At 43.1% G+C, this 576,716-nt stretch overlaps 1 protein-coding gene, 2 long non-coding RNA genes, 1 other non-coding gene and 1 pseudogene across 7 annotated transcripts; 4 read left to right on the top strand and 1 right to left on the bottom strand.

Moving 5' to 3' along the window:
- Positions 1-132,989: 132,989 nt before the first annotated feature.
- Positions 132,990-284,308, bottom strand: LOC126959083 (thyroid hormone receptor-associated protein 3-like; annotated as a pseudogene).
- Positions 226,296-226,399, top strand: LOC126960472 (small nucleolar RNA U13). Its single transcript, XR_007728015.1, has one exon. It is a non-coding gene; the product is annotated as a small nucleolar RNA U13 (small nucleolar RNA).
- Positions 244,605-569,551, top strand: SLCO3A1 (solute carrier organic anion transporter family member 3A1). Of its 4 annotated transcripts, XM_050798035.1 has the most exons (11): positions 244,605-245,195; positions 308,630-309,095; positions 494,885-494,983; positions 504,614-504,877; positions 521,058-521,222; positions 526,693-526,891; positions 528,990-529,128; positions 542,708-542,883; positions 548,080-548,144; positions 559,979-560,221; positions 568,897-569,551. In XM_050798035.1, the coding sequence occupies exons 1-11, from the start codon at positions 245,016-245,018 to the stop codon at positions 568,977-568,979; spliced, it is 2,079 nt and encodes a 692-aa protein (XP_050653992.1). In that variant the 5' UTR covers positions 244,605-245,015; the 3' UTR covers positions 568,980-569,551. The 4 variants fall into 4 exon arrangements, with proteins under 4 accessions (XP_050653992.1, XP_050653994.1, XP_050653991.1 ...); XM_050798037.1 differs by lacking the exon at positions 548,080-548,144 and having other exon boundaries at positions 568,897-568,985; XM_050798034.1 differs by lacking the exon at positions 568,897-569,551 and having other exon boundaries at positions 559,979-563,119.
- LOC126959095 (uncharacterized) lies at positions 334,190-386,711 on the top strand. The gene is made up of 2 exons (XR_007727471.1): positions 334,190-369,197; positions 369,479-386,711. It is a non-coding gene; the product is annotated as an uncharacterized LOC126959095 (long non-coding RNA).
- LOC126959099 (uncharacterized) lies at positions 389,197-437,947 on the top strand. The gene is made up of 2 exons (XR_007727477.1): positions 389,197-412,721; positions 412,786-437,947. It is a non-coding gene; the product is annotated as an uncharacterized LOC126959099 (long non-coding RNA).
- Positions 569,552-576,716: the final 7,165 nt, after the last annotated feature.

Below are 576,716 nucleotides of genomic sequence, written 5' to 3'. Positions count from 1 at the left end.
GAGGAATCCAATGTCCTTACCTCCATTTAATAAAATCGAAAATTGTGCCTAGATCCTTCTAGCCCCTGACTATCCCTCCTATCTCATCTTGCTCCACTCAGCCTTCTTCATTGTACCACAGCCGCAAGCTCCTTTCTCTCTGTTGAATCCACTGAGCTTGCTCCAACCTTGGGGCTTCTGTACTTTCTGTTCCTTCTGCCTGAATGCTCTTCCCTGGATCTTAGTGTAACTGGATTCTTCTTATCAGTCTCAGTTTTCAGTTCAAACATCACCTGCTTTACTGGTTGCCAGGACTAGCCTCTGAGTTTATTTCAGTTTAGTGGTCATACATATAATATTAGGTAAGTTGGGGTCACATTTTTTCTTGTGAGCCATGTTCAGGTGCGGATATGCAGGCATGGAATGATGTTGGATTTAAACAGAGTTGGAACCTTATCAGGTGAATATGGTGGAAGTGGAAGAGGTGCAGTGGCAGTTTTTCACTTTGCTCACATTCCAGATGTTTCTGATATCATTTTTGCCAGCTGTATTAGTCAGTATTTGTTGGTTATGCTGCAGTAACAAACCACCCAGAAGATCAGTGTCTTATTACAACCTAGGCTTATTTCTCACTCCTACCACATCTACCCCCAGTTTTCTGTAGTTCTACTTGAAGTCTTCATTTTGGGACCAGGCTGATGAAGTTGCTCTGTCTAGGACACACTTCTCATGGAAAAGGGGAAAAGGGCAAGGGCAACATCATCCAATGGCTTCTCGTGGACATGGCATCCATTATTCATTGGCCAGAGCAGGCCACAGGGTCAGGTTGGGAGTCATCAGAGTGGCAATGTACTGCTCCCACAGGGAGGGGCTGCAGAAGGGTGACTCTGTAGGGATGGGTCTGGAGTTAGGTAGGTAATAATTTGAACAAATAATAAATTCTAGCACACCAACTTACCATGTTCTGCTTCAGACCCCTTTTAAAGCAACTCTGTGTCAGTAATCATGACTCCCCACTGAGTCTCCATGAGTGCTTTTCACTAAGACAATATGCTAATATTGAAAGACCCGGTCTCCAAGGTGTGTTTATCAGGGTTTTTTTGTTTGTGTGTTTGACTATTCTTTGGCTCATTTGCAGTCAAAGAGAGAGAATCTTGGTATGCAAATTCCAATGCTGTCTCCAATCCATTCTTTTCAATTATTTATTCCTCCAAATGCATTTATTGAGTGTCCCCTGTCATCATGGAGGTTACATTCTATGGGAGGGGAAGATATTAAACAATCAAAAAATAAATAAAATACGGTACATCAGAGTGTGATAATACAGAAAGGAAGAGAAGAGTCCTGAATGAAACATGTCAGTTAGTCCCAAAGCTATCCATAAAAGAGTGTTCCAGGAAAGAACAGCAATCATAACGTTCCTGGCTTGTGAGCATGCTTGGCATGTTCGAGAATTAGCAAAAATGTCACTGTGATTGGAATGTGGTGGGCAAGAGAATAGGAGAAGGAGGTGAGGTATCAGAGGTACCACGATAAGATCTTGTATAAAGTTGTGGGCCATGCCAAAAACTTTCACTTGTGCTCTGAGTGAGATGGGAAGCACTGCTTGGTTTCAAACAGATAAATAACATGGTGTAGCTTACAATGTGGCTGCTGTGCTAAGGGAAGGCAATGGAAGAACAAAGAAGCATCAGGAAGACAGATTAGGAGACACATTTTCAATGAGGTAGAATTGAGGCAACAGAGACCTGTATGGAGGTGTTAGAGATTTGGGTAGCTATAAGTGGCCAGATTGTAGGTAGATTTTGAGCATAAAGCCAAGATTTGCTGGTTAATTCGATGTCTGGGGTGAGAAAAATGGTGTCAATGATGAATTCAAGTTTTTAGCCTGAACAACTGCAAGGATGGAGTCACCATATATAGCAATGAAAGAAGCTGATTTGGGAAGGATAGTCAGGACTGTCAAGAATTTTATTTCATACAAGTTATGTTGAAATGCTTCAATGTCTATCAGACATCCAAATCAATATACGGTACAGGCAGCTGGATATATAAGTACTACATAGATTTGAGGGAGAAAATCTGGGCTGAAGATACAAATTTGGTAGTCATCACAGTATAAATGGCATTTAAAATCAAGAGAATGAAAGTTCTCACTAAGAAATAGATATAGACAGAGGAAAGAAATTCAAGAAGTGAGACCTGGAGATTTCCAACATTTAGAGATAGGGGAGAAACAGCAAGGTAACTAGGGAGGATTGGCCAATGAAGTGGGAAAACAGACAGTGGCACTTGGAAAACTAAGTGATAAGGATGTGCTTAGAACAGGAAAGAACAATTCACTGCCCCACATGATCATGAATGGTGTAAGATGCATGTTGAAAATTGCTTGTTGGATTTGGAGAGAGGAGGTAATTGGTATCCTTGAGAAGAACTATTTCAATGGTGAGGAGAGGATGAAAACCCAAATGACAATGGATTCAGGAGAGGATAAGATAAAAGGAGACAGTGGCTTTATTCCATGGTGTTTTTCCTTTAAAAAGAGCATAAGAATGTGTTCAACAGCTGAAGAGGAATGTAGAGCAAGTGAGAACTATTTTTTTTTTTTTTTTGAGACGGAGTCTCACTCTGTTGCCCAGGCTGAAGTGCAGCGGCATGATCTCGGCTCACTGCAAGCTCTGCCTCCGGGGTTCACGCCATTCTCCTGCCTCAGCCTCCCGAGTAGGTGGGACTACAGGCACCAGCCACCATGCCCAGCTAATTTTTTGTATTTTTAGTAGAGACGGGGTTTCACCGTGCTAGCCAGGATGGTCTCTATCTCCTGACCTTATGATCCGCCTGCCTCGGCCTCACAAAGTGCTGGGATTACAGGACATTTTTTTGAATATGAGAAAAGATGACATGTGTATGCTAATGAAAAAGAGTGAGGAAAGTTGATAATGCAAGGTAGAGAAGAAACAATATGTAGATCACCAAGGGTGTATTTGGTCAGAGAAAGGAGAACAGGAAGTTGATCTATAGAAACAGGAAATGAGGTGTCTTTGCATGGGGGCAGATAGATGTGGTGATGGGAATGTATAGGACGTGTCTTCTCGTATTAGTTCGTTCTCATACTGCTATAAAAACTGCTTGTATTAGTTCGTTCTCACACAGCCCTGATACTGGATTGGGTAATTTATAAGGAAAAGAAGTTAAATCAGCTCACAGTTCTGTGGGCTGTGCAGTCTTCTGGGGAACCCTCAGGAAACTTTCAGTCGTGGCAGAAGGTAAAGGGGAAACAGGCAAAGTCTTCACTTGGCTAGCAGGAGAGAGAGAGGGAAGGGGGAAGTGCTACACACTTCCAAAACAACCAGATCTCATGAGAACTCACTCACTAGCAAGAGACCAAAGAAGGGAAAATCCACCCCTATGATCCAATCACCTCCCACCACCTCCCTCCCCCAAAATTGGGGATTACAATTCAACAGTGAGATTTGGGTGGGGATGCAGAGCCAAACCATATCACTTCTGATGGCTTCAACTATGTGTAGTAAAATAGGAAGCAAGGTGATTGTTTGAGAGTGAAAATGGGAGGAAAGATACTGAGGGGTTGAGAAGAAAGAAATAGAAATAGCCAACCAGGAGAGGAGATAAGTAGACTGATTAGTGAACTATTGTGTAATTTGTGACCACACTAAAAGTGCTTCAGGTTAGCGGTCAAGTATTCAAATTTGAGCAGTCATATAACATATGCTGTGTTCAGCTGCAAACATGGAATAGGCATAATATTGAATTTAAACAAGGTTGAAGTTTTGTCAGGTGCTATGGGCCAAATTTTGTCCTCCCCCAAATTCATATGTTTAAATCCTGAGCCCCAATGTGACTGTACTTAGAGATAGGGGTTTTAGGAGATAATTAAGGTTTAATGAGGTAATAAGGAGGGGTTCTAATCTTATAAGATTGGTGGTTTTATAAAAAAAAAAGAGAAGAAGAGAAAGAGATGTCTCTTCCTTTTCTTGTGCATGCAAGATGAAAGGCCATGTAAAGACATAGGGATAAAGAGACCATCTGCAAGCCAGGAAGAGATCTCTCATTAGAAACCCATTTGCCCAACACCTGATGTTGGAATTCCCAACCTGCAGAATTATGAGAAACACATTTCTGTTGTTTAAGCCACCCGTTTTTGGTATTTTGTTAAGGCAGTCTGGGCTGATGAAGAAAGGCATTGGGTGAGTAAAGGAAAAGAGGGTCAAGGAAGTTGAGGGTATGCAAGAGAATAGTTATGACCACGAACCATGATTGGGTGAGAAGGGAGTGATGATATGATGTGGAGTGGAGGGTTGTCTAACTGTTGAGTATGGTAAAAATCAGTGAATTATGGATCTAACTTGATTTGAGAGTCCAACACTCAAAGGGATAAAGTGGCAAGATAGGATGTGATGGTCAGAAAGTGGGATGCTTTCTATTAAGATCATAGAAATGGTATAGTCATTGATAGTGGCAAAGTCTAGGGTATGACAAAAGAAGTGGAAAGATGCATTATTCAAGAAGTAAAAATTCCAGGGCGTTAGAAAGATTGTCTTGATGGGTGTTGAAATAAAGATTAGAGTAACTACTGGATTTACAGCAAGTGTTTAAGTGAGTGGCCATGGCCCATTGAAAATATCTTCGAAGAATAAAGACAAGTACCTGAGTAGAGTGACTTAATTGACTATGAAAAGGTTAGGTAGTGAGTAGTTGAGTCTGAACACATGAGCTTCAAAGCTGAGGGTAATTAGAGAGAAGGGAGTAACAATGAAATGTCAATGAAGACAAAGGAGAATATATATTCATATACATGTAGGTATTCTTGGTCCACAGAAAACCAAATTTCAGTTGGAGCAAAATATGAAGGGCACACTGAGAAGGGAGGCTAAAGATAAAGAAGACATTGCTAATGGCTGCCCTGAGTTTCAGAAGTACAGAGGAAGGGGGTCAGGTGCTAGGGGCAGGAAATGGGGTCAGATTAGGGCATGTGAAGAGATTGGTGGCATTTGAGTCCAGATAATAGGAAACTACCTGAGAGTCTGGATGTATGAAGGCTGATGTATAATGGGAAAGGACATTATGGAATTCATTGTGATCCACTGGTTCTGTTTGGCTCTCCTCCAAAGCCGGTTTTCTGCCCTTCTCTGGGTCTTGAGAAACTAGCCTCTTTTCAGGATGTACCACCTAGGCTGCTTTGTTCTTTAGCTTCCAGTTGGTTTTGACCAATGGGAGGCTCTAGCAGGTGATCAGAAGGCAGGAGGAAATGGTGATTTCCTCCTGCTTCCTCCCTGCCTCTTGGCAATTCTGGCAATAGCTGAATTCCTGAATTCCTCAAATAGCAATGTGGGCAGCCCCCCTTCACCTGTTCCAGCTCATGCCAGTCAAGGGCGGGAGATTCCTTCTCCCTACGCTGGTCCCTCGGTAATTACTATCCCTTGTTGGTTCTTGTATCCCTGCTAATACCCAGCCCCTTCATTAACTTTCTCCACCTGAATGGCTCTTTTGATTCATACCTGGACTCTGGTGGTCTTACCTTCTGCTAATAGGGCTACCACATGTGTGGGTGTGCCATGGACAGTTCCGCTTTACATAATTTCTACCAATGTAATTATTAACTGTACCCCCTTTCACTCTCAAAAGTCTTTTAGTTTTGATGAATTATAACATCCCCTGGTTCCATTTGTTTCTGTCTTAAATGCCTGAATTCAAATCTCTGGATTACCTTCCCTCTAGCCAGGGTCTTTTTGGTCTCTTCACAGTCTTTCCTGTGAAGAGAGAGCCTGGGTGTCTGGAGAGGGGTTGATGCATTAGCTTGTGAAAGGGAGGGGGGAGTTTAAGAGCTCAACCTGGTCTTTATCTTTATTCTACCAACACAGTAAGCTAAAAGCAAATGAGAAAACAAAAGTCTTCATGTTTATGTTTCGTGTTTTTCCATGCTTAATAATGTATAATAAAGAGACACTTCCCTAGGGTCACTGGCTCATTAGCCTCTTATCTTATTTTAGATACAAGTGAAATCACCCCTAATAGCAGCACAGGCAAAATGAGACATGTCAAGTGGTTTTGTGACCTTGGGCAAGTTAAACTAAGCTCTCATGGCCTTGCTTTCCTCTTTTGTAAATGGGAGTACTAATTGTACTTGCCTAATAGGAGGATTAGGATTAAATGAGTTAATATATAAAGACGTGAAATACTGCCTGACACACGTATTAAGCATTATGCAATGTGCTGCGCCACACACACACACACACACACGCGCACACACACACACAAATACAGACACAGACACACATAGAGTGATGAGGAAAGGCACCACGCAGAGGCATGGGGGAATAGCTTTTTGTGTAGCAAAGAGGAGAAAGTGACTCTGCTCTGAACACAGAACTGTGGCTCTGATGTAATATTATGCTATAGATCACTGTAGTTTGTTGAAACAAAGGGCTGTTTCCCATTTAGAGAGAGTGAGCATTTCCTAGGAGAAAGGAGAAAAGGAAAGCTTGCTTGCTTTAATTTGAGTCTCTGCAGAGCAATCTACTTTTGATCTTCCGGAGACCAGCCACTGGGAAACACAGAACAGCTTCCAGCAGCCTGTACACATTTTTGGTTTTTGTCCATGCCAACAAAATAAATCACATCTGAGTTCACTTTTGTGATCTAACATAAATTCTGGGGTGGTAGAAAGTGCAGAGAAGGGTACATCACTCTGTGTCCAACTAGAAGATAGATATCATTAAGTAATTTAAGCAGAGGAATTGTAATATGACTAATCATTGGAGAATAGTGATAAAGATAGAAAGGAAACTGCTCAGTGCAGTGGCTCATGCCTGTAATCACAGCACTTTGGGAAGTCAAGGCTGGAGAATCGTTTGAGACCAGCCTGGGCAACATAGTGAGACCTCGTCTCTACTAAAGTGGTGGCACATGCCTGTAGTTCCAGCTACTGGGGAGGCTGAGGAGGGAGGATCGCTTGAGCCCAGGAGTTTGAGCTTGCAGTGAGCTTACGATTGTGCTACTGCACTCCAGCTTGGGTAACAATGAGATCCTGCCTCAAAAAAAAGAGGGTAGAGGAGAGGATAGAGAGAGAAAGAAAAAAGAAGGAAGGAAGGAAGGAAGACAGAAAGAGAGAGAGAGAAAGAAAGACAGAGAGAAAGAAAGAGAAAGAAAGAGAGAAAGAAGAAAAAGAAAGAAAGAAAGAAAGAAAGAAAGAAAGAAAGAAAGAAAGAAAGAAAGAAAGAAAGAAAGAAAGAAAGAAAGAAAGAAAGAAAGAAAGAAAGAAAGAAAGAGAAAGAAAAAGAAAGAGAGAGAGAGAACGAACTGACTTTAGAGGTAACCTGGAGTTGAAAGAGAATACCCCAAGGACAAATTTGGAAGAAGTTCCCTTCTTATTGAAGAAGGTGTGGCTGAAGCCAGTGCATAGTGAGGAAACTCAGTGGCTCACTGGAGCCAGAGCTGGTCTACAGTTGCTGGGCATGCAGGAATAGCCCATGCCTAAGCCTGGTGGGCAGGCAGTCAGAGGGAGTGGGAGCCCTGCATGAGGTGCAGGTCCTAGAGTGCCTGGTGTCCCAAACAAGAGGGAAGGAAAAATACTCCAGAGCACAGGTGGGCTGCAGTTGACAGTGGGCATGCAGGGGAATTAAAGGACTCTCTGGTGGTGCATGCAAGGCTGGAACACACAGTGCCCGAGTTGATAGCTTTGTGAGAAAAAATTCCCTGGGGCTAGTGGGCAGGCGTACATGCAGAGGGAATCAATCAATCAGGGCACCACTGCAGACAGGAGCTGGAGAGGCCTCTGTCTCCAGGAACATAGTGCAATTCCAGGTGGGGCGACAGGATCACTTGCAGGTCAGCCCTGCAGAGACAGTTTTTATTCTTCTATAATATTACCTATCAGATGAGGTCTCCCGATTTCTGACAGCTGTTCCTTCTATAGCTTTGTGATCCTGGTCACTGAAAATTCTCCTTGTCCATTGTCTGGTGCGATATTCCAGATGTAATAACACTAGTTTAAAAAATACCAAAAAAAATTAGTTCCTATTCCTGGCACACTTTGGGAGAGTGTCATGAGCTTTTGCTAGCTTTTGTTGCAACTATACAAAGGTTATTTTAAAATTAATGAATTGTGTTCCAAATAATAACCATGGCTATGCAGTATATAATTGGGCTTGCTGATAGTTACCATTGTGGATATGTTCTTTCAATCTACCAGAATGTATACTTTGCATGTTTATAATCACAATATTAAGGACTTGGCAATGTATTCCAAGGTAGCATTTCTATGAATGACATCCATTTTCTGTCTCATTACCAGGAAGGGTCATTAGGTAATCTTCTGATGGCACTGGGTAAATCTATTTTTTGAAATTATTCTCCTGAGATAAACAGATAAAGTCGTCATTTTGTTCGCTGTGGTGTCTCTAACTCTCAAAATGACTGATGGGCCATAATGATATTCCACGGGGATGGAGAGAACCAGCAGTGGGGTTGGCTTGTGGTTGGCTTGTGGTTTCCTTAGCAACTCTCTCTTAGGGACACCATGGCAGCCACATTTATTCAAAGTTAGGATTCTTGAAAAAAAAAAAAGACAGTATTTCAATTGAGACTGTATATACCTAAATTAACTTGGCTCAAGAGAGATGCATTTTGCATTGCTATCATTTTTTAGTTGGTGTGCTGATTTCTCACTAGAAAAGCACATTCTGCCCTCAAAAAAGTATTAGCAGGGAGGGGCGACTGCTAGGGTAGAAAAGATTAGCAGAGCTTCATAACTCGAATTCCAAAGAGAAAGTGGTTTTCTCTTAGCTCTGTTTTCCAATATAGCCCTGAGGGGAACTAATTTAGAATCTAAGCAAGCCCCTTTGAATACATGGTCTCCTTAGTACCCTACTATTCGGTCAAAGTAGCAATCACTTAGTCTTTCTCATTGTTTCTACAGAAAAGCTGGTCTCTGTGTGAGATTTATTATCATTTCCTGAACAAGGGTTTCTCAAGCTTGGCACCACTGATATTTTGGACTGGGTAATTCTTTCTAATATACTGCCTTGTATATTATAGGATGCTTAGCAGCATCCTTGGCTTCTACCTGCTAGATGTCAATCACGTCCCTTCCTCTACTGGGATGACCGTAAGTCTCCAGGGACTAGGAGACAAAATAGCCCCAGTTGAGATCGGTTGTCTCAAAGAAAAGTGTCATGTGATCCCATGAGTAACTTGCTGCCACTTTTCCTTTATCAGACCTCATTTGCAGCTTCCTAAAGCAAATAACCCATGCTTCAAACACTTCAGAATCCATGCTGAGAATGCCTGTTAAAGAGAGCTATATTATATTTACAAATAATATTATAAGTACTCTTATACATAAGGACATAACACTGATGTTCTGGTTAGCAGTAAGAAGAAATGATTTGATCCATCTTTTGGCCTCAATCACTTCTCATCTCTGCCATCACCATTCTCATCTCACCTCTGTCATACCCATATTTCTTTGTTTGTTTTTTGTCACCCAGGCTGGAGTGCAGTAGTACAATCTTGGCTCACCGCAACCTCTGCTTCCCCGGTTCAAGCAATTCTCAGCCTCCTGAGTAGCTGGGATTACAGGCATGCACCACCACACCAGGCTAATTTTTAGTAGACATGGGATTTCTCCATGTTGGCCAGGCTGATCTCGAACACTTGGCCTCAGGCGATCCACCCACCTCAGCCTCCCAAAGAGCTGGGATTACAGGCGTAAGCCACTGTGCCCAACCCCCACATTTTTCATAAGAGAACATACATCAGATAGAAGGCACCAATTACCTTCCAGTACCAAGACATGAAAACTAAAAAAAAAAAAAAAAAAAAGAAATAAAATAAGAGGAGAAGCCATGGGAGAATCGATGATGAATTTCACAGGACATAGTTTTGTAGAATATTTATTGATTCTACTTGTCCTATAATTCACCACAAAATTAGATACATCTTGGGGGAGATTTATGTAACATTTTTAAGCCTAGAAGATAGTTTTTTTTCCCCCAAAATCAATGATAGCAAAAATTCTAAATTAACAAAAGAAAATGTGCAGCTCCTTGTACTTCTGTCTGACCAAACTACATTTCTAGGAAGAAGGTGTTAGTCTGTAAATAATATATATGGAGAGTTTTTTCTGACTTCAAAAAATGATAGTGTTTTCTAGAACCTTTATAATAAAGTTAAAATAGACTAATACTGGAATTGAACCAATGCTTGAAAAATAGGATGTGAACTAACACCAGTGTCAGCCATGAGATACCCAGTTGTTTGCTGGTTGTGTTGGAACTGGTTTTAATATTGGGATGGAGCTTATATCACAAGGGAGATGGCAAGACCATGGATCTGTATATCACACTGACTTGAGTTTTGAACCCAACACCAGTACTCATTGGCTGTGTGATTTCAGGCACCTTATCTAACCCTTCTAAGCTTCAGCATCCTCATCTGTAAATAAGAGTAAGATACAATCGTCGCAAGATCACTATGGAGATTACAGCTTGGAGACATTATAATGCACATAATATCCTGAGCAGACTGTCTGGCCTGAGGATGAGTCTCTTCACTGTGGGATAGGGAGTCCAGCCTGGCAAGACTTCTGACACCCTCAGCCTTAGGCTAACACAACTAACCCAGTGTTCCAGGTCCTTATGCGTGTGGCTGATCAGAACTTACATGTTTACCTGAAAACCGAAAAATTACTGTCGACCTCAGAGGTTTCCAAATGACAGCGTCAGCCTGTCTGACTCATATATGCCAATGAGGATTCCTGGTTTATATCCTAGAGGCTCTGATTCGGTGGATCTACAGCAGGACTTGGGAATCTGGATTTAGAAAGCTCCCTGGAGGTGGTAATGGGTTTATTTCACAATCTAGTGGGTTCCATCGGTGCATTCACTTTGTGAAAACTCACCAACTGATGCATTTTTCTGTATGCATGTGATATTATATGTCAATAAAAGTTTAATTGAAAACAAAATATCTCCCCAAGTGATTCCAAGACACACCGCCAGATTTGAGAGCCACTGGTTTTCTATGTTTCCCAAACCACATTTAAAAGTCAAAAAATGTCCAGGCACAGTGGGTCTTGCCTATGATGTCAGCACTTTGAGAGGCTGACGCAGGCAAATCCCCATCTCTCCAAATAATACAAATATTAGCCAGATGTGGTGATGCACCTGTAGTCCCAGCTACTTGGGGGGCTGAGGTGGGAGGACAGCTTGAGCCCGGGAGGCAAAGGTTACAGTGAACTGAGGTGGTGCCACTGCACTCCAGCCTGGGCAATAGAGCCAGACCTTGTCTCAATTTTTTAGAAAAGTCAAAAATTATAAATATGATGATTTTCATCATCATTGAAAGAATTGTTGGACCAGCACCCTTGGCCAGCTGGAGTAGTCACTTCCCAAAGTTGCAGAAGAATAGATCTTGAAAACATATAGAAGGTATCTAGCCCGAGACTTTCATTTTATAGTTGAAGAACACTAAGACCTGGGAAAGGAAGATGATTCCCTTATGTGACCCGGCAAGGAACTGACAAAGCAGAGAGGTGTCCTGATGGCCCTTCCTGTCCTGCCTGTATAAAATGTGAGTCACTTGTAAAAATGTACCCACATTTCAAACACAGGACTAGATGCACAAGAATGTAGGCCTTGGTGACCTGGAGTCTCCTTGCCGATGGAGGGCTTGGCCACCGCTGAATGCCTGAAGGTAAATGAATGATTTAGCCTTTCAGTGTCTTACATTCTGACCCACACCTTTTACTTCTATTAAACTTCAAGGCATAAAAATGTCTCAGGAATAAAGCACTTTCAAGCTTCTGCTCAAGCACTATCCTTCATGGCAATTGTGTTTCTGAAATCAGAATAGTACTCCTCAATTGCTGGGCCTTCCGCTGAACTTTGAAGACAGAGAAAATGAAAAATGGATTGCTAATTGCTCTTGTCTTCATTGCTGCTCAACTAGAAATTAAAAGCCTTAACACTGTGGAGCCAAAGATTATAGATTGTGTACAAAGTGGCACACTTGGAGTTTTCTTCTTTTCAAGAGCAGTTAATTTTCTCCTAGGAATTCTCACGGCTCACTGTTCTCTCTAGCATTGAGTAACTGAAAGCAATTGCACATTTTAAGCTTTGTAAGTGGTATTTATTTGTAATTTTGCTTAAGAGATGAATCAGTTAAGACTTATACAAAACATCAGTATGTCTAAACACAGGGTGTCCAGGGCAATTGCTGTGAATTGGACTAGCGGTTTAGTGCCAAATTTGCTAGTTTATTTACTTATTTCAGTTCTGGATAAATAGGGTAAGCTAAGTTCATAACGCTGCTGAGACATTTTTCCCCAGGATGATGGATAAGAAAGCCGATAGAGATACACTGTGGATGTCTTAATCAGACATTAAACAGTTGAAATATGTTACCCATCTGACTTCCTAACCAAAACTACTGGGATTTTTTCCCCCAACCAATTGAAACGATGGGACAACTAATTCTGTCACTTGGGAAGGACATATTAAGAAAAAGGCTCACAATGGAGATAGATGGATGAACAGCAGTAAAGCTGAGGCTGCCTCACTTGAGTCTGAAGTCAGTGGCGTAGAAGTTAAATAACTTCAGTTCGATCCTCATAGTCACCCTTCGAGGCTAGAATAATATGCCCACTTTTCAGGTGAGAAAATTAAGGCACAAAAAAGCTGCCCCATGACTCTCTGAGCTAACGGTATGATGAGAGGAGGAGGCCAGGGAAATCTCCAAAGAGCAGTGAGTCTTCACTGTCACCACGACTTGTTAAAGCATCTGTCACCCTTCATAGAAAATCAGTTGTTTGAAGGCAGCTGTTGTCCATGATTCCTGTTTAAACATTTGGGGCCCAGCCGGGTGCCTGAAGCACAGCAGGTGTGGGTCCACAGTTGGGGATGGCACTCGAGCTGCCTGCCTTTCCTCACCCCTGCCCTCATCTTGGGCCTGTATCTGGCAGGAAGAGTTGATGGCTCTGCTGGTCCATGTATCCAGTACATTATACACCGAGGCCCTGGGGGGTGCTGCTCTCCTCCATGTTACACTCATTCAGCTATTCCAGTTGGCCAGAGCAGGCCCCATGGCCTTAACACTCCTCACCAGTCCTCTCCCTCCTCCTGGGCACACAGGCTCATGCACACTTCCATGTGCTGTACATCGAGGCCTATAGTGAGAGGATCATCAAATCCAAATCCCAAATACTTGATTTGGGCTTAGAAAGAGAGAAGGGCCCTTTCACATTGCCCTTGCCCACCTGGTCTTCCCTAGGCTGCCAGAGAACTCATCAGTGGTGTTTGGGCCACAATCCCAGCTAACAATCATAACCAAAGGGTACTTCGGTTCTCCATTTACTACTGTCCCTCGTGTGTTTCAACCTCTCAGAAGCAGAGTTTTGTCCATGAGGCAATCTAGTAACATCACAGCTCTACTGCAAACCATTGCCACTGGCTTCTGCACGATGATTTGTTAAAGAAAACAGAAGTGGCATCTCTGGCATTCATGTGTACGGCTTTAAAAAGCTCCAGTGGCTGCACTGCCACAGCTGAAGGCTCCAGGTGGGCCAGGCCTTTCGCAGGAGCTGATTCTGCTGTTTGCTGGGTTAGAGAAAACAGAGTGGGGTGTCACAGGTCCCGGGCCTGGCAGCGGGGCTCTGCAGGGAAGAACCAGTGAAGAGATGGGTTGCAGAGATTGGCTATCTTCCCAATCTCTCATTTCTACAGTGCCACAATGATTTTAATTAAATACCCACCCTGACTCAGCAGCAGCTGACAAGGCTATTCGCAGAGCCAGGAGCCTGATAAATAGAGTGTTACTGGAGGTAGTCAAACTTCAAGGCCGCTGCTGGAGCCCGCCAGCCCTACTCTTCTTGCCTGCCAGCACGCAGTGCCAGTGACAGCCCCGTCTTCCTTCCCTTCAGTGGGACTCCCCAGGGGCTGCTTGGAGGCAGGCAAGCTGTGCCTTCTCAAAACCTTGTGGAAGAGACATTTTCTGGACTCCACTGGTCTTGGCTGCAAGACCAAGGTTCCTTTACTGAACCCTTAATGGGAAAGCTGCTTAATTACCCTGTAAAGGTTGCATCTGGTTTTTGCATCGCTGCGGCTGGAAGATGACTTCTGAGAGCTCTCTGCAGCCCCTGAAGGAAGACAGAAGAGAACAGCTCTCAAAGAGAGGAATCCTGGGTTCACACACCGCAGTGGAGAGCCGTGGAAAGCCTCAGGCTTTGTGCCAGACCCACATGGGTTCTGATAGGGACTTTTCTGACTCTTACCAGGGTTCCTGGGCTAATTACTCAACTTCTCCAGTCTTCTAATATGCAAATAGGATTAATAATAATATCTATTTTATAGGGTGTTAGGAGTATTCATTGAGACAAAAATGGCACAATCTAAGCCTTCAGTAAGTGGTGACTATCATTTCAATGTATATTATCCGGGTAGATGATGGATAAAACTAGAGCCTATGGCAGAGCTGCCAAGACAAAGCAGATATTTATAAGCACTTACAATATTTCAGATATCGAGCTACATGGTTTGACATCATTCTAGGCAACAGGGGAAAATAGTTGTTCTGTTCCCTCTCTCCAAGGAGAGGATTCAAGGTCTCAGTGAGGTTGCCTCAGGCTCTTCTGCTTCAACATGTAATGCAACTGTCTCATAGTGTTTGCCAGCCAGCCAAACAAGTGTTTGCCAGATTCAATTATTATTCAACAAATATTTACCCCTATCCTTCTTTCCCTTTAGATGAGGAAATTATCTCCTTACCCCTTAATATTGAGCTTGGTCCTGTAGTTTTTTTGCCAATAGCATGTGAGCAGAAGTGACAATGTCTGAGTCCTGAGTTTAGGCCTGAAGGGGCATGGTGAGTTTCTGATCACCATTCTGGAAGTTTCCTACATCTGCCGGAGTCACTGACCCTCTAACCTGGGCCCCTAAATGGGACACATGGAGAAGATTCCCAGCCTGAAACAGAACTGCCATAACCAGCCTGCAATCCTGTGAGCAAAAATAAATGCCTAGTGCTACATGCCAAAATATTTTTGTAGGTATTTGTTATACAGCAAGAACTGACTAATTCAGTCTCCTGGGGAACTGAGCGGAAAACAAGACAAAAGTATTGTCTATTCTGGGATCTCTAATATATCTGGGGATTCTGCTATTCCTCTGAACCCAAAATTCAACCAAGAAGAAAAATAACCACCATCTTTTTAGGAATTACTGACTCCCTTCTCTTTTTGCCCATGTTAGGCTTAACAAAAGAGAACATGGTTTGGCAACTATTTTTCTCCACCTTTCCCATCTTACACCTGAACTTCTACATTTTATGGTCTCTGACTCAACTAGGACAATTTCCCAATGAGACAAAGGTGACCATGACTAGCAGCACAGAGAGAAGGGATCAGTACTTCAAACTATTACATAGCTGTGGAAAGGTTCAATGAATCGGAAAGGATAGAATAAGTGCTAAATAAATCCATGATTTCTTTTATTTATTTATGAATGCAACAAATACTTATTGAGAACTTTATCTTACTGATAAAATACAGGATGCCAAATTAAGTTTGAATTTCAGATGAACAGCAAATATTTTAGTATAAATTTGTCCCAAAATATTACATGGGATATATCTTTACTAAAAATTATTTATTGTTTGTCTGAAATTCAGATATAACTGGGTGTCCTGTATTTTTATTTGTGAAGTGTAACATCTCTACTAACTGCAATCCAGGTACTGTGTTAGATACCGAGGATAGAGTAGTTAGGAATGGTGGGAAGGTCTCATTCCTCAAAACGCTGGTAATATCTTAGATGAGATATGCAATGCATACAAGATTTATATATAGGCAAGTATATAAAACATGAACATGGACATGTATACAAATTACATTAAATCCTTTAATATGGGAAGCTGGGTGCTATGGGCTGTATAGAAGGAGAAGGTATTAGCACGTGGACTGCCCCTACTTCAACCCACACCTGTGTCTTCACAGATTGCTCCACATTCCGAGTGACGAAGGAGAAAAAAAATTCAAACTTGTCTTTTTGGATGGCTCTACATGATGTTTTGGCAATTGCCAAAATTAACTGATGCAATGTTAGAGCTTATTCAGGGATGGCCTTGAAAGAAAACATATGTATTAGTCTGTTTTCGTACTCCTATAAAGACTTGCTCAACACTGGGTAATTTGTAAAGGAAAGAGGTTTAATTGACTCACAGTTCAGCATGGCTGGGAGGCCTCAGGGAACTTAAAATCATGGCTGAGGGTGAAGAGGAAGCAAGTACCTTCTTCACAAGGTGGCAGGAAGGATAATAACCAGCAAGGGAAATGCCAGATGCTTATAAAACCATTGGATCTCATAAAAACTCACTATCACGAGAACAGCATGGGGGAAACCACCCCCATGATATAATTACCTCCACCTGGTGTCTCCCTTGACACATGGGGGATTATGAGGATTACGGGGATTACAACTCAAGATGAGATTTGGGTGGAAACACAAAGCCTAACCATATCAACATAGAAGGCAAATTGGCTCAGCAAATAAATATAGCCACCTATCTCCTTAGTCATTTTATTTAGCAGAGAGACTGTGATTAATGGACAATAGCTAATAGTTTGGTCAGATTGTCAGAGACTCAGAAGAGGCAGTGCTGGAGCATTGCTGACAAGGACTTTTGGAGAAGTGTGTGCAGCTTTTGAAATGACCCTAGGATATAAAAGTATCTGTATTTTATATGAGGTCCCAACAAAGCACTTCCACCACAGAGTGATTTCTTAATAATCAGGAGGGAAAACTGACCCAGTCTGGGAATACCTGTCAGTTTCCTTCCCCGGGCCTCCTAGGGCCAGCCCAATGGGCAGGTGAACGGTGGCAGGAATGAAAACCATACCAATGCCCAACAACCTGGATTTAGGTTTGCCAAATCTTTTTGTTTGTTTGTTTGTGAGACAAGATCTCGCTCTGTCACCCAGGCTGGAGTGCAGTGGCATGATCTCGGGTCACTGCAGCCTTGACCTCCCAGGCTCAGGTGATCCTCCCATCTCAGCTTCCCCTCCAAAGTAGCTGAAGTACAGGAATGTGCCACCATGCCTGGCTAATTTTTCTATTTTTTGTAGAGACGGGGTTTCACCATGTTGCCCAGGCTGATCTCAAACTCCTGGACTCAGGTGATCTGCCTGCCTTGGCCTCCGAAAATGTGGGGATTACAGGCATGAGCCTCTATGCCCAGTCTCTCTGTTTGCCAAATCTTATCTGTGTACTGTATTGCTGAGTAGCCAACTTTCTGACAGCAGCAACTAACTACAAGTCATTAGCATAGTATCTTGGAAAGCCACCTAGATACTTAGTGGCTGGTTGATTTCCTCTACCCTCTTCCATTGTGGAGAGATATCAGTGAAAGAGATATATTCTGAATTTGAACCTGCTCTCCTTGCCAGTCACACTTCTGCTAGTTACCTGTATATGTCATATTATATATTATAGAATGTGTGTGTGTGTGTGTGTGTGTGTGTGTGTGTGTGTGTGTGTGTTGAAAAACTAGACCCTTAGCCCAAGTGATGAACAATACTTTTCTTGGAAGGGAGGCAGACTTGCAGAATAAAGAATATGCTCAGAACAAGTTTCCAGTATATCATTTAGCAAATCTCACAGTCATATTACAACGATCCATGACAAGGGCTAGAACTGGGATGCATATCACATAATTAGATCTAATGACTCCCTAGCAAAATTATTTTTGTCTAAATTTATAGACTCTGTTAGTCTAAAAGTTTTAGTACTCAGTTACAGAGGCTTCCACCCATGAATACAGTGATTTCACGGAATTGGATACTAAGAATGCCATCTGGCCATTTTGAACTCCTCATGCTATTCAATCAACCAGCAAAAAAGGGTACTACATGGTTGGCTGCGGCATTTAATCCTGCCAAGGAGACATGGTGTTGTATTAAGCGGTGAGTGTGAAGAATTATGAATGAAGCACAGGTGTTCCTCTGGACACTTCTTAGCTCAACCATGCTGAACATGAGATGCTAATGGGCAGGACCACCAAGGGCTCATCTCTTCAGGAAGGAAGGGTTGAATCATCTCACTAGGCAAGCATCCCAGATCACCTTGTGTGCTGCTGAAGGCCTAGGGAACAGAGACAGTATAGGGGACTGGATTTGTATGATTCGTTATAGCCTTTAGACCAGTTGCAGTACAAGGGTTATGGCCTCCCCGATATTTATTTTTATAGAGGTTGCATTGTTTCAAAAGTTTCAAAATATTGAGACAGAATCAAGAGAAAACCAAGGCAGAAATAGATGTTACCCATAAAACCTGGACCCAGAACTAGGTGCATTTGCTGAGGTTTGGTTGGGGTTCACGTGAAGTGTGGTATAAATGAGTTTTCAGCATACAAGAGTGTGCCACAGTATCTTGATGAGAACTTTATTTTGAAAGATGATTATAAGAAGAGGTGAAGATGAGGATGTGGGGTTGCCAAGCAGGTGTACTATATGGACCTCGGCCAATTTTGGCTTCCCAGAATCCAATGCCTTTCTCATTTAGAGTCATCCCAGAAGTGAGGGACACATTCCTACTCACAATGGAGAAGCTGAAATGGGGGAGATATTTCTCTTCCCAGATCGCTAGAGGTAGAAGGAGTGCACACATGAACTGTGCTCAGCCAATCATCCACTATCACCCAAGATTCTCAATCTTAAGAGGGCATGACCAAGAAAGAATAGTTAGTGACCATTTGCAGTAGGTGCAATGGTACAGCTGAATGCACACTGATGTGGTCATGGGCGCTGAGGCCCAGCAGAACACTGCAGAGCCAGTGTTCTGTGGTTTGGGTTCCAGAATGTGTGGTCAGGTCATGTTCTCTTTCAGCAGTTCAGACTCTCTTGGCCCCTGGCTGTGTTATGACTCAGTGTTCTAGATTTCCCTGTCATTCTGCACACTAGTAAGGATCCTTGCAGTGAATCCTACATCTAGTTTAGTAGGCCACACTTAAGTCCGTTGTTCACGATCAATGTTCCTACAAGTGGTTTGCACAATGAGAAGGTTGGGCACGGCCCTGGAGTGGGTAGGGAAGTGTGGAGAAGACACATTATCATTGGAGAGAAGATGATCAAGGACAGACCCAGAACGTTGGATATGTCATGTGCAAAAAGCCAATGTCATACGTGTTGATGGCAGAATACGGCAGAAGAGGAATATGGTAAACCAGATGTAAAATTATTCAGAAAAGGAGGGGAAGCAATCCACTGGCCACACTGAAATGAATGCAGAGGGACTGTAGAGTAGTTTAGCCAAATCTATCATGTATTAGAGAAGCAGAGATGTTTTACACAAAGTAGACAAGTTAGGATGTAAAGCAGGCACCTGAGAGCAAAGAAAAATCAGACCTGGCCGGGTGCAGTGGCTCATGCCTGTAATCCCAACGCTTTGGGAGGCCAAGGAGGGTGGATCACAAGGTCAAGAGTTCAAGACCAGCCTGGCAAATATGGTGAAACCCCATCTCTACTAAAAATAAAAAAAAAAAAAAAAGCCAGGCATGGTGGCACACACCTATAGTCCCAGCTACTTGGGAGGCTGAGGCAGGAGAATTGTTTGAATCCGATAGGCAGAGGTTGCAGTGAGCTGAGATCACACCACTGCACTCCAGCCTGGGCAACAGAGTAAGACTCTGTCAAAAAAAGAAAGAGAGAGAGAGAGAGAGTGCAAGAAAGAAAATTCAGACCCAAGTCCTACCCCTGAGTCTGGGGTGTGGGGGACATGCAGGGTAGGGTGTCCTCTAGGCAGAGCTAGGTTTTAGTTAAGGTGAAGAGGCAGAGCAGTGTTTAGAAGGAAGTGAAAGTGTAGGAGAGTTTGTCTACCATGCGACAGATGTTCCATGGAGCATGATGAAGCCTTGCAGGGGAAAGCACAGGGCTGTCCCATCTAGGAGGCAGCACATCCTAGAATGCAGATTGTTGATTTCAGAGAGAACAGGTGACCATCCCGGGCAGATGTGAGGTACACTGTGTTTACGTAGCACAAAGTTGTCCAAAGGTTAATCCAATCTTCACATGTACCTACATAAGATGCACTACATGGGTTCCTAAGTAGACTCCTAAGATAGTGACAGGCTTTGAGCTGCAAAGACCCGGCTTTTAGTCCTGCGTCTGTCACTTAGTAGCTGTGTGATCTTAAGCCTTTCATTTTTGTTTACCCATCTATATAATGGGACTAACAAGGCCCATAATGCTGGGTGGTTGTGAGTGTCAGAAAGATTATACATAAAAGTACTTGAGGAAAAAGTTTCATTTGACAATAATTTTAAATGTACAAGTTGCAAGAATAAAAATGGTACAAATAATACACATATACCTTTTTCCCAGATTCACCTATTGTTATTATAATAGTATATATATACTGTTATTTTATATATATACTGCTATTATAACTGTATATATTATATCTAGTTATATATATATACTGCTATTATACTGTTATACATATGGCAGGTTATAATATATATAACAGTGTATATATATGTTATATACACTGTTATTAAAATCTACTGTTATAACATTTTATCATATTTGCTTCCTTTATCATTTAGTCTCTCCATATTTATATATCTTTAAAAATATTTAAAATATATATGTGTATATAAAATATCTGTGTATATCTGTATAAAATATTTTTGAACCACTTGAGGGTAAGTTACATATATCATGGTCCTTAATACCTAAACACCTCAATCTGTATTTCCTAAGAACAAGGTACTCTCCTACACAACTGCAGTGTAGTCATCAACTTCAGAAACTTAACAGGATATGATAGTTTAGTCTACCATTCATATTCCAATTTTGTCACTTGACCCACTTCTGACCTCCTGGCATCTCCCCTCCTGTACAGATTCCACCTAGGGCCGGGCTGTACACTTAGTTGCAAGTCCCTCATCTCCTTTCTTCTTTTAATCACAACATTTCTACAGCCTTTCTTTGTCTTATAAACGTGCCTTTGAAAAGTTACACCACAGCAACACAAGTGTAAGGGTAAAAACTAAAAATATAGGTAATCACTAAGGAAAAAAAATCAACGATAAGCTCAGACCTCGGGTCAGGGAGGTCAACATGGTCCCACTTTCCTGCTGTCCTGGGGAGCACACGAAATGTCAAAATCACCTGTCTTTTGTCTTATTTTCTACTCTGTGGTTCTTTTCCCCCAAAGACAACTTTACCCTGCTCCTTTCCACAATGATGTCTGTCTGTGTGTGTGTGTGAATCTGTGAATGTGCTTCTGCAACCACAAAGTCCTATACAAGTTCAAAGTACTTTTAGCTACACAATACAGCTAGAAAATGGGACTGTGTGAAATATACATTTCCTGCTGTCGTGTTGCTCATTTCTCTGACTGTCTCTCTTCTTACTTATTCCTCTTTATTCTATCAGATCAGAGACTCTTTTTGCTTTGTCCCCAGAGCACTGTAATTGTGCCTTATTGAATCACACAGCTATGATGTGTTTATACGTCTGAATCTCTCACCAGATTGAGATGCTGTCGATGCTGGGATTATGTCTTATATCTCGTTTTATCCTTGGTTCCAAGTAAGTCCTTGCTACATAGTAGGCAATTAATAAGGAGATATGGGAGGAATTAATTTGAATCTATTTAAACACGTTTCTGGGGGATGCAATGTTATATCGGAAATGACTCAATGTTGGTCTGCAGGTAAACTATTGAGTCTCAGCATCTGTGTAACTTGGGAGAATATTGGCTCATTGACGACATCACACTTGTTCAATTATCTACAAATTATTAAATCCACTTAGGACCATGGCCGACACAATGGTATCTAAGTGAAAACAGAGTAATTAATGGAACAAAATCACATGTAGGAAGAAAATTCAATCTTGTTTAAATTAAAACAGATGAAAAACACTGGTGGAAATTGGAGTACCAGATGGTATCAATACATTACACTAATTTTCTATTCACGTATTCAATTATAGTTTAAATAAAAACTAATATGGCTAATTTATCTCATGGAGTTTGTATACACCATCTGATTTTACATTCCCACAATGTCCAACTTACCCACCGATCTCACACTGAATGATGTTTAGCCAAGCAGGGCATGATCTGCAGGGCATTCTGGGGCAGGATAGAGGGGTGCTGGCTCCTGTGGGCACCAGGAGCAAGGTATCACAGGGCTGGAAGTCAGTAATGAGTTCTGCTTCTCCAAGAATGTGGCTGCAGATACAGTGCAGGATGCCCAGCTAAATTTGAATTTCAGATGAACAAAGAATAATTTTCTCGTACAAATATGTCCCAAATATTGCATGAGACACATACTTAAAAACTATCTACACAGTTTACCAAGTACTTTCCCATGCATTTCCTTACTCTTTGCAACGGTTCCACAAACCAGGGCCTCAGATCCAGTGGGAAAGAAGTGGAGGCCCAGAAAGAATGATTTCCAGGTGAAGCTCTGCCATTCCCAGCAGTATTTGAGGACAGGTCAGCATTCAGCAGCAGCCCCAGCCAGGACCTCCCAGGGGACCCAAGAAGGGGTAGGGTGGGGAAGTGGAACCAGGCCCTCTGACCCTATCCTAACGCTGGAAACTGACAAGAGCAAGCTCTCCTTCCAGGCCAGGCCTAGGGAAAGATTAACATCCAGGATGGGGAGAAACCCCCGTTCCCCCCAGCCCTGAGACACTATGCAAAATAAAACTCTGCACCTGCTTTGTGGTGTTACAATCTACTTTAAAATGGAAGGAGGGAAGGCATATGTGAAAAATGTCAAATTCTTAAGAGATAGCTAGCTTCAAAATCCAACTGGAAACAGAATAATTTTAAAAGACGAAACTTGGTACAAGTTTAAGTGACCTAAATCAGATACCATCCTGCTGTGGTGCCCATAGTGGTGACGGAATCAGAAGCAGAAAATACAGGATTACTCAAAATGGGGCAAGATGCTATTGAGAGCCAGGAAAGAGCACAGATCACAAAGACAAGGGACTAACCATCTCCCCTTATGAAATGCAACATTTTTTTCCTTTTTAAGTAAACTTTCTTTTTCTTTTTATTTACTTATTTTTTTGAGAGGGAGTCTCGCTATGTCGCCCAGCTGGAGTGCAATGGCACCATCTTGACTCACTGCAACCTCTGCCTCCCAGGTTAAAGCAATTCTCCTGCCTCAGCCTCCCAAGTAGCTGGGAGTACAGGCATGCGCCACCACGCCCAGCTAATTTTTGTATTTTTAGTAGAGACGGGGTTTCACTATATTGGCCAGGCTGGTGTTGAACTGCTGACCTCAGGTGATCCACCCACCTCAGCCTCCCAAAGTGCTGGGATTACATGTATAAGCCAACACGCCTGGCCTACTTTAAGTTCAGGGGTACATGTGCAGGTTTGTTATATAGGTAAACCCATGCATGTCGTGGGGGTGGTTGTGTAGATTGTCACCCAGGTAGTAAGTCTAGTACCCATTAGTTTGTTTTTTTCTTTATCGTCTCCCTCCTCCTACCCTCCACCCTCCAATAGGCCCCAGTATATGGTTGCCCCCTTTGTATGTCTATGTGTTCTCATCATTTAGCTCCCAATTTTAAGTTGAAAACACATGGTACTGGGTTTTCTGTTCCTACATTAGTTTGTTAAGATAATGACCTCCAGCTCTATCCATGTTGCCACAAAGGACAAGGATGTGATCTTGTTCTTTTTTATGGCCGCACAGTATTCCCTCATGTGTATGTACCACATTTTCTTTATCCAGTCCACCACTGATGGGCATTTAGGTTGACTCCATCTCTTTGCTATTGTGAATAATGCTGCAATGAACATACATGTGCATGTGTCTTTATGATAGAACAATTTCTATTCCTCTGGGTATATACCCAGTGATGGGATTGCTGGGTCCAATGGTAGTTCTATTTTTAGGTCTTTGAGGAATCACCACACTGTTTTGCACAATGGTTGAACTAATTTACCATTAGGTTGAACCGCACCTGTTATGTTTTGACTTCTTAATAATGGTCATTCTGACTGATGTGAGATGGTATCTCACTGTGGTTTTGATTAAAATGCAACATTTTCTAAAAAGAGGCCACAGGATTAAGAAGGAAGAACATGGGCTTCCAAGTTAAGCAAACCTGGATTCACAATTTGTCTCTACCACTTAATATCTGTGTATTTCAATGAGGAACATATGGTGGCTGAACATCCTCTTTGGTAAAACTAGGCTATAGAATCTTCCTTGGGAGTGTGCTCATGTCTCAGTTTACCTGAAATGCATCTCCCAAACAAGATGGACCAATACATGGACAGAAGGATAGACAGATTGATCAATATGTGATCACACAAGATGTCAATGGTATAATAAATCTAAGTGGTTGGTATATAGAGTTGGCTGTACAATTCATTTGACTTTTCTTTATATTCCAAAATAATCAAAATACCAGTCTGAGTTGATGTGAGAATTAAATATGATGGTATACAGGTGCTTGAAACTTGGTATCTCAAACTTCTGTATTTTTTCAGCGGCACACAGAAGGGTCTCACGTCACTCATGGAAGGGGTCCGATAACATTTTGTAGGAGTGATGGGACCCAGATCCTTCCCTAGTCCCTGTTTCCCACCTAATTCCAGCTCGTATGTTTGTCCTGCATCACAGAAAAAAGTAGAGATGCTTACTGGATGGCAAGATAGAGGTTAGCATAAGAGTAGAGAAGCTTATCTCACTTTGGGCAAATTTTCCCTTTGTAAGTGTTATTAAACTGGAAAAAAATGAGGTGCCTTAGTATTAACCCAAGAAGAAGCACAAACTGCTAACAGTGATAACTCTAAAAGCAAGGCTGTGTTGATAAATCCCACTGGACAAAGGTTGTACTTAACTAGCTGAGGTCTCTGCTCATTCTTCATTCTACCCCATCTATCCTCCTTAAGGAAATTATGACAAAGAAGTGTTTCCTGTATCTAGTTTGCACTGTGGAGAAAACAAAATATGAATATGAAATGTAATGATTAGTTTCAGTAAAATGTCTATTTTTCCTATTATCAAAATTTTCACTGATTCTTGCAAAATAATATAATCAGTAACATGTTTAATTCCTTAAAGTCTGCAATGCATAGCTTATTTTTAATAAAATGCAGAGCTCCTTGGGGAAACAGCTGATTCTAGGGCAAAAGTAATACAAAATGAAGATCTAGTTAAAAGGACACAGCAGCTACTTTGGAGGGGCTTCCACTAATCAAACGTGGAACAATTTGAGCAACAAAATAAATAAGTAGAGTAACCAGTAGAATAAAATAAGAACCCATGAGTCCTCACTGAGATAAATGTGTAAATAAAGTTGCAGAAATAAAACACTTTCTTATGGAAGTATTCCAACTAAATGCAGAGGAAATGATGGAATTAGAATATTCCCATTTGGCAACCACTATAGTAATAATTATTTTAGATAAGAATCATCAAGGATGCTAAAACTAGTGGACAAAAGTATGATGAGAAAGGGCACATGTACCTTGTCTCTAAGTGTCTCCTCACAAGATACCTGATAATTACAAGGTAAACAACAACAACTTCCCCCAGTGGAGAACCCTGAAAGATGTTACCTTAATCTATTGATCAAAGTTAGTAGTACCAATTATCTTAGTGCAGGATGCTTAACAGAATAGCATAGACTGAATGGCTTATAAACAACAGAAATGTATATCTTACAGTTCTGGAGGCTGGGAAGTCCAAGATTAAGGCACCAGCAGATTTGGTGTCTGGTGAGTGCCCACTTCCTGCTTCATAGATGGCACCTTCTTGTTGTGTCCTCACATGGTGGAAGGGTGAGGAAGCTTCCTGGAGTCTCTTTTATGAGGGTACTAATCCCATTCATGAGGGCTCCATCTTCATGACCTAATCAGTTCCTAGAGGACCTACCCCCTAATACCATCACCTTGGAGTTAGGATTTCAACATGTGAATTTGAGGATGGGTACAAATATTCAGTCTATAGCACCAATAATGAGAGAGAGAAATCATCATCATGTGCCTCCTGATATCATGCACTAGGAAGGACACAGACCACTTCCATGATAGTTCCAACAAAACAGCATATGGTGAATCTAAACACAAGGAAGTGTTAGACAAAGCCAAACTGAGGGAAATTCCACAAAATACTTGTATATTTTTCAAAATTGTCAATCATGAAAGATAAAGACTAGAGACCATTTTGGAATAAAGAAACGTAAAGAGATACCATGTATAAATGTAGCGTGTGATTCTGAACTGGATCCTCAAGCAGAAAACCTTGTATTTTGCTATATAGGACATTAGTGGGACAATAGCAGAAGTTTTAATATTTGTAGGTTAGCTAATATGGACTCTATCAAAGTTAAGTTTCTGATTTTGATAATCATTTTAGAGAATATTGTTGTTTTTAGGAAATACACACTGAAGTTCCTAGAGGTATAGAATATAATTATACTTTTTCTCTAACTGCCCAGAAAAAAAAAATTGAATAGATACTAAGACACACACACACAGACACACACATATACACACGGTGAGAATCAAGCAAAGGTGTTAAGATGTTAACACTTGAGGAACCAAGATAAGGGTTATATAGAAAGTCTAAGTACTATTTTTGCAACTTTTCTCGAAGTCTGAAATTATGTCAAAATTTAAAAATAGAAAAAATCTTTTTCACAAAATGTATATATTTGTAAGTTCTTAAATTAGTCAACCTTTAAAAGCACATTATACATTTGGTTGGTGCAAAAGTAATTGCAGTTTTTGCCATTACTTTTAATATGTTTTAAATTTCCCCAAATTTCTAATTGTTTGTCTCCAAATTGGCAAAAAAAAAAAAAAAAAAAAAAAAAATCTGAATTTCTCATGACGTCTGAGTTTTTGAGAATTTTACTTTTCTTGCCTTAAAAAAAAATTCTAGAGCATTGATTTTCTCTGATAGATGACCAAAATTCAAACTCAAATTAAAACTCCCACAGAGCTCAAGGTGAGCCCCCTTGTAACATTATGCAACTTACCTGGTGCTGTTGTGAAAGGATTTCACTGCACCTGAGCACTGAAGTTCTAAGCTCCCTCAGTACATCTGTATGCCCCTCTAAAGATTGTGATCTTGTGTTGTGCTTGTTTCACAGACCTTCACTTCATTCCCTACCCGACTCCCACTACTTGAGGACTTGGAACTTGAGTTTTCATATTGTTTCCACCAAGTCTAGCACAGTGTTTAAAATTTGGAATGCTAAAAATGACATTTGTTATGATCCCACATTTTTTAGGTGTCTCTTCACAAAAATATCCCCTTAAATGTCTACATGTCGTGTTTACTCACAGAGCTATTCCTTGAGGAAAGGGCACTTTGATTTACTGAATGCCCACCATGCCAGACTCTGCAAATCTGCCATCTAGCTCAGTCCTTAATATTACCATACGACTGTAGGTATTGATATGCTCACTTGGCAAATGAGAAAATTGAAGTACAAAACGTTTTAAAATTGCTGAAGCTTATACAGCAAATAAGTTGCAGAGCTAGAATTTTAACTCAGACTAGCCTAATGGCAAAGCCCATGTATTTCCCTTTGATTATCATCAGTAACTCTCAATTTCAATCAATTATTCTATTTCACAGTTTAGACAAACAATCCCATTGAACAGGCACCTACTTGTACAGCTGGTCCTTACAGATGCTTCCTTCGGTTCTCCTGCAGATTTGGGGGAGGGGAGATGGAAAATAAAAACATGGTTGTGGAGGAGAAAATTGAAATTGAAGCTCATAACTAGTTGGAATTAAGGAATAAAGTGGTTGCTTATTGACATGCTTTCTATGATATCTCCATTGGAAAATAATTTATAGGGATATGTTCTCTCATATTTTATCATTGGAAGGAAGTGAGAGAAAAATTCCAAGAAGGACTGAGAGGCACCTGGGCCTGGATTCATGTTAGGTATCATTCATCAGAACAGCTGGTTTGTCCAAAAATAATGATAGCCCAGGCTGCTGTTTTCCCTCAGCACCTGATACCCCTTCTTTACGTTTAGCAGAAAATAGAAGCTATGATGTTGGGAACTGCACACCTCAGAGCTGCTAGCATGAATGGCAAGGCTTCAGCTCACTCAGTTCCAAGCCCTAATGCTCCTTGCTTCCTTCTGACATGGCCACATACCAGGAAAGGCAAATGCTCCAGGGTCTCCAGGAAGAGTTGGGCCATTCATCCACCAAGAATGAGAGAAGCCACACATACAAAGGGAAGCATGGGAAAATAATAACAAAAGGGAACAGCTAAAAACTAATAGATGTTGACCTGAGAAGTGAGGAAGAAATTGATGCAAGACCTTGGAGGATATTGAAGACAAGGAAAATGCTCCTTGACACCCTGTCATCACATATTCCATGACATAGCCTAGGAAGGTCATTGGCAAACATCTTTGGAGAGCAATCTAGAATTCTCCAAATGACCCACTCACCTTGGGAGAGATTCTCTGTAGCTAAATAGGAGTTACCTGGTTTGAAGTCTAGGGAGATGAAAGGCTCCTTCATTGGCCAAATAATAGCTAGTGATCACAGGCATCACCATATGGAGGAAACGAACCACCAAACTAAGCCCTGTCAAAATTCATGAGTCTCAAAATTGTAAACTATACAGCTGACCCTTACAACATGGGTTGTAAATGCTCAGGTCTACACTTACATGGATTTTCTTCTGCCTCTGTCACCCCTAAGACAGCAAGACCAACTCTTCTACTTCCTCCCACTCCTCAGCCTACTCATTGTGAAGATGATGAGGATGAAGACTTTTAAAATGATCACTTCCACTTAATGAATAGTAAATATATTTTCTCTTCCTTATGATTTTCTTACTAACATTTTCTTTTCTCTAGCTTATTTTATTGTAAGAACGTAGTATATAACACATATAACATACAGAATATGTGTTCATTGACATGTTATCGGTAAGGCTTCTGGTCAACAGTGTGATATTAGTGGTTAAATTTTGAGGGAATCAAAAGTATTCATGGATTTATAACTGAGATGGAGGTTGGTGCTCCTCACCCTCTTATTGTTCAAGGGTCAAGTGTAACAAAATATTTCATTTCTTTGTACTCAAAGCTTCAATTGTTGCTGTCTTAAGCATTCAAATTCGATGATAGTTTGTTACGGATGACAGGAACACTGGGCCTCAGTATCCCCATCTGTAAAATGAAAGGATTGGCCTTCATGCACTCCAAGAGTCCTTACAATCCTAAAGAATCCCTTGATATGTACTTTTTGTTTCTTTTACCTGAGTAATGCATAAATTTTTGCTAAAGTGACTCTGTGTTATTCCTGCTAGCATATAAATTGCAGCGAGAACTAAATTTTTGAGCTACTGCGTTGGCCCTGAGTGTTTACTATAGAATTGAAATGTTTCACCAGATGGGAGCCTCAGCATAAACCATGTAAGTGGGGTCCACTCTTCCAGCATGCAGGGCACCCTTGCTTATGGTGTTAGACTCTCATTCAGAACTCTGCTAGCTACAACAGTAAAACAAGGAGGCCAAAAGCATCCCCCACTCTCACTAAGAAACTGGTAGGAGGCAAAGAAGAGCCATTCCAAAAATGTTGAAATGAGAAAATGTACAAACTAGAAAAAAATTCCATAAATAGAAGTATATTTCTCCTACATTCAATTTTCCTTAATAATCTCTTTAAGGAGTGTCATTTACAAATTTATCTCAGTCATCTTTGAACCTATTTACATTTTCACCATGTTGAGAGAATGAGCTCCATATCATCTTTACATTTATTTGTCCTAAATTTACCTCCTTTAAGCTAGTTTTAGTAGTCTACCACCTCTTTCTCTCTGTATGACTAGGTTGAGCAAATCCAAAAATCTGAGTTGTGAAACAAAATATACTGAAAATTAGCCATGTCAAATCCTCTGTAAACTGAATTATAATATAAAAATGCATAAAAATTGAATAGGTAGAGTTTTCCCATCCAACAGATACCCATGAAAGTCTCTCAGGAAAATATCACACAAAAGATGAAAGAAGCAAACTTGTTTGTAGCCTAAAGGGTCACCTGGTTATGACTTTAGGTTGTACAGTGGAAAGGACTTACAGACAAGAAAATCTGGGAGGGAGTCATGTTTCATCCCTTGCTCTCTATAACTCTTTGAGAAGTTCTCTGACCACTCCACCACCCTAAGACAACATGATTGCATATGTAAAAGGAGGGCACCCTCTTGGTTAAGACTGTGGCCCAGGGAGCCAGCTTGCTTGCACTACATTCTATTCCCTCATGGACAGCTGTGTGACTATGGAAAAGGCGCTTCACTTATCTGTGCTTCAGTTGCTTTATCTGTAAAATGTGGAAGTAATACTACCTACCGCATGGTGTTTTCATAAGGTTTAAATACATAAAGCTCTTGGAACATGTCTTGGACTTGATGAGTACCATAAAAGTATTAGCTGTTACGATGACACTCAGATACTAAATAGATATTCATTTTTTTTCCTTCTTCTGCAAGTTTAGCAATACAAATGAAGCTCTATTCCATTCTGGTTCCAAAGAGGATATGCTTGTACCATGCAAATAAAAACTGCTAAGCGTACATAGAGGCTAGTTTGATTGTTGATAAAGTAAATAGCAATAAATGACTTAAAAGTAGAAAAGACTTTAAACAAAAGGAAGAGCTTCCAGACTGCTAAGCTCACTAAGACAAGAGAATCTGATGCATTATTTCCTGGGAGTCTTTAAGAAGAGAGTGCATAATTAGGTGTCCTGGTTGCTATTTAGGAAGTTACCTAACAAGCATATGGTAGCATGTATTTGGAGAAAGAATGGCATCGAATGGCAGCTGGACAAGATGTTTTCTAGGCTGTCCTTCCAACTCATGAATTCTTATAAGGTCCTAAAAATGTAAAGCACATGGCATATTTCATTTCTTCGTATGTAAAGCTTCATTTCCTTTAGGGTGTCCTTGGTTGGTTTCACTGACTATGACCCATTGTTGGAGGGCTAACAGCCACTCACCTGGCAATGCAGGGCCAGTGGCTTGCAAAACACTAGAAGGATCTGAGCACTCTTGCCCAGGGCTGTGGCCAGGGGCTTAGGACCCAAGCCTAGTTACTGAGACCTGTGGACCCTACAGCAAGCAGATGTCAGCCAGTTTTACTCACAGCCCTCAGCGAATGCCATCATGACGAGCCCATATCTCCAAGGCCCACCTTGGAATTCACCTGCTGAAGTTTCTTCAGCTTCCTTTGTCTGTGCTTCAGGGTGTTCTCTGGCTGCCAAGTGTGCTCAGCCTATGCTAGGGGCTGGGGTGAACTTCACCTAACCAGGGAAAGATGTGATGAAAAAATACCCCAACTTCCTTGCCACTGTGTTAATGAACTGAATGTTTGTGCCCCTCTCAAATTTATATGCTGGCTCTCAAATCCCCAGTGTGGCTTTATTTGGAGATGGACACTCTAAGGAAGTAATTAAGGTCAAACGAAGTCATGGGGTGGAAACCTGATCCAAAAGATTAGTTTTCTTATAAAGAAAGCAAAGCTGGGTGCAGTGGCTCATGCCTATAATCCCAGCACTTTGGGAGGTTGGAAGATTGCTTGGGAGGTTGGAGGATGACTTGAGGCCAGGAGTTTGAGACCAGCCTGGCCAACAAAGTGAGACCCCCATCTCTACAAAAAATTTAAAAATTAGCCAGGCATGGTGGGTCATGCCTGTAGTCTAAGCTACTTGGAAGGCTGATGGGGAGAATCCCTCAAGCCAGGAGTTGGAGTCTACAGTAAGTTATGATCCTATGATCACACCAGTGCACTCCAGTTTGGGCAACAGAGTGAGACTCTGTCTCTTAAAAAAGAAGAAGAGAGCTACAGAGTTCTTGCTCTTTCTCTCTCCATGGGCATGCACCAGGGAAAGGCCAGGTGAGAACACAGTGAGAAGGCAGCTGTCAGCAAGCCAAGACAAGAACCCTCACCAGAAACTGAATTTGCCAGCACCTTGATCATGGAGTTGGCTCTACAACTGTGAAAGTACATTCCTGTTCTTAGGAGGAAAGTCTACAGTTTAGGCTTAAGGAGGCCTTGAACATTATGGAGTATCATTGAAGGCATTATGTGAAGGGCCAAGTGTGTTTGTGGAAAGGAGAAGGGGAAGACCTTCGATAGGGCTCCTGGGCTGAATGCCCACAGGTGTGCCTCAGATTTTCTTTACCAGACATGACATACCACCTTCTTTCACTCTCCGACCTCCTTTGGGTGAGAAAGAATTCTATAGAACCACATTTCTCCCACGTAGAAACAGCCCAAATCCCGGGTACAGAGTAATTCACTGTATACCAGGGAAGTAAGGGCTCCTGAAGGTCTTTCCAACTCAGGGGTTCTAGGATTTTATCGTAAGACTACCCTTCATTTACATATGACATCATAACTCCCTGAAGGGAAGCCTCATGGGCTTACTGAGGGTTGGTTTCTGAAGGTGACACTTCCAACATGAAATGGTGGTTGGAGTCCCAAGTAGAAGGACTTGTCAGTCGGCATCTATGGGAGGTGGACTCGCCTGCCTCAAGCTTGGCAGTCGGTCCCAATGCCCTGTTGTCATGGCTCTAGATTTACTGCTTTGTGCATGCAAACATAACTTTGTAATAAAGTCAGTGGGTTTACATTATTTAACAGCATGTGTGATGCACTAACTGTTTGTGAGGGAAATGTGAAATCCTGTAACAAGTACCTTCCTCAAGAAAATGGGTGATTTTGATCATCACACGAGGAGCCTGGGCTAATTTCCCTGTCAAGGATATTTTTCCAGAGCATTAATCTAGTATAAATCACTTAAGTCAATCTCCAGAACCACTTTGGTCCTCATAATTTTTATTTGCATAATTCATCAATTAAAAATATTGGAGGAGAAATAAATTTGTTACTGCAGAACACATTCTTTTGACTCTCATAAAATTATATCCTATAAATTTTAGGCTTAACTGGGCTCAGAATGAATTTGCTAGTTCCCTAGATATGCTACAAAGAGGAATCCTCATTTTTCAGGCAGCCCTTTTCTGTAGATACTCTAGACTAACAAAGCTAGATTTGCATTCTCATTTCATGTATAACCTTGAAAAGTTGTTTCAACTCTCCAAACATTAATTCTCTCATCTAAATATTGGACACACACACTCTGAGACTTAATTAATATAATAATATTTACTATTACTAGGGGTTGTTGTAAAAATTAATAAGAAAATGTACTTTGGGAGGCCGCAGCGGGCGGGACATGAGGACAGGTGATCGAGACCATCCTGGCTAACACGGCGAAACTCTGTCTCTGTTAAAAATACAAAAAAAAACTAGCCGGGCGTGGTGGCGGGCGCCTGGAGTCCCAGCTACTCCGGAGGCTGAGGCAGGAGAATGGCGTGAACCCGGGAGGCGGAGCTTGCGTGAGCTGAGATCGCGCCACTGCACTCCAGCCTGGGCTACAGAGCGAGACTCTGTCTCAAAAAAGAATAAAATGTATGTAAAGTGTCTAATAAAAATCATCACATAATTGGCACTTTTAGTACGTATCTGTCATTCTTTGTCCATGAAGCATCCATATTCCATTCCTGTCTTTAAGCAATTCCCTACCTTTTTCATCTTGGTGGGAAATAGAAACTGACAATTCCAGATAACAACTTTCCCAGGATCCTTTGAAGTGAGGCCGCCACACCCACAAGGTTAGCCAATCAGATACACATACCCTAGGTTTGACCAATCAGATGCATCTGCTTGGACTTGAGCCGGAGGACTGTACTGCACATAAGCAGGACGCTGGAAAATCCTTCCACAGGGCTAAACTGGTAGCAGAAGCACATGGCTTGTTGAGGCACCAGAGACAGCAATGTCAGCTGTAGTATCTGGTGACCAGTGCTCAGTGTAAGTAGTGATGTTCTCACTGGAATAGTTCTAAGCCATTATTTGGGCTGTGGTCCTGGCAACATGACTTTCTGCCCACTTTTCAAACCCAGTTCTCCAATCTTCCTGGTAAAGCTATACGTAAGTCTATCCCTGTTACTTTTAACTGCTGACACAGATATGTGTGGTCTACTTGATTCAGGTGCCTTTCTGTAAACATACCTAAAAGCATGGCTTTAGCCCTAGAGTTTGATAAAGAAAACCAAAATGTAGGTTGAGAATGATGAACCCTTCACCATGAAAATGTTTTTCAAGCAGAAAATTACAAAGGATAAATGACAAACATGATCATTGGTAGTCGAATATCAATCTTTATACTAAGGAATCAATGAATTTCTGGTCATGGTAGCTGAAATGATCTTTAATCTTGACTTGATCTTGGTTCTCTCCACCATTCATCACCTTTTACTTCCCTTTCTGCTTATCTGCTTCAGCATCCATCACCAGCCCACACTCCAATTGATCTGTTTTGTGTGGGGCTGCGCTGAGGCTTAGTTGTTCTTTGTAGCAGGTAGAGCTGATTCATTAATTGCAGGGCATTCTCAAGGGCCGTCGACAGTTGCTCTAAATTCAGTAACTTACACCTGGTCAATTACATTCCTTTTGCTGTAACTTTGTGTATACCTATTCACCTTTGCCCAAACCCATAAAATGTTGAAATTCTGAAATTTATCGTCTATGAAGTGCAAAAGCACCCTGATAAAGATTGCTGCAAAACATCAGCTTAAGCCTGGCAGTCTCGGCCAGGTAGCATATCTCAGGTGGCCCATAAAAGTAAGTGAGTCTTATTATCAATGAGAGTTTGAGGAAACCAATCAGAAGCCCCTGCACAGTCCAGCTGAACTCAGATTTTATTTACCTTTTATGTTTTCAGCTTTAATGTCTTGGCTCCGTGACCTAAACTTTATTTTTATTTGCACGATGTGACACAGTGCATTTATGAACACACATGCACATCCATGCACACACACATATACACACACACATACACATGCTGTCTTATAGATTTTATCAAATCTCTTCCACTTAAAAAAAAACAGTGAATTATAAACTATTTCAGACATACAAAGAGGTACAAAGAGTTATATGGTAAACATCTACATGCCTTACTTTCCTTTTTGCCTTTTCCATGTGATTGTGGATTTAGCCAAACTTTCCCTGGCATTTAAAGCAGGCATTTCACTTAGGACCTTCAGATTAGCTTACTCTATTATTTCCAGCAGGGATTTTATACTATAGCTTGAAAAATCCACTGAAACCTTTGTTGCCTTTCCTAGATAGGGAGACATATTTGAGAAATTCAGAATTCTGATTTAAAACTTAAAGTGAACTTGGAGGTCAATGAATAAACTGGGCTATCTCCACACTTAGTATATATTCATCTATCCAGTAGGTCTATTAATGCCTCTACTCTGGTTTGAATAACAATTGATGCTTTAAAATGGGACTCCAAAACATACTAGCATAAAACAACCATTTTATTATGATCAGGGCACCGGTCATAATAAAATGGGGGCAGTTTACCTCTGTTCTGTGAGATCTGGAACCTTAGCTGAAAAGATGTAGTGGCAGTTGGTGACTCAAATGCTGGGCACCGGAGTTACTCTAAGATGAACTCACTCACATGTTCAGTGATTGATGCCACCTGGGACTACTGACCAGAGCTCTTATGTGTGGCTTCTCCATGTGGCTTGGGCTCCCTCCCAGCATGGCTGTTCCTGGGAAGTCAAGTTTCCTACAGGATGGTTTAGTGTTCTAGAACTAATGATTTAGTAAACAAGGTAGAAGCTGTACCCCCTCTCCTATCCTAACCTAGCCTTAGAACTCATCTCTGCCACATTGGGTTAGTTACAAGTGACTCACAAGGTACAAGAAGGAGTGGCAAAGGATTCACAGCATTTTTATTTTCTATTTTGAGACAGGGTCTCACTCTGTCACCCAGGCTGGAGTGCAGTGGCGTGACCACAGCTCATTGCAACCTTGACCTCCCAGGCTCAAGTGATCCTCCCACCTCAGCCTCCCGAGTAGCTGGGACAACAGGTGTATGCCACCACGCATGGTTATTTATTTTATTTTATTTTATTTTATTTTATTTTATTTTACTTTACTTTATTTTATGTATCCCCCTATGTTGCCCAGACTGGTCTTGAAGTCCTGAGCTCAAGAAATCCTCCTGCCTCAGCCTCCCAAAGTGCTGAGATTACAGGTGGGAGCCACCACGCCCAGCCACAGCATTTTTTTTTTCAACAACAACAATCTTAAATGGTCTCTCTGCAACTTGACCTTTAAACAACTCCCAGCATACCCACACAAGCCACCAAAGGACAGAGAAAGCAGCCCGTCTAGCCACTTACCCTTTAGAATGGCATACTTTAGTTTCCCTTGCCCAATATTGTCCTTTGGATTTTCCCCATTGCTAACTTGCATCTTATTTGCCTGCACACGTTGGCGAGCCCATTTAGATTGTTGACCCCAAGTCTAAACTCTCTCCCTGGCTCTCACCTGATTCTGCTCATGAAAACAGCCTCCCTGATGAGGTCTGCGTTCTTCCAATTCCAGTGCATCTCTAGCCCTTGAGGTTAAAGGCATGAGGAGTGGGTATAGTGCTTTGGAAATGAAAAGAAGAAAACAGGTTCAGGCCTTGCAAACACTTCTGAAAGCCTTATTCACATAGATTTAAGGTACGCTTCTTCTCATTAAAAGCAATGCGAAGTCTCTAGATTATATCTGGCCAAATGTTTCCATTTTAATAACAAATATTAAGTATTTGTTATTAAATAACTTATATTTAATAACAAATGAAAGAGAGAGAATTCATGAAAGAGAGAGAATTCATGGGTTACATGAGGCAACCAACTACATCAGATTTCTAAATTGAAAAATTATTTATTCTTTCAAATGATTATTTTCTGAGTTCAAACAAAGTCTATAGAGCACCCAATCATTTCTAAATAACAGGCTTGGGGATTTTACTGGAGTCAGGACATTGTGTTTCCCATTTATCATTTATGGTGTGTTTGTTTTTCAGAGGAATAAATCAGCCTAGAATCAAATGTTTATATTTATTCTTCAGATACGTCCTGGCTGAACTATCACCAATGTCTGCACTGTAGCGTGGAATTAAACATTTTCTGTTTATCTTGTCTCTTTACACATAAAATTTTTATTCTTTTCAGGGGCCTAACATTAACAAGGGTACTGGTCTTGGGATAAGAAATGAGAATCTACTCAGATCCTCTCCAGAAAATCTGCTTTATAATTCCCTAACGCTACAATTACATGCAACCTGGATTCTTGAAATAAAACACAATTGAATTCAAATGACATCTACATGAGACCCAATAACTCGATTACATTGTTTTAATGTTCTTAATGTGGTCAAAGGCAGCCCGTGGCTTTATCATAAATTAGGCAAGCTTTTGAGGGAAATGCTGAAAAATTGCAAGTCCTCATGTATGGACTGACAACTGAACAATTTGCTTGCTGTGCTTCAGAAAGAGGGGCCAGCTCTGTGAGGTGCTGTCGAAATGACTGAAAACCACTCACTGCGGATTTCTACTTCCCTGTATGAAAATCAGCCTTCTCAGGGATTATCGCCACTGATAAGAGGGGAAAATTGCCTTCGCAGTTGATGATTGTGGTTAACTGGTAAGGGAGGCTTCATGTACTGGATCTTGGAAAATTCATAGGGATACAAAGATGCCAAGTGACAGGAGGAGGCTAGGGCAACCTGTGACAAAAGAGAACACAGCCACTTCTTCTACAGCAAGTCCGTGTAGAGCACCTATTATGCTTGAAACGCCCTTTCAAAAAAGCACATTTCAGTCAAAAGAATAATGCTCTGACTTCTAAAAGCACCAAATGTTAATTTTCAAGGAACCATGGCTCTTTTCCTTTGATAAGATCAGAAAATAATTGTATGTATCTGTAAAATTGAAGAATGTTTGACCAAAGAAAAAATCTGTAATTATTTTTGATTTTTAATATTTCCTCATTTTTGCTTATGTGACTAAATATTGATATAAAAGTTACAATCAGAATGGCTATAATAATTTGTAATTCTTGGCTTAACAATATAGTTAGGATATTTTGTCTGCTTTTTTAATATTGTCATTATTAATGAACGTGAAACAGCTTGTCTATTTGAGGTAACTGATAGAAAAATTTGTAAAACTTATGGTTATTTCTAATTGTGGATACTAAAATCTAAAATATGGTCACTGTTTGTAATTGTTTACCATCATGGATAATAGTTAATGAAGTTCTCTTCTACAAAATTCTCAAGATAAAATTCTGGGACGAGAATTACTGAGGCATAAGGCATGAACCTTATCTGTTGGATCTTCAAACAACTTCTCGCAGATTTTGTGCACAGCACAAGTCCAAGGGATGCAATTCACAAAGCTCCTTTCCAAAATCGTATGTTGTGAACAGAACCCTCGGCTTGACCCACCACGACCGTGCATGGCCACCCAGCAACACACCTTGAAATATCAGCCTACTGTTAAGTTGCTTTTTCAAAGATTAACCCAAAGAATTTCAAGGAAAAAAGAGAAAATCCCACTCTCCTGCTTAAGTTGTTGTTTAAGGAGTTAATTAGGGATACAAGGACAGAATTTTTAATAGTAATAAATTAATATAGGGCATTTCACTATAAAAACCATGGGTGGTTAACAGTATAATACTTAAGATGCAATTTCTTCAGGAAAATTAGGCACTTGTGAATTCAGTTAGAATTTTCAAATAATAAAAAATAAACATTTCAAGGAAAATTAAAAGAAATAAATAAAGATAAAAGAAGAAACAAATTTAGACAAAGATTAAAAAAACAGTCAAAATGATAAATATCGGCTAGGCACAGTGACTCACACCTGTAATCCCAACACTTTGGGAGGCCAAGGCAGGCAGATCACCTAAGGTCAGGAGTTCAAGATCAGCGTGGCCAACATGGCAAAAATCCATCTCTACTAAAAACACAAAAATTAGCTGTGTGTGGTGGCGGGCGCCTGTAATCCCAGCTGCTTGGGAGGCTGAGGCAGGAGAAACCCTTGAACGCAGGAGGCAGAGGTTGCAGTGAGCCAAGATCACCACTGCACTCCAACCAGGGACAGAGTGAGACTGTATCTCCAAAAATAAATAAACAAATAAATATAAAAAGATAAATATCATGACAGTATCCCTAAAAGCGCTAATAAAGTAGACTGACTGTTGATATATCTAACAAGCAAGTACAGAAAAATAACAAATGAGCCATATAAAACTGAGAAAGGATAAAAAACCAATATATTACTTTTAATGCCATTACCTTTTTTTTGTTTGTTTTTTTGAGACAGAGTCTCGCTCTGTCGCCCAGGCTGGAGTGCAGTGGCTGGATCTCAGTTCACTGCAAGCTCCGCCTCCTGGGTGCACGCCATTCTCCTGCTTGAGCCTCCCGAGTAGCTGGGACTACAGGCGCCCGCCACCTCGCCCGGCTAGTTTTTTTGTATTTTTTTAGTAGAGACGGGGTTTCACCGTGTTAGCCAGGATGATCTCGATCTCCTGACCTCATGATCTGCCCGTCTCGGCCTCCCAAAGTGCTGGGATTACAGGCTTGAGCCACCGCGCCCGGCCTGCCATTACTTTTAATGGCAAAATACCACAATTTTTTGCACCAACCTAATAAAAGTGATTATGAATACTATGTTAATAAATGAAATTAAATTTGAAAACTGTAATGAGTAATATGTCCAATTACAGACCCATAAATTCAAATATTCATGAAGGAAGTAAAGAGTCTAAGCAGACATATGACCAAAAATAAATAAATACAATGACAAAGATATTGGAGTTTACCAGTTTAGAAAAAAACAGAATCTCATTCTTAAATCGTTTCAGACATCCAGTGAATAAATAAACCACTTGTTACATAAATAAACTGATGGCAAAAATAAGATCCGATGATAAAACTCTTCTTGTAAGGCAAATTTTACTGATTCCTAAAGTTGGAGCAGATGCTATAAAAATTTAAACCTGTAATAACTGCAAACTGCTCATTTTATAATATTAATTGGCAAAAGCAGAAATCAAGGTTGTGTATACACTGTGATTTCAATCATGTAAGGAAACCAACACTGCATGTTACAAACAATGAAACTGAGAAGAAAAAAATGTCAGAATATTCAGAGTGGTTCACTCTGGATTTAAGAGAGTGATTTCATTTCTCCTTTTTCTTTGAAGGTTTCCCTATTGCCTCTTTGAATTGGAGGGGCAAGACGGGCTCTCAGAAGGTGAATTGTGTCCCCCACAAAAATTCATATGTTGAAGTTCTAATTCCCAGTACCTCAGAGTGTGACTATATTTGGAGATAGAGTTTTTAAAGAAGCAATTAAGGTAAAATGAGGTCACTAGTGTGAGCCCTAATCCAATGGCAGGTGTCCTTTTAAGAAAAGAAAATGTGGGAAGGAGATGTGAAGAAACAAGAAGACAGCCATGTACTAGCCAAGGAGAAAAGCCTGGAATAGATCCTCCTGAGAGGTGAAGGCAGCTGGCCTTCTGGGTCGGCTGGGGACTTGAAGAACTTTTCTGTCTTACAAGAGGTTTGTAAAATGCACCAATTAGTGCTTTGTAAAAACGCACCAATCAGCACTGTGTGGCTAGCTAGAGGTTTGTAAAATGCACCAATCAGTGCTCTGTAAAAATGCACCAATCAGCACCCTGTAAAATGGACCAATCAGCACTCTGTAAAATGGACCAATCGGCAGGAAATGGGCAGGGACAAATCAGGGAGTAAAAGCTGGCCACCCCAGCCAGCAGCCTCAGCCAGCAGCCTCAACCAGCTGGGATGCCCTACCACGGTGGATAAGCTTTGTTTTTTCACTCTTTATGATAAATCTTGCTGTTGCTCACTCTTTGGGTTCGTGCCACCTTTAAGAGCTGTAACACGGCAAAGGTCTGTAGCTTCATTCTTCAAGTCAGTGAGACCATGAACCCACTGGCAGGAACAAACTCTGGACACGCTTCCTTCACAGCTCACAGAAGGAACCAAACTGGCTGACACACTTTGATCTTGAACTTTAAGCCTCCAGAACCATGAAAAAAAAAAAATATATATATATATATATATACACACACACACACACACACATATATATATATGTATATTTTGGTGGTGTTGTTTAAGCCACCCAGTCTGTGGTACTTTGTTAAGGCAGTCTTCACAAATGAACACAAGGTCCTCCCCTTCCTTCCTTCCTTCCTTCCTTCCTTCCTTCCTTCCTTCCTTCCTTCCTTCCTTCCTTCCTTCCTTCCTTCCTCCCTCCCTCCCTCCCTCCCTCCCTCCCTCCCTCCCTTCCTCCCTTCCTTCTTTTTCTCCCTCTCCCCTCCTTCCCTTTCTCCCTTTCTCCCTTCCCTTCTCTCCTCTCCCGTCTCTCCCTCCCTCCCTTCCTCCCTTAGTAATCTCATTGGAGAACTTGAAAACAATTTAAAAAGCATGTATTACTTCTACATACAAATTTTCATTACACTACTTGCCAATACCCGTGGGGGCAGTTATTTGAATTACTGGGAGCTATATTAGTAATGTTATACTCGATATTTGGAACCAACAACTCCAACTAAGGGAAAGCCACTGGACTAGGTAGCTATAAGTCAATTCTGTTTTAGTGGCTTTGAGCTTTTTTTCATCAAGTAATAAAAATGAAAAGAATGGATGGGCGTGTTTGTGCCAAGAATAGTGTCAGTGGGGATAGGAAAGGAAAGGTCATTACCTCTGCATATAAGTTCCATCTGATCAAAGCTGCATTACTCAGTGATGTCGGGTTTTTATAGCTGTTCTTTTATAGCTATAAAAATATCTCTACTCTTGATATTCCTGAAGGGAAAATAATGCAGTTATTGCCAGGCTGAAACCCTGAAGCACAAAGCATCTTTATCCCCATTGAATCAATTGCCTTTATAATTCAAGTCTTGGTAACACAAGTATTTTATAAAATACTATAACAGAAAGAAAATTTGGTTATGCATCCAAAGAGAGAACCCTACAAGGATCGAGTAGGCGATTCATACCCTGCAGCATTTCCAGTCCCATCAGGGGACCAGGCAGGTGACTTTCGTACTAGATGTACTGATGTAAACTTCACTTCCACAAAGAAATATGCTTTCTGCCATCATCCCTTCAAGTCTACCTTTTTCTTTTCCCATTTTTCATAAGGGCATATTTGCAGATAACTATTTCTCTACTACAAAGAAAAATGCCACTGTGAACAGCTGGCAAGTGGCACTGACCCTAATCTTCATTGAGTAGAGGGTGGCTGAGACTTCACGAACCTGGCAAGCATGTGCTCCCTCCAAAGGGGTATAGCTGCCCGGCCAAAGCTGACTCTGCAGAATATTCATCAGTAGCTAATAAATGAAAGAACATTTTTGATGGCTATGTGAATTCTCCAAGTTTTATAAATGTTGGCTCAAAAATTGTTAAAGTACCTTATTTACCAAATCAATTACTCTTGTGAGTGGAATGCAACCACTGCTAGTGGAATAAACAAAGTTCTGCTCTGGAAGTCAGAAAAATGAAATCCTGGCTCTGTGTGTTACTGTTGTGTGGTCTGAGGCATTACTGGACTGCTTGGCTTTCAGTTTCAGCACTTGCAAAATTTATGTTTTTTTGTTTTTTTTTTTGTTTGTTTTTTATTTTTTTATTTTTTTTTTTGATAAAGCTTCCAGCAGAGGGTCTGATATTTACCAGGTCTTTAATAAATGTTAGGTGATTATAAATACACTTACAAAAATCTATTATCATGAGATGATGTATCAATTAGATGAGGCAGATAAAGCAATGGACAAAATTCAGTACCCATTCTGAAAAAAGAACTTATGTTAAATACAGAGACACTTTCATAATAGGGTTACTACTTATACCCAAAGTAATTTAAACCTCATGAAAGATGCTTTCTTGAAATTTCATTTAATGTTTTCCACTGTAACCTATATCTTATTCTTAGTTAACCTTCCTAAGATCTAAGGCAGAAAAAGCTTGAGAAGATTTCCACTCCCCAGGTGGGCAATCAAAGGCTACATGATTTCCCTAAGATCCCACAGTGAGTCACAGAACGCAGGCAGCATTAGATCTCAGTTTTAGTCCACAAGATGAGTGAGCAGAAATATTTCCAACACAACGTTTTAAAATGTCTTCCTTGGGTGCCTGATTACTTCAATTATTCCAGGATGATCTGGTGATATCTGGTGACTTAGTATGGATTCCAAAATGCCATCTTAAACTCAATAGGTGGATGTCCTTTATCTTTGGATTCAAGGAAGGAATGAAATACCCAAGAAGCAAAGGGGACTTGAAATGCAGAAGAGTTCAAGAAGGTAGCGGAGTAGTATTTGCCAGTTTCCAGTGTGTAAATTCTCCTACCATGGCCGATTTCAAGCTACCACTGTGGTGTCAACCAGGCTGCCAATTTTTTGAAACTTTGGTAATCAGCTCTTTCATGCCACTTGAAGTAGGCTCCAGCACAACACCAGCTCTGCCTGTCTTCATTTCTGTGAATTACCACCTGAAAACGTGGCTTTGATGATCACATACTTGGAATAATACTCTTGTTTTTGTTGTTGCTTTTTCAACTTATTTTTAATTGCCCCAAATTATTTTTTCCCAGTACCACTCATATGTAAAATGCAAGTAATTTGCTTTTTGGCTGTGATATGGGTATAAATCCTGCCATATGAAAGAAGAGAACATCTTATGGCTATACCCTTTCAAGCATCTCTCCTCCAGCTCTTCTGGCGTAATGCCTGATGGAAGGGAACAGCTCATAAGCAGGGACTGGGAAATATGGTAATATTTTGACTTATAAATGTTTGTGAACATTTCTGTCTGTCAGGATTGAACCAATAAAATGTCCTAAGATTCTTCTAGTCAAGAAGTTGTTGTATTACCTTAGGATACAAAAGAACCTCCAAACACTATGATGACTAAAATAAGAGGACAGAGGGAAACCCCGGTGACCCTGACAATAAGAACAAAATCAATATATCATATTTTTGTGGCCTTTTATATTACAAAGCACTTTTACACACATTCTCAGAGTTCTGGATATTGCATTTTAAGAGGACATTGATAAATGGGAGAACATCCAGAGGAGACCACTAACAATAAGAAATACTTACACTGCAGGATTGTGTACAGTGGGGCATGGACTCTACCAGTGGTTTTACCTGTTCAATCTTATTTAATTCTTTCAACTCTCCCGTGATCTTATAGAGGAGGAAAACAATAATCGGAGATTATGATTAGTAATTTGTCTTATGTCATGCATTTGATGAATGATGAAGCTGATATTTAAAACCAAGGAGTCTGATTCCAGAAGTTGTTCTCTTAACTACTAGATAGTATTCAAACCATATTTTGCCTGACATAGAGATTAACCAGTGAAATGCTAAATGTTTCAAGTTCTCGAAAGCTCCTCATCTAGATTGAGGAATTACATCTATGAGTGTCCCCAGAGGAAGGCACTAAGACCAGAGTGTAGAAAATGTGCTAAAATGCTGATATGGAGACAAAATAGGCTCATCTTTCTCTAGCAGAAGCCTAAAATGGAAGGAACCATCTTGGGAAATCATGATTTTCTCATCATTAAATGACTCCCAAAGACTGGATTATAGGTTTGGGGTACTTCTAGGAAGAATATGGACTAAGAAGTGTAGTTTGGATTAGATAACCTTCCTATGCTGTCCAATGCAGTAGCCACTATCCACGTGTGGCTATTTAAGTTTAATTAACACTGAGCAAAAATTAAAATTCAGCTCCTCGGTCATCCTAGTCATGCTTCATGTGCTGAATAGCCATCTATGACTAGTGACTATTGAGTTGGTGGACATGTTGGGTGTGCAGATGTATAGAACATTTCCAATATTGCAGAAAGTCCTATTGCACAGTGTGGTTCTAAACTATAAAATCTGCCTTTTAGAATTCTCTGTGATTTTGAGAAAAGCAGGATAAGTAATAATTCTAATTTTATAAATGAGAAAATTGAGGTTGGAAACTTTTTTCCTAGCTTAAGTGTTAACACTTCATGACCCTCTGATGCCTACACACACCTTGCTCCCCACCACCAAACACCTGTTTCCACTGCTGCAGCCGCTGGGCTGTGGGTGTTCAGGCAGATTCTCTTAATTATTTCCAGTGCTTCTTTTTTGTGGCCAAAGGAGAACCTGGTAATGTGCTGTTTGGTGTGTAGATAATTATCAGTTATCCGTGACTCCCCTTTCATTTGCCCACAGAGCATTTCCTGAGATCTTTGAAAGCAACTGGGCCACAATGCTTTGTGGGCAAAGAGAGGAATTATAGCAGCTAGGAGGAAAATAAATTGTGATGTCAGCTTGATTACAGTGTTGGTTACTGCTCAGTCAAAACTTTGTGATAAAGAGCCTTTCCACAGGAAATTCATTTACAGATACCATCTACCATCTAGCACGGCACCTCCTGCTGACCACCTCAGCAGCAAAGGGAGTGCTGCAGGAGTACCTGTGGTCAGCTTGGTGTTGGCATTAGGGCAGATCCCTATGGAAGGTACAAGCCTTGCAGGACTTCCTCAATCCAACAGAATTGAAATTTATTCATCTCAACATTCAGGCAACTGATTTAAGAGGAAAAGCATTCAAGACCTGAGGTGCCTACTCAATAAATCCACACTAATCTATTATTGACTGGCTGACTTTCTAGTGGGTTCTGACCTTTATTTATGTGTCTTAACAATAAATCAGAAATAGTCACTGTGGGGTGGTGCATGCTTTAATTTTGGATAACGTTCAAGAAGAAACACTTGTGGAGCCCTCTCTATGCCAAATAGTAAGCTAGGTATTTCTACAATACCTTATCCCACTTAATTTGCATATCATCAACACAAGAAAGGTATTTTCCTCATCCTGATTTTATAAATGAGGAGACTGTAGTGTAATGAGCAGTAGAGCTGGAAGTTAACCTCAAGTCTTCAGATTAGAACTCTAGGGCTTTTTCTACTAACACATAGCTACCGCTTAGAAGAAAGGTGGCATAAGATTTTGATTTGAATATCCTATTCCTGGACTCCCAGGATATCTCACTGTATCTCATCAATGCCTCACTAACTTATTGCCTCCCTATGCCCCCAGATAATGTCATCAGTAACAATATTACTCAAATGCTACCAATATATAAGTTGGTCATTCTTTCTTTTTGTTTGCATATGACACTTCCCCTACCTAAAAATGTGTCCTCCCTTCCCTCGTAACTCTGTATTAATCCCTGAATTTCAAGATCATTTTAGTAATCCTATCACTTCAAGACAGCCACTTGGGGCTGGGCCAGGTGGCTCACGGTTGTAATCCCAGCACTTCAAGAGACCGAGGCGGGCGGATTGCTTAAGGTCAGGAATTTGAGACCAGCCTGGCTAAGATGGTGAAACCCCATCTCTACAAAAATACAAAAATTAGCTGGGTGTGGTGGCGCACACCTGTAATCCTAGCTTCTTGGGAGGCTGAGGCAGGAGAATGGCTTGAACCCGGGAAGTGGAGGTTGCAGTGAGCCGAGATTGTGCCACTGCACTGCAGCCTGGGGGACAGAGTGAGACTTCATCTCAAAAACAAAAAAAAAAAAAGAAAAGAAAGGAAAGCCACCTGGAGAATGCTGACAATCATGAGTTATGCAGGACCCCCGAATGGACCAACTTTTCCTTTAAAACTCATTTATAATGCTTCTATATCATTAATTAGTTTTCATGGCCCAGGTGTTTTAATGTGTGCATCTTACATACTTTAATTGTGTATCTCTTTTGAGGAAGAAAGCTATCCTTCATTGCTGGTGCTTCTTTCCTATAGTATGCTCACATTTTTTATCAAGAGAACATCCAGTATTTGAATTTAGAATCAGAGCTCAAGTTGTCTAAATGGATTGGTTCCTTTTTTGATTTGAACTCTAAGGCTTTTTTATTCTGCTGGGGTTTTTTTTGTTTTCTGTTTGTTTGTTTGTTTGTTTGTTTTTAAGCCACCTATCTAGTTTAGTCCTCTCGCACAGTAATGAATTAGAATTCATACTGCTTATTATATTAGATATTTCTTTCTTTAATACCCGTAATGATTCTTGGCCACTAAGACACACATCAAGTCAACAACTTGATGTATACATTATATCAACGATGCTTTATTCCTGTCATCTGAATTATTATCAGAGACAAAGTAATTGGGGAAGCCCTGAAAGGCAATAATCACTACAAACCATTATAATAGTTTATTGAATTTGATGAATAATATTACTTTGACCTCATATCACATTTATCTTTCAAGTAGTTGATGTACCTCATAGTAATTACTAAATACCTAGAATTTACTGTCACTCAGAGTATGGAGACCATGGAGGCATCAAGGAATGACTTGAATCTGGACATAATTAGTTCTGGACATAATTAATAGTAACACCTGAGATATCCGGAAGAGTAAGGAATAATCCACTTTGAATGAGAGAAACTTAAGAAATTGAAGACTATCCTTCTAAGTCATGAGGGCTTTTTAAATTTTAATTCATTCTAAAATAACCTTTCTATTTTCTGCCTAAGAAAATAGGGTGGCTTGTAAGAAAATTTAAAATTTATCCTTGTCTCCTGAGTGAGGGTGATTGTTAGGAACATTAAGGAAGACCCACATAGGGAAGATATGTATAGTTCCAAAGGGCCTGGGCTTTGAAGTCAAGCAGACCTGGATTTAAATCCTCTTTTTATTATTTGGGATGCTTTGGGGTGCAAGTGATGTAAAATCCTCAACTCAAGTGCCTTACGCAGCAAAGAAACTATGATTTCATAGCAAGAGGTTGGGAGTAGGGTGGTTTCAGAGTCAGTCCATTTTTCACATCAGGAAGTCATCACAAGAAAGACCCAGATTCTTTCTTGTTTCTTTGCCACTCTTAGTGCTTTGAATTTGTCCTCAGGCTATGGTTGGACAGTAGAGCAATGGCATGTATCATTGCCAGCTACAGCAACATCCAGTAAAAGAAGGGACCGTCCCTTCTTCGGGTCTCTTTTGGGGAGGGACACAACCTTTCCCAGAAACTTCAGAGCAGCCATCTGTTCATATCCCCTCATTTAGAATTGGGTCACACCCATACCCCTGAGCCAATCACCGACAGGGGGCTGGAGGCATCAGGATTGCTTTAGGGCAATTAGGATTCATCTGCTGGAACTGAGGCACATGGCCCCACAGAGGAGGGCGGGCAGGAAGGGGCTGTAGCAAGAGGAAGGAAGGGACGGGTAGCAAGGAAACGTAGCTCACTAGCTGCAAGACCTTGGGCGCATTCATTGACATCTTTAAATCTTAATTTCTAAATCAGAAACATGGAAATAATACCTACACTATACCTCATAGAAGTGTGAGAATTAGATCAAGTGACCTTTTCGCAGTGCCTGACACACAGGAAGGTTGGTAGATCGTTTTGTTTTAGGAAACTCCAGACTCTGCTTCCCGGTTAATGCTGCTTCTGTCTGGTCTTTTGTGAAGAAACATACCATTCCCAGTCGTGTGCGTGTGTGTGTGTGTAGAATATATCCATGGTTCACATGGGAGAGAATTTCTTTTACTTAGCAAACACCTTCGGAATCTGGAGGAACCTGCACTTATTTGAAGGCAATCAAAAAATTTTTTCTCTAGATGTCTGTGTAATTATGTATTTAATACTACATTTCAAATCAGAATTGGTTGATTGAGATAAATGGAGATAAGTAGAAGGAACATTCAACAAAGATTTCATGTTCAAGTCATTATGCAAAGTACTGGGACAAAGGTGAGGCATAGCAAAAGCGAAAGAAATGTGGAGGAATGGTGAGTTTGTATAAAGCAATAGAATAGTGAGCAATAAGATAGAAAATGCTGTGTGACAACACAATTGGCAAGCTTTGAGTGTTAAGCCAGAAATTTGGGACTTTATATTCTTAGCATGGGGCAGGGGACAGAGCAGAACCGTGAAATATTTTCATTAGAGATGAAACATGAAGAAAACATTCTTACAGAACCTAACCTGGCAGTGGTATAAAAGAACAATTGGAAAGTGTATAAAGTATTTCCATCAAGCCAGTTAGGAGAATTTAGGTCAGGTTAGTTAGTCTCAAAAGACAAACCACCTTCAAACTCTCATGACATAAACAAACAAGCAAATGTTTATTTCTCACTCATCTGACCTGTTTGTTTCCAGGAAGCAGGGAACTCTGTTCTTTATGTTCACACAGGGATCCAGCCTGGTGGATAGTGCCAACACCGTAAATGGTGACGATTACCATGACAAAGGGAAAGAAAGCTCTAGGGGGTATCACACCAGCAATTAAATGCCTTGGCATGAAGCAACATACAGTGGTGTGGTGGGGCCAGCTTCTGCCAGCTCACAAAAGCCAATTGTGTGCATCTCTTCCCAACTCCACATCCAAGTCTGTCATGTTGATAGTTCTAAATCAGCCAGGCTGGGAACATTTACACTAAAGAAACTGGCAAGCACTACAAATCATGGTTCACTCTTCCTCCCACTCCTCCCCACCAAAAAAAAGATACCTAGTAGTTAAACTTTTACCAACACGCCTCCAGATTCACTTCACTTTCACTCAGGACTCATTGCCAGAACTAGGCATGTAGCTCAACCCTGATACAAAAGGATCAAGAAGTTCAATCCTGCTATTGCCTCAAAGGGAGAGAGCCACAAATATTTAGTGAACATTAATGACAACCACAGGTTAATGCCAGAGCTTAGGTGTTTATTCATTTATACATTCATTCAACAATCACATCTAGAGCACTTTAGACTTTAATCTGGGAGCAATAAAAAAGAGAAGCAGAAGAGTTTTAAGCACGGATGGGATGCCAGTTATCAACTTATTGCCTCTCAACTCCTAATCTACCCTCCATTGACTGGCTTGAGAGACTGGAGATGGATCCTGTAAACATTTTCTTCTGCTAGTAGAGGCCACAGGACGGACACTGAAGAAGGAAAGGGCTTATTCCTGGTTCCAGTGAGATTTCTCTGTTTTTTGATCCTATAGTACTCCTCTGGTATGAGAGATGCTAGTATCAGTGGCGCTCATGTCCAGGAAGTTTCAGAGGCACCATGAAGGGTAACTTCTTAGCAAGTGTCATGGAAGCCTCAGTCAGTTTCCCAGCATGTACAGCAGCAGCCCCCCTCCAGGTGGCTTCCTGGTGGCTCTTCAGTGAGTCCTACTGATGCTGCAGTTTCCCGATGAGTTCAACAGCATGCCCCACGGGCAGCTTCCTCGCAAGTTTTTCTAGCACATGAATATAGATGGTTTCCTGCCTGCCAGGAAAATATTTCAAGTCATTTCTGGTACCTGGCAGTACCAGAACAGGAGACTTCCAGCTTGCCAGCCTCACCCCATAGCTCTCTGCCTGCTAACCTCCACCTCCCAACTGTGGAACAGCTCTGGTTAAGGCCACTTTTTGACCACGAGGGATGTGGCACATGAGAATAAATCACCACCATGGAGATGAATGGAGAGCAGATAAATGATGTCTTCATAGGTTCACTGGAAGGTGAAGGAAATGTCTAGAGAAATTGAAAGTGAGGTGACGTCATTGATAATGGAGTAACAACCAGGATTCAACAGGATTAGGATTAGGGTGAGCCCACCAAGACCAAGTCATGCTACTGCATGGTTAGATCCTGTTTTTATTTAAAATGTTGATATTTTGCTCATTTTGATGTATTTTACATTAATTTTCATTTTTTAAAACATATTACATTAAAATAGTATTTATCTCAATTATCGATTTTTTGTTGTTGTTGTTGGCACCTACTTAAATTTTGCATGCTTCCCTCACCCTTGTCCTGGCTCTGGCAGCAGTGTCAGAGGGTCTGAGAGAGTTTGGGAAACAAGGGGGGTGGGAGGCAGGCAGAGTGGGCTGCCAGATCCCAGGCCAGAAAATGCAGAACACGGTGAAGACAGCAAGAAGCTTAACTAATAGGTCTGAGGCTAAGTAGTGATGGCAGTCAGAATGCTTTTAAATATGGATGTTAAGGACATAGCAAGAGAAAATGGATAGAACAGAGTGCATATGGCAACTTTTTATATTGGTGATAGAACTAGTAAGCGGGTAATTAAAGATGATCCTCTTCATGAGGAAGACATGGTAATACATGCAGCAGGAAAACAAAAGACTTAAAAGGAATTACAAGGACTAATAGGACCTGGCAATTACTTTGGTGAAGATGTGTGGTGGTAGAAGGCAAATGACAGGGAGGGTCCAGAAATGACTGCATTGATGAACCTGGAGGACATTATACTAATTGAAATAAGCCAGACTTATAAAGACAAACATTGCATGATCTCACTTACATGTGGAATCTAAAAAAGTCAAACTCATAGAAGCAGAGAGTAGAATGGTGGTTACTAGATGCTGGGGGGAGGGGGAAATGGGGAGGTGGTTAAAGGGTACAAAATTTTAGTTGTGTGAGGTCAATTCTGGAGATCTACTATGTATAGCATAGTACCTATAGCTGGCAATACTATACTACATACTTAAGATTGATAAGAGGTTAGATCTTATGCTAAATGTTCTTACTAAAAAGCAACAAGAACAACAACAATAATAATAAAGGGAGTGGGAGAAAACTTTGGGAAGTGATGGATGTATTTATAGCCATGTTGGTAGTATAGTAATGGTTTCACAAGTGTATAGATTCCCCAAACTCATTGAGATGTATATATTAAATATGTGCAGCTTTTTGTATGTCAATCATATTTCAATACAGGGGTTTAAATACATAAATAAATAGATTTTTTTATACTTTAAGTTCTAGGGTACATGTGCACAATGTGCAGGTTTGTTACATATGTATACATGTGCCATGTTGGTGTGCTGCACCCATTAACTCGTCATTTACATTAGGTATATCTCCTAATGCTATCCCTCTCCACCTCCCCACAATAGGACCTGGTGTGTGATGATCCCCTTCCTGTGTCCAAGTGATCTCATTGTTCAATTTCCACCTATGAGTGAGAACATGCAGTATTTGGTTTTCTGTTCTTGTGATAGTTTGCTGAGAATGATGGTTTCCAGCTGCATCCATGTCCCTACAAACGACTTTAACTCATCCTTTTTTATGGCTGCATAGTATTCCATGGTGTATATGTGCCACATTTTCTTAATCCAGTCTGTCACTGATTGACATTTGAGTTGATTCCAAGTCTTTGCTATTGTGAATAGTGCCACAATAAACCTATGTGTGCATGTGTCTTTATAGCAGCATGACTTATAATCCTTTGGGTATATCTCCAGTAGTGAGATGGCTGGATCAAATGGTATCTCTAGTTCTAGATCCTTGAGGAAATGCCGCATTGTCTTCCACAATGGTTGAACTAGTTTACAGTCCCACCAACAGTGTAAAAGTGTTCCTATTTCTCCACATCCTCTCCAGCACCTGTTGTTTCCTGATTTTTTAATGATGACCATTCTAACTGGTGTGAGATGGTATCTCATTGTGGTTTTGATTTGCATTTCTCTGATGGCGAGTGATGATGAGTATTTTTTCATGTGTTGGTTGGCTGTATGAATGTCTTCTTTTGAGAAGTGTCTGTTCATATCCTTTGCCCACTTTTTGATGGGGTTGTTTGTTTGTTTCTTGTAAATTTGATTGAGTTCTTTATAGGTTCTGGATATTAGTCCTTTGTCAGATGAGTAGATTGCAAAAATTTTCTCCCATTCTGTAGGTTGCCTGTTCACTCTGATGGTAGTTTCTTTTGCTGTGCAGAAGCTCTTTAGTTTAATTAGATCCCATTTGGCAATTTTGGCTTTTGTTGCCATTGCTTTTGGTGTTTTAGACATGAAGCCCTTGCCCATGCCTATGTCCTGAATGATATTACCTAGGTTTTCTTCTAGGGTTTTTATGGTTTTAGGTCTAACATTTAAGTCTCTAATCCATCTTGAATTAATTTTCGTATAAGGAGTAAGGAAAGGATCCAGTTTCAGCTTTCTACTTATGGCTAGCCAATTTTCCCAGCACCATTTATTAAATAGGGAATCCTTTCCCCATTTCTTGTTTTTGTCACGTTTGTCAAAGATCAGATGACTGTAGATGTGTGATATTATTTCTGAGGGCTCTGCTCTGTTCCATTGGTCTATACCTCTGTTTCAGTACCAATACCATGCTGTTTTGGTTACTGTAGCCTTGTAGTATAGTTTGAAGTCAGATAGCATGATGCCTCCAACTTTGTTCTTTTGGCTTAGAATTGTCTTGGCAATATGGGGTCTTTTTTGGTTCCATATGAACTTTAAAGCAGTTTTTTCCAATTCTGTGAAGAAAGTCATTGGTAGCTTAATGGGGATGGCATTGAATCTATAAATTACCTTGGGCAGTATGGCCATTTTCATAATATTGATTCTTCCTATCCATGAGCATGGTATGTTCTTCCATTTGTTTGTGTCCTCTTTTATTTCACTGAGCAGTGGTTTGTAGTTCTCCTTGAGGAGATCCTTTACATCCCTTGTAAGTTGGATTCCTAGGTATTTTATTCCCTTTGAAGCTGTTGTGAATGGGAGTTCATTCACGATTTGGCTCTCTGTTTGTCTGTTACTGGTGTATAAGACTGCTTGTGATTTTTGATCATTGATTTTGTATCCTGAGACTTTGCTGAAGTAGCTTATCAGCTTAAGGAGATTTTGGGCTGAGAAGATGGGGTTTTCTAAATACACAATCATGTCATCTACAAACAGGGACAATTTGACTTCTTCTTTTCCTAACTGAATACCCTTGATTTCTTTCTCTTGCCTAATTGCCCTAGCCAGAACTTCCAACACTATGTTGAATAGGAGTGGTGAGAGAGGGCATCCCTGTCTTGTGCCAGTTTTCAAAGGGAATGCTTTCAGTTTTTGCCCATTCAGTATGATATTGGCTGTGGGTTTGTCATAAATAGCTCTTATTATTTTGAGATACATTCTATCAATACCGAATTTATTGAGAGTTTTTAGCATGAAGGGCTGTTGAATTTTGTCAAAGGCCTTTTCTGCATCTATTGAGATAATCATGTGGCTTTTGTCTTTGGTTCTGTTATGCTGGATTACATTTATTGATTTGCGTATGTTGAACCAGCCTTGCATCCCAGAAGTGAAGCCCACTTGATCATGGTGGATAAGCTTTTTGATATGCTGCTGGATTTGGTTTGCAGTAGTTTACTGAGGATTTTTGCATCGATGTTCATCAGGGATAATGGTCTAAAATTCTCTTTTTTTGTTGTATCTCTGTCAGGCTTTGGTATCAGGATGATGTTGGCCTCGTAAAAAGAGTTAGGGAGGATTCCCTCTTTTTCTATTGATTGGAATAGTTTCAGAAGGAATGGTACCAACTCCTCCTTGTACCTCTGGTAGAATTCAGCTGTGAATCTGTCTGGTCCTGGACTTTTTTTGGGTGGTAGGCTATTACTTATTGCCTCAATTTCAGAGCCTGCTATTGGTCTATTCAGGGATTCAACTTCTTCCTGGTTTAGTCTTGGAAGAGTGTAACTGTCCAGGAAATTATCCATTTCTTCTAGGTTTTCTAGTTTATTTGCGTAGATGTGTTTATAGTATTCTCTGATGGTAGTTTGTATTTCTGTGGGGTCGGTGGTGATATCCCCTTTATCATTTTTTATTGCGTCTCTTTGATTCTTTTCTCTTTTCTTCTTTATTAGTCTTGCTAGCGGTCTATCAATTTTGTTGATCTTTTCAAAAAACCAACTCCTGGATTCATTGATTTTTTGGAGGGTTTATTGTGTCTCTATCTCCTTCAGTTCTGCTCTGATCTTAGTTATTTCTTGCCTTCCGCTAGCTTTTGAATGTGTTTGCTCTTGCTTCTCTAGTTCTTTTAATTGTGATGGTAGAGTGTCAATTTTAGATCTTTCCTGCTTTCTCTTGTGGGCATTTAGTGCTATAAATTTCCCTCTACACACTGCTTTAAATGTGTCCCAGAGATTCTGGTATGTTGTATCTTTGTTCTCAATGGTTTCAAAGAACATCTTTATTTCTGCCTTCATTTTATTATGTACCCAGTAGTCATTCAGGAGCAGGTTGTTCAGTTTCCATGTAGTTGAGCAGTTTTGATTGAGTGTCTTAGTCCTGAGTTCTAGTTTGATTGCACTGTGGTCTGAGAGACAGTTTGTTATAATTTCTGCTCTTTTACATTTGCTGAGGAGTGCTTTACTTCCAACTATGTGGTCAATTTTGGAATAAGTGTGATGTGGTGCTGAGAAGAATGTATATTCTGTTGATTTGGGGTGGAGAGTTCTGTAGATGTCTATTAGGTCTGCTTGGTGCAGATACGAGTTCAATTCCTGGATATCCTTATTAACTTTCTGTCTCGTTGATCTGTCTAATGTTGACAGTGGGGTGTTGAAGTCTCCTACTCTTATTGTATGGGAGTCTAAGTCTCTTTGTAAGTCTCTAAGGACTTGCTTTATGAATCTGGGTGCTCCTATATTGGGCGCATATATATTTAGGATATATATTCATCTTCCTGATGAATTGATCCCTTTACCATTATGTAATGGCCTTCTTTGTCTCTTTTGATCTTTGATGGTTTAAAGTCTGTTTTATCAGAGACTAGGATTGCAACCTCTGCTTTTTTTTTGTTTTCCATTTGCTTGGTAGATCTTCCTCCATCCCTTTATTTTAAGCCTATGTGTGTCTCTACATGTGAGATGGGTCTCCTGAATACAGCAAACTGATGGGTCTTGACTCTTTATCCAATTTGTCAGTCTGTGTCTTTTAATTGGACCATTTAGTCCATTTACATTTAAGGTTAATATTGTTGTGTGTGAACTTGATCCTGTCATTATGATATTAGCTGGTTATTTTGCTCACTAGTTGATGCAGTTTCTTCCTAGCATCAATGGACTTTACATTTTGACATGTTTTTGCAATGGCTGGTACCTGTTGTTCCTTTCCATATTTAGGGCTTCCTTCAGGATCTCTTGTAGGGCAGGCCTGGTGGTGATAAAATCCCTAAACATTTACTTGTCTGTAAAGGATTTTATTTCTCCTTCACTTATGAAACATAGTTTTGCTGGATATGAAATTCTGGGTTCAAAATTCTTTTCTTTAAGAATGCTGAATATTGGCCCCCACTCTCTTCTGGCTTGGAGAGTTTCTGCCAAGAGATCTGCTGTTAGTCTGATGGGCTTCCCTTTGTGTGTAACCCGATCTTTCTCTCTGGCTGCCCTTAACATTTTTTCCTTCATTTCAACTTTGTTAAATCTGACAATTATATGTCTTGGAGTTGCTCTTCTCGAGGAGTATCTTTGTGGCATTCTCTGTATTTCCTGAATTTGAATGTTGGCCTGCCTTACTAGGTTAGGGAAGTTCTCCTGGATGATATCCTGCAGAGTGTTTTCCAACTTGGTTCCATTTTCCCCATCACTTTCAGGCACTCCAATCAGATGTAGATTTGGTCTTTTCACATAATCCCATATTTCTTGGAGGCTTTGTTCATTTTTTTTACTCTTTTTTCTTTACACTTCTCTTCTCGCTTCATTTCATTCCTTTGATCTTCAATCGCTGATACTCTTTTTTCCAGTTGATCGAGTTGGTTACTGAAGCTTGTGCATTTGTCACATAGTTCTCATGTTACGGTTTTCATCTCTATCAGTTCTTTTAAGGTCTTCTCTGCATTGATTATTCTCGTTATCCATTCATCCATTCTTTTTTCAAGGTTTTTAGTTTCTTTGTGCTGGTTATGTAGTTCCTCTTTTAGCTCTGAGAAGTTTGATCGACTGAAGCCTTCTTCACTCAACTTGTCAAAGTCATTCTCCGTCCAGCTTTGTTCCATTGCTGGCGATGAGCTGCATTCCTTTGGAGGGGGAAATGCGCTCTGATTTTTTGAATTGCCAGCTTTTCTGCATGGCTTTTTCCCCATCTTTGTGGTTTTATCTGCCTTTGGTCTTTGATGATGGTGACGTACTGGTGGGGTTTTGGTGTGGGTGTCCTTTCTGTTTGTTAGTTTTCCTTCAAACAGTCATGCCCCTCAGCTGTAGGTTTATTGGAATTTGCTTGAGGTCCACCCCAGACCCTGTTTGCCTGGGTATCAGCAGCGGAGGCCGCAGAAGATAGAATATTGCTAAACAGCAAGTGTTGCTGTCTGATTCTTGCTCTGGAAGCTTCGTCTCAGGGGTGTACCCTGCCGTGTGAGGTGTGAGGTGTTGGTCTGCACCTCAGTTGAAAATGCAGAAATCACCCATCTTCTGTGTCACTCACGCTGGGAGCTGGAGGCTGGAGCTGTTCCTATATGGCCATCTTGGGCGTGCCTCCATAGATTTTTAAATAACAAATTTAAAAATGACTTCCATTATGGACTAGGACATTAGGAGACTGCTGGTGCATTTAGTAGAAATAAGGGTGTTAGTAAGAGAGGATCCGCCACACTGAGTTTGGAGGAAGCAGCCATAGCAAGATGGCTTTTCAGTCTGGGTTTAGTTCCTGTCAGGGTTGAGGCTGGAGATGTGGGTGGTATCCAAGTGGTATTAGTGATGGCAGAAGTCTCTGAGGGCCTGTCTGTGAGATGGCAGAGGTCTTTGCAGACCAGCGCAGAGCAGGTAAGGGGATGCTCAGTGGGAAACAATCGCTTTTGAAGACCCACACTCGGTTCTCTATCCTCCCAAGAGTCAATCCAGGCTTCATAAACACTAACCTGGCCTCAAAAGACACCCTGATTCCTCCTTGGACCTGGACCCAGTATAAAAACTCCCCTTTCCTTCAGAGTTTGATCAGAAGAATTTAGTTTCCCAAAAGCAACTTTTACGGGAGAAAACTAACAACAATCACAAAAATTCCAAAAGCCTAACAATAAGATGTTTTCAGACTATACTCTGCTCATTGAAACTGAAATGTAATTAGACTATATACAAATCAGGCACCTGCAGTCCTGCCCCACCAAGCTCAGATTCATCTTCCTTGACATATGCACACCTATGTCTCTAGCCTGCTTGTTTCATCTTAAGGCTTGGTAAAGCTGTTTATACCAGTTGGAGAAGTGATGGCTCCTCTCCAGTTGTTCTAAAATAGCATCTTAAGGTCTCAGTGGTGGCACACACAGAGATATACCATGAGAAGAAAATTAATGATCCCTCACCAACGCCTGAAAAACCTTGGTTGAAATATTTCAGAAATCTGCAAAAGAAAATATTTTTCCCTAGCTATTTTTGTGTGTTTTCCACAATGAGAGTGTATTACATTTTCCATGGATAAAAAATGAATTGCACTTAAAAGTAATTAGAAAACCACAGAGCTTAGAGATTTATCTAATACAAAACAGAATAGTCAAGTTATTGTGTGTAGAAAATAGCATTTTTGCTTCTGCAGAGGAGTTGGGCATTTTCTATAGGTAGTCCAGGGTACGTTTGAGAGAAGTCTATGAGTTCTTGTATTATTGGGTACATACACCATTAGAGAGACTTGAGGAAGGCTTTTACTGATTAAATATTTACCAGTAAAGGCTTGACAGCAACCTAACCACCTCTTAAGCATTCAAATAAGTGGTGAAAGTGTCCCAGAGGAGAGAAACACAGGGAAATTATATAAGACAGAATTTCTAGCAACTCCTTTAATACATGCTTTATGACCTCTGCAAAGCTAAGAGAATATCTGGTTTGTAATATATTTCACACCTTTATCTTTCAAAGGCTGTACTTAGAAAATCCTCCACATTGATTGGTATTGCATAACTAATTTCATAGTTTTGGAAAACCAAAGAGTTGCCTCAAAATGAAGAAAAAAGCCAGGAATTCCAAGATGACCTGACAAGGAACCTCTTGGCATGCCTTGATCCTTTTTCCACCCAACCAACATGCATGCATTGAGATACATATACTTGGGTAAGCAACATACTTAGTGCCATGGAGGCTGTGAAAATGACTAAGTCACCCTGAAAGTGACTTGCATTTTAGTAGGAAAGATAAGATAGGAACACAAAGAACTAGAGCAACACCAGGGAGCCTGTGACAGGTGCCCCAGATCTTCAAAGATGGTGCTGTGAGTAGGGAATAATCATGTTTTACTGGGAAAGCCAGAAAAAGTTTCAATTCAGAATTAGTTGAAGCATCTGAATTTGGGGAAAGTATTTCCTTCAGTACGCTTGTATGGCAGGCAGGGAGGGACATCTAGGCAGGAGAAAGAAGATAAACAAGAATCAAATTCAGGTTTTGGAAGGACCTGGAGCTTATATAATTATCATAGCCTTCTTTGAGAAAAGTAACATCAAAGTATTTTTTAAATTGATAGGGCCCTTCCACATCCATGAGTGGCCCTAAAGCTTAAGTTTCCTGAGCCTCATGGGTCCTCCATTCTAGAGACCAGGCTGCAGAATCAAGCAGACTGAGTCCAAGTTGGCTTCGTCACTTGCAATGAGCATTCATTTCTTCAAATAATATCTACTTCATATAATACCTACTTGTAAAGTTAGATATAGCAACCTGATTCTTCTGCTAAGGAACTATTTCTCCCTTACTCTCAGACAAATTGCCTGAGCCCAACTCTCACTTCATGGGTGGGTTATATGGTTTGGCTCATGAAATAACTGTAATCTATTGGGCATATGACCTGAACCAGGTCAAACTGAATCAATCTTCCAAGATACTGCTGTAGCCAACAATACTGCCTTGTCCACTGGGGTGCTAAAGGAGTAGAATGTAAGCCTAGAGCAACTGATGGAATTTGAAGCCAACAGAGAGAACTGCAGAGGCTAAAGACAGAGAAAGTAGTTTAACAGCACATCTGAGCTGTGCTTGCACCAGTTCAAGAGAGTTTCTGTTGTTTCCAGTCACTAGGGCCCTAATACACTACAATGATGGCAATCCTGTGATGTTGAATTACCCAGCAAATATCTAACCATTTGTTGATCACCTGCTATGTGCAAGGCAGGGCCTTCTGTGCCAGTCTCTGCTAGGAACACAGAGATAAGGTTCTGCTTTCATAGAATGTTTGGGTGCTGCTTGACCATATGGAATGGCTGGCTTTAAGTCTGTCCATCCATACTTTCCCCTATTCCATCATAGCACTCTTTGAGAAAAGCAATAGCAAAGTGTTTTTAAAATTGGTAAGTCCCTTCCACATACATTAGTGGCCCTAAAGCTACTCACATATATGTCAGCTATCCCCTTCACATACGTGACAGTTATGCCTGAAAGACAAACTGATCCACCATTTTGCTGAAAAAAACTGACTTTATTGATAACATTGGTCAAACAGAGATGTGATTGATGCTTTCATATGTAAATTTAGGATTGTGTAGATTATTTTTTTGTGTCTTATCAACAATTTCCAGCCATAACTCTACCTCTAATTTTCATCAAGTGCTGGAATTTAAGTGAGCAAGTGACACGATTTTTGGCATAGCTTTAAGTACACCATAATTTATTTATCTAAAGTCAATTATTGGCAAACTTTTATGCTATAGTTATGATTTGTAACATATTCCTTGTGGCAAACTAGCAACTGATCAATCTCGCCAATGTTCTTGAGCACCAGCACTGAGAACCATCAATGTGTAGATGATACCAAATTCCAGATCACACTGTGTATCTGATTCCTGCCCCAGAGAGGGAGCTGAACACAGAACCTTTTGTTCAGCACAGTACCCTTATCACCTAGCAGAGTGTTTGTCACAGAAAGCTCAATGAACGTTTATTGAATTTAACTGAACCCCACCTCTTATAACAGTTGCAACTGCACGCTCTGCTTTATCAAAGCAAATAGTATAGCAGTTCTAAGCTAAATCCTCCCTGTTATTTCTTCTGCTCGGAAAACTCATGTAGAGCAAATCATATCCCTACCACTGACAAAAAATACTTACAGCTCACAGCAAAGATGGTAAATTTTTGACCTAGTAGTTTTGAAACTTAACTGTACACTAGAATCACCCAACGAGCTTTTAAAAATCCTAATGCTCAAGTTGCACCCTGGACCAATTGACTGAGAATTCCTGCATGAGACCCTGGTGTCAGCATATTGTTAAAGCCTCTCAGGTGATTCAGATGATTCCAATACGTAGCCAAGGTTGAGAATCAGTATAGTAGAGCAACAATTATATGGTTTTGGCACTATTTCTGTAATTATCTCATCTTATTATTTGTCATCTATGTTGTCTTAGTGCAGACCAGCCCTGAAATATAATGGTTTTATAATACTAGTAACAAAATATTAGCTATCTGATACCATCTTCATTGTGGAATGGTTAAAATCTCAGCTGCCTCTCAAGATCCAAGAGGGAGGAATAATAGGCAACTTCTGGGGTTTGTTCCCTTCCCAACTTCCTTCTTTGAGAACTCTCTGGGCTGTACCCACTCATGGAAATGGACTACTGAAGCCATGATTATACTCTATGACCCTGCTCCCCACACTCCTAAAACCAACATACCCTGTCCTCTTACCATCGCTTAGAGGATCTTAAACCTGAGGATGCATTGGAGTCATCTGGAGGGCTTCTGATAACACATTCCTTGGTCCCACCTCCAGAGTCTCTGTTTCAATAAGACTAAAATAGGGCTGAGAATTCGCATTTCTGGCACTCTGCAGGTGTCGCTGATGCTGCTGTTCTGGAAACTACCCTTGAAGAAATATTGCCATTGCCTATAGACCTAACCCAGACTGGGTCGATGATATCTCACTCCCGACTCAGATGAAAACTCTGCAGATTGGCATAGCCATTTCCCAGGGCTACCATAACAAAGGACTACAAACTGAGTGGCTTAAAACAACAGAAATTTATCCTATCACACTTGCAAAAGCCAGAAATTCAAAATCAATATGTCAGCAAGGTCTTACTCTCTCTGAAAGCTGAAGAAGTTCGTTTCTTGCCTCTTTTAGCTTCTGGCTTTTGCTGGCAATCTTTAGCGTTCCTTGACTTGTAAGACATCACTCCCTCTCCACTTGTGTCACCACATGACCTGGGAGTCAGAGTCTCTTCTCTTCTTATAATGGATGAAGGGTCTACCCTATTTCAGCATGACCTCATCTTAAATAATTACATCTGCAACAAACTTATTTCCAAAAAAGTTCGTATCTGAGACATTTGGGGTTAGGGTTTCAACATATATTTTTGGGTTGACACAATTCGACCCATAACAACAGGTATATCAAAAATTTCTGGGGCTCCTAAATTCCATCATATGCCCACAAGAGTGGAGGATCCTGTCTGCAGAAAGAGAAGGCTGTGCACAAGTGCAGAGAGGAAGCAGAGAGCTGGAGCTTGTCATGCTGGGGGAAGACAATGGACAGAGCAACTTTCTTGATTCCTTATGTGCTCCTGCCCCTAATCACAAGCCCTGCTGCAGTTCTCACCCTCAGTTTCCATGAGTTATAGTGTTCCTTTGATTCAAAAAGTCTCCCTTTTTGAATTAATCCATTCTTATGGATTAATTAAGCTTCTATTACTTGCAACCAAAAGAGTAGGTCTAAGATAGGGTATGTCTCCCCTGTACTCTAGCAGGCCATGACTGACTTCTTCCACTCCAGGCATTTGCTATTTCTCCAGTTATTGCAGATACTTAACCTGCTATTTCTGTTCTTGTTGCATTTTCCTGAAATGGAGAAATAGCCTTCCTTTGGCCATTATAGATTCTGGGGAGTCTACAGAGTGCTTGACATCTCAGCTTTTGAAATATGTTTAATGACATTTTTTCTTGCTTTCAACTGGCTTTTTGAAATTCCAGCCTCTTTCTGTGGTGTAGCCTCCCCGGAGCTGGGTGGCTGGGACATGGGAGAACACACCAGGCTGCTTTCTAAGTGTTCTCTCTGTTATGACTACCATACAGTGCTTGGAGACTATGTGGACTCAACTTTCTCTCCACTCAAGTACCTTCAGTATTCAAGATCCTTCCTGGAGGGTGAAGGAGTGGCATCATCTCTGACTTTGGGGGACTCTTATTGCTGGCTGTTGGAAAGGACTTGTGCTAGGTATTTTATACTTGCCTCTCAGGTCTACTGTCTACACTTCTTCGTGTTGCACTGGGCTTTAGGAGTTCGACCCACACGGACTGCATGCATGGGCTCCCTTCCCCTCTGGCTCCTGAGTAGGCTTGACCAAGAGGGCGCACTGACAGGATATTGGATGAAGGGAGGGAGGAGAGAGAGACTAGGGTGTTCACTTCCCCTGCTCACTTCCTAGGGTTGCCATTGGCTGGCTGCTTCCCTCAGGTGAAGGTGACAGCTCTGAGAGGTGGCCCTTTCTGCAGAGTCCTCTCCGTCACAGAAACTAGTCTCTCCCTTACTTCTCCAAGTCTAGGGATGGTAACAAGACCCAAACATCACCCTAGATATCATATCACCCTTTAAAATCTCCCTATCCCCTGCCCATGTCTGTAAACCCTCTTAAGCTTAAACCATTTGAATGTGTTTCTCGTTCTGATGGGACCCCAACCCATACAAAGCCTTGACCTTAATGTGACCAGTCACTGCCCCATTAAAGGCTCTGGAAGCCCAGGGAGCCTACTGATTCTTGCTTTATCCATTCACAGGGAATGTCATGCTTGACTAAATTTTTTTTGCTCAGAGACTCCGGGACTCTTGTCATCAGCTTTCTGTTACTTTCTCCTTTTGCATAGTCCAGTGATTTTCAACCTTGAACAACCATAGTTTCTTCTTGTTAATATGAGCCTCTCCTGTCTTTTTTATTATGGTATAATTATTCCAAATCAGAAGCAGTCCCTTGTCTTTTGATTCATACCTTCCCACAATGCCTACTACAGGGTCATGCACACTGTAGATTTAACAAAACATATAAACTTAGTGATTGTGTACTCTAGATGAAGTTCAAATTAAGATTAAAATTCTTTTTTGGCACACTATTAATAAATGTTTCTCTTATACACTAGTATATACTAAGATGTTTTAGATAAAAGGAGATAGCTACAATTGTTGTTGATGAAATCAGTTTTCAAAATGCCATTCACTATATTTGTACAAAGATTTCATGAAAATAAAAATTTTATCTCTGAGTGTCCACATGAAAATCAGCTGATGTGGGTACAGACAGATGATATTCATGTGAATAAAACTAAACATAGGTGTTTTCTCTCAAATTTTCTTCTTAGAATTTCAAAAAATTGCTCAAGTTTGTGAATACAAAGTGAAAGAAACAACCATTACATCAGTGTAAGAATGTTTATGACCAAGTCTCCATTTCATAAACCCTCTGTTAAAATTCAATTTCTATAGCTTACACCTTCGTCATCTCTTAACTGGATTGCTGCAGCAGTGTCTTACCTGGTCAACTCATTTTCTCTTTTCATATATATATTTTTTCCCATTCTTCACATAGCAGCCAGAATGGCCTTTTAAAAATGCATGCCATAACCTCTATTTCTGGCAGTGATTGAGTGACTTGTGCTGGATTAGCTCTCTACCATAAACAACTAGAATACTGAACAAAATAATAAAAATAACTCTTTTCAGATGTTAAATAATAGCACAGGACTCTGATCTTCAAGGGAAAAAAAATGTGAAGCAATCTCCTTCATCACCTTGAATTTTTGCCTAGAGGTATTTTCCATACTGACTTTGAGAAGAGAAGCCCCAAATAGAATACAGTAATCTCATTGACTCAGCAGACAGAGCTCAGAATTTGGGGCTACTGAGGCAGCAAGAATTTGCAGGTCAGGGTATCAAAGAGAAAGGAGCTGTGCAGAGAAAAAGGTCCAAAAACTATCTAGCCATGCCCCTGAGTCTTTAGTCAAATAATAAACTGTGCATATACAGAGTGAGACTCCATGAGACAAGGCAAGAAACTAAGAAGAAAATACAACTAATGGAAAACAGTGACCCAAGCCACTACTGGAGCTTTCACAGGAATGGTAGACATGTGAGTTCCAAAGAGCTAGAGTGAATAAATGTATTGAAAACCTCCAGCACTCAGTAGAAGTCTCAGCAAAACCAGGCGTTAGGAGGAGGGCTAATGTGTCCTAAGCTAAAGGCTATGCTAGTGCTCGACTCACCTTAACAAAGTTTAAAAACAAGCCTTGAAAAAGCTACTCTCTAAATAAATTACTGCCTATGAGACAAGACACAGACTATTACTAAGAAAACAAAATGCAGATACTCAACAATGTAGCATTCATAATGTCTGTCATAAAACAAAAAATTACTAGACTTGTGAAGAAGCAGGAATGTGTGATTCATTATCAAGAGAAAAATCAGTTAATAGAAACAGACCCAAATGACAGATAATGGAACTAGCAAACAAGGACTTTAAAACAGGTATTTTAAACATGTTCAGGAATTTGAAAGAAAACATGGATGTAATAAGGGAAGGAATAAATAGAGAATCTCAGTAGAGAAAAGGAAACTATAAAACAGGACAAAAAGAAGATTTTGACCAGAAAAAGACAATACCTGCAATGAAAACAGTGAGATTACAGAAGAAAAGACCAGTGAGTGCATTTGCAGATATAACAGAAACTGTCTGAACAGAAGCACATAGGGGAAAAAAGGCTTAAACACTGAGCAGAGACTCAGTAACCTTTCGGACAGTATCAGGTCCTTAACATACATGTACTCAGGAGGAGAAAAGATAGATATTGAGGAGAAATATAAGAAGATATAATGGCTGAAAGTTTTTCACATTTCATTTAAAAAATAATAAATCCACAGATGCAAGAAGCTCAATAATCTCCAAGCAGGATAACTATAATGAAAGTTATACCAAGGTACCTCATGATCAAATGGCTGAAGACTAGTGATAGAGAATATTAAATGCAACCAGAAAAAAACCTGATACATTACTTAGTGGAGAACAAGGGTAGGAAAACTATAGATTTTCATTAGAAATTATGCAAAACAGAAAATAATGGAACACTCTCTTTAAAGTGCTGAGGAAAACAGTCAATGTCAAATTCTATATTCAGCAAAAAATATCCTTTAAAAATAAAGGTAAGATACAGACATTTGCAAACCAAAAAGAGAGAGAGAGAGTATTTATCACCAGCAGAATGGCACTAAAATAAATGTTAGAGGAAGTTTTACAGGCTGATAGGTGATGTTACTGGAAGGAAACTTGGATCTAAAAGTAATAAGGAGCACAAAAATGATAACTATGTATTTAAATAGAAAATACTTTTCATTCCTTAATTTATTTAAAATTTAATTTTACTTCTTAACTGCTTAAAATGTTTAAAACAAAATAAACAGTAGGTTTTATAACATAAATGAAAGTAAAATGCATGACAATAATGACAAAAGATAGGGAAGAATGAAACCATACTGTTTCTTATGTTGTGTATGAGTAAAATATTGTTATTTGAAGGTAGTTGTGATCACTGTTCTATAGCCTGCTGCCCATTCTGAGTATACGTTAGAGAATTACCTAAGTAATAGAAAATAAGTGAAATGTGACACGTGCCATGACAGAAATGGAAGGGAAATCCTAGGATGGTTCAAAGAGAAAGCCCTTATCTTGTTTTAGGGAATCAGGAAGGGGCTAACAGGAAAAGGATGGCATTGGGTGGTATTCCAGGCCCCCAAAAGAGTATTAATTTACTTATTTAACAAATATCTATTGCATTTGTACCTTGATCCAGTCACTGGGCTGTTCTCTTATAAATAAAAAAGTGGTCCTTCTTTTTGATGAAAGTGTTCACAGCTTGGTAAGATACTCTTATGTGAAAAGCAAAAACAGTGCAGTAGTCAGATTGTAGCAGCAGCTGCAGCAGCTCTCCTCTTCCTTGGCTCTTCTTACCATCTCCTTTTCACTTCCAAAAACAAGGCTCCAGGGTGGTTGCCTCTGATGGCATCACAAGGTGATTAATGACATAAAGGGGTGCAAGTCTTTGATGCCAGAGGAGATGGAGACGCACAAGAAGGAGGTGCTCTTCTCTTTGAGTGAGGACAGGAAGATCATCATCCTGGAGGGGGGCAAGATCCTGGTGGGTGATGTGGGCCAGACTGTCAGTGACCCCATGCCACCTTTTCAAGATGGAACCAGACAAGGACTGTCACTATGCTTTCTATGATGCAGCTCAGGAGACCAAGGAGAGCACGAAGAGGGACCTGGTGTTTATCTTCTGGGCCCTTGAGTCTGCTGAACAACTCCTGTACCCACCAGAGTTTCCTCCTCCCTTGATCTCTGACAGTTCTGACCTTCTCAAACCACTTTAGGTCTTGATTCCTCTTGGGTTGACGCAGATCAGTTTCCCCCAGTCATCCCAGTTTGAGGAAAGGGCTGTGCTTTTTTAATAACACCCTCACTCCCCACCTGTTTCCCCCTTCCCATGCTTCCAACTTCTGAGCACAATAGTGACTCTGTGCTTGTCTGTTTGGTTCTGCATACAAATAGAATGTTGTGAGATGACTCCTCCCCATGCTGGCTAATTCTTCTCCCTGTTCCCCTAGTCACAGCCACTCACGTAAGCAGAACCAGACAGGGACTTTCAATTAAAAAAAAAAGAGAGAGACAATTTTTTAAAAAGTGCATGTTCAAGGAAAATTTGTGTAAACTACACAAAGGAAAGTTGAAGAAACTATTGGAAAAGGTAGCTGGGACAATGCCGTGATTGCTTTTGAATGTTAGCCTACATAATCTTCCAGCACAATATTATATAGTAGAACCTCGTTTACGTGAAATAATAAAATGACATTATTAGTCAATCTTATTGAACACTTCCTATGTGTTGAGGAATGCATTAGGCTGTTTCAATGTATTATCTCAAGCCTCACAACAGTCTTTCTTATAAAATAAATAAAACCATTATTAGATGCAGAAATGAGGCTTAAAGGGTAAAGTTGGTAGATGTTAAGATATTTGCATTCATGGATTCCAGCTTGGTTGTGGAGTATTACACTTTAAATATATTAATGGGTTCAATTTGTTATTATTTCACTTAGTATTTTTCACCTATGTTCATGAGAGATATTGACAATAATTTTCCTCTCTTATAATGTCCTTGTTAGGCTTGATATCAAAGTTATGCAGGTTTCATAAACTATGTTATGAATCCCTTCCTCTTTTTCTACTCTCTGGAAGAGTTTGTATAACATTAGGGATCTTTATTCCTTAAATACTTGGAAGAATTTATCTATGCATTTCCCTTTTTTTCCTTAGATTTTGACCTCTGAAGTCCTGACTGTGTTGGCTACTTTGTGATGTTTTCACACAGTGGTTTTTTATATTTTAACCAGCTTTTATAATTATTAGCAGAAAGATGGTTGGTCTGATACAACTGAGTCATCACAAGGTCATATTTTCAGGGCTACATGTAAATGACACATAGATTATTAACACTGAATAGTTGGAAACATACGCACATTGGTATTAAATCATGAAAAGCCTCAGTTTCCAGAGAATACTAAGCAACTCCTAATAGTTTTTGAGTAAAGACACAGTATGATCAGGGACAGAATTAGGAAAGTAGACGTGGCAATGATGTATGCAGTGAAAGGCAGAAAATACAAGTAAGTGTCCTCCAAAAATGCAGAGAAAAGCAAAGTAGTGTCTGCCTAGGAGAGTGTCAGTTAAAATATAAAAGACTTCCTTTAAACCAGTGGTTCTCAAAGTGGGTCCCTGGAACAGCAGCAGAAGCATCACCTGGGAATTTGCTAGAAATGCAGATTCCCGGCCCTGCCCCAGACCCACTAAATCAGAATGTCTGGGGCGAGGCCCAACAATCTGTGCTCTAACAAATCTTCCAGCTGATTCCCATGCTCACCCAGGTTTGCAGCTCACTACTTTAAACCAAAGTTTAGCCTGCTTCACAGCTAGCAATGACTGTAAGGCCCCAGTTCTGGCCAATGAGACATACGGAGAAGTCTGCTTGGGGGTACTTATAGGTGAACGTTTGCTTTCCTGATCAAAAGGACAGATGATGCTGGGGCTGCCCATTTTCCTTCTTCCTCCCATGAATGCTGATTGGCATAGTGAGTAAGAGGCAAAAAGCATAAGAACTGAGAAACCCAACAGGTTAAAGATGGCAGGGCAGAGATCTATAAGAGTCAGGGTTCTTGATAACATTACTGTGCCCCACACCAGTCTGGACAGTTACAGTCACATAATTAAATGAATGTATTGTTCAAACCACTGGCAACTCAGTATTCTGCTACTTGTAGTTAAAGGAATTCCTAGTTGACGTCTGTGTCAGTTTATACTTGGCAGCTAATAGGAGATCATAAGTGATGATTCCACATAATAAAGACAGAAAAGAAATGTGTGGCCTGTTGATGGCCCAAATTTAACCCATTTCAGAAGAGATTTCTGCTAAGATTTTTAACCCCTTTGAGATCACAGCTTGAAGGAACAGTTTATCTCTTAATAGCTTGAGCAGAAAAAGCAGTTTTGAATGAAGACGTTTTTTCACTGGATGAAGTCACTTCTGCATGCTAACCCAAAAGGCAAGGGGCCACAGTGCCACTTCCTTGGTATTACCATTTGCCTTATCTTCATCCAGAAAGGGTGAGCTCCACTGGGGGGAAAAAGTCCCACCATGAAATTCACACCAGAGATGAGTCTTGTTACTCTCTCATTCCTATTGTGAGGATACATCACTGAATACTACCTCTTGCTTCCCCAGGACTTTGTGGAACAAGAGAATGGTGACTTGGGGTGCCTGGCAGCTCCCTTGCAATGCAGCCTTACCTCAGTTACCAAACACTCCCTCTCCAAGTGGGCTCCAGGTGAAAGCAGGGACCTCTCCAAGTCTGACATGTGTGGGCAGCATTTATTACTTGTGCATGACAGTGCCCTGTTCTAAAGGAACTGACCTCCAGTACACAAGAAGACTGTAATGGGAAAGAGCAGCTGAGCGGCTTATAAGGAAGTTGCCTGGAGTGTCACCCAAATCCACCTTCTGGCTTCTAATTTCTGCCCTGAGCTGCAGGTACCACTTTGGCTCCCATTCAGGATATTCTGTGAATGGGTACAAATCCCAATCACCTCCGCAGGGAGCTTTCTGGCACTAACCATCCTGTAGAAAATAATAAACCCTCCTCCAAACTCCAGCATACACATTCCCCACTCTTTGCTTTATTTTTCAGCATAGTACTTATCACCATCTGGCATGCCACTTGCTTTACTTTGAAGTCAAGTTTTTATTGTTGTTCTTCCTCCACTAAAGTGTAAGATTTACAACAGCAGTAATTGTTGCCTGTTCTTCATTGCTACATCCCCAATATTTGAGAAAGTACCTAGCATGTAGTAGATGCTCAATAAATGCTCAAGAATGGATGACTCTAAACTAATTGGCTGAAAGGTCTTAACAACGGCATACCCTCTTCCTGGTCTTTGCCATTGTTTCTCTAAGATATTGTTTGTTCTGGAATATTTTTCCCCAAAGCTCTAAATTCTGCTTAATTTACTCCATATTGACAGAGACAAGTTGTATACTACTACTGATGATAGTAACTATTATTCCTTTAGACAAATGCTAGGTGCTTTAGATGCATTATCTTATTTAATTCTCAGAACAACGCTAGTAGTTTTAGCCCCATTTTACCAATGAGGACAAGGAAGCTCAGAGATCTCAGCTGACTCATCCAAGCTCCCACAGTTCATCAGTGGCAGAGCTGGGGCTTTAACTTGAGACGGTCTGACTCCAAAACCTGTGCTTTATTCACCTTCTCTTTAGATAATAACTTTACTGACACATCTATGTTTTCCTGATTTCTCCCCCTCTCTTGCTAAGAAAACATGCATTTTTATGCAAGCCCAGTAATCAAATGACTGATCAGAGAGATGCTTTAATCAGACCTCTCTCCTGCCTGAATCAATATTCATCAATTTTGGCAAAAGTATAGTTTTGCTTAAATACTTACACTTTTTGGATACTTACATATATGCTGGCAAGGGTTTTTTTTAAAAAAAAAAAAACAGTATCCAGGCAGACAGTTTCAGAGTCCTATTTCCTAAAGAAGTGTCTAAGAATATTCATGAGTGAAAGTCTTAAAATTAATAAAAACCATAGTGACAAACACCTGAAGAGTGCATATTGTATATTGGGGCTTAACACCTACAACAGCCCTATGAACAGACAGAGGGGTAAACTCATGTTCTGACCTGTTGCCTTTGCGGAAATGGCCAAAGTGAAAAATTACTTAACACCCCTTATCCCCTGACGAATGCTGTTTACTTTGTAGTTTAGGCTCTGCAGCACCCAGATGACACAGAGGTCCTCTGTTGCCCCATGGGGTTTCATGCTTTTAAGCCTTCAATCACACAGTCCTCTCCTCATGAAGCGCCTTTCCCCCCTTCTTGGCATTGAAACTCCCATATATCCTTCAGGACTCTTCTTGGATATTGTGTCACTTCCCCTGTGTAGCCTCCTAAACCCTCCAAGTCTTAGATATTGGTTTCTCCACTGTGCACCCAATGTCCTGTACTTACCTGTGTCTTGCACAATGTATGGTCATTTTTCTTTTTCATGAAGGAACAAGCCTCATGAGGGAAGAGTCTATGCCTCATTCATCTTTTCAGTGGAAGCATGTGGTATAACGCTTGGAGAATGAATGTTGAAGTACTGAGCTGAAATCACAGGGGCTAAGATTAAGTAACTCATAGCATGACTAGTCATAGAGTCAAGGAGACCTAACTAATAATATATCAAATATGGTGTTAAGCATCCATAAGCAGATCCCCCCACACACCCTAGATTCTCTCAAACATCACCTTTGCAGCCTATGATTCTGTAATTTTGAGCATGCACCTGGCTATAACAGTGTGTTAAGTAAGCACTATCAGGGCAAAGGGGAAATACAAGACATCGTCCTTGAACTACTCGAATCAAAGGAAAAATGACCAAAAACGAAGGTACCAGTGGACTGCAGTCTGTCTGTTTCCTGATCTAAATCTCTAGCAGGTGATAGTGCAATGCCACATATATGGAAAGAAATTCCTTTGACCTTTCATGAGGCAACACTCCAAACTCAATGCTTTAATTATTTTAGTCTAGACTAAAGAATTCCTCCCCTAGAACTCAGACACACCACAATGGATCACTTCAGCCAGGAGACAAGTTGACTGGCATTTTAATGGATTTCTCTGTAACAGATTGCCAAAGAGTCCCTAGACACAGCATGCTCAACCAACCGAGGGATGCAAAAGGCTTGGCTTGGGTTCCAAAAACTTTGTAATCTTTAGTTCAGGAACTATCTCTGTGAAGATGATGATAGAAATACCATTTAAGTGTTCAGAGCTCAGCAGGCTCCATGCAGGGAGAAGATCATGTGTTTATTAATAGAGGAACATTTAGGATAGGAATATTGGAAGACAGCCATCTATTTGAGAAAATTATTGAAATAAAATGAACCTTTTATGTGGGAAATGGGTTCACCTCCCCTTTCCAAATTTCCATCTCTATAGTCTGCTGTGTACCTCCTATCCTGGTCATCTCTTTCCCTGGTTAGCACAGGGAAAGGGGCTCTTTAGCCTGGACTTGGCCCTAAATGTGACTGGGAAATGCTGAATTAAACAAAGCTGAGCAGGTTTCTTTGAGGCAGGACTTCTCAGAGTCTTCAGTTTCCATGATATATATAAAATATGCAGTGTTTCCTAAGAGTATTTGACCATGGAATCATTGTTTTCCTTCTCAATGGAGTATTTCATGGGGCTGGTAGGCTGCAAGTGTATACTTTGGGATAATCAGAAATTAGATCTCATGGTTCAAAAATGAAACTTCAGTCTTCGTTGAGCTGTGGAGCAAGAGACAATATGCGTTCATTTAATATGGAAAATAGTAGTTGGCATTCAAACTACTTACTGCTCTCCCAGAAGAAAAGTCCTTTTCAGGAGAGCTAGCTCCTTTAACTCTTTCCTTTCCCGCCACCTGTGAGATACAAAGGCAGCAAAGAATATAAAGCATAAATACACTTCATTTGTTTGCTAGGGTTGCCACAACAAAGTACCACACCTGGGTCACCTAGGCAACAGATATGTATTATCTTGCAGGTCTAGAGACTAGAAGTTCAAAATCAAGATATTGGCAGCTTGACTCTTTCCAAGGGTTATAAGGAAAGAATTCATTCCAGGTCTCTCTCCCTGGCTTGTAGATAGCTGTCTTGTGTTTCTTTACAACAAATTTCCTCTATCCATGTCTGTCTCCATGACCAAATTTCTCCTTTTATAAGGACACAGTATATCGGATTAGGGACTACCTTAACGGCCTCATCTTAACTAATTACATCTGTAATGACCCTATTTCCAAATGAGGTCACTTTCTCAGGTCCTAGGGATTAAGACTTCCAATATACAGAACACAACTCAACCCATAACAGATGTCAATCTCCCCACCCTGATTTCTGAGAGAGGAACAGAGACAAAAAGAGGGAGAGAGAAAAAGACAGAGAGAGAGAGAGAAAGAGAGAGAGATACAAAGAGACAGAGACAAAGGAGTAAGGATTCACTATTGGAAAAAGCAGAAAACTATACTGAAGACTCCCTAGGGGGTTTAGCTAATCTTCTGTGGATCTTTCTCTCTGTCTCTCTAACAATCAAGGCAACAGCAATCATTCACATTCACTGGTAAAACCCTGCACTAAGTCTCTGGTGAAGATTGTTGTCTGAAAAATATGGCGGCATCCCTCTGGGGCCCTGCAGTGAATTGGTGGGCACTCAACCTATCCAACTACCTATTTTTGTTTTAGTTTATTTTTTAATTTACAAACATTGTAGATATCAGGCACAACATGATGTTTTGAAATATATGCACATTGTGGAGTAGCTAACTTGAGCTAATTAACATATGTATTGCCTCACATACTTATTTTTTTATGATGAGAACACTTAAACTCTGCTCTTCTGGGCGTTTTTCAAGAATATAATGCAATGAGAGTAATTATAGTTGACATGTTGTATAATCGGTCTCTTGAACTTATTACTCCTGTCTAACTGAAATTTTGTACTCCCCCGTATTTCCCCCCAACCCTGATAGCCCACTACATGTTTAAAAACAATCAACAGTGATATTGTACCAAATTAAGCCAAATACAAAGGAAAGTCCAAAGCTCTCTTCATTGGCACATTCAGAGTGTTTTTACTTACAAGGAAGATCAATAGTGGCTGATCAAAGAAAATAGAACAAGGAATCCATGAAGAAAAGGAAACCTATATTGTTTTGTTTTTGTCGTGTTTTGTTTTGTTTTTCCAAGTAGCACCAAGAAGAGGTCACTCAGAAAGAATTTCCCTATACCAGGTCTTGTAGAGGCATCTTCCGGTTAATGCTGATTGCTAATCTGCCACTGAACGTGTATTGTCAGTACTTAAGTGCAGCTGTAAATCATGATGGAAGGGTCTAGACTCTGACACATTGACTGCAATGTTCACTTGAGTATATGGGGTTGTGAGGGGGTGATTCTTGAAGATTTATAGTAATATCCAACATGATTAGTTGAGAAAAAAAATAGGCTGTTAGGAGATGAAGTCTATTCTGTTATATGGTGTGACCTGCTCATAGCAAGCTGCCTGTAGACATCACTGCAGCCTGGACTTGGCGTTAATGATCAGTGCTCACTAGGGCATGAGCAGGCACTTGCTGAATACTAGCCAGGGAAATGTCTCAACCTTGGTTAGGTCTGGGTTGTACTGGTTTCGTTTACCACATAGTTGCAAGTTGCCGTCACATCCCACTCAGCATTACATGAAATTCCGTGTTGCCAACTATTCAAAATAGACCTTTAAATCAGAACTTCTGTGCTACTTAAGAAGTATTATCAGTCTCTACCCTAGTAACTGCAAAATTTCTCTGTTCATGATAGTAGTTTCATAAAAAATATTTATCGATGTTCCTCAATCTTCTTCACAAGACTTTGCAAAACTGTAAGAACTTGAGAGATTCTACCTGCCATTAACATTTGCTCTGCCAAACATCTGTAATAAGATTCCTTCTTCTCTGCCTCCCTGCAATTAGATGACTTCTATAAACTCTCCTGCCTTTTAATAGGTAAATGAAACCTTCTAATGTAAAGGCTATCCCCATTCTTAAGTGACTTCTTCCTTAACAATTCTTATATACCTGGCTGGAAGCAAAACTTCCTCAATTTGATATTTTCTTCAAGTATGGAGCAAGAACCCCCTCGTTCTTACATATGTAGAGTTTGGACATCACATTAGAGAAAACTAGAGGATGTCTTTTTTATACGTGCAACACAGATTTAGGAAAGATAATTCTTTTGTATCTCCAATCTTCTTTCCTCACATTTTAAATCCCATTTAATTAGTTTTTCACCTTCAAAATAAAAACAATTATCTATGAAAATTCTATACTAAATCAGGAATGAAAGAGGGGAACAACACAACTGACCTTATAGAAGTAAACAAAAAGATTATAATGGAATACTGTAAACATTATGCCAACAAATTTAATAACAGAAGAGTTCCTAGAAAGACACAAACTACTGAAACTGACTCAAGAAGAAATAGAAAATTTGAATAGACCTGTAAGAAGTGAAGAGTTGAATTAGTAACAACAACCAAAAAACGCCACAAAGAAAATCCCAAGCACAAATGGCTTTACCAGTGAATTCTGTCAAACTAAAAATAATTAATACCAATTCTTCATCAACTCTTTCAGAAGTAGAAGAGGAGGAGAAAAATCCCAAGTCATGTGATGAGGCCACTCTTACCGTGCTGCTAAAACCAGGCAATAATATCATCAGAAAAGAAAGCTACAGACCACTATCTCTTATAAATATAGATGTAGAAAACCTCAGCAAAACAGTAGTAAGCAGAATCTAATAGCATATTAAAAGGATTATATACCACAACCAAGTGAAATTTATTTCCAAAATGAAAAGTTGGCTTAATGTCTGAAAATTTATTAGTAAAATACATCAGATCAATAAAGGACAAAACCTACATCATTATCTGAGTAGATATAATAAAAGTATTTGACAAAATTAAATACTCCTTAATTATAATAACACTCAATAAACTGGGAATATAAGAGAACTTTCTCAACCTGATAATAAGAATCTACAAAAATCCCACAATATCATACTCAATGTTGAAAGGTGGGATAGTGCCCCCCTGTGCAAGATCACAAACGAGACAAGAATATTTGCCCTCAGCAAATATTCAACATTATAGTTAACATTCAATATTCAATATTCAAAAGTATATTCAACATTATACTAAAGTTCTAACAAGGGCAATTAAGCAAGAAGATGAAATGAAAGTCCCTCAGATTGGGAAAGAAGCAAAACGTTTTTAATTGCAGATTATATAATCTAATATATAAAAAATTCTAAGAAATGTATTTTAAAAACCATTAGAACTAATAAATGAAATCAGCACATGTGCTCTCTATAAGCAAAGTATCCAAAAATCCATTTTATGTCTAAACTCTTGCAATAAACAAAAAGAAAATGAAATTAAGAAAATTCCATCTATAATGGCATCAATAGAATAAAATATTTAGATATAAATTTAACAAAAGAAATGAAAAACTTAACACTGACATTACAAATACTGCTTTAAAAATTAAAGAAAACTTAAATAAATGGAAAAACATTCCGTGTTTATGGATCAGAAGATTTAGGATGTCAGCAAGTGTCAAATTGCTGTAAAGATTCAATAAAATTTCTATCAAAATCATGCCTGCATTTTTGTTTTGAGACAGGGTCTCACTCTGCTGCCCAGGCTGAAGTATAGCAGCATGATCATGATTTATTGCAGCCTCAAATTTCTGGGCTCAAGTAATCCTACCAGCTCAATCTCTTGAGTAGCTGGGACTACAGGCATGCCACCACACCTGACTCAATTTCAAACTTTTTTTGTAGACAGGGTCTTGCTATGTTGCTCAGACTGGTCGTGAACTCCTGGCTTCAAGTGGTATTTCTGCCTCTACCTCCTAAAGCGCTAGGATTACAGGCGTCATCCTGTGTCCAGCCCTGCCATGCCCAGCCCTGCCTGCATTTTTTAATAAATTGACAAGATAATAGCAAATTTTATAGGAAAATTCAAGAAACCCAGACTATCCAAAATGATCTTTAAAAAGAATAATAAAATGGAAGGACTCACATTTCCCAATTTTGAAACCTATTACAGAGCCACAGTAATCAAAGCAGTGATATTAGCATAAGAATATACATATAGATCAATGCAATAGAATTGTGAGTCCAGAAATAAACTCTTAGATTTATTGTCAATGTATTTTTGACAATGATGCCAAAAAAATTAATGGAGGAAAAATAGTCTTTTCAGAAAATGATGCTAACACAGCTGGATATCCATGCAAAAGAATGAAGTTAGACTCCTACCCCCACCTTGTACACACAAATTAACTCAAAGGAGATCATAAGTCAAAATGTGAAAGCTAAAAATTGTAAAACTCTTAGAAGGAAACATAGGCATAAATACTTGTGACCTTAAGTTGGCATGTTTTTAAGATATTGCACCAATAGTACAAATGATAAAGAAAAGAATAGATAAAGCAAACTTCATCAAAATTGAAAGGCTTTATTTCCTTGAAACGATGACATTAAGAAAGTGAAAAGACAATTCATAGAATGGGAGAAAATACTTGTAGATTATACAAGATAAGATACAAATATCTGATAAGAATCATATGCTGAACACACACACACAAGCTTTTACAACTCAATAATAAAAACATAACTAACCCATTTTTTAAATGGGCAAAAGATCTGAATAAACATTTCACTAAAGAAGATGTACAAGTGGCCAGAGAACACATGAAAAAAACTGGAGGTCTTATAGACACCGTTGGTAGAAATGTAACATGGAACGTTCACTTTGGAAAGTAGTGTGGCTGTTTCTTAAAAATATAGACACATATCGGGCCACCAAAATATAGACACATATCAGGCCGGCCACGGTGGCTCATGCCTGTAATCCCAGCACTTTGGGAGGCTGAGGTGGGTGGATCACAGGGTCAGCAGTTCAAGACCAACCTGACCAACATGGTGAAACCTCGTCTATACTAAAAATACAAAAAAAATTAGCTAGGTGTGGTGGTCGGTGCCTGTAATCCCAGCAACTTGGGAGGCTGAGGCAGGAGAATCACTTAAAACCAGAAGGCAGAGGTTGCAGAGAGCTGAGATTGCACCACTGCACTCTAGCCTGGGCAATAAGGAAAAAAAAAAGTATGTGTATATATATTTTATATATATATATATATATAAAATATATACACACACAGACACACACACACACATATCTACCTATTACTGTCTAGCTATCCCTAGTTATCTATCCAAGAGAAATGAAAACACACATCCACACAAAAATATTACATGAGTGTTCATAGCAGCATTATTGATAATAGTTCAAAAATGAAATCAACACAAATGTCCATCCACTGATGAATGGGAAAATAAAAGATGGTATATCTGTGTGATGGAATATTAGTTGGCAATAAAAAGGAATGCAATGCTGATACATGCCACAACACAGATGAATCTTGAAAACATTATGCTATATGAAAGAAGCCAGTCACAAAAGGCCACACACTATTCAATTCCATTTAATGAAATGTTCAGAATAGGCATCTTCAGGAATAGAAAGCAAAAGAGTGGTTTCCTAGGGGTAGGAGTGAAGAAGGTGGGGAATGAGGAGTGACTGCTCATGTATAAGAGGTTTCTTTTGAGGTGATGAAACTGTTGTAAAATTAGATTATAGTGATAACTGCATAATTTTATAAATATACTTTAAAACCATGCAATTCTATGCTTTAAATGGTATGGAATTTTATGGTATGTAAATTATATGTCAACAAAGCTGTTAAAATTTTTTTTGAAAGATTCTATAAAGATTTAACTCCTGCTAATTAAAGTAGTTCATTTCTCTTTACCTTTCTTCTTTTTTCTTCCCTCCCCAACCTTCTGTTGGTCTGCTGCACCAATTCAATTCCTTCCCTTCCATTTTATCAAATACAATATTTTTTATTAATCAGTAATATATGAGTACAGTGTAAAAATTATAATAAACAGTGTAAAATCAGAAATAAATGCTTCCCACTGCTCTATAAACTGCTGTCCCACTCTCTAAATGTAACTGCTGTCAACGGTTTCTCATGGATCGCTTTAGAAATTGTTTACACATTCATAGCCCATGTCCATATGGTGCCTATATTTTTACACAAATTGGACCACATGCTATTCTGCATTTCATTTGTCTCCTTTAGTGCTGTATTTTGGAGATCTTTTCATGTTTGCATATATAGACCAATCACATCTATTTAGTAGCAGCATGGCATTCATTGACTCTTTGTGCCATACTTATATCACTGATTCTCTATTAAGAGATATTTAGGTTGTCTTCAAATGTGGATAGGTTTTGTTTTATATGTTTCACTATTACAAACCATACTACAATGAATACCTTTGTGTATTTCTGTGTAATTACAAGGAAGCATTCATGGGTTAAAAACCATGTGTTTTTGAATGTTGATAAATGTGACTAGATTGCCCTGAAAAATAGTGTCTCCTGTGTAATCCCATTGTTGGGGGATGAGAGAGCCAGTATGTATTCCAAAAGCTACCTTGGCTTAGAACAAGTTCCACCCTCTCTGACTACAGCCTTGACCACACCCAACACATTGCCCAGGCTGAAGTCTTGTACGGACGCTGTCATGATGTGTTTTGGACTCAGCAACTCACCCTCTCCATAGGAAGAGTCTTGTTCTGCTCTGTTCTCTGCAGTTTTCCTTCCTGGCAGCCAGGTCTCCATGACTTGTGCCAGAGACACAATCGATATGCAAGTGGCCCTGTCCAAGCAAAGGCCATGTCAGCTCATGTTCTGATTTTGTGATTCTCTGACGGATGGTCCCAGCTCTTCCTTTGCATATTCCTGCTTAACCTTGAGGAAAGTCACTTAACTTCTGACAACTCCTGTATCAACTTAAGCAGCTGGTGGGGATGATAGTGGAAGAAGGTAATGTGAGCCACGTGTGAGGTTTTGAGCATTTGTGTATGGAGGGGTTCAGAGGAGCATAGAGATGGGAATAATACTAAATGGCTATTTTTGAGTTTATAGGAAACCAATAAAAAGATGGCTAGAATAATATTGTAGAGCAGCAACCCCCAACTTTTTGGCACCTAGGACCAGTTCATGGAAGACAATTTTTTTTTCATGGACCAGGGGTGGGGTTGTGGGAGGGGTGTACAGTTTCAGAATGAAACTGTCCCATCTCAGATCATCAGGGAGCATGCAACCTGGATCCCTCACGTGCACAGTTCACAATAGGGTTCATGCTCATGTGAGAATCTAATACTGCTGCTGATCTAATGGGAGGCGGAGCTCAGGAGGTAATGTTCACTGGCCTGCTGCTAACCTCCTGCCGTGCAGCCTGGTTTTTAGCAGGCCAAGGACGGGTACTGGTCTGCGGCCCAGGGGTTGGGGACCCCGTCTTTGATTCTCTTGCAGATGCTCTGATATAACTAAAGGGGGTGTGATTTCAGCTGTGATGCAAGTTGTTCCTTTTTTTCTGCATACCTTTCAAAAATGTTTTTGATTAACACTGTATATATTTAAGGAGTACAACATGACTTTTAAGTGAAACTTATTTTATTTTATAATGCAAGTACATGATGGTTAAGAACACACTAACTTAGACTAATACAGTTTGGTGCCATCGCTTTGATTCTTGCAAAATTGCCAGCAGTTTTAACCACCATTTCTTTCTTGCCCATCAGCAGAAATTTTATGGCAAAAATTCAAACAATATCTTCATGTTATTACAAAAACAATTTTGACCTCACAGAACCCTTAAAAGTCTCCTAGGGACCTCTAGGATCTGTGGACCACACTTGGAGAATCTCTGCTGTAAACAAATATAGAAACAAAATGCCGCAATGAAAAGGCATTTCAAAACGACTAAAATTCTTTGTGTTTCTTAAGCACCATGAAATAAACATATGATTCACAACAACATTTCTAAAAGTCTACAACATGATTTTTTGATATATATTAAAAATTCGTATACACATAATATATTACTATAGTCAAGCAAATTAACATATCTGTCTCCTCATATTTTTTTGTGGATGATGAGAGCACCTGAAATCTACTCTCTTAAAAATGCTGGAAATTTTATATATATACATAATTTATAAATATATAATTTATATATGTATATATAAATATATATATGTGTTTATATATGTATATATTTATAAATACATATATATTTATATATGTATTTTTATATATGTACACACACACACACATGCCCGTGTGCATGGTTTTATGTATATGTAGTAATATATGTGGTAATATATATATATATTCCATATATAAGAAAATATTATTCAGCCATGAAAAGAAGGGAATCCTACCATTTATAACATTGATGAACCTGTTAAGTGTTATAGTGAAATAAGCCAGACACAGAAAGACAAATACGGCACAACTTCACTAATATGTGGAATCTAAAAAAGTGGAATTCCAGGCTGGGCACGGTAACTCACACCTGTAATCCCAGCACTTTTGGAGGCTGAGGAGGGTGGATCACAAGGTCAGGAGACTGAGACCAGCCTGGCTAACATGGTGAAACCCCATCTCTACTAAAAATACAAAAAATTAGTTGGACATGGGGGCGGGTGCCTGTAGTCCCAGCTACATGGGAGGCTGAGGCAGGAGAATAGTGTGATCTCAGGAGGTGGAGCTTGCAGTGAGCCGAGATTGTGCCACTGCACTCCAGCCTGGGTGACAGAGTGAGTCCCGCCCCCCCCAAAAAAAGTGGAATTCCTAGAAGCAAACAGCATAAAGGTAGTTACCAGTGGCTTGGGAGATAGACAGGTGGGGGAGTTGGGGAGGTGATGGCCAAAGGGTTCAAAATTGCAGTTATGTAGGATGAATAAGTTTAGAGATTTAAGGTACAGCATTAGGACTATAGTTGATAATTTCATATTGTAGACTGAAAATTTTCTGAGAGGGTTGTTACTCTTAGGAAAAGCCTTCTGTGGAATAGAAAAATCCAAGCGGGACTAAGGCTGACCACACTGACACTGCCAGAATCAGGCCGTTGTCTTATCCTCAGGCGTTAGAAGTGGCCCTGATTCTATCATCATTCATGTTACCTTCTTCCAGGGTCAGACTTCTAGCCCTGGCTAGATGGAGTTTTGATACATTGTTAACACTATCAGTTGCCCAGAAGTGACATCAGATGAAGAGAAAATACTCCCTGTCTTTAAACTTTGAATCAAATTAAGCTCCCACCTCCATTCTTAACATGCAGGTTTGAAGATCAGTTCTGACACTAACAAGCTGGGATGGGGTTGGGGTGGAGGGTCTGTGGGTGAGGGACAGCACTTAATTTTGCTAGACATGTGTTTCCTCAGCTGCAAAACAAAAGTTTTGGACTAGGGTGACGACCTCTATAATAGACTGCAATTATCCCCCGTTTTACAGAGGAGAAAACAGAGGCTTAGAGAAATGAAATAAATGGCCTGACACTGCATTTCTAGCGACAGGTCGAACTAGATATCAGTCTCAGGAGAGTCTGACTTTCCTCTGGGCTCCACACCACTGGGATGTGTGGTACCCTGGTGTGGCCATTCCTCAGCCTAGCCTTTACAAATTCCCTTCTTTCCAGAGCTGGACCATGTCCAACCCTGCTCTGTGGGCAGAACCCAGTCCTTAAAAGTCCCAGCCCAGTGCTCGAGGACTCAACATAAATTCTCTTGGGTGGCTGGTCCCCCCGACCTAGAATCCAGTGAGGGTCTCAGCACAGTACCCTTCCTCATGTCCCCGGCCTCTGCCATAGGTGCATCTCAGTGATGTACTGAGCAGCTCCACTACATCTCCCAATCCTCACAGCTCCTCCGAACCTCCCAGCTCTCCCAGCAGAAATCTGGGTATTGAAATAGTCCCTGTCAGAACTCCTCCACCCCTGTCAGACACCCGACGCCAGCTCCTGTTTCAGGTGCTGCCTTCATACTCACCCTGGCTGCTGTACTGGAGTTCTCAGTGCCTGGAAGGTGGGTCCAACCTGCTTCCCCTCTGGAGTGGGACTGGGTCCGAGCTCGGTTTTCTGTAGTCGGCTGATTTCTGGCACATTTAAATGGTCCCCGTACAAGCGTGTTCTTTTTTTTTGAGACAGAGTCTTGCTGTGTCACCAGGCTGGAGTGCAATTGCATGATCTCGGCGCACTGCAACCTCTGCTTCCCGGGTTCAAGCGATTCTCCTGCCTCAGCCTCTTGAGTAGCTGGGATTACAGGCACGTGCCACCACGCCTGGCTAATGTTTGTATTTTTAGTAGAGACGGGGTTTCACCATGTTGGTCAAACTGGTCTCGAACTCCTGACCTGGGGATCTGCCCTCCTCAGCCTCTCAAAATGCTGGGATTACAGGTATAAGCCACCACTCACGGCCACAAGCGTGTTCTAAGACATGCTGTAATACTGATTCCCACCCCCAACTCCTTCAAAAATAGGAGACAAGAGCCATCATAGGTCTTCCCAGGCCAAAGAACATGCTGCAAGACATCACTCCTCCAAGAACACAGGGATTTGGGGAAGAAAGGACTGGTGAGTATTTCTAAAAGTTCATTTCTGAGGAATTCTGTAAGTAACATTATAAGGAGTTAAATAAAATACTAGCTGGAGTTCTAATGGGTATTTCCATTGACAGACCAAACAGCTGGGAAAAAAAAAAAAAAAGATGGGATATGCGTAAAGACTGCCTGGCCTCAGGCAAGCCACACAACCACTTTGGACCACAATTCTCCGTCTCTAAATGCTCGTCTTGACCCCTGCTCTTCCATACCCATAAGCTTATTGTGAAATCAAAGTGGTTTATAAATCCTAAAACAGTGGTTAAAGATGAAGTATTTCTGATTCCCTGACATGAACTTGCTATAAAATGAATTCAAAGTCTAGGTAGGACTTACCCTACAAGAATTAGATATCATTCTTTTTGAATTAGCATAATTTTGGTTTGGATTTAGATGGGTCTTAATTGACTCTTATATGAATATGTTTCCTATCACATGTTTGAAATTCTCTTTCTTTAGATTAAATAGCATTTTGCTTTTAAAAAATAAAACTGAAAAGCATTTTAAGAATAATCACTTTGGTCTTGGTCCTGGTCTATCCATATTTCTGCCTTAAACATTAAAATAGAAAGTATTTGGGGAATAATTAAATTGTATCTGATGGGATATCTCCCCCCAATAAGAGAGGAAATGGAACAGGGAGATTTGAAGCAGGCCTAAGAATATAATACTGTGCTGCTGAGCTACAAAAATCCTGCCTGATTTGTAAATTTGTGTTTCCATGGCAACGCAAGTGTGTAGTTAAATAATCCTCACTCGTCTAGTACTGAATTCCAGCAACTCTTCCTAAACCTTCATCCTATTCTAATCCCACAGCTGTTGCCATGGAAATGATCAGATAAGATTCAGTCCTAGAGGTAGATGGGCCAACGGTGGGAGCTAAGTCCTGGCCTACATAGAGCCACTGAAATATTAGGTTTTGTTTTGCTTCCTCCCAATCTGCAAATCACAGAAAGCGGTCGCTTCAAATGAGAGGTTAATTTAACATGATGTCCTGACAATCAGTCTTGGGGTTTGGGCATGTGGAGTAAATGAGGAAAAGTTAATGCCCAAAAACTGCTGGGGAATGGAAAAAATCAGAAATGCTTTCCTCTAACTCATCTTTGGAAACTTTCTCCAAGAATCCATTACACCAGGGTGTTATCTCAGGAGTCGGGTATCCCAGATGCAATATTCCTAGGCTGGTCCCTGCCCTACCAGGAGGGTAGGTCACACGGGGCCACTCCCCAGGTTTTGACAGCCGAAGAGGTACCTGTTCGTTCGTTCTGCATTGTTCATGAGGAGTTCTGTTTTTCATGGTTGATGGGAGTTTATAGTGTGCCTCCAGGGTTGACTCTGGCTGTGTCAGCAATGGCTTTAGGAGTGACAGAATATTTCGATGCCTCTATCAACATCTTTGTATTGTGTGCATTCTTGCAATCAGATTGTTTGGGAAGACCTAAAATTTAAATCATTGTTTCTAAGCAATATCCGTAGGATATTTTGTTTAAATATTATAGAAAGAAGCAATACTTTTTCTCTTTGAACAGTGTGATCTCATTTATTGTGAAATCTTTGCAGGATACTTCCCTGAAGGGGAGGGGTTAGGCCAGAGTCCAAAGCAATTTTGCCTTTCTGTGAAGCAGATTCCTCGCAATGTGTGAGCCCTAATATGTCATATGAGAACAAGACACACCTCACAGTAAAATACGAAATCCCAGTAAAATATGGAGGGGACCTTAAAGGGTCTCTGGAAATCCAATGAGCAGTTTTCAGATGAAGACACTGAGGCTGGGGTTTCCAATATCTCACAGTTTAGGAGCCATGGGTTTTTCTCTGAACTCCCCTTCATGCTGCCACTGCTTTAGCGAAAGATCCAATAGGTACAGCTATCTTTATTTTTATTCTCCTTTTTCCTGGACAGCTCCAGCAGAGTTCCTATAGTGTAATTCTTATTATTTCCTCTTAGAAGCTTCAATCATACATGCTAGACACGGTTTCATAAATTTTCACATGCCTATAATTTGTTCAATAAACACTTGCTTAGTTAATTTATATATTACATGATTTGAGATATCATTGGGGTGTGATATAGCTTGAATTCATGTCCCCACCCCAATCCAATGTTGAAATGTAATCCCCATGTTGGAGGTGGGTCCTGGTGGGAGCTGATTGAATCGTGGGGGCAGATCCCTCATGAATCGGTTTAGCACCGACCCCTTGGTGCTGTCCTCACAATAGTGAGTGAACTCTCGCGAGAGTTGGTTGTTCAAAGGTGGATAGCACCGTCTCTCTCTCGTTCGGCCACATGAGATGCTTGGTCCCCCTTCAACTTCTGCCATGATTGGAAGCTTCCTGAGGCCTCCCCAGAACCGGATGCCTGTATTCTACTTCTTGTACAGCCTGCAGAATCGTGAACCAATTAAACCTCTCTTCTTTGTACATTACCTAGTCTCAAGTATTTCTTTATAGCAATGTGAGAATGCTTTAACACACAGTGTTTGGAGTAAGAAGCTGCTATCAACCTATTCATATTGACCTTGTTCCATGTGGCTCTCACTATAGTGACGGAGCGATAGAGTGGCAGCTTCTAGGACCTGCTTAGACGTTGTACTCTCTGAGCAAGTTGCATGTTTTAGGTGGTAAAGGTTATGATTTTCAATGACATGGAGTAGAATTTGCTCTTCTCTTGATTTTCATCATTGTAAGTCACGCTGAAGAGAGACAAGAGCTGAATCATTTCTTAAATGAAGAAAAATGAAAAATTAGAACTAGGAGCTTATCTTCTCCCACTGACTTCTGTGACTCTCAGCAGTACTGTGAGGAGGAGGTTGTGCTCTCTCTCTCACAGCAAAAACGCAACTATGTAGCTTAGCGGTCATGCCTCAATAGAATAGAGCCAATGCAGATAACATTCTGATATGCTGTGTGCTATTCTGGTCCCTGCCCTACCCCTTATGTTAATTCAAACTTTGTAGACACTCTGTTCTGTTCTCCTGAAGCTGAAGTCTATCTGACTGAAGAATACTCTTCATGTGAAAAAAAAAATGTGTACTTGTTACTATGGTGATGAATACTGTCATTTCCACGACGAGGAAAAGTTCTGAAATGGGGGAAATAGTCCTAGACATGACCGTGTTAAGTGCTCATCTTCAAATCCTTCCTTTCCAGATCCAATCAGGCTCCAAATTCCATTAATGCACTTCTGAATATATCAAAAAAATCACTCTTTCCCAAGCCACCATCACCTTTCTCTTAAAACGACTGTAGTAGCCTGTTAATTAATCTTACAGATCTCTTCTTAGCCCCATTCAAAGCAGGAAACAAAGCAATGCTTTAGAAAACTAAAACCTGATCTTGTCACTGTCTTGTTTATAAACCTTTCAATGCATTTCAACTTTTTAACCTCTGCCCCTTGGAATAAAATCCAAAATCCTCAGCACGACACAGTATGAGTGGTCCATTTCCCGTCTCCCCAGGGCAGCCTGGAGCCACCTCTCCTGCATTCCCCATGCCCCAGTCACCCACCGGGGTCCCCAGTATGCATACAAACAAGGAGTGCTCCTCCTGCCCCTTGCTCTGGCTGACTCTGTTCACCCTTCAACCTAAGCTGAAAAGTTATCTCCCAAAATAAGCTTTTGCTGAGCTCTCAGATTGCAGAGTCTCACTCTTGCAAGCTCTCCCGCACAATGAGTATGCATCTAAAGGAATTCACCACAACTGTAACCACAGAGCACTGTGTGTAATACTTCATCTGTAGTAGTCTCTTGTAGAATGTAAGTCCTGTGAGGACAAAGACTATGTCTTGTGCACAGATAAGATGCCTAAGAAGTAGCTATCAAAATAATGAATGAAAGCCTGTGGCTAAATGGAGAGCAAGAACAGTCACTGGCAATGAGAAGGTCCAGGCAGTTAGAGGCAGGTTATTGGAAAGGTCTCTAATGTCCCAGAATGGACAGGGAACAAGGGACACCTTTGGTTCAAATATTGAGCAGATAGGCCATGCGCGGTGGCTCACGCTTGTAATCCTAGCACTTTGGGAGTCTGAGGCGAGCAGATTGCCTGAGCTCAGGAGTTTAAGACCAGCCTGAGCAACATGGCAAAACTCCATCTCTACTAAAAATACCAAAAAAATAGCCAGGTGTGGTGGTGTGCACCTATAATCTCAGCTACTTGGGAGGCTGAGGCACAAGATCACTTGAACCCAGGAGGCAGAAGTTGCAGTGAGCTGAGATAGCACCATTGCACCCCAACCTGGGGGACAGAGCGAGACTCTGTCTCAAATAAAAAGATATATTTAGAGAGACAGCAGCTATACGTGCCATACCCTGAACCAGAGGAATGAATCGGGGATGCAAGACAAGTCACAGTTCCTTCTGTCACAGAGCTCACAGTCTTTTGAGGGTGACATTTGCGTAAATGTAAGTCACATCATACATACTTCTAAGTTAAATGAGTTTAATTATATTGATATGGTTTGGCTCTGTGTTTCCACCCAAATCTCACGTGGTAGTGTAATCCCCATAATCCCCACGTGTCAAAGGCAGGGCCAGGTCGAGGTAATTAAATCATAGTGGTGGTTTCCCCCATGCTGTTCTCGTGATTGTGAGTGAGTTCCCATGAGATCTGATGGTTTTATAAGGGACTGTTCTTCCTTCACTTGGCAATTCTTTTTCTTGCCGGCCTGTGAAGAAGGCACCTTGCTTCCCCTTTGTCTTCCACCATGATTGTAAGTTTCCTGAGGACTCCCCAGCCATGCTGAACTGGAGTCAATTTAACCTCTTTCTTTTCTAAATTACCCAGTCTCGGGTATTTCTTTATAGCAGCGTGAGAACAGACTAATTCCTGTCCTACCCCCAAAAAGACATTCTGCATGTCATGTTTTATACTGCAGGATACAGAATGATTTGGCAGATCTAAATATTCTTTCCCCTCATAAGGCTGGGTTGCTACAAACATCTTTTTCTAGGGAAGCTGATTCTAGTATTTGAAGATGAGTATTTTTTCTTATATCACGGACTCTGAAGTCAAGCCAACTATTTCATCTGGTGCTCAACTGAAGCAAAGATGATTTGTTCCAGGGCTAGAGGGAAAGGAGCTGGAAGCAGCCTTAGGAGAGTGGGGAGCTGAGCTGCCATGCAATCTCAAAAAGGCCTCAGCCGATCCCACGGGAAGTTCGAGAGTTGAGAGGACCCTCCAGAGTTGTCTTGAATTGAGGCAATGGGGCTGGCCATTGAACCCCTACACTGACCAATTATTAATTGTAGGCTGCCTCAGGAATGGGTGTACGCTTGGCTGAGGCAGCTCCCGTACTCTGAGGGCAATTCCTGGGGAGAGATTCAGCTGTGCACAGTCAGAAAGAAGCACTCCAAGCAGTTAGGGGAATGAGTGCCTTTGTCCTGAAGGCAGGACCTGGGTGGCATGCCACAACATCTACTACGTAGAGATAGGCACAGTGTTTTCTAATTTTCCCTCTTTTTTCTCTGCCCTTGTCCATCCCCAGATTTTCTTCTTACTTGAAATGATTTCCTAGACATAAGCCTATTGGTTGATGGCAATGGTTCAGCTGAACTTCTACAATGCTCTAGCTCATAGAACATTGAAACCATAGAACACTGGTCTGCAGAGGGGAAGCAAAAGATTTTAGGCACTGCTTGCTTCACATAATTCAATCTACTCCCATCTCCAACTGGTGCTGATGGGTGGGTAAAGGCAACCTGAAATGTCCTGTCCCTCCAAGAAAGAATTAAATATATTCTCTAAGGAGGAGAATATATGGATTATTTTGGCTTTAGGTATAGATAATGGTAAATAAAGATGAGTATAAGGCAGTTTTGTGGCCCTGAGCAGTGCCATGGGGCAAAGTGCTTGCTCTCTTTGGACCCTTCCATTTTGGAAGGAGCTGTTTGTCCTCAGCTGAAGTTTGAGAATGACTGGCACGGAGACTCCCAGAGCTTCAAGTGGTCACTGAGTTCTTGCCTCAAACCAGGCACAGCTGTAGGCGGGTTTGGCTAGGGAACCACATATCTGAGACATACACCTGCTACCTTGTCTTTTTCAAGAACCCACAGGCTTGGTCGGGAGCAGTGGCTCACGCCTGTAATCCCAGCACTTTGGGAGGCTGAGGAAGGTGGATCAAGAGGTCAGGAGATCGAGACCATCCTGGCTAACATGGTGAAATTCCATCTCTACTAAAAATACAAAAAATTAGCCGGGCGTGGTGGCGGGTGCCTGTAGTCCCCGCTACTCGGGAGGCTGAGGCAGGAGAATGCCATGAACCCGGGAGGCGGAGCTTGCAGTGAGCTGAGATGGTGCCACTGCACTCCAGCCTGGACAGAGCGAGACTCTGTCTCAAAAAAAAAAAAAAAAAAAAAAAAGAAAAGAAAAAAGAACCCACATGCTCCCTAAGTCAGGTTCAAACTACTCATCTCTGTGGCATTGCTTCTAGCAGTGACGGGCTGTCCATCTTGGCCCACTAATTAAACATGTTAGTCCAAGGGCAGTGATTTGTGAACACTTTGTTACATAAACCATCAGTGTGGCCACAGCCCTTTCAACACATATTATATTTTTTCAGGTCTCCGGACTCTTCCACATTCCCTCCCCCTCTCTCTGTTCTTTCTCTCCTAGTTTTGGGGCTGTGGAGTTGTCACAAAGAGAGTGCCTCATTGCATACGAGGGATGAGGTCTACTAGGTTTGTCTTTGCCATCCACCTCTGCACCATTCTAGCATAACCCCTACCAAGGCCAAAGCAATTAGATGTTCAAACTCTTCCTTTTTAAGCTTTATTACAGAAGTGTTCAAAGCTCTTACATCTTCCCTAAAAAACTGTTAAAAACCTTTATCATATTTCTGGAACTCCTTTCCCGTGGGAACCAGCCTGCCACTGAAATCTCATTCTTTCAAGTCCTGACAGTGCCATATTGGAGTCTGGATGGAATCCAGAATCACAGACACACTTAAAAATTGGGTAAACTTTCTGGAAATAAAGTTAGTTAAGGGGTTTTTGTTCTTTTTGATCTCACTAGATGACATCTCTTGTCACTCAGAAGAAGGACAACCTGCGAGCTTCTTTGTGCTTACACATCTTCATTAAAAATTGAAACTTGAGAGCCCAGCTGAAATTTATTTCTTTTGTTCTCACTTCTCACCTGCAGTCAGGTGAGATATGAATCACCTGATATGAATCAATTGATATGAATCAATAGTTGATTCATTTGTTCAGACATGTATTAAGCACCTGCTCTATGTCAGGCTCTGTCTTTGGGGCTGGAAACATGGAGAGGAGAGAGACTCTCTCTGGCTGTTCCATCAAAGAGAGAAAACAGTGGGAGGAGTGGCCCCTGGAGCTGTGCAACTGGAAGGACCACCAGACCTTAAGGACCTCACTGACTATACCTGCACTGCCCAGTATGTAGCCCAGCCCTGGCCCCCTGCAGTTATGAGCACTTGAAATGTGACTGATGCAACTGAGGAACTTCATCTGTCATTTTCTTCAATTTCACTTAATTTTAGCTTAAAAGTGAATACTCAATTCCATTATTGGAAAATGTTTACATATGCTTGGAAGAATAGGAATGTGAGTCTCTTTTATAAAGTCTAAATATTTTGAAATCTAAGTACAGGTCAAGCATTTCCAAGGTAAGTTTAGCATCCTAATTAAGATGTGCTGTAAGCATAAAATACATACTGGATTTTTAAGACTTAATGTAAAAAGGAAAATTTTAAAAGTCTCATTAATAATTTACATATGTATTACATGTTGAAATAATAATACTTTGGATATGTTGGGTCCAATAAATATATTACTAAAATTAATCACTTGGGACTTTATTTGAACTTTTTAAAAATGTGGCTACTAGAAAATTTAATATTACATATGTGGTATATGTTATATTATTAATTCTCTAGGAGAAGAAATAGATAAGGAAAATGGAAATTAATTTTATCAGGATAAATGTTAGAGAAGTAAGGGACAAATAGGTGGAGCATATTATATGGGGGATGTATAGAAGCTCACAGGCCTAACAAAGTAGAGAAGAGAGAAAAGAAATGTTCCAATCATACACGCGCAAAGACAGAGAAGCAGACATGAGTCTCCCATATCTGGAACGCAAATGAATTGCAATTAAAAAAAAAAAAGACTGGTGATAAAAGCAGAGTCAGAAATGGAAGGACTTTGTACGCCAAATTAAGGGTCCTGAGGTTAATCCTAGAGACAGCGAGGCACCATTGAGATGCTTTGAGGAAGGCATGGCATGGTCAGAGCTTCATGTAAAATGCTCTCCCTGGTGGTGGCGTGGAGAATGGGTTAGAGCAGGTGAACTGGAGACTTTCTGCACGTGCACAGGCAGCAGGACAGAAATCCGGGGATCCATTGCTACCCGCTGAAGGAAGGGATGTTCCATGAAGGAGGAGAGGAAGGGAGGCAGCAATCCAGATTGCTGCTCATGCTATAGGTAAGTGAAGTCAGCCATAAATAGGAATCTTGAATAAAAGAAGAAATATTAATGTTCTTGTAACTTCTGTTCTGAAAAAGATCTAGTTCCTCTTAGTACAAACCAAACCTGTGAAAACAATCATGTATATTTAGGAAGTCAAGACTTAGACAACCAGAGAACCATGAAAATATGAGTTTCTGACAAACCAAATCAATTAATGTATCCCCTATGGTATGGGGGAAAAAAAATGCAATTATGAGAAGAGGGAAAAAAAAAAACTGCCCATATTGTGAAAACCAATTTTCCAGGTTTATGTCCAGCCTCGACATCCCTCTGATCCTGTGTATTTGACTGGTCTGTGTGGTCAAGCCTCGCTTTCATGTTCTTGAACTTGGGACCCTTTGGGCAAATGGCTTTGAATACAAATATTCCAGAACTTCCTTGGGACTCTCTCATTATGTTCTGACTTCATTATTGGTTCTAACCTCATTTCATTACTAACTTACATTTACTTTCCTAGTAGGAGGTCAGAGTTTTAAAAAAAAAAATAAGGAAATGTAAATCAGTATATTTCTGTTTTTCCATTAAGCACCTACCACTTCGGAATTGTGTGTCATTCTATGCCTCCTAAGGATGGTTGAATGCATCAGAATTCAAAATATTTAAAATGCCTCAGGCTTCTTAGAAGAATACTGTTCTGGGAGTAAAAAATAGAAATATACATTAATAAGTATCACAGAAAATGCTCCAAGTTTAATCATCACAAATGGTACCCATTACATGGCAGCGGCATGCACTGGTCTGGGAACAGGAGTCAGGAGGCTGGGTCTCCAGTCCTACTGTGCATTTGGCCGTTGTGCCAAATGGGCCATTCATTGATCGCCCTGAGCTTGCACTCCCTCGTGTGTGAAATTAAAATAATAATATCTGCCCTCTGTACTCCCACAGGGCTGTTGGGAGAAGCGAATAAAATATCCTCCCTAAAACCAATGGAAAAGTAGACACTTTCAGCTGTGCATCACTAGACATGGCCAATTTTTGAGGGTCATGATGGTGATTATGGTGGTGGGTGTCATTGTTGTTTAATCTCTCCAACGCCAGCACAGACCTCAGCATATGGTCTATTATAGGCACTCAATAAATATTGTTGAATGGAGCCATCATTTCCCAGGGGGTTCTTTTCACGACTTTTTTTTTTAGAAATACTTCTTTCCACCATAAGCTTTTTCTTTCATGAATTCTTAAAGCCATCTTCCTTTGTCTCCATAACATCTTAGCCTCTGATTTTTCAGGGCTGGCTTTCTATGCTAATTTTTCTCCCTGCCCCTCTTTGAAAGCTCCCTTGTGGATCTAAGGTTGCCTCCGATTTGATCTCATCTATCCCTTTCTCTGTTTGCTTAAACTTTGCTTCTCATTCCTCCCAGTTTGAGTTCTAGGAAATCTGTGGCCTCCTTCTTTTTTCACACGCCCACAAATGACTTTGAAAATTTTAGTCCTCACTTAAACACTCCTTGCTGATTTCTCCTGCTTTTTTTTTCCTATAAATCTTTGCCTCGTTGTCAGTGAAATTCTCTATTTTCTTTTTTTATACAGTTCAACCTCCGCACCACTATAATCTTTCTCATCATATGGTTTCTCTTTTGGTTAAACCCACTATTTTGACACAGTTTATAGACCCTTTCCTTCCTCACCTTCAGTGCTTCGGCTTTGATTTAATGCTGGGTTTCACATTGATTGTTTTCTTGGGGGCTAGAACCATTATTGATGCCATGATATTTTATGGTCACAGAATATTTAGTCTCTAAGAACCTCTACAAGCATAATGAATTTTGGAAAGGGCAAGAGAGATAAGACAGGCCACTATTTTAAATACACAATTGGTGTTTCTATAGGAAACTTGAATGGCATCACAATCTCTTCTCTGAAGTGTTAATTAGCACTTTGTCTCACTAGACAGATTGCATTTTAGGACTACAGGAGTTTGTATTCTTTCATATCTTTATTCTACTTATTCACTGCTTTGCTCAGCATTATTCCATTGTTCTAGGCCAGCGATGTGAGTGAGCACAGTAAACCAAGGACAAAAAGAGATCATCATGGGAACAGTTAGTTAAATAGTAACTATATTTCTTCAGGCTTCACCAGATAAGCCAGGCACTCTTCTAAACACTTTATGTGTTTTAACTTATGTCGTCCTCACAGTGACCCAGTGATGTGGGCACAATTATTATCCCAATATTGTATCCTAATATGAGAAGTTGAGACATTGAATTTACATAACTTGTCCAAGTTACACTGCTAGTGAAACTGCTAGTTCATTGATGAATTTGTACTCACCTTCAAATTGCAGGTCATTCAATACCTCTTAGGAAGATCTTTAATTACCCCAAACAGCATGAGATACACCTTTCTCTATATTTCTATACATATGCTACTTTGTGCTTCTTTATGATAGCAGTTACCATATTGCATTATCATTCTTTCTTTATTGCATTGCTCTCTGTAGACTGTGATTATCTCCAGGGCAGCAACTCTATCATATAGAAGGTATATTATAGACCTTTATATGTAGAGTAAGTGGATTACCATGTAACAGATGTCCAGTAAATGTACAGATGATGAATGAAAATATGAATGAACAAATAAATAGGACCAACTCACAATCTAACGTTCAACTATTTTAAATCACCTAATCACAGATGTATCAGTGTTTGAGTTTTAAAAACAGAATCAAAATGAGTAATACAGAATGAGAGAATGAGAGATTTACTATTATGAGAATTAGACCTTAAAAAACTGTGAAAGCTTATTAAGCAGTCTATGTAAAGCTATTTCTTCTATATCTGAGGTTAGAGCTGAAGTCAACAGTGGAATAAATCAGAAAGAAAAGATGGACATGAAACAGAGGAAGCGAGGACAAACTGGAACCCATGAGAACGAATCTGGACACACTTTTGTTTCCAACCTCAGTGATGCAGGTCATACTGCTGCCTTTTACCAGGGAGTTGTATGTATACCTTGACCAAGATTCAGAGAAGTTGACGAAGGAAATCCTACACAAACTGAAGGAGATGTAGGCTTGGCAGCAGCACTGTGCCAAGATCATGAGCGACAACAGTGCCTAATGATATGACTCTTAACTTCCAAAACTGGGACATATTTCTCTCTTAGTCACCCTAACCAGGGCTCACTGAACACGTAAGGGAATTCCAGAAAATGTAGTTCTAGTTTAGCCAGGTCAACACTGCACAAAGCCACCACAAGAAATATAGTGTCAGTGGCCCACCTGAAGTGAGACCTGAGACTCATTTTGAAATTTAAGGTTTCATCTGTTAGCGCCCATCCAAATAAGGAAGAAGAAAATGGAAAAAAGGATCCATAGAATGAGGTCACCAAGATGGCTGTAGTAGATTGTATTATTGGCTCCAATTCCTCAACCCTCTCTGCTTTCACACCTTTAATGGCCTCATTGTGGGCAGGTTGTATTTTCATGAGCCTTAGCTTCGGGCTTGGCCATGACATTTATATTGGCCAATAACACAGCCAATGGTTTCGAGCCTAGTCCTTAAGAGGATGCACATGTTTCTCCCACCTTCTGGCTCTTTTGCCATCTCTAGGAGGACATGCTTAGGACAGGCTGCTGGTCCTAGGAGCAGTATCAGAAGCACATGGAGCAGAGCCACACCAGCCCCGTTGCAGATCCATGAGCAATGACAATTCATGGTTGTTTTAAGCTCTGTGCTTTGGAGTTGTTTGTTACACAACAATAGTTAATACAACTCAAAGCAGACAGAGGAAGGGACTAGTTGGAGGCCTTGCTCTGAACAGCCGAAGTTTAGCATCTGCAGAAGTATCAATAACAACAGTTCTGTGTCTAGGCCTTTGCAATTGTTTTGGTGCGATGAGCCATGTAGAGTAGGAAGTGCAGTTCCTGGGGGAATGAAAGTGTCTCTGTCGAGGGTCATCTCTAGCCAGCGATGGAACCAAAAGGAGACACATTAATCACTAGCCAGAGCCTGGTTTTCAAGTGTGATTTGCCAGACAGACAGCTGAGACGCTGGTGACTTCATAGCTGCTGCATAAGCAGCTTCTCCTGATGGCTCCCTGTCACCTCCAGGATAAATGTGAAATGCCTCAAAGAACGTGTAAGATTCTTTTGTGGCCTGGCCTCCTCTTACCTTCAGAGACCTCTCTGTAGCCCCTATTATTAATCCTCTTTCACACCATGGAGTTCTCCTTGCCTGGAATGTTCTCACTGTTCTACCTAAAAAGCTACTACTTGTTCTTCAGAAGCTACCACAAATGTGCCATTTTCTCTGCAGATTTCCCACTCTTTAACTACTTCAAGCCCCCTAACCCACCCCTGGACAGAGTTATGGCTCCTCCAAGTACTGTCTTGGCTGCCTCCTCTATTAAATTATGACCTCTTGTAGGCAGGAACTCTACCTCCTTCACTGCTACATCTTGTAACATTTAACCCAGGAGCCTGGCCCTCCCCTGGAAAGGTAAGCAGTAGATCATAGCTATTGAGATTCAGTTGCTAAGATACTTTTCTAGAGGACAAAAGATTTTCTCTACTGAGGCAGATGTTGTTATCAGAAAAGGTGACCTACTAGGGTTTTGTTGATAATCACCGGATGCCAAGGCAGAGATATTGAGTTCTCACTTCTTTTTAGAAAGGAGGTCAGCTGGGAATAAGAGAAGACTCTGAAACTTAAAATATATCTAAAAATCTCAAACATATAAGATGACTAAATTCCTATCTAATGAAAAAAATAGCTTAACAGAACCCTATGTTAAATGGACCACTTAAATAGATGCTGACACGAAATGTGCTTATCAAGGCTTTCACTTGGTTTCAGATCCTTCTCTTTCAAGTATCTATTTTATTCTTTTTCCAGAATTCTGACTCATTTCCCAAACACCACTCCTTAAGCTTTCAACCCTTAAAAAAGCTGAAGCAATATTATGTTTTTTTCCTTCCTAAATTGACATTAGAGTAGTCAAAGCAATGTTTTGGCAAGAAAGCGTTAGGGCCGTCTCTTCTTTCAGTTTCGGATTTGGCAGAAGGAAGTGCTGTCTCTCCTTGAGCTTCAGGCTCTTGCCCTTATCTAGGCTTAATCATCTCCCACTTCAAGGGGCAGCCTTACATCATGTGCAGAAGTGTCAATGCTCTGAGCTCTCTGCAAGGCACATTTCCATTTGGTGCTCTAATAGGAACTACCAATAGTGGGCGCCAGAGGGAGACTGTGCAGCAGCAAGAGAGATGAGTAACTTGCTCCTTCGTTTCCCTCGTGTTCTTTCAGGCTTGTTACAGTCTCCTTCACCTTGCTATCTTCCCCTCCACAGCAGCAGTTTCCTCCTGTGGCAACAGCTGAAACTAGTTTTTTCACCATTTGCAAAAGGCAGCTGATTGCTCTCCTCCATCCCCATAGAGCCTAGCTGCAACCAAGCAACAAGGCTCCTGAAGGACCTGAGTTTCAATTCACAGGATTCCTCCTCGGAGTTTCTAAGTTTAAAAAACTTAAGATCTTCCCTTTGTTCCTCCAACCCTGGAAGAGGTTGCCACTTCTGCATTTCTGACACCTTGAAACCTTTGTCTTTTTTTTACCCTCACTTAACTAGATAACAATTTTATATCCAGATAATAATTCTTGTTTTTTTTTTTTTTTTTTTAAATTCTTTAAGTTCTGGGGTACATGTGCACAATGTGCATGTTTGCTACATAGGTGTACACGTGTCATGGTGTTTCGCTTCACCCATCAACCTGTCACCTACATTAGGTATTTCACCCAATGCTATTCCTCCCCAGCCCCCCACCCCCTGACAATACCCGGTGTGTGATATTCCCCTCCCTGTGTCCATGTGTTCTCATTGTTCAACTCCCACTTCTAAGTAAGAACATGCAGTGTTTGGTTTTCTGTTCCTGTGTTAGTTTGCTGAGAATGATGGTTTCCAGCTTTATCCATGTCCCTGCAAAGGACGTGAACTCATCCTTTTTTATGGCTGCATAGTATTCCATGGTGTATATTCCAAATCATGAGTGAACTCCCATTCACAATTGCTACAAAGAGAATAAAATACTTAGGAATACAACTTACAAGGGATGTGAAGGACGTCTTCAAGGAGAACTACAAACCACTGCTCAGCAAAATAAAAGAGGACACAAACAAATGGAAGAACATTCCATGCTCATGGATAGGAAGAATCAATATCATGAAAATGGCCATACTGCCCGAAGTAATTTATAGATTAAATGTTATCCCCATCAAGCTGCCATTGACTTTTTCACAGAATTAGAAATAATTCTTGATGTTAAATTCTCTCTGCTCAAATAACTGGTGTGCTTTCTGTCTCCTTGTTGTGCCCTGACTGGCACAGGTTGAAGTCTGAAAACATTTCAGCTACCTGTTATCTCCCCCATATGGCTTCATATGGTACCAATGTCCTTGTTAAGATCGTCTGATTGGCAGGACCCCTGGGCTTTCCTGGCTGCATCACTCCTCTTGTAGTGTTTTCATGCTCCTCACCCAGTGCCTTAGCTCAAACTGCTATAAAAATATATCACAGCCTGGATGATTTAAACAACAGAAATGTATTTCTCACACTTCTGGAGGCTGGTACTATAAAATTTGGTTTATTGAGAGGTGAGACCTCTCTTCCTCAAGACTTCCTTACTGTATCCTCACATGGTAGAGAGAAAAAGAGCCAGCAAACTCTCTTTTATCTCTTCTTATAAGAACACTGATTCCATCATGGAGTTTCCACCCTTATGACCTCATCTAAACCTAATTATCTCCCAAAGGCCCCATTTCCAAACACCATCATACTGAGAGTTGGGGCTTCAACATATGACTTTGGAGGTGGTGCATAATTCAGCCCATGGCACTCAGTCACCACTCCAGCCCCCATTCTGCCTCTGGAAGTTCCATGCTCAAGTCCCCAACACCTGCCCTTATATCATAGTTCACACCCTAGGCTTCTGCTGTGGTCTTCCTCAAGATTTTCTAAACTGCTAAGTCTGTTAAGTATCTGGTTATTGACAACTGGTTCTCATAGGGGGAAAAGTTCTGTTTTGAAGCTTTTCCCAATTTCTGTGGTGTGTTAATACTCCTACTGTGGTCAATTTCACTGAACACAGAATTGGGTAGAGATGTGCAGTAGCAATATATTTATATATTGTAAGATATATTAGTTACATATGTTATATATTAGTTTTGCCTTATAGTTAAAATAGATATATGGAATCTCAAGAGCACAGATGATGGAAAAATGTAGTAAAATAATTTAAAATGGTGAGTTTTGAGTATTTTTCTCTGTTTTTACTAATTTATTTAATTGCATGTTTATTTACTTTGAGTTTTAATGGTTTTGTTTAACAACCAGATCATAGAATTTGTAAAAAAATAACAACCGGCTATTACCAGCTAATAAAAGCAAGTTCACTTAGACCACTGGTTGGAGCTGCACCCTCAAAGTGTCCCCATTCCCTTGTGTATCTATGGAACCCTTGTTCTACACAGAGCAAACACAATGTGAAAACCACATCCCTGGGGTCCAGTGAATCCAGGCTATTATTCTACTTCATCCTATCACCACCGCCACACATCTCAGAAGTAAGTCAGTGATCTCAGGGAGCAGCCATAAGGTATCCAATTGCAGATGCTCCAGAACTCCAGGAATACCAGCCTCTTGCTATTAGAAAGGGATACAGGCATCCCCTCCTGCTTTGCCCAGAAATACCTGCGTTTCCCTTTTGTGAAAATTCATCAGCTGACTTGAGTAAGAAAATAGAGAAGAAGACAAATTAAAGAGAGGTAGGAGCAGGGGACTATTTGAAGTGGTGGAATTCTCTACTCTTGGCAGAGCAGAAGTCCAGGCTGGGAACTGGGGAACTGTGGTACAAGGGCAGGTTCTGGGGACTTGAGCATGGAACTTCCATAGGCAGAATGAGGGCTGGAGTGGGGGCTGGGTGCTATGGGCTGAACTGTGCACATCTGCCCCAAATTCATACGTTGAAGCCCTAACCCCTCAGTGCAATGGAATTTGGAAATTGGGCCTGTGGGAGGTAAGTAGGTTTAGATGACATCCTAAGGATAGAAACTCCATGATGGTAGGTCAACCTTGAAGAAGACCTATCAATTTTTTATACTCCAGAGCTGTAAATTTCCCATAAGTCTTGTGAAGATCAACTTATCTTTTCAGCAAAGCTTGGTCTCCCAAACTCCCTTGAGGTCTTGACCCTCTCAGGGACTCAAAACCAGGAATCAGAGTTCAGGGTCAAGTGCATTTCTCTCTTCAGGACCCACTAATATCTGTATCGCCCTCACTTACCATTCCTCATTCCAATCCTTTCCACTTAATAGTTCAGAGGCAGCTGCATTTCCCTTAAGGCTGGGAATTTTGGAAATGAAAGCAAAGCAAACTTTCTTCCTGCCTTCCCTGAACCAGTGGATGGTCACTCCTTACCTGTTGAAGAGCAAAGGAGGGAAACTCAAAGAACAAAGCCAGTTAATATTAGTGATGATTTCTGCAAATCTCAAATATTATAAATATTAACTCTTCTGATTGTAATGTGAAATCTTATTGAAATTATTGGTGCACTTATAATGAAAGCCTTTGCATTGGGCTCCCCACTGCATCAAATGTCTTACCATCTTATCTGTAATATTTACATATACTGTTCTATCTCAGGGATCTCTAAGATCAAAATCAAAGCGGCTTCATTAAAATCATCAAAGGTGTTTGAACCACAGCAACTCCATCTTAAATGGGGGCTGGGTAAAATGAGGCTGAGACCTGCTGGGCTGCATTCTTAGGAGGTTAGGCATTCTTAGGATGGGATAGGAGGTCAGCACAAGATACAGGTCACAAACACCCCGCTGATAAAACAGGATGCAGTAAAGAAGCCAGTCAAAACCCACAAAAACCAAGATAATGATGAAAGTGACCTCTGTTGGTCCTCACTCCTCATTATATGCTAATTACAGTGCATCAGCATGCTAAAACACACTCCCACCAAGGCCATTACAGCTTACAAATGCCATAGCAATGTCTGGAAGTGACCCTATATGGTCTAAAAAAGGGAGGAATCTTCAGTTCCGGGAACTCCCCACCCCTTTCCCTGAAAACTTATGAATAATCCACTTCTTGTTTAGCATATAATCAAGAAATAATCATAAGTGTACTCAGTCAAGCAGTCCTTGCCACTGCTCTGCCTATAGAGTAGTCATTCTTTTGCCTCTTCTCTAATAAACTTGCTTTCACTATATTCTGTGGACTTGACCTGAATTCTTTCTTGCACAAGATCCAAGAACCTTCTCCTGGGGTCTGGATTGGGACCCCTTTTCAGTAACAAAATTACAAAATGGAAAAATGTTGGCCAGACTTAATACTTGAATAATAAGATGTCAAGTTATAACCTTGAATTAATTCCAGAAACAAATTAGTTCCTGATAGTCAACTAAAATGTTAAATTTGTCTTGCTAATTTGCAAGTCTGTTAACAGTTAACATTTTTAAATATTTGCCACATGCTAAGCACTGGACTAAGTGCCAATTACCCAGAGAAGCAGTCACCATTTTACACCCATTTTACAGATGAGTATATGAAGGCACCTAATTTAACTTGCTTAAGGTCACAGTTGGTAATGGCAGAGATGGAAATTGAACCCATCCAGTCTGGGTTTACAGCCTCTTCACTTAACCATTGTGCAACACTGACTACATTAGTCTACGCAACTTAACCCTGACTACCAAAAATTTTCTAGGATCTGAAAGCTGCAATAAAAAAAAGCTTGAGACTCTCCCTGCCTCTACTCTCTTTTTGCCTCTCCATATCTGTTTTTACTGCTGATTTCCCACAGCATATTTGATTTTGAAGGTTCAGTCTTCAATTCAGAAAACAATGAAAGTGTTGCCATCTACTTAATGCCTCCCTCAAATCTCTTTTGACTCACAATCTCACACATGAAAGAATCTATGCAGGATGCGTGAGTTTTCCCAAAATAATACCAAGGGTTAATGTCCATGGCGTGCCTACCATGTCCTCAGATGTGTCATATTTTCAACATATGGTAGTCAGTATCATTAGTCACATTACCAACTTTCACTCTCACAACTACACTGAAATATAGGTGTCATTATCGTCACATTTATCCATGAGGAAATTGAGGCTCAGTTAAGGTTAATTGCCCTGTAAATGTCTCACAACTAGTAAGTGACGCAGCTGAGATTTGAACTCTTGATGATGCCAGGCTCTGACATAGCTAGCTCCTCACTGTAGTGCTCTGCCTCTTGGAGTAATGATGGAGAGAGTCCCCAGGCACACATTGCGCGAATTATACTTAACTACTGCAGAGCCTTATTATGCATTTTCATCTTCTTAGTGCTTTCTAATTAAAAAGGAGGGGAGTGGTGATCTTTTTGCTCTTTAACTTCTGTTTCCTCTGAGTGGAAAGCAGAGGGCCCCCTGTGAGAGACTTTGCAGAATAGACCTCATTGTATTCCAATCAACTGTTTAAGTGCAGAGTTTTCCTCTGTCCCTTTTTACTGGAGAAAGTTAATTAACATCATAGCCACTAATCACTTACCCATGCTTAGTCTTGATTATGAAGAATATGGGAATGCATTTAGTCGCCTGAAAGTCTAAAAGTGCACTCCTATTGTCAAAGGTTTTAATTAATAGGAGTAATAACAATATTAATAATATACTACTACTTAACATCAACTGGGTGCTTACTAAGGGCCAGGTACTCTGCAAAGTGTTTTTTTGGTTTGTTTTTGTTTTTGTTTTGTTTTTTTGCTTAATCCTCACAAGAACTTTAATTTGAAGCAGACACTATTATTTTTCTCTTTATCTGGACCATAAAAAGTCCAAAGTGAAGGTTACTGTGAAAATGAGAGAACTGAGAGAAAAACCCAGGGTACACAACATGAGGGCTGGCACTGAGCCTCAATGTTGCCATAGCTTCCGTGTCTGAGGCAGTAGGGATAATAAATCAGTTCCTTTTCTATTGTACCAAAATACTCCTTTACTCATGCAGAACTCAAAGTCATGAACTCTAAGAAACTGAAAAAAGACATAGCCATAAACTGAAGTTACTGACCATTTGACTATAACTAAGGAGACCTTTTCCAGACCCTTGAGTTTGGGTAAATGGCCGCTAAGACCAAAGCAAGTCACATTAATCTTCCCAGCAGGTGCCCCTCTGACTGAGACTTAGGCAAAGCAAGGGTTGGTGGCCTTGAGTGGCCAAGTGCAAAGCTGACTGAGTGGTACAAATGATCAGCTCTTCTAGACAAGGCTGGTCCTACACGGTACAGATCCTCCAGGACTGATGCTCGGGTGGGGTGGGAGGAGGAAATTAGACAGGCATTTGGAATCAGGAGGCTCTGCTGAACACTGACATTTATGGGCACACTCGGGCGCCTGGCTGTCTCCTCTACCTTTCCCCACACCCCTTCTTTTTGTCCTTGTATTCTTGATTTCACAAACTGTTTTCTTTCCCCAGAATATTTGTGCATGATCATAAAATACCCTTCCCCAACTCCTGAGACCCTTTTAGCCTCAGCTTTAAAGCTCATTTTTTTCATGGAAACCTTTCCTGACCCCCAGATGAGGTTAGAATCTAGTGTTCCTGTGCCAAGAAATTCTCTTTTATTTCACAGTGTATAGCGCAACTGTGAATATTTATCTGTGGACTTCTTGATTAAATGTCTGCTGTCAGTGCTTGATTGTAAATCCTGCATCTTATTCTGTCTCTAGCCTAGTGTGGTACTGGGCACCTGATGGGCCCTCATAAATAATGATGGTATTTGTGTCCCAGGGCTGTGCTAGCAAAATACCCAAAATGGGGTGGCTTAACACAGCTGAAACTTATTGTCTCATGTTCTGGGGGTTAGAAGTCTGAGATCAAGGTGTTGGCAGGGCCATGCTCCCTCTGATAGGTCTAGAAGAGAATCCTCTCTTGCCTCTTCTACCACTGGCCTTTGCTGGCAATCCTGGTGTTTCTTGGCTTGTGCATCACTCTAGCCACATGGCTAGCTTCTCCCTATGTGTCTTCACACCATCTTCCCTCTGTTCATGTCTGTCTCCGTGTCTAAATTTCCCCCTTACATAAGATGTTTTAGTCACATTTCATTACTATAAAAAGTACCTGAGGCTGGGTAATTTATAAAGAAAAGAGGTTTATTTGGCTCATGGTTCTGCAGCAGCCTGTTCTTCTGGTGAGAGTCTCGGGAAGCTTTTGGTCATGGCAGAGGTGATGGGGAAGCAGGCATGTCACATGGCAAGAGAAGGAGCAAGAAGGAGAGGAGGAGGTGCCAGTCTCCTTTAAACAACCAACTCTCATGTGAAATAACTGAGAACTCAGTCATTACAGAGAGGATAGCCCGAAGTCATTCATGAGGAATCTGCCCCCATGACCCAAACACCACTCACTAAGCCTATCTACAACATCAAAGGTTACATTTCAACACGAGATTTGGAAGAAACAAATATCTAAACCATATCATAAGGACAACAGTCATATCAGATTAAGGTTCACCCTAATGGCTTCATTTTAACTTGATTGCCTCTGTAAATAATTTATTTCCAAATAAGGTCATATTCACAGGTACTGGATGTTAGAACTTCACATATATTTTGGGGAGGGGACATAAAACAACCCGTAACAAATGATTAAACTAATAAACTTGTTTGGACATACCTCTTAACCTTTCTCTGCTATAGTTTTTCTCATTTGCAACATGAGAATAATACCTGTTTCAATCCCACATAGATTCATAGATTTCTGAGATGAAAGAAGTCAGTGGCAATAGAATATAACATTCCTCTGCCCACCAGTAAATTTGATTTGACTGACCAACATGTTTTTGAATATTTTAAGTATAGCTAGACCAAATTATAGGCAATATCGGAATAAGTTCCAAACAGCTGGAGAGCAGAAGTTATATAATACACAGAGTTGAGAATGTTTAAACCCAAATCAGGCATGTGGCATGACAAGTGCAGTTACTGTTGGGGTAATGAAAGTGACTCTACAAGAGGTACTGGAGTTAATAGCAGAGGCTGTTGGTTCAGAAAGACCTGGGTTAGAATCCTGGATCTGTGGCTCACTTTAGCTATGGAAATTTAGTCCCCCTGAGTCTTAGTTTTCCCACCTGTAAAATGGGTTAATAAGCCTTTAATAATCCCTGCCTAAGGTGATAGGAGAGATTGAATGATGTGTTTTTATACATGCTTAGCAGTGTCTAGTACATAATAACCATTCACTAAATGGTAGAATGTCAGAACCACATATGATATATATTTAGACTGTTCATAATTATGTGGCAAACTGGAAAGAATAAAGGGATGGTCTATGGTGGCGCCTACCTGTAACAGATCTCTCAGGACCTCAGCAGCCCCTCGGTGCAACCAGGGGAGAATCATGGGAAACCTTCCTTTCTTCTGCGTTTCTTCTGCTATCAGCAGACACCCAAGAAAGGCTTAAAAACTAGTAACACAAAATTGTGTCAGTGGTGAATGTCTTTGATATGGTTTGGCTCTGTGTCTCCATCCAAATCTCATGTTAAATTGTGATCTCCAGTGTTAGAGGTGGAGCCTAGTGGGAGGTGATTGGATCACAGGGGTGGTTTCAAATGATTTAGCACCATCCCCCTAGTGCTGTCTCACGATAGAGTTCTCACAAGATCTGGTTGTTTGAAAGTGTGTAACACTTCACCCTTTGCTCTCTCTCTCTCTCTCTCTCTCCTACTGGCCATGTAAATATGTGCCTGCTTCCCCTTTGCCTTCTGTCACGATTGTAAATTTCCTGAGGCCTCCCCAGAAGCAGAAGCCTGTACAGCCTGCAGAACTGTGAGCACAATTAAACCTCTTTTCCTTATAAATTACCCCGTCTCAGAGAGTTCTTTATAGCAGTGCAATAACAGAGTAATACAGTCCTGAATCTCTTGGAACAGATGTGAATGGATTATCACATCTGATGAACTGGGGCTTCTTTTTACAAGAAATAAGGGACAAAAAGATGAAAGCAACTCTGCTGAGTGTTCCTAGCTGAATCTCAGATTGTTCTTTGCCATCAGGGAGAGTGAACTGAACCATTGCTTGAGATCAGGAATGTTAAGACATATACTTCAGTGACAAGGGCATTGTGAGCACAGAGCTCCAGCTGCCCAGGGAGTAGAACTACAGCCAGTATGGCTGAGTGTGTCAGTGCCAAAGTGCTGGCAGTTTGTTAGGCTTCTCAAGGTGTAGGGCTTTCATTGTGAAAACTAAGTTGGTGTAGCTTTTTGAAGTCCAACAGACCTTGATTCAAATATTGCCAGTCTACATCCTAACAATGGGTAAATTACTTAATATCTGAGTCTCAGTTACTTCAACTGAGAAGTGAGGCTGATTCCTATGTCCTAAGGCAGTTGAGAGAATTTGATGAGACGAGATATGCAAAGTGCCTAGCACAGTGCCTAGATTGAGATAAATAGCTGATAATAGAATCAGTGCCACTTGCAGGTTAGAGGTAGAATTGAGTACAAGGAGAGACGCACACTCCAGAAACCAGAGCCCAATTAAAATAGCCAGGGTTCAAATCCTGGCTCAATTACTTACTTACTATAGGGCCATTTATCCCACTTGGTAGAAATATTGACAGTGATATAAATATTTCTTTATATTTATCCCATTTGGTATAAATATTTACACTGATTATGAAGTGCTGCCCGAGACCTCACTAGGAGCATTATATTATATATGGTATGTGAATCACATTACCTTCCTAAAATTTCAGAACTTCTCAGTTCTGAAATCCATGTGGCCTCAAGGGTCTTAGATAAGGAACTGTGGACCTACATGTAGAACTCACTCCATGGGGCTGGGTGGACTGTTGGAGTGATCTATGTAGAATAGAGCCCTGCAGCACATAGAAGGGCTCAGAGAGTGCAGGCAAGGGCAACAGGAGAATCTGAATTCTTTTTTTCATGCTTGCTGCATGACCTGGGGTGAACTACATAGCCTTTCTCTTTCCCCTTTGGAAATGAGTATGATGATCATGATACTTACCTCACTTGTTATGAAACGAAATCAGCTGATATATGTAAAGCACTTGGCAAAGTATCTGGTACATATCAGCAAGTGCAAATTCTTCTAATTATTGCATTTTATGTGTACATGAAAATTTCTCTTTTATAACAGGCATGGCATCACAGCAAAACTCAGGAAACAAGGCAGACCAACTTGTATCGGTATTCCAAGAATTTTACAGAGAATAGAAAGGTTACACAGTATATTAATCCAAACTGACCTTTTGTGCCTTCCTTAATCCGATTAAAGCACTTTTCATTAAAATAATTTTCTTTTTACGTAATGTTACTGATGGATTTTTTTTCTCCTGAAAGTTCTGGTAAGACAAAAGCAAGAGGAAAACTGTTATCTCCTGCTTGTAGTTACACAAGTTATTTCAGATGAACACATGAGGAAGGGGTGATTGAAGGAACACCCAATGAGGATGCTGTGCCACATATTGTTGAAATCAACAACCATTTATTTCTGTTTCCACCCCCTCTGTCCCTCGTGGGGTGGCTATGGAGCTATGTCACTCCAAGAGAACCTGCAGGGAACCTGGTTGGTGAACAATTCCAGCTGCCCCCTGTATTTGCATCTGCCACATTTGCCCTAAGACTACACTTTCCCACACCATTGACTACTGGTGAAATAAGCACAGTAGGGTAGGGGGTCCTAGTGCCAGCCCATTCCTGCCCAATGTGGAAATCCTCTAATGGGCAATTTTTGCATGAGGACTCCCCATCAGCCTGGTCAGGACGTTCTAGAACTGTGCTGCAGCCTGAGGCTTGCCCCAACCAATCCTTCCTTCCCTCTCTCCTTGTACAAGTGTCTGATCTGCATTGTGGCTGAAGGCTTTCCCTGCTTGGTTGTGCTTTCTCCCATTTCATCATTTAGAGACAATTCTCCTAGTAAATATCTTGCACATCTAATCCCATCTTGGTGCTTGCTCCTTGAGGGACCCTAATGGACACACCCTGCGTTTATCTCCTAGTTTTCCTTGCCTTCAGGGTTCTGGGTGTTATGTAAGTTTTGCCTCTGAGATGTTCTTGCAAGATATTTGGAAAGGGAAAGAAAGGGAAGCATCAGTCTCTCCATGGCAGTGGAAGCTGATGACTAGGCTCCAACAGATACGAGTTTTTGGAACAGCAGATTCCCCATTCCACTGTCCAATTACCAGCCTCAGGGACTTGGGCTGCTGTGACACTGGCAGTATTTTTCTGATGCTTCCTGAACTTTGGACTGTAGCAGCAGGGACCTCAGATCAGAGCCGCTGTGGCAGGGTTTTGAAGCCCAGGAGCCACTCCTTAGCTCCTGCTTTCCCAGCTTTTTAAATAATGTTATAAGCACTCATTGTCCTGAGTGGAATTTCCTTCTGCTTAATTCACTGGGGTGATTTGTGTTTCTTGCACTGAATGATGACTGATACAGAATTCAGTTCAGGCCTTAAAAGTAAGCCTCACATCCCCCAAGTTCTTATCATCAGGACTGGGCTGTACAATCTACACGACTACCGGGGAGACCTTATTCCCTAGTCCCCACTCTAGATGTGGCTCCAGAGATTAATGGACAATCAGGAAGTTTTCAGGGGCAGGGTCAGGGGACATGGAGAAGAATGGGTGGAATTTCTCTAAAAGAACAGAGCCAAAGTCTAACCAAGGAACTCACTTCCCTGCCAAGGTAGTGAGTCTTCACAAGGTCTGCCCTGTAATATTTCCTTGGTTCTGGACCAGTGACTGCCATGTGCTCCCCAATCTTCTCCTCTCTTTTTGAATTTTTGCAGTTGCCCTGTTCCTGCTTTACTATTGTATATTGAGTGTGTGTTGAAGGGAGAAGGAAGTGTGCAGATAAATTGTCTTTTTGTATATATAGATTACTGAACCATGAAGAGACAAAGTTAGGCCTGAGAATCTTCACTTTGAGCTTAGTTCAGAAATGAGGCAGTGCTTTAGATGGTCTCCCTTGAAGAAGAGTGGTTGTGCTCTTTGTGTGGGAAGAAGAATACACATGAATGATTGGTGGCCAGGGGGTGAACTGTGTTGGAGACCGATTATTAGGCATAAAAAAATCCATTCTCCTCTTCTTATGCATTTTAATCAGTGTCTGATCAGGAAAACACAAACCATGTCAGGTGTTTCAAAGAGAGGGAATTAACACAGGGAAGTGGCTTCAAATATATGGAAGCATTGACAAGACAAACAAGGGGAAATGTAGTAATCAAGAAATTAGCAATATCAGAAAATGGCCCTTCCCCTTGGGGTTAAAGGGACAAAGTAGGAGGTGATGTTACTGTAGCCCAGGAAGCCAGAACCACATGGGCATGTCTCAGGAGAGCCAGGATCATGGAGGGTAGGACTATCGGGCAGGAGGCAGAACCATGGAGGAAATGCAGCTAAAGCAGAGAGGTAGAAAACTACACTGCCTTTCCTTCTGCTCCTGCCCTACAGTCCCCCACCAATGTCTCCTATTGGCCAACCCTACCCCAAACTAAGGAGCAAAGAAGCCTTGAGTATGAGGTTTCCTGTGATATACACCAGGACACAAGCCAGGCACTCTGGCCATAAGGCTAGGCTGCATTTCCCAGCATCCCTTGCAGTTAGCTGCATCGTGTGATTAGTTTATCTTCTTTGGGATGTGAGCGGAGGTGATGCCTAACCCTTCAGAGCCTGGGCCTTACGTCAGAGAGTGTGCCCCATCCACATGGTCTTTCTCCTACCCACTGGCTCCCATAGGAGAGATTCAGCATTCCCCAGGCAGAAAATAACAATGCCCTAGGAAAATCGGGGCTTCACATGCAAGCAGCTGTGTTCCCTGAGTGATTATGTGGAGCAGAGCTGACCCACTGATGTGGATAGCTCATCTGGAAACAGGTATGAAAAAGAAATAGACTATGTTCTTTAAGCCACTGTATTGTTGAGTTTCTTGGCTACCACAGCTTAGGTCTTTATCCCAACAGATGTTTTCAGTTTTTCATCCATTTATTCAAGGATTAATTCCAGCTACTAGACCTAGGCACCTAGGCACTTAGGTACTATGGATAAAAATATAAATTAGATGAGTTCTTATTCTCAGGGAGATCACTACCTACTAGAGGAGACTGACAAACATACAATGTTATAGCATAGAGTGCTAAATATTATGAAAGTATAACACACTGCAACTGAAGAGGTGACACAATTTAGGAATTATTCTTAAAAGTCAGAGTTGACAGACAGGAACTGGGAGGTTTACAACAATCACTACCAGTGAACAAAATTCTACTATGTGCCAGACCCTATATCAGGTTCTTAAATCCATTGTCTCACTTAACACTTACCTTTTGAGACAGGTGTTAAAACTCCCCATTTTACAGATGAAGAAACTGAGAATCAGAGAGTTTAAGTAAATTATCTAGGGTTGCAGAATTAATTGCTGAGATTTAAGCCCAAGTTGGCTCTAAAACTGATGATCTTTCCCCATGGTAAGCCATCTCTCTATCCAGTGAGCTTTGATTTTGTGCTACACTTAATAGGGCGCCCACTGGGTAGATGCCTGCTTGTCTGACCTGCCCTAAACATCTATTTAACTCATTGCTCAGGTCCACAAGGAGAAGACAGAAGAAAGCGGGAAGACAAGAGGCTGCTCTTGTTACTTGATTTATTTGCTTTATTTCTAACCAGAATAAGGTGTTCACCACCAGCATGACTGTCCTCCTTGTTTTATACCAGATTTGTCCTAAATGATTTTAGACAATTTCCCAAAAAAAAAAAAAAAAAAAAAAAAAAAAAAAAAAAAAAAAAAAGCTAGACTTAAAGGACAAAGATTTGCCACCATGAAGGATATTCAAATTAAACGCTCTGGGCTCTGGTCACGTTTAACATTTCTATCTCTGAAAGTTTTGGGGCAAAAGAAAGAGCATGGCAACTGCTTTCCACTGGGTCTGAGGACCCCATTTTTAACCATCTGAAAAAGAGACATGTGAACTGGCATTGACTCTGGGACATCTTTCAGTGATCAAAAATATCAATGACAATGCCAACGCTAATATCTCCAAATACTGGATTAATAATTGAACAAAATTGTAGCACCCCTTGTGACTCTCCCCTTCTAAATTTAAAATGATAAAATGAGACTGACTGATCTCAAGAGGAATTTTATTTATGTATCTCCTTGACATTCTAAGAGAGAATGCGAACTGTAGTTAACTGTTGGAAAGGAGCAACATAAGCCTTTTCAAGGTCCAAAGGCCCTTGCTCAGCTTTGAATGATGCTCAGTTGCCAGTCTCTGCCACTTTTGCAAATGATCATTTATTAAATAAGAAGGGACATTTTGAAGACAGCTGAGTCTTTAAAACATGAAAAAGTAACACAGTCTCAGAGCAAGAGAGTTATAAATTCTGTCATGTGAACCCAGCCATGGTGTGCCCTGAATGCTTATAGAAAAGTCATTGTGTAACAGTAAATAATGGGTGGATCATAAGGTGTTTTCTTCCAGAGCATTCACAATGCTTCACTTGCTCTTCAGTTCACAAAGCATTACAAAGTATGTGAGTGGTATAATAAGACCAGTTTGGCAGGGGCGGGGACTAAGACCTGAAGTGATTATGTCCAAGATGACAGAGACAAACACACTTGTGGGTACAGAGCCTATATCTCCTGGGTCAAATACCCATTCTAAATATCAGCTCACCTATCCTTCTTGTTTGGAAAAAACTCAAACTACTTTTCCCTCTTCTCCCACCACAACAGTTACCAACGCAGAAGACATCCATGACCAAATGTTGGGTGTAGGGGAATGTTTCTCCCCACCACCAAGTGAGCAATCAGTTTTGCAGTGGATACCAACTGGGCATCCTCCAGTTCAATTCCAACACTATCTATGTGAAGCCAGTGCCAGATCCCACAGGTTGAGGGTCCCCAAAACTTCCCCTGCTTCGAATAGCAGGCACAAGTCCAGGCCTCTGGAACTTCTGACCAACCAGCTTCAAGTTGGGGTTCCCAAAACCTCCTCTTTGGGTTCCATTAGTTTACTAGAGCAGCTCACAAAACTCAAGGAAACACTTACATTTACTGGTTTATTGTAAAGGGTATTACAAAGGATACAGATGGAGAGATGGATAGAACAAGGTATGGGAGAAGGGGCATGGGGCTTCCACACTCTCCCTGGGTATGCCAGCCTCTAAAAACTTCCTTGTGTTCAGCTATCCAGAAGCTCTCTGAATCCAGTCTTCTTGGGTTGTTATGGAGGCTTTATTACACAGGTGTGATTGATTAAACCACTGACCACTGGCAATCAACTTGACCTTCAGCGCCCCCCACCCCAGCCCCCACAGGTTGAGGTGTGGGGATAAAAGTCTCAATCTTCTAATCATGCCTCTGTCTCCTCAGCATTTCTGGCAACCAGCGCTATCCTGAAGCTATCTGTGAACATTAGTATACAAAAAACACTTTGGAGATTCCGAGGATTTTAGCAGTTGTATGCCAGGAAACTGGGAAGAAGATTATATATATATATTTTTTTATATATATATATTATATATATATATTCATATCATACTTCTCTATCAGGCATTTTTGCTAAAATCCAATAGTGCTCAGGGTAACAAATTTAATCAAGATCTTATGCAAACTTGACTGGATATTGAGCTTGCCAATATACATATAAAATAAACTAGCTCACAAAAAGATAAAAAATTCAATAAAAAATTCAATCTCCCACCCTCTTTTAGGGCAATCCACAAAAATCAAATAAAATCAAATCTGTATTTTCCCCACTGTCTGAGCTTAGATTATTAGTAAGAATGAATAGATGAATACATCTTGATTAGTTTCATTCTTCTTCATATCCTAAGCATAAGCTAAAAACTGAAGATATTTTAGTCAATGTAAAATCATTTAATTTTTTTCTCAGATCTTGAAAGAGGCTTCCAAGCCTAGTTGAGGGTTTAAGGAAAAAAGATAACTTTGTCCAGCTTCTTTGACAAATGAGGCTACATTGAAGATATGGCTCACCAGAGACCTGGAGGAGTCCATTTTGTCACCTCCCTGTGTCACTGGCTCATTGCACAAGTGGTCTTTCAAGGCAATTCCAAACACCATTTTGCAATATCTCACTCTTAGGATTGTCCTAGTTAGCATGTCTGGGGATATCTATTACCTTGGACAATACACATTTCCCCAAATATATGCACTCCCAAAATTAAATAAAAGGGGCATAACAAACAGTAGATTAAGAAATATTAAGTCAAATAAAGGATATAGGGGAAAACAACAAACCTATGTGTTTTTACTACTCTCACACTCCAACCAATCAATTCCCCAGCAGATGTGAGTAGGGCTTTCCCCACACACCAACCACGCAATTCTGCAGTGGACGCCAGCTGCGTTTCCTCTAATTCAAGTCAATTCTCACACCATCTGCCTGAAGATATCATCGGACCCCACAGGTTGAAGGCTCAGTCCCAGAAGACTGTCTCCCCACTTCAGATACCAATCAAAAGCATAGGTTGTGACCTGTGCTTTTGGCCCACTGGTATAAATCAAGGCTCCCATGACCCTCATTTGAGTTTGATTAATTTGCTAGAGAAGCTCACAGATTTCAGGGAAATACTTTATGTTTACCCATTTATTTTAAAGGATATCAAAAAAGATACAGATGAACAGCCAGATGGAAGAGATGCATGAAGCAATGTATGTGGGAAGATGCATGGAGCTTCTGTTCCTTCCTCAGCATATCACCCTCTAGAAACTTCCACACGTGAACATACAGAAGCTCTCTGAACCCAGTCTTTTGTGATTTTATGGAAGTTTCATTACATAAACATAATTGATTATATCATTGGCCATTGGTGATCAACTCAGCCTTCATTTCTTCTCTCCTCCCTGGGGGTTGGGGATTGGGGCTGAAAGTCATGCCTAATCATGCCTTGGTCTTTCTGATGAGCAGTCCCATCCTAAACTACCTACTCTGGCCACCAGTCATCTCATTAGCATGCAAAAGACACACTTATTACTTCAGAGATTTCCAGAGTTTTAGGAGCTGTATGTCAGAAAATGAGTCAAAGACCTATATATTTTACAACGTCACAATTACCCTATTATATATCATTAAGCCAAGAATCTCAAAATGTTCTGGTTTTCCATGAGTGCATACTTTATGTACATATCTCCATTTCATACACTACCAGAAGAGGCAAGGAAGAGGGCAGGGGGCCTGGAGTTGGGAGGGCAGCAGGTCTCTTCTCCTTTAATCAGCCATCCCTCCCTACCTCCCTACCAGTGGGTTATCCTCCAAGTGCCCCTCTCTCCAAAGGAAGAGCTCCTCCATTCCATCACAGCATCTCCACCACCCCCCTTTTCTCCTCTTGTACACCATCACTACCTCCTCCTCTCTTTCCCTTTCTGCCACTCCATTCCTGCAGCTCCCCCAACTGGGCCCATGTGCCCTCCAACTCCATCCACATGATGCTTTGGTAAATATTCTGCACTTCCTGGGTTGCCTTCAAGATCCTCCCCTAGATGGTTTCTGCCTGCTCCAGTATCCATCTCATCAACAATGGAAAAACTGAGGCCAAAGCAGCCACAGGACTCTGGAGGCCTGAGCACAGCTATGTCCAAGAGGAAATAACCTCACCTATAACTTGTGGACTCCCCTGCTAGGGATGACCAGGAGGCCAGTGTCTATGCTGGTCAGGGTCCTGTCAAACTCAGCTACTTCCCATTCTTTAGAAGTGGAGAGAGCGAACAGGTATGGATTTCCAGTGCATCTTTTTGAGCTTCCATTATTTCTTCGAACTGTTTTTTGATCTTCAGGAAGCCAGGGGGTATTGCCATGTAGGCTGGAGATGGAGAGACCCTGCAGCCCCCAAGGCCTTGCACCACCCTGTTAGCTCTCATGGCCTTTCCCTTTTGTTTGTTTGTTTGTTTTTGTTGTTGTTATTTATGGTGGCTTTGTTTTTCTTTCTGAGATAGGGTCTCACTTTGTCACCCAGGCTGGAGTGCAGTGGTGCTATCTCAGCTCACTGCAACCCCCACCTCCCAGGCCCAAGGGATCCCCCTACCTCAGCCTCCCAAGTAGCTGGGACCACAGGCATGTGCCATATGCCTGGCTAATTTTTTGTATTTTTGGTAGAGACAGGGTTTTGCCATGTTGCCCAGGCTGGTCTCAAACTCCCTGAGCTCAGGCGATCCACCCACCTCGGCCTCCCAAAGTGCTGGGATTACAGGCGTGACCCAAAGCACATGGCTGGCCTCTCCCTTTTCAACTGTGCACCTCTAGTCCAGAGCCTTGCATTTACTTCTCCAAATTACTCCTCTGCATGGAGAAGAAAAGGAGCTCTTTGAGTTCTACCAAAAGTAGACAATCAAGTTCAGGGACCCAGCATTAGACTTTTCTGAGACCTGTTTTTATTAGTTTGCTATTGCTCTTAACACTCTTTCATGCACAATGATGTAAAGTCCCTCAGGGGTGAGTATTAATTAGCACCTGCCTATTTTGGCATCTTCCTCAGTGACTGGAGACAACTCAGAGACAAAGAGCCAATATGTCCAATGGCTGGACCTTTGTCAGCTCTCTAAGGACCCAAACGTTGAAAGAGATGGACCACAGAAAGGGCCTCTGAATCTGCAGTCCAGAACAGAGAAGTGGTAGGTAAGTGTTAACAGGGTTAGGAGTGAAATAAATCCAAGTCAGAAATAAGAATGAAGAGCCAGAACAGTGAGTGAGAACTGGGCTCAGTGAGGATTGGCAGTGGAGACATTAAAGCGATGTTCTTCTTTGGCCATAAACTCTTCTGAACACTTTATATATATTAAGTCACTTATTCCTCACCAAAAAAAACCCAGCAAGTTTGGTGCCATAATTATTATTCAGTTGAAGAAAGGGAGGTGCAGAGAAATTAAGTAATTTGCCCAACATCACACAGCTAGTAAATGGCATTGTGGTGTCCCAGTCTGCTTCATATTTTTTCAAATTTTTATGAAAATATACAAACTAATTCGAATAATAAGTCAGTGATAACCTATTGCTCACTACTTAGCTCCAATAATTTTGCCAGATTTTTATCCATATATATATATGTGTGTGTGTGTGTGTATCTTTTTCCTGAAACATTTAAAGTTTTATAATACTTTACCCCTAAATACTGCAGTACCTATATCCTTAAAATAGGGTGTTCTAAATAACAATATGATTTATTACACGTAAGGCATTGGAAAGTCTCTAACATAATCCAATAGACAGTTTATATGCATATATCCTCCATTACTTAAAAAAAGGCGTAAAGCTTTTAAAAGAACAGAAAAAAAAATTCACACATTACATTTTAGCTTCTTTCTTCTTTGTTAGTTTCTTCCTTCCTTCCTTCCTTCCTTCCTTCCTTCCTTCCTTCCTTCCTTCCTTCCTTCCTTTCTTTCTTTTTTTTTCTTTCTTTCTTTCTTTCTTTCTTTCTTTCTTTCTTTCTTTCTTTCTTTCTTTCTTCCTTCCTTTCTTTCTTTCTTTCATTCTTTCTTTCTTTCTTTTCTTTCTTTTCTTTCTTTCTTTCTTTTTTCCTTTCCTTCTTTTCTTTCTTCTTTTGAAATAGGGTCTCATTTTGTTGCTCAGGCTGGAGTGCAGTGGCACAATCACGGTTCACTACATGTTCGACCTCCTGGGATCAGGTGATCCTCCCACCTCAACCTCTACAGTAGCTGGGACTACAGGCACGCAACAACACGTCCAGCTATTTTTTTTTTTAATTTTATTTTGTGTAAAGATGAGGTCTCACTTTGTTGCCCAGGCTGGTCTCAAACTCCTGGGCTTAAGCAATCCTCCCACCTTGGCCTCCTAAAGTACTGGGATTACAGGTGTGAGCCATCACACCTGGCCTTGTTTTTTTAGAGAACAGCCCTTCCACTGCATTTTTTCATGACATCAATTTTTTGAAGAGGCCAGGCCAGTTGACTTCTGAATTGTCTGCGACTTCTCTGAAAAGACTCACACTGATTCTCAAGTGCATCACATCCACATCTATCCAGAGCTGAGAATGGAACCACTTCTGTCTTCTGCCAAAACCTCCACCCTTCCCCAACATGGCCTTCCCACAGCCCATTGTAGATTATTATGTTTAATGTATACAGACTCTTTGTCTATTTTAACAGCAGCCAGCAGTTTCCTTAATTTGTCTTTGTATACCTGAGTTCTGGCATAAGGCCTGGCACAGGGTGGGCCCTCAGTGGATGATTTGATAAAACAAATGAGCCTAATCTCTCTTTTTAAAATGCTTCAAAGAATTGCACTATAATATATATTCAGAAAATGCATAGATCTTAAGTGAACAGATCTAAGAACTGTTACAAACATGTGCTCTGTAATGGCCTGTACCAGAATAGAAAGCATTTACCAAACTTCCAGAATGCTGCCCCATATCCCTGCCCACCACCCACCCACAAGGTAGCCACTGCCCTGACTTCTGTCATCATAGTTTAATTTTATCTGTTTTTCAATGAATAAATAATGTCATAGACTCTTTAGTGTCTCACTTCTTTCATGCAAAATTTTATCTGCAAGAGCCATCTGTGTTGTCCCAGTATTGTTCATAATGCAGAAGTTCATTACTTTTTGCCGCTATGTTAATATTCCACTGTAAAAATTAACCATAATTTATTTCTTGATTTCTGCTTTTTGGGTTATTTTTCCATTTTGAGACTATTAGGAGTAATGCTTCTAGCAACCTTTTGAGTGCATATCTGTGGTATAATTTCTGGGACTTAGGGACATTGTATATTCTCATTTAGTAAATTTGATCAAACAGGTTTCCAAGGTGGATACTCTAATTTACACCAGCAGAAAGTTTAGGACAGTTCACCTATTCCACATCCTCTCCAACGCTGGGCATTGTTAGCCTTTTTAATTTTACTCATTCTGATGGGTATGTAAATGACATATCATTCTGGTTTGAATTTGTAATTTTCCATTATCACCTTTGCTTATACTTATCGGCCATCTGTAAATTCTCCTTTGTGAAATACTTGTCCAAGTATTTTGCCTTTGTTGAACATTAGGTTGATAGTGTTTTCCTTACTGATTTAAAGGACTTCTATATATGCTAGACACAAATGTTTTCTTCCTGTGTGGTTTGCCTTCACACTCTCTTAATGGTATCTTAATGACATTTTAAAGTCCTATTTTAAAAATTTTGCCTAACCTAGGGCCATAAGGATATTTTCTCTTTTTGTTCTGGAAGTTTTATTGCTTTACTTTAACATATTTACATTTGTGACCCATCTGGAATTCATTTTTGCCCCCTGTAGATATCCAGTTATTACAACACCATTTGTTGAAAAGACATTCTGGACTATAGTAGCAATTTTGTCATAAATCAGCAGACCACATATATATGGACCTACTCCTGGACTGCCTATTTTGTTCTTTTGGTATGTTTGGCAATTATTACAATAATATCACTCTGACCTGACTACTGCAGCTTTATAATAAATCTTAACATTTAGTAGCAAAAGTTCTTCAATTTTGCTCTTCTTCAAGCTCTTCTACAGTATTCTTGGTCCTTTACATATTCACATACATTTTTAAATTGGCTTATCAATTTCCACAGAAATACCTGCTAGGATTTTAATTAAGATTTCATTGAATTTATGGTGAAACTAGAGATTATTTAATGTATTTACAGTATTTAATCTTCTAACTCATGAACATTGTGTATTTCCTCCATATACTTGGGTCTTTTAGAATCTATATCTGTGATGTTTTACGACTTTATAAGTAAAAGCCTTTATAGGCCTTTCATTAAATTTATTCCCAGTGATTATTTTGTATTCTATTTTCAATGGTGGTTTTTAAAAAATATCATACTCTAATTGTTTCTACCTAGTATACAGAAATACAATTTATTTTGACAAGCTGAGATTGTATGCCACAATCTTGCTGAATTAAATTACTAATTTTAATGGCTTATTTGTTTACTTTTTGGTAAAAATTAAAAATAAACACATTTTTGCATATATTATGTTATCTGCAAATAACAGCTTTATTTCGTCCTTCCCAATTTTTGTGCCATTTATTTGCTTGCCTTATTGCACTATATAACACCTTTAGAAAAATGTTGAGTAAAAATAGTGACAGCAGAAATTCATGTCTTACTCCTAATTTGAAGGGGAGAGTTTTTAATATTTCATCATTAAGTATAAAATTAGTCATAGAGTTTTTATCAATAACCTTTATTAGATAAAGGAAATTCCCTGTTATTTCTATTTTGCTTAGCATTTCTATCACCAATCAATGCAAATTATATTACATATCTTAATGCATTCATTGAGATAATCACGATTTCCCCCATATTCTCATTTATTCAGTAAATTGTGTCATTCGAGATTCTAATTTTTTTTCTTTTTTCTTTTGGCATTTGGAATTATTTTCAATTGTCAAACCAGCCTTGCATTCTTGGAATAATTCCAACTTGGTTATAATGTATTATCCTTTTAATATGTTACTAGATTCTGGTTGCTCACATTTGGTTAAGGACTTTTGTACCTAAGTTCATGAGGAAGATAAAAAATAATTTTGTTGTAATGTCTTTGTCAGTTTTATTATTAAAGCTGTTTAACCTCATGCCAGGTTAGGAACATGTTGGAAAATGTACATGATTCTTCTTTTTTATGCATGATGCAATTTAGGCTCACTTCTCTACAGTCCTTTTTTCTCTGAGGTCTTGGCTTTACAAATCCTGTCTTAACAGCCCTAAATTCCAATTTTATTTTTACCTCAGCTGTAAGCCTTTGGTCTCTGTTCTGTGACATACATCTTCAAGCACCCTGAGGAGAAATGCGGCGGCCACCATAAAGCTCACGTCTATCTGTTCCTCTCCTTTTAGGATCTTGGCCGCTCAAATCTTGGCTGCCTTGCTTGCTCTGTGATACTTTCAACAGCTTTTTAAAATCTCATTTTTTATAGTTGCTCCTGGCAGGCACAAGTTATTTATCATAACCAGACTAGGAAGTCTAATCTTCATCTTTAAAGTTGACATCAGATTGGACCATCTCTCATTGTTCCTTCCTTGGTAATAGAATATTGGGATAGCAGTATCCACAAGAACGACTTCATGGTATAAGACAAAGATATGAAGTAGTGATTGCATGAATAGCATCATAACCAGGCCTGGGCTTGTATTTCAGCTCTGCTACACCTAGCCATGTGAGTTTTGAAAACTTTTCTACACTTCAATACACACATTTTAATATGGAATTACAATAGTATCTACCTCATAGGCTTATTGGGAAGACTAGCTCTAGTGAAACAATATATTTGAAGTAGGTACTCTGTGCCTAAAACAGAGTAATAAAGTGCTGGCTACCACTAAATTAATTTTTTATTATTTGAACTGATTTCTGATGTGTCTCTTAAACACTTTTTATTAATATTTTACACAAATATAGAAAAGTCTAAAGAGTTTGTGCTTTTTCTTGTGTCTGGCAGATAGTACGCACTCAACTATTCAATATTTGTTAAACAGGCTTAGTATTGAAGGGATTTAACTCCACACATGGCTAGCGATGGTTTATTCAATTCCATTGATTCCAAAATCATGGTGATTTCCATCAGCAGTATTAAATCACGAACTTATCAGCTACTCTCCTTTAAACCGGGCACAATCTCAGTCACTGTAATCATTTTGAGACACCATCGACTGTTCTCACCTCCGTCTCAAACAACGTCGGGAAGAAGAAACCTAATGCTTTTTTTTCTTTTCTTTTCTTTTCTTTTCTTTTCTTTTCTTTTCTTTTAAAAGGATCTCGCTCTGTCACCCAGGCTGGAGTGCAGTGGCGCCATCTCGGCTCACTGCAACCTTCGCCTCCTGGGTTTCTGGGTTCAAGCGATTCTCCTGCCTCAACCTCCCAAGTAGCTGGGATTACAGGTGCCTACAACCACACCTGCCTTTTTTTTTTTTTTTTTTTAGTAGAAGATGGGGTTTTGCCATGTTGGCAGGCTGGTCTCAAACTCCTGACCTCAGGTGATCCACCTGCCTCGGCCTCCCAAAGTGCTAGGATTACAGGCATGAGCCACCACACCTGGTCAAAACCTAACACTTTTAGGGAAAATTATGAAGTCCCTCTATCTCTAAGGAACACAGTTCTTCTAAAAAGAGATAATTTTACTGTGATTTTATACTGTATAGTCTTTAAGAATAAATGTGTTTGGACAAGAAGTTTTGTATGCATCCTGGCAATGGAACCCATAGCTGAAAAGAACACTCAAATGGGAGAATTAGCCTCCCTTGCCCACCCAGCTGAGCCTATCCTCACCCTTAGTGCCTGTGAAATATTATTGCCCACCTGGCTGGAGCACAGATGTGTCTTGGAACCTGGAGGATAAGACGAGAGGAATCTCTGAGGGTAGAAGATGAGATTTTTTTGTGGAAGGGGTGGGCTTTCCCTAGGCAGGTGATGTTTTGTCACACTTTGAGAGATTGGAAGTGGGATGCGCTGCTGTGCTGAAGACAGAAGGAATACCAGATACCCTGCAGATGGAGAATCCCTGGGCACAGGGCAGCTCAGGAACTTTACAGGTCTTGGAACATATGATTTAGGAGTCCTTATTAGAAAAAAGAATACAATACTAAAGATACAAAAATCAGCCTCAAAGATGATCATTTATCTAGGATGCAGAAACTACAAAAAATCACAAATTTTTAAAAGTTGACCAACACCACAAATATACAGTAAATAACACTTTGAAGACTTCATTATTTGGCATATTTCTCTTTTTGTTCACAGTTTTTAAATTTTGTTTGTTTGTCCAGTTTCTGGCTAAATATCCTGGGATTTTGTAACATTTCCTATAAAGAAATTAGGAAGGTAGTTCAGTTTCTTCATTAGCATGATAGCGTAAACTTTATTTTTTATTATTGAGAGTTTAGGAAATTTCATTTTGCTTCAAAAAGTATTGTTGGTAATGTCACATGATTTTTTTGAGACTGTTGCAGACACCAGAAAGCTAGTATCTACTTTCTTTCTTTCTTTCTTTTTTTTTTTTTTTTTTTTTTTTTTTGGTATGAGCTGTTAGATTTGGAAGAATTTTCCAGGCTAGTATTTGACTTTGTACATTTCATCTCTTGTTCTCCCACTATGGTGCTAGGCTTCACAAGAGACCATTCCTGTGACATCAGGCCATGCTCATTTGTGGGATGATGCTAGGAGACCCAGCATGTGGGGCAGCTATTAGCATGGCTAATCCTCCAATCCGCTCCTATGGGCAGCTTCTAGTGACTATATATGGCAGCAACGGCAATAACACAAAAAATTTACATCGAGACAAACTAAATGTATTCTCAATGCAACTTTCCTCTCACTATTTCACAGATGTCCATGGCCCCTCTATTCCCCCACCCCACCTCTCATGACAATCAGAGGGGATGCTGACAGAGAATAAAATGGAATGGCAATAGAGATGGTCCTTCAACACCTGGAATGAAAATATCCTGTTCCTACAAATTGAACAAAAAGCTACAAACACTTGAACACATTTCTAGTTCTCCTCCCAGGGTCACGTAAGGGAGAGGCCCTGAAGCTAAGGCTTTGTTTGCTTCTTGGCAAACACACCTCTACCAGGATATCACCATTTCTGCCTACATCCAGAGTCCAGGTGTATCTTTCCTTGTGTGTGGCGAAGAAGTTCTAAATTCCCTGGGACTTCTTATTTTGCCTTTCTTAGCTTGTCTTTGCCTTCTGGAAACTCCTTCCTCATTCCACAAAGAACCTTACCTGGACCTATGGGTTAGCCTTGTGGAGATGGAGGGGTTAGGGTAGGAAGAGGATGGAGTGTTGTTCCTCCCCATGAGTTCCCAGCCTCCAGTGATAAAGGAGCTTTTCAACCTATCAGGAGAACCAGAGCATGATATTGTCACTAGAACTGACTTTAGTGGAGTCGCCCTAGATCCTTCAGGAGGGTCCCAGAGAGGGCATTAGTGGGGCTAACCTCTACAAAGCTGGGATCTCAGCATGTGGTGGATTTGAAAGATAACAAATGTATCTTCAATTGATGTCCCTTTCCATTGCACCCCCATACAGTAACCCTGAATCTGCCATGTGGCTCTCATGGTGTAGCCAAGAGAAGGAACTCAGAGTCTGATGCCAGTTGGCAAGGCAAGCAAACTGAAGTTATAGTCTCTGTCTGTACAAATTCTGTAACTTTTTTTTGTTTGGGTCATTGTTATGGATAAAACACAAGTTGAATACTGCTGCCTCAAAATGGCCCCTGGCCAGTGACCCTTTGGCCAGTCTAATCTTGAATACAATTGCTTTCATTGCTAAACAGCGCAGAGGGTTGAGAAGATCAGCTGCTGACTGTATTGCACACTCCCCAGAATTTGGAGATTGGCTGCAGTTCCTGTGAAACTGATTGAGGTCAAGTGAACATGGAAACCGAGGAATTAAGATAACCCAGGCACAAAGGTCTCGAAGAACAATGCACCCCTGTTCTTGATGTTTTTCTGAGGAATTTCCCAGTGCTGCACTGGACTGGGACCAGGTCCTTTCCTTGGTTACAAAGGCCCATTATCACAGGCAAAAGGCAGCATCCATGTGCCTTCCTGGAATTCTATGAAACTAAATACCATGCTGGTGTGGTGTGTGTGTGTGTGTGCTTGCCCACATAGGTCAAACATTTGAAAAATGTCTTATGGCCTTATTCAAGGTCACAGTTACTTAGATGTGCCTGCCTGATTCCAAAATGCATAGCTATTCTGTGCCACAGCTGGCTGTCCCATTATAAGAGATTGCTTAGACTGACAGAAAATAATGGTCTTCCAGAACCACTGAGTCATGCAGACTATGTGATGAGTTGAAACAAAATACACTATCATAAGAATGGCTAACTGTTATTAAAGCCTATTGACACAGTGAATGATAGAATATTCACACTAGAAGAGCTCTTACCATGAATCACAGATTCAGCTTCTAGCTACTGAGGATCTACTAGGTGCCATGCATTTTTCCACACACTGAGGATACAGAAATGAATGAGATAGATTATTTCCCCTCAGAAGTTTACATCCTAGGTGGGAAGACAGACAATTAGCAAGCAAATGAGCAAGACAATTCTGATAATTATAAGTGCCACAATGGAAATAATGTAGATGTATGGTAAAGGGTCACTGTAAGGGGTGGGAGGGCTTCTTCAGATAGGGCAGTCAGGGGAGGGCTCTGTGCTGACTATCGCTCCTACAGATCCACGGTCCACCTTCCCCGGCTAGCTCTGTGTCCCAGGAGGTGGATCTTCATTCAGTTCTTATGATGCATAAAATCCAATGATATCCAGTGTCAGAGAAAGACAGAGATGCATTATGAAAGCCCTGGTGGACACCAACAGTAGAATCCCTGTGGAGACCCTTAGGGTTTGGAGTGAGACCCCGTGCCTGATACTATATTCCGTTGGGGAACCAGCCACTCAACTGGAAGCAGGGTGTGAAGATGCTCATATCTCATATAAGTGCCCCCAAAAAAGTATCTGTAGTGGAGGAGGATACAATCAAGTGGACAAGATGATACCATAAATGTCAGCCAGTCTCTTTTCCCGTCTATGCTAGTGTTTGCTCAGAGGGCCCATGAACAAAGTGGCTCTCATGGCAGAGATGGAGAAAGCACATGGGCTCAAAAATATGGACTTCTCCTTACCGAGCCTCATCTGACTAGTGCCCCAGCTGAGAGCCTAAATTCTCAGTAGCATTGAGTCCCTGACATGGTATCTGTTCTTCAGGGCACCTGCCAGTCAAATGACAGTAGATCAATTACACTGGGGTTCCTTACATCATGGGGAGATCAACAATTTTTCACAGCAACAGATACATATTCCAGATACAGATTTACCTTCCCTTCCTGAAGCAATTCTTCCAGCATTGCCATTCACAGATTCACAGAATTTATTTACCCTCATCTTGGTATCCCTCACATAGCTTCTGCCAGCAAAGGAAGTGGGGCAATAAGAACTTATACCCAAGAGACTCTGTTTGATCCTTTTCATGGATTAATCCACATCTCCACCTCATGATACAGGAACTATTGTGCACCTTTTGTAGCTGTGGAAACTGAGACTTGGAGAGGTTAAAAAAATCTTGTCCCAAATGATCAGCCAGCTTGTAACTAACTAGGACTAAAATCTAGATTTTTCTGGCCAAAAAGTATGTGTTAAAGAAACACTGCATTTATCGGAGAAATGGCTGATTCCAGGGTTGGGAAAGGGAAAACAAGATGAGCCAGAAACATCTTAAAATCCCAGAAAGTAAGGAAGGTAGTACCCGCTTCCCCTCCAATAAAAGGAGGAGGGAAGGAAGGAAAGAAAAAAAGAAGGAAGGGAGGGAGGGAGGGAAGGAAGGAAGGAAGGAAGGAAGGAAGGAAGGAAGGAAGGAGAAAATGAAGGAGAGAAGAAGAGGAAGAAAGAGGGAGGGAGAGAAGGCGATAAGTGGGACTTGTCCCAGTGACACAGGAGCCAACCCTTTGTTCAGCCCTGGAACAAAGCTGGAAGAATTTGAGCGACAAAATAAAAAACATCATATTCGATTGTAACTCAAATAATAAAACAAATATCCATGACCTGTACTGATATAAACAATTGATCAAATAAACAAACATGTGGAGGAGAATAGATAGATAAATCTTTCTTACAGAATTCCAAATAATGTTTGTAGATTCTCCCTTTCCCAAGAGGTTGATATTATGCATTCCCTTGTATGGAACAAAGAAAAGGACACTTCACATCTGTGGTTTCTTCCCCCAAAGCCCTTAACCCCGGTCTAATCAGGAAAAAACATCCAACAAACCCAAATGGAGGGACCTTGTGCAAAATCTCTGACCAGCCCTCTTCATAACTGTCAAGGCCATGGGAACCAAGGAAAGACTAAGAAACTGTCACAGAATTCAGGAGACTTCGGAGACAAAACAAATGCAATCTTGGACTGGATCCTGGAACAAGAAAATCCTGACATGTGTAGAAAAACTAGCAAAATAATATCGGTAGTTTAGTTAATAGTACTGAAACAATGTGAATTTCTTTGTTTTAAAAAACATACCATGGTTATGTGTGATGTTAACACTTGAAAAAGCTGGGTGAAAGGTGCATGGGAATTCTCTGTACTGACTGTGCAACTTTTCTGTAAATCTAAAAGTATTACAAAGTAAAAAGTTTAAAAGTTTAAAAAAACACAGAAAACAAAACACTGTATTAGATCACCTTTGAGTCATGGTATTTGACAGAACTTGCCTGGGTATTTTCCATTTGGGAACATTCACTTGTAGGCCATGGAAAATTTGCCTCTCTGCCCAATTAATAGAGAAAATAAGGAAAGAAAAAAAGGAGGCATGTAAGGAGTTGATTAATCCTCCAGTTTTAAAGATTACTCCAAAGAGACTGTACTTTTAACAAACAATTTAATAAACTCAGTGACTCTACCATCAACTATCTGTTCATGTTGAATTTTTCTCTATGCATCCATAAAAACTACAGGTCTTACATCTTATGATGAAATCTCCCATTTCACCAAAAAATAGAGCACCCAGCTTGATGAATAGTCACTGGTATAAATCATTTGAGACAATCAGAAGCTTCATTATGCATTTTCCTGAAAAATTGGCCTCTTTGGTGAATATTTTTAATGTATTTCTCAAATCTGTCTTCACTGCAACACATCAGGCTGGAGAATCAATATAGACAGTAACTGGAGGCAACAAAAAAGGAGATGAAGTAGTAGCTACTGAGAAGTAAAACTGAGGCAGCTGGTCACAAGTCGCACGAGGACTCAGTCTCTTCATTGTAGTTGGCATTTAATAATTGCACATTTATTGAACACCTGCTTCTGAAATGCATAGAAATAACCACCTCCATGTGTCAGGACTAAATGGTCATTATTTTATTAACAACCTTACATAATAGTCATTATTATCCCCACTGTTAGCAGTAAAGTGATTGAGGCTCAGAAGCATTAAGTCACATTGTCAGCTGGGCATCAAATTAGATTTCCTTGGCTTCAGACCTCCAGCTTACTCACAGGGAGCAGAGCTTTGCTTACATGGGCAACACAGCACAGAGCCTACACCCCCAGCAAAGCAAATGAGAGCTCGGAGGCAATGACTTAAACAAATCATTTTTTAAAAAACATGGGAGAATCTGTTTAGCAACATTTGGCTGTTAGTTAACTCAAATTGTCCCTGTTTTTTTTTTTTTTTTTTTTTTTTTTTTCCTGCAAAGGTATGCTCTGAACTCCACGTAAACTTGGAAGGAAGAGAGGGTTCTCAACAGAGGAGCCACCTGTTCAAGGTATAAGCCAGGAAAACATCTTTTTAGATTTTTTTCCCCTCAAGTCATAAGAAACGTTTTTACTTTTCAAAGGCAGTAACAAAAATGGATCTATGTAATAAGAGAAAACAGTCTCTTGAGCAAAAGCACAAACAGCAGTTTCAGTGCAAAGCTACAGCAGCTTTCCCTCAAGGAACAAAGGTGCAGGGCTGGGCTGAGTAAGCAGCAGCCTACACAGCAGACAGGATCAGAGTCACAATCCAATGGAGCACACTCCAGAAACAAAAGCAGAACTCCAACAGGCAGAGGGGGAAGACACTGGATGATATGGTTTAGCTGTGTCCCCAAATCTCATCCTGAATTGTAGCTCCCATAATTCCCACGTGTTGTGGGAGGGACCTGATGGGAGACAATTGAATCATAGGGGCGGTTTCCCCCATACTATTCTCGTGGTAGTGAGTAAGTCTCATGAGATCTGATGATTTTATAAGGTGGTTTCCCCTTTCATTGGGCTCTCATTCTCTCTTGCCTGCCACCATGTAAGACGTGCTTTTCATCTTCTGCTACAATTGTGAAGCCTCCCCAGCCACATGGAACCAAGTCCATTAAACCTCTTTTCCTTTATAAATTGCCCAGTCTTGGGTATGTCTTTATCAACAGTGAGTGAAAACAGACTAATACAGTGAATGACCAAACTTCAGCTCTATTATAGAAATATGTATATGTATGTATATAGTTTGTATATTTTATACCTATATGTAACTAAATTTATAAATACTAAATATAAAAATATATATAAATTATATCTAAAATATACAAATTCAAAATATAAAATAAGGTATATTGTGCTAAATAACAATTTTAATTTAAAAATGAATCAACAGGCTCATATTTTATTTGTTTAACTGGGAGTTCAGAGATCGTTAATAAGATGAGGGGGCATCCCCAAACTAGATAAGAAAATCCCTCAGAGCAATGGTGAATAATTGGGGTGGAGGGGTTCTGACTCCTTTGAGAATCTGATGAAAGCCATGAAACACTTTCCATGAAAATGAACATATACCCATTGTTGCGAGTTTTCTTTCGGGTGGTCCATGAACCCCTGGTGTTGATCCCTATGGAGAGTCCAAGGGCGGCCTAAGCCTTCTCTCATGATCATTTCCCAAGCAGCAAAAGAGATGGACAAACCATCAAGACTTCTAAAAACCAGTTTATAAATGTTTTGTTGAAGGAGTTCTGAGTTTATCTATTTGTATACATGGGGTTTGATTTCTATGCCTTCCAATTTCCAGATAATGTTCCAGATACACATGTCCCCAAATAATTGAAGTCAGACAGATAAGAAAAGAACAGAACAGGGATCAAGTACTCTTACCCTTTGGTGCATTAGCAAGAGACTCCCAAAGCTTAGAAACTGATGGATATCAAAGACTGAAGAATCTGATCCACAGAGGCATGGCCAGGAGAGCCAGAATGTTGCTCTGTCCCTCTCTGGTGCACATCTGTGGCAGAATTGAAACAGGTGAATGATGGTGTTGGAGCTGTGAGGTCATGGAAGCCATGTGCCAAGCCCAGAGGCTGATCCCAAATAACAGAATGGAGCTGTGTCATGTGCACATTTCACTCTCATTCATTCAATGGCATAGCCTAGGGAAATAAACGAAAATGCCCACGTAAGAGCAAGATAAAAGGTAAATAATTGAACCAGTGTAGACCATTAGGCCATGCCACTCAACAAGCACAGGCCAAATGGCAGTGGACACAACGCTTCTGGCAAAACATAAAGGACAAGCAAGAACATGTGAAGGATGTTAAGGAAGCCACTGACAAGGAAGCAAGCCTGTCGTTCAGTGAGACCAGCAAGTGAGTGTTCAAGGAAGCAAAGTGGAATTGAAGACCTGGTCCACAAAGAAACATTAACCAGCGGTGAACTAGACAAATGTATGAAATCACATGCAAAAGATGGAAATGCCTAGATATTTTCTTTGGTAATTGGTGGGAGAGGTATATTGGGCGAGTACTCTCCCTCATAGAAACGGGTGGCACAATATTCATTCTTGGCAGAAAACTAAAAACATTTTTAACAAAGAAATATGACTGCAGCGTCAGAGTCACTAGCCACTATATTCCTGGATCAGTCTGGTACATACATAGTCAGATTATATATTTGTTGAACACTCCTAGGTTGTTGTCACTGAGAGATATTAAAGTACTGACTAAAGTGGATCTTATGGTACACTTGACCTTGAGCAAGAGAAATCAAAGAGGGAAGGCATCATCCACATCAAATACTACCTGAGCTCCACAGGTGTCTCGTGCGTGTATGAATTGCACATGGGAGAGATTGTTCCAGACCACACACTGCCTGTCACCATAACTGATTGAACTATTGCAGTGAAAGACTGTGGTCCTAACCCATAAGGAAAAAGTTTATGCCTCAGATAACACTTCGTCTCTCAACACGTCCTTGAAATTACTTACCAAAAAGTCTTCCAAGGGACTTTGCACTTGTTATCAACAATAAAACCTCAAAGGAAGTCAAATTATCCCAGAAGAGTCAAAGGACATGAGACAGTCATTTCATTGACTTCAAAAACAAGTGAATATTATTGTATTAAATATCAAATGCAAATCACAGGCAGGAGATGATAATTGGGGAAAAATAATTCCTCCTCTTATTGTGACCTACCTTAGAACTGCATTTGTAGATATAATGGTCTATAAAATCCTGTTATTACACCTGCAAAATTGCTAGAAAAAGCTTTCACTCTTATTCATACAGTACTTTACAGTTCCCAATATACCTTAGCACGCACTGTCTGTTGCCATAGAGTGAACTCAGATGCAGAATATAACAGTGAGGAAACCGAGGTTCAGAAGGTTAAGTGAACTGTCCAGGTTCAGGCTTGAAATGGGGAGAGCTATTTGACCATAATGGTAAGAAATCAAATTTAGCCACTAATAAGACCCTGTTCTGAGCTATAAAAGAGAAGGAACAACTGTTTGGCTTCTATTCTCTTGGGGTAACAGCTTGCAAGTTTCCGAAAGAACAACTTGCTAGTAGGGCATTGGCTCCTCGAATTCCATTATTAATCCAGGATGAATGGATGAATGGATGCCCGGTTTTCTAGGCTTCTCTGGAAATGATACTGGCTCTCTGCTCTTTCCTACATCCCCATCCCCTATTCAGAACTGCTGTTTTGTTGTTTTTCATTGTCTTTCCTTTATTTATTCATTATAAAGCCCCTCCAATTCTAACATCTCAAGCTATTTGAAATACAGGCTGGGCACGGTGGCTCACGCCTATAATCCCAGCACTTTGGGAAGCTGAGGCAAGCAGATCACAAAGTCAGGAGATTGAGACCAGCCTGGCTAACATGGTGAAACCCCATCTGTACTAAAAATACAAAAAATTAGCCGGGCGTGGTGGCAGGCGCCTGTAGTCCCAGCTACTCAGGAGGCTGAGGTGGGAGAATGGCTTGAACATGGGAGGCAGAGCTTTCAGTGAGCTGAGATCATGCCACTGCCCTCCAGCCTGGGGGACAGAGCAAGACTCCGTCTCAAGAAAGAAAAGAAAAAAAAGAAAGAAAGAGAGAAAGAGAGAGAGAAAGAGAGAGAGAGAAAGAAAGAAAGAAAGAAAGAAGAAAGAAAGAAAAAAGAAAGAAAGAAAGAAAGAAAGAAAGAAAGAAAGAAAGAAAGAAAGAAAGAAAGAAAGAAAGAAAGAAAGAAAGAAGAAAAGAAAGAAAGAAAGAAAGAAGAAAAGAAATACAAATGCAGGAGATGCAGGAGGCATTTGTCACATCCGTGAACATGCTGTGTGACTATATCTACCTCTGGAAGACACTGCAAATGCATGTTAGTCTGCAGCGCCTTTGCTCCTGGAATTTTCTCATTATAGAAAACCAAAAATGGCAGAAGATGGCTTATTTTGCCTGCAGTTTAGGCAACATTTTATGTACCCTAGTATAACAATAATAATGTCTCTGGAACTCAATATTATGTTCAAACCCCCAGCTCCCTCATGTAGTTGGTGGGTTCTGAAAACTAGAATAGAGGAATAACTTCAAGTTTAAAGAAGAAAATAAGCACAGATCTCATAAAACAATTCTAACTTCATGAAAGTTAAAACTCTAGTCCAGATGTTTCATGCCCAATAGGCCCTCCTCTGCCTTCCAAATTGAAACTAAATCCACTCTAATCTTCAGTACTCAGACAGAAGACAACTTTCTACCTATGAATCCCACGATCAGAGTAAAATGTTTTAAAAAATTTCTCATCCACATGATGGAATATTATGCACACATGCAAGTGGTGTTTTCAAATCATTCATAATGTCATGGAAAGGAAATAAATAAGATATTAAACCATGTATGTTCCCTAATCTCATTGACATGAAATATGTAATATGTAATATAGTTTATAGTTTAAATGGCTGGAAAGAAATACACAAAATATTCATAACAATGATCTCTGCTCTACAATGATGATTGACTTTTGTGTTCTTTATCTTTTCCTTTTTTATGTCTGTCACTTCATTTATTTTATTTAATTAATTTACTTATTTACAGGAGGAGTTGAAAGACATTTTAAGAAGACTTTTCCTCTTTTTTTCCCTAAACATGAATCATTCGAGTAAAACCAACTTAACTACAGAAATGTAATAAAGTAAGGAGAGTGGGTGCAGCCCACATGTGTTTAAAGGGCTGTGTGCTCAGGACTGCCTGCCTAGAAGGCAAGCACAAAGACCCTTTAAAGAAGATATTTTTCTCCCCAAACATCTACAAATGTTTCAACTTAGAGCTTAAAATTTTTTTTTGAAAAAAAAAAAAAGGTGCAAAGGTGGCCGGGTTCGGCAGCTCATGCCTATAATCCCAGCACTTTGGGACCTGCCAACTTGGGCAGATCACCTGAGGTCAGGAGTTCGAAACCAGCCTGGCCAACATGGCAAAATCCTGTCTCTACTAAAAATACAAAAATCATCCAGGCATGCTGGTGGGTGCCTGTAATCCCAGCTACTTGGGAGGCTGAGGCTGGAGAATCGCTTGAACCCAGGAGGCGGAGGTTGCAGTGAGCTGAGATCATGTCATTGTACTCCTGCCTGGGCAACAAGAGCAGAACTCTGTCAAAAAAAAAAAAAAAAAAAAAATCAAAGTCCACACAAACCACTCACTCCTAATCACCTTCCTTAACTGATTATGTTTGTCACAAATTTTACCAAAAGATTAATGAAAATATTGAAAAAAATTATTTTCTCACATTACATTTGTAAAGATAATAGAATTTAGGCGTTTCTCAGAAAATAGACCAGAAACTGTCATCAAGTTTCCAGACTAGAAAGTCTGGGACAACAGAGCTGCAGGTGGGGAATGGGAAGCCCAGGAGAAATCAGAAAATATTGGACTGGAGTGTGCTCGGGAGCTGCTCCATAGGAGACATGGCTGTGCGAGAAAGGGGAACATGATGTAATCAGAAAAACCTTAACTCCCCGCTGACATACAGCACTGGCTGTCACAACGATTCCAGCAGTTTGGTTCCAAACTGAGGTAAACGCTTCAATGCTTATTCACATGCTTTCATTCACATTGTTTTTTCAGACTCAAGTTGCCCAAATTTAATACTTCTGCTAATGTGACTACACATGCCTAAAAAGTGGGGTGAGGTGGGGGGGTGCTTTTAAAATCAGGATGGGAAAAGAGATTAAAAATCATCAAATTAATCATTTTAGCTCAAAATGAAATGAAGCACAAAATTATTGGTTTCCAATAGGAAATAACCCAAAATCTAAGCATCACTTTCCCTTCCTGCCCTAGCCTCTACCCTACACATAGAGGAAATGAGAAACTCAACTTAAGCCCAGTGTGTTTTGTTCTGTTGAAGAGCAGAGCTTCACCCCAGGCCCTGTGGCCAGCCTCTCCTGTCCAGTGGGATGCAGCGCATGAGATACTTTGGGCTGTAGTAGGATTCCGCAAGGCTGGTGGGGTTGAGGGTAAGATCTTCAGAATCTTCTTGAGGCTCCTCTGTTAGCTCCTCACCCACCATCTTCCTAGTGCTTCTCTCCCCTAGGCAAGAACTCCTGTCAAAACAGCCCCCACTGAGTTGTGGGCTATAAATTATCCTAGGTTCTCTGTCCCACTCTCATTATCTTCAATCTCCCCTTCCTCCCCACTGAACTTGTCATGGGCCCATCTGGGGCTGGTGCTGGACTTCTGAAACATGAACCTCCCCAGCCTTGGCCCTGGCTCACCCGCTTCTCTCTGCCTTCAACTTCACGGTCATTGTGTGAGTAACACTTCTTGCTTTTGGGTGTATACTCTGGGTTCCACTGCTAGTCCTGGTTTCTCTTTTGAAAGTCATTGTTGCTACTGTGATTCCAGAGTAGTTGACTCTTCCCAAGCCACTCCCCCTGGCAGGAAATGGGAAGGTTCCTCGAGCTCTTCTGCTCCTCTTTCTCTTGGACCCACAAAGTTTTGGTCCTCAGTCTCAATTTGTCAAAGCCCACGTGCTCTTCTTTCCCTCCTCTGTTTCTTCAGTGCACACTTCTGCTTTGCAGGAGTGAGATGCCTGGGAGGAAGGGGATGATGACCTGGGCCAGTCTGTGTTCTGGCAGCTTTTCTGGTTTTGATCCCTTGAGTTTTCTCTGTTTTCTCAGCTGATCCTTCCCTTGAGTGGCTTGAGTCTCGGGAATCCACTGATTCTCTTGATTTACGTCTTTTAAGATCTTTCTCCTTATGTTTTTTACCATGTTCAATATCAAGGTAAGGATCAATGAGATCTTCTTTATATTTTTCTTTGGCCTTATAGCCAAGTTGCTGGGGAATTCCCATTTAATCATGAGCCAGACCATGTTTTTGAATGTGTTAAGGGAAATGTCTAACCCCCTGTGTATCTCTGGGCTTTTCTTGTTTTTAGCTGCATGCTGCTCAGTTTAGGTATTTACTAAAGCATTCATATAATGTCATCCTGAGGAGTGAAAGTGATGCTCCACATCATGGTGAACAAGGGTCACTATCTGCTGGGCAAACAATTCTGAGGGGCTATACTGAGACTGAGCTGACTGTATGTGCTGGAAAATGGGACAAAATTTCTGTTCCTTTTTTTTGTTGCTGTGAACTAAATCCTGACAAAGCTTGTGTTCCTGAGCCAGTAACCCACTCGGTCATGCAAGATCCTCATCAAAAGATTCCATCCGGACATTGACCTGTGTCTGTTGAATAATCATAAAGACTTTCCTGCAGACAAGTCTTCTTTGGCTCCCATGTGTTCTTTCTTGTTCTTCTTGTTCTTGTTCTTCTTGTTCTTCTTCTTCTTCTTCTTCTTCTTCTTCTTCTTCTTCTTCTTCTTCTTCTTCTTCTTCTTCTTCTTCTTCTTCTTCTTCTTCTTCTTCTTCTTCCTCTTCCTCTTCCATTCTCTTAGGTCTCTGCAATAATCACATATTGCTTGTTTTAGAAAAATATTTTTTCTTCAAGCAACCTTTCCTGTATTATAGCAATAATATGTCAATTTGCATTCCTACAACTATCTACTTCAGTGTTCAGCTTACTCTATGCTCAGAATTTACTCTATACATTTTCCTCTAGCCCTCTTCCTTTCCCATTCTATACTCTTCCTAGTCAAGCTCTTCCACTCCCATTGCTTCAGTTACAATCTATATATTTATAACTCCCAAACATATATTGCATATCCCAGACTTCTCCTATGAATGCTAAACCTACGTATCCAGTTGCCTATTTAGTATATATCCACCATGATCACTCACTGGCAATTCAAACTCAGTATATTTAAATCAGAACTCAAAGACCCTTCTCCATACCCAGTCCTCTTTCTGTTTCCTACGTCAGTGAGTGACACTCCTATCTATGCCATTGCATAAGCTAGAAAACTGGTTTAACACCTCCCTATCCAACATACCACATATATCCAATACATTATCAAGTCCTATTGCTTCTCCTTACAAAATATCTCTCAGATCTTTCCACAGTGCTCCATAATCATAGACACTCCACTGGGTGAAGTCTTCGTCTCTCACCTGGATCACTTGTTTTTGGCTTGAATTGTTTTTGGTTTGTTGGTTTGTTTGTTTTTGTATCCACAGATGACTGCCTTCCTCCTATCATCTTCTCTCCAGCCAAATTTATCATTTTGAAAACATTAATTTGACCATAAATTTTTCAAACCTTAAATCTTTCAATAGTTTCTCTTTTGATTTTTAAAATAAAATGTAAAAATCACCAAAATTACAGGACCCCCAGCAATATAACCTCTTTCTTTCTCATCATCCTTATCCTCCCCTTCCCCTTGAGTTTTGCAGCCTTATGCTGTAGGGGAGGAAACCCCACAGATCCAGAATTTGAAAACAAGGCTTTGCTTTTCATAAGAAACGTAGGAGGAAAGAAGACTTCTCACCAGCCATGGGTCGAGGACCACTTCAAGCCCAATACTTAACACATCAACATGACAGGCTTTATTTTAGATCTGAGCACAACAAATGCTGTTTCCAAGAATTGCCCTGTATCTAGCAAAGGGAGAGAAGGCCTCAGGATGCTCAGGTAGAGAAGAAGGGGCACTGTGCTGCTCACCAGAGAAGAAAAGGTAAGCCTTTGTAATAAGCTATCAAACTTCAAAAGGCCAGTTGTGTAGAGGCACTGACAACATTTGTTTGAAGGAATTATTTATCCTATAAAGTGTTTAGAATCTATAAGAGTGTAATATTTGTCCAGGAAAGTAAAATAGTGAAACTGTACAAGGGAGACACAGTATTTGCCCAGGGCAACAAAACATTAAGGATCTCTTGGCTGATATTTTGATATGCTGAGCCAGGAACATCTGTTGATCACAGGGAGGCTGACTTCCTCATCTACAACCACAATAACTTTCATTAAGTACCACAAGGGAGAAAGCGTCTTTATGGTTAGGTCCATTTTATGCACTGTCTGTGTTCTATTTGGAACACTTTTCTCTTTCTTCTCTTGTTCCTTCTCCATGCTAACTCCTACCCTTCATGGAGATCTCAGCGAAACATAACAGCTTCTTGGATAGCTTCCCTGATTAACTGACCATCAGCTGTTAACTGATTAACCACTTCCTTGATTAGCTGCTTTAGAACTCTCTGTCTTTGACCCACTTACCAGCAATGTGATTCAATAATTAAATGACTAATATATGTTAGAATATGCCTATCAGGTTCTTCATTGTAGGTCCCTTTCTCAGTACAGGAACTTACACACTAAAAAAAAATTTGCTGAAAGATATGTTAATTCATTTGTATTATTTAATATTTGTTCATCTATCCTATTAAACTGTAACTCCCTTGACCAGGACTTTGTCATATTTCTCTTTGTCAAAAAGGAGATTGATGATTTAATGTGGTGCTTTGTCCACAGTATACATTCAGTCAGTGTTTTATACGTACCAAAATAAAAAGGAAAGCAAAGCACTTCTTTACTGATGTCCCTGTGTGGTAGAGCAGCAACTTAAATCTTGGCTTCACATACCTTTACATTATTCAAATTTATTTATGACTTCAAAGAGCTATTGTTTATATGGTTATATCTATGAATATTTTTTCATCTGAGTTAAAACTGTGAAAAACTAAAATGTATCTACCTAGCAATTTATTTAGGTAATAACAAACCCATTGCATGTTAGCAAAATCACCATGCATTTGTATGAAAATACATGCATTCGTATGCAAATACAATGAAAATACAAATGCATGGTATTTTTGTTGACATGTAATGGGTTTGTTGTTACTTAATAAATGGAGATATATTTATTACCTTAATGTATTTGGAAATGCACTTTGGAAATACATTTCCAAAATTAAAACCTTTTTAGTTAGAAAAATGGCATTGTTTTGTGTTTTTCAAAAATATCTTTAATGTCTAGTTTAAAGATGATAACTGGATTCTAAAACCTGATTCTGCTTTCAACCTGCTGCAAGATGTTGGTTTGTTTGAAGTATATAAAGAAAACTGTCATTACACAATTATGCAGCTGGAAAATAAAGAGATTTTAATAACCTTTTTAAATAATTGTGAATTAAATTGTGGATTATATTCTCCTTTACTACTACACCAAAATTCAACAAGTGGTAATTTCTTAAAGATGAATTGAAATATCAAATCGAAACATTATCAGTGAACTTTTTTCATAATGGTTACATTAAAATCTGTCAGTTCACTTTGCACTTTGAACAGATATTTAACTCATGCATGCTTTTGTAATGTCATGCAGTGATGACTTAGAAAATATTAATTTACTGAGTTATACAAATCTTCTAAGTGTCATATTTCATTATACAATATAAAAATTACATTTATTAATACCACTACCAATCTCATTAGAAAAGCAATTATTGGGAAGCTGCCAAGCTTGCAGTGGCAAATACAAATTTTCCAAAAGTCTAACTTTCGCTTGAAATGTTAAATTTTATCATTGGCAACAAAAATTCTCAGTTGTTAGTGATAGACCCAATTTATATATTTTTAAGAAAATGTCTTGACAATATCCAAATCTGCATAACTACAGTTTGTCTATTAGTCATTGTTCCAGATAAAAATGGTGTTTCCTTAAAAAACGAAAATGCTGACATTTCAGCTCGCAACTCAGACAACTACACAAGTGCTTTTCCCCGGGAAACCCATGACGCTTCAGTATGCAGCAGAAGTGCTTTAGACACTTGACTTTTATCTTGGAGTACTCATGAAATACCAGAGCTTGAGGGGCATTTGCTGGAAATCAATATTCTATCCTCAGCCTCTTTTAACTCTGAGGGAAAACTTATGCTTTCCAGTACCTCTGTCTTCCAAACATCCCATTCAACATACACAAATTATACCTCCAAGCCTGCCAGTTTTATTGTCAACACTAATATCCTTAAGGGCCTAGGTGAGAGAATACAGATGCCAGCCAGGGAAAAACAAAACAAAATCCATTCAAAGTCCAGGTCCTTTCACTGGTGGGTGGGGCGATTGCTTCCATATTAATCAAAAGCACGTAGAATTAGGAGAAAGAAAGATAAAAGACAACTTCCGGGGCTGTGACTAGCATCAGGGAGGATGATGCTATCATAGCGGAAGGAGAAATCACAAAGCAACAACTCAGGAAGGAGGCTTGATGACTGCATTGAAACTGGGGATAGTTTTTGACATGTGCAACCGTGTGAAGAGACCACCAAACAGGCTTTGTGTGAGTAACATGGCTGTTTATTTCACCTGGGTGCAGGCAGGCTGAGTCCAAAAAGAGAGTCAGCGAAGGGAGATAAGTGTGGGGCCGTTTTATAGGATTTGGGTAGGTAAAGGAAATTTACAGTCAAAGGGGGGTTTTTCTCTGGCAGGCAGGAGTGGGAGTCACAAGGTGCTCAGTGGGGGAGCTTTCTGAGCCAGGATGAGCCAGGCACAAGATAATGTCATCGCTTAAGGCAAGGATGCGATGGCTTGGCTTGGGCTCAGAGGCCTGACAATTTTCTTCCCTTTAACTAAACGCAAAGGTTTCCGAAACTCACCTACCTCGTTGATGTGGTGGTTTAGCCAAGGAGTGTAAAACCATTGTCATTAGGGAGTAAGGAAGTAGTTCAGGAAGTTCACAATGGAGCCACCACCAGGAGACAAGAGACCCCACTTCTAGAAGATTGGAGTATCTCCTAGTCACTCTCCCTCCACTGGTTCCCCTCTCCAATGGGCAACAACTTTAAAAAATACTTGTATACATTTTGAGATCAGGATTTGGAAATATCACAGGCCATTTTGGAATTTTTTAATTCACTATGGATTTTCTATTTATTAAATAATTAAGAACATCTTTAAGAGGATAAGCCATGAGAAGGAGGAATATCTTTGTCATGAAAATCTCTTGAAAGATGCTGTTGAAATGAGGATTCTTCAAAGAGAACACGTCTATTACTTTATTTTCAATGAATAAGAGTAGGATGCAACTGCAGCTTTGCATCCTTAAGGAAGCTACTTAACCTTTCTGAGCCTCTGTTTCCTCACTTGTAAAATAAAGATAATAATAGTATTTACCTCCAAAGATTATTGTGAGGATTAAATAAAATATTACACATGCGGTATTTGGCGCTCTGTTTAGCACAAGTAATACATCACAAATAGTGACAGAAGTGACAGTGGTGGTGGCAGTGGCAGCAGCAGAGGTTGTAGTAGTCATGGTGGAGACTGATAGTAGTATAAGCAATGGTGGTTGTGGTGGTGGCCATGGCAGCAGGAGTGGTGACAATAATGTCAGTGGTTGTGGTGGTGGTGGCAGCAGAGATAGTAGGGTGGTAGCAGGTGGTAGTGGAGATTTTAGTCCTGGGGGTGGGGTGATATGGCAATGGTGGTTGTGGTGGCAATAATGTCAGCAGTGATGGTGGTGATAAGTGCTGTGGTGGTGGTGGACTTGGTGGTAGTGGAATTGGAAATGGTGATGGTGATAGTGGTGGAATTGTTGGAGATGGATGTGGTGAAGATGAAGGTGGAGGTCGAAGTGGAGGTGGAGGTGGGGGTGGTGGAGATGGAGATGGAGGTGGAGGTGGAGGTGCTAGAGGTGAAAGTGGAGGTTGTGGTGGAGGTGGAGATGGAGGTGGAGGTGGTAGAAGTGGTGCTGGAGGTGGAGGTGGAGGTGGAGGTGGTGGTTGTGGTGGAGGTGGTGGAGGTGGAGACGGAGGTGGAGGTGAAGGTGAAGGTGGAGGTGGAGGTGGTGGAGATGGAGATGGAGGTGGAGGTGGAGGTGGTGGTGATGAAGGTGGAAGTGGAGGAGGTGGTGGAGACGGTGGTGGTGGAGATGGAGATGGAGGTGGTAGTGGTGGTGGTGGTGATAATGGTAGTGGTGGAAGTGGAGGAGGAAGTGGTAGTGGCGATGGAAGTGGAGGTGTTAGAAGTAGTGGGAGTGGGGACGATGGTGGTGGAGGTAGAGGTGGTTAGAATTGAAGGTGGAGATGGTGGGGGTAACAATGGAGGAGGTGATGGCAGTGGAGGTAGAGACGATGGTGGTGGAGGTGCTGGCGATGGTGCTGGCAGTGATGGTGGTGGAGGGGTGGTGTGGTGGTGATGGTGGAAGTGATAGTGGAGATGAAGTTGATGGTGGTGGATGTAGAGGTGGTGGAGATGGTGCTGATCATGGTGACGCTGGCATTGGTGGTAGTGCTGGAGACAACAACGGTAGAGGAGTGGTGATGGTAGAGGCAGTGATGGTGTTGGTGGTAATGATGGTGGTGAAGACAGTAGTGGTAGTAGTGGTAGCAGTGGTGGTGGTGGAGACAGTAGTGGTGGAGGTGGTGGTGGTCACGGGGGCAGCGATGGTAGTGATGGTGGTGGTGGTGGTGGTTGTGGAGATAGTTGTGGTGGAGGTGGTGGTGGTAGTGATGGTAGTGAAGACAGTAATGATAGTGATGGAGACAGCAGTCGTGGAGGTGGTGATGATGGTGGTGGAAACAGTAGTGGTGGAGGTGGTAGTGGTAGTAGTGGTGGTGGTGGGAGCAGTGATGATGGTGGTATTAGTTCTGGTAGTGGTGGTGATGGGAATGCAGGCTGTGGTGTGATGTTGGCAACTGTGACGGTGATGGTGGTGGTGATGTCTGCTGTGGCAGTGGTGGCAGTAATATGGTGTAGTGGTGGTGGCTACACTGTGTTTAATTATTACAGCCAGTTGGTTATCACAGAGGGAGTACAACCCTGACTCACTTGGTTATCAGAGTAAGATCAAGTCTTTTCAAAGGCATTGGTGAGAGGACCTGGAAACCGTCTCCTCATGTGGGACTCACAGGGTTCTAGCTCTGCCGCTTAGGTTATACGCCCTCAGCTCAGGATGCTTCCTGTAGCTGTAGAAAGTCCAGGAAGGCAACTAAAATAACTGATGATGAGACCTGTTCATGGAATGGGCTGAACTTGAAAGAGGGGTAGAAGAATTGATTTAATTATTTTCCCCTTTGTCCCTTCAAACCCAACTTTTTTTCTCATTATGGGATAAAATATTTTATCAGACATGCCCTTCTAATTTTTAATCATTTTTACATAATAAACAAATAATATCTTTGTTTTGGCATCAAAATGTGGAGTCCAATCTAATAATTACATAATTCCAGTGAGACAAAGCACAATTTTCAAAACACTGTGAATTCCTCACCCACCTCAAGCTGGTTTCAGGCTGGGTGCCTGGTCTCTGCTGTTCCTGGAATGCTGTTTCTGAATGTTCCTGGCAGGGCCAAGATGGGATGGAACAGGGGTAGAGGAAATAGTCTTACATGCTGGTACTGTTGGCATCTGGCTTTGGTCTCTCTTGGATGGAAGGTGGAAGGCACACATTTACTGAGTTTTGCTGTTACAGGCACTTTTGAAGAGTCTTTGCCAACTTGCCACACACTCACACACACAACTCATGCACACACACACACACTCATCCATACACACACTCACATATACACACACACATACACTCATCCATACACACACTCACATAGACACACACTGTCACACACACTCATGTACATGCACACTCACACGCACACTCATGCACACACACACAGAGCAAAGCCTCTCTCCTGAGAACAAAGCCCCTCTTCTCAGCCGCTGGGTTTCTAATGGCCCACCCCTCTCCTGGGATCACAGTGTCTCTCCAGAACATCTTCTTTGGTCCCTTTCACCAAGTCCACAGCTGGCCCCTAGAGAACACTCACCTTTGTTCTTGATCATCTGATAAGGGTGGCATCGGTCACAGCTGCTTCCTTTTGAATTCTCTTGCCTATAGTAAGACACATTTCTATGTTCCCCAAATGCCAGGGGGCACATGCCAGACTCCCCGGGTGGCCCCCTCAAAGGCCTCTCAGTTGACTTGCAGTGAGGCATAAGTTCCCATCCACACTCATATAGGGGACAGGGGATGGAGTACACCGCCCTGAAAATGTGTCCAAAGAAACCCTCTTTCTCTCAGCCTCTCCAGCCCTCCTTAAGCCTGAAAACAGATGAAGGGGTAATGCTTGCAGAACTGATTTTCCGATCTCTCAGTATGCTCTGCTAAGGACATGGCAGAACTTGCCACCTACTGTCCTCTTTTAAGGCTTTGAGGCCCTGCTGAAAGCTGCAGACAGAGTGAGTGACGGGGTGACATTTTCACATTCTCTTACAATAGGGTTGGAGTGCTGGCAAATAAGAACAGAACAAAACATGATGAACACGCTTGATCTAGGAAGACAAACACAAAGAGAAAATAGTAATAATGAGAAAATACCCTGCATTTGTTGAGCAAAGCTTTTACATGTATTGTTATATAATTTTCAAGGACTGGGAAATGGATATGGAGATCACAGTAATAACCTAGCATTTAGATAATGTGGCAGAGTTTACAAAGAGCTGTCTCCCATATCGACTCATTTGACTCTCATAAGAAGTTGGCTGGGTTCGTGCTATTCATCTCATTTTACAGAGGAAGAATTAGGGTCAGGAGTGGCAAAGAGGGCTAATCTCACAAGCCAACCCGTATTAATTGAGCCCTCCTGCCAATCATAGTGCTATTCAAAGTATAGTCCAAGAGCAGAAAATGAAAATAAATACTTGGAAACTCTTTTTTTTTTTTTTTTTTTTTTTTTTTTTGAGGTGTAGTCTTGCTCTTTCACCCAGGTTGGAGTGCAGTGATGCGATCTTGGCTCACTGCAACCTCCGCCTCCCTGGTTCAAGTGATTCTCCTGCCTCAGCCTTCTGAGTAGCTGGGACTACAGGCTCGTCTCAAACTCCGGACCTCAAATGATCTGCCTGCCTCAGCCTCCCAAAGTGCTGGGATTACAGATGTGAGCCACTGCGCCTTGCTGAAACTCCTTTTTTTTTTTGAGGCAGAGTCTCGCTCTGTCTCCAGGCTGGAGTGCAGTGGCGCAATCTTGTCTCACTGCAATCTCCGCTCCCAGGTTCAAGCGATTTCCCTGCCTCAGCCTCCTGAGTAGCTGGGACTACAGGCACGGACTACCATGCCTGGCTAATTTTTAAAATTTTGTTTTGTAGACATGGGGGTCTTGCTTTTATGCCCAGGCTGTTCTCAAACTCCTAGCATCAAACAATCCTCCTGCCTTGGCCTCCCAAAATGCTGCTGGGATTACAGACATAAGCTACTGCACCCCACCTAAAAACTCTAAAAGGAATTTAATGTTGCCATGACATCCAAGCATGTGATCAGTAGACTCACTTCACTGAGCACGGTATGGACCAGTTTACATGTTGTCAAACTCATATGGTGAGTCTCACACAGCTTGAGCTCTTTTCTAGTAATGTACAGTAGGACTACATTCTAGTCAGCAACAGATTAGAAATTTAAAAAGAGAAAAAACCAGGCCCTTCATGACAGACAATTTAAGAAACATTTCCCTAGACAGAGCATTGCATTTAAAAGGATCCAAAGTCCAGGAAACAGTGTTGTGGTTGATTAGTGATGTCTGCCCTGAGCAAGGGGGTGGGAGGTGGTGACATGTGCACCACCCTGTGCCTATCAGCTAGGTCATGGTGTCCTATCCTAGTAGAACAACCTCAGATCTTAAAAAGAGACATATATGGGGGAAAGACTAATAAACCTGATTACAGAAACAGCTATTTTCGAAATGCTTTACAAATTTCAAATACACTAGCATGTACTATCTCATTTGAAACTTGGAACAATCCTGTAAAGGAGATGAAGAAGGGATTATTAGTCCCACATTGCAGAGAGGAAGATTGTGAGTCAGACCATTTAAGTTGCTGTCCATAATCACAGAGGTGAGCAGTGGCAAGTGCTGGGCCCAGAACCAACACTTGGTTGCCAGCTGCTTAGTCCAAGTATCCTCACTCCCTATCCAGCTGCCTCCCTGTTGAGGATGAAATAAAGTGATATATGTGAAAGCTCCAAGTAAAAATGAGAATGTCATACGATATCAGTTTTATTATACAGCAGCTTAGATAATTTCATGGATGGCATCCCTACATGGTTTTTAGATTGACATTCCAGAAGACAATCTAGCCTTCCTGATACTAAAAGAGCAATTGCCCCTTTCAAACAAATCGCTGGGCTAGAAAGACACGTAAGTCCAGGATGGCAATTTATCTCTTCATTTGCTATCCTAGTTCCAGATGTAACTACTGAGTGTTATTATAAATAGGACGGTAAAAATGTCCTGTCCAGCAAGCACCTATTGAGCACTTGCTCTGTGTCAGAGAAAGGCTACACTGCACTAGGCACAAGAAACACAGACATGAATGGGACCAACAGATGCATAGACTCTGAGTCCCTTAGGTGGCCCCTGTTCTCAATTAATATGGTTGGCTTGTGAGATTAGCCCCCTTTGGCACTCCTGACCCTGGTTCTTCCTCTGTAAAATGAGATGAATAGCACCAACCTAGCCGACTTCTTATGAGAGTCAAATGAGTCGATATGGGAGAAAGCTCTTTGTAAACTGCCACATTAACTGTTCTTGCAATTAACTGTTCTATGTGTAGTAATAAAAAATAGATAAGAGGTCCAGAATTGCTTTCAAGGGAGACTGATTTACTCATGAGTGGAGATGGTGAGTTAAGCAGAGAGGAAAAAGAATTTACAAAGGAGAAGAAACCGCTCACAGCACATGTGGAAAGGTGAATGAGAAGACAATTGGAGAAAGGGCATTCACCCAAAAGGAATAGTACATGCAAAGGCTCAGAGGCTTCAAACCATCTGATGGGTTTGGGCAATATAGATGGTTCTACATATCGCCTGCATGTAACAGGGAAAAAAATCAAGACTGACTTTCACTATGTATTTTTTTTAAAGAAAGTCATCTATTGTTCACATGAATTGCAAACATTTCCCCTACTGAAACTATCCTACTACTTAATCTGTCTTATTTCATCTTTGATAATATAAGGATGCTAACAGAACCTACAGCTCTAGGCTGTTTTGTTAACCATGTAGAGCGCTTAGAACTGTGTTAGTCCATAGTAAATGCTCGGTAAGTGTTTTATTGTTGATGACAGTGGTAGTGGTGGTGATGATGATGATGAAGGTCATGATTTCTACTTTATTTGACTCCTCAACTCAACTGCCACATCTGAGCTTCCACACCCAATATAGAATGAATGTGAAATAATTTGTTTATGCTATGACAGTTTGGCCTATTGCTTTTCTCACATAGGTTCCTTTAAAGTCTGTTATGCTTGGTATCTTTTGGGCTTTGCTGAAAAGAGGCACATCTGAGATGCCTAGAGCTCACAGCAAGGAGACCGGGTTCCCTTTCACAGGCACTGGTGCCCTAGATCAGGTTTAAGCAAACTAAAATCCCTGGGACAAATCAACCCTCCATTTGTTTTTGTAAGTAATATTTAGTGGAACTCAGTCCTTTTTATTCACTGATTATTGTCTTTGTTTGCTTTTGTGCTACAATGGCAGAGTTGAGCTGTGACAAAGATCTTATGGCGACAAAGCCTAAAATATTTACTCTCTGGACTTTGGTTGAAAAAAATTAGCCATCTCTTGCCCTCAGTGATGCCCAGACTCCTGCTACTCACCATTGGCTATACCAGCCATTCCAAAGCTGGTCAAAGTTAGGGCAGGGGTTGGTGCACTGTTGATTAGAGCACACTGGTGTCCTGATCTAATTCTCTTCTCCCAGAAACCTCACAGCAGTGCCAAACACTTCTTGAAAATATGGCCAGTCCTCATGATTCACAGATTCTATATTTGAAAATTCACCTACTTGCTGAAATCTATGTGTAACCTCAAAATCAATATGCACAGCACTGTCTTGGTCATTCATTGACATGCGCAGAGCTGTGAAAAATTTGAGTCACCCAACGCTCACATGTTCCCAGCTGAAGTTGGACAGGGGGACTCTCTGCCTTCTTGTTTTACTCTCACAATGTAAAACGAGTATCCTTTTTGCAGTCTCTTCAGGGTCATGATTTTCTCAGTTTTGTGCTTTTCGTCCATGGTTTTGCTGTATAAAATGGTCCCCAAGCCCAGTGCTGAAGTGCTGTCTAGCAGCTAAGTGCAGGGTGGCTGTGACACACCTTATGTGTCTTAGACAAGCTTCCTTCAGTCACACGTGACAGCGCCGTTGACCCTGAGTTCAATGTTAACAAGTCAACAATATATATTAAATGAAGTGTCTTTAAACTGAAACACACATACAGCAAGGCTACGTATTGATTGACAGATGAAATGTGACTGGAGGCTTGCAGTAACCCTGTGTTTTTGTCTTGGTTAATTTAGTGTTTGAGTTGAATTTATACAACATAACTACAGCAAATGATGAGAATTGACTGTAAGAAAAAAAATGGTTCAGGAAGGCCCAAGGTGTATAATCACCTTGGCAGAGCACTGTGCACAGGGACCTGAGACCTTCCTTAGCAATAAAGGAAGCTCTTTTGTGTCACATTCTGATGGGTGAGAAAAGGTCTCTTGCTCTCTCATCTGCTGACTCCAGGAAGACAGGAGATATTCCACAGTGGTTTGGGCACAGGAAGTCTCCATAACTCATAAAATAAAGGTTTCTGGGAACTGACTCTGGACTTAGGGATATGGTACATGAGCTCTCCTTTCCAGAAAGTTGCTTATGTAGGATTCCAAATGGCTTAAATTCTGATTTCCTGCCTGCCTCTCTCTCTCTTCCCTCCTTCCCCAACCCCTGCCTTTTTTTTTTTTTTTTTTTTTTTTTTCTGAGACGGAGTTTCACTCTTGTTACCCAGGCTGGAGTGCGATGGTGCGATCTCGGCTTACCGCAACCTCTGCCTCCCAGGTTCAAGTGATTCTCCTGCCTCAGCCTCCCAAGTAGCTGGGATTACAGGCATGTGCTACCACGCCCATCTAATTTTATATTTTTTTAGTGGAGACGGGGTTTCTCCATGTTGGTTAAGCTGGTCTTGAACTCCTGACCTCAGGTGATCTGCCCACCTTGGCCTCCCAAAGTGCTGGGATTACAGGCGTGAGCCACCACCCCCAACCCCCCTCCACCCCGCCACCTGCCACTTCTTTCTTCTGGAACTCTGGTATAGCTTCTGAAAAACACTTCATTCCTGACTGGCCAGACCTCACCATGTCTTTTCTTCTTCCAAGTACACAGGGGTGTTAAAAGTCCCCCAAATTATTACTTTGTGCTCATCCTAGCTGATGATGGCACCCATCTCTGAGGCCAGTCCTGGGCACTGCCTACCTCAGGGACGCAATCCTGTGTTTGCACAGTTACAAGAGCAAGTTGCCCCTCTTGCCCCTGTGGGGTGATGTCTTGAACTGAGTAGGAGGGACATTCTGAAGGGCATACAATGAGCTGAAGTGCCTGGTGATGGTGGTGCCAACATCCCTGGGGAGCATCTAACTCAGGCGTTATCCACAAAGCAGCTCTGCAGGCTTGACATGGGGTCATTATACCCACCACGTGCATTAAAGGAGATGGCATTTGTCAGCTTCCTTTAGTGGCACCTCCTTGGATTCCCACTTTCTCTTCTTTCCTTCCCTCCCCTCTTTGCTTCTTCCTTTCCTTCTCTCTGTCCTCTCTTTATCTTGATCAACTCAAATGGTATTGAATACTAATGAATATCACACCTAGGCCAGCTGATAAGTAAAATTTAGAGACAGGAGTTTGGAGTTTGATGCCTTCTTTGTCACTCACTAATTGCATTAATTTGATTAGCTCATTCATCAAATATTGATTGTTTACTAGGTGCCAGGTGCCATGCTGGGCACTTGGGCTAGGTCAGGCAAGGAGCAGAGTGTAAGTTAGAGAATGAAGAGCCATGGAAGAAAGAAAACACAGATGAGCACAGTGACCCAAAGGGAGGCCAAAACCAATCTCTGAGACCCCACGTGCTCAAACATAAAATGTGGGTGATGACTCTCGCTCTCCTCGTGAAGGTGAAATGAGACAACACCTGTGAGAGGGCCACATAAATCATCAACCGTACGAGATGAATGTGTGCTGTGGCAGGAAGAATCATCTCATCCATAGGACCCGAAGGTTAAAATACACTCCTCATTTGGAGAGGAAAGTGATAAGGGATGGAAATCCACATTTGTGGGGTGCCTATTCCGTGCCACCTCCCACCCCTCAGGGACCTCCTCTCCCCTTTAAGGTGGGCCTCACTTTCCCAATTTTGAGGATGAGAAAGGCAAGGCTTAAAGTGAAGTAACCTACCCAACGTCAGGTCACAGCACTGGGAGGATGACAGAGCCAGGCTGAGAATCCATCTTCATCTTTCTGGGGCTTTTTCCTCCAGGGATCTGAGGTATAAACCCGGCTGGGTGACCTCTAAAGTCCCTCCAATTCCAGGAGCACGCAACTTCTCAGCAATTACTCTTCCGGGTAAGGATAATTGGATGACCCAAAGAAAAACACATCTCGGAGGGACCTCAGGGGGAAACAGACATCCACAGGCTTGGATCAGATGGTTTGGAGAGGGGCAGAAGTTTTCACTCAAGGGGCTTCCTCCACCGTAAGGGGTCCCAGATCCCAAGGAGAAAATAGAAGCATGGGGGATTTCACTGGTGCTTCCAAGCCTCCTAATAACAAAATGAGAAGGATGGGGCTGCAGGTGAAGAAGCCTTGCTTCTGACAGCAGGGCAATTATCAGAAGGGAGCAACTCAGGCTTCTTTCTTTAAAGAATGGAGATCTACACGCTCGACTTAAAGTACAAGGTGGCTAAGAGAAAGAAGAAATACACACACACACACACACACATATTCACACAAAGAATTGACAGTTCTGTTAAATATTGCTCACCAAGAAGTTGACCAGGAAGAAGTGTTTATTTCATGCAATTTTCCCAGTGTTTGAAGTTTTGAGATATTAAATCACTTAATATTACAGATAGCATAGTGTTTTTTGGCTGTTATCTCATGTCTGATCCCTGGCAGGTTATGAATAAAGATAGTGTGATTTACATATTTATTAGCTCCTTTTTTCACAAAAATAGCAGCCCCACATCTCCCATAGTCCACAGTCTGCACTGACTGGCAAGGACATTTAAAATAAGACCTTGTCACAAATTCTCATTTTATACTGGTCACAGTGATAGTGTGCATGAAATGATAATAGGGAATACTCCCAAGTCTGTGCCGAATATCAAGTTTAAGTGCAGTGAGGTCATTTGATGAGTCTGTGATCCCTCTATAGAGGTAAGAAAGTCACTGATACCCCTGAACCCCATCTCAGGAACACAGTGGCCTAGATTGGCTTGCAGAACAAAGGTTCCGATTATAACTGCTCTGTCCAGAGGCTGTGGCATCAGTGACCTTTGCAAAAGGGCCTGTCACCTGGAGTGGACATTAAACAGAGCAGCACTCTTTGCCTGGGGTCTTAATGCCCATGGTGGTGTGTTTGAACTTGAACTCCTCAGCAGAGTTCCAGTCATTCTCCTGGGAATATGGGCTCCTTCAACTGAAAAGCACTGAACACAATTAATCTCCTTGTCTGGTTCCCTTTATCTTGTAGAAACATATGTGTATAGAAAATTTCAGCAAGGAGTTCTCCTCTCAGACACAGAAGGACCTGCCATGTATAAATTATTTGGCAAGGAAGTACAGGCATTTTGACTTAAGAAGGGTCTGAGAAGGCAGAGCTGTTCCTCTGGGAGGAGACCCCAGGTGCCTTTTCCTCCCCTAGAGCAGTGATGGTCGCCTGTGGATGGAGAGATGATTGCAGGTAGACATAGGAGAAGAAAATTCTGAATGAATCCAGATTTTTCTTTTCTAAGTACATCTTTGTGTTTCAATAAAATTTCTTGGACCAGCAGGTTTGTGGTGTCAGGAGTCCTTAAATAACTAAGTAATATTTCTAACTATTGACGTTCTTGAGCAATGATTCAAGTATTACGTGAGCGGCGTAGCCTGTAATGGATCCGCATTACTATAGAAAAGGAAGTCTCTCTAACACTGTACTACTTGACTGTAAATCCAACAACCCACTGGCCTCTTGCCTACTTCCCTGGGCATGGGAAGAACTGTAAAATCGTATGGACGTTTGGCAACAGTTTCTTTGAGAGAGGTATTTATTATCTCTTTTCTAAAAAGCCTGGAAGCAACTTTTTATCTACTCCAGAAGCAGGCATCTTCTAAGAAGTCACACCAAACCTAATTTGAGTCCCTATCTAATGAGAGCATCTTAGGGCTGCTTCAGAGATTTGTTGGAGACTCATAAATCCTGTTTCTAGGCCATTGGTCCTCTCTGAGCTGTTTTAGGCAGAGATTCATTCATTTACCCAGAGATTCGTTCTCACAAACAGAGAAAAGAATGAGACGCATGATATAAAACTCAAGATTGCTGGGCGATGCTCCACAGGGCAGGTACTGATGGGTATGAAAGATCTTTGCTACAGTAAACTATTTGTTTCTTCTTTGCTCCAACTATTGCAAATCTGCAATCTTCCAAACTGAGCTTGACCACCTAAGGTGGGGGGCCTCCCACAAATGTGTGGCTGTTTTAGAAGATGAGATACATTCTTTTGTTATCATTTCCAGGCCTCACATGAGCTGGTGCCCTGTTTTGACCACCTGTCTTTCCCCTTGAGTCATTCAAGTAGGTTTCCAACTCCTCACAGTAACAATGAGGCCTTCCCTTCAGTATTTGACCTCCCAACCAGAATCAATGTGCTTTAATGAGGGACCTCGTATCTCATTTGGCCCATCAAGGGTTTCTCTGAGATATCCAGTTACAGCATTCAAAAAGCACAAGGGAAAGAGACCGTTGACAAGCCCCAGGAGATCAAGTGAGGAGCAGGGGTTGCTACAGGAAAAGGTAAAGTTGGGATCGGGAGGCAGGTGGGAATCTGACCCTGAAAAAGCAGTGTCTGATTGCTTCAATCTCCATACCGCCCTCTCTTCTCCACCTATAATAGAGAGTATTTTCTGTGTCTTTCCTCTCTGTTATCCTCTCAAAATTTTTTACATAAGAAATTTGGAAATTGTGTGTTTGTGTGTGTGTGAGTGCAAGAGAAAATAAAAAGAAATGAACATAACATACATTATAAAGTACTTACTAAGCTCCTGTGCCAGTCTCCCCTGAATTTGAATTGTTCATCTCTGGGGATTTGATGATGGGCCCCACCCTGATGTGGGTAGGTAGCCTACAACCAGCTAATGGAAGCCAGGTTCTTTTGTGTGCGTGTGTGATGGAGTGTTGCTCTGTTGCCCAGGCTGCAGTGCAGTGGCACAATCTCGACTCACTGCAACCTCTGCCTCCCCGGTTCACGTGATTCTCCTGCCTCAGCCTCCCAAGTAGCTGGAATTACAAGCACCTGCCACCATGCCCAGCTAATTTTTTATGTTTTTGGTAGAGATGGGGTTCCACCATGTTGGCCAGGCTGGTCTCGAACTCCTGACCTCAGGTGATCTACCTGTGTCGGCCTCCCAAAGTGCTGGGATTACAGGTGCAAGCCAATGCACCCAGCCCGGAAACCAGGTTATGTAGCAGTAAGGAAATTCCAGTTCCATTGGCAGCAGACACCTGGGGAGGTGCCTCATGAAGAACATTTCTAGGTTGACAGCTGTATAGACCAACCTACTGGGAAAGAAAAATGACAAGAGTAAGGAGAGTAACAGCAAGTACTCTACAACAAGAGTAAGGAGATTACTCTTGTAGGTCAACTTCTCCACACCTCAGCTACCTCAGTTCAAGGTAAAGAAACTAACAGAATTTAAACCACAGGGCTGTCATGAAGATTAATTTATTAATATAAAGTTTTTAAGAGTGTAAGTGCTCAGTAAATGCTAGCATTCATATTATAGAAACACAATATGGAAAAGATATAAATGAGGTCCTGTCTACAGAAGCTTGACATCCAGTGGGAAAGCAGGAGTTAAAATAAACAGATGAAACATAGGGTAATTTCTGCAGAGGAGGTGAATGGATTTCAGAACTCGAGAGCTGGTCTCCCAAGTTTTCTCAAGAATAAGAAAAGGCTTCTCAGAGAAGGGGACCTTTGAACTAGAATATCAAAGATGAGCAGCAGGGGGGCTTTCCACAGAGACAAGATATAAGATCTTTTTTATTTTTATTTTTTCAGACCAAGAAAATAGAATGTGCAAAGGCATATAGGCACAAGAGAATAATGGATTTGGGACAAGCCCAGATACTTCAGATCTCGTCTTCTAAGCTTGCTAATTATGAGTCAAACACAAAATAAATCAGCAATATACTTTTTTTAATTGTCAGAAACTTGAAAATGCAGGCAGACAGAAACCAATTCATATTTCTTAACTACAGAGAGCAGGTGATAACATCAGCCTTCTTGTTTAAAAGAAAGCATCGGATATTTCTACTCCTCAGCTATTATTTAGTTCCGGAGCAATGGTATCACATCAAATATACTCTCTGGAAATTATTCTCATTAAGTAAACAATATACAAGATCTGAAACAAACCCTAAGGCAGTCACACTCAGGGCCACTAATGTCCAATTTAAAGTCAGAAGTCCAAAAAGTTATTTTTGTTTTATTTTAAAGAGTCCAGTCTGCCAGTTACGTACCCCTCAGTGTGTTGTGATATTATTTCCTACGTTATTTGTGGGGGTTCTCCAGAGAAACAGAAAAAATAGAATGCATATAGGGAGACATAGGGATTTATTTTAAGGAATTGGCTCACATGATTATGGAGGCTGAGACAAGTCCCAAGATCTGCAGTCAGCAAGCTGGAGACCCAGGAGAGTCAATGATGTAACTTCCAATCTGAGCCCAAAGGCCTGAAAACCAGGAGAGGCCATGGTACAAGTTACAGTCTGAACGCTAGCAAGCTCAAAACCCAGGAAGAGCCAATGCTTCAGTTCAAGCCCAAAGGCAGGAAAAGGCCGAATTCCTTCCTTGAAAGCAATCAGGCAGAAGGTGTTTTCCTTACTCCTGGAGGAAGGAGCTGTCTTTCTATTCTATTCAGGCCTTCAATGCATTGAATGAAACCCACTCTCATGAAGGAGGGCCATCTGCTTTAGTCTACTGATTCAAATGTTAACCTCATCTAGAAACACCCTCACAGACACACTCAGAATAATGTATGACCAAATATCTGGGTACCCTGTGGCCCAATCAAGTTGACACATAAAATTTCCCACCACACCTAATTAGTTAGTGTGATATATTGATCAGCAGTTGCATTCCATATGGTGGAATTTTTTTCAGAAACTGTTAATTGCAACACCGAAGATAATTATTATACCTCACACTGAATGCATGAGATTTAAAGTCCGGAAAGACATCTCTGGCCTTCAGAAGACCTGATTTGCGTTACCTTAACTTCCTGCATTTCTTATGATTTTACGGTGAAGTCTAACGTGGCAGAAGATTATTAGAAGGGACACAAATATTTGTAATTTATAACACGAAGTTCTGAGTATTTCAATAATGAGAGAGAGAAAAGTACTGTGACATCAGAAGACTTGACCTTGCTGAGTTTCCAAGGCAGTATGTGGCCATTCTTTATAAAATATGTATCATTAAAATCCTGCTCCTGGATAGTGCAGACCTTTACATATGCCTACATGGCACAAACTGAAACAAAGTCTTGGCAATCACTTCTCTGATCTGATTGATGTAAACAGTGAATTCTGTTAATTTCAGGCTGAAGTGATTTTTCTTCTGTCCTGCTTTACCAGTCTCGCTTTGCACATTGATCATATTAATTGGTTAATTTTGAGCTTTTCACTGAGCTCCCTGCTGTTTGAAATCCGCAGGGAGTTTCATTTAAGGAAAAAAAAGTGAAATGTCTACTGCAAATATCCCCACACAGAACTCTTTTCCCAAAATAGGAAGAGAGACAAGACTTCAGTAAAATTTTTCTTCCTATGAAATGTCCATTTGATCCCTTCCTTTTGGACCTCATTTAATGCCACAGGACATAGGGTTCACTCTGGCCTCACCTCCTCTTTTTACTCCTGGCCAACTGGTGAAACCCTAAGTCCAGAAGCCGAGGAGCCTCCAACCTAGTCTGAGCTTGAAGAGTCGCCCTCATTGGAGCAGTCACCTCCTAAACTGGATTGATTTTCTTGTAGGTTTATGAAAAGGCTCCTCCAGGGTTGACATGTAAGAGAGGAAGGTTCCCCAAAGAAGCTCTGCTTCTAACTGCATCATATATAGGACTCCCGAAGAAGATTTTTGAGCAGGTGGATCCATGACTACAAAAAGATTCTGGGCAATTATTTTTCAGTCTTCTTCCCCTCACTCCTCATGAATTTTGTTTGGAATCGATTAGTTGATGCTTCTGTATTAATTGAACTAGACTAAGTCAAACTGCAAAAACTCAACCCCTAGATCTCATTGGCTTATCACAATGGTGGTCTGCTTCTTACTCATACCAACCTAGATGACCAGCATTGATAGGCAGAGAGTTCTCCTCCTTTGGATGCCCAGGGACCCAGGTGGACTGATGCTCCAGCCTGGACTAAGAGTCCAGGTCCTCCATGCCACCATGACAGGACAAGAGAGTGAATGAAGGTCCTGCCCTTTAGCAATTTAAAATCTACACCCCAGAAGTGACAAACAGTACTTTTACTCACAGCTCATTGGCCAGAACAGTCACATGATTCCACCTAATGAAAAGAACTGGGAAGTGCAGGTGCCCAAGAGAAGAATGGGACATTTACCACCCCTGGTAATGTCTACCGGAGCTTCTCTCTTTTTTTTTTTCCCTTCAGCCCAGACTCTTGACTTCCAAGGTCTTCTAACCTTCCTCTGATTTTACAACATTTTGGACTCTTTTCTTTTTTATTTATATTTTGTTTGTTTGTTTGTTTTTATTTTTGTTTTGAGACGGAGTTTCACTCCTGTCACCCGGGCTGGAATGCAGTGGCACAATCTCGGCTCACCGCAACCTCCACCTCCCGGGTTCAAGTGATTCTCCTGCCTCAGTCTCCGGAGTAGTTGGGACTACAGGTGCGTGCCACCACATCCGGCTCATTTTTTTTTATTATTTTTTATTTTTAGTAGAGACGGTGTTTCACTAGACTCTTTTCTAGAATTATTGTCATCAGTAACTCTGTCCAAGCCCTCACCCTCCCCTAGACAAATCATACACACACACACACACACACACACACACACACACACACACAGAGTGGGTAAGAAGGGTCTAACAATTTGTTGACAATGCTCATACACATTAGGTAGAAACAGAAGTCAAAGAGACGTATAAGCATTCTGATTGCCTAGAAGTTGTTGAAATGACTCGTATAAATTGCTGTCAATGGCCTTCAGGCCCTGCCATTCTTGTGCTCATGTGTGTGTGAAAATGGTTCATTAATGAATCCTCTGGTCACATTCAGTGCCACTGCACCTGTATATATGGTAGCTCACAAATAGTATTGATGTAGTCACAGTTAGACATACCTCTATGTGATGCTCTACGTGTGTGTGTTGAAGGGAGGGGATTGGCAGGATTGTCCCTCTCCAAATACAGAAATAGCAAATTCAATGGAAATGATCTGCAACAATTTTTTTTGGAGACAGGTTCTCACTCTGTCACCCAGGCTGGAGTGCAGTGACATGATCTCAACTCACTGCAACCTCTACCTCCTGGGTTCAAACAATTCTCGTGCCTCAGCCTCCCAAGTAGCTGGGATTACAGGTGTGTGCCACCACTTCTAGCTAATTTTTGTATTTTTAGTGGAGATGGAGTTTCACCATGTCGGCCAGGCTGGTCTTGAACTCCTGGCCTCAAGCGATCCACCTGTGTTGGCCTCCTAAAATAATTTTTAAATTTATAATACTCATTACTGGCAGAGATCTGGGAGACAGGAGTGCTCATATATTACAGGTCAAAGTGAACTGTAGTACATTTTCTTTTTCTTTTTTTCTTTTTCTTTTTCTTTTTTTTTAGATAGGATCTCGCTCTCTTGCCCAGGCTGGTGTGCAGTGGCACAAACATGGCTCACTGCAGCCCCAACCTCCCAGATTCAAGCAATTCTCCTACTGCAGCCTCCCAAGTAGCTGGGACCACAGGGACATGCACCATCAAGGTCAGCTAATTTTTTAAAAATTGTTTAGAGACAGAGTCTCACTATGTTGCCCAGGTCAGTCTCAAACTCCTGGCCTCAAGTGATCCTTCCACCTTGGCCTCCCAAAGTGCTGGGATTATAGGCGTGTGCTGCGGTGCCTTGCTCATACAACATTTCGGAAGGATGATTTGACAATATTAATCAAAAGATTTAAAATTGCATATAAACTTTGTTCTATTATTTCCATTTAAAAATTTTTCCTAGGAGAAAAAAAACAAAGATTTAGTTGTAAAGTTCTTCAGTATAGCACTATTTATTATAGGCTTGAAACATCTTTAATGTCCAGCAACAGGGAATTAGTTAAATAAATCATTTCATATTATTGGACACTACCCAACAACTAAAATTACGTTTTGGAAATATATCCACTGACTGTGAAGATGTGCATGAGTTCATGAGTTATTATTATATGTTTCCATTTTGAAAACAACTACACATGCATGCACATGCCCATGCTTTACTTTTGCATAAGGGTTGACTCTGGGTTAATTTTATCTTCTTATTTTAATTTACCTGAAATTTCTTTCTAGCTCACCTACTTGTGTAAAAATACTATTTTGAAAAATTTGAAACGTTGCATTTTGAAGGAGGCCCATGGGTGTCAAAGAGCTCTTATCAAGGAATTTGGCCCATTCATGCATCAACCCACTCATTCCCAATGCCCCCACAGATCTCATGAACACTTGGCAAAAGCTGTTCTTCTATATTGGGTTTACCTAGCAAACATCCTCTTGATAGTTTACTTGATAGTTTACGGCCTCTCGCTTTTGTTAATCTCATTCTCTGACTACTTGAACACGAGTGCCCACAGAAGTCTCCCCCAGCTCCTCTCCCCAATACTTTTACTTTGGAACCCTTCTTTCTTGAATGCAATTCTACACTAGCTTCATGGTTTCAAGCACCATTAACTATATGTAAGAGGCTTTCTCCAGCCCACCTGCCACATCCTTCAGAATTCATATTTCAGTAAGTGTGATGTATTGCTGCATTATTGAAACATCAGAGTCAATTATCATCTCTTTATACACTTCCCCCACCCAATTATGGGAATGGGATTAAATATAAAATGTAAGTTGTTTGTATTTATGTAAACATATAACTCATGAAAACCTTTGAAAACCACGAAACTCACTTTGGGAATTTGGTATCGAAGAGTTAGTTATACAGACAGAGGAGGCTGAGTGTGGTGGCTAACGCCTGTAATCCCAGCACTTTAGAAGGCCGAGGTGGGTGGATCACCTGATGTCAGGAGTTCAAGACAAGCCTGGCCAATGTGGTGAAAGCCCATCTCTACTAAATATACAAAACTTAACTGGGTATGGTGGCGGGCGCCTGTAACCCCAGCTACTCAGGAGGCTGAGGCAGGAGAATCGCTTGAACCTGGGAGGAGCAGGTTGCAGTGAGCTGAGATCATGTCACTGCACTCCAATCTGGGTGAAAGAGTGAGACTCTGTCTCAAAAAAAAAAAAAAAAAAAAAAAAAAAAAGAGGAACACTACTAAGCAAAATTCCTGGTAAAGGTTTATTTATCCTTACCTGGAGTTTGACAATTTTACATTTTTCCAACACTTGTCTTTTGTATTTTGCAAATATGCAGCTAGATCAAACTCTATGCAAACAAGCTCTTCTGTTTCAGTATCAAAATCTGTGAATATCCTCCTGAAAGTTTCTTCTTGTTAAAATTGTGCTAAGTGTACCATTAAGCCTCATGTATGTGGCAGGTATAAATGGAGAAAACAGAGGCCATTTTATTGAGTTGAAACAAATGCCCACCTTTCCATCAGATCAGCCTTTGTTTTTTTGACCTGTGCTCTTCAGACTCCTGTTTCCTTTGGTGATGGCAACACATCCTTGCCTGTAGGGGCAATTTGCCCTTCATCCTATCAGAATCAATGAGCATCGTTTATTGGTTGAAAAGCAGTAAGTGCAAGGCATTGCCCTGGAAGAAAGAAAAATATGACTGTGCTAAGAATTTTTCAGCACATTCCAAAGTATATCTCAGCAATTCTGTGTTCTGGTGGGGTTAGAGTCCTAAGCAAGGCATCCGTGCAAATACAACATGGCACCCTCTGAGGCCAGGCACATGCCAGCTATTTCAGGACCATGCATGTGCGATGATAAATTATCCTGCTGGGTATGTTATCACACATCATGGTAAATCTGAGAAGTAATCCATCTGGAATGGCTTTAAACTCTGAAATATAAGCTTTCAGAATTAGGCAAAGTGCATTTTCTTTGAGCTAGCTAGTTACGAAAAAAGAATTGGCTGCAACAGACGTCAAAGCCACAGAGAGATGTTCGATACACAAGTAGATAATGAGGTGACATAAGATTTGTTACATCAGCTGGTATCTCTAAGCTCCCTCTAAAAGAGTTTCTTATTTATAAATAAAATACAAATGCCCCACCCCAGCCAAAACTTGAATGGGAGCAAGAGGTTAAACCGCTAAGGATAAGATACCTAATGTAATATGACTTGCACTATAAACCCAGTATCCTTTGGGATGAGCAAAGGCCTCTTTAAATATAAAATTACTATTTGTTGCATATAATCTTGATAGAGACATCACCAAATTTATTATGACTTTTCTCAACAAGATGGCTAATCACTACTGAAAGAAGATTCCTTAATTAAATCAGTAACAAATGAAATTCACTTAAAGCTACATATTTCACACACTTGCTGAGAGAGGCAATACTGAGTGACTATCATGCTAGCTGTTCTGCTGATTGTCAGCAGCAGTCCCTGAGTTCAAGGCTTGTCTTATTTTATCAGCACTAGAGGGACTGAAGAAGGGGAAGTGCATTTGGAAAGGAATGCACCAGACTGACAGTTAAGGACGGTGATGCCCTGAACTGCATACAGCCCACCGGAGGCCACAAGCTCTTTTCACTCTGCCATGAGCTTAGGGTTTCACATGGAAGGACACAGATTTGTCGGGGCAGGGTTGGTCTCCTGCAGCATAAGATTGCAGTAGGACATAATGAAATAGGATGACGTAGCAGAGAGGATACTGGATTGGAACAAAAGGATGTGATTTTTCTGCTATTTATTTGCTGTGGGACTTTGACAAATACCATGACCTCTCTGATCTGTGGTTCCCTTACCTGAGTAATAGTGGTCATAGTGTATTCGTGTATGAGTGTATTAGTCAGCTAGGGCTGCCATAACAAAATGCCACAGACTGAGAATCTATTTTCTCACAGTGCTGGAGGCTAGAGGTTCAAGATTAGGTGTCAGAAAGTTTAGTTTCTTCTGAGGCCGCCCTTCTTGACTTGTAGATGATTGCCTTTCCCCTGTGTTCTCGATAGTCTTTCTCTAGGTAAGCATTCCTTGCATCTTTTGTGTCTTCAAATTTCCTCTTCTTATAAAGACACCAGTCAGAATGAATTAGAGAGGGTCCAATGTCATGCCTCATTTCAGCTTAATCACTTCTGTGAATGTCCTATCTCCAAGTAGAGTTACATGCTGAAGTACTGTAGGTTAGGACTTCAACATATTAATTTGGTTGGGGTGGGGGACACCATTCAGTCCATAACACAGAGTCAATGTAAGCATGCAATGAGATCATGAGTCTTCAAGTACATGATAGATTGCAAGGTGCTATACAATATGATATATTATCATTTGGAAGGAAATGTCATAACACAACAGCTTCAGACCTGCACCAGAAGTAGCTGATCACGGGAACCATCTTAAAGCCTTCCTGTTGTAAGGTAAAGTGGAAATGGGGAAAGTGCAGAAAAAACATACAAAATATTTTTATGTTTTTTTTTTTGCCATTGATCATGCTTTCCTTTTCATAAGTGTACCTTGATTTCCTTTGGGTATTTATCTTTCCAAACCCCTACAGTGGGTACTGTGAAAATGACCTGCATTTCCACCATAAACTGAGAGGTCCCTGTAAAGACTTTCTACTAGATCCTTTCTTTTACTCTATACAGCCAAGAGTATAGAGCACGCAACCCAAGCTGGCCAACTGGTTATACTCTCCTAGGACTTTGTTTCCTGTTTAAAGTGACATAAGGATAGAGAAAAACATTGTTGGGTTTTATTTTTTCCATCTGAAGAGTTTCTGATGGTCCAGTGCATCAGATGGTTCTGCTTCCAAGCCTGTTTTTTGTTTGTTTGTTTGTTTGTTTTTACCTTATTACTAATTCTTCGTGCTTCCTAATATCCTTTACTCAAATTCTCTTTTGCTTAAGTTTGCCAGAGTTTGTGTCTGTTGCTTGCAAACAAAAAGCTATAAGGAAATAAGAGTAGAAGAATGAACAGAAAGAAATTTGTAAGAAAAGAGGAAAAATGAAAGATTGGAAGATAGAAAAGTGAAAGGAAGGAAGAAAGAATGGATGGAAGGGATGAAACGGAAGCGGGGTGGATGAAAAATCAAAGGATCGTGAGGCATAGCAACTCAGATCTTTCTCGAGGGCAATCAGTTCCATGCCCAGAGAAAGTAATATGGTTTTCCTCTAATGCTTAACATATAGAGTTACACCTCAGTGAGAAGATCTTTCTGTTCATGGCAACTAGTGCTACCCTCGTCCACCCAGTTTTCACCTCCCTAAGTAGCCTATGTTTATGAAACCTTATATAGAGTTTAAATTTGCTCCCAGTAATCTACACCCTCAAAATAGGTCTTCTGACAATGCTGCAAATATTCCAAGACTCACCGAGAGAGACGAGGTGAAGATATCACAGAGAAACCTTTCAGGAATGTTCCTCAGTGAAATCACTATATTCCAGATTTTTGTCTTCAGCTTTGTCACTCCGGAAACTCAATTTAGCTAGGGGACCCAGAATTCCAGAATTGACAAGGTTAATTCAAACACACTCACAAAAGACTGATCGTAGAATAGGTTTCCAGTTTCTCAATATAAAAGTACTAGGTTAGAATCTGATCTGGTTCCAGACTTAGCCAGAATAACAATGTGATTTTGTGCAAGTTAGTAAACTTCTTCTCTGAGCCTCAGTAATGTCTTTAGTTGACATGAGGGTAGCGTTAGCTATTACCTGTGAAGTGCCTGGAGCATTGTGGCGACCCAGTACATGTTAGTTGCATTCCCTTACCTTCTATGCCAGGTGCTTCTCCTGAAGCTCTTCAGATACTCTTGGCCTCACTGTTCTCATTCCAGCTACTGCTACGGCAACCAGCTCTGCATGGCCCCTGACTAACTTTATGCAGGCACAACCTAGCAGTCACTTCCTGCTGCCTGTGTCTGCTTCTCTCCATCCTTGGCTTTTCTATTGACTTGGAATATACAGGGCTCTGGGGGTGGGGGGCACTGCAAAATCCTTCTTAGTGCCCACCTGTGCACAACCCTGATATGGTGGGGGTGGCGGGGTTATCACCAAAGGGTGAATCTTTGACTAATGGAAGACAGGACTCAGGATAAACCCTTCCCTCTTTCTCTCCTCCACTGTCCTGAGACATATCTATAAGGCTTCTCAGAGGACTGTACTGTCCCTTTGTGTCTGGGTCCCTTGGCCCCTCAAAATCCAGTAAGCAGTAGCATCTGCTGGTGACTAACTCAGTAAGTTATCCTCATATTGGCTCTGTCTCCTTCTCTGCCTTATTCCCTGAAATGCTTACTCTCTACCTAGTAAGAACACATGAGCCTTTTCTTCATACTCTGTTTTCTAGGGAATACAAGATAAAATGAACTGTAACCCCCTTTCCCTTTCCAGTCATCAGAATAGCTCCATCGGTCTCTCCATTGTCCAGATCAGGCAAATTTTATGGTGCCCAGCAGGTGAAATTAACAGTTAAGAGTTTGCTGGTATGTGTATATATATACACAATGGAATATTATTTAGCTTTGAAAAGAAAGGAAATTTTTGACACATGCTACAACATAGATGAACCTGAGGACATGATGCTAAGTGTAATAAGCCAGTCACAAAAAGATAATGTATAACTCCACTTACATGAGGCACCTAGAGTTGTCAAAGACAGAAAGTAGAATGGTGCTTGCCAGGGTCTGGGGAGAGGAGAAAATGGGGAGCTGTTGTTTAATGGATGCAGAGTTTCAGTTTCACAAGATGAAAAAAATTCTGTTGTACAACAGTGTAAATATACTTAACACTACTCAACAGAACACTGAAAAATGGTTAAGATAATATAAATAGGGCTGAGTGCAGTGGTTCACACCAGTAATTCCAGCACTTTGAGAGGCCAAGGCAGGTGGATCACCTGAGGTCAGGAGTTCAAGACCAGCCTGGCCAACATGGTAAAACCCCATCTCTACTAAAAATACAAAAATTAGCCAGGCGTGGTGGTGCAGGCCTGTAATCCAGCTACTTGGGAGGCTGAAGCAGGAGAATTGCTTGCACCCAGAAGACGGAGGTTGCAATGAGCCGAGATGGCGCCATTGCACTCCAGCCTGGGCGACAGAGTGAGACTCCATCTCAAAAACAAACAAACAAAAATAAATATTATATTACAAAGGGAATATCAGAGATGTTAGGGATAGTTCATGGAGACTCTGCTGCAATAGAGCTCACCTCCAGGGACAGCCATGTTTAATGACTCTGCTTCTGGAAGGTTCTGGGAGACCATTGCCCCCAACCCACTTCATATCTACACTTTTCCTAAAACCCAAGCAGACTCTCTCCTATCTGTGAACACCTTCTTTCTGTAGACATTACATACAATGAGAAAGCAGCAGCTTTCTTTGTTATAATGATCACATTCACGATCTGTCTCCATCTCCTTTCCCTAGTCACCTGGATTTTGTTTCCTCAGCTGTCTAGTTTCTGCAAATGATAGTAATAATAATAGCAGCTAGTGTACCACGTGTCAGGCACCATTCTAAACTTTTTACTTGTATTAGTTCATGTAATTCTGACAACACCATTATATGATCAGTGCTATAAATATCCTCATTTTGTAGGGAAGAAAATCAAAGCACAGAGAGATGATATAATCGGCCCACATAGCTATTAGGTGTCAGTGAGCTCTCATACCAAAGCAGTTGGCTCCAAAACCTGGGTCCTTAATCCCCACATTTTACAATCTAATTCCCATTCTCTATGCTTCTTACTCTAACAATGATCTTATTTCCAAGTTATGAGGACATTTTATGGTTGCTCTTTATGGGTTCTCTACCCCACTCTTCACACCTTGCTCACTCCCCTTTGTTTTGAGGTCAAAACACCTCCAGTTCTTTCCAACGTCTTCTACATGGCATGTCCTCGTGTGTCCGTATCTAATTATCTAACAGGAAATCCTATCCCATGCTCTGCGTATGGAGTCCAGTAGGAACATTCCTGCTAGAATTTGTAAACCACACTTTCATAAATACAGTCAAAGATTATGCTAGACTTAGTGTAATTAATTAGACTATCAATATCATCTAAGCTATGATTTAGGCCTTGAAAGCCACCTGTTACAGGCTGAATTGTGCATCCTCCCCTAATCCAATTTATATATTCGAATCCTAACCCCAGTACCTCAGATGTGAACTTGTTGGGAAACAGGGTCACTGCAGATGTCACTAGTTAGGATGAGGTCATTTGGGTGGATCCTCATTCAATATGACTAGTGTCCTAATCACAAGGGAAATTTTGGAAACACACAGAGAAAACACCATGTGATAATAAAGGAAGAGATAGGGAGGGATGCTTCCCACAAGCCAATAAATGCCAAAGATTGACAGCAAACCATAAGAAGCTAGGGAAGACGCCTGGAGTGGATTCTTACACATAGCCCTTAGAGGAACCACCCTTGCCCACACCTTGATCTCCAACTTCCAGCCTCCAGAGCTGTAAGACAACCAATTTTGTTGTTTAAGTCACTCTGTGTTACTTGGTCATAGCAGCCCTAGGAAATTAATATATCCCCTAAGATATTTTCTACACGTCAAGTCTTCCCTATCCCGTACTATGCAATTTTTTTTTCTTTTTATACCCAAGGACAGGACTTCATTTATTTTTGTATCTCTATTTAATTTTGGTTCAGAATCTAGCCCATCAAAATCATTCAGCATCTTGATTTTGTCATATATTGCATTTACTTCCCTTCCAGGTTTATATCATCTGCAAACTGAATATTTAACTCCTCTGGGATAGGGACCGTGTCCTCCTCCTCCTGAGATTTATAAAGAGAACAATGAGTCAATGATGCTTAGAATGTTGTTGGCCTCATAGAAAGATACACATTCTTCCAGTTGAATGAATAGTAGTGGTTTTATTATTAATGTCACTAATGTGTTTATGTGGATGGCAGATTTCCCATAGGCCGACCCAAGTCAGTAAGATGGAAAATCTTATCTCTGTCCACTAAAATGACATGGTGGCAGTGTAATAAAAGACCTCTATAGTTATTACAATTACATAAAAAATAACAGAAGCCACTGAAAAAATCAACAAATCAACAATTTCTCTCATGTCTATACCTGCCTTCTTTCTTTCTTTCTTTCTCTTTGGTGGTGTGTGCTTGTTCCAGGTAGCTCTTGCTAGCTACTTAGTTATCTCACAGATTGGCTTGGCTGAATTCAAAACAAAGGAAGGTATGGCAGTGCCTTTTTTTTTTTTTTGCATGCTTGTTGTTTTGAAATACTTGACCTGAAATTTTCTGTTTGGCATGACACAGCTTTTGTGTGTTATTCACATTTTAATTACAAATAAATCTTGCTGTTTGATATTGTGACACATAAAAGAAGCAGCTTAGACTTCATTTTTCTCTCTCCAGCCTGTTGCACCAGTAGCCATATAGCACCTGTTGGCACATGATCTTGCTTCTTAATTTTCGTGGGCTCCCTGAGTGATCTGGAGTCCGTCACTGCACCTCTCTGGGCACCTGGAAAATGAAGAGCTTGGGACAGCTAACTTCTGAGGTCCCTTTTAGCCCTGACATTTTCAGATGTTTTGGGTGGGTGGTTGGAGGCAGGGGGATTTCTTATTATAGATATAAAAATGGAAATTCTCTTCTTCAGAAAAGCAATTCTTGCTAGGAATTTCAAGGGCAACAAAGACAGAATGGGAACAGGTTTAGTAATCATAACTCAAATCTTTCTCAAAACATTTTTCCTAATGTTTGTAAGCAGAAGGTGTCAAAGCATTACATTCACTGGTGTGAATTTTTATTAGATATCAATAGTAAATAATATATAATGGGAGGAAATTTCTATTAAATCTATTTGGGACCTTATGGAGATAAAGCCATTCAATTTGTGCTTGGATTCAATATGGATGCAGCATTAATATTTATCTATGAATAATTCATGGCTATTATTTTTATAGGTGTCTAAAACAATCTATGCCTTTGAAAGACATGTGGGGAATCAGGAGCTTCCCCAAACCTCCAGGGAGCACCGTGGATAATAATTCTTCTGCATGCGTGTGGCCCAACTAGGCTGAGCATTTGTTTGTGATCATTAAAGGCAGGTGCAGCCTGGTGGGGAGAGAAGGCAAGATGTCTTGGGGCCAGTGGTGATGAAAGAGCTTAAAGTTCCTGTTAGTGCAGAAACTTAGTTGGGCAAATGTAGAAAATAAACAAAATTAAATTTTGGCTTGCCCCCCACCCCCCCCAAAACGTAACCTCTAAAAATTGGTTTTGAGGAAATTAACATGTTTACCCTGCACTACAGAGTGAATTACAGCGAAACATTGCATATGCAATTTCAATAAAACTGCACCAGCCCAGGGAAATACTAACTTCAGCTTCTTTGTATAGATCTGCTAGCCAAGTCTCAAAGGGCTAACGTAGGACAAAAAGAAGCCAGCATTTATTAAATATTTGCCACATTTCAAACAGTAGGATAGATTTGATTAATTCACACAAGAATCCTATGAGACATGAGTGCATTTGTGAGATAATGAAACTGAGGCTAGCAGAGGTTACGTATCTCATCCAAACAAGAAATGACAGAATCTAAACTCTCCTTTCTATCCTGCTGCATCATGAATACAGTTGGAGTTTAATATTAGAACAATACTAACAACCCTAAAAACATATTAAGATTCAGTAAAATTCCTATAAACGTTTCGAACATTGGAGCATTTTCCCAATAGCCCCAAGTTTAGGTGTACTTCAACAGGGCAAACTCTTCTCCAACACAGTTCAGAGCAAGATTAACCTGAGACCTGCAGATGTGCTTCAGATGTCAATGAGCCTTCTGGAATTGCATGCAAAATGATGCAATTGTGTGTGTGTGTGTGTGTGTGTGTGTGTACTGCTCTCATTTGACTTTCAGAAAGTTCTCAATTTTAAAGAAGGTAAGGAATTAATGGCACAGATTTGTAGAACTATTTTTATGAGCCTCCAGGCTACTGGTGCTTTAATGAACCAGTGAGAAGATGGACAACGTGAGCCACAGAGGAGGTGGTTGCTTGAAATTAAGTAATATCTATAGAGAGAAAATTCAGAAGAAATTCGTTGCCAAACTTAAGAGGGAGTTCCAACAAGCATTTTATGGGTCAAATCATATCCACATTCAGATAATTCAGTCCTGAGTGCTAGTTAGGTAGGACCTTGACCCATCAGAGAGAAAGCAGAGGGAAACAACCACAGTGGGGCTTGCATCAGGAAACCACATCATAGAGAGAAAGATTGGGGAACCGGGGATGAAGGGAACACTCAGCCATTGTGAGTAGGAGTGTAAATTGTTAGGATAACTTTGAAAAGCACTTTTACAATATGTCATAATCTGAAAACATGCATCTTCTACAACTCAGCACTTCTACCTTTTCGTAGAGAAACTCACTCATGTATGCCAGGAGCCATGCAGAAAAAATGTTATTATTGCATTGTGTGTAGTAGCAGAATTGAAAAGAACTTTTTAAGAGCGAAAAAAAGAAATGAAAATCTATATACTTATCAACAGGAGAATTAATTACTAAAAAGGTGTAAAATTTTTATAAAATGGAAAGTAAGCAAAACAAAAAGTAGCTAAAATGAATGAACTAGAGCTACATTTACCTATATGGAAAATTTCAATACAAATTAACAAAATTTTTTTAAATAAAAATAAAGCAAATAACAAAAGTTTACATACAACATGAATCCTTAATATAAAACTTAAAACTGTGCGAACTAAGTTATATATGGTTGACAGACACATGTCTATGTAGTAAAAGTGTGAAAATCTGCATGGGTGCACCTGTAGTTCCAGCTACTTGAGGGGCGGAGGTGGGAGGATTGCTTGGGCAGAGGAGGTTGAGGCTGCAGTCAGCTGTGTTTGTGTCACTGCACTTCAGCCTGGGTGACAGAGCAAGACCTTGTCTCAAAAAAATAAAAAATTAAAACAATTTTTTTAAAAATAAAAATCTGCATGGGAATGATATCCTCAACATTAAGACGGTAGTTATTTTGGGGGACAAAGTGAGAAATGGCTTTAGAGCAGTTACAAAGGGAGCTTCAGCTTTAAATGTGCTGTTTTATTTCTTGATAAAAATCTACAACATATATGGAATCTACAACATATATGGAAAAATAGTATAGTTAACAGAGCTAGGTAGTAGGTACATAGTTTTATTATTGCTGACATTAGTATTCTTTATATCTATCTCTGTGTGTCAAATATTTTATAAAAATGAAGTACAAAACATGTCGTAGGCTCCCTTCACTGGCAGGTTCAGTTTGAGGCTGCACGGGTTTTTTAGAGTCAATCCCTACACCAGCCTGAGACTAAATTAAATGCTGGATCTTTGCAGCTAGCAGCTTGTGCCCCCAGCAGCACCCTAGCATGCCCTTAACCAACCTTTCTTTGCTTTTTACCTGCTTTGTTTTACCTGGGACTCCAGAATCAATGCAGAGAAGAATGCAATGAAATGAAAATCCCCACTGGAATTCTTGTTTCTTTTGAGGACAGGATCCCTTTGAATATTTAGATCCTGTGTGTAATCCCCACACAATATATGGATGAGTGAGTCCTTACAGACTTGATGATGGCATTTCAGGAGGACTCTCCTTACCCGTGGGGGATACATTGCAAGACCCCCAGTGGATGCCAGAAACCAAAGTTAGTACCGAACCATATATATGTGTGTGTGTGTGTATATATATGTATATTAATCTTATGTATATTAAACATTCTTCCTATATATACGCACCTATAATAAAATTTCATTTGTGAATTAGGCACAGTAAGAGAAAAACAATAATAAAATAGAACAATTATAACAACATACTGTAATAAAAGTTATGTGAATGTTTATTTCTGGAATTCTGACCCTGGGAAACTGAAACCTTGAAAAGTGAAATCATAGACAAGTGGAGACTACTGTCGTCTCACGGAGAAAACCTTCACATCTTTTTGTTTTCAGAGCGCTGACCAGAGGTTAAATAGGGACAGAGTTTGTCCCTGGTTCCCTGTCCCCCAATTCCTTTCAGCTGTCTTCTTACTCCTCCAAGCAAGAAAACACCCAAACACACCACTCACTCTGCCCTAGAAGTGCCCGATACCTTCAAAACTGCCCTGCCCTGCACGAAGGTCCTCTCCCCTGACCTGACACCCCACTTGTGCCTGGCCTCTGAGCCAGTGCTTCACATTGCCTGTGCCCAACCTTGTCCCGTTCAGAGCTCCCCTGCTTACCATCTCCTTGGGGACCTGTGTCCTACCAAGGGGAAGATGAGGTGGTGCATTTGCATGTAGTCAGCTGTCTGAGTCTTTAACCCAAAACTGGGACCCAGGGCATTGAAATAGAAGCAGGAAAGATATCTGGGGGCAGGTAGGCTTTTTAGTTTACCCGTATCTAAGGGTTTCCTGAGTTTCCTCCAGAGAAGCTTTAATTTGGGGGAATTCTTTCCTTTGGACCTGGTATCATAGACTTGGCACACACATTGGGAGCCAGTGGATCCTGGTTGAAACTTTGTCTGCTACTTTCTGGCTGGCTGGCCCTAGGCAAATTCCTTAAATATCCTGTATTCTTAAACAAACAGCTTTCCCAGAAGTAAACTAGGGAACTAAATAAGATAAACTGTAAAAGGCTGCATCAGAGCACTGCTCAGTTGATGTTAACTCCTGTATTAGTTATCTATGGCTGCACAACCAATTAGCCCAAATGCAGCAGCTTATAACAGTATGCATTCGTTATCTCACACTTCTTGTAAATCAGGAATCTGGGTGCAACATTGCTGGATCTTCTGGCTTAGGATCCCACAGGCTACAACCAAGGTATCAACGAGGGTGGGTCATCTTAAGACCCGACTGGGGCCAGATCTGCTTCCAAACTCACTCACGTGGTTGTTAACAGGATTCAAGCTCCTTGTGGGCTATCGGAATGGGGGCCTCATTTCCCCACTGGCTGGTGGATGGAGGCTGTCCTGTGTTCCTTGCCACATGGGCCTCTGCAGCATGGCAGTGGGCTCCATTAAAGTAAGCAAACCAAGAATAATGCAAAACAGAGAGGGGGAGAGAGAGAGAGAGAGAGATGGAAGTCATGATCTTTTATAATCTAGGCTCAGAAGTGACATCCTTTCCCTTTTGCCATATGTTACTCATTAGAAGCAAGGAGATCTAGCCCACACTCATGGGGAGGGAACTACACAAGGATATGAGGCCCAGGAGGCAGGGCTCACTGGGGGCCTCGTTTCAAGGCTGCCTACCACTGCTCCTTTACTTGCCCATTTTGACTCATCCTCCCCAAAAGGACACTCTCATACATTGCTCTTTTTTCAACTTATTTTATTTTCAGTGATTTTGTAATGCATATGCATATCATCATTTAATATTTCTGTAACTTTTCATTCAGATATTTACCGAGAAAGTATAAAGTATTCCCTTATGTGTACCTCTACAGCTTCTTTCCTTTGAGAATTTCTGATACCTTAAGATCAGTGATATAATTCTGCTATTGCCTCCTTTCTTCTAAGCTGGGATCCAGCTAATGAGCCACTGGGGGACCAAGGCTCAAGATCAGTCATGTACGCCCTCCTTTCTAGCCCAGTGATCCCTCACACAGCACGTCTTTGGGCCTGAAGGTCGTTCTATCTGTCCACAAACACAGAATAAGCCACCATCTAGAAACTGCCCTTAATTCCCAATGCCATTCTCCCTTTGCTGCCTAGGAAGATGAGCTATGCTGAGTTTCCCTTGCCCAACCCAGGAAGACTGAAGGCAGGCTCTCAGTTCTGTCTCTGCCTATGTCCATCTCCAGACCAGGAGGGCACAGTCTTCCCTTTCCTCTTGTGTCCTAACACAGTGCCATCAGTCAGGGCCCTGCACAGCCCTGCTGAGACACCCCTGTGGCCATACTTGTTCCAACCTCCAACACATGACAGTATAAATTCATGATCATCCAGAGCATCATAAACACAGCTCCATCTCAGGAAACTCAGAATGCCAAAGTCTTCTTCTTGTCTCTTTTGTGCAGCTTTGTCCTCTATCAAAACTTTTGGACCTTCAGAGTGCTTGACGAGCAAAGGAGAAATTGCTTAGACTGGTGTCACTTCATCACTTCCTGCTTGCGTGGCCCCTTTCTGCCCCTCTCTGTGCTCTCTGCCCACTGTTCTCTGTTGTCAGCCTCACAACACCCAGGAGAAGTTACAGTCAGTATCAGTGGTTGCCTCCTAGCTCCCTTAGGGTGATTGATGCCTCTCCACTTTTGTTCAAGTTATCCTCAGTATCTCTGATGCTCTTCTTATCTGACTAGCTCTTCTTCCTCCTTTAGAACTCAGCCAGATGCCAGTTTCAGGAAACTACGTCTTATTCTAAGCTCCAGAGTGGCCCTCATGTGACAGAATATAGTGCCACCATATGACTTAATATATTCTATTGAAATGTTTTATTTGTACACTTACCTCCACGTGGGACTTTTGCCAAGATGGGTCCAATGCCAATGTTATCGACTCATGGTTACTGAGCGTTATCTTACATCAGCTACCCTGAAAACCTAGGCATTGTTTTTATTTTCACTTTGCACATAAGGAAACCAAGGCGATATCGCTTGCTGGAGGTCACGAGGTTAAGAAGGAGCACAAGGAAGTTTCAAATCCAATCTGTCAGACCACAAAGTTCATGCACTAAACCATTAGGCTACACTGCCTAGTTCTTCTCTCCTCTACCTCTCAGCCCTCAGCCCTCTGCCGTCTTCCCCATCCTCTTAGCAAGGGGGCCCAGCACTAAGTTGGTGCGTAATCAATGTTTGTCTAATACAACGGAGTTGGACCGTTTTTTACAGATAAGAAAATTACATTCCTACTGCCTTCATCAGAGCGAGGAAAATGAACAGGACTTTTTATATATCGGGGTTTTAAATAGATTTATTTCATGTTTTCCTAAGTGACTGAATAATCATCGTTCTCATCAATACGTGCAGGCACAATACAAACTGCAGATTAAAAGGCTGTATACTTACAAATGTAATTTGTTGTTGAAATGTAAACGTCTTGTACTTACATGCCTCTAGATTCAGCTCTGAAACACATCAACCAGGCTAAGGTGCATTATTAAAAATTAGGGGGAAAGAATATTAACTAGATTTGCAAAATGTACAGTAATTTGTAAGGTGGCTCTTAACTGTTGCTGAGCCAAGGCTGTTCATCTGCCGTTCCTCACTGTCCCTTAAATACCCCTCTGTCACTTCGGTGGAAGGAGAATGATGTATATTTCTAATTATAACCAACCAGACACTTCCACACTCTGTTTGGTTCCCTGCAGGTTACACTATTTGCCAATATCTATTTAACTGTAGCAGTAACAGGAAAAACTCCCAAATCCAACCAGCTAAAAATTCTTTGGCTCTCTTCCACTTTAGTGGAATCATACTTTTGCACTTGCGGTCATCTTTATATATGAGAGGAGAGCAAGGCTGGGAGAAAGCTGGTGTTAAAAATAGAGCAAAGTTCCAGACTCTCACTCTCTAGAGCTCATGGAAGATTCTGGCTTCTTATTATTAATGATTAGCGTTGACACCATCCCCCAACCTCAAGAGCATACTGAGGATCTTCGGGGAACCCCAGCTTTATCTGGGCAGCTGCCAGGGTTGGCATCTATCCGAAGATTCTGTTCTCCTCCTGCCCATCATGTCAAGGTACCATGCAGGGTGAATCAAGGTGAGAAGCGTATGTGTCCACCCCCTGAGGCCTGCCTGCCACCCTGAAACCTTTGCCACCTCTCCCATAGCCACCACCTCCCTCTTTCTCATGCCTAAGGCTGCCTTGGCCCTGAATACCTCCACATGCCCCAACATTTGCCACTGAGGGATGGGCTTACCAATCAGCTACATCACTAAATTAAATACTGACAATATGCTACCAATAAGAGAACAACTTCTAGTTACAAAATTCAGCTTTTCTTGATAATGCCCCTGCTTGTGAATCTAACACAAAAGTCTCTCTAGGGATAAAATTCTAGAATAGTTAAGAATGTATTTTTAGGCAGATGAAAGCTTTTTAGAAGATCTTGGATTTGACTGCATCATAAATGGTGCAGGGATGAGCAAGCAAAGGGGAGGGGAACATGGGCTGTGTACTTTCCATGCCAAGCACTGTGCCAGAGTCTAAATTCAGAATATATCATTTCATTGCTGCTCTCACCCTTTGGGTAGATATGAAGATCTATATTCCTTTTTTTTTTTTTTTTTTTTTTTTTTTTTTGAGATGGAGTCTGGCTCTGTCTCCCAGGCTGAAGTGCAGTGATGCGATCTCGGCTCACTGCAAGCTCCGCCTCCTGGGTTCTCCTGCCTCAGCCTCCCGAGTAGCTGGGACTACAAGTGCCCACCACCACGCCTGGCTACTTTTTATTTTTTATTTTTTTTTATTTTTAATAGAGACGGGGTTTCACCGTGCTAGCCAGGATAGTGTCAATCTCCTGACCTTGTGATCTGCCCACCTCAGCCTCCCAAAGTGCTGGGATTACAGGTGTGAGCCACCAAGCCTGGCCTGAAGATCCATATCCTTGTAGTTGTGGAGACTGAGGCTCAAGGAGATCACATAGCTCTTCTGAGGTCACATGTCAAAATCGAAACTTGAGCCCTGCTCAGGGGATCTCCAAAGTGTTGATTTTCCCTTGACACTATATGGGGACCAGGGACAAGTGTTGGCCTGCGTCAAGTAAAGGTGCAGCTTCTGCACATGGAGCCAGGACAAGAGCTGCTCTTCTAGAGAAGGACGCATGGCAAGTTCCAGATTCTCATTATTTGGAACTCATGGAAGATTCTAGGCTTTTCTTATTAATGTTTAGTACTGACACCATTACCCTCACCTTGAGAGCACAGCAAGGACCTTCACAGCAAGCATCCCAGCTTGATCACAGCTGTCACCAGGGTTGGCATGTATCAGAAAGTGCCTCCAACAGACACCTATAACAGAGTTGGCATCTGCCCAAATCCAGTGCCTAGGTGAGGGACTGTGCCCAGGCAGAGGCAAGGAACTACACGGGAAAGGCCAAGTAACCAGAAGATGCACCAGATGCGCTTGGAGAGTTGCAAGGAAGCAAGAGAAGGGCCCCAGGGAGGGCCAGGGCAGGCCCACAGAAACTGGTTCATGGCTGGAACTCCATCTATTTGGTAACTGGAGGACAGCGCAGAGACCTTAGCAGATAACTCAGTCATCTGCAGATGAGAGCCTCAGGACTAGGGAGGGATCTGCTCTAAGCCTGGCCTGATGCTGAAGTGCTAAGCATATATGCCAAGTCCTGGATAAGGCAGATCCCTGGGGAATATCCCTGGTATCTTAGGTTACCAGATTGAGAGACCTGCAGAGTTGTGGAGAAGTGAGGACACTGACTCTGTCAAGGCCTCGGAGAAAGCTTGAATATGACCACATTTTACAGAAACCAACAAGATGACCAATGCCCTCCACATTCGGTCAGTCAGCACATTACTCAGTCACCAAAGCCTTTTTTGGGCACATGTGATTCTTTCATTCTACCAAGAGTTGGTGCCACCTGACTATGCAGTGTGTTATGTTCTTCTCTGGGTATACAAAGACAAAAGCCAGGTTCTGTGCTAGGTATCAGAGGAGATGAGTCAGCCAGGCAGACCGAGATTCTCCTTCATGGAGTTTATAATCTAGTAGAGAAGATAGGATGCAAATTAGAACAGTTATAATATCAAGCTATAATATCAAACTAAGAATCCCAGTGGAGGAGCAAAAAAAAACAAGCTTTGTATAACAGGAAAGAAAGAAGAGAACTTCTGGTACAGGGAGGAGAAAGCAGGGTGCCTGAGTTGATTTGGTGAGACGTCCAAGAACATGGGAGTTTTGCCGTAAAAATTATGAGGGACTAGAAGGCATGGGCTGTAGGACTGAGCTTCAGGTCTGGGGTGACCCTCCTCTACATGGCATGTGCCCCTTCTGTCCTCTCCAGCTGATCCATTCCAATCCAGAAGTCAATGCTCCTTAGCATCCTTCATGTCTATGCTAGACCTCAAAATGCCATCCCCCACTCTCCCTGCTTTTCCAGTGAAATACACTCTTCTCCTGACAATTGCTGGCCACAGTCCCCTCCACCATGAAGTGGTCCAAGATCAGATCTCTCTATCTTGACATCATTGTTGAATCCCCATCCCGCTGAGCATGCAAGACTGGGTGACTAGAGTTAGCAGGTCTCTCTTTACCAAAGTGTACTTTGTGATATGAAACAGCAATACTCCTGAAACAGGGGATGGAAAACCAATCTGTCCTTCTGATCATATTTGAAAAATACTAGAGAACATTGCAATGATCATGTAGGAAATTGTTATTAAACAGAGTGATCATTTGGGACACCAATAATCCCACCTTATGTGTCTATTTTCTAAGTATGAATTCTAGAGAGGATTTTTCTTCCACCTTGTGAATCTATGAGTTCTTGGATATGTATTTTCATAGGAACTTTTCCTGAAATTGTCTCTGTCTTTAAATTGTAAGAGGACCTTGAGAACAGAGATGTCATTTTTTAACTCATTCTCCCATCTTTGCTACTCTATGAGGCCTGAATGCTGACCTGGCAACCTAGGGGACATACAAGGGGCTTAGTCTTTGTGGACACTGTTGTCTGACTGAATCTAGGGATGCTTAATGCAAGTCAGCCCTTCTGTGAGGACAAGCTTGCTCAGATCCATTTTGCAAGGCCTCCATGGTCTACCTATTCCAGGTAGTAGAATTCTAAAGCCCTAGGAAATTGCATCCTTTGGCTTAAGTTCTTTCTCCTCAATAGCATGAAGCAGCATAATGTAATAGAAAATGACCCTCAAATCAGGCAAGCTGAGCTCGAAGAGCACCTTTGGTAATGACTAGCTGTGTGGGCAAAGTACTATACTCAACCTTTTCAAAGCTCTGTTTATCTTCATAATGAGATTAGCCCATTCCAGAAAGATGTGAATATGAAACAAGTCTGGACTGTTGTAGGCCCTCAGTAAATGACAGCTATATACAACATTCCCTCTTTGAATTTCCAAATTTTAATGAAAATCATTTTTAAGAATGGAATCTATGCTTTTTAAAAACTATTTTGAGTGTACACAATTATATTTCTAACGGGCTGACTGAAGCTCAGACACATCTCCATAAAATACATTTATACACATATTATATATCCAGACCCTATACACTACGTCCCTATATACCTGAGTGTGCAGGGGATGGAAAACCAATCTGTCCTTCTGATCATATTTGAAAAATACTAGAGAACATTGCGATGATCATGTAGGAAATTGTTATTAAACAGAGTGATCATTTGGGACACCAATAATCCCACCTTATGTGTCTATTTTCTAAGTATGAATTCTAGAAAGGATTTTTCTTCTACCTTGTGAATCTCTCTCTCTCTCTCTCTTTCTCTCTCTCACACACACACATACACACACACCTCATCCCAAATTAATTGCAGGTGTAATAAGTATTTGGTTCCAGCATTAACTCCCATTCACTCCTTACTAAGGAATTATCATTGCTAAACTGAATTAACATCGCTGTGTCTTGTATCGTAAACATACCTGCCAAAAAGAGCTTCCCTAGAGTTCCTTAGTCACCAGTCCCTGAACTTAACCCTGGCTGGGCTGGACCTGCGGCAGCACCAGTTCACCTGGTTGCCATGAGAAAGAAACAGAACACGGTCCTTTGACAGAACTAACAAGGTCCTTGAGGGTTTGCTTCAGCCCTCAAATAAGAGAAAGAATGCCACACACAGCTCTGTGCCTCCATGGATGTAAGAAACACCTGCCACACCTTGGGGATAACTTCTACACCTGGCTCTTCTGACATAATTGGCTGTTAACTAGATCATATCACTAATGGAGTTTCATCGTCCTTATTCGTGCACCTGTCTTTCTCCTGTGCAGGACTGTGAGTTTTTGTGCACGTGGAGTTTGTTTTATTCATCTCTGTGTCCTCAGCGCCTGCCTTCTGTAGCTTTTGGCACACACTTCGTTAGTTGAATGAATGGATGGGTGAGTGACACATTTACTATCTGGGTCCCTATATCAGCTTTGATCTAGAGTCACAAGAAAATTTTTAAAAATAATTATTTTTTTTTTGTTTTTTGTTTTTGTTTGTTGGTTTGTTTTGAGGTGGGGTCTCACCCTATTGCCCAGGCTGGAGTTCAGTGGCACAATCTCAGCTCACTGCAACCTCTGCCTCCCAGGTTCAAGCAATCCTCCTGCCTCAGCCCCCCTAGTAGCTGGGACTACAGGCATGCACCACCATGCTCAGCTAATTTTTGTATTTTTAGTAGAGACAGGATTTCGCCATGTTGGCCAGGCTGGTCTTGAACTCCTGACCTCAGGTGATCCACCCACCTCGGCCTCCCAAAGTGCTGAGATTACAGGCATGAGCCACTGCATCCAGCCCTATTTACTCTATTCTTAATGATCATCAAGTATTATCTCCTCCACAACCAGCTGCTGAGTCTTTTGACAATGAACAGCAGGTGATTATGTTGACCTGTACCACATCCTTGCATGTATCAGGTTCAGCCTCAAGGCGATGCCTCATCCTGTCACCCCCTCTACACCATTACCACCCCGAGTCACTCTCCATTCTGTGTCTCTCTCCTGGTCTTATTTTGGACTGTTGGAGATCAAAATGAACTGGGACATGGGCGTCCCCAGAAGGCACTGGAAGGTTTGCCAATGAATACCTTATCTAATCAATATGCAATTACCCAAGGGGCTTAACTACTTTAAAACCCTCCTCTGACACCCTGAAACAGTGTGCCTCACCTGCCAGTCCTTGAGAACAATGCTTACCTGTCTGTCTTCTCCTCTTTCCTCCCTGACAGTCATTACTGCTCACTTTCTTTCTTTCTCCCTCTCTTCTTCCCCCTCACTCCCATTAGAAAGCTCACATCAGTCTCTGGAACGAGTTAATATGCTGGCTGGAAAATCTACTGGCTCAGGTGGATTTCCTCTTCGAGAAATCATCAACCCCGATTAAATCATCAAACAGCTCAATCCTTCCAAACAAAAGTGACTGCTGAATGTTCTACACCTTTGATTAGCCTTTTCCTCAACACCCTCTGGTTTACCACAGTCATCAAAAAAAAATTAAGGAAGGAGCCTCCAGCCTCTGAAGTGTATTCCTGGGGGAATCATCCTTTATTGATATTACTATTAGCCACCTGCCAGGCCTTGGGGGATTTTCAGAAAACATCTTCCTCTGTGTCTACAGAAGGGCACTGGGGGGTCACTGGCAGCCCCTGCTGTCCCAGCAGGCTCCACAGCTATTGGTCCTGGCCAGACAGGACACCTGCACTTGAAACAGAATCCTGTGCTCAGAGAATATTCCTGTGCTCCCCCAGTATCTTTCAGTTGCCAAGCCGTTAGGTGGTCTTGGTGCTGAAAATGGAGCTGGTATTTTCAGTTCTATTCTCTTCTTTGTTTCTGTTGACTTTCAGGAAGAAAAAGCAGGATTGTTGACTTTACACCATCATCTTCACTGTGGCCTGAATGTTTGTGCTCCCCCCGCTTCCCTCCACCCCAGGAAAGTCATGTTGATATCTAATCTCCAATACAATGGTATTAAGAGGTGGGGGGCTTCTGAGAGGTGATTAGGTCATGGGGGTGCTTAATGCCCTTATTAAAAGGCCCCATGATGTATATGTACCACATTTAAGCCCTTATCCTCAGCAAATTAACACAGGAACAGAAATCAAACACCACATGCTCTCACTTATAAGTGGGAACTGAACAATGAGAACACATGGACACAGGGAAGGGAACATCACACACTGGGGCCTGTTGGGGTGTGGGGGGAGGGAGAGCATCAGGGTAAATAGTTAATGCATGCAGGGCTTATTACCTAGGTGATGGGTTGACAGGTGCAGCAAGCCACCATGGCACACATTTAGCTATGTAACAAACCCACACGTCCTGCACCGTACCTGGGAACTTAAAAAAAGAAAAAAAAAATGCCTCCAGGGAGCTTGTTCTTCCACTTCTGCCATGTAAAAAACACAGTAAGAAGTTGCCATTTATGAACCAAAATGTGGGCCCTCACCAGACACCAAATCTTGCAGCACCTTAATCCTGGGTTTTCCAGCCTCCGGAACTGAGAGAAGTAAATGTTTGTTGTTTATAAATTACCTAATTTAAGGCATTTTTTAATAGCCGCCTGAATGGACAAAGACAGTCACCAAAACAGATGTCTTCCTCTGAGTTTCAAAGTAACAGCAGGAAGGGTTGAACCTTCATGTCTATTTCTCCAAAGATGGAGTGAGGCTCTGTCTCTGTGCTGTTATTCTGTCCTCCCATCCATCTGAACATCTTTAGCAAACGGTTCCTCTCTCCTGCTGCTCTTCAGCTGTCCTGCTGTCCAGACTCTGGCAGCCTGGAGGTGGGTCCGGCCAACCGTGGGCCTGATTTCTGGGTAGAATTCACCCTAGCCTCAGTTCCCTCTTTGGGTGAGCTGGACTGTGTGACCTGAAAGAACAGAGTCTCAAGAGCTTTTTCATTCTCTGCATTCAAAAACAGGTAATGCCCAGGGTGGTTAAAAATGTGGGCTGGGATCCCATTACTGGGTATATACCCAAAGGATTATAAATCATGCTGCTATAAAGACACATGCACACATATGGTTATTGCAGCAGTATTCACAATAGCAAAGACTTGGAATCAACCCAAATGTCCATCAGTGTCAGACTGGATTAAGAAAATGTGGCACATATACACCATGGAATACTGTGCAGTCATAAAAGAGGATGAGTTTGTGTCATTTGTAGTGACATGGATGCAGCTGGAAACCATCATTCTCAGCAAACTATCACAAGAACAGAAAACCAAACACTGCATGTTCTCACTCATAGGTGGGAATTGAACAATGAGATCACTTGGACACAGGAAGGGGAACATCACACACCGGGGCCTATTCTGGGGAGGGGGTAGGAGGGAGGGATAGCACTAGGAGATATACCTAATGTAAATGACGAGTTAATGGGTGCAGCACACCAACATGGCACACGTACACATCTGTAACAAACCTGCACGTTGTGCATATGTACCCTAGAACTTAAAGTGTAATAATAAAAATAAATAAATAAATAAATTTCTGTTGTTTATAAAAATAAAAAAAAAACGTGGGCTGGGGAGTCAGATTACCTGTGTTTGAGTCCTAATTCTGCCCCTGCTGCCTGGGAGCTTTGCACAGGCCACCAGTTTTTCTCAATCCGGCTATCACATAAGCTGTACAGGCTGTACTGAATTCATGTGGACCAGTGCAGTGTCAGTCGCCAAGGTCAGTGGCTGAGCCTGAAGCTGACACACATTGCTTCTTCCCAGGTACGCATACTTCACCAGGGGCAGAGAAATTTTCCAGTCTCCAAAATGAATCTCCCCAACACCTCAAAATCCATGGCTCCTCCATGCCTGATAATTTTATAATTTGTTTCTTCTACCCTGGGAAGAGAGGGGAGGGCGGAGGAAAAATGGTGCCTGGGTGGGTCATTGTCACTCCACTTTCCAGTCTTGCCATTTAATGGGGGGTCCTTTTCTTTGTAAGTCCTTGGTGACCTCACAAAGGGATGATGAGGGGGACTGTAATGCTACCATGTATCAGCCTTGTAGGGAGTGTTATAGGGATGGTTTTGGCGAGAGGCATTTCCAGGACATTGTATCCCAAAGCTTTCAGCATAAAACAGAATATAAAGATAATCCTGAAAATCCTAAAACTTTTGGAGGCATTATCAGACAGGAAGGAGTTTCTTAGACTCTAGAAAGACAGCACATGTTAGGAAAGGCACCAGACAACGAGACAGAGACATGAGTTTCAGGATAAGCCTCGTCCATGAGAATTGCAGTCTTGGCCAAGGCAGCAAAACTCCAGGAGCCTTGGCTTTCCGAACTCTAAACCATGGATAACAGTTTCTTTTTCCCAAGTCTGGTGAGAAATTTTCATGGGGATTTTGTGATTAAGACATTTGAAAATAATGATGTGCTATCAATATTATCATAAATTATGAATCATTATGGTAGGTAAAAGGGGAGTCTGAAAGTTAGATTTGTTCGGTGCTTCTCAGAATTGTCTGAGGAAAGAGGATTCTTTCTAGGTAAGTGATTCTAAAACTTTCTATTTCACTCTCAATGCAAAAATGTATTTTACATTGTGAGCCAGGGCCCATATATCTATGTCTGTGGATATACATACAAAAAAAGGTTTCATGAAATAATGCTTACCTTGAAAAAAAAATGGACTCTGATGCTTTCTATGCTTTTTTATTCCTCTTAAAATAAAATGCTAGTTATAAGTCTTTAAATTGAAGTTTTGTTTTGTTTTGTTTTGTTTTGTTTGAGACAGAGTCTTACTCTGTCACCCAGGTTTGAGTGCAGTGGTGCGATCTCAGCTCGCTGCAACCTCCGCCTCCCGGGTTCAAGAGATTCTCCTGCTTCGGTCTCCCTGGGAGTAGCTGGGACTACAGGCACATGCCACCATGCCCGGCTAGTTTTCGTATTTTTAGCAGAGATGGGGTTTCACCATGTTGGCCAAAATTGATTTTAAAACTTCTAAAAGGTCACAACTATAGCTTGAAAACTACCTTTCTAGATTGGGGGTTTGCAGACCCCTGTAAAGGACCAGATAGCCCATCTCTTAGGCTTTGTGTGTCATAGGGTCTCTGTTGTAGAAGGAAGCTGTATTCAATGCATGCAAGAATGGGCATGGCTGTGTTTCAATAAAATTTCATTTACAAAAGCAAGTGGCTAGTCTACAGGCCATAGTTTGCTGACCCTGGTCCAGATAAATCCAAGTTCTTCAGGTAGACATGTTCCAAAGGACTATAAAAGTGTGATGTTTGCACTTTTGTCTCTAAGTTCACTGCAAAGCTTGCTAACAACTTCAGTTTGGCCTCCCATGGCAATTCTCCCACACAAAGGGAAAGAGCTCTTCCACCAGCAGGAATCAGCAAGCCCTGGGTCTCATGACAAGTCCTTCTCCCAGTGCGAAGTAACAAACTGGCATCTGGTTTACAAATCAGTTCCTTTCCAGTTGAATTACTGTGAGTCATTGCCCAAGAGCCTGATCAGGCTTGCATGAAAAGAGAAATCATGTTTCTGAATGTACAAAATGAAGGACCAGACCCCAAAATATCACGTCTCACAAAGTACTGCCTTTCATTCTCCACTCCCTTCCCCTGAGCCCCAGCTGAGAAAAGTCAGCCAGGTTGGCAGAGGACAAACTATGGAAACCAAAACAATCATATGCTAGAATATGCAATTTCATTTTCCGTCAGGTCTTTGACATTGTGTGACCACGGGAGAGGAAAATGATCACTCTGGTAAAGGAACACATGCTTACCTGAAACTTCCTAATATGCAATCTAGGTAGTTTTTTAGTTTGAATATTCCAAAAAACCATCTTGTTTCCATTCAAAATGAGCAGAAACCATTTATGTCCAATGTTTCTCCTGCAGCTTGCCCCAGACAAGAAGAGTACACCCACCCAGGCTTTGTATGCTTGGTGTCTTAGGTTCCTGCAGACTTTGTTCCAACTATTAGAGTTCTTTGCCCTTAGTTTGTTTTTTTGTTTGTTTTTTGTTTTGTTTGTTTTGTTTTGTTTTGTTTTTTTGAGACAGAGTCTTGCTCTGTCTCCCAGGCTGGAGTATAATGGCGCTATCTCAGCTCACTACAACTTCCACCTCCTAGGTTCAAGCAATTCTCCCGCCTCAGCCTCCCAAGTAGCTGAGATTATAGGCGCCCACCACCACGCCTGGGTAATTTTTTGTATTTTTAGTAGAGACGGGGTTTCACCATGTTAGTCGGGTTGGTCTCGAACTCATGACCTCAAGTGATCCACCCTCCTCGGCCTCCCAAAGTGTGGGGTTACAGGCATGAGTCACCACGTCCAGACTTTAGCCTTAGTTTCAAAAATAATAAAACACTGGGAATAAGATGAACTTGGGTTGTTAGATTTATGGAATGAGGGAAGCCCTTCAGGGCATATAATAAATGCTGAGGATAAGGCTCTGCTTCATGTCCTCCTCCTCCCTCCACCCCCTTTGCACTTGACGGGAAACAAAGAAAGCCTCTCCCTGCAACCAGGACTACCATTCAATCACAGCAGCACGAATATCATGCACATGCATTCCCCATGCAAAATCAGAGCTACTGTCCCACTTGAGCACTAACATTAGTAGAATCAAGCCTGGTGACCCCTGACATAGCCTCAACTGTGTGGGGAGAACCAATGCTTAAATGAATCCCCTTTTGCACGTTACTTAATGCATAAAGGACACAGGGCTCATTCTGAGTTCACCAAGCGGTCAGCAAACTCTTCCATAAAGGACTACATAGTAAAGAGTTTAGGTTTTGCAGTCCCAGAGGCAAAATCAAAGATATGATGTAGACACTTAAAGAACAATTTAAAATGTAATCATTTAAAAATGTGAAAAACCATCCTTAGCTCACAGGTCCTACCAACACAGGAGGAGGGCTAGATTTGGCCCACAGGACATAGTTTGCCAACTCCTGGCTTAGAAGGATAGAGGGCAGGACAGGGGCATGGCAGAATTGTTCAACTAGAAAGAAAATGTGACAGATGTGGCTTTGGGGATACATGCTTTCAATGTCATTGTCCCCTTTTGCTGGGTTGTTTTAATGAGAGGGAATTTATGGTACTGAAATAGAGATATTTACTAGGTTAAAAGTTAAGTGCATAAAGTATGCATGGTTAGAAGAACTTAAAGGAAAACTATATGCTCAACTTTGCTGATAAATATTTTGTATGATATGTATAGAAATAAGATTCTAATTTTTTAGGTTTAGGAGAACAAGTCTTTATGAATAAGTTGAAAACACAGGTATGGTGCTACAGACTAAAATTTCATTAAAATTCTATATTTTTGAAACTCCTACAATGAAGTGCAAACAGAAAATGTTTAGAACCTGGCCAGTAGAGCAGAAGTCACCATGAAGATTGGACTTGGTTGTGGTGTTATGGGATCCTGAACGCAAGCTAATGGCAGCTGAAAATTAAAACCACATGTGGATAAAGTAGAAAGATCATCAGAGATGAGTTGCAGATGGTCTTTTGAGTTCCATTTGAAAGTAATATTATGGAGGGGCTGGGGGAGAAAAAAGAGTGAAGTAGTGACAAACTTGGCAGGAAAATACAAAAAGCTGAGACCATGTGAATTGGAGTATTTGGGGACACTAAGCATGCCAGGCATTTCTGCGTAGAACAGCCAAAAATCACCCAACTTCATGATTCCACGTTGTCTTACCTGTTCGGCTCATCATGTGTAAGTGACCAGAGGCAATGTAACCAGAAGAATCAAATGGGAATTTTTATTAAGGAAAGAAGCCATGGCCTTGACTTGGAAAACAGACTCAAACACAAGAGCTCAAGGGCAAGATGAGGCTCAAAGTTGGAGAATGAGCATGAAGATCAGAAGCCAGAAGAAGCAGCGCTGAGTACAGATGCAGCACATATACATGATCAGCACAAGCAGCACAGGACAAAATCATGAGCAAGATGAAAGCATGAACACCCAGATGAATATGGTGCCAGTCTACAGTACAGGAATGGCACATGCTTCACAACTTCAATGGCGCAAGGAATACTGGACTTGGATGGTTGATATAACAACATAGCCATAAAGTATAAGAAGCATATGGGATTATCTCAAGATGATAATTTTGATTATTCAACATTGTTATGCTCATAAATACATATCTGTGAAACATCTTCCTCACAGATGGCAGACACTTGACACATGTGCTGTCAGTGGCAGGGATTACTAATTGATCACAGTTGTTTTTTCCCCAAGGCTTGGATACAGCCTCAAAATTCTTCTCAATACAGTCATCCAGTATGTTACAGATAGTTCACTGTAATTGGTACATAAAGGCAAACATATATGCTATCCTAATCTATAGATGATAGATATTGATATGGTTTGGCTCTTTGTCCCCATCCAAATCTCATCTTGAATTGCAATCCCCACGTGTCAAGGGAGGGACCTGCTGGGAGGTGATTGGATCATGGAAGCGGTTTTCCCCATGCTGTCTCATGATAGTGAGTGCGTTCTCATGAGATCTGATGGTTTAAAAGTGTTTGGCAGTTCCCTGCCAACCCCCTCCTGCCACCATGTGAAGAAGGTCCTTGCTTCTCCTTCACTTTACACCACTATTGTAAGTTTCCTGAGACCTCCTCAGCCATGCAGAACTGTGAGTCAATTAAACCTTTTTTCTTCATAAATTACCCAGTCTCAGGTAGTTCTTTATAGTGATGTGAAAACAGACTGATACAGATATAATATGCAATCTATAGATATATTTATAGATTATTCTGTGTAATCTGTAGATACATTGACAGATTATTCTGTATAAACTATAGATATATAGATTTAGCTGGTAAATTTAAATTTTTAGCACAGTGTCCACTGAACTTTTATATTAATTACCACTTTAACTACTTATTACTTTCAGTTCAATAACCTTACTTGAATTCTTGCTGCCGGATTAATTTTTCAACAATTGTCGACACTACACTGAATTTGTCATCTATTGTCCCATTCTTGTTAGTGACATAGACTCTTCAGTTATGAACTGTCAATCATTGTTATATTTATTTACAATGTAAGAATCACCTTCCAACTGATATGAAGTGCTCAGGGTGAAATTGGATTCATCTCCTAAGTCAGAAATGGTACTTGAATTAATGTTAGTTTTAATTACTTAAAGTCTCATTTAAAATTTTGAATTTTGATGATATTCTTTCTTTAATTATTTTTATGACATTCACACATTCTAAGATACTCTAGATTGTCCACTCTCATTGAAATGTTTGTCACTGAGTCAACAGCATCTAGTTGCTAAAATTCTCCTTAACTGAATGCAAGGTAGGGAATAAGATGTGATCTGTTTCTGGTAGAGTAGCCTGTTGCAGACCAATCCTTCCACAAAGAAACTGAAATATGTGGTCCAGATATTTTTTTTAAAGTTCTATTTGAAGGCACCGGGGAGCCATAAAAGCAGTAGAAAGGAGAATACTGATGTGAGTCCAACATTCTAGAGTTTTTCCTCTTGAGGTATCTGCCAATTCTGAAACAACTCAGGGCCAAGAGACTAGGAAACAGGGTACAAAGTGGAGTCTAAGAGTCTGAAAGACTGAACAAAGATTTTTGTAACCCACAGAGTTGAGGAGACAAAAATTAAAGATTAGAGCTCACCAAATAATAGAAGCCCTGGTAAACTCCCCAGACCTCTAGTTAGAAACAATAGGAAGGAAAAACTCTATGAGTAAAGATGAGCTGGAAATAAACCATTCCTTGCAAAAACTGAAACCAGTATTCAAACCACTCAACCCCAAACTAAAGGAGATATGACCCTATTCTAACTGACTGCCAGAAAGAAAACAATAAATCCTCCATGAAGGAAGATGTCAGGCAGAGTCTCAGATGATCTAAGTAATTTTCCATAAACAATATTTGACTCTCAATAAAAAAATTACCAGGCATGTTAGGAGTTAGGGAAAGTGACCAAAAATCAAGATTTCATAACTAAAAAAAAAAAAAAAACAGGAAAAAGACAAGTAGAGAATTTCATTAGAATTTGTATTTTAAAGGGTCTAATGAAAATTCTAGAACTGAAAATGTATTATAAAAGTAAGGGCTCACTAGGTGAATGAGCAATAGACTAGACACAGGAGAAAAGAGGATTAATAAACTAGAAAAATAGGTCAATTAAAAATAGCCAGACTATGCATGAAGACAAAAAAAAGCATGTAAAAATAATATAGAATATATGGTATATATTTAAAAGATCAAATATTTAGATAATTGGTGCACCAGAAGAAAATGAGAAAAAGCATGGAGCAGAAGCAATATTTGAAGAGATGAAAATTGAGAAAGAACCTCAGAAAACTGAAAAAGGGCATAAAATTAAAAATTCAAAAATTTATTTGAAATTTACATAGAGTTGAAATAACTATTTACAAAGAAAACTCCAAGATCAGATGTCTTCCAGACCAGATAGACTAGATTATCTTTAGTGACTCTCCTAGTCTTAAAATTATAACTATAAATAATGGATGTATTGCCTTCATACATGATAAAGCAGAGAAGAGCTGTTTCTCCTGGGCCCTGCCTAAATTCTCAACCCACAGAATTATGATTATTATAAACTGGTTGTTGTTTTACACACAAATACATACACAACCTTCCAAAGAAAATTTCAAGACAAGATGACTCCACTGATGCATTCTTTAAAATATTAAAGGAAGTATGACAGCCTTCAGAAAATAGAGAATGAAGACTTTCTAACTAGTATTATAAGACCAACATAACCTTGGTTCCCAAAACTGACAAGGTATTATAAGAAATGAAAATTCTAGGTAAATTCCTCCTATGAACAGAAATCAAAATGATCTTAAATTGCAAACCAAGATCAAGGATATACTAAAAAGATAATACATTACTACCAATCTTAAGCTTATCTTAGGAATTTAAGATTGGTTTAAGATTCAGAACTTAACTCATCACATTAATAGAATAAAGAAGAAAAAGCAAAGGAGAAAAACTAAATAACTATCTTTACAGATAAAGGATAAAGTATGACAAAATTAACCCTGATTCATGATAAAAAAAAAAAAAAAAATCTCTTAGAAACCAGGCATCAAAGGGAATCTCCTTAATCTGACAAAGGGTATCTACAAAGCACCAACAGCGAATACCATACTTAATCATCAACTATTACAATTTTCAACAGAGATCAGGAGCAAAACCTTGATGCCTGCTGTCTTAGTGTTTTGTGTTGCTAAAAGAGAATACCTGAGACTACACAATTGATAAAACATAGAAATTCATTTCCTCACAGTTCTGGAGGCTGGGAAATCCAAGATCAAATTGCCAGCATCTAGTGAGGGCCTTCTTGCTATGTCATCCCATGGCAGAAGACACGGAAGCAATAGAGAGAACAAGAACAAGCCATATTCATTCTTTTATAAGGAACCCACTCCCGTGATAAAAATATTAATTTATTCATGAGAGGAGTACTCACATGACCCAAACAACTCCCATTAGGACCCACTTCCAAACACTACGACGTTAGGGATCAAGTTTTTAACACATGAACTTTGGGGAACACATCCAACCATTGCACCTGAGCTCTCCCAGCCTATTCAACATTGTATTAGAGGCTGTGACCATTGTAATACATCACTAAATAAAATACATATGGTCATATATATATATATATATAAAATAAATGTACATTGATTAGAAAAAATGAAATAGAAAAAAAGCTGCCATTATTCACGGACAACATGGTTGTACACATAGTAAAAATTACAAACAATTAGAATTAGTAAATGAATTTAGCAAAATTGTTGGATACAAGGGCAGTGTCATAAACAAACTGCAACACGAACCAGCAACAATTAAAAATGAATTAAACAAGTGAAACTATGTAGAAGAGTATCAAAAAATTCAAATACCTAAATATAATGAATATGAAAGACTTCTACAAATAAACATATATAACAGTATAAGAAGGATATAAATAAGACCTAAATAAGTGGAGGACACATATTTAGGCACATGATACATGGACTGGAAGAGCCTATGTAAATTTGTTGATTTTTCCAAGTTGACCTAAATTCCTGCCAAGATTTCTTTGTGTGTGTGTGGGTGGGTGGAGATTGACAACCTGAATTTTGAAATTTGTATGGAAATACAAAGATAAAGAGTAGTCAGGATAAATTTGAAATACTTCTACCATCAAATATCAACACTTATTATAAAGGCACTGTAATTAATATATTAATTAGTAAATTAGTATAAGGATAGACAAGTAGACTGATGGAACAGAATGGGAGTCCAGGGATCGATCTATACATATATGGACACTTGATTTATGACAGAGGTGATACCACATAGCAAAGGAAAAAATGAATGTGTTGACAATCGGTGATGCTGTATCAACTGGATATTCAGATGCAAAAACAAAACGAAACAATACAAAACTTAAACCTTCCTTTAACACACATACAAAATCCAATTGTATTTATTTATTTATTGAGACAAGGTCTTGCTCTGTCACCCAGGCTGGAATGCAGTGACGCAATCACAACTCGCTGCAGCCTCAACCTCCCAGGCTCAAGAGATCCTCCTGCCTCAGCCCCCCGAGTGGTTGGGACTACAGGCAGGTGCCACCATGCCCAGCTAATTTTTTACATTTTTTGTAGAGACAGGGTTCCACTTTGTTGCCCAGGGTAGTCTTGAACTCCTGGGCTCAAGTGATCCTCCCATCTCAGCCTCCCAAAGTGCTGGGATTATAGGCATGAGCCACCATGCTCAGCTCCAAAATTCTGTTTTAAATGGGTTATAGAAGATGTAGGAGAATATCTCTTCAAAGCTATTCATTTTGGCAAATATTTCTTATAAAGGACAAAGTGGATACATTGGACACTATTGAGAGAATGGAATGTCAAGCCACAGAATTGGAGAATATATTTTAATCTGTTTTACCAACAAAAGATTCATATTCAAAATATGTAAAGAGTAAATAAATAAGGAAAAGGTAGACAATTCAATATGAAATTGGACAAAAGATTTGAACAGATGCTTTTTAAAACATATGATAATCACCAGGAAAATGCAAACTAAAGCCATAATAAGATACCACTTACACACTTAGAAGAACATGTAAAATTAAAAGGGTTGACCAGACCAAGTATTGGTCAATTATGGAGAAAGTGTAACCTTCACACACTCCCAGTGAGAGTGTAAATTAGTGAAACTACTTTGGAAAAGTATTTAGCAGTACCTGCTAAAGCTGAACATACTCATACTTTGTAACCCAGCAGTTCTATTCCTCGGACTAGATATATCCAATAGAAATGCATACATAGGGGGCGAGGGGAGGGACAGCATTAGAAAAAATAGCTAATGCACTCTGGGCTTAATATCTAGGTAATGGGTTGATAGGTGCAGCAAACCACCATGGCACAAGTTTACCTATGTAACAAACCTGCACATCCTACACATGTACCCCAGAACTAAAAATAAACATTAAAAGAAAAAAATGTATAACGTAGGTTCACCAATTATAGCCTTGTTTAAGAATGCTCACAGCATCTTTATTTATAATAGCTAAAAATTAGAAATGATCCAAATGTCGATTGACAGTAGAATGAATAAACAAAATATTTTATAGTGACAAGATAAATAAGTCTCTTCTATGTGCAAAATGTGAATAAATCTCATGAAAATAATATCGAGCAAAAGAACTACATGATTTCATTTATATGAAGTTCAAAACTAGACAAAGCTAACCTACAGTACTGGAAATCAGGAAAGAGGTGACGTTAGCAGAAAAGTACTGTAGTGACTTTAAATACAGTGACCTCCCATCCTAGTTCTCTTTCTTTCTTTTCTTTTTTTTTTTTAAATCATACTTTAAGTTCTGGGATACATGTGCAGAACATGCAGGTTTGTTACATAGGTACACACGTCCCATGGTGTTTCACTGCACCCACCAACCCATCACCTACATTAGGTATTTCTCCTAATGCTATTCCTCCCCTAGTCCCCCACCCACCGACAGACCCCAGTGTGTGATGTTCCCCTCCCTGTGTCCATGTGTTCTCATTATTCAACTCCCACTTATGAGTGAGAACATGCAGTGTTTGGTTTTCTTTTCCTGTGTTAGTTTGCTGAGAATGATGGTTTCTAGCTTCATCCATGTCCCTGCAAAGGACATAAACTCAACCATTTTATGGCTGCATAGTATTCTATGGTAAATATATGCCACATTTTCTTTATCCAGTCTATCATTGATGGACATTTGGGTTGGTTCCAAATCTTTGCTATTGTGAATAGCACTGCAATAAGCATATGTATGTATGTGTCTTTATGGTAGAATGATTTACAATCCTTTGTAAATCCCATTAATGTACCCAGTAATGAGATTGCTAGGTCAAACGGTATTTCTGGTTCTAGATTCTTGAGGAATCGCCACACTGTCTTCCACAATGTTTGAACTAATTTACACTCCGACCAAGAGTGTAAAAGTGTTCCAATTTCTCCACATCCTCTCCAGCATCTGTTGTTTCCTGACTTTTTAATGATACCATTCTAACTGGTATGAGATGGTATCTCACTGTGGTTGTGACCACAGCCGATATCATACTGAATGGGCAAAAGCTGAAAGCATTCCCTTTGAAAATTGGCACAAGACAAGGATGTCCTCTCTCACCACTCCATCGTAGTTTTCTAATAACTGAAGAGTTAACAAGGACACAGGGCTTGCATTGTTAAAACTGAGTTAATACTAAACAAACTGAGGTGGCTGGTTTCCCTAACTGGCAGGGTCCTGGGATCTGTTGGGGTGGTGATGGTTACATCTGGGTGATGGTTACATGGCAATCACTTTGTGATATGCCCTCTGTGATAAACTACTATGACTTGTTCTTTTCTTTTTTCAAATATGCTTCACTAATGGATTTATTAAGCAGTTCAACCTACCTGGTATTTATTGATAAATGTAGAATAATGTAGGAGTATATGGAAAACTACTTATGCTCAAATAATTTATTGATTAATGTGTGCTTTTTCCACTGATTAAAAAGGCAAATTGTCATCGAAGTGACACTTATCACTACTATGCATTCAATTGGCACCTTCTCCCAGGGAGGTACTCTTCCAGGGCTGTGAATATAAAAGAGAACAATACCCCTATTTTCAGGTAGCTTTTGTTCTAGTGGTAAGGACAAGCAATAAACAAAGACCTGTATTATATAACATTCTGTTAGGTAGCGATAAGTGTAACAAATAAAAAGAAAGAGGTCAACACAGAGAGTAATGGGACTGACATTTAGGAAAGGGTGGTCAGGAAAGGCCACCTTCAATGAAGGTGAGATTTCAGTAAAGACCTGCATCAACTCAGGTAACAAGAAAGTACCTTGGGAAATGAGGAAAGAAAAATTCCAGAAGAAGCAATGAGTATAAAGTTCCTGAGATGGGAGCACAAGTGCTCCATCCCTCATAAGCACATACCACAAGTGAAACTATTCATTTAAAGTTTTCCTTTCCCACCATCCTCTAGTAGCTCCACTGAGACAGGAACTGTATCTGGCTTATTCACCAACATTTTGTAAGCACCACTATCATGCATGGAACATAAATTTGCTCAATAAGGATTTTTATAAAAAAATAAACTCAAAAACTCATTTTAGTATATACTTTGATTTGTTTCTAGGCCATCTCTTCTGCCCCCGGAATTGATCTGTTCATTTGTGCATCAGTCCCACGCTGTTTGAATTACTGTGGCTTTGCAATTTTCCTGACAACTGTCAGCACAGTCACGGGAGGCATAATTCTAGCACTGGGCTATGCACCGGAGACACAACTGTTAAATAAAAATAGACAGATGGTGTCATTGTCCTCATGAGGGTCAAATCCTTGTAGGATTATGAGGTGAAAAAGTTTAATTTCAAAGAATAAATTGGCAGTTTAGTCTATATGTGATGAGTAAATGCATAAAAGCAGGAAATGAGTAGAATTCTTTGTAAGGATGGATAAACAGGTTTGCGGGTCAGATGCTGGCAAATCCCTAAGATGAGGCTCAAGGTTTTTATCTCAGACTAGCTTCTCGAGAACCATCGTAGGTTCTAAAAAGGGCGTGCTATTTCCAGTCTCAAAACCAAGTGGTAAGTGTTAGCATCTGTGACACAGAGCCCAGAATAAATGCCTACTGAGATTGTATGACCAGTGTGATGCACGGTGTGACCTGTTCATCTGATCCTCCTGCAGTAGCAGCAACACAAACAGCTCAGATCATTCCTCCGTGCCCTTGCTTTGAACCAGTGCTGACCCAGGACCCAAGGTTTAAGTATGGATTTAAAAATTTAAACAGCTATCTGACACGGTTTGGAGGCAATAACCCAGGTGTGCCCCCATTGGCTGGGGCTTGCTTCCCTACCGCCCCAATGTGGATAATGTTGCTGGCTGCCTCAGATTTTGGGGGTGACATGGCAGGAGGTGAAAATGTCCCCATTTTTGGTCAAGAGAGGATATCAAGGCAGGTTTAGAAACTTCGTTAGCCCCAGCGTGCAGCAGAGCGATTAGACATGTATTGTCTTTGCACCTCAGTTGCAAGTATTTCCAATAGTTTGTGTTTATGTTGCATCCTCTCACCACAAGCTTCCAATTCAGGGTATAAAACTAGGCCTTTTATAGTCAATTTTTTGGTGTAAATCTCAATGCTAACTGAATTTCTATAGCCCAAATCATACCCTATACGAGCTCAGTAGACTGTTTAAATAAATGAAATTGCTTTATAATGCTAATAACTACCCAATTTCATACATTTTATTTTTTAAAGTTTTGTTTTTTTAAAGCAAGATATAACTTTGGATGGCCTTCCTGCAGAGGGACAGGCATGTGCAGTGTCTTAACTGAAGTCTTAGGAAGGCAGAAGGGGAGCATAGCTGGTTTCTGGATCTGTCAGCATGCTGTGAGCCTAGTGTGCTCTCATCATCTGAGCCTCATTAGCATCTTCATCCATTTGCTTTCAAATTCTCTTCTTGCCCAGAGATGGGATTTCTCCCAGGGCTTTGGGATGAAAAAGCATCCCTGGCACCTTCCTAGATTCTCTGTCTTCCTCCTGGGAGAAAAAACCCAGCATGGGTAAGTGTTTCGGCGCTGCAGCCAGCACTCCCAGCATGCTGTGAGGTCTCAGCCTCCCCTACCCGAGCTGGTTGCTTGACTCACTACTGTCAGGTACCAGATTGTGACCTTCTAGAGGGCAAGGGGCCTACAGTGGTGGATGAAATGAATCAACGATGAATAAGGGAACCACAGGAAGTCATGGGATTTGGTGGAAGCAGTATGATAATGGAGTGAAGCTTCTGGGCTTAGAGATGATGGACCTCATTCAGGTCTTGTCACTCACAGTCGCTTGACATTTGCAAGTTATTTTGTTCCCTCTGTCTCCCTTTTCTCCTCTGTATAAAGAGGCCTAATACTTCCTCCACAGGAGGGTTGCAAACACTGCACAGGAGAGCATCGAATCCACAGCACCTTGACCCCCCAGCCCATTAATGAGAAAACCCACCCCTGAGAACTGTTTGTGCCTCAAGCCAGAAGACACCATGGCAACTGGCCTGCTCTCTTCTCTGAGGATTATCAAGACCCCTGCCTTTATCATGTTAGGCCAGCTCAAAGAATGAAGAGCAATGAAGAAAAATGTCTCACCTGTGCATCTTAACAAAAAAGTCTTCAGCACTCATATATCACTGAGCTTTTTGTTTACTGCCCTGTTTCTCAGACAGGCTCTGATCTTTCCAGTGAATCACTGCCTCCTAGCCCAGAGCTCAGTGCTGTTGGTAACAGTCTGTTCACTGCCTTAAAAACAAACTAACAAAATAATAGTTAATAACCTGACTTCAATCCATATGCTCATTGATTGAAGTACACCCAAAAAGGAGGACAAATTATAAGCATAAAGCTCAATGAATTGTATCTTCCACTCCTATTAATCCCATTGCTTCTAGCATTTATTCTTATTGTTACGGGGCAGGAATAATCAATTATCTATCTATAGGTTTCACATATGCTTCCAGTGTTGAGATTCCAGCATGAGGAGGAAAGAGTGATTAACAAAAGTGGTAAGAAGTATGTGACAGCCGAAGTGATCGGGAGCTGGGAACTCTGCTAAATAGGAAGAGACAAGAGGAAAGCAGACTAAAGCAAGTTAATTTGTGTCTATAGAGTCTCCCAAGTTCCAAGCATTAAATACAGTAGAGGATAAAGATTTAGAAAGAGACTAGAAATCAAGCCGAAAGACAAAGGACAGAAGGAAGTTCTGCAGATCCTAATCTTGACCAAGTAATTGATGGAAGAATGGGATTATCATCTGAGATGATTGTCATTGTCTTTATTCTGAAAGTTTAATGACAGTTAAAATGTCACTCGTGGTTGTGAATCAGACCTAGAACCCACTAGAATTTAGCTTTTCTTTGGAATCTAATCAGATGCAAAATAATTAGGCTGATGGCAGTGGAATTCACCCCTATATAGTGTCATTTTTGAGAAGGGGCAGACATATAAGAAGAGAACTAGGAAAAAAAAAAAAAAAAAAAAAATCTGCTATTAGCCCGATGCAAGAGATTCCAGGAAATCCTCATCAGGAATTCAAAAGGAGACTTAGGCATTTTCAGTCCATACTTGGGGATGAGGAGAGCGGTGATTTCCAACCTCCTTGGAGAATAACATCTTATACCTATCACCTGAGTCTTTTCACTCAGACCTCAGGAGATGTCCTGGAGCCCGCGGTACCCTATATTCAATAAACCCCCAACTCACTCATGCAGTGATAAACAGACGTGGGGAAATCATCACTTTCCTGGACCTGAGAGGAGAATCTGTGGGAAGCCCAACTGCTCTATCCCACACTACCTGGATGAGAGAGAAGATTTCAACCATAATATGATACTAATTTTCTATTTTATTGAGATCTTAAGGGGTTAAAATTTTACCTCTTCTTACTACCCAAGTTTAGAACCCACTAAAAGAGATATAAAAGGCAGAGAAACAATGAAGTTTAAAATTTTTCTTTGTTATTGATAAAGACCCAATGAATGGGCACAGCTTAGATGTACAATGGTAATGTTCCTAAAACAGCATCCCCACCATGAATCAGCAATACCCACCCAGTTGTAAGTAGCAATAGAAAACATCAGGTCTCCCCATCAAAAGCAGCAGTCTTGACTGCTAAACTAACCATTTGGCACACAGCAAACTAAAGCACAGGTTTCCTCTCAGAAGAAAAGAGGAAGGAAGGGAGGGAGGGAGGGAGGGAGGAAGGGTACTTTCTCCCAAATGCACTTCTCAGAAAAGCCACTCACCTTCTTTCAGGGATAAGTAAGCCAGGAAGAGGAGAGAGGCCAGGAGCATTTCTCCAACAGAAGTTCCTCCACATAGAGGGAAACATTAGGAGTGGGATGTAATATTCCCCATAATAGATTTTTACTTATTTTCTTCCCATTTATTTGACTTTGTTCTTCCAAAGGGAAGGAACCACTTCTTTTCCTTCTTTCTGCTGTGCTTGAAATATTGGATTAGAGTATGTGCTCTCACACTAATGTTGATAACTAAGGGATTTCCATGTGTGCATGGGAATGGCAAATGGCCTGATAAATGAGGAGAACACCACACACGGAATTCCCCAGCACTGTGGAGTTCCCCAGCACTGCTGGCAGTAGGTCTTAGGTCCTTCACAGAAGGGCAAGGGAACTCTTTCAGAGGAATGTCTCCTTACAGGGTTCACCAAATCATCTGAAGAGTGGCTGGCTGGGGGAACAAGGGCAGCAGAGAAGAATGAAGGATGTTGGTTGAAGGAGCAAGGAGGATATAAGAGAATAGATGTGTTTCTAAGTCCACATCTAGATTTGAGCATATAAGTGGGATATTTGGCATTCTTTCATTCAACAAATATTTGCCAAGCACCTGTGAGAGCCAGCTTCTACTGAGGACTCAGTGGTGAATAGGACCCAGTCCCTGTCCTAATGGAGTTTTCATTTTGGATGGCAGCAAAAAATAAAAACTAAAAATAACAAATAAAGAAATAACATGCTATTACTACAAGTGCTATGAAGGAGAATAAAGCTGGGTGAGAGGACAGAGAGTGGTGTAGTTGTAGGGGTATGCACATTCTAGGTAGGGGCCCCTAGGTGGAGGAATCAACCAGCAGCCATGGATTGGCACATGCCATTCAGTCTTGTTTCCCATCCAATGAGAAAATCTCAGCACCGGATTCCCTGAAACACCCTCCCAGCATGAGTGTGAATATGTCAAAGGACAGAGTTTTCTAGGTTTTCACAGAAGCTGTTTCACTGCTGGACGGTTCTAAACATGTAATAAATGTTTTTCTTGAGCTAAAATCAACAAGTTGAAGTCCATATGCCAGTTCTCATTTTGGTTTCTGGAACAACCCAGAATAAGGCCTCTTCCTCTTCCATGTGCTGATAATAACAGCTGTTGTTGATTGAGAATGACTCTCTACATGGAGCTGTACTTTCCAATATAGCCAAGTTCCGTAACCACTGCAAGCATCAGTCTCTTCATTGGTAAATCGAGATTAACAGTGCCTGCTTCCCTGGGTTGTAATGAGGATTAAATTAGGTAATGCTTATATACCCAGGAACTGAACCATATATTGACATAGCTGATCTCAAATGATACCCAAGAGTCCTGAGCAAACTCTTCAGTGTTGGTTTCCTATCAGGTTCTTTGCATATTAACTTGTTTATCCAACACTTACTGAGCCCTGAGGAATGTCAGGCAGTGTTTCCAAAGCAGAGAATATAAAGATGAATCTGACATAGTATATGCTTTGGGGAATGGCAAGGTCTAATGGGAGGGACAGGAGAGTAAACAAATAATTACAGTGCAGCATAGGAAGTGCTATAATGAAGCGCTACAGAATTGAGGAGCATGGAGACACCAGCTCTGCCCAGGAAGAAGAGGGACTGCAAAGGTTTTGTACAGGAGCTAATGCTTGATTTGAGTCCTGAAGATGGCTAGGATTTCCCAGGCAGGTGATGAGAAAAGAACTAGAAAGAGATGTAACAAAAAGCACCCCTTAAAAAAAAAAAGGTATGCCATTCAACCACTCAACAGTCTCCTTTTTCTCCTGAAGAAAGATTAAAATTGGAATTCTGACTACTTTTATCATCCTTATTACCTAAAGATAATTTAAAAGAAAGAATTGTTTAAAGGGTTTTAGGCAGGTGCATTAAATTTTTTCATACCTAATTTGCTTACCGTAAATTGGAATGAAATGGAAAATATTTGGAATTTTTTAAAATGCAATTATTTAATACCTTAATATTTAATGCACAAAAGTAATGCCATGTTGGTATGATGTTTTGGTTTTCGCAAAACTAAGAACCAAAATACAACAATTAAAAAATGTTATATTTAATGGGAAGACCAAGTATAATGGTTTGAAGAAAAACATTTCCACCACATGGTATACTCCAAGAATAGCTTCGTTAATTTAAACGAAACACAGAATTTCTTATCAGGTGCTTGTATTTCCTACAATTCATTAAAATAATTGCATGATTGCTTTTTAAAAATTCCCTTATCTGAGCACACAAGAACATTCTTGTAACCTACCTAAGAACAATTTCTTAGAAAAAAGATAAAAGAATTCAATAAGATGTGATATCCTACGATGGTTGCAAGGTGATCCCATAGAAATAATAGCAGAATATAAAGGTAACTATCAGTCAGGATCTCTTAAATTTCCTTTCAGCTCAGTGATTAACAATACAGCACCCAAATCCTGTTAACTAAACAGGATTAATTAACAGTCCTCCGAGTGTTTCAAGGGTCTGGCTGATGGTTTTTCCTGTGACTTCCTATAGCCTGTAAGTCCACAAAGACAGGAACCATGATTGTCACTTTCAGTTTATCTCCAGAACCATAGTGCATTCCACCCACACAGTAGGAGCCGAATAAACACTTACTGAGTGAATGAATAATATCATCAATTTTCTATATTTGTAGCTTCAGGAACGTTTTAAAAAGGCAGCCTCCAAATATGGTACTGAGAACCAGTGGAGTCACAGCTTTCAGAGTAGACCAGAAATACCCAAGAACTCACCACTCAATACATATATCACCAATATAGTTTATCAAATGAAGATCTATTTGAGTCAGGAGCTTCTGTTGAAATTTAAAAACCCTCTTGGAGATACAGATATATTGGTCACAGTCTAATGCCATTTGCTTTAATCTTACAATCAATAATAATTATTCAGACTGATATCTGAAATATAATTTTTTCATGTGTGTGTGGATAAAGGTTATCTTTTTTTTTTTTTAAGCAAAGTATCGCTCTGTCACCCAGTCTGGAGTGCAATGGCTCAGTCTCGGCTTACTGCAAACTCTGCCTCCCAGATTCAAGCGATTCTCCAGCCTCAGCCTCCTGAATAGATGAGACTACAGGCATGTGCCATCACACATGGCTAATTTTTCTATTTTTAGTAGAAACGGGGTTTCACCATGTTGGCTAGGCTGGTCTCAAACTCCTGACCTCAGGTGCGCCACCGGTCTCGGCCTCCCAAAGTGCTGGGATTACAGGCATGAGCTGCCATGCCTGGCCAAAGGTTATCTTAAGAGAAGACTTAAGCTTTCACGGGATAGGGAAATTGAAATGACAGAAGCTATCACATTTAGGCACATACCTCAAGCTAGGAAACCTCTTAAGTGTTTATTTCATTGTATTCTCACAAAACTCTATGAAAAAAAGTATTACATCCAAGTTTTACAGATGAGGAAACTGAAGATAAGAGAGGTTAAAAGACTTGTTCAACACCAACACAAATAGTAATGATAGGACCAGAATTCCAACCAACCTGCACTTTTACTTACTACAGGAGTCAGCAAAATTTTTTCTATAAAAGTCCGAAGGGTAGATATTTTAGGCTTTGCAGGCCACTTAGTCTCTGGTCTGACCTCTCAACATGACTGTATGCCAATAAAACTTTTTTACTGAACTGTGAAATATGAATGTTAGAGAATTTTCATGTGCCACAAGATATTATTCTTTTTCAACTATTTAAAAATGTAAAAATCATTCTTAGCTACAAGCTATATGAAAACAGGTGTCAGGCTAGATTTGGCTCCTAGGCTCTCATTTGCCAGCCCCTGACCTGCTACAAGTACCTCCCCCTACTTTGGGGGCAGCAGGAGTGCTGTGGGTGCTTACAAAGTGGGTTTGAGGAAAAGTGGAGACCTGAGAAAATTTCTGTCACTTGAAGCCAAGGAGTGAGGGGGCCCTGATGTGCCGGGAAAAGTTTATCTTTTGGTTTGATCTGATGGTCTTTCAGTCCATAGGCTGTTACCATACAAATTGGGGTGTGAGGAGGAACTTAAAAATCTTCAAACTCCAGAAAATTCTGATTAAGTCTTATCCATTTTAGGTCAACCCAAGGTTTCTCATGATGCTTCCACTCCTTCATCCTTGGAGAGTGGAGAGAGCAAAACAAGAAGAAGGAATGTGGCAATCACGTGTCTGAAAACAACACAGTCCAGACTCCTTCTCTCATCCATTCTTTCTTCTCCACCTGTATTACTTAAATTCACTTCAGACAACTGAAAACTGAAAATAACAGAGGTATAATTAACAACAACAAAAACATGTATTGGACATCTGGCTTCTGGTCCCACATGTAAGGAGGTTGCAAGTGGCCACTCCAGCCTAACAACAAGAAAAAGGCAAAACAAACTAGAAAATGAACACCTCTTCTTAGATCCATAAGAGAAGTGGGGTGACGGGGCAAACTACTGCCCCCTAAAATGGATAGGCAGATATAGAGAATCACAAAATACCAGGGCAGCAACCTCCTTAGGAACCCGTCCTAGGGCAGAAATTGATGAATTCCTGGAGGCTAGGTGTGGACAAGTCTGAGAATGAAAAACTCTGGGGAGACCTAGTCATGGGGAGGAGGGAGCTCATGCTTTTTCTGAGTTTTACCTTGAGACGCTCATCAGGTTCTCACAGTAAACATCAGAGAAAAATCCCCTCCTGCTTCTGGCAGGGGTAGGGGAGCAGGAATCATTATAAAATATTAGGTTGGTGCAAAAGTAATTGTGGTTTTTACCATTAAAAATAATATAAAACCTAGGCTGGGTGTGGTGGCTCGGGCCTGTAATCCCAGCACTTTGGGAGGCCAAAGTGGGTGGATCACCTGAGGTCAGGAGTTCGAGACCAGCCTGGCCAACGTGGTGACACCTGTTCTCTACTGAAAATACAAAAATTAGCCAGGCGTGGTGATGGGCACCTGTAATCCCAGCTATTCTGGAGGCTCAGGCAGGAGAATTGCTTGAACCCGGGAGGCAGAGGTTGCAGTGAGCCAAGATTGCACCATTGCACTCCAGCCTGGGCGATAAAAGTGAGACTCTGTCTCAAAAACAAACAAACAAGCAACAACAAAAAGTAATGCAAAACCTAACAAGACAGAGCAGTCTATTCTTAACAAGGCCTCCTGCCCTCACCGGAAACTAGTTAACCACAGTCTAACCTGCTGATGTTTTTATCAGAGCTTAACTGAGTTGGGGAAAGGGACATACCCAACTCCAGCCCACTCTAGCAATCCTGTCCCAAATAAAGGAGATGGGGCAGGGGGAGGAACTGAGAAGCACCTGAGGCTCACAGCCCAGGGACACAGGCCCACTGAAAGACTGGGACCTAATCACAGGACTGTAAAACGCTCCCCCAACACCTTACCACCATGTTATGAAGGCCTATTTCTAGCAGTTCTTTTTACCCCGGACATCCCTGTCCAGCTATCCAGAAAACAGTAAAAGGCATACTAAAAGGCAAAAAGCACAGTTTGAAGAGACAGAGCAAGCAAGAGCACTAGACATGGCAAGGATGTAGGAATTAGCAGACAGAAATTTAAGGCAATTATGATTAATATGTTAGAGGATGTAATGGATAAAGTAGGCTGAATGCAGGAACACATGGACAATGTAAGCAGAGAGACAGAAATCCTAAGAAAGAAACAAAAAGAAACGCTAGAGATATAAAACACTGTCACAGAAATGAAGAACACCTTTGAGGAGCTAATTAGGAGACTGGACATGGCTGAGAAAAGAATTTCTAAACTTGAGGATATACCAGTAGAAACCTCCAAAACTGAAAAGGAAAGAAAATGAAGACTGGAAAAACAGAATAGAAGATTCAAGAAGTGTGGGACAATTTCAAAAAAATGTAAATATGAAGAATGGGAATACCAGAAGGAGAAGAAAGAGAAAAAGGAAGAGAAGAAATATTTGAAACAGTAATGACTGAGAATTTTCCCAAGTTAATATCAGACACCAAACCACGGAGCCAGGAAGCTCAGAGAACACTAAACAGAATACATTTCAAAACAATTACACCCAGGCAAATCATTTTCAAACTGTCGAAATTCACAGGTAAAGAAAAAGTCTTAAAAGAAGTGAGAAGAAAAAAATACTTATACAGAAGCAAAAGTAAGAATTACATCTGACTTTTCCTCAGAAACCACACAAACAAAAAGGGACCGAAGTGAAATATTTAAAGTGCTTAGAGAAAACAAATGAACAAACAAACAAAAAACAAAAAACAAAAAAACAAAAAAACCAGCAACCTAGAATTCTGTGGCCCGCAAAATTAACTTTCAAAAGTGAAGAAGAAAGACCTTCTCAGACAAAAAACTAGAGGGAATTCATTATTGCCAGGAGACCTGTCTTGCAAAAAATGTTAAAAGAAGATCTTTAGAGAGAAGGAAAGTAATACGGGTCAGAAATTTGGATCTGCATTTAAAAAAAGGAATAGCATCAAAGAAGGAATACGCAAAGCTAAAATAAAAACTTTTTTCTTTTATTCTTAACTGATCTAACAGATAACAGTTTGATCAAAATATTCATAGCAACAATGTATTTGATTTTGTATGGTTACTTGTACAGATAGTCATGATAGTCCTATCATGATTTTTCAACATCACAATGGATTTATCAGGGTATTAAATGCAAAGTGATGAGTCTATTGGAATATAACTCTCTTGTAAGTTGAGGAGCATCTGCATACCTTGAGTGTGTGTGTGTGTGTGTGTGTGTGTGTGTGTATAGATATATTTATGCATGCTTATGTATAACTGAAATGAATAATAGTAATAAAACCAGGGATCAGAGGAAGGAATTGAGGTTAGGTTTTTACTATACAGTATTCATATTGCCCATAAAAGTTGCACAGTGTATTTGAAAGTGGGCTTGGATTAGTTGTAAATATTTATTGCAAACTCCAAGAGTCACTAAAGGAAAATCATTTTTTAAAAAGTATACTTAATATGCTAAGAAAAGAGAAAAAGTAGAATGATATAAAATGCTCAATTAAAACCAAAAAGGCAGAAAAAGAATGGAAGACAAAAAACGGAAAAAATAACAGGGCAACAAATAGAAAACAATAACAAATATGGCAGGTGTGAATCCAACTATATCAATAATCACTTTGAATATCAATGGTCTCAATGTACCAATTAAAAGACAGAGATTATCAGAGTGGATCAAAAACCAAGACTCAACTATAAATGTTAGCCATAAGAAACCCACTTTAAATATAAAAACTCATATAGATTAAAAGTAAATGTATGAAGAAATATATACCAAGCAGACTCCAAAGCAAAAAAAGATACCAGGGATAAAGACACCCTTCACAAAAATTAACTCAAAATAAATCACAGACCTAAATGTAAAATGCAAAAGTAAAACTCCTAGAAAATAATACATGAGAAAATCTAAATGACCTCTGGGTTGGCAATGACTTTTTAGATATAACACCAAAAGCACAATCCATGAAAAAAAGAGTAAGCTGGACTTCTTTTTTTTTTTTTGAGATAGTCTCACTTTGTGGCCAGGCTGGAGTGCAGTGGCGCAATCTCAGCTCACTGCAACCTCCACCTCCCAGGTTCAAGTGATTCCCCTGCCTCAGCCTCCTGAGTAGCTGGGATTACAGGCACGAACCACCATGCCTGGCTAATTTTTTGTATTTTAGTAAAGACGGGATTTTGCCACATTGTCCAGGATGGTCTCAATCTCCTGACCTCATGATCTACCCTCCTCAGCCTCCCAAAGTGCTGAGATTACAGGCGTGAGCCACTGTGCCCAGCCTGGACTTCTTCAAAATTAAATTTTTTCTCTGCAAAAGACACTTCAAAAGAATCAAAATACAAGCCACAGAATGAGTAAAAATATTTACAGAAGACGTATTTGAAAAAATATACAAATAACTTTTTTTTTTTTTTTTTTTTTTTTGAGATGGATTCTCACTCTGTTACCCAGGCTGGAGTGCAGTGGTACAATCTCGGCTCACTGCAACCTCTGCCTCCCAGGTTCAAGCTATTCTCCTGCCTCAGCCTCCTGTGTAGCTGGGACTACAGGCACATACCACCATGCCCAGCTAATTTTTGTATTTTTAGTAGAGACAGGGTTTCACCATATTGGTCAAGCTGGTCTCAAACTCCTGACCTCAGGTGACCCACCCCCCTCAGCCTCTGAAAGTGTTGGAATTACAGGCATGAGCCACCATGCCCAGTTCAAAGAACTCTTAAGACTCAACAATAAAAAACCAAACAACCCAATTTTAAAAATGGGCCAAAGACCTTAACAAATATCTCACCAAAGAAGATATGCAGATGACAAATAAGCATGACAAAAGATGTTTCGCATCATATGTCATCAGGAAAATCCAAATTAAAACAATGAGAAACCACTATGTACCTATTAGAATGGCCAAAATCCAGAACACTGACAAGACCAAATGCTGACAAGGATGTGGAATGACAGGAACTTTCATTTATTGCTGGTGGAAATGCAAAATGGTCCAGCTACTTTGGAAAACATTTGGCAGTTTCTTGCAAAACAAGTAAAATCCTGCCATGCGCAGTGGCTCACACCTATAATCCCGGCACTTTAGAAGGCCAAGGCTGGCAGATTGCTTGAGCTCAGGAGTTCAAGACCAGTCTGGGCAACATGGTGAAACCTCACCTCTACAAACAATACAAAAATTAGCCAGGTGTGGTGGCGTGCACCTGTAGTCCAAGGTACTTGGGAGGCTGAGGCAGGAGGATCACTTGAGCCTGGGAGGTTGAAGCTGCAGTGAGCTGAGAATGTGCCAGTGCATCCCAGACTGGGCGAGAGTGAGACCTGGTCTCAGGAAAAACAACAACGACAACTAATTATATCCATACCATATGATCAAACAACCATATTCTTTGATACTACCCAAAGGATGGGTATAGAAGCTTCATTTATAATTGCCAAAACTCAGAAGCAACCAAGATGTCCTTCATGGGCGGATGGATAAAAAAATCTGTGGTACGTTAGGTAATGGAATATTTTTCAGTGCCAAAAAGAAATGAGCTATCAAGCCATGAAAAGACATGAAGGAAATTTAAATGCATATTACTCAGTGAAAGGAGCCAATCTGAAAAGCCTACCTACTATGTGTTTCCAACTATATGACATTCTGGAAAAGGCAAAATTATGAAGACAGTAAAACGATCAGTGGTTGTCAGGGATTGTGGGCAAAAGAGTAATGAATAGGTAGAGCATGGAAGATTTTTAGGGCAGTGAAAATACTCTGTGTGATACTATAATGGTTAATACATTTCATTAGACATTTGTCCAAACCCCTAGAGTATATACTAAGAGTGAACTCTAATGTAAGCCGTGGACTTTGGGTGATGCTGTGTCAGCATAGTTTCATTGGTTGTAACAAATGTACCAGTCTGATGGTGGATGTTAATAATAGGGGAGGCTATGCATGTGTGGGACAGAGGATATATAGGCTATCTCTACACTTTCCTCCAATTTTGCTGAGAGCCTAAAACTGTTTTTAAAAAATTTTAATTAAAAAGTAAGCAAATAAAATAAGTTCAAGAGGAAAAAAATGTATTTCCTTCTCATAAAAATTTTAGGCAGCCCAGAACTAGATCCTTCTAACTCATAGTTCTGCTGTCAACTGAGAGCTTTCAATGTGTGCTCCAAGATGACTACTCCTTTCTGTCTATCACATCTGCATTTCAAAGAGAAAATTCTAAGAGAAGAGCAAGACTTTCCCCCCCTACATCATTTCCTGGAAATTGCACACACTACCTCTGCTTATATTCTGATAGAACACAGTGATGGTTGCACCTAGCTGCAAGGGAGTCTGGAAAGTGTGGTCTGATTCTGAGCCTCCAAGTGTCTGGCTAATATCTGAGGTATTTTTGCTTACCAAGAAGATGAGAAAAGATGCTGATGCATAATTGACAGTTTCTGCCATGCTATTCATTGGAAGAGAGGAACATTTACACCTTCTTCTCTTGACATCCACTTCTGCAATCCTGACATAAAGGATTTCAAGCACTAATTCTCTTGGGCAAAGTACAGAGTTGCTCATCCTGAGCCGTGTTTTATACTTTCCTTGTATATCTCTGGCTTTCCTTACCACCAATCTCAATATGCAACCTCCTTTCCCTGTTTATCCTCTTTATTTATCTTGCCCCATTACTGCTGTGGCTCCTCCAACTGTGTTCATGACACCACATTCTGGCAACAAACTCTGGAAGGAGGGTAGAGACCTTTCATGCTGACCTGACACTCAAGACCATCAATCCAGATGACATCAGATGAGTTTTCCATCATCTCTTACATTGAATGCATATCACAGACTGAGGCTATCACCTATTTACCTTCAAACACTGAATCTCTGAAGTACAGACATGAATCCATTTTGATCCCAAAGATACATTAAGAAATTATGAAAGAAGAACCACAAATACAGAGAAATATGTCTATTTAGCCATTGTTTCTTTAAAAAATCAAGTCTAAACCCAATCTAAAAAGCTGTGATATGATCTCATCAGGCATTATGAAAGCAGTAGAAATGTATTTGGCATTTGCTTTACTGATGCATAAATCTAAATTTTGAAACACAGCATTAGTTGAACAGCTTTCAGTAACACAACTGCTAAGGTAAGGTCAGCAGTGGAATTTCTAATCTAGCCTGGTTTTTCTGTAGGGTAGACAGCAAAATAAGCCATCGCTTTTTGTACATTTTTCTCCCTATTTAGAAGTACAATTTAATGTCATTGGAAGAGATGCTTTTTAAATGTATAAGAGAATCATTTCTTTGTTAAGAAGCAGGGACACTACCATAAAAAGGGCCTTTTTCCTCAGAGCTATCCTCTCCTGAGCTAAATTTTCCTATTATAACAGAATTAAAGTGACATACATATGAAATGTGTTCATTATACATCATGGACTGTACATAGTAGAAAATAGACTGTTCTAGAAATGCCAGTCTTGACTTGCTAGCCATCCAGTATCCTGAGGCCAGCATCACTTCTTAAACTTGTCTCTCTCTTATTGGTCAAATATCTTTGTTTACAATCCGGATATACAACTTTGAGTTTAAGGAATTGGAAGCAAATGCATGCATTTGGCGGAAATTACTTTACAAATGAGTCAAATTTAGTGGATCAACCTCTTGATGTTTAAGAATATTTTGATTCACTGTCTTATGTGATCTTTTTCCTCATCTCTACATCCTCGGAAGAACTTCCCTAAATACATTACTTTTCAAAGCTCTTTTGAGTTCAATTTATGTCTTTTGGATGTAATATTGTGCAGAGATTGGCCTCAAGGCCTCCCAGGATGATTCTGTTTATATTTATTTGATTTAGTTTTATACTTTCTGCAGAGATGGAAGCGTGCCCCCAAAATGGCCCTCGGCAATGTGTTCATCACTCAGTTTAAGCATAGGACATAATTGCTTCTTCACTTCCCAGCAGGCAAGGTCAGGCTGTAGCATCAACTATGGGTCGGTCTCGTCTGCCATCACTGTAGCGTTGGAAACCTGAGTGGTCATGGAACTAGGGAGTTAGAAGCACAGGGATTTAAAAAGGATTACCAGACCAGGTGCAGTGACTCACACCTGTAATCCTAGCATTTTGGGAGGCCAAGGTAGGAGGATCATTTGAGCCCAGTAGATCAAGACCAGCCTGGACAAAAGTAGTGAGACCCTCTCTCTACAAAACGTAAAAAAGAATAATAGCCAGGCATGGTGGCACTCAACTGTCATTCCAGCTACTAGGGAGGCTGAGCTGGGAGGATCATTTGAGCCTAGGAGGTTGAGGCTGCAGTGAGCCATGATTGTGCCACTGCCCTCCAGCCTGGTGACAGAGAGAGACCCCATCTCTTAATATAAATAAATAGCATACCTTTGGCCCTATTAGCTTTTTCAAGACATGTGCCCCTAATCTTTTCAGACTAAAACTAAGACACTTTTCTTGTTTACAAAATCCCTACATGCTATGGTAGCCATTCACCCTTCCAATCTCAAGCTTTCTTGGGCTCACAGTTGTGTATGCCAGGTGGTTAAATGAGACCTTGAGCTTCTCAAAAAACATGATGTCTGAATGCTATTTTTAATTTTTTTAACTTAACAAATATTTATTGAACTCTCACTTATGTACAAATACAAATGAAGAGGTAGCTGAAGCCTTACATAAGAATTGTTCCTGTTGTGGTTTTTACCCTAATGTTCAAACTGAGAGTTAGCTTTGTTACCACCACTGCTCCCCTTGGGTTTAACTGGGTTTTGAAGGACCTGGAGGAGTCTACCTGTGAAACAAACCCTGGGGCAAGCAGAGAGAGAGTTGAGAAAGCTGTTCAGAATCATAGAAGCAGGAAAGGGTATGATATATAGGAGGCATAATTAGCAATCCAGGGTCACTAGAGAATGAAAGGTGAGGGTAAGTGGGAAAGGCACGAAGCTGGAGAATTGTGAATTCAGAATATATAGCTCATATAAAATAAAAAGACATAAATTTCAGAGATAGCAGGATTGTGGATTCTTTCAGTCATTATTAAATAAAAGTCAAGGGTTACATAATGAGATTCACCAAAACTATACTACTTGTACTGTCTTGTTCTTATCATGAAAATGAAATAACTTTAACAAGCAATGAAAAGACCACATCTGGGCAATTTCTCTGGCTTCTATTGGTATGAGCCTCACATCACCAAAAACCAATTGGAAGGCAGCAATTATGCTTAAAATCTAAAGCTCTATCATCATCATCAGAATCACTTCCTCTACATGTTGCTAATTCAGAACAGACACAACATGGGCTCTTTTTATGGCCAAAGTGGAATTAACGTTATCTCAGGCTTCGTCCAGGTCCAGAGAAATTTCCATTTTGTAGCACATTTTCTATAATTTACTGTAGAGGCCTAAATAGAGCATTGCAACTTTAAAGAGGAGAAGTCAAGGGCATTTAGGATATTAGATAATCAGAGAACGATTAATGTTCACTAGATCCAAAGGTGCAGGTGCTGTTGTTTGCCTTGGCTTGTCAGGATGCTCCAAGGGAGAAGTGGGTCAAATTCTAAGGGTCCTTGCTGCATGGCTCATTGATGTAACCAGGCTAAGACAAACAGATCTTCTTGGTCTTAACTCTGTGTCCAGTGAGGACATTGTCTAATATGAAAGCAGCCAATATTTTTCCATATGATTTGGAGTGGCTCATGAATTGTAAAAGATTTGGATGTTGCCCATATGAAAAGACAACAGTTATTTTAAGACTGTGGTTGGACTATGCTTGATGAAAAGGGCCCTAAGTCATAAAGATCCAGAAATCTAACATCATCTTTGAAATTAGCACATGGTTGATTGCTTTGAGTGCCATCACTGAAGGTCCCCAATGTCTTGGTGGGTCCATTCAGTAGAGGCATTAAAATAATCACAAACTTTTTTGTCTTTGTTTCTCTTTCAGTGAGCTATTTCCTCCGCTAGCACTCAGGTCTTCTGGGACAAGCCAATTATGAAATAAAACCATACATATTCTCTGTGCTGAGAATACCCAAGGGTCCTGTGGGGGTGAGGATGGAGCAATGATTAAATAAATGCACCCTTGGATGAGATCCCATTATAAATGGGCCCCACAGTTTAATGGGTTATTGAGCCATAAAAGAATCTTTGATGAATGAGTACCATTTTACCTCTACACATGTTTCTTCTGACATCCACTATCCTGTTATCCTCCCCACCCCTACGGCCCTGCAACATCACCATCCCTAACCCCTCTTTCTTCCTACATCCCACCTCATTCTCTGATTTGCCCATAACCAGCAGGCTGGAAGACCTTAAACTCGAGAGTGAGACAATATGATCTATGCCTGGCAGTATTGTCTACAGTCTTGTTTTGGTAGGGACTGGAGGTCCAAATGAGAAAAGCTTCTAGGGTTTGGCTTCTGAGAATAGGAGCTAAAGAGAAACAACGTCACATGGTAAAATCGATAAAGCTGGGGTGTCAGAAGTACCTGGGTACAAATGTCAACTCAACCACTTATAAACTGTCATATGAAAGTAATAGCATATCTATGATCTTCAGTTTCCTTGTCTGTAAACTGAATATAATAAAGGATTATTATAAAAATTACAAAGAGTATATACTATATATGGCACATGGCAGGTATGTGATAAATAAGAATTATTATTTTACCATTATTAGCATCATCAGGACTGAAGACCAAGCTAAAGATACCAAGCTCAATTGGAAAGTCCAAAGAGTAGGAAGAGATTTTTTTAATAGTAGACAAAGCCAAGAATCTGAACAAGAGTAAACTGACTCCTAGGCGGTGTGAAAAACATTGAAGCTGAAATACGAATAGTCTGCTAACACTGGCCTCAAGTCACATGATGTGTGACTGGCTCAAGCTTGTTTATAGTTATAGAGTGGGGTCAACACTCTACCAGTGGGTGAGGTTTGGAAGTCATCTCACTTCCCCAAACCCAGGATGCATTTTGTGTGATAGGAGTTCCTGGATACCATCCATCCATGAAGACATCATCTTTCTCTTCTCTCCCCTCCTCTGGAATTGGGCTTCTTTGTACATGAGGCAAAGAACAGACAATAGAACCCAGTCCTCTTGGCAATAGGTCCAAATTTAGTTCTTTTGAAGGAGGATTTATACTACTTCATTCATTTAAACATAAATATGAGGGAAGATAGAATCTCAGGTGGAAATGAGAGATGAAACTCTGATGAGGAAAAAGGCATCAAAGACTAAAAATCAAACACAAAAAGGAGGTTACTGGCTTCTTACATTCAGTACTTATAAATCTTGGATTTAGAAAGGAAATGTCCTCATTACCAAAATGAAGAATGGACTTTAAGCAACCACTGACCCTAGGCAAGAAACTAAAGCCTTTTCTTCCTGCATTTCCTCATCTGTGAGATGAAAAAGCACTGGTCTAGACTCAACTAAAAATCACATTGACTTTTAAGTACAAAAAAGCCACGGTGTTTTTTGAAGGGCTATGAAATGGCTAAAGATTAATACAAATATTCAAATCTTTATTTTCCACTACACGCCTGGCACTGTGTTAAGCATTTTTTTACATTAATTACCCCACTTAATCTTCATGACAATGAAGGCAGTGTATATTATCAATTTCACTTGACTAAGAACAAACTTAAAGCTAGAAAAATGAAAGGAATGTGCCCAAATTCACATAGCTAGAAAATGGAAGTGCTGGAAGTCCAAACCCTGGTGCATTCATGCATTTACTCAGCAAGTATTGATTACACATCTATGATGTCCCAGACACTGTGCTAAGTACCTAGGTGCCAGGGTGATCAAAAACAGACACATTCTTTGACCTCTATCTACCAAAGAAAATGAATAGGAAGTAGTTACACAAACCAACAGGCATTAGAAAAGCAACAAACAGAGGGTGAAAAAGAAGAGTTACATGGTGCTTGGGGAACCAACAAAACCAAACTAGGATTTGACCTAGTCAGGAAGGTTGAACAAGGCTCCCCTGAAGTGCCTTGAACTGAGAGTTTTGAGTGAAGATAGGAGGGAAGATCATCATGAGCAAAGGCAACAACAGAAACTGCATGTGCAAAAGTCCTGTAGCAGGAGGGATCATGAGTACTATGAGGGTCAAGGGAAGGCCAGTGTGACTGATACCAAGAAAGCAAGAGAAACAACATACAAAAATGCAGATGGAGAGAGGCACAGGACCAGGCAGGCCATGCAGAGCCTTTTGGGCCAAAGTGAGGAACTTCGTCTTCCTCCTAAGAGCAATGGAACCCACTGAAAAGTTATGAGCAGGAAAACATTGAACTACCAAATTAGATACAAATTGTCTTCTTTACTTTGCCAGTGAAAATCACATCAATTAAACACCAATCTAAGGGAAAGGGAAGGAAACAGAAGAAAGAGGACAGTGTCTTAGGCTTTTTCTTCTGGAGGGTGTTGACCTAACCACAGATCATTAACAATAGGGTAAATAGCATACAGTGAAAAATATGCCATGAAAATCCACAAAGAGTCCAATGTGGTTTCTAAAATGCTTTGCCAGTGGAAATCTTGCACTAGTTCTCAGTCATTCTTAAAACACAGTTACAGGAGAAACAGATGAGTTTGCTTTGCTTTGTCTATAAACCAATAGATTTAAGGTGCCTACTCACCCAGTGTGGTGGTTAGTAGGATTAAACACATATAAATCATACACACCAATGCCTGACTGTTGACATCCTGCATTTTAAGTTATTGCAAGTGTTTTGAATGATGTGTGGATAATTTTCTCTCTGTTAAAGGATACCAGGCCCCTTTAAATATAGAAGTATCCTACTAGAAGGAATAAATTAATAAAATGAGGCACATCAAAGGTAGGTTTTATGTGTTTTATTGAAGTAAACATGTTCATCGGCTCTGAGAAAGAACTGTGGCAGAAGAAAAAGGGCTTGAGCACCCAAGACGTTCAACCATTTCTAGGAAAACCAGAAGTATTGTGCTCACTTATGGTGACTGAACATACTATTCAGGCTTTATGATTATTAATAAGGTTTTGAACTTAAAGAACTTTTCTTATAGATTAAAAAGGAAAAGAATCTCAAGTTCAGTTCCCTGTGTTTCGCAAAGGACAGAGCTCTTCTCACAGATCTTAAAAGAAGCAGAAATGGAAGGGAAACCAGGAACATTCTAGAAAATGAGTCTTTCGTTAATTTGGACTTTGTGCAGCAGAAGAAAGAGAAGATAAGGCCATCTTTGTGATCTCTATATGCCCTGTTTACAGATCTGATACTGACATATCACCCTCTGCAACACTTCTAACAAATGGAATATCCTGGAAGTGACAAGATGTGGCCCTCTGTGTGGAACACTTACTCTGGGGAAAGCCGGTTGCCTTATGAGGTGACTCAGGTACCCTTACAGAGAGGGCTTTATGGTGAGGGCTAAGGCTTCCAGCCAGCAGCTATGTGAGGGCACCATCTTGGAAGCAGATCTTTCAGCCTCAGTCCAGCCTTCAGATGACTCTGCAGCTCCAGCCATCAGCTTGAGTGGCCCTGAGTGAGAACCAACCAGCTTAAATGGCTCCCAAATTCCTGGCCTATAGAAACAAAGATAAGAAGGTTTGTTTCAAGCTTGTAAGTTTCAAGGCTTACTTAGCAATAGATAACTGATAAACCATATAATAATAGTAAAAAACTACAAACATGTATTGAGTTTACTGAAATATAATCTCCTGGTAGAAAGGAATCATGTCTATTTATCTTGCCATTGGCACCTCAGGACTTGGCACAAAGCCAGTGCTTAATACACATGTGGTGATTCAGTAAAAGTATAAGACCTTAGTCACATGGCTGATATATTATGTACTTTATACATGTTTCCTAATTTAATTCCCCCAGCTACTCTATGAAATATATTTATTATCCTTATTTATAATCTGAGTCTTGGCAAGATTACATAACTAGATTCCTGAATCTCTGTGACTCCAGACTCACGGACAGGGTCTAGTCATGCTGATGTATGTTTTCGCACTTGCTGTGCAATCAGCTGGAGACACAGTCTCTCTGCAGTTCTCAAGACTTAGAACTCTGACCATGGGATCAAAATGTGTCACCACTCCTGTGGAGACTGTAGCCAGCTTATGCTTCTGCAGGAAAGCAGAAGGAGCTCAGCTAGTTAGGATGGGAAGATACAAGTCAGCTTCCAGAGGGGGAAAGATGGGCAGGATCTGCACAAGGTGAATAGAAACAAGCTAGTGTCCCTCTCAGCAGATCCTCCCTCTCTCTAGGTGGCTTCACACAAGTCTCATCTCTGCCATTGGCAGCAACTTTTTAGACTGGTTCAAAACCACAGAAACAAAGTGCCCAAGTTTGTGCAGGTTTCACAAGACTTCACCTGGATTCTCCAAACACAGCACACTCTGGGGATTAAGTTCTTGGATCCAAGACCCTGGATCACATTCCTGACCCCTCACTAAGCCCTGAGAGAAAAATGTTGAGTTGTTGAAAATGAGGTTAAAAGAGATTAACCTATCAAATCCAATCAACAATCAACACATAGTGAACACTAACCACACTTTTGCATAACTAAATACGCCGTTTGTTGGTGGTAACCTGGCTTATCCTTTTAAAACATAAAAATCTGGAGTATTGATGTAATTTATTGAGAGCATGAAGGTTTCCTTTTGTGCTGTTTTGGGGTTTTTAGCTTCATTTCATAAAACACTGTGGCTCTAGGATGAGATAAAATTAAACTTGGAAATAACCTTACCAGTATTTGCCCTTACAACTCTATCTAGTCCTACATTGAGGATGGCTATTCTTTCCTGAATTAAGTTTTAAGTAGAGTTCCAGAAGCCAGTATGCCCCATGAGAGAATCTGAAGGTAATATATCTTAATTTACCCCAATAAACAGCTTGTTTTTCTGGTAGAAAGAGAGGAACACGGGAAACACATTTTAAATTTTTTGTAGTTTTAAATTATTACGGATACATAATACCTGTACATATTTATTTTTATCTCAAAATAATTTTAGAAGAATAATGACTTGGAAAGAAGCTCATATAAATCAAAGGAAAAGGCAGATTACTAAAAAAGTATATTGTGGTGCTCTCACATTAAATATATAGAGAGAAATATTTATGTTTACATATAGAAAAGACTAAGATAAACACTAAATATTAGCTTTGCCCTCCATTTACCCTCCCTCTGTTTCTTTCTTCCAGTGCCTGTAAGTGCCTACTATGTATCAGGCACCGTCCTAGGCTTCAGGTCCCAGAGATAAGGCTCAAGTTTGCCCTCAAGTAGCTCACAGTTCAATGAGAAAGTCAGCAAAGTCAACAAATGCTTGGAAAAAAAACAGACTTATAAAAGTCAGCGAAATGCTTTGGATCTGTGTCCCCACCCAAATCTCATGTTTAATTGTAATCCTCAATGTTAGAGGTGGGGCCTGATGGGAGGTGATTGGATCATGAGGGTGGATCCTTCATGAATGGTTTAGCACCATCCCCTCAGTGCTGTTCTCATGATGGTGAGTGAATTCTCACAAGATCTTGTTGTTTGAAAGTGTGTAGCACCTCCCACCCATCTTGCTCCTGCTCTGGCCATGATGCACTTGCTTCCCCTTTGCCTTCTGCCATGATTGTAAGTTCCCTGAGGCCTCCCCTGAAGCTGATGCTGTCATGCTTCCTGTACAGCCTGCAGAACCATGAGCCAATTAAACCTCTTTTCTTTATAAATAAACTCATCTCAGGCATTTCTTTATTGCAGTGCAAGAACAGATTAATACAGGCAGTGTAGCATAATGGTTCTTAGAAGCTGCTTTTGTGATCAGCAGATAGACCTGAGGACAAACCATAGTTTTATACTTCCTAGCTTAAGCAAATTATCTCATTTCTCTAAGCTTCAATGCTCTTGTGTGCAAGTGGGGATAAAAATAGCTACCCCACAGATAATTGTAAGGGATAAAAGAAATCATATGAATATGAAGCGCTCAGCATGAGAGTTGCCTATAGTAAGCACTCAATAAATGGCCCCCATTGACTTTATCACAGAGGGCATAGTGGAAGCCTAGAGGAGGCTAAAAGGCTCATAAAGATCAAAATCCCTGAGTTGATCATCCTATGGTTAACCCTAAGTGGATAATGATAAATCACAAACACAGAGTTTGTGTTCTTTACAGACCCAATCACTGGGCAAAACTTGCCGCTGTTATCTTACAAACATTTCCAGAATCTACATCACCAAACTCCTGTCTAAAAAGACCATTCATTTTTTTCCCCAAAGCTTTTAGCTTCACTTATGTTTGCTGCCCCTTCCGAAGGGTCCCGGGACAGCCCCCAGTAGACAGCAAAGCCAAAAACAGCTCAAAGGCGTCCACCAGAGGCCCCAGAAGGCTGACTTCTCATATTTCTTCCTTTTTTCTTTCTGCTTTTTCTAGACATTTCACTGGAAAATGTGATTTCTACCATAATTAAAAGAGTTCTTAATCTGAATTTCTTGAGAGAGAGCATGGTGTGAGAGAGAATGCCCAGCCTTCAGAGTCAGCCAGTCCTGAGTCTGAATCCCATGGCTCAGAGCCCAGAAACCTTGAGCAAATAACGCGTGCCAGTCTCTGGCCTAGTGTTTTTGCATAACAGTGAAAATAACTATCTCGTGGATTTGGAAGGTCACTTATGGAAGGTCACTCACTGAGTAACCAAAACTTGGCACATGCTCAATAAATGTTGGTTTTCTTTTTTTTTTTTTTGCCAATAAAAATGATGTGTTGACTGTATTTACACACAGATTTTATAACTGTCACTTAATTCCAATATGCCCTCATTCTCTCATTGTGTGTATTCAAATGCAGAGTAAATAAGCCTTTCAGATGCTTTTAAAGTTGAAGCCCAACTGAATTGATTACGTTTTGAGGGAAGGCTGTGCATCTATCATTCATTTTTAGCATAATCAGACAATACTGACAAGAGGAGGAATGAAAACAACATTGGTCAAATTGGTTGAGCTCCATTAATTACCATTACCCAAAAGTCTGAGTGAAAATTCAGTTCAGCTAAATGACAGTATTCTCATTAGAAATCATATTAAAATTTTGCAACTGAAGGGTTAATATACTCTAAGGTATCTTTTTTGAATGCGCCAGGTTTTGTCAATTTGCCTCTGCAATTTCTAAAGTGTCTTTATCCTTATATCCATCCTCTCTGTAGCCTCCCAAAATAAAGAGTTAAATCTTTATCTTCACTAATCACAGAACCTTTTAACTATTCGCCCCTGGATTCTGTGTCTCCTCACTACTATCTATCTGAAACACAGAAGCCAGAGTAACACTTCCATTTTCACATCAGCATCTGGTAAATAGCCACTGACCCAGTCTCCCCAGTGATACCCTGTCAGTCTAGCTGCTCCACCATCCTTCCTCTCTCCAGACTTCAAGTTCAAGGAGCTTAATGCATCAGGGCACCTTGCCCTGCACCAACTCTAGTTAATTCATGTCCAGGCTGGCTGTCCCTATATGCTTATAAGCTTTGGATACTGCCCATGATCCACCAAATAAAGTCGAGATCCCTTGGCATGGTATCAAGGATTCTCATAATGGGATATCATTTTCAGCCTTATTTACAAATAATATGAATGATATCCTAAACTAGGATATCTCAACATTTAATATGTGCACAAATGATTTGGGGATCTTGCTTAAACTTTAGATTCTGATTCAGTCAGGTCAAAGTGAGGGCCTGAGATCCTGCATTCCTAACGAGGGGATGTTGATGCTGCTGTTCCACAGACCAAAACTGGAATGCCCTCTGGTCTTGGTTAAGTGGTTGATAACTCAAAGCCAAGCTCAAATGCAACCTCCTCACTAAAATTTTCTCTGATTTTCTGAAGTAAATACGAACTCTTTCTCCCTGGAATTCTTGTATGTTTGATTGGGAAATCAATCACCAAACAGGCCCAACTAGCAGAGTTTTCATATATATTTCCATTTTAAGACAAGTTTTATTGTTTCCCTCTAAGTTGACCCAAGCATACCTTTAAATGATCTGCACATTCATGATTAGTTCTGCACAGTAATTAAAGTACTGCAGGAAGCTCCCATTCATTCAGGGTAAAATAACCAGAAAAATGTGAACAACTTAAATGGTGCAGAATTGCATAATAATTTATGTTCATCGTAATAACCCAGAGGCATAGGGAGCCTAAAATAGCTTCTGAATCATCAAAGAAAGATTAAAATTATATTCGGCATATTTTAGTGTTAAGTGAAATTGTGTTCTAATTCTCTGAAAACTGACATAGGGTGTGTGTGTGTGTGTGTGTGTGTGTGTGTGTGTTCTGATTCCTTGAAAACATATAAGAAATGTGTAATTGTCATTGTCAGTTACATGCAATATTTATCACCCTTAGCACCAATTCTGTGCCTGTCATTCCCCTATCACACATGCATACACACTCACATGCACACACACCCATACGATTTCTCAGAAAATAAAATAGGAAGGCTCGGATTCTACTATGCTTCCAAATTCCCAAAATAAACTCCTTGGAGCCCTCTTTATTTTCCCCCTAAAATTGAAGACCTTGTAGTTATCTGGACTAAGCCTAGATACGGGCTATTTCTCCATTGTTATATATTCTCATAATGAATGCATATTGTTTTTCATTCCACAGGGATTTGCAATGGGCGACATGCATTCCCATACTAAAATCTAAAAAATGAATTAAATATGCAAAAGAGAAAAATAACAGCCAAATATAAACGAAGCCAGGAAAAGCAGTTGCCTGGACATGGATTTCGTAAGGTGTTGCCTCATTGTTGGCCTGGAGCAGAGGTGTCAGTATGTTTAGGTCTGGCTTCCTGCCTCCACTACCTCTTTCCTTTCTCCTTCCCACAAGCTGCCAGGTAGTTGGATAGGTTTTAACCCGTTCTTCCACTCTGGGACTTGTGTATACACATATCCTCCTTTTTCCAGAGGTGATGTATGCCTCCTGTCCTCCCTGGGAATATATTGGAATTCTTGCTTCATTTACTAGGAGAATAAATCATACATTTATTCAATATTTTCTTAAAACATGACATTCAATGCATTATTTCCCTAATAAACTATTGTTCCCTCCCCCTACCCACCACTTCCACTCCAATGACACTTTCTTTCATCCAGAAATCTACCTCCTTCCAAGGAAGTGGGACATAGGTTTCATTCTGCATGTGTGTATTCATCTTCTAGGCCCCCAGACTTTGGCCAAGTGAGCTTCATTATTGGCTGAAAGTCTCACTTCCTATCAGTGGGGAATCCTTCTCATCCTCTTGGCTTTCTTAACTCTGGCATCATTCACAATGGAGTCTAGCTATACAATCAGGAAAGATTTCCTCTAGTTGGGGTGAGCCTGGAGTGGGCCCTGCATTGCCAGTGGGCCCCAAAGCAGCAGCAGGTGAGATCTAGCTCTTCAGCTGACACCCTGCCACATCCTGTTTGTTCCTCCAGAGCCTGGCTCAAGAAATAAACAGATGACGGCCAAGCACGGGCTTCTCTAGGACTCTCATGGCTCCCCCAGTTACCTTTGGGGGAGGCCTTTCTCAGGACATTTAATAGTCTGTATGCACACGTAGCTATATTTTGCATAGTTGACCCAGCAAAAGTTAGAGTGGAGTCTGGGTCAAAACCGTGAGAGAGAGAATAGGCAGGCACAGATGCAGGACTCAGGACTGTCAATGGAAGGAGGAAGGGGAGGGCCATAAGCCTTTATCTTTGAGGCCCCTTCATGGATACTTGTCTTTGAAGGAAGAGATCCCCTTCCTAAAGAAGAAAACTAAACTCTACAGAATAAGTGTAGGTCAACGGGAGAGGCCCTGGGACAAAGTTGGAGTGGCTGTGCTGCAGAGGGGAAGACTGGCAGTCATTGCTAGGCTAGAAGCAAGACCCAAGTGAGTCTTGAGTGGCAGGGCCGGGGGGAGCAGGTTGTCCACAGTGAGTCTTGAGTGGCAGGGCCCGGTGGGGGTGGGTTGTCCACAGGCTGGGGCCACTGCCAGTGGAATGCCCAGGGTGTCTTGGTCACTAGGAGAAGGAGTGTCTGTATCTTAGTTCTTAAAGCATGAGGGAAGGAACTTCTTTCATAAGGATCAGGAGACTAACTGGAAGTTGAGCAGGCCTGGGCTGTTGCCGAGCAATGGTCACCCACTGCAGCCATCAGTCTACCAGCCATGGAGCATTCAGTACAAGAGGCTGTACTGGCCTCCTTCCCACAGCTGACCCATTTTGCCTGTGGACAACCTCCTGTTGTGGCCCTAGATACTTCATAGTAGACTAACAGAGGCTTGACCTTTTGTAAGCGGAAGGGAAACTTTGCACCCTGACAGAATTAGGACTGAGCAGAATGGACTGGAAATTTCCTCAAGCCAGGACAGCAGCTGTACAACATCCTGCCTCTGCTACACAAGCTCTCTCTTGCATTCTCCTCGCCTTACATTCTGTCTTCAGCTCCTAAGAATCCCTTGGTTTCTGATTGCCCATAACTTGTCTCCTGCTTGACCCAAAGCTTCAGGGTTTATGGTGGCCTGTTCCTTATAAATCTACCTTGCTTCTTACACACAATTTACCTTGACCTCCGCTATTTGTCTCTGCTATTTGATTCAAAGCGTTGGACTTCCTCTTATCCATGACAAGTACCTGGTTCTTCCAAGTATGTTTTATTTTCCTCAGGCTCACTTTCTTACCCTTTATTTATGTTGACTGCCACTTACATCCATTGTGTAAAAATATTTAAAACCATCATGAAAAGTGCAGTCTTCATGTAGTGAAAAGTTACTAAAGACGAAGACAGAGTCATATCAGGATTTCATACATGACCAAGTTCTCAGCACTATGTCAACTCTTATTATTGTGAGAGGCTATGTGATAACTATGATGATGCATACTCTACAATAGTGGGCCTCATTATTATGTTTTTATACAATCAAGGCACAATCTATTAGAATGCGAAGAGACCCTGGAGATAATAAGACACAACCCTACCATTTTACAGAGGGGTAAATTGTGGACCAGAAAGATTAAAAGCTTTGCCCCATATCATAGGGTTAATCAGTAAGGATGCTAAGGTCAAAATCTGGGTCTCGAATTTTCTGGTTTAATACTCTTTCCACTATGTCAAAAGGTGATTCGACATACATAAGTGAGTAGAATTGTATTTTTTTAAAAAGTCAAAGTTTCAACAAGTGAAGCTCAAGAGGAATTTGTTTCGCTCATTCATTCTGTTCCCATTTATTGAATGCCCACTATATGCAGGCCCTGTACTGGGCAAAGGAGGTGAAGATGTGAGGAAGCAGAGGCCAATCCTATGAACCTTAAACATTAAGCAAATATCCATGCAAACTAAAAAATTAGTGGCGGGCGCCTGTATCTTATTGATTTGCAAATGACAGAGCAACTACTTTTTATCTTATTGATTTGCAAATGCAACTACTTTTTAAACATCTCAGCACATTCAAATTTGAGACACGTTGTACCATCAATATGTCTTATGATGCAGTTGGCCTGTAAGGGAGTAAAGTTCTTCTGGATTGTATATGAATTTGCTTCTTTCACCCAGGCCACTTTCAACATGGGATTCCTTTTAAACTATACTCTCCACTTGAGGTTTTCTGGACCACAGAAAACTTGTTGGTGGACTTTAGACCACAAACCCGCAAGATGATCACCTCCTGATTCTCTCCTGAAAAGGAGAGACTTTTCTTTCTCCTTCCCTCTGGAGCTAAGGTTGAAACTGGCAAGTTTCTTTGCTGTCCTTTTCTACATGCTGGGTTCATTTCTCATGTGCCCTTACTTCAGTAGGCCAGCTTTGCATGGGAAGTCTCATGCTGAATTCTTCACCTTGAGCTTCTTTTCATGAACTTTCTCAGAGGTATGTACAATAATGGTGCATTTTACAATTAGTGGCATCTTAGGTTCTATAAAACATAATAATTATAAATTGTGATAAGAATTGTGAAAAAAAAACAGTTCAGAATGATACAAGGAAATATAATAGGTGACCTAATTTAGATCAAAGGCCTCTATGAATAAGTGACGGGTAAACTGAGTCCCAAAGACTAAGACAATAGGCCCAGGAGTTAAGCATCTCAGACAGGGAGAACAGTCTGTGCAAAACCCACTTAGGTAAAAAAAAGAAGACAGCATTGCGTTTAAATCCTTTTAGTGTGATGATCTCCAAAGTGTTAATATCCAAAAGAAAATAATGTCTTTTCAATGAATAGTTTTTCCTTGAAACTGAAATAGAAATATGATGGATTCTGATTTCTACACTACTTTCTTAAAAATTGTATTTTTAAAAGCAAATAGAGTTATGCCCTGTAATTATAATTATCACCCACAATTTCCTCAATCTAAAGTTGATTATGTTCTCTGTTGCTGTGCTAAAAGCACAGTGACTTGACATGTGGAACAGTAACAAGATAAATTGTCACCATTACATATGCCTTTTGCATAGGGGAGGTATTAAAACCATTCTCTCTCACTGTTTTTCTAGAACAGCCTCATCTCCAGGGTCTGAGCATTCCAGACAGGGGGAATAGCCCATGGCACTAGAGAATAAAGTATGATTTTTAATAAGTTCATGAAAGGAGCCTTCCCAGCTGGTATATGGAGAACACCATTCCTCTCAGCCAATCCTCTTTAAATCAGTGCAAAAGACAATGCCCACTGCAGCATTCCTCAAATGGTGTTTCCCGAGACTTCAAAAAAGTGATGGTAACAAAAGCACAATTCCTGATATTGTGAAATATATATAGTCATGAACCACATAACAAAGTTTTGGTCAAAGATGGACCATATATATGACAATGGTCCTATAAGACTATATTATCATATTTTTAATGTGCCTTTTCTATATTTAGACATGTTTGGATACACAAATACTCATTGTTGTATTACAATTTCCCACAGTATTCAGTACAGTAATGTGCTGTGCAGGTTCATAGCCTAGGAACAATAGGCTATACCATAAAGCCTAGGTGTGTGGGAGGCCGTACCATCTAGGTTTATGTAAGTACAGGCTCTCATGTTCACACAACCATAAAATTGCCTAATAATGCATTTCTCAGACCATATCCCTCATCACTAAACAAGACATGACTGTATCTTGTTTCCTGATATACAGCGCCTAAAATTCTTGGAATCTCCAGAATGATAAGAGTGTCTTTTGTATGCTAATGAGATGGCTGGTGACCTTCCTAAACTGCTTCAGGAAGGGGGCTGGTTTCCAGAAAGACCCAGACATGATTACAGAGTTGAAACTTTCAATTCTATCTCCCAATCCCCAGAAAGGGGAGAGAGGAGAGAAATTGAAGATTGAGTTGATCACCAATGGTCCAATGATGTCATCAATCATGACTATGCAATGAAGACTCCATAAAAACCTGAGAAAGGACAAGGTTGGACAGAGCTTCCAGAAAGCTAAACACGTGGAGATTCCTGCAGGGTAGAGCACCTAGAGAGGGAAGGGAAGCTCCATGCCCTTTTCCACAGACCTCACACTATGCATCTCTTCCATCTGGCTGTTCAACTGTATCCTTTGTAATGTCCTTCATAATAAACCTGTAAACATAAGTAAAGTGTTTCCTGAGTTCTGTGAGCTGCTCTAACAAATTAATCAAACTCCAGGAGGGGGTTGTGGGAACCCCAATTTATAGCCAATCGGCAGAGGGGCAGGCCACAATCTAGGGCTTGTGACTGGTATCTGAAGTGGGATGCAGTCTTGCAGGGCTGAACCCCCAACCTGAGGGATCTGATGCTGTCTCCACGTAAATAGTGACAGAATTAAGTTGACTCAGAGAACAACCACCTGGTGTCCACTGGAGAACTGGCTGGAGAATTGATTGCTTGGTGTGTGGGGAGAAAAAAACCATCCATCTGGTCACAGAAGCATTGTGTTCTGTGTTGAATAGAGAAGAAAGGACAGGAAAACACATCTTGGTTTTTTTCCACTATCTCCTAGTGTCTTTTTCTCATGCATGGCTCCACAGCAAATAGCACCCAGGGATTTCCTTGCGTTTAACAGACCATCTTAAAACTTTGAAAATTCCAATTTGTTATAAATGTATTGAACAATCAGTACAATTTTACTTGTATTTTCAGAGTTCTGCTATAAGAGTTTCTTAATAAAAGTAAATGGTAAAGTCCTGTTAATTTACTGCATTGTAGAAGTGCCCAGTTATAGTATAGCTTCTCCAGATGAAATTTTCTTTCTTTTCAATCCAGCTCAGTGATCCAAGTGACCAAAAGACATTAATTCCTAGGAGCATTTTCAGTCTTTGCTCTATTTTGTACCTAGATTGTGAGACACTCAGACCTAAATGTCAGTGTGTATTTGCTAGGCTGGAATGTAGCATGCATGGAATTTCCTTTGCAGGTCTCTCCCTAAGACTGGGGACATATTCAATCCAGGGAGTCAAGAGACTTACAGAGGGTTGCTTCTTTGTCACTTGTCTGCCATGATCAAACAGAAACAGAAAAAGTGGTCAACAGGAATGAAATTTGTGTGGACAGCTGCCATCTCTGCAGCCTAATCCTATTTTGGGTTGAGGACTTCTCACCAGATGGCCCTTTATCTTATTTCATCTGGACCCCAGGTCAATCATTATTCTCCAGAAAAATAAATTTCCCTACCCTACCCTACCATGATTGTTTCATTCAGAGAAGATCCTTAGGCTTTGATAAAGAGCCATGGATGGCAGATCATCCATCTATCCATTTATCCATTCATCCATTCAAGCAGTGACTGATGGGCACCTACTAGCTGTTCTGTGCTGTTCCATGTCTGAGACATATTCTGTGCATCAAAGCTGCTTGTTGTGTTGTTTGTCTTCATCTTCTTCCTATTTTTCTTCTCCTCTACCCTTTACTCTTCCTCCTCTTTCTCAGTTTAGGGTTTGTACTTGCTACGGTTTGAATATGTCCCCTGTAAAATTCAGGAGTTGCCAATATGATAGTATTAAGAGGTAGGGCCTTTAAGAGATGTTTAGGCTATGGGGGCTCCTCCCTTGTGAGTGGGATTGAGGTTCTTATAAAAGAGGCTTCACACAGTGTTTGACTCATTTGCTCTTTTACCCCTGAGGATATAGTGTTCCTCACTTCCAGAGGATGTGCCATGAAGGCAACATCTCAGAAGCAGACACAGCCCTCACCAGGCAACCAAACCTGCTGGTGCCTTGATCTTGGAGTTCCCAGCCTCCAGAACTGTGAGAAAAATAAATGTTTGTCTTCTATAAATGATCCAGTCTGCAGTATTTTGTTAGAGCAGTACAAACATACTAAGACAGAAATATTATGAAAGTTGATTTGGGTGTCAACTTGACTGGATCAAAGGAACCCAAATAGCTGGGAAGGCATTATTTATTCTCAGTGCTTCAGTAGGGCACTGAGCCCATTCCCCTTCTGCTGAAAGGGAAACCCAACTCATTTGGCATTTAATTAGAATAATTCGGCTGCCTTAAGTGTGTCTGTGAGAGTGCTCCTGGGGGAGACTGGCATGTAAGTAGGTGAACTAGAATGGGGAAGATCCACTCTCAATGCAGCAGATGCCATCCAATGGGCTGCGGGCCTGAAGGGAACAAAAAGGAGTAAAGTCAAATTCTCATCCTCTCACTTCCAAAGCCAGGAGACCCTTCTTCTCCTGTCTTCAGACATCAGAACTCCAGTTTCTCTGGCCTTTGACTCACATCAGCAGCTCCTGGGCCTTTGGCCTTGGACTGAGAATTACACTGACAGCTTCCTTGGTTCTGAAGCCTTGGGATTGGGACTGAGTCAAGCTACTGACTTTTCTGGTTCTCCAACTTGCAGTTGGTCTATATTGGGACTTCTCAGCCTCCATAATTAAATGAGTCAAATACTCTAATAAATCCTTCATCTCTGTCTCTATATATACATATATATGTCTTATTGGTTCTATTTCTCTGGGGAACCTTGACTAAAACAATACTGTTGGCCAATTATTTGATCAAATCATTGTAATTGGTTTGAAAAACAAAAGGAGGCCTCAAAATGAGCAACTCTAACTTCAACTGATAACTTCAGTCTTTGCGGAACAAAGTGATGTCTTACCTCCATGATCAAAACAAGGCAAGCACTCGGCTATTGTGGTTCTGAAGCACTTTCAGAGAAAAGATAGTGAACCAGCTGACACTAATAAAGTTCCCCCAAATTTGATTAAACTTAAAACTGCCCCTTTTGCCTGGGAAAACCCATAAGCTTATGTGAGTAAATAAGCCTCTTACTTAAAAACTAAACTTTGAAATTTGGAAAGAAAAGTTGCAGAGTTGTTGCCCCAGTATGCAAGGGCTGTTCCAACCTGGAGTGTTCATTGGAATTTCAAAGGGAAATGAAAATAGGTGAGAACATACTCATATTCATAGGCTGTGGGAACCCACACATGGGATAACATAGAATCCAATAGCTAATACACTTACTAGATAACTGATTGGCTTTAATGTGAAAAAGTTTCAGGCACAGGACCCCTGGAGGGAAAATCATCAATCTTACCACCTATGATCCCGAATCAAAGACAAAAATGATTATTTCCTTTCTCCTCTGCCCTTCTTCTAGTTGCTGGTAAATGGCCACACAGAAGCTAGGAAAGGGGAGTAGGTGATGCAGAGTAGTGGTTCTCAAACTTTACTGTTTTGCTGCACACTAGAATCACCTGGGAGTTTTCAAGAATCCTGATGCCCCAGCCATGTTGAGAAGTGCAGTGAGAGCAACCCATTAAATCAGGATCCAGGAGCGGGTGGGGGAGAACTCACAATTGGCATTTTTTTTGCAGGCCTCCAAGTGCCTCCCATGCAGAGCAAGTTTGAGGCCAGAGGTATAAGTGGTGCTTCTCAAGAGGCAGGATCTGAGACAAGACACAAGCTGCCAGCTGGCATGGTCCCCAACTGCACTTTAAGTAACAAGGTGTGGAGTTTCTCTCCCCAATCCAACCCTCACAATGGTGTCCTGGCAAAGTGAAAGAAGCTGAAAGAAAAGAGAAGTGAGCCTGGGCAGACCTATAAGCAGGATGTGGGCAAAGAGGCTCATCAAATCAATACAAACTGGAAAAAGGGATAAGAAAGCCTGTGTGTTCTCAGGAGGATAGAACTACTTGTCATTTGAGGCAAGACATCCCACTGTCCCATGAAAGCTTTTCTCCTCCCCGACCCCAATACCATGCACTCAGGAAGAATTCGTTTGTCTTGTATCTCCAACCGGAGGGCCCAAATTCCTCTGCCTCCCCATAATTACGACTGGATGAGAAAGGATTGGACTTAGGCCATCACCTAAGCATTGGCATATGTTCAAGGTTCTCCATTCTTGAAAGCTGAAAGCAAGCCAACCCACCTCCGTGGACTTTTGCTTTCCTTCCAGCTCCCTTCTTTCTTGCACACAGACAGCTTTTAAAAGGACCTATTATGGGCACCCACACTCTTAGTTTTCATCCCGCCAGTATGTAATATGGACATTTTGTTTATCATAGACTTCTTTACATTAATTTTGACTCTTAAAAAACAGTGCCTTAAAATATCAACCTTGCTCCTTTTGCAGTTTATAAGTATGATGATTGGGTTTTCATGCCAATGCGTGAGATGTGTCTCCCTCAAATCTTTTTATGAAGTAGATGCATTATCTGTCTGATATGAAAAAGAAAAAAATTATTTATCTTGATTAGTTCATTTTTGGCACCCTCCTTCCCTTATATTTAGCCCCAAGGCTCTTGTCTCACCCTAGTCTTAACCATTTCCATCTGCTCCTCAACCCACTACAGTCTGTTCTGCTATCAATGCAATAGAAACTAATCTCGAAAGATTCAATAAAAATTCTTCTGTGTCATTTGTTTTAAAGGACAATTTTTAGTCCCTGTTTTCCATGCCATCCCTTTAAGCACTTCAAATATATCAAACCACAAAACATACACAAATACAATGATCATGAAAGATGTTACTAATACCTATGTCTATTCCTAAAATGTCAACGTCTTGCTTTCTTCCCCATTTCTTAATTTTTTATACTATGCCTATACTACCTAAGATTATAGCAGTACTTAATCAAAAATCTCAAGGTTATAGTATTCCAGACCAGAAAGAAAAGGAATATCAACTTAGACAGCCAAGGCCGTAGGATCTGGTTGAACCATTGATTCTTAGTTAGGGCAGGAGGCCAGATTATTTCTCTGAAGATTATCTAAATCCAAACCATGGACATCAGGCTGCTACTTTCTTCTTAAGTTAATCTTGACTTTTCACATCAATTAAAAAAAAATAAGTCTACATTTTCCCCCTGGATTTTAGTTTTTAGTAGCCTGGAATTTCCCTATCAAACATTGATGTCTGTCTTGGCTACCGTAACATAGCCCATTGTCCTGTCATTGTGATAACTGGGCCTGGTCTATTGGTGTTATTAAAAATGTGTGGCTGCCTCATTAGTGTCTCATCCTGAGTGAGACTATCCAGAGGTTTCATCTCTCAGGACAGGTAGAACCAGGGTAGTACAATGCATTCTCCTTCTTAAGATATTTGTTGACTTCATCATCTTGGAACACAGTTTTGATCTTTTTCTAGTTATTGTGTGTGACCACTGGTGCTTAGAAGGCCCTCCTGTTCTTGGTAGAGTTTCTGTATATTTTCCCTGGGTAGTTTGCCTAACTCTGTTTCCTGTACTACCTCTTCTCTAGTTATGCAGTTTGACATGAGTTTTATGTCTATATTTTAAAATCAAATAGAGTTAATAGAAGAAATAAAAAAACTAATTTATATTAACTTCCTCATTAAAATTAATAAAAAAATTAAACATATCCCATGATAGCCAAATTTCTATGTTCATCCTAATTACCTTTAATATATATTAACTTTTCTCTGAATATCATTATAAAATTTTGGCCTTTCACAAACTCATCATATTTCAGTTCTCAAATTATAACTTGGCCAGCAGGAGACCTTGAAGCTGGCTCCTTTGTCCTTTCAGCACTGTCTCTGGCATTTTTGAAACTATCTTTCCTATCTGGAAACAATAGGGTACTCTAGGTTCATGCTACTCTTTGTGTATGTGTGATCCAGGGGTGCTAGTTCCTTCTAGTGAGGGTGAGAGATAGAGACCCAAATCTGGGCGTTTAGGAGTTCATGTGAGCATAGGCAGTGACCAAAATGCTACTGAAATGGGAGAGTTCCCTGACCCCCCTTGCAGGATGTGTGACAGGGGTGTGGCTTGTGTGTTCGGCCACTATCATGGCTCAAACCCCTTATAGGAGGGGGAGCATGCAGTTGGGCAGGTGCAGGAGCCAGGGTAAGCTCTTTTGGGCTTCGGCACCACAGTGGCATCTAGGGGTGGGTGCCTGTGACTCCCAAAGCCCCACTGGGTGTGTTACAGTTCTCTTTTTAGCTCTGCCATCCACAGATGGCTTAAGTGTTAACCAGCTCAGTGCCCTCTTGGTACCTGGATCCTCTTCTGGCATCCAGGAAGAATCAGGTCACACAGACAAATTTAAGGATGGTAAATGTGGGAAATTGTATTGCCAGATGGGAGTGGGTCTCAGCAGGATGGATGGGGAGCTGGAGAGGGGATGGAGTGGAAAGAATTATCTTCCCCTGGAGTTCAGCCATCCAGCAGCCGATCTTCTCTCCAACTGTCCCCAGCTGAACTCCTCTTGATGTTCAGATGCTCCTTCTCTTCTCTCATCTGTTGTGCAGCTCTTCTGCTCCTTTGCTCTTTGCTCGTGGATCCTGGAGTTTGGGATTTATATGGGTACAGGATAGGGGGCGTGGTAGGCTAAAAGGCAACATTTGGGGATGAAAACATGAATCCCTGTTCTCATTTAGGGCCGTGGGTTTCCAGGCTCGAGAGTGGGGCCTTTGCCAGGGAACTGCCCTCTTTACCCAGTATTTAATTTCCTTGCCTCCTGTCCATATCATAGGCGGTACCAAATTGCTACTGCTGTTGAAACACATAGCTAGGAAAAAATACTGCTTTTTAATGCTGTGAGTTCACATTGGGTTTTTTCCCTAATATTATTAACATAATTAAATTGCTGTACCTGACTCTTCTCAGAGAATGAGGTTTTATCGACCTCTAAGACTTTCTAATATATTAGTACAACAAATGACCTCAGCTTGAACCTTATCTATTTCATAGTTCCAGCCCTGATATTAATCTGCCTTTGTGCTTGGCTTCACATCACACTGACGTTCAAGACTCAATACTTGGTCTTTGTTCCAACATCTTGTTGTGGCCCTTATCTCACCAATTCCCAAGTTCAAACTCTATCCCAGATGACTTCTTGGCCCCTGGGAAATGCATGGAAGAGATTTTGCCCCTGAGGAATAATTGTTCAGGATGGTGGCATGTTAATCTTCTATTACAAGGAAGGCCTGGCTTCACTTCTTGTGAAAAGCGAAGACTTTTTTCTGTTTCGTGATTCAGTTTTGAAGAACCTGGTATTTCCTTTTGTTTGTATTTATTCTACCATCAGTTCCATATCTGTCTCTACAATTTTCTTTCAACACATTTAAATATAGGAATACAAAGCAAGAATGATGCAGCCTCTGTACATTCTCTTCGATATGAACATTGAAAGGACAGAAGCACTGTTTTTTCCTCTGTCTCAACTTGGTATATTTCCTTCTAGAAGTCTTGGTTTTCCTACATTTTAAAATTATATCCTCCTTAACTGATAACTCCAGATTTGCTGATCATTTGTTCAAGGGATCTGGAACTCCACAAGTGTTGCACTGGCCATAAGTTTAGCTTCCATCCACAGGATGGGGGATAATGGGGGTGGCCACCACCTTGGGGGTTGTGTCATAGATACCCTTGCTACCATTATACTTAGCAGGACGGCTCCGGACAAGGAAATGGGAGAACATTTACTTACAGAGAAAAGACCTAGAAAGCAGTGAGCACAGGGGGCACATATCTGATCTCTTATTCAGTGTAAGTTTAGCAGGGTGGATTTTGATTTTTACAGCAGCCAAGGTTTCATTTTATGCCTTTGAGCTGTGGCAGAGTGCATGAGATATTTGTTGAAGGCTGCCCATTAGCCTAGGCAAAAATGCATTATAAAATGTGCATACATTTTTTAATACTAAGGAAAATTTTATAAATTGTAATTCTCATATATATATATACACACACACACACACACACACACACACACACACACACACACACACAAATGATAACTCAATGTATGTGAATGTAAAATTTGCCATGTATGAGCCAGGCTGTATACTAGGCACCTAACACTGAATAACTCTTTAGTCCTCACAATAGCAAGCTGAGACAGGTTCATGATTACCATTTTAAAGATGGGTAAACAGAGGCTTAGTGAGGTTATGTAAATTATTCATGTTCTTAAACTAGTAGGTGGTGAGTTGTGATTCAAATCCAGGTACTTTGATTCTAACCCCAGAACCCATTGTCCTAAATATGTGTCTGTATGCATAACAAAAACTGGATCCTACCCTACATATAATTCAAAATTCTCCTTTTGTCACTTATTTTACTAAGAGCATTTCTTTCATAAAGTTTTAGAAAAGATTTTTTAAATGACTGTATACTGTCTTTTCTTAAAAAGGTAATTTTGCCAGCCTCCCACTAATGAACATGTTTTTCAAATTTTTCAGTATTATAAACAATTATTCAATAAGTATTGAACAATAAGCAAAGCATTATACTTAACTTTTGTTCATGTGTCTGATTATTTTCTTAGATTAAATTCATTGAAGGGAAATTACTGAGTCAAAGGAAATGATAATTTGAGTACCTCCATTACCTGAAAGGGGTCCCGATCCAGACCCCAAGAGAAGGTTCTTGGATCTCATGCAAGAAGGAAGTCAAGGTGAGTCCATAAAGTGAAAGCAAGTGTATTATTAAGAAACTAAAGGAATGAATGAATGGCTACTCCATAGACAGAGCAGTCCCTGGCTCTAGTTGCCCATTTTTATGGTTATTTCTTGATGATATGCTAAACAAGGGGTGGATTATTCATGCCACCCCTTTTTAGACCATACAAGGTAACTTCCTGATGTTGCCATGGCATTTGTAAACTGTTATAGCACTGGTGGGAGTGTGGCAGTGAGGACCACCAGAGGTCACTTTTGTCACCATCTTCTTGAGTGCAAACTGTTTTATCAGCAAGGTCTTTATGTATCTTGTGCTGACCTCCTATCTCATCCTGTGACTAAGAATGGCTTAACTTACCGGGAATGCAGCCCAACAGGTCTTTGCATTTTTTTTTACCAAGCCCCTATTCAATATGGAGTTGCTCCGGTTCAAACACCTCTGACACCTATATAGATAGTACCAAATAAATTTTCACAGAGTTTGTGCGGACTTATACTTCTGCCAGCAATTTATTTTAGGGAGTCTTTTCAAACTTCCACCAGCACAGAAAATTTTCTTTAAAAAACGTTTTACTATTTTAATGAGTGAATAAAATGTATCTTGTAACTGTTTTAATTAGTATTTGATTAGGTGTGTGAACATTTTTTTCTGATAATTATATTTTGTATTTAAGTTTTCTGTGAGGATACTCTGCCCATGTCTTTTGGAGTATTTTGTTAATTGATTTGTAAGAGTACTTCATGTACTCTTTCAGTATTATCTTTCTGCTCTGTTACTACAACTACTTCTTCTAATTTGTAATTTGATTGTTGTGAACATGTTCCTTGATGTAAAGGACTTTCAACTGTGTTAACAGTAAGCTCTATCTAACTTTTCCTTTGTAATTACTTACATTGCTTTTATGCTTAGAATATCGTTCCCTTTCCAGAAGTTTGTTATTTATTTATGTTTTTGTCTATGTGTGGGTTCTTTAATCCATCTGCTGTTATTGTTGTTTTTGTCTTGGGCTGCTGGATAGTAAAGCTATAACTTGAGTTAATCAATTTTCCTAACCATTTGAGAAATAATCTCTGCCTTTCTCATTTTTGTTGCCCTTACTTTAAGCTGGAATACATACTAGAATCTATTTCAGGGTTCATTGCTCTGTTCTATCAATCTGCCTACCAGCTGCTGAGCTAGTACCATACTGCTTTGGTTGCAGTTGCTTATGATATATTTTAATACCTAGTAGGATGTGCCTACACAATTGAAATGCTCTGATTCTCCTTTTTCAATACATTCTTAGTTTTTTGCTTGTTGTTAATATAAATTTAAGAATCACAATGTCATATAAGAAAAATAACATTATCTTTTGATTGGCACATTTATTCATCATGTCATCACAATATTTTAACATGTCATTGCAAAATCATGATAGCATTTATTTTCTTTTGATTGTGCTATTGTCGATTTTAGATCAGTGTTATGCTGACTTCATAAAATGAATCTTTATACACTCAGCTTTTGTTTTTATATCTAGAAAAATCAGATAACATGGTATTATCTGTCTTTCTGAAATTCTGAAAGTTATCACTGGTAAAATTTTCAGAAAATGAAACATCTTTGGAAGTAATACAATACATACATATACATGTATATCTCCAGAATGTCTTCTAAAAGTTCATGACCCTTTTTCTTAAGGTTAGGTAAACTATGCCATGAAAATATCTGTTTAATTCAACTTTTCAAAGTTATGAACACTACTGTGCTTTAACGAATATTTTTGTATTTGTAAAAATTCTCCTGTTTATTTTTATATTTGTCTTCTACTTTTACATTTTAGTTTTCCTCTTCACCTTTATATATTCTCTAGAGTTATGTTAAAAAGTTTTTGAATTCATATGTTAACTTTACTAATTCTATTTTTAATAATTTGTTCATTTTCTATGCTTATCTTTAGAAAATATTTTCTATTTTCATCGGTTTTGTTATAGACACCTTTTAATTATATATAATACATATCATTTAAAACTTACATATTTTGTCTTTTCCTATTGTCAAAGAGCAATAGTTCCATAAAAGGCTCACATAAAACAATTGCTTTCTGTCCATTTCTTCTTATACACCTTTGTTTTATATATTTATATATTTAATGCATAAAGTATCACTGATGATTTTATATTTTTATGTGTACTTTGCTCTATTGAATATTTTTGGCTATGTACCCGGTCTTGAATAAAGTTAACATTAATACCTTTATTTTTTCTTTGTATTTTTCTAGTAAATCTTCATTCTTTAATTTTTTATTTATATGTGTCTCCTTGTTTTGGATAGGTTTCTTGTGAGCAGGTCATAGTTGGATTTTCTTAGCCCAATCCTGAAGTCTTGGTATTTTAAATATAGGAAGATAAATCAGTTAAATTTATTATTATAACTGGCTATCCTCCCATCCTGGGTAATTATTCTGGGTATCTGTGATTTTGCTCAGACAGGGCTCAGGGAAACCGAGTCTCAACACGGACACAGAAATCAGTTGCAGGCAAGAAAACGAGTAAAAACTCACAATTAATCATGGGTAAAGAAAGAAGCATTATAAAAATCAAGTCTGTGGAATTGATCAGAAATCTAGAACAGGATACAAATCAAAGAATTTAAAAATGTCAGATACAATTGAGGAGTGCGTTCATAAAACAAAGCCAGGACAGCTTCCCTGAGGAAAAGACACACAGGGAGATGCAAGTATTTTTAATCTTTTATAATGATAATGAAAAAAACAATGATGGCAACAAATTACAACTACTCATTTATCAAATCATAATTGGGCCAAACACTGAACAATGTTCTTTAGATAATCCATCCCCACAAGTACCCTAGGAAGTGTACGTTTTTTCCAGTTTTACCAACAAGAAAACTCAGATTTTAAGTAGATTAGTTAATTTTCCTAAGACTAAAGTTAGGAAGTGTGTGAACCAAAATAAGTATCTCTCTCAAAAGTCTGTGATGTTTTCCATTATATTATATGGTTTTTCCCCCCGGTAAAGGTTAAGCATCCCTAACCCAAACATCCAAAATGTTCCAAAATATGAAAGTTTTTGAACACCAACATGACCCTCAAGGGAAGTGTTCACTGCAGGATTTCAGATTAAAGATGGTCAACTGGCATACACTCTGCAAATATTCCCCAATTTGAAAAAGTCCCAAATCCAAAACACTTCTGGCCCCAACCATTTCAGATAAGGGATACTCAACATGTATTAACATTTTTCTTGGTTTTTATTTTCCCCATTTCTATAAGTATGTATTTTTCTTTGACTTCTTCAAATTCAGTTTTTGTTTGTTTGTTTGAGATGGAGTCTTGCTCTGTCACTCAGGTTGGAGTGCAGTGGTGCAATCTAGGTTCACTGAAACCTCTGCCTCCCTGGTTCAAATGATTCTCCTGCCTCAGCCTCCCGAGTAGCTGTGATTACAGGTGTGTGCCATCACGATCAACTAATTTTTTGTATTTTTGGCAGAGACAGGTTTTCACCATGTTGGCCAGGCTGGTCCTGAACTCCTGACCTTAAGTGATCTGCCCACCTCGGCATTCCCAAAGTGCTAGGATTACAGGTGTGAACCACTGCGCCTAGCCCAAATTCTGTTTTTTAAGATCACACTTGAATGCATACATTCTCTAATCATCAAATTCATGAATGATATAACTTTTGACTCTTTACAAGATGAAGAATTTCATACTCTTCTTTCCCGCATACACTCCTTTTCCTCCATTCTCGCCAATGACATTTAGAATTATGGACCTATTTATCACTTTTATTCTATCTCAAGAAAAATTTCCAACTGTACTTTATTTACGACATTTTTTAAACTTAATTTAGTATGTTTAGCTGGGTTATCACAATTCTTTTGAACTCATTTTTTGCTATTGAGTTTTTGTCTTTAACATGTTGTTTCACTGGAACGTTTCTTTAATTTTTTCAAGAAAAGTGCATGGGTGGTATCTTTTTTGAACCCTTGACTAGAATATCTAAGAATCTCTTTTTGTTTTCTTTGCAAATTAACATTTCAGTTTGAGTCATAAGCACTTTCTAGTACCATTCAGACTTTATTCGTTTCTCATGTGGCATCTAGTCTCGTGCTGTACCCTTAATTCAGCCTATTCTCATTTTTATCATAAGTAACATTTGTTTTGTCTGGATGTTTGTAGAATATTTTAAAATCTTTTCCATTTGAACAAATTTGCTAGATTATGTCTGAGTACATCTTTAATTTTGCCCTGAACATGGTGCAGTATTTTAAGTTGTACATTTTTTTTTTTCTAGCTCAAGTTTTTCTTCCATTTTTCTCCATGTTAAAGCAACGTCATTTGTTCTGGTTATATTTGCCTTGGGTCCTTCTTATCCATAGAGTAAGTCTTATTTTTGATCGACCAAATTACCTATCTTTTCTGTCATCATTTTTTGTTTCTTTTCTCTGCATCGATAGAAAACTTCTCTATCTTGTTTTCTATATTATTTATTTGGCTCTTTGTAATTTCAATTCTGGTCTTCACTTCATCAGAATTGAATTTTGATTCCACAATTTTATTTTTAGTTTACCTGAATTCAATTCTTACATGTCAGTTTCCCTTTCAATCTCAGAATCTCAAGTGTCACCTTTTTCATCAATTTCATTCTTACTTCAGAAAGCACATACTGCCTAGTATTAAGAACACAGAAAAAGCAAGATTAAATCTTTTTTTCTGTTTTATGCGGTTAGCTTTTCCTTAAACAGGCATGATTTTTCTCTGCCTCATTGGTCTAGCGAGTCTCCTGCTATATGTTACAGAATATTTTTCATAGACTCAATGTATCTTTATACCATCCCCCAACACATATGCACTTACTCCCTCTCCAACAAGGAAATCGCTGTCCAAATTGTTTGTACTCTGGATCTGCCAGAATCTTCCTCTTAAATGTTTAACTGGAGAGCAAGCTATGGTGCCTAGCTAGCAATGTGTACCGTTATACCATGACATGAATTCCTCTTGCTTCCCTGTTTCTTTGTAAATGAAAGATGAATTCATTACTAAATACTCTGAAACATTCCATAGTCTTTTTGTGGCCTGAAACAGTGCATGGAAAGCTCTGATTCCAAGACACAGAGCTCTCAATGTATCTGGCAGATTGTATTTTCCAAAGATGGCCACTGTAATATATACCTCATTCCTTGGTTCTTCTAACAAAGTGACATCAAACATCCTTCACCAAGAGGTGAAGTCTGTGTTCTCTCCTCTTGAGTCCAAATGGAATTTTGTGACTGCTTCCATGAACAGGACGCAGCAGAACTAACACGGCTGACTTCTGAGGCTATGAAAGTCACGTTCTATGAAAGTCACATGGCCTCCTCTCTGAGGCAGGTACACTGGGAGCCCGGAGCATGCATGCATTAAGTCTGGCTGCCCTGAGGCTGTCATGCTGGAGAGATCAGGATGAGCCCACAAACAGATGTCCAAAGAGGCCCAGCTAGTCTGACCCTCAGCTGTTTGTCTTTGTAGCCCAGGTGCCAGGTGCCAAATGAGATGATCCTAGCTGACAGTAGAGTCCAGCTCTCCCTCCTAAGCCCTGTACTGACTGCAGATTTCTTGAGCAAAATACGTATTGTTTTAAGCCACTAAGTTCTGGGGTGGGTTGTTACCCAGCAGTAGATAATTTTTTAAAAGTTTCCCATCCTTATTCCCACTTACATTACTTTATATCCCAGGGCATACTCTGCAACCACCCACCCCTTTCACCGAGGCTCATTGCGCCTTTCTGGGAGTTACAATTGCACACGGACAGATTCAGCAAGGTGAGAATGCCATCCTTGGGCAGCCAGGAGGTGACCGTCAGGATTTTTGGTTGGGGAACCACCCAGCATCCTCTCTGTAGAACCTTCCTCTCTTCTTCCTACAGAGGAAGTAGGCACTCCTCTTCCTTGGCCATCCCATCTGTCCTGTGTGAGGAGTAATTTCCCTGAGAAACTAACCATCCATAGTTGGGAATCCTGGGTTTTCAGCCCTTTTATGTCCTGTCAGCCTCTTTGGATTTTTCTTGGGTAAAGGAAGTTAGGAGGGGGAAATCCAGGCAACCATCATGATCCAGAAGCTCAGCATCTCAACTTTCATTCTGAGATTCAGATATGCCGCCAAAACAACAGTCAGACACAAAATAAAAAGGCAGGTTTCCTCTCTTCCACTCCCCCGTTCCCTGGGCATGTTATTAGTCGTCTATGCTCCCTCCCTGCGGGACTCCACGGTGTGAGGATTCCCAGAGAATGAAAATAACCAGCGTCATCTTTAGAGACAATTGTTCCTCTTAGTCCTTTTTTCTAAAGCCCCAAATACAATAAAAAAGGGCAATGAATATAAATACTAAAATACAAAAATTGTCTAACTCTAGGTTTCTTTTGATACCATTCCAAGCCAATTCTTCTCAAGTCATGATGTGCACCTGCAGAGCTTGTTAAACTTTAAATTCTGATTCAGCATATCTGGGCTGAGAGTCTCCTCTCTCTCTCTCCCTCTCTCCCCCCTCTCCCTCTCTCCCTGTCTCCCTGTCGCCCTCTCTCCCTCTCTTCCTCTTCCCCTCTCCCCCTCTCCCCCTCCCTCTCCTCCTCCCCCTCACCCTCTGTCTCTCCTTCCTTCCCACTTAATACCTGTGCTGCTACCCAGGGAGACACTTTGAGTAGTCAGGCTCTAGGCAATCCCTCTTGCTCTCACCTCCTGCCTGGCTAGGTGCAGTCTTATAGCTACCGTCAATACCATGTCCCTTTTCTCCTTTCCTCCTAATGTTTATGGGCTCTTCTTGCCATTTTCTCCTGTCCCATACCTATTGGGCAGCTCCAGTGAGGAAGGGTTTCTTCTTCTGGTGTCCTCACTTGTTTGTTCTCTCCCTCACAGTTACTGACCACTCTGAGCTTGGCTCTTTTAGGAGGCAAAAATATAGAAATGAAAGACACCAACCAAAGGCTAATGAGAGAGAAGCACAATGAGAGCTCTCCACAATAGGATCCACGCTAGGTTGTGCAGAGGCTGGCTCAGGTGGGGAAGGGAAGCAGGTGGGAGGGAGTCAGAAGGCAGTTAGAGAGTATTCTCTGAGGACTTCCTGGAGGTGGTGACACTAGCTGGATCTTAAGATATTAGTAGGTGTGAGCCCGCTGAAGAAAGGGGGAGGGAAGGACATTCCAAGCAGAGGGAACAGCCTGTGCAAGTGTTTAGAGGAGGAGACTGCATGGTGAGCTCAAGGAACTGTGATTAAGCACAGAAGGCGTATAAGGTGTGTGAAGGGCTGGGAGAGGGTTACGGTTATATATTAGTCTGCTCTGGCTGCTGAACTGGGAGGCCTAAACAACAGAAATGTGTTCTCTCACCATTCTCAAGACCAGAAGACCAAGATCAAGGTGTTGGCAGGTTTGGTTTCTTTTGAGGCCTCTCCCCTTGGCTTGCAGATAAGTGCCTTCCACCTGTGTCCTTACGTGGTCATCTCTCTATGTGTATCTATGTCCTCATCTCTTCTAATAAGGATACAGTCCTATTGGATTGGAGCCATATGAGCTTGTTTCACCTTGGTTACCTCTTTAAAGGCCCTGTCTCCAAATAGAGTCACATTCTGTGGTAGTGGGGGTTGGGTTTGAAACGTATGAATTCTGGGGGAGATACAGTTCCGCCCATAACAGGTCATCAAAGGTTGGACAGACTTCTCGTTCTGTTTGTTCACTCCTCAACCCTCCTACTTGCTGTACTATGGGAGAGGAGTATGTCTGGAGAAATGGCAAGGAGGCAGCGTAAGGAAGCTAGGGTGCAGGAAACAAATGTATCCTGAGCAGAGGTTTTTTATCTTTCTCCCATTGGTATATGATGTCTCTATAACCCATGCTCTTAATTTAAGTTTTCTTTCTCTGTAGTGGCATCCTACATCCTGGAGATTTTTTTTCATGACCTCCTTGTATGTTCTCCAGAAACTCTTCTTTCTCTTTGATCAGTCCAAGGGTTAATGCACTGATTGCACCATGCCCACTTGAGGTACCCAGGCCTGGCACCCACTACCCCTCAGGAGGGCAGACAGCTGTGACCACTTTCTGCTGAGCTTGGAACTCACGAACTCATGATCATCGCTATCCCTCATGCTTCCATTGTGGAAATGCTGTTGGGCCTTCACCTGGTTTCCAGTGCTGGCTCATGTCATTTGCCTACCGTAGCAGTACCCACTCTCCAAATATCAAGGTTTGTGTGCATTTTTCAGAGACGAGGAGCAAAGCTGGGAAAGCCCTCCTCCGAGAGAGAGGATGAGACATTGTGTCCGGGAAAGGGGCTCGTGGGGACAAATTTTGCTGCAAGAAAGGTGTGTGTGTAGTTGCACAGAGGATGGAGAGGAGGGTCCCTGGGGAGAATGCCTGGAAGGAAGTTTTCTATAAACATTGGCACTTTCTGGGTCTCTTCTGTCCTAATCAGAAGTATTAAGCTTCTTGGCACAAGGCCTGATGGGCACTGAGGAGAATAAATGATCCTCGTTATTATTGTTATTATTATTATTATTATTATTATTTTGAGATGGAGTCTCACTCTGTCACCCAGGCTGGAGTGCAATGGCACTATCTCGGCTCACTGCAACCTCTGCCTCCCAGGTTCAAGCAATTCTCCTGCCTCAGCCTCCCAAGTAGCTGGGATTACAGATGCTCACCACCACGCCCAGCTAAATTTTGTATTTTTAGTAGATGGGTTTTTGCTATGTTGGCCAGGCTGGTCTTGAACTCCTGACCTCAGGTGATCCAACTGCCTTGGCCTCCCAAAGTGCTGGGATTACAGGCGTGAATGTGGCCGATCCTTTATTTTTAAAGTAAAACACTTTCTATACCCTTAAGAAGCTAACAGTCTATGTGGATAAACAAATTATATTTATATGAATATCAACAGAAGTAGCAAATGATGATCTCCCCAAATGTACTAATATTGGGAAATATTTATTATCTCTCTTCTTTCTCCTTTACCTCAAAACTCATTTTCCGTAAATATAACACATTCCTAAAACCCTGGTTTTGTCATATCGATTCTTTCTATTTCCATTAATTTTCTTCTTTCTTTCTTCTGTTTCTCCACTTGAATTCACCATTTTTTAGAATTGTATCTACATTGATGTTTATCCTTTTCACTTCTTTGCTGAGCTTTAGGGCACGTTCAAATTAAGAGATATAATTTACAACATGAAACTATGAACATAGTAAGTAGCAAACAGAGGCTATTTGGTAGAAAGGCATATGGATCAGGCTAATTGGAAAATGGGGGTGGGGAGAGAAAAACTCTGAGAAAAAGAAAATAAGCTTCAACTCAGCCCAAATATTAGTTTCAAGCCAAAGAAGTTGGCCTAGCCCCAATTCTATCCTTGGTTGGACAAAATATATGATTGGTGCATTTTCAGAAAAAAAAAAAAATCCACAGGGTGAGAATCTAAGCATCTATTTTCCACCCCAGTGACAATCAGAAATCATTCTTTGCATTTATTTTTCAACTTTGTATTTGCCTGTGAACGAAATTGTAGCTGGCAAAAGATGCTTCATGTGAATTACTTGAACAACAATTTCTCATTGTGTTGAATTACATTGAAGCTGCTTGCTGGGAAATCTTCCACAGCCCAGTAACAGAGGAAGATATTGTTTTTTTCCACGACCATATAGTTAACCCACTTCTCTCCTACCAAAATGAACAGAGGGTCCTCTCTAAAATGAAGGAGAAAAGTTCTTCAAATCCTAATCATTAAGCATTTACCTATAGCTTATTAATATCTTGCGAACCAAAAGCCAGTTTATCTTCCCAAGTCGCCCCACTTTCTTTTTTGCTTCCCTACATCAGATTTTAACATTACTTGGCTTCTCAATGTTTGGAATACCTCTAGTAGCCAGCAAAGTAAGGAATCATGGAACCACAGCCTTAGCTAGCAATATTTTCATCTTGAAAAGTCACCTAGTCCAGAAAGTAGTTGAGAGGCTGAAATAATCATAAAGGTTCTAGAGTCATTCATAATACCGACCTGTTCCTAAATTCACCACCCACCGCTAGAGGGAGAGATGAATGAAAAAGGGCCAGTGCAAGTGGTGGTTACAGCATTTCTCCAAGGCAACATTTAAGGAAGCCCAGTTGAGGCTTTTAATGGGGTTTAAGTTGTTGGCTTTGCTGCTCACGAGTGTCAACTATTTCAGAGGCTCCTTGGAGGGGGCACTGCAGTTTATGGAAGTGCTAAACCCCCTCTACCTCTCTCCCTTCCTCCTTGGTGCTCCTGTGTCCAGAGTTGGTTCCTTCCGGTGGGTTCGTGGTCTGGCTGACTTCAAGAATGAAGCTGTGGACCTTCATGGGGAGTGTTACAGCTCTTAAAGGTGGCAGGGACCCAAAGAGTGAGCAGCAGCAAGATTTATTGTGAAGAGCAAAAGAACAAAGCTTCCACAGTGTGCTGGGGCGGGTGTTGGGGGGGGGGGAGAGCCCGGGGGGAGGGGGACAGCTTTTGTTTCCTTATTTGTCCCCGTTCATGTCCTGCTGATTGGTCCATTTTACAGACCTCTAGCTAGCTACAGAGTGCCGATTGATGCATTTTTACAGAGCAATGATTGGTGCATTTTACAAACCTCTAGCTAGCTACAGAGTACTGATTGGTGTGTTTTATAATCCTCTTGTAAGACAAAAAAGTCCTCCAAGTCCCCATCCGACCGGGGAAGTCCAGCTGGCTTCACCTCTCACTCCCACCAATTTGGGGTGGCAAATGTAGACTCAATTCCTGCCACCTGCTGGTGGTGAGCTCCCAAAACCAACCTGCTGTCCTTTCTTTTGAGAAAAAATGGGGCTAATAGGACCAGCTCTCCCTGTTGTGAGCTGAGATATAGAATGTAGAAAGTACTTCATAAGCATTAACGTGCTGTACTGATACAAGCGTGTTTACTATTTTTATGCTGCTTCCTCTGTCTGCACACCGGGCTAGGGGAATGCCAAGCAGAAGCACCTGGTGCTCATAAACCCACCTTATCATCTCTAGAACCCTGATCTACAAGTAAATAAAGGATGAGCAAAGAAGGAAGGGAGTTGAACTTGTTAAATTCCTTCTTTCTGACTGTTGTGAGGCTGCAGCCTAATTTCCCTGAGGCTGACTTTAACGATTCTTAAGGCTTCAGGCACAGGATTACTTTCATGGCTGCTTACCATTAATTATAGGAAGAATCTACAACCCTAATCCGAAATCCTTTATCTGGCAGCAAAAGTGTGTGATTTCTCTAAAGACAGCTAATTTTTTAATCTAAAATAAATGGTTAAGCTGAAAAAATTGGTGCCTTTCTCAGTGTGTACATGAGGCATTGTGGTATAGAACAAAAAAGGCTGGCCGGGTGTGGTGGCTCATGTCTGTAATCCCAGCACTTTGGGAGGCTGAGGTGGGTGGATCACCTGATGTCAGAGTTCAAGACCAGCCTGACCAACATTAAGAAACCCTGTCTCTATTAAAAATACAAAATAGGCCGGGCGCGGTGGCTCAAGCCTGTAATCCCAGCACTTTGGGAGGCCGAGACGGGCGGATCATGAGGTCAGGAGATCGAGACCATCCTGGCTAATACAGTGAAACCCCGTCTCTACTAAAAAATACAAAAAACTAGCCGGGCGAAGTGGCGGGTGCCTGTAGTCCCAGCTACTAGGGAGGCTGAGGCAGGAGAATGGCGTGAACCCGAGAGGAGGAGCTTGCAGTGAGCTGAGATCCGGCCACTGCACTCCAGCCTGGGTGACAGAGCAAGACTCCGTCTCAAAAAAAAAAAAAAAAAAAAAAAAATACAAAATAGCTGAGCGTGGTGGCACATGCATGTAATACCAGCTACTCTGGAGGCTGAGGCAGGAGAATCGCTGAGAGGCGGAAGTTGCCATGGGCCGAGAGTTCACCATTGCACTCCAGCCTGGGCAACAAGAGCAAAATCCATCTCAAAAAAAAAAAAAAAAAAAAAAAAAAAAGGGGCTGGACATGGATGCAAGTTCTGTCCCTTTCTAGCTTTATAAAAGAGGAACAACATAAGTCCCAGCCTCCCCACGAGACAAACCACACTGGGTGATAAATGAGATAATATGTATGTAGTTATAAAGAACCTGGGCTATGATGGCAGACACCCTGGTTTTCAAAGATTTGCCTTGCCATTTACTAGATAAGTGACATCGATCAGGTTAACCTTTCTAGGCCTCAGTTGTCTCATCTGTAAAACAAGGCTAATAGCAGTATCCGGTTTAGAGGATTGTTGTGAGGCTTACATTGTAAATGCGGTTGAAGCACTGAGAATGGTGTCTGGCCATAATAAGCACACAGTAAACATTAGCTTTTTTTAGTACAAAGAACGTAAATAAGAGTTGAAGACTATAATGCACTCTGCACATTTCATTAGCAATGGGGTCACCATTTATAGACAAGTAAAGTCTCAGCTCAGCTTTGCAGCTCATCATCACAGAGGCAGGGAACAGAGCTAGCTTGTCAAGGGTCTTCTCAGGAGGAAGTGGGGAGGTACCCCATGATGCAAAGTGATGGGGAGGGAAAGAGGGGACATAAAGATTCTGTAGAAAAGTTGGCTCCGAGTAATGGGAGGGTGTGGGGAAGAAAGGAGGGGGCAGTAAGGATTCTCATTATAGGACTGGCCGGGAATGGTGTGGCCAGTGATTCAGGAAGTGGGGAAAATGGGAAGAGACTTCTGTGGAGGGCGCCAATTCAGATAGGACGTGGCCTAGACAAGGTGGGGGCATCTCAAAGCGACACCAAACCTGGGTGAGATCATGTCTGGAGCCACAGAAGGATGAAGCAGTTTATATTTAAATGCCATGGCAAAACAACACCTCCACCATTACACCCTCTATTCTCATTCAAGTTCTTCGGGAGAAAGGAAAAATATGGTAGGGTTCATTGCTATTCAGTTTTGAAGTTGAGCCTGCATTTAGACACAGGAGCCTGGGAGAGTGGGTCATTTTCTTTGACACAATTATTAAGGAAAACATTTTAAATGATTCCTTGAGTCCCCCAGTGGCCCAGGTGGAAGGTGCTGTTTCCTGGTACCTGTCCAGTCCTCTGAGCTTTTCTCTCAGCTTCCAAACGCTGCAGTTGACAACTAGCAGATCCTATTGGTAGTGCCCTGTGGCCCACACTCCTTGGTAACGGTGAGAGTGGGGAGTAATTAGGAGCGGCTGCCATGGGTCAGGCATTCAGGTCAAGGCCGAGGATGGTGGCCAGGGCCACAGAGCCAGGGGAGGGTGGGGACCCAGCAGGCCTGTGGCTGGCCGCTTTCTGCGCGCTCGAGCCACTGGGCCCTGGGCGGATGGAGGGCCGGACAAGGCCCTCTGCTGGGGCCGCGGCGATCTTGCAGCGCCTGGACACTGAGGCTGGGGCACCAACAGTCCGTGGGGCTCCCGACGTATTCCTCTAACTTCCCCTTTCTCTCTTTTCGGTCTGGGGCCTTTTCAACACCCTCTGTGGTCGGGGAGAGCTGGCGCAGAAACCGGCAGGCGGCAGAAGCCTCAAGCAGCTCTGACCTCTGGCACCTCCCCAAGGCCCAGAGCATAACATCTGTCCCCAGAAATCCCCAGGCGGAGAAGAGCGCGCGCCAAACCCTTCCTGGGTAGTCAGTATTCTCCCTTCCTGGGAAGAGCCTGCCCTCTGAGGCTTGGGCACCGGGGTTCCCGAGCGCCGGGTCCGAGCCCCGCGGGGGCGCCTCCGCACCCCATCTCCGCGCCCGGCGCAGAGCCGCCAGTCTCCGCCGCGGGGCCCCATGACCCGCAGCGCCACCTAGGGGCCGGGCGCCGCCTCCCTCCCTCAGGGGCACCCCCCGTACTCCGCAAGGACTCGCGGTCTCCCCAGTTCTCCCGGCAGCCGGACCCTCCCCGCCTCGGCCGCCGGGCCGCCCTCCGCGTCCCAAGCCCGCCTCCCGTCCCTCCCCGGGGGCGCACCGGCAGCGGGGAGCGGCGCGGCGAGGGCGCGCAGCGGCGGCCCAGGCCCAGGCCTCCGGGCTGGGGCTGGGGCTGGGGCTGGGGCTGGGGTTGAGGGGGTGAGAGCAGGCGCGGCCGGCGGGCGAGGGGAAGCGGACGATGGCAGCGGCGGGCGGTCGCGGGAGGCGAGGCGGCGGCGGCCGCGGCGGCGGCGGGCGGCGCGAGGAGCCCCTGTGATTGGCACAGCCGGAGCCGGAGGAGGAGGCGAGGGGAGGGCGGAGGCGGGGGAGGAGGAGGAGGAAGGGGCGAGCGCGGCGGCGGCGGCGGCGGCGAGGAGCTGTGCTTTCCACCTCTCCAGCCCCGGCAGGACGGGGGCGGCAGCCGCGAGCCCGGGGCGGGGACAGCACGCAGCCTCGAGGCGCGCACCCCCACCCGGCAGCGGCCCCGACACCCGGGGCGAGCGGGAAAGCGGCAGCGGCGGCGGCGGCGGCGGCGGCGGGGGAAGGATGCAGGGGAAGAAGCCGGGCGGCTCGTCGGGCGGCGGCCGGAGCGGCGAGCTGCAGGGGGACGAGGCGCAGAGGAACAAGAAAAAGAAAAAGAAGGTGTCCTGCTTTTCCAACATCAAGATATTCCTGGTGTCCGAGTGCGCCCTGATGCTGGCGCAGGGCACAGTGGGCGCCTACCTGGTGAGTCCCTGAGCCAACTCCGCCGTGGGCCCCTTCCCCAGCCCGGCTCCCGAACGGCCGCCTGGCACGAGGAGGGGGCCGCCCGGCGCTGGGGGCAGGCGGGCATGACCTCGGTCCGGCGTGGAGGTTGGCGAGTGGTGCAGAGGCGGCCGCCGGGGGAGCTGCCGGCCGGGGCTGCCAGCGAGCGGGTAGCGGGCGGGACCGTTGATGCCGGTAGCAGCTCGCGCGCGCCCTGCTGGGGCTGGGGGTGCTGGAGGACGAGAGGCGGCGGGCAGGTGGGCGTAAAACTATTCCTCTCACCCGCTTAAGAGCCGAGCGAGACGGTGACTTCAGGGCTCTCCTTGGAGAGGAAAGCAGTCGGGGTTTGCAGGTGACCCGCACATGGGAAGAAAAACCAGTTAGCATCCTGCGTCCTCTACTCTCCATTGCATCCTCCTCGAGAACAAATCTATTATGCATCATTTTCTCCGGGCGCTTTCTACATCCGCCAATTACAGGGGGATATAACAGCTTAGAGTAAAATGCTCCCTAGTGTGGCCCTGACCTGAGTCGGGGCTGCAGGGGGATTATTCCCACTCGGCATCCCTATAGCCCTCTTTCAGCGTCTGCGATAAAGTTACGGTACCTAGAGAGCAGCTGCGAGTTTGTGTAGTTCCTGCTATCCACTCTTAGTGCTAAATTCCCCATCGTGGTCTGTCGCCCACAGAAGGTTGCACCATTTTGCACAATGAATATGTATTTTATTTGCCGCCAGAAAGGGGATGTTAATGCTCAGAGGGCCCATGGGTGCATAACATTTCAGAGGAAACAGCTTGTAATGACTCAGCACTGTCAGGTACCTACTTTGTCGCTTTTGCCTCCCCTCCTCAGGTGGTCCCAACTTGAGTTCCAGAGAGCGTGCTTCCACACCTGAGTACAGTCCTGTCTAAACGGGAAAAAATTTTTTAGAGTTTATAGTGTTAAATCATTACTTGGCTATTGACCCGCAACTGGAATCAAATGTCATAGACTTTGAGTATTCCTGAGCAAGTTTGATGGAGATAGAATTGGACAAGATTTTGGCCATTGAATAACCACATCTAGAGATAGAACCACGCGTATCCTGATGCTATGATTAATCCCTCATTCCTGGCCTTGGGGTAAAGTTAACGAGGGCCAGACGCTGGGGGTTCTATACCATTCATAAACTATCTCTTAAGGCTCAGGGCTCACTGTTAAGGGGAAATACAAACAGTGCTTGGTCTCCGGTGTTAAGTAAGTTAGGTGGTTGTGAGAGAGAAGGTCTTCAAACTCAGCTCTGTTCCTGGGGTGACAATTTTAGGGCTTTTGAAAATCAAATACATTTCTGTTGCTCCTTCTGAGACGAAAAGCGTTTACGTCCCGGTCTCTTGTCTTGTGCATTTGTAACTTGTAGACTGCAAGTGAACCCTGTAGTCAAAAGCACACCTTGTTTTCTGTTCTATAAAATAACACTTATTGTGCCTATAGTTATAATATGCAGTTGCAGACAGTACATATTGGCCCTCGGAATTTGAGGGATAGGGGATAATTGTGTTTTGGGAGTCAGTTTATCAGCCTTTCCTTAGGGGGAATTTGACTGTTAAAATATTTAAGTACATGTATTACAGAGATGCAAATACACATTAATAAAATATATGTGGGTCTGTACTGTGACATATGCAAAGTACATAATACCTAACCGGGTCTATGTTTAAAAGGAGGTCATTAGTATATCAACAGCTGCCTCCAGTTTAACGGTTTGTTTGCCTCAAACCAGTTTTGATCAGTAGAGTGCATTATTCATGTGTGGCAAACACCAACAGAACTTTTCACCCCAGGAATGATAAAAGGACGGGCTTACTATTTTTCGGTTGCAATGATCTAAGGATTTGACAAAGAAATGAAGCCGGTCTGCAACTAGATGAATGACCTAGCTCCTTTAGAAAGTTAAGAAGCCGAGTACTCCTGGAGTGGTGGACTTCTGAAGGCAGGGCTGGCCCCAGGAGATAGGAGGTTGACTTTAATCCCAGAACAGGGGAATGACAGGCAGAGGAGGAATTTGGTCCACCTGGTGGTGGCATCCTGGCACTTCTAGCCTTAGCTGATGGAAAGCCTGGTTGGGTGGGGTAGGGTAACAGGAGTCAACAGGTGACTTGCAGAAAGCAGCTGGAGGCCCAGGAGAGGACAGGCCTAGGAAATTGAATTCATTTTGATTACTAGGAGTGGAGGCATAAGGCTCTAAGGGCTCTGCTTTGCCCGGCTGCCCTCGTCTTTGCCTTGCCATCGGAGCCTCATGAAAATAAATAGTTGGCTTGTCAGGGTTGACTGACTTAGCTTGCTGTGGGCTTTGCTCTTCTGGGCCACTTCAGAGTTTTCTCTTCATCTGTTATTTGGGAGATGGGGAAAAAAAGTTTGCTCCTTCAGCCATGCGAGACTTCTCTGTGGATAATTGGAGGATGAAATATTGCAGGCTGTTTGCAGGAAAGGCAGATTTCTTCCTTTTAATTCATCATGGCTTTCTTAGGAAACCTGAGACCCTGTAGGGGACCACAGGGCAGGGTCCACGTGCTAAGTGTGCGTTATGTGTGATCTTTACATTGGCAATCAGCCTGCCCCTCTAATGAGGCATTTCCAGATACCTGAGGAAGGGCTTGCCTTGGGACAGTGCCAGCAATGCTCCCTTTCACAGAGAGGAGAGTGATAACAAATTCTATGCCAACGACATTATTTCCTATTAGATTCCCAGAGTCCACCTTCTTATTTCATCTCCCAAGGTGCCTTAAAATTTTGCAGTTTCATTTGCTTATTTTTTCTGAAAAGACAAATTTCCCAGTGTCCTGAATGACACTAGTGTAGGCTTCCCAACTGCAGAACTGAGCAGAAGGTTGCCTGTGATTTAAGAAGCAACTTTGAGAGGGAGGACTCGTGTGTGTGTGTGTTTGTGTGTCTGTGTGTGTGTGAGAGAGAGAAAATGTGTGTGTGTGTGTGTGTGTGTGTATGTATGCATGTGTTAGTTTTCCACCAAGAACCTGCCCAGGGAGGAAACTCAAGAGAAAACTGTATTGTATGTAAGAAGGCCATCAATTGTTGACTAGACTGGGGACCTGCAACTTTTGCCTTGGTGTCAGGGAGTACAGAAAGACACTGATCCTGAAAGCTAGACTCAGTGATCTAGATAAAGGAACCCAGGTACAACCTGGGCCAACTGTGGATTCTGAAATCTATTACAGTTACAAACGTCTTCACTGGAAACCATGCTTCAGATAAGCCAATAGTCACAGGGATGTTCCATCATAGTCACCTAAACCTCCTAACTGGCTATGAAATAATTTTTGCAGCATAAGAGGAGAGGCCTGCTCACTTTGATAGTCATTTTGTATGGAACGGAGAATGCAATTTAATTTTCTTCTACTTGGGTTTTGGCTTCGAGTGACTCCAGTCCTGTTTGCAAGGATGTAACATGTGCTTAAGTCTTGGACTGGTTGGAGAAGATGCAGGCATATGAGAACTGCATGGAGAGAAAGTCATTTGGCATGTGCTTATTGGTGCTTTGCAGAGACCCCCTAAAATGTTTTAAGCCACTTGCTGAGGGTAGCCCTGCTTATAGAGGTTTCTGTGTGGTATCAAATTACTGAGGACTGGAGTAGATAAGGGTGTGTACAGGAAATTAAAACCTCTGACACCTCTAGATGATTAGATTGAGGCATACATACAAATACATTCGAATTTCCTCAGGTTGAAAACTGAAAAAAGGCCAGTCTAGTTTCCTGGGTGGGGCACCAAGGGTGTTCCTATGAAGAAAGGGTAGGCATTTCCCTATTTAGAGTTATAGAAAATAAGTTTGAGGTTGTGGTGACAAAATAATGACATCGATGACTGAGTGTGGTTAATGAGGCTCTGTCTCACTGCTTTGTAGTCACACTTTTTCAGCTTGAGAACAGTCAGTGGGCTTACAATTAATGGGTGAGGTGAAACTGCTAGATTTGTTATTCCTTTTTTTTCCTAAAGAAACATCATTTTGAAGATGAGTTTTTGCGTATTCAACCCAGAAGCAGACAGCTGAGGAAACTGTCTGTTGACATTTTCAACAGAGAGAGACATTTTTGAAGTCCTTGTCAAATTACTATGATGACTAAGGTAACCATATTTTATTTAATCAAATTATTTGATACACTTATGCTTACTCAAAGTGACAAATTCCTTGCCATTTCCATAATTACTGTGTAGCCCCAGGTAGTAAGAAATAAAATTACCTTGATTTTTTTTCCCTTATAGCTTGGTTTAAAATGTTAATTATTAAGGGAAAAAGATATTTCTGAAAATTATCTTCAGCCAGCTTTGTGTATTTATCTTTGTTTCTGAGGGAGTTTTTGTTGGTGTACTTAACAATGGGAGAAACTGAATTAGTTGTAAAATGAGCCAGGGCTCTATCCTGCATTTTGTTAACTCTTCCCCTCATTCAATTTTAGACACCTTATGAAAAGGATCGCCGAGAGGCCTCCCTGCAGCAGCACCGCCTTGCTAATCAATTGCCCAGCATTTGCAGCTCATCTTGCGTGCTGCTGGAATCGCGTTTTCTATTATGCTGCATGGGCTTCTTCTTGCACGAAGTCACTGGCGAACTGCTGTGCAAAGGCAGCCTCATCAAGAGGGTCTCTGTGAATTTATTTTGCACACCTAAAAGCAAACTTTGAGGTGCTGCCTTGATCACGGAATGTATTCTCTTAACAGATTGGCCTGGATGAACAAGGGTAGTATTGCAAAAATGATGAAGATACAGATGCATTTCATGCAGAAATAGTGAAGAATAAAACTCCCTACTAGCTGCATTTCTCTGGCTTTAGTTCCAACTTGCGCAGATTTCACTACGTGTATCATTTAATAAGCATGTTTCTCTAAAGTGGAGTCAAAGTACCTCTCTTTTGCATGTGTACTCTATTCTGTACATTGCTGTATGCATTGCGTATTTACATATGTGTTCATGTACAGGGTTGCATGCAATGAATATTGTATGCCATACTCTTTGAAGGTGCAAAGGGACATTTCAATGGTAACTTTGATTGTATGGTTGACACACGGATTTGGGACCCGTTCTTCCCTGAAGAAAATCTCTGTATTTTCTTGCCTCTCAGAAATGCCTTTGATAATCTGTAGGCTAGAAAGATAGCATCTTTGCTCTTTCAGTTTACTTTTATTTTCGGTTTCTATGTCTGTATCTGCAAAATAGATATAAATGGGAAAAACAGTGGAATCATGGCCCTTGGTTCATGGGATAAATGAATTGATGTGATTCAAAGACACTTGTATTTTATGTAGCCTAAGTGTTTATGTGTTAGCATGAGACAAATTACTGTTTAATGGTTAAAACTCCAAGTTAAATGATTACAGTTCCAAGGTGGAGAATGGCAAGTGTCTGTGGCAGCTGTCGCTTATTCGATGAGTGTCAGAAAACTGGGATTCATGCCTATGTCCTTCCCTTACCTGCTCTGTGACCTTGAGCTGTTTACTTAACCTCTCTGTACCTCACTTTTTCATTTTATAACTGGGATTATAATAGTACCCACCCTCCATTTTGCTGTGAGGATGAACTGAGTCAGTACATGTAAAGCACCTTGAACAATATCTGGCACATAGTGAGTGCCCAGGAAATATTATTAATAATATTGATTTGCATATATTAATAATCAAATATTATTAATATTTGATTAATAATCAAATATTAATAATATGATTATGCATATTTGCTGCAAACATAATAACTATGTAGCCCCAACTGATGAGAAATAAAATTATTTCAATCAAACTTTGGTTTTGGTTTAGTGAATTACATATTCAAGTAGTTTCCTATTCTGCATGAACATTTTTGTCTGGGAGGTAAAAAGTTTTTAAGGGCAAGTAATAAGCAAAATATCAGTTGCTAATTCTGTTTATTCCCTTATAAATATGGCATTCTATTTCATCTTAAAGATGCTATAAAAATTAGTCACATGGGAGAGGAGCCTGTTGCAGGAATGGTGATTCATGTTGATCATTTACAGTCCATGAGTACTTGAAGGAGGTTAAAGCAGGGCAGGCAGGACTGGCTGGGAGGGGCAGGTGCCCTGATGCTTCACTTTGGGAGGTCCTCAGTGTCTCTTGCTGTGGTCTATGGCCACTGGGTGCTGAAGGCTGCGGGTAGGTGATGTTAGACTGGGAGTTGGAAGACCTGGATGTGAACTTAGACTTGCTACTTCCCAGCTCCTGGCAACTTGACTTACCCGAGCCTCAATGGCCTCATCTGAAAAATGGGGATAATGATAGAGCTTATCTTACAGATGCTTGTGAGGTTTAAACAAATAGTCATGTGATAGAGTACTTCTCATAGGGTACGGTATTCCACAGTTGCTTTAACAGTAATGGCATAACACTGCTCGTTGACATTAGCACCAACAAAAGCCCATCCTAGGGAGCTGAGGATTTGGAATATTATGTGAGGCCAAGGCTTCTGTTTCCTAAACTGGTGATCTGGGCTCCTGAAGCTTGCTCTGCTTCACTGGCTGAAAGGCTGAGTGACCAATTCAAGGGAGCCGAAGGTGTCAGGAGGGGGAGGACAAAGGGACATATGTTGTGGACATATGCTGCCCTCCAGGCAGCCTTGTTTAAAACGTGCCTCCGCAGAGCTCAGCCTTGGTTGCCCAGAGTGGCTCAGGTCTCACGCCTTGTCTGCTGCCTTCACCTCGCCTTCTCTTGCAGTATTAAGTGGACTCTGGCAAGCAGGTCTGTGGGCATTTCCCCACTCTTGGTCTTTTTCTTGGTTTCTCATAAGCAGAACAAGGGAAGTGTTCCTCCAATCTGGTTTCCCATCCCGTGGATTCATCCATCTCGGCTTATGGACATACTTTTTGCACAACACCACTCCTGTTCCTTCTGTAGTCTTAGAAGCAGCCTTTCTACCCCCAGTCTGGTCACACCTGTCCTTGCAAAGGATAGAGAAGGAACTGGGCCTTTCTCAGTGAATCAGGTGGCAGTGTATGTTTTAGGTGAGTTTTTAGATTCGCCTTCAAATGCCACAGGCTTCAGGAGAGAATCTGTACTCAGAAGACCACAGAGCCCTAAAGCCCGGTCACTCTGATGACTTTGCTGAGGGAGTAACTGTGTGTAAAGCACTGAATCTAGTGCAGCCACAGGTGTGGAGTGAGCAAGCCTGGGGAGCCTTCATCCGTGAGTTCCAGTGACAACACAGAGACTGGAAACATTCCCGTGGATGTGCACAGAACCTCAGCAGTTGGTGACTCCCAACTTCTTTATTTAGGTTCATTCTTTGTGGTTTTGAGTCGAGTGCCTCTGAAAAGGGAAGCCCTTACTAACTGAGGACTTAGCAGCTCAATTGTTTAGTGGAAATGGTGTTACCAGCCTCGTTATTTCCCATATGACTGGGCGTTCCTCTTTAAACACGGATTAGTTGGTCATTAGTATTTTCCTGGACTTAGGCAAAAGTTGCACTTATTCCTCCTAGTCAAGACACATGGAAAATATTTAAAAGCAAAAGGTAACTTAGGCTGCCATAAGCCCCGCTTTTGTTGTTGTTATTTCGAGACAGGGTCTTGCTCCATCGTCCAGGTTGGAGTGCGGTGGCAGGATCACAGCTCGACCTCCCAGGCTGAAATGATCCTGCCACCTCAACCTCCTAAGTAGTTGGGACTGCAGGCACATACCACCAAGCCTGGCTAATTTTCTTCTTATTTTTTTTTTTTTGTAGAGATAGGGTGTGGGGGTGGTTTCACCATGTTGCCCAGGCTGGTCTTGAACTCCGGGACTCAAGTGATCCACCTGCCTTGACCTCCCAAAGTGCTGGGATTGCAGGTGTGAACCATGGTGCCTTGCCAGCCCTACATTTTTCAGTGGGGTAGGGTGGGTAGGGTGGGGCGGGTGGGGCGGGAAGGAGTGTGAACTCATGTTTCCCCTTTGCCCTCGTGATTTCCTTTATAAATACCCCTGTTGTGCCTCTTCAGTACTCTCCTTTTCATGATGTAATAGCCCAAGTGGCATTTTAAGTTATCTGGTAATGGACTCAGCGCACTGACTGTAATGATGAAGTCTTATTTTTTTAATTAATTTTTTTTTTTTTTTTGGAGACAGTCTCACACTGTCCCCCAGGCTGGAGTGCAGTGGTGCGATCTCAGCTCACTGCAACCTCTGGCTCCCGGGTTGAAGCGATTCTCTTGCCTCAGCCTCCACAGTAGCTGGGACTACAGGTGCGTACCACCACTTGGCTAATTTTTTGTGTTTTTTAAGTAGAGATGGGGTTTCACCATGTTGGCCAGGGTGGTCTCAAACTCCTGACCTCAAGTGATCCACTCACCTCAGCCTTAGCATTGGTTCTTGTTAAAATCTTTGCCCTCTGAAAATTCTGAGAATAGGCTGTGCCCATAAGCCCATCCCAATAGGCAGTGATGTGACTACCACATTTGTTCTGCCAGGTTGTCCTTTGGGACAACTTTTGGATGTCTGGATAACGAACCTGTCCAGATAGCCCTTGAGACTTTCTTGGTAGCTCTAAAGACTGTTCTGGCTCTCCATCCATCGATACCTAAGTTTCTAGTTGTGCAGAGTGTGAAGAAATGAGCAGGGGCTGATCAGGCTTTCAACAGATAGTTCCAGAGAAAATAATAGAAGGCAAACTAAGTCACTGCTCATGTAACTACAGGAACTTGAGGAAGTTAGAAGTGATTATTTTTACCTCCATTTTTGCACTTGCAAGGTTGATGTAGGGAGAAGTGTCACAATGATGTTTTTCATTTAAAGACTACTGTAAATATTCATGGGAATGGCTATTGTCTTTCACCCCCTTTGCAAGAGGCTTATGTAAAATAGGCAGGCTGTTTCTAATTGTTGAATTTCTCTCCCAACTTCAGCTGATTAGAAGGAGAAATTACCACCTTGAATATAAGCAGGTTGAAATTGGGAGAGCTGCCCTCGGCTGATTATATAAGCTATAAAATACAGCACCTGAAGTCTTGTGTTTACTCTGCAAAGAATTCCCCTAATGAAGATGAAAATTTCTAAGCAGCATGGACCCATATGTGTTTATTATGTAATATTCAATTATGGCGATCCAACCTGTAAAATAAACAATGGGGTTGATTAGTTAATCTCTTTGTTGGCTTTCGGGTCAGAGAATTGTTTAAAGTAGATCCACAGAGCCACCTAGAGCTGTCCCCCTGGAACTCGGCTGGCTGTGGTGTCAGCACCAGTTCCCCTTCTCTCCAGTGGTGCAGGAGGCTTGTCCTGGGTCTGTGGTCACTGTAGCTTTCAAGGTTGTGGAGGGCAGGCCTCCCTTAAGGCTGGCTTTCAAGGTTGCTTGTGCAGTGTGGTGGGATGGTCGTGAGTACAACCACTGCCGGTTGTGACGACACCATCCTTTGGCCGTTTCATTTCTCAAAGTGCTGCTGTGATAGCACTCAGAATTTGCTGTGTCTTGTGGGATGATTTGCATAAGCAGCATGTATTCCAGTGTGGCACATCACACTATCCTCTTCTTGAAGCTATACATGCGTGGGGTGCACAGCACACCACACGGTCAAGTTCAGATTTCCATCCGCCTCCTGAAATGCAGGAAAGGAGCATTTTTTTTTTTTTTTTTTTTTTTTTTTGGCCAAAGTGACGATTAAGGAGAAGAAACTTAAAGGGAGCCAGACCCATGAAGCAGATGTAGAAGAGCTTCAGACAAGCCTCTCCTGTCCTTATGCAAAAAATTGAAGGCAGGACCCCTGACTTATTGTGTGGCATGTCGTGTCGCCTCCCCAGTGCTGGTAAATACTTATGTAGGTTGGGAGGCTTCACATGCCAATGACAGTTTCTCAGCCAGCCGAAGGGAGGATTTCTTTTGGAAACAAAAACCATAAATTGGCACCATTCCTTTACCTTTGCCAAGCTGTATATATGCATTAGGGAGATGCATATAAATAGATCAAAAAGCCAGTGTGCAGTTTTGCAGCTTTGCAGCTTGCACTTGATGGAAGCAGATGAGGAGGTTCTCCTTGCTGCACAGGCTCAGAGTGGCACATGGAGCCAGCAGTGCTTGGGCTAAATCCAAATACAACCTTGTTCGATTTCTAGAGATGGACATGTGGAATGGACTGTCCAACAGGCATATTGTTTCTGTGTCCCAGGGTTGGCCTGTTTTTAGGTCTTCTTAAGTATAACATTGTAGAATCTCTGCATTTGTTGCTTTCATGTTAGGCAAAATCAGGGCACCGAATTGAGGCACTTACCCAAATGTGCAGCCCCACCCTCCCGAGCCAGCTCACATTCCTTGGCAGGTATAAGCAGGTGAGCAGTCAGGAAGCAAAGTCAACTGATAGTTTTATTTTGGGGAATAACAATTATAAATAAGTATAAATAAAAATATTGTTTTGGTGAATGCTGGGAAAAAATTACTTCTCTTATTCTCTTTCAAAATGTTCCTCCTCTTTTTTTTTTTTTTTTGGTCTAAGTAGGCTTAATGCTTTCTAAGAGGCACCCTACCTATCCTCAATGGAGTGAGCAGATAATATATATACATTTATATTTATTTGCCTTCTGATACTTAGGATTTCATTGGGGAATACTTCTGTATTTAAAAATAATAGTGACAGGGAGGTGATTAAAAATAGCTCAAGGGCTTGTGGCACCCAAGGCTATCAGGGGAGCTATTTTGTGTGACAAGTGAAACATTTAAATCCCCCAAAAGGAAGCTGAGTGTTCTCCTGTTGCGGTCTGTCGCCCTGGTGGCTACTTTTTGCACCCAGTGAGCCGAACTGGGATGGTCACAGGTGTTCATTTCCGCTCTGTCACCTCCTGATTGTTTGTTTTCTTCCTACCTCCCTCCACTGGCCCCTGACCCCATCAGTGTCACGCCTCACCATCCCTGACAGGATGTCACAGTCACGTGGGTGGGGCCTCTGGGAGTCAAGACCTAGGCCATTCCTGAGTGGGACCGTCATGCCAGGCATTTGCCATGGGCAGTGTCCTTTCTGCCCCTTCCATGGTTGGTCACCCACCGTCCCTATCCAGTGGAGAATGGAGCCGGGTGTGGTCTCTTACAAGCCTTTCAGATCCAATTCCACCTCTCACCACAGATTGTATGTGATTCCTGCCTTCCTGGAATAATTCTGAGGTCTTTTGTACTTTATTTGGGAGCAGGAATAAATGGGGACTTCATACTTTATTTAAACCTCTCCTTTTGTAGAGTTTGTAGGACAGTAGGATTATTCCCTAACATTTTCACTATCTCAGATGTTAGACCAAAATTGGGTCATATTATAAGTGAGAAAATGACTTTTACAGTTTATCTGTTGGTGAGGTGGACATGGACCTGGAGGGGAGAGGGTGGATGAGATGATGGGCATTTCAGAAGGTAAAAACCAGGTATATTTATTAACTAGGGCTGCTGTAACAAATTACCACGAACTGGGTGGCTTGAAACATCAAATTTTTTGTCTCACAGTCCTGCAGGCCAGAAGTCTTAAAATCACGGCATCAGCAGAGCCGTGCTCCCTCTGAGACCCTGCATAGAACTCTTCCTTGCCTCTTCCTGGCATCTGGGGGTGGCCAAGGGTCCTTGGATTCCTTGGCTTGCAGCTGCATCACTCCCATCTCTGCCTCTGCTGTCACATGGCATTTCCCCCATATCTCTCTCTCTTCTTCTTATAAGGACACCAGTCACATTGGATTAGGGCTCACCCTAATGACTTCATGTGACTAGCTTACATCTGCTAAGTCCTCGTTTCCAAATCAGGTCACATTCACAGGCACTAAGAGTTAGGACTTCAGTATATCCTTTTGGGGAAAACAATTTCAGTTCATAACACCAGAGAAGAAAAAGAGCAAAGGCCCCTAAAACAGTCTGTGTGTACAAAGAAAGGCAAACTCTGTCTTCTTAAGTGTTTGGGTGGGTAGGAAGATTGTCGGATATTCCTAAGAGAGTCATTCATACCCAAAGATAACATTTCAGTCTTCACAGAAATGCTGACAGTCCCTGTTTTCTTTCTGTAAGAAGGTAACCATGTTTCTCTCTGGGGTAGTGGTGGTTAGACTTGCAGGAATGAACCTAGTTGGATGATTCATTAGCTTTGAACACATCATTTGCTCTTTCTGGGCCTAGCTGAATGCTGGGATTGGACTGATAATCACGTCATTTGATTAAGGAGAATGCATGTAAAAAAAAAAAAAAAATCCTAGACAGCTATGTGGGTGAGGAATATGTGTTTGTGTATTTACTGTGTGTATGTACATAGGTACTCATCCATGTTCCCATCCCTGACACCCAGAATTACTTAGCAGGAATCAGGGCTGGTAAAATCTCCAGCTGGTACTGTCTCCTTCCTGAAGCCCTATCCAATTCAGTGAGACCAAAAGACACTTTATCACTGTGTGCTGTGCCAGCCAGTCTCAGATTTGGCCAGGTGTGTATTAAGTTAGGACCAGACATCTGCATTCTGATCTCATTCATCTCTGTGGTTTTTTTGGTGGGGGTGGGAGTGATATGGTTCTCAGAATTTCTCGGCGCAGGCTCCTTTTTTGAAAAAAAAAATGTCAGCTTGATCTCTGCCAAACTAATTAACTTCGACAACTTCCTTAAGTGCTGCAAGCAATTTAGAGTTGAGTAAGGCGTGTTCTTGGCCCTCATGGAGTTGATATATCCTTGGGGGGGAGATGGCATGTTTATAATTTTTTCATTAATGACTCATTCATTAGGACATTTCAGGTCCTGGGCCAGGTGGCAGCCAAGCCCTCTGGAAGCCTCACGTCTGGTCTAGTTGTGTTACAATAGATCAGACTAAAAATAGAAGCAAAGGATTGGGCCAGGGTGGGAGATGGGCCTAGGTAGACTGGTCAGAGATATAAAATAATTTTCTCAACCTTGGTTGGGGATAGGTCCAAGGGTAGCAAGATGTCAGGTGGAACTGTTAGTAAGAGGCTGGCTGCAGAGAGTCATTGGAGGCGGCATGTGATTGGAAAACCTGGGATGGAGAAGGGGAGGGCTGGAAACCCAGGGCCAGAACTGGGCTGGGGCATGTCAGGGCTGGCACTGCAGAGCGCCACTCTAGTTAGCAGCATGGAGGCTGTCGGCATCTCTCTCGGCCAAACTTGGATCCCTCTGCCCCTCCTCCCCTGCTTTGAAGTGGTGTGGTGAAATGTGGCTGGAAGTCAGTCTGCTAGTCTGTGGAGGGAACTTCACCCAGGGCATGCTCAGACTCGGCTAGAAGCAAGCACGGCTTCATTGCATTCTGAGGCCAGGGGGCTGAAGGATGCAGAATGCTTGTTGTACTGGAATGCCGTGCTCACCAGGATGGGTGCCACATGGCGGGGGGGGGGGGAGCTATAGGGTCCTGGGCCTGAGGACAAAATGACACCTCTGTATTGAACCTCTCTTTGGCACATATACAAATGAGATTTGTGCAAGAGGAGCTGACATTAGGAAAGGTCCTATTATGTTTGACTTTTAAAAAAAAAAAACACTTTTGCTGAACCTCGGATATATCAGTTCTGGATAACTTTAAAGCTGGTAACAGAACAAACTGTGTTCACACACAGGAAATGTCTCCAAACAAAAAGTGGGTGTGCAGTTTACAGTTTAAAAATTGGATGAAGGCCCTTCAAACTTCCCCTCCTGTTCTCCTTGGGAAGAGCTTGGCAGGCTGCTGAGAGAGGCCACTCCTCCCTGGTATAGGTAGTCACTGGGGCCTGGGAAGGAAGGTAGCCTGTGAGTGGAGCTGCCTGGTGACTGGGATGAGGCCCCAGGTGATCCTGGGGCTGGGAGGCTGGTGGAGGTTTCCTTTCAGCTTCAAGGCCTATGTGAAAGGTTGTGCGAGTCAGATCAGGAAGCATTTCTGCACTGTTGCTCTAAGCCTGTGGCCAGCCGATCCGAGCACTGGCTGAGCCGGCTGGAAAGCCCTGTGAGCATCCTGTGTCACTATCTTTATATATTCATCACTTGGCTCTAGAACTTTAAGTTCATGCTTTTTTTTTTTTTTTTTTTTTAATGGGGATGGAGTCTCGCTTTGTCACCCAGGCTGGAGTGCAGTGGTGGGATTTCGGCTCACTATAACCTCTACCTCCTGGGTTCAAGGAATTCTCCCGCCTCTGCCTCTCGAGTAGCTGGGATTACAGGAGTGCACTAGCACGCCCAGCTAATTTTTGTAGTTTTAGTAGAGTCAGGGTTTCGCCATGTTGGCCAGGCTAGTCTTGAACTCCTGACCTGAGGTGATCCGCCTGACTCAGCCTCCCAAAGTGCTGGGATTACAGGCATGAGCCACCACGCCTAGCCGGCTTTTTTTTAAAAATATAAAGACATTACTGTTTTACTTATTACACAAGGAATATATGTGATGTTGACAATTTGGAAAATACAAATAAACATAGATAACATTAAAAAAAATCATCCATAATTCAAAGAACCTGGAGATAAACTGTGAACATTTTGGCGTGGGTCCTTTAAGTCCCTCTCCGTCTACCCGCATTGACGCATGACTTCCAGGCCCACGCGGTGGGAAAGGATGTGGGCTTTGGGGTCTTTGAAGTCCATGTCTGTGGCTGGTTAGTCTTGTGTGGCTTTGGGCATTTTGCTTTCCCTCTCTAATTCTCAATTTCCTCATCTCTAAGATTGGGATGATATTTATACTTTCAATGATCTTGTGAATACCAAATGAGAGAATCCATCCAAAGTACTCAGCCCGTGCCTCTCTGCAGTATGTGCTACTGTCGTGATTTTTAAAAAGTAATAAAATTGGATCTCACTATAAATTCTGTTTAGGAACCTACTCTTTCCTCTAAATCATTCTGATGGCTTTTCTGCAACATCAGATGTTCTTCTCTGCTGTCATAGTTTCAAATGAAAAATGACTTTATTGTTTTTATAAAACAATACATATTCATCATGAAGAAAAGTTTACGTAAAAATGTTTTTAAAAATTCCAAATCCCCCATTCAGAAATAATCATGACTGGTGGTGGGGTTTGAGAAGTGACTGTTAACCGCACCTTCCTCTCTGGGATTATAGGCAGGAGCATGGTGGCTCGTGCCTATAACACAGTACTTTGGAAGGCTGAAGTGGGAGTATCACTTGAGCTCAGGAGTTTGAGACCAGCCTGGGCAGCATAGGGAGACCCTGTCTCTACAAAAAAATTTAAAAATTAGCTGAGCGTGGTGGCTCACGCCTGTAATCCCAGCACTTTGGGAGGCTGAGGTGTGTGGATCACTTGAGGTCAGGAGTTTGAGACCAGCCTGGCCAACATGGTAAAACCCTGTCTGTACTAAAAATAAAAAAATTAGCCAGGCATTGTGGCACATGCCTGTAATCCCAGCTACTCAGGAGGCCAAGGCAGGAGAATTGCTTGAACCCAGGAGGCAGAGGTTGCAGTGAGCCAAGATGGCGCCACTGCACTCCAGCCTGCACTCCAGTCTCTGCCTCAAGGGAAAAAAAAAAAAAAAAAATTAAAAAATTAGCTGGGTGTGGTGGTGCATGCCACCACCCAGTCTCCCAGATATTTGGGAAACTGAGGTGGGAGGATCACTTGAGACCAGGAGATTGAGACTGCAGTAAGCCATAATAATGCCACTGCACTCCAGCCTGGGTGACAGAGTGAGACACTATTTCAACAACAACAAGAAGAACAACAAAAGAAAGAATCATTTGGGAAGTAGACACCCCAGCCAGCCACAGGGGTTTAAAACATCATCTTGGGGGTTATGTGGAAAAAACTGGAGTTTGGATTGGAAAACTCCGTTTGTGTCCAGATTCAGGCTTATTTTCCCTACTTTGTCCTCAGAATAAAACTCATCCAAGTCAGAACTGCAGGCTTTGTCCCCGCAGGAGCTTACCTGCTAGGTAAGCTTACCTCCTGGAGGAGCAGAGAATATGTGCATCCTGAGGGCTGTTCACAGACTCGGGAGAGAAGGGGGTCAGGGCAAGCTTGCCAGCTTCCTGCTTGCAATTCTATGAATCAAATAAGTTGCTGATCCTTCACTTTGGGGAGGTTTGAGTGAGGAAGTCAGAAAAGCAGATGCTTTTTCTCTGTTAACTTCCAGAAGGTGGACGTTCCTCTAGTCTATATCAAGGTATGAATTCTGGGGAAAAGGAAGAATAATTTCTCCTTATTATTAGGAATATATCATTTTAGAGTTCTTTCTATTCTTATACATGGAAAAATGACTGGCTGACTAGATATACTTATAAAATGTATGTTCTAAAAATAGCAGTAAATTTAATTTCACTGAAATTTAGCAGAAGACTTCAGTAAAACTGGAAAGAGGTAACTATCTTTTCTACTAATGTTGCTGCAGAAGTGTCCAAGGCCAGCCTTATTTTTCCTCCCTTACAGATGATTTATTATTGCCTATAGGTTAGATGTATGAGGAATCTTTTCTTAATATTTGACATATAATTTAATTCTGATGTATATTACTGCTGTGTGATGTGTGTCATAGTCTTTTTTTTTTTTTTTTTGAGATGGAGTCTCGCTCTGTTCCCCAGGCTGGAGTGCAGTGGCGGGATCTCGGCTCACTGCAAGCTCCGCCTCCCGGGATCATGCCATTCTCCTGCCTCAGCCTCCTGAGTAGCTGGTACTACAGGCACCTGCCACTGCGCCCGGCTAATTTTTTTTTGTATTTTTAGTAGAGACGAGGTTTCACCGTGGTCTCGATCTCCTGACCTTGTGATCCGCCCGCCTTGGCCTCCCGAAGTGCTGGGATTACAGGCGTGAGCCACCGCGCCTGGCCGTGTGTCATAGTCTTTGGAACTGGATGTGTTCTTTTCAATCAACAGATGCAATTCTTTATTAGTTTTGGGAGAATTTCCTTACATTATCTCTTCAAACACTGGGTTCTATGCAGTGAATTCTCTGCTGTGAGGCACCAATTGTCTGTATGTTACATTGTCTCTGAAATCCATAGTTGTCTGTTTTGATTCGATTACTTGAATCTCTTGTTTTTATCTACATTCACCATGTTTATTTTTAGCTTTCCTCTAGTCAGAAAATTGATTTTAAACCATCTTTCTTTAGTTCTCTGTAGATTGTTTCATATATTTATTTTCTAGTGTTGGCTTTAGTTTTCAATTTATTTCTTTAGATCTATAATCTTTTTTCCCTTTTTTAGATATTGCCTTTGGGCTCTTGATATATTGAACTCATATTCTTATTAAGTTCTATGGCTCAAAGATCTTTTGGGGGAAATCTTTCTCTGACTGAGTTATGTTTTCTTTTAGTTTGAGTTCTTTGTCTTTGATACCTACTGTTGCTTTCTTGCCTTTCCAAGAGTCTGTGTTTAGAGATACCATGCCTTGTGGTTTTTCATTTTATTCTTGCTGGAGTAAATCAGCCTATATCTCTCTTTGATTTACTTATTTGAAGGCTGTCTTTTTTCTCCTTGCCACCAGGCTGAAGTTTGAAGGCTGGTTGTTCATTTCTGTTCATGCTTTCTGTAGCCTGAAGACATGTGAAGTGTCTTGGGCCAGTTAAGCTGTAGCAGGTGTTATGCTGGGTGCTGAGTAGGCTTGGTTAGATGTGGACTTGGCAGCTTTCACTTCTGGAATCTTTTGAAGGCCCTTTTAAGTGGGTTTGGTTTTCCTGTGTGGGGGCACACAGTGCACACCCTCCAGCGGTATTCTGTGGCCTCGGGTCAGCCTTGGATTTGACTTTGGACTCCCAGAGTCTTCATTCCTTGCAGCAGAGATGATCAACACCACGGTTTATGCATCGTCTCATCCTTTTCTCCCCAGCGGATGTTTTCTCTCTTCTGTAGTCAGAAGAGGAGAATATAGGGATAACTGCTCAGGTTGTTTTTATCTAGATGTGGTGATATTGATGAAAACTCTCAGAATGTTTATTTATTCACTGTTTTATCTTCCTGAGGGTGTTAGACTCAGGGCTCTGAGCCTTGCCACACTGGATCCTTTTTCCTTTACTTTCCTTCCCAGGCACCTTTTGAGTTTATAACACTGGGGTGTGCTCATTTTGTTTTTTGTTTTTGGCTGATAAATCTTTTATTTCAGGTTTATTTTTTTTAAATTCAGATTTAGGAAGAGTGAGATTTTATGCAGAAGTTGAATTCTACCATTTTATCTGGGAAATGTCTAGCAACATTTGAAAAGATTATGTAACATTCCATTGTATTCCATCTCCCTATTTCTGTATGGTAGGTTGCTTATGGTTTTGTTTTGCTGATATAAATTCTGGTTGCTCATTGCTTTTCATTTTTTTGCTTTTCGGAATTACAAAATGGGAGGATGAGTTCAAGGGCTGGTCACAAAAGATGTGGGGAGTGAAATCCTCTGTGGAAAGGGGAATTGCCTTTATCGAGGATGTAGTGTGCCCGGGAGCACACAAGCAGTCTGATCGAACTCTCACACAAATCCCATGCAGTAGATGTCATTATTTATCTTTTCCATATAAGGAAGTAGGGCTCACTTCTAGAAGTTAAAGAATGTGCCAGCTGGGCACAGTGGCTCACGCCTATAATCCCAGCACTTTGGGAAGCCAAGGCGGGTGGATCACTAGGTCAGGAGTTCGAGACCAGCCTGGCCAACATGGTGAAATCCCTTCTCTACTAAAAATACAAAAAAATAGCTGGGCATGGTGGCAGTTGCCTGTAATCCCAGCTACTCAGGAGGCTGAGGCAGGAGAATCGCGTGAACCCGGGAGGTGGATAGGTTGCAGTGAGCTGGGACCATGCCACTGCACTCCAGCCTGGGCAACAGAGTGAGACTCTGTCTCAAAAACAAAGAAAGAAAGAACATACCTAAATCCAAATTGGCACAGCTCGTGTTTGATCTTGGGTCTCTTGGCTCCAGCTCTAAATTCCCTTCTCTTTCATCAGATCATACTTTGAAAAGATACGCAGCTGAATGCTTCAGTGTCTTGAGTGTGTTGATACTGTTTTAACATGTTACCACTTGTGAGAGAACACTGCTCTCACTCTCTCTTTTAAACTGAGGTGGGCCGGGCGCGGTGGCTCAAGCCTGTAATCCCAGCACTTTGGGAGGCCAAGACGGGCGGATCACGAGGTCAGGAGATCGAGACCATCCTGGCTAACACAGTGAAACCCCGTCTCTACTAAAAAATACAAAAACTAGCCGGGCGAGGTAGCGGGCGCCTGTAGTCCCAGCTACTCGGGAGGCTGAGGCAGGAGAATGGTGTAAACCCAGGAGGCGGAGCTTGCAGTGAGCTGAGATCCGGACACTGCACTCCAGCCTGGGCGACAGAGCCAGACTCCGTCTCAAAAAAAAAAAAAAAAAAAAAAAACTGAGGTAAAAGGTAATGAACATTGAACATGACTTTACTGGGACCAGAGAATGACTTCACCAGGGCCAGAGAATCTGTTCTCTGTTCCCTTCCTCCCCTTCAGGGCACGGTGGCATCTGCAAGTGACAGGAGTGCTCTGAAAAAGACCTGTTATACATTCCAGGGCTGGTCACAGGGCCCCTGCTCCCTGCATGCAGCTACCTGCGTGCTCAGCACTCGCCTGCGTTCCTGATTTGAACAGCCAGCCACTCAAACACATGGGTCATTATGTAATATTTCTGCCATAACAATTCCCACAAAATTACAGAGTGTTCTGTGTCAGTGTGAACAGACACTCTAATTAGTGTTTACTTGTTCAACAGGTGATCATTTTTCAAAATTTTAGTGCAAAATTACATTTACCTTATTCAAAAAGTATTCCACAGGGCTGAGTAACATGTTGATGTTTGCTAAAAGATGCTGATGGGAGAGTCGTCTATTTACTGTGGGTTTCAGTTTTCTCCTCAAAAACAAAGGTGGGTACCATGCCATCTTACATGTGTCGAGTGTTCAGCCAGTTTCAGTATTGAGGGATTATGTCATCTCAGACTGACAGCAACCCTGGGACATCTGTGGGGCAATTTTGCCCCACTTTTGTTTTTAATTTTATTATGATGAAACAAAAAAGTAGAAATTATAGTACAGTGGACACCCATGTACTCACCACCTAGGATTGAATAGTTGTTAAGATTTGACACATTTGCTTCATATATACAGCTACATTCATACACATACACACACTCATACTTTATTTCAGAACCATTTTAAAGTAAATATAGAAATGATGACACTTCACACCTAAATACTTCAGTATACCTCTTCATAAAATATGGTCATTTCCCTATAAAACTGCAACGCTACTATCACTCCTAACAAAATTAAGTAGTCACTAATTTCAGTTAATACTTCCTACATATTGGATTTCTCCAAAATGTCCTCAAAATATCTCTATTGCAATTGCCATTTCTAGCTCTATACCTAGCTTTCTTTGGAACTATTTGTTTATAAACAGCCACAAACCAATTCAAGATCATACATTTCATTTGTTGTATGACTTTGTGTCATTTCCTTTGTTTTTTTCTTTATCATGGAAAATTACACATAAAATTTACCATCTTAATCATTTTGAAGTGTACACTGAACTCAGTGGTGTGGTAGTCCCCCCTTGCTCTTGGGGGATATATTCCAAGACCCCTGATGTGGATTCCTGGAACCTTAGATAGTACTAAATGCTGTATATGATATGGTTTTTCCTATATATATATACCTATGATAAAGTTTATAAATGAGGCACAGTAAGATGAACAACAATAATAATACAAAATATAACAATATACTGTAATAAAAGTTACGTGAATGTGGTCTCTCTCAATATATCTTATTGTTGCTCACTATTTTCTGACTGTAGTTGACCTCGGGTAACTGAAAACTGTGAAAGTGAAACTCTGGATAAGTGGGGACTCCTACATTAAGTATATTCACAACGTTGTGCAACTATCACCACCATCTATCTCTGGACCTCTTCTTCCCATAGGGAAACTCCATACCCATTAAATGATCACTCCCCACTCTCCTTCCACAGCCCTGGCCGCCGCTGTTCACTTCCTATCTCTATGATTCTGACTACCCTAGGGCCTCATAATCAGTGTTTGTCCTTTTGCAACAGGCTTGTTTCACTCAGCATAATGTCCTCACAGGTCATCCAAGTTGGGGGCTGGGTCAGAATTTCCTTCCTTTTTAAGGCTGAACATTCCATAGTATGTATAGAGCACGTTTCGCTTATCCAGTCATCTGTCGATGGACACTTCCGTTCCTTCCACATGTTAGTTATTGTGAATAATGCCTCTCTGATCATCGGTGTACAGCTTTCATCTGGAATAATTTCCCCACTTTTTCCCCACTATGTTAACTTTTTGAAGAGGTTGGGTCAGTTGTCATTCCACAGAACATCTTATATAATATTCCATATTCTGAATGTATCTGATTATTTCCTTGTGGTTTCATTTAACTTGTCTCTTTTCTCTGTATTTCCTGTACAATGGAAGTTAGCTTTTGCTTGACTAGATTTAATTTTTGCTTGATTAGAGGAGATAACTGGTGAGGAATTCTTTCAAGTACATTGTATTAAAACACCTGGTTGACCCCTGCTCATGGTGCTAAGGCTGATCACGTGGTTGAGATGGGTCGTTACATCCACACCACTCCACATGAAAGGGACGTTTGCCACCTTGAAGTTGGCAGACAGTCTGTGCTGGTGCACTTTTAATAGATGAGGCAGTTGCTGACATTCTGAGTAGGCTCTGACTTGGTTACCAGTGATCTCCACCGTTTACTGAGCATCCGCTGCGTGTACCTGACACATGTCATCTCATTTAGTCCTTTAGGGGTAGCAGTGTTGTCCCATGTAGGGACATGTAGGAGATCCTGCTCAATGTAGGAGATCCTAGTTGCACTTCTGTTATGAAGCCACTCCTGCCTCCCTTTCCTCTGACCTCTCCCCTCCCACTGTGGATCGTGGTCTCCTCCCCCAGCTCCATGGCATGATGTTGGCACTGCCTTTCCAGTTTACTCTCTCCATGGGGTAAAAACTGGACTCTGGAGCAAGAGACTGCCTGGATTCCAATCCCAGCTCTGCCTGTCACATGTGACATAAACCTGGGTTAGTTCCTCCCCGGGCAGTTGGAGATGATTAAAGTACCTGCCACAGAGGGCTCTCCTGAGCATGAAAGGAGTTACTGCCTGGGAAGCACTTGTGTGTAATAAGTCTTAGCCTCGTTCTCTGTTATTCCTTCCTTGGGTCCCTGGAGACAGTTGCTCAGCCCGTTTTGCTTTGAAGGTTTTGCCATAATTCACAATAGAGAAACACTGGGGATGACTGAAAATCAGGTAACAAACATAAAGCAGTGACAGTGATTCTAGAGCGGGGTTGGCAAACTATAGCCCATGGGCCAAACCTGGCCTCCTCTCTACTTTTGTAAGTCAAGTTTTTTTGGAACACAGACATGCTGATTTATGTACATATTATCATCACCATGTGACAGAAACCATATTGCCTGGCAAGCCTAAAATAGCTAGTATCTGGCCTTTACAGAAAAGGTTTGCTACCCCCTGCTCTAGAATCTTAAAGAATTCTTAGAGTTATGGTCTCAGATCTCTAGGTAAAATCCCAGAGAAAATGCCACCTCAGCTGAGTGTGGTGGCTCGCGCCTGTAATCCTAGAACTTTGGGAGGCCAAGGTGGGCAGATAGCTTGAGCCCAGGACTTGTAGACCAGCCTAGGCAACATGGTGAAACCCCATCTCTAGTTTTATAAATTAAGTTTTAAAAGCTACCTCCTGCTAAATTCTTGCCTTCAGCTTTCACTCCCGGGAGTGGCATTTCCCAACCTTCCCAGCTGGGAAAGTTCATTTAGTCTGGCTCTAAAGGACTAAATGAGATAATGTGTGTCAGGCACACATAGCGGATGCTCAACAAACACTAGTGACTGTGATCACTGGTAACCAAGTTACAGCCTACTCAGGATTTTGGCAAGTGCCTTATCTATTAAAAGGGCACCAACACAGACTATTTGCCAACGTCAAGGGAGCAAATGTTTGTCTCACATGGAGCGGTCTGGATGTTACCACCCATCTCAATCCTGTGGTCAGCCTTGGTACCATGAGCAGGGATTCAAGCAGATGTTTTAATATAAAGTACTTGAGAGAATTCCTTACAGGTATCTCCTATAATTAAGCACAACAAATTAAATCTAGTCAAGCTTCCTAGAGCTGAAGGCTGACTTCTTTATCTGAGGAGGCCCCTCCTGCAGATCTGAGGCTGGCATGCATGGATAACTGGTGGTTCTGGAGGCCCCTCAATTGGAACTGTTCTCTTTACTGTGAGTCTTTTCTCCCAGCCAGTCCGCTGCTTTTGTTTTGCACAGCACCTCCCAGGTGAGCCAGCAGGGAGCCCCTGTGTACTCTTCTCTGCTGTCCAGCATGGATGTGGCCTATGGTAGAGAGACTGCGCTGTGGGATCACAGGCCTTTTCTGTATTCACATCGCCTGCCCACACACACTAACCATCACAGCTTATTACAGATATTTGACTTTTGCCAATATGTTTGGGCTCCTGCTGTTTGACCCAAATGGATCTGATTCAAATCCTTTCAATGAGAAACCTCAATTCCATAAGTTTCTTCTGCATTTTCACAGAAACAGAACACTTTCCTGAAGTCATTCTCTATTATGTGCAACTTATGTGACTTGATTTATTTCTTGATCTTTAAGGTAGTTTTTATTGATCTGAGGCATTAAATTGAATTCTGATATGAAAGAATCTTTTCCCTTATATATTATATTGTCTCCTAACCACTTAAGTAGCTGTTTAATCTTTTAATCAACTTGGTGTGAAGCTTCTTGAAATGATGATGGCAGTTCTCCTTGTATATATTTTAAAATTTTGGTATCAGACCTCCCCCTCTAATCTCTCTTAACCTTAAAAATTTTAAGATGTTTGTGTTCTTTGAAGCTACTTTATTAATTCAAGACCTATTTATTGAACTTCTGTGACTTGTCAGGCATTCTTCTAGGTACTGGGGACCCAGCATGTCAAAACACAAGAAATGGCTATATAGGCACTTACATGTGGTGCTTTTACTCATACCATCACTGCAAGGTTTGATATTCTTCAAGGAGTGGTATGGTGGGCGACTGTAAAAGTCCATTGAAGTCACAGAGGAGAAAATTGAAGTGGATCTGCAGAAACAGGCTCCATAGCAGAGGAGAGGGGAGCTTTGTGAAGAGGAAGGGATGATATTTCAGGGAAGGTCTTTGGGAAGGGGAAGGAGGTAACTCCCTTGGCTGGAAGGTCCAGTCAGGTAAGGGAAGGTTTTGAAGTCTAGGCTCATGCTAGTGGGCATCAAGGAGTTGTTACAGGTTTTTGCAAAAAGGAGTGTGGTCTATAGAAGGAGGCATTTTAGGAAGATAGTAGCTCAATGAACCTACAAAAAAATCTGAGACTTGTAGTCTGATCTAAGCCTGCAGCCAAAAGCTAGGGAGTCAGGTGTATGGATGGCGTCACCCTTCCAGCTCTCCATTCACCAGGTGATGGGACCACACACAGAGCATCCTGTGGAAAGACTAGAATCTCAGGGCTTTCCTACAGGCGAGGCTGCACAGGAACAGAGAGAACTAGGCTGACAACATGAGGCAAGATCTAGCATCCCAGAAATGAAACCATCATCATGTGGCATCTGAAGCAGGGCGTGAATTTAGGCCTTTTTTTTTTTTTTTTTTTTTTTTTTTTTTTTTTATTTGAGACGGAGCTTTGCTGTTGTCTCCCAGGCTGGAGTGCAGTGGTGCTTGACTCACTGTAACCTCTGCCTCCTGGGTTCAAGTGCTTCTCCTGCCTCAGCCTCCCAAGTAGCTGGGATTACAGGTACGTGCCACCATGCCCAGCTAATTTTTGTATATTGGTAGGGACGGGGTTTCACCCTGTTGGCCAGACTGGTCTCAAACCCCTGACCTCAGGTGATCTGCCCACCTCGGCCTCCCAGAGTGCTGGGATTACAGGCATGAGCCACCGTGCAGGGGCAATTTAGGTCTTTTGAATGGGCTCCAGGATTGCAGATGTGTTCACTGTCCTTGGTGGTAGCCAAATGCCATCAGAAGAAATTAACTCATGGACTGTTTGCAGGGCATGGTGTCATCTCATGGTCTTCTAAATATTGGCCCCTACAGCTCAGAGACTAGATGATGGGACACTTGAAGCTTCTGCTCAGTATGCAGACAGTGTTAAGAATGGCATGGTGACAGGGACAGATCAGCATTCCTACTACACTCTGTTTTAAAATCAGATTCTCATTTTGTGTCAAACCATCCAGAACTGTCATCTCTTAGCTGTCTTTCTCACAACTCAAAGCGTAGATTTTCATGCCCAGAAAAATTTTCATTCACAGACATCTAATCAATGAGATACTTATAGTAACTGAAAAAGTACCCATGCTTCATCAAAAGGGCCTTATGCTTAGAGAGAGAAATGTTGCATTTCGTGGAGATTTTATAATTTTTTTTCTTACACTTGGGAAATAAGAATTTGGGCTTTTTTTCCTCCTTACCAGTTTTATCCATTTCTCTCTTGTGAATAGTTGCAGCCATTCTTCCTGGCATTGAAGTATTTCTGAAATAGCTCTTCTTATCTAGGCATAATTACAACATATCTATGAAGTACGTGACTCTATTTTGAAAATCAGCCTGTGATCTGCGCACATGCTTCTGAACACACACTTCTACCCACATGCAAATTCTGAGAGGTAAGCACATTGAATTAGGCAGCCACTTTTCCAAAGGAATAGAGTAATCAGATAGGCCACAGTTATATAGAATATCCGTTAGCATAAGGGTTCTACTAAAATATTTATTGCTTGACCCTGAGTTGGTGCCTATAAAGCAGGTACGTTCTGCACACCACTTACACAGTGACATGCTTGGTATCTGCCACTTATTTTTTCTGCCTTTTTTTTTTTTTTAAAGCCACCATCTCCTTTTTCTACTTTGAAGTACATTAGTTACTATGGAAACAGTGATGTCATTGGTGGGGGTGAGGGTTAGTAACATCTACAAGGACAGTATAAAATCATTTTATTTAATGGGTTGAAATTTATATGACACTTGGGAGAAATTATGAGTATGCTTGAGAGAATGGTGTGGGTATACAACTGTAGCTACTATGATGCCTATGCATGTAACAAATCAGCATTTGTGTAGGTTGCAAACAAAAATATGGCTGAAAACTAAGAAACATGCAAAGGAGAGAAAATAGAAGGTCAGGGTATTCATATAATTGTTCAAGCTGCTCAGAGCATCATTTTCTGAAGGTGGCCTTCTGGTTAATATAAATATATAGATGCCCCTATATAGATGTGATTTATATCAGCTAATGGCCCATTTTTCTTCTATAGAGGTACTGTCATGGGACAGGTCTTTCGCTTTCTGAATGAAATTTGTGTCCCAGGCAGTAGTGGTTCAATTCTGGCATGCAACCAAGCTCTTCATGAGATTCCTGAAGAGGATCCCATGGTCTCAGAAGCTCCATACAGAGATTTTATGTAAGGACAGTTGTGTGTCGCAGCAGAGATGGTACAGTGAGTCCCAGGGAGGGTACCTGGATCTCTTTAATAAGATGTTCAGGGCTCTGTGGAGAATGTCTGAATGAAGCTGGCTGTGTTCCTCTTTCATTTATTCTCCTTGGAAAGAAAAAGTGCTCCAGATAGATAGATATGCTCCTCAACCTGCTTGTATGTGTCTCTATCTTCTATCTATCTATCTATCTATCTATCTATCTATCTATCTATCTATCTATCTATCTATCTATCTATCTATCTGTCTGTCTGTCTGTCTGTCTGTCTGTCTATCTATCTATCTATCTATCTATCTATCTATCAATCTGTCTATCTGTCTATCTATCTATCTATTTTGAGATGATTATAGATTCACATGCAACTGTAAGAAATAATAGAGTGATCCTGTACACTCTCTACCCAGTCCCCCCTAATAGTAACATATTGCAAAACTGTAGTATAACACCACAATTAGGAAATTGACAGTGATAGGGTCCACCAACAGATTTCCTCAGTTTTACCTGCACTTGTGCTTCTGTGTGTGTGTGTGTGTGTGTGTGTGTAGTTCTTTGCAGTTTCGTCACGTGTTGATTAATGTGACCACCACAACAATGAGGATATAGAACCTGCTGCACTTTTATTGCCACAGTCTCTCCTGCTCCCTAACCCAGGGCACCACTATTCTGTTCTCAATCTCTCTAATGTTGTCATTTTATGCATGTTATATGAATGGCATCATATAGCATGCAACCTTTTGAGATTGTTTTTTCACTAAGCACAAATCTCTTGAGATCCATCCAAGTTGTTGCGTATATCAATAATTCATTTCTTTTTATTGCAGAGTGATATTCCCTAGTGTGGAGGTACTCCTGTTAGTTAACCATTCACCTCTTGATGGCATTTGGATTGTGCTTATCTATTTAAACGGAAGTATTTGGGAGAGGGCTTTTGGGGTCCTAATAGCACAGAATCAGGAAGCAGTGTAAAGTGCCCCAGTCTCTGTCTATGGTTCTCTTCTTGGTTTTCAGCAAGGATCCTTCCAGAAGCAGTAAGGCCCAAATTATTTAGAGTGATGGAATACGGTGGAGAGAGCAGAATGAAGCGCAGAGAGCTGGCTAGCCAGGCGATATGTCGCCTTTCAAACTGGGCTCAGGATGGGGCTTGGGCTGAGGCTCTGTGTGCCCTGAGACCTGCATTCATGTATCTGCTTTTCTCTTACAAGAATTGATGGGAGAAGGTACTTTTTCTGCAGAGCCAGTGATCAAAGGGGATGTAACACAAGCAGCTTGGCCAGCTTGGTCCCTCCAACCCTTTTGGGAAAGATCAGTACCTGAACCCTTATTCTAGGACAAGAAGGAGAGGGAATCTTTTCCTTGGTCTTACTGATTGATTTTCATTTTGAAAAATGTTCCACCCTGCCTCTTTTTTTTTTTTTTTTTTTTTAATTAAATGCTCCAGGATTGTCTAACTGATCATATGACAGAATTTAAACACCAAAACTATTCTCTGAATACGAGCCACAGGTCTGTATTTCTGGTTTGAGGTTGATCATGAAGTGGCCTGAGCTAACAGACCCAGTGATTTGACATTGCTCTTTCCTTGAAATGCAAGATAAAACATGTTTTTTTCTTTATCGTGCAGTTTATGGAACCAGCAGACTAACCCGCCCCCCTCCCTTGTCTTCTGCTACTTAAGCTGTTGACCTAAAGAAAGAAAGGGTTTTTAGCCTTGAGATGAAGTTAAAAGCCACTCAGAGAAACTGTTGGATCAGAAGCTTTTAATACCAACAGTTATCAGCAAGCAAGTCAGCACATGGCCTTTCTGTTGGAGCTCAATGGAGAATTCAAGTCCCCTGTGGTAAATAAGCCAAGTCTACCAGGAAGGGAAACACAAACATATTCCTCTGGCCCAGACTTTAGGAGATGGTTTTCTTAGCACAAGCAGCATGACTTCTTTGCTTGGCAAACTCCTTGTCATCTTTTAACACTGGAATGTCATGCTTGAGTGAGGTAACCCTGCTCCTTCCCTGGCCAGTTCTGGGTTCCCTCTCTTCTGGTCTCTTTTACAATTGACCCTATTATCATGCAAAACCCTTAAGATCAGTGCTTCAAGTACAAATGCTTTTCACTGGAGAGTTTGGTTCTAAAGCAGCCAGTGAGACCAATGTTATATGGAGGTGGAATATTAACTAAGAACATTCCCTTAGTTGCCTAAGGCAAGCAGTGCATTCCAGGATCAGGCAGTATAAGCAGTGCTTACCTCTGAACCCTGGGATCATGCTTAGCATGGTAATAGTGAGATCTGTGTACAGGAGAGGGCATGTGAGGACTGAAAGTCAATGTGAGGATGGGAAGTTTATGTCTCCCTTCTCAAGCACATACTCAGGATACGCATTTGCTAAGTGAAATTGTGGACAAACCATTCACACTCCTTAAATGATATATATTGAACCCGTTCATTTGCTTCTCTGTGTTCTTAGCTCCCAGTTTAAGGTTGGACACTTGGTAGCCTTTGGTAAATATTGGCTAAATGAATCAATGAATGATCAAACAGAGGGACATGAAATTTGCTAATACAGTATAGATTTGGGGGCTTCCCCCCTCCACACCCACCCCACGCCCACTATGTATGACTTCTTTTTTTTCCTTGAGATGGAGTTTCACTTGGTCGCCCAGGCTGGAGTGCAGTGGCATGATCTCGGCTCACTGCAACCTCCACCTCCCGGGTTCAAGCGATTATCTTGCCTCAGCCTCCCGAGTAGCTGGGACCACAGGCGTGTGCACCACCATGACCAGCTAATTTTTTTTGTATTTTTAGTAGAGACAGGGTTTCACCATGTTGGCCAGGCTGGTCTCGAACTCCTGACCTCAGGTGATCTGCCCATCTCGGCCTCCCAAAGTGCTGGGATTGTAGGTGTGAGCCACTGCGCCTGGCCGTGACTTCTTAATCCCACTCTGATTTTACTGAATATGTGCAATAAGTATAACCTCATCAAGTTTTCCTTGCAATTAGGCAACACCTGGTGTCCCAAAGAGATGTAATATCACCTTGTTCTTTAAGAAGGTGGTTGGGTTGCTCTATTAATGCCCAGTGAGTAAGCAAATGGCAGATGGGACAGCAGCCACCATGCAAGCCAGGCAGGCGCCATCCACTGTAAACAGAGAGGAGAATGGTAGGACTTGGGAAGGAGCCATGTGCTCCAGCCATTCAGATTCCAGACCTCTCTGTCAGCTCCTCTTAATCTCCAGGTTACTCAGATGCTTTGAGGCTGGTTGATAACAAAGTATCCCTGCTTCCCCTTTTTTTAAACAGCTGGCAGTAAGTGGTCTGGGTTTCACTTATATCAGGTGCCTGGGAGTCTTCCTGAGTGAAATTCGCTTGTTTGGAGACTGAAGAGAGAAACTTGGTACTGGGACCCTAGAATCCCCTCTTTCTGGTTTGCTTTTTCACTCTATCAGCTGAGGTACCACAGGGGATGCCAGAGACCTGAGGCTTCTTGGTGGAAGCAGTCCCAGTTTGGGATCAGAACGTCCAATCCCTGACTGGTTCTCTTGCTCTGAGGCTGGGGCTCCCCTGAGGGATGTACCTTGCTTTGGCTCGCTGGGGCACTTAACCCTTTGCATTTTCTTACATGCAGTAGTCTTCCATAGGGATTTCCACCTCTCAGTTATTTGTAATTATTTTATGCCATTATATACCCTAAAAGTGGCTGTGGGTTCTAAATTCCAAGTTGTGATTTATAACACTTAATAGTTACTAAGGCAATGCATGTATACGTTGTTCATACGCTCATAATCATTTCATGTGTTTCACTGGGTTGTGCATAGAAATTTTGGTTCCAAGTATTTTTTGAAGCAGAACTATGTTTGTAATACCCTACTTACCAATGTAGCATCCTGATAGTATATCACAGTTACTACAGTCACTTCTCTGGGTCCACACCCCGTGCCACGCACCGTGTTACATGTATTTCTTCTGTTGTCCGCTTCATCCTCACACTGAGACACTTGCAGAAACATCTCACAGAGCAGGCAACTGAAGGGACCCAGTTTCAGACAAAGGTCTGGCCTGATTGGAAAGCTTCATCACCATAGCATCATACATACAGTCACATTAGCGACCAAAATAATGATAAGAATAGTGATCATATCTAACACTGTTCTAAGGTTTTCCTATGGATTAACCTTTTGGATCCTTACAAAACCTTATGAGATACGTACAAGTATTATCTTCATTTTGTAATGAGGATTCTGAGGTCCTGAGAGTTGGAGAAATTTTCTCCCTGTCACATAGCTTGAAAGTGGCAACACTGGACATCAAAAATGGGCATTCTGCTGGGTGCAGTGGCTTATGCCTGTAATCCCAGCACTTTGGGAGGCTGAGGTGGGTGGATCACCTGAGGTCGGGAGTTCGAGACCAGCCTGGCCAACATGGTGAAACACCGTCTCTACTAAAAAAAATAGAAAAATTAGCCAGGTGTGGTAGGTGGGCCTGTATTCCCAGCTACATGGGAGGCTGAGGCAGAAGAATCACTTGAACCTGGGAGGTAGGCATTTGCAGTGAGCCGAGATTGTGTAACTGCACTCCAGGCTGGGCAACAGAGTGAGATTCTGTCTAAAAAAAAAAAAAAAAAAAAAAAAGGTGTGGGGGGCATTCTGACTTCAGAGCCTTTTTTCTAATGTTAAATTGTTTTAAAATAAAACTTACTGATTTATTCAGCACAGATTATGTGAATCACTATAATCAGAAATTATTATGAAATGTCTATTTTCTAGTATTAAATGAGGCTTAAGTGATTTTTCACAATCTGCATTTTCTAGAAAGCTTTGATAATTAGATTTCAGTTCTAATTGTGACATTTCTTTTTTTTTTTTACATCATTGGAATTATTTGTTTGGATTAAGCATGTTTTTGTATGCTTACTCTATGCCAGGCCCCATGCTGCATATTTTCGTATATTATCTCATTTCACTTTTTTTTTTTAAAGCCGATTCTTTTAGACCTGAGGCAGCTGAGCATCATGGAAACTAGTCAGTGTCTATCTTAAAAACAGCTGGACCCCTGCTGGCGAGCTCACTGTATGTGTGATGTATTCCAGGAGCATGGGGTCTGGTTCCCTTCCTCAGTGAATCAGGAAAGCTTTCTGGGGGAAGGAGTTGTGTGGATTCTCCAATTTTTGCTCCTTTAGAAGTAAAAAGCCTTTCCATCCCTTATAGGGACACAGAAAGGAGGTGATGGGGGTGGTGCTGAGCCTGCCCCCCTGCTCTGCATCACCTGGAAGGAGGGTGCAGAAGGAGCAGGGGTCTTTGTCTCCCTCTTTGCTCCCTTTGGCATCACTCTCCAGGCCCAGTAACGAAACCCCACCCCTGGCTGGGCCTTTTCTCACCATCTTCCTTCTCCAGGGCTACCTCCTGAGGGCTCACTCCTTAAAGGCAATATGCAGTGGCTTCTCCTTGAGTGAGCTCAGAGGTCAGGGGCTCCCTAAGCTCCTGTATCAAGAGACAGAGGACATCTGAAGCCAGAATGCCCTTCCCAAAGCTGCCGTAGCACCTGTGTCTCAGGACGAAGCCGGGCAGATGCCTCTTTGTTCAAGCAGCCAAACTCCAGCATGTCACAAATCATATATTACAGGAAAAGGGAACCCTTTGCTGCTGGGCAGCTGGGCCCAAGATCCTCACAGTCTTTTAGGGATGCTTAGAATTGGCCCTTGGTTGGTTTGTAGCATTTATACAATATCAACCCTTAAACTGATGACCCTTGAACAAGTGCATCGTTCTCTGTCCTTGATTTCATTCACAGTAGACAGTTTTAGGTAGATCCCTGCTGTGAGCAGACACATACATGCGGTCTGACAGTTCAGATCCCTTCGCCCTCCCCTCCCCTATTTTTATGGCTGCTAACAAATGGGTTGGACCTTTCTCTAAAGGCCTTTCTGGGCAGGTGATATTTGAGTAGATTTGAAGTAAGTGTGGGATCGAATTGTAAAGCTATTTGGAGCAAGAATGTTTCAGGCAGAGGGACTAGGATGTACAAAGGCCCTGGGGTTGAAACATACTTGATGTAGTTGGGGAATGGAAACACCAGTGTGTCTCTAGCAGAGAGGGCGAGAGGGAAGCAGGGGAAGATGAAAGAAGAGACGTGGGTGGAAGACCAGACCTGGCAGGACCCTGTGAGCCACAGGGAGGCAGAGTTGGTCCCTTTTAAGTATTGGGGCTGGCAGATCTGACTAGTACATTTCCCCAGTACTCTTGCTCACCTCTGCATTTTTTTGCCTTTGATTGTTCCCTTTCTTCAGTGTGTCCTGCGCTTCTCCTTGGTCTCCCTTAATTATGCAATGGAAAGTAGTAGCAGAGCACAAAAATCCCACACTGAAAGCTTAGAGGACTGTATCTTTTTCTTACCAGCTAACTCTTACTAATTAGAAATTGACATCAGTGCTTGTCTCCCATGCTTCTCTTTTAATTGAGATTTCCCTCAAGTCCTCTTAGGCAAGATCTGCCTCATATGAGCCCCTGGCCCACTGCACCTGCCTTGGGCTGAGTGGCTCCTGTTTGTCTCCACATCAGCGTGAGTTGTGTGAGTTCCTCAGCAGTGCTGCATGCCTAGAAGGCCCCAGTGAGCATTGACTTGGACCTGGTGAATTTCCTCTTTATGCTTTGCTCTTCCGAAGAGAGACAGAAAATCCAGCCTCAGCATCAGTGTTGTTTCTACGGTGTGATCATATTGATGTGCTTACTGACTCCTAAGTCACCTACTGGCACACAGCACAGATGCATCCAATGTCCTTATCTTTGAGGCTTTGCTTTTAAGACTTCACACTGACTACATCAATCTGAATAATCGAGCTTAACTCCAGACAAGAATTCAGGGGTATGATGTGATGGCCCTCTGTTGATTCTCTTTAAAAGTCGTGAATATGAGTAATCATGGGTATTTAATGAGCTCTGCAAGATGGCAGGTGCTGACAAGTGCCTTATATATTCTGTTTCTAGTCTTGCAATTTGTGTATTATCATTCAGAACCCCAGGCTCAGGAGGTGAAAGAATTCCGCTTACAGCTGAAGTTGCATTTGAGTGGGAGAGGGAGCAGGAGTTTATTCTCCCCTCTTTGTTTCTGCGTGTCTGTATATTGGCCAAGCACATTTCCAGTGGGAAATCCTTAGTGGCTTTTATGGTGTTTTGTGAGAGGTTACAGGGGACTGATGTGTGAATGCCAGGTGTCATTATCACTGTCAAGTGTCTAATTCAGTGCTGGGTCATGGACAGGTTTAGAAGTGCCTTAGAATTCAGAGTTAATCCAGAGCGGGCCACAGGTTAATGACATTTTGCTTTATTCTTCAGTGCTTTCCTTTTCTTTTTAGAATATTATCGTCCCTTTTACCCCTTCTCCCTTCCTCGGCCATTTTCCCCAGAGGGCAGAATGGCTTGAGCTATTTCCTGCCTGAGTTTTGCAGTCAAGACCCCTGCCTGCCCAATTCCTGCAACAGTGACCCTAAGGCACTAATTACAGGCCCCTCTTTGCCTGCCTGCCTGAGACATTGCAGCCGCTAACCCTGCACCCTTGAGGCACCCTCTCCATTCAGTGACATGGTACTGCCTGTGTGCACAGGAGCCCTGCAGCAGCTGACCCAAACAATGCTCATTTTCACTGTGGCATCTTGGCATGGCCTGGCAGCTTTGGCCTTTTAGAACCCAGCTGGTGCCAGGGTTGCTGGCCTGCCCTGCAGAGGTGATTGGCCACTTCATAATAATAAACAGATTTCAATCCTGGGAAGTTCTGAGGCCTGCTGTTCTCTCCCTGTCTTTTGTGTCTTTTTGATAAAAGATGTTCGAGGTAGCCACATGGTTTAATAAAACCAGGCTGGATGCAACTACCTAGGTTTAAAATATCATTCTGCTAGGCTAGCTGTGTGTCCTTGGACAAGTTACTTAACCTCTCTGAACCTCTCCTTCTGTTTCTCCAAATTGAACTTAGTAATATCTACACTACAGTTTGTACCAGGATTTAATAAGATAATGTTTGTGAAAAGCACCTTGTTCAGGTCTTATACACTGTATGTGCTGAGTAGATAATTAGTTTTCTCAGGCAGAGTCCCAAACAGAAGGAAAAGCCAAATAAACCCCATGATGTGCTGCATTGTTCTATGTAGTGATCTGTGTTTGGCAGATTTGAGATTATTTTAAACCAAAGTAAAAGAACTTTAATTATGCTCTTGTTTGTGGTTTGGTTGGTTGCATTATTAACCGATTTCAGAATACTCCCCGCCCTCTCACTGTTTCATAGTGAAGGGCTGGAGCTGGAAGTCAATACTTTCTTTGCAGAACTTCCAGCTCCCTCTGTCTCAGAGATGGGGTTGGCAGTGTCATCTGAATGGGGTGTGGGTTCAGAGACTGGCCTGTCAAATCAACGTGGGCTGCCGGCTGTCTTATTACATCCTGAGCATGTGTGTCTTGGGCCTTTATAGATATACTTGCTGTTGCCCTTTGCTCTTCATTCACTTAATTTCAGTCGTGCACATCCAGTTATACAAATGACGTATGCATAACTATTTGATTTTAACAAGCAGTTGGCCAAAGTGTTTAGTGTGACTCTGGAATTAAACTCCTTGGATGCCAGTCCCTTATACCAGGTTCAGAATAGTCTTAGGCATATGAAACCTCAATTTTTTTTCTACAAAATGGGTTAGTGATAGCACTTATCTCATAGGAAATTAGAAGGATTAACCTGTAAAAGCGCTCAACATACTACCTGCTATGTAATAAATCCTTAATAAAAATTACTTGTATTAATATTAGCAATAGCTGGCTGGGTGCAGTGGCTCATGCCTGTAATCTTAGTGCCTTGGAAGACAGAGATGGAAAGATCATTTGAGGCCAGTAGTTTGAGACCAGCTTGGGCAACATAGTGAGACCCCCATCTCTATAAAACAAAACAAAACAAAGCAAACAAACAAACAAACAAAAAACACCAATTAGCTGGGCACTGTGGCACATACCTGTAGCTCTAGCTGCTCAGGAGGCTGGGGTGGGTGGATCGCTTGAACCCAGGGGCACAAGGTTTCTGTGAGCTACGATCGTGCCACTGCACTCCAGCCTGGGTGACAGAGTGAGACTGTCTCTAAAAAAAAAAAAAAAAAAAAAAACCCTACAATTATTACTAGCTAACATATAGCTAACATTTGTGTACTTGTTATTACAGAATAAATATATTCCAGCTAAGTGGATGTCGGTGGTTTTCTGCACAGTGAACTCTTATCATTCCTTGACTGGTGTGGTAACACTGGAGATGCATGCTCCTTAGGTGAATGTAAGTTCTAAATTGTTGCCAGGAAAGGACTGTGGGTGGCCCTGCTGGACCTGGAGTGCGTTTGCAGCACTTTATGGGCTTCATAGCACCTGTATGTCCCTGCTATCTCCCCCAAGGCTGTTACTTATCGCTCAGCACTTACCCTAGCCCTTCAATTTTCCTGGGTCTCTGGTCCAGAGCTCACACTGCCTCTCCTTATATCCCAGGGGTATCTTGACCTTTGGTAATGGGCTGTAAGATGTGTACATTAGTCTGAGGCTCCGTGCCTTATAAAACACTGTGCTGGGGCCGGGCGCGGTGGCTCAAGCCTGTAATCCCAGCACTTTGGGAGGCTGAGACGGGCGGATCACGAGGTCAGGAGATCGAGACCATCCTGGCTAACACGGTGAAAACCCGTCTCTACTGAAAAATACAAAAAACTAGCCGGGAGAGGTGGCGGGTGCCTGTAGTCCCAGCTACTCGGGAGGCTGAGGCAGGAGAATGGTGTAAACCCAGGAGGCGGAGCTTGCAGTGAGCTGAGATCCGGCCACTGCACTCCAGCCTGGGCGACAGAGCGAGACTCTGTCTCAAAAACAAAAAACAAAAACAAGAAAAACCACTGTGCTGGCTTGTTCTGTGAATTGACTGATCTGGAAGCTCTGTAAGGTAGGCTCATTTCAAATGCAATTGCTGTTCGCTTAGTGTCATATATAGCATAATGATTGCACCTAGAATCTGCTTGTATTGTCTGCATAACTGTAGGGTGGATCTGGTCTTGCTCTCATATAAGAAAAGAGACAGACCTTGTTCTCTACATGTTCCTTTAGGCAGTTTGCCCAGGCAAATCAAGCAGGCCATTAAGGTGAAAGTATGATAGTTGAATTTTGCTCTTTTTCCATAGGTTGTTTGAATGATTTCATTTTGCATCATTCAGAACTGATGTCATTCTATGATGTCTAGTTCATAAATACCATTTGCCCTGGGCAATTTTCTGTTACATTTAAGACTAACCTACTTTAAGGGAAAGATAGCCTTTCCTAGTCTAGTCTGCGTATCCTAGACTGAGTTATGCAGTCTGGGAAGCTTGCAGCATTAATTTCTTGATAGAAACAAAATTTGTTTACATGCCCAATATTCTACATATGTTTGTGTATTTTACTCATTTTATGACTATAAATATGGAGGCATATCAGCATGTATATTGTGTAAATATGTACACATTTAACATGTGGAATATAGTAGGACTGAGGTTGTTTTGCCTTGTGTGCACTCAGTAGTAATTTCTCCCCAATGTTTTATTATTGAAAAATTTAAGCATAAAAGTTGAATTATACAGTTAATAGCCATACACCTGTTGTCATGATTCTGCAATTAACATTTTGCTGTATTTGCTATATAATTGTTCATGTCTCCATCACCATACTCATCCATTTTCATCTTCTTGCTGTGGTGGTGGTTGTATTTTTAAGTAAGTTGCCTGGTCCTTAATCGTGACTATGTGCTCGGCTTGCAAGAAACATATATCCTGAACCTTTCCTGAACCTCTCTCTTGCAGAGACCTTGATACCTACTCATGATTGCCAGAGCCCTCCCAGTGGCCTCACCCAGAGCTCTATCCCCTATGGCTGGCATCTACAATTCTGATTCTTACTGTGCATTTCAAAGCAAGGATGTTCAAGATGTTGTATCTATCATTTGACTTCCTCAGATGAAGAGACTTAACTGGAATTCTGAGAAAATGCTTTCTGGTCCCCATCCCTTAGCACAAGCCAAATAAAGCCTCTGTCTTTTAAGGCTCTGATAAATACCAACTCTTAAAGGCAGATTGATTTAGCCTCTGGTTATTTTCCCCAGAGTTCTCTGGTCTGGGCAGCCTCCCTCACCTTCCAGCCAACCAGTCCAGGTTGACCTTGGAGGAGAAGGAGCTCTCTGCTGGTCTGACTCACTGGTGCCTCATTACCTCCCTGGCTGGACTGCGAGGCTCAGAAGAAAGGAAGGCATTACTGGGTGGGGCCTACCCATTCATTTTTAATTAAAAGCTTTTTCCTTTATGATAATATCACAATAATTGCCATGTAATGTGTGCATTCTGTCAGAAAATAGTTGTGAAAAGTTAAAAACTTGCCCTTCATACAATTACAGAGTGAACCCGAGTCAAATACTATTTTATTTAACTCATTCATGAGGGAACCAGTGAGTTGGTAAAGCCAGCTCAAAGAAGCTTTTGAGGAACTTGGTATTTATTGGCATTTTGGAAAAAAAAATGTTAGAACCATTATCAGGTAAGTGTGGGGGAAATTGTGATGGACTATTCAGATCAGCCACAGGTACCATAGCTTCAGGAATATTGCCAGCAGAAAGCACCCAGCTGTCAGCTCCCTTTAGGACTGCCTTGGCTGAAGACAGCCACCTTGTCTGAAGTCAGGCTTTCTTCCAGGGCAGCCTGCACCTGATGTCTGATCCATGAGCAGATAAAAAGACCAATTCTCCTACCACTGATTGAGTCTCTTGAAGGTCACTTATCCTGTATTCAGAACTTCCCATAGGGTCAGCTAAGCCTTCTGTTGCAACTGCATCCCGTCCCCAATTCTCACTCTACCCAGACCTGTTTCTTTTCCTGCCTCTTTTTTTTTTTAATTTTATTTTTTATTTTTTATTTTTTTTTTTGAGGTGGAGTCTTCACTCTGTCGCCCAGGCTGGAGTGCAGTGGCACCATCTCGGCTCACTGCAAGCTTCGCCTCCCGGGTTCGCGCCATTCTCCTGCCTCAGCCTCCCGAGTAGCTGGGACTACAGGCGCCCGCCACCGCGCCCGGCTAATTTTTTTGTATTTTAGTAGAGACGGGGTTTCACCGTGTTAGCTAGGCTGGTCTCGATCTCCTGACCTCGTGATCCGCCCGCCTCGGCCTCCCAAAGTGCAGGGATTACAGGCGTGAGCCACCGCGCCCGGCTTCCTGCCTCTTATGTAGGGGTTCTAGGTTAGCCTCTAGAGTACCCCTTCATAGACTTGAGGCCCACTAGTGTTGATTCCAGGGTCAACTTCATGGGAAATTCAATCTCTACAGATACAAAATTAGTGAATGTCTTACAGGGTAATGTTTCTTTGACTTTGGGGTTTATCTTTTCTGCTGTACAGCAATCTGTAAGTTAACATGCAGCTTCACTGTGTTTGTGCCCTTAATATATAGTAAATAGTAAAATCAAACCCAGGTATATTCTTCTGCATCAGCGTTTGACAAACTTACCATGTAAAGAGCTGGATAGTAAATATTTCAGGCTTTGCAGGCCATACTGTCTCTTGCTCTCTCACAACTTAACTCTGCTGTAGCCGTGATGACTACACAAATGGTCATGGCTGTGTTCCAGTGACACTCTACTTAACACAAACAGGTGGTGAATGGGATTTGGCCTTGGGCCATAGTATGTGGACCCCTGTCCTAGATAAATAAGTAATCCTGGGTTGGTCTATTAAACAATGTTCCAGTATGACATTGAAAGGACAGGCTGCCCCCTCCCCCCAAGCTTTGCCCTTTTGACACTTGTAGAATATGATGTGTTCTCTCCCAACAGCCTACAAAGTGCTGATATTACCACTTTGCAAATGAGGAAACAGGCTCAGGAAAGGTCTCCATGGTCTTTACTACTTAAGAAGATGATGGTTCTTGAATTGAACCTGGTAGATCTAACACCGAGGCCCACTCTGACCCCACTCTTATCATCCTACTTTCCTCAGTCATGGGATGCACTGGAGCAGTGTTTTTCATCACTATTTGGAGAAAAGCACTCAACAAACAGAGCTGGCTGCAGATTCATAGAAGAAAGAGGTATCTGAAGAGTCCCTGCCCACGGCCACCCTCTCCTTGCCATGTGCCCTGGAATTGTCCCAGAATAGGCAGATTTACCTGTGAACAAGGCAACTGGAATGGAGGTAGGACTTATCCTCTGGCTCCAGAGGAATTTCCCAGCCTGGATAGTATTTTCCTGACCTGCATTTGTGATGTGAGTAGGAGGTAAGAACAGCTTATTCCATAAAGGCATCCTGGCATGGAGTGGAGCTCTTATCTCAGCTGTGCCACACACTGACTGTGTCAAGCAAGCCCCTTGGTCAGCCTGAGACTCTGTTATCACAGCTAAGAAATGTGGAGGATCTTCCGTCTTACTCAGCTCTCTTTATAAATGTTCTTTAACGCAGGGCCTAGATTCCAGTACTGACTCCGTATCTCACCAGCTGCGTGACTACTCCCCAGTAAGTTTCTGAAATCTCTCTGTGCTGAAATTTTCTTGTATGTAAAATGGGGATAATAATAGTATTCCTTTAATATAGCTAATATAACAATAAAATGAGTTAATATATGTTAAGCTGTTAGAACAATAACCTGGTGCATAGCAGGTGCTATGAAAGTGTTTTGTTACTGTTATTTTTAGCACTTAGTATGATACTTGGTTAGTAATCGGTACTGAATAAGTATTCTTCAATGCATAAATGAGCCACATAACAAATAAGCATTAGAATAATTTGTAGAACTCAAATAGAGCTTTCTGCATTATTGGAAGATGCCTTATCTCTGCCCTTCTGCAAGGTAAACACTAACTAGCCACATGCAGCTGATGAACACTTGACATGTGGGTAGTATGATTAAAGAACTGCATTTTACATTTTATTTCATTTTAATTAATTTAAACTTACATAGCTACATGTGACCAGTGGCTGTCCTGTTGGACAGCCCTGTTCCAGAGGCTCAGAGGTTGGGATTCACTTGGTCTGTGTCATAGTTGGTTTGGACTGCTATAACAAGATACCATAAACTGGGTGGCTTAGAAACAACGAATATTTATTTCTCATAGTTATGAAGGTTGGAAAGTCCAAGATCAAAGTACTGACCGATCTGGTATCTGGTAAGGGCCTGCTTTCTGCTTTGTAGATGGCACCTTCTCATTGTGTTCTCACCAGGCCAAAGAGCAAGGCAACTCTTTGGGTCCTCTGTTATAAGGGCACTAATCCCATTCATGAGAACCCCACCCTCACAACTTAATCACCTCCCAAAGGCTTCACCTCCTAATACTATCACACTGGTGATTAGGTTTCAATATACAAACATTTTTAAAAGGATACAAACATTCAGACCATACAGTCTATTATCAGCATTCCTCAAACATCCGTGGGTGGTTAACATGTAGCCAGAATTGAGAATAGGGCTAGAACTTTTAGGCCAGTACTTTTTCATCTATTTATCCATCTGTCCATCTATTCGACAAATGTTTGTTAAGTTCCTGTTATACATCAGTTACTTTTCTAGGAACTAGCAATCAGCAAAGATAAAGTCTTGGCTTTCAAAGAACTTGTATGTAGGTAGGGAACAGATGATTGAAAAGCACACAGTGAACAGGACACTTCTGGACAAGGTACTTGAATGCCAGGAGGACCAAAAGAGGATGTTGCCATAGTGACTGGCTTGGAAGCGAAGGTGGTGCTGATCAAAGGAAGTCTTTCTTAGGAGGGGACGTTTGAGCTAAGACCTGCTTGGGGAGAAATCAGCCTTGTCATGATCTGGGATAAGAGTGTTCCAGGCAGATGCAGTAGCACATCATCTCAAGTTGAGGATGGGTTTGATCTGTTTGCAGAACAGCAAGGCAACTGGTGTGGTTTGAATGGTAAACATATGGGATGGTGGTAGGAAATGAGGTTGGAGAGGAGGGCAGGGGTGGGGGATTTTATAGCATCTTGCAGGCGAGGGTCCGGAATTAGGATTTTATTCCAGGCCCATGGGGAGCCATTGAAAAATACTGAGTAACTTGCCGTGATGTGACTTTTGTACTCAAAATATCTAATTGCCATGTAGTGCGCATGGACAATGGGGGAAGGCATGGCAGATGTGGTGGTATCGCAGGTGAGGGGACAATGGTCATCAGGTCATAGGTGGTGGCAGTGGAGACAGAGGAGTGGACAGATTGGAATCTGCCAAGGTAGGGACAACTGATGGGTGGATTAGATGTGTGAAGGGAGCAGAGCCAATGGAGGAGGGTCCCAGCACTGTGTTGCCGTGGAGTGGACAGTGGGGCTGAAGAACCCTGTAGCCTGAGGCAGCGTTTTGACTTGAATGTTCATATGTACCACTGGGGATCTTGGTAAAATGTAGAATTTGACTTTGTGGGTCTGGGACAGGGTCTGAGATTTTTGAATTTCTAAAAGACTCTCTGGTGATGGCAGCTACTCCTGCTGGAGCCCCCCTTGACCTAGCAAAGGCTTACTCACCCTCACCCTGCATATGCTTCTGCCACACAGAGGCACAGAACAGTGAACCCCCAGAGGGACGGGGAGTGCACAGAAGCAGGTTGTAGCTCGCCTGCAAGAACTCTCAAGAATCAAGCTTGACTCTGTTGTTCCTCATCCATACCTGCATCCTGGACTTGTGGTTGTGAGTCTGCAGAGACTCAAGGCATTTGCTTTGTGAGGACACAGAAGTCCCTGCTTTTTTGTTTGTCCTTTGGGAACAGAGTTCCTGGGCAATTATTTCACAGCTTGTAGCAGTGTAGGTATATCTCTTCAAGTCCAATCTTTAGAAATGCTTTGAGGGGATGTATTTTACATGAAAAAGAAGCCTTTAAAGCAAAATGAGCTGTGGGCATGAAGGCAGTGTGACTCCCTGTGTATAACAACCCTGTGCTAGTAACACAATGAATTTTCTTGGTGTCTGGGAGAAATGACACTTTATCACTAGAGATATTAATCATATGATGATCAGTTTCAGCAGAAAGGAAGTTTGACTCTAAAGTAGTTCCTCTAGCTATGGGTTCATTTCTTTATGAAACAATGAACCAGGAAAGGAAGTATCAAGTAGTTTAATGTGATACATATTTGTTGCTATACCAGGCCATAGGATTTAGGGCTGTTTTAAAATGAGTGTATTTCTTGTATAGAAGGGGCTAGCTCAACCATAGTGGTCATCTAGGGCTTGCACACGATGTTTTATTGAGGCAGGACTTCATATGGAAGCTTTTTGTAAATGAAACTAACACTTGATTACTGGGAGAAAATTACTGTGACTAGCCATCTGGTTTCCCAGCCAATATTGTTGATTTGTAGTGCTTCTAGTAGTTCTTAATAATCTGTCTCATTTTGTATGATATGAGATACTGCAGCTATTTTCTTGACTTCCTCCAGCCTAAACACTTAGGGTTATTGCACCAAGTATGCACTCTAGCTTTCTTCTATCTAATCTTTTGAGTTGCCAAGTGCCGCGGCATTTATCGTTATAGATTATTAAATTATGTGTTGTTTTCCATTTTTATTATATTCTTCACTTCTAATAAATGCAAATCTTCTTTGCAGAGCCCACACAGATTTTTCAAAACTAGGCAGTGTCAAGGACAATGAACTGTGTAGACCCATCCTTAATCAAAACTACCAATCTCCTTTCTTGTTTTCCAGTAGGAAGCTATTCAGTTAAAAGCACTCAACCTGTTTGTCATTTTGCTCCTCTAAAGAAGTCTAAATCCTCCAGTTCTCAATGTTTGTGTCTCCTATTTGTTTCTCTTCCATTTCTGCAATTATAGTGAACTCCAGAGACAAAACAGGCATGGTTTAAGAGTCCTTAATGAAATATCTGCAGTTCATAATATGGTTGTCGAATTAAAGCAGGGCCTTTTCCTGTGTTGGAAGAAATGCTCCCGGCATAAGCATATGCACATCTCTTAACTCTAGAAACCAGCATGTTACATCCTGGATGAGGACTCAGAGTGATGTCCCCATCACAAAGCTGAAAAAACTTTTCTTTATCTGCCAAAAAAATAAAAGTCAGATCCGTGGTGCAGTCACGATTGCTTCTCAGAGGTAGACTCCAGGTAGAACTGACACTTGGAGATTGATAGGTTTGGTTGTGTCCCCACCCAAATCTCATCTTGAATTGTAGCTCCCATAATCCCCAGATATCGTGGGAAGGACCCAGTGGGAGGTAATTGAATCATGGGGATGGGTTTTGCCATGCTGTTCTTGTGATAGTGAATAAGTCTCATGAGATCTGATGGTTTTATAAAGGGCGGATCCTCTGTGCATGCTGTCTTGCCTGCTGCCATGTAAGACATGCCTGTGCTTCTCTGCCACCTTCTACCATGATTGTGAGGCCTCCCCAGCCATGTGGAACTGTGAGTCCATTAAACCTCTTTTTCTTTACAAATTACCCAGTCTCAGGTATGTCTTTATTAGCAGGGTGAGAACAGACTAATACAGAGGTGCTTTTTTCTGGAGGGACACTCTGATTAGTGTGAATAAAGGTGAGTGTTATGTAAGATGTTTATCATCAGGACATGCTGTATCTTGTAAGAAAATAATCCAAATGGTACTTAGAAAATGTCTCAGTGATACCAGCCACGATGCTGAGGAGAGGTACTATGGGCTTTTGGGAGCCAGACAGTCCTGGGTGAAACCTGTCTCTGCCACTTGTAGCTCTGTGATTTTAGGAACAATATGTAACTTTTGTGATCTTTAGTTGCCTCTGGAAAATCGAGATGATAATGCCGTTTTAGCAGCTGGAAAGTTGTGAGAAATCAAAGTAACCGTAAGATAACTTCCTACCACACTATTTGCCATTGTCTATACAACTGTTGCTTTTAAAATAAAGACGGACTGGATGTGGTGGTGCACACCTGTAATCCCAGTACTTTGAGAGGCTGAGGTGGGCGGATCAGGAGTTCGAGACTAGCCTGGCCAACATGGTGAAACCCCATCTCTACTAAAAATTAGCCAGGCATGGTGGCAGGCGCCTATAATCCCAGCTACTCAGAAGGCTGAGGCATGAGAATTGCTTGAACCCAGGAGGCAGAGGTTTCAGTGAGCCAAGATTGCGCCACTGCACTCCAGCCTGGGCAACGGAGCTAGACTCTGTCTAAACAAACAGACAAACAAACAAACAAACAAACCAAACCCCAAAAACATCTAAAACTAGATGTTCCAACTAATGTCCTATCCTGGTTTTTAACTTTCTTTGGATCGAAATAAAAAATCAACAGCCTTCTTCTGATTTCTGACAGATTCTTTTGTGCTGGTGCCTTTGACTATCTCAAAACATGACTGCAGGTGTTTTCCCAGCTGATGAAATGCTGGGACTGTCCTCTTGATAAAGTTAGTCTTCCTGGACAGTGGTGGCCAAGTGGATTGGTTTGCTCCCATGTGCTAGGTTGAGTCTACCCTGCAGCGTCGGCTCCAGCAGGAGTGTGTTAAGGGCAGTGTTGGATCAGACTGTTCTCTCTATTTTCTGACCTGCCCAGGCATCCTGCAAATGGATGACATGTGAGCATGAGGATGGGTGCGGGAGGCGAGAGGGAGCTGAAACTGCAGGCCAGAGCCAGGCGAAGTTGAGAACAAGAAGAAATTTCTGCTCTACACACACAGGGTTTTTAAATTAGAAAAATATCATGCGATGCAGAAAGCAGGGGCTCATGGTTTGTTTCTGATGTTCTTGGCTTGCGTTAAGGTGCCTCTCTCGACACATTTTCTAAGTGAGAAGTTGGAGCTAGTGTGACCCAGTTAACGTTATAGGGCTCCGTCATTTCTGGGGATGCATCTGGTGACCATCCATCATGTAGCAAACACCTGCCTAAGAACAGAGCTGTGTCCCTGCGTCACTCGTGCACACAGCAACATGCTCTAAGCTTGTTGATCCCTAGTTAGGCAATAATCACTTTTTCACTGAGATTAAGAAGGCCTTGTCCTGTAACTGGAGAGACAATGCCTCTATTCTAGAAGCTTGAGATCACAGTCTTTCCAGAGAGTGCATTTCCTTTTACATTTGCTAATATTTCTGATACTGTATTAGACTTGCTTGTCTATGCAGTTTCCCCAAACAATGTGTCTCTCTTGGCTTTCAGCTTTTATTAGACACAACCATCTCATTTCTGTAATTGTTCTCCTGTCAGGCCTGGCTCCATTATTCTCTGGCCTCCAGAGCTATTTGAGTTTCTTCTGGAGGGCTGAGAAGGCTGCACTCGATTCCTCATTTCCAGTGGATCTGGGAAAACTCAGCTAAAGGAATTTAATATTTCGATCCACAAGATACTAACATCTTCAGTGGGTTGGCATCTTCTTCTTCCCTTAACTGTGAGACTCCAGAGCATACATTTTCAATGGAGGTGATATCACTGCTAGTGGAGGGAAAATTACTTCTGGCTGGTGGAGGGAAGCAAAAACTTACTCTTTTTATGTATAAAGCAAAATATACATATTATGCATATATAGAGAGATTTACATTTTATGGGTAGTATTAAAATTTCATGGGGGGACAATTAGGAAGAAATGTCTAAAAAGGTTCTTGGAGGTGATAATGAAGAGAGGTTAAAAAACACTGCTGAGAATTTTATTCTTCATGGCTCATACTACCCAGTCACAACAAATAATGTGTAAAATGAAACGCTTTAGTTTTCTCCTGGGGATGAAGAGTGGCCAGGTGCCATAGGAGAAGGAAGGAAGAGCTGGTGTGTTCCCAAATGAAGAGCAATTCAAAACTCCTTGGGGAAAGTCATCCATGAGGTTTAAACAGCATTGGGATCTCCCAGAGGGTTTCAACATACCAACTCCTGGGTTCTGCAAGTGTACCCCAGAAACATTCTAGAACTCTGGACAGCACTTGGGTGATTCCTAAATATCCAGGCCAATACAAAGTCTGTAACCTCTGATCTAGAACAAGGAGAGAGAGTGACTTAGAAGGGAAGCTAGTTTAGTGTGGGGGGTTGGGGCTATTTTGCAGGCATTTCCCTAATTAACTCCCTTCACCTCTGTGCTTTGGTAAACTAGACAGTACCTGGTTAGTTCACCAACTGTCCCCCTACCTTTTCCACTTTGATGCATTTGCTTATTGGGTGGTCTCTACTTGGAGTTCCCTTTCTTTTATCATAACCTAACAGCATTTTATTTACTCTATAAGATGTATGTAGTTCCAACGTGACTCCTCTTGCAGGAAGCTTTTTGTGAACCTCTCCCAGTGCTGCTCCATTTTTTCATTGCATTTACCACATTCCACCTTACATTTTGATCATTTCTATGCATTGTCTTTTTTCCATTTTATTGAGGTATAATTTATATACTATAAAATCTGTCCATGCCAAGTATATAAGTCAGTGGTTTTTAACAAATTCGTAAAGTTGTGTAGTCATCACTGCACTCAGTTCTAAAACATTCCATCTCTTCAAAAAGTTGCTCATGCCCAGTTGTGGTAAGTTCCTGTCCCATCTCCAGCTCCAAACAACCTACTTTCTTTCTCTGTAGCTTTCCATTTTCTGCACATTTCATACAAACAGAATCATGCAATATATATAGTCTTTCACATCTGGCTTCTTTCAATTAGCATATCTTTTTGAGGTTAATCTCCATCATAGCATGTATTAATAGTTTGTTCCATTTCAGTGCCACTACTATTCATTGGTATTGGAATTTAGTAGCTACTGTATTTTTCAGGTTGTGTTGGTGTTATATTTTTGGGCATATCACATTTTGTTTCTCTATTAACCATTCATGGATGTTTGAGTTGTTTCCAATGTGATGTTATTATGAATAATTCTATTTGCTACCAATATAAATGTATGTTTTTAATTCTCTTAGGTAGATACCTGGGAGTGGAATTACTGGGTCATGTGGTAAATTTATGTTTAACTTTTTAAGAAGCTGTTCAACTGCTTTTCAAAGTGGCTGTGACCATTTTATCTTTTATGTTCCCACTAGCAACATCTGAGTGTTCCAGTTTCCTCAGATGGAGGTGAATACTTTGTATTGTCTGTTTTGTTTTGTTTTGTTTTTTTGAGACGGAGTCTTGCTCTATCACCCAGGCTAGAGTGCAGTGGTGTGATCGTAGTTCACTGCAACCTCCACTTCCTGGGTTCAAGTGATTCTCCTGCCTCAGCCTCCCAAGTAACTGGGATTACAGGTGCATGCCACTACGTCTGGCTAATTTTGTATTTTCAGTAGAGACAGGTTTCACCATGTTGGCCAGGCTGATCTCAAACTCCTGACCTCAGGTGATCTGCCCATCTTGGCCTCCCAAAGTGCTGGGATTACAGGTGTGAGCCACCGTGCCTGGCCTGTTTGTATTTTTCATTATACACATTCTACTGGGTGGGTAGTGGTATCTAATTGTGACATTTTACTTGCATTTCCCTAAAGACTAATGATGCTAAGCATCTTTTCAAATGCTTATTAGACATTTGTATATCTTCCTTGGTGAAATATCTATTCAGATTACTTGCCTATTTTAAATTGAGTTGTTTGTCATTTTACTGTTGATTTGTAAGGTTGGTAGATAGTTTTGTTCAAATCATCTTTATCCCTACGATTTTCTGTCTCATTGTTTTATCACTTATTGAGAGGGATATTAACCTCTCCAAATATTATGGTTGCATTGTTTATTTCTCCTTTCATTTTGTCAGTTTTTACTTCATGTATTATGGGGCTCTATTATTAGGTTGATGTAGTTGCATTTACACCTGCCATTTTGTGATTTGTTTTATGTCTCAAGTCTTTTTTGTTCCTTTGTTTCTTCTTTATTGTAGTCTTTTGTGTTAAATATTTTCTCATGTTTTGTTTCAATTCCTTTTCCCCATGTTTTGAATTATTTTCTTAGTGATTGCTTGTATAATATGTGTCTTAAGTTATCACAATGTAATTCAGGTCAGTACTAAATTTCTCTAGAACATGGAAACTTTCCTCCAATATAGCTCCATTTCATCCCCCTCCTTTGTAGTTTTATTGTCATATATATAACATCTATATATTATAAATGCAGTGTTATGATTCTATGCAATCTATTGCCTTTTAAAGAATTTAAGAGAAGAAGAAAAATACACTTATATAGCCTTTTGTATTTACTTACATATTTAACTTTTCTGGTGTTCTTTATTAATGTATATCTTAGTGTATATTTGAGTTACTATATGGTATCATTTCCTTTCCATCTGAAGGAATTTCTTTATTATTTTTGCAAGGAAGATTTGCTAGCAGTGAATCCCCCAAGTCTTTGTTTATCTAGGAATATCTTTATCTTGCCTTCATTTTCAAATGAAAGCTTTGCCGGATGTAGAATTCTTGGTTGACAGTTTATTTTCTTTCAGAACTTTAAATACATTGTTTCTGATAAAAAGTCAGCTCTTAATCTTATTGAGGACCCTGGGTATGTGATGAGTTGCCATCTTTTCTTGCTGCTTTCACAATTTTCTGTTGGTCTTTGCCTTTAAACAAACTATAATGTGTCTAGGTGGGGATCTTTTTGTGTGTGTCCTTCTTTGGGGTTCATTGAGCTTGTTGAACATGTAGATTCTTATATTTCACTACATTTTGGATGTTTGGGCCATTATTTCTTCAATTTTTTTTCCTGCCTCTTTCTCTTTTTTCTTTATGGGACTCTATTGCATGTCTATTGGTGTGCTTGATGGTGTCCTAAAGGCATCTGAAGCTATGTTCATTTTTCTTCTCTGTTCTTCAGATTGCATAATTCTTATTGATTGTTTTCCAAGTTTACTGATTTACTGATTCTTTCTTCTGACATCTCATATCTGATATCGAGCTCCTTTTGGGACTTTTTTGTTTCATTTATTATACTTTTCAACTCTAGAATTTCCATTTGGTTCCTTTTTTTAAGAAAAGTAATTCCTATATCTCTTTTTTTAAGAGACAAGAGTCTCACTCTGTCACCCAGGCTGTAGTGCAGTGACATCATCATAGTTCCCTGAAGCCTCAAACTCCTAGGCTCAAGTGATTCTTCCACCCCAGCCTCCTGAGCAGCTAGGGCTCTCTCCAGTGTGTGCTCATGGCTTTCTGGTCAACCAGAGATAATGCGGAGAGCTTAAGGATCCCTATAGCTGATTCCTATCTTCTGTTTAAAATTCTGTGTAGTTTGCCAGTCTTTTGCTTGCCCCAACCAGGACTACTGGTTGCAGCCTCAGGGTAGCTGAGGGGGATTTCCTTGTTTATTTGCAATCGATACTGCTTTCCTTACTGACAATGTGTGGAGTTTTTTCACATCACATGCCAAACAAAGTGAACTCCGTCCAGCAGTGGGGTTGCTGGTATGCATGGCCAACCCTGCCTGCCACTGTTGTGCCAACCTACATGGGAGTAGTAGGGGGGGCAAGAACCAGATTCCCACTGATCTACCCAGAAGTTTTAAATGAATTAATGCTCCTCAATTTGTTGTATGTTTTGTCCAGGGTCTTGAAATGGTTGTTTTTGATAGTTTTATCATTGTTTTTGAGAGGATTTGCCAGGCTTCTCACACTGCCATTCTAGCCCCATTGTCTTTTTCCATCTTCTAGAGAGGAAAACTCATGGGGCAGATAAAGTATGGACTCTGGCACCGGATTGCCTGGGCTTGAATCCTGATCCTGCCATTTATAAGCTGCAAGACCTTGGGCAAATTACTAGACCCTGGACAAATGACTTAACTTTTGTGCTTCTGTATCTTCATCTGCAAATTGGAAATAATAATAGTACTTACCTAATGAGGTTGTTGTAAGAATGAAATGGATTCATCTACATAGTGATAGCAACAGTGCTTGTTACTGCAAATACAATATATTAGCTCTTTTTATTGGTGCAGCAAGGGCAGGGACTGTATCTTACTTGGCACTTTAAACCTTGCCCCACCATCCTTGGTCTGGTTTCTTGCACATAGTCAGCTCATTGGATTCTCAGATCTTTCCTAAGTAATGCTTGACATACGGAGGAAATGATGACAGCTCTCACAGTAACTGAAGATGCGAGGAGGAGGGACTGCAGGGGACCTGAGGACCAGATGGCCTGGTGCCTCGTTGAGGCCAAAGGTTGGTCAGTGTGTTTTCCCTCCTAGCTCTAGGAACTGCCCAAATTGGCTGGTACTGCTCAGATGCCATTGAATTTGAGACGAGGTCTGTACACTTACATTTCCAATCCAAGAAGTTAATTAGCACAATTGCCACCATTTCAGAAGTTATCTTGTTCCGGGCACTTCCAGGAGTGGACAGGACAATGTGGCGAGGATGCTGATTTTTAGGTATTTTTGCAAAAGAGAGTGATTATGAGGGAGCTGTGGGAGAGCAGGGGGTCTTATGGTGTGTACTCACCAACCTCAGCTGTTTCTCACCCACACAGAGCCATCGAGCAAAGGAGAGATTGGTGCCTCTTCCTCCAGTGGACACAACTAGGGTGAACAAAGTATGGGATGCCTTTGTAGAGGGAGGCATATGTCCTACGCAGCTGTATGCAGTGATCCTGGCTTAGCCACCACATATCCAGCTCTGTGCTCGGGAGCAGGGCAGCATGGCCATGGGATAGTAGCCATAGATGTGAAATCTGCTTACCTGAGTTTGACTGAGGTATACCCAGCAAATGGGGACTTTCTTATGATTCTTAGCAGAAGGACTGAAGGAGGATGGCAGTGACAAGAAAGATGATTGTTGAATTTAAGTTGTTTTACATGGATGAGGATCAGGTGTGCTTGTGGAGAGGGTAGGGGTGGAGCCAGTGGAGAGGGTGAGAGTGAAGAGGAGGAAACAGGGCACAGTGATGGAGAAAGGTCTTCAGGAGATGGGAAGGAGTAAGTTGGGTAGAGGGATCTGTGTTCAACTGGAGGGAGGGCCATGCTTTTCCTGGGTGGAGGTGAGGTGCCCCACAGCACATGCCCTCACTTCCCTTTCCTCTGAAGAGGGTCCCACATCTGGCTTCAGCAGGAAGAGGCACTGATGTTAACCTGTCTACTCCTGTGTTCAATTACAGGTACACCTTTTGGTGTTTACTTGGGTGCTTATCGGTATAGCATTTTTAGCACCTTGACCAGATACCATGCATCCAACAAGTAGGAAACTGTTTTACTCCTGAGGGAGCGAGACCAAGTAGTGATATGTCTACTTTTCTCCTAGCGCCGGGGGAGTAGAATTAAACTGGGCATCAGGTGTGTCATTTGCAGGTGCGTGATCCATTGCAAATTGCTTCATTCTTCTGGACTTCCGGTTCCTCCTAGTAGACTGCAAGGAATGGACTAGATCATATCAACATCCAATTAGCAGTTAATGTCCGTTGGTCCTGTGATCAGTCACTGTGTGTCTCAGATGAAGCCGGTGAGGGTGTTTTGTGCCTGAGAAACACTAAAATAGGAGTAGAAGGACGCACAGGTCAATCAGAGCAGCAAGCTGGCAGAGGCAGGTCGGAGAAGGTGAGTTCTTACGGTTTGTGGTTGTTTTCTTCACTACTCTGACACTAACATTGGACTTTGTTATTATTCTGGAAGCTGTTTTTTTTTGAGACGGAGTCTCGCTCTGTCCCCCAGGCTGGAGTGCAGTGGCACCATCTCGGCTCACTGCAAGCTCTGCCTCCTGGGTTTATGCCATTCTCCTACCTCAGCCTCCTGAGTAGCTGGGACTACAGGCGCCCAGCTCGTTTTTTTGTATTTTTTAGTAGAGACGGGGTTTCACCGTGGTGAAAGTGCTGGGATTACAGGCTTGAGCCACCGCGCCTGGCTGTATGGAAGCTTTTTAATGCTACATATAGGAGGATGCTATTTTGTTCTGACCTGTGTTTATTCCATACCTACACGCACAAGCTTTGGTAATCATATTATTTTATTAGCGTATTTATGGAGGTTCATTTCCAAGAGAGGATATAATTAGGTGGAAATTGATTATCTTGATAGTTAGGATTTAACCCTACCTGTCTGATGGTTTGCTCTTGAGGACTTTATATGCAATGATTTTTTACCCTGACCTGGTAGAGATGGGTTGTAAGCAGTACAGTCCTGTGGAATTACAAGTAAAATTTGAAGGCCAAGAAAAAAAGAAATGAGATGCTTATGCTCATCCCTGACATCCCACATCATTGCTCTCGCATGGCTGCAGGCTTGAGTCTGAGATTCCTGGGAACCAAAGCAAATGGGAAAATACAGCTATAATCACATTATTTATAGACTTTTGTTGGGTGTAGCTAAGGTGAGAGAAACAGTAGAACTAGTTCCCAGAAGAAGCAGAGTTTTGCTAGACCTTAATTTTAAAAATGTCTCTTATCTGCCTTAAACCAATGTTTCTGATAGTATATATAGCTATCCCTTGGTATCTGCGGGATATCCAAGGCCCTCTGCAGATACCAAAATCTGAAGAAGCTCAAGTCTGTCCAAGAACATAGTATAGCATTGGACTTTAACTTATGAAATCCTCTCATATACTTTAAATCTTCTCTCGATTACTTGTAATACCTCATGCAGTATAAATGGTTCTTATGCTATTGGTTTTTAATTTATGTTATTTTGATTGCTGTGTTATTTTTTATTTTTATTTTTTTCCGGATATTTGGATCCATGGTTGGTCAAATCCCTGGATAGACCTATGGAAATGGAGGCAGGCTATATATATGTTTTCAAGGGATGCTTAGGTTTTTTTTTTTTTCCTTTTTCTTTTTCTTTTTTTTTAAGTTACATGGTCAAGGGAGTTTCAGGAAATGCTACATAATATATATTTTGATGGATTTTTGACAGTGAATGTTACCATTTGAAAAACTTATAAAAGTCTTGTAAAGAAAACTATATATCTTTGTTCAACCCACAGTTTTAAAAATTTCCCATGACCTCAGAACTCTTTTCCTCCTTATACAACTTTTAACAATAACTAAACTTATCATTACTTTTTAGGGCAAGTTTGGTCACCAATTTGCCTGGGGCTGCCCCTGCTTAGCTGATAGGCCCATTAGCCTTCATCCCCAGGTCAGGGGCCACCTCACCGACACAGGGGCACAGGGTTTGGTCACTTGGGTGCTGTCGGACCAGTGTGGTTGGGCATCAGTCCTGACTGTGTGCCCTAGCTGTGTGGCATCAATGGGATAGTTATCTTCTCTGGGCTCAGGTTCCTCATCTGTAGAATGGGATAATAATATTTCTGCCTCATGGAATCGTAGTGAATAAGTGTGTCAGAATATGTAAAGCACTCCATACTGGACTTGGCATAAGTCATAACAAATGTTCAATATGATTGTATTTAATGATACCCCCATTCCAGAGCTTGCTCTGATGAGACACTTTTCTCCTCAGTTGCTAGGGGCTAACTAACTATGTGCTCTTTCTTTGGGTACTGATTGTGTGTTTTTCTTTATTCCGGTAGAGAGAAGCTTTATTCATCCTTTATGATAATTGCCTGTTTTCATAGTTGTTGTCTCCATGATACTGTGAGCTGGTTGAGGGCAGAGACCAGGTCTTATCGAACTTTGCATATCCAGCCCCTGGCAGGGCACAGCTTTGCAATAAAGGATTTTCAGTGCATTTGACAGGAAGCCGGGGCCCTGGGGCATATCAATAAGCCTGATTCAGTGAAAACAATTCTGCCTAGCAGCATGTGTGTGTGCATAAATCATTAGTGCCTTAGACTAAGATCTCTGTCTTGAGAATATGTCTGATCCTCTATACATATTTGTTGAATGCTGAGGAAATCATTGAAATCATTATTCTTAAAGTTTCTCCAATAAAAGAGCCCTGGCACCACAGAAGTTGGTTCGTTAAAGGTGTGAAACACAAACTATTAATAATAGCCTGATGCAAAAATATCTGGAAGTGAATTGAAAGCTCTGATCCTGAGTGGTAGAAAATTCTATTAGTTGACTGTACCCAGGAGGGATGGAGAGTCTTTATTTTTCTATGATGGACCAAAGAGCTACAGAGAAAAATCAATGATGAGATTTATGAGTAGGAAGCAATTAAATTGAGTGGTTTTTTTTTTTTTTAAAGAAGAGAATCATGAAATGTTACATACTCTCTTAGAATGAATTGATGAACATAAAAATCCACTAAATAAGGAATAATAACATTTGCCTCAATTTTACTTTAGGGCCATTTAGAGGAAAGAGTGGAAGAAAAGGGAGATGAGAGAAACTAAGAAATGGAGTATAGAGGAAACAGTAGTCTGAGGAAGGTGCAAATAGTGAGGTAGAGAAAAATGCAGGCGATGGCAGAGACAGAGTCTTAAGAGACAGACCAAGGAGGCTGTTTTTCTTGTTTGTTTGTTTTCTTTGAGATGGAGTCTCACTCTGTTACCCAGGCTGGAGTGCACTGGTGCAATCTCAACTCACTGCACCTCTGCCACCCGGATTCAAGCAATTCTCCTGCCTCAGCCTCCTGAGTAGCTGGGATTACAGGCACCTGCCACCACACCTGGCTAATATTTGTATTTTTAGTAGAGATGGGGTTTCACCATGTTGTCCAGGCTGGTCTTGAACTCCTGACCTCAGGTGATTCGCCCACCTTGGCCTTGGCCTCCCAAAGTGCTAGGACTTTAGGCAGGAGCCACTGCACCTGGCCCAAGGAGGCTTTTTTTTTTTTTTTTTTTTTTTTTTTTTCCCCCTGAGACAGAGTCTCACTCTGTCACCCAGGCTGGAGCGCAGTGGCATGATCTTGGCTCACTGCAACCTCCGCCTCCCAGGTTCAAGTGATTCTCCTGCCTCAGCCTCCTGAGGAGCTGGGATTACAGGCATGTGCCACCATGCCTAGCTAATTTTTTTTTTTTTTCTATTTTTAGTAGAGACGGGGTTTCACCATATTGGTCAGGGTAGTCTTGAACTCTTGACCTCAGATGATCTGCCCACCTCGGCCCCCCAAAGTGCTGGGATTACAGGCATGAGCCACTGTGCCTGGCCCCAGGGAAGCCTTTCTAAGGAAGGCCAGGCTGACTCTCACTCGCAGACTAGGTGATCAGAGAGAACGATAGTGCCCTTATGAAAGACCCACGTGTAGAGAGGGCAGTACAGAGGCCCAGAGAGAGAGCCAGCAGCTTTCAGGATCCTGCTGCAAGGACGAGGAAAATTACCATGCACGACCCCAGGCATAACTGTGATGTGCAGGTGTGCAGAGCCTTTCTCTCCCTCATTTGAACCCTGTGACAAAACTATAAGGGGGTAATTGTTATCTCCATGTTATACATGGGAAAGGAGAGTTGCAGGGGTGTTAAGTGCCTTTTGTCTCATATTACCCAGTTAATATGAAACTCAAAATCTCACACATTTTCCACTGTAACCCTTACCCCCACAACTTGCCCCCTAAAATGATGATGCTTTTGGTGTAGACTGGAGTTTACAGTCTGTGTCTATGAGATTCTCCATATGATTCTTAGTCTGCTTGTTTTTAAAGAAAAATGGTTTTAAAATAGTCCCCATTTATATGTGAACATGATCCAGGCTAAATCATTCCACCAGAAGTAAAACATCATTGACTAAATGTCTCTTTTCCCCAGTCGACACATGAGGTGGGTGTTCTCTTTGCCACCATAGCCGTGACAAGAGGCTGATCTTGTGTCGTCTTCTGTTACTTGGTTCTGCAGATCTAGGATCCTGGAATTCACAAGTGAATGCATTTTGTGTGCCATTTCCCTAGAACTGTAAATGACTCACTCCAAGGAGCTGCTGTCTAGATGAGAAACAAAACCTCACACTATTGCTGCTGCTGCTTTATCGTGGGGAAATGACTTCTGGGCTTAGGTGATTAAGTCTCTTTCTCCCGCTTTACTACAGGAAGACATGTCCTTGGCACATCAGACAAGATACTGAAGTTATCTTGCAAATTAGTTTAATGAAATTAAAAAAAAACTTGGCCGGGTGTGGTGGCGCACACCTGTAATCCCAACACTTTGGGAGGCCGAGGTGGGCGGATCACCAGAGGTCAGGAGTTCAAGACCAGCCTGGCCAAAATGGTGACATCCCATCTCTACTAAAAATAGAAAAATTAGCCGGCATGGTGGCGGGTGCCTGTAATCCCAGCTACTCGGGAGGCTGAGGCAGGAGAATTGCTTGAATCTGGGAGACGGAGATTTCAGTGAGCCAAGGTTGTGCCACTGCACTCCAGCCTGGGCGACAGAGTGAGACTCTGTCTCAAAACAAAACAAAACAAAGAAACAAACAAAGACACAAAAAAACTTGCATTAAAATTGTGCCTGGAATGACTTTTCTGTTACAGCAATAGGAGTGCTTCATATACTTACCAATGGCCAGTGTTTGTACTGCCAGACATAGGAATAGTGTGATTTCCCAAGCTAGATTTATGGAGATCAGGGTTTGGCATTCTACATACGGCCTGTGGACCAAATTTGGCCTGCTGCCTGTTTTTGTAAATAAAGTTTTATTGAAACACAGCCATTTCCATTTGTTTATATATTGTCCATGCATGCTGCTTTTGTGTTATGGTGGTAGAGTCGAGTAGTTGCTATGGTGACCATATGGCCTAAATATCTACTGACTGGCTTTTTGCAGGGAAAGTATGCCAAACCCTGTTCAGGAACCCCTGTTGGGAAAAACCACAGGTTTTTGCAGGACCACAGCAAGGTTGACCTCTCCTGCACTGTTTTTAGCATCTGCTCCTTGACATGGGCCCTGCTGCTGAGCATGCAGTCTGAGGGTACAGCTTCCCCGAAGCTCTCCAGGAAGAGCCCACTCAGTTCTGTCACGTCTGCCGCTACTCAGCAGAAGGGCTTTAAAATGCAGGCTCTCCACACTGCACTCAGGAGCTCTTCCTGGTCTCACAGAGCATCCTGCTCTCTCAGCCTTCGCAAGGGCTCCAGACTGGGCCAGGTGAGACTCTTGCCGGGACCTTTTGGCTCCACCTTGTTTGTTCCTTGCCTCCAATCAGCTACCTCCTCTGTTGAGCTGGAACTCTAAGGTAGCTCTGCCACAGGGGCCTTTCCTTGCTGTTACACCAGCATTAGATTGCTGAAGCCTCCTCTCTCCCCAGCACTGTGGAAACAGCTGCCTCGGCAGTCTCTCCTCACTCCCTGATACCTGCACAGCAGTGCCAGGTTAATATTGCAGAAGAGCGGCTCCTGCTCAAGAAACTCCCTTGGCTCCCCATTGACCTCTAAATCAAAGCCTCAGTCTGGCCTTCAAGGCTGTTTTTATCTCAGACTACTACTCACAGTTCTCTGAAGCCACTCCATATTCCTACCCTTCCCCAGGGGTGGTCTAAACTCTCCCTCTGCCAGCCTCCTTGACGCCACTGATCTTTGCTCTTGGAATGTTGTGGCAGCCTCTCCCCTCCCACAGCTATTAAAATCTAGTTGATCCTTGTTAAATCCCAGGTATATATTCCTCCACACACAGCCAAATGAATGTTCTCGCTCCCTCAAACCTCTGCCACTCTGTTACCCTGTTGCAGGCTGTGCCATCGTTAGGTTGTTTCTTTCTGCTGTCCCCAGACTGTAAACTCCTACAGGGCAGCATGCTTTCGTAATCATGGTTATGTTTCTTGCATCTCCCACAGAGCAGACACTTGGCTGTGTGGGACTGAATTTGAAGTGAAGTCACAGAGCATGCATACCAGTGATGTGGCTAGCTTTTTAGTGTGCACCTACTGTGTGCCAGCTGCTCTGATGTATGACCTCATTAATGTCCGCAGAAGCAAGTATGTTCTCTCCACCACACAGGTGTGGAAACAGGCCCAGGAAGATTGACTTGACCAAATGCTGTCAAAGCCAGATGGGAACTGTTGCTCTCCTGCTCCAGACTTATACTGATAGGACCAGGCTGCTCTGGTGTAAACATCCATGCATGCACAGCCTCTCTGCCACCTGATACACATGCACACGCCTCTACCTGCATGCATGTTAGAGTCACCCAGGGAACTCTGAAAATACAGATGCCCAGTCTTGCAGGTGGGAGGAAAAACACAGGTGTTTTTCAAAAGCTCAGGTGATGCCAGTTCAGGTCAAGGCCCCCGCCACCCAGGCCAGAGTAAGAAGATGTACACACCTCTGGGAGAGCCCCTGAGTTGCTGCTGCCTGCCCCTAAGAATAAGTGTTTATTTGTTAAGTGAATGCCTGATAGCCTTGCCCCTGGTTGGCAACTTTTGAAGGTGAGGATGGGCTCATGAGTACTTGGCCGTGGTCTCTGAATGTGTCCTGTCCTATGGCAACATAGACTGAAGCTCTCCCTTTTGGGCTAAGTGCTCATAGTTGCAGTTGGCCTTAGTGTGACTTCAGCACTTTCCAGAAGGTGAGGCTCCCAGAAATGCATCCCAACATTTCCCACATGAGGAGATAGTGTCTGTATGAACTGGAAATGAGGAGGTGATAATTTCTATTTGTAGGTAACTTAAACTCTTTAATCTTTTGAATGGGAGAAGGCTTGTTGAGAAGAGGGAGTAAAGCAGAGGTACTCAAAGTGGGTCTTCTGATTAGCAGCATCAGTGTCACCAGGTGGCTTGTTAGAAATGCATAGTCTAGACCCCACTCCAGAGACTCTGGGCTTGGGGTTCAGCAGTCTCATCCCCTCTGGGGGTAATTTTACTGCCAGTGAAGGTTGAGAACCTTGGTTCTAGAATGATGGTGAGTATGTGCCTGGTGCCTGACATGGTCAATGGTCCTCATCTCCAGCTGGGTATCAGACACATATCTATATCTATATACATATACATATCTACATCTATATAGATATATAGATATATTTTTTGAGACGGAGTCTTGCTTTGTCACCCAGGCTGGAGTGCAGTGGTGCAATCTCGGCTCACTGCAACCTCTACCTCCCAGGTTCAAGCAGTTCTCCTGCCTCACCCTTCAGAGGAGCTGGGACTACAGGCATGTGCCACCATGTCCAGCTAATTTTTGTATTTTTAGTAGAGATGAGGTTTCACCATGTTGGCCAGGATGGTCTCGATCTCTTGACCTTGTGATCCGCCTGCCTCGTCCTCCCAAAGTGCTGGAATTACAGGCGTGAGCCACCGCGCCTGACTGGGACATCTATATTTTTAACAAGTGTTCCGGGACATTCTGAAATGCAAGCTGATATTTTTTTTTTTGAATAATCATTGTAGAAGCCTGATACATACTGCATTCTTTACATAATAACCTCATATACACTTGGTTCAGGATAAGGGCGCTTCCTCTTTCCTTTTCCTCTTGCAGTTGTGGCTCCTTCTCTAATTATCAAGACCTTCTCTATTAGTCCTGTTACCCATTAAGTAAAAACAGTCATTCCCTTCCACATGCTCTTCCTCAGGCTGGATTGTTCACTGCCACATAAAAGCCACAAGTGGGTTTTATGGCCTCATGCATACTTAATTTTTCTGTCTTCTCAAAATTGTGTTTTAAATGAGAGAAAACATTAGCCTCTGATCTAATTGATCCACAAAGCATCATTTCAGAATCTTTGCATGACTTAACTGTTGACCCAGACTGGCGTCGCGGTCCAGCAGAAGGCCACAGGTCAAGGAGGGAAAGGCCTTACTACTTCCTGTCACCCCTGTGAGTTGCTCTGCAAAGAGCAGGTGGGAACCAGGACAAGAGCTGCAGGCATGGGCGTTATCTGTCTCTAAAAGAACTGATTATTTTTTGTTTTGCCCACAGCTGTCTCTGTCCCCATCACCCTTATCTGTCATCATCAATGTGCACACCTGCATGATATTTTATGACACGGCACACCTGCTGAAATGGAGCAGTTGTCATGTTTCAGATTTGTTGTCTTGTGTGTATGTCATGAGGCATCATGGCAAAAATGAGATAGGGCTTCTGTTGTAACCCTTCCTCCCACTTTGTTACCCTCCAGCCTCATGGTGGGGTCCTAAAGCTGAAGACCTACCAGACTGCTTCAGCCGCCTCTCCAGGGGTGACTCTCTAGGGGACCCCACCCAGACATGTTCTTTTCCACTTCTGCATCCAGCTCCCTTTGGATCTCTCTCAAGACTCACACAAAGGCCTGGGTGAGGCTCCCCAAAGCCCCCTACCTCCCAGGTCTTTAGGCTGCCTTCCTTTTTGTTCCCACATTGTGTCACCTATTATAAACCTCTGGTAGACCACTTATTCCATCATGTTTGTATGTATGTTTGTGTTGCAAAGGAAATAAATGAATTTGTTTTTACTTGCCCAGACCCTTTAGAACTTCTTTGGGAGTATTTGAAAGCCATTTGAATGAGGCAAGGACTAGCTAAACTTCGTTTCTCAACAGCAGCAAATACCTGGTGTTTTAAAAGTGACAATCTAATCACATAACTAGGGCTGAGCGATTTGCAAGTTGGCCTTGACTTGGCTAGAAAGCACAATGGAAATAGGAGTTGGAATCAGAATGCCAGAGATAGAGGGTGTCATAAACGTCATAACCCTGCTCCGCAGAGCTTGCCCAAGGCTAGGGCTGAAAGAGAGACCCCCAGTAATGAGTGTCACGTCCTTAGCCCTGTGCTGCTCACTGCCATTAGAATCACCTGGGAGCTTTGAAAGCATCCGAGGGCCCCCAGGCCGCTCCCCAGACCAGTTCGGTCAGAACCTCCTGGGTGGGACCAGGCCTCTGAAATTTTTAGTGCTCCCCAAGTGCCTCCAATCTGCAGGTAGGATTGAGAACCACTAGGCTCAAGGAGTTTGTTTAAATATGTGGGTTTGAAAATGAGGCTAAGAGGAATCACCTGGCTATAGCTTTTTTTTTAGTAAAGGGAAATTGAATAGAGGCATGCTAATTAGCACAGGCATATGTTTGTGCATAGATACATGTATCTGGACACTGCAGAGAGGTTGTATATGCTTGGATGTTTACAACAGTGTCCATATTTGTAGATTTGGAGGAAGGTTAGATCCATATGACTCTCCTTTTGACCTTTCCTTAGCAGACACACCCAGTTGGTGAGCAGATCCAGCTCATTCTCCCTGAAATAGAACTCTGCCCTAAAATCCTCCTTCCATCTTTTCCTGTTCATTTCCATTGCCACTGTGTTGATGTGGCCTTTTCTTCTCCCCGCTCTCAATATGGCCCAGGTGTCTTCTCTGCTGGCATTCTTCCATCCTCCATTCACCACACCTGGTGTGACCCTTACACTATTAAACCTTTGCTGTTCTCCAGTGCTCACAGATAAATGATGATAATGATAATGATTATAACTGACCCTTCCCTAGCATTAACATGTATGTGTTGTTGACTCCTGACACCAGCTCGGTGAGGTAGCACTCTTGTCGCCCTTTTATAGATGGGGAAACTAACGCGCAAAGTAACTTGGCCAAGGTCAGCCAGAGTCGGAATGGACCCAGGTGGTCTGGCCCCAGAGCCTCTGTTTTGCTGCATCTCTCCATGTATTCCTGTCATGTAGGAAGGGAGAGGCTGCTCTTTGCTAACAGACTTTTCATCCATTATTTCTAATCTTCACATCCCTCCTGCTGAGTAGATACTATGATTCCTGTTTCATAGAATCCAGGCTGGGAGAGTTTGAATAACATGACTGAGGACACAGAGCTAAGGAAATAACAACAGGGATTCAAACCAGGTTTTCCTCCCTCCACCATCTGCATTCTATCTACTTAATTGCTCCGGATTGTCTAAATTCACCCCTGTGGCATTTGTGGCTCCTTACAGTCTGTCCTCACCCCATCTTTCCAGCTATTTTCTTCCTTCCTTTTTTTTTTTTTTTTAAGCAAGGTCTCACTCTGTTGCGCAAACTGGAGTGCAGTGGCGCGATCTCAGCTCACTGCAACCTCCCGGGTTCAAGCGATTTTCCTGCCTCAGCCTCCTGAGTAGCTGGGATTGTAGGTATGCACCACCACGCCTTGCTAAATTGTGTATTTTTAGTAGAGAAGGAGTCTTACCATGTTGGCTAGGCTGGTCTCGAACTCCTGGCCTCAGGTGACCTGCCCACCTTGGCCTCCCAAAGTGTTGGGATTACGGGTGTGAGCCACTGCTCTCGGCCCCAACTATTTTCTCTTCCATGATGAAATCATGCCACCCATCTTTGGCTCATGCTGTTCCTTTTGCCTGAAGTGTTCTTCCCTGCTCAGCGAGGACATCATTCAGCTGTTAGATCTCCCATGACAAGGACTCTTGTCTTGCTCATAGCACCCTGCATGGAATTTGCACACAGCAGGAGAGAGTAGCCATCTCATTTTCTTACACTTCAAGAAGCCCTATAAGAGTGCATCTCATCGTGGCCCCCTTAGTGTGAGGTTTGCATCACACATCTCATCTCCAGTCCCTTTGTGTTATTCTTAGGTACATGTTTACCTTCTTGCTAGATGGCTCCTTCAGGCCAGGTGTCCTCTCTCCATCACTTTTCTCTTGTGTCTAGGGCATTGCCTGGCAAGCAGCAGATGTTCAGTATATATTTGTTTAACAAATGTAGGGCAGACAAGAATACAAAAAACGGGGAAATCATAATCAGTTGGAGGGCAGTTGGCAGAGTCATAGTGCTTAGAACAGTCAGGGGTGTATTTACCTGATGGCCTCTAGGGAAATGTACACTGTTTGGAAATTTCCAGAAGGAAGCAAAGAGCAAATGAATACCCCACTGGGCTAATTTAGCTTGTCCATTTTGCCACTTAGGTTTTGTTAAGTTTGTTTTTATTTTGAGATGGGGAACAGGCTTTGCTAGCCTCCTGCGGAAAATCCCCTGGTTCCTCTGTCTTCCTGGCATGGACTTTATCCCTAGTATATATTTGGGATTGTGTACAAACTGCGGACTTCAGGACTTTTATAGGACTTCATGGGCGGTCTGTGGTGGAGGTTTGTGGGGGTGGGGAAAGCAGTGTTTCCGGAAGAGGGAAGAAGCTTTCAGGATGGAAACAGGTGCCAGAAAAAAACATTTTTGCTACTGGGAAAGTGAATTCGTTAACCGTTGAATTAGGGTTATGATACTAAATAAACGTCTTTCTGATTCGTCAGGTTAAAAGGCATTTACACAGCTGCCTTTTTGCACCTGGCACAGGAGGCCAGGTGGGAGGGTCCCGGGGGGAAGGACAGAGCGCACTGTCAGGTGGGAAGGAGAGGCCTCCTGGGCATCTCCTTGGATTGGCTCTGACATTTCTTCTTGCCCCCTTCAGGTGAGCGTCCTGACCACCCTGGAGCGTAGGTTCAACCTGCAGAGCGCTGACGTGGGTGTGATCGCCAGCAGCTTCGAGATCGGGAACCTGGCGCTCATCCTCTTCGTGAGCTACTTCGGGGCGCGCGGGCATCGGCCGCGCCTAATCGGCTGCGGCGGCATCGTCATGGCGCTGGGCGCGCTGCTGTCGGCGCTGCCAGAGTTCCTGACCCACCAGTACAAGTACGAGGCGGGCGAGATCCGCTGGGGTGCCGAGGGCCGCGACGTCTGCGCTGCCAATGGCTCTGGCAGCGACGAGGGGCCCGACCCCGACCTCATCTGCCGCAACCGGACGGCTACCAACATGATGTACTTGCTGCTCATTGGGGCCCAGGTGCTCCTGGGCATCGGTGCTACCCCAGTGCAGCCCCTGGGCGTCTCCTACATCGACGACCACGTGCGGAGGAAGGACTCCTCGCTCTATATAGGTAGGAGCTGCCCCAGCCGTGTCAGCAAGAGACCGGGGTGTGTTGACGGTGGATAAAAGGGTGGCCTGGTGGACTTTGATTTTGCCGTTGTACTGGTTCTCAGACTTGGCTGCACACCCAGTGTTCTTGAAAAATACTTATGCCTGGGGTTGCAACCTGGGCATTGAGACGTTTTTAAAAGTTCCCAGGTGATTCTCATGAGCAGCCGAATTTGAGCTCCATGGGACTAGACCACTAACCGCTTCAGTGGGAAAACATGACCGGGAGTTGTATGTTTCTCTCTTCTTTTTGGGTGTGTATGTGGACTTTGGGCCTTCTGATGTTAGCCACCAATGTATACTTGGGGTCTACACATTGGAAACTGCAGCTTTGAAGAATCAAAATGATGTCCTGGTGATTGTCCTATTGCAGCTCAAAAGGAGAGGTGATGGCTTTGCCAGCATTTGGCATCATTCAAAGTTGGTGACTTCCGGTAATTTTTTCAATAACGGAAGTATGCATGGGAATTGGCTATTTAGAGAGAAATAAGGTATTTGTGTTTTGAAAAGTTATTTTTCACTGTCAGTTTCCGATGTTTTATACTGGAAGGATGGAAACCACTTGTGGGTGGGGGTTAAGAATCATCTGAGCGGCAAGTTATTTACTATGTGGCGGGCGGTGTTTTCAGTCTCTGTGGTGGGTTCTGTTGGATGGCTGCGTGTGAGGTGAGAGCTGGCCAGCCCAGCATCTCTATCCCTTGTTTACAAAGTATAATTTTGTCTCCTGTCAGCTGCTGGATTTTTCTGACACATCCCCAGTCACTGAGTGCTAAGCTTTGAAAAAATTACCTCTACCCAGGGAAGCTTTTTGCCTCCCAAAAGCAATGTGCCTTGAGGTAGAAAGTTAATTATATTATGGAGGTTTAAGTGAAAATAGAATTTGAACTGGATTTGACATAAAGGTTCCTAACTGCCAAGCTTCAAGCTTGCTGAGATAGGACGGTTTGGAAGCAGGACACACCAGAATGCGGATTTTTCTCTGTGTCTTTCTGACCCAGCTTTGGAGTAGATGCATTTACTGAACACGTATGTTGCACACAGATGTTCTGACTGGCTGTGAACAGGCTCTGGGCAGGAAAGGTGGAAGGAATGTGCATCTCCATTCAGAGGATGGAGCACCAGTGTGCCTAGCCACCACCTACCTATGGAACAAAGTGGAAGAGAAAACGGCTCAGGCCAGAGATGGTTAGGGGTTTCCATTATTACCTGAGAGTGGGTATGGTGGAGGAAGGGAACTAAGGTAATCGTTTTTCTTTCATTGCCTTAAGGCTTGAGTGAAAGCTGCTCCATGTGAGTTTTTTGCACACCAGATCATGGACTACAGCATGTAGCCACAAAAGTCTCCTGAGGTCCACCCTCTGACTTGACTGATGTCACCCTAGGACTCTGGGAGAGTAGGTTTCTGGTAGGAATAACAGGAAGTAGATCCATCAGAGCACAGGGAATGAAATGGGGAGTGAAAACCTGAGTTGTTGTCTCTGCTCTTAGAATCAACTAGAAAAATTTCTCCCCAGAGTCACCCCTGAAGTCCCAACAGTGCTGTATCACTTCTGCCTAGGGCTTTCAGCCATAGTCGCTGAACCCTCTTCTGGAAGTGTCTCCTGATGAGTTAAGTTGTGCTATTTCCCCACACTGGGTGAGGGTTGGTTTGAATGTGCCAAAAGCTTTATGGTGAGGAAGCACTTTGGTTTGGGACATAGGGGTGTGGGAGGTGGACGCATGGACTGTAGGGCTGATCATTTGAGGCAGGAGGTCTTCTTGAATTCTGAGGCCTTGTCTATGGGATTTGCATTGAGTCTTTGGTAGGAAGAACTATTCAGCCAAATTTCTATTTGGTCACCCCATTCCTCTATGATAAGTCTACATTGGGGGAGTGTCTCTTTGCATGACGTATGAACATCTTGGTGGCTCTGTTACATATGGCCAGGTTCCAAAACATCGTAGCCCATGCCGTGGAGATGATAGTTCTGTGTCTCTCTGCACTGGTTTCATGGGTTTGTGTTTATAGGGATCAGGAGAGGAGAAATCTTTTGCATAGATTGACCTCAATAGGTGGCCTTTTATTCCATATGTGGTTTATCTCCAGGTATAATTTAAGATCATAGCATATGCAGAGCATAACTGGTTCATTTATATATTGTATGAGCTATAAAAAAAAGTGTTTGTGGTAGTGAGAATATTTCAAAGTTTATCTCCTCTAATATGGCACTAGTTCCTGAAGCCACTTAACTTTACTTCAGAGTATTTGGGGTAGCCCACTGAACAGTATTGATATAAAATTCTGGTCTCTTAACTCCCTGAAGAGGAGGAAAGTCTCAAGGGACTGATGCTGGGACCCTAGGTGTAAATGTATATCCATCGGGGAGGAATAACATGTGTACCCCTGGTTCCAGCTCCTGCAGAGCTGGTCTAGAGAGGGACCCACAACCAGCTGTCTGATCATATGCCTAAATTGTGATACCATAGTGGAGACTGAAAGGATTCTAAATATGGCATGTGTAAAACACCAGCTTGTTCTTGAGCTGAGCCTTCCCTGTGGGTGTCAGCAGGGAAGAGAATGATCAACATGCACAGCTCAGGCTGCAGGTCAGTGGTGATGATACCTGTCCCTGGGTTGCCCACATCGTGGGTCACTAGATGGGTGCTGTTTGTGCATTGGTGGCTGTGTCATAGCTTCCACTACAACCCAGGGCAAAGTGAAGCATTCCATCCTGAATTAAGCTGATATTTTCCAGTGAAATGACTTACTTGCTTTGACCTCTTGTGGCTGAGCCACTGCCAGACTCCTGGATTCCTGGATGGGCTATTCACAAGGGGCTCCTCTGGCTGGCACCATTCTTCAGCCAGTCCTTTCCATTGTGGGAGCGAGCCAAGGGAACTCATTACCAGGGGACAAAACTGGATGAATGGGGACTCAGCTCTGCTGGCAGGCTTTCACTGCAGCATCATGTGGCACCCAGCCTCACAGTGCAGCCAGATAGTGACCCGTGGGTGGCACGTGGCACTCTTTGTTCTTAGAGTGACTGCATGGGCACGGTGGCAGTGGAGACCACGGGGCCCCTACTGAGGTCCAAGAATCCATTCTTTGGGAGTCTAGTCATGCTTGTAGCTCCATGTTGTGACCTTCCATTAACCCAGTTTTCTTAGCTGTCCTTCTGTTTCTCTAAGTTCAAAACACAAGTCGTATTTGCTTTTTATGAAAGTGTAAGTAGGATGATGTAACGGACTTACTGTGCTCTTTCATTAGGTTGCCCCCCCTTTTTTTTCCAAGGAGGAAAAGGTGAAATGGGAGTAGTAAAGATTTCTAAATAACTTTATTCCTAGTTAAAAAGCATTACATGTTCACTGTTTACAATTTTGAATATGTAGAAAAAGAATAATTTGAGAATATTTACTTGTAGCTTTATGGTGTATATAATTCCATTCTCTTTTCTGCATTAGTATGCTTTTCTATGAAAATATGTTCATGATAAATGATGTTTTGTAATTTCATTTCTCTTAATATTTCATGAGAATTTCCTTGTTACTAAATATTCTATGACATTATTGCTGCATATATAATATTCCCTTCTGAATATATATGATAATATTTAATACTTTCTATAGTTGGACATGGATTTTTAAAATTTTTGCTGTTTTAAACAAAGCAGATAGGTAAAGTGTGATTCCGAGAGGTTGAGTAACTTACCCAAACTCATTTACCTGGATAGGGCTGGGCTGTGCATCTAAAAGTGACGCTTATTTCAGGTATGTCTGGGATCTGCTCACAAGGCTGGGATGGGAGCTCAAGGGTAGTGCCTGGTCCTAGGAGTCAGGTGCAAGCCAGGGCATTCCATGAGACAGCCCGAAGCCTCCTGGGCATAAAAATTGCAGCAGGAGCCAGGAAGGTGGGAAGACAGCAGTGTGTCTGGAGTCCAGGGAGAGAGGTGCTACTGAAATGGAGAATGAGTGTCAGAGCCAGAATGGAGAGTTAGAAGTAGGATGGAGAGAGAGGAAGGTGGTCTTAGCTAAGGTTCATGTCTGGGTTCTGGAAAGAGCTTGTGCCCCTGTTTCATAGTGCTTTGAGCTGAGATGGCTGCAAATCAGACCTTAGACATCTGGGGCAGGAGCAGCTGATCTGTTCCATCTTTTGCTCAGCTCTTTCCAGTAATGTGGGCGCCATACCTTCACATGCCATTCATTCTGTTTCTGAACTGCAGTAGCTGCTAGGAGGTTTTTTTAAATGTTGTGTTAGAAATAGGCCACCTTACAACTTCCCATACCCTGTGTTCTGGTTATGCCCTCTGGATCTACCATGAAAAATCCCTATCCCTCTTCCATATTTTGATGGCTTCCCAAATAGTTGAGCACTAACCTTTCATGGGTAGGCGGAGGGTATCTAAAGCTTGGCTCTTCTAGGCTAAGACCTTTGCTCTATGCTTGATGGGGTTTCCTACCATACTTCCTTCTTAAGAGGGATGCCAAGGGCTGGGGAGCTCATTACCAGAGGACAAAACCAGATGAATGGGGGGTGTGGGATATGGCATTGTATTAGTTTGCTAGGGCTGCCCTCAGCAAACACCACAGACTGGGTGGCTTAAATGACAGAAGTATATTTTCTTATAGTTTTAGAGGCTGGAAGTCTTAAGATTAAGGTGCCACAGGGTTGGCATCCTCTGCAGTCTCTCTCCTTGAATTTCAGATGGTTGCCTTTTCTCTGTGTCCTCACGTGGTCTTTCTTCTGCATACACATCCCTGGTGTCTCTCTGTGTATCCAATTTACTCCTCTTACAAGGTCACCAGTAAGATTGGTTTAGACCCACCCATATTAGTTCATTTAACCTTAATTGCCTCTTTAAAGAACTTGTCTCCAAATATAGTCAGTCACATGCTGATGTTCTGGGGGTTAGGGCTTCAATATATGAATTTGGGGGAAGGAACACTATTCAGCCTGTAACAGACACCAAAGAGATCAGTACCAAACTAAGACTGCACTCCTGCCTCTTGTGCCAAAAGTTTTCTGTAAGGAACTGTATTGTCATTTTTTTCTCTAAGTACTTGAGGAATTGATGATGTAGTTTTTTTTTTTTTTTAATAGCTTTTAAAAATTATAGAATCACAAGTTGTGGCAAAATACAGGAAAGTCCCCTGTATCCTTCATCCTGTTTCCCCTGCCGTTGATGTCATGGTAACTGCATACAATAGCAAAACCAGGAAATTAACATTGCTATAATCCATAAAGTTTATTCAGATTCCTCCAGATTTTTTTTTTCATTGTAGAGACGAAGTCTCACTCTGTCACCCAGGCTGGAGCACAGTGGTGCCATCTTGGCTCACTGCAGCCTCTGCCTCCTGGGTTCAAGTGATTCTCGTGCCTCAGCCTCCCAAGCAGCTGAGATTATAGGTGCCTGCCACCACACCCGGTTACTTTTTTTTGTATTTTTAGTAAAGACAGGGTTTCATCATGTTGGCCAGGCTGGTCTTGAACTCCTGACCTCAAGTGCTCCACCTGCCTCGGCCTCCCAAAGTGCTGGGATTATAGGCATGAGCCTCTGCGCCTGGCCAAGATTTCTCCAGTTTTTATATGTGCTCATTTGTGTGTCTGTCTATAGTTCTGTTCAGTTGTATCAAATGTGGATGATGCAGTTTTAAGAATGCAGATTGGGATCAAGATGAAACCAGATAATTTTGAGTTGTGCATGTTAGGCAGACACACGCACGCACGTGCACACACACAAACACACACACACACACACGGCACAGAGACAGGGACTGGCAGAGTCTCCTGAGGATGGATGTTCTGGAGAGAATGGGAGCTGGCCAGGGGAAAGGGGTTCTTTGAGAAGGGAGCTTTTGCTGTTTGCCTGAATACACAGGACAAGTGCTGCAACTCAGGAGGCACACATATTAGACACAAAAATGTGTCATGTTTTCTTTTTTTTAATCACTTATCGTGAACCGCAGTGCACCCCTCAGTGTTTCCGTTAATGATGCAAAGAGAGTAATTCTCAGATTTCATCTGCCAAGTTTTTGTTTAGTACAAAGGCCCCCCGAATACTGGCCAGCAACCAGAGAGAACCAAATTTCCTTTCAGATCCCTGGGAGCAAAGAGTTATTTTGCCTCTGACGAGTTTTTATTTTAACTCGACATTGGGTAAAATGTGTTTTAATTCTCCAAAGAACATGGATCGGGTATGAATCAAATATACTGTGACTGCAGTTCATCTGAAAAAATAATTAAAAAGCCATCCCTCGTGGGAGCAAGCATTGCTCATTATATGCTTGCAACTTCATTGATATTGAAGTTTCCTTCATTAATTTATTTTTCTAAAATAAATGGCACTCTAAAAGTGGTCAATTTGTTTTGGCGTTATTCCATTCCCTCTCACCAGCTGCTGGTCACATGCCATTTCCAGTGTGTTTTTAGCAACCTGCTAGGAAACAGCCAGTGGCTCTTATCTGGTGCTTCCATATTGCCTGGGCTGATAGGTGTTTCTCATTCATTCACAGCCACTCATAACTCATGCCCTGTGGTTCATGGCATCACTGTTGTGCTTGCTGCCTGGGTGACCTATGGACAAGACTCTGTGGGCTCTGGAGCCTAACAGTCTTGAAATTCAAATTCTGGCCCCTCCACAACTCCTGGGTTTTGGATGAGTTTCCAGTTGCCCTGAGACTTTGGCCTTTTCAGTAAAATGGTCTGGTCTACCTGGCCAGGCTTTACATGAATGTCAGGTATCCTGTACACTGTGGGGATTGGTAAATGCTGCCCTGTTCATCCTTATGGTCATAGCATCTCCATTTCCAGATGTAGAAATTAAGGCACAGGTGGATACATGACTGACCTGTTTAAACACAGGAGCAGATCTTTGGACAAGAGCCCTTGGAACCTGATTTTCGGCCTGAGATGTGATCCATCTTATAGAGCTGAGAATAGCAACCTCTTCAGTCCTAAACCAGCAGGGCTCTTCTTTTCCTGAAGACCCCCTCCAGTGGCTCATCTCAAAGTGCATGAAGTGCTAGCGTTGCCCCAGGCAGGAGGAGAGCCAGTTTGTATTAATTTGGAGGCACCCCAGAGTATGGCCATTGCCCCAGTGTGATGTATGGATTGGCTTTCTGGGTTCTAGCATGTTGCTTCTTAATTTGGAAGCATATTGGCTCAATTTTATTTTAAATAATATATTCTTGTTTTAGTAACATTGAGAAAAACAAAAATGTAATAAGAAAATGTAAATAATATATAATCCAGATACCTACAGCAAATTATTGTCAGTAGTTAGGTATATTTTATTCCAGCCTTTTTTCTCTGTATATAGTTTTGCTTAGTTAACAACCATACTATAAATAAACCTACTTTTTATCAGCTGGCATATTATAAAGTTTTTCCTGTGTCATAAACAATATACATCATTTTAGATAATTGCATTTTTTTTTTGGTCAATCTAGAAATGCTGGAATTTGCTAGTTGGGCATTTAGGTGATGAATGTCTTCGTGGCTTTATTTAGCCTTGTCCACGTTGGCTGAAAACTTTAAAAGCTCAGGTTAGTTCAGATAGATTCAGTGTGAGCTAAAAGCCAGCCTCGTGGCCTTGCGGTGACTTTTTCCAAAAGATAAATGAGTGAGGCCGGGAGTGTCCTGCAGACAGGCTCTGGGCTGGCTATGGGTGTTGGCATTCTTGTTTTGCAGCCCCCTTCCACGTCTGCTCAGGGATCACAATCTTAAGTGCTGAAGGGGCTCAGTTGACAAATGAGAAAAGCAGACAGTGTGGAGCCTGGGGAGCTGGTCCTTGCCTCATCCTCCACCATTTGTTGCCCTGTAGGAATGCAAAGTTACTGTTTCCAGATCTTCTGATTGTTAACAGAGACTGGAAATCGGTATTTTTCAAGAGGATTGAGTTGCCAACTCATTGAAATCTTCTCCAAGCCCTTTGTGAGTCAACATTGTTTAGCATGTCTCGAACACATGGTAGCTGGAACACACACAGCGGCTTGCCATGGTAGGCTCTTTGCTCCAGACCATGAATTTCAAATTGCATTCATCTTTTGAGTTGCAAATAAATAAAACACAAAAAAAGAAAAGAAAGGAAAGCTGTCACACATTGTGAATGTCATAGCCAGCAAAACGTGTTCTTTGCTGTGGTTCTGAATGTTAGGGGTATTGGATTTGGAGGAAGGGGATTGGGGATCTTGCACAAACACAGGACAACCTGGCAGGGGTGAGGGGAACACCACTGCTGAGTGGACCTGCTCCTACTGACACCTTGCTTACTGCCTCACAATGATGGGGATTCCCAGGATTGGAAAGAAATGAAACCATTTTCCCAAGCTTAACATGGCCAGAAGAAGAAAAACACAGTTCAAGGTTCCCCAGAGAGAGTATTGGGATGCATAAACCAAACCTTTTGGGGCTGGCTGGGGCCTACAGATATTTACTGGGTGTGCAAGAGCATCTTTGAAGAAACTTTAGAACATAGCACTGAAGTATTTGATAGGCAGGAAACAGGACCAGAGAGACCCATGATGACCTAAAGAAAGGTGAAAGTCCACGTGAGGGAATTTTCCTTCCAGAAGGATGTCAAAGACTACTGCTAGTTACTTCTTCACCCCGGCTTCCTTACTGCACCTAACTAGACAAGGCACACCGATCTTATTTGCTTTTCAACTGCGGCACAGGTATTGTTCTTAAAAAAGATTTCGAGACATTTCCTCTAATAACATGCATATTGTTGCTCTTCAGTTTAAAGGAGTGTTTACTTTTCTGAGAGAGAATAATCTTGGCTTCATTTTCTTTTTGTCCTTTTCACCTACAAGAAGCATTCTGTGAGAGCAGATGGCATGAAAGGTTTGGTTTCTGTTGAGCATTGTGTTTTGCTATTGTTAACACTGGGATTTGAGGTTCATAGTCTTCCTCCTTAGTGGGAAGTGAGTTATTCATTGCTAGATAACTTTTTAAGTGTTAAAATGCCTCACAGAAGAGTCTCTTGTGGATATTTGCTTTTGTCTGTCCAGTACCTTGTTTTTTCCACTGGGAAATTACCTCTCCCATCTTAGGTGGTTGCTGTGGGTTGCAGAAGTGGCCATGTGGTCAGTCCAGGCATGGTCAGTTGTGACACATAGAAGGTCTACAGTAGTCTACAGTGACAGACCCTAGAAGTGGGCCACTCAGAGTCCACTGTGAGGTGAGAGAAGTGGACCAGCTTCTCTTGTAGGACTGTTACTGAAAGAACTCTGAATACCCAGAGATTCCAGTGTCCATCATTGCTGCCACATGCAGAGAACTTGCCTAAGAATGAATGAACTTACCTACAGAGAAAAGTAGACCAGGGAAAAGGGAGAGCAAAAGGGCTTCCTAGATCCAGCCATGCTTGAAGCTAGCATCCAGCCCTTAGAATCCTAGTCACTTGAACACATAAATTATCCTTTCCAACATCTACAGCTGCCAGGTTTCTGCCTCATCAGGCTTGAGTGCCCTGTCATGTCATAGAAGTTGGTCTGGATTGCTTCCCCCTTGAGGTATAACCAAGCATCTTTGAATAGGGATAGAGTCCAGGGAAACTCCGGTAAGGCAGTTGTTCTCTGCTCAAAGTGCTAGTTCTTTCACAGTACAAAGATAACCACTCATGAGACTCTGAAGAACCCCTGACCCTATGCATAAAATGAAAGGGGCTAGCTTGAAAGTGTTGGCTTAGCTCTTCATTTCATTATTTCAGAGGCATTGAAGTTACGGAACTTAGAAGCCAAAAGGAATGTCCCCTCTCCACCTTTCTCCCTACCTATCAAAAACAAACAAAAGTATTTTAAAAATAACCTGTTGGTAGGCTTTGTGCAGGAGCAGTAAGTGTTTAATAGCACATTGCCTATGTGGGCAGGAGCATGTTGAGCATGCTCAGTTTATTCAATGGTTCTGTTTATTGAATGGAAAAACTATAACCAACCCTGGCTCTTTTACTTGACTGCAGTTGCCAGAGCTACCTTAACTCCCTCAAATAATGACTGCATATTGTCAGGAATGAATAAGCTAAATAAATGAATATGTTCCATTCCCAGCGTGGCTTTGCCATTTCATTCCTGCCAAGCCGTGTGTGTGTGTGTGTGTGTGTGTGTGTGTGTGTGTGTGTGTGTGTGTGCACGCATGCTTATTTTAGCCCACATAATAGACAAATATGAAGATACCAAAGCCTTGTGTGGCTAGTGGACACTCATCAAAATTGAGGTGTATTTCTTTAGCACTCAGATTCAAGAATTTGGCTTAAGAATGTCAGGAGTCATTGTTGGCTACTTGAAGCTAAAGGTTCTTGGATGTGCTTTGCAGGAGTGGGGGCCATACCCTTTTCGAATTATGTGGAGATTTATGTGTATGTGTACCCTGGGAGGAAAGCTTTCACTGGATTGAACGAGGTTCATGACCCACAGAAGGTTAAAACCATATAAAGTGCTAATGTTAGACTTTGGTGACAGGCATCTTGGGGTGAGATAAGTCTAGCTAGTTGAGGGTGAGATAGGCTGTATGGAGTGACAGATGGCATTTAGAGACTGGAATGTTGTTCACTGTTCAGCTCTTAGCTTGTTTTGCTCCCTGGGGAGCCACTGTACTTACAACAGGAAGCATTTAAGCATCACTTAGGCAACTGTGGTAAAAAGTCAGAATGCATTCTCAGCAGCATTGGAGACGCCCCTCAGCCCTCCACTCCCCCGAAAATTCCTCTGGGGCTGAAATTTTCCATCCCTTCTTTCAGCCTAACCGTGGGTGTTTTGGGTAATATTCAGCAGATTTTCTGTGCTGGTTTGAACTGATGCACAGATAGGAAAATCAAACTTTTTTTTTCTTTTTTTTTAGTTCAAAAACATTTTAAAACAGCACTTGGATCATTAATAGAATCTGAACTCTCAAAGTCAAAATTTTCCATGTGTTCTAACTAAGAAAAAGACTCACTGTTGGGGCAATGAAAAACAAAGGCAGAAAGTTGTGAGGGACTAAACAATTCTGGGGACACAAATGAACTGGGCAAACTTTTTATTGGCAAACCTTTTTTGGGATAGTTGGTACATTTGAGAAACCTTCTATTTTATACCACGGCCTCCTATTTCAGGTGTCGGGGGACTGAGGGAGGATTGGCGTTGAACTCATTCTGATGTCTCTCCAAGGAAAGATACTTTTCTCCCTTTCTCTCTGTAATGTTCCAAGCAAGTGGGGCCAATGGGTGTGATTTCTCACTGCTTCCCTTTCTGGGCAAGACGCTGTTACCATAAGAACATTCACGTTTGCCCACCTGCCTTGTGAGTTGTTAATGGAGTTTACAAAGGGAATTTGGATTCCCAGCAAGAGGTCTCATTAACACAGCAAGGATCTAATAGAATCTAAAATTGTGTATGGACACTGGAACCTTTTGAAACCTGGTGGTTTCTATTATTAGATCTAAATGATTTCACCAACCCTGGCCCCAGACTATACATTTGTATCATGGGGCAAAGAGCCTTCTCTTCGTCAAGGTAAATCTACCATATTGATTGAAGAACATGCTAATACCTGTGATTCTGGTGCCAAGACAAGATTAAAAAGGCCATTAGGCAGTACACAGAGGAAAGTGTCTCCCACATTGGTGCTTTTATTTTATTTTTTTAATAGCGGCCTTGTTACTGGTTGTGTGTTTAATACTAGGATTCATTACTATCATAAAGAAAGTTTAACAGCTGTCTGCTTATTTAGACAAGTGCATTAAGAACAGGTGAGTTTGAATAGTGACCATAATAACACTGAATACACTAGCTCCCATTTATGGGGTCATAGCTGTATGACATATTTTGCATATACTTTCTCACTCCCTCTTCATAAAGCCCAAGGAGATAGAGGCTGTTATTCTTACTGTATAGATACAGGAGCTGAAACTCATGGGGCTTAAGCAACTTGTTCAGGGTCGCATAGTTAGTGGGTGGCAAGGCCCAAGCTACAATCCCGGTCTGGTCTCCATTATCCCAAGGGCCTTGTCTTTCCCATCGTATGCTACCCCTCCACCATCCCCAGGTATGGTTACATCCACACCAGGATAATATGGGACCCCAAGCATGTCACACTAAGCATGAAAAGTGACTCAACCCAACTACCTAAATAGGTATACAGCTCTTTCTCAGTATAGTACCCACCTGCGGTGCTTTGTCATTTTAGCAGTAACGTATGAAATGGTGAGGTGTTTCTAGGCCAGGAGAAGTCTGATGGGTCTGGGGTATTCAGGGTCTAGTTCTGTGGAAATTTTAAAAACTCTCATCAGATAAAGCATTGCTCCCACAAAAAAATCATGTGAGTTGTTTTCAAAATCTCCTTGTAGTAAAGTGAGAGAAGCTCACTCACCAGACGGTTTTGTTTACATTTCAGGCCTGGCAGCATTTAACTGGTATACATTCACTGCACTTATGCAACTTGGACTTGTGTGTTTCACTCCCAGACTTGATGAAGCTGACTTGCTTTTCTGAGCGAGTCAGGAGTGATTTTAAAACATACTAGACTCCAGCTGGGACAAGAATGGTAAGAAGGTAGGGCAAGAAAGACTTCTTGGATTGTGGATGAATACATGAGGAAGAACAAGAAGTAGAGATTACATAATTCCCAAGACCTTTCATCACGGGGGAGTAATCAGCATTAGCAGTTATTGAGCTCTGTGGTGTTCTAAAGACCTTCAAGAGTGTCATGTCCACATACATGAACTGTGTTTGCAGAAGAAGGTGGTTACACGATGGATGGATTGGGAGTGGCAAAGGCAGGTCTTCTTAAGGCATCCTCAAGGACTTGATGTCCAAGTGGCTGAACTGCCTTCCAACTCTATGTCCTGAAGCCACATTTTCCTGAAGTAATTGAGATAGCTTTTTAGTGACCTTCAGAAAAAATGACAGTCTCTTACTGGTCTGTCTGGGGGAGTTGAGAGAGGGTCTAGAGATTAAATTGGGTGAGGGACCACGTGTTCCATGTGGGAGCATTGGTGCAAAGTTGGGAGACTCAGCTCCTGCAGCTTATGATGCCAGATTCATATTTCCAGTCTTTTTTTAATTAAAAAAGTTGTAAATTGTGGTAAAATATACATAAAGGTCACCATCCTAACCATTTTTAGCTGTACAGTTTGGTAGTGTTAAGCATATTCACATTGTCATGCAACAGATGTCCAGAACATTTTCATCTTGCAAAATTGAAATTACCTATTAAACAACAACTCCCATTCCACCCCCTCTCCAGGCCCTGGCAACCACCATTCTACTTTCTGTCTCTATGAATTTGACTACTCTAAGTACCTCAGATAAGATCTTAGAGTATCTGTCTTTTGTGACTGGTTTATTTCACTTAGCAGGATGCTGTAAAGGTTCATGTTGCAGCATTGGGTTAGAATTTCCTTCCTATGTATATTATATACCAAATATTCCACTCTATGCTTACACCACATTTTGTTTGTCCATTCATCTACGAATGGACATTTGGATTGTTTGCACCTCTTGGCTATTGTGAAGAATGCTGCTGTGAACATGGGTGTGCCATGTATTTTCAGCTTTATAAAAGTATATCTCCATCTGGGTATCCTAAGGTGTGTTAAACCTAGTAAATCCATAATTCATCTCCCAGGTTTGCCTTATCATTGACCAGCCTTGTCCTCCTCTCTCTTGTCTTGCATTTAAAAGTGACAGCCTCTCATGGATCAGGCCTCCTGCACCTCTCATATGTCTGGCCCCCAGCATCCTCTACTCATCCCTTCCCTGCCACAGGCCAGCTCTCAGCACCGCTCAGCTGGACCACTGCATCTACCTCTGATGAGTTTCACTGTGCCCAATCCAGCCTGTCTCCAAGTTGTCCTTCATGTTGCCACTGTTCCAAAGCAGGCTGTGAACTTGATGAACCTAGAGAGATGTGCATTGTTCTGGTTCCAAGAGCTCTGCATGGGATTTAATTTTATTTTGTTACATGTCCAGTGAGTAATAACCATATGGTTATGTGTATTAATATAATGCATATGGTGAGATTATAGTATTGTATTTTTGAGACACTTAAAATATCCTGACTCCATTTTAACAGAAGTGTTAAATTTAATTGTCTACATTTTATTCATTCATTCAACACATATTAATTAATGACTTACCATGTGTCAGTCCCTGTACAAGGTGCTAGGGATCTATGGATGAATCAGATGTAGCTTCTGTCTGTAGGAGTAATAATAAAATCACCCAATGTTTATTAAGCACTTATTGTGTGCCAAAGACTGGGCTAAGTTCTTGACATATATTATCTGGTGTAATTCTTAAAACAACCCTGAGTTAGTTTTTATTCGCCGCACTTTATGGGAGGAAATCCAGGTGCAGAGAGCTTGAGTAAAGGGACAGCTTGGGGATTTGAGTCCATGGGGTTCTTGCTTCTCACGACGTTCTCGACTACTGTCTTTTCCTGCTTCACAGCAAACTGTACCAGCAACTGCCATGCAAAAGCCAACAGTTTGAAACAGGAAGGGCAAAATGAAACAGCAGACTGATACGTATGCATTTATAGATGTGGAGCTGGAAAATATTGACCACATGTGCTCAGGAATATTTTACAAGTGTGAATAATGACCAGTTCCTTGCAAAGAGACAGGCTTCCAAACCGTACTTGCTGTTAGAGAAAAGAAACAATATTCTGCATGTTCTTAAAGCAAGAACCCAAGTAAACGCGGTTTTTCATGGGTGTCAAATGCTGCTCCCTGATGCGATGCATTACGCAGGCAAAGAAATAACATGACAAAGCCTCTCACAGCCTCAGAAAGGAAGGCGATGTCTCTGAACTGGCCATCTGGATATAGCTAGGAGAAGCATTTTCAGAATTTGCCAAGGTTCACAGCTGGGGAGAGAGGCCAGTGGCGTCCTCTGCTGTCAGGGGGCCCCTCCTCGTCTTCCTCTGTGAATGGGCAAGCCCTGCTTCTTCTGCTGGGTTGTATTTTTTTTTTTTTGGAGACAGAGTCTCACTCGGTCACCCAGGCTGGAGTGCAATGGTTCGATCTTTGCTCACTGTAACCTCTGCCTCCCAGGTTCAAGCAATTCCCCTGTCTCAGCCTCCCAAATAGCCAGGACTACAGGCATGTGCCACTGTGTCTGGCTAATTTTTGTATTTTTGGTAGAGATGGGGTTTCACCATATTGGTCAGGCTGGTTTCCAACTCTTGACCTCAGGTGATGCACCTGCCTTGGCCTTCCAAAGTGCTGGGATTATGGAGTGAACGACCACACCCGGCCTGGGTTGTGTCTTCAGTGTGGAAACACACACACACAGGAGTAGATGAAGGGAAAAAACAGAGATTGCTATTCATCACACAAAAGCCAAGCATGTTCTTTTAAGAAATCACTGTTGCTGGAGACTTTCAGGCAAGTGAGGTGAGCATTAAACAGACTTTTAGTGTAAAATCAAGGAACAGACTTTTAGTGTAAAATCAGGGTGGAAGATTTAGGTTCAGTAATTTGTGGTTTGCAGTGATGACTGTCTTAGCTTTGGCTGGTAGGAAGCTCCATTGAGAGAGTGCGTATCGTCTGCAAGGCACTGAGCTCACTGTTGCCTTTATGACTGTTCACTTCATCTTTATAATGGCTATTTTTCCTCAATAGGAAACAGGCTCAGCAGAATTAGTAACTTATGCAAAATCGTAACTCCTAGTATGTCAGTGATAAGACTTGAATATAATGTTCACTGATCAAATCTGGGCTCAAATTGAGATTTCACAGAATAATTGATTCTTTTTCCATTATGGAAAACTTAAAACATATTCAAAATTTAAAAGGATGGTTGAATGAATCTATTCAACTATAGACTGTGTGCCCATTGTCCAGTAATTATCAGCACATTGCCTTTCTTGTTTTATCTCTGCCCCTACCTGGTCTCCCTTCTCCGTGATTATTTTGAAGCAAATTTTAGATATACCATTTTATGTGCAGCATTTTTGTTTTGTTTTGTTTTTTGTTTTATACAGGGTCTCACTCTATTGCCCAGGCTGGAGTGCAGTGCTGTGCTCTCGGCTCACAGCAACCTCTGCCTCCCAGGTTCATGCAGTTCTCCTGCCTCAGCCTCCTGAGCTGCTGGGATTACAGGCATGTGCCACCACACCCAGCTAATTGTTGTAATTTTAGTAGAGATGAGGTTTCACCATGTTGGCCAGGCTGGTCTCAAACTCCTGACTTCAGGTGATCCACCTGCCTTGGCCTCCCGAAGTGCTGGGATTACATGTGTGAGCCACCGTGCCAGGCCTATTTGCAGTTATTTCTAAAAGTTATTTCAAAACATAATCACAATCCCATTCTCATGGTCGTTACATCTAGAGACTTTATCAGATTGAGGTTTCATTTCTTGGGGGCAAGAGGTACTTAATCGGTGACAATGATGATGATGATGATATGTACTTCCATCTTGGGACACATGTAGCTTTCTATAGTGTTAATAGCTATGCTTGGCCATGGCCTTGGGGATGATATTTAAATTCCATCATTACTCCTTTGATTACTTCTACTAAGAGAATCTTCCCCATTTCAACTGTTTTGTTATCCTGAGTTAGAACTGGAATGAGAAAACGAGGAAAAATCCTCCACAATTACTAAAAACAATTTAAAATTTAAGATTTTTTTTCAGTTATTTTTCTCCTTAAGGTATATCCTGTTAGGAATACACACTGAAATTACTGTGTTTTAAAGTAATGGAAAATGGCTTCTCTCTGTGCAGTTATGACTCTAATTCAGTGAACAATTAAGTTTGCTTCATTTTGCTTTTGATTTTTATAGATTGCTTTTCCAAAAATATATAATTATGTAAGCTATTTACAGGGCTTCAAACTCAAATCTACAAACCAAGAATATTCTGAGAATTCTAGCTTCTGAGCCTGTCATTTCTATTCCGTTTCTTACCTTAGAAGTAATCAGTTTTTCTTTGTTTTTGGATTTTATCTTTCTGTTTTAAAAATATGACCAAATACATTTATATATTACTAGCTCCCTTTTTTTGTAATAAAATATAGTTTACTATATACAGTTTCTCTACTTTTTCACCTAAAAAGTATACTAAAAATCAGAGAATATTGCAGTATATAGAGGATCAGGATAACTAGCAGTATATAGAGACATAGAATCATTGAATTTTTAGAGCTGTTAATAATAGCAAATGTGGCACTCTGTGCTACACACTGTTTTCAGTGGTTTGCATAAAATAGACATTCTGTGCTACACACTGTTTTCAGTGTATTACGTAAAGTAATTCATTCTTGTAACAACAGTAATCTTCTGGGGGTATGTACTATTATTATCCTCATTCTGTAGGTGAGGAAACTGAGGCACAGAGAGATTAGGTAACTTGCCCAAGGTCTCAGAGCTAGTAAGTAGCAGAACTTGAATTTGCATACAGTTGTCTGCTGTTAAATGCCACATTACACTGCTTCAGAATTGCCAGAGTTTAATTTTCTTTTTTTTTTTTTTTTTTTTTTTTTTTTTTTTTGGAGACAGAGTCTCGCTCCGTCGCCCAGGCTAATTTTCTGATTTTTATGAGTCAGCAAATTACAACCCCAGGATGGTTATGTTAAAGGTCTAAATACTCATGTGGACTGTCCCAAGGATTATTACTTTTTCTGATGGTACTGGCTTTTCTTTCAGCTTGTTGTTGAGTCTGGGCTTTGATTTTTACCTAACTATAAGCTAAAAACTTAGCCTATTATTTCATGGATGCATAGAAGACATGAGACTCCTGGATCAGAGACAAAGGACTTTATTACTCATTGACAATAATCAGTATGTGTGTCCGTTCCTCTTACCTTGTAAGTACCATAGGGGTGATGGTGAGGACCAGGTGGATGTCTGTACCCCCAGTGAGTTACAGGAGAGGAATACTGAATTGGGGAAGTACACTACTTTTATGTAGAGCAGGTAAGCAAGCCTACCTTTTGCCCCAGAGGCATACCTCTCTTTCTTCAAGGTTGCTCACTGAGAAATGGCTAGGCAGTGAATGGTCAGGGTCTTGCATTCTTGGCATACCCAGCAAGACATGTAGAAGCATAGAGACCCATGGGGCACTGTCTCCCAAAAATGCTTCCTTGCACAGATTTTAATTATTTTAGAATAAAGAGAAAAGTGGGTGCCCATACCATTTCTTTGCTGAATGACTTCTTTTAAATACGTTTCTCAATATTCCCTGACACATTTACTCCAGGTTTTGTCATTCTCAAATTCTAGCTGTAGCAAAAAGAGTCAACTCTTCAAGACCACCTTTAACAAATTCTAAATACTACTACATTACAAATCTATGGGTTTTCTCCTTTATTTGTAATGGGGACCGTTTTGGAACTAGCTAGAGAGATTAGGTTGACAAGCATTGATGAATTACATTACCATATAATAGGTGGTTTATTTTTCATTTCCTTTTCTATTTTCCTGGTTGAACTTCTTCTCAATGTTAAGCCTAGTTTTTCTTGCCAGTGAGTTTTATAATTCTGTAAGTTACTGCCCTTTCTAACTAAGGCCCTGACTATAACTTCACCTTTCCATGTTAACACATATTGAGCTTTGATTGGTAACACTGTTTGGAGGCATCCTTGGTGAATTTCCTGATCAGACTTCTATTTTTTTTTTTTTTTTTTTTTTTGAGATGGAGTCTCGCTTTACTGCCAGGCTGGAGTGCAGTGGTGCCATCTCGGCTCACTGCAATCTCTGCCTCCCATGTTCAGGCAATTCTCCTGCATCAGCCTCCTGAATAGCTGGGGCTACAGGCACGTGCCACCACGCCCAGCTAATCTTTGTATTTTTGGTAGAGATGGGGTTTTACCATGTTGGCCAGGATGGTCTCAATCTCTTGACCTCGTGATCTGCCTGCCTCAGCCTCCCAAAGTGCTGGGATTACAGGTGTGAGCCACCACATCCGGCCCAAACTTCTTTTTTTTTTTTTTTTTTTTTTTTTAATTAATTTATTATTATTATACTTTAAGTTGTAGGGTACATGTGCATAACGTGCAGGTTTGTTACATATGTATACTTGTGCCATGTTGGTGTGCTGCACCCATCAACTCGTCATTTACATCAGGTATAACTCCCAATGCAATCCCTCCCCCCTCCCCCCTCCCCATGATAGGCCCCGGTGTGTGATGTTCCCCTTCCTGAGTCCAAGTGATCTCATTGTTCAGTTCCCACCTATGAGTGAGAACATGCGGTGGTTTTCTGTTCTTGTGATAGTTTGCTAAGAATGATGGTTTCCAGTTGCATCCATGTCCCTACAAAGGACACAAACTCATCCTTTTTGATGGCTGCATAGTATTCCATGGTGTATATGTGCCACATTTTCTTAATCCAATCTGTCACTGATGGACATTTGGGTTGATTCCAAGTCTTTGCTATTGTGAATAGTGCTGCAATAAACATACGTGTGCATGTGTCTTTATAGCAGCATAATTTATAATCCTTTGGGTATATACCCAGTAATGGGATGGCTGGGTCATATGGTACATCTAGTTCTAGATCCTTGAGGAATCGCCATACTGTTTTCCATAATGGTTGAACTAGTTTACAATCCCACCAACAGTGTAAAAGCGTTCCTATTTCTCCACATCCTCTCCAGCACCTGTTGTTTCCTGACTTTTTAATGATCGCCATTCTAACTGGTGTGAGATGGTATCTCATTGTGGTATTGATTTGCATTTCTCTGATGGCCAGTGATGATGAGCATTTTTTCATGTGTCTGTTGGCTGTATGAATGTCTTCTTTTGAGAAATGTCTCTTCATATCCTTTGCCCACTTTTTGATGGGGTTGTTTGTTTTTTTCTTGTAAATTTGTTTGAGTTCTTTGTAGGTTCTGGATATTAGCCCTTTGTCAGATGTGTAGATTGCAAAAATTTTCTCCCATTCTGTAGGTTGCCTGTTCACTCTGATGGTAGTTTCTTTTGCTGTGCAGAAGCTCTTTAGTTTAATGAGATCCCATTTGTCAATTTTGGCTTTTGCTGCTGTTGCTTTTGGTGTTTTAGACATGAAGTCTTTGCCCATGCCTATGTCCTGAATGGTACTACCTAGGTTTTCCTCTAGGATTTTTATGGTATTAGGTCTAACATTTAAGTCTCTAATCCATCTTGAATTAATTTTCGTATAAGGAGTAAGGAAAGGATCCAGTTTCAGCTTTCTACTTATGGCTAGCCAATTTTCCCAGCACCATTTATTAAATAGGGAATCCTTTCCCCATTTCTTGTTTCTCTCAGGTTTGTCAAAGATCAGATGGCTGTAGATGTGTGGTATTATTTCTGAGGACTCTGTTCTGTTCCATTGGTCTATATCTCTGTTTTGGTACCAGTACCATGCTGTTTTGGTTACTGTAGCCTTGTAGTATAGTTTGAAGTCAGGTAGCATGATGCCTCCAGCTTTGTTCTTTTGACTTAGGATTGTCTTGGAGATGTGGGCTCTTTTTTGGTTCCATATGAACTTTAAAGCAGTTTTTTCCAATTCTGTGAAGAAACTCATTGGTAGCTTGATGGGGATGGCATTGAATCTATAAATTACCTTGGGCAGTATGGCCATTTTCACGATATTGATTCTTCCTGTCCATGAGCATGGTATGTTCTTCCATTTGTTTGTGTCCTCTTTTATTTCACTGAGCAGTGGTTTGTAGTTCTCCTTGAAGAGGTCCTTTACATCCCTTGTAAGTTGGATTCCTAGGTATTTTATTCTCTTTGAAGCAATTGTGAATGGAAGTTCATTCCTGATTTGGCTCTCTGTTTGTCTGTTACTGGTGTATAAGAATGCTTGTGATTTTTGCACATTAATTTTGTATCCTGAGACTTTGCTGAAGTTGCTTATCAGCTTAAGGAGATTTTGGGCTGAGACAATGGGGTTTTCTAAATATACAATCATGTCATCTGCAAACAGGGACAATTTGACTTCTTCTTTTCCTAACTGAATACCCTTGATTTCTTTCTCTTGCCTAATTGCCCTAGCCAGAACTTCCAACACTATGTTGAATAGGAGTGGTGAGAGAGGGCATCCCTGTCTTGTGCCAGTTTTCAAAGGGAATTTTTCCAGTTTTTGCCCATTCAGTATGATATTGGCTGTGGGTTTGTCATAAATAGCTCTTATTATTTTGAGGTACGTTCCATCAATACCGAATTTATTGAGCGTTTTTAGCATGAAGGGCTGTTGAATTTTGTCAAAAGCCTTTTCTGCATCTATTGAGATAATCATGTGGTTCTTGTCTTTGGTTCTGTTTATATGGTGGATTATGTTTATTGATTTGCGAATGTTGATCCAGCCTTGCATCCCAGGGATGAAGCCCACTTGATCATGGTGGATAAGCTTTTTGATGTGTTGCTGAATCCGGTTTGCCAGTATTTTATTGAGGATTTTTGCATCGATGTTCATCAGGGATATTGGTCTAAAATTCTCTTTTTTTGTTGTGTCTCTGCCAGGCTTTGGTATCAGGATGATGTTGGCCTCATAAAATGAGTTAGGGAGGATTCCCTCTTTTTCTATTGATTGGAATAGTTTCAGAAGGAATGGTACCAACTCCTCCTTGTACCTCTGGTAGAATTCAGCTGTGAATCCATCTGGTCCTGGACTTTTTTTGGTTGGTAGGCTATTAATTATTGCCTCAATTTCAGAGCCTGCTATTGGTCTATTCAGGGATTCAACTTCTTCCTGGTTTAGTCTTGGAAGAGTGTAAGTGTCCAGGAAATTATCCATTTCTTCTAGATTTTCCAGTTTATTTGCATAGAGGTGTTTATAGTATTCTCTGATGGTAGTTTGTATTTCTGTGGGGTCGGTGGTGATATCCCCTTTATCATTTTTAATTGCGTCGATTTGATTTCTCTCTCTCTTCTTCTTTATTAGTCTTGCTAGTGGTCTGTCAATTTTGTTGATCTTTTCAAAAAAAACCAACTCCTGGATTCATTGATTTTTTGGAGGGTTTTTTGTGTCTCTGTCTCCTTCAGTTCTGCTCTGATCTTGGTTATTTCTTGCCTTCTGCTAGCTTTCGAATGTGTTTGCTCTTGCTTCTCTAGTTCTTTTAATTGCGATGTTAGAGTGTCAATTTTAGATCTTTCCTGCTTTCTCTTGTGGGCGTTTAGTGCTATAAATTTCCCTCTACACACTGCTTTAAATGTGTCCCAGAGATTCTGGTATGTTGTATCTTTGTTCTCATTGGTTTCAAAGAACATCTTTATTTCTGCCTTCATTTCGTTATGTACCCAGTAGTCATTCAGGAGCAGGTTGTTCAGTTTCCATGTAGTTGAGCGGTTTTGATTGAGTTTCTTAGTCCTGAGTTCTAGTTTGATTGCACTGTGGTCTGAGGGACAGTTTGTTATAATTTCTGTTCTTGTACATTTGCTGAGGAGTGCTTTACTTCCAATTACGTGGTCAATTTTGGAGTAAGTACGATGTGGTGCTGAGAAGAATGTATATTCTGTTGATTTGGGGTGGAGAGTTCTATAGATGTCTATTAGGTCTGCTTGCTGCAGAGATGAGTTCAATTCCTGGATATCCTTGTTAACTTTCTGTCTCGTTGATCTGTCTAATGTTGACAGTGGAGTGTTGAAGTCTCCCATTATTATTGTATGGGAGTCTAAGTCTCTTTGTAAGTCTCTAAGGACTTGCTTGATGAATCTGGGTGCTCCTGTATTGGGTGCATATATATTTAGGATAGTTAGCTCTTCCTGTTGAATTGATCCCTTTACCATTATGTAATGGCCTTCTTTGTCTCTTTTGATCTTTGATGGTTTAAAGTCTGTTTTATCAGAGACTAGTATTGCAACCCCCGCTTTTTTTTGTTCTCCATTTGCTTGGTAAATCTTCCTCCATCCCTTTATTTTGAGCCTATGTATGTCTCTGCGTGTGAGATGGGTCTCCTGAATACAGCAGACTGATGGGTCTTGACTCTTTATCCAGTTTGCCAGTCTGTGTCTTTTAATTGGAGCATTTAGTCCATTTACATTTAAGGTTAAGATTGTTATGTGTGAACTTGATCTTGCCATTATATTAACTGGTTATTTTGCTCGTTAGTTGATGCAGTTTCTTCCTAGCCTTGATGGTCTTTACATTTTGGCATGTTTTTGCAATGGCTGGTACCAGTTGTTCCTTTCCATGTTGAGTGCTTCCTTCAGGGTCTCTCGTAAGGCAGGCCTAGTGGTGACAAAATCTCTAAGCATTTGCTTATCTGTAAAGGATTTTATTTCTCCTTCACTTAAGAAACTTAGTTTGGCTGGATATGAAATTCTGGGTTTAAAATTCTTTTCTTTAAGAATGTTGAATATTGGCCCCCACTCTCTTCTGGCTTGTAGAGTTTCTGCCGAGAGATCTGCTGTTAGTCTGATGGGCTTCCCTTTGTGGGTAACCCGACCTTTCTCTCTGGCTGCCCTTAAGATTTTTTCCTTCATTTCAACTTTGGTGAATCTGGCAATTATGTGTCTTGGAGTTGCTCTTCTCGAGGAGTATCTTTGTGGTGTTCTCTGTATTTCCTGAATTTGAATGTTGGCCTGCCCTACTAGGTTGGGGAAGTTCTCCTGGATGATATCCTGAAGAGTGTTTTCCAATTTGGTTCCATTTTCCCCCTCACTTTCAGGCACCCCAATCAGACGTAGATTTGGTCTTTTTACATAATCCCATACTTCTTGCAGGCTTTGTTCATTTCTTTTTCTTCTTTTTTCTTTTGGTTTCTCTTCTCGCTTCATTTCATTCATTTGATCCTCAATCGCTGATACTTTCTTCCAGTTGATCGAGTCGGTTACTGAAGCTTGTGCATTTGTCACGTATTTCTCATGTCATGGTTTTCATCTCTTTCATTTCGTTTATGACCTTCTCTGCATTAATTACTCCAGCTCTCAATTCTTCCACTTTTTTTTCAAGATTTTTAGTTTCTTTACGCTGGGTACGTAATTCCTCCTTTAGCTCTGAGAAATTTGATGGACTGAAGCCTTCTTCTCTCATCTCGTCAAAGTCATTCTCCGTCCAGCTTTGATCCGTTGCTGGCGATGAGCTGCGCTCCTTTGCCGGGGGAGATGCACTCTTATTTTTTGAATTTCCAGCTTTTCTGCCCTGCTTTTTCCCCATCTTTGTGGTTTTATCTGCCTCTGGTCTTTGATGATGGTGATGTACTGATGGGGTTTTGATATAGGTGTCCTTCCTGTTTGATAGTTTTCCTTCTAACAGTCAGGACCCTCAGCTGTAGGTCTGCTGGAGATTGCTTGAGGTCCACTCCAGACCCTGTTTGCCTGGGTATCAGCAGCAGAGGCTGCAGAAGATAGAATATTTCTGAACAGCGAGTGTACCTGTCTGATTCTTGCTTTGGAAGCTTCCTCTCAGGGGTGTACTCCACCCTGTGAGGTGTGGGGTGTCAGACTGCCCCTAGTGGGGGATGTCTCCCAGTTAGGCTACTCAGGGGTCAGGGACCCACTTGAGCAGGGAGTCCGTTCCTTCTCAGATCTCAACCTCCGTGTTGGGAGATCCACTGCTCTCTTCAAAGCTGTCAGACAGAGTCGTTTGCGTCTGCAGAGGCTTCTGCTGTGTTTGTTATTGTTTACTGTGCCCTGTCCCCAGAGGTGGAGTCTACAGAGACAGGCAGGTTTCCTTGAGCTGCTGTGAGCTCCACCCAGTTCGAGCTTCCCAGAGGCTTTGTTTACCTACTTAAGCCTCAGCAATGGCGGGCGCCCCTCCCCTAGCCTCGCTGCTGCCTTGCCGGTAGATCACAGACTGCTGTGCTAGCAATGAGGGAGGCTCCGTGGGCGTGGGACCCTCCCGGCCAGGTGTGGGATATGATCTCCTGGTGTGCCTGTTTGCTTAAAGCGCTGTATTGGGGTGGGAGTTACCCGCTTTTCCAGGTGTTGTGTGTCTCAGTTCCCCTGGCTAGGAAAAGGGATTCCCTTCCCCCTTGCGCTTCCCAGGGGAGGCGATGCCTCGCCCTGCTTCAGCTCTCGCTGGTCGGGCTGCAGCAGCTGACCAGCACCGATCGTCCGGCACTCCCCAGTGAGATGAACCCAGTACCTCAGTTGAAAATGCAGCAATCACCGGTCTTCTGTGTGGCTCGCGCTGGGAGTTGGAGACTGGAGCTGTTCCTATTCGGCCATCTTGCTCCGCCCTCCCCAAACTTCTTATGGTAAATAAGAAATATTAAGGGTTCAAGCCCTCTGCATTTAATGGTGAGAAGTGGCCTTTTAAGTTGCAAGAGGAAATGGCAACACAAGGGACTTTTGTAAATGTGGTGTAATTTTGCTCCATTGAGGAAAACTAGAACCCGAGGATCAGAGGCATGGAGGGAGAGAACACAAAAAACAGGACCTGGACTAGAGAAGAGAGGTCAGGCCAAGGAGAGCAAAAGCTATCCAGAACGCAGCACCCCTTACCTTAAAACCTAGCCCACCCGTATTAGCTACGAGGATGGGAATTGTTTAGTTCAACCAGCCTGATGATTGCAAGTATGATGTGCTAGACATGGAGTAAAGCCTCAGCTTTGTCCTCTCTTCTGAATTTTCATGCAAGGTGGTAGACTCTGGAATGGCAAGTGGATGGGAGAGTGAAAGGCTTGCCACTTCCTTCTTGGGGAATTCTCAGGAGATTTCACATGAGTTGCAGAGTGAGTTGCTGAACAGGTATCTGTGCCTATGTGTGGTCACTCTTTTAGGAGATTTTACACTTCTCATTGGGCCCCTTCTTGGAGTTTTTTTTTTTTTCCTGTTTAACCAGGCTTAATGGGGTCTTTCAGGACCTTAAAACTGTTTCAAGGGACACCATTGTTAGCCTGAGAAACATAAGAGGAAATACAAGACCTAATTATTAAAGTTTGCACAGCTTGTAATGGAGAGAGCACTGCTTAAGCCCTTCTTAACATAGCCAGACCACCGAGCAAGGAGTCACAAGTGGGTTAGTGATTGAGGGTGAGGGCTCTGGAGCCAGATTGTCAGGGTTTGCTCCTACCACTGACTAGCTCTGTAGCTTAGTTTCCTCCCAGATACAATGGGAATGATAATACTGTTTCTCTTATTAGAGATGCTGTAACGATTATAGGAAGTGACATGAATAGGTGCCATGACTGGCACATAGTAAGTGCTCAATGCGTTATTATCAAACAGAGGATTGGGCACAAGCCCAATCTACTAATTTACATGGTTTCTAGATTTAGGATACAGTAGGTTTTCTTGCTAAGTATGATCTGGAGCTGTACTGTCCAGTATGGCTTCCACTAACCACATATGGCTATGTAAATTAACAAAGCCAAATACAATGTAAAACTCAGTTCCTCATTTGCACTAGCTAGATTTGAAGACCCAGTAGCCACACGTGACTGTTGGCTAGCATTTTGGAGAATGTAGATTGTTAAGCATTCCTGTCGCTGCAGAAATTTCTTTTGGATAGCTCTGGCCTGGAGGGTTTAACCTTGAGGGATTCGATGACTGCATGTTTAATTTTGGAACTTTTTTCCTGATCCCAGTTTCTTTTCTACAAATAGAAAAGAACGCATGTCGTGCAACTTTCAGGAATGTACAGACTTCAGTGAGTATAGGATTCACAGAGGTGAGGAAGCCCTTGCAGATACAATAGAGGCATAGGAGTTTCTCCAAGGTGAAGGCTGAGGCTGTCCTGAGAGTTGGCCAAGGGTCCTTTCAGCGCCTTTTAGTCTCAGTCTCCTGTACGGACCCTCTGGGTGAAGGAGGCTGTATTTCCTCCATTGCTTTGGCCCCCAGGAGGACATTCCTGAGTTTGATATTTTGTCCTGTTTCTCTCGTAGGCACCATATGTCCCAATTTGGGTCCCACAAATTTGGTTACTGTGATTATGGGGCACATAAGGCTTTCCATTTAAGTTGCTGAGTATAGATCATTAATCTTGCTCAGGCTCTGTCCCCTGAATCTGCAAAGAGGAAAAATCCATCCTGAAAGGGGCCGGAGAGCCAGAAAGCCTTTGTCTCCCTTTCTTTTGGGTTTTATCTCCATGAGAAGTGAGTGAAGGGTGTCAGCTGTGTATTTGTAGCTAAATAACCGGCTGTCTTCCCAGCTGACGATGTAAAAGGAAACCACCCACTTGCATTAAAATATGTTTCTGCTTTATGAGCTCTGAGGGTTCATTAGAGATGGCGTTAATAAGGACTTCTGTGCTCAGCTGTCAGCTTTCTGCCTTACCTAGTGGGCAGGTAACATGAGCAAAGCACTGTCTAGGTGCCAGGCCCCATGGGGCACAAGTGGCAGGAGATAGAAGCTATGACTGTTCCTGCCCGCAAAGCATGAAGGGTCTCTGGGAGACAGCCAGGTGGAAGGGGATTTCTGAGCTGCATTTTAAAAAGTGGGAGTGGGCCGGGCACGGTGACTCACGCCTGTAATCCCAGCAGTTCAGGAGGCCGAGGTGGGCAGATCACGAGGTCAGGAGTTTGAGACCAGCCTGGCTGACATAGTGAAACCCCATCTCTACTAAAAATACAAAAAATTAGCTGAGTGTGGTGGTGGGTGCCTGTAATCCCAGCTACTTGGGAGGCTGAGGCAGGGGAATCACTTAAACCCAGGAGGCAGAGGTTGCGGTGAGCCGAGATTGTGCCACTGCACTCCAGCCCGAACAACAGTGCAAGACTCCGTCTCAAAAAAAAAAAAAAAAAAGTGGGAGTCAGGCTTATAAATCTGTGGAAAGGGAAGAAGGGGAGGGGGACATTCTGGGAAGAACAAGTTATGTAAAGTTTTAATTTGAGACTATGAGAACAGGATATTAGAACAACTGTATTGCTTCCTAGTTATGCAGTCAGTCTTTGCATAATTGACTTAACCTTGGTTTTCACATCTGTAAAGTTTGGAGGCGGTACCTACCTTCTGGGGTTATGAGTACCTACCTTATGGGGCTGTTCTGAGGATGAATCAATTAATATAGGTGAAATATGCAGATTCCCACCTGGCTCAGAGGAAGCACTCAGGGAAAATTAGCTTTTGTCATTATTATTTATCTTCTTCCTCTGCATATTGCCCTTCTTATTGAAAGAGAAGTAGTTTTTGGAGTTGAATTCAAATGCCATCTCTGCCAGTGACCCTATACAAGCCACTTGGAGCTTTCTGAGCCTCAGTGTGCTCGTCATTAAAATGGGGTAATACTATCTGTGTTATGATGATTCTTGTGAAATTTAAATGAGGTATTGTCTAGAACATCCCAGTGCAGGGCCCAGTATAGAGAAGGTACTTAGTAAGTGTTAGTTTCCTCGTCTCCTTCTCCTCCCAAATTTCCTGGTAGTAATTTGGCAACCCGTTTAGTTAAAAAGTGATGAGATGAAATGGCATTTGAGGAAGATTAACTCAGCAGCTGTGTGTAGGATGGATTAGCTCATGTGCAACAGTGCAACTTAGAATACTCTAAACGTTGTTTTTTTTTTTTTGGTATCTAGGTATTTGTGTCATAGTTACAAGACAGTTCTTATATCATTATAATAGCTTTTTCCATGTGTCAAGCTACTCTGAATGCTTTACATGTATTTGCTGATTCAACCCTCCAGACAACTATAAGAGGTAGGACTTTTGTTCACATTTTACAGATGAAGTAACTGAGGCCAGAGAGATTAACTTGCCCACGATCACCCAGCTAGTGTGTGGTGGTGTGGGATTTGAACCTAGACTTCAGAATCTATGCTCTTCACCTCAGTGATTGACACTTTTGAAATTCTAGAGACAGCAAGTGGCTGTTTGTTGCATTTCTGAGTTACGGAGCATGGTAAGACTAGGAACCACAGAAGGTTAATCAGAGGAAAAAGCATAGGCTGCCAGGAGATTTTATCCTAGTCCAGAGAAGTTGGGTAGGGGAGGGCAGGCCCCCAAGATTTTCTAAACTTAGCTGGGATGTTGTGCCCTTCTCTGTGCTCATCTGGGCCTGTCATCTGCTCTACTTGTGGAAGCTGCCTTGGGTGCTGTATTAGGTTGTTCTTGCATTGCTATAAAGAAATACCTGACGCGGTGGCTCACGCCTGTAATCCCAGCACTTTGGGAGGCCGAGGCAGGCGGATCACGAGGTCAGGAGATCGAGACCCTCCTGGCTAACATGGTGAAACCCCATCTCTACTAAAAAAACACACAAAAAAATTAGCCGGGTGTGGTGGCAGGCACCTGTAGTCCCAGCTACTCGGGAGGCTGAGGCAGGAGAATGGCGTGAACCCAGGAGGCGGAAGTTGCAGTGAGCCAATATCGTGCCACTGCACTCCAGCCTGGGCGACAGAGTGAGACTCTGTCTCAAAAAAAAAAAAAAAAAAAAAAAGAAATACCCGAGACTGGGTAATATATAAGAAAAGAGGCTTAATTGGCTTATAGCACAGCAGGCTCTACAGGAAGCATAGTGCCAGCATCTGCTTCTGGGGAGGCCTCCGGGAAGCTTCCAATCATGGTAGAAGGGAAACGGGGAGCAGGCACGTCAAATGGCCAAAACAGGGACAAGGGAGAGAGAGTCGGGAGGTGCCACATACTTTTCAACGATCAGATCTTCCAAGAACTTGCTCATTATCAGAAGGAAAGTACCGAGAGGATGGTGCTAAACCATTCATGAGAAATCCACTGCCATAATCCAATCACCTCCCGCCAAGCCCCACTTCCAACATTGGGGATTACAGCTGAACATGAGATCTGGGTGGGGACACAGATCATATAAGGTGCTATGGCAGAAGAATGTGGCTCTGCAGCAGGAGCCTCTACCTCTCAGCTTTGCAGGCTGGGCAGACCTTCCCCCATGGTTCACTGGCTGCAGCCAGGCCTGGCAAAGGTGGGCAGATGCTCAGCCACAGATGGATGCCACACTGCTGCCAGCTCCAGCACCTCCTGATGAAGCGATTCATGGGTCCTGCATGCAGGTCAGCAGGCAGTGCCAGAGGGGGTGCCAGGCTTCTGTTCCCTCCTCCTCTGCAGCATTCCAGTCCATAGCTTGGACTCTTTCCCGTCAACCTTGGCCTCCTACCTGCCTCCTCCATTCTTCTCCACACCTTTGCCCAGGACCTCTACCCTGCTATAAAGACATCAGCAGCCCCCATAGCTCACAGAGTGCTGCTTTGAGCCATGCCAGCCCGCTGCTGATGTGACACAGCTAGCAATTACTGAGTTCTTCCCACGGGCCAGACACTGGTCTATGTACTTAGCACAGAGAGGCCAAGTCACTTGCCTGGGGTCACACAGCTAGAAAGTAGCAGTCCAACCTTGAACCCTGGCAGTCAGGCTCTGGAGCCTATGTACCCAGCCCCTACCATTTGCACCGGGAGCTCTCACCACATGTTCCCATGGTGTCCTAAGCTCTTCCTTTTGTTGCCTTTCATTTCCTTCTCTCCTTGTTCCCAGCCCCACCCCTTGAAACTTGCTTTCCCTCCTGTCTTAGGGTCACACCCAATGACAGCAGCTCCTGCCCGGCATTGGAGCCATTCAGGTCTCCTGTGTCTCTGGGCCTAGGTTCAGGTCAGCTTCCTCTCTTTCTGGTGCCTTCCTCAGGGGTCCTGATGCCTGCCCTTTCTCATAAACATACAATCACAATAGATGACAATATTTACCAAGCTTGAGTCTCTGCTGGCACTTTGCTGAGCACTTCACAGCCCGTGAGACTCCCCCAAGCGGCTTTTATGGAAGAGGGGATCCAGGCTCAGGGACACTGGCTTAAAGCGGTTGGACCCAAACCCCAGGGGCCACTGACTCCAGACCCAGGTACATATCACAGTGCCAAGGGGCCTTTCTGTGCTTACAGAAATGCTCAACTGGCGTAGTGAATTTCAAATCAGTGCTTAAACTGATGGCCCTTTTTGTGGTTCAGGAAATTTGTGACAGGGTGATCCAAGAGCACCACTCATCTGGCACCCTCTGTCACTCAAAAAAACACCCCTGATGCACACTCACATGCTCATGTGAGTCGACTCTTTCCTCCTGGCTGGGTTTGCACCAGTGTGCCTGTGGATATTGATCCGGGTTCAGAGACGCCCTCCGCAACCCAGAGAATGAATGCCCTGTGTAAATCCCCCTTTCTATGGGGAGATGTGAGTGAGTGAGGGGAATGGTGAATGAGCGAACATTCGACTTCCTAATTGCTGCCTCTCTGAGCAAGGTGTCTGCTCCCCTCTTAACCACCCCAGCATTTCTGGAAACCCTTGAGAACATTCCACTCAGGAACTGTTAAATGTTAATGAGGGATCAGGTCAGGAGTGGCCCCCTTGACCTTTGCCCTTGGGCTTTGCCACACTGCCATTTTAGGAGGGTGATTTATTGAAGTGAAGGTAGAGGGGGTGAGTGGAAAGGAAATCACCCTTTAAAATTTATGACCATTTTCTCTGACGTTAAGGTGCAAGCCTCTGGCCATGCAATTAGAGGTTGTTAGGCAGCTACAATGGGAAATTAATTCTGCAGGCTCCCTTGCCTGGTTGTGGGCAGCACTGCTCCAGGGCAGGTAGAAAGTCGGCTTGTTTCACTGGCCTGGCCAGAAGGTTGTAGTGTTTTCCTGAGAAGGGAATGTGAGCTGGTTTAGGTGTGTTGGGGTGGGGGGTGGGGGAGAGACACTGAATCAGTGCATGAGTGACCAGCTGGGACTGAGCCCAAAGACCTGAGAGTCCCTGGGAGGCTGTGGGGTCTGCCACCCAGCAAATCCGTGTCAGGGGAGTGGCGCTGTCGCTCAGTGAGGTGGCCTGGTTCCTCTGGCCTTAGGGAAGGACAAACTTCAACTCTGAGACTTGATTGAGTGACCTTGGCCAAGTTACCTAGCTTTTCTGAGCCTCCCTTTCTTGGCAGTTAGATGAACCGGAGGTTTATTTTGCTTAGTAAGTAGTCTTTTCTCTTCCTTCGTCTTGTAGGGTTTGAAGCTTCTAATCTCCCATGGGTTTTGTACTTTTTCTTACTTGGGATGTTTGTTTCTCTTTGTCTTTTAAAAAATTACTTTTCCTCCTTTTTAATTTTTATGTTTAAAATATCTTCTATTCATTAACCTTCCTGGAGCTTGTCTGTGTGCAACTTCATCTCAGAGCGCTCAGGCTTCCCTCTCTCCTCTCTGCCCAATGCAATGCTTTGCATACTGTAGGAGCTGCATAAATGTCACTGGTTTATGGACATCTGCAGTTCTGAGAGTGAGGGCTGGGGGCTGGTCTTCGGAGGGCAGCTCTCAGGCTACAAATGGGGGCTTGCGCCAGCGTACCCAAGTGCTTGTTGGCTGAGGACTGCCTGCCTTTGAGCTAGGCCTTACCCATCCATGACAAAAATGAAAGAACAGTACAAGGTGGAGAGTTTGTCGTAAGCTTAATTTATTCCATTTAGAGTCTTGTTCTTTATTCTAGATAATGCCCCCACCTACTGTGTTGCTGTTTAAATGTACCTAATTTTAGGAAATCATAATTTTGGATCACGGCAGCTTTTCTTATTAAAATTTTACTTGTAGAAATAAAAAGGTGGCACTTCTGTCATTTACCCTCAATATTTTATATTTGACTCTTCTGTGAAATCGGCAAATGTAGCAACTGCTGAACCCCACAGTGTCTGATCTATAACAGGCATTTCGGAGCCTCCAGTACTTGATTAGATATTATTACACAGTGGTGCTATGAGAACACACCTGTCCATCATTGAGATTTTGTTTTATGTATTTTCCTATAGCTGAGCAGGTAAAACATGCCATTTAGCAGTGTTACTATGGCATAACTGCAGGGGGTGCCACGTAGAGACCATAGTTTGATGTGGCCTGGAGTTGTGTGTCCGTGGCCCTCCCTCTTAGATTGACAATGCCCAGGCTCACTGGTTTTCAAACTTTGTTTTTGCAACAGAACTCTTTGCTGGAAATCTTGTTTGTTTCAAGACTGAGTCTCGCTCTGTCACCCAGGCTGGAGTACAGTGGCCCAATCTTGGCTCACAGCAAACTCCACCTCCTGGGTGGAGGTAATTCCCAAGAAGCTGGGATTACAGGTGTGCACCACCACGCCCGGCTAATTTTTGTGTTTTTAAAGGAGATGGGGTTTCTCCATGTTGGCCAGCCTGGTCTCGAATTCCTGACCTCAAGTGATCCACCTGCCTTACCCTCCCAAAGTGCTGGAATTACAGGCATGAGCCACCGCACCCAGCCCTTTGCTGGAAATCTTAAGAGGAGTTCCCCTATTGATCAGACAGAGCAAAGTGCTCTGCCAGAATGGGCGTGAGGCCCAGGGCCCAGCGGTTTGACCTCACTCTGCCTCCCTTTCTCCCCTAAAAGCACCTTCCTTGACCTTCTGTTCTTGTAATTAATTCAAGTCTCCACAGAGCACACTGAAAACCTCAGGTCTAGTATAATTTCCATTTTATAAAAATTGGTGGTAAAAGACACATAGCATAAAACGTAGCATCTTACCGATTTGTAAGTGTGCAGTCTAGTAGTGTTAAGGACACTCCCAGTGTTGTGCAATCTCCAGAACGTTTCATTTTGCAAAACCGAAACTGCAGTCATTAAACAATTCCCCATTCCCCCTCCCCTCAGCCCTGGGCAACCACCAGTGTGCTTCCTTCTGTTTTTGTGAGTCTTACTATCCTAGTTACCTCCTGGAAGTGGAATTCTACAGTATCTGTCCTTTTGTGACTGGTTTACTTCACTTAGCATCATGTCCTCAAAGTTCATCCAAGTTTTGCCTGTGTCAGAATTTCCTTCCTTTTTAAGGCAGAATCATATTTCATTGTATGTGTAGACCACATTTTGTTTATCCATTCATCTGCCATGGACACTGGGATTGCTTGCACCTATGGCTGTTGTGAATTAATGCTGCTGTGAACCATAGGTGTGCAAAATGTCTTTTGAGTTCCTGCTTTTAATTCTCTTGGTTACACCCAGAAATGGAAATGCTGGATTATATGGTAATTCCGTGTTTAATTTTTCGAGGAACTGCCATACTATTTTTCATACCCAGCGCGTAATTTTCCTATCTCGATGATAAAATAGAGGTGACTAGGAGGCTCCAGGAAGAAGTCGGAGCCCTAGAGGAGAATGGCCTGGGAATGTATTCCCTCCATCTGTTCTAGGTCATGATTTGGGCATCGCTGCCTTCCTCTCCCCAGACCAGCTCTTGCTGGATTCCAATGACCTGGTTCCCTCTTTGTGCCTCTTCAGGGCTGCCATCTGGTGACTGCCTCCCACGTTGCTTGTCTTGGGCGCCTTAGCATCCTTCACTGGGTCCCTTGGCTCTGCCCTCACCTCTGTCAATAGTCCTCCATTAGCTGCTCTTCATTGGAAACTTTTGAGCATGCCATTTGCTATCTATACATCTTGACGGAGATAATTACTAGCAGGATGCCCTTGAGCACATTGCACAACCTCACTGTACCTCAGTTTCCTTCATCTGTAAACTGCCTCCCTAGGGTTGCTGATGTATGTTGATCTATTACAAAGGACTGAAAACAGCCACTGGCACATAGGAAGCCCTTACGTAAGTGTTCACCATTATTTGTATGATTACCATATCCCTATGCAAGTTCCCTCCTAAGATGTAAGCTGCCTTAGGCCTCCCTAAGGACCTCCCAACACAAAATCAAAATCCCTCTTATTTTGATTAAGCACTCTCTGTCATTTTCTTTGAACATATAAATATCACTTCATGATAGCAAAGTAAAAGCATCAGGCATGATCCTGCATTAGTTTGTGGTCATGGATTCAGTGTGAACTTCTTACTTCACGGAGTGTGTCCCCAGGTCACCTTGGGTCTGTGGACCCTGAGAGCAGGCCTCTTGTAATGCAAGACCTGAGAAGACTTAGAGATAATTAGGTCAGCGTCTTCTCTGCAGAGAGGCTGAGACACTCAGCTGGTGTCACCCAGCTGGTCAGTGGCAGGGAGCCAGGCTGCACGTCTTTGAATTTAACCTACACTCTTGCCAATGGGATCAGCCCTGGGCAGCCTGTGAATCTGATCATGTTACCGCCCGTTGATTCCCAGATACTTTGTGTTCTGGGCAGTGCTAAGAACCACTGAGGAACACTCCCGGCCCTGGTAGACAGAAAGACCCTTCAGAGTTTATGGCAAACGGGAGAAATTTGAAAGTGGCCAGTATGTAGGGAAATGGTTTAGTTAGTTATGATATGTGAAAATGACGGAATATTTCCTAAATATTAGGTAGTGGTCAGAAGAATATTCTGCAACTTTGGAATGCATGTAGTAAGGAAACAAGTGAAAAAAAATAGGACTTTATGGTACGAGTTGAGTGTGCAGTGCACTTAAGGAGAAGGACTTGGGAGGACTATACTGTTTCATTTTTCCTAAATATGTCTCTGGTGCAGTTACATGAAAAAGGAAGCATGCTCTCAGAACCCCAGTTCCCAGTTTAGTTGTCATAATGCTTAAAGGCCAAGTGGTAAGAGCAAATGACTGGAGTTACCAAAATTCCCCTCCAAGGAAGGGCAGGTCTGCGTTCTTCTGCAAACATTCATCCAGCCAACAGAACCTGCCATTGTGGAATGGCAAAGGTAGGGACCTGCAGTGTGTGCTGCTGGAAGAAGTTTATAATCAAATGTGTCCATGAGTCCAAGACGGGATGAGCCAGTGGTGTTCATGGAGGGCTCTTCCATCCCCAGTCGTACCTCTTAAAGCCCAGCACAAAGCAAGCTCCTGTCATCGGGCCCCGAGTGACCACAGGATGTTATGTTGGCCTTTGGCCCTGTATATTTCCTTCCGTGGCCTTGAGAGGGCTGTGGAGGGCAGATCGACAGGGCAAAGGAAACTTAGCTCTTTGAAATAGCCATGCTTGCCCCTTCTGGGACCTCCCTCTTGGGTGCACCTCTAATGATGCGACCCCTCCTTGTTGAGGGCGGTCTTTTCCAAGGCTCTGTGGCATATGGTGACAATGACATAGGAAGAGCAGATTATCTTTGAAATTTAGCTTGTGAATTCCAATTGTGTGAAATTGTGGGAATGCTCAGGCTTTTCCCGAACAAGCTCCCGTACTCTTGGTCTGGTTGCCGCTGGCAGAGTTAGTGTCTTTTAGCTTCTCACTCAGATGGTGCCTTGTTGCCTGGACATGCTATACTCCTTCTTCCTTTTCTTCTCTTCTCTAGAGTGTTTTTGTGGGGTGAGGGGAGCTCTCAAACCCTTCTAGGTCTTGAGATGATGACACTAGGAGCCTGGTCATTGTGGGCAGGAAATAGACTATAGATAGGGCCAACAGATAGTTGCCTTCAGCCTTCATCATTTGTTTAACCCACTTGAGTGTTTATTAAAAATGTGAGTTAGTTCCCGACATTCACTCTGGATCTGGGCTTCTCCTGGAGCAATAATAGCTGAAGCCAGAAGCGTCTGTGAGGCAGCTAGACGGGGCAGACTTGCTCCAATGGCCCCACTGCCCACCCAGACTGCTTTCCTCATTAGTACCCCCTGCTTGGCCCTAGCAGGCAGATGACTTTGGGACCCTGGGTCGGTCTGTATGCTGCAGAGTTCTGTCTTGAATCCTGGGGCTCTTACTGGCACACAGCTGCTGGCAACTCCCCTTTGGCCCCTGTGCAGGCACTGAAAGTGACTGCAGCCCAGTTAGCAGGGGCTTTTCCAGTTCCACATGAGAATTGTTTATCCTACCAACTAGATGTTCCAGCAGGGCCGTGGGAGCAGAAGCAGAATTCAGATGACAGATATACAAATGGAGATAAAATAGAGATTGACTTCTGCATTCCTTGCTCAGCTTTCCACGCCCTAATAAAAGTCTGAGCCAGAAAGTGGGCGGAGGCCCTGGCCCTTTGTTACCTGCCCTTTGTTTCAGTGCCATGCTGCTAATGAGTGCCAACCTCCGGGAAGCTTGTTCCGCTCCTGCTTGGCGCATGAGAATACAACCAGCTGGTCCCTCCACAGTGGGCTCAAATGTGACCCTGTGTAGTGCTCCTGGGAGGTGCATTTGAGCTGTCCTAGCAGGGCTTCCAGAGCTCGAGCTGTCGCCAAGTTTAGAAGTGGCCGCATGTGTGGTGCCAGCCACAGCATCCTATTCCTGCAGATAAGTCTACAGGCTCTGTAGGAGTGCTGGCATGCACACGGCACCACCTGGGTGGAAAGCAGCAGTCACTGGTTAGGAACTTGGGAATTTTGTAGTCTAAGTGTTCTCCCAAGGAAGTGCAGGAGTCTAAGTGTTCTCCCAAGGAAGTGCAGGTCAAGAGAGGGCCGAATGTACACGAGACTCTTCAGGAAACATGTGTGTCCTTGTGTTTTGCTTGCTGCTGATGAGACAGAGGTTTGTCTACAAGGCTGAAAAGCTTTCAAAACAGCGCAGGGAATTAATCAGGGATGCCTGCATGGGTCACTCTCTGGTGGCCTGTGTTTACAGACATGAGGGTTGGGTTTTCCTGCCCTGATAAGAGAAGACTGTCCAAGGAATAGGAGAACCATGGCACAGGAAGTGTAAAGTCAGTCTGGGATGTAAAGTTGGAAGTCAGGGTCCTGTATCCTGACTAATGACCCCGAAGATATTCTGGGGTGGCATGTGCCAGCCTCCTTGCCAAGTGTCTCAGAGCCCACAGAGCACCCTCCATCCTTATTTCCTTTAATAACCTGAGGAAACTGTTGTCCATTTAGGAATCAATACTTTTTTTTTTTTTTTTTTTTTAATTCCTGCTTACCTCATCCTTTGGGGGAATAATTCCCTGCATTTTTATCCCTGGTATAAATTTCCCAGCCCTCTGGCAGATGTCATTGTTATCCTTGAGTATTTATGCAGCTCTCATGTCCTTACTGAGTGCTGACCCTCTGCATGCGTGCATCTAGGTGTGGATGGGGTGGGTACATCAAAAAGGCTAGGCTGTGTGCAGCTGCTTCTGCACACCGATGACTCTGACACACACACACAAACTGGCATAGAGAGAGACTGGCGCTGGAGGGAAGGATGTGACCCATAGCACCAGACTGTCTGCCTGGGTTCAAATCCTGGCTCCACCATTTCCTGGCTGCATGATCCGGCACTAGGTTTCTCATCCGATAGCGGGGATAAGGGTAGTACCCATGCAGAGGGCAGCTGTGAGGAGTAAAAGAGCAACTATGCTGTAATCCCAGCACTTTGGGAGTCTGAGACAGGCAAATTGCTTAAGGCCAGGAGTTTGAGAGCAGCCTGGCCAACATGGCAAAACCCCATCCATACTAAAAATATAAAAATTAGCCAGGCATGGTGGTGTGCACCTGTAATCCCAGCTACTCCGGAGGCTGAGGCACAAGACGCACTTGAACCCGGGAGATGGAGTTTGCAATGAGTTGAGACTGTGCCACTGCACTCCAGCCTGGGCGACAGAGTGAGACTCCATCCCCGCAAAAGAAGAGTAACTGTAGGTGAATTGCCAGCGTGGTTCTGGGCAGCTGTGAAGCCTTATGAAAGTGTGTTGGTGGTTGCCTTTATTATAGAAGGCAGACGGGCTTGTAGTCCCAGCTACTTGGGAGGTCAAGGCGGGAGGGTCACTTGAGGCCTGGAGTTCAAGACCAGCCTGAGCAATATAGTGAGACCCCATCTTTAATAAATAAATAAGCAAGCAAGCAAGCTGAGCATGATGGTGCACACCTGTGTTTCCAGCTACTTGGGAGGCTGAGGCAGGAGGATCACCTGAGCCTGGGAGATTGAGGTTGCAGTGAGCCCCGATGGTGCTACTGCAGTCCAGCCTGGGCAACAGAACCAGACCATGTCTCTAAGAAACAACAACAAAAAGAAGGCAGACTGTGATGGATTCTATACAGAAGAGATAAATGCCCTGCTGTGGAAATGTAGAGGAGGAAAAATTAGTCCTGACAAGGGAGGTTTTTAGGAGAAAGGGAGATTGATGCTGCCCCTGGGGAAGAAAGTTGTAACAGGCAGAGGAAGCAGCTGGAACGAGGCAGGAGGCCGATGGTACAGAGTCTGCATGCTCAGGGCTGCCTGCTGTGGCCAGAGATTCGGGTGTGCGTATTGTGGAGGGGATTGCAGGGGATTGGGGAAGCAGAGATCAGTCTGCAGTGTTGGGTGAAGACAGCCAGTCATGTTGCACATGGTGCAGGGGTCCTGGCTGGGCAGGCAGAGGGAGCCCAGCCCTGTCACTGGCCCTCGATCCCAGGCCTTGACCAAATGGGGTCTCTAATCCCCAAGGGTCCTGGCAGGGTATGGGGAAGGGCAGATGATCCCCTGCAGGGGAATGTTGTGCAGTATGGTAGGTGCACCCCACATGGGTGTGTGATCCTTTGTTTTTTTGCTGCAGGCTCCATAATGTCATCGGTCTTTCTAGCCACCTGAGAATGAGGTTCCTAGTTCTTAGCTAATTTCTCTTCAATTTCTAATGCACTACATCTTCCCACTGTTCCCACAACGTACATGTTGTCTGACTTCATTTGGTTCTGTATTTCACAACCAGTCTGATTGCTCTTGTCCCGAGTCATCACTTTTTGGGGTGAGGGCTAATGTGTTGTTGAAAGTCTTTGGCAATGCTTAATTTTATAGTATGTGCAATGCTAATTCTGCCTTTAGTAATTTGATGTCAGAGACTTCTTGGGAAACACAGCCAGGGAGCCACCCTTTACTCCACCTACAGGTAGCTTATATCCAATCTGAGAAAGAAAAAAAAAAAAAAGGAAAGAAAGAATTTCTCTGGCTTTCACTTCATTTGACAGATGAGCTGAAGCTATTGTGTGTATTCTCTTAGTAAAGTCAGTTCCCACAGTTCCCTGGGGTGATGTGGCTTTGAGGTAAGAATGAGGTAACAGCCTTAAGTGTACATGATTTTATTGAGATAGAATTCACATACCACAAAATTCACCCTCTTAAATTGTAAAGTCCTGTGGTTTTTAGTATATTAACAAGACCGTACAACCATCACCATTATCTGATTCCACAACATTTCATCATCCCCAGAAGAAACTCCATTAGCAATCCCCTCCCATCCCCTGTTCCCTTATCCTCTGGCAATTGCTTATCCACTTCCTGTCTGTGGATTTGCATTTTCTGGACATTTAATATACATGGAATTGGTGGTGTTTTGTGTCTCAATTCTTTCACTTAGCATAATGTTTTCAAGGTTTATTCATATTATCGGTAGTACTGCATTCCTTTTTATGGCTTAATAATAATTCATTGTATGGCTGTAACAGATTCTGTTTATTCATTCATTGGTCAGTGAACATTTGGGTTATTTCCACTTTTTGGCTAATATGAGTAATGCTCCTCCAATCACTCATGTGTAACTTTCTTTTTCTTTTTTCTGTTTTTTGAGACAGAGTCTCACTTTGTTGCCCAGGCTGGAGTGCGGTGGCACAATCTCTGCTCACTGCAACCTCTGCTGCCTGAGTTCAAGCAATTCTCCTGCCTCAGCCTCCCAAGTAGTGGGGATGAAGGCATGCACCATGATATCTGGCTAACTTTTTGTATTTTTAGTAGAGACAGGGTTTCACCATGTTGGACAGGTTGGTCTTGAACTCCTGATCTCAAGTGATCTGCCTGCCTTGGCTTCCCAAAGTGTTGGGATTATAGGCATGAGCCACCGCGCCCGGCCTTGTGTATAATTTTCTGTGTGGACATGCATTTTCTATTCTCTTATGTATATACCAAGAAGTGGAACTGCTGGGTCGTGTTGTAACTCTAGGTTTAACATTTTGAGGAACTGCCAAGCTGTCTTCCAAATCGCCTACACCATTTTACATTTCCCCAGTAATGTGGATTCTTCACTGCCTCGCCAACACTTATTATTGTCTCTGATTGTAGGCACGCTAATGGGTGTGAAGTGGTTTTGATTTGCATTTTTCTAATGATTAATGATGTTAAGCATCATTTCATGTGCTTATCAGCTATTCCTACATGATCTTTTCGGTAAATGCCTGTTTGCATCCTTTGCCTGTTTTTAAATTATTAGTTTTTTAATTGTTGAGTTGTAAGAGATCTTTGTATTTTCTGGATACTAGACCAGATCTATCATTTGCAAATATTTTCTCTCATTCTGTGGGTTGTCTTAAGTATACATTCAGACTAGTACCTTTCACTAGAATATTATGCTCTTGGTCGGCCACAAAGGGTAGTGCTCTGAAACTTTACCAAAGAACAGTTGGATCTTTGCATCTGCAGCACCTGGGTGAGCACCTGGCATAAAGTAGGAATCAGTGATTTGAGTAAATAAATGAATGCTTCTGTTTGCTACCTTTTGAGAGTAAAAATGGATCTGGTAAGGTAGACAGAAATGGATAATGAATTGCTGAGCCAAACCACAGAGGCAGAGATGCAAGATTGCATGCTAAAGCACTGTGTATCTGCCGATGATGTTCAAGATCAATGAAGGACTGGAGTGCAGATCAGGGATTGCACCTGTGTTTCTGATGCAGTAAATTTACTTTTCCGAAATCAATAGGGTGACTCTGCAGAGCCCTGTAAACACGGTGTAATTACTGTGCTGAGAATTACAGTTGTCACATATCGATTCTGTCTTCTCAGTAGGTATTCGTAGATTTCCTCCTGCCCCTAGTGCCACTCTGCCCAATCTCCAAAATCTAATTCCCATTGACCTCATCACACTGTTGTGTCCAGGAGGGAAGAGAGGATGAAATGTAGTGAGGGGACTTCAGCTGTACCTGCACCTTGGTTGAGGAAGAGGCAGCTGAGTGAGTCACAGATTTAGGGACAAGGTGGGACAATGTTGCTCTGAAAATTAGATCAAAGAATCCCAAGAAGTAGATAGGGATCAACCTCAGTGGAAGCTGCCTCAGGAAATAACCTGCTCAGAGAAGAATTTCTGATTCTGCAGATTAGACTAGGAGGGAGGCTTCCTTGATCCTGGAAACAGGGCTCCGGTCATCCCTGCAGAGGAAACATCTATATATAAAGTGGCTAATGTAAGATAAACTGTCATCTTAGAAAGCATCATTCACTGACTTGCTCATTCGCTCATTCATTTGCTCACTTGTTTGTTCTAACATTCACTCAATAGACACTTAGGTTCTTGGTGTGTTGTAGGAGGGAACCATGCTATGGCTGGGGCGATGAGTGAAGTACAGCCTCTGCCCTCAAAGAGCTTGTTTTCTCCTGGAAGACCCAGGCAGTGAGGCTAGAGTGCAGAGACGAACCAGAGGTTGTGAATGTGGTGGGGGGAGGAATGGGGTCAGGCCTCCTGGGGAGGCTTAGGAGGGCCGCCCCCCATGGGAAGGGAGAGCCTGCCAGGAGGAGTAGGTGTTTGTCAGGCAGACTGGGTGTGCCAGGCAGAGGGGGCCCGCTCATGTTGGGGCCTGCACTCACAGAACTACAGGGTGTGGAAGGGAACTGCGGGAAGCCTGGTATGATGGAGGCAGTTGGCTGCCACCCAGGAGTGGGGAAAGTGAGGTAGGCAGTGGGAATTTCCCACCTCTGTTTACCTTTGTTTTGAGGGGGTGGAGCTGGAAGGAGATTCCAGAGGGAGCATCCCAGGCTCTGAGGGCTGGTCTCAGGGCGGTTGGGGACATTTCCTACACTGCTGTGAGTCTGGGGTGATTGCTGTGCTTTTGCTCCTGTATTCGAACACCCATCTCCACCCACAGTGTCTTGTGTTGATTCGTCTTTGGAACTGTATCTTCCTTCTGGGGTCGAGGGTGGAAATGGATTGATTGGAATAGTGAATGGTTCTCAAACTTTTCCTTCTCAGGACTCTTACAGATACTGAGGCACTCCACAGATCTTGTGTTTAAATGGGGTATGTCTGTGGATATTGACTGTATTAGAAATTAAAACTGAGGATACACAGGTGTGTGTTCTATTAGCTAGGGGCGATGTCTTCACACAGCATGTAGAAACCCCCACTCATGGGGGAAAGATTGAAAAAGGCACATTCAGTCTTAGTATTGCTGTGAAGATAGTTTTGACCTCCTGTGCCTCCCTGCTCAAAGGTGTTAAGAGACAGACCCCCTGGGGATTTCTGAACCATATGCTGAGAACTGCGTTAGATTAGAAGCTGTGCAGGTGCCTCTACATTCTCACTTGTTCCTGAGTCCTTCATGAGTTTCTCAGGATAAACCATCCACCCATGGAGGTGGCAGGTCCTGAATGCCATCTGCAGGACGGGCACTGTGCTGAGCCTCAGCCAGGCGGGGGCGGGCCGGTTCTGCACAGAGTGAGGCAGACAGAAGTCCTGCCCTCTGCAGTTTCCAGGGGCCCAACATTCAATAAATAGTTGCAGAAGCAAATATTTACCTCACCATTGGGAGAGGGCTGTGTGGGAGAGTGATGAACAGACTACCTAGTCAGGAGTCCCGCAGGCTTCCCTGAGAAGTGAATCCAGGCACAGACAGAAGAGGAAATGGAAGTTGGTGGCAAACAGGAAGTGGAAGTGGGTGGGGGAAGAGCGTTGCAGGTCCAGGAAGTGGCCCATGTATGATTTTTATCAGGGTGGAGCTCCTGTGGTTACAGCCCAAAGAGTGAGGTGGGTAGAGATGGGGAGAGGGGTTGACCTGCAAAGCACCCTCTGCTTCCTCCTTCCTTCTCCAACAGCAAGGATCTGAGGGGAAGGAGTCCATCACTGGCCTGGACACCATATCCTGAACTGCCCTCCGTGGGCCCCCGCTGCTCTCTGCCACTGCCCAAAGGCTGGACAGCACCACCCCTCCTAATTCCTAGGAATTAGGCCCTTCTTGGCTGTGTGCCCTGAGCCATGTTCTCCTCTTGGCCTTGGCCTCTGATTAAATGCTCAGTTGTCTCCCTTCTCTGCTTCCCTCACTTGCCAGGGTCACCTTGTCGTCCTCTGCCTCCTGTTGTATATATCCCTTTCATAAGAATTATAGCCCATCTTCACACTATGAGCCACTGTTGCAAGTGCTCCACAAACATTCCCTCCTTCGGTCTTCACCGCACCCCTGTGGGCTTGGTCCTGTTGTCATTCTCAGCTTCCAGGTGAGGAAACTGAGGCTCAGAGAAGTTAAATACCTCACACAAGGCCACGTAGCCAAGATGTGGCAGGGTTGGGATTGAACCCAGGCCAACAGGCTTCCATCTAGATTCTTAACCACTGTGCTGGGCTGCTTTTCATTCTATGTCATTTTCTTTTTCTTTTTTTGGAAACAGAGTCTCGCTCTGTCACCCAGGCTAGGGTACAATGGCATGGTTTCAGCTCACTACAACCTCCACCTCCTGGGTTCAACCGATTCTTCTGTCTTAGCTTTCCTAGTAGCTGGGACTACAGGTGTGCGCCACCACACCCGACCAAGTTTTGTATTTTTAGTAGAGATGGGGTTTCACTGCGTTGGCCAGGCTGGTCTCAAACTCCTGACCTTAGGTAATCCACCCACCTCAGCCTCCCAAAGTGCTGGGATTACAGGTGTGAGCCACCATGCCCAGCCCATTGTATGTCATTTTCTTTCCAGCTCTGGACCACATATTTGTATCCCTAGGCTAAGCACATAGTAGGAGCTCATTAGAAATTTGACACATGAATTCATCTTTGTATTCCCTCTTCCTGGTCATCATGTCTTGTACATATACCCTTAATAAAGAAACAAGAAATTGGACCAATGAGCAAAACAGCAGTGACTGCTACATATTAGCGTGTTTGGAATCTGTAATTACCAGCATTCTTTAGAGCAGAGGTGTGAGTTCATAATGCCTAGACAGATTCTAAAGCCATCCCGGTCCCTGGTGAGTATGCCAACAGAAGGTATTGTTTTTACTATTATTAAAAGCAAAAGCCTCTTGGGATGTGTACTTTCCAAGCCCTGGGCTGGAGCTGTTAGTTCCCAGCAAGGACAAGATAAGGAGGGAGTGATTCTCAAGGCAGTGATCAGAAGGCCCATCCCGTGGGTGTGCACTGGGGTCAGGGACCAGCTTTTGGAAAAGAAAATGAGCTAAGGTCTGGCTATTGTAATTCCCTTATCTCTGACTTCCTGCTGAGGCTGCTTGGTTTCTGGTGCTCTACAGAATTCCCTGGTGGCTTCTCAGCAGCAGTCCTGAGACCCAGAACCGGTGATCATGTTTGTGAGCAAATGATTGAGGAGGATTTGATGCAAAATGGGCCCTGAGTGTTGGGGATGAAAAGTGACTTGTCAGTTGTGCTACTTTTTACCACTTCTGGGCAGCCTCAGTTGGCCTGCTCTGTGGGTTTTTCCCTCCAGCTTTGCAGATCTGGAGGCATATTTATTTGTGAGTGGAGTAAGCAGAATTTTTCAAAGAGAAGCGGTTTGCAAAAGATGAAAAGAAAACAACTTGGGATAAATGGCTCATCTGGCAATGGGAAATGGCCTGTGGCATTGAGAGATCTTTAACCTTGTCTGAGCAAGCAGAGGGGAATTTGGCTTCTGTATCATCTTAGAGAAAGAACCTTTCTGCCTCCCTGCTGAGGCTAGACCCTGGGGAGAAACAGCCTACAACCCCCGACACCATTTGAGAATTTAAAAGTTTCCCTATCCAGTCAACTTTTGTGCTCCTCCTTGTGCAAGCCCCCATGATGTCTGTTCCCAGGACTTGCTGTAGCCTCGCCTTGCCTCCTTTTTTTTTTTTTTTTTTTTTTTTTTTTTGAGATGGAGTCTTGCTCTGTCACCCAGGCTGGAGTGCAGTGATGCGATCTCGCCTCCTGGGTTCAAGCGAATCTTCTGCCTCACCCTCCCAAGGTTGGGACTACAGGCGCACGCCACCATGCCTGGCTAATTTTTGTATTTTTTTTTTTTTAAGTAGGGGTTTCACTATGCTGGCCAGGCTGGTCTCAAACCCCTGACCTCAGATGATCCACTGGCGGGGATGACAGGCATGAACCACCGGACCTGGCTGCCTCCTTGACTTCTGCCTGAGCACCCCTCTGTCTCCTCTATAGATTGCAGCCGCCAATGTGGTCTCAAAAGTATAGGGCAAATCCATTCCCATCACACCTGCAATCAAAGCCTCCGGTACTTCACTCAGAGTGAAAGCTCATCTTCTGTGGCCCATGAAGCCCTGTGTGATGGGGTCAGTCTGCCTTCCCCACCTTCTTTCCTGTTGGCACCTTCTTTCTTTCTCAGCTGCAGCCACACTGGCTCTGTTGTTCTTCACATGGATCAAGCTCAGTTCCCACCTGAGGGTCTCTGCATTTTGCTGTTCCCTCTACCTGGATCACTTTCCCCAGATATCCTTCTGGCTCTCCTTCATTTGGTTCAGGGCTTTGCTCAGATACTGCCTTATCAGAAAGGCCCTTCCTGTTGGCCTTATGTAAAGTTATATCCCTGTTGTCATGCCTGTACTCTCTGTCCCCCATACTCAGCTTTATTTTTGTCCACAGAACTTAGCCCTACCAGACGTAATATTAATACATGCTTAATTAATTACACGTATAATTTCTGTCCCAATACACCAAAATGTAAGGACCATAAAGACAAGGAGTTCATTCAGTTCAGTGCTGTATTCCCAGTGCGTAAAGCATGGCCTGGCACATAACAGGTACTCACCAGGTCTTTGTCATACAAATGAAAGGGGAACGACTGAGTCTCCATATACATTTGATCCATGAACAACATGGGTTTGAACTGCATGGACCCATATCTATGCAGATTGTTTTCAATAAATATATTGGGAACATTTTTTGGAGATTTGCAACAATTTGAGAAAACTTGCAGATGAATTATGTAGCCTAGGAATATTGAAAAAATTAAAAAATGTAGGTATGTCATGAATACATAGGATATATGTTGATATTAGTCTATGTATTAATTGACTGTTTATGTTATTGGTGAGGCTTCCAGTTATCACTATTAGTAGTTACGTTTTTGGGGAGTCAAAATTTATAGTCGGATGTTTTACTGTGTGTGTTGGGGTGGAGGGTGACCCCTGTCCCTGGTGTTATTCAAGGATCAACCGTACTTCATTTTGTATTCATCTACCATGTGTGTCTGGATCCCACAGTCACTCAGCATTTCCGCATTTGATGTCATGGAGCAAAGATGGGCACTGGATTTGAGCAGCCCTGCGTTTGAATGCTGCCTCTTCTGTTTCCCAGTTGGGTAATGCTGCGCAAGTTAACTTCCTGTCTGATCCTTCATTTCTTCACTTACAGAATGGAGAGCACGTGCCTCACCTTGCAGGCTGTTGGAGGAATGGAGGTTTGGGTGCTCAGTATTTATTAGCCTTTATACTACATTAATTTGGCATTAGGCAAATAGAGGAAAGCCTTCTTGAAAAACAGCTTTACCAAAATAAAATTCATATACTATAAAATTTGCCCCAGTGAAATTAAAACCACAATGAGATACCACCTTACTTCTGCAAGAATGGTAATAATTAAAAAGTCAAAAAACAATAAATGTTGGCTTGGATGTGGTGGAAAGGGAACACTTTCCCACTGCTAGTGGGAATGTAAGTTAGTACAGCCACTGCGGAAAACAGTATTGAGATTCCTTAAAGAACTAAAGGGAGACCTACCATTCGATCCAGCAATTCCACTGCTGGGTATCTACCCAAAGGAAAAGAAGTCATTATATGAAGAAGACACATGCCCACACATGTTTATAGCAGCACAGCTTACAACTGCAAGGATATGGAACCAACCTAAGTGCTCCTCGACCAAGGAGTGGATAAAGAAAATGTGGCATATATACACCATGGAATACTACTCAACCATAAAAAAGAATGAAATAATGTATTTTGCAGCAACTTGGATGGAGCTGGAGGCTGTTATTCTAAGGGAAGGAACTCAGGAATGGAAAACCAAATACTTGTACGTTCTCACTTATAAGTGGGAGGGAGCTAAGCTATGAGGACACAAAGGCATACAGAGAGATATAATGGATTCTGGGGACTTGGGGGTCGGGGAGGTTGGAAGCGGGGTGAGGGATAAAAGATAACATATTGGGTACAGTAAACACTGCTTAGGTGATGGGTGCACGAAAATCTCAGAATTCACCACTTGAGAACTCATCCATGTAATGAAAAACCACTGGTACTCCAAAAATGATTGAAATTTTTTAAAAGAAAATTAAATTATAGGCCAGGTGCGGTGGCTCACACCTGTAATCCCAGCACTTTGGGAGGCTGAGGTGGGCAGATCGCCTGAGGTCGGAAATTTGAGACAAACCTGGCCAGCATGGTGGAACCCTGTCTCTACTAAAAATACAAAAGAAATTAGCTGGGTGTCTTGGTGGGCACCTGTAATCCCAGGAAGCTGAGGCAGGAGAATCGCTTGAACCAGGGCACAGGAGGTTGCAGTGACTGAGATCATGCCACTGCATTCTAGCCTGGGCAACAGAGTGAGACTCCATGTCAAAAAAAAAAAAAAAAGAAAGAAAGAAAATTATAAAAAATATACACAGATCAGTTGTTTAGTGTATTCATAGAGTTGTGCAACCATTGGCACAATTCAATTTTAAAACATTTTCATCACCCCTAAAATGGAACCTCTTACTCATTAGTAGTCACTTCCATTAGTCCCTCCCTGGCAGGTGCTGCTGAACAGTAATTTACTTTCCGTGTCTATTTGATTTGCCCATTCTTAACATTTCATGTAAACAGAATCATACAATATGTGGCCTTTTTTTGCTTGTTTGTTTGTTTTGAGACGGAGTCTCACTCTTGTCCAGGCTGGAGTGCAGTGGCATGATCTGGGCTCATTGCAATCTCTGCCTCCTGGGCTTAAGTGATTCTGCTGCCTTAGCCTCCCGAGTAACTGGGACTATAGGTGCGTGCCACCGTGCCCGGCTAATTTTTTGTAGAGGCGGAGTTTCACCGTGTTAGCCAGGATAGTCTCAATCTCCTGACCTTGTGATCTGCCTGCCCCGACTTCCCAAAGTGCTGAGATTACAGGCGTGAGCCACCGCACCCTGCCTTATGTGGCCTTTTATGACTGCCTTCGTTCACCACCGTGATGTTTGTAAGGTCCATCCATGTTGTAATGGGCATGGAGACATCACATTTTGTTCATTCACCCATTGATGAACATTTGGGTTGTTCCGCTTTTTCATTGTGAAGAATGATTCTTCTGTGAAGGTTTGTATACACATTTGGTGTGGACGAGGAAACCTCTTATTGGATACATCAAGCCAGTTCCGGGATGCCTTCTCTCTGTGGTATCCCAGATCATCCTGTAGCTCCTAAACTCGTTCCTTTCAAATGAAGAACATATTTTGAGAGAGCTATTTTACTTATCTCAGCAGACATTCTTTTGATATAGGATTAATTTATTATTTTCTCACTATTTCATATGTCTAGCTGGTTATTCACTTGATTTTACCACCTGCAGTACCCCTTCTTAGCTCTTCCTACAGGTTATCTCTTACCCAAGATGCTTGAGATGAGAAGTGTTTCAGATTTTGGATTTTTTCAGATTTTGGAATATTTGCATTATATATACTCACCTACCAGTTGAGCACCCCAAATCCAAAAATTCAAAATCTGAAATGCTCCAGTGAGCATTTCCTTTGAGTGTCATGTCAGCACTCAAAAGGATTTGTATTTTGGAGCATTTTGGATATCAGATTTTTGGATTAGAACTGCTCCCCCTGTAGCCTGATGTTCCTGATGCCTCTGTCAGACCATAGTCTGCTCAGCCATGTGGCTTTGTTTTACTCCACTCTCAGGACTTACTGCATTACTCTCTCCCTTGAGAGGCCCGTTTCTGAATAAAATTTGCCATTCCGCTCTGAGAGGACCCTTGACTTTAAGCAGACTTGTCTGAAACGTGATTTTTGAATACTTAGTTTATCTCATTCTAGTCAATTTCTTTATCTCCTAATTGCATTATCCATTATCCCAGTAGAATTACAAAGCATTTCTAGAAGATTCATTAAGTCTTGTCTGCCTGCTGGCAAGGATGTGATAAGAAAGGCATAGTCAGGATTGCCTTGGCAAGTACTTGTTTGAACTTCTGAGGCTTTCTCTTCCCATTTTCCTAAAGGAAGGCCTGATTTTCCTGATTTTGTCTGAAGGACATAGGCAATAGTGGCGTGTCCTCTTGAAGGAGAGGGAAGAATGGTGGGGCAGAAGACCAGCTCTCTGGTTCTACTCTGAGGAAAGGAAAATAGGGCATCTGTCAGGTAATAAGGTTGATTTAAAACATCTCAGTCCAAGGTGTGTGGGATACCAGAGATGAGTCATATCTCACACTCATAGAGCAGTTTTCAGTGTATTTTCCCCTACGGTGTATTGCAAATCCTACCTCAGGGCCTTTGCACTTGCTCTCTGGCTTCATTCAGGCCCCTGCTTGTGGGTCTTCCCATCAGAGAGGCCTTCCCTAAATACCCTTCCCCTACTCATCTGCCACCTTTACTCTTGGTCCTCTTACTTGGCTTTGTTTTTCTTCACTTATTGCCATCTAGCATAAAATACATTTATTTATTGTCATTCCTCACCAGAATGCCAGCTCTCTGAGAGCGTCCCATTTACTGTTACATGTTTAAAACTTAAGATGGTTCTCAGAACATGGAAGGGACCCAGCACATGTGTGCTGAATGAATGAATGCATTTGATTTTCTGAAAATCAAATATTATAAAATTCCCATCGTGTGGGGAGGAAACCTGGACTCAGAAGACTTGGGAGAATTATTCAGGGTCACAAGGTGTAGTCGCTGCTGAGCCAGAAGTTCAGCTCAGCTCTTCTGGGTCCTGGTGCAGCCATCTCAGGCTCACAGGGCCCAAGAACAAACTCTGGTGGTCATACAGACAGGCTCAGAAGATGCCACAGACTGCAGCAGGAGGTAGCATATGAGGTACCGACTGGAGTGGACATTTTAAGAATTACAGAGCGGCCATGCACAGTGGCTCACGCCTGTAATCCCAGCACTTTGGGAGGCCAAAGCGGGTGGATCACCTGAGGTCGGGAGTTCGAGTTCGCTGGTGGATCACCTGAGGTTGGGAGTTCGAGACCAACCTGACTAACATGGAGAAACCCCGTCTTTACTAAAAATACAAAATTAGCCAGGTATGGTGGCATATGCCTATGATCCCAGCTACTCTGGAGGCTGAGGCAGGAGAATCACTTGAACCTAGGAGGCAGAGGTTGTGGTGAGCCGAGATCATGCCATTGCACTCCAGTCTAGGCAACAAGAGAGAAACTCCATCTCAAAAAAAAAAAAAAAAAAAGAATTACAGAGCAAGGATTTCCTGTGGCCTGAGAAAGAAAACAGGAAACAACTGAAAGCTGGCCAAACAGCAATGGGAGAGACTTGGTGCTGAGGAGGGAAGGGTGAGCCAGGGAAGGAGGAGAGAATGAGAGGTGGAGATGGCTATGGCAGGTCCTAAGCCCAACGGAGAGCCCAGCAGTGATGTTATAGGAGCCTCGTGGTGATCTCAGGCTGTCTACTGCACCCCATCCCCAGCAGCACACCAGATGCTTTGTTCCCAGACCAAACTGAGGGTCATCAGGCTGCTTATTTTCACGACCCAATAGCGAGATGCAGATGAACTGGGAAAGGGGAGAGTTTATTTCTGTAGCCAGGTACAGGGAGAAGGCCTAGAAAATATCACCAGACCAACTCAAAATTACAAAGTTTTCCAGAGCTTATATACTTTAAGTATATAAGTCTATGTGTAAGTGTGCATTCATCTAAAGACATAAGTGATTAACTTCTTCCAACCTGTAACTAAGATCTGATTCCTGAAGACCTTCCTCTGCAACCTCGGTAAATTAATCTAAATGGGTCCAGGTGCTGGGGGTGATTACCCTTGTCTCCTGCTAAATCATGGAGGTTTGGGGAGTTCCTTCAGACCCCCAGTGCACCTGTTTAATCCTAAATAGGTCCTGTTAAGAATTCCTTTGTTATCTTGTCATGCTTCGAGGCCTAGGAAAGGCCTAGGCAAGACTCTTGGTGAGCTTTTGTTACATTCCAGCCTTTGTATATGGGCACTGGCTCTTTCAGCTTTAAATATTTAACTTCACCAGTCATTCAGTGCTGAGACAGTTATTATGGAGGCTACCCTGTTCAGCTGTTAGGGTGAGCAGGCCTGCCACAGTTTCTCTAGTGAGGGTTTAACTCTTAGAGGGGCAGCAGCCTGGGGCTGATTAACTCCTGAATGTTGTGCTAATGAGAAAGAGGTGTGGGTAGTGAGAGTCAATGCCCCAAGTCACACTTCATCTGATTGGATCACACCATGGGATTTTATTGCAGTAGATATTAAGTTTATTGTATCTGGAACTGGTTCCTTCCGGTGGGTTCTTGGTCTCACTGACTTCAAGAATGAAGCTGTGGACCCTCGGGGTGAATGTTACAGTTCTTAAAGATGGTGCGTCTGGAATTTGCTCCTTCACATGTTCAGATGTGTCTGGAGTTTCTTCCTTCTGGTGGGTTCGTGGTCTCGCTGACTTCAGGAGTGAAACCGCAGACCGACACAGTGAGTGTTACAGCTCTTAAAGATGGCACATCTGGAGTGGTTTGTTCCTCCCGGTGGGTTCATGGTCTCGCTGACTTCAGGAGTGACACCGCAGACCTTCACAGTGAGTGTTACAGATCATAAAGGTAGTGCGGGCCCAAAGAGTGAGCAGCAACAAGACTTATTGTGAAGAGCGAAAGAACAAAGCTTCCACACTGTGGAAGCGGACCCAAGTGGGTTGCCACTGCTAGCTGGGGTGGTCAGCTTTTATTCCCTTGTTGGGCCCCACCCGCATCCTGCTGATTGGTCCATTTTACAGAGTGCTGATTGGTGCGTTTACAGTCCTTTAGCTAGACACGAGTTCTCCAAGTCCCCACCTGACCCAGAAGCTCAGCTGGCTTCACCTCTCGGTATGGATGGGGAACCTGCTCATTTTCAGTTTGTGAAAGTAGGTTTGCAGGAAAAGCAAACCTGTGGTAGAAACTTGCTGGAAATTTTAGACTTACCTGGAATGTTCCATTAATCACAAGACTTCTGTGTGATTGCTCAGAGCTCTAAAAGTAGATACAATGGCCCTGTCAACTGTCATTGTTTTTTTTTTTTTTTTTTTGATCATTTTTCGGTGAAATATTTAATAGTGCTTTATACTTTCTACCCGTTTTAGGGCATGGTAAATGTATTTGTTAGACTGACAGCTACTGCAAGAAGCAAACCCTCACATGCATCATTGCTTTTTTTTTTTTTTTTTTTAATGCTCAGGTGAATCCAGAACAGGTTTTACTAATATGTGGGCAGCTCTGTGTAGTAGCTCTTGCCATGTTAGTGTTGCTGTATTCAGTTCCTCCCATTCAAGGTTGCTGTGCTTATTGGCATCAAGCAGGAGGAGAAAAGACCCTGGTGGAAGGGGCCTGGGAAATCTTGTGGACCAGGCCGGAAGTGGCACCTCATTGGCCACAGCTCCATACCATCTCTGGTAGACAAAGAGAGTTGAGCAGTGTGTTGGGAAGAAGCAGAAGCAAGCTTAATACTATCATCCTTTAAAATTAGTTTTTTAAAAAAATATATTTCGATGTGTTCTGAAAAGTTATTTCCTTGGATACCCCCCTTTTGCAGATGAAGAAGTGGCAGCGCACAGAATTAAGTGACTTGCTCAGGGTCACAGAGTGTCAGGTGATGGTGTGTGGTCTGGAATCCAGGCCTTATCCATTACCTTGTCCCATGCTTTGTCTTTCCACGAGTTTTTGAGTGTGGCCAGCAGTCCTACCTCTAGACTTTTCCGCGTGTGCCATGCCAGCTCTTGGGAGGATTACAGTCATCACCACCATCTGAAGAGGTGCTGGGGACCTCAGCTCCCCCATGACAGCAAACAGACCTAGGGAGAGGGGACTGTGGGGGTACCCAGTGGTTGATGAGGGTTTTCAGAATCTTTTGGGAAGGGGAAGAGGTATATATTAAAGTCAAGTGCCCCAGAGAACAGGGGAATTGGATAGAAGACACATGATTAAAGAGAAACGCATATGCGGAAACCTCTCCCACCACCAGCATCCCAGTACTTGGGAAACCCAAAGCCAAGCCCTGGCTCCTCAGGGATCCCCAGAGGAAACATTTATCCCCCTGGATGTTTGGATGTTCCGTAATGATTTAGAGGCCCGAGATCCTGCTCAGATCCCTGGATTCTATGTGATACTGAAGAAGGACTTTTAAAACTAGACCTGGCAGGTCCAAATAAATATCCTCCATTGTGAGGAACAATCTCGTTTGGGCTTCTGAGGCTCTCTTGAGCTTCAGACTCTTTAAAAATATCCTTCATTGACTGTTCACTTTAAAATCCAGGATTGAGACTCCCACCTCACCCCACAACTTCCCTTCCCTTTTGTTTTTCTATGTTGCCTGCTCATCCTTCCTCCTCTCACCAGCCTGGCCTCACCTAGGGAGTGGGAGTTGGCAGGCCTTGCCTAAGGGAGGGTTTTGTTGAGAGGCACCAAGTCCAAAAGGAATCTTTTGTCTACAGGTGCACTTGGATTGTGGGCAGCTCGCAGTGGTGTGTGTGTGTGTGTGTGTGTGTGTGTATGTGTGTGTGTGTGTTGAGGGAAATTCTTAGGAGTGTGGGTGTGCACACCTGCTCTAAATTGCTTCTACTGCCAGAATGTACTCCTGGAGGGATCAGGAAGGAGTAAGCCCTTAGTCAATTGAGCCAGTCCAGCCCTGAGGACATTGATTCCAGCCCCTTGCTTTCATTGAAGGGAGGAGAGAAACTCAAATAGGAGCCCTCAAGGAGATTGTGTGAAGCTTTCTGAATTCGGTGTCATTTTCATGCAATTTTGTTAGGAATTGGTGTGTTTCATCCCCTCCTGGTTCATTCCGTGAGTCATCCAGAAGGCATCAGAGCCTCGTCATTTTGGCAGCCGCAGGGCATTTGTGCCCAGCTAATTATGGGTAGCTCTGATCTGAAGTAACAAGGTTGAGTCGAGATAGGTTGAGAAATGACCCAGACAGAAACAGGGGCCTGGGCTGGCAGCCCCAGCCACACCATAACTGCACCCGTGGCTCAGATGAGGTCAGGGCATTTTTGCTTTGTGACAGATTTGGGACGCAGAGAAAAGAGTTCAGGCTTTGTACTGACCGAGGCCAGCACTGACGCCAGTGCGGACAAAGAGGTTTGTAGCCAGGGGAGTGGAGGGACGGACAGCTCAGATTTTAGCTGAGGATGATTCTCATGGCCCACTAATGTATCATGTGTACCAGTGTCTCTCAGGAAGGTGTTTTTCCCACTGTGCACAATGCAACATCACTGTGTCCCCAGGGTACATGGGACAGAAAAATTCCTGTTAGAACTGGGCACAAAATTGCACTTCTGAACATTTCAGGATATGACCCTTTCAGGATACTGTGTCTAGCACCCAAATTTTGTGGACTCAAGTTTTCATTAAGGCACCAGGCAGTGATGATGATGTGCTTTCCAAATGCAAATTGTAGGAATATTTAATTGAATGGGACCCCTAGGAGCAGTAACCATTCTCAGATCCCAATTAACCTGGTGTATTAGAATGTCTCAGCAGTGGAAGGAATTCATGCCTGGGCTTTGGTGATGCTTCTCAAACAGAGCGTCTGGCACTGTTCATGGAAAAAGGTGATTTCAACTTGAAGCAGAAAGATAAAGTGGTGCTTTGTAGAATGTAAAAAAGTCTAACCCTAGCTTCTGCAGAGAGCTGGGCTGCTGCACCACCAATTATGTTGTATGGCATTTTACTTCCAAAGGGCAGCTTTGGTCACGGAGGAGAAGACAAAATCATGGTGCAGTTTCTTGGGGATTTTTTTTTTTTTTTGATAGCAAGAGAGATGACATATAATTTGTATTTTTGAACTCTGCTTTCAGATAACTTTATAAAGGGCTTTAAAACTGTCTTTGTAAATAATCCAGAAGAGTTGGGCTCTAAAGAAGTTTTGAAATACCTTAATCTATTTGTGCTGCTTTTTATCCTTTGTAAAAAACAAAAAGAGATTATTAGATGGTAGGAACCTATGTCTAAATAAACCCGGTGAGTTCTTACATTTATATTCATTTAAAATATTAAAATGACAAGTAATAAGAGAGGTTTTTAGTTATCAGAGCATGTTGCAGAGGTATGAGAGGAAGCAGAGAGTACCATTTTCTAGATTAACTGCTCTACACAGAAACGACCAGCATATAGATTAACCCATAAGAGTACAAATTACTCCCCCGACTTGAAGCTTCATATGGTGATCTGTGGTGGAATGTCCCTCTGGTTATGCTTTTCTTTGGCTATTAATATCATTTGTCTCCCCACCTATCCTGTAGTATTGAGGTACTGTTGTGGGGACATAATGCAGAAGCATTGCCACATGATAAAGACAGCACTCGACATATAATAAAAATCAATATGGATAAGACACATATTACACAGATAATCCCATATGAAATAAATTAAACCCATTTTACAGATGGATTTATTGTTTGGTCCTTGTTCTGTTGACTTCCAGACCTTGTTATCTGTCCTGTTTTCCTGGATCATATTATCTCTCAGATATCAATAATACAGTTTTTGGCTGTGTTGTTTTCAACCAGCCTACTTTTGGGGGACCACGAGGACATAGTGGCAGGACTAAAGGTCCAGGTCACTTCAGTATTCTCCCAAATCCTGCTGGCATAAGGCTCTTTCCCTGTCTGCTTTGTCTGCAGGATTCAGCACCAAGAGCTCTCAAGAGCAAATCCATAGGCAGCTAAATCAAGAAGGTGGCTCTCTTCCCTCCTCTTTGCTCCCCTCTTCCTGCAGAGATGCAAGATGGCTTTGAAATGCCCCTGTCTTCCTTCCCTTCTAATTGCCTTATTCAGACGCTTCCAACCTGAACATTTTCTACAGTCCCCTGCCTAATCGCCCTGGAAAGTACCCAGGCAAGCCACTCATGGCCCATCCATCAAAGTACAGTGCATGTCTTCTTTCTCAGACAGAGGACATAATCATCCATGCCTGCAGACGAGAGTGTGTGCCCCGAGTTTCAGTGCAGGATCAGAGACTGGAAGTCTGTATGCCCCCTCCCTTCCTTACAGTCTTTTACTTCTCCACCTGGGGAAAACAGCAGACGGAGGAGAGGAAAGGGAAGTTTAGCTGGCATCATTAAAATGACACTTTCTAGTCTCCTGTGAGCTTTCTCTCAAGTAGATTCTGCTGAGTTCTGCTTGGATTAGTAAGCACAGAGAGTGAGTCATAGAGTGGCCCTCTAGAATTCTCTAGCCTGTGCTTATTATGTAGCACGGAGGTGTCCTGGCTAGAACAGGGCCTCTAATTTACCAGTCTTCTCACTAGGTGAGGTGAATAGGGCTCCACAAACCACTGTGGGGACCAATGGCATCAAATTCTAGTGCTAACAAAGGAAGTTCCATCACAGACAAGGAGTGAGAAGAAGCCAGTGTAGAAACAAGCGACCCCCGCTTCCATGCAAAGCTTTGTCCCCAGCCCATTCTCCAGACAGACAGAGGGGTGCACACACAGACACACTAGCACAGCCTTCGCACGTGTGCTCACACAGGCACAGTATTTCCGGCACTCACAATGTGTCCAGCTTCTTTGTGCGCTCATAGCCGGCACTGCACTGTCCGTGGTTACCCTTAGGGTGGCGCTGTTTATTGGCGCCTTTTTGCTTGGCACATTCTGGTTCCTCTGCATGGAATCTCCTTTCTCTTTCCCCTACCCAGAGGGTCTGGCAAACTCATGTTGCTCCATGTAAAGTCAGCTGAGAGGTCCCTTCCTCTCAGAAGCCATCTGTGCCTCCACCCACCTCCAACACAAGGGTTTGCTTTCGGGTCCACATTGTGTATAGCACTGTCACCTTGCATCATTTTTTGGTGTGATAGTGTCTGTTGCACATACACCTGTGTCCTCACTACACACTATGAGAGGTAAAGCTCATCTTTTCATTGTATATAGTACATGTATAGAAATGTGCCTGGCACATAAAGGCAGTTAGTAGATATTTGTTGAATGAATGAATGAATAAATCTTTTTTTGGGGTAGGAATGGTGTACAATATCTGACTACTACTACATGTGGATACTAAGAACTAATTGTTGTTGTGGAGTAAAATTTCTTATGTTTGCCTTTTTTTATAATTTTTTTTTTTTTGAGATGAAGTCTCACTCTGTTGCCCAGGCTGGATTGCAGTGGTGCAATCTCGGCTCACAGTGCAACTTCCACCTCCCAGGTTCAAGCAATTCTCCTGTCTCAGTTTCCCAAATAACTGGGATTACAGGTATGCGCCACCATGCCCGGCTAATTTTTGTATTTTTAGTAAAGTCGGGGTTTCTCCATGTTGGCCAGGCTGGTCTCAAACTCCTGATCTCAGGTGGTCCACCCACCTTGGCCTCCCAAAGTGCTGGGATTACAGGTGTGAGCCACAGTGCCTGGCCTCTTGTTATAATTATTGTTGTCTTTCTATTAGAAACATTACCAAAATCTACTTTTACTTCATAACATTCATAAGACTCAATCTATAGAATTCCTCTTCTGGTACAAGTGCTCCCTCATTGGGCTTGGCATCTTATGGACTTACCCTTACATTCTCCCAAGAGAAGTCCCCATTCTTCAGTGGAAGAGATCTAGCTATGTCTACGGGTTTCCTGGTGGCGGGGGCTGGTCACAGACTTAGATTGAGTTGCAGGGGAGTTGGGCAGGGTGAACCCTTTGGATTGCTGGGTAGAAGAAAATTTGACCGGGGTGCAGTCATCAGTTTGGACTCTGACTTCCTAGCTAGTTCTGTATGTGTCAAAATCCTCCAGCATGACATTTGCCATGATGACCAAGGAAATGTAGTATTTTTTCCTTTCAGCTAAATGTTAAAAGGCAAAAAGGCTATTTCTGCTCACCCAGAAAAACATTTTAGCTCTAGCAGAAAACAAAACAAAAAAGTCTTACAACCTTAAAACCAAAAAGAGGCATCGAAATATAGTACCTGCTCACCACGCTGTTCAAAACATTTCATGAGCAAGCACCTGTAGCACATGTAGGAGAGGGGCCAAGTATGTTCTGAACTAACATTTTAGTGTATTATTTAAAATCTGGCCAGAGCACAGCATATTTGCATGCTTGTCTTTGGGCTCTGTTTCTAAAACAAGGAGAGTGGTGATGAAATCCGCAGCTGGTGTGCTGGCCCCAAGCCTGGGCAGTTGGGGCTCCATCACACCCTGGAGCAGCCAGCAAAGTTGCTGGAGCCACTGATGTGAGTTGCCTTTGGGGTGGGCAGAGTTGTGGAGTCCTCTCCTTTCTCTGTAGCCAACACACGAGAGTCAACATGGAACTTGGGGTCTGTGAGCGTTTGCTGAGCCTGTGATCAGGAGGCACTCCTGGAGAATGAAAGCAGGTAGGTAGGAGACAGGTGGTATCCAGCTCCCAGGGACTCACAGGGAGCCCTAATGAAACAACATGGTTCTTTTTTAAGTGGACCCATTCCTCCCATTACGCCTTCAAACCTTCGGGTTTCCGCTGACCAAAAAACAGGCATCCAGGGTGGATCCTGCCACTGTGCAGTGCCCTGCTTTGGTTAGACAGTGCCCGTGTGAACATGCAGTTTCCTTCTGACAGGCAGTAGCCTTCTCAGGCTAGAAGAGTAGACAGAGCTTACACCTGTGTATGAGGGGAGTCTGCTGTCCTCATGCTGCCAATGCGCAACCAGGTGAAGGTTGTGTGTGTGTGTGTATGTGTGCACGCACGCTCATATCCTTAAATAGGTATAGGCATATGTCGTCAGTCTTCATTATTTGTGATTTCTGTATTTGGGAATTTGCCTATTTGCTAAAATGTATTTGTAGCCCCCAAATCAATACTCAGGGCTCCTTTGAAGACATGTGCAGGGTAGGGAAACATTTGAGTTGCCTGATGTGCCTGTTCCCAGCTGAGGTCAAACAAGGTGACCTCGGCGGGGTACGGTGGCTCACGCCTGTAATTCCAGCACTTTGGGAGGCCAAGGTGGGCGGATCACCTGAGGTCAGGGGTTTGAGACCATCCTGGCCAACATAGTGAAGCCCCATCTCTACTAAAAATACAAAAATTAGCTGGGCATGGTGGCATGCACTTGTAGTCCCAGCTACTCGGGAGGCTGAGGCAGGAGAATTGCTTGAACCTGGGAGGCAAAGGTTGCACTGAGCCGAGATCACGCCATTGCACTCCAGCCTGGCAACAGAGAAAAACTCGATCTCAAAAAAAAAAACCAGAAAAGGACAACGGGCAGTGCCCTGGGGCAGGGGAACTGAGGCAAAAGGGTAGGGATTGCAACCCCTCTGCTTTCTCATTTCCCAGAGACGTGGTCTTGGATATCCAAGCAATGAATGAATTCTCAGGTGCTTGCTCCTGCCGGGCACTTCACATTGGATGTCTTTGGACTTGACAGCAGCCCTCTGAGATACCATTATCTCCATTCTGCTGATGAAGAGCAGGCACAGCGAGATTACCTGTATTGTCAGAGGACACACAGCTAGTAAGGGGTGGAATTTAAATTCAAACCTATGACAAGTAAAGATACCATTATCTTTAGTTGATGGCTGACTGGAAAAACAGATGCAACAGCAGGAAGAATGGAGGCTGAAGCTGGTGTATTGTCTGAGTGTCTAAAATCATGGTGCATTTGAGGGAAATGAAGTTGAGTGAGTGGTTGCATGACTCAAGGGCGAGTTAGGGCAGAGCTTCTCAACCTAGGTGATTTTGCACCTCATGACATTTGGCAGTGTCTGGATTCATTTTTGGTTGTTGTCATAACAGGGTTGGAACACAGGGGAAGTGCTACTGGCATCTAGTGGGGAGAGGCTGTGGATGCTGTCAAGCCTCCATCGGTGCACAGGACCAGCATCCACAACAAAGAATTATCCAACCCCAAATGTCAATAATGCCAAGCCTGAGAATACCGGATTAAGGTGAAAGCAGGCTCTCGAAGTGTTTTGAGTGGAAGTGTGTTAGGGGCTGAAAAGTTACAAACTATATCCAGAAACTTCAATAAAGGTATTTCCTTCTGATGTGCCATCATTCCTGGCTCAAAATTCACTTTCTTTCTACATTTTCTATATTCAGTAGATATGCTGTGTCTGCGAGCCAGGCCTATTGGTGCCTGTTCTGTGGTGAGCAGGCGCCAATAGGTGACAAGGCAGGCAAGAGAGAGTGTCCCCGGACCTAAGAAACCACGCTGTGGACCCAAAGCCACCTGGAAAAGACTCATGGGATGTGGGACATCACTCAAGGCTCAAGGTCAGCCTGGGGTCCAACAGTAAGGATAAGAACCAGGACAGCAGGTTCCAGAAAGCCAAGTCCCTTCATAAGAGGTCAACCTGACCTAAACAGACACCTTTTTAAAAAAATTATTATTATTATTGTTATTTCTCTAAGCCTTCTTAGCATTTGCAGTGTATCCTGGGGGAACTTGCAGTTTTCAGAGACAGACTCATGAATAAAAATGAGTTGTGTAAATTCCTGTATTGAGAGTATTTGCCAAGTGCTGCAGGGCTCCAGAGGAGGTGACGGGCACCTTGGCCTGGAGAAACAGAGGAGGGTGAAGGTTTCTGGGTAAGTCACTGCTGGAAACTAGAAGGTGAAGGGAGAGTCCAGGCAGAGGGAAGAGCATGGTGGGAGGCAAAGGTACCAGCAGGCAGAGGCAGGCAGGGTAGGAGTGTGCTATGGGCAGGGCAGGGAGGCGGGAGGTGCGGTGAGGGGAAGACCACAGGGAACTCCCCAGAAAGCAGAGAATTGGGTGCCTCCTGTGAGTGTCCAGTGTGGTTTCCAGCGAGAATCTCTCCAAAAGAAGAAAGATGTGCTGTCCTGGCAGGAAGGCGGAGACATTCATTTCCAGTCCCTCTGTGGTAGGGTAGGGGTGACCCTCTCTCCAAGAGGTATGATAAAGCCAGTGTCCCCATTAGCATCAAAATAGAGAAGACAGTTCCTTCATTAAAAAAGCAAATTTTGCTGGCACTAGATACCCTTTACAGAGGGCCGGTCTCTGGGAGCCTCCCTGCCTGGGTTCCCATCCCAGCTTCTGGGGTTCCTCTGTGTGCAGTCTGGGGTAGTTAACTTAATTTCTCTGTAGTGCAGTTCCCTATCTGTAAAATGAGTAGATTAATTGTTCCTGCATCCATAGGTGTTTTATGAGTTTAAATGATTTAGTGCAAATAAAGTGCCTGGAATGGTGCCTAGAATATAGTAAATTCTTAGAATTAACCAGTGTTACTCTCTTTTTACCATTTAGGGACAGCAGAGGAAAGGGCTTTAAGAGAGTGTCATGTTCTAGAGCTGAACTTGTGAACTTGCACCTAGGTGTGCTGCAATTGGCTGACAGGTGTGCTTTTTAAAAAATTGAATTTGAATGCCTTTGCGTGGAGCTGGCATGATCCATGATTCGTCATAGTCCATCCTCTACCCCACCCCCTTGTCCCAAGCCTGTCCAGCATCACACATGCAGTGTCCCCTGCACTTGGCTGCCTAAACATGAGAGCAGAGGACACTGGCAATTGCATTAAGTGGAGAGAAGTTATAGGAGGAACATTGGCAGGATTAGCCACAAACTGAGTCAGCTGTCATGCCACACACTTGGTGAGAGCCCTGCTTATAAAGCAGCTGTGAATTTCACATGTTGGGTTCAGCCTGGGAGCTTATTGATGATCACTTTCTATGGCCAGAGGGGCATCCTGCAAGCTTCTCTCTCCAGGAGACAAGCTGCATCCAGGTCCAACCTTCCTCTCAGACCTGCGTCTGCACTGCTAGCACAGCCTCCTCCTTCCTACGCCTCCACCTGACCTGGTCCTGTAACTGTGACATTGCCCCTTACAGCCACCCAGTGGTAGACACTCCAAGGCAGGCAAGAGAAGCAGCCTGCTTTCCCTGGCACTCACCAGCCCGAAGAGCTGTGCTAGTGGTAGAGTAAGGAAAGAACCCTGGCCTCAGAGGTAAAAGACCTCACTGAAGTGTGACCTTGGTCAGGTCACTGAGCCCTGCAGTCCTCTTCCTTGTCTATAACCCCTGGGGTACTGTGTTGCTTACAGCACCTCCTTGGTTATTGGGTTGTTAGAGAGAGGCAGTGTTTGTACTGGTGCCTTATTATTATTATTTTTAATGTTACTCTGCAAATGATGGACATTCAAAATAATTAGCAATGCTGCATTATTTCTTGAAGTTGTGGCCAACCATCCACAGCCTGGGCTAGAAAGCAGGAATGGGGAGGTCGATTGTGGTGAGGGTCCCAAATTGTACTGGGGAGAAGATAGATGGAAGCAAAGAAACTCTATACACAGAGGATTTCAAAGAGTTAGTACCAAAAAAAGACTGTAAAATATCTTAATAACGTTTGTATTGACCATGTGTTGAAATGACATTTCAGATATTTTGGATTAAATAAAATATTAAATATTTATTAAAATTAATTTTGCATGTTTCTACTTTTAAGTGTAGCTTTTTTTTTAATATAGTAGAAAATGTGCAGCATATTTCACTTTAGACCAGCTGCATTGCAAGTGCTCACTGCTCACATGTGGCTATCATTGGACAACACAGCTATAACCATATACAAATTGCATTCTGTACGTGCCATTGGACTTCAAGACTTTTTCCTCCTTCTCCTTGGAGTAGCCTCAACTCTAACTTCTTTCTCTGGATAATTCCTGTTCATCCTTCAGAGCAAGGTCTAGCATCAAATTCTCTTGGAAGAGTTTTCTGACCCCTTAGTCTGGGGCCCCTTTTCCACAGCTCCTGATGATCGGCACATACCCTGGGGCACACGGATAGTTTATAGGAACAGTGGGAGAGAATACTTGAAATCGAGTGTTTCCAGATCAGATCTGTGTTGTAGGATTTTTCCTGTCCAAGTGGCATAGTCCTCAAATGAAAAAGTTTGAGAAAACGCTTTAAACATTTCATCCTGCTGTAGACAGGTTCAGTGTGACTATAAAGGTTATGAATGGGAATCCAAAGAAACATTTGCAGAATCATACTTACTTTCTACCCCAATTCTGTAGGATCACCGTGTCTGTGATTGGCTGTCAGTTACAAGCAGTGATTTTTCTCTATGTTCATAGCTTAATAGACTTCTGGATCTGGGTGATTTTTAATGGAGCTTATTTTTAGGTGCATCTGATCACATGATTTGGTAAATATTGGACCCAGAAACTGATGGAGAAAACAAATCCCACATGAATTTGTTGTGCCCTTTATTGTATAGTAGAGAGATGAAAATGAGATAGGGAGACATAAGGAAATGCTATTGTTACATTTAAAAATGGCAGCTTTACACATGTAAATGACTAGGATTGGCTATTGTCGCCTTCACAGCAACTGAGTTGGGTTTGAGTTCCTGTTCCTGTGGCTGCAAGGACTTTGCCACATTACCCAATCTTAATTTGTCTCTGTCTCCTTATCTTCCACTGGGCATAGTGACCATCTGATAGTGTGACTGTAAATAGGTAGAAATGAGATAACACATCTAGTAGTTAGAATCTATTAACCTCCAGTTAAGTCAAGTTTTTGCTATTCTTTTTAGTTATTCACTTATAGTTTTGTTAAGTAATGGTTCTCTATGGTCTTTTTAAAAATCTAGTTATCAAGGACTAATAAAGGAGCATTAAATTTACCCATATGGTGTTGTCCTCCTCAGTTTCTCTTTGTTCTAATTTTTAGATGGTGTTTGTTTTATAAAATATTCATCCTTTACAGTGTATCTTAAATGTACCTGACCTTGTTTGCTCCTGTTACCATTTTTTTTTTTCAATTTTTAAGGGTCTAATTTATTGAGGTATTACTTACATGCAATAAAATTTACCCCTTTAAGTGTAGGACTTGATGAATTTTGATAAACATGTACAGTTGTGTAAACACCAAAATGGGGAGTTGTCCAAGTGGTATAAAGTGATGGTTATGCAAGATGAATTAATTCCAGAGATTTGCTGTACAATACATGTCTGTGGTCAACCATACAATTTTTAAGTGGGCACTTAAAAATGTATAAGAGGGTAGATTTCATGTTAAGTGTTTTTACCACAATAAAACAAGAAAAACAAAAAGACACAAGACACTTTTGGAGATATCTGTTACCTTGATTGTGGTGACGGTTGCATAAGTATATGTGTGTGCCCAGACTCATCCAATTGTGCGTGTTAAATATTTGCAGTTTTTGTATGTCACTTCCACCTCAGCAAAGCTGTTAAAAATGATATAGAAGAGGTTATATATATTTATTTATTAGATAGGGTCTCACTGTCGCCCAGGCTGGAGTGTAGTAGTGAAATCCTGGCTCACCACAACCTCTGCTTCCTGGGCTCAAGCGATTCTCCAGCCTCAGCCTCCCGAGTAGATGGGACTACAGGCATGCGCCACGAACACTTGGCTAATTTTTGTGGTTTTTGTAGGGCCAGGATTTTGCCATGTTGGCCATGCTGGTCTTGAACTCCTGAGTTCAAAGCAATCTGCCCTCCTCGGCCTCCCAAAGTGCTGGGATTACAGGTGTGAGCCACGTGCCTGGCCAGGACTTCTATATTTTTTTAATTTAGGTGATATCATACCTCTCTGCCCCTCCTTGTATACTGGCACCTGCCCATTCCTGAGTTCTTGATTTTAGCTATCAGATAGCTGGCATATGTCTTTGAAAAGCTTTCTTGGTAAAAGTCTTATGATTGATGTATTTCCTTGGTTCTAAAGTATCTGAAAAAAGGGTTTTTGCTTCTTCATACCTCAACGTACGTCGCCCAGGTAAAAATACTTCCTTGCCACAGTCATTTCCTCCTGATTGTGCAGCTCTTGACTCCTAATGGAATGGGGCGGTAAGCTCAGATCAGCCTGCTCTCTGTTCCTTTGTGTGCAGGTACCGTGCTTTCCTTGCCTACCTGCTCATGAGAACAGTTGCTTTAACCCTGAGTATATCTAGGTGTAAATGCTCCTTTGTTCCTTTTCCTAGGAAATTAGTGCTTTACTTGCATTGGATTTCTTGTCCTTGGGAGGTGTACAAAATGAATTTCTCAACCTCCTTTCAGCTCTCTCCCCGGTTTCTTCAGCCTGTCAGACTCTGCTCCGGCAGGCCACGTCAGCCAAGAACTTCCCTTCTCCCCTCTATAGCCCTCTGTCTCCTTTCTGCTCTTTCTGTCTCTGCTATCCTGCCCTCTGGCTCCTGACTCCACTGCAGCATGAATGTGCTTTGCTGTGTCACTAGACTCCTGGACCCTAAATCCAGTGGGCCCCTGGTGGTTCTTCTGTTGCTCTACCAGTTGGCAGCAGCAGATGGGGTTTTTGACATTCTCTTCTCCCTTGGCATTTCTGACAGAGTTTCTTCTTTTTGTCTCTAACATCTCCCAAGCCATTTCTTCTGAGTCTTCCTCCAGATCTCCCCTTCCTTGGGCCATCCCTTAGATCTCCCTGCAATCCCCCTCCCCGCCCTGGTTTCACCTTTAATCACCCCCCTTCTCATTCTCCACTCTCCCTCTGGGTTATGTCCTCTGTTTCCTTAGCTTTGGCCATCACCTCCATTCACTTCCCTGCTTTGGCCCTCATATACTTAGATAAGGCTTCTCTAATTAGGGTATTAGTAGTACCTGCTCATAGTTTTGTTGTGAGGATTACATGAGGGACAATACATAAAGTGTTTAAAAGAGTCCAGCACATAGTAAGTGCTCAATAAAACCTGGCTGTTAGTAATATGTTGTTATAAGTATTATTACTAATGTGTTTCTGCTTTGTCTAACTTTAATTCTTGGAGACCTAAATCATATCTTACTACTTTTTTAACACTCCCTCTTAACACGCCATCACAGTGTGTCTGAAGTATAACAGAAGCTCAGAAATGCTTGTTAAAAATTAATTAATGGGTACGTTCTCAAAAGTATTGAAAATAAGCATTTAAGCAAAAACTATACAAGAATGTTCATAGTGCTCTTTATAATAGCTAAGAAGAGGAAAAAACCCAAATGTCTATTGGCAGATAATGGATAAACAAAATGATATATCTATACAATGATGTATTGTTCAGTCATGAAAAGGAATGAAGATACACGCTGTGACGTGAATGAACCTAGAAAACATTAAATGAAAGAAGGCAATCACAAAAGGACACATATTGTGAGATGCCATTCATAAGAAAGGTCCAGAATAGGCAAATCCATAGAGATGGAAAGCAGATTAGTGGTTTCCAGGGAGGGGATGGGGGAGAGAAAGTGGGGAGTGACTGCTTGATGGACATGAGGCTCTCTCAGAGTGATGAGTGTTTTGGAACTAGATAGTGGTGATAGTTGTGAAACATGGTGAAAGTACCAAAGTGTCACTAATGGTAAATTTTTGCTACATGTGTTTTACCACTATTTTTAAAATGAATGAATGATTGGATGGATGGATACATGGATCATGTGAAGACATCCTGCCTGAGGTTTTGTCAGTGCAATGAGACCAGCAATCAATTCCTCACTGCCACCCTGGAGGGTCACATGCACTGGTCCCCCCTGCGTTATGATGACCCAAGTGCTTCAGCCTCACATTGCTGCACCCCCCTTTCTGTATCTTCATGGCTCATTGTGAGAAGCGAAGGAGCTGTCCAAGGATGTTGTGATACGTTCCATGTTGTTGGTAACACACTTGGAGGTGATATCTCCTGGCAGCTGCAGAGAAAGCCAGTTCAGTAAGTTTGGGGTTATTAGGGAAGAAGGGGAAAAATGGTGAGAATGTGCCCTAGGAAAGTAGGGTCCTCAGACATGGAAAACAAAATATCATATGTTCTCACTTCTAAGTGGGAGCTAAGCTATGAGGACACAAAGGCATAAGAGTGATATAATGAACTTTGGCAACTGGGGTGTGGGGACATTTGGAGGTAGGTGAGGGATAAAAGACTACATATTGGGTAGAGTGTACACTGCTTGGGTGATGGGTGCACTAAATTCTCAGACACCACCACTAAAGAGCTAATCCAGAAAACACCTGCACCCCAAAAACTATCGAAATAAAAGTTTTTTTTTTTTTTTTTTTTTTAAGACAATAGCATCCTAAGATACCTTAATAAAGAAAAATCAGAGAAGGTCTTTTGCAAGCAAATCTTATTAGAAATACTTTTTAATGGTTGAGATTAAAAACATATCTCCTAAATGATCCTCCCAGGAAACTCTGAAGTTCTTGAGGATAAAGACCTTGGCTGTCTTGCTAATGTTGTCTCCCTGAACCTTGCATGGGTCCAGGCACTGAGTGGGCGCTCAGTAAACATGGAGTATTGAGTCAGATCCTGAATATTGAAATAATTGATTATTGAATCAGATATTGAGCCAGATAATTTTCCAAACAAAATGAATACCACCCTGTGCTTCTTGTTGGTTTTTTCCCATCACCCATTGCTGGGGGAGTTTTTCAGGTTTTGCAGGTAGACCTGGGACTAGGAACATTGCGGAAGGTCATTGATCAAAGACAGAACTTCAGTCAGTTACCAGAGGTATTTTCTCCCCTGTAAATGATAGACCATCCTGCGGTACCCTGCCTTCTCCCTGCTGTTTATGAGGATGGATTATTTCTGATTCAGATATTTCCAATCCTTTAATTCTTTCTTTCTCAGTGAACTAAGCTCTTTTACTCTTCAGTGAAAATGGCACTGAAGTGTCTGGCATCCACACTAGGAAAAAGCTTTCTGTGAATATGTGGCCTTTTAGAATGAAGGCAGTGATCTTTAGAGTTCTTAATTACCCAAGCCACCAACTCATCTAAGCCCTGGTCCATACTCCAAAGAGGAGGGAAGGATTTGGATGTCAGTTTAAGCCTTAGCATCTGTTCTGTATTCAGGGCTCATAGTACAAATGTGTTACTTTCCACCCCCCTCAGTGGAATGTATTTTTCTTATTTTTCCCTCTATAAAACATGCATGTGCCTTAGAATTTTCCCATTGGAGTTTATTTAATAATTACACAGGTTTACTTTTTATTATATGTTAATGATTTTACTAAGTTGATAGATTAAACTTAGAAATTATTAATGGATTCATATATGAAAACTGTTAGGAACAGGAGTCTCACAAAGGTTCAAACTTTCCACATATCAGTATCATCTAGTTCAAGGGTCAACAAACTATGGGCCCATGGGCCAAATCCCATTGACCATATCTGGCCCTTTACAGAAGAAGTTCGCCAACCCCTGGTCTGGTTCAACACTTAGCATAAGCTACTGCTCATACCTACCCTATTGTGGCCTATGTTCTGTCATTGATTGATTACTAAAATTGGTTTGCCATTCTCAATTCTCTTCACTTGTACTAACTATCATTTATGACTTCAGACCTACTAGTTAACTTCTCTGAGATTCAGGTGCCTCATCTGCAAAAAGGGGACATAATACAGTTTTCATCATTAAGCATTTCATCAAGTGAATTACATATACAGGTTGAGTACCCCTTATCCCCAGGAATCTTGGGACCAGAAGTGTTTCTAATTTTATTTTAATTTTGGAATATCTGCATGTGTATAATGAGATATTTTGGGGATGGGACCTAAGTGTCAACATGAAATTCTTTTGTTTCATATACACCTTATGCACATAGCTTGAAGGTAATTTGATAAAATAGTCTAACTGGTTTCGTGCATGAAACAAAGTGCTGACTGCAGTTTGACTGCACCTCATCACATGAGTTCAAGTGTGGAATTCTCCACTTGGCAGTACTCAAAACGCTTCAGATTTTGAAGCATTTTGGATTTCAGACTAGGGATGCTGAACCTGTATAAATCACCTAGCATACTGTCTGGCACTTAGCAGATCCTTTCTTCTTTCTACCTCTTCCCTAAAGAGTATGACCATTTATCCATGAAAACAAAATTAAATGGCACTACAGTGTAGAAGTAAATTTAAATTTGCTATCACTCATCCTGGGTTTAAATCACTGTTCTGCCGCTTACTAGGTATGTGACCTTGAGCAAGAGGCTTAATCTCATTAAACCTCCTCTAAAACCAGAGATAATAATGGTATCTATGTCCTAAGTACAATCATGACCCTTCAGTATACAGTGCACGTCAAGTGCTTAGCATAATGCCTTGCACCCAGTATATACTAATTAAATGGTAGGATCTATTATTGTCATCATCAGTGTTATTATTAATTTCTTAGGGTATACAAACTATTGGTGAGGATCGTGGCATTCATCAGCTCTACCCACATTTGCCAACATCAACTCTTCTAGTCAGCCAAACCTTTTCCCACTGAGCTTCACTTAAGCGAGCAAAGAAAACATGTTTTCCTGGGGAAAATGAATCTAGAGCTTCACCATCCGCATTTGGTGCATTAGAAACATTCCAAAAGGAAAAGCAACAGAGAGGCTGGATTTGCACATTTCTTTCAGACCTGCCGCCTGATTCCCTTCACACTTCCTGGCTGCATTGTCAACAAGTCCTCTTGGCCTTAGCTGTACCTGTGTGGCTGTAGTAGCACCACTCACATTTCTCAGGGGTTGGTGTGGCGAGAGGCCTCGCTGCTCTGGTGGAGCTGCCCAAGGGACATCCATTCATTGGTTTGCTTGTTTATTCATTTGCTTCAAATTTATTTTACTGTACTGGGTGCAGAGGTAACAAAGAATATTAATACCTAGCCTTTCCATTAAGGGGCTCACCATCTTGGACCCCAGTTTTGAAGATATATTGGAGAGGCAAGAGTTTGGGGGCTGGGAAATCTGACAGTTTAAAAATAATCCAAGCAAAGATGGTGAATGGATTCATAGGGTGATAGAGGGGAGAAGGGGGTACTCGGCTGGCCAGGGATGAAGCTTTAGTTGGTATGAAATTTCTAAGCTCATTCATGTTCTGAGTGGGTCCTTTCTAAACATAACTCCTTGACTATAAATCCTTTTTACTCCAGGGATCATTCCATAAGGAGTGTAGCCCTGGCTGGCTTTGCAGTTTTTTCCCTCACATCATGCAGCTGTTGTTGGGCACGGAGCATGCTGTATGCACTAGGAAGTGAGTGTGTCTCCTGGTACCCTGGTGCCCCTTGAACAAACACAGTCCCAGGAACAACAACTGGACTTCTGTGCAAGCTGAACTTCTGTTTCTACTTCTGTGCAAGCTGAACAAAGGCACCAGCCTACTTTTCCCAGGTCCAGGAAAGACTGCAGTGCACCATGATGCTAAAGACAGAAGTGCTTCCCTTGGCCTTGGGTCCAGGTGACCATAATTCATGTGCAGAAACTGGCATGACACTTTATAGAACAGCAAGTTCCACTGGGGCGGGATTGCTGACAGCTGTGCTTTTCTTGTCAAACACTGGCTTGGGAGAGTCAAAAATAGACGGTCCTAGGACCAGTCTGGGTTCAGGAAGTGGCATGAGCAAGTTGCCTCCCCCTTAGGGAGAGTGAGCCACATTCCTCAGAGTGACAGGCTGCCTGGGATGGTAAAGAACAGGGCAGTGGCCAGGCTGGGGCGGGATGATTCAGATGCCTGGCCTTCCGGCTGCCATGGTCCTTCTCCCACCAGCCAGGCCCTCCTTGCTCTGCCAGCCAGGGACTCCCATTTCTCCCTGCTCCTTTGTGCCATGGCTCACCTCTGACTATGATGCTTCCTGCTCAGAAAGCTCTGTGGGACATCATCGCTGGGCAAAGAAAGTGTAAACTCATCCTGTGAGGCCCCTTGGAGTCCACGCGTATCTTATCTCATCTCTCTTTAGACTCCGCTTCATGCCCTTTATGCTCCAGCCACTCCAGACTCCAGCTTGACATTCCCCCAGAATGCCCATGCTTTCCCACCTCATGGCTTTTTCCTCTAGTTCTTCCCATCCTGCAGAGTGCTTCCTACCTGTGCGCATTCCATAGGTCCTTCAGGGACCAGCTCACATTACGTATGGTGATCGTAACATTTATCATCTAAACAAGGATTTTTTCAGAACAAATTTCACAAACTACCCCTCCCTTTGGGCCATGAGGTCATGCAGTCACCCAATCCAAAAACCCTTTACAAAGAGGACTGTATCCGTGTCTTATCTGGCTCTCTCAATTTTTTCTTGTTGGAAAGGTTGTCACAGATCCCCCTGCCACAGAGTATGGACATCAGGGTAGATGCTTAGTTTCGGCTCCAGGTTCTAAGCTCCCTCAGAATAGACACAGTGCCCAGTGAGTCTTGTCCCCTCACCAGCAGCCTGTACGACCCCTTGCCCAAAGATGATGCCCACAGACCCTCCAAGTAGCTGCTTGCTGGTGAGCACGCTTCGATGCTGCATGGCTGCATGCTTACATGCCTTCCTCTGTCCCCAGCACCACTTACTGAAGTTATGCACATCATTGCAGGAGAGGGCGTGCCCACAGCTGCAAAGTCTTTGGCACACAAGGCGAGGACTCTGCTTCAGCCAGCATGCCAGATTTTGGCCCTCAGGCAGCTGCCCAAAGAGCTCTTGCCAGTGCTGTGGCTCTTGCTAATATTTAATGATTGTCAGAGAGGGACCACCTGTGGGTCATGCTGGCCACACATTACTTTAGGCAAGAAACCCAGAGTGTTGGCTTCTTGTTTTGCGTCAAGTCCCTTAGCAATCAGGGCAGGGCCCTAGTTTTAAGATGGCTTAGCCCACACTGGAGTACCTAGTTAAGTAACAGGTTCATAGTCCAGCCTTGGCTCTGAGGAGGGCTTGTAGGAGAAATAGTTGTAGTTTCTTTCGACAATTCTGCATTTGCTGTAAGAGCTTATTGAAGATTCCTTTAAGGGTTCATAAGATTGATCTCCAATAAAGCAGTGATTTTCAACTCTTTTTCTCCCTTAGCTGGAGAATCCTTGTTTCAAACAACATCTTGGGTGGACATTCTGAAATGGGAAACAACCAAGTAAAGCTTTTGTGGGCAAAGGCAGTGTTAGGACTTGAAGTTCTGTGCCCTTGCCACAGGCTCCCTTTATAGAATTTCTGAGAAAATAGCTTAAAAATCACTGCTGTAGAGTTTAGTAAGGAAGATACGTGTCCTGGAATCACAAGTGATTTGAGTTGCTGACAAGTGATTTGAGTGAAGCACAGGCTAAGATGGGTGGGAGGACAGGTGTTGCCCACTAGCCCTACAGGAGGTGTTTAATGGATGCTGGTGGGTGGGGAGCTGCCTGGGCTTGCCCAAGGCCACTCAGCTCCATTGTAAGTCTCCCAAGCCCAGGACTGTGCATTACACCCAGCAAGGGAAACAGGACCCTCTCCAGGAATGCCTTCCCTGCATCACCCCCACCCCAAACTCCTAGGAATTGAGGGAATCTGTCCCTTTACAGAATGGCAGCCCCTGCTTGGGGTATGGGAGCAGCAGTGAGAGACTGACCTCATCCAAAGTGGATGATCCTCTCCAGGTATCCCTTGGTCTTATTTCCATTAAGCTGGAGATGGGAATAGTCAGAAGTAGCAGTCACATTTTAACAAGCTATGTTTCACAAGATACACTTGACCTTTGCTGTAGTGATCAATAACTGAGCATGTACCCTCTGCCAGGCATGGTCCTATATGCTGTGCATGCACATATTATCCCATTTCATTTTTACAGCATTCCCACTTTATAAAGGCTGTTCCAGTTGAGAATTTTAATAAGAAGTCTTGGTGCATTTCTTGCACCTTTTTCTTAAAGTATGACCCTGAGAGTTACAGGAATGGGAGGCTATTTATTTCTAGAGAAGTTCTCTCTGGCTTCCCAGGAGGAGAGTCAGGTCCATACCCTTTATCCCCATCCCTTGTTTGGCCTGATGGAGGGTGTCTGGCCCTACCTGAACGAGCCTTGGAAGGTTTCGCTGCAATTCTGACTTAGTCTTTAATTGACTGTCCCGGACAGATTGAGAACTGAAACCCATCAGAAAGAAGCATGAGACTGAATTTCTCCTGAGAGCTCAGCTCACTTTTAAAAGTAAATTACTTATATCCTCCTCGAGGCAGTAAAAGCACATTTGTTTGGTTGTGGCATGGGGAGGCCACGGGGACTATAACTTTGTGAAAATCAAGGTTTAAAATGTGTGACAAAAAGCAATAAAATCATGTTGATAGACATAAAAGAGATCAACGTGGAATGTGCCCTGGTAGCAGAAACAGGGTGGAGGAAAGTTGGAATTCACAAACGTGTGTACAGATCTCTGGTTTTCTAAGTCCAGTTAGAAGATATTCAACCCATGTCACATTCCTGGACCATAACATCGCTCTAATGTTGATCTAGAAGCTGCCGTCTATTGTACAGATGAATCCGTCTATGTTAACAAGGCTAATCAATCAAGGAGGAAAATCAAGACAGGGAGCTTGTGAGAGTGGATGTTGTTTCTGGTCACAAGGCTTCCAGTTCAGCGCTGTACCTCTGACCCTCCCCAACCAAACAAGGTTCTGTTTATCCAGACCAGGGGGCCACCAGGTCAGGTTTGCAGTCGGTTATTCCCACTGAGGAGAGGGGTTTGTGCTTTCCTGTTTAATTGCTTGTCTGGCCAAGCCATGAGTTGCAGGGTCTACCTCTTTGTTGGCCTTTTCCAGGAGGAGGTAATGGGAACTCAGTGCAGTGACATAAATCCTCTTTCCAGACTATTATTCAAGGTTTGAAGGGAGATAAAGTTAAATTTAACCTCCCGCTTCAGCTATTTTCACAAGAAAAATAAAAATTTAAAGCATATTTCCTGGTGATTCCATCATCTTTCTTATCAGAGATTTACAAATAATTCTAAAAGTTGAGAATTTCTGCAAAGTCTGAATACCCTTGAGCCTTTTTCCTGAGAGATAAGATGGTGTATTTATGCACATACATTCAGATAAGAGGTTGCAAATGTTTTTGCTTAAACCTCATCGGTAAAGGTTGTGATAAGTACCAATAATACTTTATTAATTTTATACTTGTATTCTTTGATAACATAGAAGGCATATTATAAAACAAACAAACATGTACATAAAAAGAGGAGATAAAGATGAAATAAACAGTATTGTAAAATGTCTCACTAGCCCTGATGGCTTTATACTGTCATCAGCTGATATCTCAAGACATAGAGATATTTGGAGTCACTTAGAGTGACATTTATTGTTAACGATTTTGAGTATAAATCCCTATTTCCAGTTATTTTATCCATAATTTCACATTTGTTTGCTGAATTGTCACTGTTTTTCAACTTTATGGTAGGGCTGGCAAAAGCTTTTACTAGGGGAATGAGAGGCCCTACCATTTCTTGGTGTTGTGTTTGCATTATTATCTTCAACTCATGCTTTTTTTTGCAGTAATCTTTTTTTAAGTGAAATTTTTTCTTAAGTAGATCATACATAGAAGCACATAAGTGCTTCATCTCAGATCGTAAGTGTACAATATGAATTTTCACAAAATGGACACACTCATATGACCACTACCCAGATCAAGGGAGATAGAACATTCCCAAAGCCCCCACGGTGGCTCTCCAAGTCACTCCCACCCTCTTCTTTCCCAAAGTAACCCCCAAAGTGACCTCTCTTTTGATGTCTGTTACCTTATATTACTTTTGCCTGTGTTTGAGCTTTATGTGAATGAAATGATGGCATCTATTCTCTGGCGTCTGGCTGCTTTTGCAGTACATTCTGCTTGCTGGATTCATCCATGTTGTCACATGTAGTTGCAGTTTCTTTTGTTTAAGTGCAGCACTCCATTCTGTGACAGCCCCATTTCATTATTCCTTCTACTATTGAGGGCATTTGTGTAGTATCCAGTTTGGGGCTATCATGACTAGTGTCTCTGTGAGCATTACTGTCCCTGGGTTTTGGTGAACATATGCCCACATTTATGTAGCATGTGCACCTAGGAGTGGAATTGCTGAGTCATAAGGTATGTTCATTGTTAGTAATACTGTCCAAAAGTATCAACATACATTTCCTAATGAGCACGGGTTGAGGAGCTCTTCCATGCTCACTAACACTTGGTATTACTGTCATCTTCTTAGCTTTAGCCGTTCTGGTGGATACTGTCAGCATGGTCCTTAGGTCAGACAAAGGAGTCCCTCAGGCCCTGTGTCACAGAGGGCCCTGCACTAGTGCTACTCAGGAGTGTGCCAGGTCTGGAGGGTGGTTGCTTGCAAAGAGCCACAGGACCACTTCCAGGGCCTGCTTGTCCTGCAGAAGGTAGCCTGAAGGGGTAGCCAAGAGATGCTTCTCATCAGAGATGGGATGGAAGGAAGAGTGAGTGCACAGAGCTGGTTCCTGTGGGCTTCCTAGTCTACATGTATGTGGGGGAGCCTTCGAGGAGCAGGATGGAGCCCTGGGTTGGGGGAAAAGGGTGCCATGACCAGAGCCTGGCTCTCCCCCTTATAACAGGCTTCCAGTGCCGAGGAGGCTGGTAATTCCACATTTGGACCTGGTCCTCTGAGTTTACACTCCCTTGAGGAGTGTGACAAGGTGAAACCAGTGGAGGTGGGCTGTGGGAGCACTTGGTGGGCAGAGGCTGAGTGGCATGGTTTTTTGAGAGACCAGGGAGTGCCTGCTGACCACCATGCTCGGCCTGTATTTGCCCTTTCCTCGGCCACTGTCCAGGTAGGGGTGTGATGGTAGAGTGATGGTGGGCAAGCAGCTGAGCCTGGGTCAGGGGGTGAAGAGCCTCCCTGACTTCCTGGGGAAAGAGGACAAGAAGGTGGATATGCACCCCATGGGCTTCCAGGCAGATAAGAATAGGGAGATGGGGAAGTGGCTGTGGGTGCCTATTGGCAGCAGGATCCTTTCCTTTCATCCTTGCCTGCCTCCTAGAGCTCACTGTCCCAAAGAAAGATAATGTGAGTGACAGGTGTCATTTTAATTCTCTAGTAGCCATGTTTTTAAAGAAAAAAAAAAAAAAGTATGCAGAAAGAAGTAAAATTCATTTTATGTTGACCTAATAGAGCCAAAATATAATTTCAATAAGTGATTAATGTAAACCTTACTAGTGAGACGTTTACATTTTTTTTTTTTTAACTAGGTTTCAGAGTCAGACGTGTATGTTGACGCTTCCAGTCTGACCTCAGTTCAGACCAGCTGCATTGGTTAACCTCCTGGACAGGGCAGCCCCAGAGGGGATCATGGCCTTTGGTAGGAAATTAAATTAATTTGGGGTTTGTACTCTCCATAGCTATTTAATGTGAACTGTTGCCTTTCCATGGTTTTGATTTTGTTATGAAGATATGTTTGTAAAAATAGGAAGATAGAATATATTTTAAGTTTGTTAGGTTGAATTTAAACTTTTAACATCGAGCCATATGGGGAGGAAGGTGTCTCCATTTCTACCTTTGCCCATAAATTCTGGTAGCAGTCAGTGGTCAAGAGAGAGGCAGGGTTGGTGGTGGCCATGGTCAGATGCTGTCCATCTTAGTGTATCCAGGCAGGGACACAGGCAAGGACCATTTCTTACTCATCTTTGGGGCTTCAGAGCCCCAAAGATTCTTCGCGACCTGACCAGAAGTTGCTTTTTATCACTTACAGGTTTGAGGTTTTCTAGGAAGGTGATGCAGGTTTTAAAAATCACGTAGTTGAGAAGCCTGGCATCAATAATCACATACTAAGGGAACAAAACTCAGTTCTTTGTGTTGTGTCAGTAGGTGCCACATGAAGGGGTAGCATAGATCTGCCTTTTTCCCCCATATTCCTAGAGCCTAGTGTACAGTAAGTGCTAATGAATTAACTTGTTTATTCAACATGTGTTTACTGAACACCTTTCATGTGTCAGGTGCCAAGTGATATATTACCTTCTGGGGATACAACAGTGAACAAGACAAAGTTCTTGCTCTCTTGGAATTTATGTATTATTGATAGGAAGCCTGTTTTGTTAATAATAATAAAAAAGTCAGGCATGGTGGCTCATGCCTGCAATCCCAGCACTTTGGGAGGCCAAGGCGGATGGATCACCTGAGGTCAGGAGTTTGAGACCAGCCTGGCCATCATCATGAAACTCTGTCTCTATTAGAAACTCCAAAAATTAGCCGGGTGTGGTAGCAGGCACCTGTAATCCCAGCTACTAGGGAGGCTGAGGCAGAGGGAATTGCTTGAACCCAGGAGGCGGAGGTTGCAGTGAGCTGAGATGGCACCACCGCACTCCAGCATGGATGACAGAGTGAGACTTTGTCTCCAAAAAAAAATGATAATAATAATAAATTGTGGTCACAGCTCAAATGACATTCTGACATATGATGGATTCTCAAAGAGCTCAGAAGAAAAACAGTAGTTTTCCTGAGTCTCAAAAGATATGATTAGTCAGCAGACACAAGGGATATTTAAATACCTGAAGGAGGGGTCCTCCTGGCCACGCAGAGGATGTGGGATTTGCTGGTAAGGGATTAAGGGAATCCATTCAAGAACACTTGTCTCAAACTTATTTTGACTTACAAACCCATGTCTGTACTATTCTTTGTCACCTGACAGATAATTGTGTTTTATCACTTACAGATGTAGGGTTTTCTAGGGGCTGATGGGAAGGAGATATACATTTGAAAAATGGCATAGGGTTGGGTGTGGTAGTGCATGCCTATAATTCTAGCACTTGGGCAGGCCAAGGTGGGTGGATCACTTGAGCTCAGGAGTTTAAGACCAGCCTGGGCAATGTGGCGAAACCTTGTCTCTACAAAAAAATACAAAAACTAGCCAGGCGTGGTGGCATGTACCTGTAGTCCCAGCTACTCAGGAGGCTGAAGTTGGAGGATCACCTGAGCTGGTGGGTTGGGGAGTCGGGGGGCGGGGAGGGAAGTGGAGGCTGCAGTGAGCCATGATTGCACCGCTGCACTCCAGCCTGGGTGACAGAGTGAGGCCCTGTCTCAATCAGTCAATAAAGGCATAGATGAGAAGTGTAGCATCATTAATGAAATAACAAGTGAATACAATAAATTAACATTTAAAAATAAAATTAAAGAAATTAAAAATTTAGTGAGCCCAAGGAAAACTTGATTACATGGGATGGTTCAGCATGAGACACAATAAAAGGGAAACTTGTAGATCAATTAGTAAAAATAATCAAAATCCTTTGGGTCCTTTTCAGTGGTTTTTGAACTTAAGGGGAATAAGAATCACCTGGAGGGCTTGTTACACCTCAGATTGCTGGTCACTGTGCTCATAGTTTGTAATAGATCTAAGGTGGAGCCTGAAAATTTGCAGTCCTAACGAGTTTCCAGGTGTTGCTGATGCTGCTGGTCCAGGAACCAGGCTTTGAAAAAATCACAGGTTTATTTCACTGTATCACTCTTATACGCACACAACAGCTTTATGCTTCAGTTTCATACAGTTAACGCAAGGACAGACCATAAGTCCTACCAATAACGCAGAGTGAGGTAGGATATAGCCCGATCATGGCTGCAAAAAGATAGCTGGAAAAACACAGCAACTATGTGTACAGTTTTCATCTCTCTTTTATACTTAACGTTGTTGTCCTTGACTAGTTTAGCCAGTCTCTTGTGTCTCCTTGTGAGGATATCAAAATTAGGTTGTCCGTAACCTGACTCTTCTTGAGTTGGTTCATCTCCTGACACTGCCCTTTTCCTGCAGAAACTACAGGGACCATCGCTCGCAGATAAGCCCGTTGCTGTTCATTCCACTGTGTCTTCGCATAAGCTTCCTTATTAATCTGCCGCAAAAGTGTATTCTTACTTAGGACCCCACTCAGCTGCCACCTCCTCTTTAGGCTCTTCTTGTCTTCTGTATCTTCCCTGTTCCATCTTCTTTCTGTACCTTATATGGACTCCTCCTGCAGCCCTTAACATACTGTATTATAATCTGTAACATATGTAGTCCTCTTCCTATCATGTGAGCAACTCTGGGGCATCAGCCTTACCTTCTGCAGTTTTGTGGCCCCTTTTCCAGCCCACATGTGAGCAGATACTTATGGACTGAATGTCCACAGTAAATATGGACTGTATGATTGAATGATTAGTAAAAACATTCCAGATTTTTCAGTCTATAAAAATGAATAGGATGCAATCACAACCAATAACAAGAATGTAGAGGACTCAAATAACTGATATTTGGAAAAGAGTTGCAGAGTCATGGTATAAATAAGACCATAATGAGAAGTCCTGAGATTTCCATTACCTCGATGCTCTGCATCACAGTGAAGTCCACATTTGGCTGTACTTAGATTAATAGTTTCATGGAAGAACCTAAGTGTTATTTATCTACTAATAAAAAACAATTTGCTGATACCAACACAGGGACATGAATGAATATCACAAAACAGTTATCCATAAACATCTGTCATCTCCATTATATTTTAGTCACAGTGATAGATTATCAAATGAACTAGAGGACAGAATTAGTCTGAATCCTCAGCTCTAACATAATTACTTGGGAAAATATTTGCCAAGAGTAAAAAGATTATGAGAATAAAAACTTCTTCCATTTGCCTAGAAAAGAGTAGCTGCAGAATTCTAATCATCTAGAATATTTCAAAATCCACTGTCAGATGACCCATGAGCTCAGTCCATATGTGTGTTTTCAAATGCATTGCTTACCACTTCTATCCTTCACATACCATAGATTTTTTAAATGATGGGGGGAGGGGGGAAGAGATGGTGCTTTAAGATGAAGGAAATGGGCAGTTTTTTTTTTTTTTTTTGCGGGGGGGTGGGGAAAATCACTGGATAGTGGGACTATTTACAGTATGGGGCACGGAAAGGCAGCATTTGTTTTGAAGACATGTTAGAGTGCTAGAGTTTTGTGGAATAGCTTTTAATAGAGAATTAAAGCAATGCTGTTACAAGAGGAGCACCAGGGCCACTATGGGGTCTAGCAAAGGACTGGTGTTACTTAGTGCCTGCTGTTGGCTGCTTCTCTGGGAAGCCTGGTTCCTCCCTTTCACTCTCTCAGCTCACCTCCCTCTTAACTCTGACCATCCTTCTCAGACTCCTAAACTGGTTTCATCTCTCTTCCTCTTGGCCTCTGGGTGTCCCTAAGGCACTGTTCTTAACCCTCTTGCCTCTGGGTGTTCCTAAGGCACCATTCTTAGCCTCCAGCTCCTTCCTATATATACTCAGTTATTTATTACCAAATGCCCCTGGGACGTTTCCACTTAGATGTTCAGCCTCAAAAACAAACAAACAAACAAACAAACACAGAAAACAAAAAAGCCCCTGTGTTGAGCACATCTACTGGAAACCCACCTGCCTTTCCAGATATTTTCTCTAATTTGAACATACCATGATCAGACCCTTCCTGATGCATTTGCTGTTGCCTAGAATGCCCCCCACTATCCCCTATTCTAGAATACAGCTCTTAAACTCAAATGCCTACAGAAGCGAGGAGAGGAATTTACATATGTGATGCTGGCTGGGAATAGGGTGCAAAATGGCAGCTGACTTTGGCCTCAGTGTTGGGGAGCAGTAGAGCCCGTGGGGACAGTGAAGAGCTGGAAAGCTGGTGCAGCAGCAAAGCGGGCACCTCCTAAGCACCAGGCCATCCTTGCCATATAGGTGTGTGGGCCTAGGGTTACCAGATTTCTTTATTTTTAAAGAGAATGCAGGGTATGTTTGTTTTTAATTGCCTGATTTTGGCCAAGTGCAATGGATCACTCCTGTAATCCCAACACTTGGGGAAGCTGATGTCGGAGGATCATTTGAGCCCAGAAGTTCGAGACCAGCCTGGGTACCATGGTAAGATTCTGTGTCTACAAAAAATTAGGCAGGGTGGTGTGTACCTATGGTCCTAGCTACTTAGGAGGCTGAGGTGGGGGATCACTTGAGCCCAGGAGATGTGCAGTGAGCCATGATGGTACTACTGCACTCTAATGTGGGCAGCAGAGCAAAACCATGTCTCAAAAAAAAAAAAAATTGCCCAATTTTGTATGTGTTAACAATTGTTGAAATTAAAATCACCTTTTAGGCTAACATTAAGTAGATCATACAAACTATGTCTGTTAGTCCTGTGTGGGCCTCAGCTGCCAGTGTACAATCCCTGATTTAGAACATCTGGCTCAGTGCCATCCGGTAGACATATGCAAGACGTTTGAGTGATCTAAAATTTTCTAGTAGCCATGTTTCAAAAGTTAAAAGAGAACAGGTAAAATTAAATTTAATATTTTTAATTTAACTCAAGATTTCCCAAATATCATTTCAGTATGTAACCAATAGGAAAAATCACTAATGAGAGATTTCACATTCTGTTTTTGCATGTAAGTCTTTGTGCTTTATGCTAAAGGCACATCTCAATTTAGACTAGTCCCATCTGACTAGTGGCTGCTGCACTGCACAGCCCAGCTCTGGATGAGGAACAAGAATTAATTACATGCACATATAATGAATTGGGATTTTATTCATTATGCTTGCGTAGAGCTAGATAAGTTGAATTGAGGGTAATCCAAAGTAAAAGATAGTAAATCTGAGAATGATGAGTCCAAATATGACAAAAAGAAATAGATAGAAAAAAAAAATTGCTGGATGGCACCAGAGTGATAATTGATAGACTTTCATAAGTCCATCGTGCATGGCTTCCAATAATCCCTTAAGGGACTTTTCTCTCTGGAGCTCTACCCTATGACACAGGAGTTCACAGTTTAAGTTCTAATTCATACTTCAAGGTTAGCTTCCAGTTTGGATTTACCATGCTGTTGCCCTTCTAAAAGGCAAATGTCAAGCTGAGTGTTTTGTCCATAAGCATATAAACAAAATGAAGATCAAAGAAGCCACTGTAAAATGGGGAGGAGTGTTCTGAATTCATTAATGACTTCATCATTCAATCAAGATTTAACAAATGCACTACATTGGTAATGATGAGCATTTCCACCCAATATTTACCGGCTTTCACTGTACATTCATACTGGGAAGCAGGGTTCTAGAGTTATTATCAGCTCTGACCTCGGGAAGGTTATCACCTCGAGTGACTCCTTTCTTGACCCTGACTACGTGATTTTTGTGTTTCCTTGCTACTGCATCCTTGATATGCTCAAGGATCTGTTGAGGGTTAAAATGGAAAGCCACCGATCTTCTAAACCATGTTAGCATCTCCCCAGAGGGAAATGTCAACCATCTGGCATGCAGTATTGTGTACACGGATCATTGTGCTCTCATGAGGCCTCTCTATGCCCAGTAACAGTCAAGATGTGGTCGTTTATGCTCCCTTGCTACCAGAAGGGACAAGGGAAAGTATGGCAGCTTCTCAGGACTGTCACCTATTTAACTCCTGTCTAATGTTCTCTGTGACAACTTTAGCATTTTGGAAGATACACACCATTAGTGCTCTCCAGGAGCCAAGGGTCCCAACTCGGGTGACTTAAGGCAATGGCACAATTATAATTCTGGGTTGAACTGTCAACATTATTGGAAAGTTCCCGTCCTAGGGTTATTGCTGTGGCATTTCCCCATATCTGAACTCTTCTGGCATGGATCTGTTGTGAAAAAAGCTGCCAAGTATGATGATTTTGAGAAACAAGAGTCTAAGGAACCTTGAAGGGAATCCAGGGCCCCTTATAGAGATGGTCATTTGTTAAGTCATTAAGTATGACCTTCCTGGCCTGTGTCTAGACTCACTGGCTTTAGTAAGCAGTCTCCACTTGGTTTCGGCCAGTCTTATCTCCTAAATACAGCGTTGATTGGGAGAAGAGGAAGCAGAAATTTTGCCTTTATGCAAGAAGGAGCTTGCCCACAATTGTCTTGGGACACATACTAGTCTTTGTACGAATTGCTTTAGTGCGAACATTTCAACCAGCACATAAAATTTCAGTTGTCTTTGTTTTGAGCCTTCTGAATTCAGAGGAAGTATTTCATACTGATATATTTAGATGAAAGAGAAAGTTACAGAGCACTTTTGGTTTGAGGTTACCACTCCAAACACTTTAAATGAAGATGAAATTTGAGAACTAGTTTATAGAGATAATGACTTAGAGTAGAAATTGAGAGCAAATACTTCCTTCCTTGGAAAACGCTCAGAAAGTGGATAGTAAAACAAAGGAGCGCTAAATGGAACTTGGCTGGGATGACATGGGCATTTCCTGTTTTCATCCACACATCCATTCTTCAGATAAATATTTATTGATTTTATCATGATATTCCAGGCACTTAGAATGCAGGCATAGTTAAGATCCATTTTTGTTTTTAATTTAATAGGCTTGGTCCATGGTAGCCAGCCTGCAAGACGAGCTCCCAATAATCCTCTTTTCCTGATGTGCATACCCCTGTTTGGTCCCCTTCCATAACAAATAAGGCTGACCTGTATAACCAATAAGATAATATGGAATTAATGATTTGTAACTCCAAGGCTAGATCATAAAAGATGTTGCTGTTTCTACCCTGCTCTCTTGGATTGCTTGCTCTGGAGGGAAGCTGGTCACCATGTTGTGAGGACACCCAAGCAGGCTGTGGAAAGGACCACATGGAGAGCTAAGCCTTCCTGCCAGCAGCCAGCCCCCACTTTCCAGCCATGAAAAGAAGACCCCTTGGAAGCAGATCTTCCAGCCCCAGGCAAGCCTCCAGATGGCTGTGGCCCTGGCTGATGTCTTGGTTGCAACTTCATCAGAGACCACAAGCTAGAACCACTTAAATTCCTGACCTATAAAATTTGCGTGACATGATAAGTGTTTATTGTATTAAGCCTCTGTGTTTTAAGATAATCTATTATGTAGCAATACATAACTAATACATAGTCTTTGTGTGTGCCAGGCTTTGTTTTAAGGCCTTTGCAAATAATAACCCATGAATCCTCATAACAACTCTTCAAAGTAGGTACTGTTATTACTCTCATTTTACACGTGTGGAAACTGAGGCCCAGAGATTATTTTTACTTTTTAAAATTTTGTCTTTTTTTTTTGATTTTGTAAAAATGTTTTACTTTTAATTTTTATGGATATATAGAGATGTTTAAATTACTAGCCCAAAGTCACAGTTTATAAAATGTTGAGCTGGAATTTGAATTGAACAGTCTACCCCTTAGTAGAATCTGCTTTTTAAAAAATGAACTAAGCAGCCTGACCAGAGTCCATGCTCTCAGTAGCTACGTTGTGTTGTCCTTAAGGAGGAGCATGTTTTAGAAAATTGGTTATAAAATCGGGTGATTGATGAAATGCAGAGTTAAGAGAAGAGTGAACTGCCTTCAGAATCCAGTTCTGTTACCATTCAAGTGGAGGTCTCGGATAAATCACTTGTTGGAGCTTTTGTACAATCATCTGTAAAACCATTACTTCCCACTTGGAGAGATTTTGGAGGATTAAATGAGATAATGCATGAAAGCCCTCTAGCTTAGGCATCGGTACACCTGAGTTCCCTTCCCTTGCTCTGCACAGCCTGCTCATCACCACCAATGGGGAACTCTGTCCTCTGTAGGGCCCCTGCAGACATGGGCCTTGCCTGGATGCTGCTGCTGTCTGAGCCTAGGAGAGCTGTGCCTGGCATCCCAGCATAGGTACTCACAGCTATCAGAAGAGACTCCTGTTTGGGACCCTGCCCTCATTCCCACATAGGAAAAATTCATCTCAGCATCTGCTGGCCTTCATTGTTAGGTTGTAGACTACAATGAATGATATTCTGTGTTTAGTTACATTACGCACAACACTCTACAGAGTGGGTGGTTTTGAATCCTAACCACTAATTTACAAAATGGAGCGGCTCTGCTGGCTCTGTGAAGTATGTATTGTGGAACCAGAGGTGATGCTGTTGGGTGTGGGTGGTCATTTATGGGAGAGCAACATAAGCAGAGGAAGGCACGGAGACCTGGGTTCAAATCCCACTGCCAGTGCTATCTGGTGTGAGACTTTGGACAAGTTATTTAACCTTCTTGAGGCTTAGTTTCCTTGCAAGTAAAATACAAATGATGCTGACCTCATTGATTCCTGGTGAGGAACCCATGGAATAATGTGGGGTACCATGCATCAGTATCATTTCCCTTTTCCTTCATAATGATTATATTGGATAGCTAGTGTCATAGGAAGCTAATGGTTAGGCATTCAAACTCACACAAGAATAGATTTTGTTTTGCGGTGGAAACTTAGTGATAACTTTGGACTAAGACAATGTCAAGACATTTTGGCAGACAATCATAGAGTAGTTATATTCTTGTGAGGTCTGCAGAAGTCCCTAGTGGGGAGAGCAGACACAGCCTTGGATGCTCAGACCTAGCTTGGCAGTGAAACTAGAGCTTTAGTCTTTTTAAGTCTATGTTTCTGACCCTGGCGAAAATAAGTTATATATACCTTGAAAGATTTTCTTGAAAAAAAAAATTTCTTGTACATGTCTGTATACACAAGATGGGGGAAAAAAGCAGTTCATAAAGTATAATATGCATTCATGATTAAAAAGAAGAAAAATTACACAGCAATACTCATAGAAATTTAGACATAGAAGATAACTTCCTTATTCTGATAAAGAATGTCTACAAAAAATTCGAGAACCAAACACATGGTTAATATTGTACTTAATTATGAACCTTTATAATAGGAATGATTTAAGGATGCTGTCTTTTACCTTTTTCATTTACTATTACACTAGATGTTCTAGCTACTTAATAAGACAGGAAACAAAGTAAGATTAGAAAAGAACAAACAAAATTGCCCGTATTTGCAGATAAGATTATCATTGTTAAAAAAGAGATAATTTTCAAACTATTAGTATTCAGGTTTAACAGCTACAACATCAATGTACAAAAATCTTAACATTTCTATAGATAAGCAAAAACAAGTGGCAAATTAAAATTGTTTAAGAAAGTGAATATTTGCACTAGTAATCAAAACCATAAGGTATCTAAGGGAAAAATATGACAAAGATCTTTATCAAGAATATTATACAGCTCTATTGAAAAGCATAAAATAAGATATTTAAACAAAGGGTAAAATATACTGTATTCATGGATGGGATGATTCAGTATCATAAAGATATTTTTTTGCCCAAATATACCTGTAATTTCACTTCCATTGCAATAAAAACAAAACAGGTATTTTCATGGGGGTTGGGGACTATATAAGATAACTCTAAAGTTCATATGGCAAAGTAGATGATCAAGAATAATTAACATGGTTTCGTGTAAGGGGATCATACAGGAGGGAACTTATCCTGATTGTTATCAGGATTAAAAATTATAGTAATTAATACATGTGATATTGGCACAGGGATATAGAAATAGATGTTATTTGAACTGCCTAATGTGCTCAAAAACCAACATACATATACATATACAGGCTGGCTACCATGGACCAAGCCTATTAAATTAAAAACATACATATACAGACAGCTAAATGAGAGCAACAACATTACAATTAACGAGGAAAAATGATTCATTTAATGAATGGTGCTTAAACGATCAGCAAATGAAAGGGACAAAAATAATCAGATCCCTACTTCATACCACAGTATAAATATATCAGGATGATTAACATCCTGAGTATGAAAAGCCAAAAATTTAAAACGTGTAGTGAAAAAATACAAACCCTAAGGGAAACTCTTAATGTAATCTAACTTGATTACATTAAAATTAAAACCTTAATAAAAGGACACCATAAACTAAGTTAAAAGATAAGAGAAGAAGTCCTAGCCAGAGCAATTAGGCAGGAGAAAGAAATAAAAATCTTCCAAATGGAAAAGAAGTCCAACCGTCTCTCTTCACTGATGATGCGATTCTATACCTAGAAAACCCTAAAGGCTCCACCTAAAGGTCCCTGGAGCTGATAAATGACTTCTGTAAAGTCTCAGGATGCAAAATCAGTGTACAAAAATCAGTAGTGTTTCTATACACCAGTAACATTCAAGCCAAAAGCCAAATCAAGAATGCAATAACATTTACAATAGCCACATCCACACTCATACAAAATACCCAGGAATGCATCTAACCAAGGAGGTGAAAGATCTCTAGAAGGAAAACTACAAAACACTGCTGAAAGATATCATAGATGACGCAAACAAATGGAAAAACATCCCATGCTTATGAATTGGAAGAATCAATATTGTTAATATGGTCATACTGCCAAAAGCAATCTACAGATTCAACACCATTCCTATCAAAGTACCAACGTCATTTTTCACAGAAGTAGAAAAACCTATTCTAAAATTTATATGGAACCAATAAAGAGCCCAAATAGCCAAAACAATCCTAAGCAAAAAGACCAAAGCTGCAGAGGCATCACATTACCTGAATTTATACTATAAAGACATAATAACCAAAATAACATGGTACTTATACAAAAACAGACTACATAGACCAGTGGAACAGAATAGAGAACCAAGAAATACAGCTATTTGATCTTCAACAAAGTTGACAAAAATAAGCAACGGGTAAAGGACTCCTTATTCAATAAATGGTGCTGGGATAGCTGGTGAACCATATGCAGAAGACTGAAACTGGACCCCTACCTTTCACCATATGCAAAAATTAACTCAAGATGGATTAAATATTTAAATGCAGAACCTCAAACCATGAGAATCCTGGGGAAAGAAACCTAGGAAACACCACCTGGAATATCAGCCTTGGGAAATAATTTATGGCAAAGTCATCAAAAGCAATTGAAACAAAAACAAATTTGGTAAGTGGAACATAAACTAAAGAGCTTCTGCACAACAAAAGAAACTATCAATGGAGCAAACAACCAGCCTACAGAATGGGAGAAAATATTTTCAAACTGTGCATTCGACAAAAGTCTGTTATCCAACATTAATAAGAAACTTAATTCATTAAGCAAAAAACAACCTCATTAAAAAGTGGGCAAGGTCAGGTGTGGTGGCTCATGTCTGTAATCCCAGCACTTTGGGAGGCCGAGGCAAGCAGATCACCTGAGGTCAGGGGTTTGAGACCAAAGTAGCCCACATGGTGAAACTCCATCTCTACTACTCAGGAGGCTGAGGCATGAGAATCACTTGACCCAGGGAGGCTGAGGTTGCAGTGAGCCGAGATCGAGCTATTGCATTCTAACCTGGGTGATAGAGTGAGACTCTGCCTTAAAAAAAAAAAAAAAAAAAAAAAAAAAGTGGGCAAAAGACATGAACAGACACTTCTCAAAAGAAGACATACAAGCAACCAACAAACATATGAAAAAATGCTCAGCATCATTAATTGTCAGAGAAATTCAAATCAGAAGCACAATGAGATACCATCTCACACCAGTCAGAATGGCTGTTATCAAAAGTCAAAAAACAGCAGATGCTGGCAAGGCTATGGAGAAAAGGGAATGCTTATGCACTGTTGCTGGGAATGTAAATTAGTTCAGCCACTGTGGAAAGCAGTTTGAAGATTTCTCAAAGAACTTAAGACAGAACTACCATTCAACCCAGCAATCCCATTACTGGGTACATATCCAAAAGAAAATAAATTGCTCTAGTAAAAAGACACATGTACATGTATATTCACTGTAGCACTATTCACAATAGCAAAGACCTGGACTCAGCCTAGGTGCCCATCAGCAGTGGATTAGATAAAGAAAATGTGGTGCATATCCATCATGGAATACTGAGCAGCCATTAAAAGGAATGAAGTCATGTCCTTTGTAGCAACATGGATGCAGCTGGAGGCCATTATCCTAAGCAAATTACGCAGGAACAGAAAATCAAATACCACATGTTCTTTTCTTGTAAGTACAAGTTAAACATTGGGTACCCGTGGACATAAAGTCGGCAGTAATAGACACTGGGGACTACAATGGGGATAGGGTGTGGGGAAAAGGATGAAAGGCTATTGGGTACTATGCTCACCACCTGGGTGATGGGATCATTCATAACCCTAACCTCAGCATCACACAATAAACCTATGTAACAAACATGCACATGTATACCCTGAATCTAAAATAAAAATTGAAATTATTTTAAAAATTAAAAAATAAAAACAAGACACATATAGGCAGAAGATTTCTGCTATACATAACCAACGATTAATATTCAGAATATTTAAGAATTCCTAAAAATTAAAAAAAAAGACTATGCCATAGAAAAATGGGTACAAAATAGGAACAGGGAGAAATCAGAGGTGAGGAAACGGAATAGGTAATGAAAAATAGGTATAAAAAACATGCGCAACCTCACTAGTAGTGAAGAAAGTGCAATTAAAACAATACAAAGACACTTTGGGAGGCCGAGACAGGCGGATCACGAGGTCAGGAGATCGAGACCATCCTGGCTAACACGGTGAAACCCCGTCTCTACTAAAAAATATAAAAAACTAGCCGGGCGAGGTGGCGGGCACCTGTAGTACCAGCTACTCCGGAGGCTGAGGCAGGATGGTGTGAACCCAGGAGGCGGAGCTTGCAGTGAGCTGAGATCCGGCCACTGCACTCCAGCCTGGGTGACAGAGTGAGACTCCGTCTCAAAAAACAAATAACAAAAAAAAACCAATACAAAGAGATACTATCTTACACCTCTTAGATTGGGAAGAATTAAAATCTGAGAACACCAAGGGTTGGCAAAAATATAGGGAAGTGAGGATTTTCACACAATGCTGCTAGCCAAGGGTGGTGGTGCGTCTCTGTGGTCCCAGCTACTAGGGAGGCTGAGGCAGGAGGATTGCTTGAGCCCGGGAGTTCAAGGCTGCAGTAAGCAATGATTACTCCACTGCACTGTAGCTGGGAAACAGAGCGAGACCCTGTCTCTGAAAAAAAAAAAAAAAAATTGTAAGATTGCTTTGGAAAATAAGTGTCATTTTCTATTACAAGTCAGCAAATCTACAAATACAAATACACTCAAGAAAACCATAGATACAGGAGGAAACATAAGAATGTTCACTGGAGCATTGTTTGTAAGAGTTAAAAACTGAGACCAGTCTAAATGTCCATCCGGAAGAGAGTAGACTTAGAAAGTATTTGATATGTATAAGATAGAACACGATATGGCAATTAAGCGAATGGATTAGATACATTTGAATAACTTAATGTTGAGTCAGATAAAAAGTCTCAGCTAAGTAGTGTTCCTTTTGTGTAACATTTTTTAAAACCACTACATGGCACTTTGAATTATTTTTGGACATATATATGATTTTATAATTGTGAGTGTGTGTGTATAGATATACAAAACATGTATATTTACATATAAACCTTCATATATATGCAAGTACACCCCACAGTTATAAAATCATGTCTGTGAAAGACATCTAGAAGTTCCAGAGAACAGTATCCTCTGGGAAGGGAAGGGGGGGCAAGTTAAATTGAGCTGGAGCGAAAAGGAGGCTTTAACTCTGTAACTTTTTTTCGTTTTTTTTAAAAAAAGAATCTGGGGAGTGACTGCTTAATGAGTATGTGTTTTCTTTGTGGTAATGCAAATGTTTTGGAACTATATATATACACACACACACACACACACACGTGGTGGTTGTACAAGGTGAATGTATTAAACGCTGTTGAATGCAGAAACAAAGGAATCAAAATAATAAGAGACCTAAAGGCAATGTCATAGAATTTGTTAAAATTGAGGGTTGATTATGCTAATTAAAGTTGAGGGTCAATTATACTAATTTAATTATTTTCTGTATTTGTGTGTTTAAAAGCCTTTGTTGAAGCAACAGCCATCAGCACTTTTGAGATGTACCCAGAGAAACTGTTGGAAATCTGTCTCTTAGTGGAGAACATTCTCTTTAGGTCTGTCCCTGTGTACCGGAAGGTGTTTGTGCATGAGTGCTGGTACCATGCCTGTGTGCACACACGCTTGTATTCATCTCATGCTCAGCTGCTGTTGCCTTGGCAACTTGGGATGCTCTGTCTCCTGCTGAGTCTGGGGTAGTTGGAGGGCTTTGCGCATTGGCTGTTCATTTCTCTTCGAGCACTGTCATCGAGAGCAAGGCTGATGAGTCTGTCTATCTTTGTCTCTGCCTCCTAAATATGCAATTTACCTTGTCATGAGTATCTTCTAGCTACTCTCCCCAGCTTGCATACCTCATTTTCAGCCATTCATTTCTAAGACATAACTGTGAATGCCTAATCAAAAAAGAAAAAAAGGAAAATTTACAACCTTAAACCATTTTCTCTAAATAATAAGCAGTTAAGAACTGGGAAATGCTTTAAGGACCAGGCGGGAAAAAAAAAGACGAAAGAAAGAAAAGAAAACGTGCTGTATTTGCATTGTCTCTACAGATCCTCTTTTCCAATCACTGGGATTGCCTCAATGGGCAAGACATCCAGCTGTAGGACCTGGCACCAGCACATATTATGGGATGCTGCTTCATTAGTGCTTATGGAATAAATTCCTACCTTTTGGTCACTGTGGTCCATTAGGAACCTTCTGGCTTGAACCTCCTTGTTCAGACTTGTCTACAGGGTTGAGCATGCCAGTGCCTCCGGCCCCAGCCTCCTGTGCCCACTGGCCTGCTGTTCCATTCTTTCTAGCTGCCACTTGGAGTGCTTGAGCCAGAAACTGATAAGATAAGGACACCTAAATACTGGTTCAACTCTGGGTCTCACATGCCCCGCCTCCCAACCCAGGGAAATTTTTTAGTGGCTTGAGACTGCATGAAAAGGTATAAAACAAACATGTGCTGTTTATCAACACAGTAGGGTTTCCATTCTTAGAATGTTAAAGTGGTCATGTATTAAGGATATCTAACCCAACCAACCAGCCAGCCAATATTTACTGAGTTCTTACATTTTGCCAGGCATTTTAGAAATGTGAAGACTGAAATCCATAGAAGTTGTGTGAGTTCTTTTTTATTAACTCAGTTGGCACCTTTGTCTAGAGAGGTACCTGCTCAATGCAGGTCCCTCCATCCTGCTTAAAAGGATCATTAGAGCCTCCTCTTTTCACGTTGCTCTTCTAAGATCACTACATAGGGGAGACCACGACATAGGGACTTTTGGGTAAGTGCTGAATCCATATTGAGCCCTTAGCTGCTGGAACTGAGGGTCTTAGCCCAGCGAGGATGTGAAGATTTTTAACCTGTAGAGTGGATGTGTGGTTTTCCTGTTTAGCCTCAGTACAGATGTACATTCGCAGGGAAAGAAGGCACCTACTTGCTACCAATCCAGGTGTTAATTGTCCCTGATAAGCAGCCAGGGCCGTGTTCTAAGGCAGGCAACATCTAGACACAGTCCTTGGCCTGAGATAGCAAGAGGAAGAAACCGTCCAATGGAAACTCACTCTGAAAAGGCCCTTGAACAGCATACTCCTCATTCAGGACCTGTCTGGACAAAGCAATGTGTTTTTATCAGTCTGGCAACATTTCTTACAATTCCATAAGGCCCAGGTGATGAAAATAGCATAGTGTGAATGTATTTAGTGCTTTTTCTCTTCTGTTTTAAGAAAAAACTTTATTAACATGGAATGCAAGTCTATTAGTTCCTACTTGTCATTCTGAGAATTTTTCTTCGTATTGACTCCAGCCTTTCCAAACAATTAATTTTATTTGCCTGATGCACACATAGTAGATTAAGAGTTTTATGGTAAAGATATTCTCCAAAATTGGTACTAGCAATTATCTCTCAGGAAGAGCCTGCAGTGGGCAGGAGACTCACTTTTTATTGAATATTCTATAATATTTGAATTAAATTTTCCCAAATGCATCTCTTTTTCAATTAAATAAACTTAATTAAAACATCCTTTCTAGTAGAACACAAGGGATACCTATGCTGATAATACTACATGCACTGTGCTCAGTATAGGATCATTTGAATTACCATACCCTAGTTCTTCTACTTAATAGCTGTGTGATGCCACCAATTACTTCAACATCCCAAGCCTCAATTCTCAAATCTGAACAGTAGAGGTGAGGATGATTGCTTATCTCACAGAGTATTATAAAGGTGAAGTGAGGCAAGGATATCACTCTTCCCTGCATTAAAATTACATTGCGTGCCTCCCCTGTGAACCGTGTGTACCTCGATAGTAGGAAATTCATCTTATGTATCTTTACATGCCCAAGTCCCCCAGCTCTGCTCTGAAACATTCTGATAGGAAGGGACATTCTGTCATATTATTTACTGCTATATCTCCAGTGCCTGGAACAGTGCCTAGCATAGTATACGTGCTGTGTAAATGTTTGTCGAGTGCACTTATGTGTGGTAGGAGGTAGTTACTTGATGGTGTTCAGCTTGCTGAAATGACTTACACATGTCCTGTCTCACCCCTAGTGGTTAGTGCTAATAAATGTCTCGGCTTCAGAGAAGATACACTATGGAATATACATTCCTTTTGCTTTTTAGTACTTTATTATTTTTTCCATCAGCTGGCCTGTCATGCATTGGCCTCAGCATCTATCAACAGACCTTGTGATTCTGCCTTCCCTTTCCCATCAGAGGATGTCTCATCAGTGTATATCTTGTTAGTGAATACCTCGTTATTCTTTCATCAGACCTTCTGTCATTTTCTCAGCTGCGTTGATGAGAAATCCTAGACTTCATGGGAAAGGTCAGGAGTTGGCAAATGAGAGCTAGACAAGATTCAATAGTGACATGCAGTGGTTGTCCTGTGGGATGAAGGGCTTTCGTGAGTGATACGGTGGGTACACACAACAGCTAGTTCTCCATGGAATTCATGGATACAGGGCCAGGATTACATGCACCACCAGCTAGAAGATGACACCAGGTCAGTCTGGCCAGGCTATGGGTCCGATCACACCCTTGGCAGTAGGTTTGAATGAGGTGGCACTGGGGTAGGCATTGCCTGGCAGTGTTCCCCATCAGTACTGCACAGCTGGGGACCAGCTGCAGAAGGGCCATGCTCACACTGCTCAGCAGCTGTAGCTGTCAGCCTCTATCATGGATTCTGATAATCATCCAGATTAACTGAAATGTGCAAAACAGGTTGGTGCCTCATGGTACGTGGTACGTGGACCGTCTCAGGCACTGGTTACAGAGGCAGATTCCTGGATCCCACCCAGACCTTCTAGGAGAGGCTCTCTGGGGTAGGGCTTCATAAGTATCAGCTTTAACATGCTCTAGTCTGTGCTAAATCACAGGGATGGTGGAGAGCCATGCTGGACTAGCTGGGAGTCTGGTTTTTGGAGCCGACAGACCTGGGTGGGGTCTAGGCTCTGCCACCTGCTAGCTGTGTGACTGTGGCACGCAGTCCTGCTGAGCCTCTGCATCCTCCTATACGGTGAAGATCACGATAATGGTGTCCACCTCATGAAGTTGTCAGGATTAAGTGAGATAATGTATGCAGGGCATCACAGCACAGCATATGGCCTACCACAAGCAGGTAAGAGTATAGCTGGTGAGGCAGCGATGACAATGATGATGACTGTCCGTGGAGAGGGGAGTGGTTTTAGTAATTCTGCTCCATGCAGCATTAGAAGAGTAGATGCTTGAGTAGTGTTGAATAAATGATGAATTATTGGACATTTTATTGACAAACAGAACAACAAAAACCAAAGATATTAACTCCCTGGATTAGATGTCACCATAGTCTGTGTATCAACAAAATCTCCAAAGTGATTTTGAAGGAAGCTTTGAGTTTGGCAGGGGATAGATGCTAGTGAGTGATTTGGGAGAACTAAAGCAGGTGCATCCCAGAAGCAATAATTGGAGCTTCCTCTCAATTGTCCCTCAAATGCATTAGTCCCAACTGAAATCTGGTGGTTTGTCTAATGTTAAAAACATTCTTTTACTTTTCATCCTGGATGCATCTAAGGCCTGCATTTGAGCTCCTACCTAAAGCAGTTCTGTCTGGCAGAGAGCAGAGCAACACTCCAAGTGTGGTCTATGGCCCTAAGCTCTGAAAGCTTCATCATTTCCTTATGGGGATAATTACACAAAAAAATCGTTTAAAGCCTCTGAAACTTTTATTGAACCCTAATAAACATCAGTGGCTTTATTTGCCACAACTTACTAAAAAGCAGAGCAGTGGTTAAATGAAATGATTATGATTTGCATTGTTTATTTTGAAGGGTCTAATTAAATAATTAGTTCAATCTTCTAGCTGTTTTTAGAAACCAATATTTAGAACCCTACAGAGAGATTTGCTGGGCCCAGGAACTCACTTGGGGAAGTGATTGGCCTTTGAAAAATAAGTAGAAAGTCATCAAGGTATCTCTGCCCACCTAGTGTTTGCTTATGGAAACCATCTGCTGGTTAAAGTTCCTGGCTCAGAACAGCCCTAGCCAGGCAATCACAGCCTGCACAGAAGTGCAGTGATGGCCATAGTGTGCCCAAGGGGCTGATCGCTTCAAGAGTGTCTGGGAAGTCGATGGTCTGTCACTGCGATCTTGACATCCTGTGTAGTTCAGTCTAGTTGCAGCTGGACTCATGCTGGGTCTGGCAGGTAGGTGAGAAACTCTACCTTGTTGTTGCTGTCCATGTTTCAAGGCAAGCGTAAGAGTGGCCCCACACAGGGGAAAACACACGTTAGGCTCAAGCACCTGCCTGCACTTTGCTGCTGCTTGTTTAAAGGAGTGCTTGGAAATGCCAGCTGCCCAGCCTCTGGAGAGTTGCGGAGACGGACCCCTGTCCTGTGGAAAGTTGAGTTTGAGGATAGCCCTGACCACTGAGGGATGCAGAGCACATCTATGCTAGTTCACTTCTACACAACCTGATGGATTTCTTGATATTATTCACTGGATAATTCCCTTGTGGCCCAGTCACCTTCCCTTTTGTAAGAATGACCTGTCTATGTGATAGAAAGAACTCAAGCCATGGGATCAAGTGGATGTGAATTCCACTGCTGAACCTGCCATACACTGACTTGGGGACTGAGCGAAAGCGTTTCTGAGACTCAGCCCAGAAACTATCACAGGAGGAATTGGAATAGCTAATTGTGCCTACTGAGGGTTAAAAGCATCTTGTATGTGAAAGGAGATAGTGCCACACCAGGTGTGCTCAGGCTGTGTCTGTTAGCAGCTGAGTTGCTCTGTCATCTCATGCTTGGGTATGCTGTTGGGTAATTTGCTAATCTATGTTTTTATAAAGCCTAGAAAGCAGCAATCAGAAAATATTAAATTCAGAGGTTAATTAGGTCTCTCACATAAGCCAGGTTGTGCTGCAGTTGCCTGAAAATTTTGCGTTCTTTCTAACTTCTGCACTTTGAGAAAGAGCAGGGCTTGTTCGCCATCCTGGTTCTAAGAGCAGATGGTCTGCCTGACCAAGAGCTCAGAGGTGACATTAGTTAAAGATCTATGACATAAGCTACAGCTTCTATGAGCGCCAGATTGACCTTTGTTAGAATGAATGAGTTTTACTGGACTTTGGTACAGCTGCTGAGTTAGTTCAAGAGCACAGATGCTTTTTGGTTAGAGGCATATTAGGTCATGAGCTTGCTAGAAGTCAATCTCTGTGAGTCTTTTTCCCACAAATAATGAGTGCTGGGGTTCATGTTGGTGACTATTTTCTGCTTTGATGTGGCATATTTCTGCCCGATCCAACCTTTTTTGTGCCCAACACTCCTTGTGTCTTTAAGATGAGCGGAATAAAAAAATCCAGCAGGAAAAAAAGACAATTTCCTATTCATTTAAATGACTGCCTTTATTGTTAAAGACTCAACTCTTTTTCTAAACTAGTTTTCCAGTGCCCCAGAAGACAAAACATAGTGAGTGTAGTAAACAGGATAGATGTATCTAGTGTAGAGAGAATCATCAGAATTACTAACTGAAGCTCCTTCATTCAGCTACCACTCCAGACCAGAAAGGGAGTTCCCCTCTAGGGAAAGGTCTACTTAAGATGCTTGTTTAAGCCCCCAAATTGATCCTTTAACAATGTCTCCCTTTATTTGATCTCCGTTTTAGAGAACCAGAGTCCTTTACTTCAGCGAAATAATTCCTAAAGGAAGTAGCAGAAAGGCTCATTAATTGATAGTTTGGGAATGGTGCTACATCGAATTATATAACCTGGAATGTCATATTATACTGATTCGGCACTCACATGCATTGCACAATAGTTTATATATGACCTAAGCAACATTTCCACTGACACACAGGAGGACTACAATATGTCTGTGGTGTAACATTTAGGACAATATCTTTATATATATGTTCTCAATTAGATAAAAGTCAGTTTCATGGTAGGTGCTGCTAAGAATAAGGGGGAGAGATTGTTCTCTTAACACCTGTCTAGTTAATGTGGAACTTGGTTGGAGAACCTATAAACACAAAATATTCAGGTGTTGTTCCATAGTGAAAAGACAACAGCTTTCTACCATAGCAGACTCTGAGCTTGAGTTGAAGGGACATTGGATGGATATATGACTGGAGTATTGAGGCTGGAAGTCCTCTCTTACATTGAATCAGGGAAGACCACAAGGAAAGGTCTGGGAGAGAACAAGAGGGGGTGGATGTCAGATGTTGTTTTGGGAGATAACAGAGGAAGAGGAGTCGCTGAACAGGGATAATGTGGAGAGAGGCTTGCCTCATGGTGAGTGGCAGAATGGCTTGGGTTGTTTGCACTAGAATGGCCTTGCATAGGAAGGGAGGAGCAAGGGAAGTGGATGATTTAATTGATGCTAAGAATCTCTCACAGATTTTTAGAGGCCTTAGAATCAGTAGACTCTTCTGAAAATTAGAAGAACTGGAGAGGGCTTGGAGGAAGGATAGTAGTATATTTTTTTTCCTGTTCTGTAAGTTTTTGGGCATCATGCATTAAATTATTAAAATAATCCCCAAATCATAAAATTAGGGTATTTTGAGGTTACCATGAGTACTTTACCCAAGGAAGAGAGATCCAAGCTCTCTTAGTTTATAGGGTAGTATCTCAAAGACTCTTAAGTTTATTTATTTTCTAAATTTTTGGAAGCATCTCTTACCAGAGGAAAGCCTTTGGAAAGAATCAGACTGACAACCTTGAGGACTTGCTGATTTTGAACCTGTGGGTCAAATATCTAGTCTCTGATGGGGCCAGAAAGGTTGCCTTTTCTAAAGAGGTCACCTCAGTGAACCAGAGGACCCAATCACAGGTGCCATTGCTTGAATGAACTTGAGAGCAACCCCATACTTGGTTCCTAAATGACTCACTAGCAGAACTGAAAGACCTTTTCTTCTCCCTGCAAATATAGACACACATAACACATAATTCAGATTGCTACATTCCTTGGAATGGCTTCCACTGGGGTTGACATGGGTCTGATTTGATCAAAACCTGGACCCAGCAAGTGAGACCTCCCTGGAGCTTATTAGGCTTTATAGTAACAGACTGGGGTTCACATCCCCCTTTCGCCTCCAGGTTGTGCAGTGCCCCTAAGGCAAGTCACCTATTCTTTCTGAACTCCAGTTTGCCTTTCTGTAAAAACAGAGTAATTCTGTAAAAACTTGTTCTGTGTGGGTTTTGTGAACATGAAGTAATGTTTATGAAATATCTAGCTGAGTGGCACATTCAATGGTCTAAAAAAAATTGCAGTTAAGATATTTTCATTTTAAATTCCTTGACCTGTGACCTCCTTTCTAAACTGGCATACTACGATTATCTAGATTCATTTTTACAGGTTTTGGAGAGTCAACATTGACACTGAAATCATAAATCAGGTTTAAAATTCTGTGTTCAACTTGGTAGAACATAAGGGTTTTATACACACACGTGCACAGAGATAGACATCTGTTGTCTTCTCAATGATGTTTTTCAGTGATATTGGCAAATGTGATTATTACGCCTAGAAAACAATAATTGGCACCACAATCGTTATATGATATATGTGAATGTAAAACTGAAACTAAAAGCAAATCCTTTCAAAAAGCAAATCTGCTTTGGATAGCATCAGTCATGGTCAAAAAGGCAGATAAACTCCCTGTCTACCAAGAAGAGCAATATTTCAGCTATAGAAACTCTATTTGAAGAGATTTTATGGATTTCTGATGTGTAAAATGATTTTCTATCATATCATAGATGGAGTCATTTGTAGGGAGAATGAAAAATATATTACTTCTGACATCTTCTTTTTAATTGAACTGACATTTGTATACTCTGACATTTCTCTGTGCCAATGTGTTTTTCTTCTCAGTGATCCCAGCCATCATCCAAGTCAAGGTCAAGGGCTTCATGCTGTCCCAAATGTTATGCTCTGCCGAGCCATCCCCTGAGTTACAGTTGGGAAGTCTGCAAACCTCTGCCTCACTCACCATCAGAATATTTTCTGGAGGAACAACTCTAGAATTGAAATAAGCAAGAGCCAGTTCTGCTGGGGGCATAGTCCAGGGCACACAGCTCAACCACAAGAGAAAAGATACAAAGTGTCCTGGGCTCCTTCACATCTCTGTCCTTCTGTCACTCAGGAGCCTGGTCAGGTGACTCGGGCTCTGAACAGTACCCTGGGTTAACTCCTGCCAGCCCACTTGGTTTCTGAGCTGCAATAGCCAATTTGAGAATGTCTCCAGCATGGCCTGATGCTTGTTGTACAGCCTGTGCAATAAGTAAACCAGGGATTCGTGTGTCAGGAAGACAGCAGTCTTTGACACCAGGGTGCCATTTGGATTTGGCTCTACCGCTATGATCTATGTCATCCTGAGCAGGTCACCAAAGGTCAGTAAGTCTCAGTTTCCGTCCTACATTTTGAATGACAGGACCCACATCCTTCAAAAGTCTGTCTAAATGGGGTGGTGCATGGACAGAATTTATCTCCTTCTAAAAGCTTCCATATCATTAGCTACTGTCAGTGTGGAGTTGTAATGAGGACCAAAGGGAAATAACATGAAGCAATACAAAGCTTGTCCCACAGATGTTTTTTTCCTGAAGTCCTTTCTATTTAGTTCAGATGGGCAGGTGATGTGAAATGAGGGATGTGCATTAGAAAGGTGTGCATTCATCCAGTAGAGGCCTTTTCAAAAGCCCTATGCTCATGGAGAGGCACAGTGGCACAGAGAAGTCTTATGGAGAAGTGCTCTGTGGGCTGGATGCCCCCAGGCTTCATTGTGTAGCTCCTCCCTGCAGCTTCACAGCACTCTTGACAGCCCAGAGTAAAGCAAATGGAAGATGGTGGAGCAGGTACCTTGAGCCCCTCTAGGATAAACTACCACATGACACTTAGAATCTTTACTTTTTGTTATATCTGCAACACTCAGTGTAGAACCCTGGAAAGTTTTTGTTTAATTATGGGATGCTAGACTGCAGAGCAGATACTCAAGTGATCTATGTAACCTATTCAGTGTTTCTCTAAAGTGTTTCAAATAACATTACTCTTGGAAGGGGCTCTATTAAAACAACACCAATAAAACATATGGTCTTGATAAAGATCCCTTTTGGAGAATGGTGATACACATTAACATATTAAAGGCCCTAGGCAGTTCTGTACAAAGAAACCACTTTAAATGCATTCAACCCAGCGTGTCTCAGCTTCATTTGGTCTAGGAAACCTTTTTCACTTCTTCCTAGGACACTTATTAACAGCTCACGCATAATGGAAACCATCAATCAATGGCATATTGGTTGGTATTAGCATATAATAAATCCTTGTGCATTTTTATGCAATTATTAGACTTCTATGTAGGCATTTGCTTCCTGTTACAGTGCCATTGTCCTTGCCTGTCTGCAAAACAAAATTCATTTAAATTTTTCTCCTATAACTCTGTTGTTGATGTCAGTGGAGATCAAATGTTCGGCTGGACTTACTTTTTATGAGCCCTGTTGACCTTTCTGCATGATGACCTCTCTGCCGCATTAAGCCCCAAGCCCAGTAATAAATGATGGGCTGAGACTCACTGGGCAGTCTTAGGGGACCCTGATTGTTTAAACAGCTATCTCTAAGATCCAGTCAACTTTGTTCTGAAAAAATATCTGGAATGCCCCCTACTCTTCACCATCTCCATCACCAGCTGGCTGCTCCAGCCCAAGCCATAATTGTGTCTTACATGGATCTTCACAGTAGCCATCTAAACAGACTGTTTCCAGCACAGCAGCCAGTGTGATTCTGCTAAAACCCAAGTCAGATCAAGTCTGTCCAATGCCTGGAAAAATGCCAGAATCCTCACAATAGCCTTCAAGGCTCTACATGACCAGGGCCCCTGCCATACTCCTCACTCACTGGCTATAAAAACTCCAGATGTCTTGGCCTTCTGGAATGCTCCAGGCAGGGTCCTATCTCATGACCACTGCATTTCCTCTCCTTTCTACCTGGGACGCTTTCTCTCAGATATCCAAATGGCTTTCTTCCTCACTTATTTCCCACATCTGTCAAATGCCATCTTACCTTATGTCATGAGCAAATCAGGGTAATTAGCATAGCTCTTACCTCAAACATTTGTCATTTCTTTGTTATGAGAACATACAAAATCCTCTTTTCATGCTATTTTGAGATTACAATGCCTTTTGTCGATTGTAGTCACCTTACTGTCACATGTATGGAAATATCACATTGTACTCCATAAATATGTACAATAATTATATATTAGTTTTTAAAAAGATAAAAATTTAAACACATGCTTCTTAAAAAAAAATTCCATCTTACCAGAGAGGCTTACCTGGGTCACCCTATGTAAAATGCAAGCGTCCCCCACTTCCTTGACAGTTACTCACTCTCTCATTCCTTGCTTTTTTACCCCCTTGGTGCCATCAGTGCCTGCCCCGTGATGTATTTATATTGTTATTTACTGACTCACATTCTCAAAGGAATGTTAGCTGTGCTGGGGCAAGGGCTCAGCTTTGCCAGGGGCAGCATCCCTAGCTCCTAGCGTGGTGCTTGGCCTGCAGTCAGAGCCCAGGATCTGACCGTTGAATAGATGAGTAACAGCAGTGGCTAGCAGCCCTCTAGTGACGTGACCAGAGCGAGTTATATGCAAGAGGTTGTGAACATCAGGGAACCTCTCAATTTGCTGTGTTATTTGGAATGGCTCAGCCTGGCAGCTGTCCCCAGGGTCATAGACTGCTGCTTCTGAGTAAACTTGTCACAGCTGAAGGTGAGAGCCAGCAAATCACCAGCACATGGGTGGGGACTGAAGCCTCAGAGGAGAAGGAGGTGGAGCAAAGACAGCCCAGAGAGGAAGAGACAGAAGCACTGCAAGCAACCCACTGTCACTGAGGTTGCCTTTATGTGATAATTGGTGCTATTTATTGCATGAGTGCATCTTCTGCTGTCCTTGTTGCCTCTTACAGATACGACTGTATTTTCATCTTCTCAGTTACAAGCCTTTGAGATTGGAGCGGCTTGCACACGAGCAAACAGCTCTCCATTAGGAATCAGTTTGGATAAGAGCAGGAGAGGGCTCAGCTTTCTTGGGCTTTTCTTGCTGTGAAATGAGCAAATTGAAAGTGAAGGTTTTCAAGGTCCCTTCCCAGCCCACTGTTCTGGGAATTTAGTCACCTTGAAGCCAAGGGAGCATGTATGTCACTCATTTCATGACTCAGAATAGGAGGCACTTTGGAAATATGGAAGGCCAGACCCAGAGGTGGTGTTGGCCTTATGGAAAGTGCCCTTCCCATCACTGACCACATTGCTCTGGACATTGTTTTCCTTGGAGTTTATGTAGACTGCGATGAAGAACCTTGTACAGGTAGATGGTTTTCCCCTGTAAGAGCACTGGCTCACACCTGTAATCCCAGCACCTTGAGAGGCTGATGTGGGTAGATTGCTTGAACCCATGAGTTCAAGATCAGCCTGGGCAACATGACGAAACACTGCCTCTAATAAAAAAGAAAAAAAAAAGGCTCAGACATCGCTTAACCCTAGGTCCTGCTCGACTGAGGTAGAAACATCCTCAGAGCATCCCCAGGAAGCTGGAGAAAGAACAAATAAATCACCAATGAATACAAAGCTGAATAACTTCCGAGAAGTGCTTTATGAAAAAGAAAATGGCATTTGTTGAATGTAAAAGAACAACTGCGGTAGCAGCTTATGAACCAAAGCTGTCACAGCCTGAAAATTAAAAGAACCTGCGTCACACGGTCCTCCAGGGAAATAGCCAGTGGCCCCGCAGCTCTGGCTACGAGGGAGGCTTCAGCTTCCAGAGAGAGGGGGACTGACATCTCCACTGGACTAGAAGAAAGGAAGAGGCTGTGTGCAGAGGGGTGGCTTTGCATGTGGCAGACCTTGAAGCTAGGGGAGGCAGCCATCTTTCTAGACTTGTCAAAGGGCAAGACCGGGCACTTCTCAGCATAGAGGGAGTGTGAACTTGGGTTCTAATTACCCATCAGTTCTCTCAGCAACATGGGTTAGTATTAGTATCCCATTTCATAGACACAAATAGAGAGGCTCATAGATGTTGAGGCTTGATTTGAGTCACACAAGTGCTGCTGCCAAACGCCTCTGATGCTCCTGCAATACGTGGCCTATTCTTTGGGCCAGGTGCTGTGTTGTCTGCCATGGTGGTCTGATCTCAACCCTACCAGCCGTTTTGGGTAGTGGTGACCCCATTGTGGCAAAAGGTTGAGTGACGTGAGATTTGTTCCTGTGGACTGATGTGGTCACAACGGGTGACCCCATTGTGGCAAAAGGTGACATGAGATTTGTTCCTGTGGTCTGATGTGCCTGAGGAGCGCAGCACAGGGAGCTTTTAAAGAAGGTGCCCCAGCCACCTGCCGAGTTAAGTTAAACTTGTCAGCTGATGACTTAAAGTATTAAGAATAGACAAATAGGCATTTTTCAGTGATACAGAAAATGCCACTCACAATCAAACGCTCTTTCTTGTTTTTAAATCCAACTGAGCTATAGACCCTTCATAAAATCATGGCATCTAAAAGGCCCTTTAGAGGTCCTGCTGGCAGGGTATGTTGGGGAAGGATTTGCACTTTAAGTCAGGCACATGGGGTTTAATTCCTGGACCTGCGCCATGCAGTTCAGTGACTGGACAAGATGCTGAACCTCCCTGAGCCTCAGTTTCTCACCTTGTCAAATTGCTTAAGAATATGCTTACCTAATAGGTGACAGAGGCCAGGCAGAAATCAAGCAGGTTTCTCTATGTAAAAGGCTGAGCATACAGTAGGTTTTCACCAAAAATAGGTGACCTTCCCTCGCTTGGTCACTCCCACCCCTATCTTTTCTGGACCAGGAGGGCACAATCTTACCCCCAGCGAACAATGCTAAGGCTCTTTATCTCCCCAGATCCAGGCTAAAGTTTAAACCTGAGCCCATTTTCCTTTGTCTGAGCGGGCACCTTGGCAGGGGAGAAATACATGGAGGAAAATCAGTACCTTTGTTTCCTCCCAAGGAAAAGGAAATGCAGAAGCCTGGCGGGCATCTCACCTAGATCACAGTTCACTGGGCCGTGGGGGCAGTGGGCCACCTGCGGCTCTTTTAAGTGCAACTCCGGTTCAAGCCAGATACCTGGGCACAGATGTGAAGCGTGGGTGGCAGAGAGGCAAAGAAAGAGATGGAAAGAAAACTGGCACTCTTCGGAGGGCTGCAGGAGTGAGAATGCCCCATGATTAGGGTTTCCTTCTAGGCCTGTATTTTCAATTACAGTCATAATTTATTGCTATTATGGGCACCAAACTATACTTGCCATGGGCTTTGCAAACACAGGAAATGAGCCAGCATTTAAACACTACTCAGAAAAAGGGGCCTAATGGCTAAAAAGCAGTAGGGGAATGCAAACCTGCCCTCTCCTCCTTCCTGGTCACAAAAGACCCACCTCTTCCTCCTCTACTTGTCCACTGAAACACTTCCCTTTAAAAATCAAATTAACAACCTTTATTGCTTACACAACATTTATTGGGTGCCTAGTCTGCCAGGCTACATGGTGGAAGTGGTGAGGGAAAAGGGGCCCTTTGAGGATATTGTCCTAGAAGGGTGGGAGGTTTTCAGGCTCCAAGCATTCTGGGAATTCAGCATCATGGCTTGGTGAGGAGACAGACTAGGCATTGAGGGAGGTGGAGGAGAAAAGTAAGAAGGATCAGGGCTGGACCTGATGTGGAGGGAACTGAGCTAGCTGTGAGTGTAAGTCCTTCCTAAGGGGAAAAGCTCCACTGTCTTGGTTTGCAGTCCCCCAAAAGGCTGATGCATTCTGTCTTGGTGCCATGGCTAAGCTTAAGGCATGGCTTTCAGAAGGCTTGGACAGCAGAGAAATACTGGGAACCAGGTGAGCCACCATTTCTAGTTCCAGGTGGGAGAGCTCTTTGGAGTGATGTCTTACTGATGAGCAAGGTCCATCCTTGGGGGCTTGGACATGCAAGAGCTAGGCATGGGAGTAAGCACCTTGGCACATTTAATGCCAGAAGCTTTCCATAGTTCCTGTTGGCATGTGTATTAGTCCATTTTCACACTGCTGTGAAGATACTATGTGAGACTGGGTAATTTATAAAGGAAAGAGGTTTAATTGACTCACAGTTCCACATGGCTGGGGAGGCTTCAGGAAACTTGCAATTGTGTCAGAAGGCAAAGAATAAGCAAGTACCTTCTTCACAAGGCAGCAGAAGGAGAGAAAAGCCCAGGGGAAGCTACCACTTCTAAACCATGAGATCTCGTGAGAACTCCCCTCACTATCACGAGAACAGCACGGGGGAAACCGCCCCCGTGATCCAATCACCTCCTACCCAGGTCTCTCCCTTGACACATGGGGATTACATTTCGAGATGATATTTGGGTGAGGACACAGCCAAACCGTATTGGGTTCAGGACAGCTTTCACTCCCAAGGGAGAGGCAGAACACTAAGCAAGCAAGAAGATGGCCAGAACCTAGAGTTTACACATGGCAGTGAGGGTGGGGTGTGAACAGGCTGCTAAGGGTAACTGTTGGGGGCATTGCCCAAGCATTAGTGGTGATAAGACTGGTCCAGTCCCTGCTTGCTTGTGGGGCCCAGGCTCTGACCCCATTTGCTCAATCAGGAAGGCCCGAGCTTATAAGGACATGGCTTCAGAAACAGGGGCCAAGAACTGGTGAAGACAGGAGCAGATAGCTGGAAAAAGAAGACATAAGAAAAATATGAAATGGAAATTTAAGATAAGGTACAAATGGTTTGGTCCATGAATGATTACCAAATGAATTACAGAGACACTCCTCAGAGGATTAAAGAGTGGGCAGAAAGGATTTCAGGATCAGGCGCTCCAAGGAGGAGATGAAATTTCTGCTAGACATTATAGGGTTTTATCAAACCCCAAGAAGAGAGTTAGACATCCTGGGCAGGAAGATGATGTGGAAAAGGCCCGAAGATGTAAGGCTGGGAGATAGCAAACCAGGTCTCGATGTTGCAGATTTGTTGTGTGTGTGTGTATATATATATAGTATTTGATATAAACTAATGTATATTAAACATTTTTTTGTAGAGAGATCTCACTGTGTTTACTAGGTTGATCTTGAACTCCTGGCCTCAAACAATCCCCCAACTCAGCTGGGATTACAGACATGAGCCACTGTGCCCGGCCTGAAGAAGGCTTTGAAGGCTAAAGGAAGGAATCTGGTCCTGATCCCTTGGGATCTAGGCAGTGGCAATCTCTATGGCCCTTGTAAGTTCACATGGAGGTAGTGTGCAGCACGGGACAAAGAGATGGGAAGCAGACAGACTAGTGTGAAAGACTATTGCATGACTTAAAGAATGAGTTAATAAGGGGCTGAACCAGGATACTGACTGTGAAACGGAGGAGAGAGAATGAGTTCCAGAGAGTTATCAAAGCCAGAGTGGATGGGACATGAGGAAAAAGACCACAAAGACGGAGTGAGTGACAGATGGTCACAGTCATAAAAGGAGGAGGAGGGAAAGACTGGGGGAGGATGGAAGATGAACTTCGGGCCTGTGGATTTGAGGTGGCAATGAGAATCCAAATGCTTACATCTCAAAGTGAGTTATGTGGGGTTAAGATAAAGACTAGGGCTTGATCGCACATTTGAAAATTTTCTCTGTAGTGTGGATCTCTCTAGAAGTCACAAGGGAGACCACTTCCTTCAAAGAGAGGAGAAGAAAAGGGTACAGAGGATCAGCTGCTCAACACCCACTTTTGATGGGCTGAAGAAGGAAAGTGAACAGATAAAGGAGGACTCCAAGGTTAAGAGGCACCATAAAAAGCGACTAGGTACCGTTTGCAAAGGAGAAAGAGCCGAAAGAAGACATCAAACATTAGCAGCTTCAGCTGCTGCAGGGAGATTAGGGAGAATGGGGGTTAAGATCTGGTTACTGGAACTGATCCCTCAAAGGTGCAGATGATCTTTAAGAATGTTGTTTCCATAGAGTTGGAGGAGCTGGGATTGAGGGGGTAGGGAAAGAGCAGGTGGCATTGAAAACATCTAAGTAGCAAAAGGAAGCAGGGATCCTTATATAAACTTAAAAAGCTGTGAGTGAAACCAAATTATGTTCCCTGACAGGAAAGGACCTAGTGTTGAACACATGGGAAAGAGAAGAGGCGGTTTGTGAAGCATGTTCTGGAAAAGGAAGGGAAGGGCTGGACACAATGGCGCTCCCCTTCTGAAATCCAGGGGTGGAAGAAAATGAGTGTAGAGGTAGATATTTAGGGGAACAGAGGACTGGAGCAGGGTTGCTTACACAAAATAGCCACTGCTTCTTAGGGACGTTCAATGAGAGGGTAATGGCTGTGGGTGGTAGGGGAGGGTGGGAGAAGGCATGTGTGAACATTTAGGGAGGAGAAATTCTGGAATGATTCTTGTGGAAGATTGGCTCAGGAGTTCACAGGGATGAGTGAAAAGGGATGGGGAAGTCACCAGGGGCACATGACACCTCCCAGGATGCTTGGACAGCCAGGGATCTTGTTTGGGTGGTGGGAGTTGGTCCGCAGACAGGGTGGAGGCTTGGAGCCATAGGCAGTGGTGAGTGAGACAGGGGCCCATCACACTAGCAGAAATGGAAGGGCAGGAGGCTCTGAACAGTTGGAGGTTTGGAGAGGTCGGAGGGAAACTTCTTGATGAAGCAGGCAAGCTGCTGATAAGTGGAGGAGGATGGGTGGGAGGTGCCGGGGATGAGATCACAGAGATGGAACGGAGAAGGTGATGACGTGGTTCAGGGCTGGGCTGTGGCTGATGTGTGCCCGAGTGCAAGGGACTGAGATGGACGGGCTGAAGAAGACAGATGTGAGGCCAGGCCTTGGGGCGGTGTGCAGGGCAGGCATAGCTGGAAGGGAACTGGGTGAGCGTCAGGGACTTAGGTTTTAGCAACCCTGCGGCTAAGTCTTAGTGTGGCCTTGGCCAAGACACTTGGGTTTCCCTGGTGAGGGGCTGCTGTCAGCACCATTCTTGCATTACTGTGCACAGTAGTCCTCAACGGCCAGCAGGGGCCCTGGTGATGTTCAGAGCAGTGACCTTGGGTGCTTCAGCCTCACGTGGTCACACCTCCACAGAACACAGTCTCCCCTCCCTCCTAACCAATGTTACGTCCATGTCCCCACCGGCATCTCTCATGGCGTCAGAAGTGGCAGCAGGCAGCTATCACCTTGTGACGCTGCCACTCCTCTTCCACAGGGATTGGAAGCTCTGAATTTCACAGCCAGGTTTAATTCAGTCAGCTCACCAGCCTCCTGGCAGCCTGACCTCAGCTCTCTCAGATAAGGTGGGGCTGCTGTGGTAAGGAGAAGTGAGGCAGGAGGGAGGACTGGCACCTGTTGGGCCACCAGGAGTGGGGAGCCTGTGTCACCTGTGGGCTGCATCTGAGTGGGTGAACATGGTGTCGGAGGGGATCCTGGGGTAGGTTGGAGTGCAGAGATGCCCCCCAGTGCCTTCCCCATTTCAGTCGCCCTCCCAGTCTGTGAACCTAAGAACCTGGCCACTGTGGCTGCCAGGTGCAAGCTGGGTGACCCTCAGTTACAATAATGTGACTGCAGCATCTGGTGCCACTGCCATCACTCCCCTGGAGCTGGGCCTGGGACAAGGTGCCATATGGGGACTTTTTTTCCCCCAGGAGGCTATTTTTACAGTGCTCCAGCTGAACTGTTGCTGTGAACTCTATGTCTTAACTAGGAGTGTGTGCGTCATTAACGAGGCAGGTGTGAGCGTCCTGGGAGGGGCTGATGCGGTTCCTAATGGCAGCATGTGTGGGCTGGCCAGTTGCTGCCTTCAGCCTGCCAAGGTGACTTTGCTCATTGCCTCTCACTTGTGCAGGCAGAGATTGTGTGTGAGATTTAGGGTGCTCTGGAGTCAAACTGTCTGCCTGACTCTTGGCTCTACCACTTACCAGCTCTGTGACCCTGGGCAACCTATGTATTCTGTTTGATGTGTTTCTCAAAGCCTCAGTTTGCTCATCTGTGACTTGGGGTAGTGAGAGCACTGATTTCATGAAAGTCATGGGGAAATCAAATCAGGTAAAGGCAAAGCATGTAGCTCTTCAATGCTAAGTGTTCAGTAAATGTTACTTCCTTCCCCTTCACCCCCAGAGGCTTCTTCCTATTTATAAGCTTCGTTAATCACTGCCATGGCCAAGTCCTGCCCTAGGCCCAGGTGAGCTGATGGTGTTTAAGGTACGACACATGCTGGAAGCACTCTTTGTACAGCAGGAAACTTGAACTGCATCTTGAGGGATGATAAGAGTTTGCTGGGCAGAAATCTGGGGGTATGGGGAATGATTGTCCTATGACAGAACCCCCCTCTTGAAGCCTTTCTAATTTCTAGATTTTAGCTGATCACCCAGTTTCACGGGCAGGCAGGAAAGGGAGGCCTTTGTCCCTTTTCCCAAGGATGAACTGCAGCCCCTGTGTGTGTTAGATATGTACAGAGCCCAGCAGCCTTGCTGCTTGTGGGGTGACTCCTTTCCACTTGGGTGCCTTATTGTCTGTTGGGTGCCCCATAGCAGAGACCTCAGGGTTTTGGTGGCAACCTGCCCAGATATGGAAGAGGAGAAGGGAGTCAGAGGGGACTTCATGTCAGGGCAGTGAGGACTGTATCAAAGCCCAACGCTTTTGGAACCATGTGGGGGAAGAGACATGGATACAGAATGCTGAGAGAGGGCACTTCTAAAGAACTGCTGCCTGTTGGCCATTCTCTTCCCCTGAATGTGATCCATTTACAAGATCGGGACAGACCTTTTTCAGTTGTTACATATCTGGGATATGAGCCTCTCTCTGAGTACCTCAAGTTTTTTACCAGCCAAGTAGACTTGTTCAAACAGTGTATATGCTATGTGTGCATGTGTGTGTGTGTATATATATATATATGCACAAACACACACACACTATATATACACACACTATATATATATGTACAGTATATATGTACTCTATCCATCCATCCATCTATCCATCCATCCACCCACCTATATTTTTCCCCATAGCACACACTTTTGTTATGTCCTGAATCCTCTGGTTTGAAGCAATGCTGAAATCTGTCAGCTCAGTGGATTAATAGTCTAATCTCGGCCAATTTATTTGGCAGAAACACTAAATTCCTGAAATCATGTGGGCTGGCCCACTTGACCTCTAACCTGGGTAAGTGAAAAAATACATCCCAGGTTTTTGGGCTAACTAGCATTGAAAATCAATCAATTTTTATTTTCATTTTCCTACAGTTTCACGGTGGCCACTCTTGACTCCCATTTGTATTCTGTGTGGGCCATGTTGATTAAGGAAGTGAGGAGGATGGATAGGCAGAAAGAGGGATGGCCCTGTGCACGTACCACCCAACACTCCCCTACAGAGAGAAAGCTGGCTCTGAGGGTCAGGCCAGTGCCATGAGGCTGACTGGCTTCTTTTGACATTAGTGCTCTAAAGAGACCTGTTTCCATAGCTTATCCATGTCGGCAGTGGTGGAGAGTTTAGCCAATCCAGAAGGTAGTATAGTGCATGGTGCAACACTTTCCAAAGATAGATATTCTTCCAAGCCAACTTAGAAATATTTTTAATCATTACCTTATTTCTGTGGTATTTGATGCAGAAGTGAATTTCGTAACAGTGTAAAATTCCTGGCTTCACTGTTATGTGATCTCATGTAAATTGCATCTTCTCTCCAAACCACAGTTCTTGCCTATTGAGGAGATGCTGACAATAATACCTACCTCTGAGGGTTGTAGTGAGAATTAAGCAAGGTATCACATGGGTTTTCCCAGACATGTCTCAGTACTCAACAAATGGCAGCCGCTGTCCCTATCATCACCAGTATGGCTGTGCTTGTTGTCATCATCGCATCCTCACATTTTTGGGTGGCCCAGATTTAGTATGCCCTTGATAGTGCAGCACAAGGCCTGCTGAATCCCTGCTGCAGATGTCATCTGTAGTTTTAAGAAAGCATTCCCTAGCCAACGTGCAGAGTTAGCCTCTCCCATTCTGTAAACATTTCTTATATACCTCTCATACCATGTATCAAACCTTCTTTGAACTGTATGTTTGCAGACCTACTGTACCCCATGATAGTAAAAGACTGTTTCAGAGAGAGACAAAATCAGTAAATAGCAGATGGGTGAATTCATAAACAAAATAACTAATTTGTTTCACTTTCTGTCTTCTCTCACAGACGTTTTGCAAGAAGGCAGAAACAATGCATTTTAAGAAACCAACCACTCCTACAAGATAAGAGTGTTTTCCTCCATCTGAGAACTTCCTACACTTAAAGCAAGTGGGCTAAGGTCATAGATTTCCTTAATAGTTTTCGTGGTGACTTGGTCTTCATTCATCATTCATGAGAGACTTACTTAGCTCTTATTACATGCTAGGCATTAAGGTCACAAAAATGAATGAGACACAGCCTTACCCTGAAGAAGCTTCCACTGTGGTGAGAGATGTTCACACACACAGTCGAGACACTTTTATTGTAACGATGACTGTGCAAATCAAGCACCAGGGACACCAAGAACCCAGGGCTAGGGATGCCCGAGGGAGCCTGTGGGAGGCAGAGGAGTGTCAGAGCCTCCTTCCTGGTCGTTCCACCCAGCCTAATAGAGTGGCAGCCCTGGTTTCAGAAAGCAAAGGCCAAAGCTGACTTGTGGTCAGATTGTCACACCTGCCTGGAGTGGCAGGAAGGCAAAGCCAATACATTTTATTGCTTTGGCTCTAGGTTCAGCCAGAAGGTGTAGTGATGAGGCAGGAAATCCTGTCTGAAACCAGAGTTCCCATCTGTTGGCATGAAATCCTGATGAGCCTTTTGGGGGAGATAAAACATCAGTAACATTCAAGTGATTGATATCAAGAAATTCCCAACTTTAAAAGGACAAGATTTTAGCAGAGGAAGTTGGATATTTAGAGTTGCTTTTTTTTCCAAAATTATTTTTAGCCTCCAGCTATATATAACTTTTCTTGCTGACTTAGGTACAGTATGTGGATTCGACTGATTATATTTAGGAACAAAAACAGATGTTTTAAGACCTGTGCATGTGAACATTCTACATAGGATCTGCTGAGTGATACCATGTAAGGACCAAGGGTCATAGTTTAGTGTAATAGTCACCCATAAGCAGTCACCAATGAAACTATTAAGGAAATCTATGACCTTCGCCCACTTGCTTTAAAGTGCAGGAAGCTCTCAGATGGAGGGAAAAGCTCTTGCCTTGTAGGAGTGGTCATTTTCTCAAAATGCATTGTTTCTGCCTTATTACGAAACACCCATGAGAGAAGACAGAAGGCTAAACAAATTTGCTCTTTTGTTTTCGAATTCACCCATTAGCTGTTTACTCATTTTGCCTCTCTGAAACAGGTCTCTTGCCTTGACGGGGTACAGCAGGTCTGCAAACATACAGGTAAAAGATGCTTTGATAAATGGTATAATAGGTACATGAGAAATGTTTACAAAATGGGAGAGACTAACTCTGCATGGGTGGTTAGGGAATGCTTTCTCAAAACAGTAGTTAACATCTGCACCAGGGCTTCAAGAGTTGACAAGAAGCTTCCCAGGAAGAAGAAAGGCAGAAAAGGCATGGGCGCTGGGAAGCCTGCAGTGCTACCTGCAGTCAGGGAGTCGTGGGATTCTGGGTGTCAGAGCAGAGTGACTTTGTAACCAGAAGTCATGGAATCAACTGAGTGGATGATTATGCCAGCAAAACTGTTCACTTTACAGGAGAGGAAGCGCAGAGAAATTGCGGGGCTTGTTCCAAGGTTACACAACTCTAGGGAAGACTCACAGCCAGAACTTAGGTCTAAGCTTCTTCAAGTGTGGCAGAAGGGCTTGGTGCTAAGTATGCTAAAGCCACCTCGAGGATTCCTTGATATTTCCCTACAGCCTTACAAGGATAAACCTCAGCTTAAACTGAATCCACCTTTCTTTACAGAACATACAAGGAAAAGTCTAGTAGCTATTTGTATCCTAAATGTCCATATTTGTGCCAAACAGCTAGCCTGGTCATATTTTCAAGACTATGGGATTGAAATTTATTGCATTTTTTAAAATTCTTCTTTTTCATTGTTTGGTACTCTATATGAGAAGAAAACTGGAGCTTTCAGAACGTATTGTTATTAAAAAGTGAGGTTGATTTTTTTCTTTTTCTTTATTTAATTTTATTTATTTATTTATTTATTTATTTTGAGACAGAGTATCACTCACTGTGTCCCCAGGCTGATTGCAGTGGTGGGACCAGCTCACTGCAGCCTCTGCCTCCTGGGTTCAAATGATTCTCCTGCCTCAGCCTCCCAAGTAGCTGGGATTACAGGCATACGCCACCACACCCAGGTAATTTTTGTATTTTTAGTAGAGATGGAGTTTCACTCTGTTGCCCAGGCTGATCTTGAACTCCTGGCCTCAAGTGATCCACCCTCGTTGGCCTCCCAAAGTTCTGGGATTATAGGCATGAGCAACTGTGCCTGGCCAAGACTGATTTTTCATAAACAAACAACTTTAAAAGTTGAGATAGATCTTACCCTCCTACAGCAAGTCATTCTGAAGAGCTGGATCCTTATCCCATTGATCCTTACCTAGAGGGCTTTTGAGCTCCGTCTTATGGGGCTAAGATACCTTTTTTCCAGTTCATAGTGGTGGCAGAAGGATAGGTTTCTTGTATATCCTGGTGTTATATCCAGAGCCAAGTCCAGTGAATCAGTTGGGCCATGTGGTCGCCGGTTCCTCTGTCTTTTGGGCTTCCAGAACACCCCACCATGCCTGGGTGGCACTTAGTATTTAAATCGTCTTTTCCCTATTGTGGATTCACTAGGTTGCAAAACTGTGGACATAGCACAGACTTGTTCCCGAGTGAGTGAAAAACATTAATGAAAAAACAAAAGAAACTGATGCAATCACGACTTCTGTACATATCATGGGCAGAGTTAATCTGTGTTTTTTTCTTTTAGTGGAGTCTGTGTGTTCATTTCTAGAGTACAGTTTGGTAAATAGAAGTGACTGGCCGAGGAGTAAAAAGGGAGAGGGCTTCTCTCACTCTCATTCCAACCCCCAGGCTTTAATCTTCAGAAGAAATTGAGCCTTGGGTCCAGTGAGAAGTTTATGGAAATACTATGCTGTCCAACTTGCTTTTATAGTGAGTTAGACAGTTTTGGAATTCATGATTAGTCTGTATTTAAGTGGAATTTATGCTACCATGTATTGACATGTGTTTGTGTGATGTTCATGTGTATGTATTCGTCCACCAACTCATCTGTCTGCCTAACAGATGTTTGTTGTGCCTTCTGTGTGCCAGTTGCTCTCTCAGTCCTGGGGATACAGCTATCAAAAGGCAAAGTCAAAATCTTCATGCTGCTTACATCTAATATAAGAGAGACAAAAAAATAACATCTACACAAAGCAAAACAGGATTAGAAGCTAGAGAATTAGTGGGAATGAAGTACTGTTTTACAAAAGTAGGCCACAGAAAACCTCTCTGAGAAGGTGACATTTGAACAGACTTGAAAGAAGTGAACGAATGCCCCAGAAAATATTAGGAAACTCACAAATGCAAAGGCCTTCCCATTCATCAACCCACCTACACACCCATCCATCTACCTACCCATCCATCCTCCCATCCATCCCTCCATACATCCCTCCATCTGTCCTGCCACTCATCCCTCCATCTGTTCATCCATCCATCAGTCCAGTCAGCCAGCCAGCTTTCCATCCATCTGTTCATCCATCCATCTGTACGTCCATCCATGCATCTATCCATCTACCCATCCTTCCATCCTCCCATCGCCTTAATGGCGTATCCTCATGGTATGGCATATTGAGAGAGAATGATTATTGTTCCTTAGTAATAGTTTAGTAGAAGTTATTTTTCTTTGGTTGTCTTTTTTTTTTTTTTTTTTTTTTTTTTTTGCTTCTAAGAAATTTTTCTTTTGGATTTTTTGTTTTGTGTTATAAGAGTGATATTTTCACTTGCAACAGATTTTTAAATTCAAGAAGCACTTAAGGATACAGGCTCAAAGGTAAGCCAAGCCAATCCCTCCTAACTTTTAAGTTCTTATTTTAAGGCTGTGGATGATACTTCATAGGGTTCTTGTGAGAAATGTGTGGGGAACACCGTAGGCACATAAGCTAATTGCAGCAACAGCAATGACACTAATGCTGCTGCTCTTGCTGCTGCTGCTGCTGCTGCTGCTGCTGCTACTACTACTACTACTACTACTACTACTACTTCTTCTGCTGCTGGTGCTGCTACTACTACCGCTAGTAAATGTATCAGTGGCATCCACTTGTTTTGGAGAATGCTAGGCGCTGGGCCAGGCACTTTCCATTCTTCCTTTCTAATTTGCGACAATTCTGCAAGGCAGGTATATCCTATTCCACATGCGAGCAAACTGAGGCTTGAGATGAGGCTATGATCAATTCTTTTCCTTCCCCAAGCATTCCCATAGCTGTCTCTATGAGTTCAGTGTTAAACTGGGATGATCTGGGACTCTCTTCTCAGTCAGCAAAGGCAGAAGGAAGTGTTTTGAATTCTTCTGGCTGTGAGTGGCTGCCATCTACCTTGCTGATGCTGCTTGATTCATCACAGTAAGAGTTAATGTTTCCCAAGGGTCCTTTAGCAGTGGAGATGCTGGAAGAGTGGTACAGGGCTTTCTAAGTTACTTAACAGATTTTATGAACTGCTAATTACCTCATAAAGACATTTTATTGAGCCAGAGTGATCTGCTATTGGCACTGACTGTTTACATATCTCAGTCCTTTGGCCTGTTTCTTTTGCCCCAGGTCAGTGCATCTCCAAGAGCTGTGCTCTGTGTGCAGCAGGGAGGCTTCGGTGCAATTCTTTACCCTGCCCGTGTCCAAGCCCGTGTCCCTGCCCTAGTCCACCACAAGTCACCAAGTGTGGACACGGGTCTCTGTTTCTACATCTGGTAACTCCTCAACTGTCATTAGGAAAGGCAAGCAGGAGAACTATAGCCTTGGGCGTGACCTCCCAATTTGATTTGGCAAGAAACAAGAGCCTTGGCTTTCCATCTGCAAAGTGAAGGAAAGAATGGAGAAGGCAGGTGTGTGTTTGTCTAATGGACTGTTCCTCCTCTCAGCCTATGAGAAGTTTCTCCCTAAGGAGATAGAAATGACCAGAGCGGGTGATGGTATGTTTAACAAATACCTGAGAGCAAGTAGAACTCATCAGCTTCTATTTTATTTTGATTTTTCCCACTGAGTAGAATGCCTTAAATTGGAAAGTGTGGGACAAACAGGTTTACAAAGCAGCTAGAGTCCATAGTAATTTAAAAAAAAATAGTCTAGGGGGCCCTAAGGGTTCTATGATTTCTGCTTTCCATTTTCTTCAGAGCATTTGGGGATATGAGTTCATAGGTCTGTAGCCAGTTATTTATAAAAAAGCTATGCAGGACAAGGAAAGGGACATGTGCAAAGGAGGTGGCCATGATCATCATGGTTTTCATTACACTGGTAAAGATGGATTCTGAAAGTAATGGACAATTCATAAGAGAGTGTAACAACGTTCCCATCAAATATCTAGCATAGATTATGGCCGGGCACAGTGGCTCACACCGGTAATCTCAGTACTTTGGGAGGCCAACCAGGTGGATCACGTGAGGTCAGGAGTTCGAGACCAGCCTGGCCAACATGGTGAAACCCCATCTCTACTAAAAATACAATAAATTAGCTTGGTGTGGTGGTGCACACCTGTAATCCCAGCTACTTGGGAGGCTGAGGCAGGAGGATCACTTGAACCCAGGAGGTGGAGGTTGCAGTGAGCCAAGATCATGCCATTGCACTTCAGCATGGGTGACAGAGCGAGAATTTGTCTCAAAAAAAAAAAAAAAAAAGAAGAAGAAAAGAGTAGATTATTAAACAGATGGTGAGCTTTGATAGATCTCTGGAAGTTGTCATGAACTCTAAAAAAAAGCAAAGCCAAATAATGCATTACATTTTTGATAGGGTTGCTATTGTGTCAATTAAATGCTAAAGACGCGATTTCCTGGAGATATAGAACAAATTTTCTTATAATATCCTTGTGAACTTTTTAAATAACACCACATTGCTTTATTTATTGAGAGAGAAGCTTTGTGTAAGACACAGGCTAATGCCTTTACATACCTTGTCCCACATGAATCTCAAATTCGCCATTTAAAGAAGGTACCATCATTTTTTTTGATATTGTGGATGAGCAAATAGGCTCAGAGATTTAGCAACTTGCCCAAGGTCACACAGCCAGCAGCAGCAAAGCGGAGTCTCATCCCGGTTTCTCTGTCGTCTTTACCCGTGCTTTGACCACAGCACTGCAGTGCCCTCTAAGGATGTCTATAAGCTGCACAGTTTGCTCCCAATGCATGCGTTAAAGGATTGACATTGGTCTGAAAAGACCCCTGGTGTGGAGTGCCACAAGACTGTGCCCTTTGCTTTGTGCTGTTCAACATTTTTATCCATGACCCTAATGAACACACAAAGACACACTTACCACATAAACTAAGCAGTTGGCACAGGCTGGAGGAATAGATCATGAAAACAGGACAATGCGAAATAATCTGTCACACCATGGACAGAAACCTTAACTGCCATTGCAAAGGGCACAAGTCTGCAGCTTAGTTTTTAGTTTATTTTAGTTTTCAGGTAAGGCACAGATGTGCAAGAGGAAGCTTAGGAGTAGAATTTGAGACAAGGGTGTGGACAGTTAAGAGCCTGCACTGACTCCTCTGTTCACAGCGTTCTGTTCAATCTGCACAAACCATATTGAGAATCTTCCCTAGAATATCTGCGGAGACTTAGCAGTGGGCACAAAACCCATCATTCTGCTTATGTGCTGCTGTTTATACTGGGTGCCTCTGAGCACCATGTGGGAAACAAAGCCCAGAATCCCCTGTGGAGGAAGAGAGGGCAACGCAGAGTGGGGGAGGCTGGTCAGTCGTATGTCAGGTGATTATGGTGCCAGAATGGCTGGGGGCCTTCTGGGAATTTCCACGATTCCCTTGAAGTCCCCAGCCAGGGGATGGTTGAGTCCAAATCCAAGGCCTCCAGGCCCCCATAAGCATCCTTGGGAAGCCACAGCACCAAAATCTGCCCTCCAGTCGGGCCTTGGTCTGCTGACCCCAGGAATAGCACCAGCTCCTGCCCCTCAGCATTTGCAGGACGTTCGCCACCATGCTTCACTCTGCAAAAGTATTTTTTCTACAGATGTTTATTGAACACTGACAGCATGAGACAGCCAGTGTTCTAGGCCCTGGGGATACATTTTTAATAAAAGAGAAATACAGAGAGAAAAGATGAGGAGAGAAAAGACACAAATTCCAGCCCTCAGATCTGAGAGACAGTCTAACCCAGAACCCAGCCAATCCAATCGGGATTTGGGACCTAATGCAATATTCAGACAGCCCAAATATAATCGTTTTAAGCTAGAATGATCAGGACTTGGGTTTAAAAAGCAAAGTAGATTTTGTTCCACGATAAAATCACTGCTTCTGATTTTTGTGGAGAAGATACTGCAATTAGGGGTTTTTCCATTCTATTCAAAGCCAAGTGGAGAATGCCAGAAGTTTGGCATTCCCAAGAATCTTTGTAAGATCTGGAAATGAGAGTTTTGCTTTTTGCTGGCGTATCAGTTAGGAGATCTTGACATTCTTGTTTCAGATGTGTGTGTGTGTGTGTGTGTGTGTGTGTTTAAACATGAGAAAACCCCTGACCCATGGTCAAACAACCCCCAAAACTGCCAGTTGATTAGAAAAATATCCTGTTTCCTTCAGGCCGCAGAGGGCATACATTTAAGTAAATACTTTAATTAAATTACATCCTGTTGCCAAGTAATTTCTTAAAAGAGAGGCGGTAAATGGAATCTCTTCTGGGAAAGTTTGCTGTAATTACTGGATGGCTTTCTTCGGGAGAAAAATGTTTATTTAAAAACTCCGCAGCCTCTTGTACTTCCATGCCAGGTCTCTGACCCTGGGGGAAAGAAAGGAAACTTGTTCACTTCCAGAGGTTGCCAAATTTAGGATTTGTCCCTAGCGATGGGAACAGCTGTCAGGGATTGTTTTGCCTTCCCAGCCAGGCTCCTGCCCTGGAGTGTGCATGAGCGGCAGGACCCCTTTGGGGATTAAAGATGTTTGCACTGGACCAAAACAGAGACTATTCCCAGGCTTCGTAGGTAGCCATATATAAACTCTCCATTTTGCATCTTTTACCTACATAAACGTAGTCAGTGCCTGGGCAAAGACCCATGTGAACATTTGTTTTTGAAAAATGTTTGTTTTCTCATAAAGAAATACATATTCTCTGTAGAAAATTTGGAAACACAATAAAGGCCAAGCAGGAAAATAAGCATAATTCATTTTCCTACAACCCAGGGATAAAGTACATTTTCGACTGTTTTTTTTTTCCCCCTCCTTGTATTTTTTTTCCCAAACACATACATGTAGTTGAGCTGACACAGTGTAAATGAATTATTTCATAGGATTTTGTTAAAAGGAAAGGAGAATGGCCTCTGGCCCCAGGAGCTGGGCTCCCAATGCAGCTGAGGCGTGTTCACTTGCCTTCATACATTTTTAATAGAACTCTTCCGTCTCATGTTATGAGAGGTAAAAGATCTATGATTCAATCAGGCACCTTCTTGGCTCAGGTGAAGAGTCTGTGAACCAAAAGGCCACAGGTCAATTACCTCGGAACTGCTAAGAATTGCAGCCGGCAGCTCAGTCTGGCTTCCACAGTTGCATTATTACTCTAATAAAATGTCCTCGGCTACATTTTTGTAACAGTTGGTGATAGGAGTCCCAAAGGGGATTGGGCATTTATCTTGAACACAGGCTCTACCCACGTGCCTACCAGCATAGCCAAGTTTGCCTTAATGACGTTCCCTTGAATAATTGAACGCCATCCTCCTGTTGATTCTTTCTGTGTATTTTATCCCACAAAATGCCCCAAAGGGTTAGTTAGTTTTCAAAAGCTACATGTTAGACATAGTTTGGTCTTTTTTTACCCTCCTTTCGTGGCCTTGAGATTATGAATTGATGCTTTCCTTAGCGGAATACCAAGAGAAAAGACCTTTACAAAGTAAGAAAATTTCATCCTGGGAATCCATAGTGGACACTTCCTGCTTTGGGGAGAGCCTCTGGCAGAAGCTTTGCAGTGGGGAAGGATGGTGGTGGGATGGCACAGGCCTGTATGATTACATCGCATGCTAGAGCTGCAGTCAGTAACACAGCCACTACTGTGCCATCTAAGACAGATTAAAAACCTGGTGTCTTTTCTGCTGGTTGAACTCTGGAAACTTGACATGAACTTTGAAGAACTCTGCCCTAGATCCAGCTACTGGAGGGATAAAATACTTGGGACACAGTAGATCTAAAAGAGTCTTCAGGTCATCTTTTCTTGGACCTCGGATTTACAGATGAGGAAACTGAGGCTCTTCGAGGGTTGAGCAGCATGCTGTAGGTCTCGCCCCACCATGGCAGAGAGGAGAGTGGTGCCCACCTCTCCATAGCCCAAGCCATGCCTTGCCTATGCTTCCTGGTACCTCTTAGTGCTTGCATTCTAAGTACGCTATCAAGTACACTACTGAATTATGTACTGAGATGGGTACCATGGAAACGAGAGATGCCCACCATTGACTCAGCAGTTGGATTACCTGAAAAACAGATGCTAACCTATGGAGTTCCCATTTTGTTGTTAACTGGAATGTGTGTGCTGTAGAATTACATAAATGCACCTGTAGCTGCAGCAGCCAACCATCTGGCATCTTGTCTGGGCTTGGGCCGCACCCTGTGAGGGAGGGAGCGGGGGAGGGAGGGGAGGATGTTTCATCAATGTTGCCAATGTCTGCTATGCTTTTAAAGAAATGTTCTGCACGCATTTCTGGTATCTGCTTAGGCTTTATTTAGTGGTTCCAGGGCCCCAAAGGAAAGCCAGGGGCAAGGAAGAGAAAAGACAAAAGACATCTATAGAGCCTTGAATGAGAAAAAAATTAAAGGAGTTGAACAGGAGGAGTTTTTTCAAAGACATGATTCAGTAGAAAAACAATAGCAGTATAAAAAGAGTTTGAAAAGCATGAGGAGAAAGAGTGTTAATAATGTTAACCTTTCGGAACTTATCCAGTGCACAGCAGGAATGGGAGCCTGTTTTGTTTGGTTAAAAACATCCACCTGACAGTAAAGACTTCCCAAAAGCCCAAATAAGAGGGCTGAGTTTGCAGCTCAATTGCTCCGCTAATAACTCCTCATGCTCCTTAGGGCTGCAAAGGTTTGGGGAGCATCATTTCATGGATCGCTGACCTTGACTGTCTTCCTCTTGGGAATTTCACTGTATACTCTGTAAAGTGTGGTATGTCTGAGGTCAGTGCCTAGGGATGCCTTCGTCACCTTCACTCCTGGGAGGGGCATAGAGCTGGCCAAGGGCACAGTGTTTTGTGGGTACATAGTAGGTATATATATTTATGGGGTACATGAGATATTTTGAAACAGGCGTACAATGCATAATAATCACATCAGGGTCAACAGGGCATCCATCACCTCAAGCATTTATCCTTTTGACTGTAGTTGCCTTGTTGAAGAGCACAATCTTTTGAGCAAGACTGAGCGTTTCTTCATGGACTGTGCCACTCGCTAGCTCTGTGATACTGGCCAAGTGGACAGGAATTTTCGAGCCCCACTAGGTATCTGTAAATGGAGGCCAGTTCTGTCCACTCCCAGGATTGGCATGGGGACTGAGGCCCAAGCCGTCCATGCGTGGTTGTCATTGTTGGTAGCGGTACTCAGTCTGCCCTCACTCTTGGACCATTGCGCGTGTGTTTTTCACTTAGTGTCGGGTCTCTGCTCTCGCAATGTTTGGACAAGACAGGGGGCCAGAATGAGTTCTCTAAGAAAAGGCTGGCGTTAAATGTTGTCCAGTATTTTCTCAAGCCCAGAGGGTCATCCCATGTGCAGACGTGTGGCAGAGGGAGAAGGAGGGAGCAGTGGGGCCAGGTGTGAGGAGAACTGAACTCTCCCTGGGAGCAATCTAGGAATGCCTCCTTGAGGATGCAGAACCGCAGAGTGCCTCAAGGAAAACGAAGACTTCAACACGGTGTTCTAGGTGGAGGCAATGGCTGCAGGGAAGGCTGAGAGGCTAAGTGTATAGGGTAATTACCAGTCTAGGGCTGTGCTATGTTTTCATTACCTTAGAGTCAGTGCAGGTGTGGTGAGGGTGTGTGTAGTTGGTGATGAAGCTGGAAGGGAGGGATTTTGGATAAGGCTGTGAATTTTCAGGTTTTACTCTGCATGTAATGGACAAACTGGGTGAAAGCTTTGGGTAGCGGGGCTGCTCTGGGTTTTGGCAGAAAGCCCTGGGTGCGGTGACTGGGTAGGTTGGAGTGGGCAGCATCTTGCAGGTGCAGAGGTCCCCGTCGAAAGCGGTTGCAATGCTCCTGGCAAAATTTGGGGAAAGTGGGCCAAGTTGGAGATGTGGTGAGGAGACAGCTTTGAGGAGCATCACGGAAGCAGTACTAAAAAGATCTGGAGCATAGTTGGATTGCCCTTATAAGGGACAGAGAGGAGATAACAATTACTCTGAAATTTCAAGTCCGTACAGCTGGCAGCTGTGATAGAAAGTCAGGATGGAAAAAGTGGGGTGGGGCGGGGTGAGAGAAAACAAGTCACGTTTGGACACCTTGATTTTGAGGCATCAGGGGAAGTCCATGTCAGTGAATTTAGCTGGTAGTGTGGGATGTGGGTTTAGCACTTAGAGCGTGGATCAGAGCAAGGTATGTACAGGAAACTTTGTGATGCTATCTTATTTATGTAGAATTTTAGAATTTACCAAAGAATCTCACATATTAAAAAAAAGAAATAACTCCATGGATGGGGCATTGTTTTTCCATTCTGGGATGAGGAAACTGAGGCCATGCCTACATAAATGTCTTGATTAGAAAATAGTCAAGTTGAAGGAGATTTCTGAGCATATTGTTCCGGCACCTGAAAGTGTGGAAATGGACACTGATGTCCTCTTAGTATTTCTGCCCTTTGGAGAGACTTCCTGCAACCCTCCCCTCCCCCAGGAGCAGGGTGACTTCCTCCTCCAGCCTTCTCCCTCCACCTCTGTTCCCCTTAGTGGAGAAGTAACCATGTTCACGCTTGGGCAGCCAGATGGACACGTCGTGGAGTGAAAACCTAAAGGGAGCTAAATGCCGAGACGGTGGGCAAATGAGAACGAGGGAGGAGCAGAGGGTGACTTCCAGCTGGGACTGGCATGTGCTGGTTCAGCCCGAGCTTCCACAGCATGCCACCTGCTAGCTTAAGAGCTGTGCATACAGCAGCAAACAGAGTAGAGAAAAATCCCTTCCCAGTCAGATTACATATTCTAGTGAGGGAGAGAGACAGTAAACAATATAAGCAGAGTAGGTGGTGGCTCGCTGGTGGCAAAAAAGACAGGGGATAGGAGTGTTGGGAGGAGTACAGTTTTAGTGTCAGAGAGGCAGGTCTTACTGAGGTTTTGGCATGTGTGTAAAGACATCAAGGGAGTGATGGACAAGCCGGGAGGTTATCTGGAGGAAAACCATTCCAGACAGGACAGCGAGGGCTGAGGCTTATTAGGGCTAGAGCAGGCTGGCCCTGATGAGCTGGGAGCAGGCCCATGGCTGGGACCCAGTGAGGGAGGGGGAGGAGCAGAACGAATGGGGGCACCATGGTAGATCATGTGGAGTCTTGGTGACCATTGGGCTGATCTTAGCTTTTATGCAGAAGGACCTGGGAAGCCATTGCAGGGTGCTGGGCAGAGAGGTGACACGATCTGACAACTCCTGGGTGCTCTGTGGAGAGTGGACTGTGGAAGAGTAAGGAGGAAAGTGGGGGCTGTATGCAGGCATCCAGGAGAGGGAATCTGGGGACTTGGAGCCGGGGATAGCACGGATGCCTCCTAAAGAAAGCAACGGCAGAATGTTCAGATGGATTCGATCTGGAGAAGGGGAAGAGGCCAGAAGTCCAGCATGGCCTGAGTAACTGACTAGGTGAGGCTGCCAATGGATGGGGAGGGCTCAGAGAGAGCAGGCTGGGGTGGGGGTCCTGAGTTTGTGTTTGGATGTGCTGTGCTAGAGATACCGCTGGAACATCCAAGTGGAGATGCTGAGTGTGCCTAGAAGTCAGGGGAATGTGAGTTTGGGAGTCATCGGGATACAGATGGTACTTAACATTGCGAGGCTGGGTGAGATGGTTTGGGGCATGGATGTAAGAAAGAGGGGGCCTGCAGCAACTCCCTTGTTGAGCAATCAGAAGAGGAAGACCTGGCTCAGAGACCAAAGGAAGCATCCAGGGTGGGCAGGACCAGGTGGAAACACTGCAGCTACAGGAAGAAAGTATTTCCAGGAGGAAGAGAGACCAACTGCGTCCCCAAAGTAGAGGATGGATCAGGTCAGGTGACAGCGACCATTGGGTTCACCCACTTTCATGCCTGAGGTGGCCACGTTCCCGTGTCCCCTCCAGTGGTGACATGTGGCCATGGGAACTGTCAATGAGACATTGTCTGGCCCTTTGGTCAGTGAGAATAATGCTTCCATGTATCAGTTCTGTCCCTGCTTTAGTACTGATAGCTCTAACTGTTATTCACTGATTTCCTGTTTAACCTGTCAAGTGATCTACATCTACCCTCTCATTTCATCCTCACCGTGGCACTGTAAGGTTACCACAGTTTGCATCTGAGGGAACTGAGGTTTGGAAAGATTCAATGGCTTGTCCAGGGTCATAGTTAAAGAGGCAGGGCAGGATGGAGAATCCAGGACAATGAAGCTCCCAGGTACATGGGTTTTGAATGGTGGGCCGTTACTCCAGTAGCCCGGAAAACTCCAGGGCTCTTTCTCCCATACCGGCCATGTATGGGGTCAGCCTTCTATTTTTCCAGGTGGCCTCATGAGTTCCCTGGAGACCCTTAGATGAATTTGTAGAGCAGGTTGGTAATGACCCCAAATCAAAATTGCTCTGTGCTGTATATGTTACGTCAATAGCAGCGCAAAGATAAACTTTGCCAGTGGGAAGCATCATGATTTTGCTTTTTCCTTCGTCCAAACTATGTTTGCTGAAAATCCCTGTCATATGGCCCAGAGGAATATAGAAACCCAGATCTGTTTAAATAAATAATATATAAACTCATGGAAATATGCACACAGAGGACTATTAATTCTAAGAAGACTCTTAGGCAGATAGAGTGATCTAAGAGGACCAGGAACCAGGCTGCGGGCTGCCTGGTTTTACTTCCTGTTGCCCCCTTGCTGACAACATGAGTCTAGCTCCTTCCAGCCTTTGGGAGCTCACCACAGCAGAGTTTAGAGAGGGAGGACAAAGCTCACATAATTGCAGCCGTGAAGTGGCTTCTAATACCCATGGAGCCCCAGACCTTTGGGACCTGTCCTTTGCAGAGGCTTGTCCCTGAGAAGTCCCTGAGAGTGTGAATATCCCCCAGTCTCCATCCAGTGTTACTTCCCAGCCCAGAAAAGGCACTGTTTCCTCTCCTGGCATGGGTGTGCAGCTCAGTGCTGTTGGCAGAGCCTATGACTTATAATGCCTGGTGGTAGGGAAAAGACAGAAGTTTTGGGTGGTACCACAATTTGGATCCCTGGAGGCTGATCCCATCCTGAGCTAACTGGCAAGGAAGGGGTTTCATGCACTACCTAGTGTAGACTCTAGTGTCAGCCAGATGTGCCCACAACCTGTTTCTGCCAAAACACTGCCTCTTCCAGTATAACTGGAGCGTGGCCACTGCCCAGGGCTTGGACCAACACCACCAAGCCACTCTCCAACTGCAGAACCTCCCAAGGCCATGTTGAAATTAGAGGAAGACACCCCATCTGTTTTCTACATTTCTCCTGCGCGTCTGACAATCCTTCTAGCCAGCTGGATTTCATGAAACCCAAAGTGGATCTTGCCTGGAGCACATTCTCTTCTAATTTTTAAAGCCAGTCTGAGAGTTTGTTCTGGAAGATGTAATATGTGTGGTTCTTTTGCCAGCCTATTATTGAAGAAGAGCTGTTTAGTATCTGAAAAACCTTCTGAGGTTTTCTTTTTTCTTTTCTATCTGTGTTTGAGTTTTTCTTCTCTCACTGAAAATTCCACTTTGCCAAGAATTAAGGGACTCTAGCTCCTGGGAGCTGCCTTTAGGTTTAAACACTGACAGCTCTGCATCCTGCCAACCTGGGCAGAGGTGTTACTTAACCCAGCCTCTTTACACAACTTGATAGGGAGCTGTTTACCTCCTTCAAAGCCACAGTATTTATTTTATCAAAAAAAAATCTTGTTTCCATTACCACTCCTTGGTCCTGAGTTCTGGCTTTGCTGCTATCCAATTAAACTTGCCTTCCTGGGCTGTAGCTTCATCCACTTCAAAAGGACCAACTCAGGTGTCTCCAAGACTTCTTCCAGCCCTGAAGTCTTGTGACTCTGCAGGTTCTTAACTTCTCACCTTGTACTATGCTGGGAAGCACCCAAATCTCATGGCAATTACGTTTTTCCTTCAACAGACCATTAGAATGTGACCTCTGTGAAGACAACAGAAATGGAGGAGGCAGCCCATGGGGATCTTCTGAAGCTATTTTGGTTAACTTTGACTTGGAAGTCCTGGTTCCAGGTTCTCCTGTTTCCTGGGACCAGCTCCAGAGGTTCATTATTTTCGTAAATAATAAATGAATGCATACTAGGGACTTAGGCACTGTTTTGAGTACTGAGTATACAGAAGCAAATAAAGCCAAATACCCTGTCCTCACAAGAGCAATATGCAATATGGTAACATCATGCTGTGGGATGGTCAGTTGTATTCTATCAGCCCCCAACAGCTTTGATTCTCCATAATTAGTTTCTCTTGCTTACAATCATCATCTTTAAGATCCACAGTCATTTTTACCTACATAGTATTTTGTAACAATGTTCATGGCAAATGATATGTTTTACTGCCAGACAAGACTGCCTTTTCTTCCTGGCTTGTCTTGGAGGATTCATGCATTCTTCATTAAACCCTCCAACCAGCTCTCTGTGTGAAGATAGGAACCTGATGCTCAGAGAATAATGCGTGGTGACATTTCAAAGAAATGGTCAAACTAGCTATCCAACCCAGATCCCTGACTCTAAATCTAGGTTTCTTTTAATGAAAATCCCAGTGCAAAATGAAGTCATGTGTCCATACAACAGGGAGTCAGCTTCTAGAATGCTAAAACTAGAACTTTTTTCATGGGTCCTATTTATCAGCCTCAAACTCCACCCCCAGCATCAGTTAAATTCCTGACAGATTTCTAAAATGGTCTTTGCATTTCTATAACACCAGGTTTGCGTTACAAAAAACCATGTTTTCACTTTATTCTCATTCATTCTTACTCTCATTGTCAAGCCAACTGTGTAATCCTTTGAAAGACATAGCCCAAGACTTGAAGTTATCTACAGATTACATTGCCTAGATCCAGCAGCTCTTTCAAGGACTAAAATATTAGCAGGCTTCCTTCCCTTCAGCTGGTTTTTAGTTTTTTACCCACAGCTTACCATAGCAGCTTAGTGGTGAGCATTTTTGCAAGGTCGTGACTTTAACACCATCACCTGGGTCTCTGTTTTATGACAAGGTGGTCTGTCCTTATCCATGGCCACTAGAGCCCCAGGTAATGAGAAGAGCAGTTAATCTCACATGTGTAGTAATGGGACCTAAATGCCTACTGTGCTCCTTACTAAAATTATTTGAAGGTGACCAAGAACCTCCCATGAAGGTCACAGAAGAGCAGAGTGTCCTGGAGCTGAGAGACATGTGTTCAGGTGCTTGTTTCTCTAAGGAAGCAGTAGAGAATGTGAATGGATGTGCTACCTCATCTCTCCTGATCCTGTGTCCTCATGTCTAAAATGGAGATAATGATCCCTGTCTGAACAACCTTGCTGGTTGGCCAGGAGAAACTATATGAGCTAATAATGTGTGTAAAGGTACTAGGTAAATTACAAAGTTCTGTACCAATGTGAGATCATTATTTGTCTTCTATAAACATAAAAAGTAATTTTCGAAGAGGGAACTGCATGGGAATGTAGAAATAGCTGGCTGTTTTAAAGGACGCACACAAAAGTCTCAGGATACAAAATCAATGTGCAAAAATCACAGGCATTCCTATACACCAACAATAGACAAGCAGAGAGCCAAGTCATGAATGAACCCCCATTCACAATTGCTACAAAGAGAATAAAATACCTAGGAATACAGCTAACAAGGGATGTGAAAAACCTTTCAAGGGGAACTATAAAACGCTGCTCAAGAAAAAAAGAGAGGACACAAATAAATGGAAAAACATTCCATCCTCATGGATAAGAAGAATCAATATTGTGAAAATGGCCATACTGCCCAAAGTAATTTATAGATTCAATGCTATTCCCATCAAAGTACCATTGATATTCTTCATAGAATTCGAAAAAACTACTTTAAATTTTATGTGGAACCAAAAAAGAACCCATATAGCCAAGACCATACTAAGCAAAAAGAACAAAGCTGGAGACATCATACTACCAGACTTCAAACTGTACTACAAGGCTACAGTAACCAAAACAGCATGATAGTGGTACCAAAAAAGACATATAGACCAATGGAACAGAACAGAGACCTCAGAAATAACAGCACACATCTACAGCCATCTGATCTTCGAGAAAGGGGACAAAAGCAATGGGGAAAGGATTCTTTATTTAATAAATGGTACTGGGAAGACTGGCTAGCCATATGCAGAAAACTGAAACTGGGCCAGGCGCAGTGGCTCACGCCTGTAATCCCAGCACTTTGGGAGGCTGAGGTGGGTGGATCACAAGGTCAGAAGATCAAGACCATCCTGGCTAACATGGTGAAACCCCATCTCTACTAAAAATACAAAAAATTAGCGGGGCATGGTGGCGGGCACCTGTAGTCCCAGCTACTCAGGAGGCTGAGGCAGGAGAATGGCGTGAGCCCAGGAGGCGGAGCTTGCAGTGAGCCGAGATCGCGCCACTACTGCATTCCAGCCTGGGCGACAGAGCGAGACTCTGTCTCAAAAAAAAAAAAAAAAAAAAAAAAAAAAAACTGAAACGACCCCTTCCTCCTCAAGATGGATTAAAGACTTAAATGTAAAACCCAAAACCAGAAAAACCCTAGAAGAAAACCTAGGCGATAGGCGATACGATTAAGGACATAAGCTTGGGCAAAGACTTCATGACAAAAATGCCAAAAGCAATTACAACAAAACCCAGAATTGACAAATGGGATCTAATTAAACTAAAGAGCTTCTGCACAGCAAAAGAAGCTATCATCAGAGTACACAGGGAGCCTACAGAATGGGAGAAAATTTTTGCTATCTACCCATCTGACAAAGATCTAATATCCAGAATCTACAAGGAACTTAAATTTACAAGAAAACAACCCCATCAAAAAGTGGCCAAAGGATATGAACAGACACTTCTCAAAAGAAGACATTTATGTGACTATCGAACATATGAAGAAAAGCTCCATATCACTGATCATTAGAGAAATGCAAAACAAAACGACAGTGAGGTACTATCTTGCACCAGTCAGAATGGTGATTATTAAAAAGTCAAGAAACAACAGATGCTGGTGAGGCTGTGGAGAAATAGGAACACTTTTACACTGTTGGTGGGATTGTAAATTAGTTCAACCATATGGAAGACAGTGTGGCGATTCCTCAAGATTCTAGAACCAGAAAATACCACTTGACCCAGCAATCCCATTACTGGATATAAACCCAAAGGAATATAAATCTTTCTACTATAAAGACACATGCACATGTGTGTTTATTGCAGCACGATTTACAATAGCTAAGACATGGAACCAACCCAAATGCCCATAAATGTGTGTTTATTGCAGCACGATTTACAATAGCTAAGACATGGAACCAACCCAAATGCCCATAAATGATAGACTGGATAAAGAAAATGTGGTACATATACACCATGGAATATTATACAGCCATAACAAGGAATGAGATCATGTCCTTTGTAGGGACATGGATGGAGCTAGAAGCCATCATCCTCAGCAAACTAACACAGGAACAGAAAACCAAACACCGCATGTTCTCACTCATAAGTGGGAGTTGAACAATGAGAACACATGACACAGGGAGGGGAACAACACACACCAGGGCCAGTTGGAGGCTGCGGGGCAAGGAGAGGGAAAGCATTAGGACAAATATTTAATGCATGGGGGCTTAAAACCTAGATGATGGGTTGATAGGTGAAGCAAACCACCATGGCACATGTATACCTATGTAACAAACCTGCACATTCTACACTTGTATCCCAGAACATAAAGTAAAAAATTTAAAAAATAAAGGACACATGCAATTTTGACACCCAGCTTCATTAATACTAATTTTGCATCTGTCACCTTAATCTTTTCAAGAAAGCCAAATATTAGGGAAATTTGGAATGTCTATTCAAAAGCATGCAAACAGATCAGTTATTTGAATATTTCAGGTTCCATTCAGATGTTGGTTTTCATGCCAGGCCAGTGAATTTTGGAGATCCTGATTTCTAATGGGCATTTGAATCTGTTGTGCCCAGAGATATCCCAGGGTGAAATGAGAGCAATCACGTTATCTTCCCCAAGTTCCTGGCCCAGGAAATGGGCAGTGGCCAAAGGCAGATGATGCAACTATAAACCCATCCACATTCCAAGAGCAGCGTCCTGCCATGACACTGGTGCCCTCCTCTCCTAAGAACGTGCTTGGTGCTCTGCCTGTGCAATTTTGAGGAGCAAGTGGCATATACCTGGACAATACTACCAGCCTCTCCCACTGCCTGTGACATACTAGGCCACCTAGGGATATTAGGGTGGTTAAGGCTGATAATGTCAGGTGGGGTGGTTCTGAAGGAGAACAGAATGGTCCTCAGCCTTCTTTAATTACTGTCCTTTGACTGTGGGTCTAAAACATCAAAAGCATCTATGGAGCTGTTTAAAATGACCATTTTCAGATGTAACATGTAGAAATTCAAGTTGACTTAGTCTGGGATCTGGGCCTAGGAGTCAGCATTTTGATGATACTAAGATCAATTCAGTTTGAGCAATCCTAGACCTCTGGGCATGTGTCCTCACTCCTCCCGACATTCTGTGTGGCCTGGACCCATCTGACCTCAGACTTTCTGCCTCCTTCGTGATGCCCATCTCATGGGGTTGCTATGAGCATTAAATTGAATGTGGTGCTTTTGTAGATAGTGTCTAGTCTACAGGAAGCCTCAATATGCCCGGCCCCCTTCCCTTATAACAACCCTGGACAGGAAGAAGAACTGGATTTATTTCAGCTTTCCTAAGATGAATGGCAGTGCTTTGTTCCTCCTAACCCTTTTGTGTGGGTGTAATACAGGTATGTTTCCATCAATCAACAGGTATTTATCCAGGGCAGACATCTAGCAGAACAGGCATTGCAGGGGCAGGGAGGGAGACACAGAAGATTCATATTTCCGAGCACAATAGACTAGAAGCCCTTTTTTGGGAGGTGAGACTTCAGCGCATGAATCAAATGGTTGCCAAATGGGCGGAACTTTTAATAAATCAGCTAATACACAGCAGAAGACTAAGTTGTGCAATTTTTTTGCATGCTGTGAATTCAGAGAACAGGGAAAGCAATGGTAGACTATGCCGGCCAATGGAGTCTCGAATGAATTATGTGGTCTTTTCAACCCGTATGTTTTAAATGCAGATGGAGATGTCAGGTTTCACTGAATGTATGTGCATATGTGTGTAATTCAAATCATAGTTACAGAATCTAAGGGCTCTTCCACTTATTTAGAGCCTGCCCCATCCTCCCCATCCTTCCTACATGTCAGCTGACATTAGAAATCGGAACTGCAGAGGTCCAAGGAGACGAAACACCATCTTAGGTACAGAAAGGAATTCAGAATTAGAAGCACATAAACACAGAGGATAAATGTAATGACATTTAAATATTTAATTTTAATATTTTAGCCAATCTGTACGCTGTAGATTTCTAGCTTAATGATGTTTATCACATTCTAATCATGTAATTGGAGGGTTGGCAGGAAGTGTGGTGGGGGCGGGGTGTTATTTAATTTAATGGCCATGAGGCTTAGCTTCAAACCAAATAATGAGCAGAATGCACCTTCCAAAGAGTGGGTGGAAGCAGGCAAGAGGTCTGAGAGGTCTCAGAAGAGCCCCACGTGACTCTGGGGTTCTTTAATGGCGCTGTCTACGTTCTCGCCCTGTCCTCTCTCAGCCAGATGGTTTCAGTAGTTGGTGCTGTTTTCCATCTACAGCTAGCTATTCTCATCTTTCCTTGAGTAAACACTTTTACTCTTTCTTTTTACTGCTACCATTTAACATTCACACAGTGTCAGAAATGTGCCAGGCAGAGGCTGTGCAAACCTACTCAGATCATCTTGCCTAGCGAACTTAAAATTAATTTTAAAAGGGAAAAGAGGTTGACTGTTGCAGACAAAAGTGGAGGATGACTTAAGGGATCAGCTGTGACTATTTTATTATGCCATCTAGAAAATGATTTTGAGGGGATCCACACGGTTGGGCCAATTGATGTAGAAATGAGGCTATCTGTCTGCCTAGCTTATTCATCTACCTGCTGAACACTTAAGAGCATTGTGACAGGCCCTACACCGGGCACTGGGAAATTACAGAGTCACCTGATTTGGAGGAACACACTGGAAAACCCAGCATTGCCCACGTCCTACAAAGCACAGAGAAATGGGCCATTGACTGTAACATGGAGGTGGAGGTCTGAGAAGGTGCGACTTTAATGTGCCTCAAAGAGTGGGTAGGTGTTCACCAGATAGCTGAGGGAGGAGGGCAGCCTTTCCATGCAAAGAAGATAGTGTATGCTAAGATGTGAAAATATAGGAAAGTGAAAGCACAAGGCACACTGAGAAATCAGCAAGCATAGGACAGGCCTAGGAGAAGTAAAAAGTTGATGTCATGTTTTGGGAATGGTTTCCATCCCTAGGGTGTCAGGTGATCTTTTAGGCCATAGGAAGTCATCAGCAGGTTTTAAGATGTGTATTTTAGAGGGATGACTCAAGTGGCCACAGAATCATTAGAAGATAAGAGAGAGATTGTAGAAACAAGATGACTAGGATGGGCTCTTCTGTTCTGGGGTAATTGTCACTATTTTGGTGACCTACCTTTGTGCATTTGTCACAGACATGGCTGTTTGATGTGCCAAGAGTCATTTGACCCAGTTGTTTGAGCTGCGATGTTAGTAGTTGGCCAACCACTAACTGTGTTTGCTTTCCATGGATGCCAGTTGACCTTATTCCTTGACCAGAGCGAGCCTCCTAGACCTGGCTAAGCCCCAAAGGTAGGTGGGTGGGAGGAAGTGTTTGGACCTGTTTTACCCACAAAACTGAGGTAGAGTACAGATATCATGGACAGCGTTGCCCGTGGTATTATAGATATTCTGTCTCTTTAATTGCAAGCCACGAAAACAAACAGGGGCCAAACATCCAGTGAGAATTAAACATCACACAGTGCAGGTGCTCTTGCTCTGCCTGTATAATCAGAGGAAGCAGGCCCCAGATGTGAGGACTGCCAGCCCCTCACTGGCCCTGGCAGGCTGTGAAGGTCCGTTCCACTGTGTGAGAAACATCCTTGAGTCATCCAGTCCAGTCCAACCCCAACGCCTAAACATGCTTTGACACCTTTTTGTTCAGGACTGCCCACATTTGAATGGCAGCTTTTCAATTGGCTCCATACATAGAAAAGTTTTATTTCATTTGTATTCTTTTCTTAGCTGAAGTTCCCACCAGGTTCCTGGTTCACATTTTTCAATCCACTGCATCTCATCCATTTTCTTTATTTCCACATAATGACAACCACTTTCATAGATTGCGTGTCAACAGTCTTGGGTGTTTTACATGAGTTAATTCATTCAGTTCTTACTCAGAACCCCGAGAGGTCAAAATTATAACCCTCCTTGTAGAGATCGGTCCAGGGGAACTCAGAGAAGCTTAAGCACCTGTTTGTGCCTCCCTCCTCCTGTTTCTCCCCAGTCGGTTTTTTTCATCCCCTTGGGAGTCTGCTTCCTTTGTGCTTTCAACATGTTCTGCATGCTTCTGTTGCTTCTGCTTCCCCTGTCTGAAAAGGAACTTTTCTCTAGACCCAGCTACTCCTTCCAGCTTCAGCCTGGTTCTCTCCTACTCTTGCTGTAACTGTATCTGGCAGCTTCATAGACCGTTATATGAATTCTTAGGATCCAGAGTCAGCCCCACCAGTGACCTCTGCCTCATCTCCACCATGACCCTCCCGGGGACACTCTCCTGCCTTGGCTTCTGGGAGGGAGGGCAGGTCTGGCTTCCCTCCTATCTCAGTGCCCACTGTTTTATCCCTCTCTGGGTCTGCTCTTCCTCTCCAGTCCTTGAATGATGTGTACCTCCTGAAATGAACTTCACGAACCCCTGTTCCTCTCTCTGTCTCTGGGAACTCATCTCTTATCCTGTTCATACAGGCCCCAGCTACAGGCACATTCTGTCTGCTAGATCACTAGATAAAATCTCTTCCCATTGTGGGTTTCAGTGACAGCCCTGCCACATCCTCATTCTCTCAGGCAAGCAAACAAGAGGCACCTTTAGCTCCCTTCTCCCAGCCTTTCCCTTCATACCCAAGTGGACAGGAAGTCTTTCTGGATCTTCATCCCTGGAGGCATCCACACTCTGGAGCTCCTTCCTCTAGATCCCATCACGGTCAGGGCCCCTCATCTTCCTCCTCCTAGATCCCTTTGTCTTCAGGTCATCCTGTGCTCGGAGACTGAGGCAGCCCACAGAATTGCTCTTCTTAAGTCATCACCTGCCTAGGAAGCTGCAGTGGCTCCTTTGCCAACTGTTACATCAAGTCCAGCCTGTCTGATGCTCCAGCTTCTGCCCAAAGTGCCACCCGATCTGTCCATTGATTCCTCTTTCCCTTGACTCCTGGCTTGCTCTCTGGCTTCCAACAAGCAGATCTTCTAAGGTTGTCCCCCATCCCTTCGCAACACCTGCTGTGTGGTTCCATCTGCTTCCCCTTGGCCTGAACACCCTCTGAGCATCCTTCTATCTCTCACCTCCAGCCATCCTCTGAGCCTTGGCTTATATCCTGCTCCCTCTTACTTTTGAAATTAATAATGAATAGATGTTGGCTATAATCCCAGCACTTTGGAAGACGGAGACAGGTGGATCATGAGGTCAGGAGATTGAGACCATCCTGGCTAACATGGTGAAACCCCATTTCTACTAAAAATACAAAAAGTTAGCCAGGCGTGGTGGCATGCACCTGTAGTCCCAGCTACTCAGGAGGCTGAGGCAGGAGAATCACTTGAACCCAGTAAGCAGAGATTGCAGTGAGCTGAGATCGCACCATTGCACTCCAGCCTGGGTGGCAGGGCAAGACTCCATCTCAAAAAAAAAAAAAAAAAAAAAAAAAAAAGAAAAGAAAAAAAAAATGTTGTTTCTTAGAGTAACACATACTCATTGTAAAACGTTTTAAGGAATAGAAAAGCATACACAAGAGATAAAAGTCACTTATAATTCCGCCACCCAGAAATTACCATTATAATGTATATGTATCCTTCAAAGAAATAAATGTGCATGCATATATAGGGTAATATTATTTTTATATAACTGAACTATGCTATTTATATATCTTCTCTAACCACTATAATATGAAATTTTTCCTATCCCACTAATTTGTCTTTAAATAGCATTTTTAATAGCTGTATAATAGGCTATCATACGGATGTGCAATTGATTTATTTAGCCAGTCTTCTACTCTAGGTCATTTTGTGGCTTCCAGCTTTTCAGAATTATAAATAACAAAAGTCCCTATTTCCTATCTCTAGTCATTTGTTTTAGACATTATATGATTTAGCATTTTTTGTAATGCAAAGGCAAGGTACATTTATTGAGCTACTGCTGAGTGCCAGCATCTATACTCAGTACTTCCCTTCCTCACATAAGCCTTCAGAGCCTCCTTGCAAAGTAGATATTATCAACATCTCAAGTCACTTGGCTTCAGTCACCCAGTTGCTAGGATACAAGGTTCAGATTTGGCTCAGCCTTTGATCCCAAGTCCAACCCGCATCGCTCTGTCCTCTTGTGATGGCATTGACAGTACACCGGTGCGCATCTGTGGGCAAGCTCTAAGTGTTAATGAAGGGAAGGGAGGGTTTCATTTATTTTATTACCATTTTCCAACTGGGTTATAAGATCCTCCTAGGTGTCTGATGTATACATTAGGGTTCATCTTAGACCTAATCAGAGCTGGAAGGGATTTTCTCATTTTATAAGTTAAGAAACTAAGAGGTTTAAGAAGTATCTGGTGTCAGGTTGTAAACTGTATTGGATAGCCTACAGTGGACACATAAAAACATCTTTAAAAAATTATTGCCATCTGGGCATGGTGGCTCACACCTGTAATACCAGTACTTTGGGAGGCCGAGACAGGCGGATCACTTGAGATCAGGAATTCAAGACCAGCCTGGCCAACATGGTGAAACCTCATCTCTACTAAAAATACCAAAAAAAAAAACTAGTTTAGGCAATGTGGCGGGCACCTATAATCCCAGCTACTTGGGAGGCTGAGGCAGGAGAATCGCTTAAACCTGGGAGGCGGAGGTTGCAGTGAGCCAAGATCATGCCACTGCACTCCAGCCTGGGCTACAGAGTGAGACTCTGTCTCAAAAAACAAAAAAATATTTTCTTTATTATACAGACTTATCTTTTCTGTGCACATGTATCAGAATCTGCAGCTGTACTGAAGTGCAATACAGGCTGTCTTGTCCAAGGCTGCAATTTCAGTAGCCACTGTACTGCATCAGTGTTGAAGAATCAACTGTGAAGCCCCACTTAGTTCACCTGTGAATTCCTTGATTTTACTTCAGGTAGAGCAGAGCTATGAGAAGGCTATAGTCCCAGCTTAGGATTTCATTCCGCAGAGAGTTAAAATCTCAATTTTTCATTGTCTGTTACCTAGGTCTCTCTTCTTTAGGCAAGTGTTTCTCAGACTATTTTCAATAGGGCTGGCAAGGGCCCTGTGAATTTCTGATAAGCTCCCGGGGGATAATGATGCTGCTGGTTGGGGCCCACACATTGAAAACCATTGCCTTTGGCCATATATATATACATATATATATATATGTATATATATATAGACACACATATCTCTGCAGGTTTCTTAATTAACTTGGTGTTTTTGGCCCCACTATTTAAAATGGCAAAACTTATGTCATTCAAAACCTGTGTCATTCACATCATTCATCCTTTACATCTTTTGAAGTCCAGAATGCATTCATAGGTTTGTAATCATCCTAGTTATGGGCTTGAGCCTCTTCCTGCTCAACCTCAGGCCCTCCCGCCACCGGCTGTAGTTTCAGTCCCATCCAGGCCTGAGTCCATCTTTCTCAAGCGGAGCAGTGTACCAGGTACTTCATCTGAGCAACGGATGCCCAGAACCTGGGATCTCGAGAGCTGAGGTTGGGTCCCCAGGACAATGATGTTCTCACTGAACTACAGGGTCTGCTGTCGCCTCTCTCTGCCCCTAATGGAGCACAGCCATTTGCCTGGGGACCTGGACTGCCACCTTGTTAGCTTTTGATAGTCACTTCTCCACAGGAACTGCTTCTCCGCTCTGTCCCTGAGTGGTATCTAGAATCTGTTTAAACTGCCACAGACCTCCCCAGAACCCCAATATCTTATTCTGGTACCCACATTTTACCATTGCCTGGATTTATTCTGCCATCCCTACCCCAACATCAGTCCAGGGACCTGGCACCCAGTTCTGATAAAGTTGAGTTTGTTGTACCCCCATCGGACTCTGAAATTGTGCTGCCATCCCTCTCTCTCCTCTCCTGGGGAAGTTCGAGAAGCTCCCCAGTCCTGCTGGTGTGAAATGTGGTCATGTTATCACTGGGAAGGAGTCCCCGACCTAGTTGACTGCAATAATCCAGACTTTCTAGTACAGTGTCTCATCCGCAGCAGCATTGACATTTCAGACCAGATCGTCGTTGTTGGGAAGTGACCTGTGTAGAATGTTTAGCCGTGTCCCTGGCCTCTACCCACTAGATTCCCACTAGCAGCCCCCAACCATGTGACCACCAACAATGTCTCCAGATATGTCACGTCTGCTGGGGCGATAACCCTTCCTCTCCTACCTTAAGAACCACTGCTTTGGGAGGCCGAGGTGGGCGGACCACCAGAGGTCAGGAGTTTGAGACCAGCCTGGCCCACATGGTGAAACCCTATCTCTACTAAAAATACAAAACTTAGCCAGGCTAGTGGCGGACACCTGTAATCCCAGCTACTTGGGAGGCTGAGGTAGGAGAATCGCTTGAACCCAGAAGGTGGAGGTTGCAGTGAGCCGAGATCACGCCATTGCAGCACTGCTTTAGAGCATTTATGCATTCAACAGTTCATTTATTGTTGTGAGGCAGGTTCTTTCACCAATGGTGACTCACTTAATGCTCACAACAACTCCATGAAATGATTGGCTTTAGCCCCATTTTACAGATGAGGAAGCCAGAGCCTGTAGAGGTTATATGTGAAAGGATAACAAAGGAAGTGCCAGTACCAAGATTTGATTCCAGGTTGGTCTGACATCAAAACCAATGTTCTTAGAGATGAGTGGTTACAAGTAAAAGACACCCATTCATAGGGTTTATTTTAAGGGCACAGTTGGATAGTTGACAGGCAGCTCGTGCCTGCATCTTTCTGCACAGTGGCTTCTCCTGGCCTCTGCTCCCCTCTCTGCTGTAGCTTCGGTGCCAACCCCAGCCCCCAACCTTATTAAAGTCTCTTAGTCTCTGTGTCTGAAATCCAGATTCCCAGGAAAAAAACAATGTGATTGACTCAGCTCGGGTGAGTCATTTGCTCAAAGTCCAATAAGTGGTGTGTGTTCGGGGTGGGCTTGGTGAGGGGAGGAAGTGATTGGTTTCTCCAGTACCCCCTAGCTCTTGCAACTGACCCTAAGCTACCATTGCCCTGCTGTCACCGTGGCCACGGAGGCCAATTTTGCCCAACCCCTTGGGACAAAGATTTTACCAACCAGTGCCTAGGCCACAGCATCCTAAAAAGTGAAACCGCTGGAGATGTGGGCAGACACATCTGTTTCTTCCATTTAGCAAACAAGTGGAGCCAGATCAGCCCCCCAGAAATCAATCTTTACCAAGACTTAATGAAGAGTTAGCTAGTTAATAGCCCATGACAAATCCAAAGGCTGTTAGAGGTCTGACAACCTAGACATTAACAGCAGCAGTGGCCAATTTCCAAGAGATTACTGACATTCAGGGCCATTCAGAAAGACATCTGGGAGGAAATATTCATGGAATTGTTTCAGGCACAGTTAGGGAGGCGGGGAGGAAAAGAAGACTCAACAGCTTAGTAATGTACAGTGACACTGGCATCTCTGAGCAAGAGCACAAGTTGCTTGTGAGCTTTTTAATCATAGAAGAGTTCAGAACCTGAAGGAGCAGCGAATGTCAGCGGAATTTCTTCCAGCTTAAAATGAATCTAACAGGCCCCCAGATGCCCAGAACCCTGGTGCTGTCTGAGGTGTTTCCAGGGGTTGTTGCCTCATGACCGGGTGACCAATAGTCAATGCTACTGATCGCTAAGCTGTACACTTAGGTGACTGTCACATACAAATGAGTGTGGCCTTTAGCTTCTGGTCTTGTGGGCTTTTTCTGGTGCTGCTGCCTCTGCTGTGTTTCGAAGGTGTTAGCACCTATGGCCTTTTCAGTGCCTCCAGCAGGTCTGGATAGTGCACCTCTGTGGGCTGGGCACTCTGCCCTTGAGGAGTCGCCAGCCACAGAGGGATGGCTTGTTTGAGACCAGACAGATGACAAGGCAATTTATTGCAAGCTTTAAGAAGAGTGGAAACAAACACACCTAGGGAATGCATTTTCGGACTTGTCTGAGCAGGTGCGATGTTGTCACACAGTCCCTGCACACGGAGGCATGGTGCCACCATCCAGAGATTCAGGAAATGCCTCCTGCTCTCTGGGAACGCACACTGGTATGGTCGGGAAGTGGATACAAGCCCTTGCCCTCATTACCCACATCTTACCCGTCAGTAAATGCTCTCAGCTGTGTCTCCAAATTACACCCCAACCCACTACATCTCTATCTTCCATCCACTGTGCTAGACCTGGCCACCATCACTACCACCAACCACCACCAACCATCTCATGTCTCCACTCTGTAAGCCATTACTCACTCAGCAACCAGAATCATCTTTTAGGTCACGTCCCTGCTTAAAATGTTTTGGTGGCTTCCTGTTCCACATAGGATGGAACCCTGACTGCTTATCACAACTGGGAGAGCCTGCTTTCCTCTTCAGCCTGTGTCCTGCTATGCTGTTACAGCTCAGGATGATGTAGCCTCCTGGCCCCTCTTGCTAGTCCTCACATCCATCAAACTCACTCCCACCTAAGACTTTCACACATGCTTTTCCCTCCACGGGCAACACTCAGCCCTCAGACACAGTCTTCTTTTCTCTCAGGCCCCAACCCAAATCTACCTTCTTATAGCAGACCTCTCTGACCCATCCGAAGTTGCCTCCTGCCTCACGTCACTCTGTCACATACACCTGTTGTGTTTTCTCTATAGTATTATTACCTACAATTATCTTGTGTATTTCTCTTACTATGATAGAGGTGCAAATAATCAGGGGAATTAAGTACGGCATATATTATGCTCAGGTACCACAGTGAGGTGAAGGCTTCAGGGCAGTGGTAACATTTGAGCTGGAACTTGAAACAGAGGTTTGATTTGCCAGGTCAAGAGGTGGATGGAGAGATTTCATTAGAGGCAATGGCGTGTGTGAAGGCACAGAGGCTAGGGAATGTGTTACCCTTAGGGAACAGCTTTTAGACAGCATACCTATAGCCTAGACTGCATAGGAAGGCAGAGCAAGAGTTGCTGGGGGCATTTAGACTTTATCTTGTGGGCAGTAGGAATCGTCAGTGCACAGGGAGGGATTCACTAGACCTCATGGATTTGCTCAATGGAACCATAGGGTTTGAAAGTATAATTGAGGGGTTTATTTGGAATATTTTTATTCCAATTTTATTAGGAGCCAAGCCTGGAGAGGGAGGGAGAGTGTGTGCTAAGACCAGGAGCTTCAGTTTGGAGTAAGAATCAAGGAGGGGCTTTGGAGCATGAGATCTTGTTTTCCGATCCCACCTTGAAATGAACAGCTACGTGACAGTCGTGTGTGCTAGGTTCGTGCTTGTCTCTGAGAGATGAGAAATGGCAGAAGGAACAGCCGTGAAATCAGCAGATTAACTCTTCAAAGAAGACACTTATATTTTCCATTGATGGCTTCCTCCCTCTCCTGTTAGTTCAAGCTAGACAGAAGCAGAAGTGCTGCATGATGAGGGTTAGATGCTCTTTGTAATTCTACAGCAATGAGTCTTTTTTTTTTTTTTAAAAACACCCAGATGTCAGTACTATTTGGGGCATATGTACTGGGGAGCAGTTGGTGATGACCTCACAAGTGTGTGACTTTGAAGACCAAATGACACAGCTTTTGAGTAAAACAAGCTCTGGTCTTCTAATCCCTGGACTCCAGGGTTCTCGAATTCAGAGCAAAAGTGGTACTCCACACTGCCCCTGTCCCTGGTCATTGCCATATCCTCAACCCCTCCTCTCCCCAAGCTGCTGAGTGTGCACAGAACTTTGTGTGGTTGGTCTGGGGCTCCAAGACAATTTTCCTTAGACAGACAGCCTGTACTCAGCTGGGTGTCCATGCTCCTATCATCCACCTTAAGATGGGGTCAGCATTGTATAAAGTTCTCTTTCTCCACTTTGAGCCTCTGTTTCCTCATCTCAGGACAGAGGATGAGCAATACTTACCTGGAGACACTGGAAGAGAGACTGGCCTTTTGCATTCTGTAAGGGATCATATGAATGTTCGTTATTATGACTTCTGGCTTCCAGAGCATAAATCCTAAACTCACCTGAGTAAGAACTGGATAGGACCTTGGGGTTCATCCAGTCCAAATGCCAGGCCAGTGAAAGAGTTCTTTCTCAGCAGTTTCCAGCAGGCAGTCACCCAGCCTCAGATTGGATACCTTGAGTCACAGGGAGATTGCTCTTTCCAAGGTTCTTTATTCCAGCCACACATACACAGGTTTCAGTGTTAAAATGCATTCCCTTATATGCAGCCTGGCTTCAAGTAATTTCCAATTTCTTGTCTTTCCCTCTAGAGCCGTGCTGTCCCAGATAGTAGCCACTCTGCGAGTGGCTGTTGAGTATTTGAAATGTGGCCAGTCCACACTGAGATGTGCTACAAGAGTAAAATTTATACATATGCATAAGTACGTTTTCTATTTATATAAATACATTTTAATATTTATTATTTTTTTCCTTTTACAGGTTGAAAGGATAATATTTTGGCTATGTCAAGTTAAATGAAATGTTGTTAGAATCAATTTTACCTGTCTCCTTTTACTTTTATAATGTGGCTACTAGAAAAATTTAAATTATATAGGTGACCCACATTATACTTTTGCTGGACAGTGTGGCTCTAGAACTATCCAAAATAAACTAGATCCAGCCCTTTTATCTAACAGCCCTTCAGATGTTTTAAGGCATGTATCTTTTGCCCCTAAGTTTTTCTGGACATTTATTCACAAGTCTTCATTGAGTGCCTGCTATGTGCCAGGCACCGTGTAGATGCTAGGGTGGGATGGGATGATGAGCAGGACCAGCGTAGTCTTCTCACTCCTAGGGTTACAGTTTGATGGGTAGGTAGCCATCAATCACAGCCTCACAAGCAGGACTGTGCTCCCAACGGTGACTTCTTGGAGCCCTCTTTTTATAAGACACTTTTATTTGACAGTAGATTTACAGAAGAGTTCTGAGGGTAACACAGTGAGTTCCCACAGACCCCACATCCAGTTTCCACCATGATTAACATCTTACATTAATATGGAACATTTGTCACAACCGATGACCAATATCAATACATTGCTACTACCTGAAGTCCACATTTTATTCAGATGCTTTTAGTTTTTCGCTAATATCATCTGTTTTGTCCCAGGATCCCATCCAGGACATCACATTACATTGAGTCATCATGTCTCCTCTTGGCTGTGACAGCTCCTCAGACTTTTCTTCTTTTTGATACCCTTGACAGGGTTGGGGAGTACTGGTCAGGGATTTTGTAGAAGCTCCCTCAGTTGTGATTTTCTCATGGTTTGTTGTTGTTGTTTGTTTGTTTTGTTTTTACTTCTCATGGTTAAACTGGGGTTATGGGTTTGGAAGAGGGAGGGCCAGAGGTAAATTGCCATTCTCCTCCCATCATGTCAAGGGCACATACAATCAGTAGGACTTATCACCAGGGGTATTGGCTGAGGGAGTGTTTGTCAGGTTTCTCCACTGGGAACCTGCCCTCTTTTCCTCTTTGCCTACTGTTTGGCAGGAAGTCACTGTGTGCAGCCCACACTTACAGAAGTAGACTCCACCTCCTTGAGAGTGGCACATGTACATAAATTATTTGGAATTCTTCTGCATGGGAAGTTTGTCTGTTCTCACCATCCATTTATTCAGTTATTGGTTTCTGTCAGTATAGATGCATGGATATCTATATTTTGATATATAATCCAATACTACTATGTTATGTTGCTCAAGGCATTCCAGCTTTGGCCACTGGGGTCTCCTTCATTTGGCTGTTGTGTCCCTTTGATGTATCCCATCGATGTTCATTTTCCAGCAACTTTTTACTTTCTGGCTTATGAGATGCTGTAGACTCATGCTGTATTAAAATGGGGATGTTTTTGTGCCTGTCTTATGGAGCTGTCCTGAAAATTAAATGATCTACTGTAAGTAATGCTTATTTCCCTGTATACTTCTATAATATTTGTTTGTTTGTTTGTTTTAACAGTTGTAGCACCACACTGAACTTTAGTCAAGCAAAAAATGATCCCAAGTCTTTTTTCACTGAAACGCTTTTTAAGTCAAAGCCCTCTATTCTTTTTCTTTTTTTTTGTCTTAAGTGCTGGGATACATGTGCGGGATGTTCAGGTTTGTTACCTAGGGAAACATGTACCATGGTGGTTTGCTGCACCTATCAACCCATCCCCTAGGTATTAAGCCCCTCATGCATTAGCTATCCTGATGCTCTCCCTCCACCTGCCCCCACCCACAGGCCCCAGGATGTGTTGTTCCCCTCCCTGTGTCCATGTATTCTCATTGTTCAGCTCCCAATTATGAGTGAGAATATGTGGTATTTGGTTTTCTGTTCCTGCATTAGTTTGCTAAGGATAATGGCTTCCAGGTTTATCCATGTCCCTGCAAAGGACATGATCTCGTTCCTTTTTGTGGCTGCATAGTATTCCATAGTGTATACGTACCACGTTTTCTTTATCCAGGCTATCATTGATGGGCATGTGGGTTGATTCCATGTTCTTGGTATTATGAATAGTGCTGCAATGAATATTCACATGCATGTATCTTTAAAATAGAATGATTTATATTCCTTTGGGTATATACCCAGTAATGGGATTGCTGGGTCAAATGGGAATCCTGGTTTTAGGTCTTTGAGGAATTGCCACACTGTCTTCCACAATGGTTGAACTAGTTTACATTCCCACCAACAGTGCAAAAGCATTCCTATTCCTGCACAGCTTTGCCAGTATTTATTGTTTCCTGACTTTTTAATAATTGCCATTCTTACTGGTGTGAAATGGTATCTCATTGTGGTTTTGATTTGCATTTCTCTAATGATTAGTGATGTTGAACTTTTTGTCATATGTTTGTTGACCGCATAAATGTCTTCTCTTGAGAAGTTTCTGTTCATGTCTTTTGCCCACTTTTTAATGGGGTTGTTTATATTTTTCTTATAAATTTAAGATCCTTGTAGATTCTGGACATTAGACCTTTGTTAGATGGATAGATTGCAGAAGTTTCATCCCATTCTGTAGGTTGTCTGTTCATTCTGATGATGGTTTCTTTTGCTGTGCAGAACTTCTTTAGTTTAATTAGATTTGATTTGTCAGTTTTTGCAAAGCCCTGTAGTCTCTACTTGTGTAGGTATTTTTTCCTCTTAATGCAGAACTTCCTTTCCTTATTCATTCTCATATTGTATATTCCACATCGTGATTGCATCCTGTTGTGATTTCCTACAGTGTTGATTTGTGCATTCCACTTCATACAGTCTCTGCATTTGACAAACAGGCAGACAAGACAAAGGCTGGGCCACATGCAGCCTCTCAAGCTCTCTGCATCCATCACCCCACAGGCATCTGCATGTGGCCCCTTCTTTAGCCAGCATCCCGCCATCTTGAATCAAGGTTATCAGGAAAGACATTGTCACATGAGATTCACTGTCTATCAGCTTTTCTCTAATTTATTCCATCTAATGACCTTATGAAAATAGGAAGTGAGGTTGGTCAGATTCGATTTGTCTTCAGAACATACATTTGTACTCATATTTATTGCCTTTATTTTTTTTAGAATCCACAAACCGTGGTTAACTTCACTCTGTAATTTTGCTAATGTCATTTCCAGAATCTGTGTCAGTGTTTAAAAACTAAGCAGTTACCTGGTGCCAGTCTTGTGGTATTTTCTCCATTTTTCCGTATTTTTCCCATGTAGTCTTTGTTGCTTCTGCAGTTTTGTCTGCATCTAATAATACATGGGGCTTGCAGGGGCACTTGAAGTCATTTGAAGATGTATTTTCCTTCTTTCTCCTTTATTTCCAGGTTCCAGTTCCTTCATAACCACATTTGTTCAGCCTTTGGGGGTTGAAGAGCATTATCCTTGAAGGCAAAATAAAGCATACAAAATTACAGTTAAGTAAATACAACTCCTTGCTGAACCATCTGCTCTAAATTGAAGACCCATCCTTTGCTCCTGCTTTTTTCTGCTCCAAAAAAATGGCTTTCTGAGATCATTACTTTTCAGAACCTCAGGCCCTTTTGGGGCCAGAGCAGGGCAAATACTTTGCTTAGAGTTCCCTGCCACTCTTCTATATCCATCCTTAAAAACAGGACACTCCTTCCATCATTTGTCACTGGAAATTCTAAGTTGATCCAAGGGTTCTCGTTTACACTATAGACTCATATTATTATTTCCTCCCATATGGTATTAGTGAGAGTGTTTATTTTTCTGGACTTCCTTCTCTCCAAAGCCACGTTCCCTGTAATTTCCCTTCCAAACAATTTGCAATTGTTCTAATATCCGGAGGAGGTCTGTTGAGACCTTCACCGCTCTACCTTTACTTTTCTGCCGAGAAAAGACACCTCTTATCACTGTCCCCTGCCTAAGAAAGCCTTGCTGGCAGCAGCACGGGTAGGGTTTATGGGAGCACCTGGACTTCAGGATCCTCAGGGTAAATTCCAGTATCCAGAGTTGATTGGAGAGAACAAACTCAACCCCTTCCCACTTTTAGCTTTCTTTACTGTGGAAGGATTTGGCTTTTAGCTTTCTTTACTGTGTCACCCAGTTAATTCGTTCATAATGGATACACAAACATCATGACACTTTCTTCCTCCAGCCAGAAAATACATTCCCAAACATCTCAAGGTCTCCCTGCCTGTGCCCTTCCAGAAAGTAGCCCTTGCCTGACAGTTGCCCTTCTGGGCTGTCAGAGCACCCAGCCAGTCTCTGCTCTGCTGTGCCAGTCTCAGGAAGCCTGGCAAGCACATAAGTCCATTCTTAGCTTTCTGTCATTCCAAGCCGAGAATGCTGGGGACTGACTACCACCCGGACTGCTGGTAAGAAGATTGGCACTCGGGCAAGGCTGCAGAGGGAAGAGTAGATCCAATGCCCCTTCCCTAGGGCAGCCCGTCAGCCCGTCATTTCACTGAGCAAAGGGATCTCAGGAAAAGCCAGCTTAGAATAGAGGTTACCGTATTCATTTTCTTATTACTCTCAAGCTGCTTGCTTTTTCCTGAAGATAATGGTTAGAACTGAGAATATTGGCAGGCTCCAAGCATCACACGCAGTCCTCGGAAAAAACAAAATACAGTGGATTTTCAGTCCCAACATAGAGAAGGTCCCAGGGACTGATGTGCCTATCTTCCCAGAAGTGCAGAAACAGACCAGGAGACCAGTCCATCTGTGAGGACACAGTCCCAGAGAGATGGATTTTCCTTAGGCCCCGCCTTTGGGGATGGAGAATCCAGCCCCATCCAGACCCAGCACTTGAGCCTCCGTGCATTGACCAGAATGTCTGCTGCTTCTTGATGCGAGTTCTCCTACAACCTCATGTGCCAGCCCACTAAAAGAATCGATGATCATCAGAGGCTGCATGGGCTGTCAGAGCCATCCCATTTCTCGGTGGACAAATGAGCACATTTGGTTGCAGAAGGGAGAGGGGCCTTGCCCTCAGCGACACCAGGGGACTAACAGAACTTGAATGTGGACCCAGCTTTGATGATGATTAATACTAATCCCTATTATTAAACAAAGCCCACCTCTTTGCCAGGCAGTGTTCAAGGCTAATGGCATTTGTCATCTCTCCTTTTTATTGTAAGTATGATACATCCTATTGTCCCCAGTTCCCCAGGTGATGAAACAAGAAGCAGAGAAGGAGTGGGACTTGCCCGTGGTCACACATCTGGTAAGGGGTCAGCTGAATTTGGACTTGAGCCTTATCATCACTGTTGATTACATGCAGCCGTCTTTTGAATGCTGCGCTAGGTTCCTGTGTAAGCGTGAGAGTGTGTGAACGTGTGTGTGTGCGCACCTGATCCGTGTAGCATCTCTAGAAGGTGGAGGGTGTTTCCACAGATCCAGAAACTGAGGTCAAGTCTTGAGCGTCTAAGTTCAGTGCCCTTTCTGCTATTTAAGGGAAAGAGGCCTGTCTGTGGGTTCTAACCGTATAAATAAATAATAAATGGGGTTCATTATTGAGTTTTTTCCCTTTTACTCAATAAGTTAAAATCAACCAAAGGGTTGAGCTTCACCCCTCACCCATCCCCTAAGCCCATTCCTTTTAAGGGAATGGCCTTCAGATGACCTTGAAAATAGGATATTGGGTGTCCCGCAGGGTATGGCTACACCCCACTGGGTGACCCCACCTGCTGTCCCATGGAAGAGAAGAACAGGCAAATGTGGCACATCACCTCATTCACGTAGGGACACCCAGTGCTCTCTGGGAGATGAATATTCCAAACCCACATCACCATGGACCCCATCAGGAGGCACTTAGCTGCTGAGGTCCTCAGGGACAATACTTTCCTGGGGCTGCAGAAACAAAGTACTACAAACTGGGTGGCTTAAAGCAACCCAAATGTATTCTGTCACAGTCCCAGAAGCCAGAAGTCCATGATCAAGGTGTCTCAGAGTTAACTTCTTCTGGAGGCTCTAAGGAAGAATCAGTGCCTGCCCCTCCTGCCTTCTGGTGGTTGCTGGCTGTGCGAGCTGTTATTTGGCTTAGAGACACGTCCCTTCAATCTCAGCCTGCAATCACCTTCCCCTCTGTGCCTGTGTCTTTCTCTCCTTTCTCTTATAAGGACACCAGTCACTGGATTTAGAGCCTATCCTAAATCCAGGATGATCTTATCTTGAGATCCTTCATTTCATCTTACGTGACCCTATTTCCAAATGCATCACACTCACAAGTGCTGGCGTCAGAATTGGAGCAGTATCTGTTTGAAGGCACTATCCAACCCACTCTGTCACTGCTCTGTCATGATATATGAGCAGCTTGGGAAGCAGTTGGAAGTCTCGGGGTAACTGAGCTTCCCCCTTCCATCTCCAGCCTCTCTCACCAAGTAGATCAACCTCCTCCCTAGGGGGTGTGTCCCGTCACAGAGAAAGGCCAAAGCCAGGGTGCTAGAACGGGTTTCTGCAAGGACAGTGTTATCTGTCTGTTTCCAGGAAGCTGACAGGTGCCCTGCGGCTGGGCTGGTTTAGCCTTCTCTCTGCCCTCAGGCAGGGGGCTGGGTTCCATAACTTCCCAAAGCCCTTTCCAGCCGGGGCACATGCCACTTTCTCTGGCAGCATGGTACGTCCTCAGGAGTGTCACCTTCCCCATGCTACTTTCGTCAACCCCATCCAGCACTTTTCCCCAGGGCTGGACAGGACACATACCTGGCCCTCAGGGAAGCTTGTCACTTCACTCATTATCCAGCCCGTGAGCAGCGGCTGGCAATGTGCCCACCATGAGCTCTGTGCTCCCGACCAGATGGCATACGAGGAGCCCAGGGCTGCTCATTCCACAGTAAGCCTAGTGGCTGACTTCCCTGGATTTAGATATCAAAACTCACATTGGTGGAGAGAAGAGGGCCGTGCAGATGCAGGGGTCTCTACAGATGCAGAGGTCTCTACACTGAGGCCTCCTTTAGCACAGAAGACCCTGTGACCTCATCCAACCAGCATTGCTGTCCATAGCCCTAACACAGCCTGATAGGTGCATATTGCTGTAGTCAGTCATGCATGGCTTAATGATGAAGACACTTTCTGAGAAATGCGTCGTTAGGCAATTTTGTCATTGCAGGAACATCACAGGGTGTAGTCACACAAACTCAGATCGTGTATCCTACTGCACACCTAGGCTATAGGGTGTAGCCTGTTGTTCCTAGGCTACAAACCTGCACAGCATGTGACTGTACTGAATACTGTAGGCAGTTGCAACACAACGGTAAGCACTTGTGTATCTAAACATAGAAAAGGCACAGTAAAAAAACAGCATAAAAGATAATGGTACACCTATAGAGGGCACTTACCATGAATGGAGCTTGCAGGACTGGAAGTTGCTCTGGGTGAGTCAGTGAGTGAGTGGTGAGTGAATGTGAATGCCTAGGACGGTATTGTACACTCCTGTACCATACGCTACACTACATTTATTTCCAAAAATTTTCTTACAAATAAAGTAACCTTAGCCAGCTGGGCTCAGTGTTTCATGCCTGTAATCCCAGTACCTTGGGAGGCCGAGGTGGACAGATCATTTGAGGTCAGGAGTTCAAGACCAGCCTGACCAACATCGTGAAACCCTGACTCTACTAAAAATACAAAAATTAGCTGGGCACTGTGGTGCAGGCCTGTAATCCCAGCTACTCGGGAGGCTGAGCACAAGAATCGCTTGAACCTGGGAGGCAGAGGTTGCAGTGAGCCGTGATTGAGCCACTGCACTCCAGCCTGGGTGACAGAGCAAGACTGTCTCAAAAATAAAAAATAAAAAATAAAATAAATTAACCTCAACTTACTGTAACTTTGTTACTTTATGAACGATTTGGCTCGTTAGTCAAAACACTTAGCTTAAAACACAAACCCATTATACAGCTATATCCCTATTCTATAAGCTTTTCAGTAGTTTTATTTTTGGAGACAGAGTCTAGCTCTGTCACCCAGGCTGGAGTGCACTGGCACGAGCTCGGCTCACTGCAACCTCCGCCTCCTGGGTTCAAGCAGTTCTCCTGCCTCAGCCTCCCAAGTAACTGGGACTACAGGCACACACCGCCACACCCCGCTAACTTTTTGTATTTTAGTAGAGACGGGGTTTCACCATGTTGCCCAGGCTGGTTTCGAACTCCTGAGCTCAGACAGTCCACCCACCTTGGCCTCCCAAAGTGCTAGGATTGCAGGCGTGAGCCACTGTGCTTGGCCGGTAGTTTTTAAATTTTTATTTTTGTTCACTTTTTAAACATTTTTGTTAAAGATAAAACATGCACATTAACCTAGGCCTACCCAGAGTCAGGATCATCAAGACATAATTGGGTGATGGAGATTCTGCAGCTTCATTATAATCTTATGGGACCACTGTCATCCTACTTGCGGTTCATCATTAACTGAAACATTTGTTACATAGTTCATGGATGTGTTTGGATCTGAGTTCCTGCAAGCACTGGTCTTACATTTTGACATTCACAGTAATTAATGACATGCCTTATATGTGTTGGGTGAGTAAGTGTTTGTAAATTAATGTTTTGTGAATTAGCATTTTCCCTCTTCTCTACCTTTGCACTGGGGTCTGGGTGTACCTAAGTGCCTAATAAGTGATCCTTGTTCTTCTGGGTTTCCCCTCTTCTTCCATGAGTCTAGGGGTGTTTAGAGGCTGACTGGCTCATGCCCACAGCTCAGCCCTGATGATATTTCAGTATCACAGATATCAGACTGAGAGTGGACAGAAATGAATGTAGACATGGATGAAAGGGAGGGCTTGTCTGAGTTCTCTCCCAGGGATCAAAGAGGAAGAGACGCACAGCAGAAGAGGTCTTCTCTCCACTCCCCACTGGCATGTGATTCAAACTCCTAGTTCATTAGTAGCTGCCCCTCTGAAAGTCCTGAGAGACTGAGACTTCCCAAGGGTCTGTTCACTGAATCACGCCAGAGGTGTCCTCTTACAGGGATTAGCTATGAAATCTCTAAAACCCAAAGAGCTAGTAGGGCTGTTGGCTGTTGGGAAGATCCTGAGAAAGCTAAGAGGCGGAGGATGTGCACCCACTGTCCATCCCCAGTGGCCACCGTGGTGTAGATGGGGAGCTACAGGAGGTTCCAGACCTTCCGGAAAGCAGAGAGTTGAACAGCATGCTGGCAGAACAGGCCAGGAGGACCAGGAGCCTGCCGGGTTGTCCTCCTAGGCAACCCATCACCTGTTAGACACCCCATGGGCTTGTTCCTGGATGCACATGCACATCCTTACACAAGGGCCTATCCTTTGGGGGCCACGGGGTTTAGCTGCGTGGTCATGTCAAGGCTCTGGGTGATACAGGGCAAGGTCTGGATTTTGGCAAGCCTGTGGCAGTCACACATCTGCCACCATCCAGATGGCATTGACGGACAGCTCCCCAACTCACACCCAGCCCTCCCTGGAGCTCCCACTGCCTAACATCTCTACACGTTGCCCCAGGCCCCTCCTGGAGGCCTTGTCAAAACAGGATGAAGAGCAAATCCTGAACACTGGGGAAATCCAAATGAGGAAGACCTGATTGTTACCCAACTCTGAGCCTTCAAAATCCTGTACTAGGACAGCAAACACACACACACTCTTCTGATTCTGTTCCAGGAAGGGTTTCAGATGATAAAAGTTTTTGCAAAATGAGTAGGTGATTGGGTGAACTCCTAGCTGCTCAAAACCAGGCCCTAGACAGCATGAGACTGTCCTCCTTTGTGTGAAGGGCTCCCTGTGAGTCGCAGGCCCTCTCTTGGCTCACCCTGCTTTGAGATGTAATAGGAGGGTCTGAAGAGGTAAACTTCCCTTTGGGGGCTCTGGAGACACCTATTGGTATCTTAAATGAAAAGGTCCCTGTGAAAAATAACAAGTAGAATTGTAGGTTTTTCCTACTAAAAGAAAGTTCTTAGCACCTCTGCTTATCACAGCAATCTTCCATACTGGTTCTCTCCGGAGTCCCGAAGGCCTCCAAGGGTTTGGCATGTTTTCAGTGATATAATTCACCCCTAACACCTGCATGATTCAGTAGGGAGGAGCTGAGCTGTCTCTGTATTAGAAAACTAATCACCCAAGGTATAGGTAAGGGGTTTGGGGCCAGAATCCAGGTTCTCCACCTTCCCCTCCAGCCAAAACTAAGTTATGGCCCCCCTAGAATGTGGGCAAGGTGGACTGCTTACATTTCCTGGAGCATTGGCCTCACCTGGGAAGAATTGTTAGCATGTCCTGGGCTGGATGGAGTGGATGTGGCCACAGCTTCATCTCCCTACAGGCAGAGGAGAAAGCAAGGCCAAGATCAACGAGTGCCCAAGACCGCTGTTTGTTTCCAGGAGCCCTTGGAGATGCACCATTGGCCCACACAAACCATGGCAGTTGGATTCCCCGGCGCTGCTGAGGAGCCAGGGTGTGGTGTGTGTAACCTCTGTGGCTCCCCGGACCTTAATCTGGCAGAACCTGTCACATGGCCAAGAGCACCTTCTGCCTAACAACCAGGGCAGTCATCCCAGCACTCTGTTCTCTTGAGAGCCTTCTCAAAGGTTCCTTCTCCTCCCTCATTCTTTGTGAAGTAGTTTGGGGCTTTTCATTTGCATTCCACCGCAGACTGCAGAAAAAAAAGGAGCCCTATCTTCCCGACCTTTTCCTGTTATTTGCTCACATCAGGCAGCAAGCTTGCCTTTTCTGGCCTTGGTCTTCCAGGAAAAGAGCAGCTCTTTTGCCTCTAAAATGAGTAGCTGGAGGTGAAGAGCAGAGGAAACCCAGGGAACCGTAAGCAGGGAAGCAGGGCTCCCAGGGCCACGGCAGGTCCTCCTACGTCCGTCGGAGCATTCAAAGAGCATTTACTCAGAGGAGAAAGGATGGAGGACGGGGTGACTGAATGCATTCAGGAAATCCTGGGTTACTAGTGCCTTGGGAATACTGAGTAAGAGGCAGTGGTCCTCTTTGAGAATCCCCAAAGGTCATGTGTACTGTGAGTTCACATAGTACTTAGTAATTAGTGTGTGATCACTAATTCATAAATATTCTCTAAGCACTTATGGGGATCCAGGCCTTGTGCTGAGTATGAAGGAAATGCAAAGCCCAGTCCCTTACTTCTTGTGCGGCATAGTGATTAAATGAGCCGGTTCAGAAACTAGCCTTTCCTGAATTCAAATCCTTCTGCTAGTTCCTGTGTGACCCTAGGTTAGTGGCTTAACCTCTCTCATGTTCAGCTTCCTCCCCTGTGTATTGTGGATGAAAATAACCTTTCTTATGTTGACATTTTGCTTATTATCTTAAAATAAGATAAAAGCGTTTAACACTGAGTAAGCGTTTGATAAAGGTTAGCTCTTACTAGATTATTTGGAGGGGAATGGTGGGTATGAATTCTTCTGATGTTCCCAGGAGCTGTCCCTTTTCCTGCCCAGCTGCTTCTGAGGCATCTGCATGGCCAGAGGGCTTCACACATTCTGTCCACGTGTCAGGAAGTGGCAGCCTCCTTGGTGGCACTAGCTTGTATCAGCCCATGGCTATGTCCAGCCCGAGGCGTGGAAATCGGGTTTCCTGAATCAGTCTTCTTCCTTTCCCTATGGGGATCTATTTTTGACAGAAAGTTCTCCTGGATGTCACTTGTGTCAGCCCTGGGGCTGAGGTTGAACTCCTCTAACATCCAGCCTTCCCAAGAAGGGAGGAAGAGTCCAGGTCCACTGCACCTGGAGCCACTTGGCACATACCAGTTGCATTACGGAAAACCTGCCCCAGTGGTCAGCCACACAGGCCTTTGTGTCACATGGTCAGACTTACAGCATGCTGGCTGAACAGTGCTGGACCTGGCATTGGGAGATCTAGGTCTGGTCCCAGTTTTCCCATTTACAAGTTGTAGGATCTTGGGTAAATCACATAAGCTCAGGGTTTCAGGTTCTGCACCTGTAAATAAAGCATAAGGATACCACCTTGACTACATCAGACAGTTGTAGTAAGTTAGAAGCTCTCATCTCTCCTTGTATCAGGGCACAGTCTGCTCCAGAAGGATTGGTTCCTGTGCCATTCTCTGTCATCAGATTGTGAGCACCTCGATTCCGGTTTCAACAGGAGGCCAGCAAACACCAAATGTCAGTGGGCATACTGCTGTGACCCAGGCAAGCAGAGAGGCGGAGACCTCCTTGCCCTTCTCCCTGCATCTGGCCCGTGCCCTTCACCGTCAGACTCTGCATTTGGGGAAGCACTGAGGGAGTGCGTTTGCACAGGAGTGCCAGTGGCCAAGGATGCCTCCCTTTCCAGATAAATGTGCATATTTTAACCAAAGTCAGCTGCCTTCATTCAATGCAGCAAACTTGGGTTAAGCATTTATTCTCAAAGGAAGAAAACTTGGAGAGCTCATGAGCTGGAAAGGGGCAGTTTTATGGAGGAGGTGACATTTGCATTCTGTCTGAATTTTGTGGGGACAGCTCAAGGAGCAGGCAGACCTAGGTCCAAGCCAGGTCAGTCATCCTGAGAAAAGCAAGGATTCAGTGGCCTGGAGCATGCTAGGCCGGGAACTCTGCAAAGGGGCCAGAGTGTCGTGTGGTCCAAGTGGGAAGTGTTAATTGCATCTGGAAGGCAGTGAAGAAGCAAGCCACTAAAGAGTTTTGAGGAGGGGGTTATTGTGGTCAAGTTTATGTCCTAGAGAAGGCAACTCTGTTGGCAGCACCTTAGAAGACTTGGAAAGAGAAGGGCTTGGCAGCAGGAGACTGGTTGGCCTGAAGAGTGAATTTCTAATTGTGGACTTTCAGACACTGGCAAGCTGTTAGGGGAGTTATTTTGGGGTGGCAAGGTCCAGAGCTGTAGTCCAGAGTCAGTCTCTGACATGCCAGGCCACTCTCAGGCTCCGGCTCCTGTACCTGACCACCACTTGGAGCGTGGCTGTGGGCAATATCATTGTGGTCCCTCTGCTGGATGCTTATTAAGGCTTTCCCTGGAAATCAGTGTGCCTGGAAGTCATTGGCTTCTGTCCAACCTTTCTCCCACCACAGGGCAGCCCTGGGATGGCTCCTGAATCAGGGCCTGCCCACCTCCTGCAGGTCCCTCTCTGTAAGTCAGAAGGTACAGCTCTATGTGGACCCAGACCTTTGGAACCTCAGCATTTCTCAAGGTGGGAGTTGGTGAGAAGAAAAACCTTGGGACAGAAAACAGCTCACCCTGGGCTATCAGGTCACCCAAAAAGAACAACCAAAATGGGCAACTCAAAATAACACCTTAAAGTTAGCTCAGGTTCTGCTTATAAATACTAAGCTCCAGGCTAGAGGGAATTTAACCCTTTGGGAACCAGATATGCTGTAATGTTTCACCAGGGCTCATTTTGAGAATATGGTCATGTTAACAGAGAGTGTGGACCTCAGCAAAGATGGATGTTTTATTAATGTGATAGGTGCTGATCAGGATCCTTTGTGCATAGATATCCAGTTAAACCCATTTCAGTCCAAACCCTGGAAATGTGGGTGGAGTCCTCGGTGTAATGGCATGGTATAGTGTCAATTTTCTCAAAGCCAGACAGGCCTGGCTGCAAATCCCAGCTCTGCCATCTATTAGCCAGCTGACCTGGACATGTGTCTTAACCTCTGCAAGCCTCTTTCCCTGTCTCTAAAATGGGAACAGTAAGAACCATTACAGAAGATTATTGTGAAGATTGAATGAAATCAGTTAAACTCCACCTGCAGTTGGTTGCTTTAAGTAGTGTAATGAAACTTTTTAAAAAATGGGCTGGGTGTGGTGGCTCACAACTGTAATCCCAGCACTTTGGGAGGCCGAGGTGGGTGGATCAGGAGTTCGAGACCAGCCTGACCAATATGGTGAAACCCTGTCTCTACTAAAAATACAAAAATTAGCCAGGCATGGTGGCACATGCCTGTAGTCTCAGCTACTTGGGAGGCTGAGACGGGAGAATTGCTTGAACCTAGGAAGCGGACGTTGCAGTGAGCCAAGATCGTACCACCGCACTCCAGTCTGGGCAACAGAGCTAGACTCCATCTTAAAAAAAAAAAAAAAAAAAAAAAATGAAGCCAGGCAGGCATTGTTTTGTTGTTGTTGTTGTTGTTGTTCATTTGTTTGTTTTTTGCTTTTTCCATTATCTTATGGAACCCTTAGAGCAGCCCTGTGAAAGGCGATTCCCATTTTATAGATGGGATGAATGCAGTTTAGGGATGTTTACTCTGAGGTTATCAGTGACTGAGCGTAAGTTACAGCCTGAACCTAACACTAGAGATAGTCTCCTAACAGGGCCCTGCTGAAGCTTTAATCAGTGGCCCCCATGGAGGCACCCGATGCTGAACTTGGCTTCGAGGTCCTCCCCTTCTCCCTTCGACTGCTGAACCTTCACCAGAGTGTAAGAGGTAGTTGGGAAATGTCTATCAGATCTTTTGACTGTTTTTAAATCCAATTACTTAGTTTTTTGCTATTGAGTTGGTTGAGTTCTTTATATATTCTGGTTATTAATCCTTTGTCAGATGAGTAGTTTTCACATATTCTCTCCCATTCCGTGGGTTGTCTCTTCACTTTGTTAGTTGTTTCCTTTGCTGTGCAGAAGCTTTTTAGCTTAATTTAATCCCATTTGTAACTTTGTACTCTGGCTGCCTGTGCTTTTGAGGTCCTACGTAAGAAATCTTTGCCCAGACCAGTGTCCTAAAGTGTCTTCCCCAGTGTTTTCTTCCAGTAGTTTTATAGTTTCAGGTCTTACATTCAAACGCTACTCACAATAGCCAAGATATGGAATCAACATTAGTGCCCATCAACAGATGAATGAATAAAGAAAATGTAATACATAGTAATGGAATATTATTCAGCTAAAAAAAGGAATTAAATTCTGTCATTTGCAGCAACATGGATAGAACTGGAGGACATTATGAAATAAGCCAGGCGCAAAAACAAATATTGCATGTTCTCACTTATATGTAGGAGCTAAAAACATTGATCTCATGGAGGGAGAGACTAGAATGATGGTTACCAGAGGCCGGAGGGTAGGGAGGAAGGGGAAATGAAGACAGATTGGTTAATGAGTACAAAAATACATTTAGATAGAAGAAATACATTTCAGTGTTCAAGCACAGCAAGGTGACTAGTTAATAATTTATTATATTTTTTAAAATAGCTAGAAGAGAAGATTTGAAATGTTTCCAACATAATGGTTGAGGTGATAGATATACCAGTTACTCAGGTTGGTTTTTTTTGGTTTGTTTGTTTGTTTGTTTTGAGATAGAGTCTAGCTTTGTCACCCAGGCTGGAGTGCAGTGGCACGATCTCAGCTCACTGCAACCTCTGCCTTCCAGGTTCAAGCAATTCTCCTGCCTTAGCCTCCCAAGTAGCTGGGACTACAGGCATGCTCCATCACGCCAGGCTAATTTTGTTTTGTATATTTGCTAGAGATAACGGTTTCGCCATGTTGGTCAGGCTGGTCTTAAACCCCTGACCTCAGGTGATCCACCCACCTTGGCCTCCCAAAATGCTGGTATTATAGGCGTGAGCCACCACGCCTGGCCATTTACCCAGATTTGATCATTACACATGATATGCTTGTATCAAAATATCACATGTACCCAATAAATACATACAACTATTAGGTATTCATAAAAATTAAAAATAAAATTTTTAAAGAAGAGTTAGTTGGGATGAATGGAGACAAATTGGAATCTCAATCCCAGTTTTTCTGTAAGGGAAAAAAGGAGGCTAGGCTAAATAATTCAGTTGAGTTGCCATAACTATATGGCCGCCTTTCCCAAGTGGCCCCTGTTTCCTGCAGTAATTAAGGAAGATCCATGTGCTCAAACCCCTTTATAGCCCTTTTCAAGAAACCATGTTATTTCCTTCTTTTTTTTTTAACAATGTTATTGAGGTATAATTTATATACCATAAAATTCACTCATTTTACGTGCACATTTTACAGAGTTGTACAACCATCACCACCATATAATATTAAAACATTTATAACTCCCTGTTATTTCTGTCTTAAAGTGGATAAAAAGTTATGTGCTGGTCCTTTTAAGCTACCCTCACTGGAAAGTTTAAAAGGAAAAAAGTTTCCTGAGCCTGTTAGGAAAGGCAGTGAGGACACGGCTCAGAGGTCAGGAAGCTCCCAGGAAACCTTCCTTAGATTGAAAGTACTGAGCTTTCCTACAGACAACATTCACAAAGGTGAAACCACCAGAGGAGGAGCGGGGACCAGCCACCCTCCGTCCTTCCTGCAGGAGTCTCCATTGTGCGGGCATCCTCAGTGGAGGGCAGGATTTCCAGGAGAAATTCCAAACAGCCTCCGAGGGTTAACTTGCTGCATCCGTCCTGAAGGAAGGGGAAGGGAAGAGGCCAGCTCAAGTCTGCATTCCAGAGGGGAGTTGGTAGAGAGGCCAAGCACTCATAGAATGCCCTCAGTCTCTTCAGGGGAAGAGTGACCCAATGGAAAGAGCCTGTTCAAATCCTGGCTTCACCAGTTACCAGCTCTAAGCCTCAGTACCCTCATCTCAAAAATTGGAGAAAATTGTTGTCCTGTTTCTGGCATTTTCACAAAGTGAATGACAATATGTATCCATAGGGTCTGGGATGTCACAAGTGCTCAGTAAACAGCCACAATTTCAGTTATTATTGTTAAACAAAACAGCTTCTGAGAAATGCAAAACCTGAACACTCTTGAACAAGACACATCTGGTTCCTTGCAAGAAATGGGAATGTGTCTTACTGGTGAGTTCAAGTCCATATTCTTCTATTTACTCTGTTTGTGTGGATCTGGACAGGTTGCTTACAGAAGCCTCTCTGAGCCTCAGTTTCCTTATCCATGAAGTGGACCCAAGAATAGTGCCTGTCTTGTAGAATTGGGCTGAGGAGCAAATGAGACACTACAAGGACTGTGCTCAGCCAGGGCCCAGTGCCTGCCGAGTGCCCTGTCAAGGTTGGCCGTTGTCATCAGTGTCACCATCACTGCTGCCCTCTCTATGGCGGGCAGTGGTGAGGACTTGTGGCTATGTTTTCAAAGGGACCTTCTGTCCCAGTTCCCTTGGGTACCATCTCTCAATATTGCAGCTTCTCTGTGCATAGGAAACTCCCTAACTCAAGCCTTAAAGGACAGGCCTATGGAGGAGCATAATGAGAACTCATATGCAGTCCTAGGGTGTCTCTGGGAGTCTTCTGGGAGTTTCCTTCTTCACACCTTGTATGTAAATATTAGGAGAGAAGGATGAGGGAGTCAGCTAGAGCTTAAATAGGAGAAATGTTGAGGACCAGTCCCACTGGTGGCAACCAGGAAGTATGTTTTTGCAGACCATCATGCCCAGTGCTGTGTTGCCACAAACACCCCCTGCTCCCGCAGGCCAAGGGACAGAAACCCAGAGCCCTGCACACCATGCAGGGGTAGGAAGATGTTTGCTCCAGCTTTGCCTTAAGGAGGGAGATGGATTCCTAGTGATGCCCCAGTGAGGCCAAGTTCTATCCCCTCCTCCCTCTGCTTCCCGTGTGGTTTCTTCAGCCTGGGCTGCCTTGCTCTCACCTCAGCCCTCATGTAGGTCACGTGGCCTACATCCCCGAGGGAGAAGTGAGACTATTCTTACAGCATAGGAAAGTTGACTAAGGGAATGATATTAAGAGACTGAACTGGAATCTTTTTTCTTTGGCTTCTCTTCTTTTCCTCCTAACACAAATGCACTGGACTTCTCGAACACATTCACAATCAGAAGTACACGTATGATGTGGTAAAGCCATTAACCTGGTGTCAAGTATTATCAATTGGGTCATTAAATAAGACTCCTTAAGCATCGTCTAACTGCAAGAAGATGGTGCTGCACCTTTCAGAACTGGATGTCTAGAGCCAGAAGCATCCGTGCAGACTACTGTTTGTGGTTTCCCTTGTAGCCTGCTTGGAAGGAATCACACCTGTGTGAGTCCTTTTGGGCTCCTATAACAGAATACCATAAACTGGGCAGCATATAAACAACAGAAATGTATTTATCATGGTTCTGCAGGCTGGGACGTCCATGATCAAGACACTTGCAGATCCAGTGCCTGGTGAGGATCAGCTTCCTGATTCATAGATGGCCATCTTCTTACTGTGTCCTCATCTGCAGAAAGGGGTGAGGCAGCTCCCTGTGGCCTCTTTATAAGGGCACTCACCCTGTTCATGAGGGTTTCACCCTCATGACCTGATCACCTCCCAAGGACCCCATCTCTTGATACCATCACCCTGGGGGTTAGAATTTCAACATGAATTTGGCAAGTAAGAGTGCACAAACATTCAGACCATAGCAGTACTTGGCCAGGCTACCTCCTAATAATATGCCAAGCGAAATCAGATGGTGCAGGCGTGATAGAGCGGCACGAAGCTATTTGTGTCTTTCATAATTAGCATGTTTTGAAGGAAAACTTAGCCGTGATAGAGTTAGAAATTAGACTTTTCTGCTCAGCAAATTAGCTCTCAGATTGCATACCACATGAGTCCATTCCCCCACCCCCACCTTACTCCCACTTTCAAAGATGAATCAGATGGTTTACTCTGTTCTACTTTCCTCTTCAGAAAAGGGAAGCAGAATCCAAACCTAATTAAGACGGCGTTTCAGCTCTATAACTAAATTCATTCATAGCCCAACTGCACTGGGATACATGAGCTTCCTCTGGCCACCTCATATGGCAAACCTGGTTCAAATAGTTATCATTCATCATTTAGTCCCGAGTTTAAGTTTCTAGAAAAATTTTTAAAAATTAACTCTGCTCTTCTCGTGTTTGCTGGGGCCACAATGCTTCAGTCACTTTGATCAAGACAGCACGGAGGCCTCATACTAAAGCAAGCCTCTGAACATGCTCCTTATTAATTAACAGCTGCAGGCATTGGAATATTCTGTCCGAATGGTGTTAACAGCCTCATCCCTTTGGTGGTCAGAACTAGAAAGCAGAAAGATCCCAAGTGAAGCTCCTCTTTTGAGCTACCTGCTAGCTCCCACCCCTCCTGCAGGCTTTGGACTTACCTGCCCTGTCACTCACAGCTGTGTGACCCTAGACATTCAGAACCTCTCTGTGCCTCGTTCGCCCCATCTGTAACACGCTGGGTCACACAACTCTTTCACAGGGTGATTCCTAGAGATTCATGAATATTTGGAGATTCCTACTCTGTGCCAGGCACTGTGCTGGGCAGTAAGTAGGGAGACAAAGAGAAATAAATCTATGCTCCAAATCAGTGCTTCTCAATCAGGGGCTTTGCTCCCCCCAGGGGACATTTGCCAATAGCTGGAGATATTTTTGGTTGTCATGATGGGGGATAGAGGGTGCTACCAGGATCTAACAGGCAGGTGCCTGGGATGCTGCTGAACATCCTACAATGTCCAGAATAGCCCCATGCCTGGAATTACTCACTTTGTCATGTCAGTAGTGCTGAGGTTGAGGAACCCTGATCTAATAGACCAATCCAGATAGATACGCAGATAATTTCAGTGCAGTGTGGTAGGAGTTATGAGAATTAAATAAAATATTTCATGTACAGGGGCCAAGACTTGGTAGTTCTCAGTGAAAGGTCATGCCCTGCAGTCCTTCATTCAGTGACCTGCGTCTTCAAGGACTCATGTTGGTAGTAGATAGCCAGAGAAAGAAGACAGTCTTTGCGTTCACTACACAAGGGAGGTGCTACTCCAGGTGCCCTACATCTGGCTTGCGTGATCCAGTCCTGACTCTAGGTTCCAGCTCTGTGAAAATCCCTGCCCATCTACAGGTTACCAGGACCTTGGGGGCAGAGGGATCCCAGAATGAGAGCTGGAACTGCTGGAGGAGGAGGCAGCCTTCAGCAATGAGTATTCCTTTGCACTCACCCTTCCCTCTCATCTGAACACTCCCATCCCTCACTCGAGCTCTGCTGGCGAAAATGATGAATGAGTCACCAAGTGAATCACTGGGGAAAGCCCTCCCCAGGAGCTGTGGCTGAGAACCCACCCAGGCAACATAACTTCCTGGTTCCTTTCTTGCCTCTGCCCACAAAAGATTAAAAATAAAATGGGAAATAGTTAAGATGACTTGCTGCAGTAACTTTTATACTTTTATAATAAGAAAGTGAAAATGTTTAAAGAAGCCAAACTAGTAGGCTACCCGAATTAGGTCGAGCACGATGAAGACTCTCTTCTGTTGCGTTGGCATCAGGCTCATTCAGAACCGACTGCTTCAAGCAAGTCATTTTCCCAAAGAGGCAGAGGCAGGGTGGAAAGAAAACGTGAGCCTAAATAGAAACATCCAGGGCCTTAAGAAATCACTCACCCTCTCTGAGCATCTCGAAGTTTCCTGGCTTTCAAAATGGATTTGATGGCACCTCGTACCATTGTTTGGAGGGTAAAGGAGTTCAGGCATGTGAAGGGACTTCGAAAGTTAAAAGGAGTTCAGGCGTGTGAAGGGACTTTGAAAGTTAAACAGCCTTGTACAATTATTGCTAAATGTTGGGGATAGGATAATAGTATTGTAGCTTTGTTTTCGTCTTTCAAAAACACGTCTTGAAATAGTTATGGAGGGTCGGGTGCGGTGGCTCATGCCTGTAATCCCAGCACTTTGGGAAGCCGAGGTGGGCAGATCACCTGAGGTTAGGAGCTCAAGACCAGCCTGGCCAACGTGGAGAAACCCCATCTCTACTAATGATACAAAAATTAGCCGGGCGGGGGATGGTGCATGACTGTAATCCAAGCTACTCAGGAGGCTGAGGCAGGAGAATTGCTTGAACCCCAGGAGGTGGAAGTTGCAGTGAGCCAAGATCAGGCCACTACACTCCAATCTGGGTGACAGAGCAAGACTCTGTCTCAAAAAAAAAAAACACAAAAGTTATGGAGGAAATGATGTTCGGGATTTGCTTTGACATAAGGGTGGAGGAGTGGGAGGGGGCAGAGATGGAACCTTGACCATGAGTTGATGATGGTTGTGACTAGTGAGAGGTATTTGTGCCTTCGTTCTTCTAGTCTATTCTCTCTACTTTTATATTTGAAATTTCCACCATTTAAAAACATCTGTTAGATATTTTAGGTATACTGAACTATATACTTAAAAATGGTTAAGATAGTAAATTTTATGTTACAGACATTTTATCACAATTAAATATATATATACACATCCGTCTTTTAAAGTCAGTAATTGAGATCAGCAATATGTATGAGGCACAAGGAACACAGAAAAGCAATCATGTGAGAGGGAAAAAGAGAAAACCTTTTGCTCCCTTTTCTGGGAATTTGTTAAGTACAACCATTGAAAGAAGCAGGACTCTTCCTGGCTGGAGGACTAGAGAGTGAGCAGGGAGCTTTGGCCAGGACATTGGAAATGCCGTCCTGGGACCACGTGACCTGAGATGGTTGAGGAGCAGTCAGGTGCTACACACATTCCAGGCCTGTGCCTGCCCGGGAGCATGAGAATGAAGACAGGTTGCCCAAGCCTGGAGAGGCCCACTGTCCGCAGGGCAGGCATTCAGAGAGCACACCAGCACACCATCCTCGCATTTGGCTACGAGAAAGGCAGATGAAGATACAGGACAGTGTGGAGGGCTCTGCGTGCTGGGCTGTTGTTTGGACTTAGATGAAATGGGAGCTATAATCACTTCCCTTTTTGCCTTTTAAAAAATATATGTAAGGGGAAAAAAATACATGTCAAAAATGGAGTTATTTGAAGCTAAGTGTCACCCATCTTGGAATAATTGTCCTCCAGCACTAAATTTTACAAAGTGATTGGTGGCACAGAGCACTCTTACTGCTGGACCACACTGGCCTGGCAATGTAGGAGGGAATGCAGACCACTGGCAGAGCAGCAGAGTCTGGGGTGGGCTGTGGCCTCTCCTCTGGCCCCAGTTCTTCAGTTGTGAGACCTGGGGATATGTCACTTCATCTCTTAGGCTCTCCGTATCCCCACCTTGAAGGACGGACTGGGTGGAATCCAAAGACTGATCACAGGCAGCTGTGTCTGTGTTTGCAGTTGTTCCTGGCAGGCAGACCACACTGGATGTGTCTTAGTCATAATTTGGGGGCTCGGGCATGACGAGCTCTTGTTCCTTCTACTGAGTAACCTGCACTAGAACCTAAGGAGGCCTCTCAACCAGGGTCCTTTTTTCAGCTGTCACCAAGGGTACAATTAATAGCACAAATCAGTTCTTCCCTTTGACACACTTTGTGTGATATGCCTGGATAGCAAAGGCAACCCTTGTTCTGCTCGTTTTCCCTCCTGGATTCCAATAGCTTTCCAATTAGTTCATAGGTTTCAAGGGATTTGGATGGTGCAAAATGGAGGCCTTTTGGAAGAAATGAAAAATTCCAAGCCCAATGAGCATAACCACCATTCTTTTTTGGTTTTTTTCCTCACTGGCTAATGCATTGTATATTTAAAAGGAGATTTGGGCTCAGCCAAGCCTCAAGTCATTATTTACTCAACCTTTCTTTTTTTTTTTTTTTTGGTGGTTGTTGTCAACCCATTATAACCAACTGAACTCAGCCTTTCTTTAACGACTATTTTCTGTGTATCTGCTCTGGACTTAGGCGAATAGAAGATCTCAGAGAGATGACCCAGTAGGGGTGGTGGTTTTCAAATTTTGGCAATGGGCCTCTTTTTCTTTAAACAGAAGATTGATTTTCTGAGACTATGCAGCAACTTTGTGCAAAAAGTATATTTTTGTCCACAAACTTGGTCACTTAGAACAACAGAAGTTTATTATCTCATGGTTCTAAACACCATAAATCAGATCAAGCAGACCTGTGCTCCCTCCAGAAGCCAGGGAAGAATTCTTTCTTGCCTTTCCAGCTTCTGGTAGATCCAGGCGTTCCTTGGTCTGTCACTATGTAACTCCAGTCTGTGGCTTTACTGGCATCCTCTGCGCCCTTTCTCTCTTTTCCGTGTGTCTGTTATAAGGAAACTTGGATTTATGGGCCCACTGGAGTCGCCCAGGATGATCTCATTTCAAGATCCTTAACTTAATTACATCTGCAAAGACTCTTTTTCCAAATAAGGCCTCATTCACAGGTTCCAGGACATAGACTGTTTTTTTGAGGACCATCATTCAACCCAGTACAAAAACCTTACACAGGGCAGAAGAAAAGGGAGAGCTCTGGTTATATCATTATCACATTATCAGGACCTTGACCTCCACACATTCAGCTTCCACCCCTTTCCCTCATCCTTTGCCTGGTAAGCCATGCACCAAGGATCCAAGTTTGAAAACCAGAGTTTTAGCAGAGAGAGCTTGGGAAACTTGGGAGTCAAAGGCCTATGCTGGGAAATGGGCCTGGAGTTTGCATAAGACCACTTGGCCTCTCGGTTTCATCATCTGTGAAAAATGAGATATTCACAGAGTCTAAATGAGATCCTTAGTTCTTGGGTCATTTTCGGGCTCGGTAGCATGAGTTTGCTCTATCCTCATCCCATGACATTCTACCCCATGGAAAAGGTATTGGGATGTTATAGGAACACTTCTGACTTCACAGAAGTGTTGGCTCCCAAACCAGTGGACAAGAAAGTTAATTCTATCTTTCAAAGAAAGCGAAGAGCTCTAGAATTGTGGGGTTCAAGTTTTTATCTTTTCCTTTGGCAGAAAAGAGAGCATTCTTCAAGCCTATTCAATTCTAAGTACCAGATGACAAGCCGTATTAAATAGATCCCAGTGAGCTCCCCATATCCCTTCCTGCTTATACCACAAGTGGACTGTGGGCCAAGCAAGGCTTTGAGATCAGTTGCACTTTGGTGGCTTTTGAGTAGTTTCTCAACTCCATCTCATCTAGTGACATTTTAGACTGGATAATTCTTTGTTGTGAGAACTGTCCTGTGCATTGCAGGTTCAGCAGCATTTCTGGCCTTGACTCTCTAGATGCCAGCAGCAACCCCAGCCCACTGTGGCAAGCAAAACTGTCTTCAGACACGGCTCAGTGTTCCCTGGTGGGCAAAGTTGCTACTGGTTAAGAACCAGTGCTTTAAGAGAACCTATCCTCGAGGCCAGGCACCGTGGCTCAGGCCTGTAATCCCAGTACTTTGCAAGGCCAAGGCAGGTGGATCACCTGAGGTCAGGACTTTGAGACCAACCTGGCCAACATGGTGAAACCCCTGTCTCTACTAAAAATACAAAAAATTAACTGGACATGGTGTCAGGCACCTGTAAGCTACTTGGGAGGCTGAGGCAGGAGAATCGCTTGAACCCAGGAGGCAGAGGTTGCAGTGAGCCAAGATCGTCCCATTGTACTCCAGCCTGGGCGACAAGAGTGAAACTCCTTCTCAGAAAATAAAGAGAACCTATCTTCTTTCAAGCCAGCCTGTCATGTATCAGAACTAAACAGTCATTTTCCTTATAATTTTTTTTAAAGGCCCAGTTGCTACCTGCCCATTGCTGATGCAGGAAGTCTGAGCCATTCACTTCAATTAACCCCAACCTGAAAGATGCAGTCAGAGCCAGACTTTGCTTTCCTGCTGTGCACAATTTGTCTCTTCCCTCTCCTTCATCTGCAAACAGAACCAGAAGTGATTTTCCAGAAGAACAAGGTTCATATTGTTTATTCCAATTATCAGGATCGTTTCTCCAGTTCTGGTCTCAGGTGGGCCTTAAGGACCTCACCAGGTGACCTGCCCAGGTGAACGTGGTGTGCTCTGAAGATCTGTTATTTATCAGTCTGTCTGGTTACCTTTTTTAGAGGAGACGTTCCTCAGCAACACCTGGCCTCCGTTTTCCAGCCTGTGAGTTAGAACGCAGATGCCCAGATTTCTCTAGATTAGCACACTGCCTGCAAAGATGAGTTTTCCAGAAAAGCCATCTTCCAGGACAGAGACGCAGAGAAATTAAGCAACTCATGTTAATTCAGTCTGGGAATCTCAAGAGAGCTGACAAGCAGGGCAGTGGGAGAGGCCAGGAACTGACATGGCTTTCTGGTAGGCACCCCCACACCGCACATCCTGCTTCCTCCCTGTGCTGAGTGTGATCACTTCTGTTCCTTCAGGAAAGTACTTCACACCCGTGGCATAGAGCCAACAGTGAGTTGGATTCCGGGTCCTCTGGATGTCTGGGATGGTGAGATGCTTGAGAAAGTTTTGGCAGTTTGTTCAGATGAAAATCCTAGAAACTTAGACTTGGGGACTCTCCAATCTGCCTTCCTATCACCCAGCAGGAATGCCCTTCCCTTCAACCCTAATACCTGGGCACTTGGCCTCCACCTGAATACCCTTGGTGGTGAGCAAGTCACTACCCCTCTGAAGACAGCCAGTCCCCCGTGCTCCATGTTCCTTGTCACCTGCTATCTTATGACTATCCTGAATCCGACTCTGGCTTCTGGAGGGAAACTCAGTGCCTGAGCTCTTATTCCCCATGACAGTGTTTCAGCCTTGCTGCCTGCTCATTCTGTTTTCGGGGGCTAAACTTCTCCAGTCCTTTAGTTATTACATGGCATGGCTTCTAGATCCTTGCCTCTCCCAAAAGCCCCTCCAGGAGGTAATCTAGCATGGTATAGCCTCCTCTAAATATCATATTCCAGACTGACCACACTGGCAGCTGACCCTATGAGAATATGGGGGCTGCCCCTTTGTAACCATGACTCTGTTAATGCCACAGAGGTTGCATGGGCATTTGGGATAAGTGCATCACTGGTGGGGACTCATGCTGAAACTCCATTCCACTGCAGCTCTTCCTGCCTTGATGAGCTCTTGCTCCATACCTTCCTCAGCCCATCCTGAAGTTCTTGCAAGTGAATGCTGACTCCCTTTCTGACAGATAGTTTGACCATCTTGAATCCTCAATCTACCTCCAGTGTATGAATCTTCCCTCTCAAATGGGCATAACATGCCAGTGTATCCATCACACATGCAGAGAATGGGATAGGAGAGACCCTTTGGCACACTGACCAAGACCTCCATCCTGCTCCCCAAGACTTCACACACCTGCTCCATGGCTTTGAGATGGTTCCACCAGTTCTGTATCTCAGCATCATGCATGATTCCCTCTCTCATATAGTCAGTGAGTGTTTTTGTCCAGTCTGTACTTGCCTCACAGTATAATGTGTTTATGACTTGTCTTCAATCTAATCAGCCTCCTGTCCCTATCAGAAAGCTGCCGAGGAAATGAAGTGGGTCTGGCATGACTTGTTCCTGCTGAACTCTGTCGACTTCTGACAGTGACAGCTCCCTGCTTGCACGACACATAAATCCAGAGTTTAATAATCCATCCTCAGTTTTCAGCAGGCTTCAAAATCAGCCGACTGTCATGTCAGCAAGCAGCCGTGTCCCCCTTAGTGATAAATCAGGGTGAAGTTTGCATTTTATTCACACCTTAACTGTTTTCCACCATTTGTCAAACAAAACCCATGGCATAGGGGCCCCACTGGAGGTGAGGCTGGAAAGAGGTGAGAATGCACTGGTTGCTTGCAGCTGGTCCTAACCTGGCTAGCACCTCTGCAGTCTGCCCTTCCCAGTCAAGACCTCAGGAAACCAACCCTGCCTCTAGATAGGAGGGATTTCTGCAGCTGCAGCTTATGTTCTGCCGCATGTTCAGGACTTTCCCCAGATGTAGGACGTAGTTTTGATGTTAGGATTTCTGCTTTGTCCTGGAACCCCAGCTCCCATCCCTATCTTGTGCCCTATGCGTGATCACTGAGTCTCTACTTATTTGCTCCTGCACAGGGCCTGGGCATGAATCCATGGATAGACAGTGCCCCAGGGACCTGCCACTAGCCCACCCCACTCTGCCCCCAGAGCCTGATTCTCATTCTGCTCAGCCTCACTCTGGTGCTCACGGGCCTCCTTGGACACTGTACACCAGCCGGGGCAGTCCCTACCAGTCAGCACACACTTGGAGGGAGGCTCTGGGCCAGGTCCCCACCTGCACTCAGAGCCCTGCCTGCCTGTAGTCGCACAGCCTGGCATGGAGTCAGGAATCCCATGAGGGTTTAAAATATGGGACGAGTGTGATTCAATATGTTTCAGGAAGATGAACCAAGTCAAGTACAGACTGTATGAGATTGGGGAGTGTATTAGTCCATTCTCATGCTGCTAATAAAGACATACCTACAACTGTGTAATTTATAAAAGAAAGAGATTTAATGTACTCACAGTTCAGGATGGCTGGGAAAGCATCAGGAAACTCACAATCATGGCAGAAGGGGAAGTAATCACTTCCTTCTACACATGGTTGCAGGAGAGAGAAGTGCTGAACAAAAGGGGTTAAAACCCCTTTTAAAACCATCAGATCTCGTGAGAACTCACTATCATGAAAACAGCGTAAGGGTAACCACCCCCATGATTCAATTACCTCCCATGGGTAATTCCCATGGAATTACCTCCTCCCACGACCTGTGGGAATTATGGGAGCTACAATTCAAGATGAGATTTGGGTGGGGACACAGCCAAACCATTCCAGGGAGGTCCCTGATATGGGTCCTTTTATTACCCTCTGGTTGGGGTAATAGAAGGCCTCCCTTCCCTTCATGGGCTTTTCGGAGATGATCATTTTTTTTGACAGACACAGCATGAGACCTTCATTGATTACCACAGATCCCCGCAGAGTCATTTGCCCTGCCGTGTCCTCCTACAGGAGCGGGGAACCACCCTCAGAGGAGCTGGTGATCCTCCTACCTTGAACGGCACTGCTCCAGCCACGCTGGTGAGGCAGGCATTCCCTGGCATGAGAAAGTGTCTGGCTCCCTCTGGTGACAAGAGGAAGCACCTGAGCCTTTGCCGCCATTTCCACTGGTGGTGGAGCCTGAGAAGAGGATGGATAAACTAAGGTCCAGAGGTCCCCCACACTGTGGGTGCGGGGTGGAGTCCCAAGTAGAGGCCCCATGCCACTTAAGCTCAGTTCTGTCTCCCTCAGCACCCTGGGCTTCCCAGAACCAGCAGGGATATGGCTCCGAGCTGGCTCTTCAGCACTCTGCAGGCACTGGTTCCTTTGGAATTAATTAGATTTATTTGAAATTAGTTTAGAGTTAGAGGGATTTCCAAAGCCCTCAACCTTCTGCTGCCATTTCCCCTTTCTGAGTGGGAGGAAGTGCAGGATCCTGCAGGACCTGGGCTCCTATGCAGTTGTGTGGCCGCAGGCTGGTAATCTAACTTTGCTGTGCCTCCATTTCTTCATTTGTAAACTGGTGGTGAAGACACCTGCCTCTCAGGGTTCTGAGGATTACATTCTATGCAGTGTCTAAAGGCCCTAGCACATGGTGGGTATTTAATGAAGAATGATTTTGTTGTTGCCATTATTGATGGCATCAATAGAGCTGGATCTCGAGGTAGCAGTGGGCTTTCCACTGTGGGGCAGCAGAAACAAAGTTAAGTCACTATATCCCCATCGGGTGAACACCTGAGCATATGAGTGAATGAGAGTGAAAAATAACTGGGATCTACACAAATTGGCTTTTGGGAACACCAGAGCTGGCTAGCACAGGGCCTGACTTGGGTCTTGCCCTTGAGGCCTGGGCTCATCCCCAAGGTTTTCCGAGCCTCAGGGACCTCCACAGCAGCACTCCATAGCAGGTGTCTCCCTGAGGCCACATAGCCTGAGTAGGACAAACCTGAGCCCAGGAGCTGCCGTGCTCCCTGCTGCAGCAGGTCATAGCCTGACCTCAGCGCACCTCCACAGGCAGCTGCAGCCCAGCCTTCTCCCGCACAGCCACACCACTGACTCTGCTTGTTTGCAAGGGCCTCCCTCTACTGTCTGCCTCACATCTTGGGGCTCTCCCACACCTCTGCCTTTTCCCAGGCTGTTCCTGCCTTCTTCCTCTCCTTCCTCCCCTTTCTTTAGTCCTCTGCTTTGTTTTTATTTCAGCTTCCCATTTACTGTACATGTATCATTGGGCACGTTACTTAATCTCTCTGTGTCTCAGTTTCCTTACATGTAAAATGGGAGTGTATCTGCACATAGGGTTGTGGTGACGATTAAATGAGGTAGTACATGGAATGTGCTAGAACCCAGCCCTCAGCTCACTAGGCATCAGCACCGTCATCCTCACTAGCAACAGACCTGCCTCAAAACCCATCTCTGGCCCTACACTATGAATGGGCTGTTTCCCTCACGGATGTGCTGTGACTCATCGGCCATACGCGAGCTCATGCCCTGTGAGAAAACAGTTTATCTTGTGTACCACATTTAGGAAACTTATTTCCAAGCCTGCCCTTTGCTAGGCATAGTGAGGGGTCCAGCAATAATAAATGAAACGGTCCCACAGGTCAGAGCTCCCTGGCAGTTTTCCGTCTGGCCAGTCCTAACCAGGGAACAATGCCCATGAAGGTGCTGATTTTATCCTGACATCTAGGGGCCCTGGGATGGCTACATTCACGTTAGTTGGCCCACCACGTGCATCTAGTACTCCATGCCACTAGGGGACACACTATAGCTTCCAAGCACCCTCTCAAGTGTTGGCCCACATGATCCCCACTCTGGTCTTGGGAGCTGTGTTAGTCTCCTGGGGCTGTCATAACTGGGTGGCTTCAACAGCAGACATTCATTTTCTTACAATTTTGGAGGCTGGAAGCCTAAGATGGTAGTGTTGGCCATGGGTCTCCTGAGAACTCTCTCCTTGGCCAGCAGACGACCAGCTTCTCACTGTGCCCTCACACGATCTGTCCTCTGTACCTGAGCTTCCTAGGTGTCTCTGGGTCCAAATCCCTAAGGACACCCATCAGATTAGATTAGGGCCCCCTCTAAGGGCCTCATTTTAATGTAATAACCTCTTTAAAATATCTCTGAATACAGTCACAGGCTGAGGTTCCTGGGGCCCAGACTCAGTCCAGCCCATAATAGGGGAAGAGCAGAGCAGGTGACTGCCCTGTTTTCCAGATGGAGTTGCTGAGGCTTTGAGGGGTGAGTGCCTTGAGCACAGCCTCCTGCTGTTGCCAAGTTGCCCTGCAGAGCTTTGAAGCCTGAACTGGACACAAGGTCCTGCGGTCTCTGCGCTGCCCCTTGCTGGGGGCTTGGGTGTGGACAGCAGGGAGCCTGCAAAACCTGCATCTGAGAGGTTGTCCGTAGAGAGCTTCTGGGAGAATCCCACTGAGCTCACACATAGAATGTGAGCGCTTCAGGAAGGCACAAGCTGTTGTTTCTCTGGATGGATTTCCTGCCTGCAGCTAGCCAGCCTGAGAGGCATGTGCCTTCGCCCGGGTAAGGCCTGGCTGGGCCTGGAGAGAAAGAAAAGATGCTTCTTTCAGCTGGGTCGAGTAGCCCAGAGTGGCAACAGCTGTAGCTTTGACCAACTGCAGATCCTCCCTGAGCATCCTGAAGTTGTCTAGCTTTGTGGGATGACATCATTATACAAATTATTTTCCGTGAGGCCGGGGCTTCCTACCCCACCCAGGCCTGGGTAGTAATCAGTTTACAATTTGACACACATGGGGTCCTTCCTCCAGGCAAAAGGCTGTACTGCCCCTACGGAAAAGGTGATTTTTGCTTTTTTAAGACAGGGTCTCTGCTTTTCCCAAGCCTATAATTATTATGGCAAGCCCAATACATGGAATTTTTTTTTTTCATCCAGGCTGACTAGAAGCAGAACTATAGAAAAAGAGGTCACGTGCTATGATAGAAGAGAGAAGGTGAAGGAAAAGAGAAAATCTAGGAAGGCCCCTTGGAGGTGGTGGTATTTAAGGCAGGCTTTGAATGGAGAGCCAGGCTTTGATGCACCACTAGGGCCCTGGAGAAGGAGAAACTGGGCTGACAACCAGCATGAGCAAGGCCCAGAAACCAGACAGCGCTAGGGGCCATACTCGGTGCCCCAGAGGCCACACAGGGTACACCAGGCAGAGTTCTGTGCTGAGTGCTCACAGTCATGGTGGCATACAGTGCTGCTTTAGCTGGCTCTACAAGAGATTTGGGTTCTGTCACCATACTCAGTGACTTTGGTGTGGCCACATTTGGCAAATGGCTGTCCCTCTACCTTCCAGGGTGAATATCAAATCGTATCCATATTCTTCCTTTAACCCACGTGCCCAGATGCATTTTGTTTTGGAGCGGGGGAGGTAGGTATTTTTCATTTTTATGATACATAGTAGCTGTGTATATATATATATATGGGGTACATGAGATTTTTTGACACAGGCCTACAATGTGCAATAATCACATCAAGGTAAATGGGGTATCCATCACCTCAAACATTTATCATTTCTTTGTGTTACGGACATTCCAGTTACACTCTTTCAGTTATTTTTAAATGTAAGATAAATTACTGTTGACTGTAGTCACCCTATTGCAATATCAGATACTAGAGTTGATTCATCCTGTCTATATTTTTGCACCCATTAACCATCCCCACCCACCCCCGACCCCCTTCCCAGCCTCTGGTAACCATCATTCTACTCTTTTTTTTTTTTTTTTTTTTTTTTTGAGACGGAGTCTCGCTGTGTCTCCCAGGCTGGAGTACAGTGGCGTGATCTCGGCTCACTGCAAGCTCCGCCTCCCGGGTTCATGCCATTCTCCTGCCTCAGCCTCCCGAGTAGCTGAGACTACAGGCGCCCGCCACCACGCCCGGCTAGTTTTTTGTATTTTTAGTAGAGACGGGGTTTCACCGTGTTAGCCAGGATAGTCTCGATCTCCTGACCTCGTGATCCACCCGCCTCGGCCTCCCAAAGTGCTGGGATTACAGGCTTGAGCCACCGCGCCCAGCCCATCATTCTACTCTTTACCTCCCAAATGCATTTTGGGTACCAGCTATTTCTTTGGTCAGTGCCGGTGCCACTGGTGGTGCTGTTTTTTTTTTTTTTTTTTTTTTTTTTTTTGGAGACAGAGTCTCGCTCTGTTGCCCAGGCTGGAGTGCAGTGGTGTGATCTCGGCTCACTGGTGCAATCTTGGCTCACTGCAACCTCCACCTCACGGGTTCAAGCAATTCTGCCTGCCTTAGCCTGCCAAGTAGTTGGGATTACAGGCACCCACCACCATGCCCAGCTAATTTTTATATTTTTAGTAGAGATAAGGTTTTCGCCGTGTTGGCCAGGCTGGTCCCGAACTCCTGACCTCAGGTTATCTGCCCACCTCGGCCTCCCAAAGTCCTGGGATTACAGTGTGAGCCACTGCGCCCAGCCCACTGGTGGTGCTTTTTAATGGGAAAGTCTAGTCAAGGGCAGCGAGGGCAGAGGCTCGTTCTAGTCCAGGGTTCTCAACCTGTCTGCAGGTAGAATCGCCTGGGGACTTTGGGAAAAGCCCAGTGCCCAGTCAGTCTTCCAGACCAGCTTCATCACAATCTCCAGGAGTGAGACCTAGGGATTCGTATTTTCTTTTTACAAGTTTCCCAGGTGAATCCAATGTGTAGCCCGGTTTGAGCCCCAATGATGTATCTGATCTAAGAGGTTAACAGGTGCGGTAATGTGGGGAGGGGCACATATGCTCTGGCTCTATCATATACGGTATGGATTTGGTAACGTTAGTGTTTGGTTTTGTTTGTAAACTTTGTGATGGAGATAATTCTACTACACAAATTATGTGTGGTGTCCAACACCTAATATGTGCTCAGTAAATGATCACCTCCTTACCCTGTCCTTCCCTGTTCTCCTCCTCCTCAGACAGAAGCAAAGTCAGTTATGTAATGCTGGCAGGCTGTTGGCAATGGGCACCGGATGAATGTGTATTGCAGGTTTCCTGCTGTTTATAGATCATGTTTTATTCATGTACATATGATGCAGAATGCTCCCTCTGAGGGGAGAACTTTCAGCCTGCAGATTTCAAGATGTGGCAATACATTTGTATAAATTGAGGTCACGGAAGGAAAGTGGGAGATGAGAAACGCAAAGCTCTGACGGAGGGTTTCCTCAATGGGCATTGAGGAAGTGGAGGCCAAGGATGTTCAAGCAGCCTGGAATTGCTCTTTTTTCTAGGTCGGCACTGCCCTCTAGTGGAACAGAGTCACAGCCAACCCGCTTTTCCTCCTCACTCCTTCCACTTGTGAGAACCATCTAGGGTTAAAATTACTCCAAGTCCAGCTAAAGAAACAGCTCAGGGAGACCAGCCATGCACGCCCCCATTCTTGGACTCATTGTTCCTGAAACACAAAGATAATTCTAGAAAGCATCTATTCATGCCAGATATCAGAAGCTTTGCATGCATTACATATAATTGTCACTGTTCTACAAGACTGATAACTCTTCTTCCCAGACTCAGAGTTAGGAAGTGAATCTTCCAGAAATTGAGCAATGTAACCAGGATTCCAGCCTGGTAGGCATCAGCCTTGGTTGATTCTCGAGCCTTCACCACTATGCCATGATACCTGCTCTTTCTCTAGGAACTAGGTCCTAGAGTCCTGAGTTCAAATCCACTTCCACCATGTACAAGCTGTGTGACCTTGGTGCAAGTGACTGATCTCTCTGTGCTTCTATATTCTCATCTACAAAGAGTCTCATAAAATCACCTTATCAGGGCATAGTGAGAATGATTGACCTTGAATAAATCAGAAGGGGCAGAGAAAGAGCTGAAGAAAATGACTGCCTGTGGTTGATAGGAAAACTGTGGTTTCCCCTGCTGAATGCATTACTTTTATAATCAGACCAAATGACCACTTTCCTTGTAAAGAGGCAGAAGCCTTCACCCTTGTGTACCAGCCCTGCGAGATATTATAGGAGACCGTTTTCTTGTTTCCTCGAAGTTGAGTCAAGCAAATCTAAGATTCCTCTAAAGAAAACCTCAGGCTTCCCCCTGAAGGGATCTCTCGTTTTGTCAAGTACAGAACCCTCAGCTCTGCCCTTCGGCTGCCCAGCTTGGTGTTGTCTCTGTCACTGCTAAGAAGTCAGGACTGACTGTCATGTGAGATCTCACTGTCCTCAGGTGCCCTCCCTTCCCACGTTCAGGAAGGGATCCGAGCAGAGGCTTGAGTGCAGGGCAGCGTGACTCCTGGATACAGTAGGTTCCTCCTTCACCACTCTCCCAAGGACAGCTGAGAAGTGCTTGGTCCTTGCAGTTCCATTCCATCAGCACCTGAACTTCTATTGCAATAGATAATTGTATTCTTCAGAAATACATTCTTCAGAGAATCATATTTGTCTCTAAGCTTTCTGTCATTAGGAGAACTGTGTTAAGGATTTATTAAAAATTACTCATAAGAAATAAGCCTTGTAGGTAGAAACAGACGAGAAGGGAAGATCTAAATGAATGTCAGTGTTTCTGGATGGTGAGAGATGGTGATTTGTGTTGTCATCTTTGTAATAATGATTGCTAAAATTTATTGAGCACTTACTGTATGCCAGGCACTGTGAAAAGCCCCTGTGATGCACTAATCACTGAAACCTCAAAACAATCCTGCGAGGTGGGTACTGTTAACCTCACTCACAGGTGAGAGTATGGAGGGCCAGAGTAGGCAAGTACCTTTGTCAGGGTCACACAGCCAGTGACTGCAGACCCTGGCCATCCAGCTCTAGGGTCTGTGTTCTTGGCCACTGCGTTATTCTGCCTCTCTATGCTTGGTTTATTCTCAAGTCATCCTTAATGAGCATGTGCTGCTTTTAAAATGAAGGAAAGGGGTTTTGGTTTATTTGGGTTTTTTTGTTTGTTTGTTTGTTTGTTTGTTTTTCTGAGACGGAATCTCACTCTGTCGCCCAGGCTGGAGTGCAGTGGTGCCATCTCGGCTCCCTGCAGGCTCCGCCTCCTGGGTTTTACTTACACCATTCTCCTGCCTCAGCCTCCCGAGTAGCTGGGACTACAGGCATCCGCCACCATGCCCAGATAATTTTTTGTATTTTTAGTAAAGACAGGGTTTCACCGTGTTAGCCAGAATGGTCTCCATCTCCTGACCTCATGATCCACCCGCCTCGGCCTCCCAAAGTGCTGGGATTTCAGGAGTGAGCCACCGTGCCCAGCCAGGGTTTTGTTTTTAAATTAACTTATATGGTTCCATGAATGATAAACGCATAGGAAGAAAGACAGTACAAATATAATAATGCCTAAAGGGAAATATGAGACTGATGCTAATCCTTTACACAATCCTGTATTTTCCACATTCTCTAAAATAAGCATAGTTTACCTAAGTGATTTAAAAAGTCATAAAAGAAAAGAAAATCCTGCTGTTAGAGGCACCAGTAAGAAGAACAAATAACAGCTGATGGTTTTTGAGAATGTCTGTGTTCCAGGAATTGACCAGAAGCATTCTGTGCACTACGTATTTGACCCTCAATAACCCCATAGGAGGTAGGGACTGTTGTCATCCCATTTTACACAGGAGGAGACTGAGGCCGAGGGAGCATCTGTACCATGCTCACAGACACACCAGTACAGCAGAGCCTTGACACTGATCCTCCCTCAAGGTCAGTAGTACCTCTGTGTCCTTTTCCACCCCAGGAGACTGAGGGTGAGAAACACGAATGGGTGCGCCTAATTTCAAAGTGAGTAGGGGAACTGATAGCAGCCCTTGGGTTTCTGGATGGCCTGTTTGGCTTTGCTTTCACGGGCATAAAGAGTTCATGCCAGCGGGGAGCAGATGCCTACAGCTCCTCGGGCAGCCTGTGCTCCCCTCACCCAGCCCCACAGGTTGTTCAATGCAGGAACCACGCCCCATGCTACGCTTTGACAAAGAGAAAAATAAAGGTTCACGTGGAAGGGTCAGCATTTTTCTCAAACAATGCGGCATGCACCACCATAGCCAGCCAGTGTTAGTATCTCTTCCAAGAGTAGGCCTTCCGGTGAGCCTGCAGAAGCCCCAGGGCCAGGCGAAAGGAGGGAGAACAAGAATGGGTACCATGGCGTCTTCTTCTTGGAGCGTCAGTGGAAACTGATGTTTATGAAGTGCTTCATCTGTGCCAGGGCTGGGCCCCCACGGTTGCTTTCATTTATTACTCACCACAACCCTATAAAATGTCTTATTTTTGCAGTGCACACTTTGTTTTGCACACTTAGTTTTGCAGTGCACACTTTGTCATAAAGCAGGTGTCTGTAAGGCTGTGGATCTGTTATTGGGCTTCTCTTTTGCTTCATTGCTTTATTTGTTATTTCTTGTGCCAAAGGCACCTTGGCTTTAAAAGAAGTCCTGACACCCAACAGGGAAAGTCTTGAAAACAGTTGTGCTTCTTCAAACACATCTAGACTGGTCTTGGTCCTTAGCATTTCCATAAAGAATTTAGAATCAGCTTGCTACCTTCCACAAACACAAAATGTTCCCTAGTACTTTTATTATCTATTATTATTATTATTTGGGATAGAGTTTCACTTTTGTTGCTCAGGCTGGAGTGCAATGGCGCTATCTTGGCTCAACGCAACCTCCGCCTCCCAGGTTCAAGCAGTTCTCCTGCCTCAGCCTCCTGAGTGCCTGGGATTACAGGCAAGTCCCACCACACCCAGCTAATTTTGTATTTTTAGTAGAGACGGGGTTTCTCATGTTGGTCAGGCTGGTCTTGAACTCCCGACCTCAGGTGATCCGCCCACGTCAGCCTCGCAAAGTCCTGGGATTACAGGCATGAGCCACCACACCCAGCCCCATCTATTGTTATATCAGTAATAGTATTAAAGTTGAATAATTCTTCCTGGACCAGAAAATTTCAAGTTTCCAGTCGTATTTTCCAAATTCTTCTGGTTACATGCACCTAGCCTGACCCTTTATGTAGGCTTAGTGAGTCCCGTGGTCGGGTTGCATCTAGAAGGAGGTACATTGAATGGGAGAGTCCACAGCGCAGACAGAGACGTCTGCAGAGGGACTTGGGGAAAGAGCACTGGTCAGGGAAAGAGGAGGTTTGGGTCTCGGTCCCAGCTCTGCCCCCAACTGGCCAGGTGAGCTTGGGCAGGCCATCGCCAAGAACAGTCACGCGCTCCTTCCTCTGCATGGCCGCTGTGACTAGTGCTCTCAACCACACATCCTTTCAACAAACGGCGAACTTACTGTCCATCAGCACTGGGGCGAAATAGGAATATAAAGAAGAAGAAAGCATCATCTCTGCCTCAGGGGCTTAGCATCTACAACAGTGTCTCTTGGACTGTGCTGCAGTCAATGCCAGGTCTGAGAAATGACACACACACACAAAAGTTTTGTGGTCAAATAATTAACACAAAACCTTTGTGCAAGATTCCATTCAGGCATATTAGCATTTATAAGATCTGAGAAGTCTTGGAGTTTAACCCAGATTTGCTTAACGATTGTATTAGTTTTCTATCATTGCTGTGATAAATTATTGCAAACTTAGTGTAAAACGCAAATTTGGAGGTCAGACATCCATATTGGGTCTTACTGGGCTAAAATCAAGGTGCTGGCAGGGCTGTGATCCTGCATGGAGGAGAAAATCTGTTTTCTTGCCTTCTCCAGCTTCTAGAGGCTGCCCACATGCTTTGGCTTATGGCCGTCCACCATCTTCAAAGCCAGCGTGACTAGTCAGCTCTTTCTCATGCCAGCTCTCTGGCTCACTCTGCCATCACATCCCCATTTCTGACTCTGACTCCCTCTTCCACATTTAAAGGATCCTTGTGATGAGATTGTGCCTATGGGGACTCTCCAGTATAATCCCTTCATCTACAACCTTAATTCCTCTCTCTGTCACCCAGGCTGGAGTGCAGTGGTGCAATCTTGGCTCACTGCAAGCTCCACCTCCCAGGTTCACACCATTCTCCTGCCTCAGCCTCCCGAGTAGCTGTGACTACAGGCACCCACCACCATGCCCACCTAATTTGTTGTATTTTCAGTAGAGACAGGGTTTCACCATGTTAGCCAGCATGATCTTGATCTCCTGAACTTGTGATCTGCCTGCCTTGGCCTCCCAAAGTGCTGGGATTACAGGCGTGAGCCACCGCTCCCAGCCACCCCAGCTTTATTAAAGCGCATCTGACAACGTGTGGCACATGGTGTGGAGGACTCGGTGCAGGGTGGGGTCTTTCTCTAGCCCCTCGCCATCATGTACTCTCATCTTGGTACTGCTCCTGATATCATATGATAGATTTGTGTTTGTTGCCATTCTTCAAACTCCACAAGGGTGAGGTTTTCGTCTGTTTTGTTCACTGCCATGTCCCATATTGTTCACTGTTACTAACATAGTCCTAGCAAGTAGAAGGTTCTCAGTGGGTATTTGTTGACTAAGAGTAGTGGAAAGTCTTTCTGATAAGATAGCAAGCTTCTTGAGGGCAAAATTCTTGTCCAAGTTATCTTTTCTTCCCCAGGGTCCAGAGGTGGCTGGTGCTAAATGTAAAGATTGTTTAGTGTGGGAGAAGGCAGACTCACCACCGGGAAGTCTTGCTGGAGATCATTTTCTTAAGGAATTTGCCATAGTCTATACTTGGACTAATCTGTCATGCGCAGAAACTCTTCATCATCTGGGCATAAGTTGAGATCATAAGCTTCTCAGGCAATTTGCACCAGAGGGTCCCAAACTTTCTTGGTTCACAGCGTCCTGAGTCCAAAAGAAATAATAAGTTTTGTTTATCAAGTATTTAGGTTCATACTACTTAATAAGTGTTTCCATCGTAACAACATAGAGTAACTGCTTGAAAAACATGATACATATCAACAGAAAAAAATATATATATGTATATATATTTTAACCATAATTGCTTACTAATGGGATGTGTGTCCTGTTGGCAAATGCATGGTTTCTGAAACCTTGGATTCAAATTGTGATGGATCAAAGATGTGATGTCATTGAAAGAAATCCAGTGTTGAAACCATAGGCTACCATGGGATGGTAGATTCACATGTCCAAGAGATGTCAAGTATTGCTATGTTTCCCTCAAAAACTCACAGTATTCTGCCTTACCCTTGTGAGTTCACTGCAGTACTCAATGGTGTCCCAGCACACAGCCTATAAACTGCAGATTTGTGTTAATATAATTCACTGAAGGCCTGTGTACAGACCAGAATGCCAGAGCTAGATCACCATGGAGGGGCACTGCATTCAGCCCCTGATCTCCTTGTCCAGCCGTCTCATCCCTGGGAGGCCGGGTTAGCAACCCATTGTGCTTGGCTTGGCAAGCAGCAGAACAGTGAGGTGGACTCCAGACAGCCCGTCTGGTCTGCACACTGATGAGGCTTGAGATTTCAGCTGCTTCCCAGCAAGAACTCCTTCCTGGGCCTAGCCTGCTCCCAGCTCCAGCCCTCTCCCCCAGAGATAGCTTTAGGAAATGAGGTATGGAGGGTGTAGTGAGCTTTGGAAAGAGAAGGACTAGGAACCCTGGAGGGTGCCAGCCCTCACTGTTGTAGGAGAGACACAAGTGTCGTCTATTTAACAAACCCTTCCCTGGGTCTTTCTGTGTGCCACACACTGTTCTAAGAGGTTTGCAAATAGGAGGTCATTCAGTCCTCAGCACAACCCCATGACATCGATCTATTGTTACCCCCACTTTACCGAAGAAGAAACTGAGGCACGGGACAGGAGGTTAAATATATGTTGCCTAAAGGTTCATGGAGCTGGGAAGTGGTAGAACTGGGATTTGAACCCAGGCTGTTCATACTCTTACCTGGACTTTTCCCTGAGGGGGTTAGAAAACCCCAGCAATCCTTCCCACTGTGCTGCTTTCTAGCAATGTGCTGGGGCCAGGTGCTGAACCACTCTAAGATTCTGTTTTTCCCCCGTGAAACGGCCCAGTAAACTTCTCCCTGGGGTCATTGAATGGCTTCCAGGAGATTAGGCATGTAAAGTGCTTTCTATTATCCAGGGTGGTAGCACAGAAGGCCTTCAGGGCTGCCTGGCTAGGGACTCCGAGGCACTCCTCCCCACCGACGTACATGAACCTGGAAGACAGCAGGGGGCAGCACCGGGCCGCTGCAGAGGGTTCTGTACCTGGAGGCGCCGGCCCTTCATTCAACAGGGATCCTGCATCTCAGTGCCTGGCAATATGCCGCTCCTCCATTCAGGCAGAACGTTCGAGGTGGCTTTGCCAAAGCAAGAACAAAATCACAGCCTGAGAGGATGAATCAAGGGGGAAACCAAGGAAGCAAGTTCAGCATAACCGTTCTGTTAGCTCAGAGCCTGCCTTGCACACCTGGGCCCTCTGAAGCTGTTCGTTTCAGTTGTTGTCTTAAGATATTTCTGAAGGCACTTCCCACATCCCACCACCAGCATTGCAGGTGGAGGTTTACCTTGAGGTCTATGTGAGGAGGAGTGATGTAGAAAAGTGACTAGAGGTTGCGCCTGAGGAGGAAGATGCTGTTTATACCAAAATACATGTGCACAGTGTCTGGTGTTTGGCATGGGGTCCTGTCAACTCTGTCCTGTTCCTTTTTAGGGTTATCTTTGTTCAGCTGAAACCCAGATGAGAACAGGACCTTGAAAAAGCCACAATCCAAACTCTGGAAACCCACACCCTCTCATAGAGGAATTTGGTGGAGAGGCTGCCTCAGGGTGTGGTGTCTCCACCGCAGGCCACTGCTGTTACCTGTTCAAGCTACCAGCCCCGCTCACTGGCCCATCTGGGCCCTGTGGGGCTCCTGTGGACAGCTGAGGCCAGAAGCTTGAGGGACACCTCTCCTTCTCTGCAAGAGGGCAGAAGGCCTGGGACCCCAGCTGTGCTATGATGTCTGGCCAGTCCTCACTTTCAAGTCTACTGTCTTTCTTTCAAGTCTACTGTCCCCAAGCATGGGGGTAACAGCACAATCTATATGCAACATCTTCAGCTTGTTGGGTTGTTTCTGTTTTTCCAAGGATTCTGAAGGTTTTGTCCTTTGACCTATTAAGTATTAATAATAATTCTCATTTTTCAGTCTGTAAGGCATGGATCAGTGACGAATACATTGCTTGGGGGTTTTATTTAAAGGGAAGAAGGCCTATGATTGTGGGTGATGGGGGAGGTGCCGGGAGTCACAGCAGATGGTGAATCAGAAGGGTAGGCACAGCACCCTTGGCAAGAGAATTGTATTCCTGTGCTCTGTGTCCCGTTCTTTTGGGAAGGCCTGAGCCGTGAGTTTGTTTGCTGAGCCATCTCTAGAGTGCCTGTAACTCTGACTGATGGATTACCACAGCCTGCAGCCTGGATGGGAGGATATGACTGGCTTCAGGACTTTGCAGGAATCTCTCGGGTTTAGCATGGGTGCCGCTCCTGAGTTGGACAACTGCTCTCCATGCCCCCTACTTCCTGCTGCTTTCTCAGATCCTCTTCCTGCTGCTCTGCTCCCTAACCACAACCCCACTAAATAAAGCCCCCCTAATTCTAGTCCATCCCCGAAAGATCTTTTCCAGTAACATCCCCTGCCCCCAACTTTGTGTGCTTGGTTATCTTAATCAAAATTATGACAAACCAGAGATAATGTGCTAATCATGTGAACGTCACTCCTCTCCAAAGTGATACATTTTCATTTGTTAAAATGCAGCTTATTAACAGAAATAAGATTCTGCAGTTTCTGGTTGGCCGTGGAGTGACTATTTGGAAACAGTGGAACTTCTACATTTCTTCACATCCAAGTAGGATTTTGCTGAGGGTGGACTCAGCCCTGTTCCTGTGATATAAAACATATTTTCTTCATTCTTTCCTTCATCAAACATCTCCTAAGTGACTGCTTCAGGGTTCTGGGTTCCTGTCTATAAATATGTGTTAGTTCGTTCTTGCCTTGCTATAAAGAAATACCTGAGGCTGGGTAATTTATAAAGAAAGGAGATTCCAGTGGCTTGGGGTTTTGCAGACAGTACTGGAAGCATGGCGTTGGCATCTGCTCATGGTGAAGGTCTCCGGAGGCTTCCAGTCATGGCAGGAGGCAAAGGGGGAGCAGGCGCATTACATGGTGAGAGCCAGAGCAAGAGGGAGAAGGGGAGGTCCCAGACTCCTTTAAACAATCAGAACAATCAGATCTTGTGTGAACTGAGAGCACACTCATCACCAAGGGGGCAGTGCTGAACCATTCGTGAGCCCCATGATCTAATACCTCCCATTAGGCCCCACCTCCAACATTATGGATTACACTTCAACATGAGATTTGGAGGAGACAAACATGCAAACTATATCACGTGGCTTCCTTTGCCCAGTATTTAAAACCATTTGCTTTCCCCTGTGTAGTTTAAGTTGTTTTTCCCCACCCTAAGTCAATGAATGACTTCAGAGGAGGGAAAGCTTCAAGTCAGCGAGGCCAGGATTTTTTACTGTTTGGTTCAGCATCGAATCCCCAACCCTGAGAATAGTCCTTGGCACATAGAAGGAGCTCAGGAAAACTTGACTGAATGGATGAATATGTGATTGGTTCCACAACATCACCAAGAGAATTTAGGGTGAGTTGATCTACCCCTATGAACAGACTAGGCTGGAGAGCTACCGTCCACTGGGCTTAGGTTCCTTGCTGTGAAATTCATCTCTCACCCTGCTCTTCAGGTGCCTGTGTGGCCTGTTAGCACCCACCGTTGGAGCTACCTGGGTTGGAATTACCCATGCACTGACTGTCCTCATCAGATGGCCAGCTTCTAAAGGGAAGAGCCGCTTTCTTGACTCTTATTTTTGCCTCCAGGGCCTGGAGAACTATCAGTGCTCAAGAAATGTCTACCCAATTGAAATTTAAATAGATACAGCCTGTGGGTTTGAGTTTGGGATCAGTACTTTTCCCGGAATGTCCTAAAATTTCTGTGTAAAATACCAGGTATTGTGTCCATCCGATACTTAAGCACTACCCAGAACTTGCCATCTTCTCAGGTCCTACAGAAACGCTTAATTCCTGAACAGCTGTTATAGCCACAACAACAATGGAAACAGATAATGACTTCAAAACATGGAGAGAAATTGAAGAATTGAAATTAATAAATATGTAACTAAATGTTAGATATTTACCATTGTGGGAACTTTGCTATTTGCTAAATTTCAGAGTCAGAACGTTTTATTATATTTGAAAATAATTTGTGGCATAGATTATCCTCACTTCACAAAAAATTCCTGAGTTTGCACAATGGGTGTCAAGGGATCTTAGCCAACCACAGATTAAATGAGTTACATAAAGCCAAATAAATGTAAAAGCAAAATTATAAAAGTCTTTTCGAAAGTGTGGATTGCAGAAAAAATATTTAATGATAGATGCAGATATATTTTAATATGTTTGATGTGGGGTGAAGTCCTCTAAAAGTAAAGGACACAAATTTCAAAGCAACCTAGCAAAATACTATAGCATTGTAGCATAATATACAGTGCTTTCATAGAGTTTCCAAAAATTATAAATTCAGGCTTTCCCCTCTAGGATTTTTAGAATAATTCCTAATGTCATTTGTAAAAGCAGACATCTCATCTCATCAATGTAAAATAATATCCTTGACCTTTGGTGATCTTGCTCATTGAATAGCCTCTGTTTTGTAATCTCTTTTTTTTTTTTATCATCTTCTTTCAGGAATCCTGTTCACGATGCTGGTATTTGGACCAGCCTGCGGGTTTATCCTGGGCTCTTTCTGTACCAAAATCTACGTGGATGCAGTCTTCATTGACACAAGTAAGGAATATATCTTGATATCTACCTTCCACCCACAAGCATTTCCTCCCTCATAAATGCGGCTTCAGCCTGTGGGTTCTAAAACCTTCTTGCTCAGAGACAGTCTTGATGCCCCTGCCTCTGTACCTGGGGCTCACCCGAGATTAGTTGAAAGAACATGAATGTTGGTTCAGAGGGCCTGACTCAAGTCTGGGTTCTGCCAACATCTACCTGGAGGCTGAATAACCCCCAGTAGCTGATTTTACTACTCAAATCTGTATTTTCCTTATCTGTAAATAAAGGGTAACAATAATTATATCTGCCTGGCAGATAAGAATTTAATGTGAGTGTCTGTGTAGAAATGCTTGGCATATGCTCATTGAGTGGTGGCCCATTAACCTATGTGAGGATCCTACTTTTCAAACTAAGAGTTGGAGCATGTGTTCTGGAAGTGCAAGTGTACGAAAGGGGTCAGTGAGACAGAATATTGGAAAATGCTTTTAGAAGACACTGTTGTGGTGGCCTTTGTGAGGAAATATCCACATTCAAAACCATTTTAATCAGAACTTGTGTTCTTAGCAGGAAGTGCAAGTCTCAGAAGACCCTGAATTCCCCAATCCATGACTGTGGGATTGAATGGGATGCGAGATCGATGGGCTAGACTGTGCTGTGGTGACAGACGGTCCCAAAACCTCAGTGATTTTACACAACTAAGGTTTATTTCTTGGTCACACTACATGTGCAGGGTAGGTCGGCAGTGTCGGGGTCAGGGAGACTTGGCTCATCGTGGTCACCTGTTGATCTGTTCTCAGGATCAGTAAGCATTCCCAGTGCCCCGGGCCCAGGCTCACAGAAGTTCCATCCTGACCCCAGCTTGCACAGTTACCAAGGCAGGAAACCAGTTTTACTCTGGCCCTTGAAACCTCTACTCAGAAATGACATACAATGTTTCCCCTCATATTTCATCAACAAAAGCAAGTCACGTGGTGTATTGGTTTCCTGTTGCTGCATAAGAAATGACCCCAAACCGAGTGACCTAAAACAGCAGACATTTCTTATCACGCAGTTCTTCATATTTTTTTCTGTGGGTCTGGAATACAGGAGCCGCATCACTGGGCAGTTCTAGCTCAAGGTCTCTTATGAGGCTGCAGTCAAGGTGTTGCAAGGTGGCAACCTGGTCTTGGGTCATCCCAAGGCTCAACTTGGGGAGGATCCACTTCCAAGCTCACTGCCATGGGCCCACAAGAGGGGGCTACCTCACCGTGACACCCCTGAACCAAACAACCCAAGAGAAGGTGAGAGAGAGCACCTGAGGCAGGAGCCACAGTCTTTTTATAACCCAATCTCAGAAGTGACATCTCATTACTTCTGCTGTATTTTGTTTGTTAGAAGCTAGTCACTGGCTGGGCGCGGTGGCTCACGCCTGTAATCCCAGCACTTTGGGAGGCCGAGACAGGCGGATCATGAGGTCAGGAGATTGAGACCATCCTGGCTAACACGGTGAAACCTCGTCTCTACTAAAAATGCAAAAAATTAGCCGGGCGTGGCGGTGGGTGCCTGTAGTCCCAGCTACTTGGGAGGCTGAGGCAGGAGAATGGTGTGAACCCGGGAGGCGGAGCTTGCAGTGAGCCAAGATCGCACCACTGCATTCCAGCCTGGGTGACAGAGCAAGACTCCATCTCAAAAAAAAAAAAAAAAAAAAAAGAAGAAGCTAGTCACTTTTCAGGTTTACTATCGAAAGAGAAGGGATTATTACACAGGGACCGGAATACCAGGCAGCAGGGATTTTACAGACCATCTGGGTCATTGCCTACCATGTGCAGTCACATCTCTACCTTGTGTCTGAAAAGGAACACTATATTTACATGTAGTTTAGCATGTAGCAAAGCTGTATTTCCTTTCTCTCTGAAAACAGAGGGTGAGAAGCCATTCCAGCCTTTGCTTCTCATGCCGATCTATCCTCAGGATCAATAAGAATTCTCAGTCCCCGGGTTCTCAATCCATCATCTCTTGACAGTGCTAAATTTACTAATTCACCCCAAAGAAATAATGTGGTTTTAAATCCAATCAAGTCGCTTTGTGATTCACTCCATTAATCCCACTGATATATTTACTTGTAGCTAATGATGTTACAGATTCCAAGTGGAAAAAAAAAAATCAGAGGCAGCCTTATTTATTTATACTTTTAAAGTGCTGAGTCTGTTCAGAAGGTGATTGAGTGCTGGTGTTTTGTAGCCATTGGCTGGCCCTTTGAACCCATTTCCTAGGGAGTGCGGTAAGGGGTGGGCTGGGAAGAGACAGGACATGTGAAGTGAGTCGGTTTCCATCTTGTTCGTATAGACAGGCCAGCTTCCACCACTGCACCCAAGGCAGCACAAGACAGGGCCAGCAGAGGGGATAGAGAGGAGGCATTCTCCTGATACAATGGGGAAGCCACCTTGAAGGGTAGCAAAGTGGCCAGGTGGCATATTTTGCCCTCAGTGGTATCAGTGGTGGCCTTTGAACCAAAACCCTGTGAATGACCAGATTATCTGAGCTGGAAAGAGCCTCAGACATCATTCCTTTCCAACTCTTTCATTTTCCAAATGAGGAAACTGAGTCACAGACAGGGGAAGGGATGTCCCCAATCCAAGGAATGTATCTCTATAAAACCCAGATCTCCTGAGCCTGCCTGTGAAGATTGCACTCACCAAACTCTCTTAGGAGAATGAAACGGCACCTTCTCTCAGTGCCCGCAATGACCAGCAGGTAGACAGATGGCTGGAGGAGGCTTAGCCCATCTACTCCCGGTTCCCTCCATTCGCTGAGGCTGTTCCTTCAGCCTGGAATGCTGTTTCCATCTTACTGTGTTCAGCATCTCTGTTTGCCCTTTAAGGCCCAGGGTGTAGCGGTGTGATCCATGGTTCCAGTCTCATTGGCTACTTGGTGCCTACATGGATGTAAGGCAGGTGGGCTCTTTTCAGTCCTGTGTGGGCATCTCGCTGATGGCAGCCTTCCCCACCAAGTTGATAATGGACTTCTCTTTCTGTTTCTAAAGAATGCAAGGTGCATTGTCAGTCATGATCTTTGCGTCCTTCCCATAGGCACCATGAGGGTTGGTGCAGCTCTTTACCAGTAGAGGGCAGAAGAATATCATTTATCCTATTTAGGGAGTCAGCCACAGAATTCTGTAGTTTCCAGCAGTTTTTATTGTTTCTAATCTTGTGACTGAAACTTGCCGCCTGGGGGTGGATTTGGGCTGTATTTGAGGAAGGGATTCTTAATTTCTTTAGGGCCTCCCCTATCTTTTCCTTGCTTTCCTAAAGCAGTACTCTTCTGTAGGGCTGTCCAATGTATGGGAACATCACTGTAGGCATTAATAGACGAGGGCCACACACGGACACATGTTTCTTAAGTCCCCACTGAGATTGGGGTCCAGGAAAAGCAGCAGCCTGAAATTTGTGGGGAAGCGGCAAGGCAGGTCCACAGAGGGCCCTCGTTATGGGGTAGATGGAGGAGAGAAGGTGGCGTCCACCACATAGCCTGGTGCCCACATTGAAAGGAGAATCCAGTGAGGAAGCCTGGTTGAAACTTGTGAGTAGATGCAGCTGGGGGTGCCAAGGAGGGTTGGTTGTAGACATGGGCCAGCTCTGGGGTGAGAACCCCCACGGGGCACCTTGCCTGGAGGTCCCAACTGGCTCCACTTAGACATGGGCTGTGTCTGCTGCTATCTTTCATCCGTGTTTGATCCCTACATGGTTCCCTTTGCTCCTCAGCTCAGGGAGAATAACTCTGTCCCCTGAGAGCTGGGGGAAGACATGATGGTACCTCCAGGATTTCTTTTTTAGGTTCTTTGTTAAACTGAACCCCAGGTGAGAACAGGACCTTGAAGAAAAGAAGGACTTGGTAACAGAATACATATCTAATCACTGCCTTGGCAAGCCTTAACTATGTGGGTTTATTACAAGAAGATTAGTAATACCAGCAGCCATGAATTGGTCACTTATTAAAGCTGTACATAGATTGCCTCATTGGAGCCTCAGCACATTTTTATGGGAGTGTAGATCCTACTATTAGGTGAGGCATTATCATGCAATGGTTAAGAATTCAAGCACTGGAATCAGACTCCATTTGAATCCTGACTACCCCCCATACGAGTTCTGTGATCCTGGGGACATTACACACACATCCTGAGTCTGTGTGTGGATGGCATGAGCTACTCATGCAAAGCATTTAGCACAATGACTGGTGTATAGTAAGCACACAATAAATACTTATAATAAGAAATCTGAGAGGTTAACAGTTTCCACAGCTAGGGATAGAGCAAGGATTCATTCCCAGGCCTGTCTGACCTCAAAGCCCCACTCTTAACAGAACAGCTGGCTTCCCTGAAACATCTCCAGGCATGTAGCCAGAAGGGGGCTCCCTTCCGTGGACAAAGGCCTTGTTGAGATGACCTAGCCTCACCAGCACATCCGTGCAGACTTGTCCTGAGGCACACACCAGCAGGGCTCGCAGAAGGCTGCATGGCGTTGGCAGCTGGAACAAGATGTGGCCATCTGTTTGCTTCACAAGAAAGGTCAACAGACTGAGAGCCTCCTGCTCTGCTGTCCTGAGGGTTGGCTGCTACTGCTAGATTCCTTCATTTTGGGCTAATTAGCCCAATGGCTGGGATTCTAGATGTTCAATACCACCCTCCAGCCTTAGCCCCTTCCTGTCTCCATTTTCTAATTAGGTTTGTAACTTAATGATACTCTTAGAATTCTTGAGTCCCATAGCAAAAGTGTGGCAACATAGGTTAAACAAATAGGTCAATGAACTACAAAAAAAAAAAAGTCCATATGTCCCAGGAGTAAGAAGTAAATGTCGCCAGTTTGCTTTGATCTGCTCTTCTCACAATCTCAGGTATCCTCATGAGTTTGTGGGTGGGTTGGTTGGTTAGTTTTAAACTGGTTTAACTGTATTTCCAGTGACTTTTCATTTGATCTTGGAAATGGGTGGAAATCTCAGTGAGCCCCCTAGTTCAGTTGACCTTTGGCAGAAAGAGTAAACAGCTGTCAACAACTCTCAACTTACCCAATACAAGCAACAAATAAGAACAACCCAAAAGTCAGACACAAAGAGTGGAAGGGTTAGAAAAATGGATCTCGTAAGGCTGGGCATAGTGGCTCTCACCTGTAATCCCAGCACTTTGGGAGGCCGAGGCAGGTGGATCACCTGAGGTCAGGAGTTTGAGACCAGCCAACATGGTGAAACCTGTCTCTACTAAAAATAAAAATTAGCCGGGCATGATGGTAGGCACCTGTAATCCCAGCTACATGGGAGGCTGACACAGGAGAATTGCTTGAACCTGGGAGGTGGAGGTTGCAGTAAACTGAGATCTCACCACTGCACTCCAGCCTGGGTAATAGAGTGAAACTCCATCTCCAAAAATAAATAAATAAATAAATAGGGGAAATGGATCTGGAAAAGGAGAAAAACCTTCTACACCATAGAAAAACCTTCTATGTCAAGACAAGTCCAAGGTGTGCCTGGCTTCATGACAGACATTTCCATCATGGTACACCCAGTATATGGCTCTCTTTGTTCCACTCTGCAACTCTTTTCTCCTGTCCCCTTTACCAGACTTCCCTCAGAATGAAATGGCATCTGTTCTCATTGTCTGAAATGACCACGGGGTAGATTAGTGGCTTGATGAGGGAGTTGAGCCTATTCACTTAGAGTCCCCTGAGTGTGCCACACCTTGGCTCAGCCTGTTCCCTCAGCCTGAGATACTGTCTCTACCTCATTTTATTCAACATCTTTCTTCATCCATGTGTTTAGTTTTGTTGGCAATTGAATGTATCTAAGTAAATGAAACAGATTGGTGCTTTCAGTTTTGTTCTGGGCATCTTACTGAAAGCAGCCCTTGCCAGAAGGCTGAAACTGCAGCCGTTTTTTTAAAGTTAAGACACTAACTAGAACCAAATAGAGAAGTAAAGAGGTTTTCAAGCCTTCCTCCCTACCTTTACCTAAAACAATACTTTGCTATGTCAAGCCTGCCTGAGACGGCTGTTCTTATAGAACATGGATTTTTATTTCCTAAACCTTTTGTACTAGTCAGGGTAGACTAGGTTATGTTGCAGTAACAAACAGCTCCCAAATCTCAGCAGCTTAGAATACTAAATGGTTCTTTCTTCTTTGTGCTAGATCCAATGCAGATCAACACGAACATTTCGTTTATTGTAGCCTGTCAGATACCATCTTAGGAGGAAAGGGGTTGGAGTCATGCACCAGCTCATACACACTTCCATCCAGAAATGATACATAACCCCCTTGCTCACATGTCATAGGCAAATCTCTGTGGCTTATGGTGACACCTAACTTGACAGAGTGAGGAGGTGTCATCCTCCTTGACATCAGAGGTGGAGGACACTAATAACATCTACCACACTGTCCTCTTCCAGCCACACAGAGAACTCTCCCTCAATATCTCTAGTACTGAAACAGTATCTGTAGAGCATTGACAGATCATTGCCAGCAGGTGGAGGGAGATTTTTCACCATAACTAGCCAAAATGCCTTGTTAGCTGGGCACAGTGGTTCACACCTGTAATCCCAGCACTTTGGGAGGCCAATGTGGGTGGATCACCTGAAGTCAGGAGTTCAAGACCAGCCTGGCCAACACGGTGTGAAACCCCATCTCTACCAAAAGTACAAAAATTAGTCAGGCATGGTGGTGGGCGCCTGTGATCTCAGTACTCGAGAGGCTGAGGCAGGAGAATCACCTCCCCAGGAGGTGGAGGTTGTGGTGAGCTGAGATCACGCCACTGCACTCCAGCCTGGGCGACAGAGCAAGAATCCGCCTCAAAAAAAAAAAAAGAAAAGAAAAGAAAAAATAGTGTTTGTTATAGAGATGGACAGAGGTAGGACATTTTTCAGACAGGTCCAACTGTTAGTTGTCTTTCCTAGATCAAAGTCACCAAGCCTCCCCCCGCCCTCAGGGCAGCACACTCTACAGCTGAGCGGTTTCCCTCTGCATGTTATTTCTGTGTCTGCCACAGTGCTCCGGATAATTGAAATGGAGAAAAAAATCAATACTTCCCAAAATAGTCAGTGATGAGTGTCTGGGATCTACAGAATGCTGCTGTATGCCACCTTCACGCAGGCCCCGTCTCTTGTCCTTGCCCAGGTGGCAGGTGGGCTTTGGTTCTGACACAGGTGACGTGCCCTTCCCCGTCTTTCAAACTGAGCCAATGTTGGCTTTCCTCACACATACACATACCTACAGGAAGCAAGTTGACATGTTCACACAAACCGTCACCTCCCCCATCACTGTCCCTCTCCCTGGGATGTTTTCTCACACATAGAACAACAGAGTCACTAAATTCCTAACTAAAATATGACTTTTCTAATTTTGTTCCCCCAAACAACTGCTAGGATTTCTCTCTCTTTACCAGCTCACATCTGCCAGCTTTTCAATTCCCCCTTTATGGAGCCTGGAGATAATGGAGGAAATACTTCAGCTCCCTTTTGCTGTCTTCTGTTTTCATTCATTGCTTGGCAGCAGGTGAAGAAACACAGTAAGTGACTAGTGAAAACATTCCTGTTCAGCTACCAGAGGCAATATCACTTCCTTGTGTCTTCCCTCATTTGCATAAAGATGCTTTCAAGATCACCTTGTGTTTTCCCATGCCGTACCTTTTAAAAAGATCCCTATTTTGAGATTCTCATTTATATACATATATGTACATAAAAGTGCAAATAACAAGATCTACTCTCTATATAAAGAGCCTACTATGCATCAGGTGATTCTTGCTCATTGCCTGTCATCCTTGCAACCACTCTAGGTTGAAGCTGTCTTCATTTTGCAAATGATGCAGCTAAGACTCAAGGAGGGTAAGTAACCTGCCCAGTATCATATGCTAGTAAGTGGCAGAGCTGGGATTCGCAAGTAATCTGCCCAGTATCACGTGCTAGTAAGTGGCAGAGATGGGATTTGACCCCAAGTTCTCAAAGCTTACACTGTCCCCTCTCTAGCTTGTAGCTATGCAGAAACATCTGGTCCATCGTAGTGCTGTTATTGCTGCTGAGTGTATGTCAGCGTCTCCAGGACAGTGACTCACCAGTGTTCTAAAGGCCACTTGCTACTTACTGGAAGAGCTGGCGGCCTTAGGCTCATGGCACAAAGAGCAGGAATTGATCATTCACCTCAGGCCCTATAGGGAGCCCAAAACAAAGTCCAGACATTGAAGAGGGGCAGTGGAACAGAAAGGTGAGAGCGTGGACCTTGTTCCGTCCTTCAGCCCCGTGAACCTGGGCAAGGAACCTAACCTTTCTAAGCCTCAGTTTCTCCATCTATAGAAAATAGAGATAATAAAAGTCCTGCCTTGTAGAGTTATGGGGAAGGTTGGCTGGAACAGTTAAGAATGTGCTCTGCTTAATGCCTGGTGCAGAGGAAACCCTCAATAAATGATGACTGGCATTATCATTAATGCTAGCTGAGGAGTCTTCAGGGAGAGCATTTTATGAATGCTGAAGTGTTCATCTGGTGTCTGCGGTCATTACTCTTCCCAGAGCTGCCCATCCATCTGGTCCAGGCCTGCAGCCCTGTTGGTCCTACTTCATACACCATTGCCCAGATCTCCCCAGTTCTCCTTCCGTGTTCCAGGGGCGTGGTTTGTTATCAAAGAGACATTTCTAAGCAGCTCGCCTGGGAGCCGTGCTGTGCAAGGCAGTTGTAAAGAGAGAGAAAGAAAAAAACTGTACCAAAGGGTAAGCTGAAGTTTATGTTCTTGTGACTTAGCTGGCAAAATCAAATAGTGGTACAAGGCCACCAAACCACATGCATAGCACCTTTAAGCACATGAGTTGGCTGCAAAGCTTTGTATTAGAGAGCTGGTGCCAAGCCACAGGCCACCAACAAGGTTGGCATTAACCTCTCCACTAGTAGCATGGAAACAAGGGACCCTCACCATAAATAACAGGCTACCATCATCTGGATGCCCCAGCATGTGCCAGGTACTGTTCTGAGCATTTTATGTCTGGTGTGGTCATTTAATCTTCCCACTAAGTACTACCATCATCATAGATGTTATACAGATCAGTAAACTGAGGCAGAGAGAGTTCAAACCACTGGCCTAGGATCACACAGAGAGCAAGGGGTAGGACTTCAACCCAGGCAGCCTGGCTTCAGAGGCCATGCTGTAAAACCCTATTGTGTGCCTCCCCTGACGAGCTGTGAACCTAATTTAAGACACTGAGTGGGGCTTTGAGTGGGATCTCATATGAGCTGCTTTTTGGAAGCCAAGAGTGAATATACCTGATGAAAATCTACCTCTGAACAATAAACACTCCCTTGTGTTTCTTTGAGCACACCTTGGCAGCTCTGCCAAGCCAGTCAGTTTTAACCTAAATTCAGAGAATGTCTGGCTTCTCACTGTTTTTGTTTAGACTGATGTAAACACAGGGTAGACAAGAAAATTAAGGAGGGAATGTGATCAGCCTTGGGCTTTGAGAGAAACAGAACTGCTGATGTGCAACAATAGGCTTCGTAGCCTGGCAGCCACTGTTCCCAACCCCAGGTCATTTCTAGAGCCTTTGCCCTCTCTATTCAACTGAGTCAGATTCTCAGTAAAATCCCCAGTGGTGCAGCCTTCTTTTCTCCACTAAGCTGTGCTCTTTCCCTTTGCAGGTAACCTGGACATCACTCCGGATGACCCCCGCTGGATTGGAGCCTGGTGGGGTGGCTTTCTGCTCTGCGGTGCCTTACTCTTCTTCTCTTCCCTCTTGATGTTTGGGTTTCCACAGTCCCTGCCCCCGCACTCAGACCCCGCCATGGAAAGCGAGCAGGCCATGCTCCCCGAAAGAGAATACGAGAGGCCCAAGCCCAGCAATGGGGTCCTGAGGCACCCCCTGGAGCCAGACAGCAGTGCCTCCTGTTTCCAGCAGCTGAGAGGTAAAAGTGGCCTCATCTGCCTCTGCTCAGAACAGTAGGGGGATTGGGATGGGGGTGATGAGTGAAGGGGTAGCACCCAGGACTGGGGTGCTTGGGGACTTGGTGGAGGCAGAATAATATTGGCCTGCATGGCTGGCCTCTACCAGCCAGGTACTTAACTTATTCCTGAGAAGTAAATAACCTGACTTGCTTAATAAAAACAAAAATGAAGTAGCTACCATTTGTTAAAGGGACCCAGTGGTTAATATAGGACCTGACATTTAATAAACGTAAATGTCTTTAGAAGGAAGCAAAATATTCTGTGGAGCTTTTTTGAATTCTTTCAGGCCACCTATAAGCCCCTGGAAGCAATAAAGGACTTTTGAAGTTGGCTTCCTTTGCCTGATATCAGCATTCTTTAAAAAGCCACCTCCAGCCTGGCGCGATGGCTCACGCCTATAATCCCAGCCCTTTGGGAAGCCAAGGCAGGTGGATCACTTGAGGTCAGGAGTTTGAGACTAGCCTGCCCACCATGGTGAAACCCCATCTCTACTAAAATACAAAAATTAGCCGGGCTTGGTGGCATGTGCCTGTAATCCCAGCTACTCGGAAGGCTGAGGCAGGAGAATCACCTAGTCCTGGGTTCAAGCTCACCAGAGGTTGCAGTGAGCTGAGATTGCACCACTGCACTCCAGCCTGGGTGACAGAGCAAGACTCCATCTCTAAATAAATAAATAAATAAATAAATAAATAAAGCCAACTCCAAAGTACATTTCTGTAGATTCACTTTGTCCTTTCATTGCCTCCACTAAAGATGAGAGAGGTTTTCCTGAAGAAAGAAATATTAACCCAGTCTTAATGACACAGTCACACTTTAGAATGCAGCAAAGCTCTTGCTATCATTTTTTAAAGAAAAATGTGCAACTTTTCTGAAAAAATGGTGAAGCACAAACAGTGATGCAGAATGAGAATGAGAGCTCCCCGCCACCCCCCAAGTTGTTTCCATCTTAGCACAATCCTTTAAAGATGAGGAAAATGACGAGGAGCTGAATGTAGCCTGGCAGTCTCAGAAGCTGCTCAGCGACCATCAGGCGAGGTATGTGTGGGGTTCCTTAATGCACACGACTCCTTACTCAGCTCCCCTGAAGTCCTGCTGGATTTTAGAAATGAGTGGGCTCATGCAGCCAGGAGCAAGGTCAGGCACTACTTCCCAGGGAAGCTGGGATGCAGAAGGGAGATGGCCAGTCCCCTCTGTGCAGAAATGAGGCACTCAGCCGGATCAGACTTCCGCAGTGGCACATGCAGTCCTCCTGTGCTTTAGACATTTCCTAGCAGTCAAAGTCTGTTTACTAAACTTCTGTGTAACAATGTGCGCCTTCTATGGAGATGCTAGACATTCGTGGAGAGAAGCTTGAACTGCTTTGTGCTCAGCCCCCTGTTCTGTTCCTCACCAGCCCTGCAATCATTAACTCCCCCCCTGCTTCTTTTCCACGAATGTAAAACTGTAATAACACAATTCCTCACTGCCAGTGCTGTCTCGAAAATGAAAGCACTGCTGCAGAAGACTGTCTGTTAATCGTACCTGTTAGTCCATGAGGAATCTGAAGAACTTGTGTTATTTCTGAAGAGAGACAATTTTAATATCCTAATGTTATGTCTGGCCCCGTGTTCCACAATGGTTTCTACCAATGCTGTAATTTGGAATCATCTATAAAATTTAAGTTCCAGAATGCACTGGTAGATGAGAAGGCCAGCCAATCTGTGTCCTCTAAGGTTGCCTTGGCTTGGAATGCCCCCGTCCCCATGCATGTGTGCTTAATAAAATAGGCTCACTTCCAGCCGCCCCCAGGCAAGGAAGGTGCCTGCGACTCCCCTAGTAGCAGGAGAGTGATGCCTGCGACTCCCCTAATAGAACAGCCATCCATAGAAAGTGTCCTGGTAACTAGACCCCTAGGAATAAATTGGGCAGGTATGAGAGTGTGGCTTTCAAAGGACATCCTGGCCCTGGGCAACTACAGCATTTCCAAGTCGCTCCCCACCTCCGAATAATGACCCTGTTTCCCAAGGGCTCTGATTGTAAAAGCTGCACTAGTAATCACTTATCTTTCATCTCTGGGAATAAAAAGATGAAAAAGATATAATGGTGCCATCAGAGAACTCACCATCCCACGTAGAATCAGGCCTGTAAGTCAGCAAAGGCAGCCCAGTGTTTTGAGAACCGCAATAACAAGCAATACAGGTTGTTACAGAAATGCAGCAAAGAGACAGAGAGAAGCCCACCGCTCCTAGGCCATGAGTTGCGGGTGAGGGAAGGGTCAGCGGCAGAGCTGAGCCAACTCTTGAGGCCTACCATGGCTTCAGCATTCTTGGGTCATGATGCAGTTGCTCATTAACTCATTTGTTTTATCCATTGGTAGTTACTGAGACCCTACTAGATGCTGAGCACAGCCAAGACTAAAGCGATTTATATTCTGGAACTTATATTCTCCTAGGTTGCAATAGGCAAGGTCAAAGCAATGACAAGATAAGCAGGCACTCTGGGTGAGCTGCCGTTGTGCTGACAAGTACACAGTCAGGTAGACGAGTCTGGGACCTACGAGGCCATATTGATTACAAATTGTAATCTGTATACACACAGGCTTCGCTTCTGATGGTTAATGATTTTAATTTAGAATTAACAATTCCCAGAAGCAATTGGTCCATAATGGACTAACATGATGTCCCAACAGGAAAGGAAGAAAGTGTTTCTACAAGACTCCTTAAGAGCCAAAATACAGTGAAGTGAGCTATTATGCTAATAAACACATTTTATACGTGCCAGTGCATGAAGTGGGGCCACAGTCGTTTATATGATTTATTTCTCCATGTGAGACACACGTTTTTGCTATATGAGCTTTTCCACCAAAAGCACCATGCAGTGCTCCCTGGCATTCCAAAACCCTTCATCCAGTTTGCATCCTGTGAAACCCACGCTTCAAATGCAGTGCTATACATGCAGTGTGTTACACATTTGTGGATGTAAATAAGCTGAACAGCATTGCATGTATACATAGAATTGACATTGCTCCTAAAACCTCTATGTTGCAATTTCTCATCCATTTTGTCTGAGTTTGCAAATGGGTTTCTTCTTTGGCCATCAATCTGTGTCCCCTGCTGTGCTCTGCAGACAGCAAAGGCCCCTGAGAAGAGCTGGCATTGCGCTGAGAAGAGCTGGCATTACACCAAGAAGAGCCCTTCCAGCCCCTTTTCTCTGGAACTTAGAAAGTCTTCCCCTGCTCCTGGGAGAAAATGGGGCTCTCTGCTTTGAGGCAGACCCACCTAGGTTAAAATCCAGCTCAGTCACTTCTTTTTTTTTTTTTCTTTTGAGACGGAGTTTCGCTCTGCCGCCCAGGCTGGAGTGCAGTGGCCGGATCTCAGCTCACTGGAAGCTCCGCCTCCCAGGTTTACGCCATTCTCCTGCCTCAGCCTCCCGAGCAGCTGGGACTACAGGCGCCTGCCACCACGTCCGGCTAGTTTTTTTTTTTTTTATGTGTTTAGTAGAAACGGGGTTTCACCGTGTTAGCCAGGAGGGTCTTGATCTCCGGACCTCGTGATCCGCCCGTCTCAGCCTCCCAAAGTGCTGGGATTACAGGCTTGAGCCACTGCGCCCGGCCTGCTCAGTCACTTCTTAATCATGCAGGCTTGGCCACATCACTTAACTCCTCTCAGCTTTCACGTGTGGTGTCTGGTTTAGTCTTTACCAAAACTGTGTAAGGTCAGTATCACTGTTTATTCCTGTCTCTAGATGAGGAAACCAAGCTCTGGTGATATGGGGGTTAGAGTTTGTGGTTCGATTTTCAGAGCATTCCCCTATAAAAAGCAGGCTTCAGACATCTGCTTCCAACAGTCAGCCATCAGTTGGGTTTGCAACCCTTATCCAAAGCTGAGAGACGGAAAGCCCAGAGTCTTGCTCCAGGTCAGCCTGGAAGTCCCCATCTTATAGCAACAGCCCCATAACCATCTTACCATGCAGAAAGCAGATGAACAACTACTTGGGTTTGTTACACTCCAGTATCTCCCCGATGTGGGGGCCTGCCAAGCCAAGGCACATTTTTACTTCTCAGCTGTGCCACCAAATAACTTTTCCTTTAAGACGTGGCTCTGGCTCTGCTCCTCCCTGATCTCGCATTTTGGATGGCCTGTTTTTTACACACCTCACGTTCATCCTCTCGTGTCCTTTCCTCCCCTTTCCTACTTGGTAAGCCGTGTGTGGACAAGGCTGCACCTAGTGTGCTGAATCTAGCAAATGCTCAGAGTTTGCAGAATTGCTTGTGAGAGGCTACACCTGGAGGGAAGAAGTTCAGGGACTGTAATAGACAAATGTACAGTATCACCATCAGATAGTGTATTAAATATCACCTCCACAGTTTTGTGCTTCATTGTAAGTTTTCTCCGGCGTCTCTTGCCCTGAGAGGCCTTGATGGACGTGACAAGGGTCTCTTCTGCAGCCGCATGTCCATGTGCCTTCTCCCTCCAGCTCTGTACATTTCCTGGAATGCATCAGGCAATCTCTTGTTTGCTGCTGTTTCTCCCTGGAATGCCCTTCTTTCTTCAGCTCACTTCTGGGCTGGACTCTGTTCTCACCTCCCCAGGAAGCCCCCCAAAGCCCCTCTGTGTACGTGCCCCTGTGTACCCGGTGCTGGGTTAGCTGCGTTCCTCTGAGGTCCCCAGAATCCCTGCAGAGCACCTGTGAACACATTACCATGGCAGTCTCTCTGCTTGTCTGTGTCTGCCCAAGGATTATGCATTTTCCAGGGATGAAGCTGTAGTTCATCTGTTCATTTCCAACGCACAGAACAGTGCATAGCATGTAGGTGATACTGGTTGAATGAAGTAATAAGTGAATACTTTCTTGCCAGCCTGCATGTATGTATAGACGTGGACACATGCACAAATAGCAGGTAATGATTTTTTTGTGCCCTGTTATATTTCATCCCTGTACCTTAGGAGGCATTGGTACCACTTACCAATAAGGAAAGTGAGGCTTGTAGATAGAAAGGAAAGGCATTTGAACCCGGGCGAAGGCTCCAGTGTCGGTCTTTTTAACCATGGCATTATGCTGCCACTTCTGACAGTAAACGGACACTCTCTTAAAGAATAAGTGGCGTCAGCAGGTGCTAACTGACTTCTTAGCAGAGTGTACTAAAACTCCAGCTGCTGGCTGCAACAGCACAGATGTACCCTAAAATGATGGGTCTTCCAGACACAGCTGCAGCCTAAGAGGAAGGGAAGAACCAACTCCCTGCGAGCATTGGCCTGTCCTGACCCTCTGCCAGGTTTTCTAGCTGGGATGAGTGTAATCGCACCAGAGGTTTAAAATCCAAAGGGAGAGTCCTGCCTTTGATCACTGAAAGAGCAGGGCAATCAAAAGCTGAGCACTCTTGTCTCTGAGCGCTTCACACTGACTGCCAAGTGGTCTCTTCCTGTCCCAGAAAAGATAGCAGGTGCCAGCAGGTGCCGGCTGAGTAGGCAGGGCTGGGGCCTCAGGCTCAGAGTCTTTAAAGCCACCACCCAAATCTAGGAGATGAGTTATGATTTCCAGAGCTCTTGCATCAACCTCCCATTTGGCCCCCACAGGTGGCTGATGGGGTGTTTATGTTGCTAACCTCTGTCCTGATCCCTGAGTGATGTTAAACCAGGTACTCAGATTCCCGTGGCTGGGCTGGACCTAGTTTTCCAGACTCCATAATCCTGTGCTCTTTCCCCTGTTTCCTGTGAGGGTTCACTAAATTGTTCATAAACTGCTGAAAGAAAAGAAAGGGAATCAGGCTGGGGCCCATGTAACAAAGCCCTTCCTGTGTCTGAGAAACTTACACTTCTGCAGCCTGCTCCCCCTCCAAAAGAGGCCATGCAGAACCCAAGCTCTAGAGAAGGTTCACCTTTTGAGGAGCTGAGATCCTCCTGGGTCCTTGTTACCTCGCCTGCCCTCCAGCAATGCAGTCCATCATGGAGTTCAGCCGATTTTGCCACCCAAATCTCTCTCCAGCCTGCTCTTGATCTCTGTTGATCTGAGGGTCCTTGTTAACATTTATAAGGTAACACTCCACACTCCAGCATGCCCTGGGCCCTCCAGGCTGTTGTCCACTCTGTGATCTTTTCAGAACACATCTGATCGAGTTGCTGCCTCTTGCTTTAAGGGATGGAGGCAAAGTCCTTCCATGATCACTGAGTCCCTCCAAACCCTTCTCATGCCAGTCATGCCCTGTTCCCTCCACGCCCACCTCACTGGCCTCTTTTTAGTTCTCCTTATACCCCAGGCTCCTTTCCTCCTAGGACTCTGCATTTGTTCCCTCTACTGGAATTCTGATTTCATCTTCAGACATCAGCTCATGTGTCATTACTTAGGAACATCTTCCCCACCCGGTGGTACCCCTTCCAAGGCACATCGTAATTTTCCTTTATGTGCGTGAATAATTTTCCTTTATTCACTTACGCTGTACGTTTCATGAACACAGGGACTGCAATTGTTTTTGCTCGTGTCCTGGTACACAGCAGAGGCTCAGTGCCTGCTATTTGATAGGGGAGGGAGTAAATGGATTGCTGCTTTCCCTAAAGCTCCCCTGTCTCCTACTTCCCACTCAGGGTTTTGGCCTGTGTTTGACCAATCCATGGACGTAGACTTGGCAAGAGCTTCAGGTGTTCTGAGTGCCACCACCGGCCCACACGTGACTACCTGTGTTGGAGAGGATCTGCTCCTGGCACCCTGGCTGCTGAATGGTAGAGGATGTGCCAGCCCTGGAGCCAAAACTGACTTGCCCTGGGGACTTTGGGCTTCATGTTGTCAGTTACCCATCTTCTGGCAGGTGCTTTACATCTTGGTCAGGGAGCACATTCACCCTGCCCCACCACTGTGCTTCTCACAGTTCAGCAGGAGCCACAGATTTGCCTGGCCACAGGACCCAGCTCATGCCTCTCCACAGCTCATGCCTGGCCACAGGACCCACCTCATGCTTCTGCACCTTGGCCTCCTCCATCCATTACCATCTAGCTGTCAGTTTCTGCTACATTTTTCTTAATTAAAACCCTGTGCCTTTCAGCATAATGTTATGAGGAACCTGGTGATCTGAGAGTCATTGTTCTGCCAGCTAACCAGCTGAGCATTTTTTTAAATCATGCACTGTGTCCTCAGAACCATGTTCTTCCTGTGTGTGGATTTCCCGTTCAACTTTTTCTTTCCTGATTCCATGGTGAAGGAGACCATCTGCCCTCCCAAATGCTTGGAATCCTGTGCCAGGCTGTGATTTACATTCTGCCATGTCACAGGAGTTGTTTTTGTAGGTCCCCACAGACCAGACTGGTCACTGGCTTAAGTTCTCATCAATACTGATTAATAGGGGACCTGCTGTGGACAGCACAGGAGGGATAGGTCCATAGATAAGCTACAGCTGCACTTCTCAAGTTATTTCAGCAAAGCTCCTGAGACAAACTATGTGAGGGTGCCTAGCATGATGCCTGGCACTTTGTTGATATTCCTGGAGCGTGTGTTGAGTGAAAGAATGAAGGAAATAATTAGAAGGCAGCGTTTCCCAATTAGGGTCCCTTGAGATGCTCAGGGAAAAACAAATCAGCAGCAGCAATAACAGAAGGATGGGGAAATGGTTAGATGGCCAAATAACTTTGGGAACCTGTGTGCCGTTTGACCCTCTCTGAGATTCATACTCCTCAGACATGTGACTCGGAACTGTTTTATTCACATTAACTCTGTGGCCACTTGGCTAATGCTTCCAGGATACAGGGTAGAAAGTGGAAAGGCTCACAGGAGGTTCAAATGAATGAACTGAGGACCAGAGAGAGGGAACTTGGAGATACTAGCTTAAAGACTGTAGCATTTCACCCCAATCTGGAAGGATGAGCAGGATCCCCATGGATGGAGAGAGAAGAACTTTGGGATGGGGGACAGGGATAAGCAGAGACACATGGACAGGAATGCCCAAGACATTGTTGGGAGCTAGACGTCTGGTTTTAGAAAAGGTCATGCTAGGAGGCAGACTAGGGGCCGCTTCCTCACCAGCAGTTCCTGGTACCTGAAGCTGCTCGTGGAGGCTTTCGTGAAATTATGAATGAGTTATTGAAAGCCTTAGCATTGCCCTTCTGAAGTATCTGGACTTTATCTGAGGAGCCCTTGTTTCCAGCCAGGAGTTTGAGTCAGCACCTGTGGAGTTTCTTGAACCACCCTGCGTGTGGGCCACAGCCCAGGAATTCTGATTCCGTGGGTAGAGAAGAGGTCCAAGCATCTGGATGTTTTCAAAGCCCCCTAGATGATTCTATGTGAACTCCTAATTGCAAATGAATGCCAGAAGCAATGGGGGTTCATTGAGTGGCCTCCTCTGGGGGCCAACAGGTCAGAGCTGGTCCTCCTGCATTTGTACAGGCACGGGACGTGTAATGGCAGGGGACTCACTCAGCGAATAAGCTTGGAACACTGTAGGCACTGTGATCCTCGTGGAAATTCATAAGTGATATATTAGCATATGAAGGCTCTGAGAAGGCCTGCTGTAAACTCAACACTTGAGGCAATAACATCAGGAACTCTAGGCTTAAAGATGGGCATTTATGTCCATCGGGTATTTCACCCCCACTGTTTCTTTGTGAATGTCAGTATTTCTCTTTCCAGACTTTCCAGGGTGAATGCCCCCATTGTTAGAGTTTTCATGAATGCCAAATGCAGTCAGCCTTGCTGCCACGGAGGTGGGCCACCACTCTCTCAGAGAAGGTTCTTAGGGGCTGGCCAGGAGCAGTGAAAGCGGCTGTTTGCTTACAAAAAGACTCTTCCCTTAGTCTTTTTCTCTCTGCTGCCTCTGACCTGGAAAGACACCATGTTGAGTCTGAATAAGACGTTGCTACCTCCGAGGCTCCTTTCTTCATCTCTGTGATCCTGAGTGGAGCCTGCGCTTTTCTGACTTCACACTCCGGAGGGACAGAAATGACTGGGGTGACGCCAATTTGGAGCTGCAGCTTGCAGGAAGCTAACTGGGCCTCTGCAGACACTTGCTTCGTGCTTTAAATTTTCTAATGGGCAGCCACACGATTCTTTTTCTCTTGGGCCTTCTTGGTGGGGTTATGAAGCGTTGGTGACTTTAAAGGAATCAATAGAATTGATGGGGGAGTTATCCCAGCCTGGCCGCACTCAGGCAACATTGGGATTTCATTCTAAACACTCATTTCTGGTGCTGATCATTTCTTATTTGTTCACTCAAGCCACGAGCTTTTCTGTGCAAAATTAGCACTACTCTCTGCCTCTTACCTCCAGAGGATGGTCAAAAGGAAACCCGGTAGCTGCTTCTCTCAAACCTGCAATGAGAAGGTGTTAGGAAGCGCTCCCCTGGGGTCCTCAATAGCCCAGGGCAGAGGTTAGGAGGCAACTTCATCCAAATCAGTGAAACCACATTGGGTCTGAACCTGGAGCCGGAGGCTGCCCCATCTGGGGCCAGTGCGTGGCAGGCACTTGCTTTTAGAAGACTCCCAGACGCTGCAGGCCTCCTCTCCCACCTGGGCTTTCCTCCACTCCTACACAAGGGAATGGCTTAGATACCTCCAGAATGGACAGTGTAAATGAAGAAGAGACTGACATTCTGGATTTCTGGCCCCACAGGCCAGGAGTTTGAGTCAGCATCACCTGGGGAGTTTCTTGAACCATCCTGCGTGTGGGCCACAGCCCAGGAATTCTGATTCTGTGGGTAAAGACGGGGTCCAAGCATCTGGATGTTTTCAAAGCCCCCTAGATGATTCTATGTGAACTCCCAATTGCACATGAATGCCAGAAGCCATGGGGGTTCTTTGACCTCCTCTGGGGGCAACAGGTCAGAACTGGTCCTCCTGCATCTGTGCAGGCAGGGGACATGTATTGGCAGGGGACTGACTTACCAAATAAGCTCACCCTGATTGTAGAAGCAAGAGTCTAAATGTGTTTCCACCCAGACAGTGAACCTGTGGAATGTCACTAATGGTTTGTTCATAAGTTTGTTTATGTTGCCTCAAAGTTTCTTAAGAGGCTGTAACAGTTAACCCTTCAAAGCTCTGCGATTCATTCCTTCATTTTTAAATTTATTTATTAGATTCTTTAAGACACCTTGAGTTTGTTAAGCGTCTGCTCTTACTGGGCGTGGTGCTCACATCTAATGATGGAGCTACTCCATCCTTGCTCCCAGGTGGCTTCTGGCTTGCGAGAAGAGAAGGACTCAGGCAAGGGCATCCAGTGGGGGGCTTAAGCCTGCACGGGGCACATAAGCAACCAACTCGGTGGTTGCTAAACTTTGATGCTATTCCATGACACTATTTTTCCTAGGAGTCACCACACCTTGGATTCACACCTGTACTTCCATCACAGTATTTTTCTACATCTTTATTATTTCTTCCCCTTTCCCTTTTAAGTTATGATTTGAAGACTGTCATTTATCTCATCTAAGCTCTCCCTGCCTCTCTGTTCTCTCTTTCCTGTGGGTCTCATGTGTTGGGAAGCTCCTCATGGCAACTCAACATTCAGAAAAACAACTTTTATAGATTCAGGTGCCCACAAAATACCTGAATGTTAAGAATGTGGACTTTGGAGCTCAGGCTGACCTTAGTTCAAATCCACTCTCCTTCACCTCCCAGCTCTGGATTCTTGGGCAAGGTGGAATTTACAGCCTCTCAATGAAGCCTTGGTTTTCTCATATCGGGAATGATGATGTTAAGACGACCTGCTATTGTAACGGTTGTGAGAATTAAATGAAAAGCCCTTAGCACAGTGCCCCATCAAACACTGGTAACCGAAAAAGCATTGGCTACCATTGTAATTACTGAGCAGTTGCATGCATTAGCTTCTTCTCCCCTTCTTGGGAGCCCTGACAGTGGTGTGTTGACAGCAATGTTATCAAAGGAAAAGAAAGTCAAGGCCAACTTCAGTAGAGAGATTAAAAGCAGAAATACACCGAGAGTCCAGCAGGTACACTGAGCCCCACAGTAACCACTGCCTGGGGCACCTTCAATTCCAGGGAATTGGACATGGAAACCAAGGCCATGGACAGGTACATTGTTTCCTGACCTGGCCTGCTGCCTGGCCCTCAGAGGTGGGAGCTCTTCTTGACCACAGAGATGGCCCGGGAACTAAGCCCAGCCTACCTTCTCCATGGCTGTGGCTGCACCACCCCATGCTCTTTCCCTTCTCTGCTAGCTCACCAAGCAGCACACACAGATACATCTGCAGCAAACCGTGTATCCCCATGGCTCCGAGGAACACTACACATGACGAGGAGCCTCAGGGTTTCCTCCCTGACTTAACCATGAATCACTTCTTTTATATTAATTATGATTCATACTGAGCTCACACCTGTGTGCCGGAGACACTGGGCCACATGCTTTACACACTTGGGTCTCATTTCATCTTTATAGCAGTCTGTGGGATGGAGTTCTGTGCTCCAGTCACTTCCACATCTACTAAAGCCTTGAAGCCAGAATTCAAATCCCCATTACCTGACTCCTTAGACCAGGTTCTTAGCCATTATTTTATACAACCTCATTCAGCAAAACCTTTTCTACAGTACAAGCCTCCTCTTTCAGCTCTATAAGTCTTTCTTCCTTTTATTAATATTTCTCCCTCCCTCTCTTTCCGAGTTCTCTTCCCACAAAAAAAAAAAAAAAAAAAAAAAAAAAAAGGACTAAGTCCCAGATACATCCCCGAATGCCAGATCTGGTCATTTTCCCCAACCTAAGTAGAAATTTTTTATTATTATTATTGCTATTACTATCAGTATTTCTTAGAATTAAGCTGCACCTTTGACTACCAGGAGTAGCCTGCATGCTTAATCTTCAAACCAGGAGCAGCTCAGAAGCCAGACCAGAATAGCATACTGGTTACAAGCACATGCCGTGGCAGCAGGTACCAGAGTTTGAGTTTCTGCTGTGCTGCTCTAACCATGGGACCCCTCTCTGCCTCAGTTTTTTCATCTGTAAATGGGAGATTTAATAGTCCCAAGATCACAGGTTTGATATGAGCAGATATGTAAGCATTTAGAACTGCATTTTTGCACAAAGGAAATGCTCTGTCAACATTAGTTCTCATGACTCCTCTAAAATCTGCCTTTCTCCATCCTGAAGGACCTATAAGTTTCCAAGAACCCTTAATCCTACAGGAATCTCTTTTGAAGACTAGTAGTAGAAAACCTGTTTTCCCTAGAGACCGCTCTCCTGCCGCTCTTTCCAATTTTGTTCATCTTGCTGGTGACGGTACCAGGCTCCTAATGAGAGTTGAAAAGGTTTCTCCAGCTGGTGAGGCTGCATAATTCAAGCCAGCCTACCTCCCACCTCCAGCTCCCAAGTTCTGAGGCTAAATCGGTAGGTGGGGGGTACATGGCTAAGAGAGTCTGTAGATGTTTAATGGCCTGGTGTGGCCTTGGTTCACCAGTTTCTGTTTGCCTGGGTCACCCCATTAGCTGCCACCTCCTTAAAAAGTCAGAATTTTATAGGCTTAACAATCTATTTGAATGAAAAAGCTTGAAACACAGGGTTGGCCCTAGGACCAAGCTAATTAATAGCCCTTCTCAAACTGGGGTTTTGGAAGGTAGGCTGAGCCTTTGAAAAGCAATCATCTTTTGAGGGTACTACAAGTGATTGCAATAAAAACTGGGGATGGGAGGAAGAACCTGGAAGGAAATAGCGAACCCAAGAGGAAACTGTCATTTCTGGAGGCAAATTGCCTTGGTAGAGGGGGAAAAAAAAAGAATGTTCTTCATGTAAGTAAGGCCCACTGAGGCTTCCTCAAGTCAAATGATTCAGTCATATCATTCTCAAACCTAATGATTTTTCACATCTAATTCAAGGAGAAATTAGTTATTAGATATTAAGACAAAAGCAGGCAGTCTCCTATCTTGAGAAGGAATCCTTCCCACTGAAGTGGAATTATCTCCAGAATAATTAAATTGCTTGCTGAAGTATAAAAGTATTGCATTAACCGGAGTTGCCTTCGTTGAACAGTGCCTTCCTCATCGCCAAACAAATCATGGTGACTCTGAACAAGGACAGGGAGATACCAGGACCTAAATAGATAATGTGATCAAACTGAAATCATCATCAGTGTCATTTCTGAGCCAAAGAGCAAAGTTGCTAATCAGCAAATGCTGGAGGTATCAGCCCAGCAGCAGTTTTACTTGTGATCAAGCGTGGCTGTGGTGCTTTATTCTTCAGGAATCCTAGACTCTGAAGATTCTGCACCCTAACAAAAAAAAATGAAGGCCACAGTGAAAGCATGGCAGAGGATCATTTTCCTGGAATGTCCCCAACCTGCCTATTTGACATTGGCAATGTTTCCAGAATTTAGATATCTTTATTCGAAAAGAGCACTGTGATGCAGAAATGGCGTTATTACTTGCCAAAACATATAAACCGCCAGGACATTCAAATGTATTCATTACAAGGAGGCACTGTTATAACCTGATGTGATCCATACTGTTCTCACTACATTGTGAAACTTATTGTTCTGTGGCATGACCAATAGGTCTCTTGCCATGGGTACACTACACCATCACAGTGTGCCACACACTATAGCAAATCAGCTTTCACTCATCAGTAGTGATTTATGAGGACAGAGTTTTAACATCCAAGGGGCTTCTGTACATGAAGATAAATGCTTACCTCACTGTCCTCTGTTTAAGCCCAATGAATTCATCTATTTGTTGAACAATCCACATATTTAAATAATTCACAGTCAGGATTCCTCTAAATATTTGTACCATAGTTTAAACATAATGTGGATTTAACACAGGAAAATTTCCCAACATTTACATATAGGTGTTATAAAGGTAAACACTTCTAAACATTTATTTGAAGTGATATTTCTAAAAATTCAAATGATGGTAAATGTTTTAAACCCTGTAAAAATAGACAAAACCCACACATAAAGGCCAGTACACTTAAAATCAAGGAGAGTATAATTGTATTAATACCATGGACTTAAAGTTGTTTTCTTATTATCTTTATTCTTATTCATACCCTTTTAAAAGTGTTATTTTTATTCATTCATTGATTTAATCAGAGAGTTGCCTCCTAAGGTTTCAGGAATTTTACAAGGAACCACCACAGAACAGCCAAGGCCACCAGCTCTGGTTATCATCTAGTTATGACATAGAATTCGGTTGCTCAGGCTTTGCCAATTCCAAGCTTTTGGTCATCTGACTCAGTCCATTTGCATAACTAAGTTCTTTGTGTTATGTCAAAGAACCCTTAGATGCCTGTCTTCTATGTAGATTTTCATTCTTGAAACTTGATACCATTCCTAGAAATGATAAATTCTAAGTTTTGTATATCTGCCAGTTCTTGACTTATTGAGCTTGTCTGTTAACATTAAAAACTTATGCATCCCCTATTATTATTTTATTCTAATTAGTTGGGCCATTTAGAGGTTTCATCTCCTAGGAGATCAGATTGAGCCTGTATAATTAGCTCGCTTCTTTAGGACAGCTGGCTAATTCTTCACCTTGGAATGCAGTGTGAGACTCCCTGCCCACCTGTTTATTTTGCATGCCACCACGGCACTGATCAGTTTTTCCTAGACGTGGTGTAGTACCTGCTTCCTCTGGGACTCTGTGTTTTATCTGTTCTGTTTGCATAGGTGGAAACAAGTAAACTGCATGTCAGATATTCCACACTTTATGATCGCAGCAGCACAGACTTCCCCTAACTAGTTTCTGGGATACCACCTCTATAATTTTTGCCTTATTTGCATTCCACCTGAACCATTATGCACCTAAGACTTCTCTTTAAATAACTTTAAATCTACTTACTTTTTGTAACCTAGCAGTGTCTTAAGCCGTAACAGCCATGAAACCACACATTAGATGTATCAGCTGTATTTCAGCTTTGTTGTAAGGACACATTAAATCATGGCACAAATATTGAAATGACAGGGTTGTCCTGGTGCCCCAAAGCTCTCTTGCACACTGCCAGAATACATCATACCATAATTTAGGAGACTTGGCTGAAGACCACATGCCAACGATTCTGATTGCTGGGAATATCCAAATAATGTGCTTGTTTCCAAAGGATTTTTAAAAAACGAATCTCCTATTTTAAAAGCACCAATATAAGGGGAAGTCTTAGTGGCGTACGAAACCACATGCTTTAAGAAAAATAAAGAAAGAAAGAATGAAATACAAGACCTCAACAATTCCTACTTTCCGGCTCTGTCATTAAAGTGGTGCATGAACCTCAGAGCACTTTCGCCCATCATCAGCTCTCATAGAAGCCCTGAGCACCTGGACTGAGTGGGAGGCTTCTTCTAGGGTAGACCAGGTGATGAGAATAGAGCCCCTAGGGAGAAGGGAACACATTCAGCAAAGATCTACAGGAAGAGCATTCTTGTACAGGGAAGACCCCCAAGGACAAAGACCTGGGTGGGGTGGACCTGGGTTCAAGCGAGAAATAGCAAGAGCCACTGGGGCTTGACTGGAGGGTGGGAAGACGAAGGGCTAGGGGGTGTGATCAGATCACTGAGGGGCAGACTTCAGGCCATGGCACAGCATATGGATTTTGACCATTCCAGGGTTTTGAGAAGGAAACTGATTTGAGCTGATCTCACTGACCGCTACCCAGGGAATGATTATATTGGATCAAGAGTGAAAACTAAGACCCCAGTTGGGTAGCTCTGGTGGTCTTCAAGTGAGAGCTGATGAAAACTTTTGCCAGAGAGGTAGCCATGAAGATGGCAAGAAGGGGTTTGATTAGGCATGTACACATTTTGGAAACCACAAGAATTTCATATCTTTCTTGAAACTGTTAAGTATATTTTCTTAACACACGTATATATATAGATCCATCAACAGGTATATTGACATATACTTAAATATATTGATATTTATAATTTATTTTATACACACACACACCTTCTGAGATTGCTTTAAAAATTTTTTAGTGTGTCTAGTGAGCTGTAAGAAAAGTCCTGGTATAGTCTCTCCTGTTTTAGTAGATAGTAATTGGCATCAAGTCAGTGTATGCTTTGAAGGCAGAGATTTCACAATCATGGATGACTTATGGGGTGTAGATTTTGGTCTGAGCAACTGGGTGCCTCTGGATGCTGTTTGCTGAAATGGACAAGAGCAGGCCAAGAAGGGGCCTCAGGAGCAGGAGGCTATAAGATGGGAGCACAGGGTGTGACCTTGACCCTGAATGTCAGCCTTCTCTCTCCCTGCAGTGATCCCAAAGGTCACTAAGCACCTGCTCTCAAACCCTGTGTTCACCTGCATCATCCTGGCCGCCTGCATGGAGATTGCAGTGGTGGCTGGCTTCGCTGCCTTCTTGGGGAAGTACCTGGAGCAGCAGTTTAACCTCACCACTTCTTCTGCCAACCAGCTGCTTGGTGAGTGTGTCTTCAGGCCCCCTGAGAGGGTCGGGGGAGGGTGTCCTGTGTTTACGGCACTAAGAATTTACTGAGCCCTGCTGAAGAACCCCACTCTGCTCTGGGCCTACAGCAACAAGATATATGTGGCCTCTGTGCACAAGGAATTTAAAGTGTATTCTCAGAGCAAGATTTCCCTGCCTGGAGCAATTGCTAAAAGCACATGATAATAAAGAGTGAAAATATAAAATGTACATTTGAGAGGCCAGTAAGTTGATAGATGGGTGTGAAATGGGAAATTTGGGGAAGATATGATGAAGAAGGATAAATCTGGAAAGGTTAGCAGGTTTTAGCTACATAAAGAAAGAATATTCTTGGCAGCATGAAACCTATAGTTAACACATGCAGAGCTTGGAAGCCATACACTCCCCTACTCTTCCCTGTGCCCACAGCAGACATAACTAATGGATCATGACACTCCTTCTCCCCAAGGTCAGGCATGGCTTTACAGTTCTTTAAATCGTAGACTACAGGTTTCTACTGCCAATTGTTCGGAGTTGACATAGTAAAGAAAAACAATTTGCACTCATGAGAAGCAGTGTTGCTTAGGCAGGGTAAGGAATGTGGTCCTGCAGCATGTCTTAGTTTCCTTTTTGTTTTGTGACAGTATATCATCCTTTACTTCAAGTGACAGGAAGCTGCATTTGTTGAGTTAATCAGCAGAGATGTTGATCAGTAGTGGACACAACAGCAACAGAGACATAGCAGTTAAACGAGAGGGAAGAATCAACAACGGCTCTCAGGTTTCTGGCTTGGAGAGCTTGGGGTACCAGTTGTAAAGACTGGAAATAACGAAGAAGAATCAGATCTGTGCAAAGTTTCTAGTTCAGACCTGAAGCTGTTGAGTGTGAGATGCCCATAGCATATCTAAGTGATGTCCAGTATTTAGCTGGGGGCTCAAGAGGGGGTCTCTGGGATGATAATCTGTGTTATAAGTAGTAGTGGAGATTCAGTTGCCTCAGTAAATGGATGGTAGTTGAGGACACTGGAGTGGAATTTACATAGGAAAAAATGTGTAGAGTTAGAAAAAGATAGGTGAAACCCCAACCTGAAGAAATAGAGGAGTCTGCAGAGAAATTTAAGCAACGGCATCCAAAAGAAATGTAGAGAATGTGGATCATGGAAGTCAAGGGTGAGATGATTCCAAGAAGAAAGCAGCCATCTGCAATGTGAGCAGTCAAGCAAGGTGAGGGCCCAAATGTCCCAGTTGGCTTTAATGATGAGGATGGCTTGCAGCCTGTATCAGGGCTGTGTTCCTGAAGTGGCAGTGGTAGCACCTGTTCTGTGGTGTGGAGAGCAGCCCGTGAGAGGGAAGGAGTAGACAGTGAGCACGGGACTTAGCCAGGGGAGAAAGGAGAGAGGACATGGCCTGTGGCATGTGTTGGAGTTGAGGGAGGGAGTGGTGACTATGTGGTTGCCGGGACAGGAAAGACTTGAGCAGGTTTCTCAGTGGAGGGAAAGGAGCCCACAGCTGGGGATTTGCAGGAGAGAGAGTGAATATTCTTACTTTATGTGACTGATTAAAACCTGCTAACCTTTCAAGATTTATCCTTCTTCATCAGAGAAGACTTTGCACGGAACTCCCTTTACAGAGGAGTTCACCTGTTCTCCTGAAAGAGCAGAGGGAGGGACATGTGATGGAAACTACTGAGAGTGTGGTGATACGGCCAGGCATGGGGGCAGCTACAGCTCCACAGACTTCATCTTCTCTGTAAAATAGGAGTCAGATTGTCTGCTGAGAGGAAAGGGAAGGTGATGTTTTCTGATCTTCCCCTTTAAAATCTCCTGTCATGTCACAAGATGGCCAAGAAACAAACACAAAGGTGCTAACCATCATGAGTCATCAGAGAAATGTACATTGGAACCACAGTGAGATGCTACTAAACATCCACCAGACTGATAGCACCAAGTATTGGGGAGGATGTGGAGCCACTGGAACTCTCATACTCGGCCAGTGGGAATGCAAATTGGTGCCACCACTTTGGAAAACTCTGGCTGTGCCTAACAAAGCTAACCATATGTCTATGCCGTGACCTATCAGTTCCATTTCTGGTCATCTGTCCAACAGAAATAAGTGTTTGTGTTCACTCATTTACGTAGCATATGTAATAATGTCCAGAGCTGTTTTATGCATAATAGACCCAAACTTGAAACAACCCAAATGTCCATAAACAGTAAAATGGATAAATTATAGAATATTCTATGGCAAACTATTACACAGAATGAGAAAGAAAGAACTTTGATACATGCCTCAATGTGGTTGAATCTCACAGAGTTGAAAGACATGAGACTCAAAAGAGCACATATTTAGATGAATTAAAAAGAGGAATAGTTAATTGAGGTGATAGGGGCCAGAATAGTGGTTACCATTGGGGGAAGCTAACTGGGAGGCGCACCAGGGAGCCTCCTGAGCTGCTAGAAATGTTCTAAGGTTAATCTAAGCTGTAGTTACAGGGGTGTGTACAGATGCAAAAGTTCATCAGGCTGTTCCCTTAAGCTCTGTGTATTTCACAGGACATAACATATCTCAGTTTAAAAGTAGGGCTGGCATGGTGGCTTATGCCTGTAATCCCAACACTTTGGGAGGCTGAGGCGGGTGGATCACCTGAGGTCAAGAGTTCAAGACCAGCCTGACCAACATGGTGAAAACCTGTCTCTACTAAAAATACAAAAATTAGCTAGGCGTGGTGGCACACGCCTGTAATCCCAGCTACTCGGGAGGCTGAGGCAGTAGAATCGCTTGAACCCGGGAAGTGGAAGTTGCAGTGAGCTGAGATCGCACCGTTGCACTCCAGCCTGGGGAACAAGAGCGAGACTTCGTCTTGAAAAATTAAATAAATCAAAAAATAAAATAAAATGTAAAACCCTATCACAACAATATGGCCAGATTACCACCCAGGGTACCACAAGTCTTATGTTTTTCTTTTACACAAATAACCCTCTACCACCCACCACTTGGTAAATTTTACCTCCAAGAGGTATTCGCAAAACGCAGTCAGCCTTTAATATCTGCCTGACAGAGACAGGGCAAAATATACCTCTTTATAATTAAAGTTGTAACTTCTTTGTTATCCCTGGGATCTCTCAGGTTTAGCCCTTCGGCGCCTGAAGAGTTTATCTCTCACCTGCTGACTCCTCTGCTGCTTTTTCTTCCATTTTGATTACATTTGCACAGTTGCTTCAACTTTGGGCCGTGTTCTGTTTCAGAACAGATGCCTTCGTCTTCTATCGACAAACAAATCAATAGTCTTCAGGGCAGAAGGTCAAACAAACAATTCTGCCTTATTGCACCTTTTTGTCTCCCAGTGATTTCTGTCTGTTAGTGTGCTTGGCAGGAGGCACCTTCTCCTGCACTGGGCAGTCCAGGCAAGCAGCACGGGTGCCCTCTGTGTGTGCCATGCCCTTGGCGACAGTACAGTCAGTGTGGACTCTGGAGGCTGGCTGCAAGAGGGACTGGCAGTGGGCAGTTAGAGAAGGCAGACTTGGGAGATGAGACCCAGGCAGTCATTCCAGAGCATCAGCACTGGTCCCCCTTCCCCTGTGAAGTCATCAGCAAATGGGGCAGAGCTCAGAGAAGAGTAACACAGGTGATTAAAGAGCTAGTGGTGTTGATTTGTGAGTGAAGATAAAAAGGACTCAATCTGCATAGGTTAACGTAATGAGAATGGAATTTCAGGGAAGTTCTGATCACTTCCTCCAGTGTTAAGGACAGCACACACATCAGGGAGGGAGGGGGCTTGGAGAAAAGGTGTGAAAGCCTGTGATTGCCATGGTTACCATCCTTGACAGGTGACACCCCCACTGTCTTTGCTAGGAAATGAAACAAAACACAGGCTTGCTTTCTGGGTGTGGGCATGTTGTCACTGATGTCCATTCACACAGATCCAATCTGTTCCTTAGCTCATTCATTCTGAAAATAATACTTGGATGCCCACTCCGTGCTGGGTACCATGCTAGACACAGAGAATCTAGGCTGGACTGAACAAGACAAAAAGGGGTTTTGTCCATAGGAAGGCTGTATCCTAGCAGAGAGAGAGAGAGAGAGCAAGAAACAAGAAACCCAAAAATAAGTGAGGCTGCTTCAGGAAGCTGGGAGAGCCACAAAAACAGTATGGAATCTCAGGGTGGGGGTGCGTGGATCTCTACAGAGTGGCCTGGGAAACCTGTCTGAAGAGGGTAGGGGCCAGCCAAGTAAACACATTGGGCACGTGTCCCAGGAGAGGGAACTGCACGTGCAAAGCCTGGGGAACTGGAACTGTTTGGCCTGCCCCAGGGAGAGAAAGGAGGGACAGTGGCATGGTTGGGGTGGGCAGTGTGGCACGGGACAAGGATAAAGATGCACCCAGGAGCTGGCTCATGAGATCGCTTCTATACCAAGGGAAGAAAACCAAGCACAGATATTCCAAGAGCAGTAGATGATAGAGAGATATTATATGTCATTTTAAGTATGACTTGTGCTATTTTCTTGCAGAGCTATACCCCCCTGATTATATTTTCTCACCCCAATATTAAAATTAATTTGCATTCTCTTAGCACATACCAGCTAGTTAATGTAGTCAATTGACCTAGAGGTCTGTTGGTTGTCAAGAAGGCAACCTAGACTGGAAAACTGGCCATGCGTAATCTACATGGTAGATAAATGACATGTGGCAATTGAAAGCTGAGTTTTAGATGAAATGAATCAGAATAGAGCAAAACCAACCCAGGAGCTTGGAACCCTTTGGTCCTTCTAAAATTCCATGGTTCTCTGCGAATCAGAAATAACAGGTTTATGGTCCTGCTGCCTTGCAGATAGCCCTGTGCAGAAGAGAGAGAAAGGAAAAAAATATATATGCCATTTAGTCACCAAGAGCTACAAAACATATTGATTGATGCCACTACCTGAGGGGTGGCAGAGCTGGTTCAGACTCTCTCTATGGCCTGGTGAATTCCGTGACCTTTAGGTTAAAGAGCCTCCGTATTTTCTGCGAAACCCTCCCTTCTTGCCTTATTAAGAAGACGGGGAGAAAATCCCTAAATGATCTCCGGTCCCCTTCCCACATCTCAAAAATGCACACAGAGCACATCACTGCTCCATGATATCTACTGTCCCGAAGGCATGTCTGTGTTCCCAGTCTGTCTGACTCCGTCTCTTGGTAGTCCCCTCTTAAGCTTGTGTTTCTCCTGAGGGTGCCCCACTTAGCAGGACAGGTGCATGCACTTAGACTCATGAAACAGAGTTGCTTTATGTCTGTCTCTCCCAGTTCTCCATGAGCTCCCTGGGGGAATAAATCAGGCCCTTCCTAAAGATTTCAGGGTCCCATGGAAGCAGTGACACTGCAGTGGGGTCACTGGGCATTCACGGGACTCAGCCTCAGGCCTTCCACCCTCCCATCTGTGGACTGGCCCCACCTTCCCTGTTCACAGCCCTGCCCCTCTGTCTTCCTTCCAGGGATGACTGCAATCCCGTGTGCTTGTCTGGGTATCTTCCTGGGCGGTCTTTTGGTGAAGAAGCTCAGCCTGTCTGCCCTGGGGGCCATTCGGATGGCCATGCTCGTCAACCTGGTCTCCACCGCTTGCTATGTCTCCTTCCTCTTCCTGGGCTGCGACACTGGCCCTGTGGCTGGGGTTACTGTTCCCTATGGAAACAAGTGAGTACTGGCAGTGTCTGCCGCCCTCCCGCCTGCTCAGGGACCCTAGCACTCTCCCTCCACAGTAGGTTGTGGGAGCCAGCTTTGTTCCTAGTGACCCGAGGAGAAGCATCAATGCTGCCTCTGCATCTTACTCTCCACGTTGGAGAATCAGTAGAACCCTCTGGGCTGAGAGAGCAGACCTTTCCACTCAAAGGCGGGGAAGCCCTGGGGGAGAAGAGAAACCATTTCCTCCCTAGCACACTCACATCACGATTTTTGGCATTTGACTTTAGGAAAACTGTGAAGATAGAAAATAAAAATTTTAGTTCAAAATTCAGCTCAAAATAGAAGAAAGAATTGATTTCAACAATCCCTTAAACTATCAGAAGCTGTCATTAGGCTCACATGGCAATTATAGGAGCTGGCCCATGGCAGGTATTTTTAAGTGTAGCGGGGGAAAGGGAGAGAAAAAGGGAGGTGGAGGGAAGAGAGGGAGGAAGATAAGGAAGTTAGTTCTCATGGGACCACTTTTCTTTCTTCCTAGTTTTTATCCCAAGACTTGGGACTAGAGTCCAGTGAGAATTGCCCTTAGAGGGAATTATGGGGAGTCTTCAGCTATCCAGTGTCAATAGCTGTCCCCTTTTCCACACGGGACTGAGGCTGCCTTGGAAATCCAGCCTGGAGCATCGAGGCTGCAGCATGGCTGGCCTTCAGGTTACCAGTTTCTCTCTCCAGAGCCAGACTCTTCTTCCAAGCAGGCCACCCAGGCTGCTCCTACACTTGTGCCAGAAGATGCAGTGGAGCCAGGGCTTCTCTGCCACCCACAAGAGTGAGCAGGCAGAGTGGGAGAGCAGAGCACGGGCAGCTTTCTGTATGTCTGTGCACAATCCAGGCACCGTATGCCTCTCCTTCCCCTTTACACCACCACGGGATTGCCCCTTCCAATCCCCACCCCAGCCTGGCCCTCACTTCCTGTTCAGATATAGCTTCTTCCTGTTTGCACATGCTATGCATAACAGCTGTCTCAAGTAGCAGATTGCTCGACTCCCAAGTAGTAAAGTGTAGTGGTTAGGAGCACAAGGTCTCACTATAATGATGTTATTCTTCCATAAAAAAATAAAAAAGTGTATATCCTACAGTCAGATGGCCCTGGTTCCAATGCCTCCTCTACCATTTATGAGTTCTGTACTTTTGGACAAGTCACTTAACCTGGCTGTGCCTCAGTTTCTTCTCTAAAGCCCATGGGGTTAAAATGAGAATAAATGAAATAATCCATGCAGTACTTTGAATAGTGCATGACACATAAATTGCCAGGTGTCGCCATCATCATCTTTATCATGAAGTGCTCTGAACCTTAGGAGACAGAGCTGAAAATAATCAGACTAAAGAAGAAACATTTCCTGTCTTCCAGAGCTAATACACTCACTCTACCCTTTTGCTCTTTTTTCAATTTGCTTGCTCTAGATAACTGTGCCTTTAATGATGCAAAGGAAAAATTAAAACATCTTAGTGTTATTTTTCTCAGGACATTGAATCAATTAGACAATAATGATGGAAGCCAGTCTGGTTGTAGCAGTGTAGCAAGTAAGCATCATGAGGCTTCCTGACTGCAGGGGAGGAATAAAGCAGAGACAAGAACCAGCCCCAAGAGGGAAGGAGTTAAATCCTCAGCGTTGCAGGCATAGGTGTTTGTTCAGGACGGGGGTAAGCCGAGGCCATAGCAATCAGGAGAGGCATCATGGAGCAGGTGGCCCTGAGCAGAGTCCCAACTGCCACCAGCCCAGAGGACACATCAATACCAGTGATCAAAAGCATCTTCCTCCTCACTTCATGAGAGGGGCTGGAGTGGACTCAGCTCCCATCCAGCCCACCACCTAAGCTGGCGTCATTGGCCAGGGCGCAACCCACATAGCTCTCAGCAGTGGCCCTGGGCTGCTCCTTGCTGGACAGGGAGGGTTAAGGTTGGAAAAGGAAAAGGGAAGGGAGAACCAGGTAACAATCCCATAAGCAGGGTACCATGCGACTCATCACAGCAGAGGCGAAAGGCTGTCACTGGGGTCATCTGATTCCAAATTGACCTGTTTCTAATGGCTTCCGTGTTTCCTTTCTTTTCCAGCACAGCACCTGGCTCAGCCCTGGACCCCTACTCACCCTGCAATAATAACTGTGAATGCCAAACTGATTCCTTCACTCCAGTGTGTGGGGCAGATGGCATCACCTACCTGTCTGCCTGCTTCGCTGGCTGCAACAGCACGGTAATGGGATGGGGTAGGGGATTCAGGCAGCCAAAGTGGCTTAAAACCCAAGTTTTTGCACAGGTGGTTCCCCTTCCCTGTGACTTTTTCTTAGCTGTTGCCCTGCTGTAGTGGAAGATGTTCCATCAGCAGGATGAGAGGACTGATCCAGGTCTTCTTGCTAAATCAAGTGGGTTTGTAGGAAGTTTCATTGTGCAACTGGAAGTAAAAATTCAAAGGAAGCTGTATATATGGAACCAAAGGAAAATATGGTGGTTCAAGATGCTTGCACAGTGTCAATGGAATAGGATGTCTGCATGGGTAGTGAGCTCCCCATCACCAGAAGTATGTCAAGAGAGGCTTAAAAACCATTTATCAGGAAAGACTTCTTCCAGACCTGAAACACTCTGACACCAATTCAGCCTCTTTCCTACCCAGTTCACTTTGCCATTTTCCTCCTGACTAAATGCCTCCCACCTCTTTCCATGTTCCTGACACATTTCTGGGAGGGAGGTAGAGTGCTTTTTCCTGCTTAGCATGGATTTTACAACTGGCTGTCAGCCCACAGCTTTCCATGTTCTCTCCCTGAAAACCTGATGCTAAGTGACAGGTCATCCAGTGGTGCTGATCCCACCTTCCAGGAGTCCTTGGCACCTGCCCTGCTGCACCCACACCACCACTGCCCTGTGCAGGCCCTCCCCATCTCTTGCTTGGACCTGTGCAGTAGTTCCTACCTGGCCTCCCAGGATGGCCCCTTATGTCCTGCGTTTTGTTCAACACTGCAGTCAGAAGGGTTTCTGTAACATAGCAAGTGACCCTCTCATGCTACTCTGTCAACTAGAAGATCAGTTCTAGGTGCCACGTGTCTTCAGCTCTATCTCCTTTCAGTTTGTGGTGTTCAGCTTCCCCCATACAGCCTGTCTTTTCATACACCTCCCTCCAGTTGGACAGGTCCTACTCACCAGTCAATAGCCTCCTCCAATATCCCCTCCTCTGAAACCATCCCTTCCCTCTTTTATCTTTGGCGTTCTTCTCTCTGAAGTCCTTTGGTACCTCTTTCTCCTAAATACACTGTTCTCATTTTATTACGGTGATTTGCTAGAAGTGTCTGTCGTCTGCTCTGGTCTTTGGATTTCTTAAGCAAGGGCCAGCACCCAGAAGCACTCCATGAATGTCTGTGCAAAGCATAGTGGGAAGGAAAATATGAACCCCCAGTGGCAGCTTTCAAGGGACTTAGAGTTGAGATCATTAGCTGCTGCTTCTCCCTACATCTTATATCTTTCAGGAGTAGCAGTTTCTCTGAAAGAAGAAAAATGGATCATTTATTTTCATTTTCAAAGATTTCATTTTCCCTTGTGTTTAACATTTAGATCCCTGACCAGTTATTAACATTTTCTATAGAGAAAATAAATCACCATGGGGTGATGGGTGAGAGAAACTGATTTTTTAAAATTAGATGATAAAGCAATTTCTTTATGTGAGTGGAAATAAATTTTAAAAGAAGGGATGGGCCTTGAGAATGGTTCAAATAAGAATACAAGCCATTATTTTTCATGACAACAATTTCATTAACATTTTAATATTCAGAAAGTTACATTATAAATCAGTCTCGGTTATTGTCCTGTTATAAGAATTAAATTGACTCAATATAGTCTGGTGTCCTGAGACGAAACGAGTCTCTATTCCAGGGAATGCACTGACCAAAAAAGTTATCTTAAAAATTGCATTTCCCCTGATCTTGCATGTACAGGAGTCTTATTGAATAAGAGCCTTACCTGGCCCATCTATGGCTACATCCCGCTGCTGAAACAGCAAAGCTGGAGAACGCAATTATCAGACTGCAAGCTCCTCTGCTTACCTCTGGACCTACTGTTTATTCCCCCAGACACCTGCCTTTTATTCACGTTACTCAAGGCCTCACATTGTCTGCTGGGGTGTAGGTGAGGCAAGGACGGTATTCCCATGCAATTGCAATGCAGAGGTGGAGAAACCACCAGGCCCCAGAACTGGGATGGGGCATACTAATGCCTTCCCTGCAGAGGTAGACCTCTAGATGCCCTGGCTTCCAACAAGTGGATGAGGGATTTGGAGGCCCAGAGCAATGCTTATCCTGGAAAGGGGCCCTTGTGACAGTCTAGCCTTAAAAACAACCACAGCCATAAAACTTGCAGCAGCAGCAGCAAGGTTTGTCAAGAGCCTATTAAGGTCCAGGTAATGGGGCCTTCCGTGTGTCACTCGTGGCCCATGGCAGCTTGGCCCAGAGTCAGAGAAATCTCAGGCCAACATCCATAAATGAGTGAAAAGCAATTTAAATCCTTTAAATCTCTGCTGCAGCATTTTGAGAAAATGCCAAATGGTGGCTATATTCCTGGTGCATGTACTCCCTCCCTCTCCCCCTTTTTTCTCTACTCTTCTTGTCTCCAAGCTCAGGAGAAAAAAAAAAAAAACTCTTTGACAAGCTAAAACCTTTTACCTCCTTCTCCTTTTCACAGTGGCCCCCTGGAATTCTCCACCTTCCCCAATGTGAATTCAGCCATTCTTCCTGGTTTCGTCAATTCTTCCACCCATGGCCTCAACTCTGTGTATATTATCTCATTGATCCTCCCAGCAACCTTGGGAAATAGATGTTCTTTTTATTTCCTGAATACCGATGAGGTTAGTCACTTGGCCAAGGCCATGCAGTAGGAAGTGGGGGATCCGACTTTTGAATGTAGGATCTGTCCAATGTCAAGTACACATGGACACCAAGAAAGGAAAAATAGTGTCTTCTTCTGCACCTCCCCTAAGATGTCCACCTTTTTTCTACCTCTTCAAACATGGACTTCTCGTTTGAGACATTTATTTGGCCTTTACTATCTGGCCCTGGCTGCCTCTCCAGCCTCAACCTCCCTATTCCTCCCACTTTTTTTTTTTTTTTTTCCAAGACAGGGTCTCGCTCTATCACCCAGGCTGGAGTGCAATGGCACAACCTCGGCTCACTACAACCTCTGCCTCCCGGGTTCAAGTGATTCTCCTGCCTCAGCCTCCCAAGTAGCTGGGATTATAGGCACACACCACCACACCGGGCTAATTTTTTACATTTTTGTTGGAGACAGGGTTTTTCACCATGTTGGCCAGGCTGGTCTTGAACTCCTGACCTCAAGTGATCCACCTGTCTCAGCTTCCCAAAGTGCTGGGATTACAGGCCCTCTCACCTCTTAAAGGGCCACTTGGTAAGTGGAACTTCTTGGAGTTCTCGCTGCCCCTGGGCCCTTGCACATGCTGTTTCTCTTATCTGCAGTAGTCTCTCCCTTCGAAGCTGTCTTATCTGTCAGGGCTGTCTCTCCTTCCCCACTGCTGAGAAGCCTTCTCCACCTCATTGCTTCCTCCAGGGCTGTGTTAGTGCCCTTCCTGCAAACCACTATTGCCTCTGCTCGTGCCTAGCAAGGCTCTCACCTCGCCTGTTCTAATGGCTCATTTACTCATTAAGCTGCAGGGATAGGGGCTCTGTTGTGGACCCTTGCATTCTCACCATCAGCCATGGCTCTGGATAAAGGGCCCAGGCTTTCTCAACACCCAGCTGGTGGCCCCGTACTGACCTCCGAGAGCCCCAGGGATCCAGGGGTAATACCACTCTCTTGTTTAGCAGTTGGCAGGTGGGTAGGTCAGAAGGTGCCAGTTTCAATACTAAAAACCTGATCCTTGCTCACCACTTACCACTTTATGGTTTCCATCAAGACGTGAAAATTCCCCGTAACTCAATTAGATGTAAATAAGTCACTGATCAGATAATTCTGATTATAGGGAAATCTGATTAGTGTTAGCAGTTTCCTGATAGTAAGCTTTTCTACCTGCTCTGGATTGGATTTTTTTTTTATTTTCTTATATCTCCTTGAGTGATAGCAGTGGAAGTTTCCAGGCCTGCATTTAATGTACAACTTCTAATTCTTCTCACTGCATATGACCAGGAAGGGTGACCAAAAAAATTGTGAGTTAATTCTGTAAGTTTCCTTTGGCGTGAATGTATTGTCCAGATTGTTTCTGTACCTTTCACTTTCAGAAGTCATTATTCCAACAGAAGCATGTTAGTATGCTGTGGACTGATTGCTGGAAGTTGTATCCTTTTGATGTACTGAATAATTGACTAGGAAAAAAAAAACTTCCATCAGCCACCACTAGATTGTTGAAAGTCAGTATGAGTCCAGCACTGCAGTTTGTAGGGTACTAATGATAGATCACTAATTTATCCCCCCTATTCCAGGCAACAAATATTTATTGAGCACCTGTTTCAGCGAAATGCCAAGTAGGTTCTGTGGCAGGGAGGAGGACAGGTCCATTATGGACGCAGGCAGGCAGCTCATGGTTCAGTGTGATAGGTCTCGATATAGGCTGCACATTAGGATCACGTGGGAGCTTTTAAAACATAAGGCCTGAGCCCCACTCTCAGCCCCACACCTTTCACCTTTCCGTGATCTCCCCACCGTGTCCTATGTTAGATAGCTGGAGCAAAGTGATTCTGATTCCCTTATTTTGGAGTAAGACCCATGTATCAGTATTTTTTAAAGCTCCTCAAGTGTTTTTGATATGTAACCAGGATGAAGAACTGCTGTTCTAATACAGGGCCTCTCAGTCACGGCACGATTGACATTTTGGGCCAGATAATGGATTGTCATGAGGCGCTGTCCTATGCACTGTGTGTTTAGCAGCATCCTTGGGCTCTCCCCACCAGATGCCACCCCTGCCCTCCCCACCACAAGTTCCGACAACTGTAAATGTCTCCAGACATTGCCAAATGTCCCTTGGGGGATATCATCGCCCCCAATTAAGAACCACTGCTGTCATAGAAGGGATGAGGCATGTTCTATAAACTGTATCTTTCTTGAAAAAGGTCAGCATCTAAGCTGACACTGAGTATTCATCCTTCAGTCTTTTTCTTCTCACCATGACCATATTTGCCACTATAAAAACCAACTGGAGAGTTAGATGTGCCATATAGCAGGGGTCCCCCACCTCTAGTACCAGTACCAGTACTAGAGAAAGGAGCTCATGTTTACTATAAAATGAGATGTCGTATTATTAATAGAGTTATGTCCAAGGGAGCACCCAAAGCAACACCTAACCTTACCTTACAATACAGTTAAGTGAAAAGAACACATTGTAAAATAATATATAGATAATAATCCCTTTTGATAAAGAAATATCTAAATATATGCATATCTTTGCATAAAAAATATTGCAAGAACATATAGCCAGCTATTCATAGATGGATACTTCAGGTTAGGGGCTGAAAAAGTAAATTTTGCTTATTTCAAAATTATCTAAAATGATTATCACTTTTCCAATGAGGAACAGATTTTTTTTAATTTAAAAAATCCAACATTAAAGGTTAGGTGGTTAGGTTCTAAAAGAGGGAAGCAGCTATGTAGACAAATCAGTGAACTTGCAATGTCAGGCCTGCTGGGTAGAAATTGACTGTGGGTGGGGCAGGGGTGGGAGGAGGGAGTGGGCATGTTCCCCACTGGGGGATGGGGGAATGAGACCCCCATCTCTGAAAAGATTAAAAAAAAAAAAAAAAACTAGCCGGGCAGGTGGCTCACTTGAGCCCAGGAGTTGGAGGGGGAGGCGTGGCAGGGCCAGGCGTTCATCATGAAGGGTAGTGGGTGTTTGGTAGCCAGGCATGGAAGGACGTTCCAGCAGGAAGAGTGCACAGGCTGAGGTGTGATAGTTTGGACCTCATGGTGCAGGCAGGTTTGGAGTTGGAAGAGAGAAAGCTGGAGGGAGAAACAGAGGGGCCCCTAGTTCCTTCAGAGTTATAGTCACACCTTTCACCTTTCCGTGGTCTCCCCACCGTGTCCTATGTTAGATAGCTGGAGCAGAGTGAGCCTTTCTGCTCACCAAAGAGCAACCCCGTTTCTCCCCTCAGCAGGAGAGAATTAAGATCTAACAGGACGTGCTCAGGCTCACATGCCACAGGTTACCGGGGTGCAAGGTGGGAGGAGGTCTTGCTTTCATGTCAGAATTTTTCTCCCTGGCCTTTATTCTTCAGCCGGTGACCCCACAAGGGAAGAAGAGATCATATTTCTTCTTGCAGTTTGTCAGTGTCCCCTTTGCCTTGAGCTTGTAGGTTGCCATTAGCACCCTTTGTGATGAGATCTAAGGGTTATGCCTGGAAATACCAGCTTTGGTTGAACCAATGAAGTGAAGAGAGTCTAAGCTGCAAAAAGACAGTAATAAATGACAGGAGAATGTCTGAGGAACGTCAGTGAATCATGAGAAAATCCATTTAGTGTCTGGGACACAGAGAAGTATGTTGCCATTCCAAGGAAAACACCCCACTTTATTGTGGTGGTGTCCCACGTTCTTTGCTATCTCAGCTATTAGGATATCAGGTGCAAAAGATCAAAGATCTCACAGGCAAAAGCAGGAAGAGTGCGTGGCCTGTGGTGGTACTCCCTGGTAAACTCCCTTTATGAATATTTCTAGAGACAGTCAGAGCCAGGCATGGTGGCATGCCTCTGTAATCCCAGCTACTCAGGAGCTGAGGAGGGGAGGAGCACTTGAGGCCCCAAACTTGAGACCAGCTTGGGCAACATAGTGAGACCCCCATCTCTGAAAAGATTTAAAAAAAAAAAAATTAGTCGGGCAGGTGGCTCACTTGAGCCCAGGAGTTTGAGGCTGCAGTAAGCTGTGATCATGCCACTGCACTGCAAACTAAGATTTCATCTCTAAAAAAGGAAAAAGAAAAGAAATTTTCATGTCTCTCTGGTAACTGCTTTCAAGGAGGAAAAGTAAAAACAGTATTCCAGGGGTGATCCTCTACCTTTCAAGTTTCCTCTACCTTTCAAGGCTCTTCATACAAATATCCCTATACCATCCTCTTAGAAAAATAATCTTTCCACCTAGAACTTTGCTTCCTTTGTACAATTAATAGGAATCGATCATCAGGATTGATTGTGGTGGGGGGGGGGGGGGAGAACAAGCAGGAAACAACTTTATTTGCCAGTATTTTGAAACACTGCTGAGGAGTATCTTGTTCTTGTAATACCGGCTGTCAAAATGGCATGCTGACCGCTTCTTTCATCAATAGAAAACAAATCCAAGATTCCAGAGAGTCATTTTTCTATTTTTGTGGTCTCTAGCTTTATTGTAATTATTTATTCTCATCATTGTATGTGAATAGAAACATTTCTCAGTTGAAATTAATGACTGAAGGTGGAACAGAAATACAATTTTCAGTGATGTGCTATTCTCCTTTCATTGATTTATTCTATAACATTTTCAATTTTTAATAAATACATTTATATGATTCAAAAATCAAAAAGTATAAAAAGGAGGACGTGAGGGACTCTCCCTTTCACCTCTGTCCCCTGTTTACTTCTTCCTCGACCTGCCAAATAGACGATTGCTGTCCTTGGTTTCTTGTACATCCTCCTGGATTTTTTTAGTGCACATAAAAGGCCCTATTTTGGACCTCACTATTTTGTGTGGCTTTTTCAGTTAGTAGTTTACCTGGGAGTTATTTCTAAATTAGTACATAAGGAATGTTCTTCTACCTTTTTTATGCCTGTATAATCTTCCATCGCGTGGACCTAGTAGTCTGTTTTTAACCAGTCTCTTATCAATGAGCATCCAGACTGCTGCAAAACTTGGGCTCTGACAAACCACATTGTGACTCATATTGTATATATGTCCTTTTGTGCCTGGGCAGGTCTGTCTGTTGGATATGTTCTCGTAGAATGGACAAGCCGGTTCCCCCTGTCCTCCAGGTCAACAAACTTGTCAGGTCTGTTCTGGGAGCTCAGTGGCCACCTTATTATTAACATGAAGTGTCATGGTACATTTTATTGACAGTAAAGCTAGATCCCACCACCCCCCAAGTTCGGATGCCAAGCAGAGAATTCACCTCTCCCAGAGAATGGCAAACCAGGAAGATACTGCTTTGCCTTTGAAATGGGGATGGAAAACGGGGGCATTTGCCAATTCTGCAATCATAAACTAATCTGAAGTCTGGTATACTTTCTTACTAGTTAATTGTCTTAGGGACAGCCAGAGAAAGCATTAGGGGGCATATCACTTCATTCAGATCATGGTGGTCTACAGGTCAATTCCAAGATCCACCTGCTTTTTGAATTGGCCAAATAGAACTATGCTATTGGGGTTTGGGGTGAGAATTAGGATACCAATCTTTATCATCCCCTTAGATTAGACTGCTCTCTCATATCTAGCTTTTCTCTAGATTTTCAAACTTCTTAGAGCTCAAAGCATTTGCAGGTCTAGGACTTCCCATGTAGGTGCCCAGTTACTGCCAGCTGAAGGGGTATCCCCTACTTCCCCTTTTCCCTTCAGATCAAAGTTGAAAACCCCATTGGTGGAAATCATCTCTCTGCACTCTGGGAAAGGTGAAACTACGTAAGTCCTCATCTGCAATTTCTCCTACCACACTCCGACATCTCAGTAGAAGATTACTCCTTAACGGCCTCACGACCTTGTGCACCCAGCTCCCTTAGCATAATGTTGAACAAATCTGGGCTCTTATGTCACATAAGCCCCAATAAAGGAACTTCCTACCCCTTGCCGTCTGACCACAACCTCAGCATTTTCCCTTGGATCCCCTGCTGGAGAGGTTGCAGGGCTGCCCCAGCCTGCTCCCCATGTCTGGGACCACCCAGCCCATCCTGGTGGATTGACTCATCACATGGAAAAGGAAACCCATCCAAGTCCTTGCTCAGAGCACTCTGGCATCTCCTCCCCAGCCTCTTTCACAGCTCTCTATGAATAAATTAAATCTGAATAATACATTCAGATTTGCCTAGAACCTTTAGGAGAGATCCATCCATTTCCAGCTTTTCCTCTTGGATACCAACAAACAGACATTTTCACTGGTCTTGTGCCAGTCTCTGGCTTTTCTTCTGTCATTAACCCTAAATCATCCCATTCCTGTCCATTCAGCCTGGGGCTATCTTAGCCCCTTTTGGCTGCTATATCAAAACACTTTAAACTGCATGGCTTATAAACAACAAATTTCTCGCAGCTGTGGAGGCTGGGAAGTCCAAGACTAAAGTGCTGATGGATCTGATGTCTGATGAAGGCCTGCTTCCTGTTGCTAGATGGCACCCTCTAGCTGTGTCTTCACGTCGTGGGAGGGGCAAGGCAGTTCTCTGGGGCCTCTTCTATAAGGACACTAATCCCATTCATGAGTGCTCCACCCTCATGACCTAATCACCTCCTGAAGACCCCCCACCTTGTAATAGCATCACATTGGTGATTATTTTTCAACATATGGATTCTTGGGTCAAGGGACACCAAACATTCAAACCACGCACTGCTACCCTTTGTTTCGGCTGCAAATCCTATGGCAGCTTAACCCTGCTGTCTGCTCACCTCATTAACATGAACATAGACATCATGGACACATTTAGCTCACCCGGATGGGGCTGTGCAGGCCCCGTGCCAGCTGTAGCCTGAGATAAAGATGTCTCATTGTATCCCATTCCATTAGTGCCATGATCACAGGATCCATTTCAGGAGGGATTTTCTACTTTTTAGGGCAGAGAGAGGCCAGTTTCCTCTTTATGGTAAATATAATATAATTGAGCCATAGCCTAGGTATGGGCAAAAATAAGACCAAGATGCAAGCAGCAATTGCAGATGACTTGTTAAACCAAAGAAAGCTCACCGATCACATGGCACATTCAGAGGGTTCTGGCCTCACTCAACTCCACTGCCCGTATCACATTCCTGAGAGACTGCGTGCTACAAGTGCATAGCCTCTCAGGAACACTCAGGAATGTGATGTGGGGGTACTGGAAATGAGGGATTCCTGGGGTACTTAGCCAAACAAGACCACAGCCACCCACAAGGGGCCCATTTTTCATTTATGCCTAACTACTCTTTGAGTCCATATGGTTCTAAAAACTTCACTCCCAAATCTTTTTCCTCACAGACCACTGCAGTAACCAAAGAAGGATGGTTGCAAGTGGTTTGAACTAGGGCAGGGTTTGAGACAGATTTAGGACATGGCAAAATGAACAGAACTTAGGTATTCACTCAGTCAACATATATAAATAAATATATAAATGTGTGTGTGTGTGTGTGTGTGTGTGTGTGTGTATAAAATCCGTGTTGTGAGCCAAGCCCTGTCCTGGATGGCTGGAGTAAATTAGGGAATACAGCCACAGTGGTCTCTGTCTTCATTAGCTTTAGTGTCAGGGGGAAGATGAATTTGATGTAGGTATGTGAATGGGGGATTCAGAATTACTTCCTGGTTTCTATTAAGTTGGTGCAAAATTGCCGTTTTTGCCATTACTTTTATAGTCAATAGGGTGCTGTTACTAAGGTAAGAGGTGGAAGGAAAGCAGTTTGGAGCTCGGGCTGGGGCTGCGTAACTGTCAGGAAAACAGTGTTTTGAAGTAAGAGGAAGAAGTAAAGCAACATTTCCTCGCTAGATGCCTCTGGCACAGGTGGGTGAGTCAGAGCTCAGGGGAACATCCCAGGAAGCTGTGCTGCATGGCTGCTCAGGAGATCTGATGGGCACTCTGGGATGTGGGGAGCCACATGGCCTGCTGCAGCCAGGTCACTAGAGGTGGTCGTGGCGCCGCCACTGGTCAGCAGGGTAGGCAGAAAAGAAGGCGGTGCAAAGTGGGGAGTGCTGGGACAGACTAGCACGTTCCGGGCATGTCTGTATGTCCATCCTCATGCCTGACCTTGTGGCCTTCTGGGAGCAATGGCCTCAGCTTTACTTTATAGAGGAGGAATACATAATTTTCTCTTTATCCTTCACAGTTCCCAGTTGGGACAGACCCCTGTAACCTAAAACAGATTAACAGGAGGAAAACAAAGGTTTAGAAACACGTATACATGATGTAGACACAGGAGATAGCCAGAGAAATGAGTGAATCTCAAAGAGGTGGCTTTGACTTCAGACTTGAATACCATGGTCCAGTGAAACAGAGAAAGAAGGGTGTGGGGAAGGCCAGTTATGAGGAGATGCCCAGAAACAGCACTTTAAACAAGAGTAACATTTGTTATGCAAACTTAAGTCAGTGTCTTCTAGACTGATGATAGTCTGTAGGGATTCAGTCATTCCTCTCTCTGGTACAGAGAGGAACCACCCTTACAAATGGAGATTTCCTTTGTAAATGTAAATTTAATTTTCCTTACACAACGGTAACTTCTGTTGTCAGAGGTGCTTCCTGTGTCTGTGGTTTCTCAAAATAATCAGCTCAAAATATTCTTTATGTAAAAGAGGCATATTGCAAGGTGGCATATGCTAGTCTCCTACAACTCCTGCCTTCTGAGTCCCAGGTTTCCCTCCTGTCCAGCCCCCATCCTTTCAGGAAAGGGAATTTGGGGGAGATAGTTCCCAGCCTTAGGTGGGACAGTAGTGCTACGCTGAAAGCATAGAATCCACCACAGGCACTCGTTCCTGGAGGCAGTTTTGATGCCTCACCATGCTCATGAGTCTTAGGAAGGGATATAGCAAGTCGATCTGGGAAGGATCCAGGCTAGAGATTAAATTTGGAAAGGCTATGATCCAATGCAGAGATGGTAAAATGAAGGAAGGAGAGCTGGGGAAAGAGTACAGATGAAGAAAGGAAGAGAGTCCAGACCAGGTGGGAAAGGGGAGAAGGTACCAGCAACAAAGATGGAAAGTGAGTGACCAGAGGGGTCCAGGGAAACAGGGACAGTGGAGCCTTGAAGCCAAACAAGGGAATGATGAGTAGTCAGCAAGGGACCTGTGCTCCTGAGAGCTCTGGGAAGAGAGAAATGCATGGTGGGCCTGGGATATGGAGCCCACTGAAGAACTTAGCACCACCGGATTCATGTGTGTGGAAACAGAAGCCAGTCGGAGTGAGCTGAGAGCGTGGGAGAAGAGGAATGCAGGTGGTGAGCTAAATAGCTAGAAAAGTTTGGCTGTGATGCTGGGGAGGAGTGGGCAGTTTCCTCTCCTGGGGAGAGGAGGAGTGGCATTTTCAGTGAAAGCTGGGGAGAAGTCTTGCTTCCTAATAAAAATGAGGAAGGTTCGTGCTCATGTGCATTCTAAAGCCGTATGCTTACTTTCATCTACGTCTCAGCTCTGTGCTAGGAAAAGATGCTTGGGAAAGAATGCAGAAGACATAGGTCTTGTCCCAAAGGGTTCTTGTCTCCTCCAGGAGGCATGTAAAGGTCTCTGCAGTAGGGGTGGAGTGACCCTTGAAAAGGGTCCTGTGGGACTTGGAAGGAGGCTGGGATGTGCCCAGTGAGGTGAGGTTCTGAGAAGGGAGGCAGTATCTGAGCTGGGTTTTGAAAAGAGCTAAAAAGTCTCTAGGCAGAGGTACATGAAAAGGGACGGAGGGGCGGGGCCTCAGGATCTTCTGGGAATTACAATAAATGCGCCTAGGTACACTAATTGAACCACTTTCACAAAGGCGCCTGCTCTGGGCAGACACTGAGGGGAAGGGTGGAGCCCCGGCATACACCTGCCCCCATCATTCCTTCCCCATGGATAAAAGCCCCTGTTGGGGGCACAGCTGTACAGACGGGCCCTGTTGGGCCACTTTCAGACACCCCTGAACACTTTCAGACACCCCTGAAATCATCCCATATAGCTTAATGGGATCAGAAAACCCATATCTCTATATTCTGTCGGCACAGGGGGAGGACCAGAGGAGGAGAACTGTAAAAGCCAGAGGGGATTTGTTTGACCCTCAGGAGGATTTACCTGGGCATGTGCTCTGAAAGCCAAGCAGTTCTGGAAGGAAAAGCAATGAATCATTTATGATTGTTTTCACTTTGTATTCATTAAAAGCCTCTGCACTATTATTATGGAACCTTAATTGGCTTGGCACTGGGCACTGCCTCTCCCAGTCCCTGCTCCTCCCTTTGCCATCAGAAATTCCTGGAGCGAGCGGGAGAGAGGACCCTGCCTGGAACAGGCAGCTGGGCTAGAATCCACCCGGAAGATCAAATGAAATGCAGTCGCTTTTCTTTCTTCTCTCTGATCATATATTAATAAATGTATCTCGTTGGGTTTTAACACTGCTCCCCACGAGCTACTCCAAGCTTCTGCATCTCTTAGCCCCCTTTGCTTCCTCAGCCTCCAGAGAACCTTCCATCAGCTGTCCCTCACCCGGCCTTGCAGACGCAGTGACTTCACGCGTAACAGCGTGCAGCCTTTGTTCCAAGTGCCATGTTGGGCACTCAACCAGCAACAATATGCAGGTTACCTGATTTACTTCTTTTAATACACTTCAGTGTAATTATAACTGCATAAAAGAGAGGACAAATTGGCAAGTAATTACGATGTTAATTTGGCAATGTTTTATCATATTGTGGAAGCGCCATTTCCTCTCTAATTGTATTGGGGGGACACAGTTATCTATGGTTCAGCTTACTGAGGGATTCTTGAAAATGGAAATGAAACACACAAGAGACAGAGAAATCAGCTCTCCTCCCTGTAAATATTCCTTTATTTGCGTGTGTTTTGCAGCCTCCTTAAAAAAGCTAACTCGCTTATTCAGGCCTAATTAATGGAATGCCACAGAATGCGTAATTAGGCTGTGACAGCTTCAGCTGATGGATGGATTTGCCTTTGGAAACTGGAGATACCCCCAGATAAAAGGGCTGAACGCTTCCCTTTCAGAATCTCACGGGCTGTGCGTGCCTCACCACCGTCCCTGCTGAGAATGCGACCGTGGTTCCTGGAAAATGCCCTAGTCCTGGGTGCCAAGAGGCCTTCCTCACCTTCCTCTGTGTAATGTGTATCTGCAGCCTGATCGGTGCCATGGCACAGACACCCTCAGTCATCATCCTCATCAGGTAAGCCATCGGCACAGCCCCACCTCTCCTCCTTTCCACCTAGTGTTCATCTGCAGGCCTCCCAGGGACCGGAGCTTCAGACAACATAGGAATCTCTCGAGCCAGGTGAGCTAGGGCCACAGCAAGGAGCGCAGCTTCTCTAGGCTGCTGGGAATCAATTGTGTTTGATAGGGACCTCCCACCAAGAGAAGAAGGCAGGGCATGGGGGAGAAGACAGCACTTTCATGTTCTCCCAGAAACAGACCTGCAGGCAATTTTGAAAAGGATCCTGCATCGAGCCTTACAGGACGCAGCCTTGTTGGAGGAAAATGAAAATGGCATCAGTGCCCAGCCCCCACCACCCTGCCACTGCTTAGCCATATGAACGTGGGCACTTCCCCCTAGACTTGCTTCTGAATCTGTACCATCCTGCCTGCCTCCTGCAGTGGAGCAGGACCCACTGAGACCTGAGACCATGTGTGTGCAAACTCAGTAGAGATGTGATGGGTTAGTGTGCAGCATAGCTCATGGCAGGTGAGCAGTGACCATTCTTATACAAAGAGGTTGTTGGAGAGAGCCAACCAAAATTCTATTGTTACCTGTCTCTGGGGACCTGTCCTGGGGACAGATGAGATACCTCAAAGATGAGCCATTAGTAATATTCTGAGTAACTTTTATCATTTGCAGAGTTACCTAGATTTGCGTTGGAAACCCAGAAGTGAACTAACACATAGCCTGCCGTTCATCTGAATCAGGGGAAGGCCCGCTACACAAAGACTCATCAGCTGGGCGTGGTGGCTCACGCCTATAATCCCAGCACTTTGGGAGGCTGAGGTGGGAGGATCGCTTGAGCCCAGGGGTTTGAGACCAGTCTGGCCAACAAGGAGAAACTTCGTGATGGCACACGCCTATAATCCCAGCTACTTGGGAGGCTGAGGCAGGAGAATTGCTTGAACCCAGGAGGTGGAAGTTGCAGTGAGCTGAGGTCATGCCACTGCACTCCAGCCTGGGAGACAGAGTAAGACTCTGTCTCAGGAAAAAAAAAAAAAAAAAAAAGACAGACTTGCCTTCTTGGGATGCAGTTATCTAAGTGAACAGATTCAATAGCAAGGGCTAGAAATAAAAGTAGGAATGAAACGCATGGAAGTACCCAGTGTCCATGCACCTCACCTCTATTTTATTTAGCTTCTCTCTTCGCCACCACATTTCCTCATCTTTGTTATGAATTCCAAGGAAGAGGATTTTTACAAGTGCTAATGTTACCTAGAACATCATTAGCAAGGCCTTTTGAATGTGCAGAGCATTAAGGGTACAATAGCAAATTGCCATTTTATACTTACTACGTTTGAAAAATAAATTTTAAAAATTGACACCCAGTGCTTACAAGGCTGTATCAAAACTGACAAAATCACAAATTGCTGGTGGCATGGGAAAAGGCTATCACTCCTTTCAAAAAAGCAATATGGCAATGTGAGTCAAGAGCCATAAAAATATTCAGGCCCTTTTATTCAGTAACCCTGCCCCTTGCCATTTATCTTTAAAAAGTACTTCTCTACAAGAAAAAAAAAAAAAGAAAGAGCTCAATGCAGACAGATTTTTATTACAACGTTAACTATAATAGCAGAAAACCCTGAATTGGAATAGTGAGTTAAACTATGGCACTGCAGCTCCATGGAATAATGAAAATTCTTAAGAATGTGAAAGTGTTTATGAAATGAACTACTGAATTTAAAACTATTTAGAGAAGATGATTATGTATAATATGCATTTGGACAAAACCCATCAGATCTCATGTATAGGTTTTAGGTGGCTGCCTTACAAGTAGTTTATTTTTCATTATTAGACGTTCTCGTGAAGTTATATTGTGATATTCATACACTAAAGGCACCGAGAAGCATGAAAAATGACTAGTCTCTTATTTGCTTGCCCCATGACTCCTCTGCAAAAACCCAGCCTCTAGACACTCACTAGTGGTGACTACCAAACATGGAAAGTTTGTTGAAATTCTTAATCACTTCCAGATCTCAGCTTGATAAACAGCTCTTGGAGCTTTGCTGGAAATATTTGATTCCCTCTAAATTAATCAGCAACAGATGGCCTAAATGACCTAGGCTTATAACTCCACGCTGTGCTGGAAGCACACGCTATGCATTGTGCATGTTGAGAGGTCCAAGACACAGCTTTATTCCATCACCTTCCTAGTCTGATTTGCCATCACAGATGTCTCAGGCTGGCACAAGAGCACAGATGTGCACCAGCCCTTGCCCCCTCCCAGAAGAATGGACCCACTGTCATGCCAAACAGGACCATCCCACCAACAACAGTGCTCAGAACATCTGGAAGCAAGGTTAAAAGCTGATGCTCAGCCCCTCTTAGGTCCCACACTGGGCTCCGAGAGTAATTAGGCGGTGTTCTCAAGGTCACCCAGCTAGTATGTTTAGAGCGAAGACTCCCTCCCCAGTGTTGTCCGGAGCTTTCAATAGTGTTCGCACAGAGCCCTCCATTTCTTCATAACTCAAGCCAAGAAGGATTATTCTTCTCATAGGAACCAGTTTCCCAACAGGATATGAAGGGAGATCTTAGCACCTTGCTCACTTTGTTCCTAGTGACATGATAGCTGAAAGGAAATCAAATTTCAGGTGATAAATATTCTAACTCATTATACCAGCGTGCTTTCTTGATAAGGAGAATTTGCCTCTATTTATGTGTCTTTCAAGTCAATACTTTCAAATGAAAGTACAAAAGCCGGAGCCGTGGAACTGATAATAGCTTTGAAGAACTTGGATTTTGTAACGTGCACATTCTAAAGAGTACTGACTGTGTTTCTGTCCAGAGACACTGGACTCATCATGAACATTTTACAGGTGTCTAACTCAATCAGCCAGAGTCACGTCCCCATCACTTAATGAAAGTCGTGACCTGCTGCCCTGGGTTGACTTACCTGTACTGTATTCTTTCTAATTGAGAAGAGATGTGTTTTCCCTGAAAATCTTAGAAACGGGGGCAAAGATTGTAAAAACTCCAGTGTCTTCATCCATTCAGGCTGCTATAACAAAATACCTAGACTCAGTGGCTTGCAAACAACAGGCATTTATTTCTCTCAGTTCTGGAAACTGGGGCGTTTAAGATCAAGGTGCAAGCAGATGTGCTGTCTGGTGAGGGCTGGCTTCCTGGTTCAGAGATGTGCCTTGCTGCCATACCGTCACTTAGAAGGGGTGAGGTAATTCTCTGGGGCATCCTTTATAAGGGCACTGGTCGTATTCACAAAAGCAAGAGTCTTCATGACCTAATAATCATCTTTCAAAGGCCCCACCATTACCTTAGGGGTTAAGTTTTAATGTGTGAATTTGGGGAGGACACATCCTTTTTGGATTGTCACTGGGTTTGTCATGCCAAGAAACCAAAGACATGCCCACCTGAGGCTCAAGCCAAGTGGTAGCTCGTTGGATAGATATCATTGGATGGCTGGATGAATGACCTCTGAGATCATTTAAGAATATTATTCTAGCCAAGTGTATGGACTAGGTTAATATCCTGTGTACTGGATATCCTGTTGGTAACTTTGTTATTAACGTTTATTTCTACGGAATTGATTTCTAGGCCCTCCTTGCATCTCATGGGTCGCTCAGTCACACTGAAATGCTCCTGGGTGTTTCTAAAGGCTCAGCCATACTGGACTGGTTCTACACCTAGCCAGGTCCTTCCAGGGAGCATAGAAGTGTGATTTCTTCCCCCTCTCCCCTGGGGACTCATGATGGCAACAGATAAGAGGAAGGTTCTTTGCCACTGGTGCTCAGGATGACCTGAAGCACATATGCATGTGGTCAGTCAGCTATCTTCCCCTTCACATGCCTTCACCACCAAGCCAAGAAAGGGCTACCCACCCACCCACTTACACTGTCACTTAGCACATGCTGGGCACCACACATGGTGCTAGGGTTGAGGTCATGATGATAAACAAGACACAAATAGTCTTTGGCCTCAGGACAGAAAACAAGCATTGAAGAAATACCAGTTGCAAGAGTAAGAGGTATTACAAAGGAGACTGTGTTATCAGCTATGTGGACCCATCTATCTGAAATTGGTCAATGTTTCCAAACTTCTTTCTACTCTCCCATCCCAGAAAATGTTACACTCTGGAAATGCTCTAGAAAATATATAGAAGACCATTCTAAGGGACTGTTCTGAGGAAACCAAGGCCAGGGAGATTGGATCACTTTGAAACAACTGTAATTATATGAAGGTACCTTTCCAATTTAAAAGGTGCTTGTATTAGGGTTTTCTAGAGGGACAGAATAGGAGATATAGATATATGTGGATATATGTTTATTAAGTATTAACTCACATGATCAACAACATCCCACAATAGGTCATCGGCCAGCTGAGGAGCAAGAAAAGCCAGTCTGGGTCCCAAACTGAAGAACTAGGAGTCCAATGTTCGAGGGCAGGAACGGTCCAGCACGGGAGAAAGATGTAGGTTGGAAGGCTAGGCCCATCTGGTATTTTCATGTTTTTCTGCCTGCTTTATATTCTAGCTGTGCTGGCAGCTGATTAGACAGTGCCTTCCCAGATTGAGGCTGGGTCTACTTTTCCCAGCCCACTGACTCAAATGTTAATCTCCTGTGGCAACACCCTCACCAACACACCCAGGATCAATACTTTACATCCTTCAATCAAGTTGACACCCAATATGAACCATCACAGTGCTGAAACATGCTAAGTGGATTATTTCCCAAATGGTCCATCCAGGGTGTCCAACCATGCTAACCTGGTGGATTTCACAAAGTGACTAGAGAATGGTAAAGGTGCTCATGGTTTCAGCCTGTTTGTGAAGCATACGGGGAATTATTTTCTCAGTTGATGTTTTCCCCCCCAATACATGTACCCCACCAACTTAAGATGCTTCCTGATCTCAGCAAAACCAACATGTCTTTAAATGTAGGCTTTATGACCACATTTGCATTCTGTCCTTCAAATGACAAGGTTAGCTCCAGTTATTAAAGAACACTGTTAAATTCCTAAACTTATCTTGGCACCACAGTTGCAGTTATTTTTCAGACTTTAGGCAGGGACCAAAAAAAGGCACTATTAGTAATTTTCTAAAGAAGAGCTCTGATGGACAGCAGCAAATGACTCTGGGGTCTGTTAATTACAGGAGAGTGATAAGAATCTGTTTTGTTTTTTTTTTTCTTTTTCTCTTCATCTCTTTGCACGTAGGACAGTCAGCCCTGAACTCAAGTCTTACGCTTTGGGAGTTCTTTTTCTCCTCCTTCGTTTGTTGGGTATGTATTATCTCTTTATTTCCTCAATAATGAATTGGATGCTTATTACTAGGTGAGTAAATATCAGTGAAATTATCCCATTTCCTAGGTCTGTCTCTTTTTTCTTTGAAGTTTAATTATTAGTAAATAAGAAATGTTAAGTCTCAAAATTTGAGTCAGAGATAAACTCAGACACTGCCTGTATATCACAAAGTTCTCATTTATACCAACTCTTATCTTCATGCCACCCTGAATTCTCATTGGCATAAGGAGGAAAAGTGATGGCACCAAAGGGGAAAAAAAATCTGGTGGTGTAATTTGGCATCTTCATTAAGCAAGCCATGAGCAGCTTGTGAAATGCTTCATTTATGGGGCCGCCAGCTGGGAGAGAGAGGCGTTCTCACAATGCCTTGAAAATGGAAACTTCGCATCCTTTAAATTTTTCCAAACTGAGTTTGTTTACCGTGAATTTCTGGGATGGGGCAAATGTGACCTTCATGCTATAGGGCCCACGTTTCAAGATTTGGTATGGGAAGAAGGAATAAAGTCTAACCCTCTAATTTTTTTTTTTTTTTTTTTTGAGATGGAGTCTCGCTCTATTGCCCAGGCTGGAGTGCAGTGGCCAGATCTCAGCTCACTGCAAGCTCCGCCTCCTGGGTTCACGCCATTCTCCTGCCTCAGCCTCCCGAGTAGCTGGGACTACAGGCGCCCACCACCTCGCCCGGCTAGTTTTTTGTATTTTTTTTTTTTTTTTTAGTAGAGACAGGGTTTCACCGTGTTAGCCAGGATGGTCTCGATCTCCTGACCTCGTGATCCGCCCGTGTCGGCCTCCCAAAGTGCTGGGATTACAGGCTTGAGCGTCCGCGCCCGGCCTAACCCTCTCATTTTTAAGATAGGCAAAAGGAAGATGAGATAGTCCATGGTTCACCCAAGGTCCTTCCTGTGCACTGGCTGGGCTAAAGCTGGGCCTGGTTCCCAGCTATGCCTGCCTTTCTCTTGCCATACCATACTGTTGCTTTATGAGCATTCTTTTGTTAAGGCCAAAATCAAGATAACTTTTTTCCTTGAATAATAGGACAGTCACCTTCCCCAGTGGGCTTTAAATGGCATCTGAATGTAGAAAGGAAAACAACCATGACCTGTATTTTTAGAGTAGAAATAAAATTCCTCATTGCAAGTATATAATTGTGGATAAGCACAAATACCTAGCTATAGAAATGTTTGTGAAAGTGGAAAATTGGCAGCAACCCAAAAGCCCAACAGTAGGCAATTAGTTAAATTAGTTATGGTCTATAATCGCAGTAGGATTTATGTTCCCCTTTAAAATTCTGGAAAGAAAAATATAGACTTAGAAAGGGCACGTGATATGTGGAAGGGAAAAAAAAGAGGTCTGTAATGTAATAAAATAGGAAAATATTGCAAAAGATATTAAAAAAAAATATCAGCTATTATCTTTGAGTAATAAGGTTATATTTTCTAAATTTGTTTTAAAGTTTTGAACAAAATGTCTGTTACTTTATAAGATTTTTATATATCGATATATGAAAGCAAAATATTAACCTTTAGATCCATTAAGGTCCTCCCTGGGGAACGGCAAATACATAGCATATGTCTCTCCTCACCTCCCTTCCCTGTCTATAGCAAAAACCTTTCCATCAATCTGTGATCATTCCCTCTGTGCCTGGTAGAAGACCTCAGAATACTCTCAACCACTAACAATCCATGTTTCTTGGTATATACATGTGAACTCAAATGGCATTGTCTTATGTCTAAGTCATGGAAAATAGAAGTGCTGTAGGTGTGAAGATGCCCCAATTAAAACAAGTTCAGCGCTAATTCAAAGTAAAGCATTTGGGCCTTCCTGGGAAGCTGTAGTAGCATGCAGAAATACCAAGGCAGAGTTATGATCGTGCTGATTTTTTCCTATCAGTGGGAGGGTGCAATCTGCATACATCATTACACCCCTACTCTCAAGGCAGTGTGGGGTGGATCGATAGGTGGATGTGTAATATAAACTGGCACATTGGGACCCTTATTTCTGCAAATGGTAAAGCCATTCCACATATGCATTTGTTCAAGAAGCTAATGTTTATTGACAACCTACTGTGAAAACCTATTGTGTTCTAAGCCATGAACCATCCCCAGGTAAGTGACCTCAGCTCTGCCCTTATGAGTCCTCTGGGGCTGGCCAGGGAAGCTAAGAGCCCAGCCTTCTAATCTGTGGAGTTGCTGTGGAGATCTCTGTACCTCTAGACAGATACTAAGGACTCAACACAACTGGCAAAACATTTTTTTGATAGCACAAGATGAAAAACAATTTGCAAGCTATTTCTGAAAAGTTAATGAAAATTACAGGACAGTTGAAAGTGAAAGTGAACATTATGAGGCATATGATACTGTTAAAATCATCATACACTGCTGTAAAGCAGTTTCACTATCTGTACGTCTGCCCCAGGAATAATCAACCAGGTATTACCTAGAATACTGTTTTTCAACTTCTGCAACTGTAATCTAGAGCAAGAGATGACAAGTTTTGCATTATGGCCCAGTACACACATGCCTATGGCTAGATACAGCTGAAACCAAAAAAAATCATGAAAAAATACTCACTCTAATAGGTATGACACATTCTGACATTTTCTATTCTAGTCTATTACATGCTTTTAAAAAAGTTGGTCATGACCCACTCTATTGATTTTATTGCCCATTATGAGTCTCAAATTAAAGAGTGGAAAACCCTGCTCTAGAAGACTATGACACAGCTTCATCTTTTAATTAAAAGCAGCTCATCGAAGAAGTCTTAGCATTTGGCCTAATTCCCTTTCTTGCAGGACCCAGTAAGATTAACCACCATTATTGTTAATGAAAGGCCGGCAAAGACATCAGATCCTGTGGCATTCTCAACTTTTGTGCTGGCCTAGCAAGGGTAATGAGGATACAATGGGGACATCACAGGTTAGTGTGACAAGATTCAAGTTGGCACAGGTGTAACAGGAATATGTAGAAGGGACTCCTAATCTTGCCTCGGGATGGGAGCAGTGGGTTTGGACAGGATGTGATGTCTATGCTCAGCCCTGGAGGAGTAAGAGTCATACAGATGAGCAGGGAGAAGGACTTAAGGGGTCAAAGCCTGGGAATGAACAAAGGTCCTAGCATGTTTGGGGGCTGCAGAAGGCCCAGACTGGGGGAAAAAGGGGGACAGCAGAAGATGGAGCTGGAGAGGGTAGTGGATGAGGGACTTGGTCAGGAAGGGCTTCTGCCCTGTTGCTGCATTTGACCTTTATCTCAGGAGGCCGAGGCAGAAGAATCCCTTGAACCCAGGAGGCAAATGAAAGTTGTTGATGGGCTTTAACCAGAGAGTTATTGTATATTAAAATACACAGGATCCATTGTGTATTTTAGAAAGGGCTTGTCTGCCGTGTGGAGAATGAGAACATGGCTGAAGAAGTTGCTGTGTAATGAAGTGAATGACGGAGGCTCGTGCTGAGATGGTGCTCGCAGGATGGGGAGAGGGTAGGGTTGAGAAATGAAAGGAGGAAACTGTATTATTCTCTGAGTGGAAGCATACGGACTGGAAGGGGCACCCACAGTGCCCACTCCTAAGAAAGACTTGGGTCATGTGGTGAGCAGAGGAATTATTTATGAGACAGGAAGAAAGGATGTGGAGCAAGTTGGGAGTGGCGTAGACCAGCGCTGTCCAATGGAGCGTTCTGTGATGATGGAAATGTTCTCTGTCTGTACCACAGGTACTGTTGCACACTTGAAATGTGGCTTCTATAGCCTACTTATTTTTATTCATTGTCACATAAGTAGCCAGATGTGGCCAGTGTCTGCCATACTGGACAATGAGGGGGCCATCTTTGATGCACCACCCTCATGGATCAGAGTGAGGAAGTGGGATGGGGCACGGGAAGACCCTCTTTCCAGACACTTGGGTGTACGTGAATAGGGCAGGAGCTAGAAATGAATGTGAGATTAAAATGTGAGCTAGAAATAAACGTGAGATTGTTGCTTTACACGCCAACGGCAAGGAGTTGGTAGAAAGGGCCAGGGCAGGGCCTGCAGAGGCACTGGTCAGTGGGGCACTGGGAGTGGCCCCAGCACCCTGGAATAGAAGCAGAAGTATGGCAGGAGAGTGGAGCAAAGAAGCTGAGGATGATGATCAAAGTAGGGCTGAGATGGGAGAAAGGAGAGAGGACAAAGATACAGGAATTGTAAAAACTAGTTGTAATAAATAATGGCAAAAGAGAACTGGAGGCTGTGGCCAAAGCCTTATTGTCTGACTTCGAGATTATGGAAGTGGAGCAGTTCTGACCAATGACAAAGCCCAGGGTGTTGCTGGCCAGAGAGGAACAGGGGTCAACAGCCTGCATGTTGCGAGTGAGTTAATGAAAGGTTCACACGGACAAGTTTATGTTGAGTAGGGGAGGAAGACACTGAGCTGGAGAAGGGTCAGTGAATTCAGAGTAAACTGAACAATCTACTCATAGCAGAATTCCTGGTATAATTGAGTCCATCCTTCTTTATTCTTCTACAGTTGTCTTGGCTGCTCCTTTTCTCGCCGGGCTGTGGGCAAACTCTCTGCTCCTGAGTTGGTCTAGAATCTTGTTCCTGGGGCCTACTGCTTGCCAGCGTGTTACACCAAATTAAATTAGTGGAAACAAATATGCATGGAGACTCTTCCACATCCAAGGTGCTGTCTAGGGGCTGCTTGGGGTGTACAGATAAGTAAGTGCTAATATCCTGCCCCTGGTGGCTCCAGTAGGAGAACGAAGCAAGTGTGGGGAAGGTGTGGGATTAGAAGAGTTATAGAGGGCCTTGATTTTCAAGGGGAGAAATTATACTTGGCTGAGTAGTTGCCAGTGTGGAGCAAATGGGGGCTTCAGATGGGAGAGTGAATATACATTCAGAATTCTGCTTTAGGTAGAGCAACCGGTGAGCAGGGCATGAGGTTTAGCAGGATGCAGGATAACCCACCAAAAGCATTGAAGTGAGAAGCTGACCTCCAGCGAAGCAGTGGGGTTGAAAGGCAAAGACAGAGCCACATAGTGAGACAGCATCTATTGAGGCCCCCCAACCCAACTGACCTAAGTAAAAGTGAAAGAGAAGCAACAAAGCTCAAGATGAGGCTGAGGTTTGGAGCCCCTGGGACTGGGGCTATGGAGAAGCCTTTAATAGAATAAGAGATACAATAGATCAAGTGTCTCGGGGTATCGTTAGGAATAGGCTTAGCTTCCACAATACCACCACAGACTCTCCACACACTAACCCCACGTCTTAATTTTCCAGTGTGTCTGCCTGGCCAAAAGCAGGGGAAGGCCCTCGGGGTACTTTTCTGTAGGCAGGGGTCATTCCTGAGCAGACCGTCCTTGGTCTGGGGTGATCTGTGAATTACTCTAGAAAAGTACATCCTAGACACTCCTGATGTGGCTTGTCAGACATTTGTTGAGTTCCTGCTGTGAGCATCGTCTTGCATATGACGAAGTTTATAGGCAAGTGGAGAAATGAATGTGTTAAATGCTGCTTTGGAAGAAGTAAGCACAGCATGCCCAGGGGCCCCAGGTGAGAGATGAGAGGGAGTGAGATATGGCGGTGTGATGCGTGGAAGACCCCTTCCACTTGCCTATGCTTTTAATTGTTCATTTGGCGAACATATGTTAGGTGCCAGCCATGTGCCCTGGCTGTGTCAGCAGTGTACCTCACCTCCTAATGTACCTGCACCCCCCATGATCTGCCTCCCTTACCTGCGCTGAGGTGACCTCCAGTATGTACCATGGGCCCTCTACAGTCAGTCACACCTGCTCTTGAGCCTAGCTCTGCCTTTCCTGACCATGTGGCAGATTATTTAAGCTCTCTGGGCTTTAGCAACTTTAACAAGGGGTCCAGGAATGAAAGGAGAACGTAGTAGCTGCTCCAGACTCTCCAGTTTAAGAAAAGTAAAAGTCAGGTGTCACTGGAAAACAGCCCAGATTCTTTCTTGACATTGCTGAAGCAGAGAACTCATTAATGCTTCCAGGAGAATATACTTTTCAGCATCTCCCCTTCTAGCTGGTGCTGGACATAACAGTAATTCCAGCAGGTTGAATAGAGATTCCATGGTGAATTCAAGTCTTGGCAGGTAAGCCGGAGAGAAACAGATATCTTTTTAAATGTAAATGGCCATAATTTTCAGCTTCCATTTTGTCCCATAAAGGAATTTGAACTTATTTTTCTCACAAAAGCCTTTCAGTTCACCTTTTAAGTTTAGACTAAGGAATATAAATAGGCCTAGCCTTTTCAACTAAGAGCATAAGTTAAATAGCCAAGATATAAGGCCCTGAGGTTTAATCTCTGTTAATAGATTTCAGAAAAACAGAGACTGTTCTTAAACAGTGCAGCAATTTATGCATTGAAATATATACAGCTGCAATTTAAGCCAGAGTGTAATAGATTTAGTCCTTTTAATATTCCCTGTAATAGCGGGGAACAGCATTGAGCCTGCACATACCCTCCTCAGCACACGGTGGGTTCCCTATTAACACCTGCTTCATCCACAAGTTCCTGCCTAGAGGATTTAGGGAGAAGAGAAGATATAAAAAGAGAGAGAACTGCTCTTGCAGGCTTTAGGGAAGAGAGCATTCCTTCAGAAGACACAGTCACTAAAGATACACCACCATCATCAAGCTCCCTTGTAACTAAGGAATCCACAGAGTGAAGGTGCTCAAAACCAGAGGGACGCTGACGTACACCTGGCCCCCCTTGGCCTCCCTTCTAGATGCACCTGATTATCCTCCAAAACTGACTTATGATGTGGAGATTTTTTTATTTTATTTTATTTTTTTTTTTTTTTTTGAGATGGAGTCTCAGTCTGTCACCCAGGCTGGAGTGCAGTGGTGTGATCTTGGCTCACTGCAACCTCCGCCTCCTGGGTTCAGGCGATTCTCCTGCCTTGGCCTCCGGAGTAGATGTGGAGAAATCTTGCCAGTGGAGGTTATTCACTGAATCACAGCTTGAAAGGTTTTCTGCAACTCTTTCTCTAGAGGTGGTGAACTTAAGAGAGGACGGATATTCATTTACCTGAAAGAGTTCAGGACAAAAGCCAAGCAGCAGCAAAGGAAGCAGATTTTTGGAGCGCCCACCCTGTGAGAGCTTTCTCAAATGGCGTCCCATTGATTCTTACAAAAGCTCTGCCTGAAGGTATGATTGTGCCCATTGTATAAACAGCGAAACTGAGATTCACTAAAGTTGTGTGAATCACACAGTTCCCAAGTGGCAGAATTAGAATTCAAAATCAGCTGTCTCTGGTTCATAAATTTGCATTTCCTCCCCGTCACCAAAACTCCAGATATGAACTCCCTGTCTGACCAAAGCCTACAACGATGACAAATTCGTGTCTCTTCCTGCTGACAAGCACAGTACCTGCCATTACTGCCTCAGGTGTCCAGCGAAATACGGAGTTTGTTTACAAAATAAGTCTCCCAGCGTTCTCTATGTATTAGCAACCCCAGAGAAGGAAGGGCTGCCTGCTTTGCAAAGATCAAACTCCCTGTGTGTTTCACCCTCTGCACACTTCAAAACCAGGCTTCTACAAGCCAGTTACTCCAGGAGCTTAGCAAAAGGGTAAATAAAATGTTCTCTGTATCCCTGGAAATCCCCAATAAGAGCTCTAAAGTCTTCTCAAATCAACAAACTCTGAATTAGAAGGAAGGAGATTACTGCGTTTGGAGTTTTGAAATATCAAACCTGGAACAAATAATCTCTCTCACTCTCAGTTTATTTGTATGTGAAATAAGGCGGGGCAGGGGGAGTGGTTATGGAGGGGATGCATAATGGATTAGAGCATTCTATACAGTCCTGGGTGGGGGGAATTAATGATACTACTTATCATGACAGTTGCCACACTCACACTGTAGCAGTCTCCCATTTGTCTACGGGGAACCAACTCCTTGCAGGGACTGCCTGAGTTTTTGTTTGGTCCAACTGAGTGGTAGACATATAAGGATGCAGGGCTGGGCATGAAAATGAGTCACCAAGGTGGGACTCCCTTCTGTGACTCATCAGGTGAGTTCCAGAATGGCAGAGGCCTCTAACAAAAAAGATGCAATCAGTTCGTCTCTGGTACTCTCCGCACACCTGCAATTTAGGACCTGATAGCTAGAGATCCCCTTTGGGAAAGAATTTTAAGTGAATATGAAGGAAAAGATGAATTTGATGGAAAAGAAAGTCAATATTTTCACTATTCAGAAGTATAAAAGGAATGTCATAAAGGTTATACTTAAGGTACTTAACCTAGAGTTTATTCTAAAATACCACCCCAAATCCCCTATCTAACATGAATAAGGTGGCAAAAGTTCTGGTTACATGGAAAGATCAGACGCTTGCAAAACACACACACACACACACCTCATTTGTGTAGTGTTTACTTAGCCCTTACCAAGCAGGTGGTATTCGCTCCATTTTAAAGAAGAAACAGACATAGAAAGATCAAGTGACTTTCTCCAGGGCTTTTGGCACCTTGAAATTTCTTTCATCTCAGCTGAGTGCAGTGGCTCACGCCTGTAATCCCAGCACTTTGGGAGGCCAAGGCAGGCGGATCACAAGGTCAAGAGATCGAGACCATCCTGGCCAACACAGTGAAACCCCATCTCTACTAAAAATACAAAAATTAGCTGGGCGTGGTGGCATGCACCTGTAGTCCCAGCTACTCGGGAGGCTGAGGCAGGAGAATCACTTGAACCTGGGAGGCAGAGGTTGCAGTGAGCCAAGATCGTGCCACTGCACTCCAGCCTGGCCACAGAGCGAGACTCCGTCTCAAAAACAAAACAAAAAAAAGTTATATTTCATCTCTACCATGAAAGCTCTCTAAAATACTGAGCAGAGCATAGCACGAAAAACTTTGGTAGGTTTTTTTTTTTTTTTTTTTTTTCTGGAGACAGTATCCCATTCTGTCCCCTAGGCTAGAATGCCATGGTGTGATCATGGCTCACTGCAGCCTGGAACTCCTGGGCTCAAGCGATCCTCCCATCAGCCTGCTGAGTACTTAGCTTTCACATTGCTGTTTAAAGGTTTTGTCATCTGGTAGTGGAGCTTGACAATAGACAAGATAAAATTGCCATCTTTATCACATGGAGGTATGCCCTACTTGAAAGACAACCAAATATTATAAAAATTCTCACTCAGGTACATGAATGAGTTACATAGTGGTATTTTAGAGGGATATTTTGGTTTTAACAAATGTTAAAAATGATTCCTTTATGTTGCAAATTTCCTTTGATGTGCTTAAAATATGACCTGATTTGCACCGACCTGGAATTTGTATCCAAGCATCCATGCATTATAGAGCAAGGGACACCTACCTGTACCCTCAGTTCCTTCCCACAGCAAAGCGTTTACTAAAGGTGTCCTCTCTAACCTTGGCTCACCATCGCCAGGTGATGGGTGGCTAGAACAAAGTGAAATGACCTCAAGAAAGGTCACAAGGAAGGAGGAGCATTTGGGAGCTAATCACAATATAATGATTATGCCCCATGCAGAGAGAGGAAGGTGAATGGATTTGCTTTGCCCTGCTGTGCCACAGAAACAGGCCACATTAGTTCCATTTATCTCTAGGTCTATCTGTAAAACAAACTGGCTCCAGATCTTCATTTTTTACATAAATAATGTGGCATGTGGCTTAGTTTCTATTATGCGGTTGCCATGGCAGTTCCTCCAGTTGGCTCTTTTTCAGTGAAATGAAAAAAGGCACTTGTTAGGGGGCAGGGAAAATGCACAGGGTTGGTGGGGAAGGGCTCAGACACCTGGGCAGCCTTTGGGATCACAGGGAATGCTAGGAATATGAGCTTCCATTTGGCAGGACCACAGCCCGACCTAGTAGCCGGAAAGAAGGAAGCAAGTTGTGTGCGATTTTGAGCTTGGAGCTTATTTATTAAATCGAGCTGCTTGGGAAGTTTAATGAGGTTTCAACCAGAAATCTTCTCGGGGCTTCTCTTTGGGGTAACAAGCAGTGGAGGTGGACAATTCCTAGGAGAAGTACAGAAGCACCTGGGCCGAGAGCCTGGCACTCTGCCAAGCTCGTTAGCACTGATAGGGTAACACAGCCCTTCTCTCACCCGATTCCAGGCCTGTCATTAAAACCAGGGGAAGGGCTGCTTCCTTCATTAAACCTTCCCTCTCTCCCTGCCTGCCTTTGGAGGCCCCCACAGAACAGAGGTGCTGCTGTGCTTATCATGCACGTGCTGTTATTCTGGCGATCATGGATGGACTTCAGGGGCCTATGAACCCCCTGAAATACGAGTGTGATTTTATGGGTAGGTGTATTTTTCAGGGCTATGGGTCTAGATCTCATCAAAATCTTAGAGGGACTTTCCTTAATACAAAATGAAATTCAGATGCTCTAGGACTGGCTCTGCAAGGAACACTCCGGATAGAGGTACATGGGCCCTGGGATTTTAGAGTTGGCCACACCTAGTTCCAGAGATCACTTCCTCCTTCTGCAGTCTGTCACTGAAGATGGTTGGCACTTTATTCTGGCCTCAAGGTGACAGTTTTTTTTTGAACAGTTAATTTGTATTAGTGACTCATCTATGACTTTCCCGTAGTACAGATTACACTCTCCCCCTGCACTCAGAATCACCTGGGAATGTTTAAGTGCTGGGGACTGAGCTGCACACCAAATGCTCCGATTTCATTGGTCTGGGATGGGACACCCTGGATGATGATTGTCATGGGCAGCCAGGTCTGATAACTCAGGGCTAACAGCAGCCAGAGGAACAGGGAACCGAAGTAAGGAAGGGGGAGGGTTTTCATCTCATCTGCCATTTTTGGTGACTGGTTGTAGGTGCCGGAAATGCTCTACCGTGAGGGTTTCAAAACTGGTTACCAAGTCATTCTGAGCTGGGAATATTCTTACCCACTGGTAATATACAGGGGAAGGGAAGTTGTCAGTATATATGCAGATATTTTCCATTTTAAACTTTATGTGTATACGCACAGACGTACTTAAGTCCAACTTGTGGTCCCTGCACTCAAGAGCACACACAGCCCTAAAAGCCCCATGCAGAAGAACACCACACATAGTACGCCGCCGCTTTGCAGGTCCCTCAATGAGACTGCACTGCTTTCACTGACACTGAGAATGTTTCCCTTCAAGGAAGACTGTCTTGGCCTTCTCAGGCTCTCAGCAGAGGAGGATGATGATGATAATAGCAGCCGTCACTCACTTTACATGGTAAAGTGGCACAGTTCTAGATGCTCTTTTTTTTTTTTTTTTTTTTTTTTTTTGAGATGGAGTCTGCTCTGTTGCCCAGGCTGAAGTGCAGTGGCACGATCTTGGCTCACTGCTACTTGTGCCTCCCGGGTTCAAGCAATTCTTCTGCCTCAGCCTCCCAAGGAGCTGGGACTACAGGTGTACACCAACGTGTACCACAATGCAAATTCCAGGTTGTCTCTTTAGTAGAGACGGGGGTCTCACCATGTTGACCAGGCTGGTCTCGAACTCCTGATCTTAGGTGATCCACCTGCCTCAGCCTCCAAAGTACTGGAATTATAGGTGTGAGCCACCATGCCAGGATGATGCTTTCTATGTGTAAAGTTAGTTTTCAGAGCAATCTGGTGAAGACTGTAGTATTATCGTCATCCCCATTTTGCAGATGAGGAAACGAAGGCAGGAGGGTGTAAATAACGTGCTCAGATTTATACCATGATAAAAAGGCAGAACTGGGACACAAACTCATGCAGTTTGCCTCCTGAGCGTGTCTTTGAGCCATGGAGTCAGACATATTTTCCCAGCAGTGCTATAAGAAAAGCTAGGCAGAGACAGGAACAGGGGAGCACTGGCCACTAGATCCAGAACCTTAACCTTCTTTTCCCTGTGACAGGCTTCATCCCTCCACCCCTCATCTTCGGGGCCGGCATCGATTCCACCTGCCTGTTCTGGAGCACGTTCTGTGGGGAGCAAGGCGCCTGCGTCCTCTACGACAATGTGGTCTACAGATACTTGTATGTCAGCATCGCCATCGCGCTCAAATCCTTCGCCTTCATCCTGTACACCACCACGTGGCAGTGCCTGAGGAAAAACTATAAACGCTACATCAAAAACCACGAGGGCGGGCTGAGCACCAGTGAGTTCTTTGCCTCTACTCTGACCCTAGACAACCTGGGGAGGGACCCTGTGCCCGCAAACCAGACACATAGGACAAAGTTTATCTATAACCTGGAAGACCATGAGTGGTGTGAAAACATGGAGTCCGTTTTATAGTGACTAAAGGAGGGCTGAACTCTGTATTAGTAATCCAAGGGTCATTTTTTTCTTAAAAAAAGAAAAAAAGGTTTCCAAAAAAAAAACCAAAACTCAATACACACACACAGGCACAGACGCACACACACTCAGACACACCGACTTTGTCTTTTTTCTGAACATCAGAGCCAGACAGGATTCAAAATAAGGAGAGAATGAGATCGTGCGGCGGGGTCCTGGAGGCCACTCGCGCGGCTGGGCCACAGAGTCTGCTTTGAAGGCACCTCATGGTTTTCAGGATGCCGACAGCTGCAAGCAACAGGCACTGCCAAATTCAGGGAACAGTGGTGGCCAGCTTGGAGGATGGACATTTCTGGATATACATACACATACAAAACAGAAAACATTTTTTTAAAGTTTACTAAAATAAAAAAAAATTAAAAAAAAAAAAAACACAAGTTGAAAGCATTGCCAGATTAAGCACTAGTGACACACCGCGTGCCACCCTCTTCCTCCAGATGGGGGTGGGGGCGGGCGCACAAGTCGGAGGGGTGGAAGCCCCACTCCTCTCTCTGACTTTCGCAATATGGGTCACTGTGTAGACGACTCACCCAGTCTGCATGTGGTTCAAGGCCCCAGAGTTCTCTCAGTGATGCTAATGGGTGATCTGTGCTGGAGTTTGTAATTGGCACCTCTCGCCAGCTCCATCTCCATGTTCAAGACTGAGGGCCTGAGGGGGAGCCGGGTGGGGGGCCAGCACCTCCCAGTGGCGGGCATCCACCTTCCCCCAGCCCCACAGAGTGACCTCAGGAAGCAGTAGGCCTCACCTGGCTATGACTGACCCGGCTCAGAGCTGGTGAGACCCAACACAGTCCAAGTCATTTGCTTACATTTGCCAAACATTTTGCCATTTTTAAAAGAAAAAAACACAATCCATATGAATTTCAAACTGTTGTATGTATAATCCTCTAATACTATTTTTAACTACTTCTAAAATCTGTTAACCCTTCAGTCACTAACACAGTTCTCTAGGCCGGATTTATCATGCTGGTTGCTTTTACTTTTTTTTCTCCTTTTTTAATGCACCAAAAATATGTGATACAAGGGATGCAATTAACCTATTGTAATTTTTATCACTTTATCCTCATTCGGATATTCTACAAAAGCAAGAATATATAATGTGTTATAAGAAGAAAAAAAAATGCTTCAAAAAGAGAGTGAATATGCAGCCTGCCTTTAAAAGAATCACATTTGAGACAACAGGGGATAATGTGATGAATTGCAAATTTGCCTTTTAGCTTTCTTCCCCATGATTCAGTGATCACTGTCATGGGAAGCCCTTTTATATTCATGCTTGACATTCCAAGAGGCGTTCTTTTCAGCCTGTGGAGGAGAAACTCTTAGATGTGGGTTTGTGGTGTATGGATGCAACACTTCCGGGGATGGGAAAGAAGAACAGTTCCCTAGCACAAGCTGTTAAGAAGTCTGTAGCGTCTCTGATAACAAATAGACCCACAAGCTCCTGGAAGCTGTCGTGTGTCCAGTGCATGAAAATGTCTCTGACATTCTCAGGGTTAGTCTGGAACTAAGGCCCTTGTCTGTGTTTTGAAGGTGGGTGAACCTCAGAGAATGAACCTGTTATGATTTGGGGTAAGAATCACGTTAGAAAACCTCTTGCAACCAGTACACTAGGCCTTCTATGGCCATTTCCATAAGGGGACAGAGCTTAGGTAAAGGCACACACTCATACACAACAAAGGGCCCTGCTAACTTACCGCTCATGCTTCTTCAGTAACCTTTGTTCATGTCACATTCCTGGCGCTGGAAAAAAAACTCAAAGGTTGATTGGTTTGCTTTTTCACCTTGGACACATTTGTAGTTTACCCACAAGGCAAACAAAAGAAGCAGGAAATAAAAAATGGTTGGGCATGGGGCAGATATGGTACCAAATTTTTAATGAACGTTGTAAATGAAAAGGCTTGAATGACAGCCCAAATCTAGAGAAAGCACTGAGCAAGACCAACGAAAAGAAAAGCTGTGTCGTGGTGTGGGGCCACCATGATCAGCTACCTGGGGCAGGATGCTTCTGAGACAGGCCTTTCATCTGCTTAGTGTTAGTATGTCCTTGCTTATGAAAATGGGGACACTCATCAGTATGTTAACTAGTAAAGGGGAGATGGTTCTCTAACCACTTCATAAAATATGTATATTCTGTTGTTCCTAAGGCTTTGAGAATATCCTGTACAGGTTTTGGTTTAGTTTTGCAAATGTATTGCTAATAGGTCACTCCTATAGATTATTGCTTGGCCCTTCAAACTCAGTACACACACACTGAGGCCCTTTGACCTAGTGTTTTATGGAACTCTTTGTTTTGAGAGAAAAAAAAAAAAAAGGCCTTTAAAACTCTTTGCATTTTGGACTTTTTTCCCTAAAATTTTAGGATGAAAGTGAAAAAGATGTTAGAATAACAGGAAGACAACTCCAGGGCTGAGTTTTATCAGCAATTGGGTATAAATTTAAAGACCCCTGTTGCAAGATGGCTCTGAATTCTGTTGTATTGTCTTTTAAAATTTTAATTTTTCTCATATACTACCGAACAGAAAACTCGGTCTAGATTTAATTTGCCTTTTGTGCTCTAAAGAAGCATTGTACATACAACACTAGATCAGCCCCCTCGATTATCTGTTTGGTTTCAAATGAATGAAAAGATTTCCTGGTAAGATCTCCATTGGATTTACAGAACACAAAAAATGTACGGGATGGAATAAACCTAGAAAGTGAATGCTAGAGTTCTCTCTCTTCTGCTATAAACTCCTACACCATCTCAGTTGAACATGCCCAGGGGTGGATGAAAAGTCTCTCTCTGCTGAAACTGACAGATCTTTGTAACTCCTATGCATAGACCAAGAAGGTTTGGGTTTTGTTTTTGTTTAACCAATATCATTCCCTCCTATGAAGCAAGCACATTTTGCAAAAATGCCTCTCTAGGGGATGCGGTTTGCTGTCTTCTCTCAGCTGAGGCTGTGTGCTGTCAGGGAAAGCTGGCTCTGAGGCACCCGGGGGACACAGGGTTCCAGAAGGCCACAGCATGGCATGCTGGCTTTCCTCACAGCTAACGAAGGATTGGGAGCAGCCTCCTCTCACAGTCTCCCCAAGGAGCTTGCTGGGAACACTTAACAGACAAAATAATAACTGGAAACCCAAGAGCTCCTAAGGAATCATTTGACAGAGTTGCTAACATCTTCCAAGCAGGAGGGAGCGTGCCCCTCCGTAAAAATCACTTCCTTTTCACCATCTGATCATGGAATAGCTCGCTCTAACGCTTTTAAAGATTGGTTGAGTGGCATCTGTACATTCCAGTCCCCCGATCCCACTCCCCTGTGTCCAGTAATTGCCCTCCAGCTTCCCCTCACTCACACTATGGCAGGGCTTCCTAGCCCTTCTTGTTGAAAAACCTGCAGAAACGTTCCACATGAAGGCAACCAGCTGATCCCTGGGATGGTAGTCACACCACTCTTGAGGAATTTTCCCAGGAAAAAGGTTCTCCTGTGGTTACTAATGGTTATTCTTTCACACCTCCCAGAGGAGGTCTTTCACTGAGGAACATGTAAAATGGAGATAGATACATGTACTAAAATAGAGAAACCTCCGAGGAAAAGTAGTTTCTGGCTCCCCGTTTGCCTGCTGGGCTGGTTTTCTTGCTGCCTGCTGCTTCCAGTCCTAGGAAGTCTGGTTTCTTCTCCACCCAGCCATGCCTGCCAGACCTGTGTAGTCTGCTCTAAGCCCTGCTAGGAACCCCAAAGGCCCTACTCAGCAGTGGTAAGCTATGAAGGTCAATGTATAGATGTCAATGCATCTGATCATCCAGTCAAGGCCAGAAAAACAGGATGAGCTTCTGTTGCAGTTGGACGGAGTTACACTATATTTTGTTGTTGCTTGAATATTTTATTTGGTTTGGTTTAGATGAGGGAAGAAACCATGCAAGCAGTTCTTTCAGTCTAACAGATGGAGAATACTTGCCGCTGCCTGGTGCTGTTCTTACCTGACCATCTTGATGGCTTGGGAGAATCACATATCTGGCCAGAAGCCAGAGGAAAGTACCAGATACATAGCAGGGGCCTGCTGACTTCACTGGCCTCGTGCCACTCTCCTCTGATTGACCTCCTCAACCATGATCCATGTTTCCCTTTAGGGACTGTTTCCCCTTAGGTTAGAATCCACTTCAAATATCTAAGAGGCGCCAACTTTTCCAAGAGAGGGTGTTAGTGAAATTAAATTTGGCCTGGAAAATTAGTTCAAGACCCAAATATAGTATTTGCCCATTTTCTACCCTTCTTTCCTTTTTCATTACACCTGCTTCACCCAACTTATTTCAAACTGCTACTCCCCCAAACAGCTGCAAGAACGTAACCCCTTAGAGTAAACCACCCTAAATGACAGACTTTGGACCCCACGTCCCTAGTGTATTGTCATTGCTCTAGAGTAATTGGAATACCCTCTCACTGGTGGAAGATACAAGGAAGATATTTTTGTTCAAATGCCTCTTATGGGGCCTGTTGCCTAGAACAGCATGTGGAATCCACCGTGAATGCACGCAGCCACCCACACCTGCCTCATCAGTAGCTTCAGCAACCCAGAATGCTTGGTCATCATGGCAGGGACAACTTGGGTTATAAAAGCTAAAATGGAAAATTCTGGAAAGCAAAGATAGCCCTGTCCCTTAGAAACCTGTGACTGCCATGGAGACAGGGACAACTCACACTTCTCAGAGACTATCCACGTTAGCATTTTTCTTTGCAGAGTTTGTTTTATTTGGGGATGCATTGTATGAGCTTGATGTATTCGAAACATGTATTTGTTTTATTCATGCCTTAAAATTTTGGCTATATGCCAAGCCCTAGATCAGATACAAACGTGGAAAAGATTTGTTCCCTACCCTCCGCAAGAACCCCCATTTCAGTAAGCTGGACAGATCTGAACACAAACAAAACCTATGGGATAATAGTATTAAGAGCTAGGGTCTGTCTGGGGATAAGGAGAGCCAATTCAAGATGGTGGTGAGTTCTGCCTCATGGCAGCAAGAATCAGGAAGGCTCTGGAGAGTGGGTGGCTTAGAAACTAAGAACTAAAGAGCAGTGAGTGACTTTTGGGGAAACACAGTGAGAAGATGAGGGGCAGAATTGCCCCCAGAGAGCCACCAAAACACATTCACAAGCGTTTTCTGTAATAGGCCAAGTAGTAAATATTTTAGACTTTGTGGACCTGCAGTCTCTGTTGCAACTACTCAACTGTTGTAGTACCGTGAGATCAGCCATAGACTACAGGTAAACAAATGGACTATGTTCCAATAAAGCTTTATTTACAAAAACAGTCGGTGGCTGAGGGAAGGCCATAGTTTGCTGATCTCTGTTCTCTTGCACAGGCAAGGCCTCAAGCAGCACTGCGTGTTTGGGGGGCCCTAGCAGCTGAGCATAGGTGAGGCAGATCCCAGCGCCCAAGACTCTGCTGTAGCATGGGCCAGGGCATACATAGGAAAGGACCTTGAGCCAGGTGTCCATCGGCCTTAACACTCATGACCATGAGACTCTAATTCAGATATCTCATTTCCAAGAATAAGGTAAGTACCCCTTTGCTCTCATGGTTAAAATTGAAGGCAACATTATTTTTCTCTTGTGTGATGTGGCGGATTCGAACTGTATGGCAGCTGTGACACTGCAGCTCAACTAGAGTAACCATCCTTTTCTCTTAAATGATGGAAATGCGCACATGAGGGAGAAATGTTCAAACTAGAAAAAGAAGAATGAATCCAGATGCCAAAGAGTATTTCCAATCCTTTTCCTCCCCACAACCAACACAAAACACTATCACCCTAAAGTTAACAGATATGCCGGGTAAAATACTTGGTAAGCACTAGTAATAACTACTACTAATAGTAGCTAACATTTTTCAAGCACTTAATTATGAATCAGATGCTGGCTGAGCTTATTTCATGTATTAGCTCATGTAATCTCAACCATAGGGTGGCTGAAATTCACAAAGCAGACTTAGGATTCAAACCTAGGTGTATGAAAAAGCTTTCAGGTCTTAAAAAGCTCTCCTTATTCACAGACCCATAACCACTATGGGTACTACCTCCCTACTGGGCAAGACACAAGGGACCTCCCTCCCCACCTTTAGACACTGATCAAGAAGACTGGCCCAAGTAAACTGTGGGGCCCCACACGCTCCCACTTGCCTCCTGATGTAACAACCAGGACACCATGGCAACAGTGTTCTGGGGCTGTGTGTTTTTCTGTTGCCATTCCTGGTATTAACCCCTGATCCCAGTGGTCCATTGATACGAAGTGTTTTACCTGAAATGGACAGATAAGAGGAATCAGATATGAGACTCTCCTACTCTAGTGCATTCTGAAATGCACTATCAAAGCACCAAGATGCCAGGGAGGCACTCTACAGTGCTGGTCATCAGCTCCCCTGGAGAGACCCCAGATACCTGCCATGGCTGGCACCCCTTTAGTCTACAGCATCAACCACAGGAGATCAACTCTGGCCCCAGGGCTTCAAATACACTGAAGCTGGTCCCTAATTGGATATACTTCCTCTCCAAAGGAGACCAGGGGCACTTGTCATATTGAGTTCAAGTCCCTGGTCAAACTCAGGCACTAGCCACCCTAACTTGCTGTTCTGTCTTCTATTCTCAGATTCCACGCTTTTAGGAACAGAATATCCAGACATTGCCATTTTTGTAATAGTGACTCAGGTCAACAGTCAAGAGTTGGTGATTATCATAAGTTTTCAATTTTTTCCCATAAGATAGAATTGATTATGTTCTTTTGCTATGAGCAAATGAACAACATAGCAAGTTTTCTGGAGGTTTAACATTCTGTAGGTGGACACTTGCCATCCCATTAATGTTTTTCTTAGCATTAACCTTATAGAAGATTCTCACACTAACCTTATAGAAGACTGCTCTCATGGAGACATGTTTGGCAAGACCATTTGATTTTATAATCTAAGGCCATAAAATGAATTGGAAGCATAGAATTTACAAAGTGTTGCTATAAAAGGATCCCAACTGAACACAAATGGTGCTCCCATCCAACACTTTAAGGGAGGGAAGGGGCCAGGAAGCTCATGTTTATTAAGCACCTGCTACCCACATGCCAGGTTCTGTGAATTCATGATCCCAGGTACTGCTCCCAGCAGCCTTCTCACACCAGCCCTACGAGGTAAGTATATATTCTTTTCCACTTCACAGGTTTGAAAACTAAAGCTCAGCAAATCCAACCCTTCTAAGATCACATAGTTTATAAAGCTACCAGGAGCCAGTGACAGATCTGACTCCTAAACCAGTGCTCTCTCCACTACAACACACAGCCCCCGAAGTTAGAACACGGAACTGACTTCTTTAGCCTCTGTAAAGCCAACAGAGCATCTACCTATGGGAAACCCCTAGCAGGAGTCTATTGTTTCATAGAGAAGTAAGCCAGGAGTTGGAGGCGAGAATCTCTGCAAAATTTTGCCTATGGGCACAGGAATCTAGGTTTCACTTTAATAATTAAATGTTGAAAACCTTTCAAAACACTCCTTCCTACTTCAACCTTAGCCGCATCAGCAGGAATTTCCTAGCCATTCATCAGCCTTTATCTTATTCATTCTGCTAAGCAGGGATGAACCCCAGCTCTCTAACTTCTGTCCCACCCTTCCCAACTCCCCACACCCGAGTCTTTCAGTGGAACCCCAAGACTATAAGAACTTGGGCCTTGTGAGAGTGAAGGAAGGATGCTCCAACTTGCCCAGGACTCAGGCTTCAGCTTCACAATCCTGAGGAAAGGAATGACATTTCCAAACTGTCACCTTTGTAGCACTAGGTCAAAGTCTAAAGAGGACAAATAAATGGACAGGGACTTCTATGGCCTCATTGTGCCTATTGAACAGGAGACCTGCACAGCTTGTGAATCATCACCGAGACTAGTTGTGTTTTTAATACCTTTAAAATGAAGCCACAGCATCTATTCTGGAAATGTGGCGTAGGCTTAAAAACTTGCTCCAAAGAGGATATCGTTTCACCCAGCATGCAGTGAATATCTGTGGCTACACAAAAAACAAACTGTCCTGAATGCTGGAGGAGAAAGCATGACATTGTGATGCCAGGCAGTTTTCTCTGACACTCGGTAATCTCTTCAATAGAGATGTATGGTGACACTTAGAGCCCTAGAGCACAAGGTCTGTCACTAGTAATTTACATAAGACAAGAATAAATTATTGACTGGGAGACATCTTATTCATCCCCAACATCTGCTTGGCTGTGGGAATGGTCATGTAGATGAATATCTTTCCCAGAAAAGATACTTGGCCTTCAAAAAGGTCTCTGGGCTCAGAATCTGGCCCCTTGGGGTTACCTGGAATGAAACCCAGCACTTTATTGCTTTGACTGCCTACTCTTGTCCCTTCACTGCAAAGCCATCATGCTATTAAATAAGCCTAACAAAAAGTAGGTGAAGCAGAAAAGACCGATCTCTTTTTCCTCTTGGCTCTTCTTCCCTCCTCCCCCTTTAGGCACAGAGTACCAAGACATTGAGACTGAGAAAACCTGCCCCGAATCACATTCACCTTCAGAAGACTCCTTTGTGAGAAGCTGAGGGCCTGGCCCTCTTCCTCTTCCTGGAGAGAACAGCCCACCACCACCCACAGACCTCGCGGGCCTCACTTAGCGTGCTCCTCCCTGCCCGAGAACCCGAGGGTCCCCATGTGGATTATCCAGCCAGTGTGTGGTCCTTTGAGGCCCCAAGCGCAGGCCTGTGATGAGGACTAAAGAGGTGACTTATGGTCAGGAGTACTCCAAACAGCTCTCAGAGTAGGCATCTTTCCTGGGTCTCTAAAGAGTCATGCTGACCTGGTGTGCAAATTCCCTTCACCCATCCCTCTGCCTCCTCTGGGGATGGCTTGCTGACATGCTTTAGAAACTCCTCTCTTGGAAATGCTCCTCTGACCGAGGGCTTCAACAGCTTTAACGAAATCAGCCGAGAGGGTAAAAACCACCCTGTTGCACAGAATGGAGGGGGAAAAAAGCACATACTCAATAGATTTTTGAGTGTGGTATTCTGTATTTTTGCAGCTTTTATTTTCCAAATGAGCAGTTTAGAAATATGTGATGTAAAGTACATACTGTACGTTTGCTGAAAATTATATTAAAAGCACTATTTTAATTCTTCCTCTGTCTCATGCTCTAATCTCTGTTACCTTTCTTGTGCCTTCAGGTAGAATGATTCTAAAAGATTCTGGAGAGTGCTTCTGGCCATGTGTGTTCTATATTTATGGGCTCTGAGGTTATGGACTTAAAAGAGTATGAGCTTTAGAGCCAAGAGAGACCTGAGCTCAAATCACTACCCTACCACTTGCTGCTGGTGTGATGTTAATGTAGTGATTGGACTTCTCTTAGCCCCCGTTTCACCATTTGTAAAATGAGAATAGTAATGCCTGCTTTATACAGCTATGGTAAGACTTAAATTAGATCATGTGTATAGGTACCAAGTGCAACATACAGCACAGAAATTGTCATTGTTCATTACTACCCCAACCTCTGGCTGGAATCTAAATGCTCCACACCATGCAGCTTCTACTGGTAACATTTAGTGATCCTATTCTGTCACTGTCTGGTTTTCATTTCTGATTCTTCCACTGCCTGTAAAGCCTAGCAGACAGGCAGTTGACTTCATCTCACAACAGCCCCAGTGTCTGGTATAGTGCATGTCATTCCGTGGATGATCAATATGCAAATGAATGAATGATGAACAAACAGCCTCAGACCCAGTCCCATTCCTCAGTGGAAACTATAGCATTTGCCTCCCTTTCTGTAGGTTCACAAGCCACCCAGTGGCCAGAGCTCCAGTGGCTTTCCCACACCTTCCTAGGCCTCTTCGTAATTGACTGGCTTCATCTCCATATCTTTATTAATTCACTAGCTGGACTCCTACCTCATATGAGTAGGTATGTTGGGTTGACACCTGCCACTGACTTGCAGAATGGAATCCCCACTGCATTACTCCACTGGCCAGACTGGAGTTCCAAGCATGGATGCTTGCCAGAATTCTTTTTTTTTTGAGACAGAGTCTCACTCTGTCGCCCAGGCTGGAGTGCAGTGGCCGGATCTCAGCTCACTGCAAGCTCCGCCTCCCGGGTTCACGCCATCCTGCCTCAGCCTCCGGAGTAGCTGGGACTACAGGCGCCCGCCACCTCGCCCGGCTAGTTTTTTGTATTTTTTAGTAGAGACGGGGTTTCACCGTGTTAGCCAGGATGGTCTCGATCTCCTGACCTCGTGATCCGCCCATCTCGGCCTCCCAAAGTGCTGGGATTACAGGCTTGAGCCACCGTGCCCAGCCTGCTTGCTGGAATTCTATCTGTGCTTTGTCTTTTGGGCAAAGGACCTAGAATGCCTCCACTTGTCTTATGGGGCTAGCCCAGTAACTGACCCACTTTTCTTCATAGTCCTCTCCATCCTGAATCTTTTCCTCTGTAGCCCATCATCCACTGCAGCTGAGTTCACCCCAAATCAAAGCTTGTCAAATCTATTATTACTTGAAGACAGCACCCACCTCAGCCCTGAGTTGTCTTTTCACTCTGAGGCCTTAAGGGGTCAGGAAAGAATGTGCTTGACTTTCTTCAAGTCCCAATTATAGGCCATTGGTGCCTTGGGGGATTCTTTTTTAGCCTGGCCCTGTTATTTATATGATTGTTTATTTTTTGCAAAGCAACATGATTTATTCTCTCCAGTGTAAAAATCCCAAGAAAATGCAATTTCAACATTCTCTGTCCTGATGTGAAAAGATGCTGAAGTAGCTGAAAAAGTAGTTAGTGGTTCCTCCTGGGCTTCACCTGCACCAGAAATTCAGATGGAGGCAGAAGGGAAAGGAGTAGGGAAAGGCTATTGCTTAAGGTATCATTGTGTTCAGTCCCACATTTTACATTTGTTTTTGTCTATAATCCAGTTTATTTTCCCTGTCTACCATTCCCCCATAAAGGTGGTCAGCTTAAAGAAAACTTATTCTGTCCATTTTATCTCAGCCTTACAAGGACATATTCTTAGTCAAGAGATTTATCTTTCAATAGTTAAGTGAATTCATGAGAAATCTGTCCATAAAGGCTGTCCAACTATTAATAACTCAGAGAGAATACACGGCTTCATCAGACCCCAAAATGCCCCCTCTTCCCAATGTCCTCTCAGCTGCCATGGGGCACTAGGGCCTTGAACTACATACACAAATAGCTCATCTTCCACACTTGAAAGTCCAACTTGACCTCTTTTCCAGTCTTCAGGAAAGGGTCAGCCATGCACTCAAGCATTTGGCTCAACCAAAACAACAGCAGGTTGTTTCTGTGGCCCCATGACATGGATTCAGAACCACTCACACATCCACTTTACAAAGAACTTTCTGTCTTCTTCTTTTTAGGCCTTGTTACTTAACGAGCTACTGCTGTAGGACAGCTTCCATAACTCTTGAGACAAGTGTCTACAGTTAATGCACAAGGCAGACTCACTTGCTTTCCTGAAAGCCTTTAAAACGTGTCTTAACCTTCTTGAGTTATAGTATTTCCAGTTATAAAATACACGAACATGTATTTATGGGATCCCCAAAGGAGGGCACTTCAGATCTTCCAGAATCCTGCTCCTCTGTTGCTCATAAAATTAAGGGGTGAAGTAAAGAAGACAGAACAGCAAGCTAGGGTGGCCAGTGTATGAGTTTGACCAAAGACTTGAACTCAGTATGACAGGTGCCTCTGGTCTCCTTCGGAGAGGAAGTATTTTCCTGTGAGGCCTCTCTACATCACACATCACTGAGACCTTCACCACAGTACACAGGTGCAACAGAAACATGCTGCCAATGAAAAGGAAGTGGAAGGCCCCTGTCCCCAGACTCTACTTGGCAGCTGACTCCTTTCTTCCTTCAGAAGCTTACCTTGCCCTCTATCTTATGCTTCCATTTCTGTGGGCAGTCATTCTGTATTAAGGCAACTATATTTTCATAGTAAAAATTAGTACTTGATGTAAGTTTAAAAAAACAGCCCAAAGAAAATGAGAATTCTTTTCCATTGTTTCTAAAATCATCATTTTCTAGCTCTTCAAGTTTTATGCAAATGACTAGACATGACAATGCAGTACTACAAAAGGAGACATTCCTCTTCAGCAGGACGTTGGAGATAAGATTTTATTTCCATCACACCTCTGCCTGCGAATGTGACTTTGAAGGGTCACATTACTGCTGATCATTTTCTCAGGTGGTGTCAGTGGATTGATCCTGACAAAGTCACTGAGGCAGCTACTGGGGAGGAGAGTGCAGAGTGAAGACCCGTGCTGGGTGAGGAGGGAGCTGAATGTACATAAGGAGGCCTCACTCCGACTTGGTCTCACCCTCCACTTCCTGCATCCCATGCTCCCTGGGAAGATGGACCCTGAGGAATATGGTTAGTTTCATTCCATATTTCAAATGGATATATGTCAGATTAAAGCAAGGCTATGACTTTTAGCAAGTGAGTATGGACAGGACTCCATGAAGTCCTCTGCATACAGTGGGCACTTCATAACCGGGGGCAATAGGAGAACAAGATGACTTAGGGGAGGGGTCCCCAACACCCCCAGCCACAGACCGGTACCTGGAGGAGATGAGTGGCAGGCAAGTGAGCATTACTGCCTGAGCTCTGTCTCCTGTGACATCAGCGGCGGCAGCATTAGCGTCTCATAGAGCATGAACCCTGTTGTGAACTGTATATGCAAGGGGTCTAGGTTGCGCTCCTTGTGAGACTCTAATGCCTGAGAATAGTTTTATCATGAAACCATCCCTACACCTTCCACCCCCTACTCTCTCCATCCATGGAAAAATTGTCTTCCATGAAGCCAAAAAGGTTAGGGACTGCTGGCATAGGGGAAAGAGCAGGTAACAGGTTTACATCCTGGCGGTTCAGCCACTTTTCAGCCTGGCCAGGTTAGCAAGTCAAGACTCACTCTAAACCACAGTCTTTATGTAGCCATAAAATGGGAAGATTACAGCCGCCTGCTTGGCAGAGACAACATGACAATTCAATGTACATGTATAGCCCAGTGTCAGTCCCCGGTGGGGCTCAGGAAGTCATGAGTTTCACTGAGAAGTCTCCTTTTTGGCCATATAAATACAAAACCACTTCTGATTGCCAGTATTTGTTACCACTCTGCTCTTTGGGAACCTTCTCTCCTGCTGAGTAGTGACTCTCTTAATGAGTTCTCAGTCAATTCCTTAATTTTTTAGTCATTTCTACTTATTAAAAGAGCTTTGCTTCACTCATTAAGATCCAGTCCTGACCATTTGAGAACTTCATCCTCATATACCATTTAACCCCCACAATGGCAGGCCTGGCCTGTGGCTTGGGGGGCCTATAGTGGAAGGGGAAGTGTGGTCTGCCCTCTCCTACCCCTTTTCTCTTCCCTGCCCCAACTGGGCTCCAGATGGAGGTATGGGAGCTGAAGAGGGAAGTGAGGTACATTCAGCAGACTGCCTGTGGCTAAGCTTGCTGCCATCACTGATGACCACTACTGATGTGGCTCCATCTGTCAAGTACATTTGGAGGCAGACAGGCAGGCTCCAGTAAGCCCAGCTGAAGGGAAAAACCATCCAACAGTTCCCTTTGGCTCTGGGGCTCCCTTTTGAGAGGCAGCTCCAACTCCCAACAAATTCTCAGTTGCCCGCTGTGAGCTCCACCCCCCGTCAGTAAGTACCCTTTTCCCCTGCATGGGTTAGTCCCAGGGAAGCCCACAGCCCAATCTCATCTTTCCTTTTAGCTTGAACTCTAGGATGGAAGTATTAGCAGGGCTCTCATTCCCCACTATGAGTAACAGGTAGCTTCCAAGGGCTGTCCCTGCCTCCCTCCTCCATGGTCCCATCTTTCCAGTGTACTCCCCACACCTCTTTTCAGTCTGCTGTGATAGCAACAAGACACATTGGTAAGTCCACATGCTGGCAGGACATACAACCAGTGTGCATACCCCTAAAGTTTATGAGCAATTGCTTTGGGAACACTCTTCCCAAACAGTGCCTTGCTTCAGAAACATTACTCACCCAAAAAGGTGACCTCTCATGCTCTTCTCCAGCCCTTTGTGTGTTTGGGAATGGGTATGGGAGCAAGGATTTGGTAGTGTGAGTTTTTCTGAAAGGAGAAGAACTCAAAAGATCCCCACCTTGCACACCACACCACCACACTATACAAATACGGAAAGAGAAAGGCCAGCCAACAGGTGGCAATGATGAGAGATGACACTACCTCCCAATTTTTCATAATGAGCACACACCCTACACCTGAGCCTTCAACTGTCTTATAACCTCCAGGTAGGTATGTCTTTGTAGATTTCACACTTAATCAAAGAGTGTTGGTTGAAAGCCTGGTGTGGAGCCCTGTAGCCTCTAAGGACCTGTAGAGAGATCCAAGGAGAACCTGTACTCAAACTTTCAATCTAGATTGAAGCAAGACAAGCACCCACATAATACAAAGACCCCTATCAGAGCCCTGTCGATTCAAGGGCTCCTACTGAGCAGTAGGGACATAAGAGTGATGGGCATTCGGAGAGGATAGAAGCCCTATGACCTGGAATAGCCAGAGGAAGCTTTCTGAAGGACTTGGAGCGTGCAAAGACCCCAAAGGAAATATTTGTCATTTAGGCTTCAGGTACAATGCTTTGCCCTGCCCATAGCAATAGGTTTCTGAAAGGAGGCAGGGCAGTGGCTATAAAAGTAAAATGTCTATGAATAGACACTAGGATAACAACAATGTACCACGCTGCACGAAATTCTTTACAAAACTGTCTCCTCATTTAATCCTGGCAAGTCCCCTGTGAAACAGGAATCATTTCATACCAGCCCCTTAGCTGGGATTTGAGTCTCAGTTCCTCTACTTACCATGTATGATCTCAGTTTCCTCATCAATAGTATGAGGATAATCATACTCACTCCATAAGAAGATTATGAGGATTCAGTGAGATGATGATTCTAAATCACTTAGTACTGTGCCTGTCCCCTAGAAAATAACCAAGAAATATAAGGGCTCTTCTTCCATTTCAGCACATAGAAAACACATTCTCTCATATTTCCAGGTCATCTGACAGAGTGTTAAATTTTTAACAGAGCTAACTTGCATAGGTAAATAACTACAACAGCAATTATCTCCCTAAGGGCAATTATTTGCCATCACCATTTGCACCCACCGAAATTACATTCACAAGAAACAGCGTCACCCATTGGCAGATAAATGTAATTAAATTGGAAGAATGACATCCAATGGCTGATTGGATTAATAAAAGAAATTTATTCCCTAGAGGTATTTCAGAAATGCTTCTCCAAGCTGGATCATATTTCTTAAAAGCTTGTACTCTGAATTCAAATTATGTATTCTTTTCTAAAAATCAGCATGCCTCCAGCCCTTATAAACACCATGTACCTCTGAGAAGCTTTGACTACAATGGTTTTATAAACCACACACACAGATACAAATCCACTTGATCTTTGTATAAAACTATATATATATAAGACATCATACTTTGTGGCAAAGGCGATTTGGCAAATATTTTGACTGGATTATATGTTTTCTGGTTTGAGAATTTTATTTCAAACAGTAGGCAAAGACCATGGCATATGTTGTCACCTCACACATTTAAACAATTTTTTGCCTTTAAACCCTCCAAGAATAATCATATGCAGATTTGGTCCAAAATACCTTGAAAAAGTGAGTTTATAAACTCTTTATTATAATTTCTCGTGAATTCCACAGCAAACTAGTAATAATTAGCAGACTCCAAATTTATGGATCTTGATAAGGGATTTTTCCTCTTCCTTTTGGGATGTCCAGCACTCTCATTGTTCTTATGAACACGGGTCTAAGTCTTCATTCCTAAATCTGTCTACTGTTGTCACTCTGAAAGCCTCAAGATAATTGGTATCCATTAGTTACATGAATTTTTATGCAGCTCTCCATTTGAGTTTTGGTGGCAGTCTACATTGGCATACTTAGGTTCTTGAAATACTTCTGTGAGGTAGAGATAAGAAAGCCATAAAACTTTATTTTACTACTGGAAAAATCCCAAAGAGGAAAGGTGTCTTTCCCTGTAGCTCTTACTTTGCTCCTGTCACAAAAGAAAGTAAAACCATCTGTCCCAAGATGGCTGCCAGAGAAGAACACAAGCTGTTACTGGCCTGGAAGAGCATTTCAATCACTTCCACATTTTCATACACGAAAACTGAATTTTCATACAAAGTGATTGCAGAAGTAAAAATGGGTGCATTCAATATCCATTCTGCATTTGACATGCTCTCAGAGTCTAGACCATGGTTAGCTTTGATAATTTCAAGTTGCATTGAAAT

The sequence above is a fragment of the Macaca thibetana genome, chromosome 7, assembly GCF_024542745.1.
Source record: "Macaca thibetana thibetana isolate TM-01 chromosome 7, ASM2454274v1, whole genome shotgun sequence".
Lineage (NCBI taxonomy): Eukaryota > Metazoa > Chordata > Mammalia > Primates > Cercopithecidae > Macaca > Macaca thibetana.
Note: the sequence above shows the minus strand (reverse complement) of the source record. Positions and strands in the feature narration are given on the sequence as shown.

Excerpts from the sequence above, each read along its gene's own strand:
- SLCO3A1 (XM_050798034.1), top strand. The coding sequence starts at position 245,016 with ATGCAGGGGAAGAAGCCGGGCGGCTCGTCGGGCGGCGGCCGGAGCGGC. Across the intron at positions 494,984-504,613 it reads TGCAGTCTTCATTGACACAA|GTAACCTGGACATCACTCCG; the intron begins GTAAGGAATATA and ends TTCCCTTTGCAG. Across the intron at positions 521,223-526,692 it reads TTCTGCCAACCAGCTGCTTG|GGATGACTGCAATCCCGTGT; the intron begins GTGAGTGTGTCT and ends TCTTCCTTCCAG.